This window comes from Diabrotica virgifera, chromosome 9 (genome assembly GCF_917563875.1).
Source record: "Diabrotica virgifera virgifera chromosome 9, PGI_DIABVI_V3a".
NCBI lineage: Eukaryota > Metazoa > Arthropoda > Insecta > Coleoptera > Chrysomelidae > Diabrotica > Diabrotica virgifera.
The window spans coordinates 50,718,193-51,281,362 of NC_065451.1; the positions used below are offsets into that span (position 1 = coordinate 50,718,193).

Consider the following 563,170-nt stretch of genomic DNA (forward strand, 5'->3'; position numbering starts at 1 on the left):
AATAATTATTGTTACATGTACTTGCACTGGACAATTTTCTTTGTGACACGGTGACAGGAAAATACAGCGTGTTTTATATGTTCGTTCATGGGTATTCTTTCATTTTTCCGACTGTAAGCGAGTACAACTATAAACATAGAAAAGAAAAATCATTGGCAAATAACTCGCAATGTAATACAAAATTAACAGTATAAAAAGATGGAATGCAACTGCAGACACGTGTTTCTGACTCATTAGTCGTCATCAGTACAGTATAGCCAAGTTAGAAGAAGGAGCAGTTTAACTTGGGAAAAGATCACTACAGGAGCAATGTTACCATTTGTGACAACAATGTCAGAAGACCCTGCCTTTCAGGGCGACGACCAACACAGTCACGGAGGTAAAGCTACCTGAGGAAAGAAAAGCCAAAACCTTATGCAATAAAGGATGTTAAGTAAGCGAGTACAACTATAAACATAGAAAAGAAAAATCATTGGCAAATAACTCGCAATGTGAATGTGAATACAAAATTAACAATATAAAAAGATGGAATGCAACTGCAGACACGTGTTTCTGACTCATTAGTCGTCATCAGTACAGGTATAGCCAAGTTAGAAGAAGGAGCAGTTTAACTTGGGAAAAGATCACTACAGGAGCAATGTTACCATTTGTGACAACAATGTCAGAAGACCCTGCCTTTCAGGGCGACGACCAACGCAGTCACGGAGGTAAAGCTACCTGAGGAAAAAAAGCCAAAACCTTATGCAATAAAGGATGTTAAGTAAGCGAGTACAACTATAAACATAGAAAAGAAAAATAATTGGCAAATAACTCGCAATGTGAATGTGAATACAAAATTAACAATATAAAAAGATGGAATGCAACTGCAGACACGTGTTTCTGACTCATTAGTCGTCATCAGTACAGTATAGCCAAGTTAGAAGAAGGAGCAGTTTAACTTGGGAAAAGATCACTACAGGAGCAATGTTACCATTTGTGACAACAATGTCAGAAGACCCTGCCTTTCAGGGCGACGACCAACACAGTCACGGAGGTAAAGCTACCTGAGGAAAGAAAAGCAAAAACCTTATGCAATAAAGAATGTTAAGTAAGCGAGTACAACTATAAAGATAGAAAAGAAAAATCATTGACAAATAACTCGCAATGTGAATGTGAATACAAAATTAACAATATAAAAAGATGGAATGCAACTGCAGACACGTGTTTCTGACTCATTAGTCCTTATCAGTACAGTATAGCCAAGTTAGAAGAAGTAGCAGGTTAACTTGGAAAAATATCACTACAGGAGCAATGTTACCATGTGTGACAACTGCAAAGTTAAACTGCTCCTTCTTCTAACTTGGCTATACTGTACTGATGACGACTAATGAGTCAGAAACACGTGTCTGCTGTTGCATTCCATCTTTTTATATTGTTAATTTTGTATTCACATTTACATTGTGAGTTATTTGCCAATGATTTTTCTTTTCTATGTTTATAGTTGTACTCGCTTACTTAACATCCTTTATTGCATAAGGTTTTGGATTTTCTTTCCTCAGGTAGCTTTACCTCCGTGACTGTGTTGGTCGTCGCCCTGAAAGGCAGGGTCTTCTGACATTGTTGTCACAAATGGTAACATTGCTCCTGTAGTGATCTTTTCTCAAGTTAAACTGCTCGTTCTTCTTTAAGCATAATTTAAAGAATGATTTAAAGAACTTTATTGCATTCAGCTTAGAATTTGACGAATCTGCTGCTAATAACTACTTGCTTAATAAACATGCATTGCTGGAAAAATTAAATATTTGGCATTTTCCCCGAATAAAAAAAAAGAATGTGTGTGTACTTTGTACGCACGTAAGAAGTTATACTTCTATTATATGATTTCCTAAAAATAAATATACTTTAAATAACAGTTTGTTTTATTTTTTTTTTTAAACACCAAACTAATATTGTGCTTACCGCTTTCAAAAAAAATAAAAAACAAATTGCACTGGATTCGAACTCAAGACCTCTCTTTCTCTGGCCGAACGGGCCGAACGCTGTACCAACTAGGCTACGAGGACTGTGTCTATATTGATTCGGGCGTACCTAATGACAATTCACGGTAACAAACAAAGGTATAATAAATATACAATAAAATGTTTTAATAATACTCATCTTACTTCTGAGGAAGAAAAATCCAAAGACAAAAATTATAATAAATATATTTACTAAAAACATTAATATATTCTTTTCACACCTTTTCTTGCACAGATATATTTATATTTATACATAACTAGAAAGATTTAGCAACTAAACACCATACTGTCTGTGTGCGCATGCGCGCAGTTTTATGAAATTTTACTCTCAATCGCGCCTAAAGAAGAATAACTTCAAAAAACGTTCAAATATTAAACAAGTTAAGTGGAAGTCGAAACGTCAAATAAATTTAATTTATTCCTTATTTATTTAAACTTAAATTGTGATCTTTTCCCAAATAAAATAATACATTAGTTTTTTATTACTCATTGTTGCAGTCCATAAAACGACAATAATTCAATTTATTGCTTCAGTTTTCCAAAAAAAAAATTTAAGGTGCCGACAGAACTGAAAACTTCTTATAGTATATAATTTACAAGCTCAATGCTTTTTCCGAAAAATTTATTTCGTCGAAGCGATGACGGTCCCTAATTCAATACTTTTGCCCCATCCAAAAAGTGCACAACGTCCCTAAATAAATTTTCACTTCAAAAATGTAGTTCGTCGAAGCGATGACGGTCGCTAATTAAATACTTTTCCCCCATCCAAAAAGTGCACAACGCCTCTAAAGAAGTTTTCACTTAAAAAATTTATTTCGTCGAAGCGATGACGGTCGCTAATTTAATAATTTTTCCACATCCAAAAAGTGCACAACGTCCCTCAAGAAGTTTTCACTTCAAAAATTTATTTCGCCGAAGCGATGACGGTCGGTATTTTAACCCGGGAGTAGTCGCGCTCACTTCTGTAACGTGAATAGTTGCGTGTTAGATTTCATCTCACAATACAAATTTAAATACGAATTTACAATAAATTCCCCATGCAGAAAGTGTACAAAATCGCTACAGAGGTTTTCACTTAAAAAATACTTTAAACTCTAATCACTTATAATGATTGGAGTAGGGACCGTGTGGCCTCTTACGCGCTTGCTTCGCAAGCTCCTTCGGGTACACACTCTATCCCTCCTCCAACCATCATAACTTCGTTTGAACTTATACATACGCAATTCAACCTATATTATATAAATTAGGTACTAATAAGACATTCGATTCCATAAAACTCTGGACCGTATTAGAAGGAATGAATAAACGCAAGGATTGATTCTAGATATAGAATACTCCTCAAATACATATACGACAATGCAACTATGCAAATAAATGTATCAGAAGGTCTAACAACAAGCAAAATAAGAACGGAGAGAGAGAGGTTAGACATAGGACAAAAACAAATAAAACAAAAGTGATGACAAATCAATATATCACAATCGACTTAGGTGGAAGTGTCGAAAAGTATACCAAGGTCACACGATCAAACTAGGCAAACAGAATCAAACGGTAGAAATAACTAGAAGAATCCGAATGACTTGAGAAGCAGTAGCAAGACTCAGTGATGTGTTAAAGAACAAAAAGACACCAATAAATCTAAAGAAAAGGGTATTCAACAGTTGTGTTCTACCAATTATGATACGTATAGAATGGAGAAGATGACACTTACAGAGGTATCAGCCAATAGATTGAGAACGACACAGATCTCTGAGGGAACATAATATAAATTTTATACAAAATGAGGACGTGCGAAGCAGGACGAAAGTGGAATATGTAATTGGAAGAATTGAAATGCAAATATAACGGACATGGGTAGGACACGTGGCACGACAAAACATCGAAACGTGGACGAGAAACATTGTACATTGGAGACCACGCGAGCACAGTCGTAGTAGAGGAAGACCGCAAAAACGATGGCTAGACGACATCAAAGCAAAAATGGGGAAAAACTAGCACCAAATAGCACAAAACAGAGAAAAATGGAGAACTCATGGGGAGGCCTTTGTCCCGGAGTGGATGCAAACATGCTGAAGAAGAAGATAATATATATACATACAAAATTTATTTCGACTAAACGATGACGGTCGCGAAATCAATTCTTTATCCCCATCCAAAAATAGGTGTTATACCAATATTATACAGAGAGAATCTGTAAAGTGGAATAAATTCAATATCTCAAATACTAATTGTTTTTTTGGAAAATGCTCAGACCCGTCGATTAGTATTTCAAATTGTCCTTTTTGACATTCAATAATAATGTATACAGGGTGTCCCAATTTAGAGATATGACGTCATCGTCGATTTTCTTAAATGGCAACACTGTCATTTTGATAGCTAATTTGATAGGGTTTGTAAAGTTATACATAACTGCAAAATATCAAATTTTTATTCTCTACCATTTACAAGATAATAGAAAATAACAAAGTTATATCTGTAATTTGGAATATATTCAATAATTAAAATACTAACTGTTTTTTTGAAAAATTCTCAGACCCGTCGATTAGTATATCAAATTGTAATTTTTGACATATAATAATAATGTATACAGGGTGTCCCAATTTAGAGATATGACGTCATCGTTGATTTTCTTAAATGGCAACACTGTCATTTTGATAGCTATTTTGATAGGGTGTGTAAAGTTATACACAACTGCAAAATTTCAAATTTGTATTCTCTACCATTTAGATGATAATAAAAAATAACAAAGTTATGAAGAACAAAAAGTAATCAAATAATAATTGAATTTAATTATTTCAATAAATTAAGCAAAAACTCATAATGTTGCCCTCAATTATTGTCAAATTGTCAATGGGCAACGTTATGAGCATTTTCTTAATTGAAATAAATAAATTCAATTATTATTTGATTACTTTTTGTTCTTCATAACTTTGTTATTTTTTATTATCTTGTAAATGGTAGGGAATAAAAATTTGAAATTTTTCAGATGTGTATAACTTTACACACGCTATCAAAATAGCTATCAAAATGATAGTGTTGCCATTTAAGAAAATCAACGATGACGTCATATCTCTAAATTGGGACACCCTGTATACATTATTATTATATGTCAAAAATGACAATTTGATATACTAATCGACGGGTCTGAGCATTTTTCAAAAAAACAGTTAGTATTTTAATTATTGAATATATTCCAAATTACAGATATAACTTTGTTATTTTCTCTTATCTTGTAAATGGTAGAGAATAAAACTTTGATATTTTGCAGTTATGTATAACTTTACAAACCCTATCAAATTAGCTATCAAAATGACAGTGTTGCCATTTAAGAAAATCGACGATGACGTCATATCTCTAAATTGGGACACCCTTTATACATTTTTATTGAATGTCAAAAAGGACAATTTGAAATACTAATCGACGGGTCTGAGCATTTTCCAAAAAAAAACAATTAGTATTTGAGATATTGAATTTATTCCACTTTACAGACTCTCTCTGTATACGCGTTGCGTGCCTTCTACACTATTTATATATACGTACACATAACAGTATATGTATACGTACAAAATTTATTTCGCCGAAGCGATGACGGTCGCGAATTCAATGCTTTTTTCCCATCTTAAAAGTGCACAACGTCCTTAAAGAAGTTTTCACTTCAATAATATTACTATTATTATACGTACATTATAATAATATACGTACAACATTTATTTCGTCGACGCGATGACAGTCGCGAAATCAATCCTTTCTCTCCATCCTAAAATAGATTTTACATTTATTTTAAATTTAAATACTTCTACACAATTTATATATATGTTACAGTTCAAGTTGATTCTCAGTTAGAGTCGACTCCAACTAGTTGGAGTCAACTCCAACTGAAACGAGCAGTAAAAGTTGATTTTATAAATTTAAATCAACTTGTACTAGTTGGAGTTGACTCTTCCTGGATCGATTCAGTAAATGTTGATTATACGAGAATCTCAAGTGCATTTTTGATGAGTGTGCGTTTCTTTGTCTTGACCGTTTTAACTACTTATTAGTAGAGTCTGTAACGTCGTCCCCGTTAGGTTAATTATTCTGATTCGATTTTTTGCACAAACATACTCAAAGAAATACATCCGTATAACAATCCTTATAACAAATACACAGGGTGTCACACGGTACCGCGGTCGAAAAATTGTTTAATAGTTTTTTTTTCTTTGGAGTTGTATGACTACGGGCATTTATGTACCAAGTCACCAAAGTGACTCTTTATCGAACGAGTCTGATATTACGAGCAGAGGAAGCGAAGCGAGCAACAGACGCGTTCGATAAAGAGTATTGAGGTGGTGCGTACAAAATTGTATCGTCAATCATAAAAAACATTAACACTTACTTACAACTTTGAGGACATTTTTTTAATTTTAGACGAAATAAAAAATTCGTATGACAGTAATGACAGATGACTTTTGCATGATGGCCGGTTTTGATGTTTAATCGATAGTTATCAATATTGCATACCTACCTAATTACTAAATCTGTAAAATTTTGATTTATTTTGTATGAATATACCTAATTGCGAAACACTACAAAATTTTACTTTTTGACATAAATTTTATTAATAATAAGATAAATTTTGTACAATATTTTTAATAATTAAAGTAAATAAATTTTAATTTCACTCGAATAAATAATTGATTGCTGCCATTGACCACTTACATTCAATCTCGGTTAATTTGATTAATAATCGCGGCAGGTAAAGTAACATTCTTCTTTCAATACAACAAAGTGTTACTTTACTGCCGAAAATGAGGGCAAATGAGTACAATAATGAATGCTTTTAGTGACGTTTGGCGATAAACAATGATTTTAAACAAATTCGCAAAAATAATTTTTTCACTTTGTACAAATTTTTTTAGATCCTTTGGGCCTTTTTTTTCTAAAATTGACTGTTGTCGAGTTATTAGCGACTTATAATTTAAAAAACGCCAAAATAACCATTTTCAAGGTTTAATAACTCGGTTAAAGATAATTATTGTGAAAGTCGAGCGAGCGGCCGTGGAGTAACGGCATAATCGCTGGCCTCATACGCCAGTCCACGTGGGTTCGAGCCCTGCCAAAGACAAACCATTTTCATTTCCAATAATGACACGAGCCCACTCACCGTGCCGCGGAGAGCACGTTAAGCCGTCGGGCCCCCTGGGCTAGTGTACATCGACATTAGTTACTTGAAACAGGGTTAAAGATGTAATTGGCGCCGGAACTGTCCGAAAGGCAAAAATGCCATACGATATTAGACAGTGAGCACGTAAAGGTTGGAATAAATTCATTTTCTCGAGAATTGACGATTTTGGAAAAAAAATCCCGAAACAGGTCAGTTTTTATTTTTATACTGCGCCTTTTTGGCATATATATCATACTAGTGACGTCACCCGTCTGGGCGTGATGACGTCATCTACGTTTTTTTAAATGAGAATAGGGGTCATGTGATAGCTCATTTGAAAGGTAATTCAATTTTCTATTCAGTAATATAAACATTAACATTATTATTTATACAGGATGTCCAAAAAAGTATTTTTTTTAATTAAATTTTTTGACAAAAAGAAGAATGTGTGTAATTTATTTAACTCATAATACATTTTACTCCTATCAGAAAACAGGAAATAATGTGTATTTGACAAATAAAAATATTGTTTTTTACTTAAATTCAGTATTAAAGCAGCCACCCACCTTCCTCTTGACAGTTTGAACATTTAATTTAAGCGAAAAGCAATGATTATTTTTCAAATAAACATTTTATTCTGTTTTATGAGAGCAGTAAAATGTATTTTGAATTAAATAAATTACTTGCATTCTTCTTTTTATGTCAGTAAATTGAATCAAAAAAATAAAAAAATTTGGGCACCCTGTATAAAAAATTATGTTATTAGTTATATTATTGGATAGAGAATTGAATTACCTTTCAAATGAGCTATCACAAGACCCCTATTCCCATTTAAAAAAATCATCGATGACGTCATCACGCCCAGATGGGTGACGTCACTAGTATGGTATATATGCCAAAAAGTCGTAATTTAAAAATAAAAATTGACTTGTTTCGGGATTTCTTTCTAAAATCGTCCATTCTCGAGAAAATGAATTTATTCCAACCTTTACGTGCTCACTGTATATTATGAAAGTCAGAAACTAAAAAAGCTAAAGATTAAAGCTACCTCTATAAGATCCTGAAGAAATTTTTGTCATTATTTCATTAATAAGATATTATTTCTAATTATCAACAATGAGCGCTAAGCGCGTATTGAGGCGGCCGTCAATGTGAGTGCGAGTGAGATTCACCATTGGACGGCCCAAATGGTGCATCTCTTTAGCACTCACCATTGCCGGCCGCCTAATATGCACTTAGCGCTCATTGTTAATAATTAAAGATAAAGCTTAGTAATAAAATAGTGACAAAAATTTCTGCTGGATCTTGTACAGGGGGCTATAAACTTTGATTTGGTCACTTTCTGACTTTCATAATAATGGATTTTAACCGAGATTAAGCCTTGAAAATGGCTATTTTTGCATTTTTCAAATTTTAAATCGCGTATAACTCGACAACAATCAATTTTAGAGAAAAATCACAAAATACCTTTTTTTGCTCAGAATAACTCAAATGATCTAAAAAAAATTGTTCGAAGTGAAAAATTATTTTTGTGAATTTGTCTAAAAAAAATTGTTTAAACAATTTATCGATCAAGGTATACTGCCTGGCACCCAGTAGATTTGTTATAAGGACCTCTTTTTGAGTAAGTTTGTGCAAAAAATTCGAATCGGAGTAATTTCACTAACGGGGACGACGATACATCCTAGACTAATTTGAACATATTCAGTAACATTAATTTAATTTCTAGCATCGGCTGTTTGTGTGAATCAGAATCAACTTTTACTAAATGGCATTGGGAAGAGTATACTTTTCCTAGTTGGAGTCTACTTTTACTAGTAAATGTTGAATATAAATCTTCATTTTATATTTATAATCAACTTTTACTGAAACCAGCCGTTAGAGTCGACTCCAACTAGTTGGAGTCAACTCCAACTGGATAATCAACTTGAACTGTAACATATACATACACATAATAAATATACGTGCAAAATTTATTTTGCCGAAGAGATGACGGTCGCGATGAGGGTCGCCAAAAAAATCCTTTTTCCCCATCCAAAAATAGGTTTTACATTTGAGTCGCTCAGAAGCAGAGTGGCCCAACTGATTTTTTTGTATAATTCAGGTAGGTAGTACAATAGGTGGCATTTTATCATATCTTTCATTTCAGAGTGGCTCAACTAACATTTAGTTGTATACCAAGAGATGACGCGACTTGTACAGTTAGGCTACGTAAACATTTCACATGATCTAGTTATGGAAACGTGGCCCAAGTGACAGTTGGGCCAGTGTGCAGTATGATATTTTAGACATTGTCACTCTTGCCTTGTGTGTTTGTATCAGTCTCGTCTAGCGTTAATTCGTTCTTTAAAGTACTATCAGCCTTTTATACGGTTTATGTTTGTGCAATCTTGAGCAACGGTGAGTAAATTATTGTATTTTAGTGTAAATTAATAGTGATTGTAAATATCTCGGCTCAAAATTTAAATTAGGATTCTAAATTTTTTAAGATTATAACCTTAAAATTATAACCTTAAAATGAAGAAAGCAGGCTAGTTTTCTACTTAGACATATTTTCATAATATCTATGGTATGTTTATGGTTTTCTAAGCGATGTTGCCAAAACTATAGGTTAGTCTTTAACTTAAAGACATTTGTAAAGGATTTTATTCAAAAGTTTTTTTTAAAGACATTTGATCACTTGAATTAATAATTAATAGAGAATATTTTTGTTATAGTTTGGAAATGCCGTTGTCGGATACATCCAGTACTCGTGAACCCAGTGAATTTGAAACAGATTCTGGCTCTGACTTCCATCCACCTTCTGATGCTGAGTCTTCTACAACTAGGGAAAGCTTCACAGAAGATGGACTTATGGAACCTGGATCAAGTAGGGGTAAAAAACGTAAGAAAAATAATTCAGTTTGGAAAAGATCTAAGTCTAAGTTGGAAAGAAATTCAGGAAAATCATATTTGAATTCTCGTGGTATAGAATTGTGTCTAAGAAACAATTTTTTCATGGAGTTTGCAGCTGTCCACGAAAGTCTCATTTGTTGTTATCTCTTAAAGAAAGAAAAAATATTTTCCAAAGTTTCTACAACTTATCTGATTTTAATTTACAGACTGCTTACATTAATATACAAGTAAATGTTGTCAATAAAGGTCGACATACAGCAGCTCAAAACAATAATAAACGTTCTAAGACACGAATTTATACATTACCGAAAGAATCAGGTGATATGGTAACTGTTTGTAAATCATTTTTCAAAAAAGCTCTACAAGTTTCAGATGGAAGGCTCACCAGAGCTTTAATAAACAAATCAATAGGTGGCGAATTAATCACTCCGCCACTAGATAAAAGAGGCAAGCACCCCCCTAAGAATAAGACAAGGGAAACCGATATCCAAAATATAAAAGATTTCATTAACAAATTTGCCAAATATACATCACACTATAGCCGCAACAAAAATCCTAATCGAGAGTATCTGTCACCTGATTTAAATATCTCAAAACTTTTTGATTTGTATGTGCAAGGTGAAGAACCAGAAGTGAAGGTATCCAAATTCATCTTTTCGAAAATATTTAATGAAGATTTTAATCTTCATTTCCGTTATCCTCTCACTGACACTTGCAAACGATGTGACGCTTATAACATGAAAATAAAAAGCTGTGTAGGTGTAGAAAAAAGCAGAATGGAAATAGAGAAAGAGTTACACCTGCGGAAGGCAGAAAGCAGCTCGAAGTGGAATGAAGGAAGATGCAGCCAAGAATAAAGATACCACAACAGTAATTGCATTTGATTTAATGAAAACTTTAGCTACTCCTAGTATTTCTACGGGAGTGGCTTATTACAAGAGACAGTTGTGGACGTATTGTTTTGGCATCCACAATCTAACGACAGGACAGATACACATGTATGTATGGCATGAAGGCATAGCCTCACGTGGCCCACAAGAAATTGGTTCTTGCATTTTACACTACGTAAAAACATATGTTAACACACCAGTTTTGATCTTGTACAGCGACCAATGCGGAGGTCAAAATCGAAATATTAAACTGGCATCTATTTGTACATACATGAGTGTCTCCAATACTTTCAGTCCCACAGTCATACATCACAAGTTTCTAGTTTCCGGTCACTCCTATTTGCCATGTGACAGAGACTTTGGAGTGATCGAAAAACAAAAACGATATTTTAAAGACATTTTTTTGCCAGACGATTGGGTGAAAGTTATTTCCAGTTCCAAAAAGAAGAACAAATTTCAGGTATTTAAAATGACCTCTGAAAATTTTAAGTGTACTGAAAAACTAGAGAAGTTACTTACAAACCGAAAAAAAGGAGAGCAAGATATAAAAGTAGAATGGCTTAAAATACAGTGGCTAATGTTCAAATCAGAAGAGCCATTCAAAATTTATTTTAAGTATTCTAATAACGAGAGTGTATTATTTAATTGTGTTGACGTCACAAAAAAAAGAACAGACGTCTTTCAGATAAAAAGAGAAGACTTCTACTTGGACATCCTCTATCCTGCTGGAAGACCCATAGAGCAACTAAAGTATAAAGACCTTCAGAGTCTTCTTCCTTACATTCCGCCGGTCTATCATGAATTTTACATAAACCTGAAGACAAACGTGGAGGCAGTAGATAATGATATTGGATCGGAAACAGATGAATAGGTGACCCAAGTGAAAGTTTTATGTTTTTTCGTAAAAGCTTAATATTTGACATAGTGGCCCAACTGACTTTTTTTTATAGAAAAAAAAGATTTTTTTTGTTAATTTTTTGCGCATTCGACTCATATAATGTATTAGGTTCCAGAAATGTTTGTGTAAGTGAATAAAATAATACTGTTTAATAAAAAAAACTGGTTTCATTTTTAGCTCAATTCTTTATTTGCCGATATCTCAAAACATCAATTTTACACTTAGGCCACTCTGCTTCTGAGAGACTCATTTATTTTAAATTTAAATATTTCTATATAATTTATATATACTGATGTGATCTTGATTATTGATATGAGATAATATTTTTATATGTCATTTAATTTAATCAATGCATTAATAATAATCTAATTAATTTACCAGATCACATATCAATATGTTTTCAATCTCAGGGCTTTTTATAAAATTAATTACTTACATACGTGGCTTCTAAGTATTTCTCAATGGTTCCTAATCGGGATAGGAAAGAAAAGAGTAAAATAATAACACATATGGGTTACAATTGTAATCAAAATATTGTTTATTTTATTTAAATGGCAATCACTGCTTAATATTTGCTATATCTTATTATTCTTAAACATAACATTTACACATGGGAATCTTATTTCCTTTTGGTTTCCAATTGAAAGTTTTTATTAACATTTAACTATTATGATTTATTAGCAACAATTCTATTTAAGTTTGATGAAGCTTTTCTGATATTATTGATTATGTTTCTTCAATTTTAAATGTGGTATTTACTACGAAAAACCCATACATTCATGTCCAAACAAATGAGACTGACCTTTTTCTGGTGAACTGAGAATGTCTTCACACAAGACCCGTTTCCTGCTATCCTTGGCTGCAATCAAAACCTCGTCCTGGCTTCCAGTAATGTTCTCCTCTGAAACTAGCTCGTATAGCTCTCGTTTCCTGCTTCTGTCGTGATGCTGTGTTCTACCTTTTTCGAAACTGCAATCAGCTACCGGGAACTCTTGGCTCAAGGAGGTTCTTTTACTCTCAACCTGGCCTACCTCTCGTTCCACGATAGATACTCCACACTCACGGAACTACACCGGCTTTCTCACTCTCCGTACACTACCGTCTACTACTCGACTTCACTTCTCGACAGCTCAAAACATTCTGATCTCTATTTGTCATTCATTCCCCTACTTTCTAAATATCCCTTCCAGATTCACAAATCAAACTTCCACCACCAACTCTCATTCGCAGTCTTCCTCAAAACCAATTTTTAATCTTTCTAAATATGCTTAATGGATTTCAAAGAAAATAGTTAATTCCCATTCTAAAATTACTTTCTACTATATACAAATTTTAATGACCTATTCTCTATTTCCACTTAGTCTTATTTAGCATCGGCTAATGATCGAACCTTCCGCGAACAACGATAATGACCTATTATCGATTTCACTTGAGTTTTATTTAGCATAGGCTAATGATCGAACCTTCCGCGAACAACGATAATGGTACGCGCAATTCACTTTGTTTTTTCTAAGCGCATTGTCCCGTGTTCCGTAAGCTCTTTCTAATCACTTCTTAAAATTAAATATAACAATTTGTTGTATACAGGTTGTTCTAAATTTATATGCCCGTGGTTGAGAAAATTGAAAATATTTTATATTAAATTGAATTTTGTTTATAATTATCAAATTTTAATTTTCATATCAAATAGAAATATAACAATACATACACATAATGTATATACGTGCAAAATTTATTTCGCCGAAGAGATGACGGTCGAAATGACGGTCGCCAAATAAATCCTTTTTCCCCATCCAAAAATAGGTTTTACATTTATTTTAAATTTAAATATTTCTATATAATTTATATATACATACACATAATGTATATACGTGCAAAATTTATTTCGCCGAAGAGATGACGGTCGAAATGACGGTCGCCAAATAAATCCTTTTTCCCCATCCAAAAATAGGTTTTACATTTATTTTAAATTTAAATACTTCTATAAAATATATATAATATACATACACATAATGTATATATGTACAAAATTTATTTAGCTGAAGAGATGACGGTCGCGAAATAAATCCTTTTTCCCCATCTTAAAATATGTTTTACATTTATTTTAAATTTAAATACCTCTACACAATTTATATATGTATACATACACATAATATATAGCATAAGCGATGACGGTCGCCAATTCAATGCTTTTTCCCCTATCCAAAAAGTGCACAACGTCCCTAAAGAAGTTTTCACTTCAAAAATCAAAAAATATTTTAGCTTCATACTTAAGCTACAATAGGTCTGGAAGGAGGTGAATTCATAAAAGACACAGCAACTATAGCAATAAATTAACAATAAAATACGCATGTGTGTATTGCTCTTAAAACTAGATTATTTTTAATTTTTGTGAATCCAGGGGCAGGGGAGTGAGATCGGTAGCACATGGTGTGAGGGATACTTTAAATTAGCAAATATTTAGCAATCAAATAGGCACTATATCAGATATATTTATAATAAGATCCTTTATTTCCCATATAACCAGGTTTTTCACAAAATTTATTCTCAACAGAATAGAATGATTTCGACGTTAATCCGAAAACCCGTGAATATTTTGACAGATATCAGTCTATTTTTTACCAAGTTAAAAGGGAGGGTGAAATGATATCTTATTTTTTATGAACTGTGCCAGCAGCTTACTCCATTAGCATTAAACAAAGCGTTATTAAAGAAAATTTAAATTAATAGCAATACAATAATATTCGACTAAGAAAGGTTCAGCAATCATTGTTTCTCGGAAACGGCTGCAGCAATAACTTTTTTCTTTCCGTAATAAATTAGCAATTAATTCGGTAAGGTTGAATTTTCGAGTTTCATCATTTTTTTGGGGGTGAGTTTTGCGCTAGGGGATGATGGGGTAGTTTTTCGGGATTGGTTAATACGCCAATCAAGAGCAATTAATTAGCAATAAAATATGCCGTTAAAATGATCCCTGAACTCCTTTTCATTGCCGAGATATAGGGTGGGTGCAGCACCCACTGTTTCTCGGAAACGGCTAGAGGCAATAAATTTTTTCTTTCCGTAATAAATTAGCAATAAATTAGTAATTAATACCCTGCTGTTAAATTTTCGGGTTTACTCATTTTTTCGGGGGTGAGTTTTGCGCTAAGGGATGATGGGGTAGTTTTTCGGGATTGGGTAATACACCAATCAAGAGCAATTAATTAGCAATAAAATATGCCGTTAAAATGGGCCCTGTACTCCTTTTCATTGCCGAGATATAGGGTGGGTGCTGCTAGCTTTACCGTAAAGCTAGCAGCACCCACTGTTTCTCAGAAACGGCTACAGCAATAAATTTTTTGTTTCTGTAATAAATTAGCAATTAATTCCTTGGGGTTGAATTTTCGATTTTCATCATCTTTTCGGGGGTGAGTTTTACGCTAGGGGATGATGGGGTAGTTTTTCGGGATTGGTTAATATACCAATCAAGAGCAATTAATTAGCAATAAAATATGCCGTCAAAACGGGCCCCTTACTCCTTTTCATTGCCGAGATATAGGGTGGGTGCTGCTAGCTTTACCGTAAAGCTAGCAGCACCCACCGTTTCTGGGAAACGGCTACAGCAATAAACTTTTTCTTTCCGTAATAAATTAGCAATTAATTCCTTGGGGTTGAATTTTCGATTTTCATCACCTTTTCGGGGTGAGTTTTACGCTAGGGGATGATGGGGTAGTTTTTCGGGATTGGTTGATATACCAATCAAGAGCAATTAATTAGCAATAAAATATGCCGTCAAAACGGGCCCCTTACTCCTTTTCATTGCCGAGATATAGGGTGGGTGCTGCTAGCTTTACCGTAAAGCTAGCAGCACCCACTGTTTCTCGGAAACGGCTACAGCAATAATTTTTTTCTTTGCGTAATAAATTAGCAATCAAATATAGTCTTAGTCTGAATTCGGCCTTATAAAGTGGTGCTACTGACTTTACCGACATGTATTTTTATTCGTATTCGACAATGCTTCAAATATTGGGAGAATTTGCTATGAACTTTTTCGGCACAGAGGATCGTCTAAGTTGAAGATTTCATCCATAATCCAAACAGTCCCAAATTCGTGAAATATACTATAGGTCTATTCGCGGAGCACATCCTGAACTTGCCCAAAGGGAGAACGCCTTCGCATTACAAAATTGGGCATTCGATAAGGTCGAATTTTTCTTCTTAACGGCTAATGCGCAGGCGTTCTCCCTCTGGGTAAGTTCAGGATGTGCTCCGCGAATAGACCTTATAAAACCCCGAAAATCGATGTAGGTATGCATATAAGCATCAGCTGTAGTTATTTTCATTTTCGAAAACCTTCCAAAGAATAACTAATATTAACGTATAGGTTATGTAATGTTATAGACGCCCTAATAAAGATCTATTTATACACATTTGCAATTTATTAATAATAATTCTTAAATTATGACAGTAAACCTAAGCGTACAATAATATACAAATCATTTTGGCTTCTGCTTCTGTAGCTGAGGATTTCTTCCTCCTTGACCTCCTTGTTTGTTACCCCTGGCACCTCCAAAGTTTCCTAAAAGCAAAGAAAAATTGCAAATTTACTTAAATTCAGATGTTATAAACAGCATTTATCACGAACAGTTAAAAGTGACATGAGCCAAGCTTAAAAATATAAGATATACCGATGACACTGTCACATTCACTTAAGCTCTACAAAGTATGAAAAACTTACTAGAACGAAAAGTGTACATAACATACCATATAAATATGGTATTAAAATGAACTTAAAGAAAACAAAATTCATGGTCATCACAAAACATCCAAAAGACGAGTATTAGTAATATCCAGATAGAAAGGGTAGATAAATACAAATATCTAGGAACATTGGTTAGTCAAAACGCAGAACAAACAAAAGACATTAATAAAAGCCGCATTCATCAACTGTTCATTCATTGAGTATCCATTGAGTTCTTCAACTGTTCATTTATTGAGTATCCATTGAATTCTTCAACTCAAATGTTCTATACTATTTTGCAGTAATCTGAATTTAGTTGATGTATATTTCCTTCATCAAGTCTTATAGTCTAGGCGCCAAATAGAGGTCACTGTGTCCTTTTCAATTCTGATGGACAAACTCAACGGTTTCTTATGGATTTTTGGCTGCTGATTACGAATTTCGAGGGTGGATTTCGATCCGAGTGGTAAAACAATTGTTATAAACAATTTAATTGTTTATAAGGTTCTGGCTCATAAACTTTAGAGATAAAAAATAATGTTTCAAATAAAATTTGTTCGTTAATAAAAAACGAAGAAAAAAAAGTTTACTAAACTTAAATCCAACAATTAGAACTCAAGATATTTTAAAATTAGTGCACAATGCAAATTGCAAAATAAGTAATTTTCGAAGCTTTATCGATCGTAACTCGGCTTCTACGCATGCAAATGAACCTTAGAAGGTCTCATTTTAAAGCTTCATTAATGGGCTCCAAACAGAGTTTGTTAAATTACTTGATCTTCATTTGTTTTAAAGTTATACCCATTTGAAGTAAAAATTTTCTTAAAAAAATTGTACATTAATTTGTTTATAACGGTTTCAAGCAAATTTAAGCTATAAACATTTATACTTTAATTAACAATAATGATAGAAGAACTTAAAAGGAACATTTTAAGCTTACGAATATGTTTGTAAGTTTATTTTTGGCCAAGATATCGATATTTTAATAGTGCGCTCTGAGGCGCAAGATCGGCTCACCGCGTAACGGTTCTTCCCGATGCAACGGGAATGCGATCTTCTCGATGCAAATTATAATTTCTCTGTATATATACGTTATCTTCATTTTTCATTTTTGAAGATCCTATTAAAATTTTATCCTATAATGCTTATAATTAAATCATCATACTATATGTAACCTCGTATCACCTTTCATTCTATTTAGTTTGTCTTCTATTTTTTGTACTAGATGAGAAAAAAACATTAAAAACTAATATTTCAGAAATAGAACTAAAAAGTAAGTTGATATTATTTTATTAATACTATTTTTACAAACTTTTTGTTTCATGCATCTGAATCGAGATATACAGATAATCTAAGCTTTTTTACATCTGCATAAATTCTTAGAGCAATTTTTACAGTTACATGGTGGTACTAAGTAGTATTATGTACGCAGTAAAACTAAAACTTTCTGGGGCTTCAGAGTCTAATTATCTATATGATATAGATATAATCTATATCATATAGATATCCAGTGGATAGTGGATAGTATCCATATAAAGTGGATCTAGTTCTTTTGCAGCATCATCAAGGCACGTCAATTGTATGTATGCCGCCACAACATAAATTCTCGTTTTATATGCAGTGATATTGCTGCAAAATAACTCGATCCATTCTTATATGGATATCACATATTGGCTCATTTGCATGCGTAGAAGCCGAGTTACGATCGATAAAGCATCGAAAAATACTTGACTGTGAGCCGATGTTGCGCCTCATAGGCCATTAAAATATCGATATCTTGACCAAAAATAAACTTACGAACATTTTCTTAACCCTCCGTTAGTCGCTAGGATAAACGGAGCATCAAGAGTCGCTACGGTGTCAGAGACCGACAATTTAAAAAAAATAGTTATTGCTATAAAATTCGTACAAATATTTTATATTGTGTATAGGAATGACTGAAAAATATTTTTGAAAATGTTTTATTGAAAAACAACAGATATAAAATGAAAAACCGCTTCCATTTTCACTTCCCTCATCGTCAAAATAATTTTCATCGTCGCTAGGAACCATTTCCCATAATTCCATTCCAACGTTTTTGGTCGGCTTCAAAGGACATCTATAAATAAGACTTGACCAAAACTTACCGATAAAATGCAATAATAAGATACTAAATCTTTACCTGAACTGCAAGTTATGCCAATAAAGTAATAACCACACCGTTAGTCGCTACAGAGTCTTGCACCGAAAATAGCTATAAAACTCGCACAACTGTACCCAAGTACGTAAGAATGTACACTAACACGAGGTTAGTTGATAGGAAGAGGTACAGAAAGTGGCGATAGAAAAAAACAGTTATTTTGTAAATCCCGAATGAATAATTCTGTCGTCGGTGTGTGACACCGATAGCGACTAACGGAGGGTTAAGCTCAAATTATTCCTTTTGAGTTCTTCTATCATTATTGTTAATTAAAGTATAAATGTTTACAGCTCAAATTTACTTGAAACCTTTATAAACAAATTAATGTACAATTTTTTTAAGAAAATTATAACTTCAAACGGGTATAATTTTAAAACAAATGAAGATAAAGTAATTTACCAAACTTTGTTTGGAAGCCTATTAATGAAGTTTTAAAATGAGATCTTCTAAGGGTCATTTGTACGCGTAGAAGCGAGTTACGATTAATATAACTTCGAAAAATACCTAATTTGCAATTTGCATTGTGCACTAATTTTACAATATCTTGAGTTATAATTGTTGGACTTAAGTTTAGTAAACGTTTTTTATTAAGGAACAAATTTTATTTGAAACATTTTTTTACCTCTTTTAGTTTATGAGCCAGAGCCTTATAAACAATTTATAAACAATTAAATTGTTTATAACAATTTTTTGACCACTTGGATCGAAATCCACCCTCGAAATTCGTAATCAGCAGCCAAAAATCCATAAGAAACCGTTGAGTTTGTCCATCAGAATTGAAAAGGGCACGGTGGCCCCTCTGGCGCCTAGACTATTAGATGGACATCGCTCATCCGGAAGAAAAGTGACACAACTCAAAAAATGCATAATTCCAATTCTTGTTAAGTTGACTCCAAATACTCTATACTTTTATCAGGAAAAGTGTCACATAGATGTTTACTTCTAACTTAGTAAGATGGCGGTAGTGTCATTATTAATTTTGTGGTAAATTGAATACTTTTATTCCGGAACAATGGCACGTGGCACGTTTCAGTTAAGCTCTGACGTTCGAAGTGAACGTATCGTTATTAATCACGAAGGCCGTTGTATTTTGAAAAGTGTCGGAGTAAAGTGACCAATATTTTAAAAGAAAAGTGACGTAAATCAAAATGTTGATCTTTTTTCTTTGTTAAATCAGATATAGTTTTTTGATTTTGCTTATTACACAATTAGAAACATTCACATCCATATTTTTCGTTTTTAATTTATAAATTTTAGTCGTTACCATTTAAAACTGATAGTTAAATTAAGATCTAAAAAATCCATTTTTGCCTCTCCTGAAAAAAGTTGTTTTTTGAGTTGTGAGACTTTTCTTCCGGATGAGCTACATGGTCTTTATAGCAATGAACTTGATGGCATAAACAAGACTTACGACAGTTTTACATTATGCTATTTTCATGCTAGGCAAGAGCCATGCAAGACAGACGCATGCCCACGCGCTATTTCCATGCAATTCGTGTGCTAGACGAAAAATTTAAACATGTTCTATTTTTCATGCTATTTTGATGCAAGTTGTCAAATTTCAGGTTGGCAATATAACAAAATGTACAGTTTAGAATAAAACTTAACCTTATTGTGTAAATTTAAATGTTATGGTCCTTTTCATGGGCATTTATCGCCAACCGTCACTAAAGTTATTCATTATTGTACTCATTTGACGCCATTTGCAGCAGTAAAGTAACACTTTATTGTACTAAAAGAAGAATTTTACTTTACCTGCCGCGATTAATCAAATTAACCGAGATTGAATGTAAGTGGTCGATGGCAGTAATCGAATGGCGAGTATTTGAGTGAACTTAAAATTTATTTACTTTAATTATTAAAAATATTGTACACAATTGGTGATATTATCAATTAAGATTATGTCAAAAAAGGAAAATTCTGTAATATTTTGTAATTATATTCATATAAAATTAATTAAAACTTTACCGATTTAGTAATTATTCAATATTGATAACTATCGATTAAAAATCGAAAGCTGCCATCTTGCAAAAGTTATCTGTCATCACTGTCCTGAAATTATTATGACGTCTAAAATTTAAAAAGTTTTTTAATTGTAAATTGTAAGAAAGTGTTAAAACCAATATCAAATTGTTGCCGATAGAATTTTGTATGCACCACGTCAGTAAAGACTCTTTATCGAACTCGTCTGTTATTCGCCTCGCTCGCTATGCTCGCTCTGCTCATAATATCAGACTCGTTCCATAAAAAGTAGCTTTACTGACTTGGTATATAAATAACTATTATAACATTTATTCTAACATGACATTTTAGTTAAATCTGACAGTTGTCACATTTTATTTGCAATTTGGCATAAAAACAAATCAATTGTGTTTATTGCATTTATAAAATGGTATTTTCTTTGATTTGTATAGTCTTATAAATTGTACAGATTATTTGTGATTTATACTTGAATATAATGTTGGACTGAAATTTCCAACTTGTATTGGGATACACTGCATCTCTTAGTAATCATCTTATTAAGTACAAGACAAATTCTTTTAATATTTAAATGTCCTTGGTAAAACAAATACGTTTGTTTATAATAAACATGATTGACCCATATTACCACAACAGTGTATCAGTTTTCGATACAAGGTCAGTTTGCAATAGCAAATAGTATCCTTTATTTATAATCAAGTCGACACAGCATTTTTAATAAAAACACTCTCACTTTATATATACAAAAACATTAAACAGGGGAATCCACATTTTTACTTCTAATTTCATTGCATAAAGATTATTCATTGGTATTTGAGATCCCAACGGGTAAACATCACAGCGGATAAATATTATACCACTAGCTCTTTACCGTAGTTACTTCAACGTACAAATAAATGAATTATCAGTGAGTAGTGTTACTTCATCAACCCTTATGGTAGGGGTAACCACCCCTCAATCATCTGAGATGGTTCAGATAAACGGGAACCACCATAAACTGAAATATCTAAACTTAATGGTTTGGTATATTTCTGTTGTTGTCAACAATGAAAGTGATATCAAAAATTGCACAGAAATATCTCTGATGTAAAAAGGTCAGGCTAGGTAAGAGATATGCCATGCAAGACGAACTTACATAGCATGAGACTTGCATAGCCTTGATGTAAAGCTGCTTTTATAGATACACACATAATGGCTCTTGCATAAATTATAACATTTTTTTGGGAGCCAAAAATGGGTTACCATATCATAATGGTACTTACAATTAACTTTTATAGGCTATTTATTATGTTCAAAATAAGAGAGCTAAAAGGAACTACAACGTTAACGAAGTTTTATTATTTCATAAAGTCAATGAACCTCTAAATATGAAAAAAAAAAACGCTGAGTGCTATAATTTAAGGAGGTGCGTTTTTGAGAAAGGGGTGAATTAGTCCCTAAATAAGCACAGGGTACATTAAGGTGAGTTCAATGCACTTTTGGTACAAACACGTTTACAGAAAATTGTTCTAGGTTAAATTTACTATCGAAATATCACATTTTAAAATAAAAAAACATTTTTACAAAAATATATTCAAAAAAATAAGCAAAAAAAACACAAAAGAAAGCAATTTTGTTTTCTGCCCCATAACTTTTTTCCACGGGGATATAGATGTAGGCATTGCTTTACAGAAAAAAAAACCTTAAATCAGTCCTCTTTAAAATGACGTTTGGCAGAAGTCTTTTTTGGGCGATTTTCCCTGTTATTTCGTAAACATCGTTCTGTAACTTTTTCTACGTAGTTTTCGGTATAGTCCTGTCGCCAGGGGGGGTACAACGGCCTCCTGTATTCAGATGGACTTACCCAAGATTTTTTTATGTATTTTGACCTGTAGAACACGAATTTTTTGGGTAACAGTTGATCCGGATGTCGATAAGATTGTTATAAACCAAGAAGTTGAGGAATCACATAACAGCGATTTCTTGCAAAAGAAAACATTTTTTTGTATTTTTTGGGCCTTTCTAACCAAAAAATGTTCCTACAAATTTTTTCGTAGGATGCATAGTTTTCGAGATAAACGCGGTTGAACTTTCAAAAAATCGAAAAATTGCAATTTTTGAACCCGAATAACTTTTGATTAAAAAATAAAATAGCAATTCTGCTTACCGCATTTGAAAGTTCAAGTCAAATTATATCGGTTTTAATTATTTGTATTGCTAAAAATTTATTATTTTATTGTTAAAACAAAGCTATAAACACCTAGTGCTTGAGTGATGTTTTCAATGATTTCTCATTTAAAATCGAATGAGTAGGTAGAGGAGGTAAAAGTGCAAGCGGCGCTATTTCTACGTAGCATGCATTAAAACGCATGTATTAGGCACGGGAAACACTATGTGTTTATAGCGTTTTTTAACAATCAAAAAATAAATTTTTAGCAATGCAAATATTCAAAACAGATAAAATTTTACTTAAACTTTTAAAGGCGGTAAGCAGAACTTGTATTTTATTTTTTAATTAAAAGTAATTCTGGTTCAAAAATTGCAATTTTTCGATTTTTTGAAAGTTCAACCGCGTTTATCTCGAAAACTATGCATCCTAAGAAAAAATTTGTAGGAACATTTTTTGGTTAGAATGGCCCAAAAAATACAAAAAAATGTTTTGTTTTGCGAGAAATCGCTGTTATGTGATTCCTCAACTTCTTGGTTTATAACAATCTTATCGACATCCGGATCAACTGTTACCCAAAAAATTCGTGTTCTACAGGTCAAAATACATAAAAAAAACTTGGGTAAGTCCATCTGAATACAGGAGGCCGTTGTACCTCCCTTGGCGACAGGACTAGTAGATGCAATGCTACATTTAGTAGGACGAGAAGTCAATGTCCTTTAAAATGGTCTTTTGTAGAAGGTTCGGTAACTATATACAACCAGTTTTTTTAAGCAAGATATGGTTTTTCAAAGTTTTATACTTTTAACGATTTTTGATATGTTTTGCAATTATTTTTAAATTTCTCATTATAACTTTTTTTCTACACTTACGTATACACATTGCTGAATACAAAAACTACTTTTAAACAAGATTATGTTTTTTCAAAGTGTGACATGTACACATGCAATATGCCCCACTAAGTTGGTAATCATAAGAAAAACTTTTTTTTTATTAATTTTATGAAGAAAAAAAGATTCTTCATAAAATGCTCTGCATAGCCTAAAACTTAAGAAGCAATCATCAGATATCAAATTTTATCAATAGTACACGAGGTATGTTAAAAATATGAATTTCGCTCAAGAGTAAAATACCTTTATATTTCACAATATGGAAACGTGTTATTAAGAAAAGTTATTCGGAATTAAAAATTATGTACCGCTATGCAATTATATTCTTCTAATTAAAAAAAATAATTTTTTTTCTCAAATTACGGATACCCTAGGACCTAGGATATCCTACGGATATCTTGTTTAAAAATAGTTTTAGAATTTTTTACAATAAGTACACCATTTCAAAGTAAAGAAGATAAGCTTTCTTTTTTATTCGACAATGTATATACCTAAATGTACAAGAAAAAAAAGTTATAATGAGTTTAAAAAATAATCGTAAAAAAATCAAAAATCGTTAAAAGTATAAAACTTTGAAAAACCATAACTTGCTTCAAAATAGTCGTACAACCTTATATAATAGACCATTTTAATGGTAATTGACTTCTCTTCCTAATAAATATACCATTGCATCTACCTATAAATCCGTAGAAAAAAGTTACAGAACATTTTTTTTTATTTAGCTAATGCCTCGACAACTAATGGCCATTGGCATGGTAGGTATGGTAAATTTTTGCAGTTAGGTACCTAGTGTCATGTGTAGTGGTGTGTTGAGTAAGTGTCTTGTTACTTTGCAAAGTTGACGTCATTGTCTTTGCAAAGAGACGTTAACTGTATCCGAACGTCTGCGGTCCCTCCGGTGAGTAAGTTACACAACAATGTTTTCGAAATAATGGGGAAAATAGCCCAAAAATGCTATGAGCGGCGAACTTTGAAATATTTCGGAAACTATAAATCCTAGAGACTTCTACCAAACGTCATTTTAAATAGTAAGGGCAGAATTTTTTTTCTGTGATGCAATGTCTATACTCTATACCTATTCGAGGTGTGCAAGTACTTGGAAGGGGAAACGAGAAACGACCCTGCGCGAGTCGCGGAGAAATATTGCAACTATCTTAAATAATTCATATTGTCAATTGAAATTGTCAAATTGACGTATATTTCATACCTTCTGTCAATGAAGCAGAAAAATAATATATTGCTCCACAATATTGATATGATATGCAATTATTATATAAAGGTAAATTTAATTAATTTTATTTTGCTTGCAGTACTGCCTTTTTAATAACTAATTTTATTTACTACATACAATTGTTGACGTTTTCATAACATAACCTGAATCTTATTTTTTCTTCTTATTATTTTTTTGGACTATGGCCTTAACAATTATCCAGTAACCAGGCCTAATATAATTGGCCAACATAATTAAAAGTGCGAATTTTAGTATAGAGCGTAGAAATAGGGGTCGCTTTGCCGAACTTGCACGGTCCCAATATCCCCGTAGAAAAAGGTTTTGGGGCAAAAAAACAAAATTGCTTTCTTTCGTGTTTTTTTTGCTTTTTTTGGAAAATATATTTTGTAAAAAAATATATTTTTTACTTTAAAAGGTGATATTTCGATAGTAAATTTAATCTGGGACAATTTTTCTGTAGACGTGTTCGTACCAAAAGTGTATAGATGCCCCTAATGCGCCCTGTGCCTAGGGACTATTTCACCCCTTTCTCAAAAACGCACCCCTTTAAATAGTAGCACTCCGCGGTTTTTTCATATTGAGGGGTTCACTGACCATATGAAACAATAAAATCCTGTTAACGTTGTAATTCCTTTCTAAAATACATAATCAATAGCTTATTACCACAAAATTCAAATCTTGCTGAATTTTGGGCCACAATCCACAATTAATTTTTTTACTTACCCCGAGATGCTGGCCTATTCCTTTGATTTTGTCCTCCTCTTCCACCTTTCATATCATTTCTTCCCTTATTTTTAACTACTGCTTCTTCTTTGACCATATCAATAACTTCATCTGGTATACGAAGATATTTAATGGTACTGCCACGAATATAGCATTCTGGCATTCTCCAAAACTTATCACCATCCTAAAAGCCAGAGGTTTTAATTTGTTGTATGTATAACGATAACGATAGCTATATATGATAACGATATCATACATATCGATAACGATACTGATACTGATAATGATACCAAGTATCATACATATCGTTATCGATATACTTGGTATCAGCGACGTACAGTGGAAAGGATCCGGCAAATGGCCAACTAGAAACGGCATGTTCTACTATTCGGGAACTGATGATACAAACCACCGTTATGGCGTCGGAATAATAGTCGAAAGGGAAGTCAACAAATCGGTACTAAGTTTTACCCCATATTCAGAACGAATCATAGCAATCCAACTAAAGTCGAACAAAGGAAAAATTAACATTATTCAAGTCTATGCACCGACATCAGAGAAAGAGGATGAGGAAATAAAAGAATTCTACAAGTAACTACATAGAATACATTCTGGAATCGACCAAAAAAGAAGAAGTCACCGTAATCATGGGCGATTTCAACGCTAAAGTTGGTAAGGTGAAAACTGATGGATGCACTGGTGAATTTGGACTTGGACAACGAAACGACCGAGGTGAACGTCTCGTACAATTTTGCCAAGAAAAAGAATTTGTAGTAATGAACACAATGTTCAGATTACCAAACCGTAGATTGTACACGTGGACATCACCAAGGGATAATGCAGACACCATCGTCAGGAATCAAATCGATTATATACTAATCAGAAGCCGGTTTAAAAACTCCATCACGTCTACAAAAACCTATCCAGGCACTGATATAGAATCGGATCACAATCCGGTGGTGGCTGTAGTAAATATAAGATTCAAGAAACTACATAAAAATGCAGCTAACCAAAAGATATACGTTAAGCAACTGAAAGACGCAACTATACTGGAAAGGACAAGAGAACAAGTAAACAACAATCTTCGAAACCTCGCTGCAAAAAATAGGAACACAGGCAATGTAGAGGACAAATGGATGGAGATAGAAAAGGCCCTTATAACAGCTGGTGAAGGCTCCTTAGCTAAAAGCAAAATTAAGAAAAAGGAATGGATGACAAACGAAATTTTGTACCTCATGGAGGAAAGGCGAAGAAATAAAACCAACAAGACAACATACAAAGAAGTGAACCGTGAGATTAAGAGAAAAATTAGAGAAGCCAAAGAGAAGTAGGTTCTGGAAAACTGCAAGGAAATAGAAGAATATGAAAGAAAGTACGATAGCTTTAACATGCATAAAAAGATCAAGGAAATAACAGGTAAAAAAGTGAAACAAGCATCCATCGTAAAGGACAAAAAGGTAAAATAATTACAGATTTAAATGAAAAACTGGCAAGATGGACAGAATACATTGAAGAACTTCTTGCAGACGAAAGACCAGAAATAGCAGTGGCAGAACCTACAGACGACACAACAGGGCCTGAACTCCTAAAAAGCGAGATAGAATATGCTATAAGGAACACAAAAGGGTGTAAAGCTGCAGGACCAGATGAAATTCCGGTAGAATTGTTGAAACTTACAGACGACGACACACTTGAAATAATGGTGAACCTCTTTAACACAATTTATAGAACAGGCATCATACCAAAGAAATGGCTCTCCTCTACTTTTGTCACAATCCCGAAGACGAATAACGCCAGAGAGTGTTCAGACCACAGAACTATAGCATTGATGAGCCACACACTAAAAGTATTTTTAAAAATAATTCACAAAAGCATATTTAATAAATTAGAAGAGGACATAAGCGCCACACAGTTTGGATTCAGAAGTGGCCTGGGAACACGGAAAGCTTTGTTTGGTCTGAGTGTGTTAATGCAAAGATGTTTGGATGTAAATCAAGACCTCTACGTAGGTTTCATATATTTTGAGAAGGCCTTCGATAAAATCAGACACCAAAAGCTGTATGACATCCTAAGAAGCAAAAACATCGACAGTCGCGACATTAACATCATATCCAGGTTGTACTGGGGACAAACAGCAAAAATCAAGGTTGATAATGAGTTAACCGAAGAAATTGAGATTCGTCGAGGTGTGCGTCAGGGTTGTGTGCTTTCTCCACTACTATTCAATATATATAGCGAAACAATATGTCAGGAAGCGCTCCTAGAGCAAAACATTGGTATGAACATTAACGGAGAGTTAATTAACCATATTCGATACGCTGATGACACGCTAATAATAACAGATAACCTAGCAAATTTACAGTATTTGATGGAAAACATAAACACTCATACCAATAAGTATGGTCTGAAACTGAACATCAAAAAGACTAAATTCATGATTGTTACAAAGAAGCTATACACCAATATGAATTTAACCATAAATAATCAGCCAGTTGAAAGAGTTACATCCTACAAATATTTAGGGGTTTGTTTCACTGATACTAATGACCAGACAAGAGAAATCAAGAGGCGAATAGAGATAGCGAGACAATCGTTTGTCAAAATGAAAAAGTTCCTATGCAGCCGGGACATAAATATAAACTTAAGAACGAGAATGTTAAGGTGCTATGTTTTCTCCGTTTTGCTGTACGACATGGAAGCTTGGACTCTGAAAAAGATAAACATCAAAAACATTGAGGCATTCGAGATGTGGTGTTACAGAAGAATGTGGAAAATACCATGGACAGAAAGAGTAACAAATCAAGATGTTTTGCTGAAGATGGGGAAGGAATGCGAAGTCATAAAAACCATACAAACGAAAAAACTTTAGTATCTAGGCCACATAATGAGAGGAGAAAAGTACTCTCTGCTAAGACTCATAATCCAAGGAAAAATCTCGGGAAAGAAAAATGTGGGACGTAGGAGGATTTCCTGGTTGCGAAATTTAAGGGAGTGGTATGGGTGCAGTTCAATACAGTTGTTCAGAGCTGCAGCCAACAAAGTTAAGATTGCTGTGATGGTAGCCAACCTCCTATAGGAGGCGGTACTGCAAGAAGAAGAAAGATGTATAACGATCTGTGGGTCATTCTTAATAAATTGGCAGATTTTACTACTAACTTTTAAAATACACTGCGCGTCAGAGAAAACAGGCACCCCAAAAAATTGGTCATTTTTGGTATCTCCTTTGGGTCATTTCTGGTATCTCCTAAACCTGTTGTCCAATTTAAGTAATTTTTTTAATATGTTATAGCCTTATTCTTTAACAATATCGCTGTAATATTGTTGCTAAACAGGTAAATTTTTATGGTATACCGGGTGTACGAATCAAACTGTGTTTTTTTCTAAAAGTTCCCAACATCCTGTGGAATATTCTAGCAATTATAAAATACTGAAATTAAAACCCAACTATAGCCTCAGGTTTTCTTAACATTGTGTTTTTTGCTTCATTCGCTTATGCTGGATAATACAAAAGTTAGGTACTTTAACAACTAGCCATGTTCTTCATCAGTACAGGGTGTTTCTAAATAAGTGTGACTGCTTTAAAGAATAATGACAGTTTGCTTCATAATCGTATGTCTGCAAATGCTTCGTTTCTGAGATACGGGATGTTGAATTTTTTCTTACAAACTGACAATTTATTTGTTGCCCTAAAACCGGTTGAAATATGCAAATGAAATTTGGTAGGTTTTAAGATATAGTTATTGCGCATTTTTTGACATACAATTATAGACCGGGCAGTATCGTCGCCCCCGCTAGCGCAATTATTCCGATTCGATTTTTTTGCACAAACTTACTCAAAAACAGGTTCTTATAACATATCCACAGGGTGCCGGGCGGTGCCGTGGTCGAAAAATTTTTTAAACAATTTTTTTTAAACAAATTCACAAAAATAATTTTTTTTATTTCCAACAATTTTTTTTTTTTTTAGATAATTTGGGTCATTCTGAGCAAAAAAGGTCTCCCGTCATTTTTCTCTAAAATTGACTGTTGTCGAGTTATACGCGATTAAAAATTTGAAAAATGCGAAAATGGCCATTTTTAAGGCTTCATAACTCGATTAAAAATGATTATTATGAAATTCAAAAAGTGACAAAATCAAGATTCAAATACCTTCTTCAACGTCCTGAAGAAATTTTGGTCACTATTTTATTACAAAGTTGTTATTTTTAGTTATTAACAATTAGCGGTATAGTCCAACTGTATCGTCGCCCCCGTTAGCGGAACTATTTCGATTCGATTTTTTTGCACAAACTTACTCAAAAAGAGGTCTTTATAACATATTCACAGGGTGCTGGTCGGTGCCGTGGTCGAAAAAATTTTTAAACAATTTTTTTAAACAAATTCACAAAAATAATTTTTTCATTTCCCACAATTTTTTTTAGATAATTTAGATCATTATCAGTAAAAAAGGTCTTTGGTCATTTTTTCTAAACTTGACTGTTGTCCAGTTATACGCGATTAAAGATTTGAAAAATGCGAAAATGGCCATTTTCAAGGCTTCATAACTCGATTAAAAATTATTATTATGAAATTGAAAAAGTGACATGATCAAGATTCAAATACCTTCTTCAGCGTCTTGAAGAGATTTTTGTCATTATTTTATTACAAAGCTGTTATTTTTAGTTATTAACAATTAGCGGTATAGTCCAACTCTATCGTCGCCCCCGTTAGCGGAACTATTTCGATTAGATTTTTTTGCACAAACTTACTCAAAAAGAGGTCTTTCTAACATATCCACAGGGTGCCGGGCGGTGCCGTGGTCGAAAATGTTTTAAACAAATTCACAAAAATAATTTTCTCATTTCCGACAATTTTTTTTAGATAATCTGGGTCATTGTGAGTAAAAAAGGTCTCTGGTCATTTTTCTCTAAACTTGACTGTTGTCGAGTTATACGCGATTAAAAATTTGAAAAATGCGAAAATGGTCATTTTCAAGGCTTCATAACTCGATTAAAAATTATTATTATGAAATTCAAAAAGTGACAAAATCAAGATTCAAATATCTTCTTCAACGTCTTGAAGAGATTTTTGGCATTATTTTATTACAAAGCTGTTACTTTTAGTTATTAACAATTAGCGCTATAGTCCAACTGTATCGTCACCCCCGTTAGCGGAACTATTTTGATTAGATTTTTTTTGCACAAACTTACTCAAAAAGAGGTCCTTATAACATATGCACAGGGTGCCGGCCGGTGCCGTGGTCTAAAAATTGTTTAAACAATTTTTCGACCACCGGCCGGCACTCTGTGGATATGTTATAAGGTCCTATTTTTGAGTAAGTTTGTGCAAAAAAATCTAATCGAAATAGTTCCGCTAACGGGGGCGACGATACAGTTGGACTATACCGCTAATTGTTAATAACTAAAAATAACAACTTTGTAATAAAATAATGACAAAAATCTCTTCAAGACGCTGAAGAAGGTATTTCAATCTTGATTTTGTCACTTTTTGAATTTCATAATAATCATTTTTAATCGAGTTATGAAGCCTTAAAATGGCCATTTTCGCATTTTTCAAATTTTTAATCGCATATAACTCGACAACAATCAATTTTAGAGAAAAATTACAAGAGACCTTTTTTGCTCAGAATGAACCAAGTTATCTAGAAAAAATTGTTGGAAATAAAAAAATTATTTTTGTGAATTTGTTTAAAAAAAATTGTTTAAAAAATTTTTCGAGCACGGCACCGCAAGGCACCCTGTGGATATGTTATGCGGACCCCTTTTTGAGTAAGTTTGTGAAAAAAAATCTGATCGAAATTGTTCCGCTAACGGGGGCGACGATACAATTGTTAATAACTAAAAATAACAGCTTTGTATTAAATTAATGACAAAAATCTCTCCAGAACGCTAAAGAAGGTATTTGAATCTTGATTTTGTCACTTTTTGAATTTCATAATAATCATTTTTGATCGAGTTATGAAGCCTTGAAAATGGCCATTTTCGCATTTTTCAAATTTTTAATCGCGTATAACTCGACAACAGTCAATTTTAGAGAAAAATGACAGGAGACCTTTTTTGCTCAGAATGACCCAAGTTATCTAAAAAAAAATTGTTGGAAATAAAAAAATTATTTTTGTGAATTTGTTTAAAAAAAATTGTTTAAAAAATTTTTCGACCACGGCACCGCCCGGCACCCTGTGGATATGTTATAAGGACCTCCTTTTGAGTAGGTTTGTGCAAAAAAATCGAATCGGAATAATTGCGCTAGCGGGGGCGTCTATTAAGAATTTTATATTCACCATTGGCAAGCATACAGGTAATATGACCGATCATATTACCTGTATGCACGCCAATGATAAATTTCTTAATTGTATGTCAAAAAATGTGCATTGACCTGTACGATGATACTGTATTTGGTTGTTTTTCAAGTTTAAGGATCATTATGACGTCAGCCACTTTCCATATCTTGGGAATATATCTTAATCTGAACGAGGCATTTATAAGATATGTCAGTTTTACTATATAGTTTTTCTAGGAAGTTGTTTTAAGATTTCCCCAGTAATTAAGTCAAACCCAGGTGCTTTCCTGGGATTGATGTTTCATTTAATTTCGTCAGCCACTTCTTTTGGAATGACTAGTTTAATTTCACCTTCTTCCTGTGTGACATTTTCTCATTGAAATGTGTTATCGCCTTCATTTGGCTGGAATGTGTCCTCGAGATATTCAGCAAATTTATTAGCCTTTTCTAATTTGCTTTTTGCCCAGCTTCCATCTGTATTTCTTAGTGGAGGATTTTCCATTGTCAGTCGTTTTAATTTCTTAGTGGCTCTCCAGAGGGAATAATCAGTTGTGATATAATTTGTCAATTCTCTTAGATATTTACTAATTGATTCTTTTTTATTTTTTCTAATTTCTCTTTTAAGCTGTTGTGTAGCATTATTTAGTTTAGTTTTATCAGATGGAACTCTAGAGCACTGCCAGATCCTTCTGAGTTTTCTTTTCTACCGAACTAAATATAGAATACCAAACTTTAACTAACATTACTAAGCATGGAAAAAATATAAGTGACATATAAAAAATGTATGTTTTAGATACTAGTATGCAGTTATATAAAGCAGGAGAGGGATAAATTTGATTACTTCAAATTGTCCACCAAAGACACCCGGAATCTGACTATGAAGAGCTACCTCAAAGAACCAGACGTAAAAGCTCACACCAGACTTTTTGATGACTCTGCACCAGCAGTCCAAGTGAATCGAAATCGAAAGTGAATCGCTTTGGATTATATTTTCACTTGAAAACTCTGAATTCTGAAGAGTTTAGAAAGAATTTCTAGAAAGAATGGTTTCAAAGAATTTGCTGAAATCTATTATGAAGGCGTAAATGAGAAACAGTTAGAAATGGAATGTATGCATTTAACAGAATACTTGAAAATTAATCAAAGTAAAAATGAAGGAAGTGATAGTATTTGGGAAATATATCATCTTTTAAAAGAAAATACAATTGTAGACATCTATCCCAATGTAGAAAGAGCACTGAGAATTTTGTTAAGCATGATGGTAGCAAAATGCAGTGGAAAATGCCCCTTTTCCAATTTAAAACGAATAAAAAATTAATCAAGCCGTACAATGCTTCAAGAGAGATTTAACAGTTTGTTGCTAATGTCGATAGAATGTGATGCTCGATAGAATGATCGAAAAAATAGATTTTGAAGATGTGATTAACAATTTTGCTATTAAATCAGCTTAGATAGGTACTTGTAAGGACCCAATAGTGGATACTAATTATTTTGTGTGTATTACATTATTTAAAATTATCTATTCATAATACATAATATTTAATGTTACTGTAAAGGAATAAAAATAAAGCTAAAACTTTGCATATCTATCTATGTTTTTCTTCTATTCTAACAAAAGTCCTATATTATAGGGCAGGGGCCCCATTTTACTAATGTGCCCAAGGCCTCGAATAGGTGAAAGACAGCCCTGACAATAAGTGAGCATATCTTTTCTCACATGTCAAAAATTTTAAGTTCATAGGTGTTGTGTATTCAGAGGTATAAAATAAAAAACCCCTGATGAAAGAGTTTCTTAGAACATGTTAGTTAAAACATTAATATCATTGTGAGCAAAGCAACAAGTGATTACATAAAATTGGTACAACAATACTGACATCCTAAGCAAGAAGACAGTATCTCCAATTTTTACAATTTTCGAGTTTGCTCTTTTATATGGGCTTTTATACAATTATTAATATACCTAACAAAGTTAGAAAGCAGTAAGCCTTCATTCCTGGGTCTGGTAGACTATTAAAATTGAAGTACAGTCGGAAAAATGAAAGAAAACCCATGAATGATCACATCGATCACTTACTTTGTATTTGCTGTCTTTTTCTATAACAAACGTTTGTTACTTAGTTAAAAGGCAGTAAGTATCTTATACAAGCCTAAAAGGCAGTATCTCCTACAGAAAAAAATGGAGATACTGCTTTTTAAACTAGCAACTGCTTGACTGCTTTTAAGCAAGTGTGTAATAACATACCTTGCTTAAAAGCAGTAACCGCCATTTTCATTAATATTTATAAAAAATATCTTAAAAAAATTTATCCAATGATATGAAAAAGAACTACAACGAAGTTAAACAATTCCGGAATCCATAAATATTTTCATGGTGGCTCAGCCCCGTTTATTACACTTTAACTGCCATGTGTACCATATATGGACACAGGCAATTTTAGTTCTCTGCCATGTGTACATATATTGGACACAGGTTTTATCAGCGTTTCAGCCATGTGTCCGTGGTTGGTATACATTTACCGTGTAGTTAAATGGGAATATCATTGAGTCCGGCGTAGAACTATAACGTTTAAAAATATCCTGGGATTTTTTTAATTTTTAAAGGTATAAAGGATAATAAAATGAAAATTAACTGTACATTAACTTTTTTTTATTTTTATGACAGTACAGCATATTATAATAAAAATTAAATATTGTAGTATTTTTAAATAGAAAATTAGGTACTGAGAGTCAATTTTATTGTACTTACATGTTTTAGTTATTTTTTTGTGAAAATATGGTTGGCAAAGAAACAGTCTAAGCACATAAAAGGGCTGTCTTCACATCCGTTGCATGTTATTTATAGCATAATTTCGACCATGGAGCTCAGAGTTTTTTTTTGTAACAAATCGTGCATCTGCCTCTTTTGTTGAAAGCATTTTGAGTAAGTTCATGTTTGGCTTGAACTTGTACAGGAAGAAGTAGATTACTACTTTGAAGAAGTTGTACGCACACATTTTCTTTGAATTTTGTAACTGACATTTTGCTTTGGTTGATGTTATTCAAAAATAATAAAAGTATTCACCAGTGAAGTACCAGTAATCATCTCAAATGCCACTTTTCTGTACCATTTGACAGACTTTCGTAAGCAGTTTGAGTAAGCTGTCTTTTGATCTGACATGTTCACAAATGCTTTTGCGTTATTGTACTCGACAATGGCTGCAGGTTTTCTTTTAGGACCTTCCCTAAGATAACGGACTATTTGACCTTAAGTGCCCATCTATGGTACTCATGGCCTGCAACTAGACATTAGGAACAATTTCACAATTGCAGGCCGCGTGCACCAAATGAGGACACAGCAATTTTTACAAAAATACCCAAAAAACAAATCTGATTTTATGATTTTTACTAAAAACAAACACAAATAGAGTAATTAAGATGAAAAAAATATTTTGGCCCAGAAGACCCGGTACAAAATTTACTCTAAATTTACCTGGCAGTTAAAGTGTTAAAATCTGCATTATCTCGAAACTTACATTTGTGGAGATACTGCCTTCTTTCTTAGGAGGGCAGAATAAGTGTATTAACTCACACCGAAAGGTAGACGAGTTCTGGATTAAGTAAGTAGATAGGTGTATTAGAAATGATTAGGGTACCTAAACTGAGACATCACTTAAACATACCTTGAAAAAAACCCTAAGAAGAAATCTCAATGAACTTACCCTTGATGTACAAATTACTTCTCTAAGATTTATGTTCATCCAATTATCACAACTGACCAAGTGACCATTGTAAGTTTCTCCATTTTTTAATTCAACCAGCTAAAAGAAAGTGATTATGTTTAAATCATAGAGAAATAAAAACAGTTTAAATGGAAAAAGTCTAATTAATAATTATTGTATAAAAAATACTTGCCATAGGATGATTCTGTGCTGTTCGCAAAAGTGATAAAGGAAGCTAAAAATAAACATTATTAAAAAATATTAGTAGAAAATTACATTATTTACGTTACCATTGCAAGATTTTTTTAATCAGAGTAAATATAAATATATTTTAATTTTTAATATTTATGCTGGTTGACTTTTCGGCTTTATTTGTAATGAAGTTTGTTTTTTTTTGGTGTTATTCTTCTTCTTTTTATAGTCACTTTTTGATTTATCATTTGGTCTACCTGGTCTACGTCTATGCCAAATTCGTCCACCTTCCGGTGAAAGCAGTGCCGCGCCAGCACGTGTTAGCGGCTGTGTGTAAAACATTTAATGGCGCCCAAAAATACGCATTTTTTTTTAAATCTTCTCGTTAAATTAAATAATGCGAAAATGAACAATTATTTATTGTAACCAAACAAAAATAACTAAAAATTCTCATATTATATGAGAGGCGCCGTTCCGGCACTGGTTAAGAAAAGAAAAAAAAAAGAAATAGAGAATTTAGGTTTTGTAAACAAAAATTAGCAGTGCGTTCCGGCACTGCTAATTTTGCCATGACACCACTGGGAATCAAAATCAACACTATCAACAGCACAAGTAGCAAGCAAAAGGAAGAAAAGAAAAAGAAGCAAACCAGAACCACAGAGTTCTATTAAATATGTTTGTTGAAGTTGAACTTTTTTAGGCGCGATTGGGAGAAATGTTGAGGGTGAATTTCAGTGGCGGCTCGTGGCCTTGGAGATAGGGTCGGCAAGTTTCTTTTGTCTCCTCATATAGGTATACCATCAAACTAAAAGGCTTAAATCATCATAGGAGATTTTGTTGTTTTTTGTTTTTTTATTTGATGTACTTGACATTCTCTCTTGTTTCATGGTGTTTCGACAATTACTTACGTGTTGATTCTTTTGAGGCAAGATAAATCCCGTTTATTTGAGGCAGACATTGGTGGTAGTGGTGATAAGAAAATTGATGAACAGTTTGTTATAATGAATTGCAGTACATTACTACATAGAATTATACATACATATTTTGTAACTTATCCCACTTTCTGAAAATATTTGGATCGGCATAATTTTTAAGTGCCTAACTTGTTATAATAAATATCTTGGAAATTCTTTGGCGAAGGTAACTTTTAAATTTTGAATCGTCAAAGAGGTCAAAAATTTGCAAATCTTCAAAATTCGAAAAACGAGTATCTATTTGCATATTAGTAGGTATCCAAAATTTCAAGATATACCTACCTACTCGTTTTTCGAGAGATGTATCATGTTGTTGTCTTTTTTGGGATGGTTCGGAAATATTAAGCGAATCCAAAATGTCACTGCGTATAATATATTGGAAACTACTATCATTACGAAAATCTCTGAGATTTTGCACCAGCTTTCGTATTCTATTTTTTGAATAAATAATGTCAGTTGACTGATTTTGAACAATAATGAATATCTTGGGCAAACTCTGTCTTAAAAATATTTAAAAGAATATTAAAAGAGTAATTATTTAATAATGTTCTCAAACCGATTGCTTCACGGATCGAGGTATCGCCAATTTCAAAATCGTCGCCTTCGATAATAAAATCAAAAACTTCCAAAAGCTGTTCACGAAAATCTGCTACATATACTAACTACCAGAGATAATCTGCGTAGATAAAACTAATCGAGATTTAAAATTTCATCGCGTCTGACAAACTGTTCGCTTTTTTTCGAAACAAATTTGTTCTAAAGCAGTAATCCGTTTAGGTGAGCTAAACTGGCAAAAAAAAGACGATATTATTTATTTTTTTACACGTATCATGCAAAACTAAATTCATTATATGCGCATAATAGTGAGTAAATAAAGCTTGTGATGCAATATGTAGTTTTAACTTTTGACTGGAGACCATTGCATTCACCACACATCACAGCAACGCCGTCATAAGATTGCCCCAGTTTATTTATTTTTAATATTACTATATTACTACCAATTTAATTTTGATATCAAAAAATTTTAATCTGTTCTTTAAAACACCAAAAATATATTCTGCCTTATTGCTTTTACTCACGTCTCTAAAACCTAAAAACCTCTCATAAATATTACCACGTAACGCGTATCGAACAACAATAATTGATAATTGTGAATGACATGATAATCAGAAGTTTCATCTACTTCCAGCGAAAAGCAAATGGTTTTCTAAATCTCAGATGCAATAACGTTATTCAAAATGTAACTATTTGATTAGGTATATATATCAGTTCATTCTGTATTACGAATACACTTCGAATCAGAAATAAATATTTCTAAAACAATTTCATTATTATCTCTATAATTACTTTGGTTTTTAACAAATGCTTCGATCCATCATGTCTGACAACTTAAAAAAATTACAATATCAATTAAACTACGTAAAACGGCGTGATTATTTTTGACAATTTCTGCCGATGCGATCTGGCGATGCCAAATGAAACACCGACCGGCAGATTTAAATATGCCGTACCTGCCTACGGAGAGAATGTATGTTCGCTTGCTCATCGACTTGTTATTTCGTTGAGTTTTATACGTAAATCGTCAAGCTACGGAGTGCTACGGATGAGTTAGGTACGGCTAGCCGAAAAGTCAGATGAATGGCTCGGATCATTCATTTTTTGAGAAGTCTGTTATGCGCAGGGATCACTTAACGCTCGGATTGATCAAATCCTTTTAAAAACCATGAATAAAATTTAGTCTGTATTATCTCACAGATTTTTTTTTAATTCACAGATACAAATATTTAAAAAATCTATCTATATAAATGTGTGGGTAGGCACTGCCGACCCAGCCGACCCTGACCGGCCGCCGCTGGTGAATGTATGAAGTACATGCACACCGATAGCACAGTATAAAGAGGAACAGTAGAACCACTCTCCGAAAAATTGGAAGTAAAATCTGTAATCGCGCATGGCGACCGCGTAATGTTTTCAGTCGCTTTTGCCCCACTCTCACATTTCTAGTCGCATAGAAATGTACGGCTTTTAACAGGGAAAACCCGCATCCACCAGTGGTGAATTACCAATTGCGGACTGCCGGTATTACTTCCTGAGATCAAAGCGCCGACAGAAGAGTGATTTTACTGTGGAACCTATATATAGTGTGTCGATAGTATGAAGTTAGTTGCTAAATCTTTCTAGTTATGCATGTAACTGTAATCTGGACAAATAAAGTGAAAAAATATTATATTGGCATGATACTATAAATAACGTTATTTATAGTATCATGTATATTGGTGCTGTTAGTAAATATATTCATTATAATTTTTGTGTCTTTGCATTTTTCTTCGTCGGGAATAGGATAATAAGTATTAAAATATGATAAAATGAAGATTAAAAAGCAATCTTAATATTATTTGTACAATCTGTCATAATAATTCATTTTCTTTCCAATTTTACGGCCATTAGCACACTTACTTACACGGTTATCATGATTGATATCCGAATTATCCGGGGTTATATTTTGGATGGGTTACCACTTAGGAAACACCTTATGGCTTATGTTGTTGCCTTGCCTTACCTTTTTTAATTTTTGGTATTGTATTAATAGGCCTGGATCCCGCGTACCAAAAAAAGTTTATCATGCAATAGCAACCCAAAAATTAGTTAATAGCTTAACGGTGTCTAGTCGGACAAACTTTGATGTACGGAAACACTGAAACAGGGGAAGTTTTAACTGTGGAACAGGTTACAGGTTTCGAACGTCAGACTACGAAAACGCCCCATGTATTTGGTCGGACAGAACTTCCAATTGATTTGTTACCTTTTCATTAAACTCTCATGCAAAAATCAGACTGCTATTTACCACCAATATAATTCCTGTCATTTGACATGTTCTACGTGTCGGACTTATTAAAATGCCCAGCATTTTTTTTCCTCCTTTTTTATTTTAAAGTTATTTCAGTTTTTTGTTTTAAAAATTGTCATATTAGGCTATTGATTATATTCAAAATAAGATAGCTAAAAGGAACTACAACGTTAACGGGGTTTTATTATTTCATATGGTCAATGGACATCTATATATGAAAAAACCACGGAGTGCTACCATTTAAAGGGGTGCGTTTTTGAGAAATGGGTGAATTAGTCCCTGGGCACAGGTTACATTAGGGTGAGTTCTATGCACTTTTGGTACAAACATATCTACATAAAAACTGTTCCTGGTTAAATTTCCTATCTAAATATCACTTTTTAAAGTCAATAATACTTTTTTTTACAAAAATATATTCAAAAGGAAAAGCACAAAGAAACCCAAAAGAAAGAAATTTTGTTTTTTGTCCCATAACTTTTGTACACGAGGATATAGGTATAGACATTGCTTTACAGGAAAAAAACCTACATATTTTTTCTTTAAAATGTTTTTAGTAGAGGTAATTAAGAGTTATAGTTTTCGAAATATGATTTTTCAAATTTCGCCACTCACAGCAATTTTGGGCAATTTTCCTTGGTTTTTCGTAAATATTGTTCTGTAACTTTTTTCTACGTAACTTTAGGTATATGCAATGCTACAAGTAATAGGAATAGAAATCAATTACCTTTAAAACGGTCTACTGTATAACGTTGTACTTTTTTTAAAGAGATTATGGTTTTTCAAGGTTTTATACTTTTAACGATTTTTTATAATATAATATAAAAATAAAATAATATTATTATATAATATTATATTATATTATATATTATATCTTATTATAATAGTTAATATAAAAAAATAATATTTTTTACATTTTTTACGATTATTTTGAAATTTCTCATTATAACTTTTTTTTCTTGTACATGAAGATACTATATATTGCTCAATAAAGAGGGCTTACTTTCTGTTCTTTAAAATGGTGTATCATCTCTATTTAAATATGTAATGGACACCGAGTGATTCTTTGATATTTTTTTATCTGTATTAATTAAAATTATTTCTTTTCCAAAAATTACATAAACGTTAGTTTTAGAAAACATCACTTTAGATAAAATTATTTAAACGTTGACATTTAAAAAATTTTCAAAATCAAAGTCCATCTCTTTGTTAGCATTAGTTTCAATATCTTCCTCTGACACCTCAGTTATCTTAGAGTTCCCACAATTAGTACCCATGCACATGCACCCTTTGCAGAATATTGAACAACTAATTCCTATCTTCCTACAACCGCAGTTTTTTGTACATCCTTTGGTACATTTACATGCTATTTTTTCAAGCAAAGCTTGTGGTGCATGAGCTTTGACAGTAAATATTGGAATTAATCCATATTTTGAAATTTGCCCGGCCGAGTCAAGTGGATCCAAAGTATTACAGTTATACAATGGTATTACCTATAAAAAAATAAGATTCTATCATAATACACAATCACATAAAAAAGTTATAATGAGAAATTTAAAAAATAATCCTAAAATCAAAAATCGTTGCAAGTACTTATTACATTTTGAAAAAACATATCTTATTCAAAAATAATCCTAGAATTTTTTATAATACACCATTTAAAGTAAACAGAAGAAGCTTTCTTTTTTATTATATAATATATATGTACCTAAATGTAGAAAAAAAAAGTTATAATGGAAAATTTAAAAAATAATCGTAAAAAATATAAAAACTCGTTAAAAGTATAAAGTGTTGAAAAAGATAACCTCTTTAAAAGAAGTCGTACAACATTATACTGTAGAACATTTTAAAGGTACATAATTGATTTCTATTCCTCCTACATGTACCATTGCCTATGCCTGAAGTTACGTAGAAAAAAGTTACAAAACAATATTTGCGAAATAACAAGGAAAATTGCCCAAAATTGCTGTGAGTGACGAACTTTAAAAAATCATCTTTCGGAAACTGTAAATCCTAAAGACCTCTACCAAACATCATTTAAAAGACAAGATATGTAAGTTTTTTTCTGTGAAGCAATGTCTATACCTATATCCCCGTGGACAAAAGTTATGGGACAAAAAACAAAATTTCTTTCTTTTGGGTTTCTTTGTACTTTTTCTTTTGCATATATTTTTGTAAAAAAAAAGTATCTTTGACTTTAAAAAGTTATATTTAGATAGGAAATTTAACCAGGAACAATTTTTATGTAGACGTGTTTGTACCAAAAGTGCATAGAACTCACCCTAATGTAACCTGTGCCCAGGGACTAATTCACCCATTTCTCAAAAACGCATCCCTTTAAATGGTAGCACTCCGCGGTTTTTTCATATATAGAGATTCATTGACCATATGAAATAATAAAACCCCGTTAACGTTGTAGTTCCTTTCTACAGTACATAATCAATAGCCTATATTATCTGGTTCTATTTGTTCTTTATATCCCATATCTTAGCTTTGGTCTTCACTTGTTTGTGTGTTGTCTTCACATCGTATTTCTTTTGCTTCTCTTCTTCTTAACTCAGGCGAGACTCGTTAGTCTCTGGCACTTGGTCATAAGACCTTTTCTTTTGCTTATTTTAAGGTGAAACAGTACAGTGGCGGATCCAGGGGGGCGATGGGGGCGATCGGCCCCCCCTCTCAACCCAAGTGATTTTTCTTTTAATATAATATAAAAATTACAAAAACATTCATTTATTGTTTCAAATGGATAATTATACATATACATGTTTTAAAATTACAATATTATATAAATTATGAATTACATACAAATATATTTTATTAGTATGGAATTTGGCTAAAACGAACCAGTGACGCCAGTGTATTTGGAAATGAGTAATTTATAATTTATAATCCTTTAAATTAAGAATTAAAAATGATCACAATAAGCATATTTACAAAATATGTAATCCTATATACTGTGAACGCATACTTAAGCATCCACGTATAATTATAAAATCGTTTGCAGATAACAGATTCGCCGAAAATCTCTCGAAAATTGCGCGCCTAGCAAAAACTATATTAATTCGCCGAAAATATAAATATGTTCACACGCGGATATCTGACCACGAAAAAAGAACACCCTTGCCCTTATTAATTATTATTATTACTATTAGTAATTAGTGTATTTTGGGTTATTTGGGTATAGATGCACGTAACATCTCTAATACTGATTTGTACAGATCTTAGTTTGTAAATTGTTAGCGTGATTAATAGTATTTTGAGTTTATTTTTCTTTTTTTAATATAGTTTGTGAGTTACGAAGAGTTATAAGATGTAAAATAAACGAAAGGAACCAGAAGCTTCTACCGAGAACTTAAAAAGTAAAAAATTTGGGTGATAATATTAATAGTAATGATGATAATAATATTTACAAGGTACATCTTATCAGATAGATCATACTATGAGACCTACTGATCTTGGATCAAATTTAATTTCTGAGAGCATTCAAAACAAGTCATGCGATTTTTCAGTGTGTCCGATACAAATCAACGATGATGTAGTAAATACCAATTCTACTTTCGAGAGTTTTATGAAAAAAGGTATACGTCTTATATGCATGAAATGTATGTCTTATATATTATATAAGTTTATTTTATATCACGTTTGACAGAAGTGAGTATTTCTCCACGAGTACGATAGATACCTAGTCATTTATGTCGCGGGATGCAATCATCCACATATAAAATTATGGTAATAAATTAAATTTTAAACTTCATATAATGGGAAAGTACATCATGTGACACCTTTTTTAAAAGCTTTTGAGATTACAAAAATGTATAGGCAATACTTGTGCAAAATGTCCGTCCAATGCTTTTTAAATGCATTCATTTTTTTTATAATCCTGAGAAAACTAATAAGTATTTTTGAAAAATTTAAACTCAAAATGCAAGATTACATTATTACCGAGAGTCGAAAGTCCCTGAAATCTTCTATGTTTATTTTAATAAGTTACATTGGTGAAAAAAAGAGAACATTGAGTATGATTTTTAACAAGTTGACGGACATGTTAAATGTATAAGCAACTGTTGTGACACTATATGTATTTTGCAATGTATAGAATAGGGGAAAATGCAACGTCTATAGACGTGTCACATTACATCAATGGAAATTAGACGTCTACAGACGTTCTGTCCGTCAGCGTGTTAATTTCAAATATATCATTCAAAAGAAACTTTTTGTTTATTCTAATGGACTTTCGGCCCTCGGTAATAATGTAATATTTTATTCTGCGTTTTAATTTTTCAAAGATTCTCGTATTAGTTTTCTCAGGATTCGAAAAAAAAATGAATGCGTTTAAAAAGCATTTGACCAAAATTTTGCGCATGTACTATACATTTTTGTGATCAGTATTTCAAACGATTTTAAATGAGGTGTCCCATGATGAACTTTCCCATTACGAAATAAAATTAAAAGTATTTCGACATTAATTTTTTTGCCTTGAAAAAAGTAAAGTACATATTTTGATTTTTTGAAAATTACATTCGTTTAATTCATTATTACATTTCCGAAACTACTGTAAGTTGTTAACTTATAAAGTCCCATTTTGTAGGTTTTTTAAATTGTAATGATAATTCACTACATATATTTATTTTTATTTCATTAACTTTATATATAGGGTGTCCCAACCCAAAAGTAGCGGAACCGTTGAATATTTCGCGAAATAAACATCGGATTGAAAAAATGAAAAATATGTGTTTAATAATTTTTAAAAATCTATCAAATGATACCAAACACGACCCCCTACTCGACCCCTTGGAAGTGGGATGGGGGTAACTTTAAAATATTTAATGGAGACCCCCAGTTTTAATTGCAGATTTGGATTCCTTACGTAAAAGTAAGCAACTTTTATTCGAGACATTTTTTCGAATTCTGGATAGATGATAGATGGCACTATAATCGGAAAAACGATTTATCGTGATACTATAGGTAATTTATAGAAATTGTTTAATATCTATAGAAACACACTCTCAAATGAAAAATCAAAAAACACAAGTTGAATATTTTTCAAAATCCTATCGAATGCCACCAAACACGACACGGTGTCATTCGATAGGTTTTTGAAAAATATTAAACACGTGTTTTTTAGTTTTTCATTTGGAAGTGTATTTCTCGAGACAGACTATTTCTATATTATTATATTTCTATAGAATAAAAAAAATGTCTCGAATAAAAGTTGCTTACTTTTACGTAAGGAAATGAAAAGACTGAAATAGTTTTGTACACACTTATGACAACAGGTAAAAGGGGGAGAAGTGTACTTTTGAAGTGTGTAAAATAAATAATTCTTAGCTGAGCGCTTTCGGCTTATAAAGCCATCTTCGGAGCTATGGTCAAAAAGGTCAAAATACCACTATGAAGAGAGATGGGTTCCATTTATGATATAAAATACTTCTGTTTCTTATGTAGTTTTTTATTGGTTGGAAAAAACCTTGTCTGTCTGTTTAAAAAATTACTCAATTTGCTGTTGGTTATTTTTGTATCCAGAAAAGTTAAACATCAAGAACGAGCACAAAGGACTTTCACACGAAAAATTACATTACATATAAAACGAATATTTGATCATGGTAAGGTCAAAAAAACCCTACCATTTGAATAGTACGGTGTCAGATAGCAGAATCAGATTCAGCAGTCAGATTCTGTTATCTGACACCGTACTATTCAAATGGTAGGGTTTTTTGACCTTACCATGATCAAATATTCGTTTTATATGTAATGTAATTTTTCGTGTGAAAGTCCTTTGTGCTCGTTCTTGATGTTTAACTTTTCTGGATACAAAAATAACCAACAGCAAACTGAGTAATTTTTTAAACAGACAGACAAGGTTTTTTCCAACCAATAAAAAACTACATAATAAACAGAAGTATTTTATATCATAAATGGAACCCATCTCTCTTCATAGTGGTATTTTGACCTTTTTGACCATAGCTCCGAAGATGGCTTTACAAGCCGAAAGCGCTCAGCTAAGAATTATTTATTTTACACACTTCAAAAGTACACCTCTCCCCCTTTTACCTTTTACGTAAGGAATCCAAATTTGCAATAAAAACTGGGAGTTTCCATTCACGATTTTAAATTGAACACCACCCCACCTCCAGGGGTTGGAGTAAGGGGTCGTATTTGTGTCATTCGATAGATTTTTAAAAATTACTGAACAGGTATTTTTCAGTTCTTCGATCCGATTTTCATTTTAGCCAATCGGCCCCCCCTCTTAACGATGCTGGATCCGCCGCTGAAACAGTAGCGATCAACAGGTAGCGAAAACGCGTTCCAAGATTGCGGCTGTAATTTTGAATATTTTTTCGAGATATTTGGCACACGTATTCGTAATATAATAAAGAATGGCGGTACAGAGCCCAATTTGAAAAATATATTAATATGTGGAAATTACTCTGTACTTAAATACAATATTAAAAAAACGAGAATTGTTAACAAATCAACGACACAAACTTTGGTAATACACTTTTACAATTATTAGACTAACTATTTTTAAAATGATATGATATTATGAAATTGTCAATTATGATGATATTATAAAATGTAAATAAAAAATGGTCAAACAAATGGGGCATTAAATTAGATTTTTTTAATTACGTATTTTTTATGGGAAATATGCCACAATTTTACTAAAAAATGAATTTATTAACGTTTCAATAGTATTTTGTATTTTGACAACGAAACCCGATTTGGGCTTCGAAACGTTAATAAATTCATTTTTTAGTAAAATTGTGGCTTATTTCCCATAAAAAATACGTAATTATAAAAATGCCACAAGGAAATAGATTTTTTTGGCGGATTTTTTTTGCTAGTGCAAATTTGTCTAGAAATTTTACAGTTAGGTATAGCCTGATTACTGATTGCTGGCAGTAACGAAGAACTACAAATTCTGTTAACCAAAGTAGTGCGAGAAGGAGAACTAATGGTCTCAAGGTCAATGTAAAAAAAACTAAAACAATGGTAATTTCAAAAAAGCACACACCAGTTATAAACATCCTAGTCAACAACAATCTCGCTGAACAAGTGAAAAAGTTTAAGTACCTAGGATGTTGGATACATGAAACCTTAGACCAAGAACAAGAGATTAAATGTAGAATAAAACAGGCAAGAAACACCTTCTTAAAGATGCGAAAGTTACTCACTGTCCGCAATCTTGATCTGTCCCTACGATACCGCATGATAAAGTGTTATGTATATAGTATACTGTTGCACGGCGTGGAAGCTTGGACGTTAACAGTCAGCTCGTTACGACGTTTAGAGAGCTTTGAGATGTGGGTATTTCGTCGTATGCTGAAAATTCCATGGACCGACCGCGTTAGAAATGAAGAAGTTTTAAGGCGTATGAGTAGAGAACGTGAACTCACAGAAATTGTCAAGAGACGTAAAACATCTTATCTTGGACACATATTTAGACACGACAGGTATAACTTCCTTCAACTTATTATGAAAGGAAAAGTAGAAGGAAGACGCGGTCCGGGTAAACGACAAATGACCTGGCTGCGCAACATCAAAGAATGGACAGGATTAGACTTTCAAAGTCTAATAAGAAAAGCCCAAAATAGAAACGACTTTGCAGAAGTAATCGCCAACCTTCGCTAAGAAGACGGCACCCAAAGAAGAAGAAGGTATAGCCTCCCCTATTGTAAAAATCACGAACCTCCACTGCACTTTATCCATTAGAATCCATTTTTATGATGAACTCAGATTTGATGACACCATAACTAACCTTTACTGAGAAGATAAACTCCCAAATATTAATAAACTTAATGTTTCACGAGAAATTCCATTTGTTTATAAGCCAAAAAATTGTTTATAACTTAAAAACATTCCTGAGGACGCTCAAATAGTCCAATTTAAATTCTGTAAAGTATGTACGTTAAATAGGTATTGTGCGATTTTATATGAAAATCAAAGTTATTCTGGTGTATAATAATTATTATACAGGGAAGCGAGAAACTATGTAAACACGGTAATTTCTCGGAAGCCGCTTAAACTATTTTTATAGATTTTGGTGGGTAAAGCCTGGGTTTCCTCGAAAGCGGCACCGACAAACAGCGATCGTAGCACTGCGATGAATTACGTCAGATTACGGTGAAAAATTCAAGGTTCTTCACTGGGCCAATGGAATGTGCAAGCTCAGCAAGCGGTGGCTTCCAACGCATCGTTGGAAACCAACGCTATTATTTTGCATGGTACAGTTTTTTATGATGTCATTCATCGCAGTGTTACGATCGGAGGTTGTCGGCACCGCTTTCGAGGAAACCAGCGCTTAAGGGTCTTCGATTGCGGTCGATATCATAGTGGTAATTACATTGTTGTCAAATTTTCCCTTGTTCTGGAAATCTAATAAAGTTTCTTATTTCTAATGAAGTTCTTGAAGTTCTTAAGAAATACTGATTATTTTTTATGTTATGAATATATTCCCTATACCTAAATGCCATAAGTACGGAGTTATTGCTACATTTACTAAAAAAAAATTTTAAACAAATTATAAAAATAAAGTTTTTCGGCCCGGATAGACATTATTTTAGGTTCCCTGGATAATTGAAAACCAAAAAGGTCTGGTGTAATTTTTTTCTGAAGTTGATGGTTTCCGAGTTATAAACAATTTTTTCTACAACCGTGTTAAAAATGCAATTTTTAGCACTACATACGAGCGTTAAAAATGCTACTTTAAGGCACTAGTGCTTTAAAATATGTTTAAGGCACTGCAGTTCGTATTGACCGTATAGACAATTTTGATGTAATGTCAAAAAAATATAAAAATAGAATGTCAGTCAAGTTCAAGGAAAAGTTTTTGTAGATATTGTCCTGTAATTACGTTTGTAGAAAAAATATTGTATGATATGCGTGTTAAAAAGTACATTTTTAAGGCACTCATGTGAATTGCAGAATTCACTATCGCTCATTCTGCAAACTTTCACATGCGTGCCTTAAACGTGTACTTTTAACACTTATAATATAAATAACTATAAAACTGAAAAAAATCAAAAAATGGCGATTTTACAGGTTTAGAAACACAAGTAAAAAAAAGAATGTGTGTGTACTTTGTACGCACGTAAGAAGTTATACTTCTATTATATGATTTAAACGAAATTAATATACTTTTAATTTATATTTTGTTTAAATATTAAACTAATAAAAGAATAAAACACACACAAACACATTAAACAAGCCACAAATGATGTCTGAACATTAATTGTCGAAATTTTTTTAACTAAATACGTATTTTCTGGAAATACAATTATATAATAAATATACTTACAATCATAAAATGTATTAAAAAAAACAAAAAAGAAAGTTTCTATTGGGACTCGAACCAGCGCTGATAAGCGCGGTTGGTATTGGAATTCATTCGCCTTCAACGCTTAGCCACGGACACTATGTGTTATTATTTACGAAGATCGACTAACTAAACGGATTAAACTTGTGATATTTTGATATTTTGAAAATTGATCAAATTATTTTAATTTTGAATTGAAATGATTTAGAATTGAAAAAATACAACAAAACATAGAGTAAGAAAACAATATATTAGGTGAATATTGATAGAAATTTTGATGGTAATCAAATTATATAAATAAAAGTATTACATACTATGTATTTTGGCAGATCAAATAGGTAGGTTTATACCCATGATACATTAACAATTATTACGTACCTGTTGCTTTTAAAAACTATTTAAAAGTCACTACAATATTATAAACTTTTTTGTTTCTGTCCTCACAATAATAAAACTAATATATTATACATTTGTTTACCTTTACTTTTACCTCCAAACCACAGCTGTCCTACAGCTGCCATATCGGATAATTTTTGACATGTCATTTGAACATCCAATCAGAACAAAGTTATAATGCGCATGCGCCGGGCTGATAGGTTTTAACATATAAAAATTCACCCTCTATCGCCGGTAAAGAAGTATAACTTCAAAAATTATTTTTGAAAATACGAAGCACCTAAATTCAAGCTCAAATATTCTTATATCAGATACCTATAAGAATTTTTGGCACGTTTTATTCTAAAACATTGTTTTTTAATTGTTAATGAAGCGCATATGAGAGGACGGGCGATCGGACTGCTTTAACAACTAAAAAACAATGTTTTAAACTGAAATAAGCCCAAATTACTGATCGGTGCCTGATAAAATGAGGCTTGAATTTGAATTTAGGTACTTCGCAATTTTAAAAATAATATTTTTACTTGTGTTTTTGAACCTAGAAGATCGCCAATTTTCGATTTTTTTCAGTTTTAAATTATTTATAACTCGGAAACGATTAACTATAGAGAAACATTACAAAAGACCTTTTTTGTTCCCAATGATCCAAAAAAAACTAAAATTATGTCTATCGGGCCAAAAAAATTGACTTTTATAATTTGTTCAAATTTTTTTTATAAATGTAGCCATAACTCCGAAATTATAGCATTTAGGTATAGGGAATATAACATAAAAAATAATCACTATTACTTAAGGACATCAAAACGCAAAAAATATACAGGGTGTTCTATTTGAAATAAAAAAATTCATTATATTTCCAGAAAAACGGAAGATTTGACAACAATGTAATTACCACTATAATATCGATCGCATTATACTCTGGGCTAATTAGCAAAATACAAGGAAAAGTTATTTACCAGCAATTTTATTGCTGGAATCGAATCTTATTATTGTATGTATTAATAATATAGATATGCAAAGTCCGCAGATAGTGTGCTACTTTTTTTATAAACAAAATGGCTCCCGAAAATCGTGTTTTTTTCAATTTTTGCTCTATAACTCCAAAGATTTTAACTTTAGACCAAAAACACCCAAATAAAAATTCACCGCAATTAAATCCTGCATAGAGACGTGTTTTTTCCGATTTATTTTGACGGAAACTTTCCCCGGAAAAAGCGGGTTTTTCCAACAAAATCTTTAATTTTCAACTAAACTTTTAGATAAGTAGTTGTTAATCAATAATTAAATAACTTGGTAGCGTAAAAGCTCTTTCCGTACGTATTATAATTCCCGAAGTCTATGGAAATTGAATGAACAGTTTAGCAACAATTAAAATGTTAATTAAAAATTTACGGTCGCTATAATAACGACAATAATTATGATGCATAAGAATAACTATGATTTTTTCATAAAAAGACACTATACCTATCTAATGTACTTTACAGAATTGAAATTGGACTATTTAAGCGGCCTCAGGAATATTTTAAAATTATAAACAATTTTTTGGTTTAAAAACAAATTGAATATCTCGGGAAATATTAAATTAAATTAAATAATGAAAACGGTATTCGAAAAACAGCAGTAGGACACTTCTTTTAAAAGGAAAAACGTTTAATTTTGACGAGTGGTTCCTGAGATACAACCGGTCAAAGTTGACCGGAATTTACGTCAAAGATATAAATAATAGTATCATAATTTTTAAACCGTCACCTTTTTATTTTTGTCCTCTTTCTCCACACCAAATTTCATATCTTTAAAATCCTCATAACGTATATTATTATAATAAAAACTATCGATAATACGTGTGAAAATTGCCAAAAATAGCAAAATTCCAATCAAAAATTAGGTTGGAGAAAATGTAACCCTCAAAGTTCAAAATCGGTATACGTTAACAAAATGCATTTTCTCGGCTTCCCATGGAGCAATTTCCTTCATTATTTTTTTGTTCCCTAATAACTCGAGTAGAGCCATCGAACTAACGCATTATTAAATGTCAAACTTGCTTTTGTTTTGTTATAATAGATTAATTTATTTATAAGAACAGAAAATTACATATTTTTTCCAGTTGTAGGCTTTTTTTAGATAAACTTACTACAAGTGTACCTTTTAAAGTTAAAAACATAAATATTCTCATTTGAAAGCTGTATAATTGTTTAAACAATTTTTATTTAAACAAATTAAAATATTGTGTTATAATAAATAAATTAATTTATTATAACAAAACGAAAGCAAGTTTGACATTTAATAATGCGTTAGTTCGATGGCTCTACTCGAGTTACTTGGGAACAAAAAAAGAATGAAGGAAATTGCTCCATGGGAAGCCGAGGAAATGCATTTTGTTAACGTATACCGATTTTTAACTTTGAGAGGTTAGATTTTCTCCAACCTAATTTTTGATTGGAATTTTGCTATTTTTGTCAATTTTCACACGTATTATCGATAGTTTTTATTATAATAATATATGTTATGAGGATGTGAAAATATAAGATATGAAAATTGGTGTGGAGAAAGACGACAAAAATAAAAAGGTGATGGTTTAAAAATTATGATCCAATTGTTTATATCTTTGCCGTAAAATTCGGTCAACTTTGATCGGTTGTATCTCAGGAACCACTCATCATAATTAAACGTTTTTTCTTTTATAAGAAGCGTTCTACCACTGTATTTTGAATACCGTTTTCACAATTTAATTTAGTTTAATATTTCCCGAGATAATCTATTTATTTATAAGCCAAAAAATTGTTTATAATTTTAAAATATTCCTGAGGCCGCTTAAATAGTCCAATTTCAATTCTGTAAAGTACGTTAGATAGATATAGTGTCTTTTTATGAAAGCATCATAGTTATTCTTATGCATCGTAATTATTGTCGTTATTATCGCGACCGTAAATTTTTAATTAACATTTCAATTGTTGCTAAACTGTTCATTCAATTTCCATCGGTTTCTGGAATTATAATATATACGGAAAGGGCTTTTATTTTACTAAGTTATTTAATTATTGATTAACAACTACTTATCTAAAAGTTTAGTTGAAAATTAAAGATTTTGTTGGAAAAACCCGCTTTTTCCGGGAAAAGTTTTCGTCGAAATAAATCGTAAAAAACACGTCTCTATGCAGAATTTAATTGCGGTGAATTTTTATTTGGGTGTTTTTGGTCTAAAGTTAAAATCTTTGGAGTTATAGAGCAAAAATAAAAAAAAACACGATTTTCGGGCGCCATTTTGTTTATAAAAAAAGTAGCACACTATCTGCGGATTTTGCATATCTATATTATTAATATATACAATCATAAGATTCGATTCTAGCAATAAAATTGCTGGTAAATAACTTTTCCCAAAAATGGTCTATTCTCCGATAATCAGCCCAGACTATTAGAAGATCCTTTCCCACCAAAATCTATAAAACTCGTTTTAGCGGTTTCCGAGAAATTATTGTGTTTCCATACTTTCTCACTACCCGACTACCCTGTATGGTTATTATTGCGACCGTGAATAAATTGCTAATTATCAATTTAATTGTTGCTAAACTATTTGTTCAATTTCCACTGGCTTGTGGAAATATAATCTATACCAAAAAAGCTATGTCACCAAGTTATGTAATTATTAAGTAAGTTATTTAATTTTTGATAAATAAAAGTAAGTAGTAAAGAGTCGAACGCGGTTCATAGATCTACGAATTTCAGAATGAGCTGTCTCCCCGGGTCAACACTTCTTTCTATTATATTTCTATGATATAAATGTTATCGGTTGTCTGTCTTTCTGGTCTAAACGCTGCTTGCTCTAATTCACTGGTCAACAAAAAAAATTGAAAAAAAATGAACAGACACTCTGATGGGTGTTCTTTACTAATTTTGGGTCGCTGAACTCGAATATGACCTCCGTTTTTTTCCATCACCCTCCATTTTTCCGCTCCCCCCTATTCTTGCCAAAATAGTGGTGAAATAGGTAAATTTCGTTTAATTTGCTCATTTCGCCGCGATAAATGCCAACTTATAGATTAAAATTACAGTAAAATAATGATTAAGATTATGCCCAACGATAAACATAATTGGGGATCCGAGGAGGCGAAAAAAGGGGAAGAAAGGGGTATTTTTCTGAAAAAAACGTAAAAAATCAGCATTTTTCAGTATTTTTTTTGGAAAAAAAGCGACATTACAGGCCTTTTGCCATTTTTTACACCTTCCCAATACCCCCCTTGAACCGCCTTGCATCACCATATCTCTCTTTTTCACCCTCCCCCCTTAAAGCCCCTCGTTCTTCAACAAGAAAAAAAAACATAAATATGGATGTACAAAAAAAAAGAAGTTACCTATTTATTTGAAACAAACTCTTATGTGGTTTTGATTGTATCTGAGAATTATGACAAAAATATGATTAGACAAGGTGGAGGGGGAGAAAAAGTATTGAAATTAATCATAAGGCTAAGCAATCAAAAAGTCTGAAAAAAAACATACCTGCATCTACTTGGAAATTTTTCTCCTTTTGTAAGCGTCCTCCGGTGTTTCTCGAATTTGAGTCCAACAGTAGTCCGCCAACATACTAGGGTTCCATTTTCCAGCGTATCTCTTCTCCATTTGGGCAATCTGCTGATGAAATCTTTCACCATGCTCGTCCGAAACGGCTCCACAATTTTCCGGGAAAAAACTCAGGTGGGAGTGGAGAAAATGGACTTTCAATGACATATTGCAACCTAAAGCCTTGTAAGATTTAAGTAGCTCATCAATTCGTTGTTGATAGTCATCTGACCTTTTGTTTCCAAGAAAATTGCGACAAACAAAAACAAAAGATTCCCAGGCTCTTTTCTCTTTTCTTGACAAACTGTTGGAGAAAGCATCGTCATCAAATAACTGTTTAATCTGGGGTCCCACAAATACGCCTTCTTTGATTTTGGCATCACTTATATGCGGAATTTTTTGCTTCAGGTATAAGAATCCTTTACCATCCCTATTTAGAGCCTTAACGAATTGTTTAAAAAGGCCCAGCTTAATGTGAAGTGGAGGTATAATGATTTTTTTTTTGTCTACTAATGCACCAAAAGCGATGTTTTTACAACCGGGAATATCATTCACGCGCAAGGGCCAGTCTTTTCGCACATAATGTTGATCTTTAGCACGGCTGTCCCATTCACAAAGAAAGCAACAAAATTTAGTGTATCCAGCTTGCAATCCAGTTAATATTGCCACTACTTTGAGGTCAGCACAAACATTCCATTGATGATGATCGTAACTAATTTTTTCCAAAATTTTTCTTAGATTGTCATATGTTTCCTTCATACTGGTTGCATAGGCAACAGGGACCGATGGTAGATCATTTCCATTATTAAGTAAAACCGCTTTTAAACTAGTTTTTGAGGAATCAATGAAAAGTCTCCAGTTTTCAGATACGTATGGTATTTTTAGCTCAGTCATTAGTCCTGCAATGTTGTTACAGCTAATTAAATCTTCATCATCATCATCTCGCGAGAAAAAAGAAATGAAGGCGGAATTTCTTTTTCTGAAAAACGTAATATTGACATCTTTCTGCAGGAGATTTTTCTGCTGAAGTCGTGAACCAAGAAGCTCAGCTTTTATTTTAGGCAGGTCTAAATCGCGAACTAAGTCGTTCAATTCCTCCTGAGTAAAAAGTTGTGGTTCGTTCGAACCGTTAGGCGTGTAGTCTCCATCTTGGCTCCCATGTGAGGTCTCCTCTTACAGTGGTGACGCATTCTGTTCAGTTGCTGATTCTTCATCATCTAGGGTGTAGTTTACGGGTGGTATGGAAACAGGCAGCATATTACTATGTTCCACGGGTCTAATTGCCGAAGGGATATTCGGATAAGTGATGGTACGTTTCGATTTTCGCGAAAATCCAGATATTTTCGTCATACAAAAATAACAGTCCTTGGCATGAGAAGTGGGCTCACGCCAGACCATTGGTACAGCGAAGGACATCGGACGTGATTTCCCACGTAACCACGAACTTAAATTAGTGTAACAACTATTGCAACATAATTTTGGGGCCCATGGCTTGTCTTGATCCCCGACTTTGCAACCAAAATAATGCTCATAAGCTTTTCGAACCATCTTATTTAAAGGTCTCCTTTGATTCTTAAAAGTTACTTCTCCACAAATATAACAGAAAGAATTCACATCATTCTTACAAAAACGCGGCATTGTAACTCCAAAAACTTTACAAAGAAATGTACTTGTAGCACAGAAAAAAAACACGTGTGCTAAACGCAAACACCTCACTTTTAAAAACTTCGAGACAGTCTGCCTCGAACAACACGCTCACTGCAACTGACAGGTGCTTGCTTGCGAATTCAAGTAGTGTAAAAGAGAGAAGGGGGGGGGGGTGAAAAAGAGAGATAGGAAGATGCAAAGGGGTAGTGGGAAGGTGTAAAAAATGGCAAAAGGCCTGTAATGTCGCTTTTTTTCCAAAAAAAATACTGAAAAATGCTGATTTTTTACATTTTTTTCAGAAAAATACCCCTTTCTTCCCCTTTTTTCGCCCCCTCGGATCCCCAATTATGTTTATCGTTGGGCATAATCTTAATCATTATTTTACTGTAATTTTAATCTATAAGTTGGCATTTATCGCGGCGAAATGAGCAAATTAAACGAAATTTACCTATTTCACCACTATTTTGGCAAGAATAGGGGGAGCGGAAAAATGGAGGGTGATGGAAAAAAACGGAGGTCATATTCGAGTTCAGCGACCCAAAATTAGTTAAGAACACCCATCAGAGTGTCTGTTCATTTTTCCATGTTGACCAGTGACTATTTTCGTGTATATTTTAAAATATACCGATGATAAACATATTGCTCTATAATTTTCGCAGTTGACGTGAAATAGTCCAGATGCGCATCCGCTAGGAAAAATATACCGATTCGGATTTTTTGCACAATCTTACTCAAAAAGGACCCCTTTTAACAACTTTGCATGTTGCCAGGACCAAAATTGGGTCAAAAATTTTTTAAACGTTTTTTTTGCTTTTTTCTTAAAATAATTTTTCTTGCATGAAACAAAGTTTTTTTAGGTTTTTTGGATTATTCCAAACAGAAAACGTATTTAGTGACTTTTCTCTAAAGTTGATAATTTTTGACATATAAGCGATTAAAAATTGAAAAATTGCGATATCGGCCATTTTTAACCTTCAAAAACTATGTGAAAAACTGAAAATTTGAATGTTGCCAAGGTAGGTAGATATTCTTTAAATATCGATTTTTGAAATCCCGAAGAGTTTTTTGCAATACCATGTTCAAAATTCCTTTTTATTTTAATTGCTAATCAAGCGTGCGCGACACTATTTTCCACCGTTGCATGTGTATACAGTATGGTGCAAATGAAAAGAATAAATTCGTTATTTCGTACACCGGCAACTTTAAGGAAAAATCCCGAAACAGGTCGATTTTTATTTTTAAGTTATGATATTGTGGCATATATGGTATACTAGTGACGTCATCCATCTGGGCGTGATGACGTAATCTATGATTTTTTTTAAATGAGAATAGGGGTCGTGTGCTAGCTCATTTGAAAGGTTGTTCAATTTTCTGTTCAGTAATATAAACATTTACATAATTACTTATACAGGGTGTCCAAACACCTTTTATTAAATTAAATTATTTGACACAAAAAGAAGTAGAAGGACACCCTGTATAAATAATTATGTAAATGTTTATATTACGGAATAGAGAATTGAAGAACCTTTCAAATGAGCTAGCACGCGACCCCTATTCTTATTTAAAAAAAAATCATCGATTACGTCATCATGCCCAGATGGATGACGCCACTAGTATACCATATATGCTACAATGTAACTTAAAAATAAAAATCGACCTGTTTCGAGATTTTTCCTTAAGGCTAGGGGAACATAATTCGCAATTATTTTACGTGTATCCCTACTTTTTCTGTCTTTACACGGCAAATTACGTGTAGTAAAATTCACACTGGTATGGATATTTAACATTACTAGAATGTCATTCTACTTGAAAATGTCATCATTAATTTAAAGAGATTGGTTTTGAATGTTCTTGGATAACTGTTATTTTTATAATTGCAAATTATTAATTCAGTTAATAAATGTGGTACTTTTTTCACTAACTAAGTATTCAGTGATTGTAATAATTTATTTGTACAACAAAAACTAATACTCAATCGAGAAAAGAGGAAAAGTGTTAAAGTGATTTTTTAATAATATATTGTTATGGAACGCTTACAATTTTGAACATCTTTAACAACAAAATACTTGGATTACAGAATATATTATCCTGATGTATTCTTTACTTGGATCTTCCACAAATAATACACAATAAATAACTTTTTATTAAGTTCACGTCTTAAATCAATTATTTATCAAATACACTATATATCAGTAATATTTAATCAAAACTCAAAATATTCCCGATGCAATGTCAAATATTTAAAATTGTCACTGATTGTCAGTGTCTGACTGACAATATATGCTGACAATATTATATTCGGCTGAGTGCGTTGTAAGACAAAGATAGATTTGGAAAATATTACCACGGCATTGTGTTCATTTTTTTCGAATCCTGAAAAAACCAATAAATATTTTGGAAAAATTTAAACGCAGAATGAAAGACTAAATTATTACCGAGGGCCGAAAGTCCCTTAGAATAAATAAAAAGTTTATTTTGAATGAGATATTTGAAATTAAAAATCACACTAAATTTTTTCTTAGATTTTCACCCCTGTAACTTATTAAAATAAACATTATAGAAGTTCTCAGGGACTTTCGGCCCTCGCTAATAACGTAATCTTTCATTCTGCGTTTAAATTTTTCAAAAATACTTATTAGTTTTCTCAGGATTCGAAAAAAATGAATCCCCATTTGAATAGCATTGCAGCCGGAAATACGTACCGATCCTCTTAAAATCGCCGGTTTACGAAATAACGAATTTATTCCTTTCATTTGCACCGTACTGTCGGTATAAAATAGTGTCGCGCATGTTTGATTAGCAATTAAAAAACAAAGGAGTTTTGAATATTATATTACAAAAAACTCTTCGGGATTTCATCAATCGATGTTTAAAAAATATCTACCTACCTTGACAACATTAAAATTTTCAGTTTTTCACATAGTTTCTGAGGGCTAAAAATGGCCGATTTCGCAATTTTTCAATTTTTATTTGCTTATATGTCAAAAACTATCAACTTTAGAGAAATGTCACTAAAGACCTTTTCTGTTTGGAATGATCCAAAAAAACTAAAAAACTTTGTTCCATGGAAAAAAAATATTTATAGGAAGAATTAAAAAAACGTTTAAAAAATTTTTGACCCACTTTTGGTCCTGGCAACATGCAAATTTGTTAAAAGGGGTCCTTTTTGAGTAAGATTTTGCAAAAAATCCGAATCGGAATATTATTCCTAGCGGATGCGCAGTGGCTTTCTGGACTATTTTGTATATTGGCACTATAAGGTTACTTTGCCAGTCTTTTGGGATTTGTTGCTTTTCCCATGCCTGTAGGTATATTTTCCATAACCAGTTTATTTCTTCTTATCCCATGTACTTGACAATTTTCGGGTCTATATCATAATCCCCTCCAACTTTACCTGTTTTTTATGTTTGATACTTTTTGTATTACTACTTGATCTCTACTAATTTGCTCCTAATCATTTTTTCTCGTTACCTTAATATGTTTAATTTCTATCGTGTATTGTTTCATTTCTAAATTGATTTTCATAGTATTATTTCCATACTTTAGCTATCTGTTCTGGATTTGTCTGGATTTGGTTTGTTACATCCCTTACTGCTGTTATTTCTTTACGTGTTCCTTTCTTCATATTATGTCTGATTGTTGTCCAAAAGCAACTATTATTTGTTACATAGTTTTCCTGTAATTCTTCTCCAATCACTACCTACGGCTTTGTTTTTGATTGTCTTATGGTGTTTTTCGTTAATCGTCTCAGCATTTTACATTTCTTTTTATCTTCTTCTCGGTTTTAAATGTATTTTTGCACTCTGTCTTAACTTCATTGATCCACCACCTCGTCCTTTATGCTTTATATTTTTGTTATACCTATGTTTTTCGATTTCACATTATATACCTACTTATATTTCTGTAAACTTTATGACTTCTGTTAAAAGTATTTTTAGAACTAAACTTAGTCCGTTCTTTAACGGTAAAATATTGCAAAACCTCTAAATTTTAAAGAGCCGCTTGGATTGACATGAAATTTGGCATACACATAGCTAACAAGTCAAAGAAAAAAAGTGATATTGTGCCGATATGTGCTTTTGCCCTGGGGGTGATTTTCACCCCCTCTTGGGGGTGAAAATATATTCGTCCAAAAAAAGTCAGGAAATGGATAAACTGGTTAATTTTAAGTAACTTTTGTCCTATAGAGTTTTTTCATTAAGTCAATACTTTTAGAATTATTTGGCAGTGAATATGTTCATTTTTTCAACAAAATAACCACGCTTTTAGACGGTTCTTCGCAAATAACTCAAATAGTAAGTATTTTGTCGAAAAAACCTTCTTAACAAAAGTATAGCCTGTAAAAAATTTAAAAAAATGGTGTATACATCACGTCTGTACACCTAGTAGAAGCAGAGTTATAGCTAATGAAAAATAGGTTCATATTCGTCAAATTCCAAATGGAATATTTTAACGTGAAATAACCAAAAATGAAGCACATTTCGGGGAAAACTCATTACAACTTATTTAAAGTGTTTAAAAAAGCTTCATTTTTGTTTTATAAAAAAAATTTCTAGCATCAAAATTAAACAAGTTACGCTCAAAATAAAGTTAGTCCCTTTGGGTTTTGGTAAAAAAATCGAGAAAATCACCCCCTAATTAGTATTTTAAATGAACTTAATCGTTACGACTTCACAAGTTTCTTGACTCGTGTATATATTGTTTATATGATCTGTAAGTTTTACCGGTTCAAAGTCCTTATTATTGAAAAGGCTGTAGTTAAAAGGGGTTGAACGAGTCACTGATCACGAATGTATGCAAATTTAGAAACACCAAATCTTAATCAATTTTTGTCTAATAGAAAAACAAAAAAATACATGGTATTCAGAAAAGCAAATCTGACTTTTTTTGTTTATCGAGATTTTTGGTATCTCTAACAATTTTTAAGTTATTTTGAAAAAAATCGTATTTTTCAAAATTTAAATTTTTAAAAATTTTACTTTTAAACCAATTTTTTTCAAAAATAAGCACTTTGAATCGATGAAACTTACAGATCATATAAACACAACATAAGTAAAATAATTTGTGGAGCGGTAACGATTAATTTTATTTAAATTGCTAATTAGGTGGTGATCTAAAATTAGGGGTTGGTCTTCCCGATTTTTTTTTGCAAAAATAAAAGAGACCAACTTTATTTTGAGCGTAACTTGCTTAAATTTAATGCTAGAAACTTTTTATAAAAACAGAAATAGAGCTTTTTTTAAACACTTTAAAAAAGTTATAATGGGTTTTCCCCAAAAAGTGCTTAATTTTTTGGATATTTCACGTCGAAATATTCTATTTGAAATTTGGTGAATATGAATCTATTTTTCATTGGCTATAACTCTGGTTCTACGAGATCCAAAGACCTAACGCGTACACCATTTTTTTTTAACTTTTTTATAGGCTATATTTTTGCGAAGAACGTTTTTTTCGACGAAATGCTTACTTTTTGAGTTATTTGCGAAAAGCCGTCTAAAAATGTGGTTATTTTGTTGAAAAATGAACATATTCACTCGCAAATAACTCGAAAAGTGTTGACTTGGCGAAAAAGCTCTATAGAACAAAAGTTATTTAAAATTAGTCAGTATACCCATTTGCGGACTTATTTTGGACATATATTTTTTCAACCTCAAGAGGGGGTGAAAGTCACCCCCAGGGCAAAAGCACACATCGGCACAATATCACTTTTTTTCTTTGACATATAAGCTATACGCATGCCAAATTTCATGTCAATCCAAGCGGTTCTTTAAAATTTAGAGCAAAAACCGTGAAAGAATGGACTAACTAACGTGCATAGAAATCGGCCCACTTAAAAATTTGGTAATTTTTGATGTGTCGTATTTCCTAAGACTGGTGGTGGATTTAAGTGATTTTTTTAATATGTTATAGCCTGATTCTTTAACAATATCGCTGTAATAATATTGTTGCTAAACAGGTAAATTCTTATTGTAGGTATACCGGGTGAACGAATCAAACTGTGTTTTTTTCTCAAAGTTCGCATCCCCCTGTGGAATATTCTAGCATCTATAAAATACTGAAATTAAAACCCAACTACAGCTTCAGGTTTTCTTAATATTCTGTTTTTTGACTAATTCGTTTATATTCGATAATAAAAAAGTTAGGTACATACTTTAACGACTAGACATGTTCTTCATCAATACACGGTATTTCTATATAAGTGCGACAAACTTTAAAGCGCGTGATACACACGCAATCTTTAAGTACGCGGGTTTAAAGTTCGCGGACTTACTCGGCTCACCGTCGGTGATACACGGCAGACTTAAAGTACGCGGTTTTAAAGATCGCGGTCGCCGTCTGTAGCAAAAAATTTAGAAACTGTCCTCGTGGTTAAATTTTTTATTTTCTGTGTACCTAATTTTGCTGAAATCTTATGTTTTTTAGTAGAGTTTGATTATTTTTTTGATCAGGTTTTGTTAAAGAGAAGAATAATTTGATTTTTTATAAGTGTGGTAAGCTGTCAAAATCATGATGTGAAGTATAGCACTTGTTTTTGATCTATTTTAATTTCATACAAGGTAGGCATAAACAAACAAAATATCATATATAAGATGGTAATATTTTCATCAGGAGGATAAAACAGCCTATAAATAATTAGGTTTACTCAAAAACAAATAATCAAAATAATTTAGTATAGCTTAAAATAGTGTTTTACGGTTTTCTCAAAACTTATAAAATATAACTTGTCTCCTTTCAACAATAAACGATTGAATTATTTCTAGGCAATTTGCTTAATTAGTGAAAATATAAGTGTAACTTTAAACGCAATAACATGATGGCTCGAGCCTCGTGGCTCGTGGCAGTGATACACGTACGGGTTACGAGTAAGATTTCAAACTTGTTGGATCGACGGCGTACTTACTCGGCGGACTTAAAGTACACGTACTTGCGGTGATACACGCACGAAAAAGGTCGCGAGCCATAAGTTCGCGTACTTATTCGCGTGTGTATCACCCCTTTAAGGGGTAATTCTGCATGAAAAAATAATGACAGTTTGCTTTATGTTTGCAAATGTTTCGTTTCCGAGATACGGGATGTCGAATTTTCTTTACAAACTGACGATTTATTTATTCTTTTAAAACCGGTTGAGATATGCAAATGAAATTTAGTGGGTTTTAAGACGTAGTTATTGCACATTTTTTGACATAAAATTAAGAATTTAATATTCACCATTAGCGCGCATACGGGTAATATCACCGATCATATTACCCGTATGCACGCTAATGGTGAATATTAAATTCTTAATTTTATGTCAAAAAATCAGCAATAACTACGTCTTAAAACCCACCAAATTTCATTTGCATATTTCAACCGGTTTTAAAATAATAAATAAATCGTCAGTTTGTAAGAAAAAATTCAACATCCCGCCTTATCTCGGAAACGAAACATTTGCAAACATACGTTTAAAAAGCAAACTGTCATTATTTTTTCATGCAGAATTACCTCTTAAAGTTTGTCGCACTTATTTAGAACCACCGTATATTGATGAAGAACATGTCTAGCTGTTAAAGTACCTAACTTTTTTATTATCCAACATAAACGAATAAATCAAAAAACAAAATATTAAGAAAAAATGAAGCTGTAGCTGGGTTTTAATTTCAGTATTTTATAAATGCTAGAATATACCATAGGGTGATGCAAACTTTGAGAAAAATCACAGTTTGATTTGTACACCCGGTATCGGTATACAATAAAAATTTACCTGTTTAGCAACAATATTATTACAGCGATATTGCTAACGAATCAGGCTATAACATATTAAAAAAAATTACTTAAATCGACCAACAGGTTTGGGAATTACGAGATATCAAAAAATAACCAAATTTTTAAGTGGGCCGATTTCTATGCACGTAAGTTTATTTATTCAATTTTTACCGGCTTCAGGAAATATAATCTACTACAAAAAAAAGCTTTTATGGCACCAAGTTGTTTAATTATTGATAATGATTACTTCCCTAAAATTTTATTTTTAAATTAGGTACACCTAATCTAAAACTTAGTACATTTACGATCATTAAATAGTTTACATCTAAATTTTTATACAGTGCGCGTCCATAAAGTAACGCATAAATTCGTTATTTCGTAAACCGTTTACTTTAAGGAAAATTCCCGAAACAGGTCGATTTTTATTTTTAAATTACGGTTTTTTGGCATATATATCATACTAGTGACGTCATCCATCTGGGCGTAATCGATGATTTTTTTAAATGAGAATAGGGGTCATATTATAGCTCATTTGAAAGGGTATTCAATTCTCTATCCAATAATATAAATATTGACATAATTATTTATACAGTGTGTTCAAAAAACATTTTTTTTTCATTTACATAAGTGAGACAAAAAGAAGAATATAATGTAATTATTTAATTCAAAATACATTTTACTACTGTCAGTAAACAGAAAAAAAATTTATTTGACAAATAAACATTGATTTTCGCTTAAACGAAATGTTCAAACTGCCAAGCGACAGGTGGGTGGCAATTTTAACATTGAATTTAAGCAAAAAACAATATTTATTTCTCAAATAAACATTTTTTTCCTGTTTTCTGACAACAGTAAAACGTATTTTGAATTAAATAAATTACGTACATTCTTCTTTTTGTCTCAATTATTTTAATTTAAAAAGTGTTTTTTTGAACACCTTGTATAAATAATTAGGTTAATTTTTATATTAGTGAATAGAGAATTGAATACCCTTTCAAATGAGCTATCACATGACCCCTATTCCCATTTAAAAAAATCATCGATTACGTCATCGCGCCCAGATGGATGACGTCACTATGATATATATGCCAAAAAATCTGAATCTAAAAATAAAAATCGACCCGTTTCAGGATTTTTCATTAATGTTGCTGGTTTACGAAATAATGAATTTATGCGTTACTTTATGGACGCACTGTATTGTAATACTGTAAAATTTCAGTGTCGTACGGATTTGATAAATGTCAAAGTCAAAAAATTTTAAAAATCAATGCTTGTCAAAAATTTCGTGAGTGTTGAAACATAAAATAAAACGATATCAAACTCCTCCAAAATGGTTAGAATGTATTTGAAGGATGGGCACAAAGCAAGAGCATTTGCCAATCTCGAAGAAGGGTGGTCACTAAAAAAGTTGCTGCAGATTTTATTAGTATTATTAGTATCTTATAATACTATTGTGCGCAGCAGAAGTTAAATAAAGTTCAGGATCTTGAATTTAAAATGTATTTTAAGTATTTATAAACTGGACAATCTAATGACAATTATTAAAGTTATTTATTTTTGCAAAGCATACTAATTAACAACATGAACTAGTATATAGTAGACACTTAGGATATTGCCTTTTTAACATTCTCCCTCAATACCCTAAAGTGTGATAAACATAAACACAAACATAAAACCATTTCTAATACTAAGCTTTTAAAGCTATACTTTTAAACTAAGTTTATTACATATAAACTTGTGCTTTTGAGTACCTAAAGCTTTTGTTAAAATATCTGCAACCATTTCGTTAGTAGACATATATGCAAGCTTAATATTACCACTCTGAACATGCTCACGTATAAAGTGATACTTTAAATCAATATGTTTAGTTCTTTTATGAAACACTTGATTTTCTGCTAATTTAATAGTACTTTGGTTATCGTTATAGATAGTCATTGGTTCTGAAGTGCTAAGAAATGTATAAACTGCACTATTTTCAAAAAGTTCAGAAATCAAAGATTTTAAGTACAAAGATTCCTTAGCTGCTTCAGAAATGCCAATATACTCTGCTTCAGTGGAACTTAATGCAGTCGTCTTTTGTTTATGACATTCCCAAGAAATGGGAGCACCTGATAAAGTAAAAATATAGCCATAATATGACTTTCTATCAAGAATGTCATTACCCCAATCAGAGTCCACAAAGCCAGTTATTGCATCACCTGACTTTCTATAAATCCGGCCTACATCTTTAGTGCCCTTTAAATACCTCAAGACTCTTTTAGCAGCCAACCAATGCTCTTTGCTGTGTTTAGTATTAAACTGACTTAAATAAGATACTGAAAATCCAATATCAGGTCTTGTACAAACAGCAAGATACATTAAAGAACCAATTAACGATATTCTAATACTAATGATATTCTCCCTCAAACGAAAGTTTTTGATTTTGTTCAAGGGGTGTACTAACAGTCTTACAATCAGTCATTTGAAATTTTTCAAGCAATTTCACAATATACTGATCTTGACTAAGTTTCAACTCGTTTTGCTTTCTATTTCGCTCAACTTTAAATCCCAAACAATATGAAATTGGCCCTAAGTCCTTCATACGAAAATGTATTTGTAATTTTGATTTTAGAAATTTTACCTCACTCACATCATTGTAAAGAATGAAAAAATCATCAACATATAATGCTATGATAACTAGCATTTTATCAGAAATTTTTACAAAAATACAAGGTTCAATTTTAGATTGTGTGTAGCCTAATTTTTGAAGAACTTGTGTTGCCTTTTCATACCAAAGCCTAGAAGATTGTTTTACCCCATATTTTGCTTTATTTAATTTGCAAACTTTGTTTTCAAAACCGGGCACTTCAAAACCTTCAGGTTGAGACATATAAATTTCTTGATCAATGTTACCATTTAAGAAAGCTGTTTCTACATCCATGTGATCTGCTTCTAGATTTAGTTCAGCAGTCAATGCAAGTAAAAACCTTAAATTACTGTAACGAATAACAGGTGAAAAAGTCTCGTTATAATCTATGCCATGTTTTTGAGTAAAGCCTTTGGCTACTAAACGAGCTTTATAAGCTAAAATGTCACCATTCTGATCCCTTTTGACTTTAAAAACCCTTTTGTTTTTTACAATGTTTTTGTTAGAAGGCTTATCTACTAGTTAAGTGTTGTTAATTTTGAACGCATTCATCTCTTTTTCGATAGCTTTAATCCATTCAAAACTTCTCGAACCTGATAACGCTTCTGAAACAGTTGTGGGTTCTAAATCATCAATAGGAAGGCAAGGCATTGCATAACTAACTCTCTCATTATCAACTGCAAAATCATCATACATTTTTGGCATTCGTCTGTCTCTCTTCGGATATCGCGAACTACATGTATCATCTACCTTTTGCTCTGAAACGTACTTTCTAGTATTTACATAATTTTCGTTTACACTTTCATGCACACTTTCAGTCATATCTCTCTCAAAATCATTGAAACTCTCTACACTACTTACTTCCAAACAATCATTCGCTTCATTCTCGCCACAATCATTCTCATTCACACTCTTACTAGTACTTGGACGAATTGAAACTTGATTGTTTTCTTGGACTGTAACAGTTTCAGGATCAGCAGGTTCATCTGTTTCAACTTCAGACAACTTTGGAACCATTGCAACTTCAATGTCAGTCTGCTCAAGAGGAAATGACATGCTTCTTTCTTCAAACGGTTTGTCATTCATTTTTTCTTCCAAAAATACAACATCTCGTGCAATTTCAATTTTGTATGTAACAGGATCTAGCAGTCTGTATCCGGCAGATGTTTCTGAATACCCAACAAAGATTTTTTCTTTACTTTTCTGGTCGAGTTTCTTCCGCTTTATTTTTGGAACATGAGCATATGCATAACATCCAAAGATACGTAGAATTGTAAGGTCAACTTTGTTTCCAGACCATTTTTCTTCTGGAGTTTTACCTTTCAGTTTCTTGGTTGGTGATCTGTTTGATAAATATACTGCTGTGTTAGCAGCTTCCGCCCACATTTGTTTTTCAGCATTTACCTCGAACAGCATCGAACGTACTTTTTCGAAAATAGTGCGGTTGAACCTTTCGGCAACAACATTCTGTTCAGGACAATATGGCACAGTAAGTTCATGTTTGATGCCTTTGCTTTTTAAAAACTTGTTCATACGAGCATTGCAGTACTCACCACCATTGTCGCTTCTTAAAACTTTAATTTTTCTTTCAGTTTCAGTTTCGACTTCTGCACAAAATTCTTGAAACTTCTCAGGAACTTCGTCCTTTGACTTCAAAAAATAACAAAATGCTTTTCTTGTATAGTCATCGATAAGGGTAAACAAATATTTTGAACCAGCATATGATGGAACCTCCATAGGTCCAGCTAGATCTGAATGAACCAAATCGAGTTTATTTTTAGCAACTTCTTTGTTTGGATTTTTAGGAAAAGGTTTTCTGGCATGCTTTGCCTTAATACAGCTTTCACAAAGCTCAGGTGTTTCTTGTTTTTCATAGTGTATACCAGTTGCCATACCATTTTTTAATAGATCCATGCTAAAATGGTTTAAATGACCCAATCTTTTATGCCATAACATCTGTGAATTTTGAGGTTTAGCAATGTTAACTTTTTCTTTAGCCACTGTATTAAGTTTATACAATCCATCGAGATTTGTTGCTGTGGCTTCAGGTCTCTTCTTCACTGCTATCTTTTGATTGTGAAAAAGTCTGCATCCGTTGATGCCAAATACTATAGACCAACCATTGCTTACTAAGGCGTTCACTGATAAGAGATTTACCGATAGGTTTGGTACATACCTAACGTTTTGTATCAATTTTTCTTCTCGACTTTCTCTTAGTGTAACTGTAGCATTACCAGTTCCTTTTACTGTAAGCCTGGAGTCATTTGCCACCACAATCTCTTGACCAGAATTTTTGTAGGTAATATCTGTTAGAATTTCGTATTTTCCGGTAATGTGTGAAGATGCACCGCTGTCAACGTACCATACATCTTCTTTCATGTTGATACCAAATGCAGCGAAACATGTTGTACCACCTTTTTTATTACTTTTGCTTTGAGATTTACTTCTTTCTGGCGATTTGTCCATATTCTTCTTAGTACATTGATTTTTGTAAGGTCCTTTGGAACCGCAACCCCAACAATGTGGTACTTTTTTAAATTTCTGCGCCGAGAGTGCATTGTCTTAACAAAATCAGCTGTAATGTCAACATTTGAATTTTCCAGAGCCATTACCATTGGGTCATATGCTTCTGAGAGACCCTGCAGCATGATTGCACCCAAAAATTCATCATCGATCGGTTTTCCAATAGAAGATAGTTTCTGAGATAAGTCCATCGCTTCGTTTACGTAATCTTCCATTGTACTAAAATTGGATAGTTTAATTGAACATAAATTTCGTAGTAAACGAAGTCGACGATGAAGACCTTTATCCTCAAATGCTTTTTCAAGTGCAAGCCATGTCTCTACAGCTGTTTTGCATTGCATTACATGAGGATATGTACTCTTATCCAGAGAAAGTATTATTTTTGAAAGTGCTTTCTCCTCGTGACGCTTTTTTGCTGGATTGTCTAAATTAACAACATTATTACCATCATTAGTATTATTACCAGCTGGTTGAATCTCTGGCTGAACACAATACCATAAACCATCATCCTTCAGGAGAGCAGTCATTTGGAATTTCCAGGTACTGTAATTTTCTCTGCCTCTGAGTTTTTCAACACTTCCAAGTCCCGAATGATCATTTTCAGCCATCGTACAAAAAACAAATTTTTCAGTTTTTTCTTGCTGCAAAATATTTTTCTAACTGGAGCGGCCCATAACCTATTAGTATTATTAGTATCTTATAATACTATTGTGCGCAGCAGAAGTTAAATAAAGTTCAGGATCTTGAATTTAAAATGTATTTTAAGTATTTATAAACTGGACAATCTAATGACAATTATTAAAGTTATTTATTTTTGCAAAGCATACTAATTAACAACATGAACTAGTATATAGTAGACACTTAGGATATTGCCTTTTTAACAGATTTGAACGTGAGCTAGTCCAGAAAGCCACTGCGCATCCGCTAGGAAAAATATTCCGATTCGGATTTTTTGCACAATCTTACTCAAAAAGGACTCCCTTTACCAAATTTGCATGTTGCTAGGTCCAAAAGTGGGTCAACATTTTTTTTAAACGTTTTTTTTGTTTTTTTCCTCAAACTATGTTTTTTGCACCGAACAAAGTTTTTTAGGTTTTTTGGATCATTTCAAACAGAAAAGGTATTTAGTGACTTTTCTCTAAAGTTGATAGTTTTTGACATATAAGCGATTACAAATTTAAAAATTGCGAAATCAGCCACTTTTAACCCTCAGAAACTATGTGAAAAACTGAAAATTTCGATGTACGAAGGTAGGAAGATATTCTTTGAACATTGATTGATGAAATCCCGAAGAGTTTTTTGCAATACAATATCGAAAACCCCTTGCATATATGTGTAACATGCGTAAATATATGTGCGGAAAAATATTCAGATTCAATTTTTTTTCACCATCTTGCTTGAAAATATCCCCTCTTAACAAATTTGTATGTTGCTCGGATCAAAAAGTCAAAAACATTTTTAAACGTTTGTTTTTTAATTTTTCCTAAAACTAATTTTTTGCATCGGATAATTTTTTTTAGGTTTTTTGGATCATTCCAAATAGAAAATACCTGAAGTGACTTTTCTGTAAATGTGATAGTTTTCGAGATATAAGCGATTGAAATTTTAAAAATTGCAAAATCGGCCATGTTTAACCCTCAAAAACTATGTGAAACACCAACAATTTCAATGATACCAAGGTAGATAGATATTCTAAGAATATCTATTGATGAAATCTCGAAGAGCTTTTTACAATACAATCTCGAAAACCCGTTTGTTGAAGTTATACTTCTTTACCGGCGATATGAGGGTGAATTTTTATATGTTAAAACCTATGATTCCGGCGCATGCGCATTATAACTTTGTTCTGATTGGATGTTCAAATGACATGTCAAAAATTATTCAATATGGCGTAGTTAGATTATTTATGGTTGTTGCGTTTTAAAATTTGTGTGAAAAGAAACAACAAACAAAAGTTAGTTAATAGTTATACTGCCTTTTTAAATAGTTTTCATATACAGTGGAACCTCGATTATCCGTCTCTCCATTAACCGTCACCTCTGTTAACCGTCAGGGTACATACAAACGTTGTATTGATTACGTAAGCAAAAATTTTAATGAAAAAAAAGTTAAGTTGATTTGTGATGAGGACACAAACCTATCCATTGCTGACAGATAAAGAAATCGTTGAAATGGCAATCAAGGCGGACCAAAGAGATTCGGAAACTGACAGACTTGAAATTTGACTATAGATATGTCGATGAACCTACTGTAACTGACAAAGATTTGCGTAAATAATCTAGAGAAGCTGCATCGCACATGCAATAATTCATCGAGTGGTATTCTCAACAAGAAGAAGCCAATAAAGTAGATTGTATGATCTTATGCCGATTAAGAAATTCAGCCGCCGCAAAATGTGAAGCAACAGTAAAACAAGGATTTCAGAATATTTTAAATTGATTCGATTGTACGAACACAAATCCCTCTTATATTGTCAAACATACAAATGAAATTTGGGAGGTATACCTATTATGAATTTTTAATTTTTTTAATGTTCTGTTAACCGTCTTTTCGGTTATCCGTCATACCTTTGGTCCGGTGCCCTGACGGATAATCGAGGTTCTACTGTACCTATCTTTTTGGACTTTTGGACTATTTTGGACAAAGAAAACTCATTCTAATTTGGTAAGTAATTTTTATTATAATCATATTGTAATTATACATTTGGATTAGGTTGAAATACAGTAGAGCGTCGATTATCCGAACTAATTGGGGGACATAGGTGTTCGGAAAACCGATTTGTTCGGATAATCGAACTACAATATATTGATACATATTTATAGTCATACATATTTATCCACAAGTGAATAAAAGCCATATTTATATACCTACATATTTATTTATATCTTGATAATGACAACTAGCAACTAAACAAAAAAGTGCAGTCTTTGCAACAACATAATTATTTTTGGATACAATATTGAAGAAAATTGAAGATATTTTAAGCGTCAATTACTAACGCTTGCTCGGTATTCGAGTGCGGGACGCGGGAGTCGATAGTTCGAATAAGCGGTCGTTCGGTTGATCGACGTTCGGATAATCGACGCTCTACTGTACATTTATTTTCTCAAGAATGGGGATTTTAGAGAGAAATCCCAAATTAGGTCCGATTTTTATTTTTAAATTATGATTTTTGGCGTAGATTTATTTATCTAGTAGGTATGTAATGCTTTGATTTACATACTTAATTTGATTACCAACAAGAGTTCTACCAATCTTCATCTAATATATTGTTTTCTTACTGTTTTGTTATATTTTAATATTTTATTCCACAAAATTTAAACTGCATAATTTAATTATATTCAAAACAACTGTCAAACAGTAAAACGTTCAGTTACCCTATTTTTCCACATGACAAATAATGTGGAATTGGACGAGTGAGTCTAGGCTTCGATTACGAATCAAAGCGCCCCGAAATTCACGGGTTCGATTCCCGATGCAAGTTTTTATTTTTTTATTTTTTTATGCATTTTATGATTGTAAGTATATTTGTTACATAATTTTTTTTTCAGAAAATGCGTATTTAAAATTTTTGCCAACAATTATTATTGTTCAGAAATCATTTTTTCTTTGTGGCATTTTTCAATGTGTTTGTGTGCGTTTTATTCTTTTATTTTTTTAAATTTTTGGTATTGTCTTAAAAATCACATAATATGTAGTAGAAGTATAACTTCTTACGTGCGTACAAAGTACACACACATTCTCTTTTTTTTTAATTGCTAATTAAGCGGGAGCGACACCTTTACATGTATTTTGAACCGTTACATGTGTAGGTATATGTAATCGGAGAAAATTTTAAGTTTAAAAAAATTGTTTAAATTTTTTTTTGACACATTTTTGACCCTGGCAACATGCAAATTTGTTAATAGGGAACCTTTTTAAACAAGATGGTGAAAAAAAATTGAATCAGAATATTTTTCCGCACATATATTTACGCATATATATTACATATAATGTTGTATACATGCAACGGATAAAAATAGTGTAGCGCCCGCTTGACTAACAATTAAAAAACAAAGGGGTTTTCGATATTGTATTGCAAAAAGCTCTTCGGAACTTCATCAATAGATATTCTTAGAATATCTACGTACCTTGGTATCATTGAAATTTTCGGTGTTTTACATAGTTTTTGAGGGTTAAAAATGGCCGATATTGCAATTTTTAAAATTTTCATCGCAAAAATTAATATTTTTTGGAGATGTTCCAAAATTTAAACTAACTTTGACAGATATTTTGACGTATATGATGTTATATGATTCATTAAAAAAATCTCAAAAATTTAATTCAAATGATACTACGACGTCTCAAAAAATGTAATTTTTTTGAAAACTTCGTAGTTTTACAGAATTACTACCACTTTAAGAGGATATTACTCAAGTTTGAACAGATATAAATATTACAATTTTTTAAGTATTTTTTAAAGCTTAAGATATAATCTTTAAAATGAAATAAATTATTTTACTTCAGACATGACATAGACAACTTCTTTTTGAGAAAATTCAAAAGCCGAAAAATATCAGTTAAAAAAAATGTTTGTACAAAATCATCAAAACTTTTTTCTGTACAACTTATCTAAAATACATGTAATAACAAGCTTACAAAATAATGTTAAAAAAAGTTTTTGAGTTCTTATACGGTATGTCTGCGTAACTTAAAACCTTGATAACTTCTTTGTTATCAGTTTTACGAAAAAAAGTTATTCTTTATAAAATGCTCTGTATCATATAGAATCTATGATTCAACCATCAGATATGAAATTTTATTAACTTTATACGAGGTATCTAAAAAATATATGAATTTCGTGAAAGAGTAAAGTAGTACCTTTATATTTCACAATATCGAAAATTATTATTAATAAAAGTTGTTTGGAATTAAAAACTATATTTTAATATTCAATTACATCCTTCTAATTGTAATATTGTGAACTATAAAGGTACCTACTTAACTCTTAAGCGAAATTCATATTTTTTTACATACCTCGTATAAAATTGAAAAAGTTTGATATCTGATGATTGCATCTTAGACCAGGTAGAGCATTTTATGAAGAATAACTTTTTTTTCGTAAAATTGATAATAAAACAGTTATCATGATTGTAATAAAATAATGTTGGGTATCCTTAACTTGAGAAACATTTGTATTTTTTTTTCAATTAGAAGGATGTGATTGCATATTAAAACATAGTTTTTAATTCCAAACAACTTTTTCATAATAATAATTTTTGATATTCTGAAATATGAAGGTTTCTCTTTGACGAAATTTATATTTTTGACATACCTCGTATAAAGTTAAAAAAATTTGATATCTTAATTGATGGTTGAGTTTTAGATTTTAGACAATGCAGAGCATTTTATGAAGAATATGACCATTTTTCGCAAAATGGATAATAAAAATTTCCCATAATATGGTTTCTAGTTCCGCAGACATAGTGTACCTATAAGAGTTCAAAAAATATATTTTTTTATTTTCAAATTGTATTCAGATTCAGCATAATAAAAAACAAAATAAAAACATTTTGGATCAAAGTAAACATGATGAATTCCCCGATATTTTTAAATTATTTATACAAAACAATTTTTATTGTTTAAACGATTAGTGGCTAAATCTGTGGGTACAACTTTTAACTTTAACATGTATATAAACTAACAAAAAAAGTTTTAGAAAAAGATATAAGCTTGTTTGAATTTTTCAGAAACAATGAATGTTTTCGTTCTAGGTATATTGACTCCCCTAAATTTGTATTCTGTTGACAGTATAATACTTAAGCCGATCCTGTATTGATTTCCTAGACGCCATAATCATCATTATTGAGTCTGATTTATTAATAGCATTAAAATTGCATTATTTTATAAATCTGGGAATAAGTATAGTTTTGAATATGTACGTCAGTTTAGAACTGAAATTAAAAATGTCTGCATACTATATTGTATCACACAAGTGTAAATTTTTTAAAATTAAATTTAATAATTACGTACATAAAAAATAAATTAGAAATATGTAAATAATGTACTGGTCTACTGGTTTCTCATAAACATTACAGAAATCTGTAATTGCGCAACCGCAATAAGTGAAATGGAGCTTCATTTTTTCTCCGCTTTCATTTTTCTGTGCAGCTATGTAGATGTCGCTATAACAGAGAATTAGTTTGTCATTTGAACTAATATTTTGTGCTGTCAAAAATAAATCTAAGGTTTTTAAAAGAATTTAAAAAAATACAAACTACTTCAAATTCACCGAGATATTTACGAACGCAAGTTATTAAAATCTTAAACAATTTAGTATAGTGGAGAAGTGCAAAGAGTTGTATTAACGTTATTCATAAAGTTTAGTTCGCGCCTCGACAATAACAGGCAAACCGGCAGCCATGTTGTAATTCTTGTCAAGCATCATGGGTTAATAGTTAAGAGTATGCTGGCAATAAATTGCTAAAAAAATTGTTGTGAAAATATGCGAGACAGTAAATTTTGTGTATAAACTTAGCAGCTTTTAAACGGTAGTTAAGTGAATCGTCTAGTGACCGCGAAAGTAATGTTTCTGCGCATTTTTACGGTCAGAGTGCAATGTCGTGCTAGCTAGCGCAGGGAGTCGTCTACTGCCTGGCCAACGACTGCCAGCTCCCAGCATCCCCAATTGCGGGAGGTGAGTAAACGGACGTCGGGACCGTTGTTCTAACGTCTTGGGGTCGCGTCCGGTGCCGGTTTCAGCGATATGACACGTGCGGAGTAGTAAACAAGGAATTTGGGCAATAATGGCCAACTTTCTAGGCAAGGATCAGGCCACGTACGCGAAGGAACGCGAAGTGTTCCTTCGGGACTTGCAACATTTTCATGAGATTCGAGGGTAAGTTCCATCTGTTCTCATTTTTCCCTAAAAACAATTAATAACTGTGTTTTTGCGTCATTACAGGACGCCATTCAAGCGGGCCCCTACTCTCGGTGGCAAGGAGGTCGACTTATACCTACTTTATACCCTGGTAACTTCGCAAGGAGGTTGGCTGAGGGTGAGTAAATTATTAATTCCTCCTTATCTTTTATCACAATTTACTGTTTCTACCGTGTATCCCCAGGACCTACTTATAGCCTACCAACGAGTCGATGTCCTTGATAATTTTAATGATTTTGGGTAGATATATACAAAATGCCGAATACTTTCTGTCGTAACATAAACAAAGGAATGTATTTGTAACGTTATGAACGTTACTCATATTTTTATTCGGTAAAATAACGTCAAAAATTTGTTATTTGAAAGTTCCGAGCATTTAATCATTAAAACAAAACATGGGATTTGAAGTTTTGTATTCACGCGACTGATTTTTCACTGCATATCGGATCTCACGTGCGGTGTTGCAGCCAGTGAGTTCAATTAAGACTTAACAGTTAGGAGCGATAATACACAATAGGTACTATATCTCTCTGTATACTCACCACGCTACAACTCTCACATGGGAACTTTCTATCGCGGATAATGTTTACTAAAAGAAAAGTGCAGAAAATGGTTTTTATATAATTGTGCTGTTCAGTTACAATATAAATTAAAATGGCGGATGTATTATATTGTAACTTCTGATACAAAATAAATAGGCAGCCAAGTTGTAGTTTTTGTTTTGAATGTGTGATTGACGTAATAGATATGATGACCAAAAATTTAGTTAACATCAGTAGCCAAATATTTAAGAATTTACATGATCTATACATGAGTTGAATTAAATTCTGAAGATTTTTGTTAAATATATTTTGGGAAAGAGTAATTCTTTCATAAGTTTTAGGTTGTCCAAAATGCCATATCAGAGACCAAGTTAAGACTTATCTATACATGGTGTGTCAAAATTTAATCACACTCACAACCTACACCCCTCCCAATTTTTCATGTGAATAATGTTTGGAAATAATATGTTTATTTATTTACAGTATCCATTTACAAAAGTTTTACACATCTACACCTTAACAACAATAAATGATTTAAATAACAAACACCTCAGAACAATACAATATCTTTAAGAAAATACAGAACTAAAACAAACTTATTATAAGATAGTTTTTAGTTGATTTTAGTTAGATTTTAGTTGTTTTTTAACCCTAACCCTGGATTGCTACACTTATTTCCTAAACTCAATCTGCTACATCGGGGTACTATGGTACCCCAAATAAAATCAACCTAAAATATTTATATATGTATGTTTTAAGCACTTATGACAAAAACAATCTTAAGATAACATGTTAAGAATTTATTTTGTATACAAAAATATTTTATTATATTATTATCCACAAGTTTATTTTCATATTTTCCACACCCACTACTGCAAATTGGTGTAACTTACAAACAAGGTTGGGGTGTACCCCAGGTAGCATTCCAGGGTTAAACAAACTAACTTTGGAGTCAAAAATATCCCTTTGTCTTGGCAGGCTATTAGCACTGGATGGATGTCCCTACCGATTTAGTATCATAATAACAAACAACAAACCGTCCAATAGCGGATTCGCTAAAATTAAGGGGAAAGGAACAAAATGAAAAATTTTGACGCCTGTCAAAATTTTCAATGTGTTTTAAATGTAATCATTTTTTTCGAATCCTGAGAAAACTAATATGTAAGTATTTTTGAAAAATTTAAACGCAGAATGAAAAATTACTTTATTATCGAGGGCCGAAAGTCCCTTGAAATGAATTAAAAGTTTCTTTTGAATGAGATATTTGACATTAAAAAACACACTAAATTTTCTCTTAGTGTTTCACCCCTGTAACTTATTTAAAATAAACATAGAAGTTTTCAAGGACTTTCGGCCCTCACATCCCGGCCTTTCATCCCCTTAACAAAAAAGTTCAAGTCTTCAAGTAGATACGAGTATAATATTTTAGTGGGGTTGGAATAATAAATATAAATTTAAATACCATAATTATATTTATTACGTATTTATATCTATGTATTCACGTAATGAGCACATTGAACATAAAAATTGTTTGTGATCGTTTGTAATTGATTCCAAGCAAGTTAATTTCAGATGAGTAAACTAATTCGTCTACCTACAGCAAACAAAATTTTTAATACGAAGCATTGTCTAGAAATTTTAATTTTAATAATTTATTTGCATTGGCAGGTAACGAGTCAGTTCTATAAATAATATAAAGTCTGGCCCTAGTAAGCTGTTCCAAAACTATTACCACCTGTCGCAAAGATAATTGAGGGATTAGTAGCATTAACTATTTATTATGATACTAAATCGTTAGGGACATCCCACCAGCGTCAGGCCAAATTTCTTATATTGTGATGCAAAGAATATATACTATATCATTAGATTTACTGAATTTTTCTATGTATGTAAAAATGGGATTTAGTCTGTTTTGAACTACCTTTTTGACATATTAAACATTTTATTTTTGGGATGGTTTTGAAAGCAGCTATGTCTTATGTGCCAAATTTTGCTACAAGAAGATGCTATCTGTCGTATAATACACCTACCAAGTTTGCTTCAGGCAAGTAAGTCAATTTTACATTCAGGTATGCCTTAAAGCCGTGTTACTCATTTCATATGGCAGAATATTTTTGCATAGTGGTGCTTAAAACAGTTTTGTTTACATCAGGTACAGATGGTGTATTTACATTTTTATGTTTAAAATAATATCACATGTGCTACATTATCCACTTCAAGACAGTCTTCCCAAAGATAAAACTGTTTTTGGTTTAGCTCGTAACATTTCTGAACCTTAAGCAGCTCACCCCATGCTTCATAAAGATTTCACGTCATGGGATGATATATCAGACAAATAGTTTAAAGAAAAGATAAGTAAAATTAGAGTCGCTACATTCAAGAAGTCTGATCCAACTAAGATGTATGCAAAGTTTTCGATGGCTTCAGATGCTCAAGAGGAGATCATACAAATAAGCGGTAATTTAGAGAATCTGCCAAATTACCACTTATATCCTAACCCTTTGTCAATTGCCAAAGAAAAATATAACGATCTAAATAAATTGTGCCATTCGAATGTCATACCCTTGCAATATGATAATGAATATTCAAATCTACCTAGAGGTAATAGTGTAAATTATGTCTTTCCAGAAACTGACGAAGAAGATGGAGTTCAACTTTGATATTGCTGATGTGTTTTTTATTGTTTTTGTCATGAACCTCACTTGTTTTTTTCATAGAAATAAAGTATTTTCCAGTAACTTAAACTATTTCTTTTTGTTTTTTGATGTAAAATGTCTATAATATCTAATAACGATGCAATAAAATAATATCAGAATTTAGAACCGAGAATGACTTATATTCTTTTAATTTTCACAAAAGACACTTCTAATAGCATGAATCTCATAAGATAAATACATTATAAATCATTTCACCTTCTCATAAAATTGCTCCTATTTGGTAAATTAGCCATTTTCAGTTACCTGGTTATCATTATGCTTATAATACATTTCTCCTGTTTGCATTCAAGAATCACTTTGGATAATGCCCCATTAATTTTAAAACTAGATAATATTTCTCTTAAAAATTTACACCATGAAAGCATTCTACTATAAATATAACATTTATTCCTAAGATTTGTCAAGATAGATAGTCAACAAAAATTACGAATTTTCTTCTAAAATTTCGAACTTTAAACGGTTCTCCTGTAAAATTCATAATTGGCTTATTAGATGTTTTACCTTTCAAGCGTCGATATCTCTAAAACTTTTCAATATGTCTTTGAAGATATATTTAAAAACTTACACTGGGAGGAAAAGGAATTTACTAAGATATCCAGAGAGCATAGCAAACAGTGTTAAAAAATTATATGAAATTATCAATAAACAAAAAATATACTTTGCAAGTGCATGGCTTAAAATAAATTATAAGAAAAAGGCAAAAACAAATACACAAGAAAACCATTATTAGGATAGATAATGATATTGACTGTGAGGGGTATAGTTTCATTCTCCTAATCATATTTAACTTGATCCTTAGGTCAAAAAAAAAATAAACTTAAATCTAAAAACAATATAAATGTGATAAAAATTTCTACATTATGCAATTGATAAACTTACAAATCACATATATTACTATTTTGTATACAGGTTTCCAGAATTATTCAGTTGGAACAATTAATTAAGATAAACAAGATTAAACACGAAACAATCTCTACGTTAAAGGAGAAGTTTTAGAGAGAATACCCAGATACAATTATTTGGGATGTGAACTAAATGAACAATGGGACGCAGCCTCGGAAATAAAACTAATGGCCAGAAGCGCTTTCGATAAGATGAAAACAGTATTATGCAATGGAAAACTATGAATAGAAATTAGAACTAGAGTATCAAGATGCTATGTATTCTCGGTCTTTTCATATGGAGTTGAAGCCTGGACAATTACGGAAGCAACTGAAAAAGACTTACCAGCTGAAATGTGGTGTTATCGAAGAATGTGGAAAATATCATGGACACAACACTTTCACACAACAACAAATACGGAAATATTAAGAAAGATGAAAAAAGAAAAAGAAATACTCAATACTATGAAGGAAAAAAATAGCTACTTTGGTCACATACTAAGAAATGAAAAATATGAGTTGATGATATTAGTATACAAGAGAAAGTGGAAGGAAAAAGAGGACCAGGTTGACAACACACATCGTGGTTGAAAAATTTAAAGCAGTGGAATGTAAAAACAACAGAACTTTTCAGAACTTCTGCAGAGTAAAATGGGCCATGGCCATGATGATGGCCAATATTCTTAAAGGATGACGCACATGAACAAGAAGAAACAAAGAAAATCAGACTACAGCATCATACACAACAAGCCTTGCTTGGGTAGGGTTTAGTAAATTAGAATACAGTGGAACCTCGATTATCCATCTCTCTATTAACCTTCATCCCTGTTAACCGTCAGGGTCCATACCTACATCCTACATAAGTTATATTGACTACATAAGTAAAAATTTAGTCATCAATTTATTTTGTTTGGGCATTGTGATAAGCCACTTGAAATGTACAGGTGCAGTTATGCCACCACTGCATTTTTTATGTAAATAATCTTTGTTCTTATTCAGGGCTATGGATTAAATTTCAATTTAAATAGGTGATAAATGATACCCTGCTTTTAGAGTTTTATTTTTAGAATGGCAAGCCGAAAATAAAAATGCACAGCACAATAATCATTATAGTCAATATTTGTGTGTCACCATAATTAAATTTGATTCAAATTCGAACATTGATTGTGTCACTTAGTCGTTTGATCAATTAATTTTTGTTAATGTTCTGTTAACCGTCTTTTCGATTATCCGTCATACCCTTGGTCCAGTGCCCTGACGGATAATCAAGGTTCCACTGTATATGTAAATATGTACAAGAAATTAGGGAAGACTCGTATGTAATATTGGTCGAAGGAAGCTGATACAGATAGATATCATAATAATTATGTTGGTTGAAAAAGAGACTAATTCTATCATTGGGTGATTTTTGATTGTTGCATATTTTTCAAAAATTCTGTTTTAATGTTCAGTGACTTAAGTCATTTTTGTGTCATATACAACATTATATATTTATTTATAAATGTTACACATAATCATTTTCTTGGAAGCCTTTATCAAAAGAACTTATTTTTATGAGGCCATTGTCACATGATGATAGACTTATTGATATAATTTTAAGACTAATTCTCTTTGATTTATAATATAAATACCAATTAGTGCATATTGGTCTTCTATATATTTTCATTTTCATATCCAATATCATAAAACAAAATTAAAATGTCTACAAGAATAGAGAACAACAGTGGGTTTTCTCTTGGTTTAAGTATGTTAAAATTGATAGATTCTTCTATATAATTTATATCTATCAAAAGTACCTCCAATGATTCCAAATGATGTAATAATACATACTTTATTTGGATCATGTTATTTCAAGGTTAATACAAAATAAATAGCAAAATTGACAAAATAAATATACAGTAGAACCCCGATTATCCGTGCTCCTCGGGACCGGATGTTGGCACGGATAATTGAAAAGCACGGATAATCCGAACATTTATTTCTTATTGTAATACATATGTATGTTTATCCATACATATAGCCCTACCACAGGCCTAAAAAGACAACAGAAAAAATAAATCTTTCATTATGAGTCTCCCTCTCCGCATATAGAGTTTCCGTCAAGTGATTTACAGTGACGCTATTTTGATAAAACCTCAAAAATGCAATTTAAGTAATAGAAAATCATAGCACGGATAATCCGCAACCCGGATAATTCGCACACAGATAATCGGGGTTCTACTGTATATCTGAGATTGTCTTGAGTAATGTTATTTATTAGAGTGAAAATATTAAATAGTATAGAAATATTGTAAAAAAATAGCAATAGCAGTGGTTGCCACTGGTTTTTTAAAAATGATTTGAAAATTACAGAAAGATCTATTACTTCTGATGATTATGTGTTACAGGATTATACTGATTTTTGTCATTGACGTTTTTTTGACAAGAAAAGTTTTTATCAACCAACTCCTTTTTATTAGCCATTGTGTTGTATTATATTGTAGTTAAAGCAGTTGTTTGAGCCGGGACCTTACTTCTAACCTGTACTTTTTTGCTGCTTCACTCATGCTTGTTGGCTGCACCTTCTTCAGTCCTTGCAGAGCTTCACCTCGATTTTTATTGGCTTGTTCCAAGTGCATTCTTGTATACAATGCTAGGGTTGGTATGACCCGGCTAGGGATGGTAGCACCCAGCAGTCATGCATGCTGGGAAAAGTATACTCGATAAGTAGTGTTGAGTCTCTTTTTACACCTCTTTAAGCAGTAGGAGTATAGTATGCTTCAGCCATCTTATATTGCCTCTGGTTTTATAGGTTATGGATTTTGTCAAGAGCTATGACCTTGAAAATTTCACATAAACTTTACTAAATCAGCATGACTCATAGCTCTTGTTAAAAGCCAATACCTCTACTCAATAAGTTAAGTTTCAAATAAATGTCAAATATCCAATGTAGACACTATAGAAACCAAATTGTCTGTACTATACTAAATTCACAATCAAGATGCACTAGAAGTAAACAAACCAAGACAAGTTAACTGTTACAAGGAGCACTCATGAATTATGTTTTACAATGTATAAACTTTGTAAATTATCATTTGAGATTTACAATGAATATACATTGTAAATTATGATTCAGGAGTGCTCCTTGTAACAGTTAATGTGTCTTGGTTTGTTTACTTCTAGTGCATCTTGATTGTGATTGTAGTATAGAACTAATGTTGAACATTAGTTTGTTTACAATATTATCCCAATAAGTTGTTAAGCTTTTGAATGAGATAACAAGTCTCCAAAAAGTAGAAGAAGAACTAACTGACCCAATTGAAGCTGGCAATGGGATAAGACTATTGTTCAACCTGATCATGGATGGAATAATAAAAACAGTAAGAACTAAACAAGGATACCAAATGGAAGAAAAGCAACTTACAATAATCTGCTATGCAGTTGATGCAATACTAATATCTCAAACTGAAGATGATTTACAACATAATATGCTGCACTAATTTAACCCTTTCAGTCACACACCTAGAAAGAGGCATCCAAAAATTATAAAATTTGGCAGATATGCTTGAGAGAGGTAACTAAAACAATACGTAACAAAAAAAACTCCCCCTCCATATATTTTTTTTTGTTACGACTTGTACCTCACAAGGTACATGTTGCCTTTAAGGATATTACAAAAAAAAAACAAAATCAACTAATTAGTATTTAATTTATTCTAATACTACAAGTAAATTTATTATTATCATCTAACAAAATACAAAAAAAAATAGTTGTTTAGAAAATTACTTAAGAGCCTATCTATTATGAAAATCGGCAAAACAATTCCTGCCATTTACATAATCTTCTCTAACTTCTTGGTCGTTGTTTGGCTCTTGCTCCAAATCAATCTCTAGATCTTGAGAATTAGCTCCTTCTTCACCTGAACGAGCACTTTCATTCAAAAATTTAACTATTTGATCATTAGTTTCCATTTGAGTATCATCTTCCCATCCATCATCTTCATCGTCAAGATCCGGAAATCTGAGTCATCGTCATTTTCAAGATAATATAGTAACTCCTCATTTGTAAGTGGTTTTTTACTATATTTAGCCATACCTGAAAATAAATATTTCATGAGATAACATGTTTTACACCAATATATTTATATTTTATTTGTTTTGTCACAAAAATATCCTTGAAAGCAGTTTGTACCTCATAAGGTACATCTAATTGAGGTGCCCAGATTACTACTTTGTATCATCTACATTTTAGAAACTAATACATACTATTATAAATTACAGTGTTTACTTACCTATGAAACATATATCAGCGTTTATTCTCAAAAATAAACAGCAAAAACAACATACACAAACAGACTGTCCTAACCTCTTGCAAATGTCACTCAAACGAACTAATTTCAAATCAGGTTATAACTGTCAAGCAGAAACAAAATCGCGCTCAGAATGCAGGCATCTACAAATTAGACATGATATTTGACCTGCAAAATATTTTCTTGGATATAAGTCAATTCCCATTGATATTTGAAATCATGTACAATAAATGTACCTCTTGAGGTACAGTGTGACTGAAAGGGTTAATATAACCGCCAGAAAATTTCACATGTTAAGTAATCTATCCAAAAAAGATAAAACGCATGGTTATAACAGTAAATCTATTAAGATGTAAATTAAAGCTGGAAGATCAGATAATAGAACAAGTGACGGAGTTTAAATATCTAGGCTTCACACTATCGATCTACGAAATGCTTGAAACAGAAGTGGAAGATCAAGTGAATAGAGCAAACAGAGCCACAGATTGCCTGATTGAAACAATATGGAGATATAAAAATATTGGGAAAGAAATGAAAGATGAAAGGCAGAATTACAGTAGAACCCCAAAAATCCGAACTAATTGGGGGGACAGCCTGTTCAGATTCAAAAAAGTTCGGATTATCCGAAAGTTAGCCTAACTAATAGTAATTCAAAGCTTTCATTGTCGTTGGCTTTGAGTCACAAAACGTTCTCATAGACTCAAGACATGACAATATTTTTGGGCTCAAGTTGACTACGAGAGAATCAAAGTAAGTTTATGTTTAACCTTTATTTATAAGCACTACATATTAAAGTACATCTTTATTTTTAACAAATTTTAAATGTCAAAGTCCTATTAATCCTATATTATTCAATTTTCTGGTTATTTCTCTGTATAATAAACATGTTTTTAGTTTTTTGTCTTGAATTTTTTAATTTCTTTCACTTTCCGTTGGTTCGGATTTGCCGAACGTTCGGATTTGCGGGGTTCTACCGTATTTACATAAAAGTCATAATGACATGCGGCAAAAACAAGACCTGATACAGAGGAGACAAAACGAATGCTAGAGACAGCAGAGATAAAACTCTTAAAAAATTGATGGTAAGACACTATGGGACATTAGAAGTACAGATATATGACGGAGATGCAAGGCAGAGATCACTAATAACTTAGTAAGAAACAGAAGAGTAGAATGGAACGATAACATAAGCTGAATGGGAATATATAGAGTAGTAAATACAGCGAAGGATGGTTCCCCAATAGGAAGATGATCAGTAAGAAGACCACAAAAAAAAAACGACAAAATGGAGACACATTGAAAACACCACAAAAAATTCATGTCTACACAAAAGAACAAGAAGTGTAGTACAAGGTCTTGGTTGTGAGTATAATAGTTCCCATTTTATAGTATTTTTGATAGGCAGTAAAAATTGACTTCAAAGAAATCTGAAATGTTTTCTAAATTATTTAAAACTAATTATTCTTGCTATTCTTGTATTAAATAACAAAGATAATTCAGTTTCTTTTTTATGAAAGTAACCTCAAAATGATTGTAGCATGATGTCACACTAATATGTAGTCTGAATCAAAATCTAAATATGTAACAAAGTAGAAAAGGTTTTAATAGAACAATGATTTTATATAGCTTAATGTACATATTCTGTGGTTATAACATAATTTTGTGGTTCATTTAATACTCATTAATTTAAATTTTACAAAATGGTATAAGAATCTGAAACATTTAAAGAATTGTTTTTGTAATAAATGACTTTTCTAGTAATTTCTTTCTTTAATGTACATCTACCTTATTAATAATTAATTTTATCATTTGGTATTTTATTAAGCATTACAGTGTAGCTCATCAAATGAAAAATATAATTAATATTTTGACCTTGTTAAATCTAATTAAAGAATGTCCTCAAATTTAAGTATCCACTCCTTATTGTTTTAGAGTAGAGTGTCAGCCATAAGTACTATTGATTAAAATAATAAAACATTTTAGATAGAAACTAAGTATTGAATTCACCAGAACTATAAAGACTAGAAAAACGGCCTTTACTAGCAAGGAATATAAAACAGATTCGCAAAGACACCAACTTTTGTTGGATTTGGATTTTGGCTATGAATAAAAAATAAAACTAGCCCAAAAAGACTTAGTAATATTTCTCGATGACTAATTTTTAAACAGAAGATTTTTCCTTCAAAATAAATTTAATCTCCAAAATAAATCACAAAAAGCAAAGATTTATCAAACAATAATTGTTGTAAAATATAATAAATTATTGTAAAAATATGATAACTTATTGCAGAAAATGGAAACAACACAAGTTATAATTGAAATACATGTATTCATAGTATATTGAGTATAATGGTGTATTGATATCAATTTTCTGTAAAAAAGCTCTTGAAAAATTACTGGCCGCTATTTTTTAACTGGAATATCTGGAAGAAGTTAATAGTCTAAAGTCTAAGAGCTGGGAGCGGATTTTGTGCGTGATAAGTAAGATGGAAAAACTATACGGGGATATATTGAATTAGTTGTGTGAAAAGGATAAGATGGTCAAAAATGCCCCCGCACCGGGCAGCAGCCCGGCTACTTATGTTTTCGATAAAGAATATAAAATTATGCCCTCATGCAAATTTTTAGCTTCCCAGAGGTCCTAAAACCTTTTAAATCGAGAAAAGAATAATTTTTAGGTTTTATTTTTTAGTGAGCGCAGTTTTACTTTAAAAAATCTTAAAAAATTCAAGAGGTTGTATCTTTTGAATACAAAACAACCTGATTTTTCCAGATTTTTGTAATAAAAAAAAGAACCCAGGAACAATTTTTGAAATTTTCAAAAAATTTTTAGGTTATGGTAATATGATTTGGCCTACTTTTAAATAGTATTTTTTTGTGTACTTTTTGCCTTTCTTTTAAATGGCAGAGGCAGAATTTTTAATATCTGAGCGGAAAGAACGAAGAAATCGAAAAAAACCGTTTTTGGCTGTCACGAGATGCATCTCGGGACAGCCAATTTTAGGATTTATGATCCTGACTACAACTGAAAAAAAAACTAAAAGTGCGAATTTTTTCATAAAATTTGGTATGTGAGGATATAATAATATTTGGAACAACTTTTCCAAATAATTTTTTTTTCGATATCTCTAACGCGAAGCAAATCAAATCGCATATCGAAAATTCACCCTGTTTGTAGTAGGCCGCGTTTAAAATTTAAAGTTTAGTTGACTATTTTAAAAATTGTGAACCATCACCCTGTATGACTGCAAAATTTCAAATCTGTATATATTTTGATAGCCGAAACAAAGGGGTGTCTTCATCTTAAATGCGACACACTGTATCTTATCAATTGGATAATTTGTTGCAACTAATACAGTCGTATTTTTTATAGATTAAAAATATAAAATCAAAATACTGACTAATTCACTAATTTTATCATAAAAAGTTCAAATTGATTGCATTGAAGTATTGAACCAATTAATGTGTAATAATATAATATAATATACAGCGTGAGTTTTATGTATGTAAACCCTCAATCATCTCGGAAATGGCTTGCACGATTTTTATAGATTGTGGTGGGTAGGAGTTTTAGATAATGTGGCCGATATTATAGTAATACTTACATTGTTGTCAGATCTTCCGTTTTTCTGAATATCTAATTAACTTTCTTATTTCAAATGGAACACCCTGTATATTTTTTGCGTTTTGAAGTCCTTAAGAAATACTGATTATTTTCCATGTTATATTCCCTATATCTAAAGGTCATAATTTCTGAGTTATTTCTACATTTATTTAAAAAAACTTTTTAAACAAATTATAAAAATCTATTTTTCGGCCTGGGTACACATTATTTTAGGTTCTTTGGACCATTGGGAACAAAAAAGTTATTTTGTAATTTTTCTCTAAAGTTAATCGTTTTCGAGTTATAAATAATTTAAAACTGAAAAAAAAAGAATAATGACGATTTTCAAGGTTAAAAACACAAATCAAAATTATTATTTTTGAAACTGCGAAGTACAGAAATTCAAGCTAAAGCCTTATTTTATCAGTTAACAATAAGTAATTTGAGCTTGTTTCATTCTAAAATATTGTTTTTAGTTGTTAATGCAGCCTGATCGCTCGTCCTCTCATATGCGCTTCATTAACATTATTAAAAAGCAATGTTTTAGAATAAAACGTGCCAAACAATTTTATAGCGTGCTCCTGGAAGAAGGGTTTAGCTTGAATTTGGGTACACCGCAGTTTCAAAAATAATATTTTTTACTTTTGTTTTTGAACCTTGAAAATCGTCATTATTCGATTTTTTTCAGTTTTAGATTGTTTATGACTCGAAAACGATTAACTTTAGAGAAAAATTACAAAAGACCTTTTTTGTTCCCAATGATCCAAAGAACGTAAAATAATGCCTACACGGGCCTAAAAAATTGATTTTTATAATTTCTTTAAATGTTTTTTAAATAAATGTAGCAATAACTCCGAAACTATGGCATATCTTAAGGACTTCGAAACGCAAAAAATATACAGGGCGTTCTATTTGAAACAAGAAAGTTTATTAGATTTCCAGAAAAACGGAAAATCTGACAACAATGTAATTATCACTGTTATATCGGCTGCATTAGAAAACCCCTACCCACCAAAACCTATGAAAAACGTGCAAATCGTTTCCGAGATACTTCAGGGTTTCTATACATAAAACTCACTCTATTATTTTATAATAATTATAATAATATTATGTATATTAATACTCATTAATTTGTTCAATATTTCAATGCAATCAATTTGAACTTTTTATGATAAAATTAGTGAATTAGTCAGTATTTTCATTGTATATTTTGAATCTATAAAATATACGACTATATTGCAATAAATTATCGAATGGAGAAGATACAGTGTGTCGCATTTAAGATGAAGACACCCTTATATTGCGGCTATCAAAATATATAGGTACAGATTTGAAATTTTGCAGTCATAGAGGTTGATGGTTCACAATTTTTAAAATAGTCAACTGAACTTTAAATTTTAAAAGCGGCCTACTGCGAATCCACAAACAGGCTGAATTTTCGATATGCGATTCGATTTGCTTCGCGTTAGAGATATCGAAAAGATATTTGGAAAGTTGTTCCAAATATTATTATAACCCCACATACCAAATTTTATGACAAAATTCACACTTTTAGTTTTTTTTTCAGTTGCTGTAGTCAGGATCCTAAATCCTAAAATTGGCTGTCCCGAGATGCATCTCGTGACAGCAAAAACGGTTTTTTCGATTTTTTCGTTCTTTCCGCTCAGATATTAAAAATTCTGCCTCTTCCATTCAAAAGAACGGCAAAAAGTACACAAAAAAATACTATTTAAAAGTTGGCCAAATCATACTATCATAACCTAAAATTTTTTTGAAAATTTCAAAAAAATTTCCTGGGCTCATTTTTTGTTACAAAAATCTGAAAAAATGAGGTAGTTTTGTATTCAAAAGATACAACCACTTGAATTTTTTCAGAGTTTTTAAAGTAAAACTGCGCTCACAAAAAAATAAAACCTAAAAATTCTTCTTTACTCGATTTAAAAAGTTTTAGGACCTCTGGAAAGCTAAAAATCTTCATGAGCGCATAATTTTATATCCTTTATCGAAAACATAAGTAGCCGGGCTGATCGGTGCGGGGGTATTTTTGACCATCTTATCCCGCTATAGCCTTTGGGAATAAGTACATAGGTCATGACGTAACTAAGTAAAATTCTCCAGGGGCGGAACGCTGCGTGACCGACAAAGGAGTGGGGGTAGGGGTGAATATAATAAATATGAGGGGTTTTTTATGACGTTCGTGATTGAGATAGTGCACCAAAATTTGGGAATAAGTAGACCATGACATAACTAAGTAAAATCCCCAGAGGAGGAAACCAGAGTGGGGGACGCGGGTAGTAATAAGGGGTAAAAATCGCGGTTTTTATTATTTCTTTTGTAACGCTCATGATGCAGATAGTGCACCAACATTTGGGAGTAAGTCGGTCATGACGTAACTAAGTAAAATCTCCAGGGGCGGAACGCTGCTTGGGGTACAAAGGGGTGGTACGCAGGGGTGAGTAAAAATATAAGGGGTGTTTTTGCCGTTCGTGATCGAGATAGTTCACCAACATTTGGGAATAAGTAGATCATGACATTACTAAGTAAAATTTCCAGGGGCAGAACGCTGCGTGGGGGACAAATGTGCTGCGTCACAAAAAAATAATACAAACTGCGACTTTGACCCGTTAAAACTACCCTCATCCCCAACTCTGGTTTTGGCCCCTGGAGATTTTGCTTAGTTACGTCATGAACTACTTCTTACCAAATTTTGGTGCACTATCTCGATCACGGACGTCACAAAAAAAAATCCTCGACTTTGACCCCTTATAACTACCCTCATCCCCCACTCTGGTTTCCGGCCGTTGGGGAAAGTCATGTACACAACTAATTACAAAAGTTATTGCAAATAAAACCCGAAAGTAAGCATTTTTTTTCGATTGTTTATAATTATTAAAATAAACAATACACATACAGAGATTTATGTATGGAAACACTCAATTATCTCGAAAACGGCTTGGAAGATTTTTATAGATTTTGGTAGGTAGGGGTTTTCTAATGCGGTCGATTAGTGCTAATTACATTATTGTCATATTTTCCGTTTTTCTGAAAATCTAATGAACTTTCTTATTTCAAATGGATCACCCTGTATATTTTTAAGTCCTTAAGAAATACTGATTATTTTTCATGTTATATTCCCTGTACCTAAATGCCATAATTTCGAAGTTATTGCTACATTTATTTAAAAAAAAATTTAAACAAATAAAAATCATTTTTTTTTTGCCCGGGTAAACACTATTTTAGGTTGTTTGGATCATTGTGCACAAAAAAGATCTTTTATAATTTTTCTCTAAAATTAATCTTTCCGATTTATAAATATAAACAATTTAAAACTGAAAAAAAAAATCGAATAATGACGATTTTCAAGGTTCAAGAACACAAGTAAAAAATAAAAATTTTGAAATTACGAAGTACCTAAATTCAAGTCCAACTCTTCTTCTAATAGCTTGATAAGATTTTTTGCCTCGTTTTATTCTATATCTATAACATTGCTTTTAAAATTTTTAATGAAGTGCATATGAGAGGACGGGCGATCTGACTGCATTAATAACTAAAAAACAATGTTTTAAAATAAAACAATTTCAAATTACTTATCGGTAACTGATAGAATAAGGCTTGAGCTTGAATTTGGGTACTTCGCAGTTTCAAAAATAAAATTGTCAATTTGTGTTCTTGAACATTTTTATTCGATTATTCGATTTTTTTTTCAGTTTTAAATTGTTATATAACTCGGAAACGATTAATTTTAGAGAAAAATTACAAAAGATCTTTTTTGTTCCCAATGATCCAAACAACCTAAAATAGTGTTTACCCGGGCCAAAAAAATTGATTTTTATTATTTGTTTAAAACTTTTTTTTTAATTAATGTAGCAATAACTCCGAAATTGTGGCATTTAGGTATAGGGAATATAACATAAAAAATATTCAGTATTTCTTAAGGACTTCAAAACGCAAAAAATATACAGGGTGTTCCGTTCGAAATACGAAAGTTCATTAGATTTCCAGAAAAACGGAAAATATGACAATAATGTAATTAGCACTATAATATCGGCCGCATTAGAAAACTCGTACTTACCAAAATCTATAAAAATCGTTCAAGCCTTTCGTAACCTTTCCAAAAAAATGAAAATACATATACCATCTGAAATGTTATGAAAAGACACATGTTATTAAAAAAGAGAGAAATTTTTACGACCCATAGAATCGTAGGTAGATACTTCTTTTTTTTAACACAGCGCAACTGTTTATACACATTAAGAGCTGAAATTTGGACAGTTTGTCAATGAAGTTACAGTTTTTCATAAAAAATCAAGTTTTAATATATTATGCATAATGATTAGTGTGACTAGTCCGAAAAATCCGGGAGATGGCCCGAATTGCGAAGTCGTGTCCTGGAGTCCCAGACAAGGCTTCCGGGCCATCTGTTGGTTCAACGTTTTGGTCAAATTCTATTTTGAATACGTTATTCTTCTAAGAATCATCAAATTTAATTGGTGGGACGAAAAAAAAATATCATTGTCATAAAAATGTTAAATAATCAACAACATGATGATATTAAAGTTCTATATTGAAAAAAAATGGCCCGATTATCATTAAAAAGTCGTGCATTTCACTCATTTCAGGTATTTTTTTTCAACCTTGTCCCGAATTCGACTGAATTGGAGTTGGTAACACTTATAATGATTAATATTGAAAAAAACACCTAATGTAATAAGCCTGTTGTAAAGATTCAGAAAAAGGTTGTAGTTGGGTTGTCTTAGATTTGAGTATAATAAATTGTGAATATTTTCGAGCCGCAGCGGTTCCATTGTAATTTGAGCAAAAACACAGCTCATATCAAGCATTTTTCGTTTCCTGGAGTATTACGAAACTGCATGAAAACTTGGAAAATATCGACGCGCGAAATCACGGCCGCGACTTGTTTTAAAATTCGCTGAAATCATCATAGCTGGCCAGACAGAAAATCAAATCATTGTTTACTCTACTCCACACACCAACAACGGGCAAGTATTGCCCCGTCTCCCACCACTCTGCGCTGCTGATACTGTCATTGCCACCTGCTGAACTGAACTAAAAGCTATCGCCGAACGTTGGACTGGGTCAGGTCTGTGACTGTGGTGACTCTGTTTATCTTCCTATTTTCTTGATTTTCACGTGAATGTATGCACCGGTGTATCGCCGTCCGTCGTAGTGGTAGTGATACGAAATTCCAAAGGAGCGCAAAACTAAAGGTCGAAAGGGAATACAGAATACACTGTAGTAAGTAGACGATATCTAGAACTTAGTGAGACATGCGGTCTGTACAGAGACGGAGTGATGACGAGGTCGAAGCGCTAGGTTCTTATGGAGGAGCTGCATGCGATGCATCTATAAAATATATGATTGAATAGACTATTTTTATCTTTCAATATTTTCGATCAATGTTGTTCTGAAGCTATTTTCTTGTGGCATTTTTATAATCAAGTACATATATTCAAATGGGAAATAAGCCACAATTTTACCTAAAAATGATTTTATTAACGTTTCGACGCCCAAGTCCCAAGTCGGGTGTCGTTGTCAAAATACAAAATAATATTAAATAAACAAAAATGTTGTTGCTTAGTAAAAAATTCTTCTAATAATTTATTTAATCTGACTCATTTATATCGGCAATTCAGACACGTATTATACATTTTAAAGTAGACGACTTTAAAAATGATATTGCCAATATTGGCTCTAATTATGCTAAATGAAACCAATTGTGTCGCAAATTCCTCGGTAGAATGCAGTAGGATGTGGTTACCCATACTAAAGGAGGAAGTCAATAGAAAGAAAATACCACAATTAGTAAATCAGTAACATATCGAGTTAGTACATATTTAGTATTTTAGTATTATTTAAAATTTAAAATATCAAGTCAGAATTTGGTATTAGTTTTGAGAGTAAACTAAATGTAAACCCAAATACTTGCGATGTCGGGATAGTATCACGAGGTTTTTCCTGGTTTTCCCTCGTGATTTACTATGGAATCTCTAACGCGAGAATTTCAGTACCACCGTTGCATTTGGTTGTCTTTTTAAAGACAGATCACATGCTATGATTTTTTGTGGCGGCTATTCTTGAGTTGGGATTGATTTCATGTAATCGAATGAACTATCTTTTAGTAAAGTCGTCCCAGGAACGCAACTCATCAATATTGGCAATATCATTTTTAAAGTCGTCTACTTTAAAATGTATAATACGTGTCTGAATTGCCGATATAAATGAGTCAGATTAAATAAATTATTAGAAGAATTTTTTACTAAGCAACAACATTTTTGTTTATTTAATATTATTTTGTATTTTGACAACGACACCCGACTTGGGCGTCGAAACGTTAATAAAATCATTTTTAGGTAAAATTGTGGCTTATTTCCCATTTGAATATACTTGATTATTTTCGATCAACTTATCGAGTGATTTTTCAGAATTTTTAGTAAAAGTAATTACATGTGTCACCACTTGATACATAGTTTGGCGGCATTGCATTCCAATGTTTGGAAACGAGCCTAAAAATTTTCTATTTGCATGTTTTCCCATAATTTGGTCGACATATTATATCTTGTGAGTTAAAGACTGTAATGGCTGGGATGTGTCCAGAGAATATATTATGATACAAAAACAGCAAAGAAAATATTTAACTTTTGCAAGAAATTAACGCACCACCTTAAAAATGGGTCATTTTTAATGTCTCGAATTTCCTAAACCTATTGTCCATTTTAAGTGATTTTTTGACATGTTATTATTATTTAACAATATCGCTGTAATAATATTGTTGCTAGACAGGTAAATTGTCATTGTATACCCCAACTAATATAGCCTCATGTTTTATTAACATTCTGTTTTTTTATTCATTCGCTTATGTTGGATAATAAAAAAGTAAGTCCTTTAACAACTAGCCTTACTTTTCATCAATACATTGTGTTTTTAAAAAGGTTTGGAAAACTTTAAGGAGTAATTCTTAAAAAAATGAAAATTAAAAACATGAAAAAATAATGACATAAACGTATGTTCTCAAATTTTTCTTTTCCGAGGTAGGTTGAAATTTTTCTTACAAACTGACAATTTATTTATTGCTCTAAAACCGGTTGAGATGTGCAAATGAAATTTGGTGGGTTTTAAGAGGCAGTCATTGTATGCGCGCCAATGGTGAATATTAAATTCCTAACTGTATCTTATTTGTATGTCAAAAAATGCGCAATAACTACCTCTTAAAACACACCAATTTTCATTTGCATAACTTAATCCGTTTTAGAGCAATAACTAAATCGTCAGATTGTAAGAAAAATTTCAACACCCTCTATCTCGGATACGAAGCATTTGCGGACATAAAGTAAAGGGACAGGTGTATAAAGCAAACTGTCATTATTTTTTCATGTAGAATTACCCCTCAAAGTTTGCCATACTTCTTTAAAAACCTAATGTTGAGAAAACATGAGATAGTTGGGTTTTAATTTCAGAAATAAAGCTAGAATATTCCATATTTTATAAATGCTAGACTATTCCACAGGGTGATGCGAACTTTGAGTAAAAAAGAACACAGTTTGATTAGTACACCCGGTGCAGGGTTGCAAAAAAACATGTTTTTTTAATTTTATACAAAACACATGTTTTTTTTTGTTTTTAAATTTTACGTTTTAAACAAATAAAACATGTTTAAAACACATGTTTTTTTATTTTAAACATTTTTTTTGTTTTAAACATGCGTTTTTTATTTTAAATTTTATGTTTTAAATAAATAAATCATTGTTTAAATCATATTTTCTTAAACATAATATTAATAACTTTGATTTTAACTTTTCTTTAACATAATAGATAAGAAACCCAATTGCAATTAGGAGCTATTACCTGGGGCAACCCAGAATATTTACAAATTCGCATTGCAAGTTGACTATTGCAATAACGCCTACTGTAAGTTATTTTGTAGTGTTTAGTGTTTTTTTTTAAACATGCAAATGGCGAATTTTTGTACGTGATACGAAGGAGCTTCAAAGAGTGTATGGAAATGGCTTTGACCATTTCAATAAAGAAACAGAAATTTTCAGACAATAAATCACCCAGAAACATTGCCAATTATTATTAATTACCAGGCAAAGTGTGTACCCTTTAAACCATTTTGTTTTCTAAACATTTATGTAATACTATAGACATGGTGGCGTTCTATGAAAAATATAAATACTACAGGATTGGAACTTGCTTAACAGCTGCACACAACTAATGCATCGTCAGCCAACATAGGAAAGACTCTTCCCCTCAACATACGCTTTACCATTCCAAACTACGTAATCGGCTAGGCAATGTCAAAGCTGCTAAGTTGGTTTCAATTTTTAAAGAGCTTAATTGCATCAGTGATGACGTGACTGATCAGATATCAGATCGATAATTTGAGATTACAAGATTACTATGAGACTGGAATAGTTTTCGAGAAATTTATTAACTCTTGTATGCAAAATGTTTAAGTTTTCCAATTTTTGTTACGTTTCGTTTATTAATAAATAATATTACTCTGAGCTAATTAGCAAAATACAAGGAAAAGTTATTTACCAGCAATTTTATTGCTGGAATCGAATCTTATTATTGTATGTATTAATAATATAGGTATGCAAAGTCCGCAGATAATGTGCTACTTTTTTTATAAACAAAATGGCGCCCGAAAATCGTGTTTTTTTTTTCAATTTTTGCTCTATAACTCCAAAGATTTTAACTTTACACCAAAAACACCCAAATAAAAATTCACCGTAATTAAATTATGCATAGAGACGTTTTTTTCCCGATTCACTTCGACGAAAACTTTCCCCGGAAAAAGCGGGTTTTTCCAACAAAATCTTTAATTTTCAACTAAAATTTTAGATACGTATTTGTTAATCAATAATTAAATAACTTGGTAATGTAAAAGACCTTTTCGTATAGATTATAATTCCAGAAGCCGATGGAAATTGAATAAACAGTTTAGCAACAATTGAATTGTTAATTAAAAATTTACGGTCGCTGTAATAATGACAATAATTATGATGCATAAGAATAGCTATGATTTTTTCATAAAAAGACACTATACCTATCTAATGTACTTTACAGAATTAAAATTGGAATATTTAAGCGGCCTCAGGAATATTTTAAAATTATAAACAATTTTTTTGCTTATATACAAATAGAATATCTCGGGAAATATTAAACTAAATTAAATTGTGGAAACGGTATTCGAAAAACAGCGGCAGGGCGCTTCTTTTAAAAGAAAAAACGTTCAATTATGACGAATGGTTTCTGAGATACAACCGGTCAAAGTTGACCGGAATTTACGGCAAAGATATAAACAATAGGATCATAATTTTTAAAGCATCACCTTTTTGTTTTTGTCCTCTTTCTCCACACCAATTTTCATATCTTTAAAATACTCATAACATATATTATTATAATAAAATCTATCGATAATACGTGTGAAAATTGCCAAAAATAGCAAAATTCCAATCAAAAATTAGGTTGGAGAAAATGTAACCCTCAAAGATCAAAATCGGTATACGTTAAAAAAATTCATTTTCTCGGCTTCTCATGAAGCAATTTCCTTCATTCTTTTTTTGTTCCCTAATAACTCGAGTAGAGCCATCGAACTAACTCATTATTAAATGTCAAACTGGCTTTTGTTTTGTTATAATAGATAATTTTATTTTGACTGTCTTCAATAACAGGGCGTTATTCATTCTTACTAGTAACTAAAATTTACTGTTTTCAAGACAGCAATTTTTTCACACTTATCAAAATATTTCTTGAAAAAATACTATTGGAACTATTTCTAACACACATAGCTTGAGTAACCATTTTATGTAAGTTTCGAGATTAATATAATTAATATGATATAAGGAATATGCCGCTTAATCAGTATTTAGAAAGTGAATCAATTTATTAATGACACTACATACCTTACTTCATCCTTTGGAAATCTAAAAATATTCCTTGACCCGTCTTAGATGAACACCCTTCACAAATACACGTATATCCAACCATTTTTAAAAATATAACAAAACTATTTAAACACACTTGATAAATAGAAAAAATTCCCAATAATCAGCCCGTCAATTTAACACCACAATAAGCGCATATACTGTCGAGGTTATTCAGGAACTGACAATAAGCTTAAGCCTACATACTAAGCGACTACCCTTTTGGTAACTCAAAGTGGGAGGAGTTTACCAAAACTTGGTACCAGAGTTATCACCAGGCTTTCGCATCTGTGTTGGGTTAATCTGTGGTATCATTCGATAGATTTTTGAAAAATATTAAGCACGTATGTATTTTTTAATTTTTCGATCTGTCATTCATTTCACGAAATATTCGCTTTTTTAAAAAAAAAAAAATTATAGGATTCATTAACTTCAATAATTTTTTGACAGATGTGCATGACAAGGTAGATGCTTCTAACACAATTAAATTCAATAGAGTACATAACAAGCTTATTAATCTCATTAGAGACAAAACTGTATATGATCAAGCCTCTCAGGATAGAAATAACAATAAAAAGTTTTCAGATTTTCAATTCCACCCTAGAATAAAGAACCTTACCGATATCAGCTTTTCAACAGATGAAATTAAATTATTAAACTATGGTCTCAAATACTCCGTCCCTAAAGATTTATCTTTACACGATCTTGAGAGTCTATCTATTGAGACAGATGTAGTAATCCAAAACCTTTCATTATCTCTTTCACAAAGAACGTCAACTAGAAATTCCTGTTACCGTTACATAAATAAATATAAAAATAAGATTTCTTCATCTTCAAATTCTTCTTCTTCTCAGAACTCTTCTTTTATTGATAATCTATCATTTAAACAAGCTCAATCTCATCTCAAAACTCTTAAATCAATTAAACATAAAATTGCTAATCACAACCTAATTTTTTCTAAAGCTGATAAAGGTAATTGTTTGGTTATTCTAGACCGTGATACTTACAACAATAAAGTTTCATCTTTTCTAGATGACAACCACTTCATTATTTTACCAACTGATCCTTCCAAGAGATTCATAAGTAAATTGAAAGATAACATCAAAAAACACTCTGAATTTTTATCCAATTATGAGGCCCCTTACAACAAACTGCCTGGCAACCCTCTTATTCCGAGGTTGTACGGTTTACCCAAGATACATAAAGTTGGAATTCCTATACGTCCTGTCGTCAGTTTCATTAACACTCCAGTTTCTATTTTATCAAAATTCATACTCAACACCTTAAAAAATTTAATCAACTTCACACCCCGTTTTACTGTATCAAATTCATACCAATTAGTTGATAAACTTCAACTCATCAATCTCAATCCAGACATAACTATGCTTTCTTTTGATGTAAGCAACCTATTTACTTCAGTGCCCAAAATCGAAACTTTAAGTCTGGTAAAATCACTCTTAGTCAACAAGTCTTTTCAGCCCAATGTCATTTCACCGATACTAGATATCCTTGAATTATGTCTATCTCAAGATTTCTTTCAATTCAACAACAAATTCTATAAACAACCAGATGGTTTAGCAATGGGCAGTTGCTTATCCCCATTCCTAGCTGATGTCTTTATGGATCATTTAGAGTCCAATCACATTATGAAAAATCCAGAAATTTTACATTGGTTTCGTTACGTAGATGACTGTTTGGTCTTCATCGCTGGACATCATGACTCAGCTCAACAACTACTTCTTAAAATTAACTTAATTCACCCTAATATCAAATTTACCATGGAACTAGAATCTTCTCAGGCCATTAATTTCCTTGATTTATCTATTACCAGACTTAACAACCAATTCAACTTTGGTATCTTTCGTAAACCCACCCAAACTGACCATGTAATTCATTTTTCTTCTAATCATCCTCTATCACACAAACTAGCAGCTTTCAGAAGCTTCATACACAGACTTTTCTCTATACCTATGTCAACAGATTCTTTCAACAAAGAACTCAACATTATAAAACAAATAGCTGTCAACAATGGTTACGATCCCTCTATAATAGATAAACTCATCCGTAAAAGAGAATCTAAATTGCTTCAAAATTCTGCTTTCCATCAGTCATCTTCCTCTTCTGCTATTTACAGGTCACTACCATATCATAACCCACATCTATCTGAAAAGATTAAACGTATTGTATCTAACTCTTCTGAGAATATACATATTTCTTTCAAAGTTGGAAATACCCTTGGCCACTTTTTGACAAATACTAAGGATACAATACACTATATGAATCGTAGTGGTGTTTATAGACTGACTTGTTCTGATTGTGATGCCTCTTACATCGGCAGGACTTACAGATCACTCTCAACCAGATCTGCTGAACATTCTAAAAGAGACACTACATCAGCCTTTTCCCATCATTTGAAAGTTAATAATCATCATCTTGACATCCCTGATGGTGTTAAATTAATTCATAACATCCAAGACAGAAACAATCTACGCCTGGATTTGTACGAGGACCTTGAGATTTCCAGAGACATGAGGACCAGCCCCAATTGCGTTAATCGTCAAACAACTTTAAATCGTCCTTTCACTCCTATCCATCGACAACTATTCCCTTAATCCAACCCTAGTTTTCTCTCATTTTTCCTCTCACCCCCCTTCCCCTATACTCCTATTCTCCATTTCCCCCTCCCCCTCTTTTTCCACTACCCCACTAGTTTATAACAGTCTTCTCTTTCCATACTAATCACCCATTAACACATATCTCAACTTGCATTTCTTTTCAACTTCATTGCTGCCTCCCCCACTATCCCATCCCTAACACATTTTTGATTCTTCTATTTTCCTATCCTTCATATTTTTCTCCACTCCTAGTCATTTCTGGTTTGACCTTGTGTCTCTGTCTCTTTTTCAGGTCCTCTATATCTCATCTCATCATTTCTTTCATAATTTATTTAAATGCCTCTTATTATTATTAATCCTTAAATCGGTCTGGTTTATTGTCTCTTTGGAATGTTCTTCACACTAACTTATCCTGTTGCCTGTTATGTTACTTACTCATTTTCTCTCATCTCCGCTTACAATAATAAAAAACACCATACATCCAATCACTCTGGTCTCCATATATATATCACTTTCCTTACTTAGTAACATTCTGTCACTGCTTTCTTTTTAGATTCTTAGACTTTACTTAACAATAGGATACTGCACACCTATATCCATTACGACCCATTCAGTCAAACTTCTTTCAGATTATAACATTTAAGTTTTATTGCATTCACTATTCTTCTTTTTTCATCTATCTTTTCATTTCCATTCATATCAGGCAACTTCCAATATCCATTTATCCCAATTTAAAATAAAAATTTTTTCACATTTTGCATTTGTTTGATTTCAGTTACAATCACATACGTTCATAAAGTTTGTGCACTTAAATATATATCATTTAGTTCAGTCTATTTACTCCACTATCACCAATAGAAATCAATCTCATACTTTTCTATTTCATATACTCATTCAATTTAGACTCTTCTTTACATACTGACACCAACCCACAATTTGACCTATATTGGTAGCTCTCATTCTAATTATTTTATTCACTATTCCACGTTGGTAGACTATCAAGATACATTACTTCCAATTCATTCAGTCCTTTCAAAACTACATAAAGATGAATTAGACTTTATGTCACATAGTTTAATTTTATTATATTATTACATACTCTCATTCATGTCACAATACTATATACAATCATATCCTTCACACATATATCTACCTCACTAACAGTAATCTTTAGTTATTTAATTTTGTTAACAACTATTTTCCAACTTTTAACAGACATAATTATTCATTACAATAGTATAATAATAAATTTAACACAACATATAGCCACCTTTGTATATACACTGTTTTCTCGCAATATTCTACCGTTTACCTTCAACCTGTTGTCTGCTTGCCTTGTTAGGCAACCAACATTTCATCACATAAAAACACTCTTAAATTCTGGTTTTCTCGGCTTGTTTAGCTTTGTTTTTCCATGCAAGTCTAATTATCTTACTATGTAGTGTATTTCCTTGTTTCCACAAACTTAACTTTCAACTCGTCATTTCACATCCGATGACGTCACAACTTAAACCACGTAATATATCTGCATTAAATTTAATGAATCTATAAGTTATTCTGGAATAGAGAGTTGCTAATTTAAACTTTACAGTAGATTTTATTATTCAAATAATTTAAATTATTTTTGCAGACAAACCTCCGCATTTTATTAAAAAATCCAAAATCAAATGAAACTTTAACCAAAAATTGGCTTTATCTTGTCATGTCATGTCACCCTTGTCAAATTGTAAATCCACTTCATAATTTCTCAGTTGGTCTGTGCCCATTGAATTGGCAAGTACCTAGTATCTTCGAGCAGGGAACCATGGCACCCTTTTAGCATGTGTTCCACTTTATCCATTAACATCGACTTGTAGTCATAACATTTTAACATATTACATTATGTAAACCATATATGATGATGTTAACACTATTTACGGTGTGCTAGTTTCAAAATACTCGGCAGGATGTAAGTATTCCCACACTTTTTTCATTTTAACAGTCACATTTTAACCTTTTGCTTTAATCTAACGTGGAAATACTTCATTCTAGGCACTGAAGATGTTCTGTTTAGAACGAAAACGTTCTGCAATCGATGACATTTTATAGTTTTTAAATAAACGATTTTATACCAGAATACATCTCGAAGTTTTTACTTCTGTATTGGTTTTTTATTCGCTTTTTTCTTCTGAAACTTTGGGACTCCCCCATTTTCTTACGCCCCGATCAAATCGTTAGATTGTTGAAATATACACTGTTTTGCATGTACTATGTACTTAACTTACCTTATCTTAATCGACGATTTCGAGTTTTTCTAAGGATAGATTTTTCGCCCTCCCCCCCCCCTAACGAACTCCCCTGTAATAAGAGCCAATATATGGTAGAGGTACATTTTCAGGTATAAGGTTTGTTTTCCTCATGTAATAGTCTGACGCGCTCGAGTAACTACAAAAATCCCCGCTCGGGCTCCCCTACCATAAGCCAAACCTCATCAAAATCAAACAATACAATAAATACATGTATGTATTACATCAAAATTTGTGTTGCCTCGATACACTGAATATAACAAAAATAAGCAATATTTTTTTTGGCCGTTCTTCAGGCGCGCAATGTAATTATTCGGAGAGAATCCAATGAGTAATGTTGTATGTATGTAGCACGACCCTCTGCAACTGTTTGAGCTCAGCGTGCTGATGCTTCCTGCTCGACGGAAGTAATAGTAGGCGCGCCACTGACGACGCGCGACGTCGGCGAATACACTTGATATTAGCGCCGGTGTGGTCTGTCACCGGTCGGTGGTAGCCAAGCATCATGTGTGTATCAGTGTATCGGCGCTTTGGCGCTTACGTTCTTTTGGTCGGTCTTAATCAAGTGTTGATAAGTGATTCATCGTATTGTTTTTTCCGTTTTGTTTTGTCGCCGGGCGGGCAGCGCGCTGGCTGACGTTTTGCGCGCTGCAAAGGGCTGCGATTGGGAGTCTAGTGTGTCTAGTGGCCTCTTGAGATCAATCGGAGTCACCGCGCAACTATATGGAGCGTAGCGGTGTAATAAACACAAAACCTTGGGGTTTGATTAAATTGAGCCTTAGAAGGGTTTCTGAAGATGATCAGGGTGGTCAAAGAAATTATTAGACTAAAATTAGATCAGATTACAAATATGTATTGTAAAAATTATATTTTGGAATATAAAGTGAATATAGTCGCAATCGTGAAATAATCTAATTAATTTTATATTTGAAGGTTGTCACGATAGACTACCCTAGATAATTGAAATGCCATTGAAAAATAATATTTTAATCAACTATGATAGTTATCGTTCACCCTAGTCTAGCTCAGATTCTAGTCCAAGAGTCAGCGCTGAAAAATCTCTTTGAATTTACTAAAGCTAGATTTTTCACAGTTGATTACTGTGATTGTGTAGAGAAACATACTGCAGTCGGTCAAGCGAAACGTAGAACAGGGGTTACTGAGAGGGTATCAAAGTTGCTTTCCTACGAAGGTTATTAAATCCATTTATTAAGGCTGAAAATCAGTACACACATTCTAAATTAAATATAAATAAAAGTTATTATGGTCGGTCAGCTGTATGATGGGACAGAGCCGGTGGGTCGGCCCCACTGAAAGTACAGGGTTATTCACTATATTTTGACCCCCTTGTAAACTGCTTTATTTACAGAATTAGAAAAAAATGTAAAATACAAAAGTTATTCGATTTTTAAATTATGATTTTTTGACATATATATCGTACTAGTGACGTCATCCATTTGGGCGTGATGACGTAATCGACTATTTTTTTTAAATGGGAATAGTAGTCGAGTGCTAGCTCATTTGAAAGGTTATTCGATTCCCTATTCAGTAATATAAACATTAACATAATTAATTATACAGCACTATTGGTCTGCCCACCCTTTTCTTGTTTTTATTAGAAATATTCTTCTTCTTCTTCTTGTAATAGGACTATGTCCTGTTTCTTCTGTTACAGTCTTTGCTGCGATCCGGAGCTCCAACTCTCGTACCATCGTTTTTTGGGTCTTCCTATGGGTCGCTTGGTGTTGGGCTTCTGTGTTTTCGCCCAATGCGCCATACGTTCAGGGTCCATCCGATCTACGTGGTCCCTCCACATGCGTCGTCGCGCTCTTGTCCATCTCACTACGTCCTGAACGCCTAGCTCTCTTAATGTGTCTTCGTTTCGTACTCTATCTCTGAGTGTGATACCTCTTATGGATCTTAGGGTTTTCATCTCTGTTGTTCTCATTATCTGTTTGGTCTTTGTTGTCTCGGCCCTTGTCTCAGCTGCGTATGTCAGTACGGGTCTAACACATGTCTTATAAATGCGGACTTTGCTTTCGGTGCTCATATATTTATTCCGCCAGATTATATCCCTCAGGAAACCAGATATTCTCGCTGCTTTCATTGCCTGCTGTTTTGATTCTTGCCACAGATGCCTGTCGCTAGATATTTCCACACCTAAGTATCTGCAATCCATTACCTGTTCGATTATATGGTCGTCCACTACTAACTTACATCTAATTGGGTTCCTGGATATCACCATCGATTGGGTTTATTCTTATCTTATAAGAAATATTCTTATCTTACCAAAATGAATTCAAGCTTCCCACAATTTGCCTGCCTTTCCGGATTCTTTGCTTTATCTCTGCTCCCCCCAATCCGATCTTGTCAAACAATGCTCCCAGGTATTTAAATGTTTCCACCTGATATGTTAACGTCATCGTTGACAAGGACTGGAAACCGAGCCTGGCTGTTTACTACCAAATACTCTGTTTTTGTTACCAAATACTCTGTTTTTGTTAGACTCACTTATGCAGTCGCCACTTTTGATACTCATGATACAACCTTTTCATCATAAATTCTAGATCGAAAGCATCCTGAGCTATCACGACCTGATCATCTGCAAAACTAAGATAATAGGGTGTTGTCATTAACTGGAATACCCATTCCGCCACATCTCTTCTTCCAGCTTCTAAGGGCTGCCTCAACATACAAATTAAACAAAAGAGAGAACATATTACAACCATGTCTAAGACCTTTTGTGACATTACGTCATCCTAATTAGCAAAACTCGTAACTCCAAAACGACAAATTGTTCAGGAGACGCAAAAAAAGCTGATACGGAGTTACAAGGTTTTCTTTTTCGCTTATAATTTAGTTTCTACATTTAGTTGGGACTTACAGGATTTGGTTAAAAGACTTAATTACTTAATTTGGTTAAAAAATAATTAATTTACAAACAGATGGCGCATATATTCACAAATTGAGTAAAAATGGAGTTACGAGATTTGGAGTGGGACAATATCTCTCCCTTTTTTTAACTTGTACTGTATTATTCCTGTACATTTCTATGATAATCTGCAAAAGGTGGTTGTCAACATTCAGGTCTTTCAAGGCTTCCCACAGCTTTGTTCTAGGAACCGTGTCATATGCCTTTTCTAAGTCAACAAAAGCTAAGTGTAATTCTTTTAGTTGCAACAGTTGTTGCAAAACAAAGACATTATCTGTACAAGATCTGTCTGGTGTGAATCCCAGACAGATCTTGTACTTATCTTCTTTTGGTCTTAATACTTTCTATTTTTGCGATCTCATATGCCTGATGTCATACGGTTGAACATACCTTAAAGGCAAGCGTCCACAGACCCGCATCGTACGCAACGGATTTTACAGAAACTTATGTAACCGCGTCCACTGATCCGCATCGTACGGATCGCATTATCGGCAATCATTGTAAGGCAAACTAAAATCCGTTGCGTACGATGCGGGTCTGTGGACGCTTGTCTTAAAAAGGTAAATGTATTTGATATTACAGTAACAGAAAACCAGATCGTAATACGGTAATAAAAAAAAATGAAGCGTGGAATTGAGAAATTCTGATTTCGCATGAGTAATTAGCACACAATATGAGATATCCATCAGATCAGATAATGGTTACCAATTTCCTTTGCAATATACATTCCTACATAAAATAAATTACCGACCTTTCTTCTATTAGACAAAGTAAAAAGCTCGAATTCGTTAGGAAAAATATTCCCATAATTTCATAATCACTTTCATAATATAACGCAGAATAAGGTTAAAGCTGTCGCCAATGCGATGGTCTAAACCAGCGGTTCTCAACCTTTTTGTGTCATGTACCACCAAATACCTACTTTTTATTACTTTTGGTACCACCTAACTGAAATACATATCTAACTAGGTGATCTAATTAACTATAATAGTGGTGCTGATTTTGGCTGTTTTTGCGTTTTGTGTACCACCTCAAAAAATGAAATGTACCACCAGTGGTACATGTACTACAGATTGAGAACCGCTGGTCTAAACAATTTTTTTAACTAAATTGTAAAAATCAATTTTTAGCCCGGATAGATATTTTATGCATTTTGGATCATTCTGAACAAAAAAGGACTCTTGTAATTTTAGTCTAAAGTTGTTCGTTTTCGAGTTAAAACACTAAAAAAATAAAAATGACGATTTTCAAATACACAAGTAAAAAATATTACATATTTTTGAACTCACGATCTCACGAAGTTCTTAACCCTTAAGATCCTGAATTAATTTATTTAGCAAATTTAATTTTTTGTTTATTTTGATGTATTCAGGAGAAGGTTTTAACACAAAATACTTACATTTTTTTCTTAATTATTTTTGATTTTTTAGAAAATTGCCGTTACATATACAGTGAACACGTAAAGGTTGGAATAAATTCATTTTCTCGAGAACGGACGATTTTGGAAAAAAATCCCGAAACAGGTCAATTTGTATTTTTAAATTGCGACTTTTTGGCATATGTATCATACTAGTAACGTCACCCATCTGGGCGTGATGACGACATCTATAATTTTTTTAAATGAGAAAAGGGGTCGTGTGACAGCTCATTTAAAAGGTAATTCAATTCTCTATTCAGTAATATAAACATTAATATATTTATTTATAGAGGGTGTCCAAAAAAAATTTTTAATTAAATTTATTGACATAAAAAGAAGAATAAAAAGAAGAATGTGTGTAATTTATTTAACTCAAAATACGTTATACTGCTATCAGAAAACAGGAAATAATGTTTATTTGATAAATAAATATTGCTTTTTGCTTAAATTCAATATTAAAGCCCGCCACTCACCTTCCTCTTGACAGTTTAAACATTTAAGTTAAGCCAAAAGCAATGATTATTTTTCAAATAAACATTTTTTTCTGTTCTCTGAAAGCAGCAAAATGTATTTTGGACTAAATAAATCACATGCATTCTTCTTTTTTATGTCAACAAATTTAATTTAAAAAACATTTTTTTGGACACCCTGTAAAAATAATTATGTAAATGTTTATATTACTGAATAGAGAATTAAATTACCTTTCAAATGAGCTATCACACGACCCCTATTCCCATTTAAAAAAATCATCGATGACGTCACCACGCCCAGATGGGTGACGTCACTAGTATGATATATAAGCCAGAAAGTCGTAGTTTAAAAATAAAAATTGACCTGTTTTGGGATTTTTTTCCAAAATCGTCCATTCTCGAGAAAATGAATTTATTCCAACCTTTACGTGCTCTCTGTATGTAACGCTAGGAAGATATAGGAGCAAAAATATTTAAAATATTTCCGATTATAAATTTCAAAATAACAAATTCAAAACTAGATAAATGAAAAATCATAATCAAGTTATTGTAGATGAAAATCTATGTTGCACTTAATGCACACTCTCACATTGCACTTGCAACCCATGGTACGCACATATGAACTACAGCATTCATCTGCAAAACGTCTCCTTTTCTTATCAGCAATATAGGTCAGGAGATGATAAATTTTATCATATCTTATATATCTATGACTACTTTGAACGAAGATGGCCTGCCTGCATCTTTTTGTTTGGTACCATACTTCGTAAGATACGATGTTACTAGATACCTTCGAAATTCTAGTTGTGACATAGGATCATAGCATCTATTATGTCCATAGTTATGTCCAGCATCAATGTAAATAGACACCACTACCATTTTTAGAGCAAATTCCTACTTGGTATGTAGCTACATTCTGGTCCATAAGATCAACTTTAACTTTTCTTTCACTAGTTTTTTAGCTTTTGTTGATGATCTGGAAAGTTGAGCCTCGGTAATATCATCATATATTTCGGAATCTCATTCACTATTTCGTAAAACAAGTTCAACAGGTGCTCTAAGAATTTTCTCGGACAGCCTGTTAAAATCATTATATTCCCCATCACCAGACTCCTCGTCTGTAAGCACATTCAATTCTGGGGGTTCAGTACCTATATGTATGTATATAGCATCAACATCTAAAGTTTCAACGGCATCAAGCATCTCCAGCGCTTTTTGAAGAGAAACCCCTTTTCTGAAACAAAAAATACGTTACAACTCTAAAAGTTCCGATTTTTGCTCCCATATGTTCCTAGCGTTACATATATGTAACACCAAAAAATTAAAGCCATTTTTTACAAAACCAGGATAAAATTTCTAAAAATTTATATTATCAATAAGAAAAGACATTGATTGATTCTCAATTGAAAACACTTTAAACAAAATACGAGGGTCGTTTTTTTTTCAACCTCCGTTTGTCCATAAAAAATTCCCGTGAAGCGTTTCGCCATTGCGGTGCGCAGTGGGCGACAGCGCATCTCCCCCGCTACACTCTACATTAATCCCGACCTCCAGGCATCAGTCTGTACTGTGCTACACACGAAACAACATGGCCGCGACAATTAGTTCTCCCGCCAAGTGTGAATTACGCGCTGTCATTCGCTTTTTGCAGGCAGAAGGCAATAGTGCAGCTGCAATTCATCGAAGGATGTGTCAAGTGTACGGAGAAGGGTTTATGAGTGATGGAGTTGTGCGTGAATGGTGCCGAAAATTCAAAGAAGGACGAAATGATGTGCATGACGAAGGGGGTCAAGGTCGCAATTCTGTCGTTACAGATGAGCTTGTTCAACGTGTTGATGAAGCGGTGAGAAACAACCGTCGCTTCACTTTAACATCGTTGGCAATGGAATTTCCACAAGTTTCATTTGACACACACACTTGATACATCCTTTATGTGTCAAGTTTGTGTGTCAAATGAAAGCGAATGACAGCGCGTAATTCACACTTGGCGGGAGAACTAATTGTCGCGGCCATGTTGTTTCGTGTGTAGCACAGTACAGACTGATGCCTGGAAGTCGGGATTAATGTAGAGTGTAGCGGGGGAGATGCGCTGTCGCCCACTGTGCACCGCAATGGCGAAACGCTTCACGGGAATTTTTTATGGACAAACGGAGGTTGAAAAAAGAACGACCCTCGTATAATAACAAAATAATAGTAAAAATATACTTACTTAAACTTGAGATCCATTTTTACCATAAATAATAAACGCTGTCACATAAAACACTCAACTAAATAAACAGGTTATATCAAATTCTCGAACCAATTGCTGAAAAATAGTAAACAAGTGTCCCTTGAAAGTCTTGCATCACCATCTAGTTAAAATTAGAATCACTTCCTGAATCTAAGGGCTAAGATTTTAGCGGTTTCTGCGTTACATATATGTAACGCTAGGAGCTTAAGGGTTAAAATCAAGTTTAAACCTTGTTCTATCAGCTCCCCATAAGTATTATGGGTTTATTTCATTTTAAAACATTGTTTGAAACATTAGTTATTTATAAAGCGCTTATGACAATTATGAAAGGATTCAAACTAGAAAAAATTTGTGGCATACATCTCGTTTACCTCTCTTAAAAAGAAATCCGACGAAACGTGGCGCGGCAGTTTTTGTGAAATAGAAAAATGTAATAGAAAAAAAAAATGAAGACAGGATTCAACGCAAGGTGAAATAGATTCAACGCAACGTGAAATAGCGAAATTTCTCTAAATATTTGTTATTTATGATCCTTCAGCTAATACCGAATCCTAATTTATGGCCTCTGTACCCTATTGCTATTGTCCTGTGGAGCGTCGCATTTTTTCCCGTGAATTGTCGGTAAAATGACACGGTTCAAAGAAAGTTAACATACAGGTGCTAAAGCGTCCACCTTCCAGATGGAGCTACGATCAGTGTTGTGGTAATTTTACTATGTAGTAGTCGAACCATTCATCATTGTATGAATTAACCAACTTAACAACGTTGACGGACAGTGCGTCAAATGTATAATCAAGTGTTGTGACACTATATGTATTTTGCAAAGGAGAATAGGAAAGTTGCTGAATTTCTTTTAGCGCTTATCGTTTATGGAAAAAATGAGTTTTTTCTTTTTTTGTAAACATGTGGACGACGACCGTGTTACATTTAGTATACTGAATTCGCTCTACCGAGATTCACTTTGACACATTCGGAATAGGAAACATACAACACAAAAATTCCTACCTCACACTATTAACTGCTAAAATACACTCAAATCAACTTAATCTTTCATTAAAAAAAGAAGAATTATTAGAAATAGTGGGAGTGTCTACTAATCTCATACAATTTTGTGAAGTTTATTTCTACAAAATATTTTTATTTTGTACAATAAATAATTTTCTCATTTGTTATAAATACATTATAATGGTGTAAATAAATAATTATTGATTGACTTAAGGTTTATGTAATTTTTATGTCTGTTTACTATTAATAGTATTGGCTATGAGCAGGTGCGTTGGTTGTATAGTAATTTCCAGACACTTCTGACAACTGAACTTCCCAAAAAAGAAATTACTAACGTCAGTGTCAAAGTGAATCTCGATAGAGCGAATTCAGTAAATGCATCTGTAGATATAGTGTGACATTTTTTTGACACCGATTGTTTGTCACAACTCGTTATTTTAAAAATGTCGTCTATAGACGTTCTGTCCGTCAACGTGTTAATAAAAATTTTACTGCCCACACTGGTGGTGTATTGTCCTTACGTTGGTGCAGTTTTACCGAACGTGCGGACGCAAATCGACGCAGATTTTTGGTTGGTGGAAACGATCGGTAGGCAGGAACAAAATTTATTCGATAAATCGTAGTCGATGGCGGCTGCACAGTTTTATCGTAGTGTGTAGACGGAAGTTGGGGCAATCATTCAGTTCGTTGTTTTCAAGTGTTTTGGTTTTGATTGATAGATTGATTTATAGGTTTTATAATGTCAGTTGAAACATTTCATTCGTACGCGATTTATAGGGGCAGTTGAATACACATTTACCGGTAATAATAATAATAATATCGCATCTAAGAACTTATTTTCAGATTCAGGTTGAGACATCTACTCTACACCGCGCTATCTGCGCAGTAGATGACACAACACCGATCAAACTGAGGGAACCAGAAATGCGCATAAACCACCTTACTAAGGACGAAAAAGTGCGCACCTGGATGGGTAAACCTCTGCACGGGCGACATCCCAATGAGGTCAGCCAAGATTATGTCGACAATACAGCGTCGAACTACTGGTTGACATCAGGAAAGATGTTCCCTGAAACGGAGGGTTCATTACTGGCCATTCAGGATCAGGTTATACCAACCAGAAATTACCTGAAATATATCATAAAAGACCCTCAGGTTCAAAACGACAGATGCCTGTGTGGATGTCAAGCCCAAGAAACCATCCAACATCTTACAGGGGGCTGAAACCATCCAACATCTTACAGGGGGCTGCCAGGCATTTGCTGCAACTGAATACAAGGAACGGCATGACGCAGTGGGAAAAATTCTTCATCAAGAGATAGCTATCAAGCTGGGACTCCTCCAAACGGACCATCTCCCGTATTATCAATACGTCCCTGAGAGTATGCTTGAGGATGGCAACTACAAGCTATACTGGGACCGCACTGTGCTCACAGACCAAACAGTGGCACATAATAGACCAGATCTCGTACTAGTTAATAAATTAACAAGACAAACAACACTAATTGATGTGGCGATACCTAACAACAATAACCTACGTAGTAAATTTACTGAAAAGATCGCCAAGTACAGAGATCTGGAAATTCAAATACGAAGACAATGGAGAATGCAAAGTACCCAGACGATACCTATTATTATGTCCACTACTGGAGTCATTCCGAAGAACCTAATCGAAAGCATAAAAAGGCTGGGTCTAAATGAACATATTTACAAGACCATGCAGAAAGCTGTACTACTCGCAACGGCCAGATGTGTACGAAAATTTCTGGGAGATACACCTGCATACCAAGTCACCTAGGGCTCGATAACACGGAAAGAGTCCCACCAGAGCTCAATCCTTTTGATACCGTAGGTATCTGGGATGAGTCAATTTTCCCCTTAGAGGGAGTGTGAGCCGTATGGCTAAATCTGGATATCGCATCCTTTCTGTTGAGGCTCTATGATATTGTTATATCGTATGTCATTTTTGCCGGGGAGATCCTTTCGGACAGTTCCGGCGCCATTTACATCTTTAAACCTGTTTTAAGTAACTAGTGCCGATGTACACTAGCCCAGGGGGACCGACGGCTTAACCTGCTCTCCGAGGCACGGTGAAACGGCTCATGTCATTATTGGAAATGAAAATGGTTTGTCTTTGGCAGGGCTCGAACCCACGTGCACTGAGACTGAGAGTCTTTGAGAGTCTCTAAACTGAGAGTCTTTGTTTTAATGTATCCAGGCACTGTTGGGCTGTGTTGTTTTCTGGATCGTATCTTGAGTGTCTTGCAGTATTCCGTATTATTTCTTCAGCTCTCCTGATGACTCTTGTACTTCTTACACGAGGTCATATGGCATTTTTGCCGGGGGGATACTTTCGGACAGTTCCGGCGCCATTTACTTCTTTAAGCCTGTTTTAAGTAACTAGTGCCGATGTACACTAGCCCAGGGGGACCGACGGCTTAACGTGCTCTCCGAGGCACGGATAGACGGCTCGTGTCATTATTGGAAATGAAAATGGTTTGTCTTTGGCAGGGCTCGAACCCACGTGCACTGGCGTATGAGGCCAGCGATTATGCCGTTACTCCACGGTCGCTCACACATTTACCGGTAATCAATAATCAACATAATGGTAGGGGAGCAAAGTATGCTAAATGTGAAGTCACTCGAGCGTTATGGGGACCTATTGGGTTGTAAAGAGTAGGCCCTAAAACCAAAAAAAGTTAAGTAAAGTTTTTCATTTTAGTGGGGACTTTCCATTATTAATAATACTTTGGGACTCACCCATTTCCTTATGCTTAATCTGACGATTTCGAGTTTTTCTAAGGATAGATTTTTTTTCGGCCCCCCTTAACGAACTCCCTTTCATTAAGAGCCAATATATTATGGTAGAGGTACATTTTCAGGATACAAGGTTTCTCCCCATGTAATAATCTGACGCGCTCGAGTAACTGCAAAAATCCCCGCTTGGGCTCCTCTACCATAAATTTTTGACGTCCGCGAACGGCATAGAATTAGATTTTACTCCATGGGATAAAAAGTGACGTTTCAGCAACTGACAGGTAGCAAATTATGACAAGGTGACAAGAGATGACTATGATATTATTATAGAAAAAATAATATTTTTTTCTTGTGATTTTGAGCTTTAAAATTGTAATTTTTCGTGTTTTTTTTTTAGTTTTGAATTGTTTATAACTCAAAAACGATCTACTTTGAAGAAAAATTACGACAGACCTTTTTGTTCAGAATGATCCAAAAAATCTGCACGGGCCAAAAAAATGATTTTTATAACTTGTTTTAAAAAAATGTTAAATTAGGACCACTTTTCGCATGGGCGACCTCTTGAATCTTATTCTCGGGTATCTCATGGAAGTGATGGTGCAAAAAAATCTCATGGGAATATATTTCCGAACTAACCCGAGCTTTTCGCCTTGTCAATATTGTTTGATCATTTTTAAAGAAAAAAAAATAAAATAAGGGGGTGCCTAATAGGCCTGGATCCCGCTTACAAATACGAGGTAAATCAACAGTAAATATTTAGTGCAGAATGGGTCATCTGTAATTGCAGTGGTTGTAGCTAAACAATCCCACAAGCCGCTGAAGGTTTTACGTTCTTTTTTATGTATCCTGCCAAAGCAGATTTTTCTAACGATGTGTTTCATAAGGGTCGCCAAGTTCTTGAAAATTTCAAGATCTTGTCTTGATTTTAAGACAACATCAAAACAAGAAGTAATTTTAGATTTCAAGACAAAACAAAAAATGTTATGTCAATACCAAGATTTTTGTCAAAAAACAAGATCTTGACTAATAATGAAAATTTTAAATCTAATTTATAATCGTATTCACAAGGTAGGAGAGGAAATGGGCATTAAAATAAACTCAAACAAAACCAAATTTTTAGTGTTTAGTCGTGACCCACATCCCGATGCAAAGCTTCAATTAAACGGAGTCCAAGTTGAGAAAGTTCGCAAAATAACATATTTGGGAACTGTGATAACGGACCAACTAGATCCAGACATATAAATAAAATGTAGAATAGCAATGTCTAAAACTACTTTTATGTGGAATTCGGGACCAGACTGAAAAAAATACCTGAAATTCGGGACATTTCAATGAAAATCGGGCCATTTTTTTAATATATAACTTTAATATTTATTTAACATTTTGATATTGACATATATTTTTGATGGAATTAAGCCACAATTGGTTGTAATGATAATTACATTTTTGTTAGCTTTTGACGTTTCGACTTCCATTCCGGAAAACATTCTCAAAAAAGGAAAAAATTAGAAATCCACTGATGTTGGATTTCCATGTAAATATAACCTTATGTTAGGTTAATTTAAAAATGTAATTATCATTATAACCAATTTTGGCCCAAATCCCATCAAAAATATAATTGTCAAAAATGCCACAAGAAAACAGCTTCAGAACATTTTTATGTTGATTCGAACATTTATTTATATTATTGTTAATTATTTGTCGAACGAATGAATTTGCTTAAAAATGAGAAGAAAACCTTTAACAATCTCTACGATAGATTCAATGCAATAGATCAAAGACGATACTTGAAATACAGAAACGAAAAAAAGTCCACAGTTTGAGTTTTCGTAGAACTATAATACCACGATATAAAATACATCCATTTTGGATGTGGTATTTGTATTACACTCTAGAAATTTTCGACTTCTTTTGTTCCACCAATTCAATTTGATGTGAATTCTTAGACGAATAACGTATTCAAAATAAAATTTTACTAAAACGTTGAAAACTCGGATGACCCGGAAGCCTTGTCCTGGACACGACTTCGTAATTCGGGCCATGTCCCGGATTTTTCGGGCTAGTTGGTCACACTAAATGAACGGAATTGAAGCATTGGAAATATGGATTCATAGACGGATGCTGAAGATACCCTGGAGAGCAAGGAAAACTAATAAAGAAGTATTAAGGAGGGTCAACAAAGATAGAGAACTGCTAAAGACTGTTAAATAGTGTTAAACATCGAAAAATGTCTTATCTGGGATAATATAGTGAGGGGAAGTCGATATAAAATATTACAACTGATCCTTAAAGGGAAAATAGAGGGCCGTAGAGGTGTAGGAAGAAAACATTCGTGAATGGACTCATGATATCAAATGCAGGACAATTATTCCATATTGAAGAAGATCGATAAGCCTTCGCAATGGTGATCTCCAACTACGGATAATTCTGATATGGCACGTGAAGAAGGTGTCATAACAATTTTGTTTATTGCTATTGATGCCAACAAGACAAATCTATTCTTATTGTTATTAATTTATAATTTCCTGTTCGTAAAATAAAAGAATTTTGAAAATTTATTTTGTTATTGCAATAAAAAATTTTTTTAGAGATCTTTCCGTGCACCATTTAAATGCGGGCCCGAGGCAAGTGCCTCATGGGCCTAGTGGTAAAATAGGCCCTGGTGGGACTGACTATAGTCGGACAAACTTTAATGTATGGGAACACTGGAACAGGGAAAGTTTTAATTGTGGAACGTGACTTTAATTGTGGAACTTGTCATACTGACAAGTTTATGGTTGTTCAATATCAAACTATAAAATATTATATAAAAAAATGTGTGTCCGACAAATATGTTGAGCATTTTAATAAGTTCGACACGTAGAACATGTCAAATGACAAGAATTATGATGGTGATAAATAGCAGTCTGATTTATGCATGAGAGTTTAATGAAAGGGTAAGAAATCAATTGAAAGTTCTGTCCGACAAAATACATCGGACGTTTTCCTAGCCTGACGTTCGTAACCTGCAACCTGTTCTACAATTAAAACTTCCCCTGTTCCAGTGTTCCCGTACATCAAAGTTTGTCCGACTAGACACCGTTAAGCTATTACAAATTTTCAGCTGGCTATGAATAAAGTTTTTTTTGGAACGCGGGAGCCAGGCCTACAAGTTTCTAAAAAATTGCGTAAATTATTGATTTGCGACTGCGTATGTCGCTTATTTATTGCGGCCATATTAAAATGATTAAATCCCCGTTTTTTACAATCCGAGTGTCAAAAACACTATGCTCAGTTGAAAGTTCCAAACCTCCCGCATTTCTGTTTTGGTACACACAAACACGAGATCGAGATCGCCGTCAGAGCAGAGAGCCAGCAGCACAATACCGTTTGCTCCCGAGTCATAACCGATACCGAACGATGTAGGACATCGTCGTGTTGTGTGTTGTGTTTCGTTGGCTTTCAGGCAGCAGGAGCAGGTTCTTCTGTATTCTGTTCTGTATAACATTGCTGCAAGTTCACTGACCCAACAAACTCGAGAAACTCGTTCGTTCGTCGCTGGTCTTCCGTTTTTCCACAAGGCACGACTTCACGACGACAGCGAACAACAATAACAACCAACCGACGATCTTGTTATTTTTTAGTTCAATTCCCTTGGCTTACACTTACACATCACCTGCTTAGTAATAGTATATCGACTAAGGGGGTCCAAGATATCTTATTTTCAATGTATTTTCTGCCAATCAGAGCCTCTCAAACGTGCACCAGTGCACTCAAAAAGAGCAGGCATGACGACATTGCTTTTTAAAAATTTTAATGTAATTGGTATATTGGTAATATTGTCAGGGTGTGACACGTTTTTGAAATGTATTTTGTGCTCCCTAAAGTTGAGAGACAGACAAATAAAAACAAAATATTTTATAATCCAAAATCCAAACTGTATTTATCGTCTTTCAAAATACTCTTTACTTATTATTATAGTACATTTTGTGAGACCGTTTGGGTATTAGAAAAGGACCCCGCAGAAACCTTATGGCAAATGGCTCTGTCAAATGCTCTGAAATTTTGGATTCTGGTAGTCCTTGATGTGTAGAACAAAAGACTTCATGGGCGCGTAGCTCCAAAAAATCATAGTTCTAAGATATAAGCCTCTGAAGTTATAGGTATAGTGAGGACGTTTGAGTTGGAATAAATTCATTTTCTCGAGAATGGGCGACTCTGGAGATAAATTACAAATCCGGTCAATTTTTATTTTTAAATTATAACTTTTTGGCGTAGATATCATACTAGTGACGTCATCCATCTGGGCGTGAGGACGCAATCGATTATCTTTTTAAATAAAAATAGGGGTCGTGTGGTAGCTCATTTGAAAGATAATTCAGTTCTCTATTCACTAATTTAAACATTAACATAATTATTTATACAGAGTGGCCAAACATTTTTTAAATTAAATTAATTGAGACAAAAAGAAGAATGTATATAATTTATTTAACTCGAAATACATTTTACTGTTGTCAGAAAACAAAAAAATGTTAATTTGTCAACCCCCTCCCTTCCACTTCCCCACCCCTTATTTTAAAATAAGGAATAGGGGTCGTGTGATAGCTCATTTGAAAGGTAATTCAATTCTCTATTCACTAATATAAAGATTAACGTAATTATTTATACAGGGTGGTCAAAAAATTTTTTTAATTAAATTAATGGAGACAAAAAGGAAAATGTATATAATTTATTTATTTCGAAATACATTTTACTGCTGTCAGAAAACAGAAAAAAATGCTAATTTAAAAAATAAACATTGCTTTTCGCTTAAATTAAATGTTCAAACTGCTAAGAGGCAGGTGGGTGGCAGCTTTAATATTGAATTTAAGCGAAAAACAATATTTATTTATCAAATAAACATTTTTTTCTGTTTTCTGACAGCAGTAAAATGTATTTCGAATTAAATAAATTATATACATTCTTCTTTTTGTCTCAATTAATTTAATTCAAAAAAATATTTGGGCACCCTGTATAAATGATTATGTTAATGTTTATATTGGTGAATAGAGAATTAAATAACCTTTCAAATGAGCTATCACACGACCCCTATTCCTATTTAAAAATATCATCGATTGCGTCATCACGCCCAGATGGATGACGTCACTAGTATGATATATATGACAAAAACTTATAATTTAAAAATAAAAATTGACCTGATTTGTAATTTATTTCCACAGTCGCCCATTCTCGAGAAAATAAATTTATTCCAACTCAAACGTCCTCACTATACCTACATATAACTGCAGAGGCTTATATATTAGAGGTAAAAGGGGGAGAAGTGTACTTTTGAAGTGTGTAAAATAAATAATTCTTAGCTGAGCGCTTTCGGCTTATAAAGCCATCTTCGGAGCTATGCTACAATAAAAGATCTCTAATGAATAATTGATCTTAGAATTCAAAGTTTAACTTACGTCAAAAAGGTCAAAATACCACTATCCCACTATCCATCTCTCTTCATAGTGGTATTTTGACCTTTTTGACGTAAGTTAAACTTTGAATTCTAAGATCAATTATTCATTAGAGATCTTTTATTGTAGCATAGCTCCGAAGATGGCTTTATAAGCCGAAAGCGCTCAGCTAAGAATTATTTATTTTACACACTTCAAAAGTACACTTCTCCCCCTTTTACCTGTTGTCATAAGTGTGTACAAAACTATTTCAGTCTTTACATTTATATATTAGAATTATGATTTTTTGGAGCTACGCGCCCATGGAGTCTTTTGTTCTACACATCAAGGACTACCAGAACCCAAAGTTTCAGAGCATTTGACAGAGAGCCATTTCCCATAAGGTTTCTGCGGGGTCTTTTCTAATTCGATTTCTTTGCGGATTCTTATTAAAAAATGTCCCCTTTCTACAAATCAGAAGGGTGCTGGACGAATTTTTTTTTTTTTGGTTAAAAAGAGTCCCTTGTTATTTTTCTTAAAAGTTGATAATTTTCAAGTTACATATAAGCGATTTAAAATCTAAAAAATGCACATTTTCGAAGCTTGAAAACTCAAATATAAATTATTATTCTTGAGGTTGCCAAGTGCTTAAACTGAAGTTTTTTCATTTAATTTCAAGATTCTGACGAGTAATAGATTATTTCAATATAGACCGTTTTTTTAATTGGTGATTATGCGCGTCCACTCGACTTCGTGCGTCTCTGTCTCACTTATACATATTAGTGATGTAACGAATATTCGTATTCGCATTCGCGAATATTCGCATGTTTTTGCATATTCGCATCCGCATCCGCATTGGCGAAATTTGTGCGAATGTTTTGCGAATATGAAAACCAGAAAAAAAAAATTTTTAAGATAATATTAGGTTAATAAAATCAAAATCTATTCACTTCTCACCTTTTTTTATTAAGAAAAGGTAACTTAACCTCAAACATGCAGCTACTCTCAAATGGAAATATGCAGGACACAACAGCAGACAAAGAGACGGAAGATGGAATGAAGCAATAACTCACTAGAGACCTTGGGACTACAAAAGAGGAAGAGGCAGACCACAGACGAGATGGTCGAATGACCTAAAGAGATACGCAGGGACCAGATCGACAGCATTAGCACTGAACCGAGAAGAGTGGAAAAATAAGGGGGAGGCCTACGTTCAACTAAGGACAAATGAAGGGCAATAGATAGATAGAACTTAAACTTGTATAATCACATTATCAGCTTTCACTTTTTTTATTATTTGGTATTATGTAATAAAGCTTAAGATTCAGATTGATTTACACTAAATATCAATTAACTTTTCATTATAAATTTAGGAAACATTTACAAAAATAGAAACAAATTAAAAAAAAAACTGGACATTCGCATTCGCATCCGCATTCGCGAATGTCAGTAGCAGATATTCGTATTCGCATTCGTATTCGCAAATGTTAAAAAAATGACATTCGTTACATCACTAATACATATACGCATTTAAGCGAAAAATTCCCAACAAATACTTGACCTTTATTAAAATGTTACAATTTATTATTGCCAATGTGCTAATTAAATATGCCAATCATATAGTGTGACGCAAGGGGGCGGGGCAACTTAAAAGTCGAATGGACGCTCATAATTCTTTTTCTATTACTTCTTGGAGATCTTTCGATCTGTTTAATTCTGAAGCTGCCTCTGGTTAATTTCCTGGGAGGTAGATTGCCAACTATCCCTCTATTTTTTAGGTGGTCTTCCGGGGGTCTTGAACCGGGCAGATTGTTTTCTAGGGCAATTTTTGGGAGTCTGTTTTTATCCATTCGTCTTACATGGTTGTACCACATCCTTTAGCGCTGCCTTCCACATTTTACAATATCTTGAATTTTGCATTACTCTCTAATGTTTGCAGTGGCGACGCGTGACTTTTTCTGAAGTGTTACCAAAACCAGATGCAAAAAATCTTATTTAAAAAAATGAAGATATGGCTAAATGTATATATACACTCACCGGCACAAAATTCCGCCACCCAAAATTTTTGATTAAGTTTGACAATCTATAACTTTATTATTTGTACTTCGATTTTCAAGATTCTTGCACGAGTTTGTAGGTACATGTATTGATGTCAATTGCTATTATTCCGGTAACAAAAATTTTTTGCTTAGATGGCATTATACGGGAGTGAATGTAAGCGTTGTTTTTTCTCCTAACTTTAAAAAATTCTGTGGAAAAATTGGAGGGCTGATTTTGTTTCATACCTTTTTTGTATTATCCTGGAGGTATCACTAAGGTCTTGTTTTTGGAATTATCTGAATATCTCTTTTCTTGTAAGAGCTGTAATTAAAAACACTGCTTTGAAGGTTTATTTAACTAAAAATATCAAACGCACTAAAATTAACAAAACAAAACAAATTTAACAAGAAAACAAAACAATTCAATAGCGGTTATGCCCACCTCTTGCAGCAACGACTGCTCGCAATCTGTTTAGCATCTAATAAAGATGTGTTTTCCTTGCTTGGGGAATAGCCCGATATTCCTCTACAAGGGCCATAAATGTACCAACTTTTCTGGAGGCCTAGGATGACGGCAGATAGCTTTTTTTATTCATCCCATAAATGCTCAATATGATCGAGATCTGGGCTGCATGCGGGCCATTCTAATCTTATCAATCCAACCTCAATTGTATGTGTCAATCAGTGTTTTTATTTACAAAAAATGGTACAGCTCTTACAAGAAAAAAGATATTCGGATAATTCAAAAAACAAAATGTTGGTGATGGCTCCGGGAAAATATGACAGGACTATGAAACAAAATCAGCTATTCCATTTTTCCACAGAATTTTTTAAAATTAGGACAAAATACAACGCTTCCTTTCACCCCTGTACAATGACATGCAAGCAAAAATTTTTGTTACCGGAATAATACCAAACAATATGAATACATGTACCTACAAACTGGTGCAAGAATCTTGAAAATCGGAGCACAAATAATAAAGTTATAAATTGTCAAACTTAATCAAAAATTTTGGGTGACGGAATTTTGTGCCGGTGAGTGTAGCTTCAATAATATCATTTTGTATATGACTTGAAACTCTCGAAAAAACAGATGTTTCTAGGTGTTGACCAAATTTTTGATCTTTTTTGGCAATTAATGTTAACAATTCCCCGTAATTGTTTCGATTGTCAGAGTCGTCGCACTCAAAATGATCACGAAACGCTAGTTCTTGTTTGGCCCAAAAACATACAGTATCTCTTATAAGTGTGCTAAGGATATACCATATACCTATTTATTTTTGAACAAACTCATTATGTTTAGCAATATTTGCTTTAAAAGCTTGGTTAAGAGAACTTTTGATTTTTGTTTTGCCAAACTGAATCAAATTGGGTATACATCTTACATGTAGGTAACGGAGAAATTTCATGTCTCCTTTTTAAAAATCTTACACCATTTAAATCGTGAACCTGGTCCACCCATTTTTCTGTAGAAACCAGAAGACATCCCCAACAATACAGTATATTTTTCTTGCAACGATAATATAACCAAGGATTTTCACTGTACCAACTAAATTTAAAATATCGAACTACTTTTTTTATTCCTTTTTTAAATTGTTTAAAATAGGTCTTTCATTTTTAATAATCTCATTTTTTTCTTCAAAATTATACAAGGAGAATTACTTTTCAAGTAGTTGATCGATTAAGAAGCGACACTCATCTATGGTTAACTGCTCGAACACTTTTTATAGGTACTATCACCAATTTTAAATTTGGTAACAGCCCTACTGATACACAGCGCGCTTATGCCGTCGCTTCTTCAAAATTTTCAGTCACTACCCGGTCCCGAGCGCCAGCGTGCGTATATAACCATTGTCACCAGAAATGAGTCTGGTAACAGAGTATAATAAAGTGCAACGGAGTCACATAAACTCGCCAATATTTTCGTGTCTACGAGTAGTTGGCTATTTAGTGAAATATTTACTGAGTTAGGTACTATTACCACATAATATAATAATATATTTCTATTGGTAAAAATATTGGTAAATAGAATTATTCATCGTCATAAAATATTTATTTGCAAGATTTTTAACTGTTACCAATGGTAACAGTGGTTACATGGACGCTTCGCCAGTGAATGTTTGTATTTCTCACCCTGTCTCTTCTTGTTTTCCCCACTATTGTTCTTAGGGTTTTCATTTCGGCAAATCTTAGCATCTGTTTCGTTTTGTTGGTGTCTTCGCGCAGCTCTATGCCATGCCATGATCGGCCGTATGCAAGTCTTGTAGATTCTAATTTTACTATCTGTGCGCATATACGGATTTGACCATACTATCTCCCGCAGACATCCTGACAATGCAGATGCTTTGTTGATCTGACTCCTCAGGTCCTTTACTGGGTCGTGAGTGCTTGATATATCTATGCCCAGATATCTGAATTGCATCACCTGTTCTATGAGGTTGTTCTAAAATTCTAAACCAATAACTTACATCTGAGTGGTTATTTTCATCATCATCAATTGGCTCTACAACTCTATGTGAGTCTTGGCCGCGTTTACTATTTCCCTCCATTGTTATCGGTCCTGAGCAGCTATTTCCCATTGCTGTACTCCCATTTTGCGTAGATCACTGGCTACTGCGTCCTTCCATCTCTTTCTTGGGCGACCAACTGACCTTTTTCCATCGGGCCTTTCCCAGAATGTGGCGTTCAGAAGTCTTTCGTCACTTGATCTTAGCACGTGACCCGCCCATTGTATTCTGTTTGCTTTAATGTAGCGTATTATGTTTTCATCTCCATATATTGTCTGGAGTTCATCATTGTCTTCTTCTCCATTCTCCTGTTGTCTCGTCTCTGCAAGGCCCATAGATAGTCCGCAGTATCTTTCTTTCAAGTACCAGTAATTTTGTCGTTTCCCGCTGATTCAGAGTCCATGTTTCGCTTTCATACGTTATTGTGGGACGAATTATTGTCTTATATATTCTTATTTTTGCTGGTCTTGAGAGTATTTTTGATTTAAGTAGGGTCTGTTTCCTGCAATGATCCTGGCTGCCACGTCCTTTTCATATTTATTTTCAGATGTTATGATCGCTCCCAGGTACTTAAATTGTTTGACGACTTCAAAATTGTAATCATTAATTGGTACGTTTTGTCTAACCCTTGGTCTTGGGTTCTTCGTAACCACCATGTACTTGGTCTTGTCCTCGTTGACCTTAAGACCAACTTCCTTGGCTCCGTTCTCGAATAGGGTGAAAACTTCTTTTGCATCTCTGGTGGATTGTGCAATTGTGTCCACGTCATCCGCAAAGGCTAATAGTATTTTTGATCCTTGGGCTGCAAATCCGTTTGTCAGTTGTGGTTATTTTGCTAGTGTCATATATTTAGTTTTGTTGGTAGAAATGTTAATATTTAGTTGGCGGCATATTTGAAAAAACTGAAAGAGGTCTCTGAAGATCATCTTCTGATTTGGCAATAATTGCTACATCATCTGCGTAACACACCATACCAATTCTTTTGTTGCCCATTCTATATCCGAGATTAAGAGATGTTACTTTGTTTATAATTTTTCCCATGAGTAGGTTAAACAAGAAGGGGCTTAAACTCTCGCCTTGTCTAATTCCTCCCGGTGTTGGAATATTTTCAGTGAATTGGTCTCATTCTCCAATGAACTTTGGTTACGTTGTTGTTATTTAGGTTATAGACTATCTTTGTTATGCTGGTCGGTGTTTTATTTTCTATTAATATATTAAGAATGTCTCCCGGGCGAACCCTGTCAAACGCCTTCGTCAGATCAATGAATTAAATATACGGTGGCATGCCCAACTCTATAGCTTTTTGTTTTATTTGTTTTATTATAAATACTTCGTCTGTTATAGACTGTCCCTAGCTCATAAATTAACAATTAAAAACAACAAGTCTAAATTGAAAAAAAAAACGGTTGCCCGTCAGAATCCTGAAACAAATGTTTAAACTTCAATTTTAGGCACTTTTGGCACGCTCAAAAATAATAATTTACATGAGTTTTCATGCCTCGCAAATTCATTCATTCTGCAGATCTTCCACTGGATCTTTTTCCTGCTACGTTGCCGTCAACTTATCATTCGTTCGATGTCTTTTCTTCTTTTAGTTATATGTATTTTAATAATACTCTATAAAACATTAAAAAAATGAAGAAAAACAATTTTAAATATTGCAAAAACATGTCGGTATGCTTGTTTATAAATTGTTAGAATGTTTGCTTTTGTGATAATGTTTTTATTAGAAATTTGAATCATATTTTCTTGGAATGCAAAATTAACGAGATGTATTTATAGACCAATTGTATTACAGTCTACAAGTATATTTTCCAATTAGTAGCTTTATGAAATGACATTAAATTACTGGTTGACTATTATTTGAAAGAAATAAATATTGTGATTTAAATGAAACAGTTATGGATATAACAAAACGAATAACTTACGGTAAAAAACAAATAAAAATATGTGGCTAGCAAGCAATGGCCAAGCCATTTTCACAGACACATAACCACAACTTTGAAACACATTAAACGCCACGTGAGTTGTATTTAACTCACACCCTGTTTGGTCCAGGCGTTATGTGAGTTAAATATAATTCACAATAACATTAAGATTCTAAACATGGAGGTGAAAACGAAAATTTTCAATTGGGCTGTTAATGTTTTCACCATTACCTGCAGAAAAATTATTTTTTCTTAAGCATGTTAATTTTAATTTTTGAATTGCCATCAATTCCTATGTATGTATGTGCTGGACATTAATTACATCATCAGTGTTGGCGTAATGACGTAATTGACTTTTTTAGCCTTTGCAAAGATGTACTTATTCGAATATTTATTTCTACCAAACTGTTGGTTTATTACTTAATGCAATTAACTTATAGGCTGTAAGGCTAGAAATTTGTATAGTGATAATTCATGCCACACCAAGGCTAAAAACCATAAAACTTTGAGCATAAGGCCTTGCCAGGCGAGGGGAAAGATTAGGGGTTTTTCCTAAAATTATTTTTTTGCATCGAAAAAATTTTTTTTTAGGTTTTTTGAATCATTCCAAACAGAAAAGATCTTTAGTGATTTTTTTGCATCGAAAAAAATTTTTTTAGGTTTTTTAATCATTCCAAACAGAAAAGGTCTTTAGTGATTTTTCTCTTAGGTTAATAGTTTTTGTTATATAAGCGATTAAAAATTTTGAAAATTGCGAAATCGGCTATTTTTAACCCTAAATCGGACATTTATCTAAAAATTTCAATGTTGTCAAGGTACGTAGATATTCCTTAAACATTGATTGATGAAATCCCGAAGAGTTTTTTGCAATAAAATACCGAAAACCTCTTTGTTTTTTTAATTGCTAATCAAGCGGGTGCGACACTAGTATAAGTGAGGACGTTTGAGTTTGCATAAATTCATTATCTCGAGAATGGGCAAATTTCAAGAGAAATCCTCAGACAGGTCGATTTTTATTTTTGAATTAGGACTTTTTGTCATATATAATACTAGTGACGTCGACCATCTGGGTGTGATGAAGTAGTCGATGATTTTTTTAAATAAGAGTAGGGGTTGTGTGGTAGCTCATTTGAAAGGTTATTTAATTCTCTATTCAGTCATATAAACATTAACAATTATTTGTACAGGGTGTACAAAAAAAATTCTTCTATTTGTCAAATTTAATCAAAGTTAATTTAACAAAAAACATGTTTTTGTATACCCTGTATAAATAATTATGTTAATGTTTATATTACTGAATAGAGAATTAAATAACCTTTCAAATGAGCTATCACACAACCCCTACTCTCATTTTAAAAAATCATCGATTACGATCACGCCCAGATGGATGACGTCACTAGTATTATATATACAGGGTGTTTGGTAAAGAATGGGCCATAGCTTAACCTCAGGTTCCTGAGGTTAAAATAGGCCGATTTAACCTAACTTTGGGTGTCAAAGTTAAACTTTTTTTTTATTTATTATTGAATATTTCCTGACAGGTATGAGATAACAACATGAAATTTGGTATGTGGGGGTTTTTTGGGACGAGAAAACTAAATTCCCTACCAAAAATTATGTATTGCCCAGAGGACGCCACATACGCCTTTCAGCATTTATTACGTTCAATTTTTTTTATCCCTCACTCTGTAAATTTTGACATTAACATTTTTATTCTCCTATTAGTTTTACTTAAAAAGGGTATACTTCTTTCACCTCCCTAAACTCAACCGTTTTCGAGATAAACGCATTTTAAATCTGCGATACACCATCATTTTTAGCATAATATCATTGTAGTTACACCCGAAAAATACATAACTCAAAACAATAAAATTATCCAAAAATGTATCGCAAATTTCTTCAAATGGAATTTGCGATGCAATGTCATAAATTTGAGAACTGGCACAATTATTATGGTTTTAAGTTATTTTTCGGGTGGAACTACAATGATATTATGCTAAAAATGATGGTGTATAGCAGATTTAAAATGCGTTTATCTCGAAAACGGTTGAGTTTAGGGAGATGAAAGAAGTATACCTTTTTTAAGTAAAACTAATAGGAGAATAAAAATTTTAATGTCAAAATTATACAGAGTGAGGGATAAAGAAAATTGAACGTAATAAATGAGTGCTGAAAGGCGTATGTGGCGCCCTCTGGACAATACATAATTTTTGGTAGGGAATTTAGTTTTCTCGACCCAAACAACCCCCACATACCAAATTTCATGTTGTTATCTCATACCTGTCAGGAAATATTCAATAATAAATAAAAAAAAGTTTAACTTTGACACCCTGTATCTCGGTTATTATAAACTTTGTACTAAGGTAAGTTAGCTTAAATCGGCCTATTTTAACCTCAGGAACCTGAGGTTAAGCTATGGCTCATTCTTTACCAAACACCCTGTATATGTATGCCAAAAAGTCCTAATTTAAAAATAAAAATCGACCTGTCCGAGAATTTCTCTTCAAATTTGCCCATTCTCGAGATACTGAATTTATGCCAACTCAAACGTCCTCACTTATACTACAGTGTCGCGCCCGCTTGATTAGCAATTAAAAAACAAAGGGATTTCCGATATTGTATTGCAAAAAACACTTTGGGATTTCATCAATCAATGTTTAAAGAATATCTACCTACCTTGGCAACATTGAAATTTTTAGTTAAATGTCCGATTTCGCAATTTTCAAAATTTTTAATCGCTTATATAACAAAAACTATTAACCTAAGAGAAAAATCACTAAAGACTTTTTCTGTTTGGAATGATTCAAAAAACCTAAAAAAATTTGTTCGATGCAAAAAAATAATTTTAGGAAAAACCTCTAATATTTCCCCTCGCCTGGCAAGGTCTTATGCTCTTCAGAATCGCCTGTCATTGTACACATTTCTTCTAAATGACTTACTCAAACACATACTTAAATTTAAACTTTACAGGAGAATGTTTATTTTTTCCCCAAAAATATACACTTTTCGATTCACCTGGTAGATACACGTGCAGGGCTGATGCCTGCCAGGTCATGGTTTTTAGTCTTGGTATGCTATGAATTATCACTATAAAAATTTCGGACATCTTGGAAATTAGTGCACCCTAATATGTCTGTGTAGATTTTGGCATTGGATCCGATCATCACTTGTAACACCGTTGCCGTATCCTCTATTTTTTCACACTATCACGTTATAATAATTTTTTGTGATATTATATTTGTGTGTGAAATGTATCATTTGTGTATTTTAGGTATATTCTAATATGTTATGTATAGATAGGTTTTTAAGTAAAGTTAAACACCAATTAAGTAAAGTTTATTATGTTGTTGTTTCCACCAATTTTGAAAAAATGTGAAAACATTGAATTATCTGACTTGGATAATTCAATGGAATTGTCCGACTGTCCGTCCGTCCGTCCGTCCGTCTTGTCCGTCCGACCGCGAATATAACTCCTCCGTCACTATAGCAGGTAGAATGACAAATGAGGTGTCAAATAAAAGCTTATAATCCAAGGAACTATAGGTACTACGTCAGACACAGACGGACAGACAACCTAGGTCTAATTTCTCACCTTTAGTACTGTCCTTGGATTATAAGCTTTCATTTGACACCTCACTTGTCATTCTACCTGGTATACAGTCCATTCAGTTTACATATTCCCAACTGTAAACAAACGCGCATGGTAGCTAAACAGGGTCGTCCTGAAGTGTATCTTAAAAGCCAACACGCTACCTACAATTTGAATTTGCACACTGACCAGTTTGGACCTGTAAAATGAGAATCCGCCTCGTTTATGGCAATAAACTAGATTTAATAGCCTCTTGACGAATGAGCGGGCGAATAGTAACACGTGCGTTTGTTTATAGTTGGGAATTTGCTATGTGAATGTGGTGTAGTGACGGATGAGTTATATTCGCGGTGAGACAGATGGACGGACAGACAACCTAGGTCTAATTTCTCACCTTCAGTACTATCCTTGGATTATAAGCTTTCATTTGACACCTCATTTGTCATTCTACCTAGTATAGTGACAGATGAGTTATATTCGCGGTCATACAGACAGACGGAAAGACAACGGTATAATTTCTCAGCTTTAGTACTATCCTGGGATTATAAGCTTTCATTTGACACCTCATTTGTCATTCTACCTGGTATAGTGACGGAGGAGTTATATTCGCGGTCAGACAGACAGACGGACAGACAACGGTCTAATTTCTCAGCTTTAGTACTATTCTTGGATTATAAGCTTTCATTTGTCATTCTACCTAGTATAATGACGGAGAAGTAAACGTTCTTATTCTATTATTCTTGTAGGTACATTTAACATAGATTGAAATTATGAAAAAAATATAGAAAACAGCATGGCAACACTGTGACGCACAAACATAAGATTCAGCTGTGCGTTACATAGGGTGCACTAATAACCAAGATGTCCCAAATTTCTAGCCTTACAGGAAGACCGTTAGTCGGAGGGTTCACTGGCTCTTTTAGGCTATTAATAAATGTTTAGTTTAGAAATATTAAAATTGACGACCTTCAGCAATGATGCAATGAGATAGCCGGGCACTAAATTCTTTCCTAACGTAATTCACTTAACTAAATACATAGTTTTGGTTAAACCTGTAGAAATAAATATTCGAATAATCTTCTTTAAGTGCCATCTCCGTGACGGAGGTCGGCAATCATCATAGTTATTCGGACTTTAGATATGGCTACTTCGAAAAGTTCATTTGATATACATCCCTACCATTCTCTCAAGTTGCGCAGCCACTATATTCTGCGTCTTCGATATTCGAATATTACATCGTTGTAAAGGAGATTAGGAGACCTTTCACATGAGGTTTACAATTGATGGCCATTTAAAATTGACGTGTTTACAGATTTTTTTAAATGTCGTCTGTTTCTGAAATAATTAATTTAATCCATACTTTTGCATCTTACTGTATACTTAAAATACTTATTTATCTCAAGAGTAATTTGCTGTTCTAGTGTTTATAAAAATATAGCTATTTATATACCAAGGCAGTCAGGTGATTCTTTATCGAACAAGTCTGATATTGCGAGCAGATGGAGCGAAGCGAGCGAGGCGAGTAACAGACGAGTTCGATAAAGAGTCCTTACTGACGTGGTGCATATAAAATTTTATCGTCAATCATAAAAAACATTAATACTTACTTAGCACTTACTTAATTACATCCTTCTAATGAAAAAAGACTATGTACTTTGTACGCACGTAAGAAGTTATACTTCTATTATGATTTCAACGAAATAATAAATATATTTTAAACAGTTTAACTGTATTTTTATTTAAATATTAAACTAATTTTAATACATACTTAAAATAATACCAAAAATTACAAATAACGTCATTACGTCATTGTTTATGAACTGTAGCCTTCCGCAGTTGCTTTTCCCTTGATGAATCGTAGAAAATCTAAATAAGTAGTCATGTTTTGTTTAATCCTTTTATTGCACGAACATACAAAAAATGAATAGTAATAATTTTATATAATAATAGTAATTTATTTTTTTAATTTTAGACGAAATACAAATTTCGTATGACTGTAATGACAGAATGCTTTTGCATGATGGCCAGTTTCGATATTTAATCGATAAATATTGAATACCTAATTACTAAATCTGTAAAATTTTGATTTATGTTGTATGATTATAATTGCAAATTACTGCAGAATTTCACTTTTTGGCATAAATTTAATTAATAGTAACGTAAATTTTTTACAATATTTTAATAATTAAAAATTAAAGTAAATAAATTTTAAGTTCACTCAAATAAATAATCGATTACTGCCATCGACCACTTACATTCAATCTCGGTTAATTTGATTATTAATCGCGGCAGGTAAAGTAAAATTCTTCTTTTAGTACAATAAAGTGTTATTTTGCTGCCACAAATAAGGGCAAATGAATAAAATAATGAATGCCTTTAGTGACGGCTGGCGATAAAATATTTAATATGAATAAATATTATACATTAATTGTCAGGTCCACAAAAACTTCTCTTTTGTATACATTTTCACGCTATACACGCTTATCTAATAATTTCCTTAAAGTGGAAATTTTCCTACCGTAAAAAACAAAAATTTCGTATTGTGGAAGCCCACGAAACGTATTTCTGACAGCACTATAATATAATATCAGTGCGAACTAAAAATAGACGTGAAAATATGCCATGTAGATCGATTCAGAAACGAGGTGTGGCTCTCATTTTATTTAGCATGATCTATAACGTCGGGGAAACAAACTATTACGAGTACGAGATTAGTGTGCAATTTTAATGGTTTTTGAAAGGAATAAAATGGGGGAATGCGTCTATTGTACCTAGCTGGTAAATTTCTATATAGAAAACTGAAACTAACTTCCTTTTTATGTGTGCATTTTCGTGTATTATATTAAATTGCTTGTTCTAACAACTATACATTTTAGTCTTTATATGAGTACAATGAAGTGCAAGTAGTTTACAGTGGAACCTCGATTATCCGTCTCTCCATTAACCGTCACATCTGTTAACCGTCAGGGTCCGTACATAAGTTGTATTGACTACATAAGAAAAAATTTGAGTCATCAATTCATTTTTTTAGAAATTGTGATAAGCCAAACGAAATTCGCTGAAATGTACAATGTGGTAACATATGAAGTTATGGCTGAATCAACTGTTTTGCTTTCGTTGCCATAAACGAATGGTTAATATATGATGAGGACGCAAACGGCTATCGATTGCTGACATGATGAAACCGTTGAAATGACAAAACAGAGGCTGACGAAACAGGTTCAGAAGCTGACACAAACTTAAAATTTGACGGTGGCGATGTCGATGATGCTTTTGCAACTGACAAAGATTTGCCTAAAGAAGCTAGAGAAGCTGCATCCCACATGCAACCATTCATCGAGTGGTATCCTCGACAAGAAGAATCCAATAAAGTAGATTGCATGATCTTACGCCGATTGAGAAATTCTGCCCTTGCAAAATGTGAAGCATCAGTAAAACAAAGATTTCAGAATATTTTAAACCAAATTCGACAATATTAACACGAACACAAATTCCTCTTATATTATCAAACAAATTACACAAATAAAATTTGAGAGTTGTATTATTAACTTTTAACTTTTTTTAATGTTCTGTTAACCGTCTTTTCGATTATCCGTCATACCCTTGATCCGGTGCCCTGACGGATAATCGAGGTTCTACTGTATTTTACTTTATTTGTTTGCAACTGGCAGCTCATTATAAACGCAAATTTTCCTGGCAGGATCACCATATGGCGGTTGTTGGGGTAGTTTACCCCTTATGTGGGGTTGGTTGTCAGGAATATACTTAGTTACCCATATCTACTTCATTCGGTGACTAAATATACTCAGTGACATTAGAAGTGTTACACCCAGAAGGAATTATTTGTGGAACTTAATTTTTTGGCAACATGGTACATTTTCATCAAGAATACACCCCCTATGTTTGGCGACCCCCTAGCTGAATACACTCCTGTACACGTCTAGGCATTGACAAAATGAGATGATCGTTAACTGGTTGTGGCACCTCGTTCCAAACAACTTGAATTTCATGGATTAACTGTGCCAGAGTCTGTGGAGGATGGTGCAAAGTGGACAGTCTACTCCCCATCATATCCCACACATGTTCGATAGGATTTAAACGTCCAGGTTTTTAAAAAGTCCATAGTTTGACGAGCAATATGGGGACGTGCGTTGTCTTCCTGAAAAAGGGCGCTTCGACGGCCGTCTAGATAAGGCAGTAAACTGGTTTGTAAGATGTCATCAACATAACGCGCATCTGGCATACTGCCTCGAATAAACAAAAGTGGTGATCGGCTACCATAGGCATTACCCCCCAAACCATTACTCCAACTGTCCTGTGTAGATACCTCTCAACAATAAACCCCTATATCTCGTCGACTTCGTCTGTCGATAAGGCGTCGCATGGCGGCGTCTTATCATCTTACGACCATCAGCATATCTAAACAAAATCGCGATTCATCGCTGAATGCTGAATTATGCCATTCTGCCACCCAATGCTGCCGTTCTCTGCACCAATTCAAACGTTGAGGACAGTGGTCCGCAGTCAAAGGAAGCACTCGTGGTGGGCGGAACGGAACCAGTCCAAAGGCTCAAATGCTACGGTATAGGGTACGTCTAGTAACAGGTCTACTAGTCCAAGTAATGAAGCTTAAAATAGGATAAAACCTCGCAATTTTTACAGAATGGATCGATTTGCTTCAAAATTTGAGAATAAGTAGTGGATAGTCCAAGGATCAAAATCTATATGAGGCCGAAAGGCGCTTTTACCATGGGGGTGGTTGCCACCCCATGTCGGGGGTGGAAATTTTTTATTTTATTTTGACCGCAAAAGTTGATAAACACATTCAGTCTAAGCAAAAAACATTCTATACATTTTTTTGATAAAATTAATAGTTTTCGATTTATTTGGTGTCGAAAATCTTAGTTTTATATCGAAAAAATCAATGTTTTTAATCAGTTTTATGCTAATAACTCAAAAAGTTTTCGTTTTATCAGAGGAACTTTGCTTAACAAAAATGTACCTTTTAAAAAAATAAACAAATCCGTTCTTTGTTGTTTTCTTTAAGACGAATAGTAATCGAGCTATACTTTATTATATGTTAGCTCTTCTTCGTCAAATGCTAAATATTGAAGTTTCAAAGTCAAAAGACGGGAAAACTATGCATTTTTCGAGGATAACTTGTTTAAACTAATTTAAAGTATTTAAAAATATCTATCTCCTGAAATAAAAAAGTAGTCTCTAGCTCAAAAATTAAGTGACTTATAATAAAAAGAATGTCAGTCACTATTTTTTTCAGCAAAAAAGTAATCGGAAACTCCCCCCTAATCCCTACTCTAATTAAAAATAGTCATTGACCTAATTTGGTCTTCTTTATTTATGTATTATTAATAGGTTCTAGAGGCTTGACCGGCTTTTAATAATTAGTTTTTAAAAAAATGGAGTTGAAAGCGAATAACGAATTTTTGAAGTTTGGTAAAAAATGCCCTTTTCTTCACAATAGAAAGATTAGCATCAGAGATACGAAAAATTATTTAAATATAAAATTGTAGGTTATTTAATTCTCAAGAACTTGGTTTGAAAAAAAATTTCTACGGCAAAAACTGAGTGAGGCATTGACAATTATAACTTGTAATAACATGCAAAAACCACCTTTACCAACCCTTTCAAAGTCACCTCTTTTTGCGACTGAGGATTTTAAAAGGATTTAATATCAATATCCTTATAGATCTTGTAAAAACCTACAAAATTATATGTTACCAAACTTTCTAGGATAAAAAATAAAAAAATTACGGTTAAAAAATCAATATATTTTTTGAAAAAAAGGAGAAATCCAATTGGAAGCATTATAATGTAAGTGAGCGGTGTTTTTAGTCATTGGCCTTATTTATTCTTCTTTATTTATGCAGTATTAATACATTCCAGAAGTTTGACTGGCTTAGACTGATTAGTTTTTAAAAAACTGGAGTTAAAAGCGGATAACAAATTTTTGTAGTTTGGTAAAAAATGCCATTTTCTTCAGAATAGAAAGATTAGCATCAGAGATACGAAAAAATGTTTAAATATGAAATTGTAGGATATTTAATTCCCAAGAACTTGGTTTAAAAAAAAATTTTCTACGGCAAAAATTGAGTGAATCGTAAATGAGTATAATATCGAAAAACATTGATTTTTTCGATATAAAACAAACACTTTCGATAGCGAATAAATCGAAAACTATTAATTTTATCAAAAAAAATGTATGGAACATTTTTTGCTTAAAATGAATGTTTTTATCAACTTTTGCGGTCAAAATATAATAAAAAATTTCCACCCCCGAGATATGGTGGCAACCACCCCCATGGTAAAAGCGCCTTTCGGCATCATATAGATTTTGATCCTTGGACTATCCACTACTTATTCTCAAGTTTTCAAGCAAATCGATCCATTCTGTAAAAATTGCGAGGTCAAAAGCTTCGGTTCCTGGACTATATCTTCTACTCCAAACCATTGGTTAGCTATTTGACTCGTAGTAGCAAAACGGTCTCTCAGACCCAGGAGTCTAAAGTGCTTATCTTGACGCTCTGTGGTACGCCTCGGTTGACCAGTTGGTCTTCTTCGTGTTCTTCTACCTTCGTTTGTCTACACACGACATACTCGCATAACTGTCATTGCCGTACAATTAACACGACGGCCAATTTCGCAATACGACAAACCCATATCTTTAAGGCAATAATTCTACCCGTGTCAAAATCGCTAATATGGTGGTAGTTTTGGTGTCTTCGAACTCGAGGCATATTCTTGCACTGAATTCAATTAGAAAGGAATCATAACTAAAAATATCTGTACTAACCGGTCTTTATAAATTGGTCTTTTCACAAATAAATTTAAAGATAAAACTTTATTTTTACAAAAGCTATAAAAGATAAAACACTAATATTGTTATTAATTATTTATATGGGAAATAAGCCACAATTAAAATGAAAAAAATAATTTTATTAACGTTTCGACGCCCCAATCGGGTGCCGTTGTCAAAATACAAAATATTACTAAAATAAACTAAAGTGTTGTTGCTAAGCAAAAAAAAATTCTTCTAATAATTTATTTAATCTCACTCATTTATATTGGCAATTCAGACATATATTATACATTTTAAAGTAGAAGACTTTAAAATGATATTGCCAATATTTATGAGTTGCGTTCCTGGGACGACTTACTGAAAGATAGTTCATTCGATTACATGAAATTAACCCCAACTCAAGAATATCCGTCATAAAAAATTATAGCATGTGATATGTCTTTAAAAAGACAACCAAATGCAACGACAGTAAAATTCTCGCGTTAGAGACTTCATAGTAAATCACAAGGGAAAACCAGGAAAAACCCTGTGATACTATCCCGACATCGTAAGTATTTGGTCTTACATTAATTTACTCTCAAAAAATAATACCAAATTCTGACTTGTAACATGTTTAAATTATAAATAATATTAATAATACTAGATATATAAGTAATACTAAAATATAAAATATGTACTAGCTCGATATTATTGACTTACTAATCTTGGTATTTTCTTTCTATTGACTTCCTCTTTCAGTATGGGTAACCACATCCTACTGCATTCTACCGAGGAATTTGCGACACAATTGGTTTCATTTAGCATAATTAGAGCCGCTTCTTTGATTTTTCTCTTTTTACTATCTGATTCTTTCAGGACTATACTTGAATCTCTCCACTGAACTCTATGTTCATTATCCCATGCGTGTTATAGTATAGTCCTGAAAGAATCAGATAGTAAAAAGAGAAAAATCAAAGAAGCGGCTCTAATTATGCTAAATGAAACCAATTGTGTCGCAAATTCCTCGGTAGAATGCAGTAGGATGTGGTTACCCATACTGAAAGAGGAAGTCAATAGAAAGAAAATACCAAGATTAGTAAGTCAATAATATCGAGCTAGTACATATTTTATATTTTAGTATTACTTATATATCTAGTATTATTAATATTATTTATAATTTAAACATGTTACAAGTCAGAATTTGGTATTATTTTTTGAGAGTAAATTAATGTAAGACCAAATACTTACGATGTCGGGATAGTATCACAGGGTTTTTCCTGGTTTTCCCTTGTGATTTACTATGAAGTCTCTAACGCGAGAATTTTACTGTCGTTGCATTTGGTTGTCTTTTTAAAGACATATCACATGCTATAATTTTTTATGACGGATATTCTTGAGTTGGGGTTAATTTCATGTAATCGAATGAACTATCTTTCAGTAAGTCGTCCCAGGAACGCAACTCATAAATATTGGCAATATCATTTTAAAGTCTTCTACTTTAAAATGTATAATATATGTCTGAATTGCCAATATAAATGAGTGAGATTAAATAAATTATTAGAAGAATTTTTTTTGCTTAGCAACAACACTTTAGTTTATTTTAGTAATATTTTGTATTTTGACAACGGCACCCGATTTGGGCGTCGAAACGTTAATAAAATTATTTTTTTCATTTTAATTGTGGCTTATTTCCCATATAAATAATTAATCATAAAAATGCCACAAGGAAATAGCTTCAGAACAACACTAATATTGTTATCATAGGCTAGTAAAATAAAATTACACTACATGTAAATCAAAATGTAAATTCGTACAGGTTGAAACAAATTTTATATCAAAGTTTAGGTGGGTACAAAAGATATTTTCAAGAAAGTATCCAAATCATACAAGGGGATCATTGTTTAAATAATTAAAAAGGGGCCATTTTTGCAAAAAAGTTACTTTTTTAACTGCTGAGGTCATTCAATTACTAATAAAGGTCTATAGGATTGTTTTCCGCAAAGTTGAAGGGTAAATCTTTCACATAAGACTTACTAAATTAAATTTTACCCCCCTATTTATTTAAATAATTATACATAAAACTTTAAAAACAACTTTGCAAAAAAATATTTTTAGCGTTTTAAATAAGCACTATAAAATATCTTATTTTACAGGAGAAGTTGCGCTATGTTATCAGTATTAATAAAAAAAATGGTCCAATAATATTTAATATTTTTTGAGATATTGAATTTGTTTATTAAATGTTACTCTATTTTCAATTGCAAAAACGCAGTTGTTGCCAAAGAAAAATTCACCTGTATTAAATCTTATTATTTTTATATATGTTTTCGACAAATGTATTGATAAATTCAAATTTCAATTAAACTTCCCCCTAAAATGGCATTTGAAAATTATTCAAATTTGTTTATAATTTGTTTTTTTAATAACGTCGCGGGGATTAAATATTTTGAAATGCCGTTTCGATAATTGGATTCCTGGGAATTTTTCACTAATTAACAAATTTTTTTGTCTTTTTTTCCTCTTCTTTTTTTTTTCTTGGAGTTATATTACTAAGGGCCCTTTTAGGGTTAGGTTTTATTAAGAATGTCGAATCTCTAAGTTGTAGATTCTAGACCTAAAAATATTAAGATTGGTCTAAAATCACTTAAATAAAATGTGGCTACTTACTGAGTTACAGGGTGTTTTATTTAAAAATTATTTTTACCAAGTACTTAAAAACTATTTGACGTATCGTTATCATACTTGACAGAAAGTGTGGGTACTATACAGTCTACTAAATTGTGATAAGTAAAAGTTTCTATCTACTACCAGAGGCGTACGACAGGGGATAGTTAATGTTTGACCCTTCCCAAATTCTACGCCACTGAGGGAATTACTATTTTAGCGAAGATTTTCGATTCTCCAATACTTTCTATGTAAATAATATACTCTTTACTGGTAACGATTAAGTCATTAGTTTTCGAGATATTGGACGTTAAAAATAAAACGGCATAGTTATTTTGATTAATTCATTCATTCATTTTAAAGTTGTTCTATTTTCTTGTGGCATTTTTATAATCAAGTATTTTCTATGGGAAATAAGCCACAATTTTACTAAACAATGAATTTATTAACGTTTCGAAGCCCAAATCGGGTTTCGTTGTCAAAATACAAAATACAAAATAATGAGTATTTTGTATTTTGACAACGAAACCCGATTTGGGCTTCGAAACGTTAATAAATTCATTTTTTAGTAAAATTGTGGCTTATTTCCCATACAAAATACTTACTTATTTATTCATTTTAAACTTCCAATTTCTCTCAAAATGATGACTTTATCGATACCAATAAAGTTATTTACATACAAAGTATTGGAGAATCGAAAAATATCGTTAAAATAGTAATTCACTCAGTGGCGTAGAATTTGGGAAGGGTCAATCATGCACTATCCCCTGTCGTACGCCTAAGTATGATAAGGATACGTCAAATAGTTTTAAAGTACTTGGTAACAATAATTTTTAAATTTTTAAATAAATCACCCTGTAACTCAGTAAGTAGCCACATTTTATTTAAGAGATTTTAGTTAAATCTTAATATTTTTAGGTCTAGAATCTACAACTCAGAGATTCGACATTCTTAATAAAATTTAACCCTAAAAGGGCCCGTAGTAATATAGCTCCAAGAAAAAAAAAGAAGAAAAAACGACAAAAAATTTTGTTAATTAGTAAAAAATTCCCAGGAACCCAATTATCGAAATGGCATTTCAAAATACTTAATCACCGCGACGTTATTAAAAAAACAAATTATAAACAAATTTGAATACTTTTCAAATGCCATTTTAGGGGGGGAGTTTAATTGAAATTTGAATTTATCAATACATTTATCGAAAACATACATAAAAATAAAAATGAGATTTTAAGCAGGTGAATATTTCTTTGGCAACAACCGCGTTTTTGCAATTGAAAATAGAGTAACATTTAATAAACAAATTCAATATGTATCTCAAAAAATGTTTTCACACAAAAAAATGTTTTCATGTTCAGCAGAACACAAAAGGGCTTTCAACAATAGAAAAACAGACACTTCTACATACTCACTTCACCTTCTAAATCATAATCATTCTTTTAATGAACAGTTTCAAATTCTGCATATTCAAAATAAAGGCCTTAAGCTATCTTTATTAGAATCTATGGAAATTAATAAATTGAAAAATACAGATATAATTCTGAATGACCAACTCGAGACAAACAGCTCCCCACTCCTCAACCTCTTCAGTTACAGACTTTAAATAGACAAACCATTGTAAAATAAATCGCTTGAGAAAGGCACTTTGCCGAAACAGCTGTAGTCACATAGTTGTAATAAATTTTGTGGAAGTATAGAAAACAAACGTTTTCAGTGTTTTACTGTTTAGATAAAATAAACTTCCATCAAGTAACGGTCGAATCCATCAATCGAATATTAATACATATGTTTAAAAACATTAACCAGTAACCGAACTTTTTAAAAACCAGTTGGTTATATACTTTAATGTATCAAACATGAGTACAATCAACCTCTGTTGTTTTCAAAGGGGTCTTTTAGAACGCTCGCCCTGAGAAGGGTTAAAGTACAGCCATGCATTTCAATGATAATGTGGGTAAAATATCACCTCATTTGAAAGCCTATGATTAACCATCCACTACGCGAAGGCATGAATTTAATGTGGGGTTCACTTTTGTAATCTAAACCAGTGGTTTCCAAATTCTTCGTCTTTTAAACACTCACAAATATACAGGGTGTCCCGAAAAGATTGGTCATAAATTCTACCACACATTCTGGGGCCAAAAATAGTTCGATTGAACCTAACTTACCTTAGTACAAATGTGCTCATAAAAAAAGTTACAGCCCTTTGAAGTTACAAAATGAAAATCGATTTTTTTCAATATATCGAAAACTATTAGAGATATTTTATTGAAAATGGACATGTATCATTCTTATGGCAGGAGCATCTTAAAACCAAATTATAGGGAAATTTCTCCACCCCATAAAAATTTTATGGGGGTTTTGTTCCCTTAAACCCCCCCAAACTTTTGTGTGCGTTCCAATTGATTCACTATTGTGATACCATTAGTTAAACACAACGTTTTTAAAACTTTTTTGCCTATTAGTATTTTTCGATTAGCTAGTTTTTATCGAGATGCGCCTTCTCTGTTAATATGTTTACATAAAAATTTTATGGGGGTTTTGTTCCTTTAAACCCCCCAAATATTTGTGTACGCTCCAATTAAACTATTATTATGGTACCATTAGTTAAACACAGTGTTTTTAAAACTTTTTTGTCTTTTAGTCTTTTTTGATAAGTCACCTTCTATCGAGATGTGGCTTCTTTTTCAAAATACACCTAAAAATATAAATTATAAATAAATTTTCAGATTATTAACAGGTTTCTATAATCGTACTTAACCATATTACAAATATATGGTGGATTCGAAAAATATTCAAAATATTTCGATACACTAGCTTATCGAAAAAGTACTAAGAGGCAAAAAAGTTTTAAAAACATTGTGTTTAACTAATGGTGCCACAATAATAATTTAATTGGAACGTACACAAAAGTTTGGGGGGGTTTAAGGGAACAAAACACCCATAAAATTTTTATGGGGTGGACAAATTTCACTATAATTTTGTTTTAAGATGTTCCTACCATAAGAATGGTACATGTCCATTTTCAATAAAATATCTCTAATAGTTTTCGATATATTGAAAAAAAACGATTTTCATTTTGTAACTTCAAAGGGCTGTAACTTTTTTTGTGTGCACTATTGTATATAGGTAAGTTAGGTTCAATCAACCTATTTTTGACCACAGAATCTGTGGTATAATTTATGACCATTCTTTTCGGGACACCCTGTATTATACAACATTTTATAGGTGGACTCAAGTAAAGCTAAAAATTTCTCAAATTGTATGATATTAACATTCAGGACATATTTCGTAGCGACCAATAGTTTGGTATAACCTTATAAGGAATAAATGACATAATCAATGTATTTTATACATAAAAACTCCAAAATCAGTTGAGTCATCGCGGAATGTGCTTATTCTAGTGGTTCTCAAACGGTTTACACTTCTACAAGAAATTAACCTTTAGAGCAGTCATCAGCGGTAAAAAAACTGTAAAACCGTGAAATTTTGCGAATCAACACAACACCGATTTTAATGAAAATTTGGATTTAAGCTCGGTTGACCCTCTTCTTCAAAATCCACCCTATGCCGAACCAGGCTTTTGTGCTGGGGGTGAAAACAACCCCATCAAGGGATGAAAGTTATTAGCGATTGAAACTGCATTTTTCATTGAAAAAACTCACGTTTTATAACCGTTTTTCATGAATAACTTGCATTCATAATTTTATAGAAAAAATCATTAATAACAAAAGTGTAGTTAATAAAAAAACAAAGAGATTCGCGTCGGAAAGACCTATGTAAACCCAATAACGACTGACTAATGCCTGGTTGCACCAACAGATCTTAAGCTACAGCTTAGCTAAGTTCTACTTATAGATAGGGCGTCCTTGAGTATCACTTACGTTGCAACATAATTTTAGATTCTTACCTTATTATCAATTATATCTATTATTATATTATGGTATTCTTATTGTAATATATTATAATTATATTATATTAATTCTTATGATATTCTCGACTTAAGCTTAAGATCTGTTGGTGCAACCGGGCATTATTGTTCTTTAAAGGGTGGTTATTTTCGAAGAACCTCGAAATGGAGAACCTTCAATCTCAAATAACTCGAATGTGGTGCAATTTTTTGGAAAAGCGTAGCAGACATCTCTTAAAGATCATTAAAAAACCTTTCAAATGAGCTCTGACAAAAGTTTTTTGCTTAAGAACTGACTGACTTATGACGAAAATAAAGTCGCTCCCTGCTTTTTTTTTTTAAATGTAATTATAATTAAACCTTCGTCGTTACAATCCTAATAGAAATGAATAGCTTCCCACTTGACAATAACTTTATTTAGGTATAATTGAAAGGATATATAGACTGTGCGAAGAAAAAATCAGCCGAACACAGTTTGGTTTTCGAAATGCAGTGGGTACAAGAGAGGCTCTATTTAGTATACAAGTGCTATTTCAACGATGTAGAGACGTGAATTGCGATATTTATGCATGTTTCATTGATTACCATAAAGCGTTCGATACAGTAAAGCACGACAAGCTGATGGAGATATTAACCAATATTGGAATAAACACATTTGATTTAAGGATTATCAGCAATCTGTACTGGAATCAAACATCATCTATACGGACAGAGGCAGGAGAATCCGACGATATCAAAATCAAACGTGGGGTCCGTCAGGGATGTATACTATCCCCACTGCTGTTTAACATCTACTCTGAGGAAATCTTTCAAGAAGCATTGGATGATGTTGAAGCCGGAATTAGAATTAACGGAGAATGTATCAATAACATAAGATACGCAGACGACACTGTGGTATTCGCTGACAGTTCTGAAGCCCTGCAGGAGTTAATGAGCAGAATCGCAGAAGTCAGTCAGAGATACGGACTTTCACTAAACACTAAGAAAACCAAATGTATGATGATCTCTAAGAATGAACAGCAATTTGGACGAATCAGTGTGAATGGTCAACAAATAGAAAGAGTAAAAACATACACCTACCTTGGTACGAACGTCAATGAAAATTGGGACCATTCTATAGAAATCAAATGTAGGATAGAGAAAGCAAGATCTGCATTTCAAAAAATGGCAAAGTTGTTCAAATGTCATGATTTGTCGATGCCCATAAAAGTCAGATTACTACGATGTTATATATTTCCTATACTGTTGTACGGAGTTGAGTCGTGGACTCTCACAGACGCCACCTGCAAGAAAATTGAGGCTTTTGAGATGTGGCTTTATCGTCGAATCCTGAAGATATCTTATACCGACCACATTACTAATGAGGGTGTTTTGCTGAGAATGAAAAAAGAAAAAGAGCTGTTAATCAAAATAAAAACAGCCAAAGTCGAATACCTCGGTCACATCATGAGGAACAGTGAGAGATATGGACTGTTGCAACTGGTCTTGCAGGGAAAAGTAGAGGGAAAGCGAGGACCAGGAAGGCGAAGGATTTCCTGGCTGAGAAATCTACGAACGTGGTTCAACACAACCACTACAAATCTTTTCAGAGCAGCAGTGTGCAAAGTGCAGATTGCCATGATGGTCGCCAACGTCCGAAACGGATAGGCACTACAAAAAGAAAGAAGGTATAATTGATAAGATCCAAGTGATATGACCGGTTTTAAATGTTTAGTTTAGAAAAAGTAGTTCATTAAGCCGAAAATGACATTTTTATAATTAAATAAAGTGCATTTTTCTTCAATAAATCTAAAAGTATTTATAATATGAAAAATGTTTCAAATATTAATTGTAGGATTTTTGAAGGATGAAAATTTTGATTTTTTTTTATTTTGTATCATGAATACTTTTAGGTGTATTTGAGAAAAATGCACTTTTTTTTAATTATAAAAATGTCATTTTCGATTTAATCAACTATTTTTTCTAAACTACACATTCCAAACCGGTCAAATCATGATACCTAAATAAAGTTAATTTCAAATGGGAAACTATTCATTTCTTTTAGTATTGTAATGACAAGGGTTAATTATTGTTAAATTTAAAAAAAGCAGGGAGCGACTTTGTTTTTGTCATAAGTCAGTCAGTTCGTATGCTCAAACCTTTGTCAGAGCTCATTTGAAAGGTTTTTTTTTAATAAACTTTAAAAGATATCTGTTAAGATTTCCAAAAAAATTTCACCTCATTCGAGTTGAGTTTGAAGGTTTTCCATTTCGAGGTTCTTCGAAAATAACCACCCTTTAAAGAGCAATAACTCAGTTGTTATAGGGGTTTACATAGGTCTTTACGACGCGAATCTCTCTTTTTTTATAAGCTACAATTTTGTTCTTAGTGATTTTTTCTATAAAATTAAATTTTTTTAAATTATTCATGAAAAACGTGAGTTTTTTCAATGAAAAATACATAGTTTGAATCGCTAATAAATTGAAAAGTTAAACTTACAAAAAAATATTATAAAACAAAATTTACTCAGAATTGGTCAATCTATCGACTTCCATAGTTATTTTGATTGAAAAAATTTTCATCCACTAGATGGGGTTGTTTTCACCCCCAGGGCAAAAGCCCGCTTCGGCGTAGGGTAGATTTTGACAAAGGTTATAAATACTACCTAAACCCAAATTTTCAAGGAAGTCAACCTTGATTCTCAAAATTCCACGAGAAAATGGCTGTTACTTAAAAATTGGTCATTTTTAATGTCTCGAATTTCCTAAACCTCTTGTCCGATTTCAGTGATTTTTGTTAACATGTTATAGCCTTATTCTTTAACAATATCGCTGTAATAATATTGTTGCTAGAGAGGTAAATTGTCATTGTATACCGGCTGTACCAATCAAACTGATTTTTTTCTCAAAGTGCGCGTCACCCTATGGAATATTCTAGCATTTATAAAATACTGAAATTATAACCCAACTATAGACTCATGTTTCCTTAATATTCTGTTGTTTTTTATTTATTCGCTTATGTTGGATAATAAAAAAGTTTAACTTTAAATAAAATTTTGCCATATTGTAATTATTCGTAATCGTAATGCTCATTGAAATACCTCCAATATTGGTGGCTGAAAGGACACCGCACACATCTTATGGAAAATATAATGTCACTCAAATTTACATGAATAGATTGGTCTCGAAATTTCAATCATTCCATACCATTGCGCCAACTCTGAATTTTACTTAATTGGGGCGTTAATTGTAATTAAAGTTGATCGAAATCGCAGTTTTGAAGTTCATAAAACTGTCATTCATAAATAATATTAGTCTACTAGCTGCTATTGAAAACAACCTACCCACCATTATCATAATCCGATTAGAGGCAGTACAACTGACCAAATTATACCTACTTTATTATCAATATTAATAGGATAAGATAAGAGTAAGCCTCTGCCTTAATCCCTCAGAAAGATTTATGGAGTAAGCGAATTACAAAATCTTTTTTTTCTCTGTGACACGTACATTCCCGTTTGATTTTAGATTTATTTTTTATCAATTTACGCTTTTATTATTCAAAATATAGAGTTGGCGCAATATGAAATTAGTGTAATTTCAAGGAAAATTCCACACCTGTAATTTTGAACCAATCAAAATACGTTATTTTGACAGATCACCATGGCAACGGAGGTATTTTATCGGAAATTTTTTGCTCGTGGGGTACCCAACAGCGAATTATAGTGGAAATTTTTTGACGTTTACAATAACAGAACATTTTTGACAGACTGGTTTTTATTTGTTTACATAATTTAGTTTTGATTCATTTTAGTTACAAAACTAAGATGTTTTCTATATTCTTCGGACACCTCCTCTCTTCTTAATGGCGAAAATGCAGGACTTTGAATGTTTTCAATTAAGTTTCTATGTCTAATAAAATATAATATAATATTTAGACACTAATTTATTTACCTTTTTCCCATTCAGTACTTTCAATTTTGCGTAGTTTAGTTTTAAAAACGCCAAGAAATAATTTTCTATCACTTGTAGTTACTCAAAACTTATGTAAAATTGAAGAATATACTATTTTCTATCTTGAAATGGTATTCCCATGCAACTACAATTAGTAGAAATTACGAATTTGAAAGCCTAAATAATTGCTGACAAAGCTATGGCGCGCTATTAATCTGTTCATGCAGCTTTGGATTTTCAAATGCAAATTTGGTGTGGAATTTTCTTACCGAATACCACGCGAAGTCAAATTAATATCCGGAAATTTTTTTTTGATCATGAATATTTTTAGAAAATTTCCCTCGTCTGCGACTCGGGAAATTTTCAAAATATTCATGATCTCAAAAAAATTTCCGGAAATAATTTGACCTCTAGTGGTATTACTCATCATCATCATCAACTAGCCTATATTTGTCCACTGCTGAACGTAGGCCTCCCGTAAAAATTTCCACCTATTTCTATCTTGAGCTTCTTGCATCCAATTTGTGGTGATGCGCTTGATATCATCCGTCCATCTAGTCGGTGGTCGTCCTCTGCTTCGATATGCCTCCTGCCTTGGTCGCCATTCCAGAATCTTTTTGGTCCATCTGTCATCCGTCAGTCTGGCAACATGTCCTGCCCAAGCCCATTTAGCCATGGCTATTCTTTCAACTGCCTCCGTGACTCCTGTTCTTCTTCTTATTTCTAGGTTTGGTACTTTATCTCTGATGGTAATACCTAACATTGATCTTTCCATAGCGCGTTGTGTAACTCTTATTTTATTTATTGTTCTTTTTGTCAGAGTTAGTGTTTCTGCACCATATGTAAGAACCGGCAAAACACACTGGTCAAAGACCTTTCTTTTTAAACAAACTGGAATATTAGACTTGAAAATGTTATTTAATCTACCGAAGGCAGCCCATGTAAGACCTATCCTTCTTTGTATTTCAGTTGTCTGGTTATCTCGGCCTAAGCGAATCTCATGTCCTAGATATTTGTAAGCTATTACTTGGTCGATGCTATGACTCCCAATCTGAATTTTATCGCTGACTACAAGGTTGGTCATAAATTTTGTCTTTGAGGTGTTAATTTTAAGACCAATTGTTTTTGACACTTTATAGAGCGTGTGCAGCATTTTTGTAGCTTTATCAACTCTATCAGATATTAAAACGATGTCATCGGCAAATCTTAGGTGGTTCAGATCCTCCCCGTTTATATTGATTCCCATATTATCCTCTCCTTCCATTTGCTTGAACATATATTCAAGAACAGCTGTAAACAATTTCGGGGAGATAGTATCACCCTGTCTAATTCCACGTTCTATTCTAAATTTCTTGGTATCTTCATGAAGTCGAACACAAGCTGTACCAGTTTCGTAGTGTGGGAATTTTTTCTCCCCGTGTGGGATGCGGGCCGCTTAGTAGAATACACCCACAGGATCTCCTACTAGTCGTAAGAGGCGATTACAGGAGCAGCTGACCGCTGTCCCTCCCTAACATTCCATCTCAACCTTACCCATTATCTCTATCCTCAAACCTATCTCATCCACACCCCGAGTGACGGATGAGTCCTATTGACCGTGTTTGGAGTGGAAGGGGTCCACTTTGCGTGGGGGGTGTGTATGGCATATTGTCGCACACCCTACACACAAACTGCGTAACCTGCGCCTCTCCCCATTCAAACACTCCTAATTTCCCGCTACCAACCCGCACTGGCCAGCGTGGTAGTGAAATGGCTAATTTTCCCCCGTAAATGACATGACACAAACTAGAAAAAGGCCCTTAGTCCCCGGCGGCCCAACGGTCCCTGGTGACGGTAGCCACCAGATCGGGCCAAGGGCAGAGGGTGCAAAGAATCACCGGGATAGACACGGCTACCATGGACAACGAACATTGCATATTGCCACTTATAACGTAAGAACGCTTGCAACTGAAGATAAGCTCATTGAATTACAGGAAGAACTTAACTGCATAAAATGGGATGTACTGGGACTTTCCGAAATACGAAGAAAAGGAGAAAACCAATTAGTTTTAAAATCAGGGCATCTGCTACATTCCATTGGAGAAGACGATAAGGCAGTTGGCGGCGTAGGTTTTCTCGTCCACAAGAAACACCTAGATAAAATTATAAAAATAGATAGTGTAAGCTCAAGAGTTGTGTACCTCATACTAAAATTGAACAAGAGATGCTCTATTAAAATTATCCAAGTATATGCACCCACGACGAGTCATAGCGATGAAGAAATAGAAAACTTTTATGAAGATATAAATAGAGCTATGGAAAAAGATAAAACCCACCACCTAATCGTAATGGGCGATTTTAACGCTAAACTTGGATATAAAGAAGATAACGCAGAAGTGGCTATGGGCTCATTTGGATATGGTGAGCGAAATGATAGAGGAGGTATGCTACTAAATTTTTTGTTGCATCATCGGCTATACGTGATGAACACATTTTTCAAAAAGAACCAACAACGTAAGTGGACGTGGGCTAGTCCAGATGGCATAACAAAAAACGAAATTGATTTCATCATCACAAACAGAAAAAATATTATCCAAGATGTTACAGTAATCAATAAAATCACTGTTGGGAGTGACCATCGGTTGGTTAGAGCAAAAATATTGATCAACCTTAGACAAGAGAGGACAGCAATGATAACAGAGAGGCCTTCTAATAAATGGGAATCGATAGAAGATAGTGTAGCTTATCAGAATCTCATAACTTCAGAACTGAAAGAAGTAGAACATCTAAATGAAAATGCATTAGATATAGAGGTGACAAACATGCGAATAAACAGTGCGATTCGAAACGCTCATAGCAAATATAAGGAAAAAAGAAAAAACAAGATAGATAAACTTACTCAAGCTACTAAAGACCTTATAAACAAAAGAAGAGAATTGAAAAACAAATACACAGAAAATTTTGCAGCACTTAGACAGTTAAACAAAGATATCACAAAATCCATTCGAAAAGATGTCAGAAATTACAACACTGAACACATAACTCACGCCATTGATAAAAATAAGAGTTTAAAGGTACTGCGCCGACAAATGACTGAAGGATCGAAAAATATTTGTAAACTTGTAAATAAAAAAGGAGAAATAACAACAAATAAGGAAGATATTTTAAAAATTGCTCAAGATTTTTACTCAGAATTGTATAAGCGAGAAGAACTTCCAGATCCTGATCAAAGTCAAATACCAAAAGTTCAAAATGTAGGCTCAGAAGACATCCCAGACATCACAACAGAGGAAATAAAATCAGCTCTCTCGGAGATGAAAAACAATAAATCACCTGGAGAAGATGGGATAGTCATTGAACACATCAAAGAAGGAGGAGAAACGTTAATAAATGTGTTGAAAAAGATGTTCAATGTTTGTTTGACAAGAGGCGTAACCCCCTCTCAGTGGCATAATGCAATAATAACCATAATGCATAAAAAAGGTGACATTTCAGATCTGAAGAACTACAGACCTATTAGTTTGCTCTCCCATACATACAAACTATTCATGAAGATAATAACAAAACGGCTTGTGAACAAACTGGATAGTTACCAACCTTGTGAACAGGCTGGGTTCCGCTCCAGATACGGAACAAACGATCATCTACAAGTTATAAAAACGCTAATAGAAAAGTGCACAGAGTATAACAAGCCTATCTTTCTTATATTCGTGGATTATGAAAAGGCGTTCGATACTATAGATCATCATAAAATGCTTCGAGCATTGGCGGACTGCCGCATTGACTACCGATATATCGCCTTGATTAAAAGTGGTATTACTAGTGAGAATCTATTCATGTAAATTTTATTTCATTTGAATTACCTACACTACATTATATTTTTCATAAGATGTGTGCGGTGTCCTTTTCAGTTTTTTGTTAATTTTTTCATTATTTTTTTGCCGAATATCTACTACATATATGCCTAACCAAAAAAAAATTACAGCTTAAAAATATTTTACCCTCAAAACAAAATAATGAGTTAAATAAGGCAAAGACACTTTAATTTTGTTATAAATTACATACTTTATTTAGATCTGTTCAGTTCAAGTTGATTATCCAGTTGGAGTTAACTATTCTTAGTTCGAGTCAACTCAAACGACTGCTTTTAGTAAAAGTTGATTATAAAAATGTAAAATGAAGATTTTTATTCAACATTTACTAGAAAAAGTATACTCTTTCCAATGTAATTTAGTAAGAGTTGATTCACACAAACAACCGATTCTAGAAATTAAATGTTACTGGATATGTTCAAATCGTGATAAGAAGTTGAAACGGTCAAAACAAAGAGACGCACACTCATCAAAAAAACAAGTGAGATTATACTCGTATAATCTACTGATTCGATCCAGGAATAGTCAACTCAAACTAGTAAGAGTTGATTCTATTTTTCCCGCGATCTACTTTTACTAACAAGGGTTAGGAAGAGTCTACTTCAACTAGTAAAAGTTAAATTAAATTTGTCAAATCAACTATTACTGATCGTTTTAGGGACCGTTAAAGTATTACGTAACGTAAGTTGGAGGGGGTCAAAAATTGCGTTACGTAATAGTTAAACGCCCATTACAGTGCGTTACGTAGGGGGGGGGGTCACAAATCGCGTTACGTAATACTTGAACGCTCTCTTAGTTGGAGTTGACTCGAACTAGAAATAGTCAACTCTAACTGAGAATCAAATTGAACTGTAACAGATAATATAACAAAACAAAACTACATATTGCTCCAGTTGTAGACTTTTTTTAGAAAAATTTACACACGTGTACCGGGTGTCCCAATAAGAATGGCTCTCGGCTCAGGAACCGTTTATACTACAGCTTTTTTGGGAAAGATTTTTTTATAACAAAAGTTGTCCCGAGAAAAGCCTGGAAATTATTTTCATAATTGTAAGTCCACCGCTAGAGGGCGTAATTGAATATCAAAAATTTAAAAATCGAAATTTTACAAAATATGCCTAATGAAAGGGCACTGGAAATCCGATTATCGTATTCTTCATAAAATTCTGCGCATATTTTATTTCACAAGTTTAAATCTACCTGTGCAAATAAGAGGTGGGGGTGAGTGGGAACCTTGTTATGAAAAAATCGCTTCAAGTCCGGTTCTGCTTAATCGATTTTTACAAACTTGGTCTTGTTGAAAACAGCTCTTTTTCGTCAATGTAATAGTTATAATTTGGAAACAGCCTATTACGTAATATGCCAGCTAGAAGGCGCTATTTATTGTTTTTTAGAAATCTATTTTTCTTTGGAAAATATTAAATACAAGTATGTATTTTTTTCCTGTATTACAAAATTAGACCAAATTAGCAACAGAATACCGAAAACCGCATGTTGATACCTTTTTTCTATCTCGAGATATCTTAAGAAATGTTTAAATTTTAAACATAACTGTTGCTGTCATATAAGTGGAAATATATAGAAGCACGTAGTGTGCTATGGAAAAAAATAAACGAACATTATCCAGATGTCACCGTATATAATGAATCAAAACAACAATAAGACAAATAACACTATAAAATATAACAAAAAAAGAGTGTGTGTACTTTGTACGCGAGTAAGAAGTTATACTTCTATTATTATGATTTTAACGAAATAAATATATTTTAAACAGTTAAATTTTATTTTTATTTAAATATTACACTAATTTTAATACTTAAAATAATACCAAGAAAATAGCGTTAATATGTAAATTTTTATGAATTGTTGCCTCTGCGCATTTGCTTTTCTCTCGATGAATCGTAGAAAATGTAAAAACGTCAGATTTTCTACACAAATTTTTAATTTTTATTTCATTATATTTTAATATCAATTATCCTATTCCCAACTAAGATAAATACATAACTGTTATTGTCACCGGTAAACTAAGTTAAGGAAGTCAAAGTGGAAACAAGTAGTGTGCTATGGAAAAAAATAGAACTATTAGAAGTATTAACTTCAAAAAGTCATCATGTGTCAAATCAGTAAAACATAAAAATTTGTTCATTGATGGTTTGTTGCGGTTTGTTTCTATTAAATTTTATATAAAATTTATACAGAGTATACACATTCTTTGAATGCATAAGAAATGCAACTGTTGCGGCTAGAATATGTGCAATGAAATATCCCCAAAGACGTCACCTCAGTAGTAGAGTTTTTCATATTTTGTTTTGATTTATTATATACGGTGACATCTGGAAAATGTTTCTTTGTTTTTTCCATAGCACACTACTTGCTTCTATATATTTCCACTTATATGACAGCAACAATTATGTTTAAAATTTACACGTTTCTTAAAATATCTCGAGATAGAAAAAAGATATAGACATGCGGTTTTCGGTGTTCTGTTGCTAATTTGGTCTAATTTTGTGATACAGGAAAGAAAATACATACTTGTATTTAATATTTTCCAAAGAAAACTAGATTTTTAAAAAGAAAATAAATAGCGCCTCCTAGCCGGCATATTACGTAATAGGCTGTTTCCAAATTATAACTATTACATTGACGAAAAAGAGCTGTTTTCAACAAGACCAAGTTTGCAAAAATCGATTAAGCAGAACCGGACTTACAGCGATTTTTCATAACAAGGTTCCCACTCACCCCCACCTCTTATTTGCACAGGTAGATTTAAACTTGTGAAATAAAATATGCGCAGAATTTTATGAAGAATACGATAATCGGATTTCCAGTGCCCTTTCATTAGGCATATTTTGTAAAATTTCAATTTTTTAATTTTTGATATTCAATTACGCCCTCTAGCGGTGGACTTACAATTATGAAAATAATTTTCAGGCTTTTCTCGAGGCAACGTTTGTTATAAATTTTTTTTCCCAAAGCTGTACTATAAACGGTTCCTGAGATATGGCCGAGCGCCATTGTTATTGGGACACCCGGTACATTTTAACGTCGGTGTTTATACGAATTAAAAAAGGTTTTAATACTGTTTTCATGTTTCAACTTTGCTCCAAAATGAATAATTTTAAAGTTATAAGCAAGGAAAGTAAAAAAACGATGTATTTAGTATCTAATTTTTAAATATTTTATTTTTTTTATTAATATTCCCGACCTATTTGAGGTGGAAGGTAAGTAATTTATTATTACTGAAGTTATCACACTACTTTTTCTGCAACAATCCGAATGCCACCTCTCACATCACCTCAAAGACAGATCCATCCGCCCTGGTCTATAACTCCGATCCTTCGTATTCACGCAACTAGTAGCAGAACAAAATAAAAAAATGTACACCTATGTGTATGCATTTCCAATGAGGTATGGTGTTGACAACAGCGCACGCACCATTATACAACATACGTCCACAAATCGCTTCACCGTAAAGTGGAATCGAGTGAGACGAAACAGCCGTTTCGGGTTAAGCCGTGTGAACCTACAAATCACCGAATCGTGTCGTTTCTTTTCTTGATCATTACGCGAATCATCGCAGGCCGACCCGGTGCGGTGTTGCCACATTAGCGGCTCTCGGTGTAGAAACAAAATAATCAAGGTTATAAGATTTCAACGGTCTTATAACTTATAACCTTGATTATTTTGTTGTATAATTATTTTTAATATATTCGGAAAATAGTATTGGCGGACAAAAATTAATATGAATTTTGTAAATTTTATATCTGATTTGTGTAGACATGCTTCGCAATTTTTGTCTTGTAGAGACAAACACAACATGAAACTCTCAACATCCCATAAATGTCAGCGTTTAATATGTATCCCTTGAACGCATTTAAGGGTTGGGGGGGGGGGGTATAGTTAATTTTTTTGCATAAGTTTAAAACGTTTTCCCTTGAAAGTGGTGGGGTTAAGTTAAATGGGTAAAAGGCTATCTTAAAGAACACCTGAAGATTATTCAGTTAAATTTTTATTGAAAAATATTAAAAAATTAAGTGGTGGCGTCATTTTTAAGTAGACGATAAAAAAATATGATTTGCGGTGTACACTATATTTTCGGACAGAATCATCCGAAACATACAAACCAAAAAGATTCTTTTAGTTTAAGAGTTTCTTGAGGTAGTGCCGTCGAGTTTTTATGATTATATCGATTTTTAAATTCATGGTATAACTTTAAAGTGAAAAAATCGAAAAAAAAAGTGTGTTCGGTAAAGAGAAAAATGGTAATATAAAAAAAATTGTTAAAATAAGCAAAAACTCGACGTCACTACCTAGTAAATATCTAAAAAAGAAGTGTGCTACATTTCAGAAAGATCGGTGCAAAAAAACACGTTTTTCAGAATATGCGTTTAAAAAAAGGTATTTTTTATCAATAATACTAAGAAAATTTTTGTATATTGCCATATCTCCGTCAGTTTTGCTCGGATTAACTTGAAATTTTATTGGTATATTGTTGAAAATATTTACAATCGAATAAGACAATAAAAAAATCGAAAAAAATAATCAAAAATACTATACCCCCCCCCCCCCCCCACCCTTAAAAGCTACCTACGATTCCTGGAACTTCATTCACCGACGCAACGGGGATAAGGATCGTCACCTAGTAAATATCTAAAAAAGAAGTGTGCTACATTTCAGATAGATCGGTGCATTACTTTTTGAGTTATGATGTACACCGCCTCAAAAAACATGTTTTTCAGAAAACGCGTTTAAAAAAAAGGTAGTTTTGTCAATAATACTAAGAAAATTTTTGTAGCCATATCTCCGTCAGTTTTGCTCGGATTAACTTGAAATTTTAATGGTATACTCTTGAAAATATTTACAATCGAATAAGCCAATAAAAAAAATCGAAAAAAATAATCAAAATACTATACCCCCCCCCCTTAAAAACTACCTACGATTCCTGGAACTTCATTCGCCGACGCAACGGGGATAAGGATCGTCCACCGAAAACCTGATGCTATAATCAGTGCATATCTTTCCGAAGTACATATAATATGCGATTTATGTAGGATATTGCTTTAGTGTACGAGTCCGCTTATATTATGTGTAACAGTAAACATATTGCGACCTATGGTAGTGTGGACGTCTACTCTACGGTGAAAATAATCACTGTACTTCATCCTCTGTGAGAATTACTTGGGGCTGTTCATTAATCACGTGAGGCTCGAAGGGGGTGGGGGTTCATAAAAAGTCACGAAATGTCACAATACACGTGATATAGTGGGTCTAAAACCTCACCATGCATCACCAAGGGGGAGGGGGTTATAAAATGCAAAAAAATCACGTGGTTAATGGACGGCCCTTGGTTGTCCGCAAAGTGCAGTGTGAATATCCTCTGATCTCCAATGAGAATACCCTTACTATGACACTTCTGCCAAGTGGTTAAAGCTTCATTGAGGTAAATTTTAAACAAAGTAGGATCTATGCAATATTCTTGCTTTAAACTTTAGACCCGTTAGGTAGGAAGTATTGAAATTAGCTGATTGATTAATTAAATCGTAAACAGTGGAATAAAGCCGACCACTCACGGTACTGTGGTGTCGCTCGACAAAGTCGTCGATAATACCAATTCTGCAGTACTGCAGCAGACAGGCCAGTTTCTCTATGGTCAAATTATAACGATTTTGTTGGATGCACGGTCACACGCGATCAAAGTTTTTGTCTGTTAGTCGCACTTACCCCTAATTGAACTATGTTAATTGGCAGGTAGAAATTCAGTATCAATGCAGGTAAAGGATCGTTTAAACACAGCGATAAATCAAACAACTTATCAAGGTCAATCGAGTTGTTGCAACTTATCATTGTGTGTAAACGGTGCATCGCACAACTTATCAAAGTTGGAGTTGGGTTGAAGGTGGTATCGCATTGAATCGCAGCGTCTAAACAGCGTTTCAACTTGTCATCACAACTAGTTGCTGTGACTTGTCGTTGTGTTTAAACGACGCTTAAGAAGTACCTTGGCAGGTAGAAAATCGGCGTGGCGCGCGTCGTTTGGCGTCGCAACGATAAGGAAGGATTATATTCTCGCGTTAAACTGGAGATGTGCTCATCCTTGTTGATAGTAATTTTGGCACTTAAGGGGTAGGCGCAAAATTTCATGCTTTTTAAATGTATTCATTTTTTTCGAATCCCTAAAAACTAATATGTATTTTTCTTCTATAACGTTTATTTTAATAAGTTACGCGGGTGAAAAAAAGGGAAAATTTAGTGTGATTTTTAATTTCAAATATCTCATTCAAAAGAAACTTTTTGTTCATTCTAAAGAACTGCTTTCGGCCCTCGGCAATAATGTAGGTAATCTTTGGCAAAAGATTGCATGCTTCCATTTTACATTTTTGGGAGTAAGTCTGGTGTCCTGGAAGTGTTTCAATCTTTTCTCCCTTACTTGTTTCAAAGTAAAAAAGCTATCCAAAATATTCGCGTTCTGAAGATATTTTGTTTTTCGACTTCTCTTTTATCTGTTGCGATTCTATTATTTATTTTCCGCTAGCTATGAAGTTTATTAAGCTTAACCTTATTAATAATTCATGTTAAAGGAATGCATAATGTGAATAGTTCATCAATTTTTAAAATGAAATCACTTCTGTTATTAAAGCGAGAATTTTTCGTATTGCACTTGTATATTTAGTCGTTAATAAAACCTGACAAGAAAGCACCTATATGTATCTAATTGATTACTTGTTATCAGTTTAATATTGTTTGAACAGTTTTCCTGCTTGTCTCCTACTTAAACAAAATCAATAAAGTGATTGCCAGTTTCTATTTATACCACCATTAAATAAAACCTACCTTTTGTACACCATTTTCTTGCAAAATTTTTTTTTTGGAAAAATGTTTTGTTTTTTTACTCATAATTTTTATTTTTACACCACGGAAAATTCTCCGGGTTTTATGTGTTTACGGGAGTAAAAATTTTCCCCATATGCACATCAACATCGCTTTATTTCTCGACTCCGAATCTAGTAAATTGCGGAAAAGTTATTTCCCCTTACACACTTGTTTTTATTTGGTAAAAGGTCTTCTTTAAATGTATCATACATTTCGATTTATACATTTTTAATTTCGATATACGATTCAATTCTAGTCTCTCACCATTCTATTACATTTGTTTCAGGGTTTACCCATCACATCAGAGAGATTTGTGAGAAAACTGAACTGAATCAAAATGAATTTAGATATAATTATTGCATTTAGCTGCTTATGCTAAAGTAACTTTCCTGGAAGGAAAGATTAAAGTTGTCCAGCAACATAGTGTTTTACTTCGCCATCATCAATCAGCCAATCGCGTCCACTGCTGGGCATTGGCATCCCTCAATTTTTTACAGTGTTCTTTACACTGGGCCGCGTGTTTTATTTGCTACGTATTTATCTAACCAAGCCTGAAGGGGTTTTTCGGTCTGTTTACATTTTATATATTGTAAGAACACACAAGAAAACTTTTGAGCGATTCTTATGATATTAATATGCTGTCATTTTTATCAATATTTCAATATTTGTCTTGTATTTTAGTCTGATTAACATTCAGATGGACTTCAATAGATGAAAATAGGGAGATTATACAGTTTCGCGATTACATGGGCCGGAAAACGGTTGATAAGATTTTGGTTGACCTCAATTGATAATTTTTTTGAAGGTTTCTTTCCTCTTTTAATAATTATTTTTTACCTTGTAAAAATGAACTACTATTTGTATTCAATTTGGCAACAATGCTTTAGTACTTTACTGGGTGAAGCAGCTTTCTGCTTGATTTTTGTTGTTCGATTATGCATTTATCTTTCTGTAGAACTGCTTATTACAATACTATTCTAGCATTGTTAATTGGCTGACAAAGAGAATGCATTTTTTTAACAAATAATATTTTATTGTCCTATTCGCTCCGTGCATGACTGACGCGACATTTATTACCTAGCGTAGTCGCCTGACATTTTTGGCGGCCACAATTTGACGTGAAACATATGATACACATAATATGATATATTTGACGTTAATATGTAATATTAATTTACCATTTTTGATAAAACTTGTTATACAAACAATATCCTCGTGATATTCTTGACTTTTGTTTTTGATCTTACCCAGTCGTTCCTTTTTTATCTGATAAGTCGTATACCTAGCATTGCTCTTTCCATTACCCTTTCTGTTGTTAGGCCAGGAAGCGAAGCTTTTCACCTCGCAATTTTCACAGAATGGATCGATTTGCTTGAAAATTTGAGAATAAGTGGTGGATAGTCCAAGGATCAAAATCTATATGATGCCGAATGGCGCTTTTACCATGGGGGTGGTTGCCACCCCATCTCGAGGGTGGAAATTTTTTATTATATTTTGACCGCAAAAATTGATAATAACATTCATTCTAAGCAAAAAATGTTCTATACATTTTTTTGATAAAATTGATAGTTTTCGATTTATTCGTTATCGAAAGTGTTAGTTTTGTATAGAAAAATCAATGTTTTTCGATATATGTATTCATTTACGATTCACTCAATTTTTGCCGTAGAAATTTTTTTTCAAACCGAATCCTTGGGAATTAAATAACCTACAATTTTATATTGAAACATTTTTTCGTATCTCTGATGCTAATCTTTCTATTCTGAAAAAAAAATGGCATTTTTTACCAAACTACAAAATTTCGTTATTCGCTTTTAACTCCAGTTTTTTTAAACTAATCATTCTAAGCCGATCAAACGTCTAGAATCTATTAACAATACGTAAATAAATAAGAATGAATAAGGCCAATGACTAAAAACACTGCTAACTTACATTATTATGCTTCCAATTATTGGATCTTTCCTTTTTTTTTCCAAAAAAATGTATTGATTTTTTAACCGTAACTTTTTTATTTTTTATCTTAGAAAGATTGGTAAAAAATAATTTGGTAGGTTTTTTCAAGATGTATAAGCCTATTAATATTAAATCTTTTTAAAATCCTCAGTCGCAAAAAGAGGTGACTTTGAAAGAGTTGGTAAAGGTGGTTTTTGCATGTTATTACAAGATTTAATTGTCAATAGCTCACTCAATTTTTGCCGTAAAAAAATTTTTGCGAACCAGTTTATTGGGAATTAAATAAGCTACAATTTCATATTTAAACATTTTTTCGTATCTCTGATGCTAATCTTGCTATTCTGAAGAAAGTCCAATTTTTTTCCAAACTACAAAAATTCGTTATTTGCTTTTAACTCCATTTTTTTAAAACTAATCATTCTAAGCCGGTCAAACTTCTAGAAGCTATTAATAATACGTAAATAAAAAAGACCAAATATGGTCAATGGCTAATATTAATTAGGGTGGTGATTAGGGGGTTGCTTGCGATCACTTTCGCTGAAAAAAATGGGGACTGACATTATTTTCACTACAAGTCACTTAATTTTTGAGCTAGATACTTTTTTTTATTTCTCGAGATAGATATTTTTAGTACTTTAAATTAGTTTGAACAAGTTGTCCTCAAAAAATGCATAGTTTTCCCGTCTTTTGACTTTGAAACTACAATATTTAGCATTTGACGAAGAGCACCCACATATAATAAAGTATAGCTCGATTACTATTGATCTTAAAGAATATTTAAAAAAAAAACGGTTTTGTTTATTTTTTTAAAAGGTACATTTTTGTTAATTAACGTTGTTTTGATAAACGAAAACTTTTTGAGTTATTAGCAGAAAAACATTGTTTTTTTCGATATAAAACTAACACTTTCGATAGCGAATAAATCGAAAACTATCAATTTTATCAAAAAAATATACAGAAAGTTTTTTGCTTAAAATGAACGTTTTTACCAACTTTTGTGATTAAAATATAATAAAAAATTTCCACCCCCGAGACGGGTTGGCAACCACCCCCATGGTAAAAGCGCCTTTTGGCATGATACAGATTTTGATCCTTAGACTATCCACTACTTACTTATTTTCAAATTTTTAAGCAAATCGATCCATTCTGTAAAAATTGCGAGGTTTTGTCCTATTTTAAGCTTCATTACTTGGACTATGTGGCTAGTTTATTCAAATTGGCCTTAGTTTGGGTCCATGTTTGACATCCGTATGTCATGATGGGAAGGATGCACTGGTTGAACACTCTGCTCCTCAAGTATTGAGGTATTTTGCGGTTCTCTTTATCAAGTTTCAGGATTTGGCCTAGGTAGATATATTGCTGGAGTTTTTCTATCTCACTGTCATTTATAATTATACGTCTGGGGTCATCTGTGTTTGTCATTATTTTTGTTTTTCTCTTATTCATTTTTAGGCCGACGTATTGGGAGCTGCCTGCGAGTTCTTCTATCATAATTTGTAGTTCCTCGAATGTGCTCGCTGTAATCACGATGTCGTCACAGTATATAGAGGTTCCAGGATGTCGTCAGCGAATCTGAGGTAGTTTAACTTGTTGCCGTTAACATTAATACCATAGCATAGGCTGACCAATTTGTAGTTTTGAAGACGTCTTCCAGGGCTAGATTAAAAAGTTTTGGTGATATTACGTCTCCTTGTATAACTCCTCTTTGTTAATGGGGATGGGATTTGTATTTTCATCTAGTTATACTATCATAGTTGCGTTTTCATATATATTGTGTATAACTATATAACTATATCTCGTGTCTATAACTAACTCGAGTCTAACTGAATCCGTCGTTTTAAAAACGACATAAATATATCCACTGAAGTTCTTTCGAGCAAAACCATTTTAAATGCAATATATTGTTTGAGGGGGCAATTATTAGGGAGTTTTTGTGCACACAAATACGTAAACGTAACGCATCTTTTTGACATATACGCTTGCGCATTAATGGTTTAACTCCCGTATCGCGATACGTATTACCTAAGGTTACGGGCTGGTACGTTAGGTTCATACGCATCCCTATCGAGCCGAAAGTCACCGAATGCACACGAGGATCTTGCCCGATTACCTACCAAATGAACATTTCATCAGCGTACTACCCGTTTATAAACATTTTAAGGTTATATTGGTTATTGGTTTAGTCTATTTGAGTAAAATTATTCTGTGTTTGTAATTGGAAATTGGAACTTCATAATAGATTTAAAATTTTATTGTTTTTAAGTTGTCTATTAATAAAGCAAAACAAACAAATCTTGTATTAATTTAAGAAATACAGTGATCACCACAATTAATAACTAGATAAACAAATGACCTAGTTTCAGTAAAATTTTCAAATAAATATTACCACACTATTTACATTATACCTACTGTAATTCTGATGTAGGTATACAATAATTTACAACTAAAAAGTAGGTATAAACAAAAATAAAAAAATTTTAACCTAAGGAAAAATAATATTTTTATATTTAAATAGAAGCAATTAAAACCATACAATTTCATCATTCATTTATCTTTTTTTACATTTGTATAATTGTATATTAATTGTATATTGTGTGAACATTGTTTTATTTTTTTAAATGTCAACGGAATTTAAAAATGACTTTACGATTGGCTTTACGTTACGTTAAGGCAGTTACAAAAACTACCTATTTTAACATTCATCCTCTACGACACGTTAGTTGCTTTACGTATACGGAGATGCGTACGTTACGTAGCAACAAAAACTCCCTATTGTGGCTTGGTACTTACTTATACAGTACGTAAATCGTTCTGCTGAACATAGGAATTATACATTGAGATCATTTGTGGCAACTGCGCTAACCTGTGTTAGTTGAAACTTCTGTTCGAGTACGAGTTTCTGGTGCAATAGAGCTGTTAGAACGAATATAATGAGTCATTTTGAATGCAAGGCAGTCCATAAATAAATCAAAAACAATGATTATGAAACTGATTGAATATGATTATGAATTTGACTTTAATTTTTAAAATATCTTTTATTTAAAAATTAATTTCCAAATTAAACAGACACAGTTTTCCTATTAGGTCAAAAATAGTTCTACTACAATGTCATGTTTGACGTTTATTTGTGTCACCCGAAATTAATTGTAAATTTTGAGCTTAATGCTAACAACTATTATTGTCATTGAGATAGCGAAGTTGCCACAATTATCTTAATATAATACAGTGGATGTATTTATGTATCTAAATATATACAATGTATGTTTCCTATGTCCAGCTGAACGATTTTCGCACTGTATAATATGCAACGCCTTCGGGAGTTGGATTAATGCCATTTTTTTTTTTTCAGAAAATAGGTAGTAGAGGCTGGTACAAACTGCTTGAAAAAGTTATTTTTGACAAAATGGTGAAGATCTGTCGTTTTTAAAATGATCGATTCGATTAAATTAACTTAACCCTTAAACGCCCAACCTTTTTTAGGTCCCATGTATGCCCAAGGGTGGGTAAAAAATGTCCACCTCGAAAATAGTTAATATATTTATTGAGAGTTGTTGGAAATGGATTAAACTTAAGAATCTAATGCTTAATAAACACAGCATCTTCTAAAATATTAATATAAACAATTTACAAACCTTACAACAAAATTACAATGTACCGGGTGTCCCAATAAGAATGGCTCTCGGCCATATCTCAGGAACCGTTTATAGTAGAGCTTTGAAATAAAAAATTTTATAACAAAAGTTGCCTCAGGAAAAGCCTGAAAATTATTTTCATAATTGTGAGTCCACCGCTAGAGGGCGTAATTGAATATCAAAAATAAAAAAATCTAAATTTTACAAAATGTTCCTAATGAAGGGGCACTGGAAATCCTATTATTGTATTCTTCATCAAATTCTGCGCATATTTGATTTAACAAGTTTAACTCTACCTTTGCAAATAAGAGGTGGGGGTGAGTGGGAACCTTGTTATGAAAAAATGGCTGTAAGTCCGGTTCTGCTAAATCAAATTTTGAAAACTGGGTCTTGTTGAAGACAGATCTTTTTCTTCAATGTAAGCGTGATAATTTTGAACCATCCTAATAAGTAATAAGCTAGCTGGGAGGCGTTATTTAATTTTTTTCAGAAATCTAGTTTTCTTTGGAAAATATTAAATACAAGTATGAATTTTTAATCATACTTTATAAAATTAGATTAAATTAGCAATAGAATAGTGAAAACCGCATGTCGATACCTTTTTTCTATCTCAAGATATCTCGAGAAACGTGTAAATTTTATACATAACTGTTACTATCACCGGTAAGCTAAGTTAATGAAAAGTAGTGTGCTGTGGAAAAAAAAAATAACATTTTCCAGATGTCAACGTATAAAAATATAATTAATTAAAACAACAATATAACGAGAAACAATACTATTAAAATTAAATGTAACACAGAACAAAAATAACTACTTAGTGACGACCTAAATATTCAAATTGTTGCCCATCATACACTACTCTAGAATACATTATCCAGAGAATACTAAACGCCGTTCAAAGCATATCGAGAGCAGAAATTGAGACTGCTGTTCAATCTACTCTTGAAAGAGTAAATGTTTGCAACGAAAATGATGGGCAAAAATTTGAACGTTTATGTCATAACTAAATAGTTGTTTTTATTTCTTTGTAATAGGGCTTTTCAACGCTTCTCATTCGTTTCGAGCCTCTGTCATATGCCGTATAATCCGTGTATAATAAATATTAATATACGAGATATGAACGAGGCTCGAAACAAATGAGAAGCGTGGAAAATACCTAATATACGTTGACAGCTGGAAAATGTTTCTTTGTTGTTTCCATAGCACACTACTTTTAATGAATTTCGTTTACCGGTGGCAGTAACAGTTATGTTTTTAAATTTGCACGTTTTGTAAGATATCTCGAGATAGAAAAAAGGTATTAACATGCGGTTTTCGCTATCCTGTTGCTAATTTTGTCTAATTTTGTAATATGGTATTAAAAATGCATGTTTGTATTTAATATTTTCCAAGGAACACTAGATTTCTGAAAAAAATTAAATAACGCCTTCTAGCTGTCATATTACTCAGTAAGTTGGTTCGAAATCATAACTTTTACATTGACGAAAAAGATCTGTCTTCAACAAGACCAAGTTTGCAAAATTTGATTAAGCAGAACCGGACTCACAGCCAGTTTTTCATAACAAGGTTCCCACTCACCCCCACCTCTTATTTCCAAAGGTAGTCCTAAACTTGTCAAATCAAATATGCGTAGAATTTTATGAAGGATACGACGATCGGATTTCCAGTGCCCCTTCATTAGGAAAATTTTGTAAAATTTAGATTTTTTAATTTTTGATATTCAATTACGACCTCTAGCGGTGGTCCCACAATTATAAAAATAATTTCCAGGCTTTTCCTGAAGCAACTTTTGTTATAAAATTTTTTATTTCAAAGCTCTACTATAAACGGTTCCTGAGATATGGCCGAGAGCCATTCTTATTGGGACACCCGGTACATAAAAATGAATATACCAGTAAAAGACAGTAATTCAGATTTGTCGATTTTCTCCACATTCTTCCTTTCAGCCTCTTCATTGGCGGATAATTATGTAGATTATGTAATTATACGTCGATAATTATATGGATTATGTTCCTACCGACGAGAAATAATATAGACACCTTTAGTAACAAGTTTTACCAAGGGTGTACTTTTTGTGCTCACCCATATTTAACTCAAGATATTACTTTTATTTTCAAAAATATCGGTAAAATCAAATTAACATTCGATAAAGGGCTGTCTTTTTAACAATAAAATTTTTGAAAAATTTTTAAACACGTAATAAATATGTTACAAGGGAATACGCATTAGGTGGACATTTTTTACCCACCCTTGGGCGTTTAAGGGTTAATACAAGTTATATTCTCATCTATTTTAAAAATTGACGTAAAATTACTTTTCAATTTATGCACTAGTTTTGCGCCTCGATGTCAGTCCATCGAAAAAAAGTAAAAAGTAACAAAAAAAGGCAGCCGGCAACATCAATGCAATGCACATCCAAAGAGCAAAGGTGTTGCTATGAGGATTGGCGTGGCGCGCAGCGCGTGCTCCGATTATACGACGGCGACGAGACAGGCCGTGGCCGTACTTGCACCCGCAACAATTGTTTTCTCCCCACCGTTCGTCTATAAACCGATACGCCTTTTTGGGGTTTATGTTCTCGTCTTGGTCTCTGTATCCAGCAGCCGCTGAGGAGCTCGAAGGAACAAAATACTCAGCCGTCTGTACGCCAATCTGCTCAGCTTTGCAGCGAAGTAATGTGTTGATATACATTGAAAGTTTCGGTGACGTCACGGCTGCTTTGAAATGATGCGTCAAGGTATTGATTTCTAGATTTTTTTGTTATCTTTTATAGATACTGTGCCTCTCTCTTTACCTAAAATAAGTCGACGAATATTATATAAATATGGCTTCCATACTGTCGCTAAATATAGTATACATATTGCACATAAAGACAAATAGACATGCAGTTAAAAATATTATAGTACATATCGATATGGTTTATGGATAAACGTACAATATGAATTTTAATTAAAATTTTTGATACAAGGACACTGCCTGTAGAAAATAATTCATAGTAAAGCTATTACATACCTGCGGTTTTTATAGAATATATTTATAAACCATTCGGTAATGAAAATATTGTTTTGTCGTCTGCAGTCTCAGCTTTCGTGGAAAGTTTAAACCAGTGCATTTAGCACAAAATAAATCGATTTCTAAATACAGCACCTAGAGCAGCGATACTCAACCTTTTTTTCCCTGGGCCACATACTAGCTATTGCCACAGCTTGCGGGCCGCATAGGTGAAGTAGTATACAGGGTGTTTCATTAAGAAACGGAAATACTTAAATGGCGAATAGAGGTCACTGAGGCGGTTCTAGATATTCTACATTTATTGCCCCACCGATTTTTATAGCCGAGTTACAGGGTGTTTTTATCGTTTTTGCCCATTTTTGACTGGACCATAACTTTATAACCACCTTGTATATTTTTTAATATTTGATATAAGTATGTCTTATTTAGATCCCAAACCATAGAACTACTAATCAGAAGAAAAATACAAGTCCGGATTAAACAAATTATACAAATTCCTTGTGACCTTGAAACAACATCCTGTATGTATGTATATTGAAATTTTCAAAACCCGTTTGCACATTTGAAAAGAGCACAAAGAACTGAGTTTATAGGTTCACTTTAATGTTTTTCGCAGAAAATTTAATCACTTTAATTTTGAAATGAAATATATTGAAATTTTTAAGAACAGAGATTACAAAGAAAATTTTTAAAGCACTTTTAATAGTTTTAATTCTCATTTTAACACTAATCAATACTTAGTTACTACATTGGAACGACCCACTTACTACTAATCACAACAAAAATACAGGTCCAGATTAACAAAAAATATAAAGTGATTGTGACCTTGAAACAACACCCTGTATATTGAAATTTTCAAAACCCGTTTGCTGCACATTTGAAAAGACCACAAAAACTAAGTTTAATGGTTCACCTTCATTTTTTTCGCAGACAATTTAATGACTTCAATTAATTTTGAAATTATGTCGAAATTTTAAGAACTCTGAGAACTCACCACAAAAATTTCGATTTAATTTCGAAATTAATGCCATTAAATTATCTGCACATAAAATTTAAGCGGTCAATTAAACTTTGTTTTTTGTACTCTTTTCAAACGTGCAAACGGATTTTGACAATTTTAATATACAGGGTGTTGTTTCAAGGTCACAATTATTTTATATTTTTTTGTTAATTCAAACCTGGGTTTTTCTTGTGATAAGTAAGTGTCATTCAAATGTAGTATCTAATTATGGATTATTTTTAAGATGAATATTTATTAATTAAATTTAGTAATTTATTATTCAAAGTGCTTTAAAGCCCTGCTTTTTTTAATCTTAGAGTTATTAAAAATTTCAGTATATTTGATGTCAAAATTAAAGTAATTAAATTTCCTGTATCCAAAATTAAAGCGAACCTGTAAACTCAGTTTTTGTGATCTTTTCAAATGTGCAAATAAATCTTGAAAATTTAAATATACAAGGTGTTGTTTCAAGGCCACAATCACTTTATAATTTTTTGTTAATCCTGACTTGGATTTTTCTTGTGATTACTAAATGGGTTGTTCCAATGTATCTAGTAAATAAGTGTTGATTATTTTTAAAATGGGTATTTGTTCATTAACTTTAATAATTTATTATTATCTAAAAGTTAATAATACCTGCTTTTTAATCCCAGAGTTCTTAAAAATTTCAATATAATTTCACAATCACGCACAAACACAGCGGCACACTATCAAATAATTTGACAAACAAGTGAAATTTGACAAATAATTTGATCGTTTACAGGGCCTTTTAGTGAGCCTTCAGGCCGCATGAAAAACGCTAGAGGGCCGCATGCGGCCCGCGGGCCGCATTGAGTATCACTGACCTAGAGTCTAGAGCCTTGCACCTTTTTGCATTGTGTTTAGGGCGATGTCCTGAAACGGGTGGAAATGCATAGTTGCATTTTAAAGTGCATAAAATGCATCCAAAAGTGCATAAACATGTCAAAATAAGTGTATAAAGGTCAGGTTTTGTTACTCGGGGTTTTTGGGGTTGCTGAAGACGAATACGCCATCAGAATCGACCACCAGGGCACCCGTTCCCCAGGTTCACTGTTAAGGCACGTCCTGAAGTTTCGAGGGCTTTCCGTACTAAATTCATGCAGAGCACTCGGGGGTTTTTGGGGTCGCTGAACAAGAATACGTCATCCCAACTGTCCCCCGATACACCTGGTGCCAAAAAACCCTCCAAACTTTAGAAGATAACATGTTTTAGCAGTGACCTTGAGAATCAGGTTGTCTGAGGGTCAGTTCTGATGGCGTATTCGTATTCAGCGACCCCAAAAACCCCTAGCAATCTATTTGCATCCATTCAAGGCCGGAAACTTTCGAAACTCCAGAAGATGACTTGCCTTAGCAGTGACCGTGGGCACAGGTGCTACGGGGGTCAGTTCTGATGGCGTATTCGTGTTCAGTAACCCCAAAAGCCTCTCGTCCAATCTGTTTGTATCAATTGGCCGAATCCCCTCGAAACTCCAGGAGATGACGTGCTTTAGCAGTGACACTGGGCACCAGGTGCTCCGGGAGTCGGTTCTGATGGCATATTCGTGTTCACCTCCAGATGACGTGCTTTAGCAATGACCTTCTTTCTTTATGACTGTGTATGTGACTTAAAGTTTATTACTACTGAAACTCGCATTGAAATATTCATTGACTTCAAATGTAGAGGTGTGGATGTGGCAACCCTGACGTCTAATGCTACCAAAAAACGATGCAAAACTCTTTCTAACACTTACTGGTTTACACCAAAAGGGCACTACAATACTGAGAATTGCTCTTATATCAAAAAGCGGGGCAAGTCTTTGACATATTCAGAGACCACTATATAAATATGGTAGAGTAAATCCTTGACGGATTTTTGAGGACTGTGAGGGACCACAGTCCCTGCTTGGGCGCCACTGTGATGATCTCGGGCAGTAGCGTAACAAACTCCGTCGGGGTCCCCCCGAAAAATTGAAAATGAGGCCCCCTCTAAAAAATTACTAAATGCGACATGTGTAACAAATATCTATATGTGTTACAGCCCAGTAAATGAACGTAAAATATGGCGATACCGTGTAATTTCCAGTGTCACCACCGAAGTGGTCAACTCAAGACTTTTTGAGTTATTTATGAGTAAAAATGTTTATTGTTCAACAAAAAAAAAACACATTTTTAGTAAATTTTTCGCAAATAGTTCAAAGAGTCAGTATTTGATCGAAAAGAACATTGTTAGCAAAAATGTATCTTACAAAAAAATGAAACAAAAATGAAGTCTATCGACCCAGTAAAAGAAAAGCTGTAGCTCATAAAAAGTTTTTCTTATTCGTCAAATTTCAAATCGAATTCAACGTGAAATAACCAAAAAATTAAATACTTTTCGGGAAAAACTTATTAGAAGTTGTTTAAAGTGCTTAAAGTGTGTTAAAAAGCTTTATTTTTTATTTTTTACAAAAGTTTTTAGCTACAAAACTAAGCCAGTTATGCTCAAAATACAGGTAATCCCATTTTTTGGTAAAAAAATTGTGAAAATCTCCCCCTATTTAGCACTGGAAATGAAACTTATCATTATCGCTCAAACTTTTTTATATGACTTGTAAGTTTCACCGGTTCAAAGTGCTTATTTTTGAAAGGGTTCTAGTTAAAGGGCTTGAACGAGTATATTCAAATTTTAAACAGCCATAACAAATTTTTGTCTTACAGAAAAACAAAATAAAGCCAAAATATTTATGAAATCAAAACCTACATTTCTTTGCTCTTTGAAATTTTTCGTATCACTAATGCTTTTTTAAGGCGTTTTGAAAAAATGCATTTTTCCAAAATAAAAAACTTTTTTAACTATGAAACCAATTTTTTTCAATAATGAGAACTTCGAACCGGTCAAACTTACAGATCATATAAACAATTAATATTTAAAGTAAATGGTAAAGCGCTAACGATAAATTTTATTTGGGGTGCGAAATAGGGGGAGATTTTTACGATTTTTTTTACCAAAAAAGGGGTCAACTTTATGTTGAGCGTAACTCGTATAGTTCTGGTGTTAGAAACTTTTTATAAAAAATACAACTTTTTTTGAAACATTTAAACGAATATTTCAGGTTGAAATATTCGATTTGGAATTGGACGAATAAGAATAATTTTTCATGAGCTTCAACTGTGCTTTTACTGTGTCGATAGACTTCATGAATAAGTACACCATTTTTTTTGTATTTTATAAGCTAAATTTTTGCTACAAATATTTTTTCGATATCTAATATTTAATTTGATAAAATACTTACTTTAGAGTTATTTTCGAAAAACCCGTCTGAAAACCTGTTTTTTTTTTGTTGAAAAATAAACATTTTCACTTGTAAATTACTTGAAAAGTATTAACATAGATAAAGAAACTCTATAGAAAAATAAGTTGCTATAATTAGTCAATTTATACATTTCCTGACTTATTTTAAACGTATGTTTTTCACCCCAAGAAGGGATGTCACCCCACGAAGTAAAAAGCAACCAACGGCATAAGTCCAGCTTTGAAGTGGAGGGTAAAAAGAACCTAAATCCAAATTTTCATGCAATTCGGAGTTGCCCCTGAAAATTACACGGTATCGCCGTATTTAAATTTAAATCCAGATTGTCAAGCAAATACGTCCGTCCTGACGCTGATAATTTCACTCCAAAACTGTAATTTACTGATAGTCTGGGCTGATTATTATCGGAGAATAGGCCATTTTTGGGAAAAGTTATTTACCAGCACTTTTCTGGAATCGAATTATAAGATCCTGTGTATTAATAATATAGGTATGCAAAGTCCTCAGATAGTGTGCTACTTTTTTTATAAACAAAATGGCGCCCGAAAATCGTGTTTTTTTCAATTATTCCTCTATAACTCCGAAGATTTTAACTTTACAACAAAAACACTCAAATAAAAATTTACCGTGATTAAATTCTGCATAGATACGCGTTTTTCCCGATCTGCTCCGACGAAAATTTTCCTCGGAAAATGCGGGTTTCCCCAACAAAATCTTTAATTTTCAAATAAAGTTTTAGATAAGTAATTATTTACCAATAATTAAATAATTTGGTGACTTAAAAGCATTCTTGGTTTAGATTATAGTTCCAGAAGCTGGTGAAAATTAAACGAATATTTTAGCATCAATTCAATTGTTAATTAATAATTTACGGTCGCAATAATAACCAAAATAATTAAGATACACTGATCAAACTGTGAAATCTTATAAAGATGAGATGCCTATTTAACATTTTGTCGACAAAATATAAATTTTTTATTTTTTTGCATAATCTTTAAATGTTAAAAAAAATAGATATAAACAAATTAACGTTTCTCAGAAAGTTTTTATATTATAATTTTAAAAAATAGCTAAAATGCGCATTTCAGATATCTTGAAAATGAATGCTTTAAAACTTTTTTGTAACCATTTGCAAAAAAGTTATGAAACAGCAAAGTTAACATACGATTACTAAGGTGTTTATAATTCTTTTTAATTCTTTCAAAGCGTATAAGTGAGTTTAAAGTACAAGCTAATTATTTATAAAAAAATATCGATTATCAGTTTAACGGTTACATTGTAATTAAAGATTATAAATATATTTTTTTGTAATTTACACGCGCGAAAGTAGAATAATACAGTACCGTAGCTACCCGCCCACATACACAACTCGCGCGAGTTTAAGCGTGTCAGTCGCTTCGAGTGAACATTTTATCTCCGGCTCTGTATCAAGCCTACTTTCGCGCTAAAAATTACAAAAAAAAGTATTTTTAATCTTGGATTAAAATATAACCATTGCACTAATTTTTGACATTCTTTGTGAGTAATTAGATTGTACCATAGACTCACTTTTAAGCTTTGAAACAATTAAAACAAATTATAAACAATGGAGAAATCGTATATTTATTTTGCTGTTTCATAACTTTTTTGCAAATGGTTGAAAAAATTTTTTAAAACATTCATTTTCAAGACCTATGAAATACGCATTTTAAGTATTTTTTAAAATTAGAATATAATAAACAATTTCTAAGAAATGTTAATTTATTTATAACATTTTTTTTAAACATTTAAAGATTATGCAAAAAAATGAAAAATTTATATTTTGTCGACAAAATATTAAATAGGCATCACACCTTTATAATCTTTCTAAGTTTGATCAATGTCTCATGATTATTTTGGTTGTTATTGCGATTGTAAATTGTTAATTAACAATTGAATTGTTGCTAAAATATTCGTTTCGTTTTCACGGGCTTCTGAATTTATAATCTATACCAAGAAAGCTTTTATATCACCAAGCTATATAATTATTAATAAATAATTACTGGCCCAAAAAATTTATTTGAAAATTCGAGATTTTGTTGGGAAAACCCACATTTTCCGAGGAAAATTTTCGTCGGAGCAAATCGGGAAAAACATGCCTCTATGTAGAATTAAATTGGGGTGAATTTTTATTTGAGTGTTTTTGGTGTAAAGTTAAAATCTTCGGAGTTATAGAGCAATAATTGAAAAAAATACGATTTGTCGGCGCCATTTTGTTTATAAAAAAAGTAGCACACTATCTGTGGACTTTGCTTACCTACATTAATAATATATAGGATCTTATAATTCTATTAAAGCAATAAAATTGCTAGTAAATAACCTTTCTTTGTACTTTACTAATTAGACCAGCGTATTATAACTATTTTTTTTTTCAAAATTTAAAGATTATGCAAAAAAAAGAAGAATTTATATTTTGTCGATAAAATATTAAATAAGCATCTCATCTTTATAATCTTTATAAGTTTGATCAATGTATCATGATTATTTTGGTTATTATTGCGATCGTAAATTGTTAATTAACAATTGCATTGTTGCTAAAATATTCGTTTAATTTTCACCGGCTTCTGGAATTACAATCTATACCAAGAAAGCTTTAATGTCACTAAGTTATTTAATTATTGATTAATAATTACTTACCTAAAACTTTATTTGGAAATTAGTTTTTGTTAGGAAAACCCGCATTTTCCTAGGAAAATTATCATCGGAGCAAATAGTGAAAAACATATCTCTATGCAGAATTTAATTGTGGTGAATTTTTATTTGGGTGTTTTTGTTGTAAAGTTAAAATCTTTGGAGTTATAGAGCAATAATTGAAAAAAATACGATTTGACGGCGCCATTTTGTTTATAAAAAAAGTAGCACACTATCTGCGGACTTTGCATACCTATATTATTAATATATAGGATCTTATAATTCGATTCCAGCAATAAAATTGCTGGTAAATAACTTTTCCATGAATTTTGCTAATTAGCCCAGAGTATGAGTTATTGGTGTATTCATGCATTGTTTATGACGACTTACATTTTTCTTGCTTATTGGTATAATCGTTTCGCTAAACTCAACAACTGGCTAGTGATTTTAGTAGGTATTTTTTTTTTGTTTTTTGCCAATTTTGCCAAAATTACTAACTATTTAGTAATTATTAACTATTTAGTAATTATTTTTTTTTTGCCAATTTTACCAAATTGGCAAAATTATTTACTAAAATCACTAGCCAGTTGTGTCTGAGTTTAGCGAACCGACTATATAGAATAAAATAGAACAAACATTACTAAATTATTAAATTAGTACATAGTATTATCCTATGAGATGAACAACTTTCTTCGTGCAGTATTATATATGTATCAGCGAATAAGTATACAATTTAAACGTCTACTCGTGATCATGTGATCATATTTTTTCACCAGTCCACTTAAAAATAATTACGGGTAGAGGGCTGTTATGCAAATGAATTATTTTATCAATTGAAGGTGCACCGTGACTAATCTACGATAAAATCTAGAGCAGCGGTTCTCAATCTGTGAACTGTAGGTGGTACATGACTCAAGAAGGTTGAGAACCGCTGATATAGAATTTCTGACGATGATTCAATGTAGTTGACTTAGCTTATGATTTAATTAGTGTTTTACACTTCTTAATGTGTATAGAATTTACTGTTTTTTTTTTCTTTTTCAGATTAACTCGAAAAATACGTGGTCTGAACTGTTGCCGGTATTTAAACTATCTGCGTCTTGTGTCAATGGAAGCATTGCTCTAAAACAAATCTACTTAAGGTGAGTACGAATTTTCGTCAATATTATCGTCATCATCACCATTGTAACCCTTGCATTTTTCTAGTCAGTTGGTCATCCACCTACTGAAAATGTGATTTTTATCCCAGGAAACGAAGCATTTAAAAACCGAAAAATTACTAGCCGCTATTTTTCAACTGGAATATCTAGGGGAAGGTAATAGAAAAGGCGTATCTCGTGGGTTTCGAAATTTTTACTGCTCTATGGTTTTTTGTTAACATTTTAGCAAAAATGACACCTTTTACGAAAGCAAAAAAGCGATAGGTACTTCGAAGGGTTTTTTGGTCTCATTATCTTTGTAAGGTCTAAAATTTTCATGTTTTTAAAAAAGTGTACTAAGTGTTAATTGTTTACTTACACATTTTTTGCCTTATAAACAATTTAATTATCTGCACCGGTTTTACCTTCACAAAAAAACAAAATGCTCACCATCTGAAAATTTATGAAAAAGAAGTTATAAATAATATAATATAAAGAAATTTTAATTGATTAATAAAAATACTATTAGTTGATTACTATAATTACACCTAAATTTATCAATTTATAATTGAGGAGCAACTGAGCAAAACGCATTAAATCCAAAATATATAATCTTGCGTTATCGACAAAAATCTAATTGAATTAAACCTAGTTAAAAGTAAATATTTTATTGACTATAGAAATTCTTACTATCAAAATATTGTTAATAATAAATTTCTATAGTCAATAAAATATTTACTTTTAACTAAGTTTAATTCAATTAGATTTTTGTCGATAACTCAAGATTACATATTACAGTAATTGTTACGTAGGTTGAAATAATTTATAGACTTTGTTTGGAAGAAACTGAAGTATCTATCATCTAGCTCCTAGCTCAGCATAAAAATGAAGATTAAAACCTGCCTTTGTATAATAGAAAAAGATTTTTTTATAGTTGAGGAGCAACTGAGCAAAACGCATTAAATCCAAAATATATAATGTTGAGTTAATGTTGAGTTATCGACAAAAATCTAATTGAATTAAACCTAGTTAAAAGTAAATATTTTATTGACTATAGAAATTCTTACTATCAAAATATTGTTAATAATAAATTTCTATAGTCAATAAAAATTTACTTTCAACTAGGTTTAATTCAATTAGATTTTTGTCGATAACTCAAGATTATATATTTTGGATTTAATGCGTTTTGCTCAGTTGCTCCTCAACTATAAAAAAAAATCTTTTTCTATTATACAAAGGCAGGTTTTAATCTTCATTTTTATGCTGGGCTAGGAGCTAGATGATAGATACTTCAGTTTCTTCCAAACAAAGTTTATAAATTATTTCAACCTACGTAACAATTACTGTATACTACAATCGCAATAAAGATGCAGTAGAAATAAACAAACCAAGACACGTTGAATGTTACGAGGAGCACTCCCGAATCATGATTTACAATGTATATTTATTATATTGTAAATCCCAAATGATAATTTACAAAGTTTATACATTGTAATTCATGATTTGAGAGTGCTCCTCGTAACATTCAATGTGTCTTGGTTTGTTATTTCTAGTACATCTTTGCTTGTAATACGAAAAAGACAACCATAAAAATTGCTACATGGAATGTAAGGAGCTTATTCTCTTCGGGAAAATTAGATAACGCCCCGTGTTGGAAATGGATCGTTTGGGTATAGACATATTAGGCATGAGCTTATTATGCCGGAAGTGACACCACAACCCATCGATAGGGAGTTGGAATCATCATCTCAAAAAAAAATGGAAAGATGCTGTAGTAAATTTTACTCCATTCTCAGAGCGCGTGATGTTAATACAATAATTGAAAGATCAGAAGAACATAATCTAGTCATGTTGTGGCTGGCTGATTGACATAGAGTTCAGAGTCCATGCCATTAAAAAAAATTCTAGTGTACGAGAGTCCATGCCATTAGAAAAATACAAGTGTACGCTGTACGCTTCTACAGCAAACAAAGGCGAAGAGGAAATATAACAATTCTATAATAACTTAGAAGAGGTGATGAGAACAACAAAGAGACAACACATTAACATGATAATGGGCGATTTGGACGCCAAGGTAGGTCAGGGTAAAGTTGGAGAAAATGCCGGTGAATATGGCCTAGGTAATAGAAATGAAAGGGGTGATCGTTTAGTTCAGTTTTGTCAAAGCGAAGATTTAATAATAACTAATACCTTCTTTAAATTGCCCCCAAGGCGACTGTATCGTGGACGTCACCTCAACACAAAAGAAAAAGTAGTCAGAAACCAAATAGATTACCTAATGGTGACAAAAAGATACATTAATGCCGTGAAATCTACTAAAACTTACCCTGGAACTGATATCGGTTCGGATCGTAATCCAGTAGTATCTGTGTTAGAAGCTAGACCAAAATTGATGAGAAAAACCATCATCCCAGCGTTAGACTTAAGCCAGCTTAAAAGTGAACACCTACGACAAGCAGTGCGAGAAGAAATAAACACCAGCCTCAGTGTAGCAGAAAGCCAAATCCGCAGAACAGACAGCGTAGATGAAAAACTTAAGTATATAAACACTATAATAAGAACTACGGGAAAGAAACACCTAACCAAATCTTCAAAGAAACATAAGGTGTGGATGACACCAGACATATTAGAACTAATATATGAAAGACGTAAAATGAAGAATAATGCAGAAACATACAGAGAGGTTGATAAGAACATAAGCAATGAATAAAGAAGGCCAAAGAATCATGGTTTAAGAGGAAACAGTAGCGATCAACAGGTAGCGAAAACGCGTTCCAAGATTGCGGCTGTAATTTTGAATATTTTTTCTAGATATTTGGCACACGTATTCGTAATATAATAAAGAATGGCGGTACAGAGCCCAATTTGAAAAATATATTAATATGTGGAAGTTACTCTGTAATTAAATACAATATTAAAAAAAAGGAGCCTGTACCGCCATTAAGAAGAACAAAAAAAATACACTTTCTTCAAATAAACTTTTTTATCCGATGCCTAGATTTTGTGTCATTTTGGAACTACTAATTAAATAAAAAATTTTAGTAGTTCTAAAATGACACAAAATCTAGGCATCGGATAAAAAACTTTATTTGAAGAAAGTGTATTTTTTCGTTCTTCTTAATGGCGGTACAGGCTCCTTTTTTTTAATATTGTATTTAATTACAGAGTAACTTCCACATATTAATATATTTTTCAAATTGGGCTCTGTACCGCCATTCTTTATTATATTACGAATACGTGTGCCAACTATCTAGAAAAAATATTCAAAATTACAGCCGCAATCTTGGAACGCGTTTTTGCTACCTGTTGATCGCTACTGTTTCCTCTTAAAGAACAATATGTAGAAATGGAAGACTATGAAAGAAAGTATGACACATTCAATATACATAAAAAAGTAAAATAAATTACATGAACCCAAAGAAGACATCAAATAAGTTTGCTTAAGAAAGACGGAAATATCATTATAGATTTAACAGAAAATTAAAGAGTGAATATATAAGAGAATTGTTTGAGGACAACAGAAATAACATTGTCCAGGTAAATGGTGAAATGGGACTTGAAATCCTAAAATGTGAAGTAGAAATGGCACTTAAAAATTCCAAAACTGGAAACGCAAATGGACCTCATGAGGTTCCTACTGAATTACTAAAGCTCTTGAATGATGAATCAATAGGTATAATATTGCACTTATTTAACACAGTATACAATACTGGTATTGTACCTCAAGAGTGGCTGTTGTCTACATTCGTTACACTGCCAAATAAATCAAATGCAAAAGAATGTTCAGAATATCGAACAATATCTTTAATGAGCCATCTACTAAAGATATTTCTAAAAATCATCCACAGCCGAGTTTATCAAAAGTTGGAGTCAGATATTAGTAATACACAGATGGGGTTCACAAAACGACTAGGTACTCGAGAAGATCTCTTCGGTTTATCAAGAAGTTACTTTAAGAAGAACGTTAATCAAGAAGTACATGCATGTTTTATCGATTTTGAAAAAGCGTTTGACAGAGTACGCCACGATAAGCTAAGAGACATTCTTGAAAGAAAGGACATAGATAATAAAGATCTGCGAATAATTCTCAGTTTATATTGGAATCAGAAAGCTAACATCAAAATAGAAAATGAGACATCACAAGCAATAGAAATACGTAGAGGAGTACGACAGGGATGCATATTGTCACCACTGCTATTTAATGTATATAGTGAAAGCCTCTGCCAGCAAGCAAACGAAGGAATCGTAATCAATGGAGAGGTTGTAAATAATATTCGATACGCGGACGACACTGTACTAGTTGCAAGAACAGTAGAAGAATTACAACGATTACTTACAAACATAAATATTACTTGCAACAATTATGGCATAAACATCAATATAAAAAAAACCAAGTATATGGTTTTCAGTAAAAACATGACACAACCAGCACATATTAGTATAAAGGGCATTCAAATTTAAAAAAGTATTAAGTTATAAATACTTGGGAACTTTAATAAACGAAACTGGAGACCAAAACAATGAAATAAAAAGACGCATCGAAATTACCAGGGCCACCTTCATAAAGATGAGAAAATTCTTCTGCAACAGAGATATAAGCATCCCTTTACGATTAAGAATGCTAAGAGGCTACGTATTTAACACGCTATTATACGGTGTAGGGGGCTGGACTCTCAAACAGAACAATATAAAAAATATTGAAAGTTTCGAGATGTGGTGCTACCGTCGAATGCTGAAGATAAGTTGGGTTGAAAGAGTCACAAACCTTGAAGTATTACGAAGGATAGGAAAAGACCCAGAAATTTTGTTAACGATAAAACGAAAAAAACTCGAATATCTGGGCCACCTGATGAGAGGACATAAATACGCATTACTTCAAAATATAATGCAAGGAAAAATAGAAGGAAAACGGAATCCAGGCCGTAGAAGAATGTCATGGTTGCGGAATTTGAGAGAGTGGTTTGGCTGCACCACTAATGAACTTTTTAGGTCAGCTGTAAATAGTGTTGCTAGGTCCGATTTGTTTTTAATCGGTACATAAGCAAAAACAAATCGGGATTTAGGGTTGTAGATCGGGACAACCCTAACTGGGGTTTTAGGTTCTACTTACTGTCTACTTCAAAGATGAACTTATACCGTTGGTTGCTTTTACTTGGGGGTGACAGTTACAGTTACCCCTTTTCGGGGGTGAAAAAAAGGGCGTTTAAGGTAAGTTCCAAGATGGATCAACTGACTAACTCTAAAAAACTTTTGTTCTATATAATTTTTAAACTAAGTCAATACTTTTCGAATAATTTTATCGAAAAATATTCTTAGCAAAAATGTAGCTTTTAAAAAAGCAAAAAAATTGTATGTTCAGAAAGTCTATAAAACCAGTAAAAGCAAAGTTGTAGCTCATCAAAAATACGTTCTTATTCGTCAAATTCCAAATCGAATTTTTCAACTTGAAATAACCAAAAAATTAAGCAATTTTCGGGCAAAACATATTAAAAGTTTTTAAAGTGTTTAAAAAAAATCTTTAATTTTGTTTTATATAAAAGTCTCTAACATTAAAACTAAGCGAGTTACGCTCAAAATAAAGTTGGCTACTTTTTTTAGTAAAAAAAAATGGTGAAAATCTCCCCCTATTTAGCACCGTAAATAAAATTAATCGTTACCGCTTTACCATTTACTTTATATGTTTATAATTTATACGATCTGTAAGGTTTGCCTCTTGGGAGTGCTTAGTTTTGAAAGAAATTGGTTTTATAGTAAAAAAAGAAATTCTAAAATATTTGAAATGCCCTTTTTTCAAAAATTACTTAAAAAGTATTAGGGATACTAAAAATCTCAAGGAGTAAAAAGTAGGTAGGTTTTCAAAAATTGGTTCAAATATGGCTGTTCATATTTTGCATACACTCGTGATTAGTGACTCGTTCAGGCCCTTTTAATCGTGTCAAAAATACATAGGAAAAGTAAATTGTTTGTAAAGCGGTAACGATTAATTTCATTTGGGGTGCTAAGTAGAGGGAGATTTTCACAATTTTTTTACCAAAAAAAGAGTCAACTTGATTTTAAGCATAACTCACTTAGTTTTGATGCTAGAAACTTTTTTAAAACAATAAAATAAAGCTTGATTAAAAAAGTTTTAATTGGTTTTTCCCAGAAAGTGCTTAATTTCTTGGTTATTTCACGTTGAAATATTTGATTTGGAATTTGACGAATGGAACGTATTTTTCATTAGCTACAAATTTGCTTTTGCTGGGTCTATAGACTTTACGAATACACAGCTCTCTTTGTTTTTTTCTAAGCTACATTTTTGCTAAAAAATAGTTTTTTCGATAAAATACTTACTTTTTGAGTTATTTGTGAAAATCGACTGAAAACGTGATTTTTTTTTGTCGAAAAATAAACATTTTCAATCGTAAATAACTCGAAAAGTATTAACTAAGTTAAAATTCTATAGAACTAAAATTGCTTAGAATTTAGTCAATTTATGCATCTCCGGACTTATTTTAAACGCGCGGTTTTTCACCCCCCAGCTAGGGGTGACTGTCACCCCCCGAGTAAAAGCAACCAACGGCACAAGCCGTCCAAATTTTCATACAATTCGGAGTTGATCCTGAAAATTACACGGTATCGCCGTATTTCCCGTTCATTTACTGGACTACAAGGTGTTTCTATAATCTGTATTTAATCCTACATAATAATAATAATAATCAGACGAAATTACAAAAAATATCGTAGATTAAGTAAAATATTTATTTTTTATCAAAATTATATTTTTCCACACTGCAAGTCCTCCTGAAATTGGTTTTCGTGGGTGAAAATCGGGACATTTAGTGTCCCGATCAGGTACAAATCGGTACGCGTCCCCAGACCCCTGAAAATCGGGACGTCCCGCGCAAATCGGGACACCTGGTAACGCTAGCTGTAAACAAGGTCAGTATAGCCTTGATTATTTCCAATCTCCGATAGGAGTGGCACAAGAAGTGCATCTTTATTGTGATTTTAGTAGATATGTATGTAGTGTGACGCAACTCCAATTCAGTCGAATCCGGGACAAGGCTGAAAATAATACCTGAAATCCGGGACTTTTCAATAAAAATCGGGCCATTGTTTTTTTCAGAAGACGATAATTATAATACTTCTTCTTCTCGTTGTCCTTATGCCCAATAAGGACATTGCTAGATGCAGAATGTCAGACTTTGCTATCACCTATCTATCTGTTACACATTTCTTCCACGCCTTCCGGTCTCCTGCCATTTCCTTCATCTGTTGCACTGTTTTCCCTCTCTTGGTCCCGATTTCCTGGATTTGTTCCATCCACCCCTTTCTAGGTCTGCCCCTTCATTTATTCCCCTGTCTTTTCGTATCTGTCACCTTCTTTACTAGTCTGTTCTCGTTCATTCTAGTTATATCTCCAAATCAATTCGGTTTTCTTTTTTCAATTTTTTTATCTATTGTTTCCTGTCTTAGCACATTTTTGATGTTTTCGTTCCTTTCCCTGTCCAGCTTCATCTTTCCAGCTATTTTGCTCAGTTGCTTTATTTCTGCTGCATTTATGGCACTTTCATGTCTTTTATTTGTAGGTAACTCATGTCTCGCTTGCATATAGAAGAGTTGGTACTGTGATTATATACCTACATGTATTTTAGTTTCCTGGCTGATTTCCCTTTTTTCCAGTATCATATTATTAATCGCATAATATATTCTTGAAGCTTTCTTTGTCCCATTTGCAATTTCTAAGTCTAGCGTTCCGTACAGAAACGAAAGAAAGTCCACCGTTATAGCGTTGATTGATAAATACGGAAAGATACGAAACCCTATGCATTATTTTGTTGTCTTTAAAACCTGCCCGTATAGTGGCGCGCCTAGCTTAAATTTGTTGGAACTAGCCTTAGAGGGAACGAGGGAAGTGTAAAATTCTCTCTCTACTCAAGGAACTAGCCAAGAACACGCGGTTATTTCACGTGGCCCGTATTCAAAATTTTAACGCAGCAGTCACTATTATATTAATCTGTATTATTTTTTTTTTTGTTTTTGTTTCTGCAAAAATGTTGAAAATATAAATTGACTATGGAGTTTTTTTCACTACTCTTGACCTCACAAGTAAATACTTTTCGAGTTATTTGCGAGTGAATATATTCATTTCTCAAAAAATAGTACGTTTTTAGACGGATTTTCGCAAATAACTAAAAAAGGAAGTATTTCACCAAAAAACATTCATAGCAAAAATACAGCTTATCAAAAAGTGAAAAAAATGTTTTATATAAATATGACATATTATGAAGTCGTAGACCCAGTAAAAGCAGAGTTATAGCTAATGAAAAGTAGGTTCTTATTATTTGTCAAATTCAAAATTGAATATTTCTACATGAAATAACCAAAAAATTAAGAACTTTACGGGGAAAACTCATCATAACTTTTTTAAAAAGTTTAAAATAAGCTTTATTTTTTTGAGTTTCTAGTATCAGAAGTAAACAAGTTGCGCACAAAATAAAGTTGATCCTTTTTTTTTGTAAAAAATATCTAAAAATCACCTCCTAATTAGCATCTCAAATGAAATTAATCAGTAGCGCTTCATAAGTTACTTTACGTATGTATGCTTATTATAGAGGATCTGTAAGTTTCATCGGTTCATAGTGCTTATTTTTGAAAGGCTGTAGTTAAAAGGGTTTCAATGAGTCACTAATCACGAGTATATGCAAATTCGGAACAGCCATATCTTAACCAATTTTTGTATTACAGAAAAACAAAATATTCAGAAAACCAAAACCTTTAAACTTTGGGATATTTCGTATCACAAGTTATTTAAAAAAAAGGCATTTTTTTCAAAATAAAAAAAATACTGTAAAACTAAATTTACGATGAAATTTACAGATCATGTGTATTATAAACAATACATAAGTAAAGTCACTTGTGAAGCGGTAACAATAATTTGATTTTATTCGTCTTGAGGGGCCAAACGAAAAACACAAACTACTTTTTTTCTTTTTAAATCGTGTGCTGTTGTGATTTATAGCAAATTTATAGCATTTCTTTCGAAATAAAAATTTTATGCAAGTTCCCTTTTAGAGGGTGATTTTCACGTTTTTTTAAAACTATTTTTACAAAAAGGTGTATTTTTTGTTAAAAAACGAACATATTCACTCTCAAATAACTCGAAAAGTATTAGCTTAGTCAAAAAACTGAATGGAATAAAACTTGCTACAATTAATCAGTTTATCCACTTGATAGATACTAGATAGTATTAGACTTATTGATATTATAGCTACCTAGCCTTATACAAAGTGGATTTAGAAAGTCCACATCTACATTAGACAACCTAGTGGATATTGAATCTGTAATTCATGGGTAATTTGGATGTGATAAAGTATGTTTGGCTTATGGCTATCTTTTATTATATTGTATAACGCGTGCCATTTGGGGATTAGATATAAGAATTCTATTAAGTTGGTCAATTCCAGGAAACATAAAATTTATTAGTAATTTCCTATATAGACGAAACTTATTCGAATAGATAACGTCCTTTTAGACTCAAAAATCCAATTAAACGACATTCCTCAATGGTCTACTCGTTGCACTTTTCCTTATTGCAATCAATGACATCGCTAAATCACTTAACCCACTAGTCATTTAGAAATTAGAGAATTGGTCAAACACTATACTGGCCTAGAATTTTCTCCCACTAAAACGAAAACAATAATCTTCAGTAAAACTCCAAAGAAGCACATTATACTACCAAAAATCTACCTAAAGAATTTCTTCTTCTACTTTTTCTTTTATATAGGCAGTACTGCCTGTTTTTCTTCAACGGTGCCTTTCATTCTGTCCCTAAATTGTCATTCCATCTTTTCCTTGGGCATTCTATACTTCTTCGGCCTAACGGTGACTTGTCCCTGGCTATTCTTATTATCCTTGATTCAGACATCCTGCTTATGTGTTGATTCCACTCTTCTTTTCTATTCTTTACCCAGGTATTTATATTGTCTACCCCACATATGCATCTGATTTCCTCACTTCTTACCCTGTCCCGTAGTCCTTTTCCAGCAATCCTTCTTAAAATCTTCATTTTGTTGGTATCCAGACATCTTTGTATTTTGCTTGCATCTGGTCTTATTTCGGCAGTGTAAGTCATAACTGGTCTAATAACTTCAGTCAAATGACTTATATATTCGGTCCTTTGATTCCACTCTAAGGTATTTGTTTTTCCAAATTGTGTCGTTTAGGCATCCGGCCGTTCTACTGGCTTTAATTATTAGTCTTTAACCTCTTCTTCGATATTATTGTCGGCTGATAGATTAATTCCCAGGTATTTACTTTTATTGTCTAAGTCCAATTGGCATCTTAGTGGTTCTTTGGATATTACTAAGCTTTTTGTTTTTGGGCTAATATTTTCATATTCATTTCTTTTGCGCTAATGTTGAATTCGTGCAGTAATCTTTGTAGGTCGTCTTCGCACTCTGCTACTAACACGGTGTCATCAGCGTAACAGAGTATTTTTATCTCTTTATCGCCCATTTTTTACCCTCTTTTTTCTTCACTTGTTTTATCATTGCATCCAGCGTTATGTTTAACAGTAGAGGGCTTAGTGAATCTCCTTGCTTGATTCCTGTGTTTGCTTCTATATGGATTCTGTTATTATTCCATTGACTTCATTTCTATTTTATTTCGTACATAAAGGTTTTCTATCAGTTTTATAATATCCAGTGGTAAATTTTTGTCATATAGTAGGTGTATCACGTCTTTTAATTGTATTCTATCAAACGCTTTCTCTAGGTATATAAAACAGAAAAACCCTCGCTTGTTATACTCTAATGATTTCTCCGCTATTTGTTTTATCACAAAAACTGCATCGTTATGATCTTTCCCTTCTAAATCCTTGTTGTTCAACCGATATATTTATGCACGCCATTATTTTCTTCATCAGTATTTTTGTTGGGAGTTTCAGTATAGTGCTCCGTAAATTAATCCCTCTATAATTACTGGGGTCTGCCCTATTAGGTCTGGATCCCGCGTATGAAAAAAAAGTTGATTAATAGCAAGCTGAAAATTTGTTAATAGCTTAAGGGTGTTTAGTCGGATAAACTTTGATATATGGGAACACTGGAACAGGGGCAGTTTTAATTTTGGAACGGGTTAAAAATTTGGAACGGCCAGACCACGAAAACGGCACATTTATTTTGTCCGACAGAATAGACTTAAACTCTCCGAACAGAGATTAAACTCTCATGCAAAAATCAGACTCCCATTTATCACCAAATGGGCGTTTTAATGAGTGGAACATGTAGAATATGTCAAATGACAGGAATTATGACAGGTGATAAATAGCAGTCTGATTTTTGCATGAGAGTTTAATCTCTGTTCGGAGAGTTTAAGTCTATTCTATCGGACAAAATAAATGTGCCGTTTTCGTGGTCTGACCGTTCCAAATTTTTAATCTGTTCCACAATTAAAACTGCCCCTGTTCCAGTGTTCCCATATATCAAAGTTTATTCGACTAGACACCCTTAAGCTATTAACAAATTTTCAGCTTGCTATTAATCAACTTTTTTTTCATACGCGGGATCCAGACCTATATCACTTTTCTTAAATAACGCTATCATCTAAGTGGTACTCCATTCTTCTGGAATTCTTCCTGTATTTATTATTTTACTTATCAGGATATTCAGTTCTTTGTGAAGTCTCTCTCCTCCGTATTTTAAAAGTTCATTAGCTATTCCATCTTTCCCTGGTGCTTTTCGATTTTTCATCTGTTTTAAGGCGTTCGTTATCTTCCTCTTTAATTTCTGTTTGCTCATCCGATTCTAATCCTGGTTTTCCAGTTCTTCATGATTAGCTGTTTGATACAGGTTTTCTAGGTAAGTTGTCCATGTATTTGTATCAATATGTTTTACTTCTACTATCAATTCCTTCATCTCTGCTGTTTGACCTCTTATCATTTTCCACATTTCCTTTTGCATCCCGTATAAGTCGTGCTCCATCTCTTTTGAAAATGCTTACCAATGTTCTGTTTTCTTCCTTCTTACTATTGAGTTTAACTCATTTCAAACTCTTTTATATTCTTCACATATGTTTGTCTCGTTCTTTTGAATTTGTATTCTAGCTAGATTTTCTTTTTTTTTTTGGCATTTTATTTTTATTTCTTCACAGATCCATGGGGTGTTCTCCTTTTCTTTCGTATATGTTTACTTATCTTACGATCTCCAAATGCGTCCGTTGCTGACATTTTGATATTATCTCTAATCTTCCTCCAAATTTCTTCTATGTCTTCATCTGGTGTTATGTAGTTTTCGTTCAGTACTTTTTGCAGTCTTCTCTGGTATAAATCTCGTGTTGACAAGTCTTGTAGCTGTTTTACCTTTATTCTTGTCTCACATTCAATAGGGTCTTTTTTCCTGTTTTTTTGTAGATGTATTCTGATTTTTCCAAGTACTAGGTTGTGATCACTTCCGATATTAGCTGCACTTAAACATCTTATGTCTAGTACTTGAGAATGATGGATGTTTCTGTTTGTCAATATATAATCAATATCGGATCTGTGTGCTCTTGTATTTTTGAATGTATATTTTTCTTGATCTTTGTGTCTGAAGAACGTATTGTTTATTCGGAATTCGTTCTGAGAGCAAAAGTTAATAAGTAGTTCCTAAAGAGTTTACAATAAATTATTCATAATTGATTAACTTCTTGGGAATAAAACTGGATAATCGTCTATCTTGGTAAGACAATATACACTCACTCCGCTCAACTTAATGAAAAATATCTCTCATAAACAATGGGATGTCGACGTCCAAACTCTTATGACTGTTCACTGAAATTTGGGTTTCAACCTGAGATACAGTCGGAAAAATGAAAGAATACCCATGAACGAACATATAAAACACGCTGTATTTTCCTGCCATCATGTCGCAAAGAAAATTGCCCAGCGCAAGTACATGTAATAGCTATTTGTATAACAAGGGAGGAAAGTGCTACTTTTCCTCCCGAGAATGAAGTTTACTGCCCGACGCGTAGCGGAGGGCAGTAATCATTCAAGGGAGGAAAAGGCACTTTACTCCCATGTTATACATATGGTTTTTCCACCTTCCTCAAATAACAAGTCATTTTTTTATTTTTACTTAATTTATTTATGTAACTAACCAACAAAATTTATTAGAACTAAAACTAGCAAGTAGGTACAATATAACTGTCAACTGTCAAATATAAGTCAAATTATTAATGTAAACATTGTTAAATCAAAATAACAATTTACTGTTTTTTACCATTCTGCAAAATAATTCTGTTTTATAAATAAACGTTAAATGTATAGATACTTACGTAATAGAAAATAGATATTGTACAGGGCGTCAATAAGTTATATTTCATGAATGACGTCACTTTTACTTTTCCTCCCTAGGGAGGAAAAATATTTTCCTCCCTAGGGAGGAAAAGTACAACTTTGCTCCCTACAATCAGGTCCGGAAAAGTATACTTTCGGTAGAGGTAGGTGGAAATAATAATTATTACATGTACCTGTGCTGGCCAATTTTTTGTGTGACACGGTGACAGGAAAATACAGCGTGTTTTTTATGTTTGTTCATGGGTATTCTTTCATTTTTTCTACTGTACAATACGCTAAAGTGTTACGTTTGGCTTGTTCTCTTGTATGTAATGGAAAGCATGGGTAATAAAAGCCAGCTCCACTAACAAACTTGAAGTCTTTGAAATGAGGTGCCTGCACCGAATGCTTAAAATATCATGGACATATTTAGGGACATATTGCGAGGAGAACGATATACTTGTCGGCAACTGGAACTCGAAGGAAATATAGAGGGTAAGAGAGGTCTAGAAAAGATGTCATGGCTGGTTAATATTCGCCAAATGATATTAATGAAATTACTCTTAATAGAATAATGTAATCGTGACTATCTAATATTTCACCTGACAATACAATGCACGGTGGACGTCTACGCAGAAATACACGGCACCTTTAAGAAGTAAAGTTAATAATAAATAATTCAATAATTATACTTAGTCACTATTTTTCCCCTAACTCGGAAAATATCAACGGCACGAAAAAACTTGGAAGAAATTGTTGGAAATCGCGATTGCAACCATTCATGAGTCCTTACCATTTTTCTCTCGAAGAGTTTAAAGTGGCCGAGCGGGTTACTAAGTCAATTTCATTTAAGTAAATACGTTTGCAATATTTCCAAACAAAATATACAATTATCAGAAGAGACTGTAATTAACGAAAATAACTACCTATTTTTTTATCGAGATTATGAGGCAAATAAGAAATGTACAATATCTAAAATCACCGAGTGAGTATTTTTCTCGTTAAATAAATTTTTTATTAAATAAATTATATTATTATACATATATATTATATAAAATTATTAAATAAACTTTAGAATATTTTAATGATTTGTTTCAAGAATTCAAATTAGAAGACAAATTACAACTACAAAATTATTCTTGCTAATTTAAAAACGAGTTTAGAAAGTAATACATAGGTACACTCCAATAATTATTTTAAAGATTGCCATTGTTATCGTTGAATGAGAACTCAAATTTAAATGCATCAAAAGAATTAAATAATTTTTATTTTAATCCGATCGACCCGACCGACCCCAAATTCCGATAACCAAAGCTACCTGAATACGTCTCATCGTTGTCTCAGGTAAATTCAATCTCGCACCTAGAAAGCTGCTAACGCCATCTATTTCTAAAACCACTGGTGTCGTACATAAACGCTCATTTAGTTTCGTATCTTCCAGTATATTTATCAGTCAACGGTTATAGGTTTCGTAGAACTATAAGCCAAGCCGCACACCAAAGAAACATGAAACGAAAAACATGAAACATGAAACTAAAAACATGTTTCATGAAAAGAAAACACTGCTAAAAAAATCTCAAAGTCCGCCTACTAATGAAACGAGTGTGATTCATGCTCATGACACATTTTTATTTTCGGAGAGTCTCATAAATGGCCGGATCTATATTTGTTTAGCAGTGGTTTATTTCCATGAAACGTAATTTACGTTTCATGTTTCTTTGATGTGCGGTCGGGCTTATACCGCGATATAAAATGCACGCGTTTTGGATGTGGCGTTAGTATTACACTCTAGAAATTGTCGACTTTTTTTTGGTCCCACCAATTCAATTTGCTGTGAATTATTTGAAGAATAACGTATTCAAAATTTCAAAATAGAATTTTACCAAAACGTTGAAAATTCGGATGGCCCGGAAGACTTGTCCGGGACGCCGGGACACGACCTTTTATTTCGGGCCATGTCCCGGATTTTTCGGACTAGTTGGTCACACAGTATAAGTAACATTTAAGTTGTTTCGAGAATATTTCCCAGTGATTATGCAAGTCTAGATACGATGTACCTATTGTTTCTCTAACAATTTTTATTGCGTTTTTTGTTGTTGTTTATCAATTATTCAGATTTATTAATCATAAGCTTCTACCGTCTATAGCGGGCAGCTCCTCTCTCAGCCTTGCCTGCAGCCACTTGGTGTAGCAACTCGACCTCTCCGGTTATCAGAATGCGCTCGCTGATAACTCGAAAAATTTTACTACTATTGGTCTTGACGCAAGTACACAATCCTCCTGTCTCCAAAGTGTCTAGGTCGGCTCCGACTACGTAACTTGTGCATCCGAACATAATATCGAGAGATCGGTCATAGACTGCACCACAGAGGAGATTCCGTTCAAAAGTCTATGCAATTAGACGCATGGGACGCGAGGCCACACGCTTTTCAAATCAGGACCGTACCAGGTGACTGTTGAATGTTGCAGGCTGCCACAACGTTCTTCGTGCATTCCCAAATATGTATTACATGTGTATAAGTGATTAAGGTATGTTTATGGTTTCAGAATTCTCTAAATTTATTAGAACAAGTCAATAAAATTTACAGTATGGAATTTATAGGTATCATATGACACTTTATTTTGTAAAGATTCTTTAAAAATTATTTTTTTGGTTTCCAACTTTTTTTACAAAGAAGACAACAGCTTCTGAAATAAGACTGGCTTCTTTTTTGAAACCTGGTCCAAGTTTTCCAACGATGAATCAATGCCAAGTGCAAGAAACAATATTTTCAGTAGTTGCATACAATACTGTTTCTACGTTGAAAAAAAAACAATAAAATGTTTTATTTAGATAGTGAAGGAAAATAATGAGCAAACTTAACGACAAAATATTTAAAACAATGAATTCCCACAATTTAATTTCAATTTAAGTCTACTTGTGTTTATTTATATCATTAAATATAGTAATGAAACACAGACTTACTCACAATCATTTAATTATACTTTGACGACCGGTTTCGATCTCTACAATATACAGATCATCTTCAGGTCGGCGTTACAAGTAGTTAAATGCTACAATAAGAGAAAACCTGTGTTAGACCAGTGTCTGATTGAAGAGATGTTAATAGAAAGCCAAATTTAAAAAAATTTTTATAAAATTTTTTGACATAAAGGTTTGCAACTGTTGACATTTCAGAATATTGGTATATACAAAGTCAAACCTATGAGTAAAAATGCTCATAGTCATGTATGTGCAAATGGGTGCATACAGTTTGAATTTGTTGAAATTAAAATTTTTAACCATTAAAAAACAAAATAAACATAAACTGACTTAAATATGCTTCCAAATTCAAAGTAGTAATAATAAAAGAGATAGTAATATTGTTCTAATCTACTTAATCTACTGTCAAAAAATTTTATAAAAATTTTTTTAAATTTGGCTTTCTATTAACATCTCTTCAATCAGACACTGGTCTAACACAGGTTTTCTCTTATTGTAGCATTTAACTACTTGTAACGCCGACCTGAAGATGATCTGTATATTGTAGAGATCGAAACCGGTCGTCAAAGTATAATTAAATGATTGTGAGTAAGTCTGTGTTTCATTACTATATTTAATATGGACTCACATATGCAACCCATTCAATATATCATTAAAGTTCAAAATAAATTACAATTTGTGCAGTTTTAAATATTAATATTTCTTAGTATTTTTTAATTCTACTTTTTTGGGGTTTTTCTAAATAATGTACTAGTCTACTGTAGACTGTAACAGCCCAAGGTTTTTTAAATGCAGTAATTTTGGCCAGCGCATTTTGTATTTTTGCTAATACAAAAACGTTCTTACATAATATCGTTGGGACGTTGGGACGTACTTTCGTGTATTTATGATGTAAAAATATAGATAAAAATTTACCACTGTTCCATCTGACTCTCATGGCAAAATTTTGCTTTTTTAAACGCTTTTCTTTAGTTCAATCGTTTGTGTCAAATATTTAAACGTTAATTTGACTGTCTTTTCTTCAATGTAAATTAAGGTGATACAGTAGCGATCAACAGGTAGCCAAAACGCGTTCCAAGATTGCGGCTGTAATTTTGAATATTTTTTCGAGATATTTGGCACACGTATTCGTAATATAATAAAGAATCACGGTACAGAGCCCAATTTGAAAAATATATTAATATATGGAAATTACTCTGTAATTAAATACAATATTAAAAAAACGATCCTGTACCGCCATTAAGAAGAACAAAAAAATACACTTTCTTCAAAGACTTTTTTATCCGATGCCTAGATTTTGTGTCATTTTGGAACTACTAATGAAATAAAAAATTTTAGTAGTTCCAAAATGACACAAAATCTAGGCATCGGATAAAAAAGTTTATTTGAAGAAATTGTATTTTTTTGTTCTTCTTGATGGCGGTACAGGCTCTTTTTTTAATATTGTATTTAACCCGCCATTACACGCGCTATGAGGAAATCCCTCACCATATTTGTTTATAACCAATGAAATTGTGTAAACTAATACGATAACCTTAAGAACCCAGGAATGCCTTTAGCATGGTTTATGAGAGGGTATGAAAAAGTTATAGAATATTTCAGGCGGCCAGTGTGCTGTGTGATAGTTGAAAGAAGAGACATCCCTCTTCAAGTGAGGGAATTCCTCACTGCGCGTGCAATCACAGTGAAATCACGTTTCTATTATCCCAAAGAAACTTTTAGGTTTTTATTTAATATTTAGGTAGGTTTAATTAAAATATTATTGTTTGGATTAGGTTAGGAACAGTGGCACACCGAGGGGGGTTTGGGGGTTAAACTCCCACCCAGAGCATATAGAAATATATATAAAAGAAAGTAGGAAAATGTAACTTGTCTTTCACAAATAATACAAAAAACTTTCGGTGCCCAAGCAACCCCCCCCCCCAGAGGAAAATTCTAGGTGCGCCACTGGTTAAGAACCCATTTTTAAATTTACCTATTCTAATTGGGAAATAAGCCACAATTTAACTTGAAAAATTGATTTTATTGACGTTTCGAATTCCACCTCGGACGTCGTTATCAAAATACAAAATATTAATAGTTAGTTACATAAATGCCACAAAGAAATAACTTCAGGACAGTTTTTAATTTTAATTTGTATTTTTAGTAAAATGAATTCGCGTAAAGAACGTTAATTTCTTCAGTGGCTTGCTGAAATTGAAAATTAAGAAAACTTGCTTTTGATCTATATTATTTTTACTTTTGTTTTGTTAAATTATTAAAAAAAAATTGGTTTACGAGACTTTCTATAATATGTGAGTACAACCCATTTTATATTTTTACATATTGACATTCATTCTTCCTCGAAATAAGTCGAATTTATGTAGGTGAGGGCGACGCTCATACGCGTGCAACCACGTCACAATTGAAGACGCGTGTAACGGCGGGTTAATTACAGAGTAATTTCCACATATTAATATATTTTTCAAATTGGGCTCTGTACCGCCATTCTTTATTCTATTACGAATACGTGTGCCAAATATCTCGAAAAAATATTCAAAATTACAGCCGCAATCTTGGAACGCATTTTCGCTACCTGTTGATCGCTACTGTTTCCTCTTAATGAAAATTTGCAGACATATGCATTCGCGGGAACAATAAAGGCGTTCAGAACCATAGTGGATCAAGTCCATAATACATAAATCAGAAAGTTAACAAGTTCTACACTATTGCATATCTCCACTATTACAATAAACGCCATAGGTTTATTATTGCGGTAACTTTGGACGTGGTTTGTTACAGTACCGAAAAGATTTCTATTTGTAGAACAGATACACCGCTCACTTAATTTTCGTAAAAAGTGGACTTGATCCACTATGGTTCTGATCGCCTCAATACACGAATAGTCAGTAAATTTTTTTTGTTTATTAATTGTTTAAATAAAAAAAACGATTTTAATTCAAAATGCTTAAATTCTCTTGTTTTTTACAATGTAGAAACTTGAAACTTTTACAGATTGTAGCTAATCATATGAACTATACATAATTTCACTTTTTACGTTAATTGTTTACGTTATGCTTCATAAATAAACAATAAAGTTTCAAATTTTTTGCCGATTCCGACTACTTTTCATGTTTGTTCATCATGTTTATAAACATCCTAAGCGGTGACGATTTTGAACGCTCATATCTTTGTTTATACAGGGTGTCCCAAAAAGATTGGTCATAAATTATACCACACATTCTGGGATCAAAAATAGTTCGATTGAACCTAACTTACCTTAGTACAAATTTGCTCATAAAAAAAGTTACAGCCCTTTGAAGTTACAAAATGAAAATCGATTTTTTTCAATATATCGAAAACTATTAGAGATTTTATATTGAAAATGGACATGGGGCATTCTTATTACATGAACATCTTAAAACAAAATTATAGTGAAATTTGTCCACCCCATAAAAATTTTATGGGGGTTTTGTTCCCTTAAGCCCCCCCAAACTTGTGTGTACGTTCCAATTAATTCATTATTGTGGTGTACCATTAGTTAAAGACAACGTTTTTAAAACTTTTTTGTCTCTTAGTATTTTTTCTATAAGCGAGTTTTTATCGAGATACGGCTTCTTTTTTAATATATTTACATACAAATTTTATGGGGGTTTTGTTCCTTTAAACCCCCCAAATGTTTGTGTACGTTCCAATTAAACTATTATTGTGGTACCATTAGTTAAACACAGTGTTTTTAAAACTTTTTTGCCTCTTAGTCTATTTTTGATAAGTAACCTTTTATCGAGATGTGGCTTCTTTTTCAAAATATACCCAAAAATGTACATTGTAAATAAATTTTCAGATTATTAACAGCTCTCTATAATCGTACTTAACCATATAAAAATATGTGGTGGATTCGACAAATATTCAAAATATCTCGATAAACACTAGTTTATCGAAAAAGTACTAAGAGGCAGAAAAGTTTTAAAAATATTGTGTTTATCTAACAGTGCAACAATAATAATTTAATTGGAACGCACACAAAAGTTTGGGGGGGTTTAAGGGAACAAAACCCCCATAAAATTTTTATGGGGTGCACAAATTTCACTTTAATTTTTTTTAAGATGTTGCTACTATAAGGATGCCACATGTCCATTTTCAATAAAAAATCTCTAGGAGTTTTCGATATATGAAAAAAAATCGATTTTCAGTTTGTAACTTCAAAAGGCTGTAACTTTTTTTGTGTGCACTATTGTATATAGGTAAGTGAGGTTCAATCAACTTATTTTTGACCCCAGAATCTCTGGTATAATTTATGACCAATCTTTTCGGGACACCCTGTATAAACACCGACGCTTATTCGTGTCAAATTTCAATACAATACGAAACAAAACTTCAACCAAAACACGAATTCAAAAAATTCGTATTTTTAACGTAGTATTAGAAAAATCACCGGTAGAGACGTTTCGTGCTACAATTAACATTAGAATTTGTTTTGGCGTATTAATTAAAATTTCGTTACGAACCCTTAAACATATTCAACGGTCATTTATAAACAAGTGTGTTTCTGTGACCTATGTGCTGTGAATGTAACAGAATGAAGAAATTACAGAAAATGTACAATGTATGTATAAATGTTGCAAAAAAAATGCAAAAAACGTGTCTAACATAATAATATACATCCTTTTTTACTTTATCGTACTACATACGCAGTATGAGTATAATAGATAAAGTTATAGGATCGTGCAAAAAAAATTTTTTCAGATTTCACTTTTTTTCGACGTTTTGAGTCCCCCTGAGTCTAAAAAGCAAATAAAAAAAACATGTCGGAAGTATGTACGTATGTATGTACGTACGTACGTACGTATGTCGCCACCGCCCAGCAAAATCTACTGGACCGATTTCGATGAAATTCGGTATGAGTAAGTTTAAGAGAATTTTGTCGAGAAACTAAGCTTTTGAAAAAAACATCTCAAAGGGGGGCCGAAATAGGGGGGTTATTTGGGGCCCATTTTTGCAAATTTTGACCGAAACGAATGAAATTTAACTTAAAGTTAGCTCATTGATAGGTAAATAGAAATACAGAATTTGACATTTCCAAATCCAAAATGGCGGCCAGCATGGCCGACCGCCCACCCGATACATTTCCCTACCAATCTAAAAACGTGTTTAAGATAAATTTAATTTGAAAAAACTTTTATATAGACTAAAGATGGGGCTATAACAAGAATATTATAGTTTTTCATAAAAAGTTATGGGTTGCCTATATTTAAGGGGTCAAAATTTGACATAAATTTGAACTAAATTTTCTCAAAAATGACTCCAAGGAATTTGTTTATTTTTTGATATATTTTTGATATCCTATCAGTAAATTGAATAACATTGGTCAGATTTCTTAACTCCTAATAGGAGGGGAGTTATGAATTTTTTATAAAAAAATATTCGAGTGCCCGTAACTACCTCTGTAATAGAAACTAAAATTTGAAATTTGGCAGACGTATATAGTACTTTGTTATCTATTAGCACAATAAATTTTACCCACAATATGGCAATATTGCAATATGGTGCAAAAAAATATATGACTAATGTACTTTAAGGAAAAATGAGAAGTACATACATTTAACCCCTCATTCACCAGAATTTAAATGCATTTTTTTCTTTTGCAATACCTCTTAATATAGTGTTATTTCTACTTTCAAAAAGTTGGAGGGGTGAAAAAAATAAGATCAAATTATAGAGCGCATTTTTAAATTTTCTTAAAATTCTTCCTTTTGCTCCATGCAATTCGAAAATAAAAATGTTCTATCCCCGAGAAGTGGTGAGAACCGCCCCCATGATAAAAGCGCCATAGTATATAGGATAGACTTTGAATTAGGAGATTGGGCTTTGGGCTACTCCCAAAATTTCATTACAATCCATGCATTAAAATGCAAATATTGTAAACTATTAATTTCTCAGAAAAATGGACTAATTTGAAATGAAAGTATGACTAATATTCTATTGATTTATGCAATAATCTATAGTGTGTCCCCGAACATTTTCTCAAATGCGGGAATTAATGATGCGTAGAACCATAAAATATTTTCAAGTATACAAGGCGTTTCTAAAATATCAAAATAACGAGTAACTTTGTTATTTTTATAGAATGCCAGTATCTAGTACGATAACGATAATAGATCGGTACGATAAAGTTCTCGGGCGGCCCTTCCGTCCAGCGTTTTTAAACACATTTTAATGTTTGAAAAATTTAAGACTAAAAAGTAAAAAATAAAAAAATATGAAAAATTTTTTTTTAAGAAACGCTTTTCTTTAGTTACGAGTGACTAAAATTAAAAATTTTATAAAAAAAATCAACTAAAAAGCAAAAAATAAAAAAATTCAAACTCGAAGGATTACTTGAAAAAAACTGTTAGACAAATTAAATATACAAAAATCTCACGCATTCGTTAAAAAATTGAAAAAATCCAACACATTCGTTAAAGAAAAGCGTGGGGCGCGTCTTCATCGAATAAATGGTTTGAGGATAGATCTTTTTTATTTTTCGCGCCCCGCGCTTTTCTTAACGAATGTGTTAGATTTTTTCGGAATTAATTTTTGACGAGAAGAAAATTTTCTTGGATTCAAACATCAACAAGCTTGTGGTCTAATCTGTGTTGGATCCAAGATTATGGTTTTTTTAATCACAGATATACAGGAACTAATATGAATAATAATTTTGTATTTAGAATTAGAACAGAAAACAAATACAAACGGGTTAAAAAAATATTAACACAAATATTAAGGAGCACGTGATACAACGTGGTAGTGATGTTGATTATAGTTACTTTCGAGTATTCGTCACAAATCGTTACTTTTGTATAAAGTAATCATTTACAGTATTCGTTACTTTGATTACTATGATTACTTTTGTTACTTTTGTATTTGAGTACCTGTAATCATATCGAGAATCGTATTTCTCAGTAGGTAGGTATTTTGTATAGGTATTCCGATATAACAAGTAATCATTTACAGTATTCGTTACTTTGATTACTATGATTACTTTTGTATGTGAGTACGGGTAATCATGTCGAGATTCGTATTTCTCAGTAGGTAGGTATTTTGTATAGGTATTCCGATATAACAACGACTTTCACCGATCTGTTTAAGGGATAAATCGTTACTTTTGTATAAAGTAATTATTTACAGTATTCGTTACTTTGATTACTGTGATTACTTTTGTATTTGAGTACCGGTAATCATATCGAGAATCGTATTTCTCAGTAGGTAGGTATTTTGTATAGGTATTCCGATATAACAAGTAATCATTTACAGTATTCGTTACTTTGATTACTATGATTACTTTTGTATTTGAGTACGGGTAATCATGCCGAGATTCGTATTTCTCAGTAGGTAGGTATTTTGTATAGGTATTCCGATATAACAACGACTTTCACCGATCTGTTTAAGGGATAAATCGTTACTTTTGTATAAAGTAATTATTTACAGTATTCGTTACTTTGATTACTATGATTACTTTTGTATTTGAGTACCGGTAATCATATCGAGAATCGTATTTCTCAGTAGGTAGGTATTTTGTATAGGTATTCCGATATAACAAGTAATCATTTACAGTATTCGTTACTTTGATTACTATGATTACTTTTGTATTTGAGTACGGGTAATCATGCCGAGATTCGTATTTCTCAGTAGGTAGGTATTTTGTATAGGTATTCCGATATAACAACGACTTTCACCGATCTGTTTAAGGGATAAATCGTTACTTTTGTATAAAGTAATTATTTACAGTATTCGTTACTTTGATTACTATGATTACTTTTGTATTTGAGTACCGGTAATCATATCGAGAATCGTATCTCTCAGTAGGTAGGTATTTTGTATAGGTATTCCGATATAACAAGTAATCATTTACAGTATTCGTTACTTTGATTACTATGATTACTTTTGTATTTGAGTACGGGTAATCATGCCGAGATTCGTATTTCTCAGTAGGTAGGTATTTTGTATAGGTATTCCGATATAACAACGACTTTCACCGATCTGTTTAAGGGATAAATCGTTACTTTTGTATAAAGTAATTATTTACAGTATTCGTTACTTTGATTACTATGATTACTTTTGTATTTGAGTACCGGTAATCATATCGAGAATCGTATTTCTCAGTAGGTAGGTATTTTGTATAGGAATTCCGATATAACAAGTAATCATTTACAGTATTCGTTACTTTGATTACTATGATTACTTTCTATTTGAGTACCGGTAATCATATTGAGAATCGTATTAATAACGACTTATTATAATTGGACGAAGTACGAAGTAATCAAAGTAGATACAATAGTCGTTACTCGCTTTGTTACGATTGCTACGAAGTAACCAGAGTAATTAAAGTAATCAAAGTAAATACAATAGTCGTTACTCGCTCTAATACGATTGGTAAGAAGTAACGAAGTAATAAGAGTAATCAAAGTAGATACAATAGTCGTTACTAGCTGTGATAGGATTGGTACGAAGTAATCAGAGTAATCAAAGTAACGATTTGCCTCTATGTATAGTAATCGTTACTTTCGGTATTCGTAAGTAACGAGTACTTTGTAACGAATAGTTACTTTTTCAACATCACTACAACGTGGGTACAACGGCCACCTTTATTCAGATGGACTTACTCAAGTTTTTTTTATGTATTTTGACCCGCAGAACACAAATTTTTTGGGTAACAGTTGATCCGGATGTCGATAAGATTGTTATAAACAAAGAACTTGAGGAATTACATAACAGCGATTTCTCGCAAAACAACATTTTTTTTGTATTTATTGGGTCATTCTAAGCAAAAAATATTCTGACAAGTTTTTTCGTAGGATGCATAGTTTTCGAGATAAACGCGGTTGAACTTAAAAAAAAATTGGAAAATTGCAATTTTTGAACCCGAATAACTTCTGATTAAAAAAGAAAATAGCAATTCTGCTTACCGCATTTGAAAGTTCAAGTCAAATTATATCGGTTTTAATTATTTGCATTGCTAAAAATTTATTTTTATTGTTAAACAAAGCTGTACATAGTGTTTCAGTGATGTTTTCAATGACCTCCCATTTAAAATCGAACGAGTAGGTAGAGTAGGTCCAAGTGTTAGGGAGGCAATCTCTACGTAGCCACGGCTTTCTACGTATTGTCCACTGGAAACACTATGTGCTTATAGCTTTGTTTAACAATAAAAAATAAATTTTTAGCAATGCAAATAATCAAAACCGATATAATTTGACTTAAACTTTCAAATACGGTAAACAGAATTGCCATTTTCTTTTTTAATCAAAAATTATTCGGGTTCAAAAATTGCATTTTCGATTTTTTTAAAGTTCAACCGCGTTTATCTCGAAAACTATGCATCCTACGAAAAGACTTGTAAGAACATTTTTTGCTTAGAATGACCCAAAAAATATAAAAAAAAAATGGTTTGTTTTGCGAGAAATCGCTGTTATGTAATTCCTCAAGTTCTTTGTTTATAACAATCTTATCGACATCCGGATCAACTGTTACCCAAAAAATTCGTGTTCTGCGGGTCAAAATAAAAAACTTGGGGAAGTCCATCTGAATAAAGGAGGCAGTTGTACCCCCTGGCGACAGGACTATAACTAATATACAGAATTTTAGTTCAAAACGACAGATTAATTATGAGAACGTGATCATTACCTAATACAGAGTCTTTCATCTATGTTAGACCAGGTACTAAAATAAAATAAAGGCTGGAATATGAACTATTTTGTGCCAGAAAAAAATGTAATCCTAACTGAATATGCCGAATCGTTGAAAGGGGCGATCATGGTGAACTTATTGAGCGCGCGCTTACTGCTTAATCCACTACTGCAGCTTGAATCCTTCATGGATATACGCAAGTCGCGTGCCAGCCTGACAGTGAGAATTGTGTGTTGTGTGCATTATGCGAATATTGGCCCATCGCACCGTTGACGTTTTAGCACCCCATCCCGGACCGACACCGTAGTCGACGGTATGAATGGGCGGCCCCCCTTCCCCGATAACTAACAATTTCTGCTCTTTTCAGTCTCATCTTCACCACGTGGTGCGCCACGAGACTGGCTGGCTCCGTGGCTCGCGACTCTGTATACTGTATACAGTGCTGGTCTAGTGACGAGACCAGCCAGCTCTCGAGCATATTGGTATTGGGAAATGATATTGGAACGGTAGCGATAAAACACCTATCGCCCGTGCCCAAAAAAGTTCCTACTGCAAAGTGCCTTATGTAAATATAGCAGGGGCGTACCCCAATTCAAAAAAGAAAAACATTGATGGACATTCATACAATAATTTTCGCTCACAATCACAAGATCGTAATTTATTGTAATAAAATGAACGTAATTTATCAGAATAAAATGAATTTTTAAATTATATATTAAATCGGTTTTATAGCGTTCTACGCCTTTCCGTTCCTAATCGCCACTCCTTTCTATTGTGGCAGTCTTCCTCTCTTAGATTTCTTTGGGAACATCCATAAACTACGTCGTAGAAAAGCGGGAGGGGGGGCCTTTGCTTATTGCGACGGTATATGTATGACAGGGGGAGGGGCCATGAGTGCACATCCGACATCGTTGATACATTTAAATTCGTATTAATTTTATCGCATACTTTTGATTTCGTTTCATATTTTGTTTTTATCAGTCACAGCTTTAAATAATATTACTAGCACTTCTCTACAGAACAACAAACAATATAGAATATTGTTCTTTGTGTTTAAACAACACAGAACAACGTCTGGAAGCAATAAGTATTAAACTGTTAGTTCATTCATTTACTGAAAATTCTGTGTGAAACAATTATTCTAAAAGAATGAATAGAAATAAAATATTCTATTCTAGTCCAAGTAATGAAGCTTAAAATAATATGACAAAACCTCGCAATTTTTACAGAATATATTGATTTGCTTGAAAATTTGAGAATAAGTAGTAGATAGTCCAAGGCTCAAAATCTATAGGCCGATAGGCGCTTTTACCATGGGGGTGGTTGCCACCCCATCTCGGGGGTGGAAATTTTTTATTTTATTTTGACCGCAAATGTTCATAAAAACAGTGGCGGCTCGTATCACTTTAAGTAGGCAGTGCCAGAATTCGGGCAGCTGCCAAAATTTTTAGTGACGGGTTCACGATATTGTCAAAAAAGGTAATAGAAATTTAAAAAAAAATAGGTATGGATACTTTTACACTATGTAGGTATATACCATTTCTGGGGTGTCAAGAAATTTAAACATTTAAAATGCATTCAGTGATTGATTTGACATCATGTCCGTCCAACAAGTAAAATCTCCAAAATCTCTCAACTTATCGCCCTTTACACAAAATATCGGAAAACTATATCTAACTGAAATTCACCAGCGACGCAACGTCTGGTCGTTTCATCGGCAATCACTGAAACACAAAGATAATTTTCAATTTCTTTCCTTATTTCCTCGTGATAAACATCTAAGATGTACTGAAGGAGTTCATTTTGTGTTGTTTTGAGGTACATGCTTTTAAAGATTTGGAACTTTGAATATAAAAATAAGTCGTTGTCTAATTCGGCTAACATTGAACAGTTCCATAAAGATGCCTCTATTTTCTGAATTTTCCTTTTCGTCGTGATTTCTCAAAACTAACTCGAAAGCTCCACAAAACCATATAGATATAATTTTTAATTTGATTCAAAACATCGATTCTTTATCCACTTCTTGTTCATTGTGTTTAATTAGACTATCACGATAAGCTGAATTTAACTTGGGTTTTATTAAAAATTAAAAAATTTTAAATTACTTAAAAATATAATAGTTTATAATAAAAAGTTTAATCATTCAAAATGTAATTGTAATTATAAATACAAAAACGAGGGAGCGAGCGCGTAAGAAAACTCGAAAATATAATGTACTACTCTGTACGAGAATCTTTTTGTATCTACGATCCATTATTCACTATGATGAGCATAGTAAAAAATATTAGATCTTCCTTGTCGAGCCAGGCACGAATAGTCTCATTTAAACGTGTATTAAAAATGCAATATAGCTCTATCTCTGTCACTTAATAGAATGCCCGTAAAATCTTTCTCTTTTCAGCCGAGCCATCTAAGCTTTCGGCACGATGCGATCATCCCGTCCGCTGTGAGTGGCGAGGGCTGTAAAACATTTGTCAAAGTATTTAAAAATATCTATCAGATGAGCCTACGAACAAGTTGATAGCATTAAAATTTATGCTTCAAAATTTTTTCAAAAGTTATCTCTTAAAATTTTTTCCAAAAAATGTTATTGCTTTTTTTTAATAACTCCGTTAATTTTAAGATATCAGATTCGCTTAAAAACCATTTGAATGCTAAAACTAAGGGATTTTAAAACAACGTTAAATATAATCCTTTAAACCCCTTACTTTTTTAAAAATAAAAGGTTAAATTGCCTTTTTACATGGTTCTCGAACCAAAATTTAAGCTGTAAACATTTCTATCTCGGTTATTTTGTACCCTATAGAAATAATAAAAACGGTAAAATATTTGGTACCTACAGAAAAAACTAAAATTTCGTTATACAGTGGTACCTCGACATACGAGGGTAATTATTCGTTCCGTAACCTTGCTCGTATGTCAAATTGCTCGTATGTCGAAGCAGTTTTCCCCATTGAAATTAACTGAAATGCCATTAATTAGTTCGAGTCCCAAAAAAATCACTTTAGTTGTTTTTGATTAGTGTTTTTAAATAAGAAAAATGTTTTTACAAGAAGAAACATTTATAAATAATAGAAACATTTATAAATAATAGAAACATTTGTAAATAACAAAAAATACATACATGTTCTGTAAAATCATAAGAAAAAAGTGAAGTGCTTAATTTTCGTCAGTGGTCTTCGCTTTTTTCGTCACACTTTGCTCATTTTCATCTGCAGCTCGATTAAAAAAACAGTCCAAAGAGGTTTGTTTCTTCCTCCCTATTATAAATCGCTCGTGCCTTCTCACATATGATACTTTGTGTTAAGGTTCCTCCTTGAAGCTGCTTCTCTGTCACCCACACCATCATTAGTTCCTCCATCTTTTCATGGAGAGAGGTCCGAAGCTTGGAAATTATTGTAACGCCCTTACTGGCATTATACCCTTTATCACCTCCTTCAAGTTAGAAGTAGGTAGTCAAAAAGAGGCATGAATTTTAATAAAAAGCGGTTGCTCGTATCTCAAATTTTGCTCTCATCTCAAAGCAAAACATCGCTCGCTCGGCGGCTCGTTCGTATCTCAAAACACTCGTATATTAGAGCGCTCGTATATCGAGGTACCACTGTATATCATTGTTTCGTATGTATATTGAGTATTTTTCGAGTTATTATTAAAAGAAAATAAAAATTACGATAATTTAAAAAATTCTGATTTTTTAAAATTATATCTTTTTCTCAAAAATATGCATTCTAAACCAGTTAACATTCTTGAAATCATTACTTATGCTAATATAAAGAAACTCTTGTAAGGATTTCTATAAATTTTAATTTTCGTGGAAATGGCGTATGTTTTATTTTTCACTTTTTCCAAAACAATTCGAAAGGATTCTCTTATTTTCATCATAACTTGCTTAATTTTGATGCTATTAACTTCTGGAGCTCACTTGATAGGTACTTTGAAGTACTTTGACAAGTGCTTAGTATTAGTAGATATATTTTATAAAAAGCATCGTTTTCCCGTTATTTAAGCTTGAATACTTAGATTTGCTTACTCGTCGAAAAAAATATACCTTCAATTACCCATAACTCACTTTGAATTAACATAAGTGTAGTTCTTTAAATGAGAACTGTATTCAAATTTTTATTATCTTTAATTCTTTAATTTTGGTAATTATAACGTTTTTGTAAAAGCTTATAGTTTTTGAGTTATACGTGAAAAACAGCTTTAAAACATGCATTTTTTTACGAAAAAATTAAATCTTTGATCTTTAATAACTCAAAAAGTATTGATTTATATTAATAACTTTATATAACAAATTTTGCTTAGAATTTGTCCCTCTATCTATATGTGGTATTATTTTTAACGAAATAATTTCCACCCCCGAGAAGGGGTGGCATCCACCCCCAGGGTAAAAGCGCAAGTTGGCATCATGTCACCTTTGTTCCTTGAGGTATCCTCTAACTACTCACCAATTTTCATGAAAATTGATGGAGGTTTAACGAAATCGGAGGTGAAAACTTTCAGTGACTGCACTATAAGTGAAGCTGCTAAATTATTTGAAAATGTTTAAAAATATATGAAACAACTGAGGGAGCAGTTCCAATGCGTTTAAGTGAAGCAGAACAATTGACTATTAGATGAGGAATAAATCCAGTGTTTTCAGAAAAACTAAGGTCCCGATCAAAATTATTTTACGACGAACAAAAAATCATTATTGTATAATGTAGTAAGCAATGGAGAACATTTTAGAATACCAGTTTTTTTGAAAACGCTCGACATTTTGATTTTGCAATTAGAAAACCGATCCAAGGCTGTTTGTCATATTAATAAAACATTTAAAACTTTAGATAAAGATGTAGGTAACAGTACAAACAATCAATTATACGAAATTTTACAAAAATTTTATACAACACAAAAATTACGTTACAAAAGCAATTTCTGCTCAAATTTTATCTTTTCAACAATGCTTCCGCGAACAACTAGCCAAAATTAATTATTCTGTAAAAGATCTTTTAAAATTTATACTGATTTATAATTTCTCATCAAGCTATAGTTTTTCCAAAATTATAACAGCCTGTACATTGTTTCTTACAATTCCTGTACCTAACAGTTGCAACAGCAGAACGAACGTTTTCAAAATTAAAAATTATCTGAGAAATACAATAAATCAGGAACGGCTATCTAATTTAGCAATTATCTCAATGGAAAATGAGATAGCAAAAAATTTTAATGTATCCATCCTTATAACATCTTTTGCTACATCAAAAGTAGGAAAAAAATTACAATTATAAATATGCTAATTTACGATTTTTGTCTATTTCTCTCGAATTTTTGTTTGTTTATTTGTATATATTTGTTTGTTTTCAAACTTGTTTCAAAAAATATGTCAGTATGAAAAACGATAGGAGAAATGTTTTAAATTAGCTTAAGTTTTTATAAATATGATAATATGATTTATACTTAATACTGGCTAAGAACTTGTAATAATACAATGTGTGTTTTTATTGGGCGGTCCCGCATTCCAACTGGAACCAGGGCCCGCTGATATATCAGTACGCTACTGCCTCAGGTATAAAGGTGGAAGTCTCCTGTTCGGGGACGGTATTATGGGTAAAAAACTCCTTCCAAATTCCTAATTCCTAATTTTCATCCAATCAACAGGTCGCAGGTATGGTGATTTGATTCTATAACTTTTATTTAGGCTCTGGAGAGGTGCAATGGGCGAAATTTTAATTTTTATGCATGAAAATACATCTACACATACCAGCAGAGTGACTACAGTCTTCCTTAAAGCAGAAGTGGCCCGCTTGCTGACCCGACCTTAACCCGATAGATAGAGAATTTGTGGAATATGCTTAAAAGAAAAAGTATATAGAGCTCGTCGGGATAATCCATAAAACGCCCGATTAGTACAAGTTGTTCTTGAAGAATGGAACAACATACCACAAAAATGTTGACAATTTGATTAAAAGCGTACCCACGCAAATTGAAGCTTGCATAAGGGCTCGCTAGGGGTGGTAACACTGACTACTAAAAAATGTAAATAGATAAAAATAATTAAAACATTATTGGTTTTATATTGAAATGTATGTTACTTAATTTAAAATATAGTCAAATTTTTCAACAAATATCTTACGAATTTTATTATATTATTACTGAAAAATTGTGAAAAAAATGAAAAAAGAGTGCACACTACATACATTCTTACGTTCGTAAGAGATTTGTTGAAAAATTTGAGTATAAGGGAGGCAGAGGCAAAGAAAGTATGCTCACGTTAATTCCTATTCTAGTGGAGTCACTGAAGGTTTTCACCTCCGATTTCGTTGAACCTTCATCGATTTTCATGAAAATTGGTAAGTAGTTAGAAGATACTTCAAGGAACAAAGGTGACATGATGTTAACTTGCGCTTTTACCCTGGGGGTGGTTGCCACCCGTTCTCGGGGGTGAAATTTTTTTATTAAAAATAATACCAGAAATCGATAGAGGGGCAACTTCTAAGCAAAATTTGTTATATAAAGTTATTAACAAATCAATACTTTTTGAGTTATTAAATATCAAAGATTTTATTTTTTCTTAAAAAAATGCATGTATTAAAGCTGTTTTTCACGTATTACTCAAAAACTATAAGCTTTTGTAAGAAAGCTATTATTACCAAAATTAAAGATAATAAAAAATTTAATACACTCCCTACTTAACCCATTAACCGCCAAGCAAAGAAATACTGCAATAATATGTAATATATTTGATTAACTAGAGTAAAATAAACTTAAACATTCGTAAAAAAATTGTTTTACACTTTGATAATGGCAGGTGTCACAACAACAGAATGGTTCGTTTTCGAACCTTTGGCGGAAATGAGATATAAAAATTGAAATACACAATTTTATTTTTTGTGAAAAATCTCAAAACATTTAGGGCTCTATTAGTCTAGGTAACTGGTGGCGCAACTAGTGGGCCCACCAAATTGTGAGCACGGGCAACTGGTGGCCGAGAATAGCCACCAGCAAAAATAATAAACTGAATTGGAATTGGAAAAATAATCAAATGCAATTGGAAACTTGTTTGTTATCAATTTTACGAAAAAAAGTTATTCTTCATAAAATGCTCTTAATAGTATAAAATATAAGATGCAACCATCAGATTCAAATTTTGTGAATTTTATACGAGGTATGCCAAAAAAGATGAATTTCGCTCAAGAGTAAAGTATCCTTATATTAAACAATATCGAAAAATGTTTTATAAAAAGTTGTTCGGAATCAAAAGCTATGTTTGAATATGCAATTACATTCTTTTAATTGAAATATTGTGAACCGTAAAGGTACTTCACTCTTGGACGAAATTCTTATTTTTTAACATACCTCGTATAGAATTGATAAAAGTTTATATATTATCATTGCATCTTAGATTTTAGACCATATAAAGCTTTTTGTAAAAAATAACTTTTTTCGTAAAATTAATAATAAAATACTTATAGATATTTGTAATAAAATGATGTTGGGTATCCGTAATTTAAAAAAAATTGCATTTTTTTTCAATTAGAATGATGTAATAAAATTAATACGACCCAAAACATAGTTTTTTTAATTCTTAACAACTTTTCATAATAACAATTTTCGATGTTGTGAAATCTAAAGGTACTTTACATACAATTTTTTTGACATACCTCGTATAACATAGACTATGCAGAGCATTTTATAAAGAATATTTTTTTTTTCGTAAAATTGATAAGAAAAAAGTTTCCCATATGGTTCCAAGTTACGCAGACATACTGTACCTTTATATAAAAGCTCAATTTTTTTAAATTTTCCAATTAACGTCACATTCAGATTCAGCATAATCAAAAACAAAATAGAAACATTTTTGATCAAGGTAAAGTGATGAATTCACCGATATTTCTAAAATATAAAAAGAGCTTTTATTGTTTAAACAATGAATAAACAATTAACGGCTAAATCTGCGAGAAGAACTTTTTAATATAACATATTTTTAAATCAACAAAAAGGTTTTAGAAAAATATACGCTTGTTAATAGAAAATATAGAAGTTAATAGAAAAGAAATACGAAGCACTCGATTACAATACAAATGAACTAGTGGTGGCCGACACCAGTTGCTCAGTCTAATAGGGTCCATATAACATAATGCCCCGGCTTGGTGGCGCCACCAGGCCCGGTTACCCGGCTGGTGGACGGGTTCGGCCACCAGATCGACAACAATTTCTGGTGGCGCAACCAGTTGCCGTAGTCTAATAGGTCTCATTTACTTAAATGCCCCGTGACGTCATGAGTCACTGGTGGAGCAACTTGGTGGCGTCACCAGTTGCCTAATATAATAGCGGCCTTAGAGTGTAAATGGACCTGGAATTTTTGACAAACAAAAATATTATGGTTAGAACATTGCCTACACCTTCTTCAGCTTATTTCTCAAAAACGAAGTCGAACGGCCCTCTATCTTTTTTAGAAATTATTTTAGATATTTCCAGTTTACACTTCCCAATCCTGTATCTTGCACTGTGCCAGTTGCATAAATTCGACAAATCGACATATTGTCTACAACACTACACAACCTCCCTTACGCAGCCCCCCCCCCCCCCCCCCACCCTAGATTATAACTAGAGACTGGAAAATATGCACTAAAAAATGTCTAAAATATGCATGCAATATGCATTTTAAAACAAGCTGAATATGCACAATTAACATGCAAATATGCATTTATATATGCACTTATTTTTATATGAATAATTTTATGGTTTACGTTAAATACATAAATAAATAAAAAATAATAAAAATAAATAAATAGGTTTGAATTTAAACCAAATTGTATTATTATTTCTTAATATATTTTTTTAACTTCAGGTTTTGTGACAAATAAAACGGCAAAATATTTTATTTTGACCACAAGATAAATAAGAGTACAATAAAATAAATGTACATATTTTTATTGTTACAATATTGATTCATATTTTCTAAACTAATATTATAAAAAGAGTACAATAAAACAAATTTACATATTTTTATTGTTACAATAAATAATCATATATTGATTCATATTTTCTAAACTAATATTATGTCTTCTATCTGTTAATATTTGTTTATAGGCAGAAAAAGATCTCTCAACGTCACAAGATGTAATTGGGGCATATTTAAACTTTGCTATTAGAGACGGATCCATATTAATATTTTCATCGAAGTTTCCAAAATTGATTATATTATTTATTGAACGCAATAAAGTGAAACCCTCATTTTTGTTTAAAACGTCATCAAGTTTATCTTTAATTTTTACTCCAATTTCCCCATTCAGATTTGTTATTTTCTGTTTAACCGAATCAACAATAGACATACTATTGTGAAGACATAAATTTTGAGCCTCTAATTTTGTAATTGAACTTTCAATGATATCGAAATTCGATTTTATATACAACAATTGATTTTTAATAGACTTTTCTTTAAAAATATTTTGACAGTTATCAATAGCGGTACAAGTCGGATCAAAACTTGAAATAACGCTTTTGATGTCGTCGTAGTGTTCAGATAAAAATATAGCACTTTTAAGCCAAGTTCCCCATCTGGTTAATACTGGTTCTGGTGGTAAAGGAATATCGGGAAGCATCTCCCTATATACCTGTACACGTAGTGGTGCTTTCAGAAATACTTTTTTTACATTATTTATTAAGGTGTTTACATTGGGAAATTCAATTCTAACTTTCTCTGCAACTCTGTTTAGGCCGTGCGCCAAACATGTACAGTGAATTAAATTAGGGAAAAAGATTTTAAGATTGGATGCAGCTTTCATCATATATGAGGCGGCATCACTAAGCATTAATAATATTTTTTCAAATGGTACTTGATCAGGTAAAAAAAAATTTGTTAGGGATTCGTTAACAAATCTAGCTATTGTAGCATAGTTTGTTTTTTCCAAACATTTTACACTAATTAAGTATGAGTTTTTAAAATCGCCAGAGTCGTTAAGAACTCCAACAATTAGATTCGCAATTTGTCGACCCTTTGTATCCGTTGTTTCGTCGACGGAAATCCAAAGATATTCGGCTTTTAACTGATTTTTAATACTCGTCATCACATCTTTGTAACATGCACTGACATATTTTTTCCGAAGAGTTGAAGAACTTGGTATTTGAGCTGGTTTATCTTTAATCTTGCAATAAGTTTTTAAAAAGTTTTGACACGATTTATGTTCTAACTTGTGCAGAGGGATATTGCAGTTCAAAAAAAAATGGCATAAATCCTTTGCAAAGGTTTCTTGCCCAACTGACGTATTCTGAATCTGCAAACTGTTCTGTAGAATCTGCTGGCGAGGTTTATTATCATTTTTTGATAGCTTAGTTTGGTGAAGTGAAGTTTTTATGTGTTGAACTACTTGGAATTTCTTTTGACATGGAATCTGGAATATAATGATAATGATGTTTTAGATGTTTTCGTAAATAGATACCTACATTAAAATGATCAAACTTTTTAAACCTCCCCCAATTTTTTTTTATTTCTCAAAGTGAAATTGAAATCGTCAAACAATAAAGTACAGTCAGTGTACCGTAGTATACAGGGTGGGCCACTCTCAACACCTCGCTCTGTATAAGCCAAACCGTTGCGAACTTTAAAAAACAGTTTTTGAAGAAATGGGACGGTTTGTCATTTTAGAATAGACAGACACATAGATGTGCAAAGAAGTTTGATAAGTTTAAAAATCTATTGAAGTGGAGAACTTACCTTTTTATCACAAATGGTGCAAAACATACTTTCACTGTCGATAACTTTTAGATGATTGTTACTTCCAATCCAACTTCTGAGAAGACTTGATTTTTCCCTTGCTACTTTAGGCATTTTCACAATAATAATAAAATGATTTTTTTACACAGTATAGTCAATAACTTGCAATCACAAAAGTTGAATAATCGGCGATTGATTTAAGACTAACCATTCATAAAATAAAATAATCTATCCTACCCTTAAAATGCTTAAAATTTCGTTTTGGTTGGTTTTCCCAGAATAATTCATAGTTGGCCGACACCAGCAGAAAGTACAGGTAATATTTGTAATGTTATTCAAAATATAATCGGTATTTACTTAGGTAATTTGTAAATTCTGAGAAGTCTATAAATCTTAAATATCCGGATAATGATACCTGCAGCTATAAATAACGCCCATTATGTTTATGGGTACAACAACAAAGGAGCTTAACAGCAAAATATTTACTTTCACATTTTATTTTAATGGATGTTGATGTTACTAATATATACCTTATTTTTAAATGGGGTAGAGTAAATTCCCATCAAAATATGCATTTATATGCTCTTAAATCTCCAAATATGCAAGGCATATGCATTTATGAAAAACATGAGAAATATGCAGCATATATATGCATATGCATTTTGCATATAATCCAGTCTTTAATTATAACAAAGCTGAATACCAGAATACCCGTCTTTCTTAAGGTACGTATCCACTACGTTCGTAATATTGGACCACCGAGGCACTGCCGCACGGTCGTTGGCGCACTGTTGCACGGTCCGGGAGTGCCAACCATCCACTATGTTCACGAACCTCTTGCACTCCGCGCTCCATGCAACTGTTCCAATCGATACGGTATGCGCTCCTCTAAATATAAACCGACACCAATTGGAATGCCGAGGCGGAGCGCGCACTGTTGCACGGTCCGGGAGTGCCTACCATTCACTATGTTTACAAACCTCTTGCGCTCCGCGCTCCCTCCAACTGCTCCCATCGATATGGCATGCGCTCCTCTACATATAAACCGCCACCTATTGGACCGCCAAGGCGAAGCGCGCACTTTTGCACGGTCCGGGAGCGCCAACCATCCACTATGTTCACAAACCTCTTGCGCTCCGCGCTCCCTACAACTGCTCCCATCTACATGCATGCGCTCCTCTACATATAAACCGCCACCTATTGGATCGTTGAGGCGGAGCTCACACTGTTGCATGGTCCGAGAGCGCCAACCATCCACTATGTTCACGAACTTCTTGCGCTCCCTGCAACTGCTCCAATCGATACGGTATGCGTTCCCTTACATATAAACTGCCACAGATTGGAGCGCCGAGGCAGAGTGCGCACAATTGCACAGTCCGTGCGCGCCAAACGTGTCCACTATGTGGAGCAGTTGCAGGAGCTCGGAACGCAAGCATGGTGGATACGTGTTTTTACACATAATAAAGAAATATCCCAACAAATTACTGCCTGTGCATCACCTTGAACTTATTCCTGATCAGACAGAATTATATATTATGTCGACTTCCGCCAATGGTTCGTTATCGAACCATTATTTTCAAACACGAGATTTGATGACTCAGAAATTATTTTTTTTTGTATTTTTATAACAATTGGTGTACAAATAGGTTAAAAAAATAATGTTTTAATTTATTTGACCACAAAAGTGCTACGCCAATAAAATTACTACAGTAAAAATAAAGTTGGGTCAAAGGATTGAAAATGTCGGACATTTAGAAAATATTTTTGTGATGAAAGCATGAGTTTGGAAATTAAACAAAATTAAATTTAGTTACACTTATATCTTCTGGTTGCTTAAAAAAATACAAAGATTTAAAAAAAATTAACGAATTGTCAAAAAAAAATCTACAAAAAAATGGTGCGTTTTCGCACCTTTGGCGCTAAATGGGTTAAAGAACTAAACTAATTTTATTTTAAAGTGAGTTATGGGTAATTGAATGTATATTATTTTCGACGAGTACTCAAATCTAAGTATTCAAGCTTACATAACGGGAAAATGATGCATTTTATAGAATATACTTGTTAAGCACTTGTCAAAGTACTTCGGAATACCTATCAAATGAGCTTCAGTAGAAGTTAATAGCATCAAAATTAAGCAAGTTATGATGAAAATAAGAGAACCCTTTCGATTTTTTTAGGAAAAAGTTAAAAACTAAACATACGCCATTTCCGCAAAAATTAAAATTTGTAGTAGTGCTCACAAGAATTTCTTTATGTTATCATAGTTAATTATTTCAACAAATTTGACCGGTTTAGAATGCATATTTTTGAAAAAAGGTATAATTTAAAAAAGTCAGAATTTTTAGAATTATCGTACTTTTCATTTTCTTTTGATAATAACTCCAAAAATACTCTATACGTAAAAAATGATAAATAACTAAATTTTAGTTTTTTCTGTAACAAATACTTTACACCCATTTTACTATTTTCGTAGAGTAAAAAATAACCGAGATAGAAACGTTTAAAATTTCAATTTTGCTGCGAGAACCATGTAACCGGGGCCATTTAACCTTTTATTTTTTAAAAAGTAAGAGGTATAAATGACTATTTTGACGTTTTTTAATAGCTCTTGGAATAAAATTTTAACCAGTTATTAGATGAACTTGCTATTTTAAAATTTAACGGAGTTATTTACAAAAAACAATAACATTTTTTAGAAAATTTTTTAAAAGATACATTTTGAAACATTTTTGGTGCATAAACTTTAATGCTATCAACTTGTTCGAGCACTTATTTGATAGATATTTCAATGAGCTTTGACAAATGTTTAATAAGTTTATGTTATAAAATGCATCATTTTCCCGCTATTTAAGCTTGAATACTTAGATTTTTGTACTCGACGAAAGAAATATACATTCAATTACCTATAACTCACTTTCAGTTAACATTGAAAGGTTTTTCTAGTAAGGAATTTATTTGATTTTTTATTAGCCTCAATTTTGATAATTATAACTTTTTTGTAAAAGCTTATAGTTTTTGAGTTATTTATGAAAAATCGGTTAAAAACATGCATTTTTCTCACGAAAAATTAAAATCTTTGATCTTTAATAACTCAAAAAGTTTTGATTTATTTTAATAACTTTATATAACAAATTTTGCTTATAATTTGTAGCTCTATCGAATTGTGGGGTTATTTTTTATAAAATAATTTTCACCCCCGAGGAGGGGTGGCATCCACCCCCATCATAAAAGCGCAAGTTGGCACCATGTCACCTTTGTTCCTTGAGATATCCTCTAACCACTCACCAATTTTCGTGCAAATCGATGGAGGTTCAACGAAATCGGAGGTAATAGCTCATATTCACCTTCAGTGACTGCACTATTCCGGTCGGCCTGTAATTCACTTTAAATTATAAGAAATATCAGATGATTTCATATACGTTTGGGTGTTATAGTTACAGCTTATTTTGTTAAAATCTTCCGCTTCTTTACTTCGTGGTTGCTGAGGAGCGGCAGTTGCGGGATGGATGTTTTTCGAATATTCCAAAAGAGCGATTCCGCGAAAAGACCGCCACTTGACTTCACATCGCAGGCAATGGCAAAGCTATAGGCACACGAGCCAAAGGCCCGCCGCCGCTTGATGCCGCTCTCTCGATCGTCACCAACAAAATAATACTACGGAACGACTACTACTAGAGTGGAGGAGGAGGAGGAGAACAGAGCTAACAGTTTGGATTTGTGTTAGGTCAGTGTCAGTGTGACGGTGCCTGTCTGCCTCTGGCTGGCTTTGGCTTTGCCACCGTGACCCTGTGCCTGCCTGCCTGCCTTGCCTGTGTAGTATAGTATGTAGTGTATATATCTCTCCTCCAATTCAAAACTCGTGAGTTTTGTGTGTGTAGTAATCTTGCCCCCCACCCTCCTGGTCTCTCGCCTTGCGCTTCCACCCGTTTAAAATTTTGAGATTAGATTTTTCTCAGTCTCAGTTGTTGTGGTTGTGATTCAATGCACTACGACTACGTTTTGTTGGCTACTACTATCGGACAACGAACCCAATGCTACGATTGTTGTTGTTTGAAATCAAAACAGTGCGTTGCTCTCTCATTTTCCTCTAGTTTTTTTTTAACCTACCCCGCTGATATTTTGTTTCTCTTCTAATTTCTTCAGTCCTTACGCGTCTATTCAAGTGCAAATGTTTACTATCTTGATTAAATACTAGTTGCTTCCCCTATATTTTGGTAAGTTTATTACATCTTTATTTTATTACTCCATAGAAATTAATTGTTTTTATATCACCTCAATTTAATATACACTCTTCTTCTTCGTCTTCAGCCTTCAGTAAAACTTTGGACATAGGCCTCCCACCCCACACCCCCCCAATTCGATCCAGTGTTGTCTATTTTGCGCCACCTGTTTCCAGTTGTGTCCTCCAAACTTCTTTATGTCATCGGCCCATCTCATTTGTGGCCTTCCTCTACTTCTTCTTCCTACAAATACAACAACGGAGACCGTGGTTAGGAAGAAGAAACATACACTCACCGGCACAAAATTCCGCCTTCCAAAATTTTTGAGTAAGTTTGACAATTTATAACTTTATTATTTGTACTCCGATTTTCAACATTCTTGCATCAGCTTGTAGGTACTGATATCGTTTGTTATAATATTGATATTTGCATGTATTGATATCTTTTGTTATTATTCCGGTAACAAAAAAAATTTGCTTGCATGGCTTACGGGGGTGAAATGAACAGTGGCGGCTCGTGGCATTAGGGACAGGGTCGGCAAGGTTTTGTCTCCTCAGATAGGTATGCCATCTAATTAAAAGGCTTCAATTTCATACGAGTTTTTGGTTTTTTTTCCTATAAATTTAGAACCTAAACCTGTTTATAAATTAAGTCTAAGTCTATTTAGTCTATGTTGTTTCGAAGTAGCAAAATGGGTTATAACGTCATTGTAATATTTATTATTGCGTTGGGGAGATTTTAAAAGTTTTTTTTCTGACATTTGAAATTTGAGACAAGTTTGACATTCTCTCTTGTTTCATGGTGTTTCGACAATACGTTTTGACTCTTGAGACAACAGAGATCCCGTTCATTTGAGGCAGAATTTGCCCACATTTGAGCACAATAATTTATTAATTTCGGGCTTTCGGGAACAGTTTGTTGTACCTAATGAATTGCAGTACATATATAAAATTATACATATTTTGTAACTTTTTATTTGATTAAAGAATGATGGATAATTTTTAATGAACTTGTCTAATAGATATTTTGAAAATTCTTTGGCGTAACTTTTAAATTTTGAATCGTCAAAGAGGTCAATGACTTATACCAGTGAGTAAATAATAGTTTTGCCTGGTGCAATAGTTTTAACTTTTGCCTGGAGACCATACAATTCACCGGACATCAAGGCAGCGCCGTCATAAATTTGCCTTACCAATTTATTTTTGATAACAAAAAATTTTAATATGTCCTTTAAAACACCAAAAATATATTCTGTCTTATGGCTTCTACTCACGTCTTAAAACCTAAAAACCCCTCATAAATATTAGACGTAACTCGTATCGAAGAACAATTGATACTTGTGAATGACATGTTACCCCAATCAGTAGTTTCGTCTACTTCTGCTAGTCCAGTCGGGTTAGACGAATAACAGGCCTAACCTTGCATTAGGAGCTGCCCCAAATTTTATTTTTCTAATATTTAGGGAGGGTCAATAGTAGTGTAAATTTAAAATTTCGACTGAATTCCGCCATTGCGTTAGCCGCCATTTTGATTTTAAACGAGAACCGTTTTTGCTCAATATCTCCGCCATTTTCAACTTCTAGACAAAAAGTATAACAACTAAAATTGTTGAAAATGTGATTTTCTATCATTTCTATTGTTACAATTTTTTCGTGCCGTCGATATTTTCCGAGTTATGGCGGAAAATAGTGACAGTTAGAGCATAATTCAATTATCTCGTTTATTATTAGTTTTACGACAAAAATGTTTCTATACAAACATAGAGAGAATTAAATTCTACACAATTTTAATCTCTTTCATTTTTTGCTAAAGTTAATATTTAAGGTAGTACGTATGCGATAATGGCGCGAGCGTAAGACCAGATTGATTTTGTAGCAATTGTTTTTGTTCAAAATCTACGCCATTTTCAACTAAAATTGTTACAAATAGGATTTCCTACAATTTATTTAAAAAAAATTTTCATGCGGTTGATATTTTCCGAGTGAAGTGGGAAAATAGTAAAAAGTGGTCGGGGGAGCATAATTACTAAATTGAATCTTGTTTGCGAGCTGCCCGAAATTTTATAATTCTATCCTTTAGGGGGGATCAATAGTAGTGTAAATTTAGAATCTCGACTGAATTACGCGGTTGCATTAGCCGCTATATTGATTTTAAAGGAGAACCGTTGTTGCTTAATATCTCCGCCATTTTTCAGCTTCTCAACAAAAATGGTGAGAACTAAAATTGTTGAAAACGCAATTTCCTACAATTTCTTTTCCACATTTTTTTTATGCGATCAATATTCTCCAAGTTAAGGGGGAAAATAGTGGAAGCGGACGGGAAGCATAATTATTGAATTGTCTCATTTATTATTAACTTTACGACATAATTGTACATAAACAAAAATAAAGAGAATTATATTTTATACAATTTTTGAAACTTCCAATGAAACACCAACCAAACTAAGTACATAAAAGACATAAATAATAACTTATATGCATTAAGTTCACTTAATTTTATTAACTAGCGAGTTTTATTGGTTGAATTTGTCTGTCGATAATTAAGTTTCATGTCAGCTAACATATTTTAATAATTCTTTTTTAATTTTGGACCCTGTTGGGGGGGATTTCCCCATTCCCCTCCTCGTAGACCCACCAATGGTTCTCTCGAAAAATTGTAGTAAATCTTAATTGCAACAATTTCAGTCCTTACACATTTTGTCGAAAAGTTGTAAATAACGGAGATATTGAACAAAAACAATTGCTATAAAATCAATCAGGTCTTGCGCTCGCGCCTTTACCGCATACGTACTACCTTAAATATTGATTTTATCAAAAAAATGAAGTAGATGAAAATTGTACAAAATTTAATTCTCTTCATTTTTGTATAGGTTCAAATTTGTTGTAAAACTAATAATAAACGAGATAATTCAATAAATCGATAATTATGCTGTCACTAATTTTTCCCCATAACTCGAAAAATATCGACCGCACGAAAAAATTATACTAAACGAAATTATAGAAAATCACATTTTCAATAATTTCAGTTTCTACACCTTTTGTTGAAAAGTTGAAAATGACGGAAATATTGAGCAAAAACGTTCTCGTTTAAAATCAAAATGGCGGCTAACGCAACGGTCAAATTCAGTCGAGATTTGAAATTCACACTACTATTGACTCCCCCTAAAGATTGGAAAAATAAAATTTGGGGCAGCTCGTAATGCAAGGTCAAATGCTATCCCGACTGGGCTATACCGAAAAGCATCAAAATGTAACCACTAATTGATTCTTTCATTCTGTGCTGTTTTAGGTACGCCGCTAAATGTCTTGAGTCAGAAAGTAAATTAGAAAATTTGTTAAACAGTTTTATTTGTTCTCTATAATTAACTTGATGTAACGAATAATCCGATTCATCCTGTCACCTAAATGGTAATTCCTAACAACTTAAAAAAATTACAATATCAATCATTAAACGGCGTAAAACTACCTACAGTCCATCTAATTTACTTACCGTTGCACGTCATTATCTACGTTAGAGATCTAAGTTGACATTGTTGCCCAATTACAAAAAATTCTTGAATTCATTTCAAATCAAATACATCACACAATTTTTGCGGAAGTGGATTATATAGCAAAACAAATTAATATTCAAAGTAAATAAATAAAATCTTTAGAAATAGAAAACAAGAATTAAGTTATAATCTTACGTTAAAGTACATAACAAAAACAGTAACTATAATGAAACAAATACTTACAGTAAAGAATATAAACAAATATGAAGTGTCATCACCGCAACTGTCAAATAAATGTTACCAATTTATTCCAAAATATCACCTGCGTTCGATTATAGTTACAGTGTATTCCGAACAAATGTGCTTCATAAAAACGCTTTATAATCCATTATACAAATTAAATGAAACATATTATTGTGTATTTCTTTAAGTTGACATTAATAGAAATCTTTAAATATTATTTCTACGCGTATATAATAAAATATGTCTAGTGGCTGTAATGCCAGTGTAAAAAGTGTCAAAGTGATTCTGAAAAAGAACACACCTACCGCCTAAATATTTCGTGTTGGTATCATGTGACGTCACGGGCTATGATGCGGATGACGTGCAACGGTAAGTAAATTAGATGGAGTATACTTACCTATTTCATAATTTTATCCCGGACGCGATAGCAAGGTACGTGGCTGTACGTGCCTTGCTACCGTTTGCAGATCATCGCTCGGCAGATTGGTTTCTGCCGTACTTGCCATTCAAATAGTACGGGAAATGTTAATTGGTTGCCTATCGGCTAATATTCCATAGCTTCTCATTACAAGCAAATCTTCAATCTGGGGACGGCTTGCCGAGCCGGGCTGTATAATGGCTATAGGATCATTTTTGAAAAGTCTCTTACGCACAGCGCACAGGGATCATTTAACGTATGGGATAGATCGAATTCTTTTAAAAACAATGAATAAAATTTATTCTGTATTATCTCACAGATATTTTTTTTATTTCACAGAAACGAATATCATCAACTCTGATTAAATTTTTTTTTCTCTGATTCTGGCTTTGGTTTAGAACTAGAACCTTTAGCCACGTAATTATATAACTTATCACTAAGTCAGGGGAGTAATGTGTAGTGTGTGTGTTGAGTAAGTGTTTTGTTACTTTGCAAAGTCGACGTCATTGTCTTTGCAAAGAGACGCTAATTGTTTCCGAACGTCTGCGGTCCCTCCGGTGAGTACCGATCCCACAAGGACAGAAATCTGATTAAATTAAATATTTAAAAAAATCTATAATGTGTCCATAAATGTGTGGGTCGGCACTGCCGACTCTGACCAGCCGTCACTGGAAATGAAAACGTTGTATTTTCTCCTAACTTTAAAAAATTCTTTGGAAAAATTAAAGAGCTGATTTTGTTTCATAGACCTGTCATATTATCCCGGAAGCATCACTAAAATTTTGTTTTTCGAATTATCTAAATATATCTTTTCTTGTAAGAGCTGTACAATTTTTTGTAAATAAAGCACTGATTGACTCATAATCATAAATGTCTTAAATAAAGGTTGGATTGATAAGATTAGAATGGCCCGCATGCAGCCCAGATCTCAATTCTATTGAGAATTCATGGGATGAATTAAAAATAGCTATTCGCCGTCATCCTAGGCCTCCAAAAAATTTGGTATTACAGTTATGGCCCTGGTAGAGGAATATCGGGCTATTTCCCAGGCAAGAATAACACATCTTTATTCGATGCCAAACAGATTGCGAGCTGTCGTTGCTGCGAGAGGTGGACATACCCGCTATTGAATTGTTTTGTTGGTAATTTTGTTTTGTGTTGTTAATTTTAGTGCGTTTGATATTTCTAATTAAATAAACATTCAAAGCAGTGTTTTTATTTTTGCAGTTTTTACAAGAAAAGAAATATTCGAATAATTCAAAAAATAAAATCTCAGGGATACCTACAGGATAATACAAAAGAAGTATGAAACAAAAGCAGCCCTCCAATTTTTCCACAGAATTTTTTAAAGTTTGGAGAAAATACAACTCTTCCATTCGCCCCCGTATAATGCCATCTAAGCAAAAAAAATTTGTTACCGGAATAATAACAAACAACATCAATACATGTATGTACCTACAAACTGATGCAAGAATCTTGAAAATCGGAGTACAAAAATAGTAAAGTTACAAATTGTCAAACTTAATCAAACATTTTGGGTGGCGAAATTTTTTGCCGGTGAGTGTATTAATGAAATGTTTAATTATGGTAAATAAAACACCGAGAAATACTAAATTATCGTAGTTTGAGTGTATTGAATTCCAAAATCCAGAACTAATGTTTTTTAAGTATCAATTGTGTAGTTTGTGATGTTAGCTGATGAGCTTATTAAAGTCATTTGTATTTGAGTGGTGGTGTTTTCCGGTACAGGTAAATAGGAATCTATTGCTGATCTATTGTACTTTTAATTCTGCTCTTCAGTATGTTTACCTCTCCAAATTTAACGATACTTCTCAAATACAAATGACTTTTTAATAGGATTAAGACACGGTTTGCTTAAATAGTTTGTTGGCAAGTATACACAAAGTTTTTTCTTGAAGTTGTGTATTTTGTTGTGCCACCGTGACCCTGTGTCCAACCGTGACTATCTGTGTCTGCCTGTAGTATGTAGTATATATGTGTATATTTCTCTCCTCCAATTCAAAACTCGTGAGTTTTGTGTGTGTAGTAATCTTGCCCCCCCACCCTCCTGGTCTCTCGTTTTGCGCTTCCACCCGTTTAAAATTTTGAGATTAGATTTTTCTCAGTCTCAGTTGTTATGGTTGTGATTGTGATTCAATCTCGTTTCAACTACGTTTGCTTGGCTACTAACTATCGGGCAGCGAACCAAATGTTATTGTTTTTGTGCTTTTAAAATCAAAACACTGCATTGCTCTCTCATTTTTCTCACTTCTTTTTAAGACCTACCTCTCTGATATTTCGTTTTTCTTCTAATTGCTTCAGTCTTTACTCTGTCTATTAAATTGCAAATGTTTACCATCTTTATTAAATACTAGTTGCTTCTCCTATATCTTGGTAAGGTTATTACATCTTTATATTATTACTTTATAGAAATTAATTGTTGTATATTACCTCAAATATAAACTAAAGTGCATAGAAATCGACCCTCTGTAAACTTTTGACTTGAACTATATTTTTTCAGAAACTATTACTCGGATTAAAAACGGGAAATACGGTTTTAAAGATCTTTCAATAGGGGTCCGGTCAAATAATCCCCGGACAAAAAATCCCCACAAATTATCCCTGGACAAAAAATCCCCGGACAAATAATCCCCACAAAAAATCCCGGACCAATAATCCCCACAAATTTTTTTGGACAAAATATCCCCACAAAAAATCCTGAACAAAAAATCCCCCAAGAAACATTTGCTGCCGAATAGTTATCTAAAAGTTTTCCCGGAATTTTAACAAATTTCGAATTCCAATTCCATGCTGAAAACTTCAAATTTTACATGACAAAAGAGTGTGAGTTTTTTCAAAAATCGTGGAAGATTGGGGAATGAGCTAAGGCCCCGTTTTCATGACAGACGCTTAACGCGCGTTTTGATAACGCGCGATTACAACTACATACATTTTACTGAAGACCATTCACGTGCTAACGCGCGTTTTAGGTGGGGGTCGCCAACTTCTTGAAAATTTCAAGATCTTGTCTTGATCTTGTCTTGATTTCAAGACAAGAAATAATTTTAGATTTCAAGACAAGACAAGAAATTTTATATCAATACCAAGATTTCTTGTCAAGAAAACAAGAAATCTTCAAATATCTTGACTAATAATTAGTGATGAGCAAAACAAGAACAAGACCAGGCTAGTCTTGGTCTTGGTCTTGTTCTTGCAAGCTTGGTCTTGGTCTTGGTCTTGCAGCTAAAAGGCAGTCTTGGTCTTGCACTAGCCGGTCTTGTTCTTGGTCTTGCTGCAAGAGTCTTGCTGGTCTTGCTTTTTTGGTAGTAATAATTTGAACCAAACAATTTCGAATAAAATGTACATTGAAATAAATAAAGATGTGAAGAATGAAACTATATTATTTGCTTTAAAATTTTAACAGAATGTAGAATGTAGTTTCAAACGGATACCAATTTTAACATTATACATTCACCTAACGACCTAACTATTTCTCTCTATATAAAGAGATTAGAGTATATTTTTATAATGGTAATGTTTATCAGTAGGAAAAACCTGCATTTGCAACCCTTGTTGCCATTGCCGGCCTTCGGTTGTGTCACGTTGTGTTTTTCATGCTGTCGATACCTGCCGCCTGCCTTCAGACCACGTCTTGAGTCTGGATTATTGTTTATTGCCCCTGTATTTTAATAAAATGTTAGAGAAAAAGAGCTTCTTAAAGGTGTCACAAATGGTCGGGGACCTTCAATTCACGGATTTTACGAAAAGGGATAAACGGTTTATAGTTGTTAACAGATAATGATCTGCTCCTTTCACTCGAACACTGTAGTATTTATCCTACGAGGGTCAAATTTAAGAACATAAATTAAATTTTTTTAAGAGAACACAAAAATCAAATATTTTTTACTCTATTTAATCATCATTTAATATAATTAACTTTTTTTATAAACTAACTAAAACATACTTTTTAGTAAATACGTTCATATTTACCATACCTATTTATAGACCTAATACTATAACATAATAACTATAGCTAATGGGGAGTTATAAACGCTTAATTCTGTAATTTGTTATCTTGCAGTTCTTTAATTTTATTTAAACTACATTGCTCTCGTAACATGAGTTATTCGCACTTTTTATTTTCACATATTTTTGGATTGAATACCCATTATGACATTTAAAAAGTTGAAAATATTCGGATGTGGGTAGTAAAAACTAGAATTTAAAACACACTGAAATGATGCGCATGCATTTCAAGTGCGGTACATACTATTTGTAGTACTGGCCCTTTCTGGGGAAAACCTAGATTCTTCCAAATAGTTTTCAACTATGAAATCAGTAAACTTCTTTACGCGTTTGTCATTCGGGATTTTCACAAATAATTCAACTTCCAACTTTCGTTGATTGTAAAAAATTAATCCAAAAAATAATTTTAAAAATTTCCCAGTATCGTAATTTTTGTCATTATATTCAGAAACTGAACCTAAGCTTTGGATTTTGCGATACCAAGCTTGACACATTACAATTGGCAACCAGTTATTTTTTATTCAGGCCACAATGCTTTCACAGCATTGTGAATCCCTTTTCAAAATTTATTATGATATTTTTTGTATTAATTTAAAATTTAACGACCTACATTTTTCCTCGATTATGCGAAAAGAATTGAAATAAGTGTCAGTATTTTTATTAGATAAAAAAGCGAAAACTACTGGTACATAAAAACCGTTTTTAATTGCATTTGTTTTAAATGGATCACCCTATCTATAATTACATTTTTTTTTGTCTTACAAGTAATTTCAATTGTCCTTGAACTGTCGCCGTTTGAAAACTGGCCTTCTGGACACTTTGAAGGTTGAGAAAATGGACCGTTTGACTTAATCAAAACGCCTTAAAAATATAACCAGAATATTATGTATTTTAAAAATTCGATATTGTTTGAGGTTTCTTACAATGTCAGTAATATTATTGAACTAAAAAATAAAGTTAAATAATAAAAACCAATTTTTCTCAAAAAAGTGCAAGAGTCTTGCAGGTTGGTCTTGGTCTTGCGTGGTCTTGCAAGATTCGGTCTTGGTCTTGGTCTTGTTCTTGCAAGCTTGGTCTTGGTCTTGCAACCAAAAGGCGGTCTTGGTCTTGGTCTTGCTGGAAGACCAAGACCGCAAGACCAAGACCAGTCTCGCTCATCACTACTAATAATGAAAACTCTAAAACGTATTCATTTGTGAAAAAGGTAACGTTATTTTAACATAATATATTTTAATTTATTGAACACTTTTTGAAGTTATACTTCTTTACGATCGAGAGTGAAATTTTATAATTCCCTGGCGCATGCGCAGGCAGGAAGTATGTAGTTCGTTGCTAATCTTTCAAATTATGATGTATCAGCGCAAATAAGTCATTAAAAGAATATATTAGTGTTTTTAGTAAATGTATTATTTATTATAATTTTTGTGTCTTTGGATTTGTCTTCCTCGGGAATAAATTATTTTATAATAATACCAAGTATATTATTATTTACTTTAAATTTTAAACTATTTTTATACTTCACTGGGTCTATTAAATTTGTCAGTATATATGAGAAATCTTGTAACCTGTCAAAGCAAACGGAGTATAGCTCAGTGGTAGAGCGTTCGTCCGGAGATCGAGAGGTTCTTGGTTCAAATCCGTGTGTTATCTAACTTTTTTTATTTTTGGTAGATATTGTTTTAATAAAAATTTTTGGAAAGTAGTAAGTAAAAATTAGTTTAATCTTTAAATAAAATACAAATAACCTGTTGAAAGTATATTTATTTCGTTGAAATCATATTAGAAGTATAACTTCTTACGTGCGTACAAAGTACACACACATTCTTTTTTTTTTGCTAAAACGATTTACAAAACTTTAAATTAAAAATAATAAATAATGATAATTACCTAATCCTTTCTCTCTCGTTTTTACTTCTCTCTCTCAAAATTTAAGGGGCTATCCTAGTGTAAAAGTACGAAATTCAAAAATGAAAATTACTGTACAAATTCTTTTAAAAATTTGCATGAGCATTTATTATAAAAAGAAGTACATCTAAAAAAAGTTTTCATACAAAAATATTGAAAATTAAACGATTAATGCGCTGTTATATAGCTCCACTGTGAAGTGATTGTAGCTAATAGACATCATGAAACATAAAATTTCAAAGTGATTATTGAAATATAAGTTATTTCCTATACCATCAACTAGGGGTTTTTTGATTGGATAAAAAATGTCAATTTGGCAGTTTTTGAAACAGAATTTTTTAGCTAATTTTAAAAATTCTTCAACACTTCGTCATTTTTCCAAATTTTAATATTTTTCAAAAATGTTAGTTGGTGGTATAGGAAACAGCTTATATTTCAATAATCACTTTAAAATTTTATGATGGCTCATAAATCGTTTAATTTTCAATATTTTTTTATGAAAATGTTTTTACATGTACTTCTTTTTATAATAAATGTTCGTGCAAATTTTCAAAACCTTCAACCTCAATAATAAAAATCAATAATTTCTGGGATTACTATTTATATCCGAGTCTGAGTTATGTAGCAAACAGATTTATATTTTTAGAAATGCTCGGCAAGTGTACAATTGTATGACCTATTTAAATGAAACGTTTTACGCATTTTTAGAAATTCAAAAATTTGTTTCGCGTGTGTTGAAGTAAGCTTATGACTAAAATTAGTATAATTGTGGAAATTGTTATAAAACTGACCTAAGTGGACACTGCTTTAGGACTGATTTCGTGGAGCTTTCGACTCTCTGTCCTCCTGTACTCATCCCTAATACTTTTAATTTAGAGAAAATTATATGTGAAGATTTATGCATCATGTTATACACCAAGCGCTATGTATATTTTATAAGACACTTTAAATAGTGGGTGTCTTTTTGGAACAGCATTGTTGATCTTTGTAGAACGTTGCCATTTTACAAAGACTTATCGAAAATTTTCTATTAAAGGACGCTAAACTCTCTTGAAGTTACATTAATTAGTAAGTAATCACAAAATTATGTATATTTTAACAATCAAAATAAATTTTTGAGTGAGAAACTACTCTCTAGAATGAGAAACGAAAGATTAAACAAGGCCAAGGAAGAGAATAGACGAAGTACGGATGAATTTTTGATATATTAAAAAAAGACTAAGTTTTCACTCTAATGGCACACAACATATCCCACCAGAATGAAAACAATGGGAACCTTCTCTGGTTACACCTCCGAGGCTTCTACAATTTGCAAGCCATACGGATGCTGAGACTAAGGAAGATGAGGGAATTCTACAATTTACAATTCACGTCACATCTGCTCAGCGCGGTAAAGTTCCAACGAGACTGGTTCCCTTCATACTCCACACAGAGTAAATGTAAATCAAAAATGAATAACCACTTTCAATTTCGTTGCAAAACGAAAATACAGCCGAACCATATTCCAGTCCAATCAGAGAGTGCTGCAAGCACCTCTACCGGTTTCGAAACTTATTAGTCTCTCATCAGGAGGCACATATGCTGCTCTCCCCGATCCAACCAAAACAAACCCCAGCGTGCAGTCCCGAATTGCAACGAACGAAATGGCATAGATGCCCTAGCGGCAACTGCTAGCAAAAGACTAAGTTTTCACTCTAATGGCACACAACATATCCCACCAGAATGAAAACAATGGGAACCTTCTCTGGTTACACCTCCGAGGCTTCTACAATTTGCAAGCCATACGGATGCTGAGACTAAGGAAGATGAGGGAATTCTACAATTTACAATTCACGTCACATCTGCTCAGCGCGGTAAAGTTCCAACGAGACTGGTTCCCTTCATACTCCACACAGAGTAAATGTAAATCAAAAATGAATAACCACTTTCAATTTCGTTGCAAAACGAAAATACAGCCGAACCATATTCCAGTCCAATCAGAGAGTGCTGCAAGCACCTCTACCGGTTTCGAAACTTATTAGTCTCTCATCAGGAGGCACATATGCTGCTCTCCCCGATCCAACCAAAACAAACCCCAGCGTGCAGTCCCGAATTGCAACGAACGAAATGGCATAGATGCCCTAGCGGCAACTGCTAGCAAAAGACTAAGTTTTCACTCTAATGGCACACAACATATCCCACCAGAATGAAAACAATGGGAACCTTCTCTGGTTACACCTCCGAGGCTTCTACAATTTGCAAGCCATACGGATGCTGAGACTAAGGAAGATGAGGGAATTCTACAATTTACAATTCACGTCACATCTGCTCAGCGCGGTAAAGTTCCAACGAGACTGGTTCCCTTCATACTCCACACAGAGTAAATGTAAATCAAAAATGAATAACCACTTTCAATTTCGTTGCAAAACGAAAATACAGCCGAACCATATTCCAGTCCAATCAGAGAGTGCTGCAAGCACCTCTACCGGTTTCGAAACTTATTAGTCTCTCATCAGGAGGCACATATGCTGCTCTCCCCGATCCAACCAAAACAAACCCCAGCGTGCAGTCCCGAATTGCAACGAACGAAATGGCATAGATGCCCTAGCGGCAACTGCTAGCAAAAGACTAAGTTTTCACTCTAATGGCACACAACATATCCCACCAGAATGAAAACAATGGGAACCTTCTCTGGTTACACCTCCGAGGCTTCTACAATTTGCAAGCCATACGGATGCTGAGACTAAGGAAGATGAGGGAATTCTACAATTTACAATTCACGTCACATCTGCTCAGCGCGGTAAAGTTCCAACGAGGACTGGTTCCCTTCATACTCCACACAGAGTAAATGTAAATCAAAAATGAATAACCACTTTCAATTTCGTTGCAAAACGAAAATACAGCCGAACCATATTCCAGTCCAATCAGAGAGTGCTGCAAGCACCTCTACCGGTTTCATCAGGTACCTCCTGATGAGAGACTAATAAGTTTCGAAACCGGTAGAGGTGCTTGCAGCACTCTCTGATTGGACTGGAATATGGTTCGGCTGTATTTTCGTTTTGCAACGAAATTGAAAGTGGTTATTCATTTTTGATTTACATTTACTCTGTGTGGAGTATGAAGGGAACCAGTCTCGTTGGAACTTTACCGCGCTGAGCAGATGTGACGTGAATTGTAAATTGTAGAATTCCCTCATCTTCCTTAGTCTCAGCATCCGTATGGCTTGCAAATTGTAGAAGCCTCGGAGGTGTAACCAGAGAAGGTTCCCATTGTTTTCATTCTGGTGGGATATGTTGTGTGCCATTAGAGTGAAAACTTAGTCTTTTGCTAGCAGTTGCCGCTAGGGCATCTATGCCATTTCGTTCGTTGCAATTCGGGACTGCACGCTGGGGTTTGTTTTGGTTGGATCGGGGAGAGCAGCATATGTGCCTCCTGATGAGAGACTAATAAGTTTCGAAACCGGTAGAGGTGCTTGCAGCACTCTCTGATTGGACTGGAATATGGTTCGGCTGTATTTTCGTTTTGCAACGAAATTGAAAGTGGTTATTCATTTTTGATTTACATTTACTCTGTGTGGAGTATGAAGGGAACCAGTCTCGTTGGAACTTTACCGCGCTGAGCAGATGTGACGTGAATTGTAAATTGTAGAATTCCCTCATCTTCCTTAGTCTCAGCATCCGTATGGCTTGCAAATTGTAGAAGCCTCGGAGGTGTAACCAGAGAAGGTTCCCATTGTTTTCATTCTGGTGGGATATGTTGTGTGCCATTAGAGTGAAAACTTAGTCTTTTGCTAGCAGTTGCCGCTAGGGCATCTATGCCATTTCGTTCGTTGCAATTCGGGACTGCACGCTGGGGTTTGTTTTGGTTGGATCGGGGAGAGCAGCATATGTGCCTCCTGATGAGAGACTAATAAGTTTCGAAACCGGTAGAGGTGCTTGCAGCACTCTCTGATTGGACTGGAATATGGTTCGGCTGTATTTTCGTTTTGCAACGAAATTGAAAGTGGTTATTCATTTTTGATTTACATTTACTCTGTGTGGAGTATGAAGGGAACCAGTCTCGTTGGAACTTTACCGCGCTGAGCAGATGTGACGTGAATTGTAAATTGTAGAATTCCCTCATCTTCCTTAGTCTCAGCATCCGTATGGCTTGCAAATTGTAGAAGCCTCGGAGGTGTAACCAGAGAAGGTTCCCATTGTTTTCATTCTGGTGGGATATGTTGTGTGCCATTAGAGTGAAAACTTAGTCTTTTGCTAGCAGTTGCCGCTAGGGCATCTATGCCATTTCGTTCGTTGCAATTCGGGACTGCACGCTGGGGTTTGTTTTGGTTGGATCGGGGAGAGCAGCATATGTGCCTCCTGATGAGAGACTAATAAGTTTCGAAACCGGTAGAGGTGCTTGCAGCACTCTCTGATTGGACTGGAATATGGTTCGGCTGTATTTTCGTTTTGCAACGAAATTGAAAGTGGTTATTCATTTTTGATTTACATTTACTCTGTGTGGAGTATGAAGGGAACCAGTCTCGTTGGAACTTTACCGCGCTGAGCAGATGTGACGTGAATTGTAAATTGTAGAATTCCCTCATCTTCCTTAGTCTCAGCATCCGTATGGCTTGCAAATTGTAGAAGCCTCGGAGGTGTAACCAGAGAAGGTTCCCATTGTTTTCATTCTGGTGGGATATGTTGTGTGCCATTAGAGTGAAAACTTAGTCTTTTGCTAGCAGTTGCCGCTAGGGCATCTATGCCATTTCGTTCGTTGCAATTCGGGACTGCACGCTGGGGTTTGTTTTGGTTGGATCGGGGAGAGCAGCATATGTGCCTCCTGATGAGAGACTAATAAGTTTCGAAACCGGTAGAGGTGCTTGCAGCACTCTCTGATTGGACTGGAATATGGTTCGGCTGTATTTTCGTTTTGCAACGAAATTGAAAGTGGTTATTCATTTTTGATTTACATTTACTCTGTGTGGAGTATGAAGGGAACCAGTCTCGTTGGAACTTTACCGCGCTGAGCAGATGTGACGTGAATTGTAAATTGTAGAATTCCCTCATCTTCCTTAGTCTCAGCATCCGTATGGCTTGCAAATTGTAGAAGCCTCGGAGGTGTAACCAGAGAAGGTTCCCATTGTTTTCATTCTGGTGGGATATGTTGTGTGCCATTAGAGTGAAAACTTAGTCTTTTGCTAGCAGTTGCCGCTAGGGCATCTATGCCATTTCGTTCGTTGCAATTCGGGACTGCACGCTGGGGTTTGTTTTGGTTGGATCGGGGAGAGCAGCATATGTGCCTCCTGATGAGAGACTAATAAGTTTCGAAACCGGTAGAGGTGCTTGCAGCACTCTCTGATTGGACTGGAATATGGTTCGGCTGTATTTTCGTTTTGCAACGAAATTGAAAGTGGTTATTCATTTTTGATTTACATTTACTCTGTGTGGAGTATGAAGGGAACCAGTCTCGTTGGAACTTTACCGCGCTGAGCAGATGTGACGTGAATTGTAAATTGTAGAATTCCCTCATCTTCCTTAGTCTCAGCATCCGTATGGCTTGCAAATTGTAGAAGCCTCGGAGGTGTAACCAGAGAAGGTTCCCATTGTTTTCATTCTGGTGGGATATGTTGTGTGCCATTAGAGTGAAAACTTAGTCTTTTGCTAGCAGTTGCCGCTAGGGCATCTATGCCATTTCGTTCGTTGCAATTCGGGACTGCACGCTGGGGTTTGTTTTGGTTGGATCGGGGAGAGCAGCATATGTGCCTCCTGATGAGAGACTAATAAGTTTCGAAACCGGTAGAGGTGCTTGCAGCACTCTCTGATTGGACTGGAATATGGTTCGGCTGTATTTTCGTTTTGCAACGAAATTGAAAGTGGTTATTCATTTTTGATATATTCTTTCTAAATATTTACAGAAGAAGAAAATGTTGTTTATATGGGATTCGCCACAATTTATTGTAATGATTATTTCATTCATAGGAGATTCTGACCAATAGAAAGCTACAGAAATCTGAATTAAATCGATAATTTTTGATAATCTCCCGTCGTTAAGTATATTACGTCAGATGCCCTTCGTTGCTACGAAAAAATACATTCAGTGAAATGACAATTAATGTTTTAAAAATTATAAAAGTGATGACTTTCAATCGTCAAATATTTATAAAAACTGTGTGTTTAATGGTACTTACATAAATAAATTACAATAAAATTTTGGTTTTGAACAGTTTTATTCATGAAATAATCGCAACAAATTGCACTCGACCTCTGAAATTAATATAGAATTTTTGCTCTCGTGACACTTTGACATAATTTCACTCGCCTTCGGCTCGTGAAATTAAAACTGTCAAAGTGTCACTCGGGAATTTAATAATTTCAGAGCTCTTGTGCAATTACTACTTAAAATTATGTACATTTTTAACTGCTGTTTGATGTTCTTGAAAATTCATGGAAAAGTTATTTACCAGCAATTTTATTGCTGGAATCGAATTATAAGATTATATTAATAATATACCTATATTATATTACCTGTATTATATTAATAATATAGGTATGCAAAGTCCGAAAACAGTGTGCTACTTTTTTTTATAAACAAAGTGGCGCCGACAAATCGTATTTTTTTCAATTATTGCTCTATAACTCCGAAAATTTTAACTTTACAACAAAAACACCCAAATAAAAATTCACCGCAATTAAATTCTGCATAAAGACATGTTTTTCCCGCTCTGCTCCGACGAAAATTTCAAATAAAGTTTTAGATAAGTAATTATCTACCAATAATTAAATAACTCGGTGACATAAAAGCTTTCTTGGTTTAGATTATAGTTCCAGAAGCCGGTGAAAATTAAACGAATATTATAGCAACAATTCAATTGTTAATTAATAATTTACGGTCGCAATAATAACCAAATAATACCCGCAATTACCAGCAATAAAATTGCTGGTAATAGTATATTATTCAACGAGCATGTAATGATGGCTATTACTCACGATGATGAAGTTTGCGACACGAGCCGTAGGCGAGTGTCGTAATTCATCATCGTGAGTAATAGCCATCATTACATGCTCGTTGAATAATATACTATTACCAGCAATTTTATTGCTGGTAAGAAGTACGCAAGTTTGCAAAGTATATGCGAGAAAAATACTATACTTTTTCTACGACCTTTTTTTATTTTAATTAGTAAAAAATTTAATTATCAACTACTTGTGATTTGTTATAATAATTTACAAGAATACCTAAATGCCATTTACCCCTAGTACGTGGCTGAATAATTGGTTGCCTACTATTACCAAATTATTATTTATTGTAAAAATACAACTAGAAATAGTCAATATAAGTTATAATAAATAGGAAATGGCTGTTGTCGGTGGACGTATTTCAATAGTTATAGTTATAATGTATATTTACATTTAACTATATCTATATAATATAATAATATAACTGTACATAATATGTTATAACATATTTAACACAATTTAACTTAAGAATAAACACAATATTAGTTATAAATTCCAATTAACATAAACAAAATGACCTAATGTCACTGTCACTAAAATAAATGATAAACGTCAAAATTTTTAGTAAACAAGATATGAACGTAAAAAATATACTGACATTGTTGTTAAAATTCCTTTAAAAATTTTTCAAAGTTAATTATTGATATAAATTACAATAATTATTGTATTAAATAAACAACTTTAAGTAATTTTATATGCAGTTCATATCCGATTAATATTAAAAGTGGCATGCGTCACTTGCATCTAACTTTAGCCCGTGAGTAATGACCCGTGAGTAACTTCAGCCCGTAAATAATGAATTATAATTCACAGGTACAGTAGTGGGTGCTATTATCTATGAAAATATAGCGAATAATGTTATTAAACGGTCGTAGAAAAATAACTTTTCCCAAAAATGGCCTATTCTCCGATAATCAGCCAAGACTAATAACTAACAAGTAATTGACTCATAAGTCCTAGGTTTTCACCCAAAGTGACCGAAAGTAGAACCGGAAGTCCATGTTTGAACTCTTCGAGTAACTTTGCGTCGATTGATAATACGATTTGACTAATTTTGAGTCATTTTTACTAAACTTTCGGTCAACATGTAAACAAATGTATACTTTTAATTGTTATATCATTTCCGGTTAAAAAGTTCAAACCGGAAGTGCCACATTATAATCGCAGAAATAATACATGTGACATATCAATCGGAGCGTATTGAAAAGTCGAGCTTGAATCTTTGGTTTCGGTTTTGAAGTTATTTAAATATCCGGATAATTCCGGTTAATATTTCTGCGACTGTAATATGGCACTTCCGGTTAGAAGTTTAACCGAAAATGATATAAAAAATAAAAGTATACATTTGTTCTCGTTTGCTAAGGCACGTCGAATAATATATCGCTTATACTACACTGCGCGTCAGAGAAAACGGACACCCCAAAAAATGGGTGATTTTTGATGTCTCGAATTCCTAAACCTGTTGTCCGATTTAAGTGGTTTTTTTAATGTGTTGTAGCCTTATTCTTTAACAATATCGCTGTAATAATATTGTTGCTAGACTGGTAAATTGTCATTGTATACCGGGTGTACCAATCAAACTTTGTTTTTTTTTTCTCAATGTTCACAACACTCCATGGAATATTCTAGCCTTTAAGTATGGCAAACTTTAAGGGGTAATTCTGCATGAAGAAATAATGACAGTTTGCTTTATAAACATATGTCCGCAAATGCTTCGTTTCCGAGATAGGGGGTGTTGAAATTTTTCTTACAAACTGAAGATTTATTTATTGCTCTTAAATCGGTTGAGGTATGCAAATGAAATTTGGTGGGTAAATATCGCATAATGTTTATGAGTGTCCCAAAAGTAGTGGAACGGTCGAATATTTCGCGAACTAAACATCGGATCGAAAAACTGAAAAATACGTGTTCAATCATTTTCAAAAGTCTATCCAATGACATCAAACACCAATCCCCACTACACCCCCTGGAGGTGGGGTGGGGGTAACTTTAAAATCTTAAATGGAAACCCCAGTTTTTCTTGCAAATTTGGATTCGTTACGTAAAAGTAGGCAACTTTTATTCAAAACGTTTTTTCGAACTGTGGATAGATGGCGCTATAATTGGGAAAAACGATTTATCCTGATACCATAGGTAAATTATAGAAACGGTCTAATATCTCACGAAATACACTTCCAAATGAGAAACCAAAAAACAGATTTTTAATCTTTTTTGAAAACCTATCGAATAATACCAAACATGACCCTCCAACCCACCCCCTGGATGTGGGGTGGAGGTAACTTTAAAATTTTAAATAACAACCCCCACTTTTTATTGCAGATTCGGATTCGTCATAAAAAATTAAGCAACATTTATTCGAAACGTTTTTTAAATTTTCTGATAGATGGCGCTAATAAATCGAATTTTTCCAATTAAGGCGCCATCTATTAACAATTCTAAGAAATGTTTCGGATAAATGTTACTTAATTTTTCATGACTGATCCGAATCTGTAATAAAAAGTGGGGGTTGCTATTTAAGATTTTAAAGTTACCCCCCCACCCCACATTCAGGGGGTGGGTTGGAGGGTCATGTTTAATGTTATTCGATAGGTTTTAGAAAAATATTAAATTTCTCATTTGGAAGTGTATTTCGTGAGATATTAGACCGTTTCTATAATTTACCTATGGTATCAGGATAAATCGTTTTTCCCAATTATAGCGCCATCTATTCACAGTTCGAAAAAATGTCTTGAATAAAAGTTGCTTACTTTTATGTAACAAATTAAAATCTGCAAGAAAAACTGGGGGTTTACATTTGAGATTTTAAAGTTACCCCCACCCCACCTCCAGGGGGTGTAGTGGGGGTTGGTGTTTGGTGTCATTGTATAGATTTTTGAAAATGATTGAACACGTATTTTTCAGTTTTTCGATCCGATGTTTAGTTCGCGAAATATTCGACCGTTCCACTACTTTTGGGACACCCTGTATATTGAAGAGCTTTGAGAAAATTGACTTAATTTGCGGCAATATTCAAAAAGCTGTACTCTTCACCTTTAAAACTAGACCAGGGCCTGGATTCCGTGTGCACTGTAGATATCTACACGTCGCATCGGTCGCTTTCTATCGATGTCAATTTTCGTAAAAATATTTGAATTTTTAGCTTTAATTTAATTATTTTCTAGTTTTGCTAGGTTATACTCTAACTAATTGATGCTGAAGTGACACTTGGTAAAACAAGAAAATATTTGAATTAAAACTAAAAATTCAAATATATTGACATTGATAGAAAGCGATCGGCGCGATGTCAATATATTTTAATTTTTAGTTTTAATTCAAATATTTTCTTGTTTTAGAGTATAACCTAGCAAAACTAGAAAATAATTAAATTAAAGCTAAAAATTCAAATATTTTTACGAAAATTGACATCGATAGAAAGCGACGTGTAGATATCTACAGTGCACGGAATCCAGGCCCAGGGCGCATCTGTAAAAATATTAGTATGACATTTGGACGTTGAGAGTTGAATCAATTTTTTTTACAGAAATTGCTTGAAAATAACTCAAATAATAATATTTGAGTTATCCTCCCTCTCAAAAAGGTCCGGAACATTGTTTAAATAATCAAAATGTCAAAAAATGAAGGAAAAATTCGATTTTTTTCTTCGTTTTTTGATTATAACTTTAAAAGTATTCATTTCCGAGAAAAGTTGTACTGACATAAAAGTTGCGTAATTAAATTTCCTACAATATAGAATTAGTTAGAAATTTAAAAAATAGTCACCCTTGTTACAAAATAGCAATAATTGCGAAAAAAACATACAAAAACAAGTATTAGTCCTGTCGCCAGGGGGGGTACAACGGCCTCGTTAATTCAGATGGACTTACCCAAGTTTTTTTTATGTATTTTGACCCGTAGAAAACGAATTTTTTGGGTAACAGTTGATCCGGATGTCGATAAGATTGTTATAGACCAAGAACTTGAGGAATCAAATAACAGCGATTTTTGGCAAAACAAAACAATATTTTGTATTTTTTGGGTCATTTTAAGCAAAAAATATTTCTACAAGTTTTTTAGTAGGATGCAGAGTTTTCGAGATAAACGCGGTTGAACTTTAAAAAAATCGAAAAACTGCAATTTTTAAACCCGAATAACTTTTGATTAAAAAATAAAATAGCAATTCTGCTAAGCGCCTTTGAAAGTTCAAGTCAAATTATGTCGGTTTTGATTATTTGCATTGCTAAAAATTTATTGTGTTATTGTTAAACAAAGCTACAAACAACTAGTGCGTGAGTGATGTTTCTATGATTTCTCATTTAAAATCGAACGAGTAGGTAGAATAGGTACTAGTGCAATCAAGACTATTTCTACGTTACATGCGTTAAAACGCATGTAAAAGCACGGGAAACCCTACGTGTTTATAGCTTTGTTAAACAATAAAAAAATAAATTTTTACCAATGCAAATAATCAAAACCGATATAATTTGACTTAAACTTTCAAATGCGGTAAGCAGACTTGCTATTTTATTTTTTAATCAAAAGTTATTCGGGTTCAAAAATTGCAGTTTTTCGATTTTTTTAAAGTTCAACCGCGTTTATCTCGAAAACTGTGCATCCTACGAAAAAACTTGTAGAAATATTTTTTACTTAAAATGGCCCAAAAAATACAAAATATTGTTTTGTTTTGCCAAAAATCGCTGTTATTTGATTCCTCAAGTTCTTGGTCTATAACAATCTTATCGACATCCGGATCAACTGTTACCCAAAAAATTCGTGTTCTACGGGTCAAAATACATAAAAAAACCTTGAGTAAGTCCATCTGAATTAACGAGGCCGTTGTACCCCCCCTGGCGACAGGACTATATTCGCATTTTACGTTTTTCAACCATTTATGCTACACTTAGGACCTTCATATTTCACCCAGAAAAGAAAAACTGCATGATACAGTAAAACAATACTATAAATTTCATGAAGATCGGTTTAATAGATTTTGCAAAATAAATTTTGCAATCCAGCTTTGGCAAAAAAAATTCATTTTTTCAAAATGTTACAGAACTGAAAATAAAGCAGATAGCAAGTTGAATTTTTTTTTGCTTATAGAAGTGTATTGTACCTTTCATTTGGAATTTGCAAAATTAAAATCGATTAACTACCACGGCGTCATGAATTTTTTTAAATAAACATTAATTATTGGTGCTACGCGCAGGACAGCTGATAGTTTGCTCTTATTGGGCATTCCAATGACCTTTGATAATAATGATTGATACATTTTAATTTTTATTACATTTCGATATAAATAAATAAATTTGTTTATTGCAAAATAAAAACACATACTCTATCCTTCGAAATAACACTTTTTTTAGCAAATACTTTCTTTGTTCATGTTATTTTAACTTAGAAAATAAAAGTTTATTATTTTTAAACATATTATGCAATTGTTTAAACAATATATCACAAACAATAATAAAATTAGTTTGATTTTTGTGGAATTAAAATATTAAAATTCAACAAAATATAGAGTAAGAAAATAATATATTAGATAAAGGTTGGAAGAAATTTTGGTAGAAATTAACTTGTGTGAATCGAACACTGCTGTCCTGCACGTAGCACTAAAAATTAATGTTTATTTAAAAAGTTTCCTGACGCCGCGCCGTGGTAATTAATCGATTTTAATTTTGCAAATTGCAAATAAAAGGTACAGTACACTTCTATAAGCAAAAAAAATTCAACTTGCTATCTGCTTTATTTTCAGTCCTGCAACATTAAAAAAAAATGAATTTTTTTGCGAAAGCTGGATTGCAAAATCTATTAAACCGATCTTAATGAAATTTACAGTGTTGTTTTACTATATCATAAAGTTTTTCTGGGTAAAATATGAAGGTCCTAAGTGTAGCATAAATGGTTGAAAAACGTAAAATGCGAATACTTGTTTTTGTATGTTTTTTTTTCGCAATTATTGCTATTTTGCAACAAGGGTGACTATTTTTTAAATTTTTAACCAATTCTTGTAGGAAATTTAATTACGCAACTTTTATGTCAGTACAACTTTTCTCAGAAATGAATAGTTTTAAAGTTATAACCAAAAACCAATAAAGAATCCGAATTTTTCCTTCATATTTTGACATTTTGATTATTTAAACAATGTTCCGGACCATTTTGAGTGGGAGGATAACTCAAATATTATTATTTAAGTTATTTTCAAGCAATTTCTGCAAAAAGATTTCGAGTCACCTCTCAACGTCCATCTCAAAACAGATGCGCCCTGGACTAAACGCATTTATTTTGATTTTTGCCGATAAGATACTCTGGTCAAAATAGAGATTCGCTTCAAGCGTTGTTTCTGACAGAACTGTTTATTCTACAGAAGAAGTGCTACTAAAAAACTTTTTTGTTTAAATTAATCTCAGCTACATTTCTTGTAATTTATAGTTTTAGTTGGGAATAAGCGACAATTTTAGTTTGAAATTAAGTTTATTTGACGTTTCGATTTCCATGTTTGGAAACTTTTTTCTACGTCGTGCAGATTCTTGATAAAACTATGTTTTCCGTTTTCCCCTACGATGAGGTTTTAGGTGGAAGCCCGGGGATAGGCGTGGAAAAAATTTTTGCATCTTTTTTGGGGTACCAAAAGTGACATCCTCGGCAAAATTCAGTTAGTTGGCTGACAATTATTACAAACTATGTATTTATTTTTCTTTGCCTACGTGCAGATGACTAGAATCTACATAACTGAAATCTTCCATTACCAATCTCTTACCAAGTATCTATCTGCGTGCAGGTTTGTTAACCGAAGTTCTACACCGAGAGAAAAAAATTCTTGACATAAAGAAACTTTATTAATATTTAAGAAAGATCGACTTGGCATATTACCTAAGAAATATATCTTTGTATGTAAGATATAATTTTCTAAAATATTTCAAATAAATTCCACTATAGCCAAAGAAATATATCTTAAACATGATTGAACTATCACTTTCTGGCAAACTTCAAACCCATTTATCAGAAAGAAATTACACTTGATGTTAATTAATTTTATTAGTCATAAAAATATATTTTCTACATATTACAGAACTATTCTTTCTGAGCAATAATATTTCTTAGTAAGGAATATTATTATTTTACTATTAATAATTAATGTATTTAATGTTAAGAAATATATTTCGCAGAGATAAACGTATATTTAGAGTTAATATTTCTTAATAAAGTGATATTACATACGGCGAAATAAATCATTGTGTTAAGGTAAAATCATTATTTATTAATAAAACAAGATATAAAACGTTATTATTACATACAAATATTTTCTCCACTCTTAAAACTCTGGTCAAAATAGACGTTCGCTTCAAGCGTTGTTTCTGACAGAACTGTTTATTCTACAGAAGAAGTGCTAAAGAACTTTTTTGTTTAAATTAATCTCAGCTACATTTCTTGTAATTTATAATTTTAGTTGGGACTAAGCGACAATTTTAGTTTGAAATTAAGTTTATTTGACGTTTCGATTCCCTTGTTTGGAAACTTTTTTTCTACGTCGTGCAGATTCTTGATAAAACTATGTTTTCCGTTTTCCCCTACGATGAGGTTTTAGGTGGAAGCACGGGGATAGGTGTGGAAAAAAATTTTGCATCTTTTTTGGGGTACCAAAAGTGACATTCTCGGCAAAATTCAGTTAATTGGCTGACAATTACAAACTATTTATTTTTCTTGGCCTACGTGCAGATGACTAGAATCTACATGACTGAAATCTTCCATTAGCAATCTCTTACCAAGTATCTATCTGCGTGCAGGTTTGTTAAGGCTATGGGTACATAATTCGCAAATATTTTACGTGTATTCCTACTTTTTCTGTCTTTACACGGCAAATTACGTGTAGTAAAATTCACACTGGTATGGATATGTAAACATTACTAGAATGTCATTCTACTTGAAAATGTCATCATTAATTTAAAGAGATGGGTTTTGAATGTTCTTGGATAACTGTTATTTTTATAATTGGAAATTATTAATTCAGTTAATAAATGTGATAATTTTTTCACTAACTATGTATTCAGTGATTGTAATAATTTATTTGTACAACAAAGACTAATACTCAATCGAGAAAAGGAGAAAAGTGTTAAAGTGATTTTTTAATAATATATTGTTATGGAACGCTTACAATTTTGAACATCTTTAACAACAAAATATTTGGATCACAGAATATATTATCCTGATGTATTCTCTGCTTGGATCTTCCACAAATAATACACAATATATAACTTTTTATTAAGTTCACATGTTAAATCAATTATTTATCAAATACACTATATTTCAATAATATTTAATCAATAACTCAACATATTCCCGATGCAATGTCAAATGTCAGTGTCTGACTGACAATATATGCTGACAATATTATATTCGGCTGAGTGCGTTGTAAGACAAAGATAGATTTGGAAAATATTACCACGGCATTGTGTTTATTTTTTTCAAATCCTGAAAAAACCAATAAATATTTTTGAAAAATTTAAACGCAGAATGAAAGACTAAATTATTACCGAGGGCCGAAAGTCACTTAGAATAAATAAAAAGTTTATTTTGAATGATATATTTGAAATTAAAAATCACACTAAATTTTCTCTTAGTTTTTCACCCCTGTAACTTATTAAAATAAACATTATAGAAGTTCTCAGGGACTTTCGGCCCTCGCTAATAACGTGATCTTTCATTCTACGTTTAAATTTTTCAAAAATACTTATTAGTTTTCTCAGGATTCGAAAAAAATGAATCCCCATTTGAGTAGCATTGCAGCCGAAAATACGTACCGATCCTCTTAACCGAAGTTCTAATATTGAATTAATTAATTTCAGATATTTGGATCGGTGGGAGAAAGTCCATTTTCTTCACGAAGATGCCGACCGAACCAGTGACGACGACGAAGAAAGTAGGCATAAGCGATGGTCCGCGAGGACTTTGCATTCCGTACCTTGTAACTACAATTATGCTCAGCATATCGTAGCAGGTAAAGTATTACACATAATATATAAAAAATAAGATCGCTTAGGATTAGAAAACTAGCGCAGCCGCTAACAAGATTAACAAAGATAAGTAAACAATCAGAAAATGATCACAAGTACAATTGTACAGAAATATGTGAAACATAAAAGGTAACTCGGGAAGCAAATCAAGGAGAAGGAACTTCAGTTGACCGCGTTGGTGCAGAGTAAAAATCCATTTAAAATGCATTGTTCGCGAAATCAGTAGTTTTGCGACATTGCCAGATTTAACCGTGGAATAGATGTTGATTTAAAATACATTTAATAGATAAAAAACGACTAAAATCCTTTATAAAAGGTATTTATTTAAAAATCCCTAAAAGGGGCTACATCACGGAACTAGTTTTCGATTGTATGACCAATAATCATCAGTGCTTACGTGATCTAACATGCTAACCACCAAAATACAATATTATATAAATATATGGGTAAAAACCCTTTAAAAGCGGTCCGTCAATCGTTCAGAAAAATAAGGAAAAAAATATCCTGTTGGTGACACAACCCCTTCCAGGCCAAAACCAAAATTTTTTTAGTAGTATGGACATCTATAATAATAACATACAGTGAGCACGTAAAGGTTGGAATAAATTCATTTTCTCGAGAATGGACGATTTTGGCAAAAAATCCCGAAACAGGTCAATTTTTATTTTTAAATTACGACTTTTTGGCATATATATCATACTAGTGAAGTCACCCATCTGGGCGTGATGACGTCATCGATGATTTTTTTAAACAAGAATAGGGGTCGTGTGATAGCTTATTTGAAAGGTAATTCAATTCTCTATTCATCAATCTAAACAGTAACATTATTATTTATACAGGGTGTCAAAAAATTTTTTTTGAATTAAATTTATTGACATAAAAAGAATAATCTGTGTAATTTATTTAATTCAAAATACATTTTACTGCCATCAGAAAACAGGAAAAAATGTTGATTTGACAAATAAATATTGTTTTTTTTTTGCAAATTCAAAAGATATTAAAGCAGCCACCCACCTGCCTCTTGACAATTTGAGCATTTAATTTAAGCGAAAAGCAATTATTCTTTTTCAAATAAACATTTTGATCTGCTTTCTGAGAGCAGTAAAATGTATTTTGCATTAAATAAATTACACATATTCTTCTTTTTATGTCAATAAATTTAATTCAAAAAAATTGTTTTTCGACACCCAGGATAAATAATTATGTTAATGTTTATATTACTGAATAGAGAATTAAATTACCTTTCAAATGGTCTATCACACGACCCCTATTCTTATTTAAAAAATCATCGATGACGTCATCACGCCTAAATGGGTGACGTCACTAGTATGATATATATGCCAGAAAGTGGTAATTTAAAAATAAAAATTGACCTGTTTCAGGATTTCTTTACAAAATTGTCCATTTTCGAGAAAATAAATTTATTCCAACCTTTACGTGCTCACTGTATATGTTTCCTGCAGCCGATTTTGATGATATACGAGTTGGGCTAAAGAATGGAACCAAGCAAATATCTTTGAAACGAAAAGACCAATATTTTTGAAACTTTGCATGCAAGTACAGTGACGCAAAACGCATCTGTTGCTATACTTTTTGTTACTAGTTCACTTCCGGTTTCACCGGAAATACCCTTAACTTATTTACTTTAAATGGGACACCCTGTATATTTTTGCAGATTTTGAAAGAACTTTTTATTTGTAATTCATAAATACCAAGTTTGGAAGAAAAAACTATTAAAACAAGAAATAAATCTCTTTACAGTTAAAAAATAGGTTAATTTATTTACGTTAGACCAACGATAATAAAAATAAAAAAAAATCATTTAAAATGTTGAAAATGATAGTTTGAGGTGATTCCTCTAAATCAATTGCAATATTTGTTTAATAACTTCGTTCAATTCATTAAAAATATTACACACCTCGTCATGAGTTCTAACACGATCACCATGACCAATATAATATTTCAATGCGATCTCTTTCACTTAAATGAACCATTTTGAATAGAACTTATTTCTGTCAATTAGTTCAGTAACAGTTACCTACTATGCTAAATTCAAATAAATACAACAATAGTTTTAGTCTATAGTATGGACAATAGTACTCGTTTATTTTTAATACAAAAAATTATCTACAGACACTTTTTAACTATTTGTTTCTTCTAAATTTGGTATGTATGAATTAAAAATAATAAGTTCTTTCAAAATCTGCAAAAATATACAGGGTGTCCCATTTAAAATAAATAAGTTAAGGGTATTTCCGGTGAAACCGGAAGTGAACTAGTAACAAAAAGTATAGCAACAGATGCGTTTTGCGTCACTGTACTTGCATGCAAAGTTTCAAAAAGATTGTTCTTTTCGTTTCAAAGATATTTGCTTGGTTCCATTCTTTAGCCCAACCCAGTACATATAAACAGTTTTAGTTATAAACAAACGAAGCTCAAAAAACGGTAAATTTTCGCTTTTTTCGTCTATAACCAAAAAGTTAAGCATTTTAAACAAATTTGAGAGTAATAAACTCATAAATCGTCTAAAAAACTTCAATGTGGCGTTCGCTGAATATGTCTATCCTTATTAGTTGCTTAGAAAATTGAAAAATAAATCATAAATTTTGAGTTTTTTAAATATTCATAACTTATGTAAAAATTAACTTAAAACCTTCTTATTACACGGACTGCTGAGACTTCTGCTGCTTAAATCATACCCTAAATTCCAAAGCAATTGGTCAAATAGTTCAAAGGTTATTTAGTTTGTTTATCCCAAATTAATTTTTTTTGCAACACTAAAGTCAGGAAATGATGAAGTTACAGTAATACATTGGATAGTTTATGAAAGAAGAAGATTTACACTATTAATTTAATTAAAAAAAAAATGACAAAAAATAATTCTAAATATTGCAAAAACATGTGAATTAAAAAAAGTGGGGCTAACTTCGTCCCTAATTGTTCTAGGACAATTGTTTTACTTTCTAAATGTGTATAAAAATTCAGTCTTTCTAAATATGAAAAAATAATTTTTCTACGGGTAACGGTTAAAAAGTTATTCTAATTGTTTATAAGTAAGCAAAAAATCGACATGTTTTTGCAAAATAATTTTACACTGTTTAAAATTACTTTTGTCATTTTTTTAATTAAGTTCACATACGTCAAAATAATTGTCAAAGTTAATTTAAATTTGGAAATCTCTCCGAAAAATATTAATTTTTGGCGGATTATTTGATTTATACCGTTCTAATTTAGTTTGTTTAGTTTTGTTAAACTTTTCCTTATTTAGTTTACATTTTGAAAGTGTTCATAAGTTAAACGTTACTTGAAAACTCCTCTATGGAGTCATCTAGTGGAGGCGAACCGCCTGATATTGAGAATTCGATGGATAGTAGCTGTGATTTACAAGATTTAAATGGATTTCTACCCAACCAGCCTCAAAATAAGATAAGTAGTAGTATTAATCTTAACAATATTAATGAAAAACAAAATACTTTAGTAAACTCAGATCAACCAGAAAAAACCAGGCCTGTTTATTTATACGAAAAAATTGATTTAGGACCTTTTTACATTTTCATTGAAAACTCCAGTTTAAATTTTACAGGAAAATTAAACGCTGTTAAAATAGGCGAGATCCTATTTACGTTACATCCAGAAATTGACAATTATATAAAAAAAATTGACTCAATCGGACGCAACCGAGTTAGGGTCTCATTTAAAAATTATAGTAGCGCAAATGCTTTAGTTACTTCCAAATTCCTTATTCAAAAAAATCTGACCGCATACATTCCAAAATTTCAATTGTTTAAACTAGGTGTAGTAAGGGATATAGATTCAGATATATCGGAAGAATATCTTAAAAATAGAATAAAGGAATTTGATCACCATTGCAAATTCTCGGTTGAGTATGTGAAACGAATAACAAGAAAAATAGTAGCAGATGACAAAGTAATATTTAATCCAACAAAATCAGTTATTGTGTCTTTTAAATGCCAGAATATACCAAAGTATGTAGTAATTAATCATGTCTTACACACTGTTGAAAAATACCAGCAAAAGGTAATTATCTGTTACCACTGCTATAGGTATGGGCACATGAGTAAGCAGTGTAAAAGTAATCCTCGCTGTTTTAAGTGTCATGAATCTCACCTTTCCGATTCTTGTTCTTTATCATCGTTTAACAAAAAATGTCTATCCTGTGAAGGTGAACACTTCACTAATGAATGGGAGATATGCCCAGAATTTGATCGCCAAAAGAAAATAAAACATTATATGTCTGAAAACAGCTTATCTTTTAAGGAAACAATTAAACTCTTTCCTAAGATAACGTATGCATCTATAGCAGCCAATAATTCCTCAATAAATTCTCATCAAACTCCAAATATGAATGCACCATCCTCTTCATATTCCTTTACTCAATTGTCCACGTCTCAAACATCTTCCAATCAGTTCGCTCTACCTTCAGTTTCAAATAGATATACAATAATAAAACCACCAAAATACAAACGACCTATCTCTTCCTCACCAGACCAAGTAACAATGGAACATCAAAAAATAATAAAGTTAAACCCCATGTCCAACAGACCTGGTGGTATTATCACCTCTTCTTCGTATCAATCTACATTTAATCCAGAACAAGGATCTAAAATACATGAACCATCAAAAGAATTAACAGAATTAATATCAAATATAGTTACAAGTATTATCTCTAATATAAATCACAAAAATTTTGAAATTCCAGAAAAATCAGTTCTAGTAAATTCAATTCAATCAGTTTTAAGTTCTCTCTTATATAATAATGAATAGATTGGTAATTTGTCAATGGAATTGTAGATCGGCTAACTCTAATAGAGAAAACCTTATCCACCTATTAGAAGACCAGAAAGTTGATATCGCATTATTATCAGAAACTAGATTTAAACCAGAAAAGTATTATAACTTTCACGGGTACAATATTGTCAGAGACGACCGCTTTTCAGTAACTGTTGGCGGTGGCTCAGCAATTTTAATAAATTCAAACCTATATTACGAGGAAGTCACCATGAAAGTAGATTTAATAAACGTCAATAAAGTAGCAATAAAAATAAAGTTTAAGTCATATACTGTCACATTTATATCTATGTATGTTCCCCCAGGAACCAAGTTATTGTTACAACAATGGAACAATTTCATAACATCTATAGAAAGACCATTTATAATAGGAGGTGACCTTAATGCTCACCACATTGCCTGGGGCCTAGACAACCAAACAGATATGAAAGGTAAAATCTTGATGGACTGTATAGACGATAATAATTTAATATTCAAAAATGATGGCTCTCCTACTTTCTTTAGGAACTTCTCGAAATCGGCAATAGACCTGACCATTTGTACTCCTGACTTAAACCACCTGATCACTTGGAAAACACTTCAAGACCTATTTGGTTCAGACCATACACCTATAAGAGTAGAGTTAGAGGATCAACCAACTCATACATATAATCCATATTCACAAAAGTGGAATTTAAAGAATGTCGACTGGAAATTATATGAACAGTATTCGGAAGATGTATTCTCTCAATTTAAAGATATAAATTCTTATGAACAAATTTTGCACAATATAAATACAACTGCATCCTACTGCATCCCCAAATTTAAAATAAAAAAACCGACTTCCAGAGGAAAATACTGGTGGGATTTAGAATGTGAAGAAGCAGTCAGAAGAAGACAGGAAAGTTTTTGTATATTCAAAGAAAATCCAAACCATGAAAACCTACTTAAGTATAAAAAAGATGATGCACATGTCAAGAAGATCACTAAACAAACTAAAAGAAATAGCTGGAGAGATTATGTCGGATCCCTAAATAGGTCAGTCCCTATTAAAGATGTATGGTCAAAAGTTAACCGAATAAAAAATAGAAAAACAAAGAACAAAGTCCCTGTTATTCTGTCGGAAGCTTCGTGGATAGAAGAGTTCCATCAAAATATCACACCGCCGTCTGCAGAATTAGTAATTCCTGATTTACAACTAAATGCTCTGTACGACTATCCAGAACCAATCCGTTTCCTAGTCAAACCATTTTCTGCCACTGAACTAAACTTTGCGTTGAAGAAAAACTCAAATTCAGCACCAGGTGCCGATAATATCCATTACTCGATGCTATCAAATCTTTCAAGAATTGGTAAGGCTGCACTACTAAATATATATAATGAAATTTGGATGCGCCGCATAAAGATTCCTGACGATTGGCACGTTTACACTATTATCCCGGTTTTAAAACCAGGAAAATCATCAAAGAATTGGGATTCTTACCGTCCAATCGGTCTGGCTTCCTGTATACTAAAAACATATGAGAGACTTATTAAAAACCGTCTGGAATTTTGGCTAGAAAAGAACGACCTATTACCAAGAAGTCAGTTTGGTTTTAGAAAAGGTAAATCCACACAAGATAGCCTCTGCCACTTTTTAATAGACATTTATAGTTCCTTTACTTATAAGAAAGCAGTTAGTGCTTTGTTCTTAGATATAAAAGGGGCTTACGACAACGTTAATCTTCATATACTATACGCGAAAATGTTGGAAATAGGAATACCCGAGATAGTAACATGGAACATCATTAACTTATACATTAATCGAGCAGTTCACGTTAGATTAAATGGAGATCAATCTAACTCCCGATACACATCTTTGGGACTACCTCAGGGTAGCATCCTAAGTCCTATATTATATATACTGTATACTGCTGACTTAGAAACTAAACTTCCTCAACACATAAAAATCCTACAGTACGCTGATGATGTTGCGATATATGCAGAAAATAAGTCAATAGATAGATGTAATAACTACCTTAAATCGACATTGAATATTATAAAAAAATGGGCTACCGATAATAACTTAACAATATCAGAGAGTAAATCAACCATTGTTACCTTCACTAAAAAACGATATGTTCCTCAAAGCCATCTACAATTTGATAATACTAGTATTCCTTATAAAACTTCAATAAAATTTCTTGGCGTATTTTTAGACTCCAAATTAAATTGGAAAGAACACACAAATTACATATTACGAAGAATGGAAAATGCAATGAATATCATGAAGACTGTAAGTGTCAGTAACTGGGGAGCTGATCCAAACATATCAATATTACTATACAGAAATTTGATAAGATCAATCTTAGACTATGGATCTATTTTTTATGGCTCAGCATCAAACTCTGTACTCCAAAAAATCGAGAGGATCAAAAATAAGGCACTTAGGTTATGCACTGGTTATCTTCGTAGCACACCTATATTGGTCATGGAATGTGAGCTTAATGAACCTCCACTTTCATTACGCAGGGAATACCTAAGTGAGAAATTTATAGTTAAAACAGCGGTTAACGATAAACTGCTATTAAATAAAATTGTTCATTTAACCACCTCATACCTAACTCATTATTACTGGGAAAAAAAGAAACTGCTTTTAGTTGTGGAAAGCTTCCTCAACGTTTCTAATTCCATTGGCGACATACACCAAATTGAACAAAGCTCGTCTCGAAAGCTAAATTATGAAGATTATTTATCTCCAGTTAACTGTCATTTAAGTAATATTCGTGCGACAGACTTCCTTACTAAAATAGACCACCTTCAGTGTGTACAAAAAAACTGGGGGAGTTATCAGAAATTATATACGGATGGTTCAAAAATGGAAGGAAAAGTTGGATATGCTATATATTACCCACAAAAAAGTATAAAAATAAACAACAGATTACCTGATAAAATGACAATTTTCACAGCTGAACTCATTGCAATCAAAGAAGCATACAAAATATGTATTAATCAAAAAGAACTCAATTATGTTATATTTACAGACTGCCAAAGCATTGTAAAGACATTGAAATACAATGTACATAATTTTGCAGAAAATTATATCATCAGTGACATCATAGCAATGAACAGTGAAGCTTTGAAATCGGGCAAAAATATAATATTGTGTTGGATAAAAGCACACATTGGTATAAAAAACAACGAAATAGTAGATGATCTGGCTAAAAAAGCAACAACGAAGGAATCCACTCTGCATACTTATCAACTTCCTATGGGAGACATAATTTCTATTATGAGATCTATCAAACGGACGAAATGGCAGGAACAATACAATAATTCAGACAAAGGAAATTATTACAAAAAAATCCAGCCTACACTTCCCATCAAGACATGGTTTAATCAAGTTTCCAACAAAGGCTTTATCAAAACTATTTGTCGAATAAGAAGTAATCACTGTCTGACTCCAGTCTACAAAAGAGAAATAGGACTTGTAGATAATGATGAATGTTTATGTGGAGAGCTAGCTGATCTACAACATATGCTATTAGAATGTCCTTTACATTTTATTGAAATATCAAACTTTTTTGCCAATCTAGTTCAAATTAATGTACAATTTCCTTTTAATCTTATATACCTTTTACAATCAAACAATCTAGATGTTTATAAAATTTTGTACAACCATGTTAATTGTTTAAAATTAAAGCTCTGAGAAAAAAAGAAAAAAAAATAAAAAAAAAAAAAAAATAATTAAATAAAATAAAAAGTTACTAAGATCTAAACCTCCGCGAGGTTGAATCGGGTTTAGGTCTTAGCGCGATAAAAAAATATACAAAAAAAAAAAAAAAAAAAAAAAAAAAAATGTAATAAAAAAAATGTTAAAAAATATAATAAAAAAAATAATAAAAAAAACAGAGTAAAAAAAAACAGTAGTACTAATAGTTTTAAATTTAGATACTAAGCATATATTTTGTAAAAGAGAGAATTCAAAACACATTGACTGGCCAGTTGGTTGCTTAAACCAGTGCCAATAAAACATAAACACACACATTTAATTAAGTTAATAGCATAAATGTTCCTCTTTCATAAACTGTCCGAAGTATTACTGTAAGCTCATAATTTTCTGACTTATAGTGTTGCAAAAAATGAATTTGAAATAAACAAATTAAATAACTTTTAAACTATTTGACCAATTGTTTTGAAATTTAAAATATAATTTAAGCACAAGAAGTCTCAGCATTCCGTGTAATAAGAAGGTTCTAACTTAATTTTTACAGAAGTTATGAACATTTATAAAATCTCAAAATTTATGACATACATGTGAACATGTGAACAAGTCGATTTAGAGCTCAGATGGTAACTAGAGCATATTACATGGAATATTTTGAGCATCCATGTTTAAGTTCACATATTTCATCTATGTTTCCTTGACGGATCACTTTTAAAGGTTTTTTACCCATATATTTTTATAATATTGTATTTAGGTGGTTAGCATGTTAGATCACGTAAGCACTGATGATGCTTGGTCATCCAATCGAAAACTAGTTCTGTGATGTAGCCCTTTTTAAGGATTTTTAAATATATAGATACCTTTTATAAAGGATTTTAGTCGTTTTTTGTATTATATGGTATACAGCCAACTACAGGAAAACATTTTCCTTGTGGACATTTAATAGATGTATTTTTAATAAACTTAAATATTACAAGTACCGTGAAAAAAGGACACTAAATGTACAATCCCGTGGAATTACACACAATGCTATAAAATTTACGCAGGATGAAGCAGAAGGAAATTTTACTATGGAGCAGGTAACAAATAAAAAATCGAAAACCTTTGAAAATAATTGATCTGACAACGTCGCGTAACCAAGTTTTCGATCGGTCTTACCTTGACGGTTTTAGATATTTCTGTCGACCTGTATAGGTAGTACAGAAAATATAAAACTTATCATTCACTTCTTTTGTTTGTTTTCTGTTGCTGATATTAAGGGGAAAGCAATAAAATGCAAAATTTTGAAGCCTGTCAAAATTTTCAATGTATTTTAAATGTAATCATTTTTTTCGAATCCTGAGAAAACTAATAATGATTCAGTCAATTTGTACTCTACGAGCTCCCTTGTGGGAAAGTTTTGGGGTAGTTATAATTTCTTTCATTATATATGGATTTTGGGCTGCTGAATCCGAATATGAGGTTTGCGGACAAAATTTCTTGAAAAAATCGCGAGAAAATCGAAAAATTTCAGCTTTTTTCCGCTTTTTTGCTCAAATCTCGAAAACTATTGACTTTTAGTAAATTGTCTGTTAACAGAAATTAAAGTACTTAAAATTATCTACCATTATCACTATGTATTTACTTTTTTTTTCAGATGAACCGTTCGGTCTAAAGTGCAAGTTGAAAATTGCCAATTTTTAACGGTCTCGGCAAAACCCACTTTTTACATTCCAAAACTTTAGTTTTTATTAGAATGCTGTCATTTGATAAATTTCTCCTAGTTTTCTGTACAAATAATAAATGTTAGTTCAGGGCTTCCCAAACTGTGCGTCGCGACGGCCTGGGGCGTCGCGGCTTTGTTCCAGGGGCGTCGCGTGTCAGCGCGGACTTTTATTCGATATTTTAAACTGATATATTATGACTGAAAGTAATATTAACTGGGATAACTGTGTAGGCGTGCGTACGGATGGTGCCCGAGCCAGCGGCGGATCCAGCATCGTTAAGAGGGGGGGCCGATTGGCTAAAATGAAAATCGGATCGAAGAACTGAAAAATACCTGTTCATTAATTTTTAAAAATCTATCGAATGACACCAAATACGACCCCCCACTCCAACCCCTGGAGGTGGGGTGGGGCTCAATTTTAAAATCGAATTGGAAACCCACAGTTTTTATTGCAGAATTGGATTCCTTACGTAAAAGTAAGTAACTTTTATTCGAGACATTTTTTCTATTCCATAGAAATAGAATAATATAGAAATAGTCTGTCTCGAGAAACACACTTCCAAATGAAAAACTAAAAAGCACGTGTTTAATATTTTTCAAAAACCTATCGAATGACACTGTATCGTGTTTGGTGGCATTCGATTATTCGATAGGATTTTGAAAAATATTCAACTTGTGTTTTTTGATTTTTCATTTGAGAGTGTGTTTCTATAGATATTAAACAATTTCTATAAATTACCTATGGTATCACGATAAATCGTTTTTCAGATTATAGCGCTATCTATCCAGAATTCGAAAAAATGTCGCGAATAAAAGTTGCTTACTTATAAATACAAATCTGCAATTAAAACTGGGGGGTCTCCATTAAATATTTTAAAGTTACCCCCATCCCACTTCCAAGGGATTGAGTAGGGGGTCGTGTTTGGTACCATTTGATAGATTTTTAAATATTATTGAACACATATATTTTTCATTTTTTCGATCCGATGTTCATTTCGCGAAATATTCAACGGTTTCGCTACTTTTGGGTTGGGACACCCTATATATAAATTTGATGAAATAAAAATAAATATATGTAGTGAATTATCATTGAAATTTAAAAAAACCTACAAAATGAGACTTTTATAATTTAACAACTTACAGTGTTTCGGAAATGTAATAATGAATTAACCGAATGTAATTTTCAAAAAATCAAAATACTTTACTTTTTTCAAGGCAAAAAAATTCATGTCGAAATAATAGTTTTAATTTTATTTCGTAATGGGAAAGTACGTCATGTGACACCTCATTTAAAATCGTTTTAAATACTGATTACAAAAACGTATAATACGTACATGCGCAAAATTTTGGTCAAATGCTTTTTAAACGCACTTTTTTTTTCGAATCCTGAGAAAACTAATACGAGAACCTTTGAAAAATTTAAACGCAGAATAAAATATTACATCATTACCGAGGGCCAAAAGTCCATTAAAATAAACAAAAAGTTTCTTTTGAATGATATATTTTAAATTAACACGCTGACGGACAGATCGTCTATAGACGTCTAATTTCCATTGATGTAATGTGACACAACGTCTATAGACGTTGCATTTTCCCCTATTCTACTTTGCAAAATACATATAGTGTCACAACACTTGCTTATACATTTGACGCACTGTCCGTCAACGTGTTAAAAATCATACTCAATTTTCTCTTTTTTTCACCCCTGTAACTTATTAAAATAAACATTATAGAAGTTTTCAGGGACTTTCGACCCTCGGTAATAATGTAATCTTGCATTTTGCGTTTAAATTTTTCAAAAATACTTATTAGTTTTCTCAGGATTATAAAAAAATGAATGCATTTAAAAAGCATTGGACAGACATTTTGCACAAGTATTGCCTATACATTTTTGTAATCAGTATCTCAAAAGCTTTTAAATGAGGTGTCACATGATGTACTTTCCCATACGAAGTTTAAAATTTAATTTATTACCATAATTTTATATAATATGGATGATTGCATCCCGCGACATAAATGACTATCTATCGTACTCGTGTAGAAATACTCACTTTTGTCAAACGTGATATAAAATAAACTTATATAATATATAAGACATACATTTTATGCATATAAGACATACCTTTTTTCGTAAAACTCTCGAAAGTAGAATTGGTATTTACTGCATCATCGTTGATTTTTATCGGACACACTGAAAAATCGCATGACTTGTTTTGAATGCTCTCAGAACTTAAAAATTTGATCCAAGATCAGTAGGTGACATAGTATGATCTATCTGATAAGATGTACCTTGAACCTTGTACATATTTATTATCATAATTACTATTAATATTATTACTTACCCAAATTACGTTGATTTTTAAAAAAATATTCAGTTATATTGCGAAATTTGAATTTTTTACTTTTTAAGTTCTCGGTAGAAGCTTCTGATTCCTTTCGTTTATTTGACATCTTAACTCTTCGTAAATCACAAACTATATTAATATAAAAAAAGAAGAATAAACTGAAAATACTATTAATCACGCTAACATTTTACAAACTAAGATCTGTACGAATCAGTAGAGATGTTACTTGCATCAATACCAAAAATACACTAATTGACTAATTACTAATAATTAATAAGGGTGTTCTTTTTTCGTGGTCAGCTAAATCGGCGCGGCGCGGCGTCTGAACATATTTATATTTTCGGCGAATTAATATAGTTTTTGCTAGGCGCGCAATTTTCGAGAGATTTTCGGCGATTCTGTTATCTGCAAACGATTTTATAATTATACGTGGAGATGCTTAAGTATGCGTTCACAGTATACAGGATTACATATTTTTTAAATATGCTTATTGTGATCATTTTTAATTCTTAATATATAAGGATTATAAATTACTCATTTCCAAAAACACTGGCGTCCCTGGCCCGTTTTACCCAAGCCCATACATACTGTGCCCATACTAATAAAATATATTTATATATAATTCATAATTCATATAATATTGTAATTTTAAAACTGTATAATCCATTTGAAAAAATAAATGATTCTTGTAATCTTTATATTATAATTTAAAAAAATAAATCACTTAGGTTGAGAGGGTGGGCCGATCGCCCCCATCGCCCCCCCCCCCCCCCCCTGGATCCGCCACTGGCCCGAGCGATGCCTGGACAGTATGGAGGACTACACCTGAATTAAGTGTTGTGATGGATAGCATTATTAAAGTGGTGAACTACACACGACCCGTGAAATCAAGTCTTTTCAAGAACTTTGTGAAGAAATGCCTTTAATTTATTAATACAACTCTCGTTGGCTGTCCAAAGGCAACGCACTCGCACATGTACACGAATTAAGAAATGAATTTTACACGTATCTACATACAGAATCGTATAATATTGCGCAAAGCTTTATTAATTCAGAGTTTATAATAAAATTAGCATACCTCTGGACATATTTAAGACATTAAATGATCTTAATAAGTCTTTCCAGGAAAACAATACTCATATCCTGCAATTGGCAAATAAAATTACTGGGTTTCAGAAGAAGGTGCTCTTATGGAAAAGAAAATTAGAATATCAAGAAATTGACTGTTTCCCGGCTTTACAGTTAAAGTTATTCTACAAGAAAAATCGACAGAAATCCTCGATTCCTCTTTAAAAAATATATTTACGCAACATATGTCATCATTGAGCGAACACTTTGAGAAATATTTTCCCCAAGATCTGGAGCAATATGACTGGGTCAGAAACCCTTTCCAGTCATCCATACAATCGACACTTTTAATAGAGAAAGAAGAGCAACTAACAGAATTGTCCTGTGATTTTAGCCTTAAGCTTTTGGAGCTGTTTCTTATGAAGATCATGCCATCAGTGCTTCTGCATTAAAGGTTTTATTACCATTTGCGACTTCGTACCTGTGCGAAACGGGCTTTTCTGTGGTTGCAGTAGTAATTAAAAACAAGTACAGGTCAAACATAAACGTAGAAAAAGAAATGAGAGTGGTAATTTCCAAACTGAAGCCCCGGTTTCATAAGCTGTGCTCAAAAAAGCAAGCACATTCGTCACATTAACCAGCCAGTTACGTAAATATTTATTACCTTTACCTTTACCAAGAATAAATATCCCTTTTTATTTTTGTGTCTATAATATAATAAATTTCTAATTCTTAATTTCTTATAAAAATTTCTTAATTTCTAATAAAATTTATAAATGTTCAAATAGTGTTTTTGTTATAACTATAACCTGTTACTATGCTAGTACTAAAATTTGTAAGTATTATGGGAGGTTGGATTGAGGGGCGTCGCAAAAAAATAGCAAAGTCCCAAGGGCGTCACAGTAAGAATAAGTTTGGGAAGCCCTGTGTTAGTTCATAATATGAACATGGTATGTCTCTTCTCACAGCTTCCATGAATCCATTCCATCCTAAAATATCGAGAATGTCTCTGCTTTTCCCTTAGAGCCACAGAAGATCAGGCACAGATGGACTCACAGTTTCAGTTGGTGTGAACATTCCCTTCGGATCTTGATTTCTGATAAACCTTGAGGTTTTATCCTTTTAAAATGTATTAGTTGAACAGCTCTCTCACTTCCATAAACGTCAGGTGCGGGTTTAGTTTTTAGTCGAATGGATTGGTTAGGAGCTATTGCATGTTTTGGTGCAGTACAAGAAATGGCACCCATGACGTAAAAAGTGTGGTATCCGTCGATTGTATGTACGTTAACCCTTTCTGTCCCAACGCTGCATATATATATATATATATATATATATATATATATATATATATATATATATATATATATATATATATATATATATATATATATATATATATATGTTTTTGAAACAGTGGGTCTGTATTCCCAGCCGCCGTATATATACGTTCAAGGCTTTATGGTCTCAATTTACCAAAGCCGAAAATATGCGTTGCTAAAATTTTAGACTCATTGATGTTTCAATGCCGTAGAAATATGTCTGAAAATGTTAGATTATTGTTCCCAAAGCCTCAAAATGTTGGCACCTAAGACAGGTCATGCGGACCCATTGCCGTATATATTTGTTCACATTCTTTAGATATATGCTATATTGTAGCGCCGGTGGCAACGCTTATAGGTAGCTGCTAGAAGGCAAGGCGTTTGTATCCACAGAAAAAACCAATAAAGAAAAGAAGCGAATCGAGATACATGTGTGCAAGATGCGGAGTCGGCCTGTAGTGTCATGTTTTGAGGAGTACCACACAAAAGAAAACTTTTAATGCTAATTTACATTACATTATTTTTTATAGTTATCAAGTTAGTTACATTTTTTCAAGTTGGTTTGGCTCTCTGATGAGTACTTTTGAAAAGAAAACGTGTAAGTTGGTTCAAAAAAACTCATTAAAAAACATGTTTTGGTCATTTATTTGTTTATTTATATGCGACGTATATATAAGGCAATGGGACTCTAAGCATGAAAAAATCTTTGGGATTGAGGGTCCAACATGCAAATTAAGGCCTGGCATAGAAAGGGTTAAAATCAGCGTTTTCGTACACCTGTTGTGTAAAGCAGGCTGGTCAATTTTCTGCGGATCACCTGCGATTGCTGACACTTCCAGATAACCAACGCACTTGCTCAAAGTCTTGTAGCGGCAATAAGGCCCAGATAGTTGGTCTCACCATTCCTTGCAGAGTTGGCCGTTTTCTCTACAAAAAGTACGGCTAAAGAAAATAGGTTGATGTAGTTTCCTCTTTGTGGTTTTGTTCATCCCATACAGAAGCTGTTCGCCTGGAAGTGTCAGCATTCGCAGGCGATCCGCAGAAAATTGACCTGCCGTGCTTTACACAGCAGGTGCACGATAACACTGATTTTAACGTACATACAATCGACGAATCCCACACTTTTCACGTCATATGTGGCATTTCTTGTATTGCACCAAAACATGCAGTAGCTCCTAAGCAATCCATTCCTCGGATAAAAAAGAAACCCGCATGTGAGGTTTATGGAAGTCAGGGAGCTGTTCAACTAATTCATTTTAAAAGGACAAAACCTACCTCAAGGTTTATCAGAAATCAAGATAACAGATCCGAAGGAAATGTTCACACCAACTGAAACCGTGACTCCATATGTGCCTGATCTTCTGTGGCTCTAAGGGAAAAGCGGAGACATTTCCGGCCTCTTAGGACGGAATGGACTTATGGAAGCTGTCATAAGAGACATACCATACCTTATGAACTAACATTTATTATTTGTACAGAAAACTAGGAGAAATTTATCAAATGACAGCATTCTAATAAAAAATAAAATTTTGGAATGTAAAAAGTGAGTTTTGCCGAGACCGTTAAAAATTGGCAATTTTCAACTTGTACTTTAGACCGAAGGGTTCATCTGACGGTTCGTCTGAAAAAAAAAAGTAAATAGTGATATTTGTAGATAATTTTAAGTACTTTAATTTCTGTTAACAGACCATTTACTAAAAGTTAATAGTTTTCGAGATTTGAGCAAAAAAGCGGAAAAAGCTGAAATTTTTCGCTTTTTTCGCGATTTTTTCAATGTTCCGGCAAGAAATTTTGTCCGCAAACCTCATATTCGGATTCAGCAGCCCAAAATCCATATATAATGAAAGAAATCAGAACTAACCCAAAACTTTCCTAGTCAAAACACATTTTTATTGAATCATAAGTATTTTTGAAAAATTAAAACGCAGAGTGAAAGAATACTTTATTACCGAGGGCCGAAAGTCCCTTAGAATGAATAAAAAGTTTCTTTTGAATGAGATATTTGAAATTAAAAATCACACTAAATTTTCTCTTAGTGTTTCACCCCTGTAACTTATTAAAATAAACATTATATAGTGCAGTCACTGAAGGTGGATATGAGCTATTACCTCCGATTTCGTTGAACCTCCATCGATTTGCATGAAAATTGGTGAGTGGTTAGAGGATATCTCAAGGAACAAAGGTGACATGGTGCCAACTTGCGCTTTTACCCTGTGCTGGATGCCACCCCTCCTCGAAGGTGAAAATTATTTTATTCAAAATAATCCCACAATTCGACAGAGGGACAAATTATGTAAATTATTTGACAAAAATTGAAAATTTTGACCTGTAGAGGGAGATCCAGTGATCACCCTCTTTACATAAATTAAATTAAAACAAATTAAAATAAATTTAGTTATCACAGATTATTCGAATCTTCTTGCTAGATCCACTACTTTGAATCTCTTCAGGCGTCGTACATCATTGTGGTCATCAGTATGGTTGCTGGCTAACTCATTTGGATGAGATTCTAGTCTCTTGGAATATTTTTTGTAATATTCCGTTATTACTGTTTTTATGGATGGCACATTTTTTACAAAAAGAAAACAACTAGGAATAAAATTTCGAGAAATGTACTGGATCATCGGTCGTAAATCTCAACTATCACTTGAAAACAAACTGCTGATATATAAAACTATATTAAAACCAGTGTGGACCTATGGTATCCAACTTTGGGGGACAGCCAGTCAAACTAACCTAGAAATATTGCAGAGATTCCAGAACAAAGTCCTTAGAACAATGCTGAATGCCCCTTGGTACGTGCCAAACTATGTGATAGAGCAGGACAAATTATAAGCAAAATTTGTTATATAAAGTTATTAAAATAAATCAAAACTTTTTGAGTTATTAAAGATCAAAGATTTTAATTTTTCGTGAGACAAAGGCATGTTTTTAACCGATTTTTCATAAATAACTCAAAAACTATAAGTTTTTACAAAAAAGTTATTATCAAAATTGAGGCTAATAAAAATCAAATAAACTCCTTACTAAAAAAACCTTTCTATGTTAACTAAAAGTAAGTTATAGGTAATTGAATGTATATTTCTTTCGTCGAGTGCCCAAATCTAAGTATTCCCAAATAGATAGCATTCCCAAAGTGCCCAAATTGATAGCATTAAAATTTATGCAGTAAAAATGTTTCTAAATGTATCTTTTAAAAATTTTTCCAAAAAATGTTAATTGTTTTTTTGTAAATAACTCCGTTAATTTTTAAGATATCAGGTTCACCTAAAAACTAGATAGAAGTTGATTCCAAAAGCTATTAAAAAATGTCGATATTAGTCTTTTAAACCTCTCACTTTTTTAACAATAAAAGGTTAAATGGCCCCGGTTACATGGTTCTCGCAGAAAACTTGAAATTTAAACGTTTCTATCTCGGTTATTTTTACTTTATCGTACTATATACGTAGTATAGTATAATAGATAAAGTTATAGGATCGTGCAAAAAAAATTTTTTCAGATTTCACTTTTTTTCGACGTTTTGAGTTCCCCTGAGTCTAAAAAGCAAATAAAAAAAACATGTCGGAAGTATGTACGTACGTACGTACGTACGTATGTACGTACGTATGTCGCCACCGCCCAGCAAAAACTACTGGACCGATTTTGATGAAATTCGGTATGAGTAAGTTTAAGAGAATTTTGTCGAGAAACTAAGCTTTTAAAAAAAATCTCTCAAAGGGGGGCCGAAATAGGGGGGTTATTTAGGGTCCATTTTTGCAAATTTTGACAGAAATAAATGAAATTCAACTCAAAGTAAGCTCATCGATAGGTAAATAAAAGTACGGAATTTGACATTTCCAAATTCAAAATGGCGGCCAACATGGCCGACCGCCCCCCCGACACATTTCCCTATCTATCTAAAAAGTTTTTGAAGATAAGTTTAATTTGAGAAAGTCGTTATATAGCCTAAAGATGGGGCTATAAGAAAGATGTTATCGTTTTTCAGAAAAAGTTACGGGTTGCCTATATTTAAGGGGTCAAATTTTGACATAAATTTGAACTAGATTTTCTCAAAAATGGCTCCAAGGAATTTTTTTATTTTTTGATATATTTTTGATATCCTATCAGTAAATTGAATGACATTAGTCATATATCTTAATTCCCCATAGGAGGGGAGTTATGAATTTTTTATAAAAAAATATTCGAGTGCCCGTAACTTCCTTCTTAATAGAAACTAAAATTTGAAATTTTGCAGACATATATGGTATTTTATTATCTATTATCACAATAAATTTTACCAAAAACATGGCTTCCGGTTGAACCGGAAATGAATAAAAAATCTTAATTTTTTTGATACGCCCTGTATATTTTAACACATTTTGAAAGAATGCAAAATTACCTTTCCAATGACATAAAATTTATTGCTGTAGCTCAAAAACTCGAAAAGTTACGGTAAATAGAAATTTTGCTATAATCTTATGTGTGTCCTCTCTCACGCGTTCATAGCAGAGCATTATTGTAGAGCAGTCAATGAGGGTATTTGGCTCCGAATTCCATCCTACTACATTGATGTACTTGATATTTTCACAGTAAGTAGGGAATAGCTCAAGAAACAAAATCTACCCTATATACTATGGCGCTTTTATCTTGGGGCGGTTCCCACTTCTTCAAGGGGGTGGAAAATTTGTTGGTCAAAATAAGCACGGAAGTGGCTGAAGAACCTATTTCTAAGCAAAAACTGGTCTATACTTTTTTTTGAGAACTCAATACTTTTTGAGTTATGCGTAGTTGAAAATTGGCCATTTTCATTGAAAAATGACACCTTTTCGGACGGATTTTTTGTGAATACCTTAAAAACTATGCATCGAACTAAAAACTCTATATAAAACATTTTTTAGATTATAAATAATAAAGAGATTCGTTCCTTCGTAAATGTTCTATTTATAATACAAAAAGAGATATGGTAGGTGAAAATAGTTTGTTTTTTGGTGCATGCTCAAATTGGTGTATTCAACTTGAAATAACAGAGGAACGGTAGGTTTTAGGTGTATAATGCTACCATCACCTTTTGTCGTGTTTGAAAAGGCCTTTAAAACGAGCACCGTTAAATGTCGGTTACTTACAAACTAAGCGAGATATGGTGCAAAAAGTATAATGACTAATGTACTTTAAGGAAAAATGAAAAGTATATACATTTAACTCCCCATCCACCATAATTTAAATGCATTGTTTTTCTTCTCAATACCTTTTAATATAGTGTTATTTCTACTTTCAAAAAGTTAAACGGGTTTAAAATGAATGGTTTTTTTTTAAAAATGTGATCAAATTATAGAATGAATTTTTAAATTTTCTTAAAAATCTTCCTTTTTCTCCATGTAATTCGAAAATAAAAATATTTCACCCCTGAGAAGTGGTGGGAACTTCCCCCATGATAAAAGCGCCATAGTATATAGGATAGACTTTGAATTAGGAGATTGGGCTACTCCCAAAATTTCATTAAAATCCATGCAGTAGGATAGAATTTGGAGATAATATCTTGTTCTCAATCTCGCGCATTGACTGGCGTAATCGAAATAGAATGAAATGCAAATATTGTAAACTATTAATTTCTCAGAAAAATGAACTAATTTGAAATGAAAGTATGACTATAATATTCTATTGATTTATGCAATAATCTACACATCTATAGTGTGTCCCCGAAATATGGCATCGAACATTTTCTCAAATGCAGGAATTAATGATGCGTAGAACCATAAAATACTTTTAAGTACAGTAGGTGTTTCTAAAATATCAAAATAACGAGTAACTTTGTTATTTTTATAGAATGCCAATATCTAGTACCATAACGATAATAGATCGGCACGATAAAGTTCTCGGGCGGCCCTTCCGTCCAGCGTTTTTACTCTACGGAAATAGTAAGATGGGTATAGTATTTGGAATATAAAAAACATTAATTTAGTAATATATCATTTTTTACGTATATTGAGTATTTTTGGAGTTATGATCAAAAGAAAATGAAAAGTAGGATAATTTTAAAAATTCTAATTTTTTTAAATTGTATGTCTTTTTCAAAAATATGCATTCTAAACCGGTGAAAATTGTTGAAATCATTAACTATATTAACTTAAAGAAATTCTTGTGAGGATTACTGCAAATTTTAATTTTTGTAGAAATGGCGTATGTTTTATTTTTCACTTTTTCCTAAAAAAATCGAAAGGGTTCTCTTATTTTTATCATAACTTGTTTAATTTTAATGCTATTAACTTCTACTGGAGCTCATTTGATAGGTACTCCGCAGTACTTTGACAAGTACTTAACGAGTATATTCTATAAAATGCATCGTAGAAAAAATAAAATTTTTGATATTTAATAACTCAAAAAGTATTGATTTATGTTAATAACTTTATATAACAAATTTTGCTTAGAAGTTACCCCTCTACCGACTTCTGGTATTTTTTTTATTAAAAAAATTTCACCCCGAGAAGGGGTGGCATCCACCCCCAGGGTAAAAGCGCAAGTTGGCATCATGTCACCTTTGTTCCTTGAAGTATCTTCTAACTACTCACCAATTTCCATGAAAATCGATTAAAGTTCAACGAAATCGGAGGTGAAAACCTTCAGTGACTCCACTAATAGAAGTTTTCAGGGACTTTAGACCCTCGGTAATAACGTAATCTTTCATTATGAGTTTAAATTTTTTTAAAATACTTATTAGATTTCTCAGGGTTCGAAAAAAATGAATCCCATTTAAATAGTATTGAAGCCGAAAGTTCGTACCCATCCCCTAAATATTTTCACTCCTTTTTATCTTGATGCTGAAAAAGACATAAAATTAATCTTCTGGCCTTTTAGTAATCGAGGAATGGTGACTGGAGTTCTTAATTGAACAGAAACTTTCCAAAACGGAAGCAATATCGGATAGGAAACCACAAAAAAAAAAATAATTAAAAACATATCAATATAAAGATACATCTACAAAATGATACGAATGTTGCGGAATCTGCACTAGAAATCGCATCAGGAGATAACCTAGTTTATAGAGATTTTTGGAATTTTTACCTCGTTTAACCCGGGAGCAGTCGCGCCGTTAGAGAAAATCTAACAGTTTATCTTTTTCCGTGATAACTTGATTTTGCAACATAACTTTCAACTTGTAAGTGCCTCATGAAAAGTTGTAGTAATGCGTAGGCATTTTCTAAAATTTTTTTTTCTAATTGTTTAATTTTTTTTTGTGGAATTTATGGCTTTTGACAGGACCACTTAGCTTTTAAATTGTTAGAAATTGATATGTTTAACATAACAAGTAAATAAAAATTTGATAAAATAGAAATTTGTTTTAAATTCGTATTGTTAGATTTAATCTAATCGCGCGACTGCTTACGTAACAGAAGTGAGCGCGACTGCTCCCGGGTTAAACGCACATTTTACATCAAGATGGCGTTAATAATTACCAGTGGCGGACCCAAAATAGATTGATTAAAATTAAAAGATCAAAATAAAATACGTAAATCTATTTTACAAAATATAACAACTTGGAAATTAAATAGTAACACAGTATTATTTGGTGGAAGCTCCATTATCGTCAATACAACTTTGCAATCTTCTGTTCATACCTAACACCAATCTCCTTATGTTATATTCGACAAACTTCTCCCATGCCTGCTCAATTGCTTCCCATAATCTATTCCGTGGCCTAAGGTTTCTTTCATTTAATTTCTTTGTTAACTCTTCCTACACATTTTGGATGGAGTTGAGGTCTGGATCCCGGGAATGCCACGGAAGAACATAAACATGAATTTCTTCCAATCATTCTCGAACAATTCTACTCGTATGCACCGGGCAATTAACATGGTGGAAGATGAAGTCGTTATTGGGAATTGTTGGATTACTGATAGCAACATTTTGTGGTATGAATAAAAACTAAAAACGGAGTATAAAAGAGTATATTCTCATGAGTATGAGCATAATATAGAGTTTATAATATATTTCATATGAATAAAAATATTTTGATGTGATAAGTTTCTACTCACAGTACATAAGAGTAGATACTCTATTTAATTTATGTTATTGAGTAGATTCTCACCCTAAAGAGCATAAAGATATTTTTATTCATATCAAAAATGAGTATATACTCACAAGAAACTGTACATAAGAGTACCTACTCAATCCGAGTATCTACTTATACTCTCAACATTTGGAGTATAAACGACATTCTCATTTTTATTCATACGAGCCATTATGTTCTCAAGAATATATTTCTGTTAATTTTTCTTCTAAATAAGAGCAAACGTCTAGGCCTTTAGCACTTATCCATCCCCATACATTGACCGACAATACTCAACCGTTTCTTAAACGATAAATATACTGTTCATCAAACCTTTAATTTCTCGGCCTGTAAACTCTGTCTTATTTGACCATTGCTATATAATTGGAACACTCTTTCATCGGAAATTGCAACGTTAGACCAAAAGTGTTGTCTTCTCGATTTATGATCATTACAAAATGCAACTGGTCTTCTCTTGTGATCCTCAGTCAAAAAAGGTTCCCTTGCAGCCTCACAATTTATAAATTGCTTTTCGAGCTGTGGCAAAATGAGCTTCTTTCAGATAATCTACTAACATCTCATCTTGTTGCTCTGTGGAGATCTTCTGCACTATTAAAACACCCGACCATGCTATAGAGTGAAAGTGATCCCAACTTTGTTTGATTTTCCGTATGCACATATGGCTCACATTCAAATCTGCAGCAACTTGCCTTAGTGACCAATCGTCTTCAAGTTTGGCAATTGCTCTTGTTTTTGGCGTGTCATTCAAATACATATATGCATTTTGGACGCGTTAATAGATTTTTATTTTATTTTTCAATACTCGCGAAATTTTTGACCAGCACTTTGACATTTAGCAAATCCTACGACACTGCAATTTTACAGTATTACAATGTAAAAATGAAGTTGTAAACTATTCAGGGACCGCAGTTGTACATTCGATATTTTTAAACAATATTTAATTGCATTAATTAATGTTTATATACTAAATCATTGTTTTTCAGATGCCAATCGAGAACACAACCACTTGTCAACTAATCTGTACAAACAATCTGACTACGACCGCCTGTCTTTGTCCCTCATTTCTCCCTTGCCCAACGAACAAGATTTTGCCATTAATGTCTGTACATTACTCTCTAATGATGGAAAGCATACGCTGAAACTGGAAAAGCACCCAAGATTAATTAACCAGTTACTTGGTCATGCTGGTGTATTTAATCATAGTAAGTATTTTTGTAATTAATATAATAGCTATACAGTCCGTCTAATATACTTACCGTTGCACGTCATTATCTACGTCAGAGATCTAAGTTGACATAGTTGCCAAAGTATAAAAAAATCCTGAATCCATTTTAAATCAAATAGATCACATACTTATTGCGATGTGGATTATACAACAAAACAAATTAATATTCAATGTAAATAAATAAAAACATTAGAAATCGAAAACAAGAATTAAGTTATAATCTTACGTTAAAGTAAATAATAAAAACAATAAATATATTAAAACAAATACTTATATAAAGAATAAAAACAAATCTGAAGTGTTAATATCGCAACTGTCAAATAAATGTTACCAATTTATGCCAAAATATCACCTTCGTTCGATTACAGTTACAGTGTGTTCTGAACAAAATGTGCTTCATAGAAATGCTTTATAATCCATTTATACAAATTAAATGATACATATTATTGTGTATTTCTTTAAGGCCATCGGTACATAATTCGCAAATATTTTACGGCTATCCCTACTTTTTCTGTCTTTACACGGCAAATTACGTGTAGTAAAATTAACACTGGTATGGATATGTAAACAGTACTAGAATGTCATTTTACTTGACAATGTCATCGTTAACTTTAAAGAGATGGCTTTTGAATGTTCTTGGATAACTGTTATTTGTATAATTGCAAATTATTAATTCAGTTAATAAATGTGATAACTTTTTCACTAACTATGTATTCAGTGATTGTAATAATTTGTATGTACAACAAAAACTAATACTCAATCGAGAAAAGAGGAAAAGTGTTGAAAGTCATTTTTTAATAATATATTGTTACTATGGAACGCTTACAATTTTGAACATCTTTAACAACAAAATAAACTTACGTGTATAGAAATCGGCCCATTTAAAAATTTGGTTATTTTTGATGTCTCATATTTCCTAAACCTGTTGGCTGATTTAAGTGATTTTTGAACATGTTATAGCCTGATTCTTTATCAATACCAATGTAATAATATTGTTGCTAAACAGTTAAATTTTCATTGTATACCGGGTGTATAAATCAAACTGTTTTTTTTTTGCTGAAAGTTCGCATCACCCTGTGGAATATTCTAGTATTTATAAAATACTGTAATTAAAACCCAACTACAGCCTGAGGTTTTCTTAACATTTTGTTTTTGGATTCATTCGTTTATGTTGGATAATAAAAAAAGTTAGGTACTTTAACAACTAGACATGTTCTTCATCAATACACCGTGTTTTTAAATAAGTGCGACAAACTTTAAGGGGTAATTCTGCATGAAAAAATAATGACAGTTGGCTTTATAAACGTATGTCCGCAAATGTTTCGATTCTGAGATACGGGATGTTGAATTTATTCTTACAAAATGATGATTTATTTTATTGCTTTAAAACCGGTTGAGATATGCCAATGAAATTTGGTGAGTTTTAAGACGTAGTTATTGCACATTTTTTGACATAAAATTAAGAATTTAATATTCACCATTAGCGCGCATACTTGTAATATGACCGATCATATTACCCGTATGCACGCTAGTGGTGAATATAAAATTCTTAATTTTGTGTCAAAAAATCCGCAATTACTGTCTCTTAAAACCTACCAAAGGGCCTAGCCGGGTAAGATGGTGAAAAGTGCCCCCAACTCGATTTAAATTCCATATAGGTCACTTTTTAGCACATATAGAGGAACTCACTTTCTGAAATTTTTAGCACCCTAGGTGGTCACGTGATCCCCCTAGAGCCTAATTGGGCTTTTTATGTTTTTATTTTTTATCTCAGCCTCGTCAAGAGCTAGCCAAAAACTTTATTTAAAAAAGTTGTAAGTTTCAAAAAGATCTTAAATCTATCAAATCCTTAAGTTGTAAGTTTCAAAAAGATCTTAAATCTATCAAATCCTTAATTGTATGTCAAAAAATGCACAATAACTACCTCTTAAAACCTGCCAAATTTTATTGCAATGTTGCCAGTAGTTTCGGCAAAATCGTAAAAAATGTGTAAAATTTTGTTTTCTTCAACGCCCTGTATCTTGAAAATGGATGGCGTTACAAAAAAATTTTATTAAGCAAACCCCAATTATTTTTTATTTTTTTACCTATTCTAGTGACGGTGTTACTTTTTTTGAAAAATATGTATAAAATTGTATCAAAAAACGAAAAAAAAACCGAAAAAATGCGGTTTTTTATTTTTAAAGGTACGTTTCATCAATTTTAAAAATCTGAAAAAATTCAGGGTGAAAGATTGTGCAAAAATACACATTATAATTGATTTTCGTAAAAACGAGTGTCTTAGTTTTTTTTTCAGAGTTATTTAAAAGTTTAAAATTGTTCTAAAAATTCGAATTTCCCGCCAAAAAATTTAAAAAAATTTTTCATATAGATCTTTTTGAAACTTATAACTTTTTTAAATAAAGTTTTTGGCTAGCTCTTGACGCGGCTGAGATAAAAAATAAAAACATAAAAAGCCTAATTAGGCTCTAGGAGAGTCACGTAACCACCTAGGGGGCTAAACATTTCAGAAAGTGAGTTCCTCTATATGTGCTAAAAAGTGACCTATATGGAATTTAAATTGAGTTGGGGGCACTTTTCACCATCTTACCCGGCTAGGCCCTTTCATTTGCATACCTCAACTGGTTTTAAAGCAATAAATGAATCGCCAGTTTGTAAGAAAATTTCAACACCCCCTATCTCGGAAACGAAAAATTTGCGAACATACGTTTATAAAGCCAACTGTCATTATTTTTTCATGCAGAATTACCCCTTAAAGTTTGTCGCACTTATTTAAAAACACGGTGTATTGATGAAGAACATGTCTAGTTGTTAAAGTACCTAACTTTTTTATTATCCAACATAAACGAATGAATCAAAAACAAAATGTTAAGAAAACCTCAGGCTGTAGTTGGGTTTTAATTACAGTATTTTATAAATGCTAGAATATTCCACAGGGTGATGCGAACTTTCAGCAAAAAAAAAACAGTTTGATTTATACACCCGGTATACAATGAAAATTTACCTGTTTACCAACAATATTATTACAGTGGTATTGTTAAAGAATCAGGCCATAACAGGTTCAAAAAATCACTTAAATTGGCCAACAGGTTTAGGAAATATGAGACATCAAAAATGACCAAATTTTTAAGTGGGCCGATTTCTATGTACGTAAGTTTACTTGGATCAAAGAATATATCCTGATATTATATTCTCTGCTTGGATCTTCCATAAATAATAAACAATAGATATTTTTTTATTAAGTTCACGTCTTAAATCAATTATTTATCAAATACACTATCAATATTATTTAATCAACAACTCAAAATATTCCCGATGCCATGTCAAATATTTAAAACTGTCACTGTCTTGTCATCATATTCTATTTGCCTCAGTGCGTTGTATGACAAAAATAGCGAATGTTCGATTTGGAAATATCACCAGGGACATAGTGTCCATTTTTTTCGAATCCTGAAAAAACTAATAAATATTTTTAAAAAATCTAAACGCAGAGTGAACGATTAAAAATTATTATCGAGGACCGAAAGTCCGTTAAGAATATATAAAAAGTTTCTTTTGAATAAGATATTTGAAATTAAAAATCACACTACATTTTCTCTTAGTTTTTCACCCCTGTAACTTATTAAAATGAACATTATAGAAATTTTCAGGGACTTTCAGCCCTCGGTAAGAACGTAATCTTTCATTTTGTGTTTAAATTTTTCAAAAATACTTATTAGTTTTCTCAGGATTCGAAAAAAATGAATCCCCATTTAAATAATATTGCGGCCGAAAATACGCACCATCCCCTTAAGTTAACATTAATAGAAATCTTCAAATATTATTTCTACGCGTATATAATAAAATATGCTTAGTGGCTGTAATTCTAGTGTACTCGGCAAAATGATTCAAAAATAGAACACACCTACTCACTAAATATTTTGTGTTGGTATCATGTGACGTCGCGGGCTATGACGCGGATGACGTGCAACGGTAAGTATATTAGACGGAGTATACATAATAGGAATTATCCACAACTGTGAAATTGTAGACTTTAGTCTCCACGTTGGAAACTGTTTTCAAAGTACTTTTTTATGTTCATAGTATGAGCGTAATCAACTCCTATATTCATCAATCAACGGTATGAGGTTTGTCTTTTTAGTTTTGCATATAGCCGCTTAGAGGGCGCCACCAAAAACCTTCCGACACAAATGTAACCTCAATGTTTTGTTGACATAAATCTATCTAGTTTCATTTTTAATTGCTGTACAAGTCTTGTAGATACAGTGAATTTTTTAAATTAGCAATCCGGTCGAAAAATGGATCTTAGCCGAGAACATTTTCGACCAATTTTTTACAATTTTCGGAGAGGATTATCCCAACGGCAATGTAGACCACGGTAGACGGCTCTTATCATTTTTAGAAATGAAAATGTTGTTGGTGCCGAGATTTGAACTCGTGCGCTTGTGAAGCCAGTATCTAGCCGCTGAGCTACCGCCGCGCCGTCCACTTAATGATCTTAACTTAATGATCTGTATAGAATAGGCTAAGTAAAGAAGTTGTATCAGCCGCCCAAGAGGCATTTGACAGCATTTAAGTAGGTTAATTCTGGATTACCAAGAACATTGCAGATTGGTTATGTGGCTCGCCAATTTCAAGTTACGTTCAAAAGAAAGTCATAAGAAATTTATTTCTTCTGCGTGTTTCAAGATAACTCTGTTTAATTGAAAATTAGTATGCTAAAGATTAAATATCGTGTCTCTTCACTACAGAATATAAAGCCCATGTTTTGAAACCAGCTTTCAATTGTGTGTGAGACAAGCAATATATGTGATCCTAGAGTTACATTGTTTGTTTGTAGATAAATTACCAAGTCATCTTGAAACAAAAACGCGATAGACTACCCCAGCTAATTGAAATGCCATTCGAAAATAATTCTTCAATCAATTCAGGTCAATGCAGCTACAGTCTTGGTGATGTTAATCGCTGCGCAGTCTAGTAGAGATGCATCTTGATTGTAGTTGTCAGCCTTGTAGTGGTACATCGCCGGCGATGGGCTTTATGCTGGAGGCTCACGAAGGGAGAAAGATTTTATTCCTTTCCAAAAACTAGAAGATAAAACACATATCAAACATCATGAAGTAGGGAAACCAAAATGTTCCAAGTCTGCCATTCTTTTAAGAAATAATCGAAAGAGTAGCAGATGACAAGAATAAATTAAATGGAATTATGATTGATACTAGTTAAATAATTTGATATATACTAAAAGCATATTAATAGAGAGAATGTAAAATATCGTCGTCGAAGAACCAAAATCGCCTAAGTGACATTTTTCCCCAAATGTACTTTATGATTCGTTTGCATAGATACGTCTCTTCTGCGTCATTTGGCTTGAAAAATATCTAATTTCGATAAACGATACCCCCTCTAGGAACGATATTTTAAAACCGCCTATGTCCATTCTGTTAAAAATACCTCCGTTCTCCTGTTAACACTAGAAGCACCAGCATTTTTGCAAACCTAGAAGCACCGGAGCGGTCAAGATGACAGGTTTTAGAATTTTCTATCGTCAGTCATTTTCATATCCTTGTTTACTTGAAAAAACCCTATATTGAATTAATACCGACTAATAAAATATATATTTAGTTAATTTAAATAAATTATTTAATTATTTAAGCACAATTTATGCAGTGGCAATTTTTTTAAATTTTTCTTGTACAAGACCAACACACAAATTTTTTACTTAGGGATATATCAAATTTCACATGTTTTATTTTTGTTGCAGTCCCCTGTTTGTCATTGTCTACGTTTAGTATTTGATTGAGGTGTTTCGTTCTGCCCTTAGTCATATGATCTTGTCGCAATTCTTCTGCTAACTCAAGTAGGAAAGTTTGTCTAGACATTTGGCAGCCAGTAAGTTCCTTATATAGAATCCAAGAATTTATTCCTACCATATCTAAGATATTAAAAAGAGCCTGCAACGGCCATCTTCTTGAAGCTGATTTGGTTGAACACTGTATGGCCATCTGATCTACAACGTCTGCTCCGCATTTTGTGTGGTTGTAGTAGCTAATGGTTTCAGGTTTCTCCTTTTTATCTATGCCTATTTCAATATTATTTGAGTATAGAGAACTCAGCGCTAGGACATTTTTGATCATTTTTCTCTGGTACACCTGGTTTCCCTGGTTAGCTCAAGTCTTTGTGTATAAATTTTTTTGATTTGTACAATTCCATCTTTTCGTTTTTATTGACACAAGAATATCCTTTTTTGTTCGGTTTATTGTTCCAACACTGCTGGTAGCCTTCTTTCGTAATACTTTTTATGCCTCGTGACATTTCTTTCTTTATTCATAAATGGTCCCATTAGACGGCTAACTACATGTTCGCCTAGTATGATAGTCTGGTCGTTATTCATCTTTCCCTAGGTAAGGAAATCGATTCAATAAAAATTTGTAGTATACATTAGCTGTAAGCCAGAATTTAATTCCAAACATCAGATTTATGCACCATGTACTGGGTGAAGTCATATCTTGCCTTCGTGGAAAAAAGCTGTTCATTGATAGATATATTTTAGACTGGTGTAGGCATAGCAAAATATACAATTCTCTGTAAATGGGTTCAATATTGCCGATGCAAGTGCAAATTTATCTGTTGATCATCGCTCAGATCTGGTACTTCTCCTCCGTAATAAGGACCGCATTTTTTCAAGGTAGACATCAACATATTCAAAAAGTAATTAACTAAGTACCTACCTGTAAAAGAGAAATTGTAATCCTTAAATAGATGTAGCAAAGTCCTAAATTATCAAGTTTCTAAAATAACTATGAATAAGTAATACAGAGGGTCAAAAATAGAAAGCAGTCAAAATGACCGCCCTGGTGTTTCTAGGTATAAATTAACACATCTTAAAAATTAATTACACGAAGTACCTGCAAAGGAGGAATTATAATCCTCAAATAGATCTAGGAAAAGTCCTAAATTATCAATTTTCTAAAACAAATATGAATATGTAATACAAAGGGTCAAAAATAGAAAGCAGTCAAAATGGGTGCTTCTAGTGTTAAACAAGTACCCGTTACGGTTATGTTGTATCGCGCCGTGTTTTCTACTTAATTAGTTTTTACTGTCCCCTAAAAAATTATCTTTTTGGTACTTACGCAGTTTTGGTTCTTCAACGACGATATGAAACATATCCTTTTCGACATGGAAGGTTAGGTATAAAAAAATCATTATAAAAAATTAATACAGGCTTAGAAAATTTTGTACAATGATGTTACAAACTACCCACCCCAAGAGAATAAATGTTGATGGATAAATAATGCTGGTATCAGCCTGTAATTGGCTTTTATAATTTTATTAATTTACCACCACCCTTGTGACTGAAATATGGGAGTTGTCACTGTCATTGAAACGACAGGGCAACGTAGGAGATGGCAGGCATGTTCCGTATTGTAACTGAATGATTAGATGAAAAGAGAGTTGCCTATAGAACGGACGCCAAACAGGTTTTTAACGGGAAAACAAGTTAAAACGAATACAGAAAATAATTATTAATGAAATATTAAAGAAAATAGAATAAAATAAGACCACCCAATAAGACCTGTAGTTTCTTTTTATACAGCTCCGTCATATAAACTTTCAAAAAAACTGTCAGATATTATTACAGAATACACTAAATTTTCACCTAAATTCACCGTAAAAAATACACTAGAACTAGTTAATAAACAACATTTTCAATTGCCCAACAACTCCAGACTAATTTCATTTGACGTAAAAAATCTTTTTCCTAGTGTTCCTCCTACAGAAACTTTTGTTTTAGTTAAGAATCTTTTAGACCATAATAGTACAAATCCGATCATTGCATCTGAAATTTTACACCTTCTTGAAATTTGCATAAATCAAGACTATTTTGAATTCAATAATCAAATATACACAAACAACAGTGCAGGACTTATTATGGGTAATCCTCTAAGCCCATTGCTATCAGATATATTTATGAACCAACTTGAAACAACAATTTCTAAACATCCCGTATTTAAACAGTTCTTATATTGGTGGAGATACGTGGATGATATACTAGTATGCTTTACAGGAACTAACAGACAACTTGACCAATTCCTATCATATATTAATTCACTTCATAATAATATTGAGTTTACAATAGAAACAGAACAGAATAACTCCATAAACTTTCTAGATGTAACGATTTCCAGACTACACAACAAACATGAGTTCTCCGTATATCATAAACCTACCCATACTGACACAACTATACACAATTCATCATCCCATCCTACACAACACAAATTAGCAGCCTACCATAGCATGATACATAGACTGACAGAAATTCCCATGACAAAAAATAACTTCGAGATAGAACTAAACATCATTAAACAAATAGCAGTAAACAACGGCTATAACGAACAAACAGTTAACAAAATTTTAAACCAAAAACTCCATAAGAAAGCCCTGAAATTAGTGTATCCACCACCACAGAAAGAACCCAGTACCTTCTGCTCTCTCACATATACTGGCAAGATAACAACAAAAATAGCCAGATACATAAAAAAGAAAGGAATAACACCAGCTTTCAGAACTAACAACAACTTAAGCAAATATATTAAGAACAATAAAAGTCGAAAGAGAAAGCAACTACAGAGTGGTGTGTACAAACTAACTTGTGGTGACTGTTTTCAGTGTTTTATTGTTAAATAAAATAAGTATTTAAATTTAAAATAGCAAAGTTTGCAACGTCAAGCCCGCGTCCCACCATCAAATAATTTGATCAAACTGGTTTGAGCAAACTGAAAGTGACAGTTAGTGACGTCACATCCTGAGTGTTCATTGTGGATAATAATGAAAAATTTTAATTTTAAATAAAGTACAAACAAGTTAAACAACTCAATACAAAAAATTTGATCTAACTAGACTGATAGTGAGAGCACAGATTTTTAGAATTTCAAAAAAACTGCAACTGTGACGTCACTTTGACGTACTTCCTCAAGTACGTCAAGTTTGCTCAAACTGTTTGATCAAATTATTTGATGGTGAGACGCGGCCTTTACACATTTCTTTCACCCACCAGAAAAATTTTGTACACAAGTGAGAAATTTTTCTCAAAGAAAACAGGAACTTTACAATCTGCATATAAGTTAGTAAGGCAGGTAGTTTTATTTAGCTTACAATACTATTTATTGGACTTAGAAAGAGTGTTGGACGAGTTAATCATTGTGGAGCGTTGGAGCGTCGTTTTGAAATATTCGGCTGGAAAATGTAAATCCATTGGTTGTAACTTAAAAAGTTCATGTCGTTAGTTTAGGCAGTTATGCCTTTTAAATGTTTTAACATTGTCTTTAATTTTTCAGGCTCCACACGACAACTGTTCACTCACTTCTACAACGTCATAAGAAAGAAACCCATCCACAACTTCTGGAAAGATGTGCTCGAATCGCAAGAATATCTGGATCTGACAAACGAAACAAAGTTCAAAGCTGCGGAAACAGAGGTACCTTCAAAATCGGAACCGTTGATTGCTGGCCAGGAGGAAGAAATTGCTGCCATTATCGACCTAAACATTTCGGGACAGTCAGACGAACTCTCTGAAGAAAATGCGGACAGCGTGGACTGTGAGATAATCGAAGAGAATTGTGATAGTTTTAAATTAAAATTGACTCCGGACGATAGTGACTTGTTTTGTTTGAAACGTTCCTTAGGAACGCAGGATTATGTGGGTCAGAGGGTACTACAAATCGCTACCATCCTAAGAAACCTTAGTTTTATTGAAGAAAATGTTCCGATTCTAGTGAAAAACACTTCGTTTATAAGATTCTTACTATTGTGCAGTATTTCCCGTTGGAATGTGCTTAGCAATCTAGGAATGGATATGCTTTGCAACATTTCCTCGGAATTCATCATCAGAGACTTACAAAGTGATCTGCTGGCTACTAAATTGCTGAAAGTCGTGAACCATGGTTTAAAAAGCGAAGACCGGGCTGCGTGTCTAACGTCCCTCGAAGTATTGAACAAACTAAGCCAGAACGAACAGAACGAGGACGTGATGCAGAGGTTGTTGCAGAAGCACGTCTACAAACATGTGTGTTCTTTCCTCACGCTCCATGACGTCATGTTGTTGATCTACACCTTGGAATGTCTGTATTCGTTGTCGTCACTAGGAGAGAAATCTTGTAACTATATTATTATTAATCATGGTGTGATCGACACGTTAGTATCGTTAATTACTGTCGAAGGTAAAAGTTATGGACCTAAGGCCTGTATTGGGATGAAATTGGTGGAGACTTTACCTAGCGGAAGTGCTCAGCAGACACAGGTAAGTCTTGTGTTTGGTTAGATTGATTTTTTTTATAACTGTTTATAAAAATTAGAAGAAAATTCCTTCTGATACTTGCGCAACAATTTAAGGGCTTCAAAATTAATGAAGTAACTATTGCTTTGTACATTGTGGTAAGAGCATAGTTAGTTACAATATACCCAATAGTAATATGTCAGTCATATTATGAGACATGATAAATATCATGATAACCAACGTCTGGAATGGACAAGGCACATGAAGAAGAAATAATGTTCTGAATCTGTTATAGTAATGTTTTCATTTGATGTGTTCAGGTAACCTCCAGAGATACGACACCAAAGTGTTTCAAATTTGTTCGGTTCTGCGCATGACGTCAATGCATGACTAGTTAGCGGCGCCAATTTGAAATAACCTATGGATAACATGAAGAGTGGAAGCATTCTGGTAACAAAATTACGGATTATTTATGTTAAATTTCTTTTTACGAAACGTAGTGATAAAGTAATAGATATAAACTTTTGTGGATTATGGATTTATTGAAGATAAAATAGGCAAATGTGCACTAAAAATAGTGATGTTTTCATTAAAATTATTCACACTAACGTGAATGACATTCACTGAATACAATGAGCAAAACCTTATTAATACCTACTAAATTTCAACACTTTCCGTTATTAAAAAGGTTTTTCGCATCTACATCAGTCCCGTCTTTGAGAGGATGTGGAATCTTATTCTCGTTAGAGGTTTGGTCATCACATCTGTAACTTGTTCTGCAGTGGAAATTTGTGTTAAGGCTTTTTAGTTTGATCACAATTTCTTAGGTTATATCTTCTTGTTTCCATATCTACCGATTCTTTTATGGTCATCTTCACCATTCTGTGAGATTATTTCATTATCGATCTCATTTTGTTCTAATTGAGAAATAGCTATATAATCATGGTCATTTTTAGAATTATTTTCTATAAGGAGGTATTGTGGAGCCAATTGAACTCGTTTCTGAAAACCAGTTTTTTAAAATGTTTCTTCCTCAACAAAAATTCTGTATCTTCTTCGTCTAAACCAATCAAATAACGTTTGATTGCCTTTTTGTCAATTTTCTTTCGTGTTTGAACTGGAAGTTGTGCATAACAGGTTGTAGCTATGATTCTTAGATGATGTATTCTATGTCTCTTACCTATTATCCAGAGCTCTTGTTAATACTAAATTTCAACTAAACAAAGGCGCGTTTACATGTATCCAGTAACTGGCGCCAGTCGCACTGGAACGACAGTGCTGGCATCATGTAAACGCTTTTTTGTTCCAGTCCAGCGCTGTCTGCCAGCGCTGTCTCGAATAGAAGGCTGGTCTATTTTTCGTGCCAGTGGCACTCGTCCGCGTCCCCTCTAACCCCGTGCCAGTGGTTGTAGACACGTGTAAACACAGCGTTCCAGTCGCTGGCGCTGTCGTACCTGTGGTTTCAGTGGCCGTATTAGGATTTTTAATAAGAGTGCCAGTGAGATTGGCGCCAGTTACTGGATACGTGTAAACGAACCTATCCAGCGCTGTCTTAGTCAAGCACTCGCATTCCAGTGAGACTGGCGCCAGTTACTGGATACGTGTAAACGTTACTTAATACTTCTTTTCCAAGCTTTAATAGGTTTTTGGGTTAAATAAAAAATAGAATACATTTAACAAAACACTTTTATTAACTTTAATAAATAAAAATGGGTTAATTATGTTGCATTTGCAAACCCGAAGAAATATGAAAAAATGACAAAAATGTCAGGATCGTCACGCACGTATTGACGTCACTTGACATTTGACCGGAACTGCGTGGTGTCATATTATCTTCGACATTACTGTCCCAAAAATTATTTCAGTCCATTTGTTGAGGTGAAAGCAACCACTCCTTTTGTTGTCCATTGTGAAGAACACTTTGTAAGTACTTTTCAATTAACTATATTATACACTTTTCAATTTGCATAAATCTTTCTAATTCTTATTTTAAATCATTTTATGATCTCTCATATTTTTAAATGATCTTATTTAAATCATTTCGGGCTATGGATGATTCTTGGAAAAGGAATTCTTTTTAGGTGTTTGCACAAGACACAGACATCCAAAAAGCTAATGTAAAGTATTAATACTCTCCGAAAAGTTGCGCCATGTGGCTTGGACAATTTTTGTTTTCTTCACGGACATTGTAAAATAACCCATTTCCATTAATAATATGTTGTCTTTGACGTATGGATTTCTCCACTGGCCTACGTTTTTATTTTATGGGTGTGGTCCCAGATATTTCATAGTTTTTCTATCTTCCACGCTCTGAAGTTTTTTTTTTAATTTCCCTTTCTGTGTTATAGTATACTGTATTGTATTATTAATAATTGGGTATCCCATCAATAGCGATACATTTTTGTGTGCACATACTATTACAGCAGTGATGTCTGAGCTCAGGATTCAATGAGAATCTAGTGATGAGCGAGACTGGTCTTGGTCTTGCGGTCTTGGTCTTGCAGCAAGACCAAGACCGCCTTTTGGTTGCAAGAACAAGACCAAGACCGAACCTTGCAAGACCAAGACCAACCTGCAAGACTCTTGCACTTTTTTGAGATAAATTGGTTTTTATTATTTAACTTTATTTTTTTAGTTCAATAATATATACTGACATTGTAAGAAACCTTAAACAATATCGAATTTTTAAAATACATAATATTTTGGTTATATTTTTTAGTCGTTTTGATTAAGTCAAACGGTTTGCATTTTCTCAACCTTCAAAGTGTCCAGAAGGCAAGTTTTCAAACTGCGACAGTTCAAGGACAAGAAATTACTTGTAAGACAAAAAAATGTAATTATAGATAGGGTAATCCATTTAAAAAAAATGCAATTAAAAACGGTTTTTATGTACCAGTAGTTTTCGATTTTTTGTCTAATAAAAGTACTGACACTTATTTCAATTCTTTTCGCATAATCGAGGAAAAATGTAGGTCGTTAAATTTAAAATTAATACAAAAAATATAATAGATTTTGAAAATTTCACATTGCTGTGAAAGCATTTATTTTTATTTTATTTATTTATTTCAACGGTAGAACCCTTTACAAACGATTTAAAAAAAAATTAGTTAAAGTAAAAATCATCTACAAAAAACATCAAAAATCAACGAATAAAAGACAATTAAACAACAAAATTTGTAAAATAAGACAGTAAATTCAATCGCAGAAGATGAAAAATATCACATTTAAATCAATGAACTCTGAAGCTGCCTTTTGAAGACATTAATGCTTGGACAGAAAGGATCAAGTAGCATTTCATTGCATAAGCTGAGCATTCTCGACAAGGCATTGTGCCTGAATAAAAAATAACTGGTTGTCGATTGTAATGTGTCAAGCTTGGTATCGCAAAATCCAAAGCTTAGGTTCAGCTTCTGAATATAATGACAAGAATTCCTCTGGCCTCTCTCAGCAAACTACTCTATTCATTTGCAACCATTCTCCTCCACGATCAACTGCCCAGAATTTCGTCCTCATCTACATAATCAGTTTTTAAGTCTACTTTCTTTCATCGTATGGCTTGCTCATTGAAAATGCTGTAGGTGTCTGTACACTGTAGCTGTAAATGTTGTATTTTAGAACACTAATGGTTTTGATTCGATAAAAGGAGTATTAACCAATTATTTGGGAGGACTATTGTCAATCTCGTCACCAGCAAGTTCTTTATGTTCTGACACTCATAATCAAGTTACTTTGTTGTGATTTCCAATTGCTTAACCTTCCAGATATTATACATAATTCTACATAGAACATAGAAGATAACAGGGGATCTCAGAGACTGCCATGTCAAAATTGTGGCATGTATTTTGAAATATTTGCCAGTATATTTCTTTGTTAATATAGTAATAAAACAATATTTTAGATATTTTTTAATAAAATGCAATAACAATTATTTTCTAAAAATAAAAAAAATATATAAAACGAAAAGTCACTAAATATTTCTAAAAGCCTAGGAAGTAACATGGTACTATGTAAATCATAAAAGTTTTATGGTCAAACTGAAATTGTCTTGTTGAATTTATTCAATATTCTCCACACCTTCAGTAAGATCAGTAAAACTACTAAATGTAGAATATGTTGGAGCTTGATCATTGTCAGAAATATTATCCATCTAATTTATTCTCAAGTTTTTGTTCTTGAAAGTCCTGGAGGTGTTGGATGCTTTTTATGTGACTTTCAGGGAGTTGATGAGGAATGTTAAATTCCAGGAGGGTTAAGAAGACAACTTTTACATACTTGTTTGAAAGTTGTTGATACACCCCTCTCAAAGTAAACTGGTTATGGAACAACCTTGATCTTTTGAGTATGTAGACAGGGCTACACCATAACCAACAATATTACACAGGAAAGCTGTTTTAGCAATATTCTTGAACCTATTTAGGCTTAAGGTCACTGCATACATATTATCATGTAGGTACGTAGAGTTTTCAGCACATAGCGTTTAGTTTCCAAAAAATATGATTAAATGGTTTTAACCCGGCACCTGCCACGTGGCTTTGCAAGGCGCCAACTGCCACGTGGGGATCTCACAGCACCCCTTAACAATTTTCTGTGATCCACTTGTTTAAAAAACAAAATAATGTGTTGAGTAACACAAGAATATAAATAAACATGTTTTATTAACTTATTAGCCACTAATATGTTATAAAAGTTGAAAAATAAAATGAAAAAGGTGTTATAAGCAAATTAGCAAGTACCAAACCATAATAACTGAAGTCAAGTAAAATATCTAAAAAAATTAAGATATAGTGAGTATAGAGTCTATATTAATAATTTAAATCAGTTATTTCAATACAAAATGTAAATTTGACCTGTTTATATCAAAAATACAAAAAAAATTTACAACATAAAGTGCCAGATGATGACACCCCAATTCGACTTTAGAGCTATAAGTTCAGAATGACACTAAATAACCACTTTAAACACTAACACATATATACTATATAATATTATAGAAAGCTACTATGACGCACAGCTCGCTTACCAAACTTGAAATACCAAATATTTGATAAAAATATGTTATGGGGTGCTGGTAGATCCCCACGTGGCAGGTGCCGGGTTAAAAATTTGCAAATCACACCGTCTGGAATAGGGTGGTCTAAAAAACTCAAGTTTTTTTAAAGACTAGGGACCCTCCGATTTTGTTATATCTAATAAAAGAATAATCTGTGCCAAATCTTAACACTCTAGAATCTAGAACATGGAAGGCAGTGCTCAACAACATTTAGTTTTCATAAATTTCCGTAAAACACTTAAGTTTAGAAAATGTATGTTTGTTTGTTTTTCAGTATTCAGAAGTTAACAAAGCTGTTGATCTCTTTATTACAGTTGATATTAAACATTTTCAGCGGTTTCAACATGAGGGTACTGGAGTGGAAAGAAGTTTAAAACATCAAATATTTGTTACTTTTGGGTATTTAACGCCTTTTTTTATTCAGGTTTGAAATATATTTAAATCAAAATGACTGCACTTAAGAGGCGTCAGGCAGACAGTGTTTACTTAATCGGTGTTAAGGACTTAGAACCTGTAACAAAGGAGAACCAACTTCCTACAAAAAAAGCTTTGTTAAGATTTCACTTTTTTTTAAGTGAAAAAAATATGTCAAGAATGCTAGTCATAACACAATTGAAAAATTGAATGAAGTTTGGAGCAAAGCCCTAATCCCGGCTAAATATACCAAGAACTCAATTGAAAAACTGGAACGTGTGCACTCACAGTGGTTACCTTTAAAGAAAAATAAAGGAAGAAACACGGAAAAACAAAGAACAAACGAGCAATCATATATAGACAATATTGAAAAGCTTTTCGACATTGCCTATTCAGATGCTCTAAATCTCATGAAAATACAACAAGACAAAGATTTTTTAATTCACCAAAGAACTGAGAGAAACATGCTCATTCATCTCAAGACAAAGAGGGTGTTAAAAAGCAAGAAAGAGCACTAGAAAATTTTGAAAAAGAAAAGGAGAGAAGAGAAAAAGCTGTTTCTTATGGAAAATCTACGTCTTCCTCTATTAATCCACCCGATGATATCTTAAATGATTGTTCAAGTTCCAAAAACAGTTCTGAAAATGGTTCTGATGATGAATTATATCAACCTTCATCCAAAAAAAGTTGGACAAAGTTTTAGACTGCAAAAGCGAAGACGTTTCTGAACCAAAGGCTAAGAAGAACCTTTTTTTACATGAATGTGGCAGCGGCTTTAGAAAGGAATAAAGTTTCCGATCGCGAAGTTGTAAGGCTTATCATTTCTATTGCTGCCGCACTTGGATATGATCCTGCGGAATTACCGCTTTCAAGAAGTTCTGTAAAAAGGAAACGAGAAGCAGCAGGACAGAATTTTTTAACAGAGATTAAATCAAACTTAGACATCAAAGAACCAATTGTTGTTCATTCTGACAGCAAAATCCTGCCCGATATTTTAGGTTCACAAAAGGTAGATAGACTACCAGTGCTAGTTTCCTATGCAGGTGGAAATAAGAAACTACTGGGGGTGCCAAAATTGGCTAGATTTAAGTGATGAATGTGAATTGGCAGATTTTGCAAATAGTAGAACAAGAACAATGTTGTTGTTTACTAAGCTAAACATTATGCAAAGCTTTTTAATCAAGCACCCAAGTGAACAGGACCCAGAGTTTAAAGAGGCAAAAAATACAGTAAATAAAATAAAAGTGGTCAATGACATCGCAGAAAGAGGTGTAAAACTATTTCAAGATTTTAACAAACTCATAACAAATGATGAGGACGAAAAATAGCTGTTACTGCAGATTGTAGAGGCTAATCAAAAACAAGTCCCGACTGAGCCAACAAAGAAGGCCGTTCTAGAAAACCTGCAGAAACCATCCATTTTCAAAGACAAAATTTAAAGAGTTCATTTTTATTATGGTCTTCACCATAAAATGTACCTACTTATTTTAAACATGGGTTCCAATGTAAAATGAAGAAATAAATTAAGTTTTTGTATCCTAACATGTCTTGTAATTTTTTCAAAAATCGATAAAAAATATTCCCGTTTTCATTATTTTAACACTATTTAGCACTGCCTTCCAAGTGACTTACGGCTTTCATATTTTGGTTCCTTATTTCTTTTATCAATTAGAAAAGAATTGGGGGTCCCTTGGCTTTTACATTCAACTTGAGTTTTTCACATAAGATCTTGAATCACCCTAGTCTGGAAGTTATATCAGAAACCTTTCAGTAAAATTAGGTTTTTCGGAGACTACACTATGTGCTGGAAATGCTACATGCATGATAATATGCAGCAATCTTTATAGTTAATATTAGGTGTTTACAGATAACTTGCAGGAAAGCTTCCTATGACAATTATTGCCTATTGTTTAACCTAGAAAGTAACATGGTACTATGGAAATCACAAAAGCTTTTTGGTGAAACTGAACTTTACTTTTCTCAAATATAAAACTTTTTTATATTTGTAGCAGCTAAATTCATTTTTGATGGTTTTTTACGTGACTTTCAAGGAGTTGATACCCAAAAGTTTCGATAAACAACCTTCTTGGCATTATTGTCAGTATATTATGTAGACTAACTTATATTTTTTATACTCCAATACAAGTGACACAAAAGCTAACATCAGTCTCTCAGACCAAAAGCACTGATAAATCAATATTAACATTACCATATTGTTCCATTTCTTTTGTTATAACAATAGCATTGTAGAGAAGGAATTGTCTAACTTGTATTGTTATGTACTATTTGATTGTCTTGTAATGAAATATAATATTCTGTCACTTAATAATTATTGTTTTTTTTTTCTATTAGGCCCCAACACCTGTTCAAACTCCGCCAAGTAGCCAAAACCAGTCAGTCTCGGTGACCAGCACAACGGTCACAGTAGTCAGTACCTCCAGCTCGATGTTAACCTCGATTAATCCCATTAATACAATAACACCTGTAACAACCTCTATAACTACTCCAATAGTCAACAGCAGTCCGACGCCTAAATCAGCACCCAGTACACCTGTCAGACAGGTTCCCATAGTACCACAAAGGTTGATGCCAATAAATCCACCACCAGTAACAACAAGTAAGTAGAGTCAGGTAATATTCCATGTCACATATCTGATACCAAAGATCTGATAAGTTTTTTTTCTTTATTACATAATTGTCTAATAACACCAATTAATCGCCAAAAGTTAAATCATCCTGGATCTATCCTAAGAAACACTGGGTAATAGATGAATCACTTAAATAGTGGGGAACAAAAGAAATCTTTGTCAAAGTGGCGAACATAGTGAAAGGGAAAAAGCTAGTTTAAGACACATTAGCAAAGAAATAAAATGAAAATGCAAGGCTGATAAACAACAATACCATCACAATATACAGTTGAGTCCGCGAGTCTTTACCCATGCGTCATTAATACCTGGCGAGATAAAACACATACTTTTTATCTAGCATCATTCTCTTCCACGTATGAAACTCATGACAAACCAGCTGCCGTCTGTTATTAAGTTAAAACACATGTTATTTTTGTGAACCATCTAGACTCAGGGCATTGAAATGAGATAAGTACAAAAAAAGATGATTCGGTATGTTTTCATATTTTAAGCACAATTTGTTTGACGTTTCTGCTTTGTTTACTTTTTGGGCTGTCAGTCAGTTGAATTTTTTGCGGTTTTTGTCGAATTTTTGCGTTTTGAAGTTTCTTTATTATACACAAACAGTTGTTTTCACAACTAATTTTATATTGGACTTTCAAATTTTAAGGTAAGTAATTATAATTTGGCAATTAATATTTAAAACATACAAAGCTAACGTCATTCACACAGTAAAGAAGTGATTGTGTTTAGGTTTCCGTCAAAGTGAATAAAATGACAATTAATTAGTTAGTAGTTATAAAATATAATATTATTTCCTATAAAACTGTTTTAAAAATTGTACTTTGATTTTATCAGTGGGTAAAATCCTTCGTGTCCTTAGTCAATGGCATTACTTATGTTTATTTTTGACACTCAACATATTGCAAAATACTTTTAAATAAATAATTAAAAAAACCTATTACATCAACACACTGTAAACATTGTTGTATATTTAATTTAATTTTTTATAAATTGTTTGTTTATTAATTACTAATGATATTAAAAGAATTTATGTACTTCAAATGTAGCTGCAATTCTGCCAAAAATTTTAAATGAAAACTTACATTTGAGATGCTATTTATTTGATAACGTCAAATTTTATAGTAAAATCGTAATCGGAACAGTAGCCACTTTCTGTCACTTGTTGTTGCGTGAAATAGATTTCTGACTTATTTCGTATGCTTTAAATGATGACGCGCGGGTAAAGACTCGCGGACTCAACTGTATGTAAAGAACTTAAGAGCCACAATCAAAACAATCAGCTGAGAGATTTATTTAGAACATATTTACGTAACAAGAATTTAGCCATTGACTTTAAGGAACAAGATAATCATAGATTTTAAAGACTGAACTTGGGCCATTAAATACCAAACAGAAACCCTGTGAATCAACAGAGAACATACATATACCAGATAGGCCTGCATCCCGCCTACCAAAAAAGAGTTGATTAATAGCAAGCTGAAAATTTGTTAGTAGCTAGACTGTGTCTAGTCAGACAAACTTTGATGTACGGGAACATTGGAACAGAGGAAGTTTTAATTGTGGAACAGTTTAAAAATTTGGAATGTCAGATTACGAAAATGTCCCATGTACATATTGTGTCAGACAGAACATCCAATTGATTAAGTTACCTTTTCATTAAACTCTCATGCAAAAATCAGAGTGCTATTACTAACCAACATGATTCCTGTCATTAGACATGTTCTTCGTGTTCCACTCATTAAAATGCGCAGTTGGTAATAAACACCAGTCTGATTACTGAAATGGTAACAAATCAATTGGAAGTTCTGTCTGACAAAATACATGGAACGTTTTTGTAGTCCGACGTTCCAAATTTTTAACCTGTTCCACAATTAAAACTTCCCCTGTTCTAGTGTTTCTGTACATCAAAGTTTGTCCGGCTAGACACCGTTAAGCTATTAACAAATTTTCAGCTTGCTGTTAATTAACTTTTTTTGGTACGTGGGATCCAGGTCTAAGAGACATGTAGGTATATTAATGTGATCTACAGGGTGGGGCATTAGTGTGACAAAGTCCAATTACTCGTTTGTCTTAAGAGATACGAAAAAAAGTTATTTAGGTAAAAGTTGGGGAACACATAGTACCATAATTTAAAAATATTTTTAAATATACAGGGTCGTCTGTATTGACAGGGTGACACAAACTTATGTTTTTTTTAATAGAACACCCTGTATATTTTTACATTTTTGGATTCTCCTCGATGTTTCATTTCTAAAAATATATGGTTTTGTAATATTATACGAGGTAGTTTAAAAGTTAATTACGTTTTTTGTTAATTTCGTAGCAAAATCTACAGCCTGTAGAATTTTAGTGATTTGACATCAAATTTTTATTTTATGTTCAAATGATTTTTAATATAGTCTACTATTGTTAAACATTAACAGTATAGCGAAATGTGTAATTTTAGTATACAGGGTGGGTCGAAACTCGGAATTAGTATTTTCTGAATTTTCTTAAATGGAATACCCTGTATTTAAGTATTGTAATAAAATGATATTTTATGGAACTTTTTTATTTCTTAAGCATTCCCTATACCTAAGTGCTTTAATTTGTAAGTTATTCGTGATTCTTTAAGCAATATTAATTGCAAGAAAAATTACGTGAAATATTATTAGGTGGCTGTGAGAATATTTAATAAAAATCATTTTTGGAAAAGAAAATACATCATAATCTAGTCTGATCCTTAATTTATTACTATTGCATGAACTATCCAAATAAATTCGTAGTTAAGGTTGTTGGTGCGCAAAATATTAATAAAAACATACAATTTTCTACCTAGTCGGCTATGACACTAAATTTCCTTAAGAATTTGACATTATACTATTTTTATAGATCCAGTTGCTTTGTTACCATTACTAATATGTATTTTTCTTATGAGAAACTGAATAATAAGGTTTTGGTGCTAGTGGAATATAACAAAAATGTGCTACTAGCAATAAGAATTTTTCATCAGAAATTCCCTGATAGACGACAACTAAGAAGAGAAACGTTTAAAAATATACTAGAACGGTTTCAACGGGACTGATCACTTAGATTATGATAAATCTGCTCGAATAAGAAGTATTGTAAGTGAAGAAAACAGCAATTAAATGTAATCCTTAGTGTCACTGAGGATCTGCATATTAGTACAATCGTTCTTACAATCTAAGTATCTAGTCTGTTGAAACCGTTTTAGTATACTTTCAAAAGTTTCTCTTTTTGGTTGTCGTCTATCAGGAAATTGCTGATGATAAATTTTTATTGCAAGTAGCTCATTTTTGTTATACTCTCCTAGCACAAAGCCATTTTAATCCGTTACTCATTAGAAAATTAATATTAGTAATGTGTATCAAATCAACTGGAACTATATAAATAGTATAATGTCAAATGTTTAAGCAAATTTTGTGACATAGCCAACTAGGCAGAATTTTGTATGTTTGATTCATATTTTAAACACCAACAAACTTAACTACGAATGTATTTGGATATCTCATCCAATATTAATAAATTAAGGATCAGGCTAGATTATTATGTATTTTTTTTTGAAAAATTACTTTTGATTGGATATTTTCACGGCTACTTAATGAAATTTTACGTAATTTTTGTTGCAATTAATGTTTTCTTAAAGAATGTCGAATAACTTACAAATTAAAGCACTTAGGTATAGGGAATGCTTAAGAAATAAAAAAGTACCATAAAATATAATTTCATTACAATACTAAAATACAGGGTGTTCCATTTAAGAAAACTCAGAAAATACTCATTCCGAGTTTCGACCCACCCTGTATACTAAAATTAAACATTTCGCTATACTATTAATGATTAACAGTAGTAGACTATACTAAAAATCGTTTAAATGTAAATAGAAAATTTGATGTCAAATCACTACAATTCTACAGGGTGTAGATTTTGCTACATAATTAACTTTTAAACTACCTCGTATAATATTACAAAACCATATATTTTAAGAAAGGAAACATCGAGAAGAATTCAAAAATGTAAAAATATACAGGGTGTTCCATTTAATAAAACATAAGTTTTTGTCACCCTGTCAATTCGGACGCCCCTGTATATTTGAAAATATTTTTAAAATATGGTACTATGTGTGCCCCAACTTTTACCTAAATAACTTTTTTTCGTATCTCTTACAACAAACGAGTAATTGGACTTTGTCACACTAATGCCCCACCCTGTATATAAGAAGAGTACAGGGAAAAAACAAGGAATGTCACTTTTTCATGAATTTTGGCTTTTCTCGCCATGTGGTAGCAAACACTGAGTACTATCGACCATAGGCGTAACCAGGATGATCCTAAGGGGGGGGGGGGGGTTACAACTACTGGAAGGTCTCTGAGGGCTATGGTGTTAGCGTATAGAGCTCAAAGTACATCCCAATGGGGGGGGTGTTACAACCCCCAAAACTCCCCCTGGTTACGCCTATGCTATCGACTAGACTATCGATTCAGAATAATAACCAGAAAGATTATAAATTTTTTAAGAATTTGTATCCAGTCGAAGGAACAAGATTGTCCGCACGCCACTGAACATAAATAAGGATTGTTAGTAGTTTTTTTGTGCATTATTAAATTAATAAGTTAATATAGATTAATATTATATTAAAATTATAGACTAATAATTGCTAGAATTCCGCTAAGAATTTCCTAAGTAGTTTTTAGATATCATAAGAATTAAACCTTTATTGGTGTTTATCTCAATATGTATAAAATGTGACATTTCCTGTTTTTCCCCTGTACTCTTCATATAAAGGTCATCAATGTCATGAACTTGTTCACCAAGCCTCTGAAGAAATGGAAGAACAACCTAATATAGGCGAGATTGAAATAAGACTGGTCAGTACACCAAGTATAACAATGCACCAGGTCCAGATATAATCAAAGGAATAAAATTGCTTTACAGGCTCTGTAACAAAATATGGCATTCCAAGCAATGGCCAGATGACTGGACAAAATCTACAATAATGACAATACAATAAAAAGGCAGCTTCCATAAATGTGATTACTATGCATTTTCTCATGAGGATCTTTCAGTGTGTTACAGTTTTTCGATTTCTTTCTAACGCGTTAAATTGCATGTGACAGAAAAAAACGCACGTTGGTGATTACATTTCGTTGGTGACATTTATAACATTTATTCTAGTTGTCAATAGATGGTGTTATAATCGAAAAAAAAATTATTTATGAATTATATAATATATCTACGAATATAATCTGTACAATTTATAAGACTATACAAATCAAAGAACATACCATTTTATAAATGCAATAAACACAATTGATTTGATTTTATGCCAAATTGCAAATAAAATGTGACAACTGTCAGATTTAACTAAAATGTCATGTCACTAAAATGTATATTATCACGGACTTACCTTTTTTTTTATCATTTGTGAAGCACTGAAAAATGCTCATGAAAATAAGTATAGAACCATCTTCCTTATCTCACATGTCAGTAAAATAATGCTAGGCAGAATCAATGTGACAGTAATAATTTTCCTACAAAGTAAAGAGAAATACCCCAAGAGCAAACTAGATTAACCAAAGGTAGAGGTGCTCGAGAACACCTTCTGAACATAAGACAAAAACGCTGGACGGAAGGGCCGCCCGAGAACTTTATCGTACCGATCTATTATCGTTATGGTACTAGATACTGCTCTATATTCTATAAAAATAACAAAGTTACTCGTTATTTTGATATTTTAGAAACACCTACTGTACTTAGAAGTATTTTATAGTTTACTACGCATCATTAATTCCTGCATTTGAGAAAATGTTCGATGCCATATTTCGAGGACACACTATAGATGTGTAGATTATTGCATAAATCAATAGAATATTATAGTCATACTTTCATTCAAATTAGTTCATTTTTCTGAGAAATTAATAGTTTACAATATTTGCATTTCATTCTATTTCGATTACGCCAGTCAATGCACGAGATTAAGAACAAGATATTATCTCCAAATCTATCCTACTGCATGGATTTTAATGAAATTTTGGGAGTAGCCCAATCTGCTAATTCAAAGTCTACTCCTATATACCTATGGCGCTTCTATCATGGGGGAAGTTCCCACCACTTCTCAGGGGTGAAATATTTTTATTTTCGAATTACATGGAGAAAAAAGGAAGATTTTTAAGAAAATTTAAAAATTCATTCTATAATTTGATCACATTTTTTACAAAAACCATTCATTTTAAACCCGTTCAACTTTTGAAAGTAGAAATAACACTATATATATTAAAAGGTATTGTAGAAGGAAAACAATGCATTTAAATTATGGTGGATGGGGAGTTAAATGTATATACTTTTCATTTTTCCTTAAAGTACATTAGTCATATATTTTTTTGCACCATATCTCGCTTAGTTTGTAAGTAAGCGACATTTAACGGTGCTCGTTTAAAGGCCTTTTCAAACACTACAAAAGGTGTTGGTAGCATTATACACCTAAAACTACCGTTCCTCTGTTATTTCAAGTTGAATACACCAATTTGAGCATGCACCAAAAAACAAACTATTTTCACCTACCATATCTCTTTTTGTATTATAAATAGAACATTTACGAAGGAACGAATTTCTTTATTATTTATAATCTAAAAAATGTTTTATATAGTGTTTTTAGTACGATGCATAGTTTTTAAGGTATTCACAAAAAATTCCGTCCGAAAAGGTGTCATTTTTCAATGAAAATGGCCAATTTTCAACTACGCATAACTCAAAAAGTATTGAGTTCTCAAAAAAAAAGTATAGACCAGTTTTGCTTAGAAATAGGTTCTTTAGCCACTTCCGTGCTTATTTTGACCAACAAATTTTCCACCCCCTTGAAGAAGTGGGAACCGCCCCAAGATAAAAGCGCCATAGTATATAGGGTAGATTTTGTTTCTTGAGCTATTCCCCTACTTACTGTGAAAATATCAAGTACATCAATGTAGTAGGATGGAATTCGGAGCCAAATACCCTCATTGACTGCCCTACAATAATGCTCTGCTATGAACGCGTGAGAGAGGACACACATAAGATTATAGCAAAATTTCTATTTACCGTAACTTTTCGAGTTTTTGAGCTACAGCAATGAATTTTATGTAATTGGAAAGGTAATTTTGCATTCTTTCAAAATATGTTAAAATATACAGGGAGTATCTAAAAAAATTAAGATTTTTTATTCATTTCCGGTTCAACCGGAAGCCATATTTTTGGTAAAATTTATTGTGATAATAGATAATAAAGTACCATATATGTCTGCAAAATTTCAAATTTTAGTTTCTATTAAGAAGGAAGTTACGGGCACTCGAATATTTTTTTATAAAAAATTCATAACTCCCCTCCTATGGGGAGTTAAGATATATGACTAATGTCATTCAATTTACTGATAGGATATCAAAAATATATCAAAAAATAAAAAAATTCCTTGGAGCCCTTTTTGAGAAAATCTAGTTCAAATTTATGTCAAAATTTGACCCCTTAAATATAGGCAACCCGTAACTTTTTCTGAAAAACGATAACATCCTTCTTATAGCCCCATCTTTATGCTATATAACGACTTTTTCAAATTAAACTTATCTTAAACAAGTTTTTAGATAGATAGGGAAATGTGTCGGGTGGGCGGTCGGCCATGTTAGCCGCCATTTTGAATTTGGAAATGTCAAATTTCGTATTTTTATTTACCTATCGATGAGCTTACTTTGAGTTGAATTTCATTCATTTCGGTCAAAATTTGCTAAAATGGGCCCTAAATAACCCCCCTATTTCGGCCCCCCTTTGAGAGGTTTTTTTGAAAAGCTTAGTTTCTCGACAAAATTCTCTTAAACTTACTCATACCGAATTTCATCAAAATCGGTCCAGTAGTTTTTGCTGGGCGGTGGCGACATACGTACGTACGTACGTACGTACATACTTCCGACATGTTTTTTTTATTTGCTTTTTAGACTCAGGGGGACTCAAAACGTCGAAAAAAAGTGAAATCTGAAAAATTTTTTTTTGCACGATCCTATAACTTTATCTATTATACTATACTACGTATATAGTACGATAAAGTATGTTTTTTTATTTGCTTTTTAGACTCAGGGGGACTCAAAACGTCGAAAAAAAGTGAAATCTGAAAATTTTTTTTTGCACGATCCTACAACTTTATCTATTATACTATACTACGTATATAGTACGATAAAGTAAAATCAATATTTTTGGCCCTGACAAATTTTGTTTAGATTTTTTGGACCATTCTGGACAAAAAAGATTTCCCATAATTTTTCTCTAAAGTTGATCGTTTTCGAGGTATAAACAATTTAGAATTGAAAAAAAAAACGAAAAATGACGATTTTCAAGGCTTAATAACTCTATTAAAAGTTATTACTATGAAAATCAGAAAGTGACTAAATCAAAGTTTACAGCACCCCCTACAAGATCCTGGAGAAATTTTTATCATTATTTTATTACTAAGCTGTATAAGGTTCAAGAAGTCGCCCACGAGAAAAGTGGTCCAAATTTTTTTTTAATAATTTTTTTTAATCAAATTGCAAAAATCAGGATTTTTGGCCCGGACAAATTTAGTTTAGATTTTTTGGACCATTCTGGACAAATAAGATCTGTTATAATTTTTCTCTAAAGTTGATCGTTTTCGAGGTATAAGGGTCATTCCATTTCAAATCACTCAATTTTGGAGCAAAAAAAATTTCGGACCTCCGATTTGTCTGAAAATTGGTATGTAGCTTCTGCGGGACGTAAAAATAAGATATTTAAGGTCAAAAAATCTTCTTCTTCTTTTTTTCTCAAAATGTTATTTTATGCGATTTTACAGTGATTTGGTGTTTATTTATACAAATTTGCATTTTCTATCGTAAAGTATCAATGGAAAACATAATATTTTAATAGAAGGGACTCAAAAATGTCATTATATGGCATTATAGCAAGTTACTTTAATTCAAAACAAGCTTTTGATTAAATTTTATAGTGTAGAAAACGTTAAAATACCGTTTTTTACATTTTTCTCCATTCCCAAAATACATCACAATCGATTTGGCTGAAAATTTGTCCACAGATAGACAAAACATAGGACTTTAAGTGGTGAGAAGGATTTGAATTATATTACAATACCAAAAATGTTACATACAATATTATAGTCAAAAATATAGGCGTCTACTGTAAGTACAATTAACTCGAAAATATCGACCTCACGACAAAAATTGTTAAAAGAAGTTGTAATAATTGTAAATACAATTTATTTGGAACAATTTCAGTTCCTACCATTTTTGTCGAAAAGTTAAAAAATGGCGGAGATATTGAGCAAAACAGGTTCTCCTTTAAAATCAAGATGGCGGCTAACGTAACGGAGGAATTCATTCATGATTTTAAATTTAGGCTACTATTGACTCCCCTAAAGATCAGAAAAATAAAATTTTGGGCAGCTCGACATTCAAGGTTATATGCTATCCCGACTGATGTATTTTGGGAATGGAGGAAAATGTAAAAAACGGTATTTTAACGTTTTTTACACTATAAAATTTGGTCAAAAACTTGTTTTGAATCAAAATAACTTGTTATAATGCCATATAATGACATTTTTGAGTACTTTCTATTAAAATATTATGTTTTTCATTGATACTTTACGACAGAAAATGCAAATTTGTTTAAATAAACACCAAATCACTGTAAAATCGCATAAAATAACAATTTTGAGAAAAAAAAGAAGAAGATTTTTTGCCCTTAAATATCGTATTTTTACGTCCCTCAGAAGCTATATACCAATTTTCAGACAAATCGGAGATCCAAAATTTTTTGCCTGAGTGATTTGACATGGAATGTACCATAAACGATTTAAACTTGAAAAAAACTAAAAATGGCGATTTTCAAGGCTTAATAACTCTGTTAAAAGTTATTATTCTTTTTCTCATGATCATCTTTCAGTGCGTCACAGTTTTTCGATTTCTCTCTAACGCATTAAATTGTATGTGACAGAAAAAAAGGCACGTCTGGGAATACTTCGGTAATTATTCTAGTTCGGTGATTATTCTAGTTGTCGATAGATGGCGCCATAATCAAAAAAGAATTATTTATTAAATAAAATAATAATATTATCAATATAATCTGTACAATTTATAAGACTATACAAATGAAAGAAAATACCATTTTATAAATGCAATAGACACAATTGATTTGGTTTTATTCCAAATTGAAAATAAAATTTGACAATGTTGTTCTGAAGCTATTTCCTTGTGGCATTTTTATGATTAATTATTTATATGGGAAATAAGCCACAATTAAAATGAAAAAAATAATTTTATTAACGTTTCGACGCCCAAATCGGGTGCCGTTGTCAAAATACAAAATATTACTAAAATAAACTAAAGTGTTGTTGCTAAGCAAAAAAATTCTTCTAATAATTTATTTAATCTCACTCATTTATATTGGCAATTCAGACATATATTATACATTTTAAAGTAGAAGACTTTAAAATGATGTTGCCAATATTTATGAGTTGCGTTCCTGGTACGACTTACTGAAAGATAGTTCATTCGATTACATGAAATTAACCCCAACTCAAGAATATCCGTCATAAAAAATTATAGCATGTGATATGTCTTTAAAAAGACAACCAAATGCAACGACAGTAAAATTCTCGCGTTAGAGACTTCATAGTAAATCACAAGGGAAAACCAGGAAAAACCTGTGATACTATCCCGACATCGTAAGTATTTGGTCTTACATTAATTTACTCTCAAAAAATAATACCAAATTCTGACTTGTAACATGTTTAAATTATAAATAATATTAATAATACTAGATATATAAGTAATATTAAAATATAAAATATGTACTAGCTCGATATTATTGACTTACTAATCTTGGTATTTTCTTTCTATTGACTTCCTCTTTCAGTATGGGTAACCACATCCTACTGCATTCTACCGTTATTATAATTATTAATTAATAAAATTAATTTAAATTTATTTTTAATAATTTTTTAATAAATATTAAAAAATTATTTTTAATAATTTATATATAAAATATATATATATATTTTAATAAAATTATTTTTTTCATTTTAATTGTGGCTTATTTCCCATATAAATAATTAATCATAAAATTTGACAACTGTCAGATTTAACTAAAATGTCACGTTAGAATAAATGTCATAAATATGTATTATCACGGACTTACCTTTTTTTCTATAATTTGTGACGCACTGAAAAATGTTCATGAAAAGGAGAATACTATGAAAATCAGAAAGTGACTAAATCAAAGTTTAAAGCACCCCCTACAAGATGCTGGAGAAATTTTTGTCATTATTTAATTAGTAAGCTGTTATTTTTAATCATTAACAATAAGCCGTAAGATCGCATTGACGCAACTGTAAATGTGAGTGCGAGTAAGATACACTACCGGAATGGCATCTCTCTTGCACTCACTATAGACGGGCACCTGATACGTGCAGGCGCTCATTATTATTACTTAAAAATAACAGCTTAGTAATAAAATAATGACAAAAATTTCTCCAGGATCTTGTAGGGGGTGCTTTAAACTTTGATTTAGTCACTTTCTGATTTTCATAGTAATAACTTTTAATAGAGTTATTAAGCCTTGAAAATCGCCATTTTTCGTTTTTTTCAATTTTAAATTGTTTATATCTCGAAAACGATCAACTTTAGAGAAAAATTATAAGAGATCTTTTTTATCCAGAATGGTCCAAAAAATCTAAACAAAATTTGTCCGGGCCAAAAATATTGATTTTTGCAATTTGATTAAAAATTTTTTTTTTTTTTAATTTGGACCACTTTTCCCTTGGGCGACTTCTTGAACCTTATTCTGGGATGTCTCACGAACGTGATTATGCAAAAAATGTCATGGGAATATTTTCTCCGACGAACCCGCCGTTTTCGGCTTGTCTAATAAGCCACAAATTTACTAAAAAAATGTTTTTATTAACGTTTCGACGGTTAAATCGGATCCTATTTGGACGTTAATAAAATCATTTTTTTAGTAAAATTGTGGCTTATTTCCCATTAAAAATAGTTAGTTACAAAAATGCCACAAGAAAATAGCTTCAAAACAACATTATTTAACATATTTTAAAAATTTAAGTATTTCTTACCTTATATACCTAGAATAATATCACCTAAAAGTAACACTAGAACAAAATCAAATCAAAACTAAAAATATGAAATCAATTAAAATTAACACACAAATTATATTATTAATCTATCAAAAATATAGAATTACAATTAATAATTAGGGTACGCTTAAAACTGATTTAGCAACAACTTGTCAAAGCGAAAAGAGGCGTAATTCTGACGTCACTCCATAGCTCACTTACACGGCGGCGAACGGCACACTCCTAATTTGAGGCTTAGAAATCGAAAAAGCGACCATGGGAGGTGAATGGCAAATTTTTATAATTCTTTATATTTTCGAGGTAGCTGAATCCGAATATGAAGTTTATTTTTATCTAGAATTGGTGGAACATGTTCAAAAATCAAATTTCATGTAAAAATTCAAAAAATCAATTTTGATGATTTTTCAACTTTACCTCACTGTATCTTTGGTCGCTGTAAATATTTCTTTTTGAAAATTTTACTGTGTCATTTTTTAAGTATTTAGATACCAACGAGCTTTGTCTAAAGTGTTTAAACGAATTCAAAAAGGAGTTATTAATTTTTAAACATTTTGTCGTCAGATTTCGTTAGTTTCATGTTTAATTAAAAAAGTTGAGCGACGAAGTTTTTAGCTTATAATTTTAACCAATACAGTATTAAAATATAAGTGATGAAGAAGTTTTCTGAAAAATTTCCAGTCAAAATATGTAATAGGAAAAAAGTTATATGACTTTAAAAATCGCACACCTAGTGTTAGGCAAGCGGCAGCAACCCCTAAAATGATGTTATACCGACCACGAAAATCAACTTTAAGGTGAATGACAAATTTTGATGATTCTTTATGTTTTCGAGGTCGCTGAATCTAAATATGATGTTTATTTCTATTTAAAATTGGTGGAACATGCTCAAAAATCAAATTTTATGCAAAAATGCAAAGAATCAATTAAGATGGTTTTTCAATTTTAACTAGATTTATCTTTGATTGCTTTCGAAAATGTTACTGTATTATCTTTGAAGTAATTAGACAACAATGAGATTTGTACAATATGTTTAAACTATCCCTTTTAAGCGCCATATTGGCTAACCTTACAACGATGCGATCGACACAAACGCCAGAGGTACGTTTGGCATTTTCACCAATGTTATATCTTGATTGGACATAAGCGCCATTTTCTAGTTTTTAATTTATTTCAGACAGTATTTTCAGCCACATTAATGTTCATAAAATATTAAAATTTGAAAAAAAAATCACCAATTTTTTTGAGTCACTGTGCAGATAAGCAGAATTGGTAAAAATAAAAATAATCAGTTTTTTGGCTTTCTTGAAAAATCAATTTATTGTCGTTTATGCCGTTTTGGCTTGACAGCGTCGATCTAACGGTGCTCGTTTTAAAGGCCTTTTCAAACACTACAAAAGGCGTTGATAGCATTACACACCTAAAACCTACCGTTCCTCTGTTATTTCAACTTGAATACACCAATTTGAGCATGCACCAAAAAAGCAAACTCTTTTTCACCTACCATATATCTTTTTGTATTATTAACAGAACATTTACGAAGGAACGAATCTCTTTATTATTTATAATCTAAAAAAATGTTTTATACAGTGTTTTTAGTTCGATGTATAGTTTTTAAGGTATTCACAAAAAACCGTCCGAAAAGGTGTAATTTTTCAATGAAAATGGCCAATTTTCAACTACGCATAACTCAAAAAGTATCGAGTTCTCAAAAAAAAAGTATAGACCAGTTTTTGCTTAGAAATAGGTTTTCTAGCCACTTTCGTTATTTTGACCAACAAATTTTTCACCCCCTTGAAGGGGTGGGAACCGCCCCAAGATAAAAAGCGCCATAGTATATAGGGTAGATTTTGTTTCTTGAGCAATTCCCTACCTTCTGTGAAAATATCAAGTACATCGATGTAGTAGGATGGAATTCGGAGCCAAGTACCCTCATTCACTGCCCTATAATAATGCTCTGCTATCATCGCGTGAGAGAGAACACACACAAGATTATAGCAAAATTTCTATTTACTGTAACTTTTCGAGTTTTTGAGCTACAGCAACGAGTTTTATGTCATTGGAAAGGTAATTTTGGATTCTTTCAAAATATGTAAAAATATACAGGGCGTATCTAAAAAAATTAAGATTTTTTTTTCATTTCCGTTTCAACCGGAAGCCATATTTTGGGTAAAATTTATTGTTATAATAGATAATAAAGTATCATGTATATCTGCAAAATTTCAGATATTAGTTTCTATTACAAAGGAAGTTACGGGCAGCCGAATATTTTTTTATAAAAAATTCATAACTCCCCTCTTATGGGGAATTAAGAAATCTGGCTGATGTCATTCCATTTACCTAGAGGATATCAAAACTACATCAAAAAATACACAAATTCCTTGGAGCCATTTTTGAGAAAATCTAGTTCAAAATTATGTCAAATTTTGACCCCTTAAATATAGGCAACCCATAACTTTTTCTGAAAAATAATAATCTTCCTCTTAGAGCCCCATCTTTAGGCTATCTAACGACTTTTTCAAATTAAACTTATCTTAAACAAGTTTTTAGATAGGTAGAGAAATGTGTCGGGTGGGCAGTCGGCCATTTTGGCCGCCATTTTGAATTTGGAAATGTCAAATTTCGTATTTAGATTAACCTATCAATGAGCTAACTTTGAGTTAAATTTCATTCGTTTCGGTCAAAATTTGCAAAAATGGACCCTAAATAACCCCCCTATTTCGGCCCCCCTTTGAGAGATTTTTTTTAAAAGCTTAGTTTCTCGACAAAATTCTCTTAAACTTACTCATACCGAATTTCATTGAAATCGGTCCGGTAGTTTTTGCTGGGCGGTGGCGACATACGTACGTACATACGTACGTACATACTTCCGACATGTTTTTTTTATTTGCTTTTTAGACTCAGGGGGACTCAAAACGTAAAAAAAAAGTGAAATCTGAAAAAAAATTTTTTGCACGATCCTATAACTTTATCTATTATACTATACTACGTATATAGTACGATAAAGTAAAAATAATAGAAAAATTAAGCCCAACAAAAAATCCCACGCGAGTACTGCAGGGTTAACGGATGGGAAAAGGGCATCTCAATAAATTGCTGAAAAATAAACATTCTACATTTTCTTGCAAAGAAAATTCTCTACAATATTCTTGCAAATAGTCAAAAAGAGCTAATTGGTCTCATACAACTGGTTGGTTAAAAATGAAAGTCAAATATTTGGTATAAAGTTCTAGTAGAACATTTCAGTGGCATCATTTTAGAAGATCGAATATCGCGAGGAAGATCCTCAACAATGTGGATCAACCAAGTTATGAATGACCAGAGACAGCGATCATTGGAGACAAACAATACACGACATCACGATTACCACTACACTCTCTCTCTCTGGGGAGTGAAATGAGAGATTACATGTTCGTTTCCTTTATTGTTATGGTACCAAATTGTAGGTTACGTTTTTTCCCAAATTTTTTCAAACAGGACCTTTTCTTTAATTTACAATTTTTAATCTATTTAATTTTTTACAGCGGCAGCGCCGATTTCATCTGTAATTCATTCTACATCTACTTCAATGTCACCACTTCAAATGATCCAACAGCAACATGCTCATCAACAAGCTATCCAAGAAAATGAACAGTTTGCATTGGCTTGGCTGAGGGCTACTTACGAACCTTGTGTCGCAGGCAAAGTAGACCATCAAGAATTGTACAGACATTATTTGAATTCCTGTTCAGCAATAGGAAGGAAGGGAGTTATTTCCCCACTGCATTTTCCAAGATGTGTACGGTAAGTGTTGCTGATTAAGTGATGATTTATTGTCATTTGATTTTAAGGGTTGATTGAACATTTATAGGATATTTGTTGCTAAACAAAGGCTGCTCATCAACGAATGTAGAATTACTTAATATCAGTTTTATCATTATAAGTGAACAGATACATTTTAATATCTTCTGTCAAACATAATTCAATACTTATATTGCCCTGCTAACAGATGGCTGACACTTTTCATAATTCTCCTTTAATGCTGTCTCCCAGTCGGAGGTTGGATGTCATCATTACTATCTTTACTTTATCTACAGCTAGTCTGAAGAGTTCTATCAAACTACATTTAAACCAGTTCCTTAAAATTTTCAACCATGACACTCACTTCTTCCTGTACTTCTTCATCCTCTTCTTCTTCTTCTTCTTAACTCGGGCGAGACTCGTGAGTGTCTGGCATTTGGTCATAAGACCTTTGTTCCAAACCCTGTTCTTCTCCTTAAACTTTTATAAGTCCTGTGGCCTCAACAAAGGCCATTGGTAGTTTTAGGATCTCTTCTGGTTCAAACCGCATTTCACCAGTGAAGTCCTGCCTTACATCACCTAGCACACTGCAATGGTATAGTATGTGTATGGCAGTTTCTTCTTCCATTTCGTACTTTCTGCACCATGGTTCATTCACCTTACCTAGTTTGTATAGGTGATTTCTTAAACGGCAATGTCCAGTCACCATTTCAGTGACCTTTTCGATATCTCGTTTATTGAGGTTCAACAAACTGTTCGAGAGTTTTTTATCAATATTCTTGATTATTTTTTTAGTCTGGATTTGCCCTTGAGTGGTTCTCCATTTATTTTGATGATTCTTTATCAGCCATTTCTGAACCTCGTTTTTCATAGCATCTTTAGTGATGTCAAAGAAAGGTTCAGGGCCTTCAAAAGTTTCTCTCGAGCCTTGTTTCGCTAACATATCTGCTCGTTCGTTCCCATGCACCCCTTCATGACCCGGCACCCATATTAAAGACACTTTATTGTCTTTTGCCAGGTTATTGAGGAGATCTTTGCAGTTTCTCACCAGTTTTGATTTGGTGAGAGGGTTCTTTACAGCCAGAATAGCCGATTGGCTGTCTGTGTCAATGTTGATTCTCTTAGCTTTAGGGTCTTCATCAATGATTTCATCAATGCAGGCCACCAAAGCAATAATTTCAGCCTGGAACACCGCTGTATGTTGACCTACGCTGTAAGATTTATTATAGTTACATGTTTGCCCAAAGACTCCTGATCCAGTACCATGGGCAGTTTTAGATCCATCAGTGAACCATATTAAGTCCCCATTAATGTTTGGGACTTTTTGTTCTCTAGATGGTATAATTGTGTTAATCTTCTCAGTGAAGATTAGTTCTGGTGTCATCATATCTGAGTTCATCATAAAGATGGATTCCTCAAGTATAGTCCCAGTAATGTTTGTGTGGCTATTCAATACATAATTTGGCCTCCAAGTATTGTTTGCTTTGAGTCTCAGGATGGTCATAAAGGCTACCGCCGAAATATATAATTCCAGTGGAGGAAGACCTGTGATAGCCTCTAATGAAACCATTCCTGTACTATTCAAGGCTCCTGTTATATTTAGAAGCGCTTGTCTTTGTAGGGTGGTGAGAGTGGTCACACAAGATTGCAAAGCCGTCTTTCTCCACCAGAGTACTGACCCATAAATGACTGTCGGTCGTATCACTGATGTGTACAACCAACATATCACCTTTGGTTTCAATCCCCAGGTTTTACCTACAACTCGTCTGCAGTTCCAGAAGAGTCGCTTAGCCCTATTGGTTATATTGGTAATATGAGTATTCCAATTGAGTTTCGAATCCAGGGTTACCCCTAGATACTTAACCTCATTGTTTCTTTCCAGTACCTCTCCAAATAATTTCAGCTCACTCAGTCCAGTAAGCTTCCTCTTATTTGTAAAGGCTACCAGTTTAGTTTTAGAAGGGTTCACGGAGAGGTTCTCTTTCAGACACCAGTTCTCTATGTAGTGACTTCCTCCTCTTATCTTTCCCAGTATTATCAGTGTTAACATTTCATATCGCTGTCCGCTCATTACTTCACCTAGACATTGTAACTTTATTATTTTTATTGTGTTTATTATTTCGTATTCTTTACTCATTCCTCGCAATATTCCTTGTTCGTTTTCTTCTGTACCCATGCTATTTTAAACAGCCTTCTGTAACAACACATTTCAAATGAGTGTAGCTTATTTATGTGTTCTTACTTTAGACACTTTAGAGCCAAGTTTTTAAGTCCATATTGTAGTATTTGCTTTTTCATAATCGGAACTACCAAACTACCAGAAAAAACTCACTGCTGAAACACAACCATAACTGTTGAGTTATTGTTGAGTATCTTAGCTCCAAGAAAATCCCTGTCTTTAAGAATATTCTATCCGTTAAAAGATTGAGCCAGAAAAAAATATCAAAGTTGCCAGTGTCTAGGGTCTTCAAGTCCAGTGGCGTCAATTTTGTTGTTGACTAGATTCATTAAATTAATAATAAATAATGTGTCCTTTGAACAAATTACTTCCCTGTTGGACCCTGTTGGAAAATTTTATTTTCAACATCATCATAATTGGCTTGACAATCACTTGTATACTGAATAAACCATCTCTTGTTACAAGAACTTTCATAAAACCAAATTGTACTTTTCCCTAATCACTACACTTTGTGAATTTCAGGAGGGTTAAGAAGACAACTTTTACATACTTGTTTGAAAGTTGTTGATACACCCCTCCTATAGTAAACCGGTTGTGGAACAACCTTGATCTTTTGAGTATGTAGACAGGGCTACACCATAACCAACAATATTACCCAGAGAAGCTATTTTAGTAATATTCTTGAACTTGTAGGCTTTATAGTTGGTATTAGTTATCTACTGTAACAGTTAACTTGCAGAAAAATATCCTATGACAATATTCTATTGTTTCATAATTTTAATTTTAGCAAAAATTATTTGTGAACTTCGGATGAACAAGAAATTGTAATAAATACTTGTTCTTCGGCTTTTTTCCACTACGAGTTCGCCTTTTTTGTCCTCCACAGCACTCTATTCTCCTATTCACCTTCTCTGAGACCTCTGTCTTCCTCTCCGTCTTCTTCCTGGCGGTCCCAGTACAATATTCTTTTCGGCCAGTATCATAGGCTGCTGTCAGATCAACGAAAGTAACCCCTGTTATAAGTTTTTCTTTAAAGCCCTCTTCAAGGTATTCTGTTAGTGCTAGGACTTACTGATGCAAGATTTGTCGGGTCTGAAATCTACTTTTGAGGTACCTTGGTCGACATTATAGTTTCTCTCATATAGTTTGAAAAAGTGACACAACAGGGAAATCGGTCTGTAGGACCGACTATCTACTGGAATTCTCTGGATCCGTGTGTTAACAGGGCTGTTATTTTAAATTTTCTCCTTTGATTTTGAAATTCCGCAGACTTTACAGAAAAATGTTAACACAACAGTCCCTAATGCTGGCCACTCACTTACGGATATCGAAGAGGCCATGGCATGCAGGCCAGGACTGAAGGCCGTTATTTGAGTAGTTAAGTTAATGAACTGCAGTTGCGACGCCACACACATGAAGTTTTGTGGTCGAGCGAGCCAACTCCTTACGAAAACTGCGTGTATGTGGTGATTTTGGCCTTCAACTAACCGCCTGTCAGTCGCCCGGCCTCTTCGATATCCTCAAGTGAGTGGACAGCATGAGAGTTCTGGAGCTGGTTGTCTAACGGGGGTGGTGCAGTTGCAAGATCCATTTTTTTCTCCTTAGCCTAGTCCTAGATGCTTTTCACTGCATATATCACCCACATCTGCAGTTTTCCCGTTTTTTAACCTGTTCATACCGCCTTGGAGTTCTTTTATGAAATTCCTAGGTGGTTTGTCTCCCATGACCAAGTAGGGATTCGTAGTCTAGTGAACTATTTATCTTTACAAGTGATTTTACTGTTTTAACCATTATTGTGACGTCAGAGACGTGGTAAATTAAGCTTCCGAATGTGTCTGAAGGCTCATATTTCATTGTAAGAGTTATAATTAAATCACATAGAGGTTAGAGATATCCCATTTTTTGTTAATACAAAAGATCATTTTAGAAGACAAAATGTGAAGACAGTAACAAAATTTTAATGTTTTTGTTTATTAATCTGTTAAAAACTCTCACTATATTGTGTGTAAATTATAATAATTGTATTTTGTACTATTAGAGAACGATATTTTATTTATTTTCAGATCTATTTTTGGCGGCACCGTGGGTCCGAATCCGATGAAGCCGACAAACGCGTCCGATCCACAGTACTACGACGGTATCAAGGTGCGAGACAAACCCCTCATAATTAATCTTCCTCCCTCCTCAGTACCCCAAACCAAAATCGTGACAATCCCAACTCCTACTAAAACTCCACTGGTGCGCCGCAAATCCTCGGTACAACCCGTACAAGTAGCGCCTGCGCAGGGACAGGCCAATACTCTGACGGTCATAGCAGACAATAACCTGGCGGCGGAAGCCGGTATGGCTTCGTCTCCCGCCTCGCCCATTCTTAAGGCGCAACTTAGCGCACCGCCTAAACAAAAGGACTCTTCACCTGTATCGAACAAAGGCGATATGAAAAGTCAGGTAAATAATTGAAGGGACACTGGTTAAACTCAAACTACAAATTCTCAAAGTATGATTTTGAAAAGGGGAATGAACCTTTTAATAGATTTAATACCAAAAGAAACTAATTTCGATTTGTTTAGTAAAATGCTCACCCATATACACCATTGACAGTTTTATAAATTTAAGAAAAATCATGAAATGCAATTCAAAAAGTAGTCCAACTCTACTATTCTAACTTCTTCTGCTATAAAGTCTTTGTCTACTTACTACACTAACTACCCTAATATCAAATTCTTCAAAATTCGAGCTGCAAACTTAATAAAATATACTGCTGCCATCAGAATATTGATTATTGTCTGTTGGTACTTCCAATATTTCATATACATCTCCAATAAATCTTCGTCTCGAACAAGTCGCCAGATTCGTTACATCCACAAAGGGTAACCCTCATTAAGATAGGCAAAATGCCCACACTCTCAGAATTCAATTTTTCCCCTGTAAGGTTCTAATCACGTAGGTTACATCTTTTTGAAATCCACGATTGACTGTGGATCGTAAAGAGGCCAATGGTTCCCCACGTTGAGCGCCATTGTGTAAAGTTCTAACCACGTGGGTTATACCTTTTTGAAATCCACGATTGACTTAGGATCGTGAAGAGGTCAACCTTAGCTAAAGTGTCTCCTCTTCACCACCACAAATACAATCATGGACATCTTTTCTCAGAGGTAGTGTAGTTCGTCTAATCCCTAAGACAAATAATGGCAGCAAGAACGAATACAAAGGAGATCAAAGCATAGGACAAAAATTTAAATAAACATTTTATTCAAGAAATAAATCGACTTGCCTCTACGTTACAGCAAGTCCTGTACAAAATGGCTGAAGGGGGAAAAAGGTGAATGAAGGTCCAAATATAATGAATTTGCTGAACGCTCAAAGATAAAAAGGTGGCTGAAAAATATTTAATAAAATGAAATTGAAAGAAAAATATCCTCATAAAACACTTGCATTCCCATATAGAGCTTCTGGAAGGAAAGTTGACGGTGTTCCAGATCTGGAATGCAGCCGGTGGAATGGTGGGTTTATTTCCAGTCCATATAAGAGGAGGAGCCGGTGGAATGCAGGCTTTATCGTTGGTTCATTTTCCTATAAAAATGATTTAAAATCTATTGGAATTAGAGCAAGGAGAAGAGTTGCCGGAGACAGGGGCGAATAGAGGATTGTTCTGAAGAAGGCTTTGGCTCATAAAGAGCTGTAACGCCACTGATGATGATGATTTTCCTATAAGACGAGGAGACGAAATAAAGACTTTATCGCTGATTCTCTTTTCTATTTAAGACGAGGAGCCGGAATGCAGGCTTAATCGCTGGTTCATTTTTATATTTAAGACGAGGAAGACCAAAGTCACTAGAAATGAAGCAACGTTAAGTTTTCTGTATAGTCAAGTCAAGTGTCCAAGCTATATGAGAATGTCTTAATTTCAGAATATAAGGAACTTTTCATAGAGACAAGTTTATTAAATGTTGTTCTGAAGCTATTTTCTTGTGGCGTTTTTACAATTTTAACTATTTAATGGGAAATAAGCCACAGTATTATTAAAAAGTGATTTTTATTAACGTTTCGACGCCCAAATCGGGTGCCGTTGTCAAAATACAAAATACTACTAACATAAACAAAAATGTTGTTGCTTAGTAAAAAAATTCTTCTAATAATTTATTTAATTTGACTCATTTATATCGGCAATTCTGATACATAATATGATACATTTTAAAGTAGAAGACTTTAAAATGATGTTGCCAATATTTATGAGTTGCGTTCCTGGGACGACTTTACTGAAAGATAGTTCATTCGATTACTTGAAATCAACCCCAACTCAAGAATATCCGTCACAAAAAAATCATAGCATGTGATCTGTCTTTAAAAAGACAACCACATGCAACGGTGACATTAAAATTCTCGAGTTGGAGATCTCATAGTAAATCATGAGGGAAAACCAGGAAAAATCGAAACGTTAATAAAAATCATTTTTTAATAATATTGTGGCTTATTTCCCATTAAATAGTTAAAATTAAAAAAGTTTATTAAATTTAAAGTAAATGTAAAAAAAATATAAGAAAAGATTTCGAAATGAAATAAAAAATGACAATTGACGACGAAAAATGACTATTCTGTTTGCAACGAAATATTTAAATATTCGAAGTCACAAGAAGTAAGTAGGGATATCGATAGGGAAATTAAGTATTGTATGTATATTTCTTAAAATTTTGTAATGTAGGTACATCGAAAAGTTAATAGATAAGACAGAAATTAAAAAGGACAAATTGAGCGTCAATTATTTTGATATAAAACAAAACAATAAACAAAAATAAAGGATCGTTATATTAAGGTGATACAGTAGCGATCAACAGGTAGCCAAAACGCGTTCCTAGATTGCGGCTGTAATTTTGAATATTTTTTCGAGATATTTGGCACACGTATTCGTAATATAATAAAGAATGGCGGTACAGAGCCCAATTTGAAAAATATATTAATATGTGGAAATTACTCTGTAATTAAATACAATATTAAAAAAACGAGCCTGTACCGCCATTAAAAAGAACAAAAAAATACACTTTCTTCAAATAAACGTTTTTATCCGATGCCTAAATTTTGTGTCATTTTGGAACTACTAATGAAATAAAAAAATTTAGTAGTTCCAAAATGACACAAAATCTAGGCATCGGATAAAAAAGTTTATTTGAAGAAAGTGTATTTTTTTGTTCTTCTTAATGGCGGTACAGGCTCGTTTTTTTAATATTGGATTTAATTACAGAGTAATTTCCACATATTAATATATTTTTCAAATTGGGCTCTGTACCGCCATTCTTTATTATATTGCGAATACGTGTGCCAAATATCTCGAAAAAATATTCAATATTACAGCCGCAATCTTGGAACGCGTTTCGGCTACCTGTTGATCGCTACTGTTTCCTCTTAATATAAATTATTTAAGAACAGGATAAGAGAATAATCGATAGAAAATTAGCTAAATAAAGAAGCTGTTACTTTATATAGAACGTAAAACCCCTAAAAAGCCAGTGTTTAGGGTTTTTGAAGGTGGCGCACTTTACGGAAAATCTATATCGGAAATATATATTTTATAAAATAAACAAAATAAAAAATAGACCTGCAGCCATTTCAAGAAAAAATACACTTTTTCAAAAAAAAAAATTTAGGTTATGTGCACTGAACCTACAGGTCTATAAAAAACTAGACAAATCTTGTAAAAGCATCAGTGCTTGTGAATTTTTTGTTGAAATTTTTTAAATTGATTGGAAACCGACAATAAAAATAAATAACGAAAAAATGGCATTTTTGGTGGTAGGCTAAAATTGCGCCGAGTCTTATTTTTTAAACACATAAGGACGTAAAAAAAATTGAATTCTGGGATTAAGGACATTTTACACATATTAAAGGCTGGTACCCTAATCAATAGTTAAGGACCAGTACATTCCAAAAACATCATAATTAAAATAGTGGCTTAAAAAATTATTATAAAATGCTTTATTGTTTTTCTTTGGTATTAAATCTGAGAGATATCTACAGTAGTAATATAATAATTGTTTAGGTATGTTTTGGCGTATTATATAGACAATGCAATGCTGAAGATCACTTTAAATATTTTTTATAGCTGCAAAACCTAATTTATAGTGGATTTTATTCTGAAACGTTGGATTGTCTTTAATTTTCTTAAAATTTTTATTTCTTTTCATATCATCATGTGCTTTGTAGGTCTCTTTAATTATTGGCAGACTGTGGTGTTGGTTCTTTTATACAATATTTTCACTACCTCAACAAAGTGATTTAAGGTTATTTAAAAAATAATGTATGCGTCACAAGTCAATCGCAGTTATCACTAAATGTAACAAGCTGTTCCCTATTATCATACCATCAAATAAATTAAAAATATTTTTGAGTAACTGAAAATTAATCGGTTGAAAATATGTTGAAGGTTAAATCAGCAGTCAACTAAAAGAAAATGATGGAGAGGCGCGGTCAAACTAATAAAATAAAAAATAAAATTGAATAACAAAAATAAAAATGACGAAGACAAAATAGTTTTCAATCCTAATAGTAAATTATTAATATTGAAAATATTAAAAATATTACTAAAAGATTTGTAAATTGAACTTATTGGTACACTTTCCTGGTGACACCTCCAAGACTTCTACAATTTGCAAGTCAAATGGATGCTGCAGTGAAGACGAGAGGGAAGGAATTCTACACTATGCAATTCACATCCCCCGTCTGCAGCTGGTAAAGTTCCAACGGAAAAATGCACCTAGTTACTCTACGGAGTAATACGACTATAAAATAAAAATGTATACCATTTTTATTCAGTTGCAATGCGAAGGCAAAACAATCTTACTTTTCAATTAGAATACGGAGTGCAGTCCAGTCCCTTGAATCGCGATTTACGTAGGCACTGTTCTCCATATTTTAACTGATTCGCATCGAGAGCTTTTCCCACCCATTGCAACCGAAGTGATGATAGTAGGTGGCTAGCGCCATCTGGCATTGAAAGACGAAATAGTTTTCAATCCTAATAGTAAATTATTAATATTGAAAATATTAAAAATATTACTAAAAGATTTTTAAATTGAAAACTTATTGGTACACTTTCCTGGTGACACCTCCAATACTTCTACAATTTGCAAGTCAAATGGATGCTGCAGTGAAGACGAGAGGGAAGGAATTCTACACTATGCAATTCACATCCCTCATCTGCAGCTGGTAAAGTTCCAACGGAAAAATGCACCTAGTTACTCTACGGAGTAATACGACTATAAAATAAAAATGTATACCATTTTTATTCAGTTGCAATGCGAAGACAAAACAATCTTACTTTTCAATTAGAATACGGAGTGCAGTCCAGTCCCTTGAATCGCGATTTTCGGCTCTTATTGGAGCCTCATCGGAAAGAATGTAGGCACTGTTCTCCATATTTTAACTGATTCGCATCGCATCGAGAGCGAAAAATAAAAATTTTTATTGCCTCAAAGGGATAGGCGCAACTTTCGGCTCCAATGCTATTTAAATGCATTCATTTTTTTCGAATCCTGAGAAAACTAACAAGTATTTTTGAAAAATTTAAACGCAGAATGAAGGATTACATCACTACCGAGGGTAGAAAGTCCCTGAAAACGTCTATAATGTTTATTCTAATAAGTTACAGGGTTGAGAAAGAATAGAAAATTAAGTGTGATTTTTAATTTCAAATATCTCATTCAAAAGAAACCTTTTGTTTATTCTAAGGGACTTTCTACCCTCGTTAATGATTTAATCTTTCTTTAATATTTAAAATATTTATTAGTTTTTCCAGGATTTGAAAAAAATGAACATCATGTTCGTGGTGATATTTTCCAAATCGAACATCGCTATCTTTGTCATACAACATACTCAGTCGAACAGAATGTGGTAACAAGGTCACTAAATATTCGACACTGGCAGTAGTGTGTGCGTAGTAGATACTGACAGTGATAGTTTTAAAGCTTCCATACCAGTGAGAATTTTACTACACGTAATTTACCCTGTAATAAAGTAATATAAAGACAGAAAACGTAGGGATAGGAGAGTAAGTGTCGATTCGCTCGGTAAAATATTTGCGCCTAGGCTCTTAATAATATATACAAATATACATGTTAAAAATAATATTATATTTTATTCTTCTTTCTTTCTCTGCAGAAGTTCCAGCTCTGCATCGCTTACTTTGTGAGACTGCATCCTCTTCATGTACCTGATTATTTCTGTTCCTGAATTCCTGGACATCTTTTTATGTAGGTACTATATTCGGCACTATACCTACTTCCATGACTAGCTGCCTTTGCAAACACCTGGCTAGAACCTGATTAGGATGGTCAATCAGTCTTTGTTTTTCTCTATACATCTTCTGGATTCAATTTCTATTGAGTAGGTCTCTGGTCTAGGAGCCTTGTGGCATGGTGGAAGAAGTACCTTGTCATGTTCTCATCCACCCTAATTGTCCACTGAATGACAGTGACACCTCGTACATTCCTCAAGGATCGTTGAAGCTCAACTCCTTTCGTGTGCCGATTCCACAAGGCACTCAGGACAATAAATTTATTGTCCCTCTCTATCGTTACACGTCGCCGAACCAAACCTGGTCGTCAACTGTAGCTACACGCCTCAAGTCAAGTCAAGTCATTTATTCATGTTAATATACAAAAGTACTTACATACGTCGAAAAATAGTGTACAACTTTGGTTCACAGATATAAAATACAAATATAAAAACACAAGATATAAAATACAAGTATAAAAACACAAGGCATAATATGAAATAATACATACATCAATTAAGACAAACATTTTCTGGGTTGCTAAGAATAAACAAAGTACAATTCAACAATTCACAACCCAGTTCCAAACAGTAAAGTTAAAATTTAAAAATTCTTCACAGCTGTAAAATGCTTGACTTCTGAGAAAATTCTTTAGTTGTTTTCTAAATTGTAAAGTTGGCAATTCAGTACTTTCAGTAGGCAACTTGTTGTAGAATGTTAAACCATAAGAGTTTGGTCCGTCTCTACTTCTTTGGAGCCTGGTGCAGGGCAGTATTAAGGCATGCTTATTTCTGGTTTCATATCGGTGTACATCCTCATCTCTTTGATGACAATCTATATTTTGTTTCACATGAACAAGACTCTCCAGAATAAATAGCGAAGGCAGAGTTAGTATGTGCAGTGCAACAAATGCTTGCCGACATTCTTTCTGATAGGACAGGCCAGCAATTATCCTTACTATTCTTCTCTGAATATGAAAGACATCTTTGCCATGCCAAAATTGCATAGCTGATGTGTGAATGACACAGTGCAAAATAGGCCTATTGTAAAGTGAACACACTCAGAAAGTCTTCTAATCAGAAAAGTTGTGTAGTTCCTAACTTAGCAACAAGGGACCGTTTATGAGCTTTCCAACATAGCCCTGCATTCAAGTAAACTCCCAAAAATTTTATTTGTTTGTCTGCATCTCCGGATGAAAGCTGTCTTGTTGAAAAAATCAAAGACTGGGTTTTATTGATGTTTAGAAGCAACATATTTGCTGCAAACCATTATTCTGCCTTATCTTGTGCTTGCTTTGATGCCTCTATTGCTGCCTTACAATCCCAATCTTTGCAGGTAATAGTAGTATCATCAGCAAAAAGAGTAAATGAACTGGTAAGGTCTATCTGTGGAAGTTCATTAATATAAATTAGAAATAAAAGTGGTCCCAATATTGAGCCTTGAGGTAATCCGATATTTATAGCTCTCTCTGCCGACCTCACTCTACCCACCTGCACACTCTGCTTTCTATTGGAGAGATAGCTGGAGATCATTTCAATGCTACTATCTCCAAACCCATATCTCTCCAATTTCCTGAGAAGCACTTCATGTGAAACACAATCAAAAGCTTTGCTCAGGTCACAAAATGTAGCCGACAGATAGCAGCTCTGCTCAAAAGCCTCTTGAATCTTTATCACTAAGTCCATGATGGCTTTTGTCGTATTTAGACCCCTCCTAAAACCAAACTGACTATTTGTGAACAAATTTTTGGATTCAAAGTACTTAATAATCATTGCTGCCATACATTTCTCAAATACCTTTGATATTATAGGAAGGAGTGATATTGGCCTATAATTGGATGGGTCATCATTGTCACCCTTCTTATAGATCGGTACCACCACTGCTTTTTTGAGCGGATCAGGAAAGATGCTTTCCTTAAAGCAGTGATTTATAAGTGTTGTTAATGGACCAGCAATGAGATGTTTCACACCTTTTATTATGTTAACCGAGAATCCAAAGTAGTCTCTACTTTTCTTGTTCACCATATTTGTTAAAATGTCTCTGATTTCAATGAGATAAATATCTTGGAAGAAAAATTCTTCCCCAAACATGGTGACATCAAAATCCAAGGGATTGAAAAAGGATGGTTGAATCTGGGTTTGCAAGTTACAGGCGACATTAGTGAAGAAGTCATTAAATTCATTAGGTGTAATTTTTGTTTCTAACTTGCTTTTAGACTTGTTTCTGTGTTTATTGATGATATCCCACATACACTTAACTGGATTGGATGCAGTTGAAATAAGGTTATCATTGGCCCTTTGTTTAGCAGATTTTATTGCTAATTTGTAATCTTTTTTGTGATTTGCTAATAGAGTTTTCTTAGCCAATGTAGGAAAGTCATCATACTGCTCCTTTAGCAAGTGCAGTGTTTCCCTCATGGACTTTAAATCATCGTTGAACCAGTTTATTAGTCGACTTGGATCTCTACGTTTTTTATAGGATTTTTCAGGAAAAGAGTGTAAGAAAGCCTTACTTAATTCATTATGAAATGCAAAGAATTTAGCTTCAGCAGGCAAGTCAGAATATTTTAGAAACTCCCATTTTAAACCTTCAACATATGAGAAAAAAGAACATTTACCCTTTTGTGTAATTGGTCTAAAAACAGATCTAACAAGTGCTGGATCATTACCACTAGTAGGCACAAGGAAATCAAGAAGCTGGGCCACAATGATCAGAGAGTGCTGTCTCAACAACCTTTAGATTACAGTCATGATGACCCAAACTCAGAAATATATTGTCCAGACAATTATTCCCCCTTGTAGGTTCAAAGACCAACTGGGATAGTCCAAAAGAGGAAAACAAGCTACATACTTCAACACATTCTCGAGTCGCAGACAAAAAATTCACATTGAAGTCCCCCACAACTAATAAATTACCTTTACTATGAACTATAGTCAATGCTTGCTCCATTATTTCCAGAAAAATATCCAAAGAAGCAGATGGTTTTCTGTAAACTGAAATTACATACATGTAATCCATACATAATTTAGATGTTTTTAAAAAAATACAACATATTTCTACGCATTTTACAGCAGTCATGGCATTTACTTCATTTATTAATTTAAAAGCATACATGGATTTAAGAAAAATAGCTGAACCTCCCCCTATGCTGTCTTGGCAACTGGCTGCAGCCAATCTATAGTCGGTTATATGTAAGGCTTCAATCTCTCCATTTGTGTGCCAATGCTCCTCTGCTACACAAACAATGTCACAATTTTTGTCAGCTAAGAACATTTGAATGTACATTGAATGCATATTTATGTGAAATAGCTTTAGTTTATTCTTTTGTTTTGCACCACAATCAGGCTCTTGACACTTGGATGCAGCATCTTTTTTAAATGGAAGGTCATCTAAGCATTTGGTTTTATGACCTCATCACACTCGCTTGCTTTTACTTTTAAAAATTTCCACCTCTATTGTCTCTGGTAGCGGACTGTAAGATCTTGAGACTGCAAACTGCATCATAAGTAGGAGACGGTCCTCTGCCTGCAGCTTCTCGTATTAACGAAATTACCTGGACCTCCTTTACTGGTGAAGCATCCATTTGTAAAATATTCCACTTACTGTACTTCAAAATGTACATACACATCAACGTTTGAAAAGTGACTGAAACGACCACCGGCAAGGTCAGATGTCATACAGAAGTAGTTAAATTTTACAACACGTTGCCAATTTTCACAAAAACATTTAGTTTTTGGAAGCTTTATAATAGACAACAATATTTTTTTTGCATTAGTTGTTTTAATTCAAAGTAACATAACATAAAATTAGTAAGCAAAAGCTACAATTCATCGAGTGAGTCGATTTGTTTGGTCGCAAGTTTTATTAACTTTACTATAATTGGTTAATATTTTAATATTGCCTAAAGCATCGTTTAGGCCCTAAAATATGTAAAATATTTCCTGAAATAGCTACATCCGGGATCCTGATCAAAAATCACATGCACTTTTAATTGACTTTATCGAGATTTTCCTAATAATATTGGGAAAATGTATTTGGATTAATTGAAGATTATTAAAAACTGTAGCCCACTCGGTATCAGTTAAAATTTTGGCAAGTTATTGCTGATTCCAATTTTTTAAAATAAATTTTATTGCTTTATACCCTTTGTTGTCAATGGTAGTGGAAGTATTGAACTTTTATATACAGGGTTAATCGGACCCATAGGGACAAGGATTAGTGGTGAAATGAACTATATTAACAATTTCTTGTAGCTAAACAAAGTCTACTGTACAATGGCACAAAAATGTAATACGGAGTCCACGCAGTTAAGAGGACCAAATTAATGTACAGAGTGATTCATTAAGAATGTCCAATTTCCGAGTTGTACATTCTAGACATCAAAATATGAATGTTTAACCCCAATTACTTAAATAAAATGTGACTCCTTACTGAGTTACAGGGTGTTTTATTTAAAAATTTAAACCTATTTTGTACCTAGTACTTGAAAATTATTTGACATATCCTTGCCATACTTGGCAGAAGGTGTAGGTATTATAAATTCTACCGAGATATTTGAAGTTTAAAATTAAGCAGCACAATACATTAATCAAAATATCTGTGCCGTTATATGTTTAACTTCAAATATCTCTAAAACTAATACCTTTATCGTCACGAATGAAGAGTATATTGTTTACAAAGAGAGTATTGGAGAATTAAAAAATTGCGCTAAAATAGCAATTCTACCAGTGGCGTAGAATTTGCGAAGAGTCAACCATTCACTGTCCCCTGTCGTACGCCTCTGGTAGTGTCCAGAAACGTTTATTTATCACATCTGTCGTTTTTGTATCTATTACCTCGAATTATTACATTATGTGCATGTTGTACTAAACTGTTGTCATTGTAGATACGGATACATGTAAGTAGGGAAACCTGTTTGTATCTGTTATTAATAAATAAATAATTGAGTTGGGTGTACAGTACCTACACTTTCTGCCAAGTACGAAAAGGATATGTTAAATAGTTTTAAAGTACTAGGTCAAAAACCCTTTAAATTTTTAAATAAAACAGCCTGTAACTCAGTAAGTACTTAAGTAGTCACATTTTATATAAGTGTTCAATCAATATTTGAGTTAATATTTTGAGGTCTAGAATCTACAACTTAGAGATTGAACATTTTTAATGAATCACCCTGAATTTACAATACAATATTCCTAAATTTTTCCAATATGTACTTAACTTTGGTATATCTTATTGATCTGGTTTGGTGAACCTTTTGTAACCTCTACAGAATTTTTTTCCATTTTGTGGTCTTTTCCTCACTATGTACATCCCGTTGGGTATAACTAATCCTGTATACACCTATACATTCTCTAACACTCGTTTTTTATTTAACCAATCCTGAAACTTTTTTGATGAGTTATATTTTCATTGGGTTCTATTTTTTAAAGAAAGTAAAACAATGTTTGTGCAGATGGTTACGGTTGAATATGTAGCCTATTCTACAATCATTAAAAAGTGATTAGCAAAACTCAGAATTGCCTCAATCACTATAAAAAGTATGCCATACATTTAAATTTAGGTTAGATATAGGGAACGCAATGAAACGCTAAAATCGGCAACATTGCTTATGAGAATGGGCTGCATTGCCACTGCAGAATCGACGATTGACTGAATAAATTCGCGCGTCTCAGGTGAGGGAAGCAGAAAGCAGTGTTGCCATGTATTGGGGGTACTCCTATATCTAAATTTAAAAGTAAACAATCGGTATCAACTACCAGAAAGTTTGTGATAAGTTCAGCATGAAAGATTGTTAAATAAACTTCAGAAAATGAAGCTAGACGGAAAAGACTTTAGCATAATTCAAAATATTCATTTGAACCAAGAAGCAACACTAAAATATTCTAACATACACTACCAGATGCATTTATATACAAAAGAAATATCTGACAAGGTCTGTCATATCTCAATTACTCTTCAAAATTTACACTTTGAATACATATTCAAACAAGCACTAGATGACGCCGAAATTGCTTACACCAAATTCTGACAGCAAACAGATGTATGTATAGCCTCCATAATACTATTAAATCTGACATGAACATTACAAGAGCCTGACATGAACATAAAAAATCAGCATATATAACACAGTAATTAGACATGTGCACATGTATAGGAGCAAATCTGTATGTGAGCCAAATGAAAATTGAACGTGTCTCACAATACAATTATTTTTGAACTATAATCAATGAGTTGTGGGACAATACTCAAGGGATTAGATGTCGCATCGGAAAGGCAAAAAGTGCATTCTTGACTATGAGCTGTGTGTTCAAGAGCCATGACCTCACTCTAAAAGCAAAAATAAGGCTCCTGAAATGTTACGTGTACTCAGTGCTTCTATATGGAGTAGAAACGTGGACACTGAATGCAGACACTCTATCGAAACTTCAGGCTTTTCAGCTATGGTTGTATAGAAGGATCTTAAAGATACCATGGACAGACAAAGTCACCAATGAAAAAGTACTACGGAGGATGAACACAACCGCAGATTTAGTCAACATCGTGAAGGGCCGTAAGCTGTAGTATTTGGGACATATAATGAGGAATCAAGGCAGATACGAGCTACTCCAATGCATTTTACAAGGTAAAATTGAAGGAAAAAGGCCCCCAGGACGAAGAAGAATATCCTGGCTTGAAAACCTGAGAGCATGGTATAGAAAGACCTCAACACAACTATTCCGTATAGCAACCAACAAAGTCATCATAGCCAGAATGATCGCCAACATTCGGAACGGACAGGTACCCTAAGAAGAAACATGTATGAGTTAAGACGTGGATGCTAACAAAAGCAATGGAAAGAAAACGAGACGTTTTGTAAGAAGAATCCTCAGAATAATCTTTAGACCTTATCACAACGTGAATACTGACCAATACCGAATGAGAACAAATGCTGAGGTCAAATATATGTATAATGCTAGCGACGTCATCCAAGAAATTAAATCTCAACGCATAAGATGGGCTGGCCGTGTCCATAGACTTCCTAATAATGCCTTACCAAATTAATCTGGGAGGAAGTCCCAACAGGAAGAAGGCCCTTAGGTCGTCCACAAATGCGATGAGGAGATGACATAATATGGCCAGATCTAAGAACAATGGGCCTACCTACTGACCCAACTGTCAAGGATGACTGTTCGAGATATAAGCGAATTGTGCAGTCAGCTATGAGAAGAAATACCAATACCAATAATTAGTATAAAACCCAAATTCCAATTTGTATAAAAAACCGAGTCTTATGATATAACAAACATGGTCAATCTGACAACATTGCAGGCATTAAATTTGAAATCTCCATATTGCAGAAAAGGCGTATCCCGGTTTTTGTACAATTTAAGAGGTAATTGGGTGTTTCCAGACTATGCTCCAGATCATGTTAAGACTAAAGATGCATGCCATGGGTTCTTTCTATCTGGCGATTTTTATTTAAATTTGAATTTATATTCTAAAAAAAGTATTGCCAAAGCGTATCAGAAATAGTGATGAAGGAGTGTACTTCAATTATACAGAACATAAGTAAAGAGTCTTTATGTTCTCGGAACCTTGATAAACTAAAAGTCAAACAATTAGGCATGCTCGTCATAGATTTAATGACATCATAACCCACGGTTATTAGACTTTATTACCGTTGCCTTGACCGACGGTGGTGGGGAGACTTATATTTTTGACTTTACGTCACAAGAGTACACATTCCCATATTTTTAAATGATTTTCGATCATTGAATGTGTGTTATTGTGTATATATATGTATTATTTGTGTTATTATGAAATAATAAGACAAATAGTACACATTTTATCTTATACCGGGTGGTGAATCGTAAAAAGGGCCATAGGAAACTCAATGTAAAATTTTAAATTGTTGAATTCCTGCTTCCCTAATTATTTTACATCAAAAGTCATGAGAGAATACTTGTAGAGAACTAAAATCTGTATTAAAATCAAAAGTTAAAATTGTTCTACGATTTAAATGCATTCCAAAATTTTGAAAAATATGATAAGGTACATTCCATTTCAAATCACTCAGGCAAAAAATTTTGGATCTCCGATTTGTCTGAAAATTGGTATATAGCTTCTGCGGGACGTAAGAATAAGATATTTAAGGTCAAAAAATCTTCTTTTTTTCTCAAAATGTTATTTTATGCGATTTTACAGTGATTTAGTGTTTATTTAAACAAATTTGCATTTTCTATCGTAAAGTATCAATGAAAAACATAATATTTTAATAGAAAGGACTCAAAAATGTCATTATATGGCATTATAACAAGTTATTTTGAATGAAAACAAGTTTTTGATCAAATTTTATAGTGTAAAAAACGTTAAAATACCGTTTTTTACATTTTCCTCCATTCCCAATATACATCATCATCGATTTGGCTGAAAATTTGCCCACAGATAGCCAAAAGATAGGACTTTAAGTGGTTAGAAGGATTTGAATTATATTACAATACCAAAAAAGTTACGTGCAGTAATATCAGACTCAAAAGTATATATTAGTCCAGTCGGGATAGCATTTGACCTTCAATGCCGAGCTGCCCAAAATTTTATTTTTCTGATCTTTAGGGGTGTCAATAGTAGCCTAAATTTAAAATCACGAATGAATTCCTCCGTTACGTTAGTCGCCATCTTGATTTTAAAGGAGAACCTGTTTTGCTCAATATCTCCGCCATTTTTAACTTTTCGACAAAAATGGTAGGAACTGAAATTGTTCCAAATAAATCGTATTTACAATATTACAATTTCTTTTTAACAATTGAATGGTGGGCTACAACAATGTTGTAAACGACATATTGGGTCAAAGTGAGGTTTTAATGCAATATTATTGTATATCCAAAGACCAATGCGAGCATCTTTCAATCTGGCTAAAAATATTTTGCCTTCCCTGAGTTTTTCGTACCGCAATGTTGGTATCCGTATGTTCATAAATGGCTTGTCAATGTGTTTTTTTCACCTCCTGCATAATCTCGATTCTGTCGCTTACAACATTGTTGTAGCCCACCATTCAATTTTTGTCGTGAGGTCGATATTTTCGAGTTAATTGTACTTACAGTAGACGCCTATATTTTTGACTATAATATTGGATGTAACTTTTTTGGTATTGTAATATAATTCAAATCCTTCTCACTACTGAAAGTCCTATATTTTGTCTATCTGTGGGCAAATTTTTAGCCAAATCGATTATGATGTATTTTGGGAATGGAGAAAAATGTAAAAAACGGTATTTTAACGTTTTTTACACTATAAAATTTGATCAAAAACTTGTTTTCATTCAAAATAACTTGTTATAATGCCATATAATGACATTTTTGAGTCCTTTCTATTAAAATATGTTTTTCATTGATACTTTACGATAGAAAATGCAAATTTGTTTAAATAAACACCAAATCACTGTAAAATCGCATAAAATAACATTTTGAGAAAAAAAGAAGAAGAAGATTTTTTGACCTTAAATATCTTATTTTTACGTCCCGCAGAAGCTATATACCAATTTTTAGACAAATCGGAGGTCCAAAATTTTTTTTGCTCCAAAATTGAGTGATTTGAAATGGAATAACCCATAAATTTGCCACAATAGGTATGCGTGTAAAAGTTAGGCCACACGTTACTATTTAACTGACAGTGCTCACACCATTTACTGAATAAAAAATCTTTATTATTAATACTTTATCCGCAACTGAGGGTATCTTATCAACTGTATTGTTTTTAAACAATAGATGATAAAATAAAAATATTGAAAGTTCAAAAATGTGAACATTATTGCATTGTGTGTGGCCTAAGTTTGGGCTGAAAACTAAAATGTATTACATTTTTACAAAATTTTGGAATATGTTTAATTACGTAGACCAATTTTAACAGTTGTTTTCAATACAGATTTCAATCCTCTACAAATAGTTTCTAATGTCTTTTGATGTAAAATAATTAGGGAAGCTGGAATTCAACAGTTTAGAATTTTACATTAAGTTAATGCAAAATTTTGACGCATGTCAAAATTCTCAATGTGTTTTAATTGTATTCATTTTTTTTTCGAATCCTGAGAAAACTAATAAATATTTTTGAAAAATTTAAACTCAGAATGGAAGACTACATTATTACCGAGGACCGAAAGTCCCTGAAAACTTCTATAATGTTTATTTTAATAAGTTACAGGGCTGAAAATAAAAGAAAAGTGTGATATTTAATTTCAAATATTTCATTCAATAGAAACTGCTTGTTTATTCTAAGGGACTTTCCGCCCTCGGTAATAATGTAATCTTTCATCCCGCATTTAAATTTTTCTAAAATACTTGGTTTTCTCAGGATTCGAAAAAAATCATATTACGATTCAAATGACAGTGCACTCTCGTGACGTAATCGCACCCTTAATGTTCATTGGTTAGTCGATCTAGGCAACCGTAATAATGTCTAAGAACCGTGATCATAACCCACCGGTACAAATTTGACGGCAAGCAAATTCAACAAGTTTTTCCCCATTTATTAGTTTTTTCGCTACCGTTTAGCAGGAAAGCGCTGGCGCTGGTGCTAAATAAAAAACATATATTTATTTACCACAGCAACTACAGGCTACACTGTACGGGCTCTCTTTGTCTTTAAGAGTGTGAAACAAAGATAACAATCTGTAATACGGGTGTCAAAGTCATGTCCTATAGAAAGTTATGTAAGATTTTTGTTTGTTTATTGTTTTTTCTTCTTTTATGGCATTTGGGAGCTGTGCCCATTTAGCCAGCAACATTTCTTACAATTAACGCATAACTAAACCTACCATAAAAGACTATTACGAACCTAATCGCCCAATCAAGAATAGGGAAGGAAAAGTTTGTTAAAAAGTAGACTGTCATTAAAATATAAATTAAATAAATAAAATTTAATTTGAAAACAATAATTTGACATTATTATGTAACCTCCAATATTATGACAGACGTCAGTTACCATTTACAATCTGACCAAATATAATAATGTCATATAAAGTCGGCACTAATTCTAGCCAATGAAATGCTCCCTGTAATAGGAATGGCATGCAATAAAAAATGTGATTATTCCCTATATATTTTTTCAAATTTAGAATATGGCAACAAGGGGAAAATTACGTGCATTCCTTATTGTTTGACTTTTCCGATACATATTTTTTATCGCAAATTCATAAAAATCTCTAATCTTTTAAAAATTTGTTGTTTTGCTATTGACATTGAAGATATTTAGTACATTCTTTCACGGTTTTTGCTCTAAATTTTAAAAAACCGCTTGGATTGACATGAAATTTGGCATACGCATAGCTTACATGTCAAAGAAAATAAGTGATATTGTGCCGATGTGTGCTTTTGTTCTGGGGGTGACTTTCACCCCCTCTTGGGGGTGAAAAAATATAAGTCCAAAATAAGTCCGGAAATTGATAAACGGACTAATTTTAAGTAACTTTTGTTCTATAGAACTTTTTCGCCAAGTCAACACTTTTCGAGTTATTTGCAAGTGAATATGTTCATTTTTCAACAAAATAACTACATTTTTAGACGGTTTTTCGCAAATAACTCAAAAAGTTAGTATCTTGTCGAAAAAACGTTCTTAGCAAAAATATGGCCTGTAAAAAAGTAAAAAAAATGGTGTACGGCTTAGGTCTCTGGACCTCGTAAAGCTGGAGTTATAGCCAATGAAATATAGATTCATATTCACCAAATTTCAAATAGAATACTTTGAAGTGAAATATCCAAAAAATTAAGCACTTTTTGGGGAGAATCCATTATAACTTTCTTAAAGTGTTTAAAAAGAGCTTTATTTCTGTTTTTATAAAAAGTTTTTATCATTAAATTTAAGCAAGTTACGCTCAAAATAAAGTTAATCCCTTTTGTTTTGGCAAAAAAAAATCGGGAAGACCACCCACTAATTAGTAACTTAAATGAAATAAATCGTTACCGCTCCATAAATTATTTTACTTATGTTGTGTTTATATGATCTGTAAGTTTCATCGATTCAAAAAGCTTATTTTTTAAAAACATTGGTTTTAAAATGAAATTTTTAAAAATTTTAATTTTGAAAAAGATGATTTTTTTTTCAAAATAACTTAAAAATTGTTAGAGATACCAAAAATCTCGAAAAACAAAAAAAGTCAGCATTGCTTTTCTGAATATCATGTATTTTTTTGTTTTTCTGTTAGACAAAAATTGATTAATATTTGGTGTTTCTAAATTTGCATACATTCGTGATCAGTGACTCGTTCAACCCCTTTTAACACAACCCTTTCAATAATAAGGACTTTGAACCGATCAAACTCTTACAGATCATATAAACAATATATACACGAGTCAAGAAACTTGTGAAGTCGTAAAGATTCAGTTCATTTGAGATACTAATTAGGGGGTGATTTTCCCGTTTTACCAAAAAAAAGGGACTAACTTTATTTTGAGCGTAACTTGTTTACTTTTGATGCTAGAAATTTTTTTATAAAACAAAAATGAAGCTTTTTTAAACACTTTAAATAAGTTGTAATAAGTTTTCCCCGAAATGTGCTTCATTTTTGGTTATTTCACGTTAAAGTATTCCATTTTAAATTTTACGAATATGAACCTATTTTTAATTAGCTATAACTCTGCTTCTACTAGGTATACAGACGTGATATATACACCATTTTTTTAAATATTTTACAGGCTATATTTTTGCTAAGAATCTTTTTTCGACAAAATACTTACTATTTGAGTTATTTGCAAAAAACCGTCTAAAAGCGTGGATATTTTATTGAAAAAATGAACATATTCACTGGCAAATAAATCGAAAAATATTGACTTAGTGAAAAAACTCTATAGAACAGTTTTCTTAGAATTAGTCAGTTTATCCATTTCCGGACTTACTTTGGACGAATATTTTTCCACGACGAAGACCGAAGAGGGGGTGAAAACCACCCCCGGGGCAAAAGCACATATCGGCACGATATCACTTTTTTTCTTTGACTTGTTAGCTATGTGTATGCCAAATTTCATGTCAATCCAAGCGGTTCTTTAAAATTTAGAGGTTTTGCAATATTTTACCGTTAAAGAACGGACTAATTAGAAAACAATGTTTTTCTGATCACTTACATGTCAAAGTATCCATTCGCGAAGTTTCTTCTCTATTCCGATCTAATTAATAGACAAAAGATAATAATCAAATTCTAGTTCCTGTACATTTGATCCTTCATAATAAATCATACCATGTTACTAAAATTAAGTTACTATTAAAATTACCAAAGTTACTATTTAAAATTTAAAGGCTATGGCTCACCCACACCTCAGTCAAGCTCTCTTGGGCGCTACAGCAGCTTCAACATCTACTGCTACAACCACGATAACTGTATCAAGCGGAGGGAGCAGTAAGGAAAACCAGACGATGTCGACTTCGACGGCAGCAGGTCAGACAAGTAACACATCGCTTATTAAAAGCCTTCTGGCCACAAAGGTAAACGATTGCATGTCAACAGTGAGCATGAGGACTGCGACAGACTGTCAAAATGTAGCTCAGGTAACACACTAATACCACTAGCAGTTATTTGTTTTTCACAAGTGTAGATGTTTTAATAAACCAATAACAAACTCGTTTTAAATCAATTTTAGTAGAATTTCTAATGTCGACCACTAGAAACGTCCCAGAAACTGAGTTAAAAACTCGTAAAGATCTGTATAATTGGTCATAAGTGACGCTTAATAATAAATAATGCAAAATAAAGGCAAGTGTAGACAAAATTAACAAACAAAATAGGTTTTCAGAAGTGAACACTTAAACTCCCATATCCAGAAGTACATCTCTGCTGCAAACCTTGAGGATAAAATACAATATTAATACTTAGGGTAGGTGGGGGTAAAAGTACGCACGGGGCAAAGGTACGCGCTTACATTTTTCTGTAACTTCTTATATGTTGGCGACATCTTGTGGCATATGTTTGTACTACTCAATAGCATTGGATGAGAAACTTTGGCGCAATCAGGGCGAATACAACAACAAAAATGAGGTAAAAATTATTTTTGTACCTTTTGATCTAATTTTTATTAAAAATTGTTTGATTCTAATTCTTAATCTTTCAAACTCAGATTATTATTGGTTAGGCATGTCGAAAGTTTATTGTTAGAAGACTTCTTCTACATGACAGTTTGAAGTTCACGTGTGCATAGTTTCGTATTGAGGTTAGATATATTATTGGTTGCCGGATGGGGCAAAAGTACTCGTACAAATGGGGCAAACGTCTGCAATGCGTATCTTTGCCACCCAGTGAGGTAGACTTGGCAAATGCATGTTTCAAGTCAATCTTCAAAGTGAATATCAAGTTGAGCTTGATATTCTATCAGCTAATTTTGTCTCAATTTCAAAATGTCTCAAATCCGCAAGAGTATGCACATGCATACTTTTGCCCCATTGGGTGGGGCAAAGGTACGCATTAACATTTTTTTTTTCTCAAAAAGTTATCAACACTACAAAAATAATATTGAAGAATTGCCATTTGCCTATAGACCAGGGCGCATCTGTAAAAATATTAGTACATTTGGACGTTGAGAGGTGACTCATATTTTTTTGCAGAAATTGTTTGGAAATAACTCATATAATATATTTGAGTTATCCTCCCTCTCAAAAAGGTCCGGAACATTGTTTAAATAATCAAAATGTCAAAAAATGAAGGAAAAATTCGATATTTTTCTTCGTTTTTTGATTATAACTTTAAAAGTATTCATTTTCGAGAAAAGTTGTACTGACATAAAAGTTGCGTAATTAAATTTTCTACAATATACGATTCGTTAAAAATTTTAAAAATTGTCACCCTTCTTGCAAAATAGCAATGATTGCGAAAAACGATAAAAAAACAAGTATGTATTCGCATTCTACGTTTTTCAACCATTTTAGTACATTCTTTCACGGTTTTTGCTCTAAATTTTAAAGAACCGCTTGGATTGACATGAAATTTGGCATACGTATAGCTTACATGTAAAAGAAAAAAAGTGATATTGTGCCGATGTGGGCTTTTGTCCTGGGGGTGACTTTCACCCCCTCTTGGGGTGAAAAAATATATGTCCGAAATAAGTCCGGAAATGGGTAAACTAACTAATTTTAAGTAACTTTTGCTCTATAGAGCTCTTTCGTCAAGTCAACACTTTTCGAGTTATTTGCGAGTGAATATGTTCATTTTTCAACAAAATAACCACATTTTTAGACGGTTTTTTCGCAAATAACTCAAAAAGTAAGTATTTTGTCCAAAAAACGTTCTTAGCAAAAATATAGCCCATAAAAAAGTAAAAAAAATGGTGTACGCGTTAGGTCTCTGTATCTCGTAGAACCAAGCACTTTTTGGGGAAACCCCATTATAACTTTTTTAAAGTGTTTAAAAAAAGGTTTAAAAAAAGCTTTATTTCTGTTTTTACAAAAAGTTTCTAGCATTAAATTTAAGCAAGTTACGATCAAAATAAAGTTGGTCCCTTTTGTTTTGGCAAAAAAAAAATCGGGAAGACCACCTCCTAATTAGCAACTTAAATGAAATTAATCGTTACCGCTCCACAAATTATTTTACTTATGTTGTGTTTATATGATCTGTAAGTTTCATGGATTCATAGTGCTTATTTTTGAAAAAATTTGGTTTCAAAATAAAATTTTTAAAAATTTTTATTTTGAAAAATATGCTTTTTTTCAAAATAACTTAAAAATTGGTAGATACCAAAAATCTCGAAAAACAAAAAAGTCCGCATTGCTTTTCTGAATATCATGTATTTTTTTGTTTTTCTGTTAGACAAAAATTGATTAAGATTTGGTGTTTCTAAATTTGCATATATTCGTGATCAGTGACTCGTTAAACCCCTTTTAACTACAGCCTTTTCAATAATAAGGGCTTTGAACCGATGAAACTTACAGATCATATAAACAATACATATGCGAGTCAAGAAACTTGTGAAGTCGTAATGATTAAGTTCATTTAAGATACTAATTAGGGGGCGATTTTCTCGATTTTTTTACCAAAACAAAAAGGGACTAACTTTATTTTGAGCGTAACTTGTTTACTTTTGATGCTAGAAATTTTTTTTATAAAACAAAAATGAAGCTTTTTAACGCTTTAACTAAGTTGTAATGAGTTTTCCCCAAAATGTGCTTCATTTTTGGTTATTTCACGTTAAAGTATTCCATTTTTAATTTGACGAATATAAACCTATTTTTCATTAGCTATAACTCTGCTTCTACTAGGTATAGAGACGTGATATATACACCATTTTTTAAATTTTTTAGAGGCTATATTTTTGCTAAGAATGTTTTTTCGACAAATTACTTACTATTTGAGTTATTTGCGAAAAAACCGTCTAAAAGCGTGGTTATTTTGTTGAAAAAATGAACATATTCACTGCCAAATAACTCGAAAAGTATTGACTTAGTGAAAAAACTCTATAGAACAAAAGTTACTTAAAATTAGCCAGTTTATCCATTTCCTGACTTACTTTGGACGAATATTTTTCCACCCCGAAGACCGAAGAGGGGGTGAAAACCACCCCCAGGGCAAAAGCACATATCGGCACAATATCACTTTTTTTCTTTGACTTGTTAGCTATGTGTATCCAAATTTCATGTCAATCAAAGTGGTTCTTTAAAATTTAGAAGTTTTGCAATATTTTACCGTTAAAGAACGGACTATTTATGCTACACTTAGTACCTTCATATTTTACCCAGAAAAACTATATGATATAAGAAAACAATACTGTGAATTTAATTAAGATCGGTTCTATAGATTTTGTAAAATAAATTTTGCAATCCAGCTCTCACAAAAAAAAATTCATTTCTTCAAAATGTTGCAGGACTAAAAATAAAGCAGACAGCAAGTCCACTACGGCGTCAGGAATTTTTTTAAATAAACATTATTTACAGCGGATAATTTGCTCTGATTGGGCATTCCAATGACTTTTGATAATGATTGATAAATTATAATTTTTAGTACATTTCGATATAAATAAATAAATTTGTTTAATGCAAAATAAAAACACATACTCTGTCCTTTGAAATAACACTTTTTTTGGAAAAAACTTTCTTTGTTCATATATTTTAAGTTAGAGAATAAAAGTTTATTATTTTTAAACATATGCAATTGTTTAAACAATATTTTACAAACAATAATCAAATTAGTTTGATTTTTGTGGAATTAACATATTAAAATACAACAAAATATAGAGTAAGAAAATAATATATTAGATAAAGATTGGAGGAAATTTCGGTGGAAATCAACTTGTGTGAATCGAACACCGCTGTCCGGCGCGTAGCACCAAAAATTAATGTTTATTTAACAAAATTCCTGACGCCGTGGAAGTGAATGGATTTTAATTTTAAAAATTGTATATGAAAGGTAACGTATTCTTCTATATGCAAAAAAAAATCAACTTGCTATCTGCTTTATCTTCAGTCCTGCGACATTTTGAAAAAATGAATTTTTTTGCGAAAGCTGGATTGCAAAATCTATTGAACCGATCTTAATGAAATTTACTGTGTTCTTTTATTATGTCATAAAGTTTTTCTGGGTAAAATATGAAGGTCCTAAGTGTAGCAATGGTTGAAAAACGTAAAATGCAAATACTTGTTTTTTTTATGGTTTTTCGCAATTATTGCTACTTTGCAACAAGGGTGACAATTTTTAAAATTTGTTACCAATCCTATATTGTAGGAAATTTAATTACGCAACTTTTATGTCGGTACAACTTTTCACGGAAGTGAATACTTTGAAAGTTATAATCAAAAAACGAAGAAAATAATAGAATTTTTCCTTCATTTTTTGACATTTTGATTATTTAAACAATGTTCCGGACATTTTTGAGTGGGAGGATAACTCAATTATTATTATAGGAGTTATTTCCAAGAAATTTCTGCAAAAAATATGAGTCACCTCTCAACGTCCATCTCAAAACAGATGCGCCCTGGACTACTACTATTATTACAAAATGTATCAATTTCACTTTTATTTATACTCTGTGCCAATTTAATCAAGCATTAGGAGATTCACTAAAGATGAAAATTTAGAAAATGCGTACCTTTGCCCCCACCTACCCTATATATTACAAAACTTGTATCAAGGTGGGTGGCTTCTTGTCCCATGATGATCCTTGCTACTAAATTTATTTACTATTCTTCCCCCATTCATCTGTTTGTTGCTCTTTCTTCCCAACCATCAATTCCCTCTTATTTGATATCTTCCTGTATGCTATCAAACCATCTTTGTCCGGATCGTCCATTCGATCTATTTTGTGATTTCGATCATCGGATCTTTTTTGTGATTAAAATCACCATTTTAGGATTACCTTTGGCATCGCCTTCCTTTCCATTCTCATCACGTGACCCATCCTTCTCACTCTCTGTGCCTTTATGAAGCAACTGATGCTTGTTTCGTTACAGTTCCTCTAGCTCCCTGTTTGTTCATCGCACCCTACCTTTCACCATGCTTTTGCCTCCGTATATAGCTCTGTACATTTTCCTTTGGCATGTTTCAATTTCTCCTTATTTGCTTTTTTCATTGTCCATAGCTCGCTAGCTTAACACGTTAAGCCCTGCGTGTGACAGCATCTGTCTCACGGTGCTGTGATCTAAGCCAAGCCGCACACCAAAGAAACATGAAACGAAAAACATGAAACATGAAACGAAAAATATGTTTCATGAAAAGAAAACACTGCTAAACACATCTCAAAGTCCGCCTACCAATGAAACGAATGTGATTCATGCTCATGACACATTTTTATTTTCGGAGAGTTTCGTAAATGGCCGGACATATATTTGTTTAGCAGTGGTTTATTTCCATAAAACGTAATTTACGTTTCATGTTTCTTTGATGTGCGGCCTGCCTTAGCGGACCGCGTGACCTTACCGTGTCTCTCACAAAAAATCTCACAGATCACACAAAAAAAATTTGTCCATTCTCGAGATAATGAATTTATGCCAACTCAAACGTCCTCACTTATACTAAAGTGTCGCACCCGCTTTATTAGCAATTAAAAAACAAAGGGGTTTTATATATTGTATTGCAAAAAACTCTTCGGGGTTCCATCAATCGATGTTTAAAGAATATCTACCTACCTTGACAACATTGAAATTTTCGGTTAAATGTCCAATTCAGGGTTAAAAATGACCGATTTCGCTATTTTTAAATTTTTAATCGCTTATATGTCAAAAACTATTAACCTAGCAGAAAAGTCACTAAAGACCTTTTCTGTTTGGAATGATTCAAAAAACCTAAAAAACTTTGTTCGATGCAAAAAAAATAATTTTAGGAAAAAACCCTAATCTTTCCCTTCGCCTGGCAAGGTCTTAAGCTGTTCAGAATCGCCTGTCATTGTACACATTTCTTCTAAATGACTTACTCAAACACATACTTAAATTTAAAATTTACAGGAGAAAGTTTATTTTACCCCTAAACTATGCACTTTTCGATTCACCTGGTAGATACACGTGCGGGGCTGATGCCTGTCAGGTCATGGTTTTTAGCCTTGGTGTGCTATGAATTATCACTATACAAATTTCTAGCCTTATAGGAAGAGCGTTACTCGGAGGATTCACTAGCTCTTAGATTATAGCACAATTTCCATGTGGTTGAAGGACAAGCACAATCTTTCAAATAAAATATAAATTAAAATCATAATGAACAATAGTAACAATTCTGAAAAATATTTAAGAAATTAAAATGAAAGGAACAATTTTTGGGCGGTCTCTTGAAGATTGGTCCAAGACTAGAATTAATGCTAAAAAAAGCTTAAAAAATTATTATTTGTTTTACCATTTTTGTCGTCTACAAACATACTCATAATCATTTAAAGATCAATGAAGGTAACAACTCTTAGTTTCTGGTGCAATCAATAAATGTTGGTGTTAAAACGTCTATCACTTTTGTCGTAATAAATTAACATGTTTATGTCCATTTAAAAAGTGTCAATTACTACCAGGGTAATTTGAAAGGTCCTAGGTCTAGTAGGGAAAACATTTTTGTTTTCTATTTTTACAAATTTTACAGTAATTGTTCTGTCAAAGCTCCGACACGGAAGAGCTATTCAAAAAGTTTTTCATCTTGTCAATCTGACACGGCTATAATCTTTTCATTTAAAGCAAAACTTTTTTGGAAGAGCTCTGAAGATTTGGGTATGATCAAAGTTATCGAGGGAAGAGATTTGGGAAATAAAGAATAAATTTGAATAAACAATTTCATCGTCACTCAAAATAATCTATTTATGATTCCAAAACCACCTGCTTTTAAATGATTAATTACTTTAAAGGATACTTTCTGAGATACAGATCCACCAATGTATATCTCATCTTTCAGTTGCTTTGATTCAATTACAAAATAGTAGGTACTATTTTCAATATATTGAACCGAGAACTTTTCATCTTACCCTTGTGTATAAATTTAAAATAATTAATTGAGTTTGAGAATTACTTATATTTTTATAATTATTAAAAAGTTTATTCGTTTTTATATTGTAAAGTACATACAGTCGGAAAAATGAAAGAATACCCATGAACGAACATATTATTATAAAACACGCTGTATTTTCCTGTCACCGTGTCACAAAGAAAATTGCTCAGCGCAAGTACATGTAATAATAATTATTACATGTACTTGCGCTGGCCAATTTTTTGTGTGACACGGTGACAGGAAAATACAGCGTGTTTTATATGTTCGTTCATGGGTACTCTTTCATTTTTCCTACTGTATTTGAGGTGTTAATAAATTGTCCTATTATACAGATAGTAATATTTATATGAGTGGTTTTACAGCCATTACAGTGGTTTAAAAGTTAACAGTTGTGGTTAGTTATACGATATAAAAACTATACAATATAAATAAATTGGCAATCATATTTAAAAACTTGGTTATAGAAGATGTTTTAGCAGGAGCATCCGCTTTTGCAGATGGCAAAAGCTTGAACCTCCGACAATATGCCGACCGAATTCCTTAAGTATGGAGGAGAACATTTTCATGGATAATTATACAAACTAATAACACTTATACGGAATGACGAGAAAATACCAACAGCATGACATGAAAGTGTAATAATCTCTAAAAAAAATGGAGACAAAGCCAAGTGCTTTAATTATAGAGGCATCTTCCTTCTTAATACAGCTTACAAAATCTTATCAACCATTCTTTTAAGTAGGCCAATACATTTTGTAGAAAATTTTTTATATAGGGAAGTACCAAGCCGAATTCAGAAAAAATAGATTTATAGATCAGATTTTTACTAAGGCAGCTGCTTGAAACGGGATGGGAATTCAATTGAACTATGCTTCTTTTCATGAGCATTTTTCAGTGCGTCACAAACGATAGAAAAAAAGGTAAGTCCGTGATAATACACATTTATGACATTTATTCTAACATGACATTTTAGTTAAATCTGACAGTTGTCACATTTTATTTGCAATTTGGCATAAAAGCAAATCAATTGTGATAATTGCATTTATAAAATGGTATTTTCTTTGATTTGTATAGTCTTATAAATTGTACAGATTATATTCGTAGATATATTATTTATTAATAAAATAATTTTTTTTTCGATTATAGCGCCATCTATTGACAACTAGAATAAATGTTATAAATGTCACCGACGAAATGTAATCACCGACGTGCGTTTTTTCTGTCACATACAATTTAATGCGTTAGAAAGAAATCGAAAAACTGTGACGCACTGAAAGATCCTCATGAGAAAAAGCATATTTACAATCTCCTCATAGATTTCCGATAAGCCTACGATAACATTGTGAGGGATCAGATGTGAAAGGCAATGGCAAAATTTTCAGTTCCAAGAAAACTTTCCAGGTTGTTAATGCCTGGTTGCACCAACATATTATATTAAGCTTAGGACGTGCCTGAAGTTCAGCTTACAAAACATACGCGTTACACCATTGATTCTTGCAATGTACAAAGTGGGACTTGAAGTGAGCATATCTATAAGTTGAGCTGGACTTAGCTGGAGCTTAAGATTTTGTTGATTCAACCAGGCATTTATGCCTGGTTGTTCATGTATGGATGTAAGACTTGGACTCCGACAAAAGTAATGGAAAGAGAAAGAAAACTCATATTTTGAGAGAAAAACTCTCGGAAGGGTCTTTGGACCCTATCACAACCCGAATACTAACCAATCCCATATGAGAACAAATGTTGACGTCAAACAGATGTATGGGATTAGCGATGTAGTCCTAGAGATTAAATTAAATCCTAACATCTAAAATGAACTGAACATGTCCATAAACTCCCCAATAACCGTCTTACCAAGTTAATCTGAGACAATGCCCTGATGGAGAAGGCCCTTAGGATGCCAACAAATGCGATGGAGAGATAACGTGTGGTCAGATTTAAGAAAATGGAGCCACCCACTGACTCAACTATCATGGACGGCCATTCGAGATTGATGAACGTTTTGCAGTTAGTCAAAGCTCATACCTAGTGCTACGAGAAGATTTGCTTTATTTATCCATTACCCTAGAATGGCTAGCCGGTAACCTCGATTTGAATATCACCAAAAACCTTTGGGGTGGAACTACAGTGTAGAGTTAGAAGTTGACTAGGCACGCCAGAAAGTCTTGTTGAGCTTCAGAACGTGCTTCCATTCCAAGATGAATATAAGCTGTTACTAGCGTTTTTGGACATACTACCCGATATTAGACGATGCTAAGGAATTTATTAATTAGTAATTTTAGTAGTGGTCTCTTTTAATTTAATGATGAAATATGTTTAGTAACAGTTCTTTTTTATTATTATTTTTATTCATTCTAATGCGTATGAGCAATCCTGGCGCTATGCTATAAGGCCTGCAAAACTAGCATAGGCGCCCTTCGGTTTTTTTTTTAAATTTAATTAGGTATATTTTATTCTCATTGTTTTAATTTTTTGCAATCGTTGATTTAGCTTCTGACTCAGCTGTTGATTCATCTGTTGTGTTTTTTTCGACTATAATGTCAGGGCATTGATTAATTATTTTATTAAATACCAACTTATTGTATGTGTAATAATAATATGATTCATGTAATGTGTAATGCATGACGCAATGTAAAACTTCTTCCAAATAAACATGTTATTTTTGTATGTTTTTGAGTAATTATGTACATACAGACTGTGGTTGTTAGTAGCCTTTCCAGTCAGTAAGCCACATTTTGGCGCTTCCAAAGAGGGGCATCCGCCTGTGGTGTATCCCTTGCAGGCCGTTTAATAAAGGCCAATAAACAGTTGGTGTGGTTTTTTTTGTGAATCTCACCCCGTGGCAAAAAGGGTTTAATTATTACCTTTTGCCTAATTGGACATAGCTGAATATTTTAGGACCACACGCGTATGTCCGAAAGCAGAGAAATCTTGTCCTTCGATATGCATAAAAGCGAACTTTAGGGCAACTGGTTCTAAGATTTATTTGGCCTGGTTTTATAGTTACTAATAAACACTAATAAACGGTTGTGCAAACGAGAAATAAAAGTGTTAAGAGACGAAACACTTATTAACAGAGCAACTAATTTAACAAATACGCGGGATTAACGATTATATTGTCTTAACAGCGAAAGAGAAAGTCTTTAACCTAATTATTGCGGAAAACGTATTTTCACGGCGAAAAGAATAACACACACGAACACCTTGCCTTAAGCCGGGTCCAGACACGTGTAATGTAATGCGTAACGTAACGTGTAATGAAACGCGAATTCTACGTTTGGACGGCACTGCGAGCATTACATGTACCATTCGCGCTGGAGCTCGCCGGGACCCGGCGCAAGTCGGTTTTTTCGTGAACACAAAGTTTTTCGTGAAAGTTGTACCGTTTGGGACGTGTGGCGAGCAATCGCTTGACGAATCTACCTGCTTATACCAACAAAACCCCGGTATTTGGGATCCAAAAAAAAAAATTTCGAGAGTAAATAACTAATTCTGCTGTATGTATTTTAATAGGAAAATATGTACCTACATAAAATGCTTCATATCTACATATCGCATGCATTTCATGTTTATTAATAGATGCGTGCACAGAAAACGTAATTTGGTTTTTTAATAAAATAGGTTACATTGCTGTATCATTGACATAAAAAGGCCTAAAACCATATAAATATATATGTATGCAATATGTACATATGTAGTATGTACATCGTATGTACTATTATCATTATTATAATTATATTTAGTACATTTGCTTCTAATAGCCACCAATGATCGGTTATTAGAATATCCCAGTTATAGTATTATTTTTGATTGGCACGAAGGCTATAGCTATAAAACAGTATTCGCGGAGTGCAAGTACTTGGAAGGGGAAACGAGAAACGACCCTGCGCGAGTCGCGGAGAAATATTGCAACTATCTTAAATAATTCATATTGTCAATTGAAATTGTCAAATTGACGTATATTTCATACCTTCTGTCAATGAAGCAGAAAAATTATATATTGCTCCACAATATTGATATGATATGCAATTATTATATAAAGGTAAATTTAATTAATTGTATTTTGCTTGCAGTACTTCATTTTAATAACTAATTTTATTTACTACATACAATTGTTGACGTTTTCATAACCTAACCTGAATCTTATTTTTTCTTCTTATTATTTTTTTGGACTATGGACTTGACAATTATCCAGTAACCAGGACTAATATAATTGGCCAATATAATTAAAAGTGCGAATAAAAGTACAGAGCGTAGAAATAGGGGTCGCTTTGCCGAACTTGCACGGTCCCAATTGCTACCTGAGAACTATTATAAATGAGCAGTGGAGCAATGTACAAATGTACAGGAAATAAAGTGCCGCATAGGAAAGGCAAGAACGTTGTTTAACGAAATGAGCTCCATCTTCAAAAGCCACAATATATCCCTAAATACAAAAATGAGACATTTGAGATGTTACGTTTTTGCTGTATTATTGTACGGAGCGGAGGCTTGGACGCTTACAGACACCACTATTAAAAAACTTAAAGCATTTGAGATGTGGCTTTATAGATTACAGTATCTGGGACACGTTATGAGAAATCAGCATCGTTACCCCCTGCTGCAGTCCATATTGCAAAGTAAAGTCAAAGGTAAGCGACGACTCGGTAGAAGGAGAATATCATGGCTGAGGAATTTGGGAACATGGTTTCGAACCGCAGCGAGCAATGTTATGATTGCCAATATGATTTCTTTCATCCAAAACGGATAGGAACCAGATGAAGAAGAATATGAATCTCTTGTTGTCAAAAATCTAAGGGCCGGTTGTTCGAACGCTAATCAACAATGATCATTATTAAATATTTAATTACTGTCACCAAAACTGTCAATGTCAACTTTGTTTGGGTTGCTGAAAACATAATGAATTACAATTATGAGATTTATTATTAATTATGTTAATAATTATTGTTATATTAATTGAATATAGTCTCAGAATTGTAATTAATTATGTTTTAACAATTATTGACATTGACAGTAATTAATTATTTGATAATGATCATTGTTGATTAGCGTTCGAACAACCGGCCCTTAATGTTAGTGCCAGTCTATCTTGTTGTGAAATTGCAGATTTCATGACAGTATCTTGTCTTAATATTTTAGATGCAATCTACCTATGTTAATAAATATTCAAAATCAGTAAGCGGCATCCGGGTAAAGTTTTAATATTGGCCACTCATTTGCTGAGATTTTAGTTCCTCAAGTAAACTAGATCTTTTCTGATACAAATCAGTTTTTCACCATTGACGCACCGAACGTTATTTCCGGTCTGCAGTTAGTAAATATATACAAATAAAAGCAGTACCTACCTGCTGTCACGACATCCCTATTCGGCTGTTCGTAGCAACTGAGTGGAAACCAAGATTCTTTAAACGATTCGTATGGAGGTTCGTGTGACGTCCACACTGTTGATGCTAAATTACACGTAATCTTACATTACACATTACACGTGTCTGGACCCGGCTTTAGAGGAGGCTGGCGAGGGACTGTTCTGATTTTATTCTAAAACTAAATAATATTTTCTTGGTTCCTTGAGGGTATAGGGTAGACGCCCCTTCACAAAAAGAATGTCCACACATCTGTTTTTATTATTTGGCAACGCTAGATGTTAATATTAACCACATGTGCGACATCTTTCGGGCCTACATAACACAAACTTTTGAGAGAACTAAAATATATTTTCAACCCAAATACAGCTTGTCCCAAAAATATTTTAAGAGCTATATTTTTACATAAATGCGAACTAATTTAACTGTTTTTTTACAACAACAGTATTAGACTCTTTTTAAAATAACATACTTTCACTAACAAGAACAAGAAGCTAAAAATTTAACTGATAAATCACTACTTAAATCAATTTATTTTCACTTTGGAAACTCACAAGCACTAAGAATCTCGTGAAAAATTAGTACATAATATTTATTGCCAATGCATCATACAACAATCAACAATAATCGGACAATTTATTCTCATGCATGATTTTGTACAATTGTTAAATACTAACGATTATGGATGTCAGTGTGTTAATACTAATAAGAAATATTGATCTTTATATACATATATGGTTAGTTTTTGTTTCGTTCAGTTGTAGGTAACGTGTGATCCAAAATTATTGTCACCATAGGTTGCTCTGAACGAGAGAGATAAGCTATACAGTGCATGTCTATTATTAATTCAGATATACTTTCCAGTTTACGTCAACTTTGACAGATACTTGTCAGTGTACGTACGTCAACTTAAAAAAACACCACAATTGAACATAAAAAGTAGCAAGGGAAGCAAAATTTTAACTTTATATGAATTAAAAGGTTTTGAGATTGGGTATCTTTTCAACGTGTTTTCAATCTTCATTCTTTGTTTGGAAAAGTGATCATAACAACACTGAATATAGCCGCAGTTGGCCGTGACGTCACACTCCGGCGGTCCCAATAATAGTGGATCGCTCGTTATTATTTTACATCGTTGGGGAAATATTTTGAAACTACATGAAAATCACCCAATGTGGGTGATTTGAAACTACATGAAAATCACTAGAAAACTTGTGAATACTACCGTACGTTATATCGTCCATTGTAGTACTAAACAGTTATCTTAAAAAAACTGTCTGAAAAAAGACACTGAACTATTTTCCAAAATTATGACAAGTTGATACTAACGGTTAAACGTTGCAATAACAATCTGTAGATAGCAGTCAACAAGCTGACAAGTCCACTGTCATTGAAATATTTGTAGATGCTTGGGTGTTAACTTTGTAAAAAATAAGAAACATTGGGGGGCTTCTGCAGTCATGTGAGTGACTGTGTAGTTTCTATAAGATGTGGTAAACTATGACACAAAATAGAGTGTTTCCCATTATTACAATGATAGAAAAGACCAAACTTAATCCAAAAGTACTACTGTTTAACTTTTCTGCTCTTTTATTACCCATTTCGAAAATGGTTGTTCCTTATTTTTATTCGCTATTCATTATGTCCATCGTGTCTGCTTCATTTAAATCTCTCTCTCTCTAAAGTCCTCCGCCACACAGTCGTTCCATCTTCTCGATTTGCATCTACCTCTCATTTCTACGCCTGACGTGACCAAACCATTGCATTCTTCGTTTTTGAACCTTTTTTTGAGAGTGTAGTCACCCCTAATCACGTCTTTACATCTTTACAATCTACATCTTCTTATCCTGAACCCTATTTATAGGCCACTCCTCACTGTCGATACACCAAAGCAGGTCTCACCATACTCTTGTATGTCTTTACTGTCAGCCCTTCCCCAATTTTTAGATCACAGAGTAACCCGTTCATTCGCTTCAACTATTCCTGTTCCTCCCAACCATATATACTCCGTTTTCGACATGCTAACCTTAAGGCCTTCCTCTTGAATAGGTGTTCTTCATTCCTCCAACTGCTCCAACATTTCTTTGCTCTCCTCCACTAATACAATATTATCTGCAAAGAGCATTGACCAAGTAGTCCTCTCTCTTACCTTTTCTGTCAGAACATTCAACAAGATTAAACAGGTGGGGACAGTCGCTGGAAAACTTTTGATCAATCCGACAAAACTCCTTACTTTGGTTTACGCTCCCTCATACGTACCTTTCATGAATCTTACATACTTCTTAGAAACCCATTTCTCTCTCATACATCTCACTAACTCCTTTCTAGGATGTCATATGCCTTCTCAAGATCTGTAAATACCAAACGTGGTCTCTTTTCTCTTCGCCCTATTTCTCATCAACTGGTTTAAAGCAAACACAACCAAACTATTCTCCTATCGATGTCTCCTTTCTTAACCTTTGCTCTACAATTCTCTCCAAAATTTTTATTGTGTGTGACATTAACTTTATCCTTCTATAGTTCTTAGACTCCTAACTGCCCTCTTTATCTATCATCACGCTCTCCCTCCATGCATTTGGCATCCTTTTTTCTGCATTTCTGTAGCAATATTTTGTATAATATAATCAACTTGTCTAGCTGACACTTAGTACTGTACAGACTTGTTTGTAATTAAATAATTAATATTGATGGAGTGATCAAAATTATGGGGACATGCGTAGTAGGAGGGTACTGAGTATTGTGGTCCTAAAGATACACAAATGTGGATCTGTTCTCAGAATCACATCAAGCATCAAGGTCATTGTAGTGTGATAGTATTTGTTTATTAGGTCAATCAGCTGTTGGCCGGCTACATAAAATACAAAATTATGTATTTCATATAGAATCTATGTTGCTAATGAATAATAACACAGGTTTACAAAAAAAATGTTGGGGTATTTGACGAAACCATATGACTAGGATGTTTTTGGGGTCGCTGATCACGAATCCTGGGTCCGCTGACTAAAATCACGTCAGGTAAAGGTCATTTTGAGGTCAAATCAAGATAAGTCGACAATCGCTCTGAAAAAGTATATTAGGGGGTTTTTGGGGTCGCTGATCACGAATCCGGGGTCCGCTGACCTCTATCACGTCAGGTAAAGGTCATTTCGAGGTCAAATCAAGATAAGTCGACAATCGCTCTGAAAAAGTATATTAGGGGGTTTTTGGGGTCGCTCATCACGAATCCGGGGTGCGCTGACCTTTCTCACGTCTAGCTCAAGGTCATTTCAAGGTCAGATCAAGATAAATCGACACAATCACTCTGAAAAAGGATATTAGGGGGATTTTGGGGTCGCTGATCACAAAACTTGGATCCGTTGAGCTCTACCACGTCACGTAAAGGTCATTTCAAGGTCAAATCAGTTTTGTGGATTTGCCCTGATTTTACCTTGAAATAACCTTTACCTGACATGGTAGAACTCAACGGACCCCAGATTTGTGTTAAGCGACGCCAAAAACCCCCTAATATACTTTTTCAGAGCGAGTATGTCGATTTATCTTGATTTGGTCTTGAAATATCCTTGAACTAGACGTGAGAGAGGTCAGTAGACCCCGGATTGGTGATCAGCGACCCCAAAAACCCCCAATAACTTTTTCAGAGCGATTGTCGATTTATCTTGATTTGACCTTGAAATGACCTTTACCTGACGTGATAGAGGTCAGCGGACCCCGGATTCGTGATCAGCGACCCCAAAACCCCTTAGTCATATGGTTTCGTCAAATAGTCCAACATTTTTTTTTTGTAAACCTGTGTAATTATTCTGTACACATTGACTGCCTCAAAAGCTTTATTTTTTGCTCCATTTTATGAGGTTTACTATATCATTCCTATAATACCATCATACCGCATGATTCAACAGGTAGCTGCCCGACAACAACGCCTTCTAGCCCAGCAAGGCCAACACATGCTAGATAAGACATCAATGAAGGAATCACCAAAGAACGTTCGGCTGAATGGTGTTAGACAACTGTTTACCGATGCAGAAATTGGGGATCCTTCGGTGTCCTCCACCACACAGTTCACGGATCTGACGAAAGGAAAGAAAGAACCACCCCAGCCACCACCTCCGCCTCTGGCTCCTCTAAGTAACAACCTAAAAGGGGGCAGGTCACAGAGGATCGACAATGAAGACAGCGATTCTCTGGGAAACCACTCTCTGGCATCCAGTTCTGGAATAGGAACTGTAGGTGAGTAGTTAGCCTTGAGAAATATTACTTCCAATTAAACTGAATTCAATGGAGAATTCTTTTATCAAAATTGGTAACCATTCTAGTATTTTCGTGTCGTTAACACTTAAAAACCGAAGTTTTTTTATTTTCTGAAACTTTGCGTATATGCTATTATTAAAAAATAGTCTAGTATAAATAAATAAAAACTGTTATGTTATAAAGAATAAATTTATATTTTTACATCTAACATTAACAAGCAGTAAAATAACTATATGAACCCTGACAACTATACATAATATATTGAAACGAGCTAAATACATGCATAATTGAGATAGTTGATGGTTTAGTTTTTTTTTTAAATTGTTTTTTAATGTAATACCATGTCATTTGTTAATTACTAATATTATATAGTCAATCAACAGCACAAAACAAAATATATACTTATTCTCTAACAGAACTAACTAATAATAAAAAATGTTTAGTTTGTTGACAACTAAATATTGGGACGTATAACGAATATATACTTTTAAAACTGAGTGAAATATAAATATTTGCCAGAATATTAATATTTAAAATATTTTAATGAAAAAATAAATATGAAATAATGATTTCATATATAATGGATACATATTTAATAAATATTTTCACTATAATGTCTCAAAATACTAACCTACATAGCACAATTGCCATTTTACCCGTTGACAGTGTGAAAGTACTGTCACGATCGAGAACTTTTGCGTCAAATTATCTTTATTCGCATCATTTATTGGTTATATATTTAGCGTCTTCTAAACGTCAACCAAATACATCCATAAGTATTAGTACATTTTTGCACGGTCTTTACTGTGTATTTTAAAGAACCGTTTGGATTGACATGAAATTTGGCATACGCATAACTAACATGTCAAAGAAAAAAGTGATATGGTGCCGATGTGTGCTTTTGACCTAAGGGTGAGTTTCACCCCCTCTCGAGCGTGAAAAAATATGTGTTCAAACAAGTCCGAAAATGGATAAACTGACTAATTCTAAGCAACTTTTGTTGTTAGAGTTTTTTCACAAAGTCAATACTTTTCGAGTTATTTGCGAGTGAATATGTTCATTTTTCAACAAAGTAACCACATTTTCAGACGGTTTTTCGCAAATAACTCAAAAAGTAAGTTGTATTTTGTAAAAAAAAACGATCTGTAAAAAAGTGAAAAAAATGGTGTATGTATGAGACCTAGTAGAACCAGAGTTATAGCCTATAGCTAATGAAAAATAAGTTCGCCAAATTCCAAATAGAATATTTCAACGTGAAATATCCAAACAATGAAGCACTTTTTGTGGAAAACTCATTACAAGTTTTTTAAAGTGTTTAAAAAAAGCTTCATTTCTGTTTTTATGAAAAAAGTTTCTAGCATCAAATGTAAACAAGTTACGCTCAAAATAAAGTTGGTCTCTTATGTTTTGACAAAAATCTGGAAGATCGCCCAATATTAAGCAACTTAAATGAAATTAATCGTTACCGCCTCACAAGTTACTTTACTTATGTTGTGTTTATATGATCTGTAAGTTTTATCGATTCAATAAGTGCTTATTTTTGAAAAAAATTTGGTTTTAAAGTAAAATTTTTAATTTTGAAAAAAACGTTTTTTTTTTCAAAATAACTTAAAAATTGTTAGAGATACCAAAAATCTTGAACAATAAAAAAAGCCGACTTTGCTTTTCTGAATATTTTGTATTTTTTTGTTTTTCTGTAAGACAAAAATTGGTTAAGATTTGGTGTTGCAAAATTTGCATACACTCGTGATTAGTGACTCGTTCAAGCCCTTTTAGCTACATCCCTTTCAAAAATAAGGACTTTAAACCTATGAAACGTACAGATCATATAAACAATACATACACGAGTAAAGAAATTTGTGAAATGGTAACGATTAAGTTCATTTGAGATGCTAGTTAGGGAGAGATTTTCCCGATTTTTTTACCAAAAAAAGGGGCCTTTAGTTTGAGCGTAACTTATTTAGTTTTGATGCTAGAAATTTTTTACTTTTGCACTTTAAAAAAGTTGAAATGAGCTTTCCCCAAAAAGTGCTTAATTTTTTGGTTATTTCACGTTAAAATATTTGATTTGGAATTTGACGAATATGAACCTATTTTTCATTAGCTATAACTCTGCTTTTACTAGGTATAGAGACCTAATCGCCGCCGCCTACGAAAAGTATAACTCTGAAAAATGCCGGTAAGGGTAGAACTTTCAATGAACGCCGCGAAGAATATTATTTTTGATTATATGATTGTGAAAATTATAATCCCTAATAAAGTGTTAAAATTTATTTTTTGAGGAGTATCAGCAAAAAACATAATTTTGTTTTTGGGTCCACGAAAATTATAATTACTAAAAGTTCTCGGAAATAATTGTTTTCGTCGGCATCTATTATGAACTAAATCTTTTCGTTATAAATATTGTAGCGTGATTAGTGTAATTACTTCTAATTACAATAAAACTAGCGGTTCGTAATTTATATACGACTTTATTTTTTATTTATACAAGTTTACTTTACAAACTTTAGCTTAAGACTAACTCTATTTACAAATATGTCCTATTTATATATGCGATACAGATATTCCAGAAATATCTATATATCTCCAGCTATGTCCATGTGACCGCTTGCACGTCATCGTCGCTGCATCGGCGTATCTCGAAACATCGATAGTGTTCTGTCTGTCCGGAGACGGGAGCTGGTATACGAGGGTAGGTCAATAATTATTTTGTTACACTGCTCCCCTCTTAAGATCTGAGCGTCCCGATCAGCAACTCTAGATGGCCCAGGATGGCGGAATCTACAGGATTCTCCAGCTCTGCATACACCCCTAGAAAAGAAGTAACAGTCTACTGTCTTTGAAGGGTATGACATCTTCGGGTTCATGCAACACACAGTAATCCGTACGCCAGTTTCTCTGAAGATCACTTCCAGCATGCTTCTCACAATCTTCCAATCCAGATTTTCTACTGCATGGCCAATTTTTGGTAAAGCCAAATCTTTGATGTCATAATTACAGACCATTTTCTTCAAATTAGTTAGAGCACGCCATATGTTCTCGTAGCTTGGCGTGTCCGTATAAGACTTCCTGGTCACTATATACAGCAAAGATCGAGGACCATCTTCCAATCGCAATACTCTTCCAATTTTAGGTTGTTGATTCCTTAACTCGTCCAGGCGGCCGAACTTTCTATTGAATACGGACGAGATTCCTTTAGTCATCTCGAGGTCTTGTGCAACACAGTGGGCTAGAGAGACGTTTTCTGGAACACCAAACAGATCTTGCTGAACTTCTGTGGTCACGCCGAATCTAGCACTCTTTCTTTCTGCGTAATTTGACATAAATTGATTAAAACTTGGCTGTGCGACATCTTTCATCTCCTGTTGGAGGACTCGTGCTTCTTCTGTTTCATTTGAGCCAGCATATGGTGCAAGACGATTTATGTGAATAACTTTTGGTTTACCGTTTGGCAACTTCTTAATTCTATATATTACGTCATTTATTTTCTTCTTAACTTCATACGGACCTTCCCATTGTCTTTGCAGTTTAGGACACAAGCCTCGACGACGTTGCGGATTATAAAGCCAGACAAGATCACCTACTTCGAAGCTTTCATTCTTGCATCGAGAATCATATTGATCTTTCATTCTGTCACTGGCTATCTGGATGTGTTGTCGGGCAAGTTCATGAATGTTGTTCATTCGTAATTTCAGGCGGTCAACGTAGTCTTCGCCTGCAACATGTTCCTCGGAAGGTCCGCAGCCAAACTCTAGGTCGCAGGGCAACCGAACTTCACGACCCAACATCAGGCAGGTTGGTGTTTGACCTGTAGTTTCATTTACGGCCGAGCGGTAGGCCATCAGGAATAAATGAATGTGTTGGTCCCAATCTCGCTGATGTTCAGATACAACTTTGGACAAGTGTTTACCCATCGTTCGGTTCATCCTCTCGACCATCCCATCTGATTGAGGATGCAGGGGTGTTGTTCTGGTCTTATTGGCACCAATCAATTTACAAACGTTTTGGAAAAGAGCTGACTCAAAGTTTCGCCCTTGGTCGGAGTGGATCTCCAAGGGAACACCAAATCGGCTAAAGAATTCTTTAACAAGTACCTCTGCAACGGTAGCAGCTTCTTGATTTGGTAATGCATAGGCCTCAGTCCATTTTGTAAAATAATCCATGGCTACCAGGATGTATTTATTTCCAGCATCGGTTTCTGGAAATGGACCTGCAATGTCGATAGCTACTCTTTCCATAGGACTTCCAACATTGTACTGTCTCATGGGTGCTCTCTTTTTACCAACCGGACCATTACCGGATGCACACGGTTCACATTTTCGGCACCATCTCCTTACATCATCTTTACAGTTCACCCAATAGAACCGTTCTCGAACCTTTTGCAGAGTCTTCGTAATACCAAAGTGTCCACCTGATGTACCGTCATGCAACTGACGCAATACTTCTGACACTTTACTTTTAGGTACAATTAACTGAAGCTTAGATTCTGTACCATCATCGTTCTCAAAGGTTCTGTACAGAAGATCATCTTTTAGTACCAGGCAATTCCATTGGCTCCAGTAGGCCTTGACTTCTGGACTACATGCACTAATGTTCTGCCAACTAGGTCTCTCACCTTGCCGCATCCAATCCAATACTCTTTTTATACATGGATCATCTTCTTGGGCGTCTTGTAACTGTTGGGGCTGCCATTGCTCATTAATTACGGTGGTTCGTCTCACGGGGCAAAATCGTTCCTCTAATTTGGCACAGTGATTACAATTCGCACTGCATGGTCGTCTCGAAAGGGCATCAGCATTTGAGTGAACTCTTCCGGCCCTGTGTTCTATCTCGTAATCATATTCTTGTAATCGTTCTAACCATCTTGCCATCTGGCCCTCTGGATTACGGAATTGTATGAGCCATTTTAGAGCAGCGTGATCGGTGCGAAGAAGGAACTTTCTGCCATACAAGTATTTATGGAAATGTTCGCAAGCCTTCACTACACCCAGCAGTTCTCTTCTGGTAACGCAATAGTTTCTTTCCGGTTTCGACAGGACTTTGCTGAAATAAGCGATGACTTTTTCCTGTCCGTCCTGGATTTGGGAGAGAACAGCTCCTATAGCACTGTTGCTAGCATCGGTATCCAAAACAAATTTTCCTGCCTGTCCCGGGTAGCTTAATATCGGTGCACTGATCAGAGCCATTTGTAGTTGTTCGAAAGCTTTTTGGCACTCTTCACTCCATGTATATTCTTTGCCCTCCTCCGTCAACTTTGTTAGGGGCTTGGAGATATTGGCAAATCCTTTGACAAATCGTCGGTAATATGTACATAGGCCAAGGAAACTTCTAATTTCATGTTTATCTTTTGGTACTGGCCAATCTTTAATTGCTTCAATCTTTTCGGGATCAGCTGTTACACCATTACTCGATACAATATGTCCCAAATACTTAACTTCTCGTCGAAACATGTGACATTTCTTCGGACTTAACTTCAAGTTCGCTGCCCTCAATCGTTGAAAGACTTCTATTAGATTCTTGGCATGTTCATCAAAGGACCTTCCAACCACAATTACATCATCCAAGTAAACCAGGCATGTTTTCCATGTTAGACCTCTTAAAACTGCCTCCATTAATCTTTCAAATGTGGCAGGGGCATTACATAAACCAAACGGCATAGCCGTAAACTGCCAAAGCCCTGATCCTATCGAAAATGCGGTTTTCTCCCGATCGGCTGGCTCCATGTCTACTTGCCAATATCCACTTTTTAAATCGAGTGTGGAAAACCAACGAGAACCGGAGAGAGTATCCAATGTATCGTCTATTCTGGGCAAAGGATAACTATCTTTTTTTGTTACCGCATTGAGCTGGCGGTAGTCGATACAAAAACGCGTTGAACCATCTTTCTTCTTTACCAGAACTACTGGTGATGTCCATGGACTGTTCGATGGTTCAATTACCCCTTGTTTGTCCATATCCTTGATAATCTCTTCGGCTTCATCTCTTTTCGCAAATGGAAGTCGTCTAGGCCGTTGTCTGATTGGCTGAGCGTCTCCGGTATTTATTTTATGCGTTACTATGCTTGTTTTGCCCTTATCCTTCTTATCAATAGCAAAAACATCTTGATACTCTATCAGCATAGACCTTACTTTTTCCGTTCGTTCATAGTCAAGGTCTTGGCATCTTTCAATGATCATCTCGACAAGGTCTTTTGGATACTTTGACTTTGATGATTTCTCATTGGTATTCATAGAGCAAATTGAAGCCACGGGAACACACTGTCCGATCAAAGCTCCTCTACTTAACTTAATAGCAGTTTCCCTTAAATTCATAACTCTTACAGGGATGACATCTCGAACTTTTACCAAAGTTTTCGCCGTTAGGAACTCGACATTTTCTACATCTTCGACCATCCTTAAACTTCCCTCTCGGCAGTGTCCATCAAGCATGGTCATCAGAATTTTCTCACTATTACCGGGTATGGTTACGTCGCATGTAGTTAGTAAGCGGATGACATCTTCTTTGTCGTCGTGAAAGGGCAACTCTTCACCGTTGATCCTGAGAACTCCATTTTGAACATCCAATATTGCCCCCACTTTTCGTAGTACGTCCATCCCCAATATGAACTCGTCGGAGATCTCGGCAATTAATACTTGATGTTCAACTGTGGTCTGGCCAATGGATACTGACATATTAGCCTCGCCATATGTATTAATTAGCTCACCAGTCGCTGTTCTAAGCTTTACTGTTGCAGGTGATAATTTATTATGGTCTCGTACTACATCTGGACGTGCGATAGTTCTCGTTGCACCTGTATCCACCAAAAATGATCTACATCTATTACTGATACGACCTTCGATGTATAAGTTGTGGATTCCACCGGAGGACGTAAGGTTGACAGTTACTATGGGGGCTCTAGTTCTCGAGGTCGGCAGTTGCCCCTTGGTGTCGACCCGCTCTAGTTTTCCGACGGCTGTACGATCTTCTTACAATTACGACGAATGTGGCCTACGTCTCCACAATTCCAACATCTAGGCTCGCGTCTCTTTGGCATCTGATTACTTAATACTCTCCGTATCATTTCCTCCAGACGTTCATCGTTGTGTTCGTCACTTTCTTCAATGGTTCTTACTCTATGGCCTCGTGAAGTTTGACTAGCCGTTTCGTGTTCCAATGCAATAGCAAGTGCTTCATCTAAAACTTTCGGTCTTGCTAGTCGTAAAGCTTTCTGTAGTTCATTATCTTTCAGCCCATTGACGAAGGTATCTACTGCAATTTCTTCTAAAACGCTGTCTGGCACCTCTGGATAAGCCAACCGCACCACACGAGCCACATCTGCTTCAAATTCTTGCAGATTCTCACTTGCTCGTTGACTTCTACTTCGCAGTTGTGCTTTGTATACTTGTTGTAGATGGGCATCTCCATAGCGTTTTTCTAGACGAGTGAACAAGGTCTGGTAACATTTTTCTTGACCCTTAGGAATTGATCTTAATATATCTGCAGCATCACCTCGCAAAGCAGCAGTCAAGGAAACAGCCTTTTCTTGTTCGGTCCAATGGTTGGCGGTCGCAATAGCTTCGAATTGTCTAAGGTATATGGACCAAGAGGACTTCCCATCGAATGGTGGTAATTTAAATCTCATATGATGCGATGTTTCGTCTCTCGGTGTTTCATCCTTCACTACAAGATCTAAAGCTACTGCATTAACTGATGGTTGTACTTTTGTATCAGTTATCATGCTCTCTAGTTGTTTGATCTTCTCTTCTAGCATTTCTTTATTGTCGTCTACACTTTTCTGTATCTTATCGAATGTTCTGGAAACTTCTTCAAATTTCTCGTCGGTCTGTCTACAAACGTCTTTTATTACTTGAGAAACACTTTCAAATTTCTCATCGATCTTTTGAGAAACACTTTCAAATTTCTCGTTGTTCTGTCTAGAAGTTTCATCGATCTTTTGAGAAGTCTCGTCGATCGTTTCAGAAACAGTTTTTAATTTCGATAAGATTACTTGTTCTGCTGACTGGAAGTGGAACGTCTCTGGGTCATCTCCGTTCTTCGTGAGGACATCCTTGAGTCGTGCTTGTAGGACTATCTTGCACCCACTGCTGTCTAATTCGTACTCTTCTAATTGTTCACGGAGCTGTTTTATGGTCAGTTCTTGTAGCAACATCTTTGGTCGGCACACACGTACTTTTCAAAATGTCTAAGTCTTTCCGAATACCGAACAATCAACGCACTTCAATTATTAACGACGAATAAAGTTCAAAAGTCTTTTAAAAGTCTTTCCGAATACCGAACAATTAACGCACTCCGATTATTCTCGACGAATAAAGTTCAAAAGTCTTTTTTTTTTACTTTTCATTTATTTACACTCCACACCGTTAACACCACTGTAGCGTGATTAGTGTAATTACTTCTAATTACAATAAAACTAGCGGTTCGTAATTTATATACGACTTTATTTTTTATTTATACAAGTTTACTTTACAAACTTTAGCTTAAGACTAACTCTATTTACAAATATGTCCTATTTATATATGCGATACAGATATTCCAGAAATATCTATATATCTCCAGCTATGTCCATGTGACCGCTTGCACGTCATCGTCGCTGCATCGGCGTATCTCGAAACATCGATAGTGTTCTGTCTGTCCGGAGACGGGAGCTGGTATACGAGGGTAGGTCAATAATTATTTTGTTACAATATTTTGGGAGTTACATAATATAATCTTCGCGGACACATTAATCATAGGTATGTACCAGCGTAATATATACACCATTTTTTTTACTTTTTACAGGCTACATTTTTGCTAACAATGTTTTTTTTCTACAAAATACTTACTTTCTGAGTTATTTGCGAAAACCCGCCTAAAAACTCGGTTATTTTGTTAAAAAATGAAAATATTAACTCGCAAAAAAGTATTGACTTGGTGAAAAAACTCTAAGAATAAAAGTTGCTTAGAATTAGTTAGTTTATCCATTTTCGGACTTATTTTGGACATATTTTTTTACACCCGAGAGGGGGTGAAACTAACTAAATTTTCTCTTTTATTTTCACCCCTGTAACTGATTAAAGTAAACATTATAGAAGTTTTCAGGGACTTTAGGCCCTCGGTAATAATGTAATCTTTAATTCTGCGTTTATTTTTTTCAAAAATACTTACCATTAGTTTTCTCAGTATTCGAAAAAAATGAATACATTTAAAACACATTGAAAATTTTGACAGGCGACATTTTGCGCCTTTCCCCTTAATTGAATGTATGGGGATCAGTACGGACAAAAACAATATCTTATTTGTTTTAAACAACTGACGTTATTAATAACGATGTGACAAACTTATGTGAATACATACAGAGAGTCTGTAATTTGGAATAAATTAAATATCTCAAATACTGATCGTTTTTTTGAAAAATGCTCAGACCCGTCGATTAGTATTTCAAATTGTCCTTTTTGACATACAATAATAATGTATACAGGGTGTCCCAATTTAGAAATATGACGTCATCGTTGATTTTCTTAAATGGCAACACTGTCATTTTGATAGCTATTTTGATAGGCTGTGTAAAGTTATACATAACTGCAAAATATCAAATTTTTATTCTCTACCATTTACAAGATAATAAAAAATAACAAAGTTATGTCTGTAATTTGTAATAAATTTAATAATTCAAATACTAATTGTTTTTTTTTTGAAAAATGCTCAGGCCCTTCGGTTAATATTTCAAATTGTCATTTTTGACATACAAAAATAATGTATAGAGGGTGTCCCAATTTAGAGATATGACGTCGTCGTTGATTTTCTTAAATGGCAACACTGTCATTTTAATAGCTATTTTGATAGGGTGTGTAAAGTTATACTTAACTGCAAAATTTCAAATTTTTATTCCCTACCATTTACAAGATAAAAAAAAATCAATCAGTAAAAGTAATCAAATAATATTTGAATTTAATTATTTCAATTAAGCAAATGCTCATAATGTTGCCCTTATATTCAATAATATTGTCAATAAATGGGCAACATTATGAGCATTTGCTTAATTGAAATAATTAAATTCAATTATTATTTGATTACTTGTTTTTCAAATTTTTGTTATTTTTTATTATCTTGTAAATGGTAGGGAATAAAAATTTGAAACTTTGCAGCTATGTATAACTTTACACACCCTATCAAAATAGCTATCAAAATGACAGTGTTGCCATTTAAGAAAATCAACCATGACGTCATATTTCCAAATTGGGACACCCTGTATACATTATTATTGTATGTCAAAAATGACAATTTGAAATACTAATCGACGGGTCTGAGAATTTTTCAAAAAAACAATTAATTAAGTATTTTCTATGGGAAATAAGCCACAATTTTACTAAAAAATGAATTTATTAACGTTTCGAAGCCCAAATCGGGTTTCGTTGTCAAAATACAACAAACTATTAAAATAAACAAAAATGTTGTTGCTAAGTAAAAAAATTCTTCTAATAATTTATTTAATCTGACTCATTTATATTGGTAATTCAGACGTATATTATACATTTTAAAGTAGAAGACTTTAAAATGATATCGCCAATATTTATGAGTTGCGTTCCTGGGACGACTTTACTAAAAGATAGTTCATTCGATTACATGAAATCAATCCCAACTCAAGAATATCCGTCACAAAAAATCATAGCATGTGATCTGTCTTTAAAAAGACAACCAAATGCAACGATGACAGTAGAATTCTTGCGTTAGAGATTCCATAGTAAATCACGAGGGAAAACCAGGAAAAAACCTCATGATACTATCCCGACATCGTAAGTATTTGGTCTTACATTTAATTTACCTTCAAAAAACTAATACCAAATTCTGACTTTAATATGTTTGAATTATAAATAATATTAATAATACATAGATATACAATAAGTAATACTAAAATATAAAATTTGTACTCGATATGTTATTGACTTACTAATCGTGGTATTTTCTTTCTATTGACTTCCTCTTTCAGTATGGGTAACCACAGCCTACTGCATTCTACCGAAGAATTTGCGACACAATTAGCATAATTAGAGCCGCTTCTTTGATTTTTCTCTTTTTACTATCTGTTTCTTTCAGGACTATACTTGAATCTCTCCACTGAACTCTATGTTCATTATATTCAGTGGAGAGATTCAAGTACAGTCCTGAAAGAAACAGATAGTAAAAAGAGAAAAATCAAAGAAGCGGCTCTAATTATGCTAAATGAATGTCGGGCAAATACTTACGATGTCGGGATAGTATCACAAGGTTTTTTCCTGGTTTTCCCTCGTGATTTACTATGGAATCTCTAACGCAAGAATTCTACTGTCATCGTTGCATTTGGTTGTCTTTTTAAAGACAGATCACATGCTATGATTTTTTTACGACGGATATTCTTGAGTTGGGATTGATTTCATGTAATCGAATGAACTATCTTTTAGTAAAGTCGTCCCAGGAACGCAACTCATAAATATTGGCGATATCATTTTAAAGTCTTCTACTTTAAAATGTATAATATACGTCTGAATTACCAATATAAATGAGTCAGATTAAATAAATTATTAGAAGAATTTTTTTACTTAGCAACAACATTTTTGTTTATTTTAATAGTATTCTGTATTTTGACAACGAAACCCGATTTGGGCTTCGAAACGTTAATAAATTCATTTTTTAGTAAAATTGTGGCTTATTTCCCATAGAAAATACTTAATTATAAAAATGCCACAAGGAAATAGCTTCAGAACAACAAAAACAATTAATATCTGAATTATTGAGTTTATTACAAATTACAGACATAACTTTGTTATTTTTTATTATCTTGTAAATGGCAGAGAATAAAAATTTGATATTTTGCAGTTACGTATATCAAAATATCAAAATACCCTATCAAAATAGCTATCAAAATGACAGTGTTGACATTTCAGAAAATCAACGATGACGTCATATCTCTAAATTGGGACACCCTGTATACATTATTATTGTATGTTAAAAAGGACAATTTGATATACTAATCGACGGGTCTGAGCAATTTTCAATAAAACAATTAGTATTCGAGATATTGAATTTATTCCAAATTACAGACTCTCTCTGTATAAGTACATATAACTTATGTGAATAAATTTTCTCTTAGTTTTTCATCCCTGTAACTTATTAAAATAAACATTATAGAAGTTTTCAGGGACTTTTGGCCCCCGGTAATAATGTAATCTTTCATTCTGCGTTTAATTTTTTCAAAAATACTTACCTATTAGTTTTCTCAGGATTCGAAAAAAATGAATACATCTAAAACACATTTTGCGCCTTTCCCCTTAATTGAATGTATGGGGATAAATACGGTCAAAAACAATATATTATTTGTTTTAAACAACTGACGTTATTAATAACGATGTGAAAAACTTAATACCGCTTTAACAATTTACTTTTTTGTTTAGGTATCGGAGGCGTCTCTTCAACCGAAGACGGTGACAACTCCTTGACGAGTTTTGAAGGTCTACTTAACGGCGTGCCCAACTTGGACAACCCCGCCAACGACGATAGTAATTCCAAAGATTCTGTAAGAAACGTTGCTAGTGAGATATCTATTAATAAACCCCTTAGGTTAGCTGACCTTTTAGAGAAGAAATTTGAAAAAAGCCCGCCCCTTCTGAACGGCACTATGGGCAAAGATTTAAGACTGGGAGACAGGTCCATGGATTTGGTGGAGAATCACATCGAAAAAGCTTTGAGCCGGGATAAGGAACCGCACACTGAGAAGCCTCAGAAGATGGAGATTGTTGAAGTAAAGGATGAACCACTACGGGATATGGTAAATAAAAATGCTTTTATACCATTACTAGCCCAATAAATGACCGTTTTGGAGTGTAATTTCCAGGGGCAACTCCGAATTGCATGAAAATTTGGATTTAGGTTCTACTTACCCTCCACTTCAAAGTTGAATTTGTGCCGTTGGTTGCTTTTACTTGGGGGTGACATTTACCCCTTCTCGGGGGGTGAAAAACGCGTGTTTAAAATAAGGCCGGAACTGGATAAATTGACTTATTTTAAGCACCTTTTGTTCTATAAGTTTTTTACGTATGTCTATACTTTTCGAGTTATTCGCGATTTAAAATGTTGATTTTTCGACAAAAAAACGACGTTTTCAGACCGTTTTTCCCAAATAACTCAAAAAGTAAATGTTTTATCAAAAAAAATATTTTTAGCAAAATGTAGCCTATAAAAAAAACGAAAAAAAAATGGTGTACCAGTAAAGTCTACAAATTAAGTAGAAGCAAATTTGTAGCTCATGAAAAATACGTTCTTATTCGTCTAATTCCAAATCGAATAATTCAACGCGAAATCGCCGAAGAAAGAAGCGTTTTTCGGAAAAACCTTATTAACATTTTTAAAGTATCGAAAAAAAGCTTATTATTTGTTTTTTTACAAAAGTTTACAGCATCAAAAATAAACGAGTTACACTGAAAAAAAAATTGGCCCCTTTTTTTTGTAAAAAAAAAATCGTGAAAACCTCCCTCTATTCCTCACCCTAAATGAAATTAATCGTTTGGTTTTAGCATCTATTTTAACTGTATGTATATTGTTTATCTGATCTGTAAGTTTGATTGGTTTAAAGTGGTTATTTTTGAAAACATTTGGTTTTATAGAAAAGAAATTTTTTTCTAAAATTTTTTTAAAAATTTCATTTTTTCAAAATAACTTAAAAAGTATTAGTGATAAGAAAAATCTTAAGGAGTAAAAAAATGTAGGATTTTCTGTTATAAATATGCTAGTTTCATTTCGTTTCTCCGTAAGACAAAAATTGGTTAAGATATGGCTGTTCAAAATTTGCATACACTCGTGATTAGTGACCCATTCAAGCTTTCACAATTATAACCCTTTCAAAAATAAACACTTTAAACCGGTGAGACTGACAGATCATATAAAAAATAGATAGGTAAGTAAATTGTTTGTAAAGCGGAAGCGATTAATTTCATTTGGGGCGCTAAACACGACGAGATTTTTATTATTTTTTACAAAAAAAAAATAGGGCCAACTTTATTTTGAGCGTAACTCGCTTATTTTTAATGCTAAAACTCTTGTTAACAATTAAAACAAAGCTTTTATAAATACATTAAAAAAGTTTAAACGGGTTTTTCCCGAAAACTGCTTAATTTTTCGATTGTTTGCATCTTGAAAAATTCGATTTAGAATTGACGAATAAGAACGTATTTTTCATGAGCTACAACTTTGTTTTTATTTAATTGATAGACTTTACTGATACACCATTTTTTTGGGTTTTTTATAAGCTACACTTTGGCTAAGGATATTTTTTTTGATAAAATATTTACTTTTTGAGTTATTTGCGAAAAACCGTCTGAAAACGTAGTTTTTTGTCGAAAAATCAACATTTTCAATAGCAAATAACTCGAAAAGTATTGACTTACGTAAAAAACTATAGAACAAAAGTTGCTTAAAGTCAGTCAATTTATCCATTTCCGGTCTCATCTTGAACGTATGTTTTTTCACCCCCGAGAAGGGGTGACTGTGACCCCCCCCAAGTAAAAGCAACCAACGGCACAATTTCAACTTTGAAGTGGAGGGTAAGTAGAACCTAAATCCAAATTTTCATGCAATTCGGAGTTGCCCCTGAAAATTACACGGTATCGCCGAATATCCCGTTCATTTACTGGGCTATACCTCATTGAATAGTGATTTAAACCAAAGTTTTTATTTTGAATGGTAACTGCCCTTTATCTAACTATCTTTCTCTTAATATTCATCTCTTTTCTACTTTATGTTTATTCTTTGCATCCCATCTTATCATAGCTTTTTTTTGCTCGAAAGCTCCTTCTCTGCGTATATTTGTGTTGTACATTTTAGGAGTACACAGATGGGATATACAGTATATTGTCGATTCTGAACTGCTAAGTGTAGGGAATTGTGCTAATCAAATCACTACAGGTTCGGTTCTTCTTCTTCTACGGCACTACAGCCCAAATTGAACCTTGGCCTCCTTTATTTTGTGCCCCCACCCTTGCTTGTCTGTGGCTGCTCTTCTCCATACACGGACTCCTCCTAAAAGGGCTTGTGCGTCGTTGTTTACTGTGTCTTCCCAGTGCTTTCTTGGCTTTTCAACCGGTCTCTTTCCCTGCATTCTAGCATTCAGTGCTGTTTTTGGTAGCCTATCCTCTCCCATTCTTATTACATTGCAATCTTTGTATTCTAATGAAGTCGGACAAGGGCGTTTCCTTATAAAGTTGATAAAGCTCGTTGTTGTATCGGCTTCTGAAAATTCCGTTTTCCCTCACAGGTCCTAGTATTCTCCTCGGTACGTACTTTCCTTTTGAATGTGTCGAGTTTGCTTTTTTATGTTTCTTTCAGGACCCATGCTTCACTGCCATAGCATGCTATTGGTCGAATTAAGGTTTTATAGATTCTCATCTTTGTATTTCGATGGACATTTTTAGACCGAAATATATGGGAGAGGGCAAAATAAGCTCTGTTTGCCTGCGTTATTCTCTTTCGTATTTCTCCATCTTCTGATCCGTCGGCATATAGTTCTACTCCCAGATATGTAAACTTTCCAACCGTTTCAATGTCATCTTCATGTATAATGTTTTGTGGGACTATATTTCTTCTCGTCTGTATCATTATTTTTGTTTTTTCTGTGTTAATTTCCAGACCTAGCCTTTTTGTTTGCGTTTTTAACTCTGCATATGTTTCCTGTGTTCCTATTGACGTTCTACTCATAATATTAAACCCTTCGTGCCGGACCGTCATTCGGCAAGTCGGCTCCTATATACTAATTTGAGCGCTTACCGAGCGACTTCGCGCGGTCGGTTAAAATACAGTATCACACTACAACTGATTAAAGTTAATGTAACAATAACACTAATTTTAGAAATAAAATTATTTTTATTAAATTTTATCCATAAAATACCATTTTAAACAAAAATTATTAAAAAAGATCAACAAGATAATTCGGATGGAATTTCCAAGATTATTTTGTGCTTGATATCGTCCCAGTCTCTTATTCTGGGAAATTCCATCCGAATTATCTTGCAAGGGATAGTAACCTCCCCCTCCTAACCAACCACCTCCCACACAATCCCATCAGTCAAACATCCAAACAACCTTATCACCAATCAAATTAACTAAATCTAAGCTCCTTTTGGACATCACCCACTTTTGGGCGTGGTTTCTCCACTTTTAGATTTGAATAAAGTAATTCGGACGGAACAAAAATACCTGAAATATTTTATGGCGAACGAAAACTCATGATGCACCCCTGTGCATCACCGTACTGAGCGGACATTCAAGCATGATGCACACGGGTGCATCACCGTACCGAAGGGGTTAATATCATCGGCATAGCTGCCAGTTGAACCGTTCGGTTGGTCAGTAGGTTTCCTCGTCCAGTTTGCATTTGCCTAACCGCATACTCCAGTGCCAGGTTAAACAAAGTTTAACTCCCTGCTTTAGTCCCTGCGAAACAGATTCGTTTGCTCTTGCCTTATATATGGGACCACTTTGGTAATACTTTCTGATTTTCTGTGTATTGGAAATTAGACTCTCATTACTCGGTACTGCTGGCAGATACACTTACCTATGAGCTAGTTATTTCTCGTCAATACTACTAAATATATCCAAACATCTTTATTTTTCACCTGTTATTGTTGTCTTCGCATTTACTCTTAACCCTGGATTGCTACACTTATTTTCTAAACTCAATCTGCTATATCGGGGTACAGTGGTACCCCAAATAAGATCGACCTAAAATATTTATATATGTATGTTTTAAGAACTTCTGACAAAAACAGTCTTAAGATAACATGTTAAGAATTTATTTTGTATACAAAAATATTTTATTATATTATTATCCACAAGTTTATTTTCATATTTTCCACACCTACTACTGCAAATTGGTGCAACTTACAAACAAGGTTGGGGTACAAGTGTACCCCAAGTAGCATTCCAGGGTTAATACTCTTCATTCCTTTCTGTCACTTTTTTGTATGGCTCTTTGCTCTCTGTCTGTTTTTGACCATATTTTTTCATTTTATCTTTTATCGTCTCTGTTTCAAAAGATTTCTTTTTGTTTTCGATACTTTTGTTTTGTTAAAAAATGTTCAAAGTGTACATACATTTAAATATTTTTATATAATAATAATAATACGAGTTTCATTAAACATAACAACTTGATTAGCTATATCAGGCTGGTCTGAAGAGGAGCGCCTCCGAGGAGATGATGGAAATAGAAGCGAAGCGACCTCTGCTGGTGAGTAATGTAAATGGATCCACTGCTGATTCTCCAGCTCCGGATTCCTCCAGTTCGAACGGTGACGACGGACCGTCAACCGTCTCTACTGCGGCGGCTAAATTATTCGCGGACATAGCTGCGGATATTTTGGAGGACGAGGACGAAGAGCAGCTTCTCCAGGAAGCGGCCCAACCGAGTCATCCGCCACAGATAGTCGCCGAACAACAGATGCAGATACAGGGCCATAATCCCCTTCAACAGATCATCGTCGATAATAGTCAGCAAGTTCTATTGGCACAACAGAGGCAAATCATAGTGTCACAAGCACAGCTGCCGACTACTAACCAGATGGTGTTTTCAACAGGTAAGTTACATCGTATTAGGTCCTTTTCCTTTTCCATAAGACTCGTAAGAAGTTTGAGTAAACCTTTGCACAATTGTGTAAATACTAAAAAAAATCTAAAATAATAAAAAAATTATATTAGCGGAATCCGTAATCTATTCACGAATTTGTTAAATCAATTATGAAAATGAGCATAAAACCTCGCAGTTTAGATGCTGCCAACATCCAAATTTCCAAAGATTGGTGTTGAAAAAGAGTTCAAATTAACGACCACATGGACTCGAAAATGGGTGGAAGAACAAAATAGCAACAAAATAGAACCGAATCAAAACCCAACACGGCAGATATCGTTACATGATGCACAAATGTAGTAAACTAACATCCCCACTCTGTGACTGCGCACAACCACAAACCATCTGCCGCATCACAGAACAGTGTCCCACAAAATCATATCATGACAGGTCAGAGGATTTCCTAATGGCGACTGCACAGTCAATAGACTGTAAAAAGCTAGATGTGTAAATATATGCAGTAAGTTTTATACAAAATATACATATGTAAATGTGTAAAGTTCCACACGATAAATAAAATCCGGCGACTGACAAACACTGTATGCGGCACACAGCATTTTATTGGAGACCACATCCCAAAGATTTACATTTACACCCATTTCATTACTTCAAATAGACTCATGCCATATCTATGAACAACATTAACCTTGCATTACATACATATTAATAAAAACGCTTTTACTTTTAGGAGCCACCCACTTGAAGACACAATCAGGCCAAACAGTAATAGTTCAAAACACGTCTGGTCAACGACCAATGATGTTGGCCGGACAAAATGCCGGCCAGATCCTTCTTTCTCAGGGTCTTCAGGGCCAGATGCAACTAGTTGCTAGCTCCCAGCCAGGTCAATATGTAATCCAGACTAGTAGTGGAAGTGGACAGGGAGCTGCGTATGTGGTTGCACCACCTCAGAACGCGATGGTACATGGAGGGCAACAACAAACTGTTCTGCTGGCTCAGACATCACAGCAGCAAGGTACTGGTGCGAAGACAATTATAATTTTGCAACAGCAACCGCCTTCGGGGTCTGCTACTCAGCATCAGAAGGTTGTGGTGACACCACAAGGACAACAAGTAAGTATTTACTGTTTTATAATCCGGTCAACTTAGACATCAAAATAGTTGGCAAATACATAACAAAAATTGCCGGAGAGCCAAATTTTGGTGGAGAGCTAGAGGTTACCATAACAAATAAAGTTTTAAAAGTCCCCATCGATCCCATGTGTGCAACAGAAGTTATTCGGGGTCAAAGGTCAAAATTTGAGATTTTTTAGATTTTTCTCAAAAACGGTAAGTTTTATCAAAAAAAAATCAAACCATAGTTGTAGATCTTAATATTCTCTACAAAAATAGTCCTTACAATTTTTTTCCTAAGAGTTACCAATCCTGAGATATCGCAATTTTAAAAATTACTTTATACTTTTTGTGCACATTTAAGACACGTATATACATAATGTGACACTTAAGACAAGTATAAATGCCTATTTGTGTCTCTTTTATATAATATGTATATTATACTATTCTGAAAATATTTTTTCAAAAAATAATCAGTCCCAAACTGAATTTCCTCTATCCACGTGGCCTTGAAAAACATTTGGCTATACCATTGTTTAAAAAAGAACAGATTGTCTATTGCAAACAATGGCTACAGTATTGTCCGTAGGTCTTGGTCTTGTTCATATTATCTGTTTCTTTTAGTGCTAAAGGTTCAGTTCAAGTGAATATAAGTACCTATTACAAGCGTCTACCATTTAGCAGACATTACGGGCTTACAGTGACAGTGGTATTTGACGGCTACAGTGACTCGACAAAGAATATTAAAGCTGCAGAACAACGTCGTCGAACTACAAAAACATCATCGGGTTCCGAGATTATCTTTGATTTTCGCTAACATTAATAATAAATCTTGTTTCATTTCCATGTTAACTGACAAATTAACAGCTGCGAATATTGAAGTGAAACAAGTTAAAAATGACGCAGATGTCCTTATAATTGAGACAGCAATTGAAAAATTTAAGGCAACAAACACAATAATTGTAGTTGGTGAAGATGTTGATTTGTTAGTACTGCTTACTGCAAGGACTCCAGTAGATAAAGTTATTTATTTTCTGAAACCTGAAAGGGCTCAACAGCGAACAGAGATATATTCTTCGAAAAGTTTATCGGCTTATCCCAAATGCCAAAAGTACATTTTATTTTTACATGCTATAACCGGCTCCGATACTACGTCAGCAATGTACAGAAGGGACAAAACGTCAGTACCTAAATTATTCGAAAAAAAAAAAGATTTGACTGACTGCTGTAAATTTTTTACAGAACTTGATTCCACACCGCAAACAATAATTACGGAAGGAATTCGCTTTCTTCTTGCGGTTTATGAAGCTCCAAAAAAAATTAGTTGTCTTGATAAATACTGATACTTAACTTTTGTAAAAAATACGCGAAACAAGAAACAAGTACAACTATCATGTCTTCCTCCAACATCAGCATCTACTTTTCAACATTTGTATCGAGTATATTATCAAGTTCAAACATGGCTAGGCAATGAACTGAATCCAGAAGACTGGGGTTGGAAATTAATAGATAATACTCTGGAACCGATTAAAACCTTACTCCCACCTGCTCCAGAAAAACTCCTTAACACTATTTTTTGCAATTGCAAAAAAGGTTGTAGTGCCAAATGTGGATGTAAAAAAGTCGAGTTGTTGTGTTCTCTAGCGTGTACCAACTGCCAAGGTCAGTCTTGCTCAAATGTCCAGTTTAGTACAACAGAGGAAGACTCATGTGATTTTAATGAAGAGACCAATGACTCAGTCACATTTGAACAATTTTTGAACATCCAGCAAGAGGAAGAGGAAGAAGATGAAATCGAAGAAGACTTGACTGTTGAAGTAGACTTTCAAGAATATGAATCGATTAAAATATCTAAAGAAATCAAAAGAATAGTTAACCTAATAATCAATAGCAATATCAATAATCAATATCAATAATAAGGTAATATCTAGAACTTGACCGGTATTGTTTCCTTAAATTATCCTAAAATTGTCAAAACAGTTAATGAAGTAGGCCTACAGGAAAAACCACGGTAAAAAACGCGCCGAGTACACTACCTCGCAGGTGGTGTGGAAACGTGTGCATATCATGTATAATGTGACTCTTATAATCTTATAATCTTAGAATCGCGATATCTCAGGAATGGCAACTTAGGAAAAAAATAGTAAGGACTATTTTTGTAGAGAATTTTAAGATCTACAACTTTGGTTTAAGGTTCTTTTTTGATAAAACTTACCGTTTTCGAAAAGAATTAAAAAAAATCTCAAATGTTGACCTTTGACCCCGAATAACTTTTGTTGCACACATGGGATCGATGGGGACTTTTAAAACTTTATTTGTTATGGTATACCCTAGCTCTCCACCAAAATTTGGCTCTCCGGCAATTTTTGTTATTTCAAATGTCTATATAGACCGGGTTATTTATCAATGTTTTTTTTTATTGTTAAATCATTTCGTGTAGTATTATTGAACATATCTTCATTACAATGTCAGACAGAGTAATTTTAATACAGCTGAATCCCACTGCTAATAGCAGATCTGCTGTCTGCTAGATTAAAAAGTGTGAGTTCCGAAAGAATGTTTATGTTTGCTTCATCGACTTGGAGAAGGCATTCAATACGATACACTTTTCGATAGCCTGCAGGTAGCAGGACTTACGAGATCCATTACGATAAAAAACTGCTAAAATACATACTTATATTACAATCAAGTAGCCTCTATCCAAATTGAATATAGTCATACTAAAAACTACCCTTCAAACGTGGTGTACAACAGGATTGTGTTTTCTCACCTTTGCCTTTTAGTTTTGTGTTTTTATTAAAATTTATCATTATTATTCGAATAAAATAAAAAATAAATATTTTCAGGTTGTCGTAACTCAAGTTCCTAGGCCCGTAATGCACACCTCCTCAGTGTCAAACAACGTCTCCCCCGTTACCAAAGTGATCAAGACAATGGCGAGTAACAACAACAGCACGACCACTATTTCGGCGCAACAGAGTACCCATCATTCGTCTCCTAATGTAAATATCATAATGTCTGATAAGAAAGAGGACATCAAGAAACACAAAATTGCCAGAGATCTCACGACGCCTTATATTTGCGACTGGGCTGATTGTTATGTGTAAGTAGACAAATGGTTATTCCTTTTATCAACGAAAACTTTTTTTTATTTATAAATTCGCAAAGTATGTGTGTTATTGCGTTGCCGCTCCTGCAATACTCAGATCAGATTTATCGGTGGATTATTATGTAGTTTTTTCTTCTGAATCCAAATCTGAAAACGGCATTTCGATATCTCCAACCGTCTTCGAGATAATCGACCTCAAGTCTAAAATGAGACGTCACAATCTTTTATTTTCTGCCGACATACTAAACGTCAGCTGAAATCGTTGCTAGTATGTAGGCTAGTTTTTTTAATCTGAATTTGTTAAGCAAAGTATAGGTTATTTACATTTGAGTTTGACATTTCGTGAATGTCAAACTAAATTTTAAATTAAGTATGTATTAATAAAATATCAATGACATTTGATAGTGAATTTAATTATTATATAAAATAAATAAGATGTTCAAAAATACAATAATTTGAGTATATTTTGAAAGCAATAATTTATTAACTTTAAAAAGGTTTATAGGAGTATACGGCCTCCCCTTTAATGGGACTACCTAATGATAAATGGACTGTTCCATTTGTTATGAAATGAAAATTGTTATTATAGTCGGTTCGCTAAACTCAGACACAACTGGCTAGTGATTTTAGTAGGTAATTTAGTAATATTATTAATTATGTATTTAATAATTATTTTTTTGTCGAATTGGCAAAATTACTGACTAAAATCACTTAACCAGTTGTGTCTGAGTTTAGCGAACCGAATATATGAAATGTTGTTTGGAATAAAAAATTACGGTCTGATATGTGCAATTACATCCTTCTAATGGAAAAAAATATTTGAAGATTTTTCTCAAATTATGGATACCAACAACATTTTCATTTATAACTCTTATTTTTAATTTGACGAAGAAAAGTTATTCTTCATAAAAAGCTCTTCATGTTCTAAGATTTATGATGCAACCATATATATAAAATTTTATTAATTTTATACGAGGTATATAAAAAATATGAATTTCGATCAAGAGTAAAGTACCTTTATAGTCCACAACATTTAAATTAGAATGATATAATTGCACATTAAAACATTTTTAATTCTGAACAACTTTTCATAATAGCAAATTTTCCATATTATGAATTAAAATACGTAAATAAACAAAGTTTTCGTTATGATAATGCTCGCATTTTCAGCTAGTTTTATTTATGAAGTATTGTTCATTAATTAGTTTTTGTTTCAACGTAATATAATAAATAATAACTTCTTTAATTGCAACTATGTACTTCATTTTGTAACAACTATAGCTAAAATACAATTAATATAATACTTATATGTATATTACAAAACTTATATCAAGTGTGGTGGCTTCTTGTGATCTAAATCATCATGTTCCTTGCCTACTAAATTGACTTGGTATTCTCCTCCATTCATCCCTGTTTGTTGCTCTTTCTTGCCAACCATCAATTCCGTCTTTTCTGAGATCATCATGTACTAAATCTAACCATCTTTGTCTAGGTCGTCCTTTCTTTCTTTTCATCCGGAAGGCTCCGTGTTAGGATCATCTTTGGCTTCCTCTACCTTTCCATTTTTATCACATGCCCCATCAATCTCTGTATAACAATGTTATACAGTTCCTCTAGCTCCCTGTTTGTTCATCGCACCCAACCTTACACTGTGTTTTTGTCTCCATATAATAATATAGCTCTGAGAATTTTCCTTTCCCATCTTTCCCTCCGTTTTTGCTTTTTTTCATTGTCCACACTTTACCACCATACATCACTGTGGGCCTTATTAACGTTTTATATTATATCCTCAACTTTATTTTTCTCTTTACATATTTGGATTTCATCAGTGGTGTTAGGCTTTCCATCTTTTTATTGCCTGTGCCAATCTGGTATTCAGTTCTCATTCTTCCTGACCTCTCTCTTCTGTAATAACCTCCAGATATGTAAAATGGACCACTCTCTCGAAATTACATTCTCTTGATACATTAGATGTGAAAGTAACTGTCCCTCTTCTTTTTGCTCTGTATTTCCGGGTATCATGTATTTAGACTTATCTTGGTTTATTTCTAGGTTCAAAATAGTTTGCCTCCTTTTGTGTTCGGTAGAAGTCGTGTTCCATCTGTTTTGAGAAACTCTCCCAGTGTTCTCTTTTTATTTGTCTGACTAAAGTGTTTGTTTCGTTTCTAACTCTTTTATAGTGGTTGTATGCCTGTTGTGTTTGTTATGTTCTGTATTGTAAAAAGGCTTTCTTCTTTTCTTCACATTTTATCTTCACTTCCTCTCGAAACCATGGGGTTTTCTTTTTTGATATATTGGTATTCGTTACTTTCCTCTCTCCAAGTGATTCTGTTGCTGCATTAATTATGTTACTTTTGAGTTTTTCCCAGCTTTCCTCGATGTTATCGTTTTCTAGTATTTCATTATCAGCAATCTTCTCTGATATTCTTTTTCTATATAAATACTCCGTGGATTCCGTACTTAGTCCTTTGACTTTGATTTTTGTTTGTGTTGGTGCCACTCTCTTAGGTGTGAAGCATTTCATGGTGTTTCTAATTTTACATAATACTAGGCTGTGGTCACTACCTACATCTGCTGAGTTGAGGCATCTTACGTCAATTATTTTTGATGGGTGTATATCTCTGTTAGTTACAACATAATCTATCATAGATCTTTGTCCACGGGTATTATTGAATGTATATTTGTGTTGGTCTTTGTGGTAAAAAAGGTGTTGTTTATTCGAAGTTCGTTATTCGTGTAGAAGTTTATCATCAGTTCTCCATTTTCGTTTTTGACATTCTCATTATGTTTTTGTTTAATTCCAGGTATTACTTGGTTGTCTATTCGAGCGTTAAAATCCCCCAGTATTATCAACTTTCCTCTAACTTGATCTACTACTTGTTGCAATTGATCATAGAATATTTCCCTTGTTGTTTGGGGCTTACTATTTTCTGTGCCGTATACTCCGATGATATTCAGGTCTTCCTTCTCCATTCTAATTTTTGCTGCGACAATCCTTTCTGATACATATTGACACTCTTCGATGTTATTTTGGTATCTTTGGTGTATTAGTAAGGCTACACCCTCTTTGGCCCTGTTTTCTTTTGCTACTCCACTGTAGATTAGTATATATTCGCTTAATTTTGACTGGTCTTTTCCTTTCTTTTTGGTCTCCTGTAGAGCGCATATATCTATTTTTTCTCTTTTAGCTCTTGGGTTATTTCTTGATCTCTAGTGTTAAGCGATCTTATGATAATTGAAAACTTATTGGTCCATTTTCCTGGTGACACCTCCATGGCTTCCAAAAATTGCAAGCCAGATTGATGCTGAAGCGAAGAAGACAAGAGGGAATTCAAAAATAAAAACTTTGACTTTCAGTTGCCGATGTCGCTAGACACCTACTCCATAAACGTCAGTTGTAATGCGGGGATAAGCTCTCGGAGTTTCGTCACTTTGGGCAGAGAGCAGCAAACCTACGCCTCTCTGATGATGACTCCAATTAGAGTCGAAAATCGTCGATTTAGAGTGCTGGTTTGCGCTCCCTGTTCTAAGTGAAAAATAAGACAGTTTTGCCTTCGCATTGCAACTGAATAAAAATGGTATACATTTTTATTTTATTTTATATTATTTAGTTTTACTCCTTTGAGTAACTAGCTCATTTTCCGTTGGAATTTACCAGCTGAACAGACGGGTCGGGAATTGTAAGTTTTTGAATTCCCTCTTGTCTTCTTCGCTTCAGCATCCAACTGCCTTGCAATTTTTAGAAGCCATGGAGGTGTTACCAGGAAAATGGACCAATAAGTTTTCAATGAAATATTTAGGAATATTTTTAATATATTTCAATATTTTTCATATTTCTATTAGGTTGAAAACTTTGACTTTTATTATTCATTACTGAACATGAATCTAGTCGTTTTAACTCTGCTAGTTCTGATTATTGTCTCCAATACCACATTAAAGAGCACCTGGGTAACAGATCTCCTTGTCTTATGCCTGGTTGCACCAACAGATCTAAAGCTTAAGATGTACTTTGCGCGTAACATACGCGTTGCATCATTTAGTGTTAGATCAGTTTTCAACTTCTCACGTGAATCGGATCGATAAAAATCGAAAATGATGGTGCGAAGTAAGTGAGACTTGAAGCACCCCTATCTATAAGCTGAGATGAGTTAAGCTGGAGCTTAGATTTGTTGGTGGAACCAGGCGTAAGACCTTTGATCACTTCAAATTCATCCCGTGGGGAATTCATTTTTCCCTTCCATTTTATTCCTCTTATCCCATCATTATGCTTGTGAATCTATGAACAACGCATTAAGGTTTACCTTATGTTCATAGCAGGTAGTCTGGATTTTCTTTTATGTAAAAATCTGATCTTTGATATCTAAAATTGATCTAATATTCCGGCTAGATACTTAGTTTATCTTCAACAAATGTATTGAGAACTCTCTTGATGCTCTCTTAGCATCCTGGCTAATACCTTCTAACACAGCGGTTCTCAACCTTTTAGCACTGGCGCCCCCTTTGAACATTGAAGATAGCTCACGCCTCCCCTTCAGTCAATAATTGGTTGGTTCAAGTTAGAACAGTGAAATTGTGAAACTGAAACTGACGATGCTAACTCACGTTAGCAAAAGCTGGGATGCAAAGTAAAAATCCAGATATATTTAAATACGAAAGTTTATTTGATGTCTCATTAAACTTAACATTGTTTATTTATTTGAGAAAAAGAATAATCAAAAAATTAAATACGCATATAAAGTTGAAAGTCTTATATGAGTGTTTTTGCACTTTGAATGAGAGGGTTGGCATTGTCTGTTCTTGACAAGTTTTTCGATATTCGGTTGAAACTGTGTCGGAGCACACCTCAAGTCACTTTCAACGTCCAGCCTTGAACGGTATTTTGATTTTATATACGCCAATGAAGAAAAACCAGATTCGCAAAGATATGTGGATGAAAACTGGACTAATAACTTCGCAGATACTAAAGCCACTTCTGGGTAAACAGGAAAGTAGGTTAACCAAAATTCTTCCAAGTCCATGTTTGCAAAATCTGCTTTTGCTTGTGAATCACATTTTAGGTCAATTGCCTGCTCTTGAAGGTTAACTGAAAGAATGTCAACTTCGATATGAAAAGGATCTCTTGTTACTTTAAATTCCCAGTTTTCCGAGCTAACATCTGGAAAGTACTTTTGAATTTGATTTTTCAGTTCTTCCAAATGCCGTGATATGACATCTTTCAAATCCGAAACTAGATGTAGTGGAAGGGTTTGAATATCATCGAGGAGCCAGGAGTGCTTGCAATACAGTGTTGGTAAATATACTTTGCGCTCCTACGATGTTGCCATACACAAGACTGTCGTGTTTAACTCAGGTTGTGTTTGAGTAAAACGATTTTAATCACGTTTAAATAAAGAGATTTTTCTAAACAAAATAAAAATACGAAATACAAAATATTTTGTTTTCTAACAAAATATATATTTTCTAATTTTTATTTTTTTTTCTTTGTACCCTCAGGCCCCCCCTGAAATTATCTCACGCCCCACCAGGAAGTCGCGCCTCCCGGTTGAGAACGACTGTTCTAACAAGTATCCAACAGAGCAACTCCTCTCTAATTTTCAAATGCTAATCTATCCCCCTTTTTTATATGGGGCATAATAAAACATTGGTCCAATCTTTGGGCATAGTTTTCTCTTCCCATATCATCTTGACAAGGCATTGCCGTTATAGCTATCCTATATTGGTTAACGTTTTGAGGATGCAATTTTTTCATTATTACAGTAATTTGATATGTTTCTACCTTTGATTTAAAACTATAAATTATTATTTCGTAAACGATTAAGGCATATTTCTTACTGGACTTACAGAGAAAGGAGGTTCAGGTCTGCCAACGAAGTGTACCTTCACGCTTGCGAGGCGCATTGTCCTTTGGGAAGTGAAGAAATGATTTGTCAGTGGGACAGATGCGACAACATGAAACGGAAACGGTTCTCCCTTATGACTCATCTCCATGACAAACACTGTAATACTGAGGTAAGTGAAATAGGTACATTTTGCGATGCTTTTGAGCCCTTTTGGTTACTTTTGTAACAAATATAGCATGTATTTCTCAGTAATGTAATAAAATTTTCCGTAGAATGCGAATCGACCTTTATTCGCGGTGTGCAAGTACTTGGAGGGGATACGAGAAACGATCGTGCGCGAATAACAGAGAAATCTTGCAACTTTCTTAAATAATTCATATTGTCAATTGAAATTGTCAAATTGACGTATATTTCATACCTACTGTCATTGAAGAAGATAAATTATATGTTGCTCACAATATTGATATGATATGCAATTATTATTTAAAAGTATATTTAATTAATTCTATTTTGCTTGCAGTACTGCATTTTAATAACTAATTTTATTTACTATGTACATACAATTTTTTACCTTTTAATAACAACCTAAATCTTACTTTTTCTTCTTATAATATTTTTTGGGCTACGGCCTTGATAATTATCCAGCAACCAATTGCAATATGATTGGCCAATATAATTAAAAGTGCAAAAAAAGTTGCCGAGCTATGAAACCAGGTGTCGCTTTTCCGAACTTGCACGGTCCCAATACTGTTGGTTTAATAGTTTAATGGTATCGTTAGTGTGTATCTATTCCTATAAGTTTTTGCATTTGCATTATCGAATGACTTTTCGAAAGCCACCAAGCATGCTAACATCTTTTCTATTACAGTAGACTCTCTCTATAACGAACACAGATATTACGAGGTTTCGCTTATAACGAGTTACACTAGATGTCCCATGAAATTTCTATTGAACCATAACACCTCTATAACGAGGCATATTTGCTTATGAGGAAAAATGAAATCGAAGAATTTGTTTCTTTACCTGTTTTTTAGAGCGATAGTGGCTATAAATAACTACCCCAACTGCCTGTATATAGAAATGTCCAACACCTCTATTATTATCGAGGCCAGTGCTGTAATAAACTTCACCGCCTACTGTAATAAACTTCATCAAATTTACAATTTACGATTGACCTCATTGTTCCGGTCGACCATGGACACCTAATAAACTATGTACAGTCGGAAAAATTAAAGAATACCCATGAACGATCATATCCAGTACATATTTTGGATTTGCTGCCTTTTTCTATAAATAACAAACGAGAGAGATAGATTATTAAGTGTTGTCTACAAAGCAAAAACGTTATCCAAGACATAGGCAGTTACATATTTATAAATTGACAGAGTGAGACGGCGATACAATTGTTCAACGTAGTTATATTAATTTAGGAGAAAATTTAAACTCACACTTGACTATTTCTGTACTTCTAATGTCATTCTTAGAAAAACATTCAACATGAGTAGAGATAATAATTGGATAAACTACTATTCGAGTAATCGTGCTGGTCAACTATAAATCTGACTGATTCGATTTCTGTCACTTTGACACTGAAACTGGGTTAGGTTCGGTAGAGTTTATAAATTTTAATAATCAGTCGTATTTACTTGAATAAATTCGATTATTTTAAGAGCTATTTTGATATATTGTATTTTTGGTTTGGTATTTATTTAATTAAAATACGTCAATAAAATTTGTAAGTAATCATCTGTCAATATGGTTAACTTCTGTCTATGAGTTTGCCAAACGTGTACATATTACTCTGACTTTTCAATCATAGTGTATGAAATTACAGATTAGTATATTTTTACGAATGTACATTTATTTGCAGATAATGTCTGGAAAATGATCTGGATACCTAATGATCTGAATTCATTAAGTTTACTTTCATTTTAATCACTTAATGCAGCTGACATAAACGACATTTTTTAAATTCCTGTTACTATTTATGTCCACTGGCAACTTTAACATGGAGAAATTCATAATACTATATTTGCTTACTCATTATTTTCGTATTATTAATCAATATCAAATAAGTAATTACGGTACTAATAGTAACATTTATCACCAATAAATATATCAGAGAAAGAATAACATCACAAAAATTTTTTGACACATTCTTACGAAAAATCGTACGGTGGGGTAGTAGTCACATCCGTTTATTCTCAGTATTAACTTAGTTTAGACTTTGTTTTGACTAGAAATTTTTGATTTGATTCGTATGCATATCATCGATGACGCATGGGTATTCTTTCATTTTTCCGTTGTAAGAGGCATCAAAACATTTCAACATTATTGTTATCTGATATAACGAGATCCGCGTATAACGAGGTAATTAGTCAGCCATTTCAGTTCTCGTTATAGATATAGAGGGAGTCTACTGTATATAAAAATTCACAGGTCTTCATACTTCGACTGTATACCTAATAATCACTTTTGTTGTAGGCAATGAAGCAAAGTTTGTTAAAACGAAAGCAGGCAGCTCATAGCAAACACGTGGAGACAGCGCCACCATCATCAACTAGTCCACATCCAGGTTACGCCCCTGATGCAGCTTTACATGCGATCAAAAGACACGCTTTGGAATTTGTAAATCCTAAGGAGTTACAAGTAAGTTTTATATTTACCTCTCTCTTTAATCTATATTTTTGTCAAGAGTGAAACAGGTGCAAAAGCCTGAAAATGCTTTTTATATTTTTTTACACTTTATTGTATATACAAGATAACTATGCTTATACTTTTGAACTATCTATGGATTCTTGTTTGTTATTCAATGGAAATTCATGCTAGTTAAGTATACCAACATCAAACAAACATTTTTTAATTCACTAAATTTACTTGTCAGCTTGACATTAACTTTTTCAGAAAAATAGTTTCAAACTAAAATATTTTGTACCTGTAAGCCAAGCCGCACACCAAAGAAACATGAAACGAAAAACATGAAACGAAAAACATGTTTCATGAAAAGAAAACACTGCTAAACAAATCTCAAAGTCCGCCTACCAATGAAACGAGTGTGATTCATGCTCATGACACATTTTTATTTTCGGAGAGTTTCATAAATGGCCGGACATATATTTGTTTAGCAGTGGTTTATTTCCATGAAACGTAATTTACGTTTCATGTTTCTTTGATGTGCGGCCTGCCTAATAGTTGTACTACAAATAATATTGTTCGGGCAAAGATATTTTTAGAAAAATTTTAAAATATTCGTAGTTGTAATACACATATTGGTTAGCCAAGTATATTTCAAGGTGCCAAATAAATCCATGCAGTATGTATTAAAAACATGCAGTGCCATCGAAATCACAAATCTGGACATCACACAAGAACAAGGAATCTGTTGCAATACTTTGCCACTTTTTTCTGTTAATATGTATCTCGTACAGCTCTCGATCTTTAGTAATCATGGATTAAATTATAACAGGAGTAGCTAAACAATTTTATTTTTCCACCTTTTTCTATCTCTCTGTACATAAATTTATGATAAACAGTAAATTTTTAGAACGTCTTCATAACTTCCAATCCTTTTTCCTATGAATATCTTTGAAAATTAACTATTTAGATGGGAAATAAGCCACAATTAAATTGAAAAAAATAATTTTATTAACGTTTCAACGTTCAAATCGGGTGTCGTTGTCAAAATACAAAATACTACTAAATTAAACAAAAATGTTGTTGCTTAGTAAAAAATTCTTCTAATAATTTATTTAATCTGACTCATTTATATCGGCAATTCAGACATATATTTATGAGTTGCGTTCCTGGTACGACTTTACTGAAAGATCGTTCATTCGATTACATGAAATCAACCCCAACTCAAGAATATCCGCCACAAAAAAAAATTATAGCATGTGGTCTTTAAAAAGACAACCAATTGCAACGGTGACAGTAAAATTCTCGCATTAGAGATTTAAAATAAAATTTTAAATGAAATTTAAAAAAAAGCGTGACCCGTCAAAATAGCCCGGTCAAAAGAGCCCCGTCAAAAAAGCCCCGTCAAAATAGCCCCAACACAAAATAGCCTCGACAAAATAGCGCGCAAACAAAATAGCCCCGACAAAATAGATCGCACACAAAATAGCCCCGGTCAAAAAAGCCCCGGCTAAAATAGCCCCGGCTAAAAAAGCCTCTTATAAACAATTACATAATTATTTATACAAGGTGTCCAAAAACTTGTTTTTAATTTAAATTATTTGACAAAAAGGAAGAATGTATTTAATTTATTTAATTTAAAATGCATTTTACTGTTGCCTGAAAACAGAAAAAATGTTTATATCATAAATTAATATTGATTTTCGCTTAACTGAAATGTTCAAACTTCCAAGAGGCAGGAAAAACAGGACTCGAGTTCTCTGAAAAGACAATTTTTATTTAATGTGGTTAAGATAAACATTTGAATAGAGGATAATTACCATTTCCGAAAAAATTTATTTTTAAGGAATTATTTCATGATGAATTCTGAAGGGAGCTTTTTTTTCGGGGCTATTTTGTCGAGGCTATTTTGTCGAGGCTATTTTGTCTGCAGGCTATTTTGTCGGAGCTATTTTGTGTGCGGGATATTATGTCGGGGCTATTTTGTCGGAGCTTTTTTGACGGGGCTATTTTGACGGGGTACCAAAAAAAAGACAGATGACATGCTATAATTTTTTTATGGCGGATATTCTTGAGTTGGGGTTGATTTCATGTAATGGAATGAACTATCTTTCAGTAAAGTCGTCCCAGGAATGCAACTCATAAATATTGGCAATATCATTTAAACTCTTCTACTTTAAAATGTATAATATATGTCTGAATTGCCGATATAAATGAGTCGGATTAAATAAATTATTAGAATAATTTTTTACTAAGCAACAACATTTTTGTTTAATTTAGTAGTATTTTGTATTTTGACAACGGCACCCGATTTAGGAGTCGAAACGTTATTAAAATTATTTTTTTTCAATTTAATTGTGGCTAAATTGAAAATAAAATGTGACAACTGTCAGATTTAACTAAAATGGCATGATTAATTATTTATATGGGAAATAAGCCACAATTAAAATGAAAAAAATAATTTTATTAACGTTTCGACGCCCAAATCGGGTGCCGTTGTCAAAATATAAAATATTACTAAAATAAACAAAAGTGTTGTTGCTAAGCAAAAAAATTCTTCTAATAATTTATTTAATCTCACTCATTTATATTGATTATAATATAAAACGTTAATAAAATTATTTTTTTCATTTTAATTGTGGCTTATTTCCCATATAAATAATTAATCATAAAAATGCCAGGAAATAGCTTCAGAACAACATTAAAATGTCATGTTAGAATAAATGTCATAAATGTGTATTATCACGGACTTACCCTTTTTCCTATCATTTGTGACGCACTGAAAAATGATCATGAAAAGGACAATACTTATTTACCTACTATACGTGTATTTTATAGATATTACAAAAATAGATTTTTTGTAGATCCTAAAAAATACACGTGATATAGGGGTATGGGGGTAAGTCTTAAACGTCACCATGTATGTATCACCAATGGGGAGGGGGTGTTAAAAAATGCCAAAAAAACATCACGTGATTAATGGACGGCCCCTTAATGGTTAATTATAAAAATGCCACAAGGAAATAGCTTCAGACCAACATCTTTGAAAATATTTTTTTAAAAATAAATTCAATATTATTGGTCTTTATATTATTAACTTTGAAATTAAGCTCCTTTCTTATTCTGATTACAATATAAGATATTTTGGAAATAGGTTCTTCAACCTGTTTTTATTTTTTTTTTGTATTTGGTATAAGTAGATATTTATACATTTCTCTTCTATCGCTGCTTTCCATTTATCCGCTGTATATTACGTTCATTTTGTATTTTCTTATTTTATCGGCCCTTCGTCTTGAAACTTCGTAGTATGCTTCTTTCCATATATTTCTTGTGTTCTTGAATTTTTTTCTGAAGGCCTCTGTAACTCGTCGTTGAACAATTCTTTTTTTTCCTCTTTTTTGCCCTTGATCTTTCCGGCTGCGTCAATTACTTTTGTTTTGATTTCTTTTCAATGTTCTTTGAGAACTAGACTGCTTGTATTTGTCAGTGTTGTCTCAATTTTTGTATATTTAGATATTCTGTTGTTTGTTTCTGTTCCTCCTGTTTCCTCTGTTTCCTCCGGTTTCCCTGAATTCAGCATGCTCCTCTCTTCGGTTCTTTACATCCTGTATGACGGTCCTTTTGTATATCAAGACATGATCAATTGGGTTAGCGATTGTTCCACCTGGCATAATCCATGTCGCTTTGTGTATGTCGCGGTGTGGGAAAAAAGTCAAATTGTTTTTTTCTACTGGCTTTGATAAGTAATTCTCGATTTCCATAGATGTTTTGATTTAGTAAATGTGCGCTAATGGTTCCTAAGTTCTTTGCCTATTTAAGCATTCATATCTCCTATTTGTTATTTCTCAATAAGCTGTCATATACTTCTTCTATCTATTTGTAGAACTCTTCTTTTATTTCCATGATATGTTCTGTTGTGCAGTGTATGTTAATGATTGAGAGGTTAGAGAATTTTGTTTTTATTTTTAGTTTACATATTCTATATTGAGATACCATATTTCTGTATATATTCTAATCCTGTATAAGATTTTTTCTTATTCTGTCTAATATGATGAATGTTCAAAATAATTTACAATAGTCAATTATTACATAATTTTTATTTTTAAATCCGTTATATATTATAGTTTTGTTGCTACATAATAAAGGTTTGTTTCTGTAGTAGTTGCAAAAAATAATCTATGATGGATACATTTTCGGAGCAGGGACATGTAGGTTCCCTTAAAGTGAATCCTTTAACATCGACCTTTTTTAATTTTATTATTATTGACAATTATCATGTAATCTAAGGGTTTTTACAACCAAGAGTATGGCTAGTTTCAACTACTATCAAGATGTTTCACTGGTGATGGTCCGACTGGTTCAAAAACGTTTTCAAGATATACATTTTTATTTATTTATTGATTTTTTAAAAATATTTTAATAAAAATGATCAAATGTACTGGGTGTCCCAATAAGAATGGCTCACGGCCATATCTCAGGAACCCTTTATAGTACAGCTTTGAGAAAAAAATATTTATAACAAAAGTTGCATCGGGAAAAGCCTGGAAATTATTTTCATAATTGTAGGTCCACCGCTAGAGGGCGTAATTGAATATCAAAAATTGAAAAATCAAAATTTTACAAAATTTACCTAATGAAAGGGAACTGGAAATCCAATCATCGTATTCTTCATAAAATTCTGCGCATATTTGATTTCACAAGTTTAGGTCTACCTTTGCAAATAAGAGGTGGGGTGAATGGGAACCTTCTTATGAAAAAATGGCTGTAAGTCCGGTTCTAATAAATCGAATTTTGCATAGGTACTTGGTATTGTTGAAAACAGCTCTTTTTCGTCAATGTAAGTGTCTTATTTTGGAAAGAGCCTAATAAGTAATATGCAAGCTAGGATGCGTTATTTTCAGAAATATAGTTTTCTTTGGAAAATATTAATTACAAGTATGCATTTTTAATCCTGTATTACAAACTTAGACCAAATTAGCAACATAATACCGAAAACCGCATGTCGATACCTTTTTTCTATCTCGAGATATCTTATAAATGTGTAAATTTTAAACATAACTTACTGTCATCGGTAAACGAGGTTAAGAAAAAGTAGTGTGCTATGGAAAAAACAAATAAACATTTTCCAGATGTAAACGTATATAATTAATTAAAACAACAATAAGACAAACAACACTATAAAATATAACAAAGAAATAAATGCAACTACTTACTTACTCCTTCTCATTTACTCCTTCAAGAGTAGATTGAACAGCAGTCTCAATTTCTGCTTTCGCAATGCTTTGAATGGCTTTTCGATTCTCTAGATTCTAGATGTTTTCTCGCGTAGTGGGCCTAGCGGCAAAAACAAGGTCTTTAATCCGTCCCCATAAATAAAAGTCTAAAACAGTTAAATCTGTTGCTATTCAATCCACTCTTGAAAGAGTAAGTAAAGTGCTTTTATTTCTTTGTTATATTTTATAGTGTTGTTTGTCTTATTGTTGTTTTAATTAATTATATACGTTTACATCTGCAAAATGTTTATTTGTTTTTTCCACAGCACACTACTTTTCCTTAACCTCGTTTACCGGTGACAGTAAGTTATGTTTAAATTAATTTACACATTTCTTAAGATATCTCGAGATAGAAAAAAGGTATCGACATGCGGTTTTCGGTATGATATTGCTAATTTTGTAATACACGATTAAAAATGCATATTTGTATTTAATATTTTCCAAAGAAAACTATATTTCTGAAAATAATTAAATAACGCCTCTTAGCTTGCATATTACTTATTAGGCTATTTCGAAAATAAGACACTAACATTGAGGAAAAAGAGCTGTTTTCAACAAGACCAAGTATGCAAAATTCGATTTATCAGAACCGGACTTACAGCCATTTTTTCATAAGAAGGTTCCCATTCACCCCACCTCTTATTTGCAAAGGTAGACCTAAACTTGTGAAATCAAATATGCGCAGAATTTTATGAAGAATACGATGATTTAATTTCTAGTGCCCTTCCATTGGGTAAATTTTGTAAATTTTTGATTTTTTAATTTTTGATATTCAAGTACGCCCTCTAGCGGTGGACCCACAATCATGAAAATAATTTCCAGGCTTTTCCCGAAGCAACTTTTGTTATAAATATTTTTTTCTTAAAGCTGTACTATAAAACGTTCCCTGAGATATGGCCGAGAACCATTCTTATTGGGACACCCGGTACATAAGATTTTATTTTTTAAATTTATAGATGGTTTGCTGCTCAAACGTATTTTTTTTTTAAATTATTTGCAACTGTTGCACAAACAAACCTAAAAGAATAGTAGCGATGACTGCTATAACTGTTAGACAAGGCGGAAACGGCGGGTTCGTTGGGAAAAATATTCCCAAGAGATATTTTTGCATTATCACATTCGTGAGACATCCCAGAATAAGGTTCAAGAAGTCGCCCACGTGAAAAGTGGGCCAATTTTTTTTAACAATTTTTTTAAATCAAATTGCTAAAATTAATATTTGTGGCCCGGACTATTTTTTTTAGGTTTTTTGGACCATTCTGGACAAAAAATCTCTCTTATAATTTTTCTCTAAAGTTGATCTTTTTCGAGTTATAAGCAATTTAGAATTTGAAAAACGCGAAAATGGCCATTTTTTATGACATAACTCGGTTAAAAATTATTATTATGAAAGTCAGAAAGTGACTAAATCAAAGTTTAAAGTCGCCGCTATAAAGCTGTTATTTTTAATTAATATCAATGAGCGGTTAGATCGTATTGACGCCGCTGTAAATGTGAGTGGGAGTAAGATGCACAAAATTGGACTGCTGGAATGGCTTCTCTCTCGCACTCAGAATTTACAGCGGCCGCACACGTGCATGGCGCTTATTATAATTACTTAAAAATAACAGCTTAGTAATAAAATAATGACAAAAATTTCTTCAGGATCTTGTAGGGGGGGCTTTAAACTTTGATTTAGTCATATATTGACTTTCATAATAATAACTTTTAACCGAGTTATTAAGCCTTGAAAATCGCCATTTTTCGTTTTTTTCAATTTTAAATTGCTTATAAGTCGAAAACGATTAACTTTAGAGAAAAATTATAAGAGACCTTTTTTGTCCAGAATGGTCCAAATAATTAAAGAAAAAATTGTTCGGGCCAAAAATATTGATTCTTGCAATTTGATTAAAAAAAATTGTTAAAAAAAATGGCCCACTTTTCACGGGGGCGACTTCTTGAACCTTATTCTGGGATATCTCACGGATGTGATTATGCAAAAAAATCTCATGGGAATATTTTTCCCTTCGAACCCGCCGTTTTCGCCTTGTCTATGTTGATAAATCACTTCAACTTGTAAATAATATTATGACTAGTTTAACAATTTTTTTTATACCCTTTTAATGTTTATATTTCTTTATTATTTTTAATTGTAACTTTTTTTCAACAAAAATGTAACTATGAATATTGTTATTTCTTAAGCTGAAATCTTCGATACCTGTCACTTCTGGTTTGACGGCAGTGGTCACCCGTGGTGGCCCCCAACTTACCTCAGACCAGGTGAGGTGTCGGCTTATAGTGAGTGTCACCCTGTACCTAATGACTGTGTTGTTATCGTTTTGTGTTTTGCTTGTTTTATTTTGTTTCATCACTTCTTTTACATTATATTTTTCATATACGTTGTTTGAAAATGGCTGCATTTTATGAATTGAATACTGATATAATATATAGTGCTCCAGATTTTTCTATGGAATAGAGATTATAGTTATTTTTCAAAGAGAAATATATAATTTTGCTTTTTGGGAAGTATGATAGAAATGGAATGAACAACTTTTTGGTCTATAGACCAGGGACCATCTATAATAATAATTGATTTATCCTCCCTCCCAAACAGGCAGGGGATTATCATTGAGAGGAATTAGAGGTGAGAGACAGAAGAAAAAAGTGTTATTTCTCTAAGGCAATGCTCCGACTCATGACAATGGCACAATTCGTGAGTGGGGCTTCAAATTGCTATCTCATCCAGCTTATTCTCCTGATTTTGATTCCTTTGATTACTAGGTGTTCCAAATCTAAAGAGATGGCTCTTAAATAAATAGTTCATCACAAACGAAAAGATAATTGACGGAACAGATACCTATTTTGCAGAGTTTCCAGAATCATATTATTCGGATGGCAGAAGGAAGTTTGAAAATCGCTGGAATCCTTATATTGAGCTAAAAGGAGCATCTTATCCAATAAAATAAAAGATTTTTTTGAAAAAAGATGTTTTTTGTTTCAAAGAAGGTTACTTTTACCAAGTAGTAGTTGGACAAAGCATTATTGGATCAGTTTTTCTTCAAAATCGAAATTTGAACGAATATTAGTTGGAACTACTCGGTCATTAAATTTTACCTATGTTATATGTCACCAGAAGCAAATCAGAAAGTTTCTTCTCAAATGAATTACTTCCAAACTTAAAATACTTTGGCTGTTCTTTTTGCTATCATTTTATTGATATTGGCCTGCGTCAGGCAATAAAGTGGGTAGTCAATCAAGTCTCCTTACCTAATCATAAGCCTACCTAATCTAATGAGTTAGTTCCAGAGTGTCATTTTCATTGTTGAGACTTTATTAAAAAAATTTGTGCCAAATGCATTAAAATTTCAATTAACAGAGGAATTAACAAAAGAATACTAGATTGATCTTAAATTGATTTTTATCAATATTAGTTTTGTCTAGCCAGGGGCCAGATAGCTCAGGCGGTAGAATGTCTGACTTCAACTCGAGAACATTCTTCTTCTTCAAGTGACATCTTCATTCCGAAGGTTGGCGATCATCAGGGCTATACGTATTTTCGAAACTGCTGACCGAAACAATTCGTTGTTGCTACAGCTATACCATTCCCGTAGATTATTTAGCCAGGAGTTTCGTCTTCTTCCTATGGATCTTTTTCTTGATATCTTTCCCTGCATAATTATTCGAAGCAGTTCGTATCTTTCGCCTTTTGTAATGTGTCCCAAGTATTGCAGTTTTCGTTTTTTGATCGTAAATATGACTTCCTTTTCTTTATTCAATCTTCTCAAGACCTCGACGTTTGTGACTCTCTCCGTCCATGATATTCTCTAGATTCTGCGATACATCCACAGTTCAAATGCCTCCAATTTTTTGATATCAATCTTTTTCAGCGTTTATGACTCCATTCCGTAGAACAGCACAGAAAGTATGTAACATCTAATCAGGCGAAGTTTCATTTCAAGGCTCAAATCTCTTCCACAGAACACTCTCTTCATTTTAGTGAATATAGATCTGGCTTTTTCTATTCTTATTTTGATTTCTGCTGAGCTATCGTTGTCTTCATTTACAAAAGTGCCTAAATATTTGTATTTGCTAACTCGATCGATAATTTCATTGTGTATATATAAATTTTGGACATTTCGTGTTGATTTCGATATTACCATAAATTTAGTTTTCTTTATGTTCAAAGATAGTCCATATTCTTCACTGCAGTCTGCTATCTTATTCACCAATGTCTGTAGCTCTTCAAGTGTTTCTGCGATCAGAACGGTGTCGTCGGCAAATCTCAGATTGTTTAATCTAACACCATTTATTTTAATACCTATGGATTGCTCAGAGAGTGTTCTATTCATTACGTCTTCGGAATAGAGATTAAACAGGGTTGGTGACAGTATACACCCTTGTCTCACACCTCGCTTTATTTCAATTTCTTCAGTGGTATTATTCTCTACTCTCACTACTGCTTTCTGATTGTAGTACATATTTGCTATTAGTCGGATGTCTGGTTTATCTAAATTCTTTTCTGCCAGGAGTCTGATTAGATGATCATGCCGCACTTTATCAAAGGCCTTGTTATAATCTATGAAACACATGAATATATCTTGATTTATGATTTATTTAATCGAGAACATTAGATATTGTTAAATATCTACTGGACCTCGGTCGACTCACCCTGACTAAAATGAGTACCTTGGGTAAAACCAGGAGTAATAATAGATGGTTGAAGCATAGCACTGGCCCTGTTACCTTTCTTGTATACTTTAGGATCAAGAGATGGCAGACTACCCTGCTATACTCCCAAAGCCGCATTAGCGGTTTTAAAGGGAGACTATCATTGTTAGTTTTGTTCATATATTATACTCCAAAAATCTATAAATACAATTTTTGCCATTTATACAACAGCCATTTTAAACAAAAAACCTTTCATTTTAAGTAAGATGTAGCACGTATTTGTAGTTTTAATTGTATTACAATTTTGAAATTACATATATAGAAATTTTTTATTACAAATTATTTTTTTAGTATGTTTTGTAGTTTTTTTAATATGCAGAGTGTAAAAATAGGCAGTTCTTAAATTGAGGTACATATTCTGGAGTCACCAATAACTGTATTTAATACATATATGTAACTTATCTTAGCACAAATAAACTTATAACACAAATAACATAAGATAAATTAAAATAAATAATAATATAAATTAAAATTTAATAAAATTAAATAAATTAAAATATATCAAATTAAATAAATTAAAATAAAACAAATAAAATAAATCAAAAACCATCGCAGCGTGCATAGACGATAAAAAAGCTATGCTTCCCCTCCTAGATCACTCCCGATGTGCCACATTCCGTTTTTTAGATTTAAAAGATGAAAGGATCATAAAAAAGCCATAGATATTTTCATAACTCAATGTGTAACACTTCACCAAGAATTTGAAATATTGATTTGCATTTGTAACTTATAAGATCTTGACTTAGGTTTCATCGAAGTACCATTGGATCCAGAATGTGTAGTTTAATTTACGACCTATCTTTTTTTGTATATCCTTTATACTTTGGGATATAAATAAAATGCCAGATTGAAACATTGCATGTGAAGATATGTTTGATGCTTGTTAAAAAGTTTTTTTTTCACGTGCATATTAGCATTCATACACATAATTTTTTTGTTTATGTATAATTGCATGATAGTAATTTGTGTCCATATGATGACTGATGTGAAATTTGCAGCTGGATTAGTCTATATTAATTATCTTTTTTTCTCTGAACTAAACTTTCATGCATATAATTGTCAATCTGTACTATTCTAATTTGTCCATTGGAATTGGTCACAATTCATTTTAGTCTAAGAGCTAGTGAACCCTCCGACTAACGGTCTTCCTGTAACGCTAGTAATTTGTATAGTAATAATTCATAGCACACCAAGGCTAAAAACCATGACCTGGCAGGCATCAGCCCTGCACGTGTATCTACCAGGTGAATCGAAAAGGTTTTTCCTAAAATTATTTTTTTTTGCATCGAACAAATTTATTTTTAGATTTTTTGAATCATTCCAAACAGAAAAGGTCTTTAGTGACTTTTCTCGTAGGTTAATAGTTTTTGACATATACGCGATTAAGAATTTAAAAATTGCGAAATCGGGAAAATTTCAATGTTGCCAAGGTAGGTAGATATTTTTTAAACTTCGATTGATGAAATCCCGAAGGGTTTTTTGCAATACAATATCGAAAACCCCTTTGTTTTTAATTGCTAATCAAGCGGGCGCGTCACTGTAGTACAAGTGAGGACATTTGAGTTTGCATAAATTCATTATCTCGAGAATTGGCTAATTTGAAGAGAAATCCTCAGACAGGTCGATTTTTATTTTTAAATTAGGACTTTTTGGCATATATATAATACTAGTGACGTCATCCATCTGAGCGTGATGACGTAATCGATGATTTTTTTAAATAAGAGTAGGTGTTGTGTGACAGCTCATTTGAAAGGTTATTTAATTCTCTATTCAGTAATATAAACATTCACATAATTGTTTATACAGGGTGTACAAAATTTTTTTTCGAAGTTATACTTCTTTTCGATCGAGGGTGAAATTTTATAATTTCCTGGCGCATGCGCAGACATACAGTATGTAGTTCGTTGCTAATCTTTCAAATTATGTATGTATCAGCGCAAATAAGTCATTAAAAGAATATATTAGTGTTCTTAGTAAATGTATTATTTATTATAATTTTTGTGTCTTTGGATTTGTCTTCGTCGGGCGTAAGATAATAAAATATCTATTTTTATACTTCACTTTGATCTATTTGTCACCGTGATGTGTATAATTATATCCGACACGTCAATAGCACGGGGCTTGATATTTCGGTTGATATAGCATTGGACCAGAGATCGAGAGATCGCGGGTTCAAATCCCGGACGATTCATATTAATTTTTTTTTGGTATTGTTAAGTTTTGGTTAATTTTTGGTAATTATTGTTAATTTTTTGGTAATTATTGTTAATTTTTGGTATTGTAACTGTTAAGTATATTATTTATTTCGTTGAAATTGTATAATAGAAGTATAGCTTCTTACGTGCGTACAAAGTACACACACATTCTTTTTTTATTAAATTAATTTACACAAAAAGAAGAAAATTTTTTTTGCACACCCCATGTAAATAATTATGTTAACGTTTATTTTACTGAATAGAGAATTAAATAACCTTTCAAATGAGGTATTACACGGCCAAAAAGTCCTAATTTAAAAATAACAATCGACCTGTTTGAGGATTTCTCTTCAAATTTGCCCATTCTCGAGATAATGAGTTTATGCAAACTCAAACGTCCTCACTTATACTACAGTGTCGCGCCCGCTTGATTAGCAATTAAAAAACAAAGGGGTTTTCGATATTGTATTGCAAAAAAAACTCTTCGGGATTTCATCAATGGATGTTTGAAGAATATCTACCTACTTTGGCAACATTGAAATTTTCAGTTAAATGTTCAATTCAGGATTAAAAATGTCCGATTTCGCAATTTTTAAATTTTTAACCGCTTATATGTCAAAAACTATTAACCTAAGAGAAATGTCACTAAAGACCTTTTCTGTTTGGAATGATTCAAAAAACCTAGAAAACCTTTGCTCGATGCAAAAAAAATAATTTTAGGAAAAAACCCTAATCTTTCCCCTCGCTTGGCAAGGTCTTGTGCTGTTCAGAATCGCCTGTCATTGTACACATTTCTTCTAAATGACTTTGACACATACTTAAATTTAAACCTTACAGGAGAAAGTTTATTTTACCCCCTAAAATATGCACTTTTCGATTCACCTGGTAGATACACGTGCAGGGCTGATGCCTGCCAGGTCATGGTTTTTAGCCTTTGTGTGCTATGAATTATCATTATACAAATTTCTAGCCGTACAGGAAGACCGTTAGTCGGAGGGTTCACTAGCTCTTAGACTATTTGAAGTGATTGATTCATCGCGTTGGGGTCTTTCCCGGCTTCGCTTGTCTGCTCGTGGTCTCTACACAAACAATTTTTTTGTCCACCTGCCGTCTTTCATTCTTGCAACATGTTCCTCCCATCTCCATCTTTGTATTGAAATACTTTCGATAATATATTCCACTCCGGTTCGTCTACGATAGAGGTTCTCAAAGTGGGTGACGCGGCACCCTGGGGTGCCTCAAGCATTTGCCAAGGGTGACGTGGAAAATTTAAGAAAATTCGAACAACCGGCCGCTGCGCCACTGTCCAATCGAAACATGTTGACTATTTTTGTACTTGTGTATTATCGATGGCGACCGAGAAACAAACAGCCAAATTCGACCGACGCACGCGACTGCTACCTTCATTCATTCTTGCAGCCGATAAGTGAGTTTTGTAAAAATTAGAGTTAGATTTCTAAGTGGAAGTTTTAGATATAACTGCAGAAGAAAAGTGACGACGTAAGTAATTATACTCATTGGAATTAATATGTATAATATTATGTACTTATGTTGCTATTTTTGCCATGAAATATGTCTTGCACTATTACTGATTCAGTGATTCAGTAACTGATTCAGTGACAACTAGCAGATATGGAGAAGATGCAACTGTCCACGAGATCCATTCGAGTCCAGCTCATCCAAGTTGTTCTCCCTCAATTCGTGGAAAGAAGGTTCCTTACCAAAAAGAAATTCGGGGAAAAATAAGAAGGTATGATCCTAGCTATCTTACGTTATATGGCTTTATTCAAGTTGGCAACGAACAGGCACCAGAAGGCCAATTGTCAAAAAATTGTTGCTAATGGGTGCTTGGTTCCGTCTAAATTAAAAAAAGATTGGAAAGTAATCATCCTGGTTTAGCCGATAAGGCCGAAGAAACATTCAAACGTCGTGCTTCATCTCTTCAAACAGGGTCATGCATGATGGAAAGAGTCTGCAAAAATGAAAACGAAAACGCCACTGAAGCATTATGTATTGTTTTTTGCACACTGCAAAAGCTGGAAAACCCCATACCATTGCCGAGGAACTGATTAAACCTTGCGTGAGGGATGTCGTACAATGCATGTTAGGTCCAGATATGACCAAGAAGATTGATAATGTGCAGATGCCAAACAGCACTATAAACAAAAGAATTGACACTATTTCAGACTTTGTGGGGAGAGAGCGTATAAATAGATTAAAAACTTGTGAATTCTTCAGTTTACAGCTTGATGAAAGTACCGACGTTGCTGGACTTACTGTTCTGCTTGTGTTTGTGAGGTTTCCATTCGGGATGAAAATAGAAGAACTCCTTATGTGTGAAGTGCTTAAAAGTTATGCCAATGGTGAAGAAATTTCCAAGGCTATCCACGAGCATATAAGAAAAAATGATGAGTGGAGTATATGTGTGGATATTTGCAGTGATGGAGCGGCTGTAATGGTTGGTAAAATTAGAGGGGCGGTGTCTAGAATAAAGGTAGTGGCAGAAAATGTCTCCAGAGGTCATTGTATCTTATATCGCCATTCTTTGGCAACTAAAAAGATGCCGCAAGATTTGAAAGACGTATTGGATGGTTCTGTGAAAATACTTAACCATGTGAAGAGCCGTCCGCTTCAAGCACGCCTTTTAAAGCTCACCGCTGAAGATATGGGTATAGCTCACTTCAATCTTTTGCTCCACATAGAGGTCCGGTGGCTATCAAGGGGAACAATTTTATAAAGACTGTTTGAACTAAAATATCCACTGATTATCACATTTACGGAGGAGTCTTTCCTCCAAGAATTAAAAGATGTCAAATAATAAATAAAACCACTACTTCGATTCAAGGCAAAGAAGGAGCACAATTAGATAAAATCAAAGCCTTGCGTAACAAAATTACATTTTTTAAAGCATTTGTTGAAAAGAGGAACCTCACAAATTTCTCTCGATTACAGGAATTTGTTATAACAAATGAAATCAATCCTCAAACGAACTTCTTTAAAATTGGTATTGCTCATTTGCAAGGTTTGGAAGAAAGTATTGTAAACTATTTTCCTGACTCAGATGACCTATATAGCTGAATGATGGACCCGTTTTCGTGCGACCCAAAAAATTAACCTATCGGAATGGCAAATGAAGTTTTTCTTAATCTACTTGAGATCAGCGAAGATAGCAGTTTAAAACTCAAATACTGTGAAGGAAGCCAAGAAAAGTTCTGGATGCAGGTATATTCAGAAAATAGTGTTGTTTGCAAGGTTGCAGTGAAAAAACTTGTGTGTTTTACATCAACTTATCTCTGTGAGTCTTCTTTCTCCGCATATGCTTACATTAAAAACAAATTCAGAAGCAAACTTCAAGCATCAAGGGATTTGAGGGTCAAACGAACAAAGATTACCATAATTTTAAAGGATATAATGAAAACATCATCGAAACAGTTTGTTTCATTCATCACATTATGTAAGGATATTTGAATATCAAATGTAATGTATTTTATTGATCTGAAATCAAGTTTATATTGAAATCAAATGAGCCTCAGAATTGTATTTATTTCATTTTTTGTCGTTTCCCAAATCGCTTCAAGGGTTGGTGTGCCGCAAAATATTTTCGCCCTACAAGGGTGCCGCGTCTAAAAAAGTTTGAGAACCGCTGGTCTACGAACTTATTCTCGAATTATTCCACCGACGTTTTTGTAAAAATTAAATTTTCCACTCCGCATGTGAAGATTAAAGAAAGAGATCAGCCAAAATACCAGGCAACTAATGCAGAAAAGAATAGAAATGAGAAGCGACACGGAAACTAAAGCTGACGAACTACAAAAATTAAATAAAGAAATATCCAAAGCTGTTAGAGAACAATAGAAGTATGAAAGTATTGAGAAGAAGAGTAAAAACAGGGACAAGGCAGATAATAAAGATTAAAGATAAAAATGGTCATCTTACAACCAACAGAGAGGACACCCTTAAAATAGTTGAAGACTTCTACAAATTGCTGTACACAAGCCAACACAAAGTAAACAGCAAAGATCAAGTATATACATACACCGTTCTTAGGCGTCAACGGCCTTCGGTAGGGATCTATGGAGGAGAATCACCAAGACGCAAGCCCTTATCCCTTGCCTTACCGCTCCTCCATAGGCCGATCAGACCCCAGTTTATTCCAGACCAAATCGTAGATTGTATTGAATTGTATACTACGGCGTTGGCCTTTTATTAATTTCAAATGACCTGGCCGAGGCTCGAACCAGCGATCGCAAATCCACTAAACTTGTCGATCGACTGCGTCTCGGCTAACTGGACCGTCTAGACCGACAAAGATCAAGTACCAGAAATATTAACAAGGAGAAAGGGCATTGTCAACCAAGGATCTGAACTACTACCGGAAATCACAATAGACGAAATAGAACTAGCCCTAAGAAAAGCTAAGAATAACAAATCACCAGGCGAAGATTGTGTAGTTACTGATGCAATCAAAATCGGAGGCACTTGTCTTCTTAAGAAAATAAAAAACCTTTTTAATACGTGCCTTTTGGATAGTAATATACCCGACAAATGGTACAATGCTGAAGGAATTCTATTGTACAAAAAAGGAGATCCCCATGAATTAGAAGAGTACAGACATATAAGCCTTCTTACTCACTTATACAAACTCCTTACAAATCGTCTTGAGAAAACACTTGATTTTTACCAGCCAATAGAGCAAGCGGGATTTCGTACCGCATTTGGAACAAATGATCACCTACAGAGCATTAAAACGGTAATAGAAAAGACTATCGAATACAATCGACCACTCGTTTTGGCTTTTGTAGATTTTCAAAAAGCCTTTGACACGGTAGAATTTAACAAAATTCTGGAAGCACTACAAGCGTGCCGCATTGACTACCGATACACAAGGTTAATTAACAATACATACAAGAACGCAACTATGTCGGTGAAACTACATAAAACACGGATCATATCCCAATCGGCAGAGGAGTCCGACAGGGCGATACCTTATCCCTAAACTGTTTCGCCTAAACTGTTTACCACAGTTCTAGGATATGCTTGTAAAAAACTTAATTGGGAAGAGAGAGGCCTGAACATTGACGGTAGAAGATTAACAAATTTGAAATTCGCAGACGACATAGTTTTGTTCTCTGACAACCTCAAGGAGATATGTACAATGCTACATGAACTTCAGTTAGTGTGTGCCAGTGTAGGGTCTTAAAGTAAACATATCCCAAACAAAATTCATGACAAACCTAGTACCTATCGGAAATATCAATATTGGAGAAAACGAAGTAGAGCTAGTGGAAAAATACATATACCTTGGACACGAATAAAGATCACAAGAGACAACCAAACATGCGAAATACGAAGAAGAATAAATCTAGCATGGGCAGCCTATGGAAAACTCAAAGACATCTTTAAAAGCGATATACCAATTTCTTTAAAACGTAAAACATTTGATCAATGTGTGTTGCCTGTGATGACTTATGTTGCCGAAACTTTGAAATTGACAGCTACAACTTCTAAAATGCTGCATTTCAGAGGAAAATTTAAAGGTCAATGCTGAGTATATCGCTTCGTGACAGAGTTTAAAATGAAGACATAAGACGAAGAACAGGAGTTACCGATGTAATTTCCCGAATTGCCACCCTGAAATGGAATTGGGCCGGACACGTCGCCCGAATCAGCGATGGAAGGTGGATGAAAAGATTACTTTAGTGGAGGCCGTGCTTAGACAAAAGAAGTAGAGGAAGACCCCCTGCTCGTTGCACTGACGATCTCAAGAAAATGTCAAGAAATTGAATGCAAAGTGCTCAAAATAGAGCACAATGGACAAAAATGAGGGAGGCCTATGTCCAGCAGTGGACGCAAAGGGCTGGATGATGATGATGTGAAGATTGGTAGAACACACTGGTTGAAAGGTTTAATTTTTAAATAGATTTCCACATCTTCTATGGGCGATTTCTTGATTTTTATTAGCTGATTGGAGACAAGATTTGTCATCATTTTTTGTTTTACTATACTCTATCCTTAAACCAAGTCTCTATGTTGCTTAATTAGCAATCGTTGTAGCATCACTCTGGCTTCTCCTAAGTAGTCTATAATTTTATTCGATTAAACGACTCTGTTAGTATGAGTCATACTCCATGACGTTATAAATAGTTTTGTCGACAAAGTATCTCCCTGCCGCCCCTCTCTGCTAATTTTTATCTTCGGAATGAAGGTTTGCAGTTGTTGCATTTTCATCTATATTTCTGATACTAATCTTATACGAGTCATCATATTAATCTGATAATGGAGAAAAAAAAATGGTAGTAATTTTTAATCGTATTTCTTATTTCCAGGATGACAATGAGGGTCCAGTTACAAAAAGTATTCGCCTGACAGCATCTCTAATTTTAAGGAATCTTGTCATTTACTCCAGTCAATGTAAAAGGTAAGGTTCATTGTAACAAGTAATTTTATATTGTAGTAAAGAAGCACCCCCAGAAAACTCAAAAATGCCCTGCCACAAGGCTCAGTACTGCTTTTAGGTCCTTACACAGTAGACATGCCGATAACATCAAGTTTGACTATGCTGATGAGTGGGTTTTATTAACAAAAACAAAATCCCTAGAAACAGCTGCAGAGATTCTGAGATAAGACCTAGAAGTTATGGGACGTTACTTTCAAAAATGAAGACTGACTTGACGCATCTAAAACGGAAGTAATTTGCTTCCATCTAAACAGCAATGAAGGACACTTAACGTTCAATTCGATAATCAACAACTCAACCACAGTAAACATAAACACCCAAAATAACTAAACGTGACTTTAGACAGAACTTTAAGCTTTATAGTACATACAAGTCCGTGTGATGTTTAACAGTTTTAATTAATAAAATAGATAACTAAATTATAGATGCTATTAAATTGACGAAATGTTAAAATGTTTGTGTAATTGCGACTAAAATTTTATGAGTTCCCACAAAAGAAAATGTCTTTAAAATAATCGCGTTTATCTACTTAATATATGACCGGCTTGTCAATATATATGTATGTCCTAAAGCGTCTCTTTAAGCGTCTTTTTGATTATCCCAAAACACGTCTGTCGTGGTTCTGATGTTAAAATCGACTGACTCTCGCACCCCTAGGCTAAATAAAAATCTCTTGCATCTAATCTCCCTTTTCCGTTTTGCCCTGAGAACCAAACTATTAAAATTGGTTCAAAGTTGCGAATGTTATTCTTACTTAATTATGTCTTAAAGATTCAAAGTTAGAAGTATTTCGCACCAGCTACCGTAGTAATCCCAATTCGTTCCACCCATCTGAGCCGACGAGACGCAGGTCATATGTGTGAGACTCTTATTCCGTGCTCGTAATAATAATTAAGAAAAAAATATATACAGGGGAATTTAAAAATATAAGGTAAAATATTTACAATACAAATAAGTACAGTTCAATATAGTACAATATAATTACGAAGCTCTGCGGCACAACAGGGGGAGGAATGGTATCCACACTCAGGTCTTCAGGCTTAGCTCAATCTCAGCTCTTCAGGCTCTTGTTTATTCTGTTGCTGAATTTTGCACACATTATTGCGCATGGATCAACCGTACTCACGTTCAAAAGATTGATGTCTGGCTAAATAACACTAAGGCCCGGTTGTTCGAATGCTAATCAACAATGATCACTATCAAATATTTAATTACTGTCACAACTGTCAATGTCAACTTTGATTTAGTTGCTGAAAACATAATTATTGATTACAATTATAAAATTATTTAATCAATTATGTTAATAATTGTTATTTTAATTGATTAACTAATCTCATAATTATAATCAATTATGTTTTCAGCAACCCAACCAAAGTTGACATTGACAGTTGTGACAGTAATTAAATATTTGATAGTGATCATTGTTGATTAGCGTTCGAACAACCGGCCCTATGAGAATGATCGCTGGAGTAATCAAATCCATACCAACTCATTGGCTACCAGTGCCGAACGCCATTCTGACCAGATAGGCCAGGAACCGAAGCTTTTCACCTCCCAATTTTTACAGAATGGATCGATTTGCTTGAAAATTCGAGAATATGTAGTGGATAGTCCAAGGATCAAAATCTATAAGATTCCGAAAGGCGCTTTTACCAAGGGGGTGGTTGCCACCCCATCTCGGGGGTGGAAATCTTTTATTATATTTTGACCGCAAAAGTTGATAAAAACATTAATTCTAAGCAAAAAATGTTCTATACATTTTTTTGATAAAAATAATAGTTTTCGATATACTCATTTACGATTCACTCAATTTTTGCTGTAGAAAAAAATTTTTTAAACCAAGTTCTTGGGAATTGAATAACCTACAATTTTATATTAAAACATTTTTTCGTATCTCTGATGCTAATCTTTCTATTCTGAAGAATTTCTCATGCATTTTTACCAAACTACAAAAATTCGTTATTCGCTTTTAATTCCAGTTTTTTTAAAAACTGATCATTCTAAGCCAGTCAAACTTCTAGAATCTATTAATAATACTAATCTATAAATAAGAATGAATAAGGCCAATGGCATTATTATGCTTCCAATTGGATTCCCCCTTTTTGTTTTTCAAAAAATATATTGATTTTTTAACCGTAACTTTTTTATTTTTTACTTTAGAAAGTTTGGTAAAAAAGAATTTTGTAGGTTTTTACAAGATCTATAAGCCTAATAATATCAAATATTTTTAAAATCCTCAGTCGCAAAAAGAGGTGACTTTGAAAGGGTTTGTAAAGGTGGTTTTTGCATGTTATTACAAGTTTTAATTATCAATAGCTCACTCAATTTTTGCAGTAGAAAAAATTTTTACAAACCAAGTTCTTGGGAACTAAATAAGCTACATTTTCATATTTAACATTTTTTGTATCTCTGATGCTAATCTTGCTATTCTGAAGAAAAGACATTTTTTCCAAACTACAAAAATTCGTTATTCGCTTTTAACTCCATTTTTTTAAACTAATAATTCTAAGCCGGTCAAACTTCAAGAACCTATTAATAATACATAAATAAAAAAGACCAAATAAGGCCAATGACTAATTTTAATTAGGGTGGTGATTAGGGGGTTGCTTCCGAACACTTTTTCGCTGAAAAAATAGGGACTGATATTCTTTTCAATATAAGTCACTTAATTTTTGAGCTTGAGACTTTTTTTTACTTCTGGAGATAGGTCGCCGCCGCCTACGAAAAGTATAACTCCGAAAAATGCCGGTAAGAGTAGAACTTTCAATGAATGCCGCGAAAAATATTATTTTCGATTATATGATTGTGCATATTATAATCCCTAATAAAGTGTTAGCGAAAAAAATTATTTTTTGAGGAGTATCAGCAAAAAACATCATTTCTGTTTTTGGGTCCACGAAAATTATAATTATTACTAAAAAGTTCTCAGAAATAATTGTTTCGTCGGTAGAAACACAAACAGAAAGAGAAATAATTGTTTTCGTCGGCATCTATTATGAACTACATCTTTTCGTTATAAATATTTTGGGAGTTATAATCTTCGCGGACACGCATATAAAAAAGAATTGTATCGCCAACACATATCAAAGAGTTATTATTTTCACTGGAAATGTATTAGGAATCACATTAATCATAGGTACCAGCGAGATATTTTTAAATACTTCAAATTAGTTAGAACAAGTTGTCCTCGAAAAATGCATAGTTTTCCCGTCTTTTAACTTTTAAACTACAATATTTAAATACATTTGACGAAGAAGAGCCAACATATAATAAAGTATAGCTCGATTACTATTGGTCTTAAAGAAAATAAAAAAAAAACTGTTTTGTTTATTTTTTCTAAAGGTACATTTTTGTTGAGTAAAGTTGTTTTGATAAAAGGAAAACTTAAAAAAGGAGTTATTAGCAATTTTATCAAAAAAATGTATAGAACGTTTCTTGCTTAGAATGAACGTTTTTACCAACTTTTGCGATTAAAATATAATAAAAAATTTCCACCCCCGAGATGGGGTGGCAACCACCCCCATTGTAAAAGCGCCTTTAGGCATGATATAGATTTTGATCCTTGGACTATCCACAACTAATTCTCAAATTTTCAAGCAAATCGATCCATTCTGTAAAAATTGCGAGGTTTTGTCCTATTTTAAGCTTCATTACTTGGACTAAGAGTATATAAAAATATTAAATTAGTGGTTCCTTCTTTATCATTTGAATGAATGACAGCGCTCAGCTGTTCACGTGAACTCACAATGGTTTGACGCAGCCATGTTGTAATTTTTAAACTAAAAAAGAATTTAGATGTGATAAACTTTTAATTTTAAGGGTTTTATACCCGATATCTGTGGCTTTTGCCCAGTATCCATGATTTATCATGTGAATTTTAACAATTACTCTTCTATGAAGGATTTATAAGAGGACGTAAGTTTTTTCAATCTTTTGTTTATAAAAAATCTCTTATCTTAAATGTCCTTTTAGGAAGCTCTGATGATGGCACGTTATGTGTTGAAAGTACTTAGCTGATTATTAAAAAATTTTTTACACACTTACAATTTCTTTGAGAACATACACCTGTTTGCCGGTTTGACCTTTTTAGAAGTGTGTACAAGTCATACAGTCTGTTTCAATTTAATATAAAAATATTGACTGATTCTCCAGAAAATCTCCCATCTAAACAGCAGAAACGGCCATTGTGTTCAACATGTTCATCAAATGGACCCATCAATGGTCTGAATCTCAACCAAATAAAATTATCCTTGCTAATCATCATAGTTATTTTAGTTTTATCACTGCCACTCTAATAGCATGCTTGTATCAATACCATGGTATTGTTATACAATGCTTGCTATATATACTTGTACTGGTATCAAACGGCACAAATAAAAATGGACAATTTTATATCAAAACCTATACATATAAGGGGTGTTCGACAGGGATGTGTGCTTTCTTCTCTTTTATTTAACATTTATTCGGAAGCCATGTTTCGAGAATCTTTGGAAGTAGCAGAAACGGGAATCAAAGTGAATGGAGTATTGATCAACAACATACGATATGCTGATGGTGTTGTCTTAATTTGTGACAACATAGTCGATCTTTAACAACTTGTCACTATAATCGGAGAACACAGTAAGCGAATGAGATTAGAAATTAATACCAAAAAGGCCAAATTCATGATCATCTTCAGAAACTTGGATGCACTTGAAAACTTCACCATAACACTGAATACCAAGTCCATTGAAAGAGTGAGCAAAATACCTGGCAACGTGGCTTTTTGAAGACTGGACATCAGACAGGGAAGTAAAATGTCGCACTGAGCAAACTTGAGGAAGCTGAAGGTTCAGAGTTCGCTCTTCAACTGAGACTAAGGTTTACTAAGTGCTACGTATGAGCTGCTATTATGGCGTAGAGGGCTGGACACTCAAAACGAGGAATTTAAACAGATTAGGACCAGTGAGACTCCTTGGTTCAAAAATTTGAAGCAGTATAGTGGAAAAACAGTCACATAACTCTTCAGAACTGCTTCAGAGTAAAATTGGCCAAGCACATGAAAAAGGAGTATTTTTATATAGTCAATTTTAATTTAACTTGTTTATTGTAATCTTAAATGTGTCGAAATATCTGCCATAAGCTAACTAAAAAAGTGTTGAAGGCATCTTAAGATTGTTTTTTAATATTATTTTGTATGTTTCAGGTACTTAAAATCGTACGAATCCCACTTAGCAAACGTAGCGCTGAGTAACGTCGAATCCTCGAGGACGATAGCACAAATTCTGTTCGATATGAACGACGGCTCGACGCACAGGTGACCTAAACGTAAAAAAAGTGACTGGAGTACATGAACAATTTTGTGAAGAATTGTGAATATAAAAGAGAACTTGTGTAAATTATTAAAACAAAGTGTACAAAAATATTTAGTTGGTTAGGTCGAACGAGTAAGATGCCTAATTCTTATTTTTTATATTATTTTACGTAGTGTACGGAGATATTGGACTCGACGAGTTATTTCTACTGTGAACACCCCAATCCCTTCCTTCCCCCCAACATTTAAACTGGAAATATTATAACAGAATGTTTATCGGTGCAATTCAGAACTAAATACCACTTGGGGAATCATTAAACGCTATTAGAAAAGAAAAATCGTTGAAATAGTAATTTTATTTAGAGTTATTCAAAATCAGTTTTTATCAGAATTTTTAAAATTTACCTATACAAAATAAAAGTCGACATTTCGGCTTCAGAGACATTGTTTATCTCTGGCATTGGTAAGCCACACATTTTTATATTATGGCGGGTCTAACGTCATCTGTCATATACTTGTGTGTATATTCGATGCTGTTATATGTCACGTAGCGCATCAACAACATTCAGTATTTTATGGTACTATTACCGTCTAAAAGGCTTAAAAAATGATATTTTCAGCAATATTTTTTTGTATATTATTTATTATTTATGACAATTAATTTTTTTTTATAATATACAAATTTTGAAGATTACAAAATTATTGTTTTTATTGTTCCTGTATTTTAAAGATGGCGCCACAAATTGTTTGTCAAAAAATTACTGTCCTTGGCGGACAGTTATTCCCTGGAACGACAAGTTTAAAACATAAAATTCGAGGAGGGTTCTAAGAAAGAAATGCTCTTACGTGATAGTTTACCGGAAAAATTTAAACAAAGTTAATAATGTTATTGTCATATACATACAGTTATATTATTCGCAAAATTAAATTCCGACAGGGGGCGCTCAAAATTTCAAAGATGGACGATAACTCTAGGAAAACAATTCATTTTGTCATTTGACCTCACAGTTCTAAACTGTTGAATTAAAATCATTTACAGGAGTGTTTTGCCAAAGTAACCACTAAGTTTTGCCACTAAGACATCTTAGAGGTTAACGACGACTCAAAATTATGTTTTATTTGTATGCATTCATTAAATTTTGATACCACTGATTTGTTTTACCTTTTTTTCATAAAAGAATCTGCCCCCCCCCCCCCCCCCCCCCCCGATAATCACACAGCGTTTTAAAAATTATTAATCTATCTTAGAATTTCTAATTGTTTTTAATTTAGTTAATAGGTACACTACAATTTATTTTACACCAACAGATAACAATTTTTAATTAAATAAAATGTGGAAACTAAGTAGGTGAATTTATTTTATAATAATTGTGTTCTAGAAATTATGAGGTGGTCGGAATATTTTGCATAACAATGTACATTCTATGTACAGAATATACATTATATTTTATTTATTTATTTAATCTCGACACCTCACGGTAGAAGAAAACCGGATTATATATATTATTTATTTAATTTTACAGTCGCTTAAACAATAAAAAATACTACGTTTCATACAAACGTAAAATTAACAAAATGTGTGATTTGGCATTGGTTAGTTTACGTCATTACGTAGAGTATAATAGGAATGAATACTGAGGAACACTGCAATAGTTTTTTTAAGTCGAAATCATTGTTAATTACAACATAAACTGACCGCAAATATGTACACAAATTAATGACAAAGTCAATGTTTTCCTAGAGTTGATGCTTTTCAAATTCGCCACCAGGCGTCGCCCACTTTGCGGTTCCTCGCCAATACTCCTTTAGATTTACGTCACTAACACTGTGGCTAACTTCGCGTCTATTTACTTTTTTTACGTTTCCCGTGAAATTCATACTTTTGGAACTGTGTTGGACTTAAATACTGCATTTAGAATTATTTCATTAAATTTATAATTATTAAAATGTATTAAATTCATGCAGAAACTTGAATTTTCAACTTTATAGTTTTTATTAAGTATTGTACAGCACAACCAGTTTCACTTTGTATTTCAAATTTGGATGCGAACTGGTGTTGACGTTCGGTTTTTCCAAATTTTTTAAATTCTATTTCACGGTATCAAAATAAAATTCAGAAAATATGGAAAAACCGAACGTCAACAACAGTGCCCATCCAAATTTCAAATACAAAGTGAATCAGGTCGTGCTGTAGGTAAACAATTTTTTAAAATTGTTTTTAATTATAAACATATTTTCTGTATATTAATATTCGTATTATCAAAAATAGAGATATTCTTGAGCAAGGAGTACATTTTTTACACACTTCATTTACAATTAATGAAAGCGGATATCTGATGGGATATTGTAAAGATATTCTTTAGACTTCTACAAATATATTTCAAAATCAAAAGTAGCCAAAGCAGTCCAGTCCTTTTCGAATTAGAAAATAAAAGAAATTTAAAAATGAATAACCATTTTCAATTTCGTTGCAACACGAAACTACAGCCGCATCATTATTCCAGTTCAATCAGAGAGTGCAGCAAGCACCTCTACCGGTTTCGAAACTTATTAGTCTCTCATCAGGAGGGACATATGCTGCTCTCTCTGACCCAACTAGGACAAACCCGGCGTTCAGTCACGGATTACAACGAAAGAAATGGCAGGGATGCCCTAGCGGCAACTGCTAGCAAAAAAGTAAGTTTTCAATCTAATAGCACATAAAACAACATCCAAAAATGTTATTCTACATCCTACCAGACTGAATACAATGGGAACCTTCTCTGGTAACACCTCCGAGGCTTCTACAATTTGCAAGCCATAGCATCCCTTAAGGCTTTCAGCATTTACATGTTTACTCCGATTGGAGTACGAAGGGAATCATTCTCGTTGGAACTTTACCTTGCTGAGCAGATGGGACGTGAATTATAAATTGTAAAATTCCCTCATCTTCGTTAGTTTCAGCATCCGTTATGACTTACAAATTGTAGAAGCCTCGGAGATGTTACCAGAGAAGGTTTCCATTGTTTTCAGTCTTGTAGGATGTAGAATAACATTTTTGGATGTTGTTTTATGTGCTATTAGATTGAAAACTTAGTTTTTTAAAAGAAAAGAAATTTAAAAAAGAAGAATCAGAAAAAAAATTGAGAGAATCAGAAAAAATAGAGAGTGTCAGAAAAAATGGGAAGGAGATATCCTTTCTATATGGAAGGATGTCACAAAAAGTTGTGTGCAGTGACTGCTGAAGGCAATTGATTTTATTCCCCATCGGGTAAAATTACTAGTCAGCACGAATAATACAATATGTAATTTACTACGATATGTTAAATTTTAACAAATAAAATATATACGGAAAATTTTATGAGTTTGGTGTACATTCTCACTATTTCTAATAATTCTTCTTTTTTCAATGAAAGATGCAAGATTGCAATGGCAAGTTTATTTGAACTGTTAATAGCGTGAGGTAGGAATTTTTATGTTGTATGTTTCCTACTCTGAAGCTGCCAAAATGCGTCTGAATTGAGCGAGAGTACTTTATTACTTTTTTTCTATAGTAAAACAAAAAATCGTTACACGTGAAAAAGATGAAGAGTTGATTTACTCAACAAGGAGAGTTCGTTATACAAATGTAAACATTTCTCATTTAATAGTATAGAACAACTATGTATATATTTCTACTAAACTTTTATTTATATCATATTAGTGTGGAATATTTGATAATTTTATGTCCGTATTACGACATTTGCATTGACTTATGACAGCATCTGGGCACCGAACAACATCTGGGCGAGTTTGCCAATTTTTGTCTTAAATTTCAAATGTTTTAAATGAGTAATGTTTCACAATGTGAAATAAAAGTTTAAAACAACAAATTAAATGTAATATTCGGAATTGTTAACATGTATGAGCTGTCAGACAAAAATACGGGTACAAATTAAACCATGGTTTTTGTTGCAGTAAATGTAAGAATATGTATCCCATATGCATCGGTACATTTTTTGAAGGTCTGCGGGTACCTGTCAGAACTGTATATCATGTGGTTTTGGGTAGAACAAATGCCAGTTAAAAGTGACGCAGAATTAATTAACATAATAATAAATAAATAATAAAATTGCTTTATTATTTGCATGTTAAAAATTATATCGATCAGAAGTCAAAATGTTAATAATTCAGAAAACAGTATGAAACCTCGAGCTAGTCTACAGTACCACTTTTTTCAGTCACATTTTTTTTGTCAAATTGTGGTAAACTTACCTATCCAATAGAAAACCAAAACAAACAAAATCCATCAAGGCAGTGATTCTCAACCTTTTTGAGTCATGTACCACAAATAATTTTTTTTGGTACCACCTAACTGAAATACGTTAGTTACTGAAATACATGACATGTATCTCCTTCGGGTCGGTAAATTAAAGCTGTCAAATGTCACTAGGAATACAAATCGGTAACTTTACAGCTCTTGGGTATAAGTGAGAATCCATGAGAAAGCTAACAATACAAGATGTAAAAGTATAACCGTATTTTGGAGAAAGGTAAATAAAATATAAGTCGCGCGACTGACAGCTGCCCGAAGTAAATTCGTTATATCTTGCAATTAGCATCGAATATCTATGTAATTTTTGAGTTATTCTAGGACATTCTAGACGGTAATAGTACCTTAATTTCAAAACAACACAAATAATTACAATGACAAAGCTAACACTATCGATGTTCTTGTGAAAAAAGTGAAAGAACTAAACAACACAAGCCTCTTAACTAAGACACACTATCTAAAAACCAAAAGTTTCTGGTGGGGTAACTAAATAAATTGTAAAAATTGGCAATTGTATATAGAATTAATTTTTCTGGTTATAATTTTTAATAGAATATTCTGTATCTGTTCCAAAGTCACATGCTCATCATACAATTTCTGGTATGTATTCCACGTGTATTTTAATTTTTCCTTGTTTTACTTTCTTTCTAATGTTATCTACATATTTTCTATATTCTCTTCTGGTTGTTCGAGCCATGGTATCTTCAACACGGCGTATCATCTCTTTAACGAATATCAGTAAATTTATAATAATTTCATTACATATTGTAAAAAAAAATCCTTAATTATAAAATGAATTTATTAGAAGCTCTTATCGATGAGAGAAACCATCTACGTTGGAAACGAGTTTCGAGATTGTCCTCCCAAACTTATTCTACAGTAATGAGCGCCCTAATAACCGTCAAAATAGCGCAAAAGATGGAGAACGTATTAAGTTGTGAGATAAAAAGAAATGAAACTAGTCGAGCTGGAAAATTTAGCGAAATTAACCTTTAAATTTACATTATCTTGATTGTTTCCCACCTTTACACATATCAGAGGAGTATGTCAACTAAAACTGTCACAGTGACAGTGGTAGTTTCCAAACTCGTCTGATACGTGTGAAGGTGGGACACAATCAATATAATCTAAATGTATAAGTTAATATCGCTTAATTTCCCAGCTCGACTAGTTTCATGTCTTTTTATCTCACAACTAAATACGTTTTCCATCTTTTGTGATATTTTGCCGGTTATTAGCGCGCTCATCACTGTATATTTACTATTTATAGTAAAAACTTAATTATACGAGAATTTAAAATGGTATCATCAGTTTTGAGGTGCGTGAATATAGATTCATCTTTGGCACTACAACACTTCATGAGTCGTAAGTCTTCTTTAGAATATTCCGTCCTATTTCTAGCAACTCTTCTTTATCCTTTAGCTTCGGCGAAGATAATGTAAATCTAGCGATAACTCTAGAAAGTGTGGCTTTAAACTAGGGGAACATTACATGAAAAATAATCAGGATTTCTTAAGGTTTTTAAAAGCTAAAGGTTGATTCATTTGAAATACGAAAGTTCATTAGATTTCTAGGAAAACGGAAGAACTGACAACAACGTAAATACCATGTTTCTTTGTATTATGTTTACAGCTGCTCTAAAAAGCTGGTTAAAACGAGCACTTATCCTGTTCTGAAGCTACTTCTTTTTGACATCTTAAAGCAATTTACTATTTTACTTGGGAAATAAGCTACAATTAAGTTGAGCAATTATACCACGCCCTTCCAAGGCTACGCTTTCCTAAAATCTTTCCCAGCCTGATATTCTGTAGAAGTTGGTATTTTATTCTTCACATCAAGTGGCAAAATTGTAAAAGGTATATTCACATCAATTGTAAAAGGTATAACATTTTATTAAAATCCCTTTAAAGGACTACATCACAACAAAACGTTTTCGATTTTATAAAAAAAGCATCATCAGTGTTAGACAGATTGGATGCTAGCTGAGCCACCAAAGAAATATCGGGGTAAAAACCCTTTAAATATAATGAAATGCATTAAATGTGCATAATTAAATAAAATGCCTTATGATGGATACATGGCAACAACGATAATGCCCTTAGGTAAGGTATTGAATTTCCCAACACGTGGGATGCCTAAAACGTTCAAATAAACGTAGCATCCCACGTGTTGGGAAATTCAATACCTTACCTAAGGGCATTATCTTTATTGCCATGTATCCATCATAAGGCATTTTATTTAGGTATGCACCTTTAATTCATTATATTTAAAGGGTTTTTTACCCGGATATTTCTTTGGTGACTCGGCTAGCATCCAATCTGTCTAACACTGATGATGATTTTTTTTATAAAATCGAAAACGTTTTGTTGTGATGTAACCCTTTAAAGGGATTTTAATAAAATTGTATACCTTTTACAAAGGATTTTTTCCAATTTTTGTGATTGATGGTATACATACAGCCAACTACAGTAAAAAATGTCTTTTCCTTGTGGAAAAGGTATTCTAGTTTTCATATATTTTTTTCATTATTCAGTTCTGTCTATTTTGAAAGTCTTCCCAAGATTTCTTTCGTGAGTCTGTCTACCTAAGATATTCTCAGGATTCATTCTACTCATCTTTGCTTTAGTCAGAGCAGCTTCCCCTATACGGTGTATAGGAGGATACTAAATACGTAACATCTAAGCAAGCGCATTTTTATTTTATTTTAGTCATCAAGTTCCATTGTAAAAAGTCCCTTTGCAAAATCTTTTTCTCATTTATTATAGTTCCAAGGTGTTCCAATTTATATACACGTCTGATATGTGGCCATCAATCAGCCGTGTGATGGATGACCGAAGTTATCTTTAACATTTGAGTTAAAGTTAAGATAACTTTCAGGGATAACGTGTCCCATAATTATATACGTAAATTCGGTGTAACGTATCTAGTATCTGTCGCCGTTATGAGATAGTTTTTTCTTCAACGTTAAAAGAAAAGAAATAACATTTGACTAACAAAGTGTGAAGTAACAAAGAGAACCTTACGTAGAAATAGTACAAGTTGGAGTGAGCGTGAGAGATTGATCGGAACATGCCCCAGGCTTGACAGGATGGGACGATACCCATAAAAGCAGCGTTGCCAGAGTTGGTAAAATTGTACCGATTTGACACAATTAACAACCAAACTTTTGATACTAAAGTATCTTAAAGTAAAAACCTCCAATTTTGTGATATAAGAAATTTTCTTCAAATAACATTAAACGACGTTTTTTTAAGTTTTTGTACAAAATGTGTTGGTTTAGTACATTTTGTGTCACTATTTCAGTCATTCCAGTGCATTTACAAAAATTTCTCTGGCAACACTGCATATGTTTATAAATTTCAACTAATATTCAACAATTATATCTCGAGTTGATTTTTGTATGATTTTTAAAATTGTATTACCTTTCTATTCTTAAATTATTAGCTTTACTTTTTATTGTTAATTATTATTTTAATCGTATTATTACCTACGGGCTTTTAATTGTTTTTTGAAGTCTATCTTTTTGATATTTTTAATTTTGCACTGCTTTATATTTGATAATAAATTAATAACATTCCGCACAAAATCCTAGGACAACATGAAGCAGCGTTCTTCGTTGAATATTCACTTGATTTCTATCTAAAAACAAGTCAAAAGATGAACTAACCTTACATATCCTTACATAACTAAAGAGTTATCTCATAACTTGAGGTTTAACGTCGCGTTATAAAGTGACAGTTGATATCCTAGATAACTCAAGAACTGTCAAGAAATAACGCAAGTAGTTAAGTATGATACATCACACCTATTCGAGGATTATAACGTAACTACAGGATAACTTTACGTTAACGATAACTTCGGTCATCCATCACACGGCTGAATAATAAGTTGAGGATTATTATTTGGATTCTTGGTAAAGACTGGTTTCTTCAAGTTCATATTTAAGCCGTACATACTTTTTGAACCATTCTCTGCAAATCTTCAATATTCTCTGTCATTGACAAGTTGTCATCTGCATACCTCAAGTTATCAATAGGGTTTCCATTTACTACAATGCCAGGCTGTTTCGTTGTTCAGCCCTCTCGTATAATAACTTCCGAGTACAAGTTAAATAGCAACGGAGAGAGAATGCAACCTTGTCGTCCGCCTCTTTTAATTTTGATGTTATCCATTGTGTGTTATCTATTTTTATGTGCGATGTCTAGTTATAAGTTATCTATTATCTATTATTCTTTTATCTCACTTGTCTATTTGCTTTTGTTACAAAATAGCATGTGTTGGTCGTGTCTCTATCAAACGCCTTTTCATAATCTATAAAGCAGGCATACACATCTTTATTCATATCCAAACAGCGTTGCGTTAATACATTTAAACAGATTAAACCATCACTATAATCCTACTCCATTACGACGTCCGAACTGTGTGTTGCTTAAGTTAGGATTCAATTTTTTGTAAATACGGTTGTGTATAATTTTAATGCTACAGTGCTACAGTTTACAATAACAGTAACTATTTACATGTACACATCTGTATTACATATGTAGTTTCAAAATATGCTGTTTATTGTTTATTCAAAATATGCCTTTCGGCGCGCAGTCCATTTTCTAACCTAAAAATTTTGTAGTGTTCATCTGATTTTATTGTTATATATGAGTAGTTTTTCAGAACGGGTGTTCTGTGGTAAATTTGATACAAAGAGTGAGTTTTATGTATGGAAACACTCAACTATCTCGAAAACGGGCTTGCACGATTTTTATAGGTTTTGGTAGATAGGGGTTTTCTAATGCTGCCGATATTGTAGTGCTAATTACATTGTTGTCAGATCTTCCGTTTTTCTGGAAATCCAATGAATTTCGTTTTCAAATGGACTATCCTATATATTTTTTGCGTTTTAAAGTCCCTAAGAAATACTGATTATTTTTCATGTTATATTCCCTATACCTAAATGCCATACTTCCGTAGTTATTGCTGCATTTATTAAAAAAAATTTAAACAAATTATAAAAATCGATTTTTTCGACCCAGATAGACATTATCTTTCGTTCTTTGGATCATTGTGAACAAAAAAGCTCTTTTGTAATTTTTCTCTAAAATTAATCGTTCTCAAGTAATAAACAATTTAAAACTGAAAAATATCGATTTTCAAGGTCCAAAAACACAAAAATATAAAACAAAAATGTACACCATTTTTATTCAGTTGCAATGCGAAGGCAAAACAATCTTATTTTTCACCCTTTTTCACTTTACCTTACAAAAATATAATTTTTGAAATTACGAAGCGCCTAAATGCAAGGTCAACTCTTCTTCTAATAGCTTGACATAAGAGTTTTTGGCTCGTTTTAATCTAAAACGTTTTTAATTGTTAATGAAGTGCATATGAGAGGACGGGCGATCTGGCAACATTAACAACTAAAAAACAATGTTTTACAATTAAACGAGCTCAAATTACTTATCGGTAACTGATAAAATAAGGCTTGAACTTCAATTTGGGTACTTCGCAGTTTGAAAAAATAATATTTTTTATTTATGTTTTTAACCTTAAAAATCGTCATTATTTGATTTTTTTCAGTTTTAAATTGTTTAATTTTAGAGAAAAATTGCAAAAAAATTTTTTGTTCGCAATAGTCCAAACAACCTAAAATAATGTTTACCCGGGCCAAAAAAAAAATGATCTTTATAATTTGTTTAAAATTTTTTTTAAACAAATGTAGCAATAACTCCCACACTATGGCATTTAGGTATAGGGAATGTAACATGAAAAATAATTAGTATTTCTTAATGACTTCAAAACACAAAAAATATACGGGGTATTCCATTTAAAATAAGAAAGTTCATTAGATTTCCAGAAAACGAAAAATCTGACAACAATGTAATTAGCACTAGAATATCGGCCACATTAGAAGATCCCTATCTACCAAAATTTATAAAAATCGTGCAAGCCTTTCTGAGATAATTCAGAGTTTCCATACGTAAAACTCACTCTGTATATTTATATACATATTCGTATACATATTTGTATACATATTCCTTAGTAGTCCAGAAAGCCACTGCGCATCCGCTAGGAAAAATATTCCGATTCGGATTTTTTGCACAATCATATTCAAAAAGGACCCCTTTTAACAAATTTACATACTGCCAAGACCAAAAGTGGGTCAAAAATTTTTTAAATGTTTTTTTTGTTTTTTTCTTAAAATTGTTTTTTTTTTGCATGAAACAAAAGTTTTTTTTTAGGTTTTTTTTGGACAGATCTCTTCCATTCCAATTCCAAACAGAAAAGGTCTTTAGTGACTTTTCTCTAAAATTGATAGTTTTCGAAATATAAGCGATTAAAAATTGAAAAATTTCGAAATCGGCCATTTTTAACCCTCAAAAACTATGTGAAAAACTGAAAATTTTAATGCTGCCAAGGTAGGTAGATATTCTTTAAACATCGATTGAAGAAATCCCGAAGAGTTTTTTTGCAATACAAGATTCAAAACTCCTTTGTTTTTTAATTGCTAATCAAGCGTGCGCAATACTATTTTCCACCGTTGCATGTGTATACAGTATGGTGCAAATGAAAGGAATAAATTCGTTATTTCGTAAACCGGCGACGTTAAGGAAAAATCCCGCAACAGGTCGATTTTTATTTTTAAGTTATGCTATTGTGGCATATATGGTATATTAGTGACGTCATCCATCTGGGCGTGATGACGTAATCGATGATTTTTTTAAATGAGAATAGGGGTCGTGTGCTAGCTCATTTGAAAGGTTCTTCAATTCTCTATTCAGTAATATAAACATTTACGTAATTATTTATACAGGGTGTCCTGTTTTGTCAAATAATTTAATTTAATAAAAATTTTTTGGACACTCTGTGTAAATAATTATGTAAATGTTTATATTACTGAATAGAGACTTGAAGAACCTTTCAAATGAGCTAGCAACGACCCCCATTCTCATTTAAAAAAATCATCGATTACGTCATCACGCCCAGATGGATGACGTCACTAGTATACCATATATGCTACAATATAATAACTTAAAAATAAAAATCGACCTGTTTCGGGATTTTTTCTTAAAGTCGCCGGTTTACGAAATAACGAAGTTATTCCTTTCATTTGCACCATACTGAATACACGGTGGAAAATAGTGTAGCGCACGCTTGATTAGCAATTAAAAAATATTGGAAACATTCAAATTTTCAGTTTTTCACATAGTTTTTGAGGGTCAAAAATGGCCGATTTCGAAATTTTTCAATTTTTAATCGCTTATAATATGTCAAAAACTATCAACGTTAGAGAAAAGTCACTAAAGACCTTTTCTGTTTGGAATGATCCAAAAAACCTAAAAAAAACTTTGTTCCATGCAAAAAAAAATAATTTTAGGCAAAAAACAAAAAATAACGTTTAACAAAATTGTTGACCCACTTTTGGTCCTGGCTACATGCAAATTTGTTAAAAGGGATCCTTTTTGAGTAAGATTGTGCAAAAAATCCGAATCGGAATATTTTTTCTAGCGGATGCGCAGTGACTTTCTGGACTATTGTTCGACATCACTTTCACATGTGAAAGAAACGTCAATTAAATTTTTATTTTCCATATTTATTTATTTTTCCTTTATACTATTGTACAAATATTCTATAAACTAATATACATACACGTACTACAATTTTTCGAGATAAATTTTACTATTTCAATTCGTTTAGTAAGAAAGCGTGTTTAATGACCCAAGTACAGGTGATGTTGGCTATTAAAATTGTAAATACTTTTTTGTACTTGTATCGTGGATGAAAAAAAATTGAAAAAGCTGTCCGTTATACACATGATATAGATGGCACATCGGTTATTTTTTATCAGTATTATCTGAAGATAATGTGAATGGCTTTGTTCTTCAGCGAGGTACAGAATCTCTAGTTGACTGATTATTTTTTTCATATAATTGTAAAATAACTACTGTCATAAATAAGTTGTGTTGTGCTTATCATATCCAATATCCACCTTTTCATACTTACCAGTAAATTCTGTAATATATTTACAATAATGGAAGAAAATAAAGTGCATTTAATGTGATGTATGTTTTTTATTAAATTTAAAATATTCTGACCCTAATGATAAGTCTAATGCAAGAGTGTTATTTACTCTTGCATTAGAAGATACCTCAAGTAGGTAGTTAAATTGGGAACTACGCGGAATTAAAATTAATGACAGATTTTTATGTAATCTAAGATATGCCAATTCTGTCAAATTCTTTCATCATTTCAAACAATAGGACATATAAGATGGAAAGATAGGCCTTAATATGAATTATAGCAAGACCAAAATCATAACAAATACAGATGAGGACATTACAATGAGGATCGGACAAGATGAAATAATAGAACAAGTTGACGATTATATATGTTTATGAAATTATAAAACTTGACAAGGAAAACCAAACAGCAGAGATCAAAAGACGAGTTATGACTGACATGGGTGGCATTAATTTGGCAAACTAAGCTACATCAACTATTTAGAAGAAGTAAGCCACAATTAAATTGAAAAAAAATATTAACGTTTCGACGCCCAAATCGGGTCTCAGGTGTCAAAATACAAAATACTGCTAAATTAAACAAAAATGTTGTTGCTTGTAAAAAATTCTTCTAATAATTTATTTAATCTGACTCATTTATATCGGTAATTCAGACATATATTATACATTTTAAAGTAGAAGACTTTAAAGTGATGGGACGAGTTACTGAAAAATAGTTCATTCGATTACATGAACATGAAATCAACCCCAACTCAAGAATATCTGCCACAAAAAAATCATAGCATGTGATCTGTCTTTAAAAAGACAACCAAATGCAACGGTGACAGTAAAATTCTCGCGTTAGAGATTACATAGTAAATCACGAGGGAAAACCAGGAAAAAACCTCGTGATACTATCCCGACATCGTAAGTATTTGGTCTTACATTTAGTTTACTCTCAAAACTAATACCAAATTCTGACTTTAATATATAAAATATGTACTCGTTATGTTATTGACTTACTAATCGTGGTATTTTCTTTCTATTGACTTCCTCTTTCAGTATGGGATAGTATCACCAGTTTTTTTTCTGGTTTTCCCTCGTGATTTACTATGGAATCTCTAACGCGAGAATTTTACTGTCACCGTTGCATTTGGTTGTCTTTTTAAAGACAGATCATATGCTATGATTTTTTTTGTGGCGGATATTCTTGAGTTGGGGTTGATTTCATGTCATCGAATGAAATATCTTTCAGTAAAGTCGTCCTAGGAACGCAACTCATAAATATTGGCAATATCATTTTAAAGTCTTCTACTTTAAAATGTATAGATAATATATGTCTGAATTGCCAATATAAATGAGTCAGATTAAATAAATTATTAGAAGAATTTTTTACTAAGCAACATTTTTGTTTAATTTAGTAGTATTTTGACGACACCCGATTTGGGCGTCGAAACGTTAATAAAATAAATTTTTTCAATTTAATTGTGGCTTATTTCCCATCAAAATAGTTAATTATAAAAATGCCACAAGGAAATAGCTTCAGAATAACATTAAGCTACATCCTTAGCAAAACAAAAGATATTCACAACATTTTAAGACCAAAGTATATAATCAATGCGTACTCCCTGTTTTCACTTATGGTTCCCAAACGTGGACGTTTACAAAAGCAAACATGGACACAATCTTAAAAAGGCAAAGAGCAATAGAAAGACTAATGTTGTACATAAGACTAATGGATAAAAAGAGAAATTAGTGGATAAGATAGAAAACAAAAGTTAGGGATGTTAGACAATAAGTTGCAACATTGAAATGGAGATTTGCCGGACACAATATTAGACAAGGCGAAAACGGCGGGTTCGAAGGGAAAAATATTCCCATGAGATTTTTTTGCATAATCACATTCGTGAGACATCCCAGAATAAGGTTCAAGAAGTCGCCCACGTGAATAGTGGGCCAATTTTTTTTTAATCAAATTGCAAGAATCAATATTTTTGGCCTGAGCCATTTTTTCTTTAATTTTTTGAACCATTCTGGACAAAAAAGGTCTCTTATAATTTTTCTCTAAAGTTATTATTATACATAAACAAGGGCAGAGGGACAAGTCCCTATTATGCCCAAAAACAAAGAAATTACATAAGTAACCTACTAGTAAATACAATAAAAAAAAAACAACAACAACAAAAAAAAAGATACAATTTGGGTTTACATAAAAAAATATTTTAACTATAATAGAAAACTGTCAAGTCTGTTTTTAAATGTGTTGGTAGAGGGGGCTGAGACAATGTTATCATCCAGGTTATTCCAAATATCGAAAACTCTGTTTGGTAAAAAATTCTGTCTTGGTCTCGTACAAAAGTTCTCTTTTTTCAGTTTAAATTGGTGACCTCTAAGGCGTTCATCTTGATTGATTGTAAAAATTTCGTCGAGATTTCCGAAATTAAATTTTAATATTTTAAATGTGGTTATTAAGTCGCCGCGTTGTCGGCGAAGTCCAAAAGAAGTTAGGTGGGCCATACTGAGCCTCTCTTCATAGGAAGGTCTTCTCAGTCCCAATGGAATTCGAGTGGCTTTTCTTTGGACGTTTTCCAACAAAATTTTGTCTCGAACCAAATCAGGATACCACGTTGGGCCAGCATATTCAAGAATCGGTCTTATGTAAATAGTGTAAAGTTTACAGAATGACTGCATTGAAGCTCTCGAAAAACACCTCCGAATAAGATATAGTCTGGAGTTCGCACGTTTACAAATAGACTGAATATGGTCGGACCACGTTAGGCTGCTGTTTACAATAACACCGAGGTCGTTATACGAGAACACTGAATCTAATGGTTGTCCGTTAACGAAGTACGGCACAAGTGGATTGTTTTTACCAATTCTAAGCACTACACATTTTTCTGTGTTTAAGGGTAGTAACCATTGGGAACACCAAGTAAAAATAGAGTCCAAGTCTCTTTGGAGGGCTAACTGGTTTGTGATAGGATTGGCATATATTTTTGTGTCATCAGCATATAACGATATTTTACTTGAAACATAGGAAGGAACATCGCTGGTATAAACCGTAAAAAGCAGAGGTCCAAGGACAGAACCCTGCGGCACTCCACTTTCCACTAACCTGTCCTGTGAGAAAGATTCGCCAACTCTAACTTTGTAATGTCGATCTGTCAGGAAATCATCAATCCAACATAATAAAGTACCGCGAACTCCGAAATGTTCTAGCTTATGTAGAAGTCTGCGCTTAGGAACACGGTCAAAGGCTTTAGAGAAATCTAGATAAACAACGTCGACCGGCTGTGAACTGTTAATAGATGACGTCCAGTCGTTAACACAATGTAGGAGATTGGTTAGAGTAGAGCGACCAGAAACAAATCCATGTTGTTGTGTTGGAATAACATTTTCTTGGAGAAGGAATTTAGTCATCTCCTCGGAAATAATGGCTTCCATGACTTTGCTAACTACTGGTAGTAAGCTAATCGGACGATAATTGTTGGGATCGAGTTTGTTGCCTTTTTTAAAAATAGGAGTGACCGATGCTAATTTCCAATTAGGGGGTAAGGAATTCTGGATAAAAGAAGTCTGCATAATTAACGTTAAAGGTATTGCAAGTGTATCTGCGCATCTTTTTAATAGTTTTGGTGTTAAACCATCTAAACCAGGTGAAGCGGATGTGCGAAGTTTCATTAAGTGTTGTTTGACATGATCCACTGTAAATTCGACTTGCCGTAAGGATGCACCGACACGGTTACACCTAATAGGAGGTAGATTACCATCATTCGATTCTTTAGTAAAAACCTGTGAAAATGCTAAAGATAGAGTTTCAGAAGAATCTTTGTCAGAAGAGCATAAAGTCTGATTAGGTTTTTGAAGTAGAGGAATGGAAACTTTAGACGTCAATGAGGACCTTATGTATTTGTAGACTTTTTTCATATTACCACTGTCAATAACACTTGTTTCAAAATTTTGTCTTAAAGTTTTTAGAAAAGTTTGTAAGGTATTTGAAAATCTGCGGTGGTTTTGAAAATCAGTGAGAAGCCCGGTCTGTTTAAATTTCCGCCAGAGATGTCGTTTGTGATTAATTTGGTTTATTGCTGTTCGATTTATCCAGGGTTTAAGATTGTTTTTATAAATATTACGGAAGGTAGTGTTTGTAGAAATTATATTGTGGACGGCATCGAGAAATGCAGTCCACATTAATGAAGGGTCGTTTAAGTTAGCAAAAAATAATTGCCAGTTGATTTGAGATAGTTTAGTGTCGATTTCAGAAAAGTTGGTAATAGTATATGTTACAGTATTATTTTTGCTGGGTAGTATTTGGTTGAATTGAATGTGAGCTGTTATAACTGCATGATCTGACTTTCCTATAGGAGAACTGATTTCAAGAGATGAAATTAGCTCTTCGTCGTTAATTAGCACTAGATCTAAAATAGAAGGTTGGTTATTAATTCTAAATCGGGTAGGTTCTGTGATGAGTTGTATCAGGTTCGAATTTACGACAAAGTTTTTAAACAAATTATGAGCGTTTTCGGCGTCAGATAATGCAGTTATTGGCCAGGTGATCTCTGGGAAATTAAAATCTCCAGTAATGATAAGATTATCAAAAGATGATAGTTCGTCAAGTTTAGTAAGCAAAACATTATCGTGAGCAAGTATTGTCAAAGGTGGGCGATATATACAGACTAAATTAAGGCAAAATGGATTTTTAGTAATAGATAAGTGAATAGCATCTATTCCAGGAATATCTAATGGCTTAATGTCAATTTTGAAAGTTGTGGTAATAATATTAGATAAATAAATGCATACACCACCACCCACACGAATTTCTCTGTCTTTACGATATATTGTATATCCATTTATGTTAACACATGAGTCAGGAATTGAAGGTTTAAGCCAGGTTTCGGCAATACAAATAATGTGTGGTTGAAGAAGTTGCACTGTGCATACAAATTCGTCAAATTTAGCGGAAAGTGAATCTAAATTGGTATATAGAAATAGCCAGTCATTAAATTTGTTGGTAGAAAAATTATGAACGAAAATTCTTGATTTTGGGAGTGCCATTAATGTATTTAATGGTTAAATCATATTCACCGTTATTTTTGCGAGTTTCTAGTTCATTTCGGAGTTCTTTTAAGCGAGTTTGTTGGATGGGCGTCTTGTCATCAATTATTGAGAATTTTTTCGTGGCGTTGTTCTCCAAAGTTTAGCTTTATTTCTCAGAATATTTTTAACGTGGTATTCCGAACTCATTACTACCTTTATCATTCTGGGAAAACGTTGGTTTGCTTTGCCGACTCGTTTTCGACTTATAAGCAATTTAAAATTGAAAAAAACGAAAAATGGCGATTTTTAACGCTTAATAACTCGGTTAAAAGTTATTATTATGAAAGTCAATATATGACTAAATCAAAGTTTAAAACCCCTACTACAAGATCCTGAAGAAATTTTTGTCACTATTTTATTACTAAGCTGCTATTTTTAAGTAATAATAATAAGTGCTATGCACGTGTGCGGGGCTGTAAATGCTGAGTGCGAGAGAGAAGCCATTCCAGCAGTCCAATTGTGCATCTTACTCGCACTCACATTTACCGCAGCGTCAATACGATCTAACCACTCATTGTTATTAATTAAAAATAACAGCTTAGTAGTAAATTAATGACACAGATTTCTTCGGATCATGTAGCGGCGACTTTAAACTTTGATTTAGTCACTTTCTGACTTTCAAAATAATAATTTTTGACTGAGTTATTAAGACTTAAAAATTGCCATTTTCGCGTTTTTCAAATTTTAACTTGCTTATACCTCGAAAAAGATCAACTTTAGAGAAAAATTATAAGAGACCTTTTTTGTCCAGAATAGTCCAAAAAACCTAAAAAAAAATTAGTCCGGGCCAAAAATATTGATTTTTACAATTTGATTAAAAAAAATTGTTAAAAAAAATTGGCTCACTTTTCTCGTGGGCGACTTCTTGAACCTTATTCTGGGATGTCTCACGAATGTGATTATGCAAAAAAATCTCATGGGAATATTTTTCCCAACGAACCCGCCGTTTCCGCCTTGTCTATATAAGACAAAAAGAAGAGCGACGGAACAAAATAGTCATAGTTAAATATTCTAACAGGTATCACTGATGTCGTTGAACGTATAGCCAAGTTGAAGTGGAATTGGGCAGGTCACATAGCAAGACTGAAAGACTCAAGATGGACCAGAAAGCTAATTGACTGGCGCCCAAGAGAAGACAAACGCAGCAGAGGACGACCACCAACACGCTGGATGGATGACATTAACTGAATATCCAAGAAATGGCAACAAGAAGCAAATAACCGTGAAGAGTGGCGAAGAATGGGAGAGGCCTATGGACAGAAGAGACTGCATGATGATGATGAACTATTCTAAATGAGAAATAATTACAAAAATGCCACAAAGAAATAGCTTCAGAACAAAATTCTTATAAATTGGAGACCGTGGGAATATAAACGACGGATGACGGTAGCGACAGAGAGAAGAATGCAAAAGGGTTGGGGAGGCCTATGTCCAAAGATGGCAGATGGACCGAAGAAGGCTAATTAGATAGAGACAGAAGATATGCCGATAAGCAACAATACAGAGAAACTAATATGGGGGCTTAGACAAGAATCTGAGAAAATTGGTTTAAAATGAAGTTAAATAAAACAAAAGTGATGACAAATCAAAATATCACATTTGTCTTAGATGGAAGTGAGATAGAAAGTGTCGGAAGAGTATATACCTAGGTCACAAGATCAAACTAGACAAACAGAATCGAATGACAGATATAACTAGAAGAATCCAAATGACTGGCAGTAGTAGGAAGACTCCTACTTTCAGTGATGTACTGAAAACCAAAAAGATACCAATACATATAAAGAAAAGGGTATTCAACAGTTATATTCTACCTAGACAAGGCGAAAACGGTGGGTTCTTTGGAGAAAATACTCCCATTAGATTTTTTTGCATAATCACATTCGTGAAACATTCCAGAATAAGATTTAAGAAGTCGCCCACGCGAAAAGTGGTCCAATTTTTTTTAACAATTTTTTTAATCAAATTGCAAAAATCAATATTTTTGGCCCGGACAAATTTTTTTAGGTCTTTTGGACTATTCTGGATAAAAAAAGTCTCATAATTTTTCTATATAATATGGACGGTGCTCCTATATGGCATAGAAGGATGGACTTTAAAAATAAACACAATGAATAAGCTAGAGGCATTTGAGATGTGGATCTATCGACGAATCCTTAAAGCTCCCTGGGCCGCAAGAATAACAAATGAAGAAATCCTGAGAAGAATTGGTACAGAACGACAACTGCTATGCACAATTAAACAGAGAAAAACGGCATACCTGGGGCACCTAATTAGAAATGAAAGATACCAGTTTCTGCAAACCTTAATTGAAGGAAAGATCGAAGGAAGAAGGGGAGTGGGCAGGAAGAAAATGTCATGGCTCCGTAATGTCAAACAATGCACAGGACTAAAAAACATAGGAGACCTAATAGATACTGTAAGGGATAGAGAAAAATGGTCAAACGTGATCGCGAACATCCATTAGTGGATTGCATAAGAAGAAGAAGAAGATAATTTTTCTATAAAGTTGATAGTTTTCGAGGTAAAAGCATTTTAAAATTTTTTTTTTTTTTATTGACATCCCAATTTATTACAATCTGCCGTTTTTTACAAAGTAATAAGCATTAAATAATATTTATGTCGGCTAAACTATTGACATGTGGCGAACATACCCATTAATATGCCGCTCTTAATGTTAGTCTACTAAACTATTATTGGTTCTGGGAAAACATAAATAAGTACTACACTTTTTTTTAGCTCACACTAAATCACTGGTCACTTTACGTTTTAACCTGCGCACTGCACACATCTGCATCAAGTTCCTTGCTAGGTGGTTTGGGTGTTCCCGCAATCGGTCCTTGTATTTTTTTATTTGATATGTAATTTCTTCCTTTACATAAGTTACCTCTGCATCTCGATGTACGGCGTTGTTGGTGATGTACCAAGGTATATTTAAAATCATCCTTAGTATTTTGGATTGGAACCTTTGTATTATTTCAATATTAGAATTTGCGGCTGTTCCCCACAGTTCTACCCCATAGGTCCAAATTGGCTTCAACACCGCTTTGTATAGGAGTAATTTATTTTGTGTTGATAACTGGGATTGTTTTCCTATTAGCCAGTATATGTCTCTCACTTTATGGCCCAATTGTTTTCGTTTGGAAAATATGTGTTTTTTCCAGGTCAGTTTTCTATCCAGGTGAATCCCAAGGTACTTTACATCGTCTTTCTGTGGTATTTGTTTGCGGTTAATACATACAGGTGGACAGGTTCCTCTACGGGTTGTAAATGTTACATGTATTGACTTTTGCTCATTTGGTTTAATTCTCCATTTTTGTAACCATTTTTCGACTTCAGTTATGTTATTTTGTAATAGTTCTGATGCGATGTTTGGATTCTTGTTGGAGCACAAGATCGCAGTATCATCTGCAAATGTAGCTGTTGTTGTGGCAGGTGATGTTGGAAGGTCGGCAGTATAGAGTAGGTACAGGAGAGGACCCAGAACACTTCCCTGGGGGACACCCGCTGTTATGGGTTGAAGTTCTGATATTTCATTGTCGTATTTGACTCTAAAGCGTCTATTTGTAAGGTATGACTTTAGTAGTGTGTAATAATTTAGAGGCAAACAACTCCTCAGCTTATAGAGCAACCCCTGGTGCCATACCTTGTCAAACGCTTGTCCTATGTCTATGAATAGGGCGGAGCAATATCTGGATGCTTCGAGGTCTTTATGGATTCTGTTTACTAGTCGATGTACTTGTTGAATGGTAGAATGTTTCTGCCTGAATCCAAATTGGTGAGTTGGAATTATTCCCTCGTCTTCTAGGAGAGGTGTTAGTCTTGTTAATGAAAGTTTTTCGAACACTTTGGATAGCACGGGTAGTAGACTGATGGGCCGGTATGATTCTACCCTTTCAGGTGGTTTGCCTCGTTTTAAAATGGGTGTTATTTCGGCAACTTTCCATTGTGGCGGGAAATAGCTGATTTTCATGATTGAATTGAATAATTGTGTTAAATATGTATATCCTATTTCCGGCAGTTCTTGTAATATTTGTCCTGTGATTAGGTCGTACCCTGGAGCTTTTTTAGGGTTGGTATTGAATCTTATTGTGGCCTTTATTTCACTTTTTTTGAATCTTTTTTCTGGTAATTCTAGCTGGTATGATTCTTCAAGTGCTTGGTTTATTGTTTCCTCTTGGTTGGGGTCAGTTGTTTCATTGGGAATGAACACAGTTCTTAGGTGGTTTGCAAATGTCTCTGCTTTTTCCTTTGGTGTTTTTAACCATCCGCCCTGCTCTTTTTTTAATGGTGGTATATTGTATTGGGGTCTTTTTAATTTTCTAGTAGCCTTCCATAGGGAGTAGTTTGTTTGTTCAGTTGTATCTAGTTGTTTTATGTGTTCACTGAATTGAAGATTCTTTTCCGTTGCTATCATTTCTTTTAGCTCCTTAACAGCATTGTTCAACTGCGTTTTTGTTTGTGGCGCTCTAGTTGCTTGCCACTGTTTTCTGAGTTTTCTTTTCTGGGCTATTTTCTCTCTTATTGATAATGAAGTGTATTCATTCTTCATTTCATTGTTGCTCGGTGTTGTTGAGTCCCAGGCAGCTTGTTGTATAACTAAATTTAGGTGTTCTACTGCATATTCGATCTCCTCATTGGTCTTTAGGGAAATATTTAGTTGAAGTCGCTCCTCGACCAGTTGTTTAAAGATGTTCCAGTTTGTTTTTCGATTATGCAATACACATGGTTTTTCCCTGTGGAGAATTTTTTTATTTAGTGTTATAACAACTGGCGAATGATCGGAAGAAAGTTCATAACATGACTCCGCATGCATATAGTTCCTGTTAATTTGTTTAGTTATGCTGAAGTCCAGAAGATCGGGTGTTTTATTTAAGTCGGTTGGCCAGTACGTTGGTTCTCGTGTTGTTACTACTTCTAGATTATCGTTGTTTATTGCTTTGTATAGCTCTCTTCCTCGGGTCGTATCTAGTCTAGAACCCCAACTCTGATGCTTGGCATTATAGTCACCGCCACAAATAAATCGGTTGCCTAGTTCGTCGAAGAACACTTTAAAGTCTTCTTTTGTTATTTTGTGCTTTGGAGGGCAATAAACCGCAGAGAAAGTAATGGGGCCTGTCCAGTCTTCTACAACTATGTTTGTGGCTTGTATGTATTCTTTTGCAAGACAAGTTGCGAGGTGATGTTTGATTGTGTTTTTAATAATGATTGCCGTGCCACCGTGGGCGGTTCCATCAGGATGCATGGTATGGTGAACTGTATAATATGGAATTTTTAAGACATTCTTTTTTGTGAAGTGCGTTTCTGATATTAATATTAGATCAATTTTATGATTTGTCAAGTATAAACTAAGTTCATGTTTGTGTTGGGCTAATCCATTCGCATTCCAGATCACAAATTTTAGTTTGTCTGCCATCACTTCATCTTTGCTACGACGGTGGTAAGAAGGTTGAGCATGGTGCTCATCTGCTCCATGAGACCCTTCATCATTTGTTTTAACTCTTGTATATCAGATGGTTGTGTAGTAATTTGATTCAGTTGTTGATTATTATTTGCGACTTGGCTGTATGTAACACCTGGTACTATGTAATTTTGGTATACTCTCCTTGCACTTTCTTCGGACTCCTTCTTCCTCAGCGGTGGGTATCTTTCTTTCTGCAATTGCTTGTATACAGTGCACCCTCTGTAGTTGGCAGGGTGATTACCATTACATAAGACACATATGACATTTTCTGTTCGATGTTTCTGTGTGCATTCTTTTGTCGGGTGGTTTAACGCACATTTTACACATCTGGGTTGCCTGACACAGAAGTTCTTCGTATGTCCATATCTCTGACATCTTTGGCATTGTGCTAGATCCCTTACAGGCCTTGGTGGTTCAAATTTTACTCTTGCATTTTGTAGTGAGTCTATATTATATATATCTTTGTTGTTAGAGCTTGATTTAAGATTTACAAAAAATAATGGAAGTGGGTTTTTTGTTATTCTATGTCGTATGTTAGTGATCTGGTTCACAATATGCCCTTGGCTCTCCAGTTCCGCCTTTACCTCTTCTAGGTTGGTTGTTGGATGTAGATGTCTTAGAACGACTCTGAATGATCTATCTCCTTTTTTTTGGTATGTGTGGTATTTAGTTTTCTTTTCATCTAATGCTTTTATAATGATATTATATATTTCAATCGTTTTGGCTTGAACTTTTACTTGGTCATCGTTTAGAACCTTGATAGTGTGGTTTTCTTTTGCTATGCTATTTAGTAGGAGGTTTAGTGGTTTTATATCTTTGACACCTGCAATAAATATTGGAGGAGGTTTTGGTATTGTACCATTTTCTTGTGTCTCTTCGTCGCCATCGGATTCTTCATTTAAAAGATTAAACCGGTTTGACGTTGACGTAGGAGGATTGAGCCAGTAGTTGTCTATTTTCATCTGTTTTAATTTGTTTTGGTAATTTTCGGGACTATTTCTGTTACGTTTTCTATTTTCTGCAATTTTCCATTCTTCATCTTGTCTGGAAGTTTTAAAATTGAAAAAAAAAAAAACGAAAAATGGCGATTTTCAAGGCTAATAACCCGGTTAAACGTTATTACTATGAAAGTCAGAAAGTGACTAAATCAAAGCTTAAAGCCCCCCTACAAGATCCTGAAGAAATGTTTGTCATTATTTGATTACTAAGCTGTTATTTTTAAGTAAAAATAATGAGCGCCATGCACGTATTAGGCGGCCGTCCATGATGAGTGCGCAAGAGACGCCATTCAGGCAGTCCAATGGCGCATCTCACTCGCACTCACATTTACAGCCGCGTCAATACGATCTTACCGCTCATTATTAATAAATAAAAATAACAGCTTAGTAATAAATTAATGACACAAATTTGTTCAGGAGCATGAAAGGAGGGCTTTCAATTTGATTTAGTCACTTTCTGACTTTCATAATAATAATCTTTAACCGAGTTATTAAGTCTTAAAAATAACCATTTTCGCGTTTTTCAAATTTTACGTTGCTTGTAACTCGAACACGATCAATTTAGAGAAAAATTACAATAGACCTTTTCTGTCCAGAATGGTCCGAAAAATCTAAGAAAAATTTGTCCGGGCCGAAAATATTAATATTTGAAATTTGATTAAAAAAATTGTTAAAAAAAAATTGGACCACTTTTCGCGTAGGCGACTTCTTGAACCTTATTCTGGGGTGTTTCACGAATGTGATTATGCAAAAAAATCTCATGGGAATATTTCATCAAACGAACCTGCCGTTTTAGCCTTGTCTAACCAGGTATGATCTATGGGATCGAGGCCGTGAAACTTACAAAGTTATCAGCCATTATATTAAGAACAACACAGAGGGCCATCGAACGAGCTATGTTATCAGTATCTCTGAGACAACATAGGTATACGAGATGAGGACGTGCGAAGCAGGACAAAAGTGGAAGATGTAATTGGAAGAATTATTACCCATATGAAATTGAACTGGGTAGCATACGTGGCACAGCAAAACAACGAAAGGTGGAGGAGAAACATTGTACATTGGAGACCACGCTAGCATAGTCTTAGTAGAGAAAGAATACTAAACTGATAACTAGACGAAGCAAAAGTGGGCAAGGGCGCCCATATAAAAATTTTTAGGGGGGGGCCAAAAGTGAAGATGTTGCACATTACATTTTGTATATTTCGGATGACAATATATACAGTAGACTCTATAACGAACACGGATATAACGAGGTTTCGCTTATAACGAGGTACATTAGGTGCCCCATGAAATTCCTATTGAACTATAACGCTTTATAACGAGGCATATTTGGTTACAACGAAGAAAATTGAAATCGAAGAATACGTGTCTTTACCTGTTTTTAGCGTTGTAATGGTCATAAATAAATAAATGCCCCAACTGCCTGTACATAGAAATGCCCAACATCTGTCTTATTATCGAGGCCAGTGCTGTAATAAACTCAGCCACCTGTAATAAACTTCTGCCTGTTTATCGACCGATATTGAATATTATAGGAAATTTACAATTTATGACGGCGAAGTCTCATTGTTTACTGTTCAGGTTGACCGTCGACACCTAATAAACTACGTAAGAGGCATCAAAACATTTCAATATTATTGTTTTTAAATTATTTTAAATTATTATGTCCCATTTAAAGTAGTTCAATATTATTGTTGTTTGATATAACGAGATCCGCTTATAACGAGATAATTAGTCCACCATTTCAGTTCTCGTTATAGAGGGAGTCTACTGTAGTTTAAACTACCTAAAAAAACCTAGTTTGAACCCTGTTGTGAGAAATTATTCATACATTTAAATACTAGACCAGGTTTTTAAATGGAAATGTAATGGGTACCACAAAAGTTGCGCCTCTCTTTAAAACCCGTTTGAAAAGAATACAATACTTGCAAAGCCCTGCCTTCAACTTTGGCTAGTAGACTAACCATGAGTATTTGTCTAACCAAGTTTTTACTTTAAAATCTTAAAAAGCAGCCTTAAAAATACCCCTCTAGAAAATTTTTTGGAGACGCCTATTTAATCGCCCAGGTGCCTACTTTCGCAGCGAAGCAAGAGGAAAACACGGCGCATGATTCTACCGGATCGACACGAATCGATTTCGGAAAACATTGAACGGCAGTTGGTCAGGAAACGGCTCGAAGGGCAGACGCCGCGCCGCTAGTGAGGTTATTCTCATTTTTAAGTGACGAGATTGAAACAAATTTTAGATGGAAATCAAATAATTATAAGGAAATCAAACGTCAGCTAATACCATCTACAAAACTAGGTAACCAAAATTAAACATCTCTTTGGACTTCTTCGCATAACAGAAGTGGATATTCCGGTGTGCCTACCTTGTTTCAGTAAGTACATAATATATTTTCCTTCGTTGTGAAATCCAATGCATCATTGTAGTTAGATCTTTCGTTAGATTAAGTTACCACATAAGTTTATATATAATTCATAGTATAATAATGATATTCATTCTCATTTGCAAAGGAACATTCAATCAAGGCCATAGTTTTTTTAGTGTCAAACGTAAATTCCAATGTATTTTATACTTTATCATTAGGCATTTTCAGTAAGTTTTTTTTATATGTGATTTATGGAAAGTTTTTACAAATACTATACAGCCTTCTGTCTTCTGCGCATTTTCATTCTTCGCGCAAGTCTGTCATGACTTTATTGAAGGTAGATTCAGAAAGTTTTGACATGACATAAGATACCTAACCTAATATTTAATGTTTTGTTTTGGGTCCAGTTCAGTGAACTGCTGTACTGGTCCACAGATTCTAATAAAGAATGTAATTAAACTTGATAAATTTTATTTTAGATTCCGTCACTTAGTTATTTAGTCACGTAACGTGACTCTATCACGTTGATTATGTACCAGTTTAGATTGCTAGCCACTCTGTGATGGTTTATCCCTAGAGTGGGCTGTTTTTGTTGGATAATACACCATACCTGATTTTACTACAACCAGCATCTTCACCCAGGACCTTGCAGTAGGACTTACTCACCACAGCAGCCAACCAGCGTTATCGTGCCAAAAGAATTCATCTCTATGGACTTGCAACCCTACTTTTAACCGGCTGTTGTGTAAAAGCTAAGTTTATTTACTTTTGGGTAAGATATATTTGCTACAGTGTAAACTTTTCGTATGCATACGATCAGGAAGAGTACATATATTTCCGTGATAGATAGGGTTTTAGGTCGTTGTTTTTTTTCTCTTTGATTCAGTATAAGTAGTAGTTAGTTCAAATAAATAAAATCAGGTCTTGTTTAATAATCATAAATAATTGTATCTTAAAATTTAATAGGGAATCGGGTTGTACAATTTTGTCGCGGATTTTAAATAGGGAATACGTCTAGTAGGTTTTTTTTGTATAATATATAAAGAGTCACTGACCAGCTCATTTATATAGACCTTTTTGCTATTCCAACGGACTTTGATTTTGGATTTTGTGATAAATACCTTTATTTAGCGCAGTGTGTAGTGGTTCATTGCATGTTAGTGGCTTTTTGGCCCTGTTTGACCGTTACACCACCCACTACCACTGTTATTGTGTTTAGAGAGTTATATGTAAACTGTTAAGATATATATATATATATATATATATATATATATATATATATATATATATATATATATATATATATATATATATATATATATATATATATATATATATATATATCAAACAGATGAAATAGAGAATGTGGAAAAATCCCCTTACGAACAATTCACACATCCACCATTTCGGGTTGGGAAAAATTTTTCGAATAGAATCAAAGATCCAAACACCAGTTCTTAGAAATGTGTTTCGCCCTCTTCAACCTCTCTGGGCTTATCAATAAAGATGAGAGGTTGAATATCTTTAGACACATTCCAATCAAAAAACAACATTCGAGACCTAGACATAGAAGGTGCGTAAATCTACGGCAAGTCCGACAATGACAGTCTTAAGTATTAATTCCCTAATTACTTAAAGTAAGTAAAATATATGTTTAAAAACATGAGATGTAGATCCTTGAAACACACTCAGTGATCAAAAGATCCAAGCTTAATGGTTTGACGACCACTCGTACGAAATCAAACAGATGAAATAGAGAATGTGGAAAAATCCCCTTACGAACAATTCACACATCCACCATTTCGGGTTGGGAAAAATTTTTCGAATAGAATCAAAGATCCAAACACCAGTTCTATATGTATTTATATATATTGATGTGATCTTGATTATTGATATGAGATGATATTCTTATATGTCACTTAATTTAATCAATGTATTAATACTAATCTAATTAATTAACCAGATCACATATCAATATGTTTTCAATCTCAGGGCGAATTATAAATTAATTACTTACTTTCGTGGATTCTAAATATTTCTTAATGGTTCCTAATCGGGATAGAAAAGAAAAGAGTAAAAAAAATACACATATGGGTTACAATTATAATCAAAATATTTTTTATTTTATTTAAAAAACAATCACTGCTTAATATTTGCTATTTCTTATTATTCTTAAAACATAACATTTACAAATGGGAATCTTATTTCCTTTTGGTTTTCAATTGAAAGTTTTTATTAACATTTAACTCTTAGGAGTTATTAGCAACAACTCTATTTAAGTTTGATGAAGCTTTTCTGATATTATTGATTATGTTATTCAATTTTTATGTGGAATTTAATACGAAAAACCCATACATTCATGTCCAAACAAATGAGACTGACCTTTTCCTGGTGAACTGAAAATGTCCTCACACAAAACCCGTTCCTGCTATCCTTGGCTGCGATCAAACCTCGTCCTGGCTTCCAGTAATGTACTCCTTTGAAAAACTAGCTCGAATAGCTCTCGTTCCTGCTTCGGTCGTGATGCTGTGTTCTACCTTTTTTCGAAACTGCTATCAGCTACCGGGACACTCTTGGCTCAAGGAGGTTCTTTTACTCTCGACCTGGCCTACTTCTCGTTCCACGATAGATACTCCACACTCACGGAACTACCGGCTTTCTCACTCTCCGTACACTACCGTCTACTACTCGACTTCACTTCTCGACAGCTCAAAACATTCTGATCTCACTTTGTCATCCATTCCCCTACTTTCTAAATATCCCTTCCAGATTCACAAATCAATCTTCCACCACCAACTCTCATTCGTAATATTCCTCAAAACCAATTTTTAATCTTTCTAAATATGCTTAATGGATTTCAAAAGAAAATATTTAATTCCCATTCTAAAATACTTTCTAACTATTTACAAATTTTAATGACCTATTCTCTCTTTCAAATGAGTCTTATTTAGCATAGGCTAATGATCGAAACCTTCCGCGAAAAACGATAATGAACTATCATCTATTTCACTGAGTTTTATTTAGCATAGGCTAATGATCGACCTTCCGAGAAGAACGATAATGGTACGCGTCATTCACTTTGTTTATCTAAGCACATTGTTCCGAGTTTCGTACGCTTATTCTAATCACTTCTTAAAATTAAATATAACAATTTGTTGTATACAGGTTGTTCTAAATTTATATGCCCGTGGTTGAGAAAATTGAAAATATTTTATATTAAATTGAACTCTGTTTATAATTATCAAAATTTAATTTTCATATCAAATAGAAATATAACAAATCCCCGCCTTGTATTCGATAAAATTTATCTGCATTTTTAAATAAATTTTCTCGAGGCAAAACCAACTCCCTGTATATTTCCTTACTTTAATCTACGTCTTATATCCTAACTTACTATCTACTTCATGTAATTCTGTCTTTTATTCGTGATATTTGTATACATCGTGAATATTATAAATTCCTCGGATCTTTTCCGAGTTCCTGTGCCTCAACTCATAACTATTTATCCCATTTTCATTATTCACGATGTACGGGCCTTCGAAAACAGGCATCAACTTTGCGCAAATGCCCCCAGGAAGATTTGATACTCGTAATGCCCTCACGAGTACTTTTTCACCCTTTTGGAAAGTCACTGGTCTTCTTTTTCTATTTTGTTCCTGTCTTTGGATATATTTTTCGTTGCTTCGCCGTAATCTTCTCTGTACGGTTTCAATCACCTGTTGATATTCTTTTGGCTCTTGGTCTTCCCATGGCCTTATCGGCAATACACCCTTCATGATGTATTCTGGGGTCTCTTTTGTTACTGTGCTCGGAATTGTATTTAGATACCTTTCTATTTCCGCCATTTTCCTGTCCCAGTGGCGATGTTGACCATCTGTTGCAATGCGAAGAAATTTCGTCACTTCCTGTATGAATCGTTCCGAAGGATTACTCTGTGGATGCCTGATGCTGACAAAATTTGTCTCTATTCCTCGTTCTCGAAGTTGTCCCTTGAAACGATAATTTCGGAAATACGTTGCATTGTCCAGTAGAATCTTTTTTGGTGTTCCTACTATGGCTATAAAATTGTCGATTTTTCTTAATATCTCCTCCCCCTTTGTGGTGCGGCAACTATATAATTTTACGTATTTTGAAAACACATCCACCATTACCAGAATATGTTTGTTCCTTTTAGTGGTCATAATTAGATCGCTTAACATATCTATTGCTACAATGTCTAGTTTGTTTCGGGCTTCAATATTTTTGGCAACATTTTCGTTTTTGAAATTCCGACTCTTATATTTTTGACATACATCGCACTTCTGGGTAATTTCCTTTGCAATGCGGTAATCCTGTCGGCTGATGTAATTTTCCCTAAAAACGAGCCAAACTTTTCTGCTACCGATATGCCCATTGTCCTCATGTAATTTCTTTATTATCTTTTCGGCCAATGTCTGTGTCACTAAATATAGTTCCTTTCCGTCTATTCTCTTAAAATATATGTCATTTTCTACTTCCGCTCTTCTTTTCTCTCTTTCCTCTAGGTCTTCTTGGTTTGTCCTTATCTCATTTAACGAATATATCCCTTCTTCTTGTATTAATCTATTTAGTCCCACCTGTAGAGTAATTGTTTCCTTTTTTCCCGTGTCCTCATCCCGTGTTAGAGCGTCGGCTATTATGTTGTCTTTTCCTTTTATATATCGGAACTCAAAATCATACTCCTGTAATAATAGAATGCCTCTATGTATTCTATTATTTACTAATCTATTCTTCATGATATGTACTAAAGCTGCATGGTCTGTTTCGATTGTGAATTTTGCTCCCAATAAGTAAAACCTCAATTTGTTTACGCAATATAGTACACTGGCAAACTCCAATTCTGTAACACTATATTTTCTCTCATGTGTTTTAGTCACTCGCGATATAAAACATATCGGCACTTCTTGGTCGTTTTGTATTTGAGACAGAACTCCTGCAAATTTTTGTATGGACGCATCAGTTCGGAGTATAAAAGGTAAATTGTAAATGGGGTGGTATATTTTCGTTCCTTTTGCGAATTCTCGTTTTAATGTTTCGAAAGCTTCCTCCTGTTCTTCTTTCCAATTCCATTTTATTCCTTTTTTAAGCAACTTTATCAGAGGGATTTCCTTTTGGCTCAAATCGGGAATCAGTTTTTTAAAATAATTAATCGTGCCAAGAAAACCTCTCAATGTTTTCAAATTCCTTGGTCTTGGGTATTCATCTATGAGCTTGACTCTGTCTTCGGATAATCTTACTGTTTTGGTGTCCAATTGAAAACCCAAATAAATGACTTCTTTTTGAAAAAATTGACATTTTTCAATGTTTAATTTCAATCCCGCTGTGTCCAATTCTTCCAGAATTATTTCTATGTGTTTCAGATGACTCTGAGTATCTTGTGAAAAAATTAATAAATCATCGATATAATGAACTATGAAATCTTCGTGGCGATTCAAAATGGTATGTAGAGCTCGGACGAGTGCAGCACAAGCACTCTGCAATCCAAACGGCACTACCTTAAACCGGTAGACAATACCATCAATAGAAAAAGCGGTGTAGTTTCTACACTTTTCAGCTAACGGTATCAACCAAAAACTGTGTTTTAAGTCAATTTTCGAAAATATGTGTGACCCGGTGATTCTTCCAAAAATGGCCTCGATGTTTAGAGGTGATTCATATTGTGATACAGTGTGCTGGTTGATATTCCTGGCATCTAAACATAATCTCAATTCTCCACTGCTTTTCTTTACTATCACAATCGGGTTAACATACGGTGAATCACATCTTTCGATGATTTGATCTTCCAACATTTTATTTATTTCTTCTTTCACCTCTTGTCGATACTTGTATGGAATCGGGTAAGTCTTTGATCGAAAATTTCCCAAGTTTTTCACCTCAAATGAATGTTCGTACTTTTTAGCCACTCTGTTTTCCTCATTGATCAAATTTTCGTAGTTTCTTAACATCAACCGCAATTCTTTTTCTTTCCCTTCTCCACATATCAATTTTCTGTCTTTTTTCTCAGATTCTTCACACATGTTTACCGTGCATTCTGCATCCTCGTTTGCATATACCTCCTCTTCAAATACCACTGTTTCAATCATATTCTTTTCACTTTCATTTTTTAGCTTTATTTCTTCTTCTCCTGAGCCCGTCTCTTCTTTTGAGGAATCCCAGGTTTCCTTTGTTTCTGATACTCTCAAATTTTCTTCTTCTGGGCTCAACTCTTCTTTTGAGGAGCCACAGGTTTCATTTTCTTTTATCTTTTTCTGACCTTTTCTCCTTTTTCTTCTTTGTCCTTGCTTCGCTGCCAAATTCATTTCCACTGTTTGTTCTTTACCTGATTCGTCCGTATTTTGTTTCTCATGTTCCTTGTCCTGTTCTTTTTCTTTTTCTTCTGTTAGTTTCATCGTATTATTTTTAAAATCTATCACTACATGTTTTTCTGCCAATTCGTCCACTCCTACTATCATGTCATGTGACATGTTCGGCATTATTACACATTGTAGTGCATACATATTCTTGCCCAGTCGTACCATTACTCGTATGCCTTCATTTATAGTTGCCAATGTCCGTTTGTTTGCGCCCACTAAATTTACCCTAGGTATTTTATAAATTAAATTTGTTAAGTTAACTTCTTCTATTAGTTTTCTGTTGACCAATGTTATTTCAGATCCAGTGTCTATCATCATTTTAATTGGTTTCTCGTTGATAAATCCATCCACAAATTTTAAATTAACTCCATTTTTCTTTTCGTTGTTTCCTGCCAATTTAATAAACTCCTTGGGGTGACAAAAGATTCCTGTTTGATTTTTGGTTTTTAGTGAGCGCCGTCGTGAAAAGACGCCGGTTGCTCATCGTTGTTTATATTTTCGTCATAATGTCTCTCTCCGTCATATTCATCTGTCTGGGTATTATTTACTTCTCTTCTATTTTCTCTTGGTCTGTCGGATCTGTTTCGGTTTTCTCGATATCCCTGTTCATTTTGTCTACCATTATTTCTGTTTTCTTGATTTGAGCGTGTGGTGTTTCTATTCTGGTATTCTCGATTTCTGTCCTCATTCCATTGCCTATTTCTTTGTTCATAATTTCCTCTTCCGTTGTCTCTATTTTCGTTTTCCCTTCTGGGATTAAAATCTCGTCTTGTATAGTCCCTCCTATTTTGATTTCTATCTCGGTAATCTTGTGTTTCTCGGGGCCTGTAATCTTCTCGCGACCTTCTTGATTTTCTTTCTCTTAGACGTGATTCTCTTATTTGTAGGAATTGGCATAAACTATCTATGTCTTTGTAATTTTGCAATGTGATATGGTCTTCCAGCGTTTCCTCGAAATGTCTTGCAATCAGTTCGACTAATTGTTCCGATGAGTAATTATATTGTAAATGTTTTGCATTATTGTAAATTTGCAAAGCATATGTCCTTTCTGATACACCCATCCTATCATTGTATTTCCCATTTTGCAATTCCTTGTTAATTTCCAATTGTTGGACTTTTCCCCAGAAATAATTCAAAAATTTTTGTTCAAATTGTTGCCAATTGCCGAATTCTTCTTCTTTACTATCGAACCATAGGCTTGCTTCATATTTGAGATGGTTTCTGATAGTTTCTTTTGCTGTTTCGAAATTTCCGATGTGCTGTGTTTTCTTTTTCAGGCTCTTTATGAACGGCACTGGGTGTAATCTTCTTACATCCCCGCCAAACGTTATCTTCACGTCATCTGTGCTATGTATAACCATTTCTCTTCTTTCTCCGACATTCTGTTGCGTCCTATTTTCGGTGACTTGTTTTTCTATTTCTGTGATTCTTTTTTCCACTTCTTCTCTGTCTACTTGGATAGCATTTTCCAACTTATTTTCCAAATTTTCTAGTTCCTTTTGCTGGCAATTCGTTATCTCCTTTATTTTGATTTTGATTTCTTTAATCTCTAACTCCTGTTTCTCGCTCTTTTCTGCAATCTCTTCTATTTTTTTAACCATTTCCTTCTTAATACTCTCTATATTTCTGTTGTTTTCTTCTATGGCTTGTTTTGTTTCCTCCTGATTTTCTTTCATTACTTGTTGTGTTTCATCCATTTTTCGATCCACTTTTCGTTGATTGTCATCCAGTTTTTGTGACTGGAGTTGCATCAGTTGTAATAGTTTATCTAATCCTGATAATTCTTGCTGTTCTGATGCCATGATTGTCGTGTCTAAAATCTCTTCTTGGTCTGAATGTTCTTTTTGTTTTTTGTTGTCTTTGCTTTGGCTTCTTGTCACAGACATTTGTTTTCAAGAAGTACTGTCCCCGCCAAATATGAAATTTTACTAGTATGTTACCAAGACGACTTTTTCTCACCCAAATATTATAAATTGTCAATAAATATATGAAATGTAAATATCGTAAAAATAAAATATTAAATCAGTTATGTAAAATTTGTACCTAAAGAGATCTAAAATTTTATGTTATCAAATGTAAGTATCTCACTTTTTACCACAGGCATATAAATTTTCAAATACCGGCTTTACTCTTTCTATCCTTCAAATTTGCCACCAGAAATACTTTACAATGCTTTCCACGTTGGACGACAGTTGATGTGATCTTGATTATTGATATGAGATGATATTCTTATATGTCACTTAATTTAATCAATGTATTAATACTAATCTAATTAATTAACCAGATCACATATCAATATGTTTTCAATCTCAGGGCGAATTATAAATTAATTACTTACTTTCGTGGATTCTAAATATTTCTTAATGGTTCCTAATCGGGATAGAAAAGAAAAGAGTAAAAAAAATACACATATGGGTTACAATTATAATCAAAATATTTTTTATTTTATTTAAAAAACAATCACTGCTTAATATTTGCTATTTCTTATTATTCTTAAAACATAACATTTACAAATGGGAATCTTATTTCCTTTTGGTTTTCAATTGAAAGTTTTTATTAACATTTAACTCTTAGGAGTTATTAGCAACAACTCTATTTAAGTTTGATGAAGCTTTTCTGATATTATTGATTATGTTATTCAATTTTTATGTGGAATTTAATACGAAAAACCCATACATTCATGTCCAAACAAATGAGACTGACCTTTTCCTGGTGAACTGAAAATGTCCTCACACAAAACCCGTTCCTGCTATCCTTGGCTGCGATCAAACCTCGTCCTGGCTTCCAGTAATGTACTCCTTTGAAAAACTAGCTCGAATAGCTCTCGTTCCTGCTTCGGTCGTGATGCTGTGTTCTACCTTTTTTCGAAACTGCTATCAGCTACCGGGACACTCTTGGCTCAAGGAGGTTCTTTTACTCTCGACCTGGCCTACTTCTCGTTCCACGATAGATACTCCACACTCACGGAACTACCGGCTTTCTCACTCTCCGTACACTACCGTCTACTGCTCGACTTCACTTCTCGACAGCTCAAAACATTCTGATCTCACTTTGTCATCCATTCCCCTACTTTCTAAATATCCCTTCCAGATTCACAAATCAATCTTCCACCACCAACTCTCATTCGTAATATTCCTCAAAACCAATTTTTAATCTTTCTAAATATGCTTAATGGATTTCAAAAGAAAATATTTAATTCCCATTCTAAAATACTTTCTAACTATTTACAAATTTTAATGACCTATTCTCTCTTTCAAATGAGTCTTATTTAGCATAGGCTAATGATCGAAACCTTCCGCGAAAAACGATAATGAACTATCATCTATTTCACTGAGTTTTATTTAGCATAGGCTAATGATCGACCTTCCGAGAAGAACGATAATGGTACGCGTCATTCACTTTGTTTATCTAAGCACATTGTTCCGAGTTTCGTACGCTTATTCTAATCACTTCTTAAAATTAAATATAACAATTTGTTGTATACAGGTTGTTCTAAATTTATATGCCCGTGGTTGAGAAAATTGAAAATATTTTATATTAAATTGAACTCTGTTTATAATTATCAAAATTTAATTTTCATATCAAATAGAAATATAACAATATATAGTTCTATATATATCTACATCTCATGTTTTTAAACATCTATTTTACTTACTTTAAGTAATTAGGGAATTAAAACTTGAGACTGTCATTGTCGGACTTGCCGTAGATTTACGCACCTTCTATGTCTAGGTCTCGAATGTTGTTTTTTGATTGGAATGTGTCTAAAGATATTCAACCTCTCATCTTTATTGATAAGCCCAGAGAGGTTGAAGAGGGCGAAACACATTTCTAAGAACTGGTGTTTGGATCTTTGATTCTATTCGAAAAATTTTTCCCAACCCGAAATGGTGGATGTGTGAATTGTTCGTAAGGGGATTTTTCCACATTCTCTATTTCATCTGTTTGATTTCGTACGAGTGGTCGTCAAACCATTAAGCTTGGATCTTTTGATCACTGAGTGTGTTTCAAGGATCTACATCTCATGTTTTTATATATATATATATATATATATATATATATATATATATATATATATATATATATATATATATATATATATATATAACATATTTATTATTAATATATTTGTATGTATTAAGGTTGGTGTTTTATTTCAGTCTGTATCACTAGTATATAAAATAGCAAGACAAGATTAGTATTTTGTATTTCAGGTGGTTGTAACCAGTGTCATTTAGTTCCTGTTGTTCGTTACTTCAAAAATCTCGAGCTGTTCAAATTCTGGGCCCAAAACTTAGTTTTTTTCTTTTTCGCTACAGTTAAGTAGAGTGAACTTTCAAATATTGTGTCCCAGAAGTTGAGCTGTCAGAGTTGGCGCCCATTTTCTTCTCTCTTTATCGTCCCTTTTATCTCGATTTATCTCCGGTGGTCTTACCTAGCTGTATTAAGTTTTTGTATTAACAGGTCTCATCTTCTTCCTAATTACTATCATTTCATTATCAAATCTTTCCTTTTATATCCCTAAAGCCAATATTCGGTGTATTGAAGCTAGCCCGAACACTCACTTGAGATTTAGTGTCTCTCTGCCCTTTTGATTTTTCCCTTCTGAGCTAAGCCCCTCTTCTTTTTGTCTTAAATCTCTTCGCTCCTATTTTCCCCATATTTCGTCATTCTTCTCTTCAAAATCTCTATACCCAGAGTATAGAGGTTTCAACTGATGGATCTAAAACTGCCCATGGTACTGGATCAGACGGGCAAACATGTAACTATAATAAATCTTACAGCCTAGGTAAACATACAACGGTGTTCCAGGCTGAAGTTTTTGCTTTGGTGGCCTGCATTGATGAAATCATTGATGAAGACCCTAAAGCTAAGAGAATCAACATTTACACAGATAGCCAATCGGCTATTCTGGCTGTAAAGAACCCTCTCACCAAATCAAAACTGGTGAGAAACTGCAAAGATCTCCTCAATAACCTGGCAAAAGACAATAAAGTGTCTTTAATATGGGTGCCGGGTCATGAAGGGGTGCATGGGAACGAACGAGCAGATATGTTAGCGAAACAAGGCTCGAGAGAAACTTTTGAAGGCCCAGAACCTTTCTGTGGCATCACTAAAGATGCTATGAAAAACGAGGTTCAGAAATGGCTGATAAAGAATCATCAAAATAAATGGAGAACTACTCGAGGGCAAATCCAGACTAAAAAAATAATCAAGAATATTGATACAAAACTTTCGAACAGTTTGATAAACCTCAATAAACGAGAGATCAAAACGGTCACTGAAATGGTGACTGGACATTGCCGTTTAAGAAATCACCTATACAAACTAGGTAAGGTGAATGAACCATGGTGCAGAAAGTGCGAAATGGAAGAAGAAACCGCCATACACATACTATGCCATTGCAGTGTGCTAGGTGATGTAAGGCAGGACTTCACTGGTCAAATGAGGTTTGAACCAGAAGAGATCCTAAAACTACCAATAAGAAAACTGTTGAAAACACAGGACTTATTAAAGTTTCAGGAGAAGAACAGAGTTTGGTACAAAGGTCCAAGTGCCAGAGACTAACGAGTCTCGCCTGAGTTAAGAAGAAGAAGGGTCTCTTGATTGGTTGCTGATTTTTTTCAATTAATTGTTTTAGGCAGAAGACAATATCTGTGCAAGTCCTTCCAGCGCGGAAACCAGCCTGTTCTTCTTCTTGTTCCCTATACTCCATCTCAATTAGATTTCTAAGAATGCACCCGTACACCCGGCTTAGTCTACTAGTTACCGATATTCCTCTGTAATTTGAGCAATCCGTACAAGAAGTAAAACAACGAGATCAAATCATAAAAAATGTATTTACATCTTTTCCACAGGTTTTAAACCTAGAATATAAAAACAGCGTTCCAGAACCATGGCAGTAGCTTCCGCAAGTAATATTCTGCCAACGTTCACTTTAATAATATCCCCAGAAGAGTCTTTTTCAACGCAATAACAATTATCATAAAACTCACTAAACGTAGTGGACACTTCGTATACATATTCACACAAGGGATGAAGGAACAGATCCTTTGTGATTTTTAGGAGAACATCGGGAAACCGCATTAGGACTTTCGCAAGCTTCCATTCCTTTTCGTGGTCCAACGTGATACTGTTTGTTTTACTCAGTTCTTTGATCTTCTCTGATGTGAAGTTGGCAGTTCGAGCGATAGACCTGATGCGGGTGAATGCGTACAGAAGATAGACGGCAGTGTTACCCTTATCGTCCAACATCTTGTCGAAAGAGAATACGTATTCATGGTTTCTGTTGTGCGACAAGTCAGCGTACTTTATGCATCCGTATGCTACGGATTCTTGAGCTTTCCTTAATTCTTCAGGAGTTAATACCTAAAAGATATAAATTACTTAAGTAGAGTAAAATATCAACAGTAGGGTAACAACAATCCAAGATCAAGAGTTATCAAGAACAGAGATAATATCACAAAAATATTTAGCTATAAAAATTTCAAGAAATTTCACTTAATAATTACACAGAACTACAGTGTTTTTGGTGCCAAAGTGTTTAGAGCTGATTTTAGGTATATTTGGGGTGCTGATTCCGAATATGGCTTTAGTTTTGCCAAATCAGCTCTAGTTTTCAAGATAACGAAGGCCATGCCAGCTCTTATGCATTAAAATACGAATATGCTGATATGGATATACTAAATTGAAATGAAAATCACACAATTAGAAAATACGTATATTTTAAGCCATTTAACTAGATACAATAAAACTCTTTGTACAATGAAACAGATATACAATTAGTTTTGAGAAAAAACTAACAAAATAGAAAAAAAAAACTTGACGTAACGAAAGCTTCGCTTGCGTGATTTCCTGGAATGAACTTTTAAACAGTCTCTCTTCAAAACTCTGCCATCATATGGGTCCCATCTTCCTTGGTAGCGGTCCTCCATGGTTTTTATGTCTTGGTGAAATCTCTCATTTTGTACCTCACTTGTGTCACTTGAGTTTTCAGGGAAACGGTCCAGGTGGCCGTGAAGATATTGGACTTTGATGCTCATATTACATCCAAGTAATTGGAAGTTATTCAGCAAACGGTTTACAAGCTCGGCATAGTTTTACTTTTGAGATTTCCCAGAAAATTTTTCATAATGTCCACAAATGAAAGCCAAGCTTTTTTCTCTACCGCATTAATTGACCACACAAAAGCCAGATCCTTTGTAAGAAGTCAGATCTGTGGTATATCAAAGATTCCAGCTTTGAGTTTTTCCGTACTTATCTGGGGCAGCTTTCTTCCTATGTAGGCAAAGCATTAGAATAAGTGCCTTAACGAATTGCTTCATTAGGCCTAGCTTAATACGGAGTAGTTTTAAAAGTTTAAAAATACTTCTCAAGCTGTTTTATTTCCTTATAAAATAGTAATGTAACGACATTTAAGTATCATTTCTTGCATAAATAAGGCAGAATACAGTGAGAACAACAAATATACTGAGGAAGAAGTTTAATTAACAATGTATATTCCTTTGAATAGCATATTCTTCATTATCTCTAATATTAAAACTAGTAATTTCGGAATGTGCCATATCCATAAAACTAGAGCTGATACAAAAAACGGAATCCATATTTCCATTTATCGCTACTAATATAGTAAAAATCAGCTTAAAGATTCACGGCACCAAAACAAATTTGTTTTTCTGCAGGCCTGTGTTATAGACCAGGGCGGATCTGTTTTGAGGTGGCATTCGGATTTTTGCAGATAAAGTTAGGTGAGAACTTCAATAATTATAATTGACTTATGCTCCTTCTCAAACATGCCCGGAACATTAATAAAAAAATTTAAATATTTAAAAATTTCGAAAAATATCGATTTTTTCTACTTTCATTGCTTATAACTTTAAAACGATTCATTTTGAAACAAAGCCGTCCAGAAAGAAAATAAAGATAATTGAATTTTGTATAATAAACGACTGGTTTAAAATGTCTTAAATTATTACCCTTTCTGCAAAATAGCAATAAATAGAAAATAAGGGGGCAAAAAGACTGTTTTTATTCAATGTTTTTCAACCACTTTGGTTGCACTTAGAACCTTCATAATTCGATTAGAAAATTCTTATAACATACTTAAACCGTCCACCAAATTTCATTAAAATCGGCATAATACATTTTGCATAATAATTTTGCACTCTAAATTTTCTTAAAAAAGTTCAAATTTTTTAAAAACTTTCTGAACAAAAAGCAGACCATTTAAAAGTTTGCTAATTTTTTACATATAAAGAGGTTCTCTACCTATCTAATACACTTACAGAATTAAAATCGGATTATCTAAGCGGCCTCAGCACTGTTTTAAAGTTATAAACAATTTTTTGGCTTATAAACAAATACAGTGAGGCAGTTGAGGGCAAAATATTGGAGTACAGAAACAAACGCTCATATGATATTCATCATCTGGTGAATATGTCAAGATTGTGAGGGATATGTATGAGGGAGTAACGACTAGTGTTAGGACAGGTGTGGGAGAGACTGATAAATTTCATGTGAAAGTAGGATTGCACCAAAGCTCTGTGCTTAGTCCGTATTTATTCTCATTAGTTTTGGACCAGATAACAGCGAAACTACAGGGTAACATTCCATGGTGCTTAATGTATGCTGATGATGTCGTGTTAGTAGGAAATAGTGAAAGAGACTTAGAACAAAAACTGGAACAGTGGAGGCAAGCTCTGGAGGAAAAAGGCTTAAAACTTAGTAGGACAAAGGCAGAGTATTTGGAACGTTCATTTAAAGATGGAGTTACTACAAATAAAATGGTATCTTTGGATGGTGAACTGATTGTAAAAAGCAATAGTTTTAAGTACCTGTGATCGGTATTACAGAGTAATGGAGAAATAGATGGAGATGCATGCAGTAGAATTAGGGCTGGATGGATGAAGTGGAAAGAAGCGAGTGGTGTGTTGTGTGACAGAAAAATTCCAATGAAGCTGAAGGGAAAATTTTATAAAACAGCCATAAGACCGGCTTTGATGTACGGAACTGAATGTTGGGCAGTGAAGAAGAAAGAGGAACAACGAATGCATGTGGCGGAAATGAAAATGCTTAGATGGATGAGTGGAGTGACTAAGAAGGATAAAATTAGAAATGAGTATATTAGGGGAAGTCTAGGTGTGGCACCAATTGATGCCAAAATGAGAGAGCATAGGTTAAGATGGTTTGGTCATGTTGAACGTCGAGACGTTAATCACCCAATACGAAGAATAGCTGAAGTGCAGATTCCTGGAAGGAGTAGGAGAGGAAGACCGAAGAAGACCTGGTGGGAGACGATAAGGCAGGACATGTTGGTAAAGGGGATTGACATTGATATGACTCAAGATAGAATTGTGTGGAGAAATGCAATTAGGGAAGCCGACCCCGCATAGGGATAAGGCAAAGAAAATGATGAAACAAATACAGTGAGGACGTTTGAGCTGGAATAAATTCATTTTATTGAGAATGGGCCACTCTGGAGATAAATCCCGAAACTGATCGATTTTTATTTTTAAATTATAATTTTTTGACATAAATATCATATTAGTGACGTCATCCATCTGGGTGTGATGACGTAATCTAAATATTGGAATTAATTTAATTCCATTTTTTTTTAATTCAAACCCTGTATAAATAATTATGTTAATGTTTAGATTAGTGAATACAAAATTGAATAGCCTTTCGATTGAGCTATCACACGGCACTTATTCTCATTTAAAAAAATCATCGATTACGTCATCACGCCCAGATGGATGACGTCACTAGTATGATATATATACCAAAAAATTAGAATTTAAAAATAAAAATCGACCTGTTTCGGGATTTATCTCCAGAGACACCTATTCTCGAGAAAATGAATTTATGCCAACTCAAACGTCCTCACTGTATTTATTTATAAGCCAAAAAATTGTTTAAGTATAACTTTAAAACAGTGCTGAGGCCGCTTAAATAATCCGATTTTAATTCTGTAAAGTGTATTAGATAGGTAGAGAACCTCTTTATATGTAAAAAAATTAGCAAACTTCTAAATAGTCTACTTTTACTTCAGAAAGCTTTTAAAAAATTTGAACTTTTTAAAAAAAAATTAGGTTGCAAAATTATTCTGCAAAATCTATCAGGTCGATTTTAATGAAAATTGGTGAACGATTTAAGTATATTGTAAGAATTTTCTAAGCGAATTACGAAAGTTCTAAGTGCAACCAAAGTGGTTGAAAAATATTGAATAAAAACAGGCTTATTTTGCCCCCTTATTTTGTATTTATTGCTATTTTGCAGAAAGGGTAATAATTTAAGACATTTTTACCAGTCGTTTATTATACAAAATTCAAGTATCTTTATTTTATTTCCGTACGACTTTGTTGCAAAATGAATCGTTTTAAAGTTATAAGCAAAGAAAGTAAAAAAAAATCTATGTTTTTCGAAATTTTCAAATATTTTAATTTTTTATTAATGTTCCGGGCATATTTAAGAAGGAACATAAGTCAATTATTGTTGTTGAAATAGTCACCTAACTTTATCTGCAAAAATGCGAATGCCAACTCGCACATCCAAAAATAGACGTTTTTTCACAGATCCGCCCTGGTCTATTACTGCAAAATTGTATTATCAAAGTAAACCATTTAACGATCAAAACGTTTATATTAAATACTGTAAATTTAGGTTTAAAAAAGTACTGTGATTTTAAGTTTATAAACATTTAAAATAAGTCAGAAGTAGGAAGCTAATTTTTTTATTCGAAATGTTGGCATTTTACACGAATTAAAAGAAATGCACTGGCATTCGGAGCAGTGCCGACAGAAGTGAAATATATACATACAGAATTTATTTCGGCGAAGCGATGACGGTTGCGAATTAATTGCTTTTTCCCCATCAAAAAAGTGCACACCGTCGCTAAAGAAGTTTTCATTTCAATAATCACTAATTAGTTATAATGATTGGAGTAGGGATAGTGTGGCCTCTTAGGCGCTTGCTTCGCAAGCTCCTTTGGGTACACACTCTATCCCTTCTTCAACTATTATTTATAACTTCGGTCGAACTTATACGCAATTCCATTATAGTATATATGTTACGGTAAAGGTAGATAATCTGGTAATTGTACACAATTACCGGTAATTGTATACAATTACCAGAGTCGACGGTAAATGTAGGAAATATTCTTTAAAAACCTTCTATTTCCTACTTTTACCGGTAATTGTATACATTTCCCAGAGGATCTTGGTAAAACTTAGAAATTCAAATTAATGAAGAGCAAGCTCCACACTCTCGCGAAGTTACTTCGGAAAGTTGACCGAAGTCCGAAGTGCACGTCACTACACACTCGTTCAACTTCGCGAGGAACACATTGACGCAGGGCGATATCTACTTTGATAGCTTTGACTCGGTCCAAAAACCGCCACAGAATGGAAGTAGGCCGAGGCGAAGCGAAGTCGCATGAAGTACCTGTCTACACTCTCGTACTCGCTGAACCTTGATCAACTTCGCGAGTAGTATAGTGGACGTTTTTCGACATGCAAGCGCAATGTCTTTGTTTATCTGATGCGTAATCAGTTTTCAGTCTGCAGTGTTGATTGAGATGTCAAAAGTGTTTCTATCCTGATTTGGCGTGAGCTTCGGGATTAACACTAATGTTGCCTACCTATCTTTGAAGTGTTTTCTTTAACGACATAACGTTTTGTGTTAACCTACCTACCTAGAGAACTGTACATTACATTATCCTAGAACATATTATTTTTGATTTAACAATGGAAGAGCTTTTTAAATATAAAAGTACTTGAAGTGCTAAATAGTAAAAAATCACAATGCGGTTTTGCTTACAAAAGAGAAGTACCAAAGTTTTATAAACAATGTACATGTAAGTAAATCTAAATCATCATCATCATCATCATCAGCCTCTCTCAATCCACTGCTGGACATAGGCCTCCCCTGTTTGTCTCCAAAGTGTTCTATCTTGTGCTTTCTGTATCCAGTTTTTTGTTGCCTTTCGTAAGTCGTCTTGCCATCGTATTGGTGGTCTTCCTCTGCTACGTTTATCGGCCCTTGGTCTCCATTCAACTAGTTTGCGAGTCCATCTTCCGTCCTTCATTCTGGCAACGTGTCCAGCCCATTTCCATTTTAAATTGCAGCTTCTTTCAATAACGTCTATGACTTTGGTCTTAGCTCGTAGATCTTCGTTTCTAATCCTGTCTCGCAGAGTGGCCCCTATCATTGATCGCTCCATTCTTCTCTGCGCTACTCTTAGTTTTTGTGCGTTTTTCTTTGTGAGCGATAATGTTTCTGCACCATAGGTCATCACCGGTAGCACGCATTGGTCGAAAACTTTTTTCTTCATGTTAGTTGGAATGTCACTCTTAAAAATGTCCCTAAGAGCTCCGTATGCTGCCCATCCTTGTATTATTCTTCTGGATACTTCTGTTGTTTGATTGTCCTTACCTATCTTAATTTCGTGACCCAGATATATATATTTGTCTACCAGTTCTATTTGTTCATTTTGTATTTCAAGGTGTTTACTTGGTACTAAGTTCGTCATATATTTTGTTTTTGTTATATTCATTTTTAGGCCTATTTTATGACATGCCGTACCAAGTTCTTCCAACATTTCCTTTATTTGTCCCAAATCGTCTGCAATCAGGACTATATCGTCTGCGTAGCTTAGGTGGTGTAGCATCTCTCCGTCCACATTTATTCCTTTATCACCCCATTCAAGGGTTTTGATCGCTTTTTCTAGAGCCGATATGAAAAGTTTAGGTGACAACGTATCGCCTTGACGGATACCTCTTTGGATTTGTATTTGTTTGCTGTTATCGTGTAGTTGTATCGAGCTTGTGGCATGTTTCGGGTTCCTGCCAAAATTGGTTTGAAAACTTCATCACTGCCAGAAGATGCTTTAGAAAATATTCCGACTGAAGAATATTTGGAAGCGTTGGTGGAACACGTAGAAGAAACAAAGTCAGGTTCTGATTCTGAAGAACGTGAAAAAGTAGAAATGGATGAACCAGATGAGCTTCTAATAGAAGGTTGGTAATTGTATACAATTACCAATTATCTACTCTTACCGTAACATATAGATTATGTACTAATATTTCGCCGTAGCGATGACGGTCGCGAGTTTAATGCTTTTTCTCCATCCAAAAAGAAGTGCTATAACTGTGCACACTATCGCTAAAGAAGTTTTCACTTCAAAAATACTTTAAACACTAATCAGTTATAATGATTGGAGTAGGGATAGTGTGGGAAAGTGTATCTTACCTTATCTCTTTCCTTCTCTTTTAGCTTATCCAACGCTCGACTCAATCCTTCATCTAGCAAGGCCGACAACTTAACGGTATCACCTGATCTAGTTTTAAACTTCTTCTTATCTTCACCCAACACAACTCCAAAACCAACATGATCCACACGATGAACAGCTCGGTTCAAAATTCCGGCTTTTTCGGCACAGCCAAACAGAGTTTCAAAGTGTGTGGCTTGGCCGGCATCCGTAACATATATTACCCATTCAGCCTTTTCTTCTTCGAGACGTTGTTTTATACAAGCCATGTCTGAGGTATCGTATGTGAAGCCCCCGTCACTTTTCACGACTGTAAGTGGGATGGTTGTGCCACCCCACATTACTTTACGCCCTTCGTCTAACTCAAGTAGGCCTCTTTCGTCTAGCTCCTTTACTACTTTTTCCATACGGCTTTGGTAGAATGATTCGCCTCTCTCGATTATTGAAACATCCAGCCTGTCATATATCTTTTGAAACTCTAAAATATAAATGTAATGTGTTATATTACAATTGACATGTAAAGACAAAAAGTCAAGAAAACATAAAATGAAATAAAATGCTCTCTAAATTAACTCGTTAACGCCCAGATTATTTTTTTTCAAATTTAAAATTTTTTCTTATACATACTAAACAAGAAGGTTTATACACTCTGTTAAGACGTCGACTAACGAGAAAGTGATTCTAAATACATAAATCCCGAGGATTGGACACATATCAAATTCATCAAGAATCGAAATTCTGGGAGGGCGTATTACCACAGATATCAACAGAGTTCAAAAAGCAAGCGGACCAGAGGGAGTAACTACGGAACTACTAAATAATGGCTCAGAAAAATTACACAGAATGATCACTGGGATATTTAATGAATATATTAGTGGACATCCAACACCAGATGAATGGGAAACAGCCTATATGACCCCATTATATAAAAAGGGCGGATATCGGTCACAAGTTCAATGAGTCGGCTATATGGTCGAATGCTTCTTCTTACAGTACCGTCTCCTATCGGAGGTTAGCTACCATCACAGCAATCTTCACTTCGTTGGCTGCAGCTCTGAACAACTGTATTGAACTGCACCCATACCACTCCCTTAAATTTTGCAACCAGGAAATCCTCCTACGTCCCACATTTCTCTTTACCGAGATTTTTCCTTGGATTATGAGTCTTAGCAGAGAGTACTTTTCTCCTCTCATTATGTGGCCTAGATATTCCAGATTTTTCGTTTGTATGGCATTCCTTCCCCGTCTATACGAATACTACGGGATCTGATAAAGGTAGATTACACAGGCCAACGATGAAAAAACTTTTTTGATAAGGTTACCTCTATCTTATGTATTTTAGTGTGCCAAGTCCAAAAAGCATTATTAAAAATGCTATATCTCCCACCATTCTTTCACAATTTAACATTTAAAATTGCATAATTACCTTTGAAACCCAGATGATTACTAAGGAAAAAGAAGCTTGTATTGCATTAAAAAAAGTGTTAACCAAGTTTTTCGGTAATGTGAAAGGCCCTAACTACGAGCTTATAGTAGCTGATTTATTAGATAAGTTTTTTAAGATATTAGATAAGATTTAAGATTTGGGATGTCAAATGAGCCTCAAGATCAACTTTTTGCATAACCATCTTGACATTTTCCCTCAAAATCTGGGTGATGTCAGTAAAGAACAAGGCAAACGGTTCCACTAGGGTATCAAGGTGATGGATAAACGACACCAGGGACGTTGGAACACCAACGTGATGGGTGATTACTCTTGGTCACTTCATCGGGAACAACAGAGTGCCTCGCATTTGTAAGAAAAGTTTTATAAAAAATTTTATGTGTTGGCATGTGTTATCAATCATCTGAAGACGAAGAGCAAGGAGGATTTAGAACACGTCGCCAGGGTGGGGCAAAATCTGATTTTTATTAAAAAAATCAAAAACCATTGATTTTTTTAAAAAAATCACGATTTATTTGATTTTTTTGATTTTTTAAATTTGAATATAAAATTTGAACATTTTGATTCTTTGAAATTATTGTTAATTATTTTAATGTATAAGTCTAAAAATTATAATACAATTTGCGGCTCAAAAACTTGTGACAACGCATTTGTCGCGCTTCTTGCGAGAAAATTCTTGTCGCGATTTGTTTTCCTTCTGTCCTATACACTCGCTATACAGTGCCGAGTGAGGCGAGGCACGAACACGAACGCGTTTGTTGTGCTTTTTGCAAGAATATTCATGTCGAGGCTTGTTTTCCTTCTCAACCTATAAATTGACGTTGCCCAACAATTTCACGCATTTCGCTAGTTAGGTTAGTTAAGTGAAGTGAAAACATATAAATAAAAATAAAGTAAAATGAGTGGAAGAAAAGAGGACCCAATATGGCAGTTCTATATTAAGACAACAAATCCAAATAAATTGGGGTGTAGGGCTATTTGTAGAAAGTGCAGGAAAGATATTCAAGGGTTAGTCCAAAGACTTAAAGCACACCACGATGTTTGTAATTATCAAGAGAGGAATACAGGTAAATAAATTAATATTAATTATCATAGTATATACAGGGTGAGTCAAAATAATTGCAAAAAATTTAAGGACGTGATTCGTTGTTAATAATTAATAAGTATTTTCTTAATAAACATATAGGTTTGCATGTTTCCCCAAGAAGTTACATCCACTTAAAGTTGAGGAAAATAAATTATTTTTATTTTTTTTCTCGAATATGGGTGATGTTACAATAAGAAATTTTACAAGTTATTCCTATCGATAAATTGGCTATCTACAGGTATTTTTTTTAATCGCTTTCTAATTATCTAAGGGGTTAAAACTTCTAACCCCTAACAATCCTTTTTACAGAACTTTTTAACAGAACTCAATTTAAAAATCTCTTTGATTTCTTTGATAAAGTTTGTGGTTTTTAAGTAAATAAATAAAATTTGCAGTCATGCATTTTCGGGTTGTTCCGTAAGTTTCATAATAAAAATTAAGTAATGACTGATAGGCGGCTGTCAAGTCGGTCTGACTTTTATGTCACAGTAAAATTTGAACATTATTATCACATTGTGTATCAAATTGTTAAGAGGAAACAGTAGCGATCAACAGGTAGCCAAAACGCGTTCCAAGATTGCGGCTGTAATTTTGAATATTTTTTCGAGATATTTGGCGCACGTATTCGTAATATAATAAAGAATGGCGGTACAGAGCCCAATTTGAAAAATATATTAATATGTGGAAATTACTCTGTAATTAAATACAATATTAAAAAAACGAGCCTGTACCGCCATTAAGAACAAAAAAATACATTTTATTCAAATAAACTTTTTTATCCGATGCCTAGATTTTGTGTCGTTTTGGAACTACTAAAATTTTTTATTTCATTAGTACAGTGGAACCCCGATAAGTCGGCCCCCGATAACCCGGAATTCCGGCTAACCCGGACCGATTTTTATCAGACAAACATTTCAACAATAAAAATGTATTGCTGTTACAAAATCTCGTGAACCTAATTCATTCATTTGGTGACGTCAATATACGAACGAAACGATTGATGAATCCGACATTACTGAAAATATCAGGGTGCAGTTGGGACCCTGTCGCGCAATTCGCAGCAAATAAAATAGTCGTATGTTTTTGGCTTCATTTTATTTCGTTTATACATACGCATTTTCAAGGTTCACGAGGTTTTGTACCAACTCTATGTAATATAATATTTGAGAGATAATGGAACCGGATTGAACTACATATAACATAGTAAAAATGACTCATGGTACACCACATTCATTGTCGAAAACAACATGCACCTGTATTATCCTTTATTTTTTTGAAACTGTCTGTGTTAGCATTGTTTAGAAAAGACTATTAAAATTCTTTTTTTAACAATGGTCTTAGTCATCACTTTTATTAAATAACATAACATCAGAGACGGTATTATGTGTAGTAAAGTCGTATTATTGTTCGCTTCCGTTTTGTAATCGTTCGTAAATTTATTCAGATTTTGTGTTTGCGTGTCTTTTGTCTATAAGGGCAACAAAACTTAAAAATGTTGTAATGACAATGGAAAAGAAACTAGAAGCATTAAGTAGAATTGATAAAGGTGAATCTTGCAGCATTATATTATGGTGTCGGTACATCTACAGTATCGGATTGGAAGAAAAATAGAACTAAAATCGAAGAATTTTTTTTTCAAAATGATAACAAAAGACAGTTTAATCGGTGCAAAGCTAATAAAGCTAAGAATGAGACTTTTGACGACGCTTTGTATGTGTGGTTTTGTGTGGAATGCCAACGTGGTTTACCAGTGTCTGTGTGACAATTATAACGGAGTTTATCTGTAAGCATACCATATTTTATTAATTTTTACCATTTTCTCCGGCTAACCCGGATTTTCGATAACCCGGATCGGCCGCGGTCCCAATTAATCCGAGTTAACGGGGTTCCACTGTAGTTCCAAAATGACACAAAATCTAGGCATCGGATAAAAAAGTTTATTTGAAGAAAATGTATTTTTTTGTTCTTCTTAATGGCGGTACAGGCTCGTTTTTTTAATATTGTATTTAATTACAGAGTAATTTCCACATATTAATATATTTTTCAAATTGGGCTCTGTACCGCCATTCTTTATTATATTACGAATACGTGTGCCAAATATCTCGAAAAAATATTCAAAATTACAGCCGCAATCTTGGAACGCGTTTTGGCTACCTGTTGATCGCTACTGTATCACCTTAAGATGAATAATTACACAAATGCAGAAATGACCGACACGCATTTTGTGTATGGCATGGCTAAGGGTAATTCTTTGGAAGCTACCCGTCTTTACGCAGAGATGTATCCTGGACGTGCAATACCGTATCACAGTATGTTTGCAAGGATCCACCAACGTCTTTCAGAAACTGGTACATTTAAAAAGAATAAAAGAGATTGTGGTCGTCATCGCGAAGTCAGGACAGTGGCGTTAGAAGAAGCTCTTCTTAATATAATTGAAGAACATCCTGAAACAAGTACCAGGAAGATCGCTGGTGAACTTCATACAAGTCAGGCTTCAGTGTCACGTATTTTGCGCGAACAACAACATCCATATCACTTGCAACGTGTACAAAAACTTTTGCCACGTGATTTTCTTTCAACCCCGGTTACATTTTTCCCAATGGCTAATACAAAGAATTTGTGTAATTATTCATCTTAACAACTTAATACACAATGTGATAATAATGTTCAAATTTTACTGTGACGTAAAAGTCAGACCGACTTGACAGCCGCCTACCAGTCATTACTTAATTTTTATTATGAAACTTACGGAACAACCCGAAAATGCATGACTGCAAATTTTATTTATTTACTTAAAAACCACAAACTTTATCAAAGAAATCAAACAGACAAATTATTTTTTAAATAAATTGGGGATAATAATACATATTTTTTTATTTTTAAATTGTGTCCTGTTAAAAGTTCTGTAAAAAGAATTGTTAGGGGTTATAAGTTTCAACCCCTTAGATAATTAGAAAGCGATTAAAAAAATACCTGTAGATAGCCAATTTATCGATAGGAATAACTTGTAAAATTTGTTATTGTAACATCACCCATATTCGAGAAAAAAAAACAAAAAAAATTATTTTCCTCAACTTTAAGTGGATGTAACTTCTTGGGGAAGCATGCAAACCTATATGTTTATTAAGAATATACTTATTAATTATTAACAACGAATCACGTCCTTTAATTTTTTGCAATTATTTTGACTCATCCTATATAATATAGATAAGTATTCATTTATAGATATTTTAGGATACAGATTTTAGATAGGTGAAATCTAACATCTAAATCTATAATCTAACACGTGAAATCTAACATCTAACACGTGGCCTTTAATGTAACTTTTTTAACGCGACCTTTCCCAGTTTAATTAATTAAAGATTATCTTTACTCTTCTATACTTACTTCATTTTTAATTTTTTTCAACTTAAAAAAATAAATTTGCTTTTACATCTCTATTAAACATTTTCACTTTATTTTAAAATCAATAATTCAATACTATATCAATCAATATATCATCAATTAATCAATTTCAACTTTCAATTATGTTTTTTCTCTTTCCAGAGAGTCGAATGTCGCTTGACAGTTTTGCTAGCACATCATATGCCTCAAGTTGTAGTTCACTCGTGACGGATAGTTCATATGTTAGAAAAACTCCACCGAAAGTACCAACAAGTCCAACAACTTTTGAGCCAGTCCAAAAAAAGAAAGCAATCGAAACTCAGCCTACCTTAAAAAAGCCGTAAGAAAACGGGATAATTACACAAACACGATTACAGAGTGTTATGTTTTTTCTCAACAAGCCTCCACCGATGCACAAGCAAAGGAACAGTTTCATGTAAGATTTCTTGACTTGGAAAACATTTACGAAAGCTTTGGGGAGGCTCACAACGAGGTCATCATGGAAATAGACGAAAAGGAGGAGGGCGAATTTAAAGCCCAGGATAAAATAAGGTCGGAAGTCCAAAAGTACTATTATTCCTGCAAAATAGCGTTCTCCAAGCTCTTTCCAGATACCAGTTCTTCAAGTAAGGCGGATTATGTGCGTGCTGAATCCGCCCCTCATTTGAAAGAATTGGGAATACCTATTTTCAGAGGGGACAGAAATCTGTGGCCTACATTTTTTGAGCTCTTTAATAATCTTGTTCACAATAATCAAAACATTACATCTAACGTCAGAAAATTGCAATATTTACTATCTTACCTTGAAGTGGAGCCCTTAAAATTGCTTTCGGGTATTCAAATCACGTCAGATAATTATCAAATTTGTTATGATAAATTAGTAAACAGATATCAAAACAAAAGGCTTATTGCTGATAATTCTATTGGTACTATGCTAAAAAGTACTTCAAAAAATTTAAAAAAATTAAAAAATTCAGAATCTATCGAAATCTTAAATTCCCTTCAGCTCCCGGACTATTACGATTATATAAAATACTTTATCTTGGCAGAAAAATTGGATGTCAACACGCGCACTGATTCTGAAATGGCACATACCTCAGTTTCCTTTCATACCTATGATTTACTCTATAAATTTCTAGAAAATAAATGTAAGGCCTTAGAATCAGTCCAACATTTACATTCTAACAAACCATCTAAATCAACAAATCAAAATTCTTCTCAAAATAATCAAAACAATTATCAGAAATCGCAAAAACAACCTTTCAAATTAAATCAAACTTTTTCTGCGTTGACTGACACTGAAAATACCAAAAATCACACTATCAGCTGTTTTCAGTGCGGCGAATCAGGTCACGTGCTTTCAAAATGCAAAAAATTCCTAGATTTATCCGCAACTAATCACTTATCATTCGTTAAACAAGAAAAAGCTTTGTTTAGCGTGTCTTCATCATTCTCATACAGTGGATTCCTGTTCTTCAAAATATTCTTGTAAAACTTGTTCGTCAAAATGGCATAACTCACTTTTACATATCTCAGAAACTAATCCATCCATTCAGATGTCAAACACAGAAAATGTTGTGCAAAATAATCAACCACACACATCTACTACTTATCACACTTTTTCTACCTTAACTGGAAAATTCTTGCTTGGTTCAGTTGTCATAGATATCCGAGATAAATATGGTAATTTTCAACTAATTAGGGCATTATTGGACTGTTGTTCTGAAGTAAGTTATATCACTGAGAAGTGTTTGAATCGTCTAAACTTACTTAGATATAACTATTCCACTGAAATTGGCGGCATAAATCAAATGTCATCATCTACATCAAAGGGACTCGTTCAATGTCAGATTAAGCCTCAAAATCAGATCAGTCCCTTATTTAATTTTCAGGCCGTGGTTGTAAATACCATTTCGACAAGGGCGCCTTCATTTACTTATACTTGCGGTCCGTGGGAACATTTTAAAAATTTAAAGTTAGCTGATCCTAATTATTTTGAATCTAAACCTATAGATGTCCTCCTTGGCTGTGAGTATTTTGTAAACTTTCTTACAGGAGGTAAACTGGAATGTCCAGAAGGCCAACCTTCTGCCCTTGAGACAATTTTCGGCTGGGTAATCATGGGTAAAATTGACGAAAATCTTGGTAGTTTATCACAAACAAACTGTGATCTCACTAACTCCTCACCCTCCATAGAAAATATCATTGCCAAATTCTGGGAGGTGGAAAAAATCCCTTCTTTACAAATATTATCACCTGAGGATCAACAGGCAGAATCTATTTTTAAATCGACTGTGCAGCGCCATTCGACAGGTCGGTTTATGGTAGACTTACCTTTCAAAAATGAAATTATCCCTGATCTAGGAAATACCTATTCTCAGTCACTTCGCAGGTTTTTTCTTCTCGAAAATCGTCTTATCAAAAATCCTGATCTTTACTCATCATATTCAGAATTCATGAAAGAGTATCTAGACACAAATCATATGTCTTCGGTTTTACCTAATTCGGAAAAACCTATCTTATCATGTTATTTGCCGCATCATTGTGTCTTAAAACCAGAGAGCGTATCCACAAAATTGCGTGTTGTTTGGGACTGTTCTGCGAAAGGCCCCAAAAACATTTCTCTCAATGACACCTTATTATCAGGGCCTAAACTCCAAAAGGACATCGGTTCTTTATTGCTTACTTTTCGATTAAATCCAATAGCTTATATTACAGACATCAAAGCAATGGTCAGGCAAGTTTTAGTTAATCCTGTACATCGTCCTTTTCAAAGGATATTATGGCGCTTTTCGCCCAATGATCCTATTTCAGAATATGAGCTCAATACTGTCACTTTTGGCATGGCATGTTCACCTTATCTGGCCATGCGTACATTGAATGAACTGGCTTGTCAAGAACAAGAAAGCTTTCCGTTGGCATGTGAGGTCTTAAAATCATCAGTTTATTGTGATGACATATTAGGAACCAGTCCTTCAATTGCGTATGCGTTAACGGTCCAAAAGAAACTTATTGGCTTATTAAAATCTGGGGGGTTTGAACTTAAAAAGTGGACTAGTAACTGCCCAGAATTATTATCTACCCTGCCAGAATCTGATCGGCAAATGCCTCTTTCCTTTGATAAAGAAGAACCACATTTTATCAAGGTCCTAGGGTTGCAATGGCACCCAAAAAATGACATTTTTTCTTATAATTGTCAAATGAAAAACAAGCCTCCTACAAAACGCTCTATCTTATCTATCATTGGAACTATTTTCGATCCTTTGGGATTTTTATGTCCAATACTTTTGTTAGCTAAATTTCTTCTCCAACAGCTTTGGATCTTAAATATTGGCTGGGATGACACTCCAGACCAAGCTATTATCGATTGTTGGAATAATCTTCACTCAGTTTCCATTATTATCTAATATCGGCCTACCTAGACAAATCAAATTATCAAAAAATCAATCTTGTCAATTAATCGGTTTTTGTGACGCTTCCAACCGAGGATATGCAAGCGTTGTGTATTTTCGGGTGGAAGAAGAAAACCACATATCTATCTCTCTCATTTGTGCAAAATCGAGAGTTGCACCTATCAAAACACAAACCTTAGCGAGATTAGAGCTCCTCGGCGCTTATCTTTTAAGTGATCTTATCGATTTTATCTTATCTACGTATGCAAATCAATTAACAGTTACCGAGATAATTACGTTCTGTGACTCTCAAGTGGTTTTAAAATGGTTATCATCCCCACCTAATCGTTGGAAAACGTTTGTGGCCAATCGAGTAAACCACATCCAAGAAATCATACCTTCGACTTCTTGGCGGTACATTCCATCTGCATTGAATGCAGCAGACATTGCATCTAGGGGTGCAACTCCTTCGCAATTGCTTTCGCACGAAATGTGGTGGAATGCGGCTCCTTCCTTATGGTTATCTCAAAACGAATGGCCCGATTTTAATAAAACGAAACAAAAGGAGCAATTTGATGACTTCGATCTTGAAGAAAAACCTAAATTGTCCCTAGCTACCCTTACAGCACCTAATTTCTTGGATTGTCTGTTGGACAAATATTCTTGTCTTTTAAAAATACAGCACATCATTTGTTATGTAATTCGATTTATTTATAACTCAAAAAATCATTCTCATCAAAAATATAATTTTTCAAATAACACATCTTTGGAGTCTATCGAAAACCCTACCCCTGATGAAATGCAGAACGCCCTTCATCTATTAATCAAACGAGTACAATTTGTTTCATTGTCAGATCTATATTCCTCTTTATCTAACAGCAAACCAATACCGAAAATCTATCGCAAGCTTTCCCCTTTTTTAGATAAAGATGGCCTCATTAGGGTAGGGGGTAGATTACAAAAATCAGATCTTATATCTTTCACTGCAAAACATCCCTTATAGACAAGGCGGAAACGGCGGGTTCGTTGGGAAAAATATTCCCATGAGATATTTTTGCATAATCACATTCGTGAGATATCCCAGAATAAGGTTCAAGAAGTCGCCCACGAGAAAAGTGGGCCAATTTTTTTTAACAATTTTTTTTAATCAAATTGCAAAAATCAGTATTTTTGGCGCGGACTAATTTTTTTTAGATTTTTTGGATCATTCTGGACAAAAAAGGTCTCTTATAATTTTTCTCTAAAGTTGATCTTTTTCGAGTTATAAGCAAGTTAAAATTTGAAAAACGCGAAAATGGCCATTTTTAAGACTTAATAACTCGGTCAAAAATTATTATTTTGAAAGTCAGAAAGTGACTAAATCAAAGCTTAAAGTCGCCGTTACATGATCCTGAAGAAATCTGTGTCATTAATTTACTACTAAGCTGTTATTTTTAATTAATAACAAGAAGTGGTTATATCGTATTGACGCTGCTGTAAATGTGAGTGCGAGTAAGATGCACAATTGGACTGCTGGAATGGCTTCTCTCTCGCACTCAGCATTTACAGCCCCGCACACGTGCATTGCGCTTATTATTATTACTTAAAAATAACAGCTTAGTGATAAAATAATGACAAAAATTTCTTCAGGATCTTGTACGGGGGGCTTTAAACTTTAATTCAGTTATACAGGGTGTCCCGAAAAGATTGGTCATAAATTATACCACAGATTCTGGGGTCAAAAATAGGTCGATTGAACCTCACTTACCTATATACAATAGTGCACACAAAAAAAGTTACAGCCCTTTGAAGTTACAAAATGAAAATCGATTTTTTTTCATATATCGAGAACTCTTAGAGATTTTTTATTGAAAATGGACATGTGGCATTCTTATGACAGCAACATCTTAAATAAAAATTAAAGTGAAATTTGTGCACCCCATAAAAATTTTATGGGGTCTTGTTCCCTTAAACCCCCCCAAACTTTTGTGTACGTTCCAAATAAATTATTATTGTGGCACTATTATTGAAACACAATGTTTTTAAAACTTTTTTGCCTCCTAGTACTTTTTCGATAAGCCACTGTTTATCGAGATATTTTGAATATTTGTCGAATCCACCACATATTTGTATATGGTTAAGTACGATTATAGAGACCTGTTAATCTGAAAATTTATTTATAATTTACATTTTTAGGTATATTTTGAAAAAGAAGCCATATCTCGATAAAAGGTGACTTATCAAAAAAAGACTAAGAGGCAAAAAAGTTTTTAAAACACTGTGTTTAACTAATGGTACCAAAATAATAGTTTAGTTGGAACGTACACAAACATTTGGGGGGTTTAAAGGAACAAAACCCCCTAAAATTTTTATGTAAATATATTAAAAAATAAGCCGCATCTCGATAAAAACTGGCTTATCAAAAAATACTAAGAGGCAAAAGTTTTAAAAATGTTGTGATTAACTAATGGTACCACAATAATGAATTAATTGGAACGTACACAAAAGTTTGGGGGGTTTAAGGAAACAAAACCCCTATAAAATTTTTATGGGGTGGACCAATTTCACTATAATTTTTTTTTAAGATTCTTCTGCTATGAGAATGATACATGTCCATTTTCAATAAAAAAATCTCTAGTAGTTTTCGATATATTGAAAAAAATCGATTTTCATTTTGTAACTTCAAAGGGCTGTAACTTTTTTTATTAGCACATTTGTACTAAGGTAAGTTAGGTTCAATCGAACTATTTTTGGTCGCAGAATATGTGGTATAATTTATGACCATTCTTTTCGGGACACCCTGTATATTGACTTTCATAATAATAACCGAGTTATTAAGCCTTGAAAATCGCCATTTTTCGTTTTTTTCAATTTTAAATTGCTTATAAGTCGAAAACGATCAACTTTAGAGAAAAATTATAAGAGACCTTTTTTGTCCAGAATGGTCCAAAAAATTAAAAAAAAATTGTTCGGGCTAAAAATATAGATTCTTGCAATTTGACTAAAAAAAATTGTTAAAAAAAATTGGCCCACTTTTCACGTGGGCGACTTCTTGAACCTTATTCTGGGATGTCTCACGAATGTGAATATGCAAAAAAATTTCATGGGAATATTTTTCCCTTCGAACCCGCCGTTTTCGCCTTGTCTATTACTAATTCCAAATAAAAATCGTATCACTACACTTATCATAGAATTCACGCATAAAGAAAACTTACATCCAGGTTTTAAAACAATGCACTATTTATTGTTACAGCAATTCTGGGTTTTATCTGCTAGAAATGCAATTAATCGAGCATTATCGAGATGTTTGCGTTGTTTTAGAATCAACCCTAAACCTTACAACCCTCCAATAATGAGCTCTCTGCCATTTCATCGCATCAATAAACTTAAACCTTTTTCAAATGTGGCTATAGATTTTTGTGGACCTTTTGATGCTCTCCCGCATCGTTATAGGGGTTCTAAATATTTTAAGTCGTATGTCTGTGTGTTTGTTTGCACGACAACACACTGTATACACCTAGAACTTACCATGGAGTTGTCCACCGAAGGTTTCGTAGCTGCGTTTCACCGTTTTGTATCTCGTCATGGTAGAGTGAGACACTGTTGGAGCGATCGAGGTAGCAATTTCTTAGGGTTTCATAATCAATTACTGGAATATGCCAAGGAAGCATCAGACCAACTATCTATCCGTTGGCATCTGGGACCTCCACTTAGCCCTCACTTCAATGGTTTAGCGGAGGCCGGCGTGAAAAGTTTTAAAACCCATTTCATAAGAGTTGTAGGAGAGCAAAAACTAACCATCATGGAGATGTCAACTCTTATGTGTCGTATCGAAGCTGTCCTTAATTCACGACCCCTTTCAGCGGCATCTTCCGATCCTAATGATCTTCAGCCTCTCACCCCCGCACATTTTCTAACCCTCGAACCTTTAAATTCACTCATACCAGAATCTGACTTATCCGAAGTTCCAATTAATCGCCTCTCGAGATGGCAACTTATACAACAACTTCACAATGACTTTTGGAAGAGATATTCGCGTGAATATTTACATACTCTTCAACAGAGGTATAAATGGTTTGATTCATGTCAAGAAGAAGATTCATTCAAGAAGTGAAAATTAACGATTTATTTGTTATTTCGAGTGACAGTATCAAAAATCCACTTAAATGGCCGTTAGGTCGAGTAATACAGTTGCATCCGGGTGAAGATGGCTGCGTTCGAGTTGCTACTGTAAAAACAGCTACAATTACATACAAGAGACCGGTAGTTAAACTGTGTCCCTTACCTATATAAAATTAATTTTTATTATTTTCTTCTCTATTGATTTTCAGCTAAACAAATCAATAGATTATATGTACTTTAGAATTTTTTATTATTTTTTTTGGGTCTTTAAAACTGAATTTAATATTTATTATTTTGAGTTACATGTTCTAAATTCAATCCGATCAATTCAATATCAAATCTTGTCAATTTAATCTTATCAATTCAATCTTTATTTCTTCAATCTCTAACTTTATTCAATATGAAATCTTATCAAATCTACATCAATTTTGTGTGTTTTGGAGGCCGGTAATGTTAGCGCAACACTTTGCCGCTAAATATTTAAATTTAAAAACTTCAAAAAACACACAGGGTTCTACGCAGAGTACCATTGCTGCGCATAAGCGCTAGAGGTGCGACCAGAGAGACATTCGAAAACCGGCGAAGAATCAACATCTAAGCACCGTCGCGTGTAACAAAAATTCTCGTCTAAAATCAATCATCGACGTGATACACGAATCTAAAGTTGCTGGTTTGGTGCATTTAAGAGTGCAGCCCTGGGGCCCCACATTAGAAGAAAACCACGACACTAAAGGTTAGTACCCAATTTTTTATATCAGTTGTGTGTTTGGCGGAACATCATTTTATCTTTTTATCTATCGATATCAAATTTGGATGTTAGTGCATGGAAGTACCAATAGCAGACCTAAATTACAGTCCACAAAATAAATCCATCACGTGCGTTAACATTCTATCCTAAACAAATTATAGAGAAAAAAGTTTTGACAAACAGGGAAATACATATACCGTAAATCTTGAAAAGGAATATAACACAGTCGTCCTAAGTAAACTATGGAAAGTTCTGGACACATCAAACATTGGTTAGTGCTCTCAAAGATCTATATTATGTTTCAAACTCCGAAATTAAATTCGGAAATCTCTTAGCTGACAAATTTGCAGTTACTAAGGGTCTCAGACAGGGATGTTCTAACTCTCAGACCGTATTTAAGATCTATATCTCTGCAGTGTTGAAACAATGAAAACGGAAAGTCAAAGGAATGGGTATACAATTGAACGATTAGGATTGCATATAAACTTTACAGTTTGCAGATGATCAGGTGGTGATCTCAAATGACAAAGACGGAATAGAATATATGCTTAGAAAACTAATTAAAGAATATCAGAAATGGGGATTAAAAATATCAATTTAGAAAAGACAAAACATCTCTCTATTGGCACTGAAAACAGAAAAACTCAATATCGACGATAATCAAAAATAAATCTATGTGAGGAATACAAATACCTGGGCGTCATCTTCGATCGTTGTAAAAAAGACGAACAATAAATAGAACATTGAATCATACAAGAACAAAGAGCTATAGTATACTTAAACAGAGTTCTATGGAGTAAAGAAATATCAAAGAAAAGAAAATGGAACATATATGGGACAATGGTTAAAACTAGCCTACTTCATGGAACCGAGACATGGAGAGTAACCAAAAAATATAAGAAAAAGGTCGAAGCCACGGAAATGGATGTCATCAGAAGATCGATGAGAGTATAAGGGCCAAAAGAATAGGGAACGATGTAATAAAACAACAAATGGGTATAGTTGAGGATATTGAGAGAAAACAGCTCATATGGTATGGGCATTTGAGTCGGGTGATGAACGATTACCTAAAAAAAACTATGATGCGGCAACCCCCAGAAAAAAAAATAAGGAAGACCACCACAAACCTGGAATCTGGGAGTCGGACAACATCGTAACAAGTTATGAAACTGAATATATATAATGTGGATCTATGAGAGAATTCTCAAAATTTCATGGATATCTCATACAGTGGAACCTCGATAACTCGGATTAATCGGGACCGCCGTCGATCCGGGTTATCGAAAATCCGGGTTAGCCGGAGAAAATGGTAAAAATTAATAAAATACGGTATACTCACAGATAAACTCCGTTATAATTGAAATAACATGAAATATATATGCACAGTACACATCTAACTTACATATAGTTGTATAGAGTATTGTTCATTTCTTGGTAATAAAAAAATCAGTCAGTTTCGGTTGCGTCAATTTCGTCTGCCGCTTGCGTGCCGTGCGATCCCGCAGTCTCTTTAACATCAGCAGTTCAACCGGCGATGTTTCCGCTTGCCGCTCGAAATAAACCATTAGTGCGTCTAATTGGGTCATTGCGTCTCCATGACTCATCACTGGCTGTTCAATGTCACCGTCTGCGTTCTCAGCGTCTGATTCACTAGCGTCAGGTAAACACAACGCGATCACTGCCTCGTCAGTAAGTGGCGCATAACCTCCGTTATTATCTGCCTCTAACCACAGATTAATGTCACTTTCATCGACTTCAGAGCAACCGTCAATATTTTGGAACATATTCAAAAGTTCTTGGGGCTGGACTTCGTCTGGCGAATCATTTTCCAGGTAACAGTTATCCACTGGTTGAATTGTTCTGGCAAGTCGCATACACCCTTCCACAGTTTTTTCCAAGATTTTATCAAGCTGATTGTAGTCACTTGTTCCCAAGATTCTGCAATCATATAAATTACAGTTTTGACATTGAACGTTTTGAGAACTTCAACTACACCGTGTTGTCCTTCACCTTCTATGATTGTGCTTAACATCTGTCTTCTGTAAACCTTCTTAATTTTCTCTAGAACTCTCTGGTCCATGGGCTGTAATAGCGCTGTTACATTAGGCGGTAAAAACTTGACGGTAATGTCCCCACTGACCAGCACATCTGCTGAAGGATGTGAAGGCGCATTATCAATTATTAGGACAGCTTTATTTGGCAACCCACAGTCTTTTAAATATTTTGTTACACCTGGCACAAAACAATCAAAAAACCAGTTTTTAAAAGTGGTGCTGTCCATCCATGCATTCTTTTGAGACTGGTAAACAACTGGTAAAGAATCCCGATTTACATTTTTCAGTGCTCGCGGATTTTTTGATTTTCCTATTAAGACTAGAGGAAATTTATGCTTCCCCGAAGCACTGCTGCAGGCCATTATTGTCAATCGGTCTTTGCTTTTTTTGTATCCTTTTGCGGCTTCTTCAGTTTTTGAGGCCAAAGTTTTGCTTGGCAACATTCTGTAAAACAGGCCAGTCTCATCGGCGTTATATACTTGATCTGCCGTTAAATTTTCTTCTCTTACAAAATCCAAAAACTTGCTTTTATAGTCATGAGCAGCGTTGTTGTCCCCAGATAGACTTTCTCCAGTGATAGATAGTTGGCGTATTCCATGACGTTTTTTCCATCTATCCAGCCAACCTTGACTCGCAGTGAAATTTGGTTCACAATCAGGCAACATTTTATTCAGCTTGAGTGCTGTTTCTTGAATAATTGGTCCAGACACTGGTAATCCACGTTCGCGTTCCGCACAAAACCACACATACAAAGCGTCGTCGAGTCTCATTTTTAGCTTTATTAATTTTGCACCGATTGTCCAAACTGTCTTTTGTTATCATTTTGAAACAAAATTCTTCGATTTTAGTTCTATTTTTCTTCCAATCCGATACTGTAGATGTACCGACACCATATGATGCTGCAACTGTTTTTAAAGATTCGCCTTTATCAATTCTACCTAAGGCTTCTAGTTTCTTTTCCATTGTCACTACAACATTTTTACGTTTCGCTGCCATTACGTAGACAAAAAAACACGCAAACCAAAATCTGAATAGATTTACGAACGATTACAGAAGGGAAGCAGGTTCTCAATCGCAACGATTTTATGTTATTTAATAACAGTGGAGAACTAAGACCATTGTTTCAAAAAGAATTTTTTAATAGTCTTTTCAAACAATGCTAAGACAGTTTAAAATAAATAAAGTATACAATACTACAGGTGCCTGTTGATTCCGATAACCCAAACAATGAAAGTTGTGTGCCATGGGTCATTTTTACTATCGTAAAATATGTAGTTCAAATTACACTAATACCCATTATCTCTCAAATATTATATTACACACATACATTTTTATTGTTGAAATGTTTGTCTGATAAAATCGGTCCGGGTTAGCCGGACTTCCGGGTTATCGGGGACCGACTTATCGGGGTTCTACTGTACTTCAAATGAAGGAGTGCTGCTGACCATTCTATATTTTTTACTCACAGCATACCAAATATTTTTTTGAATATTGCAATTTTGGACTTTTTTTTCTATTGAACTGATTACCGAATAAGTTTGAGGCAAACTCATTGAAAATGAATATTATGACAAAAATTACCTTGTCGTGAAACATCACAAATTAATTCCCAAGCTTTTTTATGTTTTGGTTCAAAAGACTGCAACTTGACAACACTGGCATAAGCTCTCTTCTTAAAGTCCTCATCAGAATCGAACCTTAACTTGGACTCCTTGTAGAACTCTTGTAAATCAGAGATTGGAGGTGATTTAATATAAAAATCGGGAAATTTATCTTCCAAATGTGCGATCAGCATCCCAAACTGTGTACCCCAGTCGCCGACGTGGTTTATTCTTATAACATCATGACCGAGGTATTCCAATAATCTGCAATAGCTTTCTCCAATGATGGTTGACCTCAAATGACCTACATGCATCTCCTTCGCAATGTTGGGTGCAGAAAAATCTACTAAAACCCTCATTTTTTTAGGAACTTCGGGAGATTTGACTCCATGTTCAAAAATACGAGATAAATTCTTAACCGCAAAGCTTTTGTTCAAAAATATATTAATAAAGCCTGGACCAGCGACTTCCATTTTGGCGATAAGGTCATGGGAAGGCACATTTTCTACAATCTTTTGGCCGATATCTCTTGGCACAACTTTCTTTCCTAGTTGTTTGTAGATGTTCGCTATAGGCATTGCTGAGTTGCACTGGTAGTCTCCAAATTTGGGGTTTGCGCCGGATAAAGCAATTACAACTGGGGCATCTGTAATATCTGGAAATGCAGTTGAAATAGCATTTGAAAAGATGTAAGTGAGTATGTCAGTAATGCTCTGCAGTCTGGTTTGATCCATTGGTAGATTCGGAGCTTTCTTCGCTGATTGAGCTGCAATAGCCTAAAAATAAAACCAAACTTATTTAAGTAGTATTAAATAGTACAATGTTTAATTTATGTTCAAAACTACAACTTTAATTATTACTCATAAGATAATAATTTTGATTTCTTAATTTATAGACCAGTAAAGAAAAAAGAATCAGCTCAAATTATACCGGGTAGTGAATAGTCAAATGGGCCATATGAAACTCAATGGGAAATTCTAAATTGTTGAATTTCTGCTTCTCCAACTATTTTACGTCAAAAGTCACGAAAAACTATGTGTAAAGAACTGAAATCTCTTAGTCCTGTCGCCAGGGGGGGTACAACGGCCTCCTGTATTCAGATGGACTTACCCAAGTTTTTTTATGTATTTTGACCTGTAGAACACGAATTTTTTGGGTAACAGTTGATCCGGATGTCGATAAGATTGTTATAAACCAAGAAGTTGAGGAATCACATAACAGCGATTTCTTGCAAAAGAAAACATTTTTTTGTATTTTTTGGGCCATTCTAACCAAAAAATGTTCCTACAAATTTTTTCGTAGGATGCATAGTTTTCGAGATAAACGCGGTTGAACTTTAAAAAAATCGAAAAATTGCAATTTTTGAACCCGAATAACTTTTGATTAAAAAATAAAATAGCAATTCTGCTTACCGCATTTGAAAGTTAAAGTCAAATTATATCGGTTTTAATTATTTGTATTGCTAAAAATTTATTATTTTATTGTTAAAACAAAGCTATAAACACCTAGTGCTTGAGTGATGTTTTCAATGATTTCTCATTTAAAATCGAATGAGTAGGTAGAGGAGGTAAAAGTGCAAGCAGGGCTATTTCTACGTAGCATGCATTAAAACGCATGTATTAGTCACGGGAAACACTATGTGTGTATAGCTTTTTTAACAATCAAAAAATAAATTTTAAGCAATGCAAATATTCAAAACAGATAAAATTTGACTTAATCTTTTAAAGGCGGTAAGCAGAATTGCTATTTTATTTTTTATTCAAGGGTTATTCGGCTTCAAAAATTGCAATTTTTTGATTTTTTGAAAGTTCAACCGCGTTTATCTCGAAAACTATGCATCCTACGAAAAAACTTGTAGGAACATTTTTTGGTTAGAATGACCCAAAAAATACAAAAAATTGTTTTGTTTTGCGAGAAATCGCTGTTATGTAATTCCTCAACTTCTTTGTTTATAACAATCTTATCGACATCCGGATCAACTGTTACCCAAAAAATTCGTGTTCTACAGGCCAAAATACATAAAAAAAACTTGGGTAAGTCCATCTGAATTAAGAAGGCCGTTGTACCCCCCCCCCCTGGCGACAGGACTATCTATTAAAAACAAATGTTAGATTTGCTCTACGAATCAAGTTTTTATTTTATTTTTTATTTTTATTTATCAACGGACAATCACCCAATTAAAATACAGTGTAAACATTAATCACAGGAGATTTATAACCTGACCTAAAGTAAATTTAAAAATTTTAATCATACAAACTAGGAACATTAAATAAATAACAAACATTAACAAAAAATTTAAAAAACACCAAGGATATCAAGTTATCACATACAGTTTTTAAGCTGAGCTTTAAATTCATTTGAAAAACTATAACAATCTAAACCTTCCGAATATTGGTTAGCAAACCTAGGTGTTCTGGGCATCAATGAGTTGTGTCCGTAGTTAGTGCCATGGGGTCTAATGTAAAAAGGTTGATTTAGCCTCTGTCTACTGGGAACATGGAGGCTAATTTTCTCCCATAGTTGAGGACCAAAATTATTGGAGTGTAGTATATTATAAAACATTGTGAGATCCTTATGCATGCGTCGGATTTGGAGAGAGGTTATGTTGAGAGACTTTTCTATATTAGAATAGTTCATTTCATCAACCCTCTGGTTTTGTTTAAATGCAACAAATCTTAAGAACTTGTGCTGAACTCTCTCAATAGCTAGAATATGGGTGTTATAGTGTGGAGACCAAACACATGAACAGTAATCTAGGTGAGGTTAAGTAAACACATTCCAAAATTTTGCAAAAATATAATACATTTGCCAGAGTATTATTAGTCCAATCATGAGAGATTTGAACTCTAAAAATCATACAAACAATTTAAATTTTGCTGGGACCTGAATTTTGGGACCCCAAAAAGATGCAAAAACCATCCCCCTAGAACTCCCTATAAGAAAAAAATAGCAAAAATTGCGCAATTTTTATTGATTTAACAGCTGCATAGAAACTGACTTCATTTCCGAAAATACTTAAAAAAAATAGATACGAAAGCAGCCCTTTTCACTGTTTTTGTCGATAGACACATTTTACTACTGAGTTGTTGAATGTGTAAATGTCCAATAACAAATATTCAGAATTCATATCCGATATTGAACAGAATAATTATACAACCCAGAGAACTTCAAAGACTAGTGTCTTTACATCACACATTATATTAACCTATCTTTTTAACCTAATGTATTATGTTATACTTGTAAACTTCGAACACTGACACTTGGGACCGCTTTTCCGGCGGGCAGTATGTCCAATAACAAATATTCAGAATTCATATCCGATATTGAACAGAATAATTATACCACCCAGTAGATTGCACGAATTTATTTGTTTTTATATTCACACACGTAGATTATTAGTTTAGATCCAAATTGGTCAATTATCAACAACATAATTTGGAAATGACACGAAAGTGCTGAGAAAAGTAGAATTATTTACCTTAATTAAATACACAAATCACGCGGGCATCGTGTCACAAATGACCCAATTTAAGCTTCTATAAAACCAAGATATCTGGCCTAGAGAAAGAGGATTCATCAGTCTACATCCGTCTTTAGCTAATCGCGTATCAGTAATTAGTCAGTGTTCGGAAGTACTCCCGGGGTAGAATTACCCTAGTGTCGGTTCTATCAATAAATACCTTTATCGCTATTCGGTGTTTATATCCTTATCTTTATACAGTAAATGAGGTTAAAATTCGATCATTGTTATTTATTTATTTATTTATTTTACGGGCAAGCCCAATTCTATAAAAATACATTACATTTTTTAACTGAACATAAAGTGTTACATAAATGCATAGTGTACAGATAAAAACAATAACATAATATAATATAAATAACAGACATACAGAAATATAAATATAATATAGAAGTAAATATGTAATAGGAAATAATATCATAAAAACAAGTTAACAAATTACAGATGTTTCACTCAAATATTGATCCCATGTAAATTTCTTTTAAAACGACTGACGGAGTTGTAGGCTATTGATTATATTCAAAATAAGATAGCTAAAAGGAACTACAACGTTAACGGGGTTTTATTATTTCATATGATCAATGGACATCTATATATGAAAAAACCGCGGAGTGCTACCATTTAAAGGGGTGCGTTTTTGAGAAATGGGTGAATTAGTCCCTGTGCACAGGTTACATTAGGGTGAGTTCTATGCACTTTTGGTACAAACATAGCTACATAAAAATTGTTCCTGGTTAAATTTCCTATCTAAATATCACTTTTTAAAGTCAATGGTAATTTTTTTACAAAAATATGTTCAAAAGAAAAAGCACAAAGAAACCCAAAAGAAAGGAATTTTGTTTTTTGTCCCATAACTTTTGTCCACGAGGATATAGGTATAGACATTGCTTTACAGAAAAAAAAGCTACATATCTCTTCTTTAAAATGTTGTTTAGTAGAGGTAATTAGGATTTATAGTTTTCGAAATATAATTTTTCAAACTTTGCCACTCACAGCAATTTTGAGCAATTTTTCTTGTTATTTCGCAAATATTTTTCTGTAACTTATTTCTACGTTACTTTAGGTATATGCAATGGTACACGCAATAGGAACAGAAATGAATTATCTTTAAATTTTAAAGAGATTATGGTTTTTCAAGATTTTATACTTTTAACGATTTTTTATAATTTAATATAAAAGTAAAATAATATTATTATATAATACATATATTATATATTATATTATATATAGTATATATAATATATTATATTATATATTATATTTTATGTAATACCTAATATAAAAAAATATTATTTTTTACATTTTTTACAATTATTTTTGAAATTTCTCATTATAACTTTTTTTCTTCTAGATTTAGGTATATATTATATTATATAATAAAAAAAGCTTATTTTGTTTACTTTAACCGCTTAACGCACACATTTATTTGCAAAAATACGTCAAAAAATTACCTATTTATTTTATTACAGTAAAATAAACTACGAACAAGACTATTGTCACTAAATATAATCTAAAGTAAAAAAAACGCATATTTTTTTAGAAAAATATAAAATATCAAATACCCTCATGCGCTCACCCGAGTTAACTCGGTCGTAACTTTTTACATACAAAATACTAGAAGTAAGAGAAGAAAATCGCAATTATTCAAGTATAATAATGTTAAATATTGCTAACAGTGTGATACCCTCTAAAACAAGGGGTTACACACAGAGGTACGTCACAGTCAGGGCAGAACGTGACGTCAGCAAACTAGAAATCTACTCATCGTGATCCCACCCTAGTCGGCAGTCGATCGTAGAAAGTTTAAAATTAGAAACGAAAAAACAAGTGGGCACGGGCGCCCATATAAAAATTTTTAGGGGGGGCAGACGTGAAGATGTTGCAGATTACATTTCGTATACTTTGGATAACCATATATAGTTTAAAACACCCGAAAAGCTAGGGGGGCCACGGCCCCCCTTCCCATAGGTATGGTCGCCCATGCAAGTGGGGATACCGTTATTTAGCGCTAGAGGAGTTGAAAACACGTAGGCGCCTTATATATCGTACAAATATTTTAAACGCGAGTTAACTCGGTTAAGCGAAAATAGAAACGTAGTTTAAAACCGAGTTAACTCGGGTAAGCACGTTAAGCGGTTAAAATGGTGTATTACAAAAAATTCTAGGATTATTTTTGAATAAGATATTATTTTTCAAAATGTAATAAGTACTTGGAACGATTTCTGATTTTAGGATTATTTTTTAAATTTCTCATTATAACTTTTTTTTTCTTGTACATGAATATACTATATACGAGACTATATATTACTCAATAAAGAGGACTTACTTTCTGTTCTTTAAAATGGTGTATCATCTATATTTAAATAATGGAAACCGAGTGATTCTTTGATATTTTTTTACCTGTATTATTTAAAATTATTTAAACGATGACATGTAAAAAAATTTCAAAATCAAAGTCCATCTCTTGGTTAGCATTAGCTTCAATATCTTCCTTTGACACCTCAGTTATCTTAGAGTTCCCACAATTAGTACCCATGCACATGCACCCTTTGCAGAATATTGAACAACTAATTCCTATCTTCCTACAACCGCAGTTTTTTGTACATCTTTTGGTACATTTACATGCTATTTTTTCAAGCAAAGCATGTGGTGCAGGAGCTTTGACAGTAAATATTGGAATTAATCCATATTTTGAAGTTTGCCCGGCCGAGTCAAGTGGATCGAAAGTATTACCTATAAAAAATAAGATTCAATCATAACACACAATCACATAAAAAGTTATAATGAGAGATTTAAAAAATAATCCCAAAATCAAAAATCGTTGCAAGTACCTTATTTTGAAAAAGCATACCTTATTCAAAAATAATCCTAGAATTTTTTATGATACACAGGGGCGTCATTTGGGCGTCCAGGGGGGCATTTGCCCCCCCCCTGGCCCTGAAAATGACTGAAATTTACAGAAAATACATCAATATTCATCATATATAATGTATTGTATATATAGTGCTTGCCCCCCCCCAAACAAAATTTCAAATGACGCTCCTCCATTTTAAAGTAAACAGAATAAGCTTTCTTTTTTATTATATAATATATACCTAACTGTAGAAAAAAAAGTTATAATGGGAAATTAAAAAAAAAACGTAAAAAATATAAAAACTCGTGAAAAGTATAAAATCTTGAAAAAGATAACCTCTTTAAAAGAAGTCGTACAACATTATACATTAGAACATTTTAAAGGTAATTGATTTCTATTACTCTTATATGTATCATTGCATATGCCTAAAGTTACGTAGAAAAAAGTTACAGAACAATATTTGCGAAATAACAAGGAAAATTGCCCAAAATTGCTGTGAGTGGAGAACTTTGAAAAATCATATTTCGAAAATTGCAAATCCTAATGACCTCTACCAAACAACATTTTAAAGAGAAAATATGTAAGTTTTTGAAGTTATACTTCTTTACCGGCGATAGAGGGTGAATTTTTATATGTTAAAACCTATCAGCCCGGCGCATGCGCATTATAACTTTGTTCTGATTAGATGTTCAAATGACATGTCAAAAATTATCCGATATGGCAGCTGTAGGACAGCTGTGGTTTGGAGGTAAAGGTAAACAAATGTATAATATATTAGTTTTATTGTTGTGAGGACAGAAACAAAACAGTTTATAATATTGTAGTGACTTTTAAATAGTTTTTAAAAGCAACAGGTACGTAATAATTGTTAATGTATCATGGGTATAAACCTACCTACTTGATCTGCCAAAATACATAGTATGTAATACTTTTATTTATATAATTTGATTACCATCAAAATTTCTATCAATATTCACCTAATATATTGTTTTCTTACTCTATGTTTTGTTGTATTTTTTCAATTCTAAATCATTTCAATTCAAAATTAAAATAATTTGATCAATTTTCAAAATATCACAAGTTTAATCCGTTTAGTTAGTCGATCTTCGTAAATAATGACACATAGTGTCCGTGGCTAAGCGTTGAAGGCGAATGAATTCCAATACCAACCGCGCTTATCAGCGCTGGTTCGAGTCCCAATAGAAACTTTCTTTTTTGTTTTTTTTTTAATACATTTTATGATTGTAAGTATATTTATTATATAATTTTATTTTCAGAAAATACGTATTTAGTTAAAAAATTTTTCGACAATTAATGTTCAGACATCATTTGTGGCTTGTTTAATGTGTTTGTGTGTGTTTTATTCTTTTATTATTTTAATTTTTGGCACTGTTCTAATAAAAATGTTTGAGAAGTAGTAAGTATAAATTAGTTTAATATTTAAACAAAATATAAATAAAAAGTATATTAATTTCGTTTAAATCATATAATAGAAGTATAACTTCTTACGTGCGTACAAAGTACACACACATTCTTTTTTTCTGTGAAGCAATGTCTACACCTATATTCCCGTGGACAAGTAGACCAGGGTGCATCTGTAAAAATATTAGTACATTTGGACGTTGAGAGGTGACTCAAATTTTTTTGCAGAAATTGCTTGAAAATAACTCAAATAATAATATTTGAGTTATCCTCCCTCTCAAAAAGGTCCGGAACATTGTTTAAATAATCAAAATGTCAAAAAATTATGGAAAACTTCGATTTTTTTCTTCGTTTTTTGATTATACCTTTAAAAGTATTCATTTCCGAGAAAAGTTGTACTGACATAAAAGTTGCGTAATTAAATTTCCTACAATATAGAATTAATTAAAAATTTAAAAAATAGTCACCCTTGTTGCAAAATAACAATAATTGCGAAAAAACCATACAAAAACAAGTATTCGCATTTTACGTTTTTCAACCATTTATGCTACACTTAGGACCTTCATATTTAACCCAGAAAAACTTTATGATACAGTAAAACAATACTGTAAATTTCATTAAGATCGGTTCAATAGATTTTGCAAAATAAATTTTGCAATCCAGCTTTCGCAAAAAAAATTCATTTTTTCAAAATGTTACAGGATTGAAAATAAAGCAGATAGAAACTTGAAATTGTTTTGTTTATAGAAGTGTACTGTACCTTTCATTTGCAATTTGCAAAATTAAAATCGATTAACTACCACGGCGTGAGGAATTTTTTTAAATAAACATTAATTATTGGTGCTACGCGCAGGACAGCGGATATTTTGCTCTGATTGGGCATTCCAGTGACCTTTGATAATGATTGATACATTTTAATTTTTATTACATTTCGATATAAATAAATTTGATTATTGCAAAATAAAAACACATACTATATACTTTGAAATAACACTTTTTTTAGCAAAAACTTTCTTTGTTCATATATTTTAATTTAGAAAATAAAAGTTTATTATTTTTAAACATATGCAATTGTTTAAACAATATTTCACAAACAATAATAAAATTAGTTTGATTTTTGTGGAATTAAAATATTAAAATACAACAAAATATAGAGTAAGAAAATAATATATTAGATAAAGAATGGAAGAAATTTTGGTGGAAATCAACTTGTGTGAATCGAACACCGCTGTCCGGCGCGTAGCACCAAAAATTAATGTTTATTTAAAAAATTTCCTGACGCCGTGGTAATTAATCCATTTTAATTTTGCAAATTGCAAATAAAAGGTACAGTACACTTCTATAAGCAAAAAAAATTCAACTTGCTCTCTGCTTTATTTTCAGTCCTGCAACATTTTAAAAAAATGAATTTTTTTTGCGAAAGCTGGATTGCAAAATTTATTTTGCAAAATCTGTTAAACCAATTTTAATGAAATTTACAGTGTTGTTTTAATATATCATAAAGTTTTTCTGGGTAAAATATAAAGGTCCTAAGTGTAGCATAAATGGTTGAAAAACTTAAAATGCGAGTACTTGTTTTTGTACGTTTTTTTTTTCGCAATTATGGCTATTTTGCAACAAGGGTGACTATTTTTTAAATATTTAACCAATTCTATATTGTAGGAAATTTAATTGCGCAACTTTTATGTCAGTACAACTTTTCTCAGAAATGAATAGTTTTAAAGTTATAATCAAAAAACCAATAAAAAAATCGAATTTTTCCTTCATATTTTGACATTTTGATTATTTAAACAATGTTCCGGACCATTTTGAGTGGGAGGATAACTCAAATACTATTATTTGAGTCACTTTCAAGCAATTTCTGCAAAAAAAATTGAGTCACCTCTCAACGTCCATCTCAAAACAGATGCGTCCTAGACTAAAGAGTTATGGGACAAAAAACAAAATTTCTTTCTTTTGGGTTTCTTTGTGCTTTTTCTTTTGAATATATTTTTGTAAAAAAAAGTATTATTAACTTTAAAAAGTGATATTTAGATAGGAAATGTAACCAGGAAAAATTTTTATGTAGACGTGTTTGTAGCAAAAGTGCATAGAACTCACCCTAATGTAACCTGTGCCCAGGGACCAATTCACCCATTTCTCAAAAATGCACCCCTTTAAATGGTAGCACTCGGCGGTTTTTTCATATATAGAGATTCATCGACCATATGAAATAATAAAACCCCGTTAACGTAGTTCCGTTCTATAGTACATAATCAATAGCCTATTGTCAAATAGTTATAAATTGTAAAGGGAGTTTGCTAAATTCAAGACTCTGGGTAAGAACGAAAAAAGTGAATAATTAAACCTGTGGAATGGTACATAAAATGTTCGCACTTGTCTAGTGGTGCACGGTGGTACAAACAGTGCGATCTTATTAAGTAGTTGAGAACAACTGCATATACCATTTAAGATCTTGAATAATAGCAAAAGGTCCCTTTGTTTTCTCCGGCTTACAAGAGAGGGGACCTACAGTTGATGCTTCCATACAGTGTAATCTTGATAGGTATGAAGCTTAAAAGCAATGTAACAGAAGAAACTATTTTGGCCTTGTTCAAGTTTCCTAATGTAGACCAAGTAGTGTGGGGACCACACTGAAGAACAATACTCGAGGTGAGACCTGACCAAGGAGAAGTAAAGAACTCCAATACTGGATATGTTTGCAAAATCATGAGTTGTTCTTTTTACAAAACCCAGCATTTTCATAGATGTTTGAATGACATTGATGATGTGAGTATTGAAACAAAGAGAATTTTCCAGTGTAATCCTCAAGTCCTTGATTTTATTTACAGTGTTGAGCAATTAGCAATCAATGTAATAGTTTGATAATATTGGGTGGTGAGTATGGTTAAAGTTAATTACATGACATTTGCTGGAATTAAGGTTCATACCGTTAAGTGAACACCATGCAGAGAGGTTAGTTAGTTTTAATTGCAATATGGCAGCCTCATAATGATTTTTTATAACTTTAAAGCACTTCAAGTCATCAGCAAATAGCAAGGCGTTACAATCGTGAAAACAGTTGGTAATATCACTAATAAACATATTAAAGAGTAATGGACCCAAATGGGACCCCTGACTTAACTGAAAAAGTTTGTGAGTAAAAGTGGTTTACTCAGACCTGTTAAAATCTTTCAGTTAAATAACTCTGTAACCACTGCAACAAAGGTCCACTTATGCCATGGAAGCTAAGCTTTCGAATCAGGAGTTCATGATTTACTCTGTCAAAGGCCTTGGAAAAGTCAGTATAAATTGAATCAACTTGAAGTACCTCTTCCAAGGCTTCAGACAGAAAATCAACATAGGTCAACAAACTCAGTTCAGCAGACTTACCTGTAATAAAACCAAATTGCTGAGCTTTAGGATCCTGGAGCTATCGAAGGTGAGGAAATCAATAATAATACTTTCAAAAACCTTTGGTATAACACTAAGAATAGATATAGGGTGGTAATTACTAATATTAGATTTATTACCAGATTTGTATATTGGTGTGACATAAGAAAGTTTCCAAAAGTCTGGAAACTGACCTACATCCAAAGATTTATTAAATATATGAAACAAAGGTAGCGATAGTATAAAACTGAATTCCCTAAGAAAATTAGGTGGTATACCATTGCCCAGGACCCATGTTGACACTTAATGATGAAAGCTTTTCGTAAATTTTGGAAATCTGGATACAATATGATGAGATATTGAGTTTAGACTGAATATGGTCAACATTGCAATTTAAAGTAATATCACTATAAATTGATGAAAAGTGATCTGCAAATAAGTTGGCAATATATAGTTGGAGTCATTCAGGGTCACTGAGTCAGGTATACAACTGTTTTCACCTTTGCTACCTACAAATTTTCAAAATTGCCTTGCGTTATTTTGTATAGAAAATTCGGTGAAACGTATGTAATTGTGATAACAACATTTAGATAGATTTTTACAATTTGTTCTCAGATGACAAAATGCAGCATAACTTGCAGGAGTCTTTAAGGTTTTATAAATTTTATGAGCTTTTATTTTTTCATTTAACAATTGCTTAAGGGGGTATTAGTACGCTATAGTTAAAACGTGTGAGAGTTAAACGAACTAACGTTTAACAATTCTTTGAGTAGATGGCAGCACCTGCGTCATATTTTATTATTTTATTATTCACGAAATTTTATTCTCTAAAACCGACATTGATGCCAAGTTTTCGAACTTACAATCGGTTAAGTTCGCTCTGGATCGGCAGTCTTCTGGGTAGGGGGTATTAGATGAAGTTTTACAAATTCTAATTTTTGAAAATTTCGAATATTCAGATTAGATCATTCGATATAATTTTTGTATCGGTTTACGTGCTGTTGTTTTTTGCCTCTCTTGCTGTTTTAACTTTGAGTTGTGTTAATTTTGAGTGTTTTTTTTAGTTTTATAAACATTTTAAATAGTTATATAGTTTTAGTTTTATAAACATTTTAATTAGTTGTAGTTTTAGTTTTATAAACGTTTTAATATAAAGTTATCATTTAGAAGAATACAGACAGGTAAGTAACTTTATTATTTATAATGTTTTGCAAAATGTTATCTATTAAATAATTTTCAGGTGTGAACAAAATGCCCAGATTGAAGTCATTTAATAAAAAATCTACGAAACGTAGTCACACATTGACTAAATACCAGAAAAATAAAAAAGAGTAGTAAGTTATCAATTGTATCAATCAATTGTCAAAATTTGTTGTAATTTTAAATTATAAACCAATACAAAGTACATATTTAAAGAGTATGTGTATAGTATGAGTATATATGAGTAAGTGTATAAAGTGATTTCTCTCCAATAATTTACCATAGGGCTTTTCATTCACAGTCATCTGTTTCGAGCTTCTGTCATATGTCGTATAATCTGTGTATATTAATATTATACACAGATTATACAACGCATATGACCGAAGCTCGAAACAAATGACAATCGATGAAAAGCCCTATTTCTGTCCAATGATTTGTTTCTAAGCAGTTAGATATCACTTCAAATTTCTGTCAAAATTTATTAGTTCGTTCACTGACGGTAAACTATTGCAAAACCTATAAATAATTTTAAACAATCGCTTGGATTGACATGAAATTTGTCATATTATATACATACCTAACATGTCAAAGTGATATTGTGTCGACGTGTGCTTTTGCTCTGGGGTGGAGTTTCGCCCTTTCTCGGTGGTAAAAAAATATACGTTCAAAATATGTCTGGAAATAGATAAACTGACTAATTTTAAGCAACTTTTGTTCTATAGCGTTTTTTCATTAAATTAATATTTTCGAGTTATTTGCGAGTAATTATGTTTATTTTTCAACAAAAAAAAAAACACGTTTTCAGACAGTTTTTCGTATATACCACAAAAAGTAATTATTTTATCGAGAAAATCATTCTTATCAAAAATAAAGCTCATACAGACGAATATGAACCTATTTTTCACAACTCTGCTTCTACTGGGTTTAGAGACTTCATATTATTATATACAACACTTTTTTCAGTTTTCTATAATATAAGCTACCTATATTATTGCTAAGAATTTTTTTTTTAACTTATTTGTTAAAAGCAGTCTAAAAACTTTTTCTTTATTGCAAAATGAACACATTCACTTGCAAATAACGCGAAAAGTATTCACTTAGTAAAAATCCGCTATTTCCGGATTTATTTTGAAGGTTTTTTTTCACCCCCGAGAATTACTCTCAGGGCAAAAGCACACATCGGCAGAATATCACTTTTTTTATTTGATAAGTTAGCTATGTGTAGATATAGAAAATGGCATGTCAATCATCAACGCATAAACGGTTCTTTAAAATTTAGAGCAAAAACCGTGAGTAAATGAACTTATTATGTAGGTAATCTGATGAATATGTTGAAGTGATATCCTATTGTTCAAAAACAAGCCATAAGTAAAGCTGAAAATGAATTTATTTATTTTATACTTTTATTTCTCACTGTATAGAAACACAATACAATAATGCAGATTTTCCAAAGATACCTATATATAGTATTTACTACAATCACACTAAAGATGCAGTAGAAATAAACAAACGAAGACACGTTGAATGTTACCAAAAGCACTCCCAAATCATAATTTAAAATGTATCTATATACATTGTAAATCCCAAATCATGATTTACAAAGTTTACATATTGTAAATCATGATTCGGAAGTGCTCTTCGTAACATTCAACGTGCCTTGGCTTATTTCTTTCTTCTTTGTATTCTTCTTTTAGTGCCTATTCGTTTCGAATATTGGCGATCATTCTGGCTATAATTATTTTATTAACCGATGCTTTATATAGATTAGTTGTTTTTGTGGAGAACCATTTTCTTAGGTTCTTTAACCATGATATTCTTCTACTCCCAATTCATCGCTTTCCGAATACTTTACTTTGAAGGATTACCTTCAGTAATCTGTATTTAGTGCCGTTTCTCATTATGTGACCGAGATATTCTAACTTTCTCCTTTTAATGATATACATCACCTCTCTTTCTTTGCCCACTCTTCGTATTACGGTCTCGTTGGTTATCTTGTCCGTCCATGATATCCTTAGGATACGCCTGTATAGCCACATCTCAAAGGCTTAAAGTTTTTTCTCCATTGCTTCAGTGAGTGTCCAGGATTCAACTCCGTTATACAATATTGAGAAGATATAACATCGTAGGAGGACAATTCTTTCTAGGGCATCTTTATTGTGATTTTAGTATAACTGGTTCATAGATGTCAAAGGATTTAGAATGTCTTATAAAAAAAAACCTAAAAAAGTCATTTTTGAAAACTACAACCACGCCAAATCTCATTGTAAGATTGTTAAGTTTACAGACAGACCAGACAGCAATACTTTTGTTTTTTTTAGCAAAGAAGCTGTGCAATCAACCTCATCGGATATACATGAGTTCAGCTTCATTTCTTCAGAAGAATATGAAAGGTAAAGCTTTTTTTAAGTAAAGTATATGGTGTCTTTTTAATTACCAACATGTTTTAATTTTAGCATTAACAATCATCCACTAGAATTTCAAAAAGAACAAGAAGAACAAACAGTATTAAAAGGACACCGAATTGTTGATTTATATTATGTCCTACAGTGGGCTTTAAACTTACAGTTTGCTCATTCTAAAGTTTGTACGATGGGAAATCTACATATAGTAGATGAAAAACAGAAGGGGCTAGTTTCGACAGTGGTATTACTATGTAACATGTGTGGTTACAAGACTGAAAAGTCAACAGAAAACCCATCTGAGCAGTCAGCTGTTAATTATGGAGCCGTTTGGGGCACATTATCCACAGGTGGCACATATACACAGTTAACAGGATTATTAGGTTTGTGATAATATGGTAATAAAGTACAAATTTAGTTTAATTGAATTTTTTAAAGGTGCATTAGATATTCCTTCCATGCCTTACCGATTGTTCCACAATATTGAAATTGAACTAGGGGATAAGTGGATAGAAGGATTATGGAAGTCCATGGAAGAAGCTGGTGAAAAGGAAAGAGAATTGGCTATAGCAGAAGGGCAACTAGATTCTGATGGCATACCATGGACTACTGTGTATTGTGACGGAGGCTGGAGTCACAGATCTTATGGACATAGTTATAATGCATCATCTGGCGTTGTAAGTATATTTATTCATATTCATTATTTTACAGAACCTAACATAAATATAACAATTACTATTTATTTCTTAAGCTTAACAGGCCTCGTAGGGATACGGCTAAAATGTTTACATTTCTGATTACATTTTATACATTTTATAAATAGTTCTTTTATAATAAGTCTTATAAATTCTATTTAATTACACTTCAGTGTTTTTAGACACTATTTTTGGCATTCTTTCACTTCCCATTCTTTCGATGTGTCCCAAATACCGTATTCTTTGTGCTTTGATTGTCGTCGTTATCGTTGGCTTTTTGTACAGTTCACACACAGTTTTCATACCTTCATATATGCTTCATATATGCTTTTTGCAGTTTTCCCTTCCATCGTTCTAAAAGATCTGTTTCTGACTTTTCCAGTATCCATGTTGCGCATGCGTATGTTACTGTAGTTCTGATAACAGTCATAAATTCTGATTTTTGTTTTTCTTGATACGAATTTGGATTTCATTATTGTTCGTAATGCTCCATAATATTGATTTCCTTTAGCCATTCTTGCCTTGATCTCCCCTTCCTCACGACCATTTTCATCTATTTTCGCTCCGCGGTAATTCATTTCTTTGACTCTTTTGAACGAGTATGTTTTTTCTCCATCGATTTGCAACATGATGTTATTTCCTTTTTCTTTTGGATCTGTTTCATTATCATATAGGTACTTTGTCTTTTCTTCATTTATTTTAAGTCCAAACTTTTTGGTTTCGTTTATTTTTCATTAACTTTTGTAGTTGTTTTTTGCTTGTTGCTAATAGTATCAGATCATCTGCAAATGCTTATCATCTCTCATGTCTGGGTTGTTTTTCCGATACCCTCTTTTCCTTTTTTTTTTGGCTTCCTGGTCGAGTGATCTTATTTCTTTTTTTTTGGAATTTTTCGCCTATTTCTTTCAGTTTGTTCTCGTTGTATTTTCTTTTTTTTCTTCTACTTTTTTTCATGATTTTTCTTAATTCTCTGTCTACGCTATATTGTGCTTGTCTTGTCATCTTTATTATTTGTGAGATTTTGAGTCTTACTTTTCTTATTTCTTCTGCTACTTCTTACATTCTTCATCATACCATTATTTTGTTTTTGTTTTCTCTTGGTTTTCGTTAGGGTTACCTTACTTGTGTGTAAGATTGCTTTTTTTACGTTTCCCCATTGTTCTTCTTGATCTGACGGTTTTTGTTCCCTGTTTAGTCTGTTGGTTATTCCTTGTTCATAATTCTTCTGTGTGGTAATATCCTTTAATAGTTCTATGTTGAATTGTTTTTCAATTTCTTTTTTTGTTTTATTGTTCTTCTGTATGTTATGATCGGTTCTGTATTGGCCTCTCACCAAATAGTGAGACGAGCTACATTTCGCTCCTTTCATGCTTTTTACACTTATTATATTGTTTGCATGCTTCTTCTCTATTAAAATATGATCTAGGTCTTTATTCCATATCCATACCTCGTCGTTTATTTTGATTCTTTGAAAGGCCACTTTGACGTTTTTTCATTGTGCTTTGGCTTCTTTAGTCCTTATTCTGATTTTCCTTGGGTTACCCGTTCCGCTTTGTCCGTATCATCTATATCCGTTTTTCAGTAACCTCTTTCAATTTGCCAATATAACAATTAATAAGCTATTATAAATATAAGAAAACTAACAGATTATGGTAAAAATAAAAAAAAAATCTTACTTTTTAGGCAGTTATCATTGGAAAACTAACTAAAAAATTGATATATCTGGGAGTTAGAAATAAGTATTGTTCATTATGTGCCCGATATGAATCTAAAAACAGCCCTGTACCTGTTCACACTTGTTATAAAAACTGGCAAGGCTCATCGACTGCAATGGAGACATCAATCATAGTCGAAGGATTTAAGCAAAGCCAAACTCTTCATGGACTTAAATTTTTGCAGTTTATAGCAGATGGAGACTCTAGTGTATATGCTAAAATTCGTGAAGAGGTTGACTATGGACAGTATGTAACCAAAATAGAATGCTGCAACCATGCGATTAAAAATTATGGAAAAGCTCTGTACAAAATTAAAGCAGATACTACTGTGAACAAAGAAGCTAGGGCACTTCTAACCAACAATAAAATTAAAGAACTGCAGAATTGTTGCACCAAAATCATTAATACAGCTGCTTATTCGGATGTGGAAAACTTAAAATCGAATTTACAGAAAAGTATAGACCACGTCTTTGGCAACCATGCTATGTGCAGCGACCAGTACTGTACAGAGCAGCAATCAGATGCACATTTGATGACATCTGTTAAAAATACTGGCTTATACTTTCATATAAATGGTAAGTGTAACAGGCACTCTAATTAGTTTGTCTTTATACATATTTATCAGTTGCACTTTTTTACATAACTTCATTTGCAGGTTCTTTACAGAGACTTATTTCTAAAGGTCACCGCTTAATTGACAAAGAAACCAATAATCGTGCTGAAATGTACATGTCAATTCTATGTAAATTTAATGCGGGCAAGAGGCTAAACCTCTCTGGAAGGGGTAGTTTTAGGTGTCGTTCAGCAATTTCAGGTCTGCGTTATAACGAGGGTGTAGAATGGCAGGAAAAAGAGTGGAGGAGTATTTTAAAGAGGTCTCCAGGAAAATATTTTAAACGAAATATAAAACAAAACCAACGGGCTGTGGAACTAAAATCTAAGCGAAAGCTGGATTTTGTTTCACATTATCGAAAAAAAAGAAGCAGATCCATTAAAAATAATACTGATTATGGTCCTCACGCTTTACAACCAGCATTAACAGAAAATGAGTATCAGTCGGAACATTCTAGGATCCTAAAAGCCATACAAGTAAATTTCAGATTTTTATATTTTGTAATGAAAATAAATCTAATGATATTTTAGGTGCAACCAGAAGAGATCCCGGAAATCGAAAGACAAACCGTAGGTCAATGGGACAATGCTCTTTACAGGCAAGTTAAAAGAAATAGGGTAACAGCTTCCTATTTTGGATCTATTTGCAAAAGAAGGCCTAATACAAGCTGTAGAAATTTAATAAAAACATTAACTGCGCCCTCTTGGGATAATGAATACACGCTTTATGGAAAAGATAAGGAAGATGTCGCAAGACAAAGATTTATGGCATTGAATCCTGAAAAAAAAGTACAGAAGTGTGGAATATTTATTGACAATATTTACAATCACCTTGCTGCTACTCCAGATGGTAATGTACATATTCAATTTCACTACACATTACACGTTTTCGTAAAATTTTTTAATATTTTGAAGCAAATTATAATAGTTACTATTTCAGGAATTGTAGATGAAAATAGTTTGTTGGAAATTAAGTGTCTTCTGAAGGTGCATAAAAGTGGTAAGTCTCTGTTAGAGGCAGTAGAGACTCTAAAAAACATGCCACTGGAAAATAAAAATGGTACATTACAGTTAAAAAAGAAACATTATTACATGTATCAGGTACATCGTTAGAATATTTTACATATTAGAAAATATAATATTTTATTTTTTAGATTCAAGGACAGCTTAATATTGCCCGAAAGGATTACTGCTATTTTGTAGTATATGTCAACGATACAGAGCCCCTATTTGTTGAAAAAATTGAGCGAGACGAAGAACTTTGGGCTCGAATGGTGGAAAGGCTCAATAGTTTTTTCTATAATTGTTTCTTACCGAAAATTATTGACAAAAACAGAAAATGTCTGAATAAAAATCATTAAGAAAAAACGTGTTTTTTTTAACAATTATAAGTACTGAAAATAGTTGTAAAAACTAAAAAGTGTATATTTATCCTATATCCTACTATACATACTCATTTTTAATTAGATCCTTTCAAACGTTTACTGATTTTTCAAATTAAAATTTAATAAAAGTTATCATATTTCTCTTCATTCATTTTTGTTTAGAAAATTATGGAAATAGAAAAAGCTAATGTAATATAAACAAAATTTTACTCCCTAAATATAAACAAAATTACTTAATGTAATCTCCCTAAAGAATAAAAAATACCTTTTATATTAAAACAAAGGAGGCTTTCTCATAATGTACCTAATGGTAAAATTCTCACTAAAAGATACAAAACTTTGATTCATTTGGAAATATTTTATTACTATTATATTATAAATCTGTATTTAGATTCTCTTCCTATTTAGACATATTTGTATTTGTATTCAGTTAATTCTTTACCTGCACAAAAATGTTTATTTCAAATCGATAAAGAAATTTTCAATTGTTTGAAATACAGGTATAATGTTAGTTAGTAATTAGGAAATACCCAATGATCTAAAAAGGGATTATGCTAATTCACAAGAGAATGAAGACCGAGTTACTAGGTATTTATTTACATAATATAAGAACAGTATTTCTAAGAAATGTAAAATACCTAAGTCAGTTGAAAAACAGCGTCAACTACAATAACAATGTTTTTAGTTAGATTTACTCACAGTAAAATATTGCAAAACCTCCGAATTTTAAACAACCGCTTGGATTGACATGAGATTTGGCATATACATAGCTAACAGTAAAAGAAAAAAAGTATATTACGGTTTTTCGCAAATAAATCAAAAAGTAAGTTTATCGAAAAAATATTCACAGCAAAAATATCTTCCCAGTTTCCTTCCAAAGCTTTCTTAAATGTCTTCTTCTTCAAGTGCCATCTCCGCGACGGAGGTCGGCAATCATCATAGCTATTCGGACTTTGGAGACGGCTGCTCTGAAAAGTTCATTTGATGTACATCCGTACCATTCTCTCAGGTTGCGCAGCCACGATATTCTGCGTCTCCCTATGCTTCTTTTTCCTTGAATCTTTTCCTGCATAATGAGTTGGAGCAAGTTGTATCTCTCTCCACGTGTAATATGTCCGAGATATTCAAATTTTCTGGTTTTGCTTGTATTTAAGACTTCCATTTCTTTATTCATCTTTCTCAGAACCTCTTTTGTTTATGACGTGTTCTGTCCATGGTATTTTTAGAATTCTTCTATATACCCACATCTCGAATGATTCCAGTTTTTTCATTGGTGCCTCATACAAGGTCCAAGCTTCCATTCCGTAAAACTGAGTCGAGAAAACGTAGCACCTAGCCAACCTTACTCTTAGCTCTAACCTTAGATCTCTTGTGCAGAGCACTTTTTTCATTTTGTTAAAATTCGCTCTAGCCTTTTCTATTCTAATTTTAAGCTCCTGGAAGTAATTATTTGTGGAGTTGATCGTTGTTCCAAGATATGCATATTGGTCTACTCGTTCGATGTTGGTTCCGTTTATGAGGAGATTCTCGTTATTTCTTTGAGTTTTAGATATTCTTATAAATTTTGTCTTCTTGATGTTCATTGTTAGACCGTATTCTTTTCAATATGTCGCTATTCTGTTAACCAGTCTCTGAAGATCTTCAATATTTTCGGCTAAGACGACAGTGTCATCCGCATATTTAATGTTGTTAATGGGAACTCCTTCTTCTTCTTCTTAAAGTTCCCTCTCCTATCGGAGGTTGGATATCATAATGGCTATGGTCACTTTGTTGGCTGCTGCTCTGAATAGTTGTAATGAACTACAGTTAAACCATTCTCTAAGGTTCCTCAGCCAGGAGATGCGTCTTCTTCCTATGCCTCTTCTTCCTTGGATCCTTCCTTGCATAATAATTCTCAGCAACTCATATTTTTCTCCTCTGGTAATGTGACCCAAATATTCTAGTTTTTATACTTTTCATAATTTCTAACTCCTTATTTAAACGTCGTAGCACTTCAACATTGGTAATCCTTTGAACCCACTGAATTTTCAATTATTCTTCTGTAACACCACATTTCGAACGCTTCTATTCTTCTTATGTGTTGTCTCTTCAATGTCCAAGCTTCCATTCCGTATAGCAATATAGAAAATATGTAGCATCTTAGAGCCCTCAATCTGAGAGGCAACTGAAGGTCTTTGTTTGTAAGCAGTGTCTTCATTTTTATAAATGCTTGCCTTGCAGTTTCAATTCGGACTTTAATTTCTTTGCTTTGGTCATTTTTGTCATCAACCCAGGTTCCCAGATATTTGTATGTCTTAACTTTTTCTATTTGGATTTGCTCTATCATTAACCTTTCATTTCCATGTTCTGTTTTTGAGACAATCATAAATTTAGTTTTTTTCTTGTTTATTTTTAGTCCGTATCGAATGCAATAATCGTTAATTCTATTTAGCAATTCTTGTAGTGATTCCAGGGTGTCTGCCATTATAACGGTGTCATCAGCGAATCTTATGTTATTTACTATTGTTCCGTTTATAGAGATTCCATCACTTAGCTCCGCTATCGCTTCCTGAAATATGGCTTCACTGTACAGGTTAAACAGTAGCGGCGACAGAACACAACCCTGTCTTACTCCTCTCTTTATATCAATATTCTCGGACTCCTGTTCTTCTATCTTTATATTGGCCTTTTGATTCCAATACAGATTGATGATAATTCGTAAATCTCGGGAACTCCGTTCACCTTTATTCCAGCTGTTTTACCCTCAAGAGCTTGTTTTAGGATCTCTTCCGAGTAGGCATTGAAAACAGGCGACAATACGCATCCCTGTCTCACGTCATCCCACGTCTAATTTCATTTTCCTTTGACAACTGTTCGTTAACACGTACTTTTGCTCGCTGCTTATTATATAAATTATTAGATATGATCCTGAGGTCTTTGTAGTCTATCTTCTTTAATTTCAGGACATTTATTAATTGTTCATGTCGTACTTTATCGAAAGCTTTATTATAGTCAATAAAACAGACATATATATCTTGATTGATATAAAAAAATAAAGCTTTCCAAAAATGTAGCTTATAAAAAAGTGAAACAAACGGTGTATTCAAGTCTGTAGACCCAGTAGAAGCACAGTTGCAGCTAATGAAAAGTAGGTTCTTTTTCGTTAAATTCCAAATCGAATATTATTAAAAATTATAAGAATAAGTAAAAACTTATTATAACTTTTTAAAGTGTTTAATAAAAAAAGCTTTAGTTTTGTTTTTTTAAATAAATTTTTAACATCAAAAGTAAGTAAGCTACGCTCAAAATAATGTTGGTCCCTTTGATTTTTGCGTTGTTTTTTTTAACAAAAAAAGACACCAACTTTATTTTTAGCGTAACTTACTTACTTTTATGATAGTTACTTTTATAAAAAATAAAAATGAATTTTTAAAAACATTGTATTAGATTTACACGAAAAATGCTGAATTTTTTTGTTATTTCACGATGAAATATTCGATTTGAAATTTGACGAATAACAACTATTTTTCATTAGCTACAACTCTGCTTCTACTGGGTCTACACACTTCATATACCTATACACCGTTTAGTTTCATTTTTTTATAAGCTATGTTTTTGCTAAGATTTTTTTCGGTAAAGTACTTCTTACTTTTTAAGTTATTTCATAATAAAGATAAAGATTTGGATAAAAAAATGATTACACAATTATAATTGAAAGTCAAACAAGGCTCAAAATATTTACTGGGAGGGGAAGGGGCCACTCTTCTAAACAAACCATGTGATTCGTATTTCCATGGTTACAAAACTCGTTTTCAATGATTTGCAGGCTTTTTTAAAATCCGGCAAACGCGCATCTGTCGACATTTAATACATCACTGCCGCCATCTACTAAATGACAGGTGAACTCATTTTCTCATCTATTAAGTGATAGTCGAACTAATTTATCACTAACAAAATGCCAACTTGTTACAGTAATATCAAAAAAATCCCTAGTTTGCCGATTTTTACTATAATTTTTAGTTTTAGGTACAGTTAATTTAAAAATTATGGCAGTATGGGCAATGAAATTTTGCTTAAAATAAAGGTTTTTGTATAGTTAATCCTTTGTGGTAGTTATTTTGTACCCAAGTTCAAAAATTATTACACAAAACCAATTCTTAGGGCAGGTTACCAAGTAAGTTTTGACATGGATTATTTTAAGTACAGTTATAAAAAATTTACTGCTTTCTTTGGAAATTTTAACTAGATACTATTAAAATAGAAACTCTACAGTTCACGTATATACCCTTAAGTTGAAGATTGGTTTTGAAATAGTGACGTTAACTGTACCTAAAAACTATATAAATTTTAACATTGTGTCATACCACCTTAAGCTCAGAAGAATACCAACAAGGAAATTTCTTAGTACTAAAATATTTAACTGGAGTGAAATGTTCAATAAGAGAGTAAATAATGTCATAAAACGTAGCAATCATGTCGGAAAAATCACTACCACGAAACAGGTTATCCCATTCTATAAATTCTAGACATTGGTGAATTGCTGGAAAGTTTGCATTACAGAAATCATAATAATATTCGTTACCAGAAATTGACCTATCAAAAACATTAAGCTGCAATGATGTTAACAGAGGAGGATGATGGGGCCAGGATAAGATCCAGAATAACACCCCTGCTATTAAATATAAAATTACATTGAAAAAGATTATGATAAGCACACAGATTTGAAACAACCTCAATGGCATCAACTACAGCTAGCGGTGATGAAGATTGTGAGGTTGCAGAAGAGCAATAATCTTCAATTCTCCACCTAGCTGAGGGGACATTATATAGTCACCAAATAAGTGAAATTTCAGGGATGAAAATTGTTCATTTAGAAGCATCAGTTGGTCAGCATGAACTTGATAGGTGTAGGCTGGAGATTGAGGTGGAATGTATAGAGCTCCCAGAATAAGTTTGCCATGGAACCGTACAAACAGCTGTTCAATAGAAGGATCAGATTGGATTCGTAATATTCCACCCCCTCTAAGATATGAACTAGAGGCAGGTGTACGATCCTGTCTATAGATATTGTAATTGACAAGACCAATTTCAGCATCAGCAATGTCACTATTGAGCCAAATTTCTGTTAGAATGATAATATCATAGGTACAATTAAAACATTGAGGCTTAATTCAGTAAGTTTTGTTATGAGACCCCGGGCATTTTGGTAATAGACTGTAAACTTGCCCAAGTCAGTAGAGCTTAAAGGTTTTTTTGAATGATTTTAGGTATGTTATTAAAATACTTAACCCGGCACCTGCCACATGGGGTGCTACCAGCACCCCATAACCCCTTTTTTATCAAATATTTGGTATTTCAAGTTTGGTAACGGAGCTGTGTGTCATAGTAGCTTTCTATAATATTATATAGCATAGATGTGTTAGTGTCTGAAGTGGTTATTTAGTGTCATTCTGAACTTATAGCTCTAAAATCGAATTAGGGTGTCATCATCTGGCACTTTAAGTTTTAATTTTTTTTTGTATTTTTGATAAACAGGTCAAATTTACATGTTTTATTGAAATAAATTATTTAAATTATTAATATAAACTATATACTCACTAAATCTTAATTTTTTTTAGATATTTTACTTGACTTCATTTATTATGGCTTGGTACTTGCTAATTTGCTTATGACAACTTTTTCATTTTATTTTTTAACTTTTATAACATATTAGTGGCTAATAAGTCAATAAAACATGTTTTTTTATATTCTTGTGTTACTCAACACATTTTGTTTTTTAAACAAGTAGATCACAGAAAATTTTTAAGGGGTGCTGTGAGCACCCCACGTGGCAGTTGGCGCCTTGCAAAGCCACGTGGCAGGTGCCGGGTTAATTGTGAGATTAACTTCTCCAGCGTTTTGTCTCTCTGAAAGCTCGGACCTAAGACTATTTAACAGCTTTCTTTGGTTAGTGGTTTGATCTAAAATAAAATATATCTTTTTTCGTGACTAACTGTTTGTTTGTTTTTAATAACATGAAGAGCATCCATTGCTGAAGAAAAGATTACTTTAATGGGACGATGACCAGTCAATGAAAGTAAAAAATAAAATCAGATTTTATCGTCTACAGTAGATTTAATTTTTTTAAACTGAATTTTAATTGATTAAAGAACGTGGGGCCAAAATGATCCCTTCGGGCTTTATAGGTACGTATGCTAAGCCAGACTTTCTAGTGTTAAAGGTGGAGAGTGGATATTAGATATATGATGCAACTTATTGTTTAGATGTTCCATTACTAAATAAGTTGACCACTTACCCTGTTTAAAATTGACAAACGATGTTTAAGCTTAATATTTTCAGTAATAAGTTTGTTCAACTGCCCGTCACTGGTAGTAGGTTGAAGAGACACTCCGTCGATACTACTTTTGATGCCTTTTAAACTTTCTTTCATCAAATTAATTTGTTCCAGCTGCAACAAAATGCTCAATTAATTTACAAAAGAAAGCATAACTAAACTAAATTACTTACAGCAGTATCTGCCTCAAGATTATATCTAACGAGATCTTGATCCATAATACCTATATTGATTCTTAGTAGACAAAAATAAATTAATAAATAAATTGAAACTACATAGGCTCAAAGAACCTAACCAACAAAAAGAAAATTTTTAAAGTTACCGGTGTGAAGATAGAAATCAAAGAGTGACATAAAACATGTCTTGTCATAGAACAATAAATATCGTTTTTTATTAACAAGCCATGAAGTGAAGAAGGCAACGTCGCAATTGATGACGTCTGTAGTCCGACTCTCGGAATACAGCCTTCTAAATCACAATTTTAAAGTATATATAAATTCTGGTAAAATCTATAGTATTTTTTTACAGGAAAATGTTATTAATCAGAAGTTTGTACAAAATAAAATTAAACGTAATTCCTTGTAAGTAACGTTTATTATACAAAAAAACCACTGACAAGAATATGTGTAAAATACTTTATTTTATACATCATTATTTTTATCATTATTTTTCTTTTTATAATACTTTTTTGAAGATTCATTACTTTGATGGCTGGTATTTTTGTTTTTTGTATAATTATTTAAAACAATATTACACATAATTTTTACAACAGCAGAATAAACTGTTGAAGGCATTTTCCCCACATTCACACTCAAATTCAAAATTTACACATGAAATCTTTCATGTTAATTGTGAACTTTTCATTAGGTACCGAAGATGATAATAATTGTGCTACAAACATAATTTTTCAAGATTGGGATTATTAATAATAAATTCAAATGTTGAACAAAGATGATAATAAATAAATTTTACTGAATATGTTGCTAAGCACAAACCATCCCTTTGCAAATATTCATAATCTGCTCCAGTTGTCTCTCCTTTACTGCAAAAAACAATCTGTTTTAAATGTTCACAATAGTTTTTACTCATAACATATAATTTGTAGCATAAAATATTGTAAAATGTTTCAGTTTCCCTGTGAATAATATGGTGAATATTGTTTACCAACAAAAAATGAGAACTGATAGAATGGCACTAAATACGACCCAACACGGAGGTGGGGTGGGGGGTTACTTTAAAATCTGAAATAGGAGCCTCCATTTTTATAACAGATTTGGATTCCTTACGAAAAAATAAGTAACTTTTATTCGAAACATTTTTTCGAATTATGCATAGATGGCGTTATAATCGGAAAAAACGATTGTTGGTAATGGAAAATTAAATTAAAAAATGGCAAGCGCCCACTAAAATGGAAAACGTTACTTAACATTTTTTGGTTTTAGGACCTACTCTTCACAACCCAATAGGTCCCCAAAGCGCTCGAGTGACTGCACATTTAGCATACTTTGCTCCCCTACCATAATAATTGTTCATCTGAAACTAAAATATAGAAAACTAAAATTTTCTATATTTTAGTAACTAAAAAATACAACACTAAAGACCGCGTCCCACCATCAAATAATTTGATCAAACTGGTTTGAGCAAACTGAAAGTGACAGTTAGTGACGTCACATCCTGAGTGTTCATTGTGGATAATAATGAAAAATTTTAATTTTAAATAAAGTACAAACAAGTTAGACAACTCAATACAAAAAACTTGATCAAACTAGACTGATATAGTGAGAGCACAGATTTTTAGAATTTCAAATAAACTGCAACTGTGACGTCACTTTGACGTACTTTCTCAAGTACGTCAAGTTTGCTCAAACTGTTTGATCAAATTATTTGATGGTGAGACGCGGCCTTAAAGTATTATTGTGCATTACGAAAAAATGTATACGTATCCTAATAGTTTACTTTAGGACAGGATATTTTGGTACTACATACTTTGAGTTTTTTTAATATTTATAAAGAAAAAAAAAGGAAACTTGGTAACAAAAATGATTTGTTTTCCCAGATCCAACGAATGATGATTTGTTATTCTGCAGATAGGAACTATTTGTGATAAACAGTTCACATATTATAAGAAACCGTCACAATTTAACACGTATTTGTGACAAATCTAAGCTCTAAGTTTACAAACCAGTGCGCATTTCAAATAAACGTCTTGAAATGCACACGTGCTTGAAAGCAAATATGAGCCGCCGTTCCCGTGCCTATTTCAAAACTACCCTGTCTTGAAGTGAACACGGAAACTTAAATACGCCGCCCGGTGCGCCCGGTTTCATAATCAACTTAAAGTGAAAGTGAACATTAACTAAAGTTCACTTTAATGTGAAAATTCCATTGATAAAGGTATCAACTTAAAATTTAAAGTCCACTTTAACTATTATGAAATCAAGCGTTAACCGGTCTACCATTAGATGTTGCCAAATTTCAACTTGTTAAGTAAAGGTGGCTGTGTTTTTTATGGTTAGGTGTGACGTTGACGTGTGACTTCCTTCATCCATAGAGTTAAATATTAGCATAGAGAGAGTGTCATTCAGAGCGAAGTGACGACACCATCTTTTTTATTTGGATTAGTGCTGTTTCACTCTTACGCATAGTAAAGCTGCTACAGTTGTCCTCCTCTTCCGTGCCTATATTCACACTGAATGTCATTATAGATTCTCGATACAATGTGTTAGAAGGAGATGCAGCAAACCAGTCCCTGAGATCTTGTCGTCAGGAGGCGCGGAAGGTAGGCTCCCTCTATGTTAATATATACCTCTATGCCTTCATCGTCAACCGATATCAACAATCTATCTGTCAAAATAAATTGGTGACATCAACATTTTTTAAATTCTTGGATAATTATTTGTATATGAATCATAAATAGCTACAAATACCACGTAAGTACACAGAAAAAAATTATTTGCTTAAAAACATCTACTTCGCCCTAACAATAAAACACTGAAAACTTTCTTTTCAATACTTCCACAACATTTATTACAAATTAATTTCACTACATCTGCTTCCACAGAGTGCATTTCTTAAGTGATGTTTTTACCATATGCGTCTACTCTTTATAGTCTTTAACACAAAAGGGCTTTCAATAATAGAAATACCTCAAATTCTCCATATTCAAAATAAAGACCTTAAGCTAGATCAGGGCCGCGTTTAGGTCAATTGACGCCCTAGGCAATTCTCTAGTAGCCGCCCTTCAAACATGTACCATTTTTGCTGAAAAAAATGCAAGCAGAATTTTTTATTTAAATAAGAACGTTAGGTTCTTCAAATAATGTTTGGAAATGTCTTAAAAATATTCTTTATTTTACATCAGGTGTAATGTTACATGTCATATTACTATTATAAAAAGGCGCCATGCATTTTTTTGACCATATTACTATTATAGTAAGTAAGTAAAAAACTTGGGTAAGTCCATCTGAATAAACGAGGCCATCGTACCCCCTGGGCAATTGCATATTGAAGCATAGTTTTTAATTCCAAATAACTTTTCAATAACAATTTTCGATGTTGTGAAATATAAAGGTACTTTTTCCTGAGCTAAATTTATATTTTTTAACATACATCCTATAAAATTAATAAAATGTGATATCTGATGGGATGTGTTGCAATAGCAGTAGCCGTTATTTTTTAACTGTTATTTCACTGAAGCTGCTTCACACTGTTACAGCATTTTCATAATAACTGAAATATTCAGGTAGCTGACTACTTTTTTAGTTATTGTAGACCTATAGGAAGAAAACCTACCCGTGTCCTGTCTAGAGTTCACGTCCGTTTTTTTAATTATTAACAATTTAATTTGTATGTAATCTTTTTAAAATGTGTATGTAATTTCTACATACATTACAAATATGCAATTTTATTATAAATGTATTAATTAATAAAGGGTCTAATTTGTTTAAACATTCCTTGAAAAAATATTTTTTTTTCCAAATATCTATTTTTTTTAATCATATATCATTAACGATCATAGAAAAAGTTTTTTTTTAATGGCATGGACTTTATGTCATTCAGCCAGTCACAACATGAGTATTAGTGTCATGTGTAGTGTGTATGTTGAGTAAGTGTCTTGTTACTTTGCAAAGTCGATGTCATTGTCTTTGCAAAGAGACGCTAATTGTACATAGAAAAAGTTAAAGTATATTTTAATAAATAAATTATTTTTATTAAATGATAATTTATTGAACATAATTTATTTATTAAAGTATACCTTAACTTTTTCTATGATTAATAATGATAATATCATTACAAAAAATGGATTTTTGAGAAAAAAATATTTTTTCAAAAATTGTTTAAAAAAATTAGACTGTTTATTAATTAATAAATGTCTAGACAAATTGCATATTTGTATTGTACACAAAAGTACATACAAATTAAAAGAAGAAATATCAAAATCCATTGAGTAGATCCCAAGATATAGAAAATGGTAGTAGTTTTAAGTTGCTTTTTTAGTTTTTGAACTCATGCATTTGTCGGCTCCCGCCAGGTAGCTGACAACTTTTTTAATTATTGTTGACCTATAGGATGAAAACCTACATGTTTCCTGCCTAGAGGTCGCGTCCGTTTTTGAATTATTAACAATTTAGTGCAATCAACGCAGAAGCTCCCCCTTCATTTACCATGACTAGTCACCATTTGAACTACATTTTTAAAAATTCGAGGAAAATATCACCTTTTTGAATATGTAAAAAGATGTTTTCTACGGACAATGTTTTTAAAGTTATTCTAAATGTTTATAAACTAGGATTTTTTACTATATTAGATAATTTTTTATCTTTTCTTAATACATTTTGATAGTATCACTTTTCTACTTTCATTTGGCATATGCAGAATTGTCCTATCTTCATTATTTGCTGTCATTTGTTATTGCAAAACAAAGGCCTCTGGGATAAACAAATAGAATAACTTTTAAACTAATTAATGGATCGGTCTCAAATTTTGAGGGTTTGTTATGTACCCCAATACCCAACTTTGAGTGAAACACTACAGTCAAAGTTAGTTTTAGTAAAAGTTATTAATAAATAACAATTTTTGTTATTTTGCAGTTTACGAAGCGACAAATTAACTTTTTGACTTTCAAAAATCGTCATTTTGAAGGTTTTTCAATGTTCTAAAAAAATAAATTTTGTAATTTTATGTCAATTATTTAGCTTTTAATTGAGTGCAAAAAATGGAAAAAATCGTGTTGATTGCACTAAATTGGTAATAATTAAAAAATGGACGCGAACTCTAGGCAGGAAACATGTACGTTTTCATCCTATAGGTCAACAGTAAACAATAACTAAAAAAGTAGTCAGCTACCTCGATATTTCAGTGTCCCGGACATGGTCTATTTCTTGCTTATTTCCCTGGAGTATATCTGTGCGACGCGACGACACGAGCCTTATCTACTTGTAATAATACAGTTTGAAAATTCCAACTCTAACTCGATGTTCTACTGTAGACAAGTCAAATCTTTAGTTTCTGCAAAATGTGCAATATTGAAGTGTTCAATAGCCCACCGCCTTTGCCAAGCTGCCGGCGGCCCAATAATCACTAAATTTATGACTTCTGTCCTTTTTGAATGAATAGTGTTAAGATAACAGAATGCTATGTGTGTTTTATATTTGTTATGAATGCAATTTGTTTTATTCTATTTAGAAATGAATGCCCACTTCTATTTCATTGATGGATGAACATACATACTTGTTATTCGATTTTAATTTTTATATACAAATATTTTTTTGTACAGTATTTTTGCCGCCCTAGGCAACTGCCTATATTGCCTAATGGATAAAGCAGCCCTGAGCTAGATCCTTATTAGAATCCATGGAAATTAATAAATTAAAAAATACATATATAATCCTGAATGACCAACTTAAGACAAACAGCTTCCTTTCCTCTCCACAACTTATTAAGCTAAAGACTATTAAAGTGTAAAGCTCTGTATTCGCGGGGTATATGTTCCGTAAATATACTGCAAATACAGAAACCGTGAATATGGAATAGTAATTTATATGGGGTTATAGGGGATACGTTCCTACATGACAAAAAAAAAGCAAATACATAAAAAATCCGTTTAGTTGAAGACCACACATATTGATTAATTATATATATTATCTTCAGGTTTTTAAAGAATTTACCTACTAAATTTCTCTTTCTTGACAGTTTTTAAAAATCATTGAATTCAGTTCAGACAAATTGCATTAGCAATTGACGAGGAACCGCAAAGTGGGCGACGCCTGGTGGCGAATTTGAATAGCATCAACTCTAGGAAAACATTGACTTTGTCATTAATTTGTGTACATATTTGCGGTCAGTTTGTTGTAATTAACAATGATTTCGACTTAAAAAAACTATTGCAGTGTTCCTCAGTATTCGTTCCTATTATACTCTACGTAATGACGTAAACTAACCAATGCCAAATCACACATTTTATTAATTTAACCCTTGTATTAATCGTAGTATTTTTTATTGTTTAAGCGACTGTAAAATTAAATAAATAAATAAAATGTAGTGTATATTCTGTACATAGAATGTATATTGTTATGCAAAATATTCCGACCACCTCATAATTTCCAGAACACAATTATTATAAGATAAATAATTCACCTACTTAGTTTTCAGTTTTTATTTAATTAAAAATTGTTATCTGTCGGTGTAAAATAAATTGTAGTGTACCTATTAACTAAATTAAAAACAAAATTAGAAATTCTAAGATAGATTAATATTTTTTAAAACGCTGTGTGATTATCGGGGGGCAGATTTTTTTATGAAAAAAAGGTGAAAACAAATCAGTAGTTAGCATCAAATTTTAATGAATGCATACAGATGAAACATAATTTTGAGTCGTCTTTAACCTATAAGATGTCTTACGCCCGGTTTCATAATCAACTTAAAGTGAACGTTAACTAAAGTTCACTTTAACGTTGACATTTACCCATATGAATTGCATTGACAAGGGTACCAACTTAAAACTTAAAGTCCACTTTAACTGATTATGAAACCGGGCGTTAGTGGCAAAACTTAGTGGTTACTTTGGCAAAACACTCGTGTAAATGATTTTAATTTAACGTTTTAGAACTGTGAGGTCAAATGACAAAATGAATTGTTTTCCTAGAGTTATCGTCCATCTTTGAAATTTTGAGCGCCCTCTGTCGGAATTTAATTTTGCGAATTTGCCTCGTAAGACTTTGCTCCATAGGTGGATAAATTTTTGTTAAGAAATCACAAAGCTCATTTGCCATTCTTAAACCTTCACTAGGAGACAAAAACAGAAATAAATGAATTTATACGGATAGATAACATTACGGAGACACAATGGACTGAGCATTTCGCGAAATTATATGGAGAAGGAGAAGAAGAGAACAGAGAAATAAACATTAATGAAACTCACGATAGAGTACTAATATCAGAAGAAGAGCTACAAGAACGAATAAAAACATTAAAAAATAGAAAAGCACCTGGTCCTGATAAGATAAATAATGAACTGCTAAAATATGGAGGAAGAACACTACTCAAATGGCTCCTAAAATTATTTGTCGATATAATAAATATCGGAGTAGTACCAGCGGAATGGAAGGAAAGTCTCCTGCTACCGATACTCAAAAAGGTAGACTCGAAAAATCCTGAAAATTATAGAGGCATTAGTCTGATGAACAGCACATTAAAATTGTTGACGGCAGTCATAAAAGATAAAATCGAGGAAAAAGCGAATATGGCAGATGAACAGCAAGGCTTCCGGAAGAACCGCAGCACAATAGATGCAATTTTTATTATCAGGCAAATAGTAGAAAAGTCTATTGAATATGGAAAACCAGCATACATGTGCTTTGTAGATTTAAAAAGTGCTTTTGACAGGGTGAGGCGAAATGATATCTTAAATTTATTACAAGCTGAACAAATAGACCACCAGATAATAAGGCTAATTAAGGAAATTAACAAGAACAACAAGACCAGAGTTATAATGTCAACAGGAGAAACAGAACGCATAGAACTAAAAGGAGGAATCCGCCAAGGAGACTCGCTCAGCCCATTGTTATTCAATATGATGATGAATCAAGTAATTCACGAAGTCAGAAAACGACATGGATACCACATGGGAGCGCATAAAATCACGATACTATGCTATGCCGATGATGCAGTACTAATTGCTGATAACGAGGATGACCTACAAAGGCAGCTCCACACTTTCAATATCACAGCAAATAAATTTAATATGAGAATATCGGTAGAAAAAACTAAATGTATAGTGATAAGTAAAGAGCCGCGTAGATAAATAGACGGCAAAATTGTAGAACAAGTAATGAAATTCAATTACCTAGGAGTAGAGATCACTAGTGACAGGAATATAAGAACAGAGACCACAACACAAGCGACAAAAGCGGCAAGAGTAAGTGGTTTCCTCCGAGAAACCATATGGAGAAACAAATATCTGACCACTGAAAGCAAAATAAAAGTATACAAGACAACAGTAAGACCTATCCTAACATATGCAGCGGAGACAAGGACCGATACAAGAAAGACGAAACAACAAATCAACAATATCGAAATGAAAGTATTAAGATCAATAGCGGGCATATCATTAAGAGACAGACAAAGCAACAGAAGTATACGAGAACGTTGCAAAATTCAAAATATTAACAGGTGGATAAAAACAAGAAAGAAAAACTGGAACGAACATGTAAATCGAATGGAACCAGATAGATTAGCGAACATCTGTAAAAACAACAAGCCGTATAGCAGAAGACCCGTTGGAAGGCCGCCAACAACAACTGAAACAGAATAAGAGGCAGACAAACAGGAGTAATCCTAGTCGCGCGAAGAAGAAGAAGAAGAAGAAGAACCTTCACTAAGATTTTTCAAATTAAAGTCACATTTCCAGAGCTTGTTGAAATCTCTTGTTCAAGGGGTTGTGAGTTTAACATTTCCTCCATCTTGCGATTCAAGCCACTCCTGAATATCACATGATTTTATTTCTTCAAATCCATCTTGTCCTATTCCACTTGCAAATTCGGCCAAGTTTTTAGATCAAGTTTGAACTTACAGAGGTTCTTCTTTATTTCCCGCAGTCAGAACAGGCCACAGTTTTTTCCAGCATGATTTCAAAATGTATGACTCTAGTTATTGTAATGATTCTTTTGTTTACTATGCATTTTGCTATGTCAAATTTTTTCCAGCATTTCATAACATTCATTTCAGGATTATATTCCATATTATTCATTATCACTTTGAAGGTTTGTATAATGTAATAGGATTATTAACTGGAATATTCCTTGGTCCATAGGTTGAAGCAGAGCCTACTCCAATCTAGTCATAGTTGTAATAATGTCAACTTTATTTTTTTATTAGTCTACTTCATGACGTGTTGACAAAGGATAGCCAATGCTTTTTATGTTGGTATATGTATGTACTGATACTGATGCATCTATTCAATTCGCAAATAAAGAAATCTTAGGCCGCAAATATAGGAATTGGATCGCATTTTTTTAAAGCGCGAATAAAGAGCTTTTACTGTAATAAATTTTGTGGAAGATTTGAGAAAAAAAGTTTTCAGTGTTTTATTGTTAGATAAAACAAACTTCATCAAGTAACGGTTGAATCCATTACTTATCTACATAACTATTTTTTAGGTAAAATTCTCCAGTAATCATGTCTAAAGTTCACGAATTTAATGTAAAAATGACCTGTGATGGCTGTTCTGGTGCAGTAGAAAGAGTTTTAAATAAATTAAAGGACAAAGGAGTCGAAGACTTTACTATTAACTTGGAGACTCAAAAGGTGACCGTAAAATCGTCTCTACCTGCAAATGACATTTTAGAAGTTATTAAGAAAACAGGAAAAGAAACTACCTTGCTATCTTCGTCTTAGTGGAGATCTTTTTGTGAACTTTACGATTTGCAGCTAATTTTATATACTTATGTGAACGATTTATGTTAAGTCTTATTGACATATTATTTACAATTATAAAAATCTATATTTTATGAATATAAAACTATAACTCTACAGTGTTATTGAAATCTTTATTTATATCCCAAAAATGTTTCGAATATACAAGACAAACGAATAGAATTTGAGAGGTTCCAACCGGCCTTTGAAAGGCCTGTTGCAAGAGACCTATTCTCTAGTAATTACGTTGGTGCTAAAAAATTAGGAAATAATATATAACAGGATATACAAACATTTAAGACTTATTGATAGAAGTCTGAATCATCAAGGGATGATTCACTAAACAAACAATGTATTTTTTGTTATTTGAGGATGTTAACAATTTAAGGAATTATATCATATCCTGATTTGACTTAATTTGCCTTCAATGTACTAAAAACTAACTACCATCTATAAAGCCGGACTCAAACGACTTGTGTACTTGGCAACTAATCGTTAGTTGTGTATACATGCCGTATTGTGTGAGTGGGTTACTAACAATTATTGTACTAATTGTCAGATACTAATAATAATAATAATCCTCCACTGACGCAGGTTTTAGCATCAAAAATAACAATGTGGTGGCGAAGCTTAATCATGTGTTGTATATGGATGATTTGAAATTAATGGCTTCCACTCGAAACCAACTAGATGAGATGCTAAGAACTGTAGAATCCTTTTCAAATGACATTAGTATGCACTTCGGACTAAGACAAGTGCCGTGTTTTAAATATAGTCAGATGAAAAGTACAGCCCGGAGGATCCGATATGCAAAATGGCCAGAACATCGAGGCCATGGGTGAAAACAATATGTATAAATATCTTGGAGTAAAGCAAGCGCGGAAAATTGACCATAAGCAAATGAAAACTGAGATAACTGTGGAGTTTATACGAAGGGTAAAACAGCTGCTTCGTTCACACCTTAACGGTAGAAATTTGTTTAAGGCACTAAACACCTACGCATGTTCCGCGCTTAGCTATTCGTTTGGCATTGTTAAGTGGACAAAAACGGACATAGAGAATCTTCAGCGAAAAGTAAGAACACATCTCACAAAGGCACAAAAACACCATCCTAAAATGCAGTAGAAAGAACGACATTACCACGGAATCTAGGAGGAAGAGGAGTTATGGATATAGATGAGCAATTAGATAAACAAATTACTAATTTAAGAACTTATTTTCAGATGCAAGCTGAGACATCTACTCTACATCGCGCTATCTGCGCAGTAGATGACAAAACACCGATCAAACTGAGGGAACCAGAAATGCGCATAAACAACCTCACTAAAGACGAAAAAATGAGCACCTGGATGGTTAAACCTCTGCACGGGCGACATCCTAATGATGTCAACCAGCGGCGGCTCGTGGGTCAATCTTCAGGGGGGTCATTTTGGTTTGAAAACTTCAAACTGTTGATTTTTTAAAGTATTTAAAAGATCTTTTAGCATTTATATTTTAGATAAAAAATACAGACTTAGATAAAACTCAATACTATTTACCCTAGTTTTCCGAAAATTAAATTTGTCTTTTTTTAGAGTAAATCTTTTAAAAAATATAGGAAAAATGGTATGAACAGGTTATTGACTGATATATAGATAGGAATATTTATAGTATAATAAATTGTAAATTTATTAAAACGAAACTTACTTTAAATATTTTTATATTTTAAGTCAATTCTTCTATCCTTTAGTTCTGCAAAATAGTCTATGACCTTCTCATTGAAATTTGGAATGCTCTTGACAAGCGTTTTCTCGATGCTCAGCATAGACAAGGCACTAAGTCTAGGTTGTCCCATCGTATTACGCAGGAATGTTTTTACTCTTTTTAAAGTAGAAAAACATCTCTCACTTTCCACGGTTGTCATAGGGAGTGTGCACAAAATATTTAATAACTTCACTGCTTCAGAAAATGTTTCAGACAAATTCATGTTAATAAAAAGCTGAAGTATGGCTACTGCACCAGCACTATTGCGAAAATCCTCACGACAATATAAGACTTCAAGTTCCGATTTTAGTTTGGAAATATTCACTGTGGGATAATTAGCCGTCACCATTTTTAAAATATTTTGCGGAAAGTTGGTAGTGTATGCTTCAAATTTCTCTATGTAGAATAACTGTGAAATCATGAGATGATCATTGAAACTAAACCTGTGATTTATTTCAGATATAATAATATCACAAATTTCAAGTGCAGTTCGTCGCTTTGGATCCTCTGCAGTAGTTTTTCTTTTTTTTGCTGTTGATGTGCTTGGTACTTCTGATTCCAAAATAGTATTTCTAATTATTTGGATATTGTTGTTAAAAGACAGGATACAATTTTTGACAGATATAACATCAATGTCTCGCATTTGCAATTGTTTAAACAATATATCAACATGGGGCATTATTTTATGGAAAAAATTTAACCAAAATAAAAAATGCTCATCTTCCAAATGTCTTTTTAAACCAGTTGCTTGATTTATATTGTTACCATCTTGCTCCTCATCAATAATTTCCTCTAAGCAAGATTTTAAATCATCTTTATAAGTGTATACAATTTCAACACATTTTGTATTGAAAGCCCATCGAGTAGGCGCAGCTTTAGGTAGCCTTACTTTAACCACTCTATCCAGAACCATCGTACGTTTTGGAGATCGGCCGAAAAAGGACGAAAATCCGTGTAAATTTGCAAAAAATATTTTTATCGGTTTGTGTTGACTCGCCGCTTTTTGGAGGATAAGATTAAATTGATGGGCATAGCAGTGAATGAAGTGTGCATTTGGGTATATTTCTTTAATTTTTGTTTGTACTCCTCCCAGTTTACCGCTCATGACTGATGCACCATCGTAACTTTGGGCAATCAATTTTTCAGGTGCTTCATTAATTTTTAATAATTGAAGTTCTTCCAATATTACATTAGTTAAATGTTGTGCTGTAGTACCTAGGGGGTTAACAAATTTCCAAAATCTTTCATGTACAATACCAGTTAATACATATCGCAATATGATAATCATCTGCGTTTTATTGGAGCTGTCTGTGGTCTCATCTACTTGAATGGCCACAAAATTTGTCTGGCCAATCTCCTTCATGATATGAGTATGCACAATGGCTAACATTGATTCTAAAATATCGTTCTGAATTGTTTTCGATGTTCCTTTAAATACTGTACTTTTTTCAATGTGTTCTTTAAACATTAAATCCAGTTCAGAAACAAAATCGATAAGGCCCAGAAAAATTCCACGATTATTGGAGCTGTCACTTTCGTCATGACCGCGCAATGCAATTTCGAAAACTCCACAAAATTTTACACAGTCGATTAGTTTGTTTAAAATATACCTATTTTTAGATACCAATTCATTAAAGTCATGCACAGATTTACGATATACACTATCAAGTTGCTGTCTTATGTTAACACGTCCTAAACTTGCGTAACTCATTGATGAATTTATATGAGTAGTTGAAGAGGCATGTTTTGTAATTTTCACTTTTAAATGCTTAATGTCAGTTACTCCATTTTTCGCCCATACAGCGTCATTCGAAAACAGTAAACACGGATAGCAAAAAAATGCATTTCTCACACTGCAGCCACAAATCCAATCACACAAATTGTACATTGATTCTTTAAAATATCTTTGAATGTCCTTACCCCTATCCTTTGTTGTTTGTTTTAAATTCATGTTTGGTTTTGGTCGACCACTTTCTTTTTTCTCAAGCCGCCGTTCATAATTTAGTGTTCCAGCAGATTTTAAGGCAATTATTTCGTCAACAACACTCATCTTGTTTTTGTTACAATCACAAAAAAATCCAACAAAACAAAATAAATTACGCAAATACGCCGCGATCGATATAGACCTGCCGTGAAGTGCGGTCAGCAGACGGTAACTAACTAAACGTGAGGCCGTCGACTCTACTAGAGGTATACGACGGAAAGGTCACTCCCACTCTCGCCCACGAAATTGCTATCTGCCGTCTCTTTTCTATTTTACATGCATTTGTCCATAAGCCATAAGAACTGTATATAGACAATTTAAAATACGGCCCAGCCACGGGCTTGTGTATAGCGCGAGGCGCGACGTTATTATATCTATTATATTTGTTTTGCCAATGCAGACTGCTGAGAGAGAATTTTATATTTCAGAGTGAAGTTTTAGATAAAAGATATTTTTAATAAAATTGGTATTTTTATGAGATTATTTTAGGGGGGTCATTGACCAATTGACCCTAAGGAGGAGCCGCGCTTGATGTCAACCAAGACTATGTCGACAATACAGCGTCGAACTATTGGTTGACATCAGGAAAGATGTTCCCTGAAACGGAGGGTTCATTACTGGCCATTCAGGATCAGGTTATACCAACCAGAAATTACCTGAAATATATCACCAAATACCCTCAGGATCAAAACGACAGATGCCGATATGGATGTCAAGCCCAAGAAACCATCCAACATATTACAGGGGGCTGCCAGGCATTTGCTGCAACTGAATACAAGGAACGGCATGACGCAGTGGGAAAAATTATTCATCAGGAGATAGCTATCAAGCTGGGACTTCTCCAAACGGACCATCTTCCATATTATCAATACGTCCCTGAGAGTATGCTTGAGGATGGCAACTACAAGCTATACTGGGACCGCACTGTGCTCACAGACCAAACAGTGGCACATAATAGACTAGATCTCGTACTAGTTAATAAATTAACAAGACAAACAACACTAATTGATGTGGCGATATCTAACAACAATAATCTACGTAGTAAATTTACTGAAAAGATCGCCAAGTACAGAGATCTGGAAATTCAAATACGAAGACAATGGAGAATGCAAAGTACCCAGACGATACCTATTGTTATGTCTACTACTGGAGTCATTTCGAAGAACCTCCTCGAAAGCATAAAAAGGCTGGGTCTAAATGAACATCTTTACAAGACCATGCAGAAAGCTGTACTACTCGCAACGGCCAGATGTGTACGAAAATTTTTGGGAGATACACCTGCATTCCAAGTCACCTAGGGCTCGATAACACGGAAAGAGTCCCACCAGAGCTCAATCCTTTTGATACCGTAGGTATCTGGGATGAGTCAATTTTCCCCTTAGAGGGAGTGTGAGCCGTATGATCAAATCTGGATCCAGACGGCTTATGGATATAGGTAAGCAATCAGATAAACAGATTGGCAATTTAAGAATTTTTACAAACTATGTTCTCAATCCAGTAGTAGGTACAGAAACCGACAATAAATATCGTTCTCGATACCACCAGACCAACAACAGATGGAAACTCCCTGGTTACTACCTCCGTGGCTTTCAAAAATTATAAGCCATACGGGTGCCGAGAAGAACATTAAGATGAGGGAATTTTAAATAATTCACGTCCCATCTTCTCAGCATGGTAAAGTTCCAACGAGAAGGTTTCCTAAGTACTCCACAAAAGAGTAAATAAATTGAAAATATATAAACATTTTCAATTTCGTTGCAACCTGAAAATGTTTATACATTTTTAAGAATTTTTAATTTACTGTTTTATTTGGCAAATACAGCCACACTTTTGGATTGAAATTAATTTATTGAAGTTTCAACCAGTCGTTATTCAAGAATTTGAGGTTAAAAGTGACTTAAACCTTAAACCACATATTTTTTGAATGCAAGAAGCATAAACACGTAACCAATCATCTAATTAAAAGAATCATAGACCAGAACATCCCACTCCCTGTAAATATTCTCTTTATTCTGTCACTGAATAAAAAGAAAATTTTTGACTGTTTGGTATCTATCTTTCTTGTCGGATAGAAAATATTATTGTAATTAGTTATATTTGTAAAATATGTTTAAAAAAATAATAAAAAAAGAAACAAAAAAAAATGATTAAATTAAAAAAATCTACAATCTAAAATAATCTAATAACTAAAAAATACAAAAAAAAATTAAAGAAAAAAAATCAGTAAGAGGATTGAAACCTTCGAGGTGTTGAACCGGGTTGACATCTTATCGTAGTGACAAAAAAAAATACAAAAAATGCAATTATTTTAAATATTAACATTAAGATTTTTAATTATAAAATGTATACACTATGTGTAGAGGTGCACAAGTTGCACTTAATTTCAAGTCAAACTCAAGTCAATCCTTCTGAAAAATAATTCAAGTCAAGTCAAACTGGTCAATCGTACAGGTTTGAAAATTCAAACTGTGTGTCAAACTAGTTTGAATGAGTTTGAAAAATAATTTATTTCGTAGATATACTTTTTTAACAATCCACGAGGAAAATAAAATTCCTGTAGCTGGCTGTATACCATAAATCACAAAAATACAGGATCCTTCGTAAAAGGTATATTTAAAAGACCCTAATAAGGGTTACATCACAAAACAAAACGTTTTCGGATTAACAAGTAATCCATCACCAGTGTTAAGCCAAAAACATGCATGCGTGAGCCACCAAAAAGTTATGGGTAAAAACCCTTTCAAAGGTATATGGTCTTATATTATACTACATATTATGTTTAAAATAGTTGGATGTTACAAATATTGCTGGATATTACCCAGGGCAACACAGGAATCTAACCCACGTGGATGTGATATGAGAGGGATGAACCTCACATATTGAAAATTGAGTGTCAATACCTTTTAAAGGGTTTTTACCCATAACTTTTGGTGGCTCACACATGAATGTTATTGGCTTAACACTGATGATGGATTACTTGTTAATCCGAAAACGTTTTGTTTTGTGATGTAACCATTATTAGGGTCTTTTAAATATACCTTCTACAAAGGATCCTGTATTTTATTTTTTTTAAATTTTTTTATATACTTTTTTGTTGAGATAGACATGTCAGTTGCCAATTAAGATAATAAATTTAATAATACATTGACTGCGATATAAATCATCCTTTAGTTCCAATAATTTAAGTATTTGTTTCCCTCTACTCATTTTTAAAAATCATGTACAATAGAACAGTGACACTTTCACAGTAAACTATTTTAAGCACGCACAACAAAATTAAATAAAAAAAATACTAAATGAACAGTTTTTGGTTTAAATGGGATCTAGCTATTTTTATAATTTTCTGCTTTTATAACTGATAACAATAAACACCGGCACCGTCTTCAAAGACAGAACGAAAGCAATAAAAAAAGGTTTAGGAACGTTAGAAAGGAAGCAAACAAAGAACCTCAAAAATCTGTTTTCGTACCAACCCCTTTTTAAGCATATTAATTCCTTGAAATTTTCTGGTCAAATTTGGATTCTCTCTGGTGTACTAAAAGTATAAGTCAAGCTGCGTAAGTGAAAGCAGAAGGTCCTAACAGTATAAGTTGACCTGTACCTTACAAAGCAGACTTCTGAAATTAAAAGTTGTACTGTTGGAATAAAATCAATATTTATACATGAAAAACAGGCTATTGATTTATACTCTTAGTACAGAAATAATTAATAAACATTCAAAATTCAAAATATAGAAGAATCCCAAAAGGTTCATTTTATGACTTATACTACACTCCTGGCCAAAAAGATCGGGACACCTTAAAAAAGAGTCATTTTTGATATCTCGACTCTCCTAAACCTGTTGTCCGATTTTAGTCATTTTTTTTAATATGCTATAGGCTTATTCTCTAAGAATATGGATGTAGTAATAGTGTTGCTGAACAGGTAAATGCCATTGTATACCGGGTGTAACAATAATACTGTGTTTTTTCCTGAAAGTTCGTAAGACCCTGTGGAATATTCTAGCATTTAAAAAATATTGAAATTAAAACTCAATTGTAGCCTTAGCCTTTCTTAACATTTTGCTTGTTGACTCATTCACTTATGATGGATAATTAAAAAGTTAGGTACTTTGACAACTAGCCATGTTCTTCATCAATACAGGGTGTTTCTAAATAAGTGCGACAAACTTTAAGGGATAATTCTGCATGAAAAAATAATGACCGTTTGATTTATAGACATATGTCTACAAATGCTTCGTTTCCGAGATACAGGATGTTGAATTTTTTCTTGCACACTGACGATTTATTTATTCCTCTAAAATCGGTTGAGATATGCAAATGAAATCTGGTGGGTTTTAAGAGGCAGTTATTGCGCATTTTTTACATACAATTATTTATTTTATATTTACCATTGGCGTGCATACGGGTCATATTACCTGTATGCACGCCAATGTTGAATATAAAATTTTTATATGTAAATGTAGTAATGAAACAAAGACTTACTCACAATCATTTAATTATACTTTGACGACCGGTTTCGATCTCTACATTATTCAGATCATCTTCAGGTCGGCGTTACAAGTAGTTAAATGCTACAATTAAAGAAAACCAGAGTTAGAACATTGTCTGGTTGCACAAATGTTAATAGAAAGCTAACTTCGAAAACATTTTTTTGAAATAGAGGTTTGCAACTGTTGACATTTCAGAAAAGCGATACATACAAATGCACACTTATGAGCAACACATACTCACAAGCATGCGTAAGTAAATGGATGCATGCAGTTTATGAATATTTGTTGAAAAAGTTAAAAATATAATAAAAAATATATTTTTTTTAAATTGAATAACTAATTAAAACATTAATCAAATAAATATGCTTCCAAAATTCAAAAAATAATCAAGTATATTCAAATGGGAAATAAGCCACAATTTTACCTAAAAATGATTTTATTAACGTTTCGACGCCCAAGTCGGGTGTCGTTGTCAAAATACAAAATAATACTAAATAAACAAAAATGTTGTTGCTTAGTAAAAAATTCTTCTAATAATTTATTTAATCTGACTCATTTATATCGGCAATTCAGACACGTATTATACATTTTAAAGTAGACGACTTAAAAATGATATTGCCAATATTGATGAGTTGCGTTCCTGGGATGACTTTACTAAAAGATAGTTCATTCGATTACATGAACTCAATCCCAACTCAAGAATATCCGCCACAAAAAATCATAGCATGTGATCTGTCTTTAAAAAGACAACCAAATGCAACGGTGGCACTGAAATTCTCGCGTTAGAGATTCCATAGTAAATCACGAGGGAAAACCAGGAAAAACCTCGTGATACTATCCCGACATCGTAAGTATTTGGGTTTACATTTAGTTTACTCTCAAAACTAATACCAAATTCTGACTTGATATTTTAAATTTTAAATAATACTAAAATACTAAATATGTACTAATTCGATATATTACTGATTTACTAATAGGGGTATTTTCTTTCTATTGATTTCCTCCTTTAATATGGGTAACCACATCCTACTGCATTCTACCGAGGAATTTGCGACACAATTGGTTTCATTTAGCATAATTAGAGCCGCTTCTTTGATTTTTCTCTTTTTACTATCTGCTTCTTTTAGGACTATACTTGAATCTCTCCACTGAACTCTATGTGTTGACATATTTGAGATCTATCAAATTCTCTATTTCTTATATAAGACTGATGTTCATTTACTCTAACGTCTAATGGTCTTGATGTTTCACCTATATAAAATTGTTCGGATTCACAAGGTATTTTATAAATACAATTCTTTATTCTTTCTTGTTCACTGTTAGGTTTAGTTTTAGATAGAATAGATCTCAATGTGTTTGTTGTTTTGAATGTTGTTGATATGTTGAATTTATTTGCTATTGTTTTAAGTTTCTCGGATAGTCCTTTATACATATGGTATTGATATTTTCCTCATACGCATGGGATAATGAACATAGAGTTCAGTGGAGAGATTCAAGTATAGTCCTAAAAGAAGCAGATAGTAAAAAGAGAAAAATCAAAGAAGCGGCTCTAATTATGCTAAATGAAACCAATTGTGTCGCAAATTCCTCGGTAGAATGCAGTAGGATGTGGTTACCCATATTAAAGGAGGAAATCAATAGAAAGAAAATACCACAATTAGTAAATCAGTAATATATCGAGTTAGTACATATTTAGTATTTTAGTATTATTTAAAATTTAAAATATCAAGTCAGAATTTGGTATTAGTTTTGAGAGTAAACTAAATGTAAACCGTTGCATTTGGTTGTCTTTTTAATGACAGATCACATGCTATGATTTTTTGTGGCGGATATTCTTGAGTTGGGATTGATTTCTTGTAATCGAATGAACTATCTTTTAGTAAAGTCGTCCCAGGAACGCAACTCATCAATATTGGCAATATCATTTTAAAGTCGTCTACTTTAAAATGTATAATACGTGTCTGAATTGCCGATATAAATGAGTCAGATTAAATAAATTATTAGAAGAATTTTTTACTAAGCAACAACATTTTTGTTTATTTAGTATTATTTTGTATTTTGACAACGACACCCGACTTGGGCGTCGAAACGTTAATAAAATCATTTTTAGGTAAAATTGTGGCTTATTTCCCATTTGAATATACTTGATTATAAAAATGCCACAAGAAAATAGCTTCAGAACAACATCAAAAAATAATAATAATAGATAGTAATATTGCTCTGATCTACTTACATGCCGTTACAAGGGATGCGCTGCCACTTAGTTGTTAACATGTTAATACGTCCAACTTATGCTAATAGGTTAGCTGGGAGAGGTATAGGGCAAACAGACATGTTACGTAGGTCAAAACACAGTAAATTTTTTTGAAATTTGAATGGATCCTGAAGGAAGATGCGTGCTGTGAAACAAAGGATGTTGTGTTAGACAGGAGAAAGGCAATGCTCTAGTGGATGTGTTTTAAATGTAGCTAAGTTTGAAATCACTTTATTGTAGAATCTTGTACTGATGTGATGGTCTTTGCTCGTTGATGTTTTTCGATATGGGCAGAGGTCAAAGTATGTGAAATGACAAATAGGAAAGTATTTAATTAAATTAAATTAAAATGTCTTGTTCCCGGTCAAAGGACTAAGGGATGTCACAGATTTAATAAAATTGTAGGCTCACTCATTGACTCACATATGCAACCCATTCAATATTTTTATAAAATTTTTAGTTGTATGTCAAAAAATGTGACATAACTACCTCTTAAAACCTATCAAATTTCATTTGCATATCTCAACCAGTTTTAGAGCACTAAATAAAACGCCAGTTTGTAAGAAAAAATTCAACATCCCATATCTCGGAAACGAAGCATTTGCGGACATATATGTTTATAAAGCAAGCAAACTGCCATGATTTTTTATGCAGAATTAACCCTTAAAGTTTGTCGCACTTATTTAGAAACACCCTGTATTGATGAAGAACATGGCTAGTTGTCAAAGTACCTAACTTTTACACTATCCAACATAAGTGAATGAATAAAAAAGCAGAATGTTAAGAAAGGCTAAGGCTACAATATAGTTTTAATTTTAATATTTTTTACATACTAGAATATTCCACTGGGTGTTACGAACTTTCAGGAAAAAAGACATTATTTTTGTTACACCCGGTATACAATGACATTTACATGTTCAGCAACACTATTACAAATCGATATTCTTAGAGAATAAGGCTATAACATATTAAAAAAATCACTAAAATCGGACAACAGATTTAGGAGATTCGAGAAATCAAAAATGACCTATTTTTAAAGTGTCCCGATTTTTTTGGCCAGGAGTGTATATTCTTAGTACATAGCACGTTAGACATAATATAAAGATTTTATATAGATTATTTGTATTTTTCAATTTAATTATACAGGGTGTCCCGAAAAGATTGGTCATAAATTATACCACAGATTCTGGGGTCAAAAATAGGTTGATTGAAACTGATTTACCTATATACAATTAATAGTGCACACAAAAATAGTTACAGCCCTTTGAAGTTACAAAATGAGAATAGATCTTTTTCATATATCGAAAACTCTTAGAGATTTTTTATTGAAAATGAACATGTGGCATTCTTATATGGCAGCAAAATCTTAAAAAAAATTAAAGTGAAATTTGTGCACCCCATAAAAATTTTATGGAGGTTTTGTTCCCTTAAACCCCCCAAACTTTAGTGTACGTTCCAATTAAATTATTATTGTGGCACCATTAGTTAAACATAATATTTTTAAAACTTTTTTATCTCCTTGAACTTTTTCGATAAGCCAGTGTTTATCGAGATATTTTGAATATTTGTCGAATCCACTACATATTTTTACGTGCTAAGTATGATTATAGAAACCTGTTAATAATCTGAAAATTTATTTAGAATTTACATTTTTAGGTATAATTTGAAAAAGAAGCCACATCTCGATAAAAGGTGACTTATCAAAAAAAGACTAGGAAACAAAAGTTTTTTAAAAACACTGTGTTTTATGTAAACATATTAAAAAAGAAGCCGCATCTCGATAAAAACTGGCTTATCGAAAAAACACTAGGAGACAAAAAGTTTTAAAAACGTTGTGTTTAACTAATCGTACCACAATAATGGATTAATTGGAACGTACAGAAAAGTTTGGGGGGGTTTAAGGGAACAAAAACCCCATAAAATTTTTAGGGGGTGGACAAATTTCACTATAACTTTGTTTTAAGATGATCCTGCCATAAGAATGCTACATGTACATTTTCAATAAAAAATCTCTAAATAGTTTTCGATATATTAAAAAAATTTGATTTTCATTTTGTAACTTCAAAGCACTGTAACTTTTTTTATGAGCACATTTGTACTAAGGTAAGTTAGGTTCAATCGAACTATTTTTAACCCCAGAATGTGTGGTATAATTTATAACCAATCTTTTCGGGACATAATATATAAACACAACATTTTCACTTTAAAAAAATTCCTTCATTGTTTGACGGAAACTTCAAAATTAATGTGTACATTAATGGGGAAAAAACTGTTATTCTGGCGAAACGCTTAGTTTAGCATAAACAGACCAAAGTCGGCGCTTAGTCTACAATTGCGAAACTGTTATGAATGGCAGTTATGGATATATGGCAGTTAAGAATGGCAGTTATGAATATAGTCTTGTTATGCAAAACTAAAAACCCTTCCCTTAAATAGACATAATGTCGCTTGGTTTATTTTTGTTTTTCTTAGTAATCGTTAACGTTAACGTGACAAGTACGCCACAGTAAACTCAAAGAAATCCTGGAGAGTAAGAACATTGACACCAGAGACATACAAATAATATTAAATCTGTACTGGAATCAGCGAGCTAATATAAAAATAGAAGAACAAACATCGGACGAAATAGAAATACGTAGAGGAGTACGACAGGGTTGTATATTGTCACCGCTCTTATTTAATATCTACAGCGAACAAATATGCCAAGAAGCTCTCTCATATGCAAACGAAGGGATAATAGTCAATGGAGAAGTTATCAATAACATTCGATATGCTGACGATACTGTGATAATGGCAAGAACAGCGGAAGATCTACAACATTTAGTTGAAACTATGAATGAGATATGTAATAACTACGGCATAAGGATGAACGTCAAAAAAACCAAATATATGACCTTCAGTAAGAATCCAATAAATGACACTAGTATCACAATAAACGGTACCCAACTTGAAAAAGTAAACGAATACAAATACTTGGGAACCCTTATCAATGAAACAGGTGACCAAAATCACGAGATAAAAAGACGTATTGAAATTGCCAGGTCTACTTTTATAAAAATGAAAAAATTATTTTGTAATCGTGATATTAGTATTCATCTACGAACTAGAATGTTAAAATGCTATGTATTCAGTACTTTGCTCTACGGTGTGGAGTCATGGACTCTTAAACAGAGGAATATTAAAAATCTTGAAAGCTTTGAGATGTGGTGCTACCGCCGTATACTACGAATATGTTGGGTGGATAAAATTACAAATGAAGAAGTAATACGCAGAATAAATAACGAGCCAGAAGTTCTACGGAGTATAAAAAAGAGAAAACTTGAATACTTAGGCCACCTGATGAGAGGACAAAAGTACACATTCCTACAAAATATAATGCAAGGAAAAATCCAAGGACGAAGAAATCCAGGCCGTAGAAGAATGTCCTGGATGAGAAATTTGAGAGAGTGGTTTGGCTGTACCACTAACGAATTGTTCAAAACAGCAGTAAATAAAATTAGAATCGCCCTAATGATATCCAATCTCCGATAGGAGAGGCACTCAAAGAAGAAGAACGTGACAATAACAGGGATTTTTCCAAGATAATTTTAGCTATGTGTCACCAGAATCCGCTGTTATCTCGATTTTAAAGAAATGGCGCTTGGTCGAGTTAAGGCCCCGTCTCACCATCAAATAATTGACAGTTATTTGATCAAACTTGACAGTTAGTGACACAAAGTGACAGTTAGTATGTATAGTTTGTGTCACTAGTCAAGTTTGACTGTCAAGTTTGATCAAATAACTGTCAATTATTTGATGGTGAGACGGGGCCTTTATGCATAACGCTGTCCTTCCTCCTTAAAGAATTAGTTCACTATTTGTGATTTTATAACGCTGTTCTTTATTTTTACATAATAGAAGTATGTATGCACTTTGCAATTTTCATTGTTTTGAAATCACCTGCCGCAACATCAAATAAATCAGTATATTTATTTTTCTTAATTAATACTACTTCGACTACAGATTGTTTCTCTTAATTTTTGCAGTGGGAATACCTTCAATATCAGACTCAATTTGTTCTGGTACTTATTCTGAACCGAAAAATATCCAAATTCAGATATTATCTCCCAAAGCCACACACTTCAAAACGAACGTAATAAACAAGCCAAACATGGACGTCTAAATATGAACTACAAACTAATTTGCGGAGTAGCAGAATACAGATTCAGACCTATCCAAATAAGTCAAAACAAAATCTGTACGCTCTCAATTAGAATTGGAAATAAACACGTTGCCAATATGATATTCAAACTTCAAACTGTTTGAAGAAGTTTGATTTCAAGTCAAACCTAAAGATATTGAAATCAAGTCAAGTCAAACTGTTTTGCAAAAAAAGTTTTAATTTCAAGTCAAGTCAAGTTTGTTGAATAAAATCAAACTAGTTTGACTTGATGCATCTCTAACTATGTGTTCTTGATAAACATTTAAGTATAATATACAAGAATAAAAAGCCGCTAAACGCCGTAAAAATGAGTGGCGCATACAATATTCCAGCTACAAAAAAGCTGATATGAATATTACGTGGCGCGACAATGTATTTTCATTTTGATTCAAAACAAAATTCTAGTTTTATTTTAAAATATTTTTCCATAATATTTGCTCAGTTTGAAGTAAAACGCGCCACAAAAGAGTAACTTTGATACAGTTTGAATTTTGAAACTCTTTTGTGGCGCGTTTACTTTAAATCTAGCAAATATTATGGAAAAATATTTTAAAATAAAACTAGAATTTTCTTTGGCATCAAAATGAAAATACATTTTTGCGCCACGTAATATTCATATCAGCTTTTTTTGTAGCTGGAATATTGTATGCGCCACTCATTTTTACAGCGTTTAGCCGTTTTTTATTCTTGTATCAGGAGTTTTTCAAAGTTATTTATAAATTAAATGTATGAAGTTGAATGCAATATTTCTCGATTACACGTTAAGCTTTATAAATGGTCGGCTTTGTCGCATTATCTCCCAAATGATCCACAGTCGGTAAAATTAAAGAATATCCATGAACGATTACATCAATCAGATATTTTGTATTTGCTAACTTTTTCTATAACAAACGTTTGTTATTTACAGAAAAAGACAGCAAATACAAAATAAGTGATTGATGTGATTGTTCATGGGTATTATTTCATTTTTTCGAATGTAGTGTCCATCGAATGTACACTAGATTTTTTTTCTACTCGAAATAGATTGAAAAAAAATATTGGGATGGCCGGTACATGAACTCGGATTGCCCGTTGCCAGATCAAATTTAGCGTCGTAACCACTACAACTACATAAACTATTTCGGGAATAATCGTTAATTGGATTATTATATACTTTTGTAGCTTAATAACTTCTAAACGGCTTAACCGATTTTGATTACTAAACATGAGTTTGAAACCAGGGCCGGACTGGCTCATCAAAAAGGCGCCAACCCAAATTCTAAAAAAGGCGCCAACCTAATCTCTGAACTAAGGCGCCCGACCACTCCCCCCCCTCCTAAACTTTTTTGAAATCCTAATGCATTGAATATTACTTGTAAATTTTTTAAGTTATATTAAGTTTCATCGGATGAGTTTAAGTTATAATAAGTCGATCGGATAGCTCAGTGCGACTAGCGACTGACCCACACTTCACTTCGCCTTGAGGTATGTGAGTTCAAGCCCAGCCCAGGCCATCGGAAAAACAAAAAAGGCTAACGCGCCAGTATAAAATTCTAAATATGAATCTGGCGCTTAGACTGGAATATGCGGGCATCTGATCGACCTATGAGGGAGCAGTACGGCAAGGGATAAGGGCTTGAGGCTCGGTGATACTCCTCCATAGATCCCTACCGAAGGGCGTTGACGCCTAAGAACGGTGTAATACATACATATTAAGTTTCATTTATTTATTTAATATGCACTACAGGCCTTGTAGGCCTAGGGCTTTACAATTTTACAATTACAACTTTACAATTTTACATAACACACATGATAGTATATACTAATGTCTTATATTTAATTTTATTTAATTTCCATGTAAAAATTGCTGCACTATGGTGCTCTTTCTAGTGCTAGTTGTCTCTCTTTCTTATCGGTTCTTTTAATATCTCTTTGCATGGAACAAGTAGGCAGTTTTTTAGTGTTTCCCATTGATGGTTTACCTCGTAGTTGTTAGTATCTAATTTATCCAAATTTTCGTATATTTTCTGTTGAAGTTTGTTTTTTATATCAACTTCTTTCAGTTTGCTAACATCTATATTTGGAGTTCTTTGGGGTTTTCTAATACGTTTAAGCTTAAGCGTGACATTAGCGATTAGTGGGTTATGGTCTGATGTGACATCTGCTCCTGGATATGTTTTAACGGATTTGATGGTGTTACGATATCTCTATTTAATCAGTATATAATCGATTTGGTTTCTTACCACTTTTTCCGGTTTATCTGCTGGTGAGCGCCATGTATATAACCGTCTAAAAGGTAATTTAAAGAACGTGTTTGTGATTACTAGATTTTGTTCTTGGTAGAATTGTATTAGACGATCACCTCTATCGTTACGTTCCCCTAGTCCTTGATCTCCCATTATTGTTCCAGCACTTCCCTTGCCGACTTTTGCATTAAAATCGCCCATAACTACCATGATTTCCCTGCTCTTTGTCATTTTCAGTGCATCTTCAATTTTTTGGTAGAATGTTTCTACTTCATCTTCTGTTGCATCCGTCGTTGGTGCATATACTTGAATCAAATTTAGTTTAGTGTGTGATGTCCTTATTTGTAGTAGCATCACTCTTTCTGAGATTGGGACAAAACCCTATATTGACTTGTTGACTTCTGTATCGACAATAATTGCTACTCCACGTCTATGTTGGTTGTCAGTGTTTCCCGAATAATATAAGGTACCAGTTTTGGTCGAAAGGCATCCTGAGTTAGGCCACCATGTTTCGCTTACTCCTAGTATATTTATATTCAGTCTTCTCATTTCTTGGAGGATGTTATGAATTTTACCCGGCTGATACATGCTTTTGACATTCCACGTACCTATCTTTGCCTTCGTTAATTTTAATTTGTCTTGTTTCGGTGTTTGACAAGGGTTTCGCCGGTTAACGACCTGGGAGTCCTTGTCTGTTCCTCCCCTGCCGGATCTTGGGCTCCGATTCCCATGATCAGTTTCTTTTTTTCTTTTAGTACTCATTGCCATGATGATTGTACTAGAGATATCCAATTGAATCTTTAATACAGTGGTTTCTCCTTGCTTTCTGTATCCTTATGCCGTTGATCATTTCCTTGATTCATTCGCCTTTGGTGCCAATTTCTTAGCGCCAGGACAAAAGAGTGCCCTTCCACTCACCAACTCATCCGCCCGAAGCCGTTGGTCAGCAAGTGTGGGATTGCTTATACCGGCAATCGCTCGGTGGAGTTTTCGCCATATCTGGCTACCCTCACTTAGTTTAGCCTACAGACCAATGCAGTTGCCCGGGGTGTGGCACGTGGAGCCATAAGTGAGAGTTAGTTGTCTTATGAGGACCAGTTATCAAGATCCATCTCCCGTCTATGACGCTCGATGTGGTCGTTCCGATAAAAGGTGCTACCTCTATAACACAACTTTACACCCCTTTCAGAACACAGAACACAGAATATTCGGTAAAGGTATATTCTAAGAATAAACTTTTACGAATATTCCGAGATACTACGTACACGAATGTGCTCAGTATATGCGGTACGAGAATATTCTTTGAAGTATATGCAAAGAACATGAAATTTAGAATGTTTTTTAAGGTACATGCTATGTTGTACTACGCATATACTAAAAAGAATATACTCCGACGAATGTTGGTGGTATAGGCTTTGAACATGATGCGAACATCATTTTTAAGTGGGTATTACATACCCCCAGATACCATCCAGTAGTTGTATCCCCCTCCCCCCCTTAGGATCATCCTGGTTACACCTCTGCTCTTTACAACTTATATCTCTCATTCATCTCTTCAATTGTTCTAATTATTAAAAAAAACAGTTGAATTATTTACCACCGTCTATATCAAGATCTTTATCAATCATTTTTATTTATACAAAAAGAAAATCTTTTGACGATGACTTCTTTATTCGTTTATCAGCAGTTTATTCATTATTTATTTTATATACAAATTGACTAAAAACACTACTAAAAAGTGTCGCATAACTCAAGTGTCTTGCGTGACAATAATTTAATCTGTTTGTATTTGAGTTAATAAAGTAACAGAGTAAATAGTCACACAACTTTCTTTTTTTATATAGAATACTGTTTTTAGGTTCTTTATTTTATTGATATTTTCAACAACGTTTATATAATGTTGTAACTCACGATATTATTAAATGGTTTGCTAATAGAGATAGATACAATTCGATATAGAGAAGGTGAAAAATTGTGTAGACAATTACTCGTATAAGTTATCATTAAAAAGATAAAGGTAATTATCAGAATACAATTATATGAATGAAAAACCATTTCCAATTATTCCTTCTTTGTTAAGTATAATAAATATTCTAAGGTGAGATCAATTTTAAAACTAATCTTTAGTTAAATGATGAATAATTGGTTGCACATGTGAGTCCATTTCAAATCATCATCATCATCATCATCATGGTTTACTCACTCCTAGCGGAGCTGCCCTTTTTGGCTCTCTGATTCATTTGCTGCGGTGAATTAGTCTGCTGTTGTCTTTTTATTATTAAGTAGCGTGTTGTGTGACTTGGCCCTGTCTGCAATTTTTCTCCATTCTTTCCGGCCCTTACATCGCTCCTTTCAATTGTAGATTCTTAGCTTCTCTATGTCTCCTAAGACTTGATCTCTCCATCTTGCTTGGGTCTTCCCTTTGGTCTGTTCATTGTTGGTATCCAGCCGGTTATTCGCTTTATCGTAAAATCTGGGTTAGCTCTTTCTGTGTTCAACTATTTTCAATGGGAAATAAGCCACAATTTTACCAAAAAATGATTTTATTAACGTTTCGACGCCTAAGTCGGGTGTCGTTGTGAAAATACACAACAAGCTGAAAATGCCATATGCATTATCATAACGAAAACTTTGTTTATTTACGTATTTAAATTCACAATATGGAAGATTTCTATTATGAAAAGTTGTTTAGTATTAAATGTTATGATTTAATATGCAATTATATCATAATTTAAATATTGTGAACTATAAAGGTACTCTACTCTCGAACGAAATTCATATTTTTTGACATACCTCGAATAAAATTGACAAAATTGGATATATTATGATTACATCTTAGATTTTAGACCATGCAGATCTTTTTATGAAGAATAACTTTTCTTCGTAAAATTAATAATAAAAGAGTTATGAATGAAAATGATATTGGTATCCGTAATTTGAGCAAAATTTTCACATATTTTTTTTATCTTTAGAAGGATGTATGTACAAGTAATTATTGCATATTAGAACATAGTTTTTAACTTCAAACAACTTTTTATCATAACACTTTTAAATATTGTGAAAAATCAAGATAATTTAATCTTGATCGAACTTCATATTTTTTGACATAGGTACCTCGTATAATATAGATTTTTGATATCTAATAAAAATAAATAAATATAGTGTAGGAAACAGAGGTTGAACCTTGCAAAATGGACACAAGTCCGGTTTTATTTTTTTCCCGTTATATCAAGGGGTGCTTATTATAAGACTAACTTTTTCTGAAAAAATTTCTCTCCGGAACCCCCCTTTTCACCCCTTTAAAGGGGGTAATTTGTGGTTTTTGCGGAACGTAGCCCTTACTGTACCTTTTACAAAATTTTTTTTATTGAAATATGAAGAAGACTATATTTTCTACGATTTATTACCCGACAGCATATGTCTATCATCCACCGTTTAGCGGGAGTGGCGCCCCAAAGTTGACAAGTTTTTAAAAAAGATGTTTTTAAAAAAAATATATTTTTCCCTAACTGTAACGGAAATTAAGAAGAAATCCTGCGGCAATTATTCACAAATAAGTAACTGATTTTCTGGTATAGGTTTCACTTAAGGGTAATTGCCCTATTTTGAATCACAGGGTGTTACAATTTAAAAAACCCTTTTTATACCATCTGAACCGTTTATGTTAGAGTAAAAAGACTTTCAGCGATTACCCATGTACTGGTGCTATTTACAAATTTGTATAATGCACCCCCATTTTTTCCCCGGAACCACACCAAAAAAAAAGAAGAATTAATAAATAAAGTGATTTTCTTGGAATCCTTCACACACAATGCCCTTTATTAATATGCTTTATATATCATTTTGTGCACGTTATTATTACCCATGCATGGACACCAAAAGCGATTTCCTAGTGCAACCCCTGTAGCAAAAAAAAATAAATAAAATGGGGGGTTGAATTTTTTTTTTGTTTTTTGCTTTTTGATCCATATGGGCATATGTTTCATCAATAGTACTTTTCAAAAATATATATGGTTATTGCACCATCCCTGCGGAAACCACCCCTATCCTTGAAAATATACTGCAGAAACTACCCCTATCCCTTGGCGAGGATGTTTTTACGATTTTCTCATTACCTATGCATTCTTTTTAAACAAAACTTATACAAGGTTAAATACCACTATTTACTCTAAAAATTAGGTCCCATTCATTTTTTTCGTATAAGCAACCGTTACGGCACAGTGGCGCCGTAAACCTCATATGCTTTGGCGGGCTCCAGTTTTTGTTTTTTTTTTCATCATATGTTCGTTTTATTGATAAAGTACTTATGTAAAATAAAACAACACAGTGTAACCTACAAATTATGACCTATGCACATTTTACAATCTTTGCGCCCCAAAGCCACAGTGGTGGCCCAAAATCAATTTTTGCATATTTTCGCCACCTACACTCATTTTATTGCATTAATGCTACCTTAATAGCACAATATTTACTCTCAAGTGGTCGCTAAGCAGTGGCGGATCCAGGGAGGGGTGATGGGGGTGATCACCTCCTCCCCATCTCAAACCAAGTGATATTATATTCAAAGATTATAAAAATATTCATTTATTTTTATAGAAATACTTATATTATATTATTATTTTTATAAGAATGGCGTACTTTTTATGCTTTAGCGACAGTGGAGGATCCATCTTCGTTAAGAGGGGGGTGCCAATTGGGTAAATTTCTATAAAAATAAAAGAATATTTATATGTTCTTTGAATATAATATCACTTGGTTTGAGATTGGGGGGGGGGGAGGTGATCACCCCTCCCTGGATCCGCTACTGCTTAGCGACCACCTAAGGGTAAATATTGTGCTATTAAGGTAGTATTAATGCAATAAAATGCGTGTTGTAGGTGGGTTGCGAAAATATGCAAAAATTGATTTTGGGCCACCACTGTGGCTTTGGGGAGCAAAAAATGTAAAATGTGCATAAGTCATAATTTGTAGGTTACACTGTGTTGTTTTATTTTACATAAGTACTATATCAATAAAACAAACAGATGACGAAAAAAAAAGACAAAAACTGGAGCCTGCCAAAGCATATATGAGGTTTTCGGCGCCACTGTGCCGTAACGGTTGCTTATACGAAAAAAATTAATAGTACCTAATATTTAGAGTAAATAGTGGTCTTTAACCTTGTATAAGTTTTGTTTAAAAATAATGCATGGGTAATGAGAAAATCGTAAAAACATGCTCGCCAAGGGATAGGGGTAGTTTCTGCAGTATATTTTCAAGGATATGGGTGGTTTCCGCAAGGATGTTGCAATAACCATATATATTTTTGAAAAGCACTATTGATGAACCATATGCCCATATGGATCAAAAAGCAAAAAACAAAAAAATTTCAACCGCCCATTTTATTTATATTTTTTGGCTACAGAGGTTGCACTAGGAAATCGCTTTTGGTGTCCATGCATGGGTAATAATAACGTGCACAAAATGATATATGAAGCATATTAATAAAGATTAATAAAGGGCATTGTGTGTGCAGGATTCCAAGAAAATCACTTTATTTATTAATTCTTCTTTTTTTTGGGTGGTTACGGGGAAAAAATGGGGGTGCATTATACAAATTTGTAAATAGCACCAGTACATGGGTAATCGCTGAAAGTCTTTTTACTCTAGCATGAACGGTTCAGATGGTATAAAAAGGTTTTTTTTTTTAAAATTTAACACCCTGTAATTAAAAAAGGGCAATTACCCTTAAGTGAAACCTATATCAAAAAATCAACCAATTATTTGTGAATAATTGCCGCAGGATTTCTTCTTAATTTCCATTACAGTTAGGGAAAAATATATTTTTTTAAAAACATCTTTTTTAAAAACTTGTCAACTTTGGGGCGCCACCCCACTAAACGGTGGATGATAGACAGATGCTGTCGGGAAATAAATCGTAGAAAATATAGTCCTTTTCATATTTTTATAAAAAAAAATTTTTGTAAAAGGTACAGGAAGGGCTACGTTCCGCAAAAACCACAAATTACCCCCTTTAAAGGAGTGAAAAGGGGGTTCCGGGGCGACATTTTTTCAGAAAAAGTTAGTCTTATAATAAGCACCCCTTGATATGCCAGGAAAAAAATTAAACGGGGCTTGTGTCCTTTTTGCAAGGTTCAACCTTTGTTTCCTACACTAATACAAAATAAACAGTTTTCCTTGAAAATAATGAACTGTGATTTAACATTACATTAACATAAATAAATAAAATTTGTTTATCTGACATTTCAATTTTATGTTGACGTTTAGTTGCGTCAAACGAAAACAAAGTAGAGTTGACGTTTCTATGTCGGAAGAAAATGACAATTTAAAGGAGGCTTGTGACGTCACAATGACGAATTTGAGGTCCGATAACTCGAAGATGGTTAGAGATATCGAAATGCCGTTTTCAGATTTGGATTCAGAAGACAAAACTACATAGGAATCGATCGCTAGATGGCCTCTAAATATTTCAGGAGCGGCAACGCAATAACACACACACCTTTGCGAATTTATAAACGAAAAGTTTTCGTTGATAATATTGATAATAATAATAATCTTTCTGTGGGTCCCAGCCACCTAAGACTTTGCGTCTTCGCGAACTTGATTACGTCTTCACCCTGGATGGCTTTTTTAATTGGTTAACCTTCTAAATTCGTCTTCACCTATCCTCACCGGTCCCATTATTATTCGTCGAATTATCTTTCTAAAATTTCTAACCTCATTTCATCTTTTTGTGTTAACCCATTAACGACCGAGACAATAAACAAAGAGAAATGACAATTTATTCATTAGATTGGATCAAAAACACATAAATTAAGACTAATCTACAACAAAAAGGTTTTTTTTTTCTCTCAAGAATCTTTTTTTAGACGGAAGTAGTTCTCTGTAGAACTTTACTTCAAGTCCGTCCCTCAACTTACTTACTTCCTAAACAAATTACTTACTTGCCACAAAATTCTTCGCCATTATCATAAAGTTGCCTTTCTTTGACGAAACTTTTACAATTATGAAGTCACCTTCAAGAGTATCGTTGCCACTCGTCACGTCACTTTAAATAATTGATGGATTCGGCCGTTACTTGATGGAAGTTCGTTTTATCTAGCAATAAAACACCGAAAACTTTTCTTTTCGATACTTCCAAAAAAATTATTATAAAACTATTTGACTACCTCTGTTTCGGCAGAGTGCCTTTCTCAAGGATTTATTTTACTAGGTATGTATTTGCATTTTAAAGTCTTTAACTGAATAGGTTGAGGAGTGGGGAGCTGTTTGTCTCTAGTTGGTCATTCAGAATTATATAGTCCAGAGAAATAAGCATTTTCTCAGGACACTCAAAGATCTAGGTAGCTGACTACTTTTTTAGTTATTGTAGACCTATAGGAAGAAAACCTACCTGTTTCCTGCCTAGAGTTCGCGTCCGTTTTTTAATTATTAACAGTTTAGTGCAAAAATCGCGATTTTTCCGATTTTTTGCACCCTATTCAAAAGCTAAACAGTTGACATAAAACTACGAAATTTAATTTTTTAGAACATTGAAAAACCTTCAAAATGCCGATTTTTTAGAGTTAAAAAGTTAATTTGTTGCTACGCAAACTGAAAACTAAGTGAAAATCGTTATTTGTTAATAGCGTTTACTAAAACTACTTTAGAACTTTAGTGTTTCACCCAAAGTTGGGTACTGGGGTACTTAAAAAAAACTACAAAATTTGAGACCGATCCATTAATTAGTTTAAAAGTTATTTTATTTGGAACTTTACAGCGCTGAGCAGATGATACGTGAATTGTAAATTGTAGAATTCCCTCATCTTCCTTAGTCTCAGCATCCGTATGGCTTGCAAATTGTAGAAGCCTCGGAGGTGTAACCAGAGAAGGTTCCCATTGTTTTCATTCTGGTGGGATGTAGAATAGCATTATGTTGTTTTATATGCCATTAGAGTGAACCTTAGTCTTTTTGTTAGCAGTTACCGCTAGAGCATCTATGCCATTTCGTTCGTTGCAATCCGGGACTGCACGCTGGGGTTTGTTTTGGTTGGATCAGGGAGAGCAGCATATGTGCCTCCTGATGAGAGACTAATAAGTTTCGAAACCGGTAGAGGTGCGTGATGCACTGTCTGATTGGACTAGAATATGGTTCGGCTGTATTTTCGTTTTGCAACGAAATTGAAAATGGTTATTCATTTTTGATTTACATTTACTCTGATTAGAGTACAAAGGGAACCATTCTCGTTGGAACTTTACCGCGCTGAGCAGATGGGACGTGAATTGTAAATTGTAGAATTCCCTCATCTTCCTTAGTCTCAGCATCCGTATATCTTGCAAATTGTAGAAGCCTCGGGTGTGTAACCATGAGAAGGTTCCCATTGTTTTCATTCTGGTGGGATGTAGAATAGCATTATGTTGTTTTATATGCCATTAGAGTGAAAACTTAGTCTTCTTGTTATTTTATTTGTTTATCCCAGAGACCTTTATTTTGCATTAACATAAGACAGAAAATAATGAACATTGGGCAATTCTGAGTACGCCAAATGAATGTAAAAGATCGATATTATCAAAATGTATTAAGAAAAGATAGAAAAAAATTAATTAATATAATCAAAAATCCTAATGTCAAATTTTTGAAATTTTGTAGTTTATAAACATTTAGAACAACTTTAAAAATATTGTCCGTAGGAACAATCTTTTTATATATTCAAAAAGCTAGTATTTTAACACGAATTTTCAAATAAATCTTCGCACATAATGACACATTGTCTCCGTGGCGAAGCGTTTAATGCGAATGAACCCCAATACAACGCCAATACCAACCGCGCTGATAAGTTGGTTCGAATCCCAATAGAAACTTTTATTTTTTTTATACATTTTATGATTGTAAGTATATTTATTATATAATTTTATTTTCAGAAAATACGTATTTAGTTAAAAAAAATTCCGGCAATTAATGTTCAGAAATCATTTGTGGCATTTTTAATGTGTTTGTGTGTGTTTTACTCATTTATTATTTTAATTTTTGGCACTGTTTTAATAAAAATGTTTGAGAAGTAGTAAGTATAAATTAGTTTAATATTTAAATAAAAAGTATATTAATTTCGTTTATAATCATATTATAATCATATAATAGAAGTATAACTTCTTACGTGCGTACAAAGTACACACACATTCTTTCTTAAATCGCAGCTAATTTGTTTATAATAATTAAGGAATTTCATTGATGCCATTTTAAAGAATGGTATTTGTATTTTTTGTTAAAAAATTTGCACAAACATTGTATCTTCACAGCACCGTTTACGATTTTTCAAAAATGTAGTTCAAACGGTTATTGGGGGGAACCTACGAATCCACGGAGTTAAAATACCGAAAAAGCAATTTCAAACTAATACAATTTTCTGTATCTCCGGATTAACTCAATGGATTTTGATCTTTCTTTTTTTAATTCGTATGTAATTTCTACGTACATTACAAATATGCAATTTGTTTATAAATTTATTAATCAATAATTAGTCTAATTTTTTTTTCTATGGATGCTATACAATGTGCAAATTCTCTCACTGCTTACATACATTCAAAACGAATAATTTCTCAGGCAGTGAGAAAAGTCGGCTATTGCAGTGAGAAATATTTTTTCTCACGGGTTCACCGCCGGTTTACATACATATGATCGCTATTTCCATGGTAACATGCACAATACAAACACAATTATTTTTGTCAAACATAATGTGTTGTCAAAACTTATCAAAAATTACCCTTTATAAGACTGTTCAACTCTGAATTATAATGTTAAATAAATAAAGTATATAAATATTAAGAATACTAAATACCTATGTGTATATATGTATTTTATTTCAATTTAGGCATATAACATACCTAAAACCACCTAAATTATTTAATTTTGAAGTTTTTACTCTTGACAAAAACGCATCCATAGAAAAAGTACAGTGTACAACACGAGAGAAAATGACATATTTCTCTCTCGCTTGATTTGCGGCCCTCTCCTCGTGCCTCGGCTCGTGCCAACAAACTTCTGCGCTCGTGAGAAATATGTCTTTTTTCTCTCTTGTTGTACAATATACTATTAAACAATTCTTGAAAAAATATTTTTTTACATAAATCTGTTTTTTTTATTCATAGTATCATTAATGATCATAGAAAAAGTTAAAGTACACTTTAATAAATAAATTATTTTTATTAGATAATTATTTATTGAAGATAATTTATTTATTAAAGTATACTTTAACTTTTTCTAGGATTAATAATGATAGTATGACTAAAAACATGGATTTTTGGAAAAGATTATTTTTTCAAAAATTGTTTAAACAAATTAGACTGTTTATTAATTAATAAATGTCAAATTGAAAATAGACAAATTGCATATTCGTAATGTACAGAAAAGTTACATATAAATTAAAAAAAGAAAGATAAAAATATATTCAGTAGATCCCGAGATATAGAAAATGATAGTACTTTTAAGTTGCCTTGTTTAGTTTTTGAATTCGTGCATTTGTCGGCTCCCAGCTCCCCCTTCAGTTACCACGACTAGTCACCAATTGAACTACATTTTTAAAAATTCATGTAAAATACCAACTATTCGAATATGTAAAAGGATTTTTCTACGAACAATATTTTTAAAGTTATTCTAAATGTTTATAAACTACAAAATTTCCAAAATTTGGCATTAGGATTTTTGACTATAATAGATAATTTTTTTATCTTTTTTTTAGTACATTTTGATAGTATTACTTTTCTACTTTCATTTGACTTACGCAAAATTGCCATATCGTCATTATTTTCTGTCTTGCGTTATTGCAAAATAAAGGTCTCTGGGATAAACAAATAGAATAACTTTTAAACTAATTAATGGATCGGTCTCAAATTTTGAAGGTTTGTTAAGTACCCCAATACCCAACTTTGGGTGAAACACTAAAGTTCTAAAGCAGTTTTAGTAAAAGTTATTAACACATAACGATTTTCACTTATTTTACAGTTTGCGTAGCAACAAATTAACTTTTTAACTTTCAAAAATCGGCGTTTTGAAGGTTTTCCAATGTTCTAAAAAATTAAATTTCGTAGTTTTATGTCAACTGTTTAGCTTTTGAATGGGGAGCAAAAAATCAAGAAAAATCGCGATTTTTGCACTAAATTGTTAATAATTAAAAAACGGACGCGAACTCTATGCAGGAAACAGGTAGGTTTTCTTCCTATAGGTCTACAATAACAAAAAACAGTCAGCTACCTGGATCTTTGAGTGTCCCGAACATGGTCTATTTCTAGCTTATTTCCCTGGAGTAATACATATCTGTATTTTTCAATTTATTAATTTCCAAAGATTCTAATAAAGATAGCTTAAGGCCTTTATTCTGAGTAAGAAGAACTTGAAACTGTTCATTAAAAGAATGATTGTGATCTAGAAGATGAAGTGCGTATGTGGACATTGTTTTTCTATTTTTGAAAACCCTTTTGTGTTCTGCTACCCGTTTGTCAAAGGTTCTGCCAGTTTGACCGATATAAGTTTTCAGACAGTCACCACGAGTCAGTTTGTAAACACCACGCTGTAGTTGCTTTCTGACTGACTTGTGGTGACTGTCCGAAAACTTACATCGGTCAAACTGGCAGAACCTTTGACAAACGGATAGCAGAACACAAAAGGGCTTTCAAAAATAGAAAAACAGGTTCTACATACGCAATTTACCTCCTGGATCATAATCATTCTTTTATTGAACAGTTTCAAATTCTTCATATTCAAAATAAAGGCCTTAATGTGTTTTATTGCTAGACTCGACACTTTCTATATCCTATTCCCTTTCAGAAGAAAAATCCTTTATGATGACTTCTTTTAAGTCTTTATTGGAAAAATAATCTTCGACAACAGTCTTCTTCAAACTTTGGGTTTCTTTGCCATGTTCATACTCTAGTTTTCTTTGAGTTCTTCTTTTTCCGGTGTGTCAGTAAACCAGTTATGGTTTCGCGATGTTTTAGATTTTTTACTTCAGCAAATTGCAAAGAAATGTGTCTGCATTTATTCGATGTCACCCCGAAAAACATTTTTAGTGCAGTCATTGAAGCGTAAAATAGGTTTTTACCTCCGAAAGTTTTTAACAATGAACCGATTTACATGAGATTTTGGAATTAGGCTTATCTTACCCTTAACTTCAAAAGTGATATTGACCCGAACTCCGTTTTTTATTTTTAAGTGGTGAAAACAACCCCTTAATGGAAAAATTGACATTGAGCCATTTTATCGCCAGAAAACTTGTTTAATAATAAAGAGTGAGATTGTGAAGTGTTTTCTAACACAATAACCTTATGTTAAACTCATTTTCATCCCCTTGAAAACCGTACAATCCTTGCAAACAACCCCTAAATCGAAAAAATTTACAAAAAAGATTGTGTGTGTACTTTGTACGCACGTAAGAAGTTATACTTCTATTATATGATTTCAACGAAATAAAATACTTTAAACAGTTTATTTTTATTATTGTTAAACTAATTTTAATACTAAACACTTTCCAAAAATAAAAAAAAAATTCTCCGCATTGAACCCGGGACCTCTCGATCTCTAGTCGAATGATGTACCAATGACGCTACGAAGGCATTGTTTACGTTTACACGGTTTCTCGGACATTATGACAATTCACGGTACCTAACAACTAGACGAAGAGAAGTATTAAATATAAAAATGTTTTAATAATACGTAGGTATTATCTTATTCCCGAGGAAGACAAATCAAAAGATACAAAATTATAATAAATATATTTACTAAAAACACTACCTAATATACTTTTTCCACACCTTTTTTGGACTGATAACTTAAAAGATTTAGCAACGAACAACATAAGCACTGTATGTGCGCATGCGCGCAGAATAATAAAAATTCACTCCCTATTCACTATTAATTAAGTATGACCTAAAAAGATTTAAATATAGAGTAAATGATAGTTTACGTTCTCTATCTTACTTCTCTATCTGTTAACCCCCTTTCAACCCTTAAAATCAACCCTTCGATTAAAAATTGTATAAAAAATTTCTTTTGATAAACTAAAAAGGATTTAAATATCGTTCCACGTTCTCGAAAAAGCTATGCTGGAAAATCATATGCTCAAGTTCTTTAACCCTTAAAACTACCCCTAAATTAAAACATTGAATATGTATGATTTAGTTTTTGGGCCATAACTATTTCAATTTTGAAGCTACCACAACTTATAAAAAACCATTTTGAAGGTAATTAAAAGAGCTACAGCTTTTTTCATTATAATATATAGTGGAAAACCTTTTATTTTGAAATGGTGAAGGGTTAAAGAGCTCGAAAGAGACTGTAGTTGCGCTACCGCGCGCTCTTTAATCAATCATATCTTCGTCAATTTTTGTGTGATAGGAAAAACAAGCAAACCAAAATGTTTGTCAAAAAAAAACCTATTTTTTATTTTATTATTACACTTTTTTACGTATCTTTCATTATTTTTGAGATATGAAAGTAAGGTGTTGTTTTTAATCCAAAATATTTTTTTTTTAAAATCGTGATTTTTTCAAGAAATATGTGTTCTAAAGCAGCGAAACTGCTAGAATCCATCAAACTCTTTATACTAAAGTTGATTCTAGACTGAATACGATTAATTTTAATTTTGGTGGAAATGGCACTTATGAAGTCCATTGATTAAAAAAAAAAAAACCATGAGATGTTCCTCGTTTTTTCACTACAGCTCACTCATTTTACGTATAAAAGACTTTTAGCAGTGCTCACATTAAAGCTTATTTTAAGCTCTACAAAATCCTTTCTCGTCAGCGTGCATAAAATTTATTCGCTCTCCGCTAGATGGCATTGAATACATCGATTAAATTTCACACAAAATAAAAAAACGGCTTTGATCTTAAATATCTCGCTTAATATTGCACTTAAAACACTCTTTAAAAAACCAGTTTGTTAATTTTTTTACCTGCTACAATTTTGTTTATTAAAATATTATCATTAAAATGCATATTTTTGGAGATATTTGCAAAAAACTGTTGAAAATCGTGAGAAAATTCCGAAATTTCAATTGCCAATAACTAGAAAAGTATTGGGTTTTTGAAAAAAACTTTATACAACATTTTTTGCTTAAAATTAGGTCTTCTATCGATATCTGAGGTTATTTTAAAAAAAAAAATAAAAATTTTCACCACCGAAAAGGGGTGGCAACCACCCCAGGGTGAAAACGGAGTTAGGGTCAATATCACTTTTGAAGTTAAGGGTAGGATAAGCCTTATTCCAAAATTTCATGTAAATCGGTTCATAGCAAAAAATTTCTGAGCTAAAAAGCTTCAATGACTACTATAAACGGCTGTCGAGTGTCTAGCGATAATCCAATAAAAGACTCGTAGTCCAGGGCGCATCTGTTTTGAGATGGACGTTGAGAGGTGACTCAAATTTTTTTGCAGAAATTGCTTGAAAATAAATCAAATAATAATATTTGAGTTATCCTCCCTCTCAAAAAGGTCTGGAACATTGTTTAAATTGTTTTTCTTGGTTTTTTGATTATAACTTTTAAAGTATTCATTTCCGAGAAAAGTTGTACTGACATAAAAGTTGCGTAATTAAATTTCCTACAATATAGAATTGGTTAAAAATTTAAAAAATAGTCACCCTAGTTGCAAAATAGCAATTAATTGCAAAAAAAACATACAAAAACAAGTATTGGCATTTTACGTTTTTCAACCATTTATACTATACTTAGGACCTTCATATTTCACTCAGAAAAACTTTATGATATATTAAAACAATACTGCAAATTTAGTTAAGATCGGTTTGACAGATTTTCCAAAATAAATTTTGCAATCCTGCTTTCGCAAAAAAAATTCATTTTTTCAAAATGTTACAGGACTGAAAATAAAGCAGGTAGCAAGTTGAATTTTTTTTTGCTTATAGAAGTTTACTGTACCTTTCATTTGCAATTTGCAAAATTAAAATCGATTAATTACCACGGCGTCAGGAAATTTTTTAAATAAACATTAATTTTTGGTGCTACGCGCAGGGCAGCGGTGTTGGATTCACACAAGTTGATTTCCACCAAAATTTCTTCCAATCTTTATTTACTATATTATTTTCTTACTCTATATTTTGTTGTATTTTAATATTTTAATTCCACAAAAATCAAACTAATTTTATTATTGTTTATGAAATATTGTTTAAACAATTGCATATGTTTAAAAATAATAAACTTTTATTCTCTAAGTTAAAATATATGAACAAAGAAAGTTTTTGCTAATAAAAGTGTTATTTTAAAGGATAGAGTATGTGTTTTTATTTTGCAATAAACAAATGTATCTATTTATATCAAAATGTAATAAAATTAAAATGTATCAATCATTATCAAAGGTCATTGGAATGCCCAATCAGAGCAAACTATCCGCTGTCCTGCGCATAGCACCAATAATTAATATTTATTTAAAAAATTCCTGACGCGGTGGTGTTAATCGATTTTAATTTTGCAAAATTGAAAATAAAAGGTACAGTACAGTTCTATATGCAAAAAAAAATTCAACTTGCTATCTGCTTTATTTTCAGTCCTGTAATATTTTGAAAAAATGAATTTTTTTTGCGAAAGCTGGATTGCAAAATTTATTTTGCAAAATCTATTGAACCGATCTTAATGAAATTTACAGTATTGTTTTACTGTATCATAAAGTTTTTCTGGGTGAAAATATGAAGGTCCTAAGTGTAGCATAAATGGTTGAAAAACGTAAAATGCGAATACTTGTTTTTGTATGGTTTTTTCGCAATCATTGCTATTTTGCAACAACGGTGACTATTTTTTTAATTTTTAACCATCTCTATGTTGTAGGAAATTTAATTACGCAACTTTTATGTTAGTACAACTTTTCTCGGAAATGAATACTTTTAAAGTTATAATCAAAAACCAAGAAAAAAATCGAATTTTTCCTTAATTTTTTGACATTTTGATTATTTAAACAATGCTCCGGACCTTTTTGAGAGGGAGGATAACTCAAATATTATTATTTGATTTGTTTTCAAGCAATTTCTGCAAAAAAATTTGAGTCACGTCTCAACGTCCAAATGTACTAATATTTTTACAGATGGGCCCTGGTCTATCGCAAATTCGTGAAAATATACTTTAGTAAAGTTGTACTCTTTTCTACCGTTTTTTTCTCGTTATTAAGAGACACAAATAATTTCTGTTATCATAATTCAACTAACACATACTTATTAGAGCCAGACACCTTTTTTCCCTTTTATTTCCAATAAAACAGTCTCTTCCCATTAATATTTATGTTAATGTCATTGCTAACTATTATTATAGAAGATAATATTATGTCTAGAAAATACTAACTTTATTTTTAGGCTTTGATTTATCGTCTTATAGGTACTTGGACTTCTACATCACATTCAATGTTAAGCGAGCTACATAAACACGTAGTATTTTATCTTTTCTAGCCTTACTTGCGGTTAAGGATAATTATTAGTAACATAGGTATATAAAATGGTTATGGGTATGTATATGTTAAGTTATTGTTTTAGTTTAATTTCATAATTAAATTTAAATATAAAAATAAAAAAAAACAATTTTTTTAAGAAACGTTTTTTTTAGTTACGAGTGACTAAAATTAAAAATATAAAAAATCAACCAAAAAGCAAAAAATAAAAAAATTCAAACTGGAAGGATTATTCGAAAAAAACTGTTAAACAGATTAAATATACAAAAATCTCACACATTCGTTAACAAATTGAAAAAAAGCTAACACATTCCTTAAAGAAAAGTGTGGGGCGCGTCTTCATCGAATAAACGATTTTCGCCCCACGCTTTTATTTAACGAAGGTGTAGGCTATTGATTATGTATTTTAGAAAGGAACTACAACGTTAACGGGGTTTTATTGTTTCATATAGTCAATGGACCTCTAAATATAAAAAAACCGTGGAGTGCTACCATTTAAAGGGGTGCGTTTTTGAGAAAGGGGTGAATTAGTCCCTAGGCACAGGGCGAAATAGAGTGAGTTCTATTCACCTTTGGTACAAACCTGTCTACAGGAAAATTGTTCCAGGTTAAATTTACTATCGAAATATCACATTTTAAAGTCAAAAATATTTTTTTTTACAAAAATATATTCAAAGGAAAAACAAGAAAAAAACACGAAAGGTAGCATTTTGGTTCCTTGCCCTATAACTTTTTTCCACGGGAATATAGGTATAGGCATTGCTTCACAGAAAAAAAACTTCCATCCTTCCTCTTTAAAATGGCGTTCGGAGTAAGTCTGTATAATTTACAGTTTCCAAAATATGATTTTTCAAATTTCGCCACTCACAACAATTTTGGGCGATTTTCCTTGTTACTTCGCAAACATTGTTCTGTAACTTTTTTTACGCAGCTTAAGGTATATAAAATGTTACACTTAGTAGGAAGAAAAGTCAATTACCTTTAAAATGGCCTATCGTAGAAGGCTGTATGACTATTTTTAAGTAAGATATGGTTTTTCAAAATTTTATATTTTTAATGATTTTTGTAATTTCCAATTATAACTTTTTTATTGTATATTTAGGTATACACATTGTGCAATAAAAAGGAAAGCTTATTTTCTTTACTTTAAAATGGTGTATTGTAAAAAATGCTACGTCTATTTTTAAACAAGATATGCTTTTTCAAAATTTGACATATACACATGCAATAGGCCCCACTAAGTTTTTTTTAAGGAAAACTTTTTATTATTAACTTTATGAAAAAAATTATTCTTTATAAAATGCTCTGCATAGTCTAAAACCTAAGATGTAATCATCAGATATAAAATTTTATCAATAATGTACGAGGTATGTCAAAAAATATGAATTTCGCTCAAGAGTAAAGTACCTTTATATTTCACAATATCGAAAAGTGTTATTAAGAAAAGTTATTTGGAATTAAAAATTATGTTACAATATGCAATTATATTTTTCTAATTGAAAAAATAAAAAATTTTAAAATTTTTCTCAAATTATGGATACCCTTGGATATCCTACGGATATCTTGTTTAAAAATAGTCCTAGAGGTTATTGCAACACACCATTTTATAGTAAAGAAAATAAGCTTTTTTTATTCCAGAATGTATATACTTAAATGTACAAGAAAAAAAGTCATAATGAGAAATTTAAAAAATAATCATAAAAAATATCAAAAATCATTAAAAGTATAAAATCTTGAAAAAGCATAACTTGTTTAAAAATAGTCGTATGACTTAATACAATAGACCATTTTAAGGGTAATTGACTTCTCTTTCTACCAAATGTACCATTTCATATACCTAGAAATGCGTAGAAAAAAGTTACAGAACAATGTTTGCGAAATAATGGGGAAAATGGCTCAAAAATTCTGTGAGCGGTAAACTTTGAAAAATTCTATTTCGGAAACTGTAAATCCCAGAGACTTCTACTAAACGTCATTTTAAAGAGTAAGGATGGACGTTATTTTTCACTGAAGCAATTCTTATACCTATATCCCTGTGGAAAAAAATATTGGGGCTAAAAACAAAATTGCTTTCTTTCGTATTTTTTTCTGCTTTTCTTTTGAATGTATTTTTGTAAAAAACAATACTTTTGACTTTAAAATATAATATTTCGATAGTAAATTTATCCTGGAACAATTTTCTTGTAGAAGTGTTTGTACCAAAAGTGAATGGAACTCACCTTAATTCACCCTGTGCCTAGGGACTAATTCCCCGCTTTCTCAAAAACGCACCCATTTAAATGGTAGCACTCCGCGGTTTTTTCAAACATAGAGGTCCGTTGACCATATGAGACAATAAAATCTCGTTAACGTTGTAGTTCCTTTTAGCTCTCTTATTTTGAACATAATCAATAGCCTAGTGTTAGATTTATTCAATTTCTTAACGAATGTGTGAAATTTTTGTATAATATTTAATCTGTCTTAGCAGTTTTTTTTTTTCGAATAATCGTTTGAGTTTTTAATTTTTTTTATTTTTTGCTTTTTAGTTGACTTTTTATAATATTTTTAATTTTAGTCACTCGAAACTATAGAAAAGCCTGTCTTAAAAATTTTTTTTTCATATTTTTTATTTTTTACTTTTTAGTGTTACACTTTTCAAACATTAAAATATACGTCATACTTATTAAAATATATGTATAAAACATATTATGATGTACAAACATGAAAAGTAGTCGGAATCGGCAAAACATTTGAAACTTTATTGTTTATTTATGAAGCATAACGTAAACAATTAACGTAAAAGTGAAATTAAGTATAGTTCATATAATTAGCTACAATTTGTAAAAGTTTCAAGTTTCTTCATTGTAAAAAAACAAGAGAATTTAAGCATTTTCCTTTAAAATGGTTTTTTATTTAAACAATTAATAAACATAAAAAACAATTTATTGACTATTTGTGTCTTGTTCCCGCGAATGCATATGTCGGCAAATTTCCATTCATTAATTTGCATTAAAGAAAAGGCAGTCAAATTAACGTCTAAAGATTTGACTGAAACGATTGAACCAAAGAAAAGCCTTTAATAATAAAAATTAATAGCAAAAAGAAATCTAATGAACCGGAGAAATGAAGATTTCTTACGCTGAAAAACAAATTCTAGTTACACCTAAATCCGAGCCTTCGATAATTTACAAAGCATCTTCTTCTTCATGTTCCATGTGCTTTCAGAACATTAGTTACCATCATAGCTATCTTAATTTTATTCACTGCCACCGTAAGTAGCATGCTTGTATCAATACCATATCAATCTAACAAAAGTTCTTCAACTATGAGATTCTTCTTTGTCCTGGATTGCGTTTTGTAGTAATATTAGAACACTCTGTATAAAAGATGTTTAAACCTCACTCTAGTCAATAATGAAAGTACCTATTATTAATTCTTGGATTCAGTAACCCCGAGTAACATTGGAATGTCATGCATGTTATTAATTGAAGGTGTATATGTTGCAGTTTAAGTTGATTATCCAGTTGGAGTTGACTTTTCCTAGTTCGAGTAGACTCAAACAGCTGGTTTTAGTAAAAGTTGATTATAAATATAAAATGAAGATTTTTATTCAACATTTACTAGTGAAAGTAGACTCCAACTAGTTAAAGTATACTCTTCCCAATGCCATTTAGTAAAAGTTGATTCACACAAACAACCGATTCTACAAATTAAATGTTACTGTCAGTGGCGACGCGTGAGTTTTTCTAAAGTGTTACCAAAACCAGATGTAAAAAAATCTTATTTAAAAAAAAATATGTTGAACCGCCTAAATATAAGTTTTTGTTTTCAATCCTGTGGGATAAAATTAAACAAATCACTATTCCCAAATTATGTATATGTAACAGGTATAACAATAAATAATAAACAAACTAAACATATTATTCTACCATAAAATTAACATAAAAAAATGAACAAGTAGGAAAAAGAATAGATTTTGAAAACTATTGTTTATATTTTAATTCTTCCATTTTCAATAATATCATTTTTTTCTTTAAAATAATATATAAAAAAATATACAAGTATAATGACTTTTCAAGTAGTTGATCAATTACGCATAACGTAGCAACACTCTTCCATGTTTAAATGCACGCACACTGTAATCTGTAATAGGTACTAAACCAACGTTACCAATCTTCAAAATGGTGACACTACTGATATGCACAGCGTGCCCGCGCGCCGTCTCTAGACCCGTCGCTCTTTCAAAATTTTCAGAGCTAGTCCCGATCGATAGCGAGGGTTTCTCCTGCGTACCGTTTACCAGTGCCAGTATTGGTAACAGCATAATAATATATTATGATAACGTGCCATGGATTCACATATCGCCAATATTTTCGTGCGTCTAGTTGGCTATTTATTGAATTAGGTACTATTAACAAGTATTTCTGTTGGTAAAAAATATAAATGGAATTATTTCGTAGTATAAAATAGTAGTCATAAAATATCTATTTGTAAGATTTGTAACTGTTACCAATGGTAACAGTGGTTACATGGACGCTTCGCCACTGGTTATTGTATATTATGTTAAAATCGTGATATTTATAGTCCAGGCTGTATCGTCGCCCCCGTTAGGTAAATTATTCCAATTCGATTCTTTTGCACAAACTTACTCAAAGAGAGGTCCTTATAACGAATCCACAGGCTGCCAGGTGGTACCGTAATCGAAAAATTGTTTAAACAATTTTTTTTAAAACAAATTCACAAAAAAAAAAATCACTTTGGACATTTTTTTTACATCATTTGGGTCATTCGGAGCAAAAGAGATCTTTTGTGATTTTTCTGTAAAATTTATTATTGTTCTCGAGTTATACGCGATTTAAAATTTGAAAAATGCGAAAATGACCATTTTCAAGGCGTAATAACTCAGTAAAAAATTATTATTATGAAAGTCAGAAAGTCACCAACTCAAATTTTAGCAACCTCCCCCCCTACACTGAAGAAATATTTGTCATTATTATATTACTAAGCTGTTATTTTTAATTATTAACAATGAGCACTAGGAGCGTATTGAGGCGGTTGTCAATGTGAGTGCGACTGAGATGCACCATTGGACTTTCGGAATGGAGGATCTTACTCGCACTCACATTGACGGCCGCCTCAATACGCTTTTAGCGCTCATTTTTGATAATTAAAAATAACAGTTTAGTAATAAAATAATGACAAAAATTTCTTCAGGATCTTGTAGGGAGGGGGGCTATAAACTTTGATTAGGTGACTTTCTGACTTTCATAATAATAGTTTTTAATCGAGTTATTAAGCCTTAAAAATGGTCATTTCGCATTTTTCAAATTTCAAATCGCGTATAACTCGGAAACTATCAATTTTAGGGAAAAATCACAAGAGACCTTTTTTGCTCCCAATGTCCAAAATAATCTAAAAAATTTGTCCGGACTGAAATACTTAGTTATTTATAAAGCAGTTGTTTAGAGCACGAGCGGGCCGAGTGCTATACATCACCTAAGTGCGCAAAAAGTACTTCACGCACAGTTTCATACAATATTTTATCTACCAAAAAACAAATAAAAAAACTGCAACTCTTCGTCAGTTGAATACATTCCTATTTTACAATTTTTTAGAACTTTGACATTTAAAAATTCAAACTTCTGTCAAACCACAAAACTGTCAAAACTTTTTTTGCAATTTATTGCTCACATGTCATCACCATGACAAGGCGAAAGTTAAGGATATTTGATTATATGATATGTGCTAAAAAAAGTGCGAAAAAGTAAATCCCATTTAAAATACATTATTACTTCAGGCACAGTTTAAACCCTTCATGTACTGCTATCTATATTTACAATTTTCACACAATAAAAACTTATACATATACATAATAAAATATGAGGTAGAGTAGATAAGAATTATTTTTGTGAATTTGGTTAACAAAAATTGGTTAAACAATTTTTCGACCACAGTACCGCCTGACACTGTGTATTTGTTATAAGGATGTATTTGTTTGAGTAAGTTTGTGCAAAAAAATTGAATCAGAATAATTTACCTAATAGGGGCGACGTTAAAGCCTGGACTAATAAGTAGTTGAAACGGTCAAAACAAAGAGACGCACACTCATCAAAAATGCACGTGAGATTATACTCGTATAAATTGTATAATCTACTTTTACTAACAAGGGCTAGGAAGAGTCAACTTCAACTAGTAAAAGTTGATTTAAATTTTTCAAATCAACTTTTACTGCTCGTTTCAGTTAGAGTTGACTCGAACTAGGAAAAGTCAACTCGTAACTGAGAATCAACTTGAACTATAACATATATAAACAATAACCCTGGCGATATAGATTATGCTTGTAGTTAGTGTTTATGTTACAGTTCAAGTTGATTCTCAGTTAGAGTTGACTCCAACTAGTTGGAGTCAACTCCAACTGAAACGAGCAGTAAAAGTTGATTTTAAAAATTTAAATCAACTTTTACTAGTTGGAGTTGACTCTTCCTGGATCGATTCAGTAAATATTGATTATACGAGAATCTAAGTGAATTTTTGATGAGTGTGCATTTCTTTGTTTTGACCGTTTCAACTACTTATTAGTATCGTCTGTAACGTCGCCCCCGTTAGGTAAATTATTCTGGTTTGATTTCTTGCACAAACTTACTCAAAGAAATACATCCGTATAACAATCCTTATAACAAATACACAGGGTGTCACGCGGTACCGCGGTCGAAAAATTGTTTAATAGTTATTTATGTACCAAGTCAGTAAAGTGGCTCTTTATCGAACGAGTCTGATATTACGAGCAGAGGAAGCGAAGCGAGCAACAGACGCGTTCGATAAAGAGTATTGAGGTGGTGCGTACAAAAGTGTATCGTCAATCATAAAAAAACATTAACACTTACTTACAACTTTAAGGAATTTTTTTTTAATTTTAGACGAAATAAAAAATTCGTATGACAGTAATGACAGATGACTTTTGCATGATGGCCGGTTTTGATGTTTAATCGATAGTTATCAATATTGTATACCTACCTAATTACTAAATCTGGAAAGGTTTGGATTTATTTTGTATGAATATAATTGCGAAACACTACAGAATTTTACTTTTTGACATAAATTTTATTAATAATAAGATAAATTTTGTACAATATTTTTAATAATTAAAGTAAATAAATTTTAATTTCACTCAAATAAATAATCGAATGAATTTTTTTTCTCTAAAATTGATTTTTGTCGAATTATTAGCGACTTAAAATTTGAAAAACGCCAAAATAACCATTTTCAAGGTTTAATAACTCGGTTAAAGATAATTATTGTGAAAGTCGAGCGAGCGGCCGTGGATTAAGGCATAATCGCTGGCCTCATACGCCAGTGCACGTGGGTTCGAGCCCTACCAAAGACAAACCATTTTCATTTACAATAATGACACGAGCCGTCTCACCGTGCCTCGGAGAGCACGTTAAGCGGTCGGTCCCCCTGGGTTAAGGTTCACACGCACCGAATCGCCATAGAGCGATCGGCTCGGCTAAGAGCAATCGGCAGATTTTGCTATGCATGTAAATAAATGACCCACCGCGCACCGCTCGACAGTCGAACGTTCTTAAGCGGTGCGCGGTGGGTCATTTATTTACATGCATAGCAAAATCTGCCGATTGCTCTTAGCCGAGCCGATCGCTCTATGCCGATTCAGTGCGTGGCCTGCCTTAGTGTACATCGACACTAGTTACTTGAAACAGGGTTAAAGCTATAATTGGCGCCAGAACTGTTCGAAAGGCAAAAATGCCATACGATATTATATATTATGAAAGTCAGAAATTAAAAAAATCAAAGATTAAAGCTACCTCTATAAGATCCTAAAGAAATTTTTGTCATTATTTCATTAATAAGATATTATTTTTAATTATCAACAATGTGAGTGCGAATGAGATTCACCATTGGACGGCCGGAAGGTGCATCTCTTTAGCACTCACCATTAACGGCCGCCTAATACGCACTTAGTGCTCATTGTTAATAATTAAAGATAACAGCTTAGTAATAAAATAGTAACAAAAATTTCTGCTGGATCTTGTAGAGGGGGCTATAAACTTTGATTTGGTCACTTTCTGACTTTCATATTAAAGGATTTTAACCGAGTTATTAAGCCTTGAAAATGGTTCACATTTAGAACCCAAATCAGCCAGCTACTAATCACAAGAAAAATCCAGGTCCGGATTAAACAAAATTATAAATCCATTGTGACCTTGAAACAACATCATGCATATTGAAATTTTCAAAACGCGTTTGCACATTTGAAAAGAGCTTTAATGGAGCTTCCATTTTTTGCGTAGACAATTCAATTGTTTAAATTTGAAATTATGTTGAAATTTTTAAGAACCCATACTTTCAAAACAAAAATTTCGATATAATTATTTAAAAATTAATGTAATTAAATTGTCTGCGCAAAAAATTGAAGCGACCAATTAAATTTAGTTTTTATGCAGGGTGTTGTTGCAAGGTCACAATTAATTAAATTTTTTTGTTAATCCGAGCCTGAATTTTTCTTGTGATTACTAAATGGGTCGTTGCAATGTAGTAAATCAGTATTGATTATTTTTAAAACGAGTATTTGTTCATTAAATTTAATAATTGACTATTAAATTAAAAGTTAATAATACCGTGCTTTTTAAATAGAGTTCTTAAAAATCTCAATGTTATTTAAAATTAAAGTCATTAAATTGTCTGCCTCACTCCCAAACACGCCTCAAACACATCGGCACATTATCAAATAATTAGAGAAAACATATGAAATTTGACAAATAATTTGATCACAGGGCCTTTTAGTTAGCCTTCGGGCCGCATAAAAACGCTAGAGGGCCAAATGCGGCCCGCGGGCCGCAGGTTGAGTATCACTGGTGTAAACTATTCAGTGATTGTGACTGTACCTAAAGGTGATTGCGACAGACCGTTGGCCTAGGTTGCTAAAATTTGTTGATGTTTATACTCAGTTTGAATACCAGTAAATAAAGTATATTGTAGTCAGATTTGTTACAGTCATAGTCGTATTTATTAAAATTAATTAAATAAGGACCTAAGGAGGTGTTGAGTACCAACCTTTCAGCTTCTTCGTTACAGTTTGCCTGCTATTTCCTCTTGCATAACCTCTTGGGACCTCTCCTTACATGTCCGAAATATTCCAGCTTTCTCTTCTATTCCAGCTTTTTGTTCTTTTATAAACTCAGTAGTCTTGCTGAGACGTTCTAGTATTGTGGAGTTTCAAATCTTCTCCACCCAAGAAACTTTGAAAATTCTTCTATAGCACCACATTCCGAAAGCCTCTAGGCGAATTGAATCGATTTTATTCACAGTCCAGGACTCGACACCATAAAGTAAGATTGAGAACATGTAGCAACGAAGTAGGTGGATCCTCAATGCCAATTTTAGGTCTCTGTTACATAATACCTTGGACATCTTTCTAAAAGCGGCTCTGGCCTGCTCTATCCTAGATCTAATTTCGCCGTGACTCTCTGCGTTACAATTTAATTGATATCCAAGGTACACAATTTGATCAACTTGCTCAAGTTTGCTATTACATATTTACATATATAGAGTGTCCCAAAAGTCGATCGAATATTTCACGAAATAAACATCGTATCGAAAAACTGAAAAACAGTTGTTCAATAATTTTCAAAAATCTATGCAATGACAGCAAACCCGACCCCCCACTCCACCCACTGGAGGTGGGGTGGGAGGTAACTTTAAAATCTTAAATAGAAACTGCCAGCTTTTATTGCAGATTTGAATTGCTTACATAAAAGTAAGCAACTTTTATTCAAGATATTTTTTCGAATTGTGGATAGATGGCGCTATAATCGGAAAAAACGATTTATCGTGATAACATAAGTAAATTATAGAAACGACCAAAAAACACGTGTTTATTATTTTTCAAAAACACGACCCCTCACTCCCCACCCTGGATGTGGGGTGGGGGGTAACTCTAAAATCTTAAAAAGGAACCGGCATTTTTTATTGCAGTTTTGGATTCCACATGAAACAATAAGTAACATTTATTCGAAACATTTTTTAGAATTGTTGATAGATGGCGCTAATGAATCGTATTTTCCGATTATAGCGCCATCTATCAACAATTCTGAAAAATGTTTCGAAGAAATGTTACACCCCACCTCCAGGGGATGGGATGGATGATCATGTTTGGTGTTATTAGATAGTTTTTTGAAAAATATTAAACACAATTTTTTTTCATTTTGAAGTGCATTTCTCGGGATATTAGACCGTTTCTATAATTTACCAATGGTATCACGACAAATCATTTTATCCGACTATAGCGCCATCTCTTCACAATTCGAAAAAATATCTCCAATAAAAGTTGCTTACTTTTACGTAAGGAATGCAAATCTGCAATAAAAACTGGGGGTTTTTATTTAAGATTTTAAAGTTACCCCCCACCCCACCTCCAGGGGGTGGTGTTTGCTGTTATCCAATAGATTTTTAAAAATTATTGAAAACGTGTTTCCCAGTTTTTCGATCCGATGTTTATTTCGCGAAATATTCGAGCGTTCCACTACTTTTGGGACACTCTGTTGGTTTTGTATTCTGTCGTTTACGAAGTATTAAGAGTATTTTAGTTTTCCGTATATTCAGACCCAGTCAATTTACTGTGCATCGAAAAAATAAAAGTTGGAAATGTTATATCTAATAGCGTGAAAAAGTTGCTAGTGTTATTTTTCAGCATATTAGTATTTTTAATTTTTTTTCTAAGCGAATTTTCAATTATATTAAAAATCTGATTTTTATCAAAATTTCAATTTATATTATTTGGAATAAAATATGTGCTAACTCGATCTAAGATCAATTAAAGAAAACTTAAAATGTTGTCAATTACAAATTTAAACGATATTTAAAGTTTTATTTGTTTTTTCAGTCTCCCCAACCCCTTTGAAATATCCCGCTTCGTGAGTCCGTGCGTGTATTTTTCACTTCTGTTTGGTGCGATGCCTTACTTTGTAATTATTGTTGTTTGTAAATTAAAGATTTTTAAAATAGATAAACCAGGACCATGGGGAATAAAATCAAGATGTGCTGTGGACCTCCCCATTTTTGGGCAACCACCAAATATACCTGAAAATGTTTTACCGAAATACAAACAAGCGATGAAGTTTTGTGGTTGCAAGAGGATAAAAACTCAGCAAGAAAGAGCCAGAATGTTCTGGTATTGTCGAACAGGTTGCAATTAAATTGGGGACATATGGAAAAAGGCTTTAATTCCAATAATTTAATATACAAGAATTATTCAGCTTTTAAAAGCCTATCATGACAAATATATGAAACTTATGAAACCATTTAAGAACAGGCAAAACAGTGAATTTTACAAAAATAAAATTCAATGCTTTAAGAACAAAAGTAAAACTACACGTTTCGATCTTGTAGCATGCAAATGTGACACTAATTAATCGTCTTTGTAGCAAATCTCAAAAAGTTCCTCTGGATGAGCGCGAATTTTTATTAAATCAAAGAGGTCCCAGAAAAATGGTGATAAGCTCGATTGATAGGGAAAACAAAAACAAATATAATCAGAGAGAACAACGGTAAAAGGAGAAAGTTACCGACGCAAAGGCAAAACTTTAGCTCAAGTAAAAAACAATATTAAGTTTTATGGTCAATCGAACGTGGAAGAACACATAACACTTGTGCATGAGCCAGGGTGCAAATATTTCGGATATGGGTATCCGCTGTCTGGTATATCAGAAAGTATCAAATCCAGCTATTGCATGTAACGAAACAGTCGTAAATAATGGCGTTAAGGGTGATGTAATACGGCTGTTAGAAGAACATCTTAAAAACCGCTTCAGTAATTTGTATGTCTGCGACATTCAAATGATCAACCCCTTTGACATCAAAAGAAGTTTGCCAGTGACCAAATCAAAAAACCTGAGGGTCTTCAAACTTTTTCCTATAAAAATTTTGATTCAAACGACTACTTTGAGTTAATTAACTAACAAGAATATCACCTTACAGAACCACCTAGGGGAGAGTTGGATAAAACGGGATACCTGGCCTAGACACCCAACTAGAGCTGCTATCAATCGGACAACGACGAAAACTTGTTCTCAGTCGTCATTTAAACATTCTCAGTTCGTTTTACCTCGATGTCACTATTTTATGAAAAGTTGTTGTGTTTAGAATTGTTTGACTCTATTTTTTAGTTACTTGATCCTTTTAAGTGCGTTGTTTTCTACATTACATTGCCTACATATCTAAACGTATAATTCCGGTGACTATTATATTTAATTAAGCACTCATTAACGAATATTCTCATGTGTAGTATATCTAATTTTACTTTCACGTTTAGGCAGGCGCCATTTTTGTTTTGAAAAATGTCTGAGTTTAACAAAACGAGACACTTATAAGTTGGATAAAATGGGATACAGTTTTTTATGTCCCGTTTTATCCACCTAATTATTTGTTGGCCTATAATTTTTTTAAATAGCGATAAAGCGTGTTCTCATACTGCAGAATAGAACAACATATTTTTTGTGACTTTTGTTCTGATATACGTATCTAGTCCTAAATCAAAGGTCTTATTTCCCATTTTGCAATAAAACATAAAAAAGGCCTATTTTTAAGTTTCTGACTACTAAAGATATTGTTTCGTCAAAGGTAAATTTCGATTTGCAGCCTTATATCTACTTAAATATACTTTTTAGATAATTTTATGCAAAAAATTAAATATTGTGAACCTATCCCGTTTTATCCAACCGTGGTATGCTAAAACGGGATGTGCAGGACTTTAATAAATATTTTTTTTACTATTTTCCAGTCATTAAAAATAGCTAAAAATATGTTTTTTGTGTGCTTCAATAAATGTTATACCTATAAAAAATAATAATATGATAATTTCTTTAACATTTTTTCCGTAATAAAAATAAACAAGAATGGAATCCCGTTTTGTCCAACTCTCCCCTATATTCTCTAGATTTTCGAGTGACAATCTGCGAGATTTTATTAAGAATCCTAACTTAGACCCTTGTAACATTGAGATTGAGAAATATCACTGCCACAAACAATGTGTAAAACGATGTGTCAAGCTTGTGACACAAGCTTCTCTAGCAGTTTGTGGAGCGTATTCGAGGGATGGATTTATAAAAACTCGAATTTATTCCAGAAAACTATGAATCACTTTAATGCTAAATCGGAAGACATCTTCTAATAGAATGCTTTTACCATATTTTTTTGTAATATTTATATAACTAATTTTGTACTTTGCTTTATATTTATTTTGGTATTAAAAAACTTGGGTGACGTCAGGGAGACGGATAAGTTATTCTATTTTGTTATAAATACAATGTTTTAGTATACCTTTTCTTGAGTCAAATTTTTAATTGCCTTGTTAAACCAGAAAATATTTTCCAATTTAAAACGAATTAATTTATTCAAGTTCTATAAGGTATTACATTTCCCTTGCGAAAGAAATTCGCATATTAAGGTATTTTTTCTAATTTTTAGTTGCCGTGGGGGGCAGAAAATATTTTTTTATTTCAACGCAATTTTACTAAAATACTAAATAGTGTGTTAGGCAACTTTTGTGAGCTATTACATTTTCGTTTCGAAATAAAAATTTTTTTCGTCTGTTAATATTTTTTCAAAATTTTTAATTGTCTTGGGGGGGGGGGCAGAAGATATTTTCCAATTTCGAAAATTTTACCAAAATACTTGGGCAACTTTTGTGAGGTATTACTTCTCCATCGCAAAAAAAAATTTTTTTTCGCCGTTTTCGCCTACCAGACATGCTTCCTTAGAACTCTCAACGACACTATCAAGCACTGTTTGCAGATCTTCTTGAGTAGAAGCTAGGATTACTGTGCCGTCCTCATAGGTATCGCAAATTATTGATAACAATAATTATTTCTTCTTGTTTTTCAGAAAGTGCATTTCTGCAAAATTCTTTCATTGTAAACATTTCGGAGTAAACGTTGAAAAGCAGGGGCGACAAAAGGCGTCCCTGCCGTATACCGCTTTTAATATTACGAGACTGTGATTTTACATCGTCTACTAAAACTGATGTTGTTTGATTCAAATACAAATTTGCAATTATGCGAGCGTCACTGCCGTCCAAACCAATGTGTTTTAGAATTTCGATCAATATAGAGTGCTCAACCCGATCAAATGCCTTTTGGAAATCAATAAAAAACAGTATATGTCTACAGATATATCACGATATCTTTGAGGAAGTACGTTCGTTCATTCCAAACAATGCCTCTCTCGTTCCATCCCCGTTACGAAAACCAAACTGTATACTTAGGTATTCCTCGCTATTTTGACCACACGTGTCTCCCTCATACTGCTTATGAGGTTATTCTATTCTTTTTTCTAACTGTACATGCGTTTATACACTGTACGTTACATTGTCTTCTGATCTCTTCACTCATCTTTCGATCATCATCATTCTCTTTGCCTTATCCCTATGCGGGGTCGGCTTCCCTAATTGCATTTCTCCACACAATTATATCTTGGGCCATATCAATGGTAATCCCCTTTACCAACATGTTCTGACTTATCGTCTTCCCCTAGGTCTTCTTTGGTCTTCCTCTCCTACTCCTTCCAGGAATCTGCACTTCAGCTATTCTTCGTATTGGGTGACTAACGTCTCAACGTTGAACATGACCAAACTATCTTAACCTATGCTCTCTCATTTTGGCATCAATTGGTGCCACATCCAGACTTCCCCTAATATACTCATTTCTAATTTTATCCTTCTTTGTCACTCCACTCATCCATCTAAGCATTCTCATTTCCGCCACATGCATTCGTTGTTCCTCTTTCTTTTTCACCGCCCAACATTCAGTTCCGTACATCATAGCCGGTTTTATGGCTGTTTTATAAAAATTTCCCTTCAGCTTCATTGGAATTTTTCTGTCACACAACACAGCACTCGCTTCTTTCCACTTCATCCATCCAGCCCTAATTCTACTGCATGCATCTCCATCTATTTCTCCATTACTCTGTAATACCGATCCTAGGTACTTAAAACTATTGCTTTTCACACTCATTTCACCATCCAAAGATACCATTTTATTTTTAGTAACTCCATCTTTAAATGAACATTCCAAATACTCTGTTTTTGTCCTATTAAGTTTTAAACCTTTTTCCTCCAGAGCTTGTCTCCACTGTTCCAGTTCTTGTTCTAAGTCTCTTTCACTATTTCCCACTAACACTACACCATCAGAATACATTAGGCACCATGGAATGCTACCCTGTAGTTTCACTGTTATCTGGTCCAAAACTAATGAGAATAAACTAAAAGGGACGTTCCCTAGGTTGGCTGTATACCATATAGTTAAAAAACTCTAACAAGAAGTAAAACCACTTCTATGTAAATTGGTATATTTATTAAAACTTAAAAAATCCCAATGGATTGAATAAAATATGTCCAATTCAGAACGTTTTCAGACCTATCGGTCCATCATCAGTGAATCTACAATAAAATAAGTAATCCCACTATTAGAATTGAAAGATGGTTGAAATTTTTAAAAAGCTAAAAAAGTGTGGTTAGATTACTTACGTGCATACTTGCTAAATAGCCCCAGAACCAAACAATGGTTGAATTTAAAATTCAATTTATATTATTTAAAAATAATATTAATCAGGCTAAACGCCGATGTTAAAGGATATCGCCTATGGGAACATGGTGAAACCCTACCAAAACCTCAATCAACCATCTTAGGCCAACTTTGACTATAAAGTGTCACAAGTGTGTAAGGAACTGTTTGAAGTGACATTGACAGTAGAGAAAAAGGTAGTCGATTTTCAAAGTTAATTAACCAAAAGGTCATGACCCACAACAAATGATAAAAATTAATAGATTTAAAATGTTAGACATTTTCAGATATTAAAATCATTCAGTCACTACTACGCCATATCCAATGCTGTTGCTAATAAGGGCATGTCATCTCCAGCTTCATTTCTAGTTCCAAAACCTAATCCCCCATGTATTGTTTCATATCCTGTCTTGGCTTGGCCCACATGTGCATTGAAAGCACCTCCTATTATAACTTTCTCCTCTGCTGGAATATCACTCAGCACGTCTCCTAATTGGTCATAGAATGCTCTTCTTTCATTCTCACCCAGACCTGCTTGAGGAGCATATACACACAACATTCAATACCTCTTTATCAATTACTAATTTCACTGACATCATTCTATCACTCGTTCTTACAACTTCTACTACTACGTTATCTTTCATTTCACTATCAGCAATTATACCAACTCCATTTATAGTGTTAGTACTCCCTACATACCACAATTTGTATCCTTCACCTAGTTCTTTCGCCCTTTGTCCTTTCGACCTAATTTCTTGAATACAAGCAATTTGAACTATTCTTCGTTTGAGCGTATTCACTAACTCCAGACTCTTACCTGTAAGACTACCAAGATTCCAAGAATTCCAAAACCTTATCCTGATTTTTCTAATCTGTAATGGTGTTCCCTCCTAGATAGTCCTCACCCGCAGATCCGAACGGAGGCTCATTTTACTTCCGGAATATTTTACCTCAGGAGATGCCATCATTTCAGTATAAATTTTTATTGCGTTGGAGAAGGTCTTTTCATTATTATGGCATGTAAAGATTTTTTTTGGATATTTGGTGCCTGAATGCCTTTTCTATCAGCACCATACCCTGCCCTGCACGTTTAGCCAATACACCACCAACGCAACCAAAGTGCAGTATTACCCCACACCCGCCTGCATTTTTCTGTACAGGCCAGAATCCCTACTGTAAGGACTGCCCTATAAGCCAATGTATTGTTGCCCGTATCCCGCCACTAGGAGGCGCCCGTATCCCGCCACTAGGAGGCACGTACTTTATTCGGGATACTACTTCACTCCTTTTTCGATCTCTCAGCGTATTTCCTGTAATTCTTCTCAGCACTCTCTTCTCTGCCGTTTCTAGTAGTCTTTGCGTTGTGGATGTATCGTGTTTTGTTTCTGATGCATATGTAATTACACAGGTCTGCGACCAAAAAATTGTTTAAAATTTAATAAGTGATTTTCACATTGTTCTCAACACTGATGCAGTGAAAAATAGTGAAAAAATTCCATCACGTACAGTTGTTTCACAAAATGATTAATAAAGAGTTATTAGGAGAAACCAGCCATAAGTGATTTTCATACTGTTTTCAACGCTGATTTCGGGAAAAATAGTGAAAACATTCTATTAAAGACAGTTATTTCACAAAATGATATAATAAAGAGTAATTATTATGAGAAAGCAGCAGTATTTTGTACACTACTACGACCCTGGCACGACCGATCCCATTCCATTCTCACAATTTGAACTGAACGATTTAGTAAGAGATCTAGGCCTTTCTAAAGAATCGGCAGAAGATTTAGGATCTAGAATAAAAAATAAACATATGCTGGTTCCGGATACATCTTTTTCTTGACATCGATGTGCGGAAAGGGAATTTGTATCTTTTTTCTCCCAAGAAGATGATCTGGTGTTAAGCAAACTCTGCTACTCAGACCACAAATGTACACTATGTGGTGATTTAAAAGTGATTTCAATGCTGCTTGGTCAACAAAGTGGCTATATAAAGTTCCCTTGCTTTCTCTATGAAAGGGTCAGTAGGGACAGAAAGCAACACTACATAAAAAAGATTGGGCCTGAGCGAAAGCTTACAAGTAGGAGTTTAAAATGTTGAGAGGAAAAGCTTTGTGGATCCCAAAAAGGTCATATTTACACCACTTCACATTAAGTTAGGGCTGCTTAAACAATTTGTCAAGGCACTGAATAAAGAAGGGAGTGTTTCAGATATCTTTGTGGACAGTATCCTGGTTTATCCACGGCAAAACCAAAGGAAGAAATCTTTGTAGGACCGGACATTAGAAAACTATTGAGAGATCCCAACTTTGTGAACAAAAATGAAAAGGCGACTTGGACATCTTTTAAATTAGGTGTTACCGGTTTACTCGGTAACAAAATAGATCCAAACTACAAGACAATCGTCGCAGACATGATCGACAACTTTAAGAAGTTTGGCTGTAACATGAGCATTAAGCTTCACTTTCTCCACTCACATCTTTAGTACTTCAAGGCAAACCTTGGCGATGTCAGTGAAAAGCAGGGCGAAAGATTTCACCGAGACATTAAAGAAATGGAAAGAAGATACCAAGGAAAAGAAGATGGAACGCCAGCATGATAGCAGACTACTGCTGGATGAAGAAAAGAGATGATCCTCAACGAGTCTACAGCCGGAAAAGCAGTAAAAGAAGCTTCGACAGAAAGCGAAAGCGTTATTATAAGGACTTATGAGCTTAAAAATAAATGTAAGTGTAACGGCAATGTAGATTAGAACATGACTAATAAATAAAATAAATTTTATAACGTTGGAAAGAGGTGACAAATTACTTACATTTTGTTATTATACCCAAATATACCCCCTACTTTGTGAGAAATCCTGACGTGATAGACAAACATGATTTACATTTTTTAAATCAGCACTGAAAACTACATAAAAGTCAGTTATCAAATTTCAAACAACTTTAAAAAAATATATTTTTGCAGGCCTGTGTTATTGGTTTTACACTGGCATTATAAATTTTTGACTTCATCTCAGTGTTAATATGTCGGTTTCGCCATATAGTGTTATTAAGGCACCCTGCCAGTCTATTTGCTTTTTATTCTTGACTTTTCACTTCTTTCCCCAGGTCTCTGTAGCTGGACAGTGTAATTACAAGGTATTCTATTTCCATTACTGTTGCAACACTAACCCATTTGATCCCACGACATTTATTTTTTGATAATACAAAATTTTTTTGAATGAACTTGTTGAACCTGGGTTAAATAGCAAAAATTCGTTGTTATTTGACATAAAAAAATTGAATTTTTAGCAAAAAGTAGGTGTACTCATACGAGTACAATGGGCTGATCGGGAGTCAAAATATAAAAAATTGTATAAAAATGAAAATGTTTTATTTTCTTACAATATAGGTAGGTACATAGGTACTAGGGTATATCCTGTATTATAATCTAACTAGCATGAAATTGTACAAAACAATCACGTTTCAAACACAGAGTCACTTCACACTTTATACTATAAGTCCAACGCACTTTGGTGGCATAGGCTACATCGAATTTGTTTGTCTATTTTCTTTGGAAAATGACCACCTTCATCCATTTTTAGACTAATTGGTACAAATTCTGCTAGTCGCTTTTTAGAATAAGTAGATTTTTTATTGAAGGTATTTTTAAATTACTTAAAAACGGGTCCACGAAATTGCACTAGTCACCAATAATTGCTCTCTCGTGCATATAAATATATGGTATCCAGTAAAAAGTAAAATAGCCAGAAATATCTTTATCTCTTCCTGCGTTACATAAAGTGATGATTATTATTTTGTGCGGCATTATTTGGTTTTATTTTGACCCTGCAATAAATTTTCTTTTCTAATGGCAAGAGGAAGATTGTCTTCTTTGTCGTTGTCAGAGTCATCACCCATGTAATCTATTTCTTCGGGAATATCATTCGGAAAGTTTTGGGTCTGAATATCATCCTTATCTGTGTCCTCATTGTCAGTCTGATAGTCAACCTTAGGAGGAATAACTACCGCCGATACATCTTATAAGTGAAACTCGATATGTCATTTGAAGCTAAAGCGGGTGTTTTATGTTTTCCATAAATTCCGATGGAACTCATAGGCCGCAATTCTTGAAAATCAATTCCAATACAAATATTGAACATGAAAGAATAAAAACTAAATAAACATATTTGATCTCATACAAACCCACTGTACTCAAATGAGTACATGTCTATTTTGTAACATATTAAACAATATTAAAAAACTCTTAACAATATTAAAAAATTCTTACACTGTGTAAATAAACATTACCAGTACTTACCCTTCCAACAATAAAAGATAAAAAAATGATAAATAATATCAAAACCACAAAATAGCAACACTTCAATGATTCAACAAAAATATGGAGGTTAGCTTCTAATTACTGCCTCACAGGTTAGGAACAGGAGCGCCTCCGAGGGTATAATTTGTGAAAATCTATTACAACACTTCCTAATAGAATCGGATATATACATGGAGTACCACTCTTTTGCAAGATGTGTCACTACTAGGCCATTTTTGCTGCTGTACTCGGACGAGTACAGTGGGATCAAATGGGCTAACGTCATTAATTTCTATTTTACATCTGATTGGTTCTTTACTGACTACAATTGTTTTATAATTATTATAGTATGTCTACTACAATCGTAGTATGGTTGCTAACACTGGTTACAACATTTTGGTCTAGGCTAGGTTATAAAATGTATATGCATAAAAGATTAAAATATCTCTATGTATTAGAGAATAGGTCTGGATCCCGCGTATGAAAAAAAAGTTGATTAATAGCAAGCTGAAAATGTGTTAATAGCTTAAGGGTGGCTAGTCGGATAAACTTTGATATATGGGAACACTGGAACAGGGGCAGTTTTAATTGTGGAACAGGTTAAAAATTTGGAACGGTCAGACCACGAAAACGGCACATTTATTTTGTCCGACAGAATAGACTTAAATTCTCCGAACAGAGATTAAACTCTCATGAAAAAATCAGACTGCTATTTATCACCTGTCATAATTCCTGTCATTTGACATATTCTACATGTTCCACTCATTAAAACACCCATTTGGTGATAAATAGCAGTCTGATTTTTGCATGAGATTCTAATCTCTGTTCGGAGAGTTTAAGTCTGTTCTGTCGGACAAAATACATGTGCCGTTTTCGTGGTCTGACCGTTCCAAATTTTTAACCTGTTCCACAATTAAAACTTCCCCTGTTCCAGTGTTCCCATATATCAAAGTTTGTCTGAATAGACACCCTTAAGCTATTAACAAATTTTCAGCTTGCTATTAATCAACTTTTTTTTCATACGCGGGATCCAGACCTAGAAGTAATAATCTAACAATAATTTTTATAGTGTTACAGATACTAACTACACGATCACAATAACGCAAAAATCTTTATTAATACATTCTTTCACGGTTTTTGCTATAAATTTTAAAGAACCGCTTGGATTGACATGAAATTTGGCAAACGCATAGCTAACAGGTCAAAGAAAGAAAGTGATATTGTGCCGATGTGTGATTTTGCCCTGGGGGTGAGTATCATCCCCCCCCCTCGTGGGTGAAAAAATATATGTCCAAAATAAGTCCCGAAATGGATAAACTGACTAATTCTAAGAAACTTTTGTTCTATAAACTTTTTTCACATAGTCAATACTTTTCGAGTTATTTGCGAGTGAACTTGTTCATTTTTCAATAAAATAATCACGTTTTTAGACGGTTTTTCGCAATGAATTCAAAAAGTAAGTATTTTATCGAAAAAAATGTTCTGAGTAAAAATATAGCCTATAAAAAAGTAAAAAAAATGGTGTATGCACGAGGTCTCTACACCTATCAGAACCAGATTTATAGCTAATGAAAAATAGGTTCATGTTCACCAAATTCCAAATAGAATATTTCAACGTGAAATATACAAAAAATGAAGCACTTTTTGGAAAACTCATTACAACTTTTTAAAGTGTTTTAAAAAAGCTTTATTTCTGTTTTTATAAAAAAAGTTTCTAGCATCAAATGTAAGCAAGTTACGCTCAAAATAAAGTTGGTCCCTTTTGATTTGGAAAAAAAAATCGTAGGGATCACCCCCTAAGTAGCAACTTAACTGAAATTAATCGTTACCGCTTCACAAGTTCCTTTACTTTTATGTTTTTTTATACATGATCTGCAAGTTTTATTAATTCAAAGTGCTTATTTTTGAAAACAATTGGTTTTAACGTAAACTTTTTAAAAATTTTAATTTTGAAGGAAATGCTTTTTTTCAAAATAACTTAAAAATTGTTGCAGATAACAAAAAACTTAAATAATAAAAAAAGTCGGCCTAGTTTTTTTAAATCTTTTGTATTTTTTGTTTTTCTGTAAGACAAAAATTGGTTAAGATTTGATGTTTCTAAATTTGCATACACTCCTGATTGGTGAATCGTTCAAGCCCTTTTAACTACAGCCCTTTCAAAAATAAGGACTTTGAACCGATGAAACTTACAAATCATATAAACAATACATACACGAGTAAAGAAACTTGTGAAATGGAAACGATTAAGTTCATTTGAGATGCTAAGTAGGGAGGGGGTGATTTTCCTGATTTTTTTACCAAAGAAAAGGGACCAACTTTATTTTGAGTGTAACTTGTTTACTTTTGATGCTATAATTTTTTTTATAAAACACAAATAAAGCTTTTTTAAACGTTTTAAAAAGTTGTAATTGAGTTTTCCCCAAAAAGTGTTTAATTTTTTGGTTATATCACGTTAAAATAGTCGATTTGGAATTTGACGAATATGAACATATTTTCATTAGCTAGTTACTCTGTATTTGCTACGTATAGAGACCTAATATATACATGATCTTTTTTACTTGTTACAGGCTATATTTTTGCTAAGAATATTTTTTTCGACATACTTTTTGAGTTATTTGCGAAAAACTGTCTAAAAACGTGGTTATTTTGTTGAAAAATGAACATGTTCACTCGCAAATAACTCAAAAAGTATTGACTTGGTGAAAAAACTCTATAGAACAAAAGTTGCCTAGAATTAGTCAGTTTATCCATTTCTGGAATTATTTTGGACATATATTTTTTCACCTCCGAGAGGAGGTGAAACTCAACCCTAGGGCAAAGCACACATCGGCATAATATCACTTTTTTTCTTTGACTTATTAGCTATGTGTATGCCAAATTTCATGTCAATCCAAGCGGTTCTTTAAAATTTAGAGGTTTTGCAATATTTTACCGTTAAAGAACGTACTATATTTTTTAATCGTCGTTTTTTTTGACATATTGTAGCTTTATTTTTTAGCTCAATTTAATTATTTAGCTATCTTTTTAGCTGTCCATCCAAAACCCATTAAAACAGATGATCTTCATAGTAATACAAAGTATGTTATAAGAGTGGCACAAGTTTTTGGCATGTTCCCCTTGTGCAACATTCTCGATACACAAAATACATCTATCTCATTCAAATGGTTGTGCCCTTGGACTATCTATGCCATTTTTACTATTACAGCAACTAGTATATTTTGTATAGCCAGTTTTGTGAGAATGTGTATGAACGATTTTAAATTACATTTATTAGGTAAGAACAATTTGCTTTTTTTTTGTAAAAAAATTGTTAATTTTAAAGACATTAAAAATATAAAGATTTGAAGAATTGATGGGCTAAACGCAGAATTCCGGGTCACATTTGCAGTTTTCGTAGCAGGTTGTTTTTTTTCAAGGGCAGGTTGTTGGCCTTTAGCTTCTTAATTCTCCTTCTTGGAGTAGGTGAAGTTCTTGCCAGATGAATACTCCGGATCAAACTTAGTTCTCGTCGTTCTTCGCGGTATTTTTTACTTTTGGCAGGTGTTTCAATTTCCAGTGCTCACCGATGTCAGTGGTAGGCAGTTGGAGGAAGTACGGACACACAGAGAGAGAGAGAGAGAGAGAGAGAAAGAGAGAGAGAGAGAGAGAGAGAGAGAGAGAGAGAGAGAGAGAGAGAGAGAGAGAGAGCGTAATTATTACAAGTTCTTGGAAAGTGCAAAGTGACACGAGTTATGAATAACAAAGATTAAAACAATAATGTATATTGTTATATATATGCAGTACATGACGTCATCAGTGTTGCGTAATGACGTAATTAATGAGTTTTAATCGTTAACAATAGTTCTGGATCCCGCGTACCAAAAAAAGTTGATTAATAGCAAGCTCAAAATGTGTTAATAGGTTAACGGTGTCTAGTCGGACAAACTTTGATGTACGGGAACATTGGAACAGGGGAAGTTTTAATTGTGGAACAGTTTAAAAGTTTGGAATGTCAGATTACGAAAACGTCCCATGTATTTTGTCGGACAGAACATCCAATTGATTTGTTACCTTTTCATTGAACTCTCATGGAAAAATCAGACTGCTATTACTAACCAACATGATTCCTGTCATTTGACATGTTCTTCGTGTTCCACTCATTAACATGTCCAGTTGGTGATAAACACCAGTCTGATTTTTGCATGAGAGTTTAATGAAATGGTAACAAATAAATTAGAAATTCTGTCCGACAAAATACATGGAATGTTTTCGTAGTCTGTCGATTTTTAACCTGTTCCACAATTAAAACTTCGCCTGTTCCAGTGTTCCCATACATCAAAGTTTGTCCGACTAGACACCGTTAAGCTATAAACAAATTTTCAGCTTGCTATTAATCATCTTTTTTTTGGTACGCGGGATCCAGCTCTACAAGCGTAATGACGTAATTAACAATTTTTTTAAAATCAAAACCGAAGTCACGGGATACCTCATTTGAAAGGTCTCCTAATCATATTTGCAACGACACAATTAGGACTAAAAGTCGTAAGTAAAGTAAATTAATACAAAGGAACGACTTAATGTAGCACTTATTTAGCACTAAGTACACTTTTTCAAAACTAGTGCTACACCAGAAAACAAAGGAACATACCTATTGTATTCAGGTAAACTGCCGGACTTACTCTTACTCTGCTGATTAATTATTGTTAATACATTCAATTGTTATTATATTTAATAATTCATTATGTGTTTTAGATAGCTTCGTATTTTGTCTCAATACCAATTTTATTATAATTGCATTCTTTAAATTATCTATGTGTTGGCCGAAGCTCTTGCGACATTTTTGTAAAACTGAAAATTCAATCAGGAAGTATGGCTACTACATAAATTGTCACAAGAGATTTATTATTATACTAACAGTTGCAGTTGGTACCGTAATGTGTAAGTATACATATTATTAAAAAGTGTTTTACTCCAAACATTTTTGATACTTCTGCTTATGTACCTATATAGTGGAGAGCTAGCGAGCGGTGCGGGCAGCGTGAGACCAAATGGGGAGAGACCAAAGGTAGTTTCGTTTACAATGTGAGATTAATAAATTTACACTACCAGATTTTCTCAATCCAGACGGCAACATTTTGAATATTTATGTTAATCTTTCATAGGACATATGAAAGAATCAACAAAGGTAATACAAAAAGTTGAAAAAAGAAGAGAAGCAGAAATAGGACCCTAGCATAGGCCAGTCGTAGTAGAATGTATACTAACAGTAGGCATACATTAAGATAAAAGTGAGTACAGAAAAATAGCAATATACAAACTAAAAAAGAGATAAATACAAGAAAAATACCAACACGAAACAAAAGAATAGTTTTTTCAAAATATCCAAAAGAACAATAACCGATAAGGCGGAAGAAGTATGCGGAATAAGAAAAAGTAACAAACATGTTAGAGGGCAGAAGGGAATGTCAAAGTCGAAACATTAATAAAGGAAAAGAAAATACAACTGCAACAAAGAAAAAAGAACTGCTACTCTGGGCTAATTAGCAAAATACAAGGAAAAGTTATTTACCAGCAATTTTATTGCTGGAATCGAATCTTATTATTGTATGTATTAATAATATAGATATGCAAAGTCCGCAGATAGTGTGCTACTTTTTTTACAAACAAAATGGCGCCCGAAAATCGTGTCTTTTCAATTTTTGCTCTATAACTCCAAAGATTTTAACTTTAGACCAAAAACACCCAAATAAAAATTCACCGCAATTAAATTCTGCATAGAGACGTGTTTTTTTCGATTTACTTCGACGAAAACTTTCTCCGGAAAAAGCGGGTTTTTCCAACAAAATCTTTAATTTTCAACTAAACTTTTAGATAAGTAGTTGTTAATCAATAATTAAATAACTTGGTAACGTAAAAGCCCTTTTCGCATATATTACAATTACAGAAGTCTATGGAAATTGAGTTAACAGTTTAGCAACAATTAAAATGTTAATTAAAAATTTACGGTCGCTATAATAACGACAATAATTATGATGCATAAGAATAACTATGATTTTTTCATAAAAATGCACTATACCTATCTAATGTACTTTACAGAATTGAAATTGGACTATTTAAGCGGCCTCAGGAATATTTTAAAATTATAAACAATTTTTTGGTTTATAAACAAATAGAATATCTCGGGAAATATTAAACTAAATTAAATTGCGAAAACGGTATTCGAGAGACAATGGCAGGACCCTTCTTTTAAAGAAAAAAAGTTTAATTATGACGAGTGGTTCCTAAGATACAACCGGTCAAACTTGACCGGAATTTACGGCAAAGATATAAACAATAGGATCATAATTTTCAAACCATCACCTTTTTATTTTTGTCCTCTTTCTCCACACCAATTTTCATATCTTTAAAATCCTCATAACATATATTATTATAATAAAAACTATCGATAATACGTGTGAAAATTGCCAAAAATAGCAAAATTCCAATCAAAAATTAGATTGGACAAAATGTAACCCTCAAAGTTCAAAATCGGTATACGTTAACAAAATGCATTTTCTCGGCTTTCCATGGAGCAATTTCCTTCCTTATTTTTTGTTCCCTAATAACTCGAGTAGAGCCATCGAACTAACGCATTATTAAATGTCAAACTTGCTTTTGTTTTGCTATAATAGATTATTTTTTTATAAGAACAGAAAATTACATATTTTTTCCAGTTGTAGGCTTTTTTTTTTAGATAAACTTACTACAAGTGTACCTTTTAAAGTTAAAAACATAAATATTCTCATTTGAAAGCTGTATAATTATTTAAACAATTTTTATTTAAACAAATTAAAATATTGTGTTATAATAAATAATTTAATTTATTATAACAAAACAAAAGCAAGTTTGACATTTAATAATGCGTCAGTTCGATGGCTCTACTCGAGTTACTTGGGAACAAAAAAAGAATGAAGGAAATTGCTCTATGGGAAGCCGAGAAAATGCATTTTTTTAACGTATACCGATTTTGAACTTTGAGGGTTACATTTTCTCCAACCTAATTTTTGATTGGAATTTTGCTATTTTTGGCAATTTTCACACGTATTATCGATAGTTTTTATTATAATAATATACGTTATGAGGATTTTAAAGATATGAAATTTGGTGTGGAGAAAGAGGACAAAAATAAAAAGGTGACGGTTTAAAAATTATGAGCTTATTGTTTTTATCTTTGCCGTAAATTTCGGTCAACTTTGACCGGTTGTATCTCAGGAACCACTCGTCATAATTAAACTTTTTTTCTTTTTATAAGAAGCGTCCTGCCGCTGTCTTTCGAATACCGTTTTCACAATTTAATTTAGTTTAATATTTCCCGAGATATTCTATTTGTTTATAAGCCAAAAAATTGTTTATAATTTTAAAATATTCCTGAGGCCGCTTAAATAGTCCAATTTCAATTCTGTAAAATACATTAGATAGGTATAGTGTCTTTTTATGAAAAAATCGTAGTTTCGTAGTTATTATTATGCATCATAATTATTGTCGTTATTATAGCGACCGTAAATTTTTAATTAACATTTCAATTGTTGCTAAACTGTTCATTCAATTTCCATCGACTTTTGGAATTATATTATATATGGAAAGGGCTTTTACGTTACCAAGTTATTTAATTATTGATTAACAACTACTTATCTAAAAGTTTAGTTGACAATTAAAGATTTTGTTGGAAAAACCCGCTTTTTCCGGGGAAAGTTTTCGTCGAAGTAAATCGGAAAAAACACGTCTCTATGCAGAATTTAATTGTGGTGAATTTTTATTGGTCTAAAGATAAAATCTTTTTTATAGTGTTTTTGGTCTAAAGATAAAATCTTTGGAGTTATAGAGCAAATATTGAAAAAACACGATTTTCAGGCGCCATTTTGTTTATAAAAAAAGTAGCACACTATCTGCGGACTTTGCATATCTATATTATTAATATATACAATCATAAGATTAGATTCCAGCAATAAAATTGCTGGTAAATAACTTTTCCCAAAAATGGCCTATTCTCCGATAATCAGCCCAGACTATGCCTGGAAGAAAATACAACCAAACATTTACAGAAAGCGTTAAGAAGGAATATAAATATTACAAAGAGAAACATATGAAAAATGGCAGTGAAAATGGCAAAAAGAGAAAGCTGGGAACAATTGGGAGCTACATACATAGTTGGAACGAAGGACATAAAATAAATAATACACAATTCGGGACTCACATTAAGAGGCTAACAGGCAACAAAACAAAAGAAACAAGAGCAATAAAAGACAAAAACAGTAAACTAAAATCGGAGAAAATTGGGGGGGGGGGGGGCGAACTGGCAGAAGAATATTTAGAGGAAGACGAAGTAGTGGAAAGCTTATGGGAGATGACAAGAGAGGAAATGGATGAAGCCATAAATGGAATCAAAACAGGGAAAGCATGTGAAGAGCACGAAATTGCGCTAAGAAAAGAAGTGATAAAGTATCTAGGTGGAAAGGGAAAGAAGTGGCTGTTGATAATTTGCAAAGAAGCTTGGAAGAATCAAAAGATGTCCGAGGAATGGGAAAATAATATAATCGTACCAATACATAAAAAAGGGGAAGAAACCCAATGGGATAACTACAGAGCAATATGTCTAGCCCAAGTCTATAAACCATGTACCTACATTGATAACAAAGAAAAGACTCAGGGAGTACGTTGAACAATGAAAAATGATTTCATATACATATTAATATAATAAAAAGAAAAATATGAGGAGAAAAACTTTGACTATACTTGACCTTTATTTACTTAAAGGCAGCTTTTGATTTGATCGACAGGAAAAAATATGAGAATGTCGAGAACAATAATTAGAAGTATGTACCTAAAAAATTAATCAACATCATAGAAAGTACATACTGTAACGTAAATAATATTCGAAAATATTACCTCAATCATCTAAGATAGCCATCACCACACCCTTAGCTTAGCTCAGTCACTCAGGTGTGTGTTCGTCTTGTCCTAATCTTAGAAATGAACTATGAAAGTTTGTAATGAAAGCAAACAAAACAGTATTTTTAACTAATCATGTTTATTGTTCATAAAGATACAATAAAAATGTGACTTAGTAAATTGCATTAACAAATGTATTCAAATCCTTGCCAAAAACTAACAATTCTGGATTATACTTATGGCTTTTGGTAGCTGGTATTTGATGGTAACTTCTTGATGTTGAATGGTACTGCTGTGGACTTCTCTTGACCTGGGCAGATGTTGAGGTGAGGCCCTAGGTCAGTGCAGCGAAAGATGTTGAGGATGCAGCCTATAAACCGGGAGATATTAACAGAAGTTCAACCACGATTTTCTAAGTCCTGCCCTTTGCAATACTGGAAGGTTAGAGAAGGTACTTACAATTTGTGGAAAAATCCACGGGTTTCCTGTGACATTTTCCTGTAAAAATTAGATTTTCCATGAAAAAAAATTGGGAGTTGCGATGAATTTTAAAGTCCTGCCATATCCATAGTAACAGGACACTATCTATTTTATGAAGAAAATTTTTTGGGCAGGACGGTTGCAAAAGGACTAAGGGAGTATACAGATATACAAACATGTAATGAAAATAATGAAATTTTCATAATTTTTTAAGTCCTGCCAACTTAATAAATTAATCATATTTATTTCAAAATGACCAAAAAAAAATGTTGGCATGACGTCACCTAATGTTTAACTGCACTTGTTTCTTGGAAAATTCTGTATACAATTTTCACTCTGGTTCCGTGATTTTCTAAGTCATAAAATAAATTTTGTTATAAAATAAATAATTTCAGTAGATATTATTCAAAATGGCAGGATGTTTAGTTACACCTTTTTTACTATATATAGTTAAAAAATTTGTAAGAAAATTTGTGGAAAACTACACGATTTTCTAAGTCATGCCATTTCGCACATATCTCAAGAAGGTTAATATAAATATATTTTCAAAGAGGCAGGATGGTTGTATAGTTATTTCGTATAGAAAAATTAAATTGTGTGTCTGTAAAATTATTTCAGGGTGTTATACAAACATATTCATATCACCACAATTTTCTGAGTCATGCCATGTCGAGTATGCTTAAAAAACACTAATCTAAAACCGTTTACAACTTGGCAGGATAACCGCAAAGATGAATAATACAAAAAATTAATTTGTGTATCATTAAAACAATCGTATACTATTAAATATTATTTTCCTGAATAATGTCTCGGAATTTTTACACACTTTTCAAATCTAATAGCAACTGTAACATCTTTATTTTAAGTGATTAGATCATATTTTTATCTAAGTAAACGCAATAAAAGTAAATAAAATTTTTTTACAATTTATTGGTTATAGTAGGGAATTTACCTACCCATTATATTATACAGGGTGTCCAGAAGCTCTCATAACAAACGAAAACCGGAGATTCCTCAGATAATTTTAAGAAAATTTAACTCAATTCACCTAGTTCAAAAATGCTTCCGTGGAAAGCTAAAGCTCTTTAAAGATGGCGTCTTGTAATTCATCATCGTCATAATTCAACCCGGATCTATCCAATGCTGGATATAGGTCTTCCTCAGTCTTCTCCATGCATTTCTGTCCTGTGCTGTCTGCATCAAGTTTCTGTCGATCTGTTTGATGTCATCAGACCATCTGGTTGGCGGACGACCTCTACTTCGATATGCTTCGTCTAGAAGAAGCTATCGAAGTCTTGTAATTAGTTTCTTTAAAATAGCTGCAGAACGCTTTTATTTGGAAAAACGAAAACTAGTACACTTATTTATCTTCCAGAGGTCAATTGTCAAATGTCAATTATCAATTGTTAATTTTTAGTACCGGTCATAGGGGTCCGTTTTGGGTACGGAAACGGATATTTTATCGAATAACTTTTCTGTCTAACTTTTAAGCATTTCTGACATTGGATTATTAAATTCTGGGATAGTTTTGTACTAAAAGGTACTTTTGCTTTAACTCAGAAGAATACGCAGTGTTCTAGAAAAATCGACTTGAAAAATTTTTCGTTTTTTGGTTTTTTGAGTTTAAAAGAATTTAGAAAAATTCTATTTAGGAAAACGAAAACTGCTACGTTTATTTCTCTTCCAGAGATCAATCGATTTTATCAATTGTGAATTTCTAGTACTGGTCATAGGCATCCGTCTTGGGTAGATCAACGGATATTTTATCTCCTAACTTATTGGTCTTTAAATTTTTAGACATTTTTGAGACTAGAGTATTAAATTATGAGGTATTCTAGTACTAAAAGTTACTCTTGCTTTAAGTCGGCAAATACACCGTTTTTTTTATTTTTTTTAAATTTTTTTCAAATTCAAATAAAAGGTGTACAATATAAAAATGGGTGGAAATTTCATTTTAGTGCATAACATGCATCCAAAAGTGCATAAACCTGTCAAAATCAGTGTATTAATGGCAAAATTTTGTTATTTTAGAGGTTTATGGAGTTACGAATACGCAAGCAGAACCGACCTCCGAATCACCCAGTGCCCAGAGTTGCTGCTAAGGCACGTCATCTGGAGTTTCGTGGGATATCGGCAATAAATTAAAGAAAACAGATTATTCGAGGGTTTTTGGGATGGCCGAACACGAATATGACATTACAACCGACCCTCGACTGATCTCGAATTTAGAGAGTTTTTGGAGGTCGATTCTTATGGCGTATTCATGTTCAGCAACCACAAAACTCCTCGAGTAATCTACTTGCATCACTTTAGTGTCTGAAAGCCTCGAAATTTAAGAATATGGCGTGTATATTAGTCACCCCGAGCACTAGGTAAAGATCTGTTCTAATGTGACATTCTTGTTCAGAAACCCCAAATCCACCTGAGTAATTTGTCTGTATCAATTTACTGCCGAAATTAATATATAAATATGGTACAGAAAATGCTTAACAAATAAAAAGTTACCATAAAATACCATTTTATTATAATACTAAAATACAGCGTGTCCCATTTAAGAAAACTCAGAAAATACTCATTCCGAGTTTCAACCAACCCCGTATACTAAAATTAAACATTTTGGTATACTATTAATAACTGACAATAGTAGACTATATCAAAATCGTTTAAACATAAATTAATAGAAGTTTGGATATCAAATCACTAACAATAGGTATAGGGTGTGAATGTTCCTACAAAATTAACAGAAAAACGTAATTATATTTTAAACTACCTAGTATAATATTTCAAAACACTATATTTTATTAAAGAGAACATCGAGTAGAATCCAAGAATGTAAAAATATACAGGGTATTCCATTTAAACAACAAATATTTGTGTCACCCTGTGAAAACGGGTAGCCCTGTATATTAGAAAATACTGTTAAATCATAGTCCTATCTGTGGCCCATGTTTTACCTAAATAACTTTTTTCGTATATCTTACGACAAACGAGTAATTGGACTTTGTCTCACTAATGACCCACCCTGTATACAAAATAACCATAAAACCATCCTGCCTCTTTATAAATAGACTTATATTAAGATTCTTGAAACATGTGCAAAATGGCATGACTCAGAAAATAGTTGACTTTTTCACGAATTTTCTTACAAATCTAGGACTCCTGCTGTCTTACAAGAACCGTTTAACCTTCCTGCCGAGTACCGAAAAGGAATTGATTATATTTGAGTATTATAACTTTTTAAAGGCAGGACTAAGAAAATCACGGAATCAGGATGAAAATTTTCCGCAGAATTTTCCAAGGGACAAGTATACTTAAACATTAGGAGACGTCATGCCAATATTTTTTTGGTCATTTTGAAATAAATATGTTTAGTTTATTTAGTTGGCAGGACCTAAAAAATCATGAAAATTTCATTATTTTCCTTACATGTTTGTATACATATATACTCCGTTACCCCGTTTGCAACCCTCCTGCCCAAAAAAATTTCTTCATAAAATCGATAGTATCCTGTCTATCTACGGATATGGCAGGACTTAGAAATTCATCGCAGAACCCTATTTTTATTTTTTTGGAAAATCTAATTTTTACAGGAAAATGTGACAGGAAATTTGTGGATATTTCCACAGATTGTAAGTACATCGTCTACCCTTCCAGTATTGCAAATGGCAGGACTTAGAAAATCGTGGCTGAACTTCTGTATAATATCTCCCAGTCTACTAGATTTCATGGTCCCATTGTTGTCAGCCTTACTGTCATCGCCGGCGATAGGCTTTTTGAAGCTCCCAGAGGGAGGACGGTGATCTTATCCAAAAAACCCAAGAGAAGATTTGATTTGGAATAAAAATGATTTAATTTTGAAGCTTCTTTGCCTTTTATGACATTTCCACCACCATTTTGAGAATAAAATATGGGGGTTGTCGCTGCCATTAAAACGACATGACAACGAACCTTGGACACAGAATAACTAACCATATAGAAGCGAATATTACTGTCATTTCCATTGATTTTGTGGTGACCGAAATATTTGACCTTGTGCACCAGTTACAGAATAGAACTTGATGTTCTAAGGAATAGACCATTCCAAATGATGTGATATTTTTGACAAGTAGTTATTAATTAAATATGAAATATAAAATTTAACTATAAAATATAAATAAACTATAAAATAAAACATATATAAATATAAAATTTATCTTAACAACTGTCGCTGTCAGTCGCAAAAGTGAGGTTGCACCAGTTACGTGACGCATGAGCATGAAATTTATGTTAACGTTTTCGGCCTGAGTTTCGCTTCTGTATGGTTAGTTATTCTGTGCCTTGGACGAAATTTGAAATAACGAACATGGAACACAAGAGATGATACAATGTAAATATAGTTGCCTATAGAACGGGCGCCAAACTAGTTTTTAACCAAAAAGCAAGTTAAAACGAATAGAAGAAAATAATTACTAATGAAATATTAAAGAAAATAAAATAAAATAATTATTTAAAAATAAAATATCAAAGATGTGACGTTTGTAACGTTACACACTCCTCTCACCCATCAGAAAAATTTTGAACACAAGTGAGAAATTTTTCTCAAAGAAAACAGGAATGTTACAATACAAGACAGTCAGAGAAGTACAAATGGGAGGTCAAAGGTCCAATAAATTCAAAATAAATAAAGGAATAAAAGAGAGATATTGCTTTTTACACCAGGGAAATAAGGCAAAAATATACCATGTTCGGGACACTTGAGCAGCCAGGTTGCAAATGGGTTTTGTGGCTACTATATACCTAATACATTATAAATACAAAAATGCCCGTCACAGTTTGGACGAGAAATTTAGTTATTATGAGCCAAGGTTTAAAATAGCGTTTTTTGAATTTTGGTCCGATTATTTGTTGCTTCGGATATTGCAAAATAAAACTAAAATTTCGAAAATAAAAAATTTGCTATAATTTTTGCAAAACTAAATTTAGGACTTTCATTTTGTATGAAAAGTTGAGTCAAAAAGTCCATACAATTCACAAAAAATTTTAAGACGATGCGTCAATTAGTTTAAATTTTATTCAATTTGTTTATCCCAAAAAGCTTTTTTTCGCAATGTTATTGTTCAGAAAATAATAATGATGCAGCAATTCTGTGAAAACAACATGAAAGAAGAATAGTCATATTTTCAACGCATTTATAAAAATCATTAAAAAGTCATTTTTATCACTCAGAAAACATTTTACTAAAATAGAGTCATTTTTGGCTTATAAACAATTTGAAAAACTTTGTTTATATTGACTTTAGGCTAAAACTACAATAGAATTTGAAAAGCTGGTATTTTTATACGAATTTTCAAAGAAAACCTTTTTGCCTAGGTCAAGGCCTACGGCCAAAGTTAGCCACTTTTTTTATTTAATGGACGGCTACTTTGTTTATAACAATTAAGCAACCTAACTAGAGCCATTTTAAAGTTGAAGATATATAGGTTGTGTGTAAAAGTTTGAGTAAACTTTGAACCTCAACAGAGTGGTTAATAAAGCTTTAATAATGGCGTTCGAATAGAATTAATTCGTGGTCGGTGGAGGGGAATTACTAAAATACGTGCACTCAAAAAATGAAACTGATTCTGCAAACATATGCTGCGATTAATATCGCTGGAACTTGTTGATGGATTTTGATCACAATTTTTTAATTTCTATGTAGTCGTAGTCTTATAGAGTACTTTATGTACACACAACCCCACCGAACATTACAAAATGTTAGGGGGAACTCCCCTTATCACTCAGGGATATGAAAAATAGATTACGACCGATTCTAAGACCTACCAAATATACATATATAATTTCATAAAAATCGGTAAAGTTGACTCGGAGGAGTATGGAAACTAACACTGTGACAGGAGAATTTTATAGATGTAAATATATAGATGGTTATTAACAAATAGGGGTTGGTGATAGAAGAGTGAAAATTAAGGGTTGTATGTATTTTTTAATTCTACATCATACAAAATTAAGGTAGATAATTTTGTCCAAAAAAATAAAAAAAAATTCAGGGGGGCAACCCCCCTTATGATTTATAGGTATAAAAAATAGATTAAAACCTCTTCAACGTCCTACAGATAAACGTGTAAAATTTTATAAAAATCGGCCAAGCCGTTTCGGAGTAGTATGGTAACTAACACTGTTACAGGAGAATTTGATGTATATAGACCTGCGAATTAAAAAAAAGTGGCTAACTTTGAACCTAGTTAACCTAGGCAAAAAGTTTTTTTTTTGAAAATTCGTATAAAAATACCAGCTTTTGAAACACTAAAGTAGATTTACTCTATAGTCAATATTAACAAAGTTATTCAAATTGTTTAGAAGCCAAAAATGACTCTATTTTACTAAACTTTTTTCGCAGTGATAAAAACGACTTTTTAAAGATTTTTTCAATACTTTAAAAATATAACTATTATTTTTGCCTGTGGTTTCCACAGAATTGCTTGTGATTATTATTTTCTGAACAATAACATTGCGAAAAAAAAGCTCTTTGCGATAAACAAATTGAATAAAATTTAAACTAATTAACGAATCATTTTAAAATTTTGTGTGCATTATATGGAATGTTTGACTCAACTTTTCGTGCAATATGAAAGTCTTAAGGCCATTTCCGCAAAAGTTATAGCACATTTTTCATTTTTGAAATTTTAGTCTTATTTTGCACTTTCCGAAACAAAAAAGGATCGGACCAAAATTCAAAATGTGCCATTTTAAACCTTGGCTCATCTACAAAAAGAAAAATATTATAAATGGGATATTTAATTAACCTATTTTTACCTGTAGCGATTTAAACGAAAAAACTGCCATTTTTGACCCTTATTTGTTAATAACTAAGTTTCTCGTCCGAACTGTGACGGGCATTTTTGTATTTATAATGTATATAGTACCCAAAAAGTACTTATAGGTATATATAGTACTTATAGGTATATAGTACCCAAAAACTCCATTTGCAACCTGGCTGCTCAAGTGTCCCAACAAAAACCTTATTTCTCTGGACTATTTCGTCATAATAATAGACAGGATTATAAAGAACCTCAAAGCTAAAGTAGAAAACCTAAATATAATAATTGGATACAGGAACTTGCAAAGAGTAAAATTACAGTTTACTTGTTTTAACAGTAAAGTTTACTTACTCTACGTAGATGATATTGTATTGGTAGCGATCAATAAAAATAAAATGCAAAGGCTGGTTAATTTTTGGACTGAAAAAATTTTCTTATCAATTGGCGATTATATTCAATATTGGCGATCATTCTGGCTATACTTATTTTATTAACTGATGCTTTAAATATAATTAGTTGTTGTTGAAGAAATACCTACCATAAATGAATATGGAGGTGAATATAAATAAAACAAAAATGATGATAGTTAATCAAAAGGAAGACCAAAACAATAAGAAGATTAAATACATTAAACAATATCAACGTACGAATATCTGGGTAGCATTGTGACGGAGTAAAAAAAAGGGGAAATAAATCTACACGATCATACTACACAATTAATACAACAATACTAGGACACAAAAACGAAAACTGGACAATTCAGAAAAAACATAAATGTGTGGAAAACAAAATGGGACAGGATAAGAAATGAAGATAACAGATAAACGACAAAGCAGAAACCTATTGGTGAGTACATCAAACAGAAGGAAATGTTGTGGTTCGGACATATTAATAGAATGAAACCAGAAAAAATTACAATGCAAATATTAGAATTGGGAAGTAGAAGGAAACGGAGAAGAGAAAGACCGGGAAAGAAATGTATATATCAGATCAAAGAATTGGGAAAAAATAAAGAAAAAACTATTGAATAGTTAAAGATGATGACCCAAAAATAGTAATACATCGAAAATGGGTAAAGGAAGAAAATGAATCCTAATGCGATACCTAATAGGGACAAAAGGTTATGAGAAATGAAGAAATTTTAATCTTTCATGTGCGCAATAGCTTTATATGTGTCCAAATTCTACCAATAAAAGAAAGTGAAAAACTTAAACCTCAAATTGAACACATTGTTATGTTTAGAATATTAGAATAATTAGACCAGGATCCCGAGTATCAAAAAAAGTTGATTTTTTTTATTTTTTTTTTATTTAAATTTATGTGTCTCGGCTGCAATGGCCATTGACACAAATAATATTGGTAATACAATAGTTAATTACAATGAGAACTTAAAACTAATTGTTATAACAGTTAATTTCTA

At 33.0% G+C, this 563,170-nt stretch overlaps 6 protein-coding genes across 12 annotated transcripts in view; 4 read left to right on the top strand and 2 right to left on the bottom strand.

Moving 5' to 3' along the window:
- Positions 1-16,225: 16,225 nt before the first annotated feature.
- On the bottom strand, positions 16,226-36,128 carry LOC114332461 (U6 snRNA-associated Sm-like protein LSm4). Its single transcript, XM_028282255.2, has 5 exons — positions 35,963-36,128; positions 35,866-35,907; positions 35,673-35,771; positions 25,696-25,879; positions 16,226-16,384 (listed from the first exon to the last, which is right to left on the bottom strand). Exons 1-5 carry the CDS (start codon positions 35,963-35,965, stop codon positions 16,302-16,304), a joined length of 411 nt encoding a protein of 136 aa, XP_028138056.1. The 5' UTR covers positions 35,966-36,128; the 3' UTR covers positions 16,226-16,301.
- A 38,559-nt stretch (positions 36,129-74,687) lies between these two features.
- LOC114332463 (AT-rich interactive domain-containing protein 2) lies at positions 74,688-405,681 on the top strand. 7 transcript variants are annotated; one of them, XM_050662174.1, is made up of 20 exons: positions 74,688-75,365; positions 75,432-75,525; positions 173,178-173,275; positions 239,998-240,149; positions 264,124-264,342; positions 273,710-274,671; positions 282,464-282,728; positions 298,423-298,681; positions 302,921-303,305; positions 322,387-322,635; positions 338,784-339,111; positions 351,540-351,913; positions 356,291-356,708; positions 357,447-357,832; positions 360,679-360,935; positions 366,785-366,950; positions 369,266-369,430; positions 376,870-376,965; positions 387,917-388,008; positions 393,233-405,681. In XM_050662174.1, exons 1-20 carry the CDS (start codon positions 75,274-75,276, stop codon positions 393,345-393,347), a joined length of 5,172 nt encoding a protein of 1,723 aa, XP_050518131.1. In that variant the 5' UTR covers positions 74,688-75,273; the 3' UTR covers positions 393,348-405,681. The 7 variants fall into 7 exon arrangements, with proteins under 7 accessions (XP_050518131.1, XP_050518132.1, XP_050518133.1 ...); XM_050662175.1 differs by having other exon boundaries at positions 376,870-376,947; XM_050662176.1 differs by having other exon boundaries at positions 322,387-322,572.
- Positions 405,682-431,742: 26,061 nt separating this feature from the next.
- Positions 431,743-482,833, bottom strand: LOC114332456 (probable arginine--tRNA ligase, cytoplasmic). Its single transcript, XM_028282252.2, has 5 exons — positions 482,657-482,833; positions 482,445-482,597; positions 456,977-457,772; positions 439,167-439,663; positions 431,743-432,290 (listed from the first exon to the last, which is right to left on the bottom strand). The coding sequence occupies exons 1-5, from the start codon at positions 482,699-482,701 to the stop codon at positions 431,763-431,765; spliced, it is 2,019 nt and encodes a 672-aa protein (XP_028138053.2). The 5' UTR covers positions 482,702-482,833; the 3' UTR covers positions 431,743-431,762.
- LOC126892785 (uncharacterized) lies at positions 468,613-476,147 on the top strand. Its single transcript, XM_050662501.1, has 9 exons — positions 468,613-469,498; positions 471,683-471,754; positions 471,818-472,146; positions 472,202-472,440; positions 474,142-474,748; positions 474,829-475,262; positions 475,317-475,635; positions 475,726-475,886; positions 475,940-476,147. The coding sequence occupies exons 1-9, from the start codon at positions 469,416-469,418 to the stop codon at positions 476,144-476,146; spliced, it is 2,451 nt and encodes an 816-aa protein (XP_050518458.1). The 5' UTR covers positions 468,613-469,415; the 3' UTR covers position 476,147.
- A 2,568-nt stretch (positions 482,834-485,401) lies between the features above and the next one.
- On the top strand, positions 485,402-492,512 carry LOC114332459 (uncharacterized). The gene is made up of 2 exons (XM_050662502.1): positions 485,402-485,413; positions 492,140-492,512. Exon 2 carries the CDS (start codon positions 492,159-492,161, stop codon positions 492,375-492,377), a length of 219 nt encoding a protein of 72 aa, XP_050518459.1. The 5' UTR covers positions 485,402-485,413; positions 492,140-492,158; the 3' UTR covers positions 492,378-492,512.
- Positions 492,513-543,896: 51,384 nt separating this feature from the next.
- Positions 543,897-563,170, top strand: part of LOC114332455 (uncharacterized) — a 31,517-nt gene continuing 12,243 nt past the window's right edge. The window contains exons 1-2 of the mRNA XM_050660116.1: positions 543,897-543,993; positions 550,298-550,483. Coding sequence (XP_050516073.1) covers positions 543,897-543,993; positions 550,298-550,483 — 283 coding nt within the window. The remainder of the gene's footprint in view (positions 543,994-550,297; positions 550,484-563,170) is intronic.

Bases quoted from the DNA above. Each gene is read 5' to 3' on its own strand.
- LOC114332461 (XM_028282255.2), bottom strand. The intron at 35,772-35,865 runs GCAAGTATTTTT...ACTTTCTTTTAG, and splicing joins CAGCACAGAATCATCCTATG to CTGGTTGAATTAAAAAATGG. The intron at 16,385-25,695 runs GTAAGTAAAAAA...CTTTGCTTTTAG, and splicing joins GAATAGGCCAGCATCTCGGG to GAAACTTTGGAGGTGCCAGG.
- LOC114332463 (XM_050662174.1), top strand. From the start codon at position 75,274: ATGGCCAACTTTCTAGGCAAGGATCAGGCCACGTACGCGAAGGAACGC. The intron at 356,709-357,446 runs GTAAGTTACATC...TTTTACTTTTAG, and splicing joins CCAGATGGTGTTTTCAACAG to GAGCCACCCACTTGAAGACA. The intron at 388,009-393,232 runs GTAAGGTTCATT...TGTATGTTTCAG, and splicing joins TACTCCAGTCAATGTAAAAG to GTACTTAAAATCGTACGAAT.
- LOC126892785 (XM_050662501.1), top strand. From the start codon at position 469,416: ATGCCCAGATTGAAGTCATTTAATAAAAAATCTACGAAACGTAGTCAC. The intron at 469,499-471,682 runs GTAAGTTATCAA...TGTTTTTTTTAG, and splicing joins CAGAAAAATAAAAAAGAGTA to CAAAGAAGCTGTGCAATCAA. The intron at 472,441-474,141 runs GTAAGTATATTT...CTTACTTTTTAG, and splicing joins ATAATGCATCATCTGGCGTT to GCAGTTATCATTGGAAAACT.
- LOC114332456 (XM_028282252.2), bottom strand. From the start codon at position 482,701: ATGGATCAAGATCTCGTTAGATATAATCTTGAGGCAGATACTGCT. The intron at 439,664-456,976 runs GTAATTTTTGTC...TTTATATTTTAG, and splicing joins TTGTGATGTTTCACGACAAG to AGTTTCAAAAGATATATGAC. The intron at 432,291-439,166 runs GTAAGATACACT...TATATCTTTTAG, and splicing joins AAGAGAAGGAAAGAGATAAG to GTATTAACTCCTGAAGAATT.
- LOC114332459 (XM_050662502.1), top strand. From the start codon at position 492,159: ATGTCTAAAGTTCACGAATTTAATGTAAAAATGACCTGTGATGGCTGT.